The 576716-nt window shown below is 40.4% G+C and overlaps 3 protein-coding genes across 3 annotated transcripts; 1 reads left to right on the top strand and 2 right to left on the bottom strand.

Annotated features, from left to right (window-relative positions):
- Positions 1-130609: 130609 nt before the first annotated feature.
- Positions 130610-465919, bottom strand: rngtt (RNA guanylyltransferase and 5'-phosphatase). Its single transcript, XM_073056388.1, has 16 exons — positions 465469-465919; positions 447414-447523; positions 445548-445651; positions 431501-431589; positions 402887-402962; positions 401082-401331; positions 397120-397229; positions 391172-391273; positions 347996-348131; positions 343880-343951; positions 314836-315000; positions 250532-250600; positions 225666-225766; positions 176231-176297; positions 157325-157448; positions 130610-132401 (listed from the first exon to the last, which is right to left on the bottom strand). Exons 1-16 carry the CDS (start codon positions 465530-465532, stop codon positions 132241-132243), a joined length of 1800 nt encoding a protein of 599 aa, XP_072912489.1. The 5' UTR covers positions 465533-465919; the 3' UTR covers positions 130610-132240.
- A 12437-nt stretch (positions 465920-478356) lies between these two features.
- Positions 478357-482979, top strand: pnrc1 (proline-rich nuclear receptor coactivator 1). The gene is made up of 2 exons (XM_073056387.1): positions 478357-479114; positions 480834-482979. The coding sequence occupies exons 1-2, from the start codon at positions 478704-478706 to the stop codon at positions 481302-481304; spliced, it is 882 nt and encodes a 293-aa protein (XP_072912488.1). The 5' UTR covers positions 478357-478703; the 3' UTR covers positions 481305-482979.
- A 38222-nt stretch (positions 482980-521201) lies between these two features.
- LOC140733269 (gamma-aminobutyric acid receptor subunit rho-1-like) lies at positions 521202-544961 on the bottom strand. The gene is made up of 9 exons (XM_073056391.1): positions 544417-544961; positions 539468-539574; positions 538909-538976; positions 538499-538722; positions 536662-536744; positions 534442-534582; positions 531802-531954; positions 528181-528377; positions 521202-521792 (listed from the first exon to the last, which is right to left on the bottom strand). The coding sequence occupies exons 1-9, from the start codon at positions 544641-544643 to the stop codon at positions 521493-521495; spliced, it is 1500 nt and encodes a 499-aa protein (XP_072912492.1). The 5' UTR covers positions 544644-544961; the 3' UTR covers positions 521202-521492.
- Between the last annotated feature and the right edge of the window lie 31755 nt (positions 544962-576716).

The raw sequence follows: 576716 nt of genomic DNA, 5'->3' as shown, positions 1-576716 counted from the left end.
AATAGGTTGAGTAAACTTGGCCTTTTCTCCTTGGAGCGACGGAGGATGAGAGGTGACCTGATAGAGAAGTACAAGATAATGAGAGGCATTGATCATGTAGATAGTCAGAGGCTTTTCCCCAGGGCTGAAATGGCTAGCACAAGAGGGCATAGTTTTAAGGTGCTTGGAAGTAGGTACAGAGGAGATATCAGGGGTAAGTTTTTTACGCAGAGAGTGTTGAGTGCGTGGAATGCGGCAGTGGTGGAGGCAGAAACGATAGGGTCTTTTAAGAGACTCCTGGATGGCTACATGGAGCTTAGAGAAATAGAGGGCTATGGGCAAAGCCTAGGTCGTTCTAAGGTAGGGACATACTCGGCACAGCTTTTGGCCTGAAGGGCCTGTATTATGCTGTATGTTTTCTATGTTTCTATACTTGTTGCAGAGGGAAATAGCTGCAGAGGAACCCTGCACTGACTGCTTACTTCCTTTACTTTTCCTGGTGGCCACCCATCCACTATCTGAAGCTTGCACTCTTGGTGTGACCACTGCTTACTGACCACCTCTTTTACTCAACAATGAAGTTTCCAGCCTCCTAATGGTCCCCAGTACTTTGAGCTGCAGCTTCAGTTCCTTGACCTTGTCAGTCAGGAGCTGAAGTTGGGTGTGCTTCCAGTAAATGCAGTCATCAGGAAGACCGTCAGATACTCTGAAACCCCACATCTTACAGGAGGAGCATTCCACTGCATGAACTACCATCCTGCCTATGCCTGTCATGCCTCTAACATCTCAAACTGAAGTTACAGCCTCCACCCATTCTCACCAAAGCCTGGTGAACACTCTAACACTGTCCCCTCTCACAAAGGTCGCTCCACCAATGACCGCTCTGCACAAACCCCTCTTCTTTTTATTGGTCCTTGCAAATTAACCCCAGCTACCATCAAACCCAACAATTTCCCGCTATGCAGACAAGTCCTGACAGGCCCCACTCACTTTTTAAAACTGGCGTGTAACGTCCACAAGGAACTATCTCCAACTCACTCTGCAACCTCCCTCTCCGCAACGATACCATTTAAATCATGAACCTATTAAGCTGGTTGAATTCCTGTCACTTTATCCTACTCCCACAAGTAAGCAAAGTATTCCTTATAATTTGTCCTTTTTACCTCACTTAGTATTTTGCCCAGGTCCATTAAGCCACCTTCTGGCTTTGAGATAGGCTTTTGCTTTGTAAGATAGTAAAAAGGTCACTTTTCACTACCCCACGCAGTTAAAATCCTTCCTCCCCACTCAATGGTAAGTCCTATGTTTCCAGCCTTTGCTCATTTCTCAGGCTTCTGACACCAGGAGTCAGCCCCAGAGCCCTGTGGCTCTCTGTGTTATAGTTCATTTTAAGATACTGTTTTATTTAAAATGTGATAAATTTTTAATATGGAGCAAACTGTATTTCTGTCAATTTAAATGAGATTTAAAACAAGAATACCTTGAACCAGACATTCAGAATTACAAAGATGGCAGATGCCTGCTTTTATTGCAAACATACCTTTATGGCAAATTTTTAATAGAATCAACTTTGCAAATATTTTAAACAAAAATTGGTTGTGTAATTGAAGAGCAGTAACCTTCAGGGCTTTGGATCCAGTGCTGAAAATGGAATTAGCCTTGATAGCTCTTCAACTAGTGCAAATACAATAGGCAGAATAGCCTCCTTCTGTGTCATAAATTTCTGTAATTCTATGAGTTTAATAAATAACTTGGTCGATATTTTGCTGAGAGACATTTACAGGTCCTCTTACCTTACGAATGCTCGACTTATGTACAGCTCATACATACAAATGAGAGTTTCAGAGACCAAGAGGATTGAACTTGCTACCTACCTGCTGTGGGCCTGCTGGCAGCTTTGTTTGGGGGTGCCTCTCACCTTGTAGATGCATTTGTGATGGGCAAGCTGCTTGGAACAGAACTATAAAAGATCATTGTACCTTTCTAGCTACTTCTGTATACAAAAACTGATTACAAATCTCATCAAAATATAAGCTATTATACAGTGAAGTCAATTCTGATATAATGAAGTTCAGACAAGTCGCGCTATAATAAGAAATGGAAAATTACAGGATATTGAAAAGAAATTTCAGAAACCATGAAGAGAGGGTCAAAAAGAAGTTAGCTAATTGGGTATAGTCCATCTTTCAACAAGTTTCAATGTAATTCTGTACACATCATGCTTTGCTTTGAAACCATTAAGGGGATAATTAGTTTGCAACTTACTCTTAAATTCACCATTGCCACAACTGCCAGTCTTAATGCACAGTTTTAATTTTGTTTCAAACTCTTTATGTTCCTTCTTATCAAGTACCTCTGGAAAATACACACAGACAATATCAAACCCATTTCCCATCAGTCCTCAACTGACTTGGAATTTCTTCAGTGGGACCAACCAGCCAGAGTCATTACATAAGAACATAAGAAATAGGTTTTCCGGTGATGTCGTTGTTCAGAATGCCAGCCTAAAATAATAGCTCCTCCGGAGAAACGCTTACTTCGCCCCGTTAATCCGCCAAATACTAAATCTCTCGAAAATATCTGAACTGGTAAGAGGGGCAAGAATGGGGAAAAGGAATGGAGATAAAATAGCGTCACTGCTGTGCTTGTGGACGAGGGGGTTGCAGCGAACGGCTCTCCTACACGAGCACATAGCAGCAAGGCTGACACTGGGGCTCGTTCAGATGAAGCGGCAAAATTAGTAAAAATTCTGGAAGCGATACGGGAATTCCAAGAAGACATAAAACAGCAATTAAATGATATCAAGTCAGAGCTCACCAACGTTAATCAAAAAATAGCGGTGGCAGAGACATGAATTGAAAAGGTGGAAGATCACGTTCAAAATGTGGAACGGACGCTAAGTAAGATGATAAAAGTCTTAGGTCAACAAGAAAATAAATTACTCGACCAAGAAGGAAGGTCACGACAAAAGAATATCAGAATATATAATGTTCCCAAAGGAGCGGAGGGGTTGTCTATGGCGGAGTTTATAGAAAACTTGCTATGGGACACACTGGAGCTTCCCCGGACTATGGAACTTGACACTGACAGAGCACACCACGCGCTCATCCTAGGACCTTCTGGAGCCAGGGAAAATAAGCCACGGTCAATATTAATCAGGTTCCTTTGGTACAACACCGAAGCAGAGGTTCTGTGCAAGGCCTGGGGAAAGAAGTAGGTATTTTTTAATGGGAAATTAATATATTTTGATCAAGATTACCCCCCCAGTGGTCTTGCAGAAATGTAAGGAATATTCTGAAGCAAAGCAAGTGTTAAAGCAAGGAAGAATTAGCTTCCAGACTCCGTGCCCTGCTAAGCTGCAAGTGTTTTATGAAGACGGGACACAGCTGTATCAGACAGTGGAAGAGGCGACTGCAGACATGAAGGACAGAGGGTTGCCCATCAGTGTGATCAAACCGAGGGAAAGCTATCCCACTCTGCTTGGGAAATAGTGAGAGAATCGAGAAAGCATGGGACAGGAGGAGGGCGAGAGAACAATATCAGAAAGAGAATGTGAGTTTTTAGAAGACAGCCCTCACCCCCTCCAGAAGAGCCATAAGGTCTGACTAATTTCAAAAGTGTTGATAAGCAAAAATAGACCGTGCTATACTTACCTCAAGAAGTATATATTATAATGTGGATTTTATATTCTCAATTATTTTATTTTTTATTCATTCATTCACTCCTTTTTCCCCACCTAAATGAGAATATATATATGGACATAGATTTGTTCACTTACTTTTATGGGTACTGCAGCGGAGGGCCTCAACTCACAGGTAGGAGAGGCTATCCCCCACGGCTAGACATTTCCTCTAGCTGAACCCAGGGACATCTCCTAGAGACCTCAGCCTTGGAATCACACCTTCGGTACCTTTTTTTCATTCGCATTTCTTGGTTCTTATTTGTTCAGGGAGTCGATCAATTAAGTTCTATTTTGCTAATTTTAATGATATACTGACAGATAAATACATATGGCTAAGGACAAAGTAAAATTCATTTCTTTTAATGTCAATGGGCTGTTAAATCCAATCAAACGCAGTAAAGTTTTATCAAAAATGAAGAAAGAACAAGCCCATGTAGTATATTTACAGGAAACTCATTTAAGTGATAATGAGCATGGAAAACTAAAGAGAATGGGCTTCACTAATTTGTTTTTCTCCTCATATAAATCAGGACAGAGGAGAGGAGTTACTATTCTCATCTCAAGCAAGCTAAATTTTGAAAAAGTATTTGAAATGGGAGAAAAGGAGGGCAGATATATTCTGGTAAGGGGGAATACAGATGGCAATTCAGTTACTCTATTGAATATATACACACCCCCAGGAAGTGATATTAGTTTCTTTCAGAAAATTACTAATATTATGGTAACGGAAATAGAACGTCTCTTTATATGCGGGGGAGGCTTAAATTTACAATTACAACCAAAGTTAGACTCTTCCAATAGAAAAACCTATGAAACAAAGTCCTTACATAAAGAAGTTAACACACTCTTTGAGGATGTAGGTCTAATTGATATACTAAGGGACCTTTTCCTCAACAGAAGGGATTACACTTATTATTCTGCGACCCCCCCCCCTCATTCTGTACATACAAGAATAGACTATTTCATAAAATTTGGAAAAGATAAAGACAAAATAAACACTTGTGGAATTGGGACAATAGATGTAAGTGACCATGCACCTATATTTATCTGTTGATTTCAACCTACAACCAAAGAATACTATTTGGAAACTAAGTTCAAGTCTACTCAATGATCCCTAATTTAAGGAACAAATTAAAAAAGAAATTGGTCTTTACCTATAATTCAATGATAATGGAGAGGTTTCACCTCCCATTCTATGGGATATTCTGAAGGCTGTCTTATGAGGGAAAATTATAGCGATATCTTCATCTAAGAAAATAAAGGAATAAAACATTAGAGGAATTACAAAATAAGTTGAAGGAACTAGAACAGAACACAAATTGAGCTTGGCACAGGATACATTAGAGGAAATTAAAAATATTAGGAATGAAATTAATAGTTTGACTACACAAGAAATCAGGAAAAGTCTAATGTTTCTGAAAAAGAGACACTATGAAAGTGGATCTAAATCTATGAAAATACTGGCGTGGAAACTGAGAAAAAAGATAGCAGAAAATACAATTCATAGAATTAGGGATCCAAGAACAAAAATGATAAAAAATAAGCTAAGTGAAATTCAAGAAGCTTTTGAAATGTTTTACAAAACTCTATATTCCAAAGTTCCAGGGGGAAGCATAACTCAAATTGACACCTTTCTGAATTCTCTAGAGTTACCCACTTTAAGCAAAGAACAAAATAGAATGAAGACTCTTGACATAACTGAAGTTGAATTAAAAGCTGCATTTAGTAAGCTTAAATTAAGCAAGTCACCAGGATCAGATGAATATACGGCAGAGTGATATAAAGAATTTAAAAACGAATTAATTACTGTTTTACTCCCCACACTGAACTGGGCTCTAAAAAAGGCGCAAATGCCACCCAGCTGGAAGGAGGCGACAATCTCAGCTATACCGAAAGGAGGCAAGGATAAAATGGAATGCGGGTCATTTCGATCAATATCTGTTCTTAATGTAGATTGTAGATTATTTACCTCCATCATGGCCAAACAGTTAGAAGAGTTTCTACCCACACTGATACATAATGATCAGACAGGTTTTATACAACAATGCCAAACACAAGACAATATATGAAGGACACTTCACATTATGGACCATATACAAAAAAATAAAATTGAAGCAATAGTGATAAGCGTAGATGCTGAAAAGGCAGTTGATTCAGTTAATTGGAATTTTCTTTACTGTGTTTTACATAGATTTGGTTTCCAAGACACAATTATTAAAACTATACAGACACTATATGACAATCCTACTGCTAAGATTAAAATCAATGGATATTTATCAAATAGTCTTACCCTAGAAAGGGGCACAAAACAGGGTTGTGCATGGTCACCACTACTCTTCGCGTTATATCTGGAACCATTAGCTCAATACATCAGACAAAATGAAGATATCAGGGGAATTACTATTAAAGAGACAGAGCATAAATTGGCCTGTTAAGCGGATGACATTTTGATCTATCTAGGGCAACCAACATACTCTTTACCTAAATTGATGCAATCCTTTAAACAATATGGTCAATAACAGAATGCAAGATCAACATAGATAAAACCCCATTACTTTCATATAACTATAGCCCACCAAGAGAAATTGAAAGTAGATATCCCTGGGCATGGCAAACAGAGACTTTCAAATATTTGGGCATCATTATGCCAAAAGATTTGGCAAAATTATCAGAATGCAATTATCCGCCTATATATAAAAAAAATTAAGGAAGATATAACAAGACGGAACCTAATTCCTTTTTTTAGTCTCAGTTCAAGGATTGAATCCATTAAAATGAATATATTGCCCAGACTATTATATCTCTTTCAGACCCTACCAATAGAGATTAACGAAAATCAATATAATGAATGGAACAAGATATACACGGCATGGTAAAAGGCCTACAGTTCATCTCAAAACTTTGCAATTAGCCATGGAAAAGGGGAGAATGGGGCCTACCTTCTCTTAGAGATTATTATTTTGCAGCACAGTTGAGAGCTGTGATATGCTGGTGCTCAATGGAAAAACATTGAGGAGAGGATACTTCCCATCCCGATACAGGCAATTTGGGCTGGTAACAACCTACAAAGTTACATAAATACTATTGATAACCCATGGGTGAAATGGACTCTTAAAGTATGGAAAACTATTATAAAAGAATATAAACTAGAAGGAGATATTGCAATTCTTAAATGGTGTGCATATGACTCGGATTTGCGCTGAATAAACTGGATGCTGGATTTAAGGACTGGACAACTAAAGGAATAACATTTCTTTGCAATATAGTGAAAGAAGTAACACTGTTCAGTTTTGAAATGCTTAAAGAGGAACACTTATTAGAAAAACAAGACTTTTATTGGTACTTACAGATGCAACAGTATGTTAATAGGAGGGTTAAAAATGTAACCAAGGCAAGTACATGTTTGATAGAGCTATTTAGAAAAGCATATAATTCAGATAATGGTAGTAGAATCATTTCAAGTGTGTATAAGGGTTTGTCAAATCTTAAAACACATTCGACTTGATACATAAAAACAAAATGGGAGAAGGAAGGAGGGATAATTATATAGAACATAGAACAATACAGCACAGTACAGGCCCTTCGGCCCACAATGTTGTGCTGACCCTTAAACCCTGCCTCCCATATAACCCTCCACCTTAAATTCCTCCACATACCTGAGTATATCTGAGGAAAGTATATCTGAGGAAGAATGGACAATAATACGGAGGTATCAATGGAAGTGTACCAGTTCACAGAAACGGAGGGAGTTTGGATGGAAAAGCTTGATAAGATATTTCATTACACCTTCTCAGAAATCGCATTATTATAGTAACCTCCCTGTTTGCTGGAGAGATTGTGGAAATCAAAATGCAAACTATTACCATATTTTCCGGGATTGCCCCGTTATCAAAAACTATTGGAGTGGGATACACAATGCCCTACAAGACATTTTTAAATGTGAAATACCCTTAGAAAGTAAGAACATATATTTTGGGTATATGCCTCAAGAATGGTTGAAAAGAGATAAATATTTAATGAATATACTGCTGGTGGCTGGTAAAAAGACTCTTACCAGGAAATGATTATCACAGGAGAGCCCAACCTTAAATGCATGGATGGAAATTACAAAGGACATTTCCAAAATGGAAAAGATAACAGCATCTGTCAATCATAAGTAGGAACAGTTTGATTCATAGTGGGAAAAATGGTTTAACTACATAACACCTTATAGACCTGATTTTATTCTCACAAATCAATGAATATGTTGTATATAAAAAAGATCACTGCCTACTTGTACATAGTTTTCTCCTTTTGCTTGTTCTTTCTTTCCTCTCTTTTCTATAAGTGTATACCTCAGATAAATATTATGTGGAGATTTGTGGCAAATATGAATATATGATATATATGTACAGTATCTGAAATACATCCTATGGAAATGTTTGTTTGATGATGAGCTTCAATAAAAAATAAATTACAAAAAAAAGAACATAAGAAATAGAAGCAGTAGGCCATCCGGCCCATCAAGCCTGCCCCGCCATTCAATAAGATCATGGCTGATCTGTCCGTAAACTCGGCTCCATCTACTTGCCTTTTCCCCATAACCCTTAATTCCCCTACTATGTAAAAATCTATCCAACTGTATTTTAAATATATTTAGTGAAGAAGCCTCAACTGCTTCCCTGGGCAGAGAATTCCACAGATTCACCACTCTCTAAGAAAAACAGTTTATCCTCATTTCCATCCTAAATCTTCTCCCCTGTATCTTGAGGCAATGTCCCCTAGTTCTAATCTCACCTACCAATGGAAACAACTTTCCTACTTCTATCTTATCTATCCCTTTCAAAATTTTGTATGTTTCTATAAGATCCCCTCTCATTCTTCTGAATTCCAGAGAGTATAGTCCCAGGCGACTCAATCTCTCCTCATAGGTTAACCCTTTCATCTCTGGAATCAACCTGGTGAACCTCCTCTGCACTGCCTCCAAAGCCAGTATATCCTTCCTCAAGTACGAAGACCAGAACTGCACACAGTACTCCAGGTGCTGCTTCACCAGTACCCTGTATAGTTGCAGCATGACCTCCCTGCTTTTGAATTCAATTCCTCTAGCAATGAAGGCCAACATTCTGTTTGCCTTCTTAATAACCTGTTGTACCTGCAAGCTAACTGTTTATGATTCATGAACGAGTACTCCCAAGTCCCTCTGCACAACAGCATGCTGCAATCTTTCACCATTTAAATAATAATCTGCTCTTCTATTATTCCTTCCAAAGCGGATGATCTTGCATTTACCAACATTGTATTCCATCTACCAGAGCTTGGCCCACTCACTTAACCTATCTATATCCCTCTACAGACTCTCCACATCCTCTGTACAATTTGCTTTTCCACTCAGTTTAGTGTCATCAGCAAATTTTGCTACGCTACACTCAGTCTCCTCTTCCAAATCATCAACGTAAATGGTAAACAGCTGCAGGCTCAGCACCGACCCCTGCGGCACCCCACTCACCACCAACTGCCAACCGGAGAAACACCCATTTATACCAACTCTCTGCCTTCTATCGGTTAATCAATCCACTATCCATGCCAATACACTTCCTCAGACTCCATGCATCTGTATCTCATTTATAAGTTTTTTGTGTGGCACCTTATCAAACGCCTTCTGGAAATCCAAGTATACGACATCCACCTGTTCCCCTCTGTCCACTGCACTCATTATGTCCTCAAAGAACTCCAGTAAATCTGTCAAATAGAACCTGCCTTTCTGAATCCATGCTGCATCTGTCTAACGGTACTACTCCTTTCTAAATGTTTCACTACTTCTTCCTTAATGACAGCTTCAAGCATTTTCCCGACTACAGATGCATGTATCCCTCTTGTGCCAAACATTCTTGTTCCAAATCCATGTGGCCAAAGTTGCTGACCAAGAGCATCCTATTGTGGCCAGAGTGTCTTGATGATGTAATGGAGTCAAGTAGCCTTGATTGATGCAACCAAGTGAAGTGGGCAGACCAGAGCAAACCGCCCCCCTCAGTAAAGTAGACTGCATGCCTTTGACAAGTGACAACATTCTATTCCCAGCTTTACCAACTGTTACCAACTTTACCAAATACTCAAGATATCTCAAAATTTGTGACATCTGCAAACATATAAAAATTACCAACAAATGAGTAACTGTTTCAATGATTTATAATTAAGTAATATTATTTTAAATTTAAAATATTACATTATTCATAGATAAATAAGCAAATAACCTTATGTTATTTTCATCTTTCTGTCACATTGCCCAAACCTCCTTTCTAATCTGCAGGCTCATAAACCTACATTGTGTTCCATTTTGGTCACTTGCTATAAGAAAGATGTTATTGAGCTGGAAAGAGTGCAGAGGAAATGTATGAGGAAGATGCCTGAACACGAGGGACTAAGCTATGAAGAGAGGTTGAGAATGGGATTTTTTCATTGGATCATAGGAAAAAGAGTGTTGATCTTATGGAAGTAAATAAAATTAGAAGGGGTCTAGATAGCATCAGTGTTCATAGTCTTTTTCGCTGGGTTGGGGAATCAAGAACTAGAGGGCATTGGTTTAAATTGAGAGGTTTAATAGGGGCAACATTTTCACTCAGGGCATGGTCAGCATATGGAATGAGCTGGCAGAAGAAACAGTTCAGGTATGTACATCAACATTTGAAAAGTACTTGGACAGGTATATGGATCAGCACATGGACCAAATGCAGGCAAATGGGATGAGCTTAGATGAGTATTTTGATTGGCAAAGGCCAGTTGGGTCAAAGAGCTTGTTTGCATACTTCATGCCTATAAATGCTCTGGAGCCTGTAGATTAGATTTATTGGTTATATGTATTTGCAAATATTTATTGGTCTTTTTAGAGGTATTTCATTATTGACAGAAGGTAATGTAATATATCTAATCACAGACAAGAGAAAATCTTCAGACTGGAAATCCAAGCAGCACAGTAGTACATCTAATAGCTAAAACAAATATTGTTGAGAAGTAACATTGCTCCATTCAACACCCAAATAACATCTTTGGATAAGCTGACCTTGTTAGGAATTACCTTGTCAACAAAGCATTTAAAAATTAATGGGCACCATTATAATGATGAATGATTTTGTAATGTGGCCCTGCATAAGAAAGCATAAGAAACTCCGAGATAAGAACAAAGGCCTTCTACAGCTGATGAAACACTTGGCAATTGCCTTTTAAATGGTTATCATACATCAACAATGAAATGTGCCGTAATTTCCGAATACGCTTTAGCCAATTTTGTTTCATGTAGAAAAAATGTTTTACATTCCTTTAATAGTAGAGTTAGTGACATGATATGTGTGTATAAAACTCAGCTGTTATTATCCTTGACACTCTGGTTTGAAAGTGTAGTATGTCATTATTACCTTTATCACTATAATTTTTTCTAATCTGACAGACAAATATGCAAACAATTACAAATAATTATTCAAATTATGCAATAGTGTATTACAGTGAGCAAGTCATTTTAGTGCCCCTGCCGACACCTTTTGTTCCAGCAACCCTGGTCAGGTGCCCTGAGTGCACATTTTAAGGAGTAAAGAAATAATTTGTTTAACATTTCCACCCAAACAGATTCAGCAACCAATTCTCAAAAGAATTATTATTGCAATCTTAAAGGAAAGAAATAACACTGCTTCTCCCCACCTTCATTTAAAATGGCTGCTTCTCCAGTTAATTCAGAATCCCATTTTTTTTCAGGGGCAGGAAAATGGTGGGAATTTCTGAGTTCACACAGACATACTTTTCTCCTTCCTCATATTGTGTTTGACTGTCTTCCACTGGCTTTTATTTAGTGATTATTATTCAACACTTACATCATTTTTCATCATCTTGACAGGAGGCAATATTTCAGCTTGGACATCACTGACAAGGTCAGCATTTATTATCCTGTCTGTGACCAGGTTGCTCCTCTGGACATTTCAAGTAGTAGTTTAAGACAAAGTCAGGATGGCAAATACCCACATTGGAAGAGCACTTCTGAACGAGACAGATTTTTAACGTCAATCCTGGAGCTTAATTATCAATACTAATAACTTTTTAACCCAGATTTATTTAATTATTTTCTCGCTCTTGTTTCAGTGATATTCACATCTGGTTCAGTTGTCCAAGTCTCTGGTTACAAGGTCAATACAAAGCACATTGACATCATTTTGCCTGCAACTCATCTGAGGAGATGAATGTCATTTTCTGTGCTTCTCTCACATAATTACCAGAGAGATAACCCATGTCCTTAACATTTTTCAGCTAGGAGGAATCAAAAGTCAGATTATTATCTAAATGGAGAGACTACAAATGAGTGAGGTACAGAGGGATCCAGGTGTTCCTGTGCATGATACACAAAAGATCAGACTGTAAGTGCAGCAAGTAATTAACAGGGCAAATGGTATATTAACCTTTATTGCCATTGGAGTTTAAAAATAGAGAGAACTATCAGGCTGCATATGGAATACTATGCATAGTTTTTGGTTCCATTATTAAAGAAAAGATATACTAGCATTGAAGGGAGTCCAGGTGAGATTCATTAGGCTAATTCCTGTGATGAAAGAGTTGTCCTATCACGAATAGTTAGATAAGTTAGATCTGTACAGTTTGGAGTTTCGAAGAATGAGGAGCAAACTTACTAAATCATATTAGATACTAACTGAGCATATCAAATTATCTCTTGAGATGTTTCTGCTAGTGAGAATCTTGAAAAAGCAGGCTTGATTTGAAGGTAAGTCATTTAAAACTGAAGATATTTTGTCACAGCAGTTGATGAATCTCGGGAAATCTTTACCCTTGTGAAAACTAGGTGGTGGAAATACACGAAGAAGTAGATATATTTTTGGAAGTAGTATAAAAGAAGGCCTATGTGGAAGAGTCTTGGAAGGAGAGTTGTGTCCTGAATGAGGGTGCAGGGTTGAGGGCCCTGTGCTGATTTCCTTGCATTCTTAAACATTTCAAATCCTTAACTTTGTTTCTTCTTTTCAAAATTCAATTATGGAGCGTATCCCATCCATTTTTCTGGTTAGCTCTTTCACCAAGTTTACAACCTGCTTACGGGTCATTTTATTTTCTGAGATGTTAAGGAATCACAGAATTTTTATAATATGGAAAGAACCCATGTGGTCCATTGGGTCTACACAGGCTACATATTTCCCCATTTATTTCTCGCAAAAAAGGAAGATGTTAAAGCCCAACAAGATGAGAAAGAGCAACTCCATTCTTCCACTAACATTTCTTGTAACCTTTTGCACCTATATTTCCATCAAGTCCACGCACTTTACTATAAGGGCAATGACAGTGGACAACTAATCTTCCAAACCTACAACTTGACATGTGGGAGGAAATTCTTATGACCACAGAGAGAACTGCACACGGACAACACTAGAAGGAAAGATTGAATTGGCTTACCAGAGCTGAGAGGCAGCAATTCTACTTGCTGCCAGGTGGATCTATTTTTCTGTCTTCTCCCATATCCTAAAAAAATTCTTTGGTTTCAGATCTTTATCCAACAACCTTCAGGACTCTGCAATATAATCTATTTCAGCTACCAGCCCATCAGTGTATTCCAAACCCTTACCACCTACTACATGGAAATGCTTCTCTGATGTCATCTTCCTTCCATGACTCTCTTCTTAACTGTTTGACAGATTCAGATTTTATTTCTTACATCTACATCGAAGCATGCAGTGAAACGTGTCTTGCATTAACACCCAACACACCTAAGGAAGTGCTGGGGACAGCCCGCAGGTGTCACCACATGTTCTAGTGGCAACATAGCGTACCCACAATGTTCAGCAGAACAACACAAGCGGTAGCAACAACAACAAAACAAGACAAGATGGACAACAGCAGCAAAGCAAGCACCTTTCCCACCTCCCGCTCGCCCACCCACTCACTTGCACAGCTTTTGTTAATGCCAAGTTCCTCTCTGTCTACTCTAAGCCCTTTATGACTTTTAACACCTCTCTCATTCCCCTCGAAACCTCTTTATTTAAAGAAAAGCTATTTCAGCTAAACCAACCTATCCACATAAATAAAGTTCTTCACCCCCAAATCATTTTAGTTTCGCCCTGCACTTTCTCTAAAACCTTTGTATGATTCTTAATATCTCTCTCCCAGAACTAGTCACAGTAGATGAACCAGGGTTTTATAAAGATTTATCATGACTTCCTTACTTCTGCATTCTTTATCTCTGTTTACAAAGCCTGTTAACCTTTTTTTAACCTCCCTTGATGTCCTTGAAATATTTTGTTACCTTCCTCACAGCCCATCATATCTTCATAGTTTCATCAATATATCCAGATTATTAAGAATTATTAACAAGAATAGTGATCACAGTTCTGACACCTGAGGAATTCTGTTGTACATTTCCCTCAAATCTAATAAGCATCTTTTTACTGCTACTCTTGTTCCAGTTTGGTGTCTGTGCTGCAGCCCCTGTCATCCTATCCATTCTTGCTGATACCGTATCAAGCACACTTTGGAAATTCTTAAATACATCTACTATTTTGGATAACAACCCTCTTGGTTACTTCTTCAAAAAACTTCATCCAAGTCAGTTAAACATAGAACTTAGAATGAAGATCAGCAGAGCACAAGAACAGACTCTTCATCCCACAATTCCTGCAATTCAACATATTGCCAGTGTGAACTAAATCTCTCTTGTTTGCATGTGATCCAATTCCTCTATTGCCTGTATACCTGTGTGTCTATCTAACAGCCACTATTGTATCTGTTTCCACTGCTATCCCTGGAAGTCCATTCCAGGTACCTACCACTCTGTGTAAAAAAACTTGCCCTACACATCTCCTTTAAACTTCTTCCTTCTCACCTTAAATTGATTTCCTCTAGTACTTGCCACTTCTATCCTGGAGTAAAAGACACTGACTATCTGCCCTAGCTATGCCTCACATAATTTTGTAAACTTCTATCAGTCCTTTCCTTAACCTCCAAGAAAACAACTCAAGTTTCCCCAACCATTCATACGTCTAGTATAGGCGCATCCAAGTAAACGTTTTCTACACTCTTTACAAAGCCTTCACATCCCTCTTGTAATGGGGTAACCAGAACTGCACACAATATAAACTATATTTCACAGGCAGCTTCGCCAATGCTTTATCTAGCTGATTTGCCTCTAACTATTCCAAACCTGTTTCTCTAATCAATCCACACCTGTCCATGTGAGACCTCCTTACCACTGAGTTTTAACTGGCAGATCTACAGTCTCAGGGCTTATCCATACAATGGGGAAGAAGGCTAAAACATTCACCAGTCCTCGGGCACTACCCCAAGTTACCTTTTGAATACATAAAGAACAACATAATTTAAAGTTCTTGCTGCACTCCAATGATTTATGTCTCCTCTCTTTACAACTTCAATCTGAAATCAATAATATTTTATTAGTTGAATAAATTAGCCAAAGCTTTTAGCAACATAATGCATGGACACATATTTTGTACAACCTTTAATGTAATCGCCTTTGCTTTCTAATAATAATTCTAAGTTTAAGACATGTTTAGCAAAACCAAGTAAGGGATACACCTCATACACCCCAAGTAAATGCAGAGAAGTCAAGATTAAAATTTGGAAAACGAATGGGACTGACAATGACTAAAACATTAATATAACCTGGTACTCAAGCAAGGCGGTAGCAGGAGAGTTTTATGTTAGAGGCCTACAGTTATAATAGCAGGCTGATAAGTTACTTGTGTCCAGGGTGAGATCAAAAATTCACTGACCTATGGTGTACTGTTATTAGATTTTGCTTCAATTTATGTGAATGAACCTTATAAAGATTATGAAGCTATCATTATTCAAGTGTATATTAGGAAATGTGTGTGTGTGTGTGTGTGTGTGTGTGTGTGTGTGTGTGTGTGTGTGTGTGTGTGTGTGTGTGTGTGTGTGTGTGTGTGTGTGTGTGTGTGTGTGTGTGTGTGTGTGTGTGTGTGTGTGTGTGTGTGTGTGTACTTATACAAGATAAAGATAAAGTGACAGTTTTTTGAGGTGTGGAAGTCTTTGGAACTCCCTTTCTCAAAGAATGGTGGAATCAGAGTCTGAATACTATTAAGGAAAAGATGAATAGCCACCTGAAAAGTAAGGGGGGGGGGGGGATTGGTAAATGTCAGATGAGAATATGGAACTGAGGTTACAATCAGATTAGCCATGATTTTGTGGCATACCAAATTTGAGGGGCTGAGTGGTCTACTCCAGCTCCTGATATGCTCCTTAGCATAAATCCAAAGCAACACATGTTTTTAGAATCCAGCCACCCACAACAATATTTTTTATTTAATTAATTACTTCTGAATTTACACCATCCATAAGAGAGAGGCATCAATAATTATTCAGAGAAACATTGGTCCTTTGAGAGTTTTGTTTTAAAATTATATAGCACATTGCTGAAGGGAAAGAAGCATCATGTTGAAGCAGCAGTGTACTTGAAAATGCTTCCTGCTTTCCCCTTCCTTCTTCCAGCCTTACATCCAAGGTCAAAGTTTACATTGAATTCAGGGAGGGGAATGATGTGAATTGATGCAGTAGTTCAGACCTGGATGTAAGGTATGAAATTTCCATTTGCTGCCACACATAAAATCTTTGCAAAATAACTGCCAGGAAGGCAGGGTTTTGCAAGAGAGACATTCAAAATCAAAATGATTGTACTTTGCAAGACATATTCGTGGAACTTGTCTCGGAGAAGGCTCCCTGGAGGACTGGATGATTTCTTGCCTTAAAAGCAAAAGAACAAAACATTGGTGGTTTGACGTGAATTGCTTGTCATGATTAACTCATAGTATAAACAATGGCACTTGGAGTTTCCTTCACAGAACTGGGAAGGCAAATTGCAGTCTGTGTTATTTGATCCATCTGGCAAAAATCTTTTGAAATCATTACTAATACAATGTGGATTCTGTTTCTGGATTTATTATCATTTGTTTTGTACCTAGAAAGAGAGGGAGACAGCCGTCTAGCTAAAACTCTCCAGGGTGCAATTTTTGACAATAATATATTGTATCAATAAAATTAGGTTGCATATTTTAAATGAATAGTTAATAATAATGGCCTTCAACCACTGGAATTTCACATCCTTCTGCTCTTTAATATCTGTAGTAATCCTTGATGCTCCATCAATGCCGTGCATTAAAAAGTACAAAGCTACACAAAATCACAGCACAGTGAGCCGTCATCATTGTGATATTACATTTTAAATCCACGTCAGAGAAGATGATTTGCTCACATTTAAACAATTTTCCCTTATTGAATGGTAGAGCAGGTTTTGCTAGCTAAGCAACCTATTCCAGCACCTTATTTCATATTTTACTTGTCTTAATTCACATAAATATATCAGAATTGTGTTACGTAAACCCCGTAACCAGGTAACTTACCAGCAAAGATAGATGGATCAGCTGAGTCGGATGCTACTATTTTCAAACGTTTTATTCAACAAGGGCACAAACGTATGGTTAATACAAAACATTCAGATCGTCAACACTCAATCTAAAACACCGGTGTAACCATAATCAATCAGAAATAAGCTCTACAGTTGTCTAGGGGTTAATACTGAGTCCAACAGAAATATAAAGAGTCACTCAGAATTTTGCCGGCTTTTCCTTTTTGGGAACCGCTGGGATTTTCACGTTGTAGAGAGAGAGAGACGACTTAGAAAAGATACACACTTGCCCGTCGTCTTGGCAGACCTGGTTCTTGGAATCAGGGGAGCAGACTTCCCCGTTGTTATTTAAAAGCAGTCTTTCGTTGGTTTTAGCCACAGATTCAAATTCAGAATCTAACGCAAGTGGCTTCCTTCAAAATGGCGTCCCCCTCCCACGGGAATCGATCTCGTGTTTCCTTGGTGTCTACTGGGTGTGTCTGAGGGTCCTCCCCTCAGACCCGCCTTTATACTTCTTCACGGGATCGCAGGTGTCAATCAAGTTGCAGGTATTGCGATCTCTCTCTCAACCAGCCCACTTTGCCCGAGGGCTTTTCACGTGGTCTCCATGAGACAATAGTCAAAGTCACCTTTATTCTGCTTCTTGGGAGAACGTGGTCTTCCGCACGTCTCTCTCTCTTGGGTCAGTTGACCCCCCTTAACTAGAGTTCTTGCGATTTTCACAAAGGAGGGGGCCAACGGCATAACAATTGTCATTTAACCTTTACTGTAAAGTCTACTTTCATACCCTGAAATCGCAAGTTTTGCTTTATCAGGCATTCGACTCTCATAGGGTCCTTGATGCCCTCCATAGTTCCTTACAGTAGCATGGCCAGAGAGTGAAAAGCTCGGCTGACTGAGCCAGTTTTCAACCATCTCATCTAGAGCTCACCTAATCTCCCTGTTGGCAGAGGCGTTGAACCCCTCTGGAGACCGATACACCTTCTGTTGTATGGATTAGTGTCGCCTATTCCATACATCGACCATTGAACCATTTCAATACCATGTCTTGGAGACACAATAGTCAGAGCATCATAGAGTCAAAGAACATGATAGCACAGAAATGTGCCTTTTGACCCCTCTAGTCTGTGCAAAAATGTTATTCTTCCTTTTAGTCCCATTGACCTGCACCTGGACCATTGCCTACCATCTCTCTCTCTCTCTCCCTCCCTCCCTCCCTCTCCCTCTCTCTCCCTTCCTCTCCCTCTCTCTCTCCCCCTCCCTCCCTCTCCCTCTCTCTCCCTCCCCCTCCCTCTCCCTCTCTCTCCCTTCCTCTCCCTCTCTCTCTCCCCCTCCCTCCCTCTCCCTCTCTCTCCCTCCCCCTCCCCCTCTCTCTCCCCGCTCCCTCCCTCCCCCTCTCTCTCTCTCTCCCTCCCTCGCTCCCCCCCCCCTCTCTCCCCCCTCCCTCCCTCTCTCTCTAGGTTTTAGGCACATATACAGTATATAGCTCAGTTGCCTAAGACTTTTGTACGGTATTGGAGTAGGCTTTAGAATTGCACTGTACTGCTGCTGCATATGAGAGTGATGACACATCTGATTCTGATATGGTCTCTATTGTGGACTGAGAGTGGGAAGGAGGCAGGAAGAGGGGAATCAATGTTGGAAAAATGGGGAGGGAGCAAGAATCAGCAAGGAGACGTTCTGCAATGATCAATAAACCAATTGTATGGAATCAGATGCCCTTGCCTGCTGTTTCAGGGCCGGGCATGCCTGCATCCGTGCCACTCCCTGCCCCTGGCACTCCTTCCCTGGCATCTGTCCCACACCCCTCTTGCGGTGCTCCACCTTTATCATTCCCAACATCCTTATCTCCTGTAAGATTTACGAGCTCACAATCCACTCCACATTGACAAATACAGACTATGCAAAAGACTTAGTCACCCTAGCTTTATATATGTGCCTAAGACTTCTGCACAGTACTGTTGTACAGCACAGGAACGGGTCCTTAAATTAAATTAGTAATCAAATGGCCAACTAAACTAGCCCCTTCTACCTACACAATGTCCTTATCTTTCTATTTACCTCACTGTGCTTATCTAAACGTCTCTTAAAAGTCCTTATGTATCGCCCTCTCCCACCAGCCCAGACAGTGTCTCCCTCTGCCAGCAGCCCAGACAGTCCATTCCAGCCATCTACCACACTCTGTATATAAAACTTGCCCCTCATATCTCCTTTGAACCCACCCTCTCTTACCTTAAATGTATGCCCTCTGGTATTAGACATTTCAACTCTGGGAAAAAGATACTGTCCATGTGTTCTATCTATGCCTCTCATAAACCTTTATCAGATCTCCCCTCAGCCTTCACTGCTCAGGAGAAAACAACCCAAGTTTGCCCATTTTATCAGATTCAAGATTCTGCCACCACTTCTGTTTCCTTCCTGCTTCTATTGCTGTCTCACCCTCCCCACTCCCAATCTGGCTCTATTTGAGCAACACACACAAAATGCTGGAGGAACTCAGTAGGCCAGGCAGGCCCTTCATCAGAAGGCTCCATTTTCCCCTTTGTAATGTCTCCCTGTCTGTCTATGCTGGTCACAGACCAGTTTCTATCTTCCAACTTCACCTCCCTCTTTCCACTATCTGTGTCCACATATTCATCATCCACCTCCTCACCTGGTTCCCCATATAGAACATAGAACATAGAAAGCTACAGCACCATACAGGCCCTTCAGCCCACAATGTTGTGCCAACCGTGTAACCTACTCTAGAAACTGCCTAGAATTTCCCTAGTGCATTGCCCTCTATTTTCCTAAGCTCAATGTACCTATCTAAGAGGCTCTTAAAAGACTCCATTGTATCCGCTTCAACCACCATTGCTTGCAGTGCATTCCACACACACACTACTCTCCGTGTGTAGAACTTACCCCTAACATCCCCCCTGTACCTACTTCCAAGCACCTTAAAACTATGCCCCCTCATGTTAGCTATTTCAGCCCTGGGAAAAAGCCTCTGGCTATCCACACAATCAATGCTTCTCAACAGTTATACACCTCTATCTAGTCACCTCCAAGGAGAAAAGGCCAAGTTCACTCAACCTATAATGCACGCTCTCCAATTCAGGCCACATCCTTGTAAATCTCCTCCGCTCTCTTTCTATAGTACCTACATCTTTCCTGTAGTGAGGTGACCAGAACTGAACAAATGGGGTCTGACCAACATCTTGTATAGCTGTAACATTACCTCGCAGCTCTTGAATTCAATCCCACGGTTCACAAATGCCAATACACCATATGCCTTCTTAACAACACTGTCAACCTGCATCCTATCAATGTCCTGCTGTAACATTTGGCAATCCTCCAGACTATCCACAACACCCCCAACTTTTATGTCATCAGCAAACTTACTAACCTACCCTGCTATTTCCTCATTCAGGTCATTTATAAAAATCACAAAGAGGAGAGATCCCAGAACAGATCCCCGAGGCACACCACTGGTCACCGACCTCCATCCAGAATACAAACCATCTACAACCACCCTTTGCCTTCTATGAGCAAGCCAATTCTGGATCCACAAAGCAAGGTCTCCTTGGAATCCCATGCCCCATTACTTTCTGAATGAGTCTTGCATGAGGAACCTTATCAAATGCCCTGCTGAAATCCATCCACTACATCCATTGCTCTACCTTCATTAATCTGTTTTGCTACATCCTCAAATAATTCAATCATGCTCCTCAGGCACAACCTGCCCTTGACAAAGCCATGCTGACTATCCCTAAACAGATAATGTCTCTCCAAATGCTCAAAATCCTACCTCTCAGGATCTTCTCCAACAATTTGCCCACTACTAGAGTAAGACACTTGGCCTATAATTTCCCGGGTTACCTCTACTCCCTTTCTTGAACAAGGGAACAACATCTGCAACCTTCCAATCCTCTGGTACTTCACCCGTCCCTATTGATGATGCAAAGATCATTGCCCGAGGCTCAGCAATCTCCTCCCTCGCCTCCCACAGTAGCCTGGGGTATATCTCATTCGGTCCCAGCGACTTATCTAAATTAATACCTTTCAACAGCTCCACCACATCCTCTTTCTTGATGTCTATGCACTCAAGTATTTCAATCTGCTGTAAGAGATCCCTACAATAGCCACTGTCCTTTTCACTGTTGAATACTGAAGTGGAGGTATTCATTAAGTACCTCCACTCCCTTCTCAGGCTCCATGCACACGTTTCCTCTATCGCACCTGATTGGTCCTATACTCACACAGCTCATCTACTTTCTTTTCACATACTTGTAGAATGCCTTGGGATTTTCCTTAATCCTGCTCACCAAGGCCTTCCCATGGCCTCTTCTAGCTCTCCTAATTTTATTCTTGAGCTCCTTCCTGGCACCCTTGCAATTTTCTAGAGCTCTAACAGCACCTAGTTTCTTGACCCCATCGTAAGTTTTTCTTTTCTTCTTAACTAGAATTTTTACATCCTTTGTACACTATAGTTCTTTTACCCACCCATCCTTTCCCTGCCTCAATGGAACATACCTACGCAGAACGCCATGCAAATGTTCCCTGAACATTTGCCACATTTCTACTGTGCATTTCCCTAAGAATATCTGCTCCCAATTTATGTTCTCAAGTTCCTGGCATCATGTTTCCCCCTACCCCAATTAAATGCTTTCCCAAATTGTCTGCTCCTATCCCTCTCAAGCACTATGGTAAAGGTGACAGAGTTGTGGTCACTAACTCCAAAATGCTCTCCCACCGAGAGATCTGACACCTGACCAGGTTCATTTTCCAATAACAGATCAAGTACAGCCTCTCCTCCAGTTGGCTTACCTACATATTGTGTCAGGAAACCTTCCTGAACATACCTAACAAACTCCACCCCTTGCCAGTCAAAATTAGGAAAGTTAAAATCACCCATCACAACAACCCCATTATTTTTGCACCGTTCCAGAATCTGCCTCCCTATCTGCTCATCAATTTGTCTGTTGTTATTGAAGGGGTCTATAAAAACACCCAGTAGAGTTACTGCCCCTTCCTGTTTCTGACTTCCACCCACACTGACTCAGTAATCCCTCCATGACTTCCTCCTTTCCTACAGTCATGATACAATCCCTGATTAGTAATGCCACTCCCCCACCTCCTTTGCCTCCCTCTCTGTCCTTTTTGAAACATCTAAAGCCCGGCACACTCAGCAGCCATTCCATTCCCTGCGACACAAATCACCTGTCAACCACACCCCCACCCCCCCACCTCACCCTCTCATCTCTTTATTCGGGCTACAACTTCAATCCTGATGCAAGGGCTTGACCGGAAATTTCAATTGTCCCTCTTCCTCCGTAGCTTTTATCCTGTTCTGTCTGAGCATGAAGTAGTAATATGGGTGGAGCACGAAGCTGAAAGTAGGTCAAAAAAGATGAGTTGCCCGCATTACTGAAGGTCTAATTAACCACATATTTATATTCATGAAGAATCAGATGATATCATGAGCATATTAAAACAAGAGCAAAATAAACTTAGATTATATCTTTATAATACACATTGAATCAATTTTAAAATCAAAGCAAATCTTTCAACTTTTCCTTAGTTTTTAATCATCACAAGATCACTTTCAGTGTTTCATATTATACCATAAAACAGAAAGCGGGACAGTGTGGTTAATTATTCCAATAAATTTAATCTCCTTATAAGTGAAGTGCCGTTTTTCCACCTCTTAATAATTCTTGCAATGCCTGAGAGTGATTTCTTTCTGCTTTGTGAATAATATTATTTGGTGGGGTAAAAGCTCATCTGCCAGTGCAGGGAATTACATGCATGAGAGCAACAACTGCAAATTGTATTCTGCTTCTGAAATTCTGTTACATTGAAATTACTTGAACAGAATTTCAGAAGCAGTGGACAATGAGGATCCACTACTATACTGGCCCCAAGGAGGACAACTTCTACCCTGATGGGTAGTTCTGTTGGATTACAGTCTATAATTGTTATTTTCCTCATAGTTTAACTTTCCTGAGCTTGCTTGTATTTTTATATTATCATCTATACACGAAATGGCTCAGTGAAGTTTCCAGTAATTACTTTACAGTTGCTTCTTTTTTTTTTCTAGAAACTTCTTAGCTTTCAGTGGCAGGTGTCATGGCTTTTGAATCTGGCTAAATAGGTCAGTGATTATCAATAAAATATTCATTATTTCTAGTCTGAGTATGAGATGACCAAGGCTGCTTTCTCCTTTGTCTTTTCATTATTCTCTCAGCTCTCACTTTGTTCATTTTCTGTCCTTGTAGCTGTTAATGAAACAGTCATAAGCAAAAAGTTGTATGAATCAATCGTGACTTCCAAAGAACTTCTGGTTCACAAAAGTATCAGGATCCATCAGTTGAGCAGTAAAAACACTGCTAACTATAGAACTGTGATCCTCACGTCAGTGGTAGAGGAGATACTGGAAAAAATTCTGAAAGACAGGATTAATAATCACTTGTAAAGACAGGGATTGATCAGAGACAGCCAACATGGCTTTTTCAAGGGTAGATCTTGTTTAACCCAGTTGATTGATTAAAAAGGTAATCAAGGGGTTCAATGAGGGCAGGGTAGTAGATATGACTTACATTGACATTAGTAAGGTGTTTGGCAGGCTCCCACATGTGAAACTGGTTCAAAACATCAGGGATCATCAGATCCAGGGCAGGTTAATGAACTAGATCTAAAATCAGCTTGTTAATTGGAGACAGAAGGTAATTTTGTTTTTGTGTTAGGTGCCTATAACGAGTGGAACTCGACAGCATTGGAGACTGGACCCTTGGTGTTTGTAATTATGCATGAATGGCTTGGATGCGGATGTGGGAGATAAAATACTGTAAGCAAGTTTTCAGATGATGCAAAGATTAATGGATAGCATGAAAGGTAGAATTAGGCTCCAGATCAATGTTTTGGGAAAATGGATTGAAAATGGCAGATGGAGTTTAATCCAGACAAATATTGGAAGCATTAATGATGCAGGGCATAATTGTGAATAGTATGGTCTTAAGGACTATTGAAAAACAGAGAGACCATGAATATAATCAAATACTATGTCCATAGTATCATAGTTCCTTGGAGGTGGTAATGCAGAGAGACTTGAGTCCTGATGAAGGGTCTCGGCCCAAAATGCCGATTGTTTTCTCTTTTCCATAGATGCTGCCTGGCCTGCTGAGTTCCTCCAACATTTTGTGTGTAATGCACGTAGACAATTTGTTAGGAAGGCATATGGAATACTGACCTGCATTATTTGGAACAACAAATACAGAAGTAGGAGTTCATGCACCAACTTCATAAAACCTTGGTCAGACCTCAGCTGAAGTATCTCATGCAGCTGTAGGTACCAGGGTAGAGGGAGATGGCGCAAAGGAGATTCATCATAGTTTTGCCTTGGATGGAGCAGTTCAGTTATGGTGAGAGATAGAAGGCTTCTCTACCTGGAGTACAGAAGGCTAAAAAACAAATTGGTTTAGATATATAAAATTATGTGGGATGGACTTCCGGTAAGATGGCGATTGTTTAGCTGCTCCGAACTTTTGTTCCGTTACTGTCGCTATCTTTGCACTAAATGTCTTCATTTTTTAAACCTTAGTTAGGAATTATCTCGGTATCTCTTACTTGCCTGTGAATATATCTAACTTACAAAGTCTAGCAAGAGTTCTAAATCCGGGAGAAAAGAAACTATGACCCCGTCGGACGAGACGATGGTTGCGCTTGGAAAGCTCCGAGATGAAATCTTAAAGGAATTTAAAACCGCTTTCAAACAGTTAGAAGACAAACTGGATCGGATCAACGATAAAGTGGACAAACATGCTGAACACTTATCTCGCATCGATTTGACTTCTGAAGGTTTAGAGAGTCGTGTTCGATACTTGGAGACTCTCTGTTCCAGCTTAGAGGAAAAATCTAATAAACTTCTTTCCAAACTGGTGGATCTCGAAAATCGTAGCAGACGCTGCAATATCAGAATTCTGGGATTACCAGAGGCGACTGAAAAGGGATCAACCGTGAAGCTTTTCACCGAGTTTCTCTGTGAGTTATTCGGGAAAGATTTGCTTCCGAAGCCACCCGAGCTCGAACGGGCACACAGGGTTTACGTTCCCCCGGAATTCTGGGCTCCCGCCCGCCCGTTTCCATCAATACCAGGTAAAACACAGTCTGATCGTAGAGGCGTGTCGCAGGGGGTCGCTTCCTTTCAAGGATACAACCATTCACTTTGTGGAAGATTTTGCACCCCAGACCTTAAAGATGCGCGCTGAGTTTAAAGGTGTAATGAAAGTGCTTTTTGATCGTGGTTTCAAACCTTCCCTTCGTAACCTTGCTGATCTACGAATCAAGCTTAATACCGGGAAATTCAAGAAGTTCAAATCAGCGAAGGAAGCTGAAGTGTTTGTGGCAAGTCTTCCGGCTATCCAGTCATCTTCGGAATCTGATCGGACCTCCTAAAATGGTGGATAAGTACTCCTCATAGTAAAATTACTTTCTTTGGGCTCGGAATTCACTTGAATCACTCAGACATTATTCATTGAAACTTTAAGGGCTGTTGACAATCTCTCCCGGGATTTGGTGTGTGTGTAATCTATTTTTATTCTTGTATAACTTTACCTACAGAGTTCTACAACTAACTCTAACTTGTTTTGGAGGTTCGAAGTCTTTAGTGAAGGCCTCCCTGTTTGTCGGTTCACAGTTCAACTGCTGATTCATTTTTCCTTTGTTTTAAATATTTATTTATTTTATCTTTTTCTTTTCTTCACCCTTTTTTTTCTAATCTCTGAATTTTTTTCTCCCTTCTCTGTAAACGTCTTGAATTTATAATTTTCCCCTTCCTCTTCCTTTTTCTTTTTCCTCCTTACCTTTTTTTTCCCTTTCTCTTACTTTATTCTTCTATAATTTTTCGCGGGTAGGTTAGTTTTGGTTTTCTTCCGATTTTCTCTGTACTAAGTTTTATATTTCTGCAGAAGATGTTCTAATCTGTAGTTATGTTTTCTAGTGCATAAACTGGTTATTACTTGCTATAGTATTTATACGGAACTGTTGTTAATGACACAGATCTGGAAGTTGTATTTGGGTTAATTATTTTGGTAGAGCTAGCTACTTGTTTTGGTAGCCGTCTAGTTTTGGGTTGTGCGGGTGGGGTGAGTTTTCCAGGTCCAACATCTCTTTATTGCTTAGGACATGTTTATATTTTGACCTTACGAACCCAGACTGCTATTGTACTGCTTGACTTTTTATATGCCTGCTGCCTTTTATGCATTAGTAATTGATAATGGCTAGTGCACTTAAATTCGTGAGCTGGAATGTAAAGGGACTGAACCACCCTGTTAAAAGGAGGAAGGTATTCGCACATATTAAACAACTCAAAGCTGACATTGCTTTCCTCCAAGAAACTCATACTCGTTGTTCTGATAACTCCCGGCTTCTGTCAAAGTGGGCGGGTCAGCATTTTCATTCATCCTTTGCCGCTAAAGCTAGGGGAGTTTCCATTCTTATTAACTCAAATATTCCTTTTGAACTCCATAATAAAATATCTGATACAAATGGCCATTTTATTATTGTTTCTGGTAAACTATATAACACTAAAGTTACACTAGCAAACCTGTATGCCCCCAACTTTGATGATGTTAACTTTTTTGAATGGTTTTTTTCCTCACTACCAGACTTAAACTCATACTCTCTTATACTGGGTGGTGACTTCAACTGTTGGTTGGATCCTAAACTGGACCGATCGTCCTCTGTTACCAGATCACCTACTAAATCTGCCTTAGCTATTCAATCGTTTCTCTCTAATTTTGGTATCTCTGATATATGGCGTTTCCTCCATCCTACGGAGAGAGATTATTCTTTTTTCTCACATGTTCACCATACCTTCACTAGAATTGACTATTTCTTACTCGATAACCAACTTATCCCATTTGCCCACTCTTGTGACTATCAGAGTATACTGATTTCTGACCATGCCCCAATTACCCTCTCTCTGAACTTTCCTGGTCTCCCTCAGAGGAACAAACACTGGCGGTTCGATTCAACTTTATTATCGGATGATGATTTCGTCAAATTTATTAAGGACCAGATAACCTTTTATTTTAACACTAATACATCACCTGAAGTGCCATCCCAGATTGTCTGGGATGCCATGAAAGCATATCTGAGGGGTCAAATAATCTCTTACACAGCAAAACTCAATAGAAGATCCTATGCAGATCGAGCAGACCTCATTAACCAGATTAAAGATTTGGATCAAGTATATGCCCAAACTAAGAACCCTGAATTATACAAGAAGCGCGTTGAACTCCAAACTAAATTTAACCTTCTGTCCACTCAACCTGTCGAACGCCAACTTCTCGAAAGCAAGAGCCGCTTTTACATTCATGGGGATAAGTCTGGTAAATTCCTAGCCAATCAGCTGAGGCGTTCCAAAGCCAAACAACATATTACAAAGATCCGGAAGGAGAACGGAGACTTTACATCGGATCATTTAGAAATTAATGACGCATTTAAAAATTTTTATTCTCGGCTTTATTCCTCTGAATCCCTGAATGACAATATCTCTGTGGATCAATTTTTACAGAATCTGAATATCCCCTCACTTTCATCTGATTCCAAAGCCAAACTCAATGCGCCTATATCACCAGAAGAAATATCTTTTGCAATTTCTGCACTGTCCTCAGGGAAATCTCCTGGACCTGATGGGTTCCCTGTGGAATTTTATAAATCATTCTCTTCACTTCTTTCTCCTCAGTTACTTTCAGTATTATCTGACTCGTTTAATTACGGCAAATTGCCACCCTCTTTCAATGAGGCATCTATTATTCTTCTTTTAAAAAAGGGCAAAGACCCAACAGAGTGTTCCTCGTACAGGCCGATCTCTCTGCTCAATGTTGATGTAAAGATCTTAGCTAAAGTGTTGGCTCATAGATTAGAAACCATTATTCCCTCCATTATCTCTGATGACCAAACAGGCTTTATTAAAAACCGTCTCCCTTTTTTTAACATTTGGCGTCTATTTAATATTTTATACTCAGTTCCAACTGGGACCCCTGAATGTGTTACCTCCCTTGATGCGGAGAAAGCATTTGATCGTATAGAGTGGAACTACCTTTTTGCAGTCTTAGAAAAATTTGACCTCGGCCAAAGTTTCATCTCTTGGATCCAATTGCTGTACCTGTGTCTTACTGCTTCTGTTCTAACTAATTTTCAGAAATCCCAAGTATTTAATCTCAAATGTGGCACCCGTCAGGGATGCCCCTTAAGTCCCTTTCTCTTTGATTTGGCTACAGAACCTCTGGCGATAGCATTTCAAAATTGTCCTGAATTGACCGGGATTTGGAGAGGAGGTGTTGAGCATAAAGTTTCTCTCTATGCTGATGACTTATTACTCTTTCTCTCAAATCCGTCTACATCCTTACCTCTAATGTTTTTACTTCTTGACCAGTTTAGCCAGATCTCTGGCTATAAACTCAACTTACATAAGAGTGAACTTTTCCCAATTAATAAAGAAGCACAAGAACTAATATTTCGTGATCTCCCTTTTAAAGTAGTCCATAATCAATTTACTTATCTTGGAATTACAGTCACAAGGAAGTTTAAAGATTTCTTTCGTGAAAACTTTGTCAATCTTTCATATACTATAAAACAGAGTCTGGTACAATGGTCACCTCTATCTATGTCCTTGGTAGGTCGTATTAATGTTGTTAAAATGTATGTTCTCCCCAAATTTTTATACTTATTCCAATCTATCCCAATTTTTATTCCTAAATCTTTTTTTGATTCCTTAGACTATTATTTTGTCATATTTGTGGCAGAATAAGCGCTCTAGAATTAATAAAATCCACCTCCAAAAATCTAAAAAAGAGGGTGGCATGGCTTTACCTAACTTTCGCTTATATTACTGGGCAGCTAATATACGTTGTGCTGCTTTCTGGTCTTTCTTCCACGGTCAACCCGAGTGCCCTAACTGGGTGGCAATGGAGTTGAGCTCCACTAAAGAATTATCTATATCTGCACTTCTTGGCTCTGCACTCCCTAGCAGTCTGCCCAGATCAATAGCTAACCCTCTGGTTAGACACACTTTGCGTATATGGGCTCAGTTCAGGAAATGCTATGGTTTCCAGGGGTTTTCTGTTTCTAGCCCTGTCGCACATAATCACCTTTTTTTACCTACTACGTACGATTCAGCATTCCATGCTTGGTACAGGAAGGGCATTAGACATTTTGAAGATCTCTTCATTGATAATCGCTTCGCTTCTTTTCAGCAGCTTTCCGTTAAGTTCAACCTGCCTAACGCTCACTTTTTCAGATATCTCCAAATCCGACACTTTACTGCTCCTTTAATTCCCAACTTTCCTGAAATGCCTGCGAAAAATGCTATGGACCTATTTCTTACCATTAATCCACTAGGTAAAGGTTTAATATCAATTATCCGAGATAAACTAGCAGCCTTACGACGGGCCCCTGTGGATAAAATTAAAATGGCCTGGGAGCAGGATTTAAATATCTCCTTATCCGAGGAGAGCTGGGACTCGGTTCTCAAATCGGTCAACTCAACCTCCCTTTGTGCTCGCCATTGCCTCTTACAGTTTAAGATTGTTCATAGAGCCCATATGTCTAAATCTAAACTATCTCGATTCTACCCTGGCATTAGTCCGCTCTGTGATAAATGCAAGAGGGGCGTGGCCTCTCTCATCCATATGTACTGGTTCTGTCCTAGCTTGGAGAAATTCTGGAAAGATGTCTTCACTACATTATCGGGTATTCTGAATCAGCACCTAGAACCTAACCCCTTAATTGCTCTGTTCGGTTTTTGGGGCGAGACAGATTTATGTCTGGGTCCGACCAAATGCCGAATACTATCCTTTGCCTCTCTCCTGGCGAGACGCTTGATCCTCCTTAGATGGAGAGATGTTGCCCCGCCCACTCATGCGCAATGGCTTAACGACATTATGGCCTGCTTGGACCTCGAAAAAATTCATTATTCAGTTCTTAATTCGGATCTAAAGTTCCATAAGGTCTGGGGACCTTTTATCGAGTACTTTCATAACCTTCCTCCTGACTAGGGTTTTTTTTTCTTCTTCTTTTCGGTCCCTTGCTTTCAGCTCCCTTTTTTTTCTGGTAGTAGGCATTATTATCCTCTGTTGCTAAGTGTATTCACAGTCTGGGAGTTTGACTGTCCTGACCTATACTCTTTATACTGTGTTGTGGTCGGTCTGGAGTTGTTGTTGTTTTTTTTCTTGTGTTGTGGGGTTTGGGGAGGACACTAAGCTTACTTGTCTTTAATTTAGGTGCTTTTTTGTTAAACTCTCTTCCTTTGTAGCATATTGTTATTGTATGCTTAATCTTGCACTGTATTAATGCTCCTCATTGGGATTTGGGGTTTTTAATTTTGTAAAATGTTTTGAAAAACTAATAAAAAAAATTTTTTAAAAATTATGTGGGATGTAGATAGGGTGATTTCAATGATTTAATAATTCTATGCTAATTAGTGAATGAACATATTTCTGCCTTCCAAACAACCAATTGCTTGCAATTTATTGCAAAAGTAAGGACGACATGATTAATTTTGTTCTGGATATCTGTCATATACACCAACCTAGAATCTGATCATGAACATCAATGGAACAATAAGCATAACAATGTAGCCATTCCACCAATTTACTGATGTGCTCCGTGTTCCTGTAGATCTCATTAGAAGATGTTCGAGCATAAAATTGATTCAAATAATCTTAACCAATTGAGACAACAAAAGGGGAGAAAAAAAGAAACTCAAATTATACAGTTCTTACTTAAGTAATGATATTAAACCATTTCCACTTCCAATTTAACCAACTGGTCAAAGCCGGCTGAGGAAACTTCCCAAGAACCGAAACAGTCTGCCCAAATAAACAAACATCACAGTCTCAGTAAGGATAGTATTTTAATAGTATTCCAGGAAACTAGTTTTTAAAAAGCTATAACAAAGCATTTCTTTTCTATTGTATTCCAAAATATGTTAGTAACTTAGAGAACTTCAATTGCCTAGAAATTTGATAGTATGTTGGTTTGTCTTTAAGACCTATTCAATTGAAATTTGATGATTTTGGATGAAAATTGGAAGAACATGGCCAGATTGTGAGAATCATGTTGTATGCATGAAGTGACCCAAGACTTTGAGTCATGGTACCTACTAGCTCATGTTAGAAATTAGATACAAAGGAGTTACATCAAAGGAGGATTGACATCAATTTCCAACTGTAGAATGTAATGACATTACTAAACGATATATCAGTGCTGCTGGCTGAGGTTCTATACTGAACATCTATCTTTTGGTTTAATGCTATTTGCAAATATTATTGTGCCCATGTTGAGCTCAAATTAATGGAATATGCTAGACCACTACAGGGTCAAGCAAATATTACAGAAACTAATTGTTTCCAAAATAGAACTGTGTAGTGTGATATGAATTTTAAATTTTAAGAATAATAGAAATCATTATGATTTTATAATTTCTACCCAGGCACCAAAATAGTTCTGGCATAAATCTATTTAAGCCATAACTGAAACAAGTGCTCAGTTAAATATATAGTAGCAACATAATAAGATTTTTTAAATTACAAATTGATGCTCCGTCAATCTAAGATCTCATCTGGTGGTCGGACTTGTTCAATAGCCCAGTATTATTTCCTGAAGATGTATTAAAAATATAAACCATAAGAGGGAACCAAAGTTCAGAAGGGAATCTACAGATGTGCATGTGCACCTACTGTCCTTGTTCCTCTTGGTGAGTGCAGCAGTGTTGATAGGTGAGTGGCTGCAGTGGACTCTGTGGGCTGCTCCAAATCCATGATGGACTAGTGGTAGAAGTTTGGAGATGTTCAGTAGTTTGCAAGAACAGAAGAGTGGAAGGCTTTTATTTTTTGAGTCAGAGATATAATAAGACAATAAGATATAGGAACAGAATTAGGCCATTTGGCCCATTGAGTCTGCTCTACCATTTCACCATAGCTGATCCATTTTTCCTCTCAGGTCCAATCTTCTGCCTTCCCCCTTCGTATTCCTTCATGCCCAGATCGACCAAGAATCTATCAACCTCTACATACACAAATGCTTGGCCACCACAGCTGCCTGTAGTAATGAATTCCACAGGCACTGTCTTGCTAAAGAAATAATGGTAGTTTTAAAAATTATGCGTACATGTGTGCATTGGGATGGTGATGGATGGATGCAGAGTAGGAAGGCAAGAGGAAGCATTCATACTGGTTAGCTTGCAGCCGGTAGAGATCACTGGTGGTCAAGAATAATGGGTTTCATGAGGATGCTGAGCTCCGAAATGGTAAGTGAGGAGAGAGGAAACAAATCAATTTGGAAGGTTCTATTCAATTTGGATGTGGAGAGGATGTTTCCTTTTGTGGGCGTTTCTGGGACTACAGGCAACAGCCTCAAAATAGAAGGACGTCCCTTTAGAACAGAGAGATGGGCAATTTCTTTAACCACAGGGTGGTGAATCTGTGGAATCCATTGCCACTGACAGCTGTGGAGCCTTAGTTAGTAAGTATATTTAAAGCAGAGGTTGATGGGTTCTTGATTAGTAAGGGCATCGAATGTTATGGAGAGAAGGCAGGAGAATGGCGTTCAGAGGGATAATCAATCAGCTATGATAGAACAGCAGAGCAGACTCAAAGTGCTGAATGGCTTAATTCGGCTTCTATCTCTTACAGTTTTTTTTAGTTAGCTTTGTCCTGTAAATTGCCATTGATTTTAGAGTGGGACCAGAGACCATCAGAAGCAACAAAGTTGTAATCACCATCTGAACCAACATGATGTCATTTTTTATATTGCTTAATGTAAGAAGTACAAAATAGGAAAATAGTAAATAAGTAATTGGTGCCTTAGGTCCAGGATCAAGTGTGTTTAATTAGTATTTATCTCTAGAGCCATTAATATTAAATGCACAGTTACAGTGAATCTATCCAAAATTATTCATTTTCCTCAAAAGTAACCCATGGGACATGCCAAACTTTTCATTTGAATTTCCTTCAAAAATCACTACAGCTACTTCTCTGAGATAAGATACAAGTTCCCCAAAGACAGTATCAGAACCTTATTTGACAAAACTGCCACCATGCTTTCGGAATAGCAAAATATGCAAGAACAAATCTTGATATATCTTACTTAATTAAATCAGACTGCCTGTTGAAGACAAAATAGACTTCAGAATCTCTGTAAATGCTTTAAATAACAAAATTATGAAGTTTCTGATGGGAAAAATATATAGAAGGTAAAGATATTGGAAATATTTAGGAGACCTAAATAAATAATAGGTGGCACACACAAAATGCTGGTGAAACGCAGCAGGCCAGGCAGCATCTATAGGGAGAAGCACTGTCGACGTTTTGGGCCGAGACCCTTCGTCAGGACATAATAGGTGATCTTGTTGAAATATACAATACTCTAGGAGGGTAGATGCAGGGATGATGCCTGGAACTGCCATCATGGTCTTAAGGTAAGGGCAATCACTGCTTCATAAAATCAGAGTTATACAGCTCCAAAACAGGCCTTTTGGTCCAACTGGTCCATACAAAACAAGATGCCCCTTCCAGCTAGTCCTATTTGCTAGCGTTTGAACCATAGTCTTCAAAACCCTTCCAATCCAGGCAATTGTCCAACTGTCTTTTAGAAGTTGTTATTGCACCTTTCTCAACCACCACCTCTGACATCTCATTCCACATAGGTACCTCTGTTTGTGTAAAAAAGTTGTTCTTCTATTTCATATTATTCTTTCCCCACTCACCTTAAACCTATGTCCTCTAGATCTTGATTCCCGAAAAGGGCTGAGCACATTCAGCCTACTCATGTCGCTCATGATTTTGTACAGCTCTATATGCTATTCCCTCAGTCTCCTTCATTCCATGGTATAAAGTCATAGCTTGTCCAGCCTCTCGCTATAACTCAGTCCATCAAGTCCTGAGAGCATCCTCATAAGCCTTTTCTACACTCTTTCCAGTTTAAAGATAATTTTCCTACAGCGCAGTGACCAAAACTGAACACAATACTCCAAGTGCAGTCCCACTGGTGTCCTGTACAAACACACCATAACCTCCCAACTTTTATACTCAGTACTCTGACTTGTCAAGGCCAGCATGTGAAAATCCTTCTTGACCAGCCTGTCCACCTGTGACTTCACTTTCAGGGAACCATGTACTTGTTTGTGAATGTCCCCCTGTTTTACAACATCCCTAGGGCCCAGCCATTCACTGAAAAGTCCTACCTAGATTTCACTTTCCCAACTGAAGCCTGCATTTATCTGAATTAAATTCCATTTGCCGTTCCTTGGCCGTCTCACTCAGCTGAGCAAGGTCTCCCTGTCATTATTGATTGCCTTCTTCATTCTTCACTATACCAACTACTTTAGTATCATCTACAAACTTACGAACCATATCTTGTACACTTTTTTCCAAATAGGTGATCAATCACTGAGGTGGTAAATCTTTGGATATTCTTTGTCCTGCGGGGCCTGCAGAGCCTCAGTCACAGCATCAATTCAAGACAGAGATGAAACTATTTAAAAGACTTAAGGGGTAAGATGACAATGCAGGAAAATAGAACCTAGGGCTGCCCAGTGGTGCACTCTGCAGAGCCTCTGCACCACGGCATCACAGATACTGACATTTGGTGGAGCCCAAGTGGATTTTGCGTGTTATCCCTGTACCACGTGGCTATTCTCTGGGTTCTCCGATGTCCTCCCACATTCCCGAGATGTGTGGATTAGAAGGATCAGGGAGTACAATGGGGTTATGGTGGGAGGGGTGGAATGGGCAAATTCATGGGGAGAATAAAATGAGATTACTGTAGAATTAGTGTAAATAGATGCTTGATAGTCTGAAATTGAAGGGCTGAATGGTCTTTTTCTGGACTGTCAAAGCATGTGAACCTACAAAATACAAAGAATTTATCACAAAATCAGTTTGAGAAAAATATTTTGACACCTGTGACTACATAGAGTAAAAGGTGTTGGAAGGACTTCAGGCCCTTCGGAATTTAGGCACTGCCTGATCGTATTTTGAAAACCTCACCAGTTTGTTGCTAAGGTACGAGTTGCTATAGCAGCTGTAAGTTAATGGTTATACAAAGCATTGTCGAGAGGTTCAAATTCTCAATAAAGGCATAGACTTTAAAAAATGATTTTGCTATTAAAGATAACTTTTTACTAAGAGTGATTCTATTATGTTAGCCACACTCTTACTATTTGTCAAGAAACCAGTTGAACTCCTCACTAAACCTTACAGTTAAATTTTTGTAAACATGTTGCAAGCACTTATGAAGCACAGATGAATTATAGGGAAGCACAAAGGGTAAATTACGATTAATTGCCCTGTAAATCAACAATGTGATGTTATAATGGAGAAAAAAGAGACGTCCTTCATTGTGTTAGTCATGAAATCTTAGATATTACTTAACAACTAATCATTAAAACAAAAGAAATCTTATCATTAAAGTGAAGATGGGTTCATATGAATAACCTTGTCATCCTAAATATAGTAAATTCAGATACTTAGCACTTCTCTTTAGTTAATGTTATCTGCGAACAAATGTTTTGCAGCAATGTCTTGTTGATGGTACAAGTGCATGAAAAGGGAGGAACCCAGAGTCTTCAGAAAATCTTTAAGGACTATGGTGGGGACACCTTCATACTGCAACATAACCTTGGTGAAAGGTCAAGTCCTAGTGGATCCAGACAACTTCTCGATCTGAAGTGCAGACACCCAGCATCTCCAATTTCAAATATATTTAATAGTTATCTATAGGGAGTCCACCACCATCTCCTGACATCCCAGTCTAGAAAACTAGTAACAGTAAGAAACAGATCTACCCAACAATCTCTCTCTTATCACTAGTAGATGATTTTAGTCATCAGCTACACAGTAATTCAAATTACTTTTGTATAAGTGAAAAGTTTAAAAAAAGACTTGGGCACTAGAAACTGGTTAGGACCTTATTCCTTGGAACATAGGAGATATGATAGAGGTATACAAAATTATGAGGGCATAGATTGGGTAATTCAAGCAAGTTTTTTCAGCTGATGTTGGGTGGGACTACAACTAGAGGTCATGGGTAAAGGGTGAAAGGTGAATTATTTAAGGGGAAAATGAGGGGAGATTTCTTCACTCAGAGGGTCATGAGAGTGTGGAATGAGCTGCCAGCACAAGTGGTGCATCTGAGTTCAATTTCAATGTTTAAGAGGATTTTGAATAGGTACACACATTGATAGTGGGGTATGGAGGGCTATAGTCCCAGTGCAGGTCAACGGGAGTAGGCAGTTGAAATGGTTCAGCACTTACTAGATGGGCCAAAGGGTCTGTTTCTGTGCTGTTCTTCTCTATGACTCTAAATCTGAAAGAGAAACACTTTTTTGAACTACACTGCAGTTTAGGCTGTATCTATAGAGAGAGATCCAGTCTCTGCAACTGGATCCTCATCTTCCTAACTGGAAAACCACAATCTATGCAGATTGGTGATAATATCTCCTCCTCACTGACGATCAGCATTGGTGCACCTCAGGGAAGTGTGCTTAGCCCACTGCTCTACTACATCTATACCCATGACTGTGTGACTAGGTGTGGCTCAAATTTCATCCATGAATTTGCTGGTACAACTATTGTTGGTAGAATCTCAGATGGAGATGAGAGGCCATACAGGAGCAAGATATACCAGCTAGTTGAGTGGTGTTGCAGCAACAACCCTGTACTCAATACCGGTAATATGAAAGAGTTGGTAGTGGATTTCAGGAAAAGTAAGATGAGGGAACATGAATCAGAAGTGGACAGAGTGAGACAGGTGATATTTGTGTTGAGTGTCTTCATCAGAATTAGTAAAAATAAAATATATCTGTGACACAAGAGACTGCAGATATTGGAATATGGAGCCACAAACAAACTGCTGGAAGATCGTATACAAAATGCAGGAGGAACTCAACAAATCAGGCGGCACCTATAGTGGCTGATAAACAGCCAACATCATAGGTCTCAATGGGTTGTGTAGCATCTGTGGGAAACTCAGGGTTTTGACCCCAAATGTCAACATTTCTTTTCCTCCTACTAATGCTGCTAGATCTGCTCAGTTCTTCCGGCAGATTGTTTGTTGTTTCAGATATGTTTGAAGTTGAAGGGTTGGTAAAGAGAACAAAAAGGGTGTTGTTATAGGGTGGATGACACAAATGGTGGAGGAGCCAGCTGAGAGAATGGCTTTTTAATTGCAACTGATCTTTTGGGAGGAGGTGTAGCGGGAGATGAATGAGAATAGAGAGAGCAAACATAAAACGCTCAAACTATGAGAAGCAGAACACAGCAGTTGCTGTAAAAGTGAAATAAAAGAGAATGCTGGAAATTCTCAGGAGGAAATACTCACCACTGAGCACACCTACACAGAGCGTTGTTGACGGAAAGCAGTGTTCTTTAATGGGGACCCACGCCAATCAGGTCATGCTCTCATCTCGCTGCTACTATCAGGAAGGAGGTATGGGAGCCTCAGGACTCACACCACCAGGTTCAGGAACAGTTATTACCCCTCAACCAACAGGCTCTTGAACCAAAGGGGATAACATCACTGAACTTCATTCGTCCCATCACTGAAATGTTCCCTCAACCTATGGACTCACTTTCAAGGACTCTTCATCTCACATTCTCAATATTTATTGCTTATATATTTATTGTTGTTGTTGTTATTATTATTATTATTATTATTATTATTATTATTATTATTATTATTGTTTCTTTTTGTGTTTACACTGTTAGTTGACTTTTGCACACTGGTTGTATGTCCAGTTGGTGTGGTCTTTCATTGATTCTATTATGGTTAGTGGATTTATTGTGTATGCCCTCAAGAAAATAAACCTTATGACATATATGTACTTTGACAATAAAGTTATTTTGAACTTTGAACTTTGAGGTCAGGCAGTTTCTGCAGTGAGAGACAGGTAGAATTGACATTGCAGGTTGATGACTCTTCATCAAATGCCTGCTCTGAGGCAAGCTAGAACACTTCATTTTCTGAGATTGCTGAGAGCTATAACGTATCTGTTTGGAAGACGAGATGCAGTAGCTTGAGCTTATGTCCCTCTTTGTTCTTACAATATCATGGTCCATCTCTGGCTCTTTAACTTTGCAAACCACCTCTTTTCAGTTCTCAAGGATGACCCCGAGCTCCTGATTACCTTTCACTTTAATTCTCCACCCAACTTCCACCCTTACCTCAGTCTTTTCCAAAGGAGCCCAGCATAAGTTAAAGAAAACTTATCTTCCAACTGGCAATGGCAGATGCAAAAAAAAACACCAGAACTTGCAGTATCTGCAATCCCTTGTATTTCTGGCATATCCTGATTTAAAATCATTAACCTATAATGTTAACACCATCTGTCTCTCGCCTCAGCTGCTGCTTGGCTCATTGAGTTTTTACTGCATTCACTTTTAATTCAGATTTTCAAAAACTACTGTGTTTTTTTGTAATCTACAGTTTATGCAGTTTTGTCTCTTCCTCTTTTCGTGTCCCTCTTCTTCCTGCTATGCTGCAGGTCCTCCATCTCTGACAGTGTTCAGGGCTTCCTTCATTGTGTCAGTAGCTTGGTTTACACTACTGTCAGTCATGCAAGTTTCGGCTGGAGGCTCAGGTATACCATCACATGCAGATGTAGAAGGATTCTTCATTGCTGCTTTCATAACAATTTTGTTTACCAGTCAGGGTTGTTAGGCCTGAACCTGAAGGACTGATGGACCACTCTTAGTCTGGCCTCTACCCTTTGACCTGTTTGGCATGGGTGACCCTACCAAAAGCCAAAGCATAAAGCCCAGACTCCATCCAACATAGCTCTCCTGGTCATTGAGGCACGCAATCCTCCAAACCCTACAACAAGGTTGTGGTCCTCTTGGAGGCTCTCTTCCTATATACACCTGCTTCTATTTACAAACTCCCCTGACAAACGGTGATGAGGAGTAAGTTTTCACTACCCTCTCTCAGCTGACACTGTCACCCTTTCTGTCATTTACCCTCTCTGGTCTCCACGTTATCCCTTTCCTATTCTCTGCAACTTAAAGTATGACTAAAGAAATAAAATAACAATTAGGAGCAGGAATGGCCTTCAAGCCCGCTCTACCGTTCAATAAGATAATGGAATTATGGATAGTTATTCACCTAGAGTCAGAGAGATGTACAACATGGAAACTGCCTTTCAGTGAATCATCCACCATGCATCTACACTAGGTAAAGCCAATTTTAAACCACATCATGCAGATGAAAGAAGTCATGCACCATCTGTGGAAAGGGAAAGTAGGTTAACATTTCAGCTTGAAGATGCTTTGTTAAAACCTTTGTTAGAAGATATAGAAAGGTAACCAGAGGGAGACCGGATCTCATAATAACAGCCAACCCACCTCCCCCACCCAGTGATTGACATCAAAAAGTCAGCTCTCTCCTCTGGGGTTAAACAGAATGGAAAGTGCGGTGTGTAGGGCTGTCAAAACTCCAGTTTAGCAGTCAAGATAGCATCAGATGATCTCATATTTATACAAAACTGCCATTTTAATTTTCAAACGTTATTTCAGTACCAGTTTTTATCCTGACCCATTGTGAAGTGCAGATACACGTAAGAAAAAAAACAAGTCTAGTATTTACAGCCCATAAACTATATTGTTAATCCAATATTTTGACAGACAAAGAGTACTTCAGTTCAAGTCTGTCAGCTTTTCATTTCCTTTTGATTTTACAGCCTCTAACCTATTCTTATCGCCCCTGAAGTCTTACTCAGTGGTAACTTCCAGACTATTGAGAAATGTCAATGGTGAGGGTATGAGAAATTCCATTCAGTTCAGGACAATCAATCACCTACAGTACAGCAAAAGTTGCTGTTTTTGCAAAAGAACTGATCATTGAGACTCTCAGTTCCTGATATCATGCTCACATTTGCTTGCTCTTGATGGACAAGGACATCTGAAAGGTTTCCCTGCCTGCTCTCTCCACAGATGCTGACTGACTTAGTGTTTGCTGCACTTCCATGCTGTGTACGTTTGACTATTTCTACTGGATGTCTTCTTCATGGCCCCGCCGCCCAGAGTGCTTTGAAGTTCAAAAGATAAAAGCACGACTTGCATTGAAATACACAGCTGCATAAGGAACATCGACAGGTCTCTCTCCCTACACAGAGAAGCACTTGCCAGACACAAGCAGAGACAGCCACAAAGTTTAGATTGCCTGGACTGCAGCTTCTTTGTTAAACAGGGTGATGTTTGATGCATGCACATTTGCTAACACACACCTCACTGAGCATGACTGTTTGCAGCAAGTGGAAGAGATTGCAGTGTGCAGCTGGTGGGGAGGGCATGAGCGATGGGCCATGCAGGCAAATGCTTGTTATCCCAGACAGCAGACGCAACTCTTTCACTCTGGAGTAGTCCTTGGTCCCAGCTCTGCCTGGGCCACCTGAGAAGTTGAAGGCTGACGGCTATGTGACAATGTTTATCCGTGACTGATTCAGTACCCAAGGCTGTGGTCTGGAACACTGTTATGTGAAATCAGACTCGCAGGTTTGGTGAGTGGGGACAGAAGACACCCACTACTGGTAAGTACATTAACTACCGGGTATTTGTTTTCAGGACAAGACAGACACTAAACCCTTCTGGTTATACACAGTTACAAATACTTATTTAAAGTGTGCTCAGGCCCTTTCTCACTGCAGCAAACTTCCACTAGTCCAGCGGCATTGGTCACGATGTAGTTCACTGTTGAGACCGCGAAGCAAAAAAAGAGACCGGATGCTCTCAGTGTGCTAGTTCTATATTCTGCCAGCACTGTGACACCATCAGCTGGCGCCTTGGAGCCAAGCCCCAGGCAGTGGAAGGGATGAAACACTCCTTAAACAGGCCAATCCCTAGCTAGCACAGGAGAACGGTTTTCGATGAACTAGTAAGATTGACTTTTAACTCAACAAAGCCAGACCCAGTAAACATGCAAAGCGAGTCAGCTTTCAGTAAGAAACATTGAGCATTTCACCGTTTTACAAATGTTTCTGTCCTTTAAGCCACTCTCTCAGTATTAAGACTTAATGGTAATCTGCTACCTTTGGCAAACTGGCAAGCCTTCACTACCTTGAGGGAACGGCCAATGATACAAGCTGTCAGGTGAGAAGCAGAGGAAGAGGAAAGAGAAGAGGATAGAGTCCAGAGCGATTGAATGTATTGGCATTGGCATGGATGGTTGGTTTATTCATGTCACGTGTACTGAGATACAGTGAAAAGCTTGTCTTGCATTCTGCTCCTACAGATCAGATCATTACACAGTCCACTGAGGTAGAACAAGGTAAAGCAAGAACAATGCAGATTAAAGAGTAACAGCTGCAGGGATAGTGCAGTGCAGGAAAGGGATAGAGGGTAGCACAATGCCTGGGCGTTGTGTGGACAGACAACAGCAGTGACTTCAATTGCATCAGCCCATTCACCAGATGTCCAGTTCCCCTCATTTATATCACCGTCCATCGCATCAATATCTTTCTAACTACAGAGACATTTTTAAAAAGGCAGAAAACACATACACAGATCCATTTCTATACATTCAATCATGACAATATGCAGTATATAAAATAAATTCATCCTCTCTCACAGTCCCTGCCTGACCTAGTGCTCCACAGAGTTGCTTCCTCTGCAGCTGCAGAATGGACACTACAAGACTGCTGAGCTTTGATTGAGAAGACAGCAGATGGTCTTGAAGGGCAACCATTAGCCACTCCTGGCCTAGTTTCAGAATGCCTTCTTAGCCTGGGGCTGGCAGGGTGACAAGCAACAGCAAGGCATTGGCAATGTGGGAGCAAGAACGCTGTCGTTGTAGGAAAGGACAGCAGGCTTGTGATTCATGAGTCACCGACACTCACCCCCCTGATAGTGTCTCAGCAATCTGACTGACTCTTGGAGAACACATTGGAGGATTTCTGTGGCATCCAGGAAGCCCCTTTGAAGAGAAGCATCCACAACTTCTGTTGCAACAGACTGAGCTGCCCCCACAGTACTCCAACCATTGGCAGAAGCTGCCTGTGCTATGGTGTGAATGATGAAATCGACCTACATGACAGCAGCATGAGAAGTAACAGGAATGGGCCATTCAAGCTGTCCCATCATTCAGTAGGATCATGGCTGATCTTTTACTTCCGTACCATTTTCCTGCACTATCCCAAGCACCCTTCATTCCCTTATGGAGGCTTCATGGAATGACCACTGTTGGTATTGAAAAGAATGGAGTTCATGCTCTGCACAAAGCCCTTTGCCCATGTGGTGCCAGACTCATCTATGCCCCTTAACTTTATGTGCAGGCTATAAAATTCCAGAAGCATTTAATTAAATACTCCTCTCAGCATTTCTCTGTGGCCCAGTTGTTCAGCTCTTTTGCATACTGACTAGTGGCAAACTTTGCATCTATTGTATTGGTATTTGAGAGGATTGTTTAACTGTGGAGATGGAGAAAGTAAGTTACTAACCCTAATCGTAACCCTGACTAATTTACCAATTTAGTAACCCTAATCCTAATCCTTACTAATTTACTAACCTTAATCCTAGTCTTTACTAATTTACTAACCATAATCCTAACCCTTACTAATTTACTAACCCTTGCCAATTTAGTAACCCTAATCCTAACTAATTTATTGACCCTAATCCTAACCTTTACTAATTTACTAACCCTAATCCTAAGTAAATAACTGAGTCAATATAGCAATGGCTCAGTATCAAACAAAGACTTTTCTTAAATTGCTTCTTTAAGTGTCTAGTCACACAAGTAAATCACTACTCACTCTGCCGTGATTAACTCCAGAGGATTAATGGGAGGGCAAAGAAGAACCCAGCAATCAAACTGAGATGAGCAAAAATAACTGCAGACAAGATGATGAAATACTTTGCCAATCACTGTAGTTCCAGGTCATTAGGACCACGGATTTGGTATGCAAGCTGCTGAGGAATGGAATAGCAATCAATGTATGTTTGCACTGAAATTCCAGGGCTCTTCTTCAATTACTGTACCATTGAAGGTCAAGTGAAATGTCATGGACTGTAAGGTTTGTCTGGTCCTGGAAGGAATTCTGTGCCCGAATGAATTATAATGCCTTTGCTGAGAGAATGTTTGGTGGGTTAAGGCAGATTCCCTAGTTCTATACATTTCTCATTCTGACCAGGGGTTAGTAACAAGTTCTGTTTTGGGTGAGTAAACCAGTTGTCCTTCTACTTTACAGGGTTTAGGTTAAATCGGTAGGTATATATAATTTCAACACATTGTTCCTTCTAAAGGGTAGAATTAAATATACAGTACAATAAAGTTCATAAGATGACTTCTTTGAGAATTAAGTGATGCTGGGCTAACAGGTTTTGCTGATTATTGACTTTATTCCGATTATTAAGCCTGTATATTTTAAATTCACCTTTTTCGTAGATGTTAGCAGATTAGTAAATTTTCCCACGAAGCAAATGACTTTAAAGGAAGAGAATGAAAAATAAGACCCAATGCTTTTAACTGAAGCATAGGAATGATGCCCAGGTGTGTTTAAAGAGAGTGTGGGAATGGGCCCTAGTGTGTTTAAAGAGAGTGTGGGAATGGGCCCTAGTGTGTTTAAAGGGAGTGCGGGAATGGGCCCTAGTGTGTTTAAAGGGAGTGCGGGAATGGGCCCTAGTGTGTTTAAAGGGAGTGCGGGAATGGGCCCTAGTGTGTTTAAAGGGAGTGCGGGAATGGGCCCTAGTGTGTTTAAAGGGAGTGTGGGAATGGGCCCTGGTGTGTTTAAAGAGAGTGTGGGAATGGGCCCTAGTGTGTTTAAAGAGAGTGTGGGAATGGGCCCCAGTGTGTTTAAAGGGAGTGCGGGAATGGGCCCTAGTGTGTTTAAAGGGAGTGCGGGAATGGGCCCCAGTGTGTTTAAAGAGAGTGTGGGAATGGGCCCTAGTGTGTTTAAAGAGAGTGTGGGAATGGGCCCTAGTGTGTTTAAAGGGAGTGTGGGAATGGGCCCCAGTGTGTTTAAAGAGAGTGTGGGAATGGGCCCCAGTGTGTTTAAAGAGAGTGCGGGAATGGGCCCTAGTGTGTTTAAAGAGAGTGTGGGAATGGGCCCCAGTGTGTTTAAAGGGAGTGTGGGAATGGGCCCCAGTGTGTTTAAAGAGAGTGTGGGAATGGGCCCCAGTGTGTTTAAAGAGAGTGTGGGAATGGGCCCCAGTGTGTTTAAAGGGAGTGTGGGAATGGGCCCCAGTGTGTTTAAAGGGAGTGCGGGAATGGGCCCTAGTGTGTTTAAAGAGAGTGTGGGAATGGGCCCTAGTGTGTTTAAAGAGAGTGTGGGAATGGGCCCTAGTGTGTTTAAAGGGAGTGTGGGAATGGGCCCCAGTGTGTTTAAAGAGAGTGTGGGAATGGGCCCTAGTGTGTTTAAAGGGAGTGTGGGAATGGGCCCCAGTGTGTTTAAAGAGAGTGTGGGAATGGGCCCTAGTGTGTTTAAAGGGAGTGCGGGAATGGGCCCCAGTGTGTTTAAAGAGAGTGTGGGAATGGGCCCTAGTGTGTTTAAAGGGAGTGTGGGAATGGGCCCTAGTGTGTTTAAAGGGAGTGTGGGAATGGGCCCTAGTGTGTTTAAAGGGAGTGTGGGAATGGGCCCCAGTGTGTTTAAAGAGAGTGTGGGAATGGGCCCCAGTGTGTTTAAAGGGAGTGTGGGAATGGGCCCTAGTGTGTTTAAAGGGAGTGTGGGAATGGGCCCCAGTGTGTTTAAAGAGAGTGTGGGAATGGGCCCTAGTGTGTTTAAAGGGAGTGTGGGAATGGGCCCTAGTGTGTTTAAAGAGAGTGTGGGAATGGGCCCTAGTGTGTTTAAAGGGAGTGCGGGAATGGGCCCCAGTGTGTTTAAAGAGAGTGTGGGAATGGGCCCTAGTGTGTTTAAAGGGAGTGTGGGAATGGGCCCTAGTGTGTTTAAAGGGAGTGTGGGAATGGGCCCTAGTGTGTTTAAAGGGAGTGTGGGAATGGGCCCCAGTGTGTTTAAAGGGAGTGTGGGAATGGGCCCTAGTGTGTTTAAAGAGAGTGTGGGAATGGGCCCCAGAGTGTTTAAAGAGAGTGTGGGAATGGGCCCCAGTGTGTTTAAAGAGAGTGTGGGAATGGGCCCTAGTGTGTTTAAAGAGAGTGTGGGAATGGGCCCTAGTGTGTTTAAAGAGAGTGTGGGAATGGGCCCCAGTGTGTTTAAAGAGAGTGTGGGAATGGGCCCTAGTGTGTTTAAAGGGAGTGTGGGAATGGGCCCCAGTGTGTTTAAAGGGAGTGTGGGAATGGGCCCTAGTGTGTTTAAAGAGAGTGTGGGAATGGGCCCCAGTGTGTTTAAAGGGAGTGTGGGAATGGGCCCTAGTGTGTTTAAAGAGAGTGTGGGAATGGGCCCTAGTGTGTTTAAAGGGAGTGTGGGAATGGGCCCTAGTGTGTTTAAAGGGAGTGTGGGAATGGGCCCCAGTGTGTTTAAAGAGAGTGTGGGAATGGGCCCTAGTGTGTTTAAAGGGAGTGTGGGAATGGGCCCTAGTGTGTTTAAAGGGAGTGTGGGTATGGGCCCCAGTGTGTTTAAAGAGAGTGTGGGAATGGGCCCTAGTGTGTTTAAAGGGAGTGTGGGAATGGGCCCCAGTGTGTTTAAAGGGAGTGTGGGAATGGGCCCTAGTGTGTTTAAAGGGAGTGTGGGAATGGGCCCTAGTGTGTTTAAAGGGAGTGTGGGAATGGGCCCCAGTGTGTTTAAAGAGACTGTGCATCAGGGCACCATGAGTTTAAAAGAATGAGGCTCGAGTGAGCTCAAATATTGAACCATTAGGATTTCTAAACACATTATCAAAGTTTTAGAGTAACAGGACTGAACTTACTGCCCAGAAATCAAAACATTGTCACCAGATTTATCTACACTATGAATATTATATCCAGTTTTGAACGCCAGTGTACAAGGAAGACAATCAGATATTGAAGCAGTGAGGAGAAGTACTGATCCCAATGTTAGGCTTTCAAAAGATGAAGAGAGACTAGAGATACTTGTACATACTGCTTGGAAAAGGATTTTCTGATCTTATGGGAATATGCATGGTAATGAATGGTATATATTATTAGATTGAGAATTTAAAAAGATATCTACAGTTCAATTGTTATGGGTATTGATATCAGAAAATCATTCTTCACACAAGTAGTAGTCAACATTACAGAAGAATTTCAGGATAAAGTAACAAATATGAAAGACTGAATGTCCTAAGGTACAATGTAAATAATTTCTGAAGAGATAAATTAGTATGGGTCGAATTTTTATCTGAATCCATTAATTATTAGTGACCACAACTCCCTTAGCTTCAGCATAGCTATGGAAAGGGATAAAATCAGACGAAATGGTAAAGTGCTTAATTGGGGAAGGGCTAACTTTGAAGGGATGAGGCAGGAACTAGCAAGAGTAAATTGGAAACAGATGTTCAAAGGGGAAAGCACAGAAGTAATGTGGGAGAAGTTTAGGAACCACTTGAGCTGGGTTCAGGATAGGTTTGTCCTACTGGGGCAAGGAAAAAATGGTAGAAAAGGGAACCGTGATTGACGAAACATGTGAGGCAACTCATCAAGAGGAAAAAAGAAGCGTATGTTAGATATAAGAAGCAGGAAGTAGGAGGGGCATGAGAAATATAGGGTAGCCAGGAAGGAGCTAAAGAAAGGACTTAGGAGAGCTCGAAGGGGGCATAAGAAGGCCTTGGCATGTAGGATTAAGGAGAACCCCAAGGCGTTCTATGCGCATGTGAAGAATAGGAGGATGACAAGAACGAAGGTGGGACCACTAAAGGATAAAGAGGGCAACATGTGCCTGGAGGTGGAGAAGGTTGGGGAGGTCCTAAATGAATACTTTGCTTCAGTATTCACAAGTGAAAAGGATCTTGATCAGGATAAGGTCGAAGTAGATTGGGCCTGTGTGCTGAACAATGTGGAGATTAGGGAAGAAGAAGTGCTGGATCTTCTTAAAAGCATTAAGATTGATAAATCCCCAGGGCCGGATATGATACACACCAGGTTGTTGTGGGAATTGAGAGAAGAGATCGCAGGAGCATTAGCCATGATCTTTGAATCCTCTTTGACTGCAGGGGAAGTGCCGGAGGACTGGAGAATGGCAAATGTAGTTCCCTTGTTTAAAAAATGTAATAGGGAGAAACCTGGGAACTATAGACCGGCGAGTCTTATATCAGTGGTATGCAAACTACTGGAAAGGATTCTTAAGGATAGGATCTATGAGCATTTGGAGAAATACAGTCTACTCATGGACAGTCAACATGGCTTTGTGAAGGGAAAATCGTGCCTCACGAGCCTGATTGAGTTTTTTGAAGAGGTAACAAAAGAAATTGATGAGGGTAGGCCAGTGGATAGGGTCTACATGGACTTTAGCAAAGCATTTGACAAGGTCCCTCATGAGAGACTCATCCAGAAAGTCATGAGGCATGGGATAAGTGGAACCTTGGCTGTTTGGATAAAAAATTGGCTTAAAGGAAGAAAGCAGAGGGCAGTTGTGGAAGGAAAATATTCTGCCTGGAGGTCGGTGACTAGTGGAGTGCCACGGGGATCTGTCCTGGGACCTTTGCTATTTGTGATTTTTATAAATGACCTGGATGTAGAGGTGGAAGGATGGGCGAGTAAGTTTGCGGATGACACGAAGATTGGACGAGTTGTGGATGGAGCTATAGGTGGTCGAAGGTTACAAGAGGATATAGACAGGCTCAGAGTTGGGCAGAAAAAAGGCAGATGGAGTTCAATCCGGACAAGTATGAGGTGATGCATTTTGGAAGGACAAACCAGAAGACTGAGTACAGGATTATTGGTCAGTTAATTAAGAGTGTGGATGAACAAAGGGACCTTGGGGTTCAAATCCATTCATCCCTCAAGGTCGCTGCACAGGTTGATAGGGTAGTTAAGAAGGCTTATGCGATGCTAGGCTTCATTAACAGGGGGATTGAGTTCAAGAGTAGAGAGATCATGTTGCAACTCTACAAATCTCTGGTGAAACCACACTTAGAGTATTGTGTTCAATTCAGGTCACCTCATTATAGGAAAGATGTGGAAGCTATGGATAGGGTGCAGAGGAGATTTACCAGGATGTTGCCTGGATTGGAGAACAAGTGATATGAAGCAAGGTTAGCAGAGCTGGGACTTTTCTCTTTGGAGCGTAGAAGAATGAGAGGGGTCTTGATAGAGGTCTACAAGATTATGAGAGGCATAAATAGGGTGGATAGTCAGTACCTGTTTCCCAGGGCATCAATAGCAAATACCAGAGGGCATATGTACAAAATTAAGGGAGGGAAGTTTAGGGGAGACATCGGGGTAAGTTTTTTACACAGAGGTTGTGAGTTCCTGAAATGACTTGCCAGGGATGGTGGTGGAGGCTAAAACATTAGGGGTATTTAAGAGCCTCTTGGACAGGCACATGGATGAAAAAAAAATAGAGGATTATGGGGTAGTGTGGGTTTAGTACTTTTTTTAAGGATTATATGGGTCAGCACAACATGGAGGGCTGAAGGGCCTGTACCGTGCTGTAGTGTTCTATGGTTCTATCATGCAATCTTATGAAATAAGTACAAATTAAACTGACTTCAATATATATTCACACAAAGTTGACCTCACTGATTTATTTTCAAGCTCAGTAGGGTGGACTGGACGTCTGGCAACAGTCCAGTCCAGTGGTGGTACAGGTAGTCCTACTGACGGACCTGAGACAACGTAGAGGTCAAATATCCTGTGAAAGAAAGAGGATAAATGAATTCTAGAAACACATAAACAAAGTCAATCCAACTTGGCAATTGAAAGATGTTTGGTCTAGATGTTTTTAGTTTAAATTTATTTGTTTTGGGATCTGGGCATCATTAACAAAGTCAACGTATACTGGCCATTCCTTATTGCTCCTGAGAAAGTGGTGGTGAACTGCCTTCTTGAATAGCTGCAGTTCTTCTGGTAGGATTACAGTGCTGGAGGGCAGGGAGTTCCCAGATTAAGACATCAATTTGATCAAAGACTTGCATTTCAAAATCAACATCTTTAAGCTTCTTCCCTTGTGGAGTCTGATTCAGTGCTCTACAGGATAATGGTCTATATTACTGTGTCAAAATCTTAGACACTTATATATAAAGCTAGAGTGCACAGTACTGTAGTAATTTTGTGTCTTGCACTGTACTGCTGCTGCACATAAAAAACAAGTTTCTTTACTGGGGACAGGGAAAGTGGAATCGTGATTGGGAAAAGCGGAAGGGAAAGGGGAGGCAGCAGGAAGCACCAAAGAGACATTCTGTAAAGATCAATAAACCAACAGTTAGGAATCAAAAGACCTTGCCTGGTGTGTCAGGACTGGGTGTGTCTGCATCCATGCCACACCTGCCTCTGGCACTCCTTCTCTACCACCTGTCCCACACCCCTCCCGTGGCACTCCACACTCACCATTCCCAATATCTTTTGCTCCCATCAGATTTACAAACTCATTCTCTGATCCACATTGACAAATACAGTTCCATGCAAAAGTCTTCGACCCTCTAACTATATATATATATATATATGTGTGTGTGTGCTTAAGAGTTTTGCACATTACTGTACATAGGACAATGAAAGAAACAAAATGGGCGTGGGAGGGAAGTTTATGAAATTCATAGGAACAATGCTGTCATGCCACTTTTAACCAAGTTAGAGCCAGATATTCACAAAGAAATTAAATCATTCTTGCTGACAATTTTCTAATTCCAACACTGCCAGTCAGCAAAGCAAGGTTGGACTGCCAAACATACCTCTCCATGTTCCACTGAACTGCTGCCTTCTCCCCAGTACTGTCATAATCCTAGATAGAAAGAGAACTTCATTATTTATGTTATGATTAAACTAATTTTACTTATGCATAGCACTTCATTGCCTGTTCAGATATGTCTGAGCTCCCAAATAATCAAATCAGCCTGGTAATTGCATGCAAAGGTCCACTAAGATGCATATGACAATTAATGTCAATCAAAATATAATGAGAATTCATGATAACAGCCTTCAATCTGCCCTTCCCTGAAAAGTAGAACATTCAGAATTAGCCAAGCTGACTATTTGAAAGGCTGTGTAATGTGAAGTGAACTTCCCATGGTTAATCATTCCCTTTGTATATATGTGGCTTGACAAACTGCGCAGCCTCGTGTTTAAAATAACAATTCATTTACATAGCAAAAAATATCCCAAGGCACTTCACGGGAACATCAATAAGCAAACCTTAATAATGAAGCCCATAACAACGTATTAGCCCAGATGAAAAACATAGGTCAAAAAGTAAGGTTTTTAAGAATATATTGAAGTCAGAATCAGATTCAGAATCAGGTATAGTATCAGCTGCATACGTCACAAAATTTGTTAAATGTGCGCAATACATGATAAACATAGAAAAAAGAATTACTATATACATATGAAATAGTTAAATTAAAATAAGTAGTGCAAAAACAGAAATAAAATAAGTACTGATGTAGTGTTCATGGGTTCAATGTCCATTTTGAAATCGGATGGCAAAGGGGAAGAAACACTGCCAGTCAGCAAAGCAAGGCTAGAGTGCCTAACATACCTCTCCATGTTCCACTGAACTGCTGCCTTCTCCCCAGTATTGTCAGAATTCTAGATGGAAAGAAAACTTTATTATTAATGAATCATTGAGTGTGTGCCTTCAGGCTTCTGTACCTCCTCCCTGATGGTAACAATGAAAAGAGGGCATGTCCTGGGTGGTGGGGGTCCTTATTGATGGGCACCGCCTTTCTGAGGCGCCGCTCCTTAAAGATGTCTTGGATACTATAGAGGCTAGTACCCATGACAGAGCTGACAAATTTTACAACTGCAGCTAACTTTGCTCCTGTGTAGTAGTCACAGCCCACCCCATACCAGATGGTGATGCAACGAGTCAGAATGTTCTCCATGGTAGAAGTTTTTGAGAGTTTTAGATGACAAACCAAATCTCCTCAAACTCCTAATGAAATATAGCCACTGCCTTGCCTTCTTTACAGCTTCATTGATACTTTGGGATCAGTTCGGTCCTCAGAGATCTTGACACCCAGGAACCTGAAATTGCTCACTCTCTCCCCTTCTGATCCCTCTGTGAGGATTGGTTCGTGTTCCCTTGTCTTACGCTCTCTGAAGTCCACCATCAGCTCTTTGGTCTTGCTGATGCTGAGTGCAAGGTTATTGCTTGACACCACTCAAATAGCTGGGATATCTCGCTCGTGTACACCCCCCATCACCATCTGAGATTCTGCCAACAATGGTTGTATCATCAGCAAATTTATAGATGGTATTTGAGCTATGCCTAGCTACAGTCTTGGATGTAGAGAGAGTAGAGCAGTGGGCTAAGCACACATCCCTGAGGTGTGCCAGTGTTGATTGTCAACACTGTGGAGAAGAGAGTGGGAACAAGTGGGAAAGAGAGAGAAAAAGTGAGAGAATGACAAAGAGAAATGGAGGGAAATTGTTGGAGGGAGAATAACAGAATAGAGAGGGAGAGGGGAAAGGGAGAAAAGGTGAGAGAAGGACAGTAACAGAGAAAGGGGGAGAGCAAGAAAATTCCTGGAGGGAAAGAAATAGAGTGATTGAGGAGAAATAAAGTGGGAAAATTACAAGGAGATGGAAAGGGAGAGTGACAGGGAGAGAAATGACAGGGGGAAAGGGAGAGGGAGAGTGATAGAGAAATCAAAAGAAGAGCAACTGAGGAGGGGATGAGGGAGAGGGAGAGCTCACTGGTAGAGAGATAAAAAGGCCAGAACAGGAGCAGAGCACAGTGTCAAAGGAGATTGTAGACAAATGGAGGAGTATGATTATGAATGGAATTAAAAGAAAAATGAGAATTTTAAATGAGATGTTCAAAGTCTTATTTCTCTTTGTACCAAAAGACATCATACTGTCAACACAAGCATAGTTTGAAGTTTAGATATTTAATCCATCCACCTCTCAGCTAAATGTTTAAGAATAGTTTAGATCTTGTGGAAAACTGCCACCAGTATTACAATATCCACATACCACAATACAGTACCGGTACTTATCCTTCGCTGTTTATTTGGGACTGATTTCTGATGGAGATTCGGGGTATCTAATTGCAGTGATTTCCCCAGCACTTCAGATGGTAATCACAACCCGATCTAACCAGGCAAGGGTTTCTTTGAACAGTAAGGAACATCTGTGATGGGTTACAAGTTTGAATTATTGCGCCCAGCTAAATACCACTAATTCCTTTTGTGTTCTTAGATGCTTTAAATACGTAATTTAGTTGTGGCTTCATACATCTTTAATCATTTAAAATTTCTTGTTGTTTGCTGATTGCCAGTTTTTAATGTTTCTTCATGGCAGAGATATGCAGAAACTTCAAGTTTTGACAGGTTGAATAGTTGGACAATCCTATGGGCACCTTAAACGTTCTTTCCCAATGCAATGAAGACAATGAAAATTACATTATTGACAAAACCATACTAAGGGATGGCTCCCAGAAGCAGTCCCCTGATTTAGAGATATCAACCGTGAGGCCTGTTCTCCCGTTACCTTCAGTGAATAAGCTGATGATAACTTGGACCTCTGAACATGACACACACAAACACTTGGTTGAAACTGAAGGACCCTTGCTTCTGGAGTAAGGAAGGTAGTTTCCATTTCGCCCTGTAGATCAGCCTCTCTCCAGCAAGAAATATGCTGATGATGTGCTTGATACCAGTCTGTGATTGGGCGCATTGTGCACTTGTCATTTAAGATCACACCTATGCACCATCGTATATGCAAGATAAAGATCTTCTCTGTGGGCAACCATTGATAAGAAGAGTGCTTCATGTTCCTTTTCATTTACAAAGTTAAAAAGTTGATGAAGTCATTAAAAGTCCATGTGTTTTGATTGCTGCTACTTCCTACGTTCCTCTTGGAGTTGATGCATAGTGAAGATCTTCCTAAGAAGGTTGGCGTCATTCAATGTCTGTAGTGAGATGCTGAAGATGTTCTATAGGTCAGTTGTGGAGAGCGCCCTCTTCTTTGTGGTGGCGTGTTGGGGAGGAAGCATTAAGAAGAGGGACGCCTCACGTCTTAATAAGCTGGTAAGGAAGGCGGGCTCTGTCATGGGCAAAGTACTGGAGAGTTTAACATCGGTAGCTGAGCGAAGGGCGCTGAGTAGGCTACGGTCAATTATGGATAACTCTGAACATCCTCTACATAGCACCATCCAGAGACAGAGAAGCAGTTTCAGCGACAGGTTACTATCGATGCAATGCTCCTCAGACAGGATGAAGAGGTCAATACTCCCCAATGCCATTAGGCTTTACAATTCTACCGCCAGGACTTAAGAAATTTTTAAAAGCTATTATTAATGCTTTTTGAGATAGTGATTTAGATGCATATCATATTTTTTTACTGAGTTAAGTATTGTATGTAATTAGTTTTGCTACAACAAGGGTATGGGACATTGGAAAAAAGTTGAATTTCCCAATTCAAAAAAGTATCTATCTATCTATCTATCTATCACGTCCATTGCACCTCCAGTTGGAATGAAAGCATACTGCAATTCAGAGTATGAGTGACAGTGACAGATAGTAGAGCAATTCCTCTGCATTTAATAAGATTTGTCTCTATTCTTGAAGACAAATTATTGTTATGAATTCTATGAGAGCCCTTGACACAGCTTTCTTTTGTATTTGTGATAATAAAGTACACAATGCCATTCCTTCTGAGATACATTGGATTCTTTATAACTATCTTTCTTTGGCATCTTCAAGCTTAGATGTGGTTTGGTAAATACTCTTAGCTGTAACTTGGTAGATCTTCTAAGTGTAACATTTTTCCTAGAGGCTTGAGCCCAAAGATCCAGTAATAAGGGAAGGGGTCATCATCAGAAGTGCTAATTTCCCAGTCGATGTTACACTAAAGCCCCTTTCCTCCCAAAGATGTTAAAGACAACAGTAGATGATTATGAAGAATATGCTCAGTATCCTGGTCAATATTCACTTAAAGCCAATATCTCAAGAGCAGGTTATCTGGTCATTATGATGTTACTGTTTGATCTACAAACATTTGTATATATCAAAATATAAATGTAAGTTTTCCTTTCCTCTTGCCCCTATTACTAATAAATACAAAGCAAACAGTAGGTCTGAGGACATCTGTGGAGAGAAGAGCAAATGAACTTCATGTGGATTTTTTATCGAAATATTGCTGAGAAGCAGCACTTACATAAGAAAGAAACAATGTGTCAGGGGGGTGCATAAAGATCACATGGCCCTGTATAGTCCACAATAACTATTTCGGAAGGCAGAATGTTTCCAGCAGTCTCTGCTTCAGTTTACTATTGACAGTCCAAACATTCTATTGACTGGAGAGCATTAATTCATTTTGCCCCTCCCATTTGACAGGAGAAATTACACAAAATAGCTGTCCCAACCTTTTCAGCCGCTTGTGAATGCTCCCATTCTGCAGTAAAATCTTGGATGATTCACAGCCTCAATACCCTATCTTCATAAACCTTGGTTCTCTTAATGTCCAACGTCGGTCTCTGTACTGAGCACGCCTGTCCAATACATCATGGTCATACTTCTCCCCACCATCAGTGGTACATACAGGAGCCACTTCCTTGAGAAGATAACATCCATCATCAAAGATCTCCGGATCCCCGAAGAGTAACATTCTCACAGCTACCATCGGGAAGGAGATGCAGAAGCCTGAAGTGGCACACCACCAGTTTCAAGAACAGCTACTTGCCTTCAACCATTTGGATCTTGAACCAACCAGTAGAACTCTAATCACTGGGATGTAGCAACACTATGAGACTTTGATAGCTTTGCATTAAAATGGATCTTGTTTTTTTGGGAGGTCTAATGGTGTTCTTCCTAGTAAAAAACTGTGTTCAATTTTATAATAAATTTATGTTTTTCTTGTGAATGCTGCTCATATGATATTATGTGTCTGTGATGCTGTTACAGGTGAATTTTTCATTGCTCCTGTGCATACACGTACTTGTGCATATGGCAGTACATGCAACATTAACGCTGACTTTAATATCTCAATAAAACATCAGAACTTTTAAATCTTTATAAAGACTTTTTACACTTTTGGGAAATTTTCTTTCAAGTGCCAGAATCATTTAAACTAATTTATAATCAGTAGTGCTTGGCTGATCTACTGTAAGAATACCTAACAGGGATTTTAAACTCTATTCACTTCCTCATAAAATTTTCCTACTGATCACAGGTGAGTAATTGGGGGATGTGCAGTAAAATAAGGCTCGACTGTTTGACATTCTCTCCATGTATCATGCAGTGAGAGAGAAATCTGTGACTAATACATTCCAGATCGCACATTACATCCGGGGGAGAAAAATTCCAGCAAGTTGTTGTGATCTGGAATGCAGAGCCTGGGTGGGTGGAGGAAAACAGATTCAATTGTAGCTCTCAAAAGGGAATTGGCAATTACTTGAAAAAAAAAGCAGTTTTCTGGGGAAATGGCGGAGAGTGGAACTAACTGGATATTTCCTCCAAAGAGCTAGTTACAGACTCAGACTGGCCAACTTCCATCTTTCATTCTATGACTACCTTACCTAACCATAAATGAAAATAATGTGACCCCATCGGCAATGCTTACCATAAACACAAATCATTTGAGTTTACTGCATCTCCTATAATGAAACAATTAACATCCATTTTGTTTGAGGTACAGTACAAAAAAATCTTCATTACCCTTGGAATAGAATGAATAGGATATTTTACTTCTGTAGCAGTGTTGAAATTCCATAAATTCTGTTCAGAACTGCACATACTTCAATATTGACTAAGGATTTGATTCACCTAGCAGTGACGATCAGATTATAGGGGTGGCGTGGTAGTGTAGAGGTTAGCACAACACTTTACAGTACCAGTGACCCCAGTTCAATTCTGCTGCTGTCTGTAAGGAGTTTGAACATTCTCCCTGTGACCGCGTAGGTTTCCTCTGAGTGATCCGGTTTCCTCTCATGGTCTAAAGATGCACCAGTTGACTGGTTAATTGGTCATTGTAAATTGTCCCATAATTAGGCTGGGGTTAAATTAGGGGTTGCTGGGCACCATCGTTTGAAGGGCCTGAAGGGCCTTCCCCACGCTGTGTCTCAATAAATCAATTAATCAATCAATCGGTAAATGGTCTTGGTCAAAATTGCCAGATGTCAAGAAAGAAAAGGAGCAAACTGGAAAATCATAACAAATTGAACTGATCTAGAATTTACCCAGTGCTGAGAAAGGGACATTGAACAGTAGGCCAATGGCTGTTTTTGGTCTTGGGCCTCCTGCTAATAAATTCAATACCCCTGAGATCCAAGGGGATTTGTTTTCTACTGAACAAGCCTTTAATTCAAGTGCTGTGGTGATGCAGAGAAAGTGAAAGAAATGAGTTTATCTCAGAGGTCTGGGGCAGATCATGGATCCTTCAGTTTGGAGAGAGACCTGGGGCTGGGGTGATAATTGTGCTCAGGATAAGCGTAAGCATTAGTTGCTGTTGGCTGGGGGGGGGGGGGCGGGGCGGGTGTGAGATAGTCAATCTAGTTTTTCGCACATCCATTTAACTGTGGGGATTTTGGTAGTGGAATAAGAGAATTAAGATTGAATTAGTGAATGGATGACAAGTTTGCTGGGGAAAGACATGAATAAATTTTAGAATAGGAAGGATAACAGGCCTGCATGGGGAGGCAGCTCCCAGTCAGCAACTGGCTAACAGGAGTCACCAGCCACACATTTCCAGCTCATCACCTGCAGCCTATTTAAACCCAGCCCTCAGCCACAAATCTTGTTCATTCACTCAAACCAGTTGCTCCAAGATTTCAGTTACTTTGTTGCCTTGTGTTACGTACTTACTTGTTCTCTCTTGTTTTGTTGCCCCTCGTGGCTTGTTATTTTGCAGTTTATTATTGAAGTTGTTGCTTACTGCTAAGTCATCTCCGCTGCCCTGCAATTGGGTCAAGCCTCCTCTACATTTCCTAACAGGATGTGCTTTTGCTTGCTGAAAGGAAATCGGCCAAGGGCATGAGCACATGGGCTGGAAGCAACAGGAAATCATTGACCAACTGCACACCATTCTCAATCAACTTTCTATCTCAACACAGCAGCCCTGCACTAGTCAACCTCCTCTTTCAGAGGAGGATGCTAAAAGGATGCAGGGTGACTTGGATATGTTAGGTGAGTGGGCAAATTCATGGAGATGCAATTTAATGTGGATAAATGTGAGGTTATCCACTTTGGTGGCAAGAACAGGAAAACAGATTATTATCTGAATGGTGGCCGATTAGGAAAAGGGGAGGTGCAACGAGACCTGGGTGTCATTGTACACCAGTCATTGAAAGTGGGCATGCAGGTACAGCAGGCGGTAAAAAAGGCAAATGGTATGTGGGCATTCATAGCAAGAGGATTCAAGTACAGGAGCAGGGAGGTTCTACTGCAGTTGTACAAGGCCTTGGTGAGACCACACCTGGAGTATTGTGTGCAGTTTTGGTCCCCTAATCTGAGGAAGGACATTCTTGCCATAGAGGGAGTACAAAGAAGGTTCACCAGATTGATTCCTGGGATGGCAGGACTTTCATATGAAGAAAGACTGGATTGACTAGGCTTATACTCGCTGGAATTTAGAAGATTGAGGGGGGATCTTATTGAAACGTATAAAATACTAAAGGGATTGGACAGGCTAGATGCAGGAAGATTGTTCCCGATGTTGGGGAAGTCCAGAACGAGGGGTCACAGTTTAAGGATAAAGAGGAAGCCTTTTAGGACCGAGATGAGGAAAAACTTCTTCACACATAGAGTGGTGAATCTGTGGAATTCTCTGCCACAGGAAACAGCTGAGGCCAGTTCATTGGCTATATATAAGAGGGAGTTAGATATGGCCCTTGTGGCTAAAGGGATCAGGGGGTATGGAGAGAAAGCAGGTACAGGGTTCTGAGTTGGATGATCAGCCATGATCATACTGAATGGCGGTGCAGGCTCGAAGGACGGAATGGCCTACTCCTGCACCTATTTTCTATGTTTCTATATTCCATTGCCCAAACACTTTGAACCAGATGCTGTAACTTCCTGTCCCAGTGCATCTTACACTTCGAGCTCCAGCCATCTCTGTACCAGGCCAAACTTAACTTCATCACTTCTCTCTTGACTGGGCAAGCTCTGACCGAGGCCATCTCCATCTGGGACAATAAAACTGCCATTTGCAATAAGCATGCAGAATTCACTGCTAAGATGCACCAGGTTTCAACCATCGGGGAAGTGGAAGGTGGGGGGCAGAGGATCAGATACTTTGCCTGCGTCAAGGCTCACATGCTGCTGGATAACACCGTGGAGTTCAGGACTCTTTTGGTGCAGTGTGGCTGGAATGCTGAAGTGCTGCTGGCCCATTACCATCACAACCTCTCAACGTGGTTGAAAGATGAACTGTCTACCTGGGAGAGAGAAGTCCACCAACCTTGGAAGTCTCATCACTCTGGCCCTCTGAATTGATAAACATCTAATGGAACAAGCCTCCTGATCATCCACCAAAATCCCATTTCTGTTCCCAGAACCATTTCAGGTTGCAGGACCCTCATCATCAATGCCTGCAGAACCCACTGCAGTTAGGGAGAAATCCCTTCACCACCCCCCCCCCCACCCCACCCCAAGATTGTGAGCGCTGGTGGAGAAACAACCTGTGCACTTCCTGCAGAGCTGCTGGTCTCCCAGGCATCAGATGCCCAGGGCGTATGGCAAAACGGCACCACCAGGTGGAGACAAGGAGCCTTCTCTCTGGTAAGCTCCCCCCGCCCCCCCACCCCTCCACCAGCCCCTTTTTCCAGGATCATAGCCTGACTCACTCTCTCTGTCCTCCTCCACATCCCAACAGCTCTACACCCACAGGAGGCTCTTCTGCATCAGGGCCATTAATGGATGTCCCTAGGGGTCTGGGAAGGTCAGAGCATGCATACATCCTGTGCACATGAGCATCGGAGAGCACTGTGAGTCGAACCAATTCCTTCTTATTGGCTCACCCAAGACTCCTCTCATCTTGTGTTACTCCATTCATGATCCTCATGTTGGTTGGTCAGTCTGTTCACAGTTGAGTTGGGGACCCACCTACCTATAGCCTTGGTTGACATCAGCCCAGTAAAAGTAAAAGGGAAACCAGAACCTTGCCGCCTCACAGAACAAACAACTGCATGATCGACCTACTCCTGGGCACCATCCCTCTGTTCTCCCTCTCCCCTCTTCACATGAATGACTACGCTAAAAAAATACTCTAGTATGGCTTCATATGACCAGCATAGTCCCCAGACAGTGTAGGGTTCTTTGTCAAGAGGGAAGATGGGTGGCTTCGTCCCTGCTTTGACTACTGTGGACCCAACAAAATCACCATTAAGAACTGCTACCTTGTCCCCTTGATGAATAAGACATTCAAAACACACCTCATGGCCCAGATCTTCACCAGACTGGATCTACAGAGTGTGTACAACCTTACCAGCACATGTCAAGGGAGTGAGTGGAAAGTATATACTGACCATTACGGATACTTGATGATTTCTTTTGGACTTTCCAACACTGGCAGCCATTTTCCAAACCTTACATCAACAAGATGCTCCGAGACATGCTATACAGGTTTGTGTTCATCTGCCTCAATGACATCTTCATCTTCTCCCAGGACCCCCAAGACCCAATGACAGCAGTCATGATTTATCAGTCCTTCAGCAGCTCCTCAAACCAACTGTACTTCAAGTTAGAAAAACACCATTTCCGCACCCCAGTCATTTCCTGCTAGGGTTATGTCCTTCACCCCATAGACCCAGAGAAAGTGTGCACTATCATCGAATGGCCCCGGCTGCGCTCCCTCAAACAGTTACAACACTTCTTGGGGTTCTCCAACTTCGACCGCCAGTTCATCAGAAACTACCACCAAATTGCAACTCCTCTCACCTCCCTCACTAAGTCGCCTACCTCATGGATAACTTTGTCTGCTGCTGCGGACCCTGGCTTCAAGGAATTCAAGAGATACTTTACCATCTTCCACCATCCAGAACACTATGGATCTTTAATCATTTATTCATTTATTGGGATACAGCATGGAATAGGCCTTTCAGTTCCTTCGAGCCATGTCACCCAGCAATCCCCTGATTTACTCTTAGCCTAACCATGGAACAATTTGCAAGGACCAATTAACCTACCAACCGATATGTCGTTGGAGTATGGGAGGAAACTGGAGCACCGGAGGACTCCTTACAGGCAGCATCAGGAATTGAACCCATGTCACTGGTACTGTAAAGTGTTGTGCTATCCACAACACTACTGCACTACCCCAGTGGTAGAGGTGGGCACATCTGACGTGGGCACTGGGAACATTCTCTCCCAGCATGGACTGGACAGTAGAAAATACCCTTGTCCCTTCTTGTGGAAGTTCAACTCTACACAGTGCTGTAATGGAAATGGAGACAGAGAGTCACTCACCATCAAATAGGCCTTGGAGGAATGGAGACATTGGCCACAAGAACCTCATATCCATTCAACAGACCTGCCAACTCAACCAATGTCAAACTTGCTGGGCCCTCTTTTTCAAGCAATTCGAATTCACCATCACCTACCAAACTGGCTCCAAGAACACTAAGGTACACGCCCTGTCACAACAGTTTGACCCAGCTGAAACAGAAATCAATCCTCCTTCCAGATCCTCTCCTGATCATTTGGGACCTTGAGATCAGCCAGGCCCTACAGCATGAGCCTGCTCTGGCCGACACATATACATGCTGGTGGCTGCACGCTCTGGGCACTCCTCACCCCCTCAGCAATTCGGGCGCATGACTGACTCTGGATTTTCTGTGATGCTAGTTCTGGTGGCCCATCATTATCACAGATGTATGTCAGTTTGTCTCTTCTTGCCCTTAATGTGCCAAGTCAAATTTCACCAACTAGCAGCCCTCAGGGCTCCTGCAGCCCCTGCTGGTTCCTCGACACCTGTGGCCGCACATCACAATAAATTTCATCACATTTCACCACTCTTCAATGGAGTCACGGTGATCATGAGACTGATGCACTAGTTCTCAAGACAGCCCACTTCGTTGCTCTCCCCAAACTTCCATCAGCTGCTGAGATGTTCTCCAAAATGTAACTCACCTCCAGGACATTGTGTCAGGCTGGGGCCCACAATTTGTCTACCGCTTCTGGTAAGTCTTCTGCTTGCTCCTCCGTACCTCAGTGAGTTTGCCCTCTGGCTATCATCCGCAGACCAACAGTCAGTCAGAAAGAGCCAATCGACACGTAGAGAAGTTCCTGTGATTATTCACCATCTCTAACCCTTCCACATGGAAGAAGTATCTGCTCTGGGCCAAGCTGTCCTACAATCTATTCACCTCTTCTGGGGATAACTCATCCACATTTAGTTTCAATTTACTTTAAGCGAGATGCACAAGTATATGATGCAGTGGCATAATGACATGTGGCTGTGAAACAATCTCTGGTCTGGAGTCTCCTACACAGTGGTTTGAGGAGTTGATTCTGAGACTGTAGGAAATGGTCCTGATAAATCTGGACACCTTTTCTCTCCTTTTCTCTGTCTAAATCTACTTCAATCCCTTTCTTTTTCTTTCTTGGGTTCCTTCTCTCTTTCACACCTTTCTCTTTCTCGTTCATGTTCTTTTTCTCCATCTCTTCTCCTTTTTATTCTTTAGGTTTGTGCATCTTGACCTTGGGAAAGTGCATTTAGTTCACTGGAGTATTCTCTTTTTATTGCTCCCTTTACGATCTGATGTCTCCTCATCCACAACATCATCTGACAAATTCTGCTTTCATATCTCCATTGACTCCCTTCTTATTGGCCTTCCATTCATCCAGCACCTTTTTAAATTCATGTTCATTGCAGGGGTACTAGCACGCAAATTGTAGATGGATCTCCAATCAAGTTATAGTTGTCTCAGCCAATTATGCCTCCATAACGCTGGCCCAACTGTTTTTACTACAAACAAGCTTAATGTGGCTTATTGCCTATTGTATTTCACTGTTACTGATGTCACTTCCACAGGAGTTATCTTTTCTCCAGTATAAATTCTCAGATGGATATCTGCAGGCTTCAGTTTAGTATCTTTGAAATGCCATTCAAACTTATTTTGTGGGATAACTGAAACAAATGAACCAGTGTACAATTCCATTTTAATTAATTTGCCATTAGCTTTTGGCTTCAGCCATATTGTTTGTATGTTATTAGTTTTCACACTGTCAGTCTCGAGGTCACTCTCATCATTATCAGATTTTTCATTAACAGCCTGCAGATTAGTGCTCTTTTTGAAACTGCAACTCCATTACATCTTTCTCTGCCGTTTCCATTGAAACAGTGATTTCCACTGCTCATCTGAATGTAAACTGTGCTTCAATTAGAAGCTATTTTGAATGCTTTCTTTTAAGAATCAATGAACTAAACAATCTCTTAGTCCATCATTAAGCTCATAATCATACTGACAATGCTCAGACAATCCCTTCAATTCAGCCACGTGGGCTGACATTAACTCACTCTTCTTTTTGATTCCACTTATGAAACCTTAAATGTTCTGCAATTAACAATAGCTTAGTTCTAAGTGTTCTTGCATCAATTTTACGATACTTGCAAAGCTAATTTCTGCAGTCTGTTTGGAGCAGTCAAACTTTGAAGCAAACTGTATGACTTTAAACCTGATGAGTTCGGCAAACTTGGCACTCACTTCTCATTAGTTATTTCATTTGCTTCAAAATATTGTCTAATAGCTCAGTATACATAAGCCAACATCCTGTAGTGTAATCAAACTCATCAATCTTTCTTTTTAGAATGATTATTATCACCCAGTACTCACTTTTTATGAACCCTGAATTATTCTGTTTATGGCCTTTTTTAAAAAAAAATTTGATCATGGCTTCCCTTCCAAAGACGTGCTACTCTGTTTTGATGTTGGTCTTGCTGCATTTTATTTTATTTCGAACATCTCACTGCAACAGGTCAGTAGTCGTGTTGGGTTCATTTTAAAAATAATTCATTGCTAATATTATGCTTTGTAACATCATAACATTAATGAAAACAGGAGTCTGAAATATGGGTGTATCTTCGAGTTTGCTTTAAGCGAGGAGCACACATATCACATGGTCATGTGATGACATATGCAATTAATGTATTTTTACATAAAACCTGTAAGTAATTATTTAAATGAACAAGAATGCATATTTAACCTATATATATATACAAGATGACTCAATTATTATTGAAATGTCAAAAACACAACACCCTCCCTTCTTAGTTAGGGCTAAAGATTTCATCGCTTTGGACATCTTCTTACTCTTGTGGGGTCACGTTTTTACTGATAGGGGTTGTGGTCAATCTGCTTGGCTGGTAAGACTTGTGCCTGTGAAATAATCTCAGGTTATAAGGCCTACCTCGTGGTGTTTGGAGTTGTCTCTGGGACACCTTTCTTCTGGGCAAGCTGCTCGATCTGTTGGTCTATCCCAGGCCACCAGACAAAGCTTCAAGCCACTGCTTTCATTTTTACCATGCCTAGTTGATCAGCATGTATTTCCTCCAACTCTTCCATTCTCAGCTTGTATGGTACAACAACTCTCAATCCCCACAAAAGGCAACCTCTGTCAAGGGCAGGTTCATCTCGGTGCTGGTAAAAATTGGGAAGCTGGAGTTTCTGTTGTACATTCCTGCCATTTTGGGTTGGCATGTAAACCTGAGCCAGTGTGGGGTCTTTTCTAGATTCCCTTTGAATAATCTGTGCCATAATAGAGAGAATTTTGATTTGCGTTAGGGAGAATACATCCAGAGAAGTGTCCTCTTTTGAAAATTTTTCAGTTAGTTCCTTTTCCAAGGGCAAACAGGACAATCCATCAGCATTTCCATGATTAGCTGTCCTCTTGAATTTGATCTTGTGATTATGCCCTTGAAGAAACAGAGTCTATTTCTGCATTCATGCTGCTGTTGTTAGTGGAACACCCCTCTGGGGATTGAAAATGGACATCAGTGGTTGATGGTCTGTAATGAGGGTAAACCTTTCCATGCAAGTACTCGTTGAAACATTTTACACCCCAGACCAGGCTCAAGGCCTCTCTCTCAATCTGTGCGTCATTTTTCTCTGCAGTTGTGAGGGAATGTGGGGCGTTCACTTCCGTCATTCGTAACATGTGACCTGACTGCACCTAGACCATAAGATGAGGCATCACAGTCAAGCTTCACTGGACGACGTGGATCACAATGTGTGAGTACAGTGTCTGACGTCACCATTTCTTTTGTCTTTTGGAAAGCCACCTCACACTGATCTGTCTGTCGCTGTTTCGCCCCGATCTGTAGTAATGAGTTCAAGAGGTGGAGCACAGAAGCCAGGTTTGTCAGGAACCAGTTATAGTAATTTACAAATCCTAAAAATGACCCCAACTGTGACGCATCCTTTGGCCTTGGAGCATCCACCACTGCTTGAATCTTCTCACACACTTGTGTAATACTTGTGCATCAATGGTATGACCAAAGTAAGTGATGCTTAGTTTAAAGAATTCACACTTATTTTGTCGTGTTCTGAGCCCATAATCTTCTGATCTTCTTAGCACTGTCTTAAGGTCTTAGAGATGTTCCTTGTCACCTTACCGGTAACAATGATGTCATCCAGGTAACACTGATGGCCTGGACACTGGTCCATAGCTTTCTGCCAGAGTGCAGGTGTAGATGCTATTCCAAAAATAAGCCTATTATAGTGATAAAGCCCCTTGTGGGTGCTTATGGTGAGAAATACTTCGGACTTTTTTTCCATTTCCTTCGGTAGGTAGGTCTCAGCTGAGACCACTTTGCTGAAGTGTTTTCCTCTAGGGAGATTTTCAGAAGTGTCATCTATCCTGAGCAGAGGATATTGATCTATTTCAGTACTAGGTTGATGATGACCTCAAAATCACCAGAGGTCCTGACAGACCCATTCTTTCTTGCTGCTGAGACCACTGGCATTACCCTTGGGCTCTACTCAATCTTGGAAAGAATTCCTTCAGTTCCTTCAGCCTCCATGCAATCTAGCTCACTGGCTACTTTATCACAGATGGTATAAGGAACCAGATGGGCTTTGTAAAACTTGGGTGTGGCATTTTCATTCAACACTACTTTACCCTTGATATGTTTGAGTTCCCCACTGCCATCCTTGAACACTGCTGTGGCATCATCCAGTAACTTTCATAATTCACTTTCAGTTGACTCTATTGTAGGTGATGTGGCATGCAAATTGTGAATGGATCTCCAATCAAGTTGTAGTTGGCTCAGCCAATCATGGCCCCACAATGCTGGCCCTCATGATTTTACCACATACAAGCCCAATGTAGCTTTAAAAATGCAAACATGAGGAAATATGCAGATGCTGAAAATTCAAGCAACACATACAAAATGTTAGTAGAATGCAGCAAGCCAGGCAGCATCTATAGGAAGAAGTGCAGTCGACGTTTCAGGCTGAGACACTTTGTCGACTGTACTTCTTCCTATAGATGCTGCCTGGCCTTCAGCGTTCCACCAGCATTTTGTGTGTGTTGCCCAGTGTAGCTTATTAGTTGTTGTATTTCACTGTTACAAATGCTATTTCCTCAAGAGTTACCTTCTCTCCAGGATCTTCTCCTGTATTCTGCAGACTTCAGTTCAGTATCTTTGAAATGCTCTTCAAACTTGTTTTGTGGAATGACTGAAACAGCAATTCCATTTTAATTAATTTGCCATTCACTTCTTTGTAACTACAAAACATAAAACTAATTGAAAGCAAAATCATGATGATAGACCCATGGAATAGTCATGTATGTTTATATTTGATTTTATTTTAAGTTAGACACATATATATATATGACCTGGTGGCGAAATGAAATATGCGGCCTATTTAAACACAACACTCATCCACAATCCTTGTTCATTCAACCCATATCAGCCAGCCTTCAACAGTGCTCCTAGCCTTCAGTTACTTGTTCCATTGTCATGTTAAGTGTCCGTTCTCTCACAGCTAAATCATCTCTGCTGCTCTTTATTTTGCTCTAGCTCTATAGTATATTTCCTGACAAAGGACGTTCTTGCAAATCTGATGGTCACTAGGTATTTTGAATTCAGGAAACAGTCTTTTGACTATAAGGATGAAATGAATGACTTATGAAAACATAGATAATGGGGCAGAAGATCATGTGAAATTTCGAGGAATCTGGAGTATTTAATAAAATTTATGATTAAGACAAAGATTAGGAATAATTTTTTAAAATTAAAACGTGAGCAAGGTTGGGATTGAAATAGAAGAAGAAAAGATTCTGTGATTGAGAATTAAAAGTATAGTGTCACTTAAGGAGAACAAAGCATAGGGAATTGTAATCAAAACTGTCACCAAACAGACAGCAGAAAGAATGTAGAAGAGCTGTTAAAAATCACAGAAACCAGAAATAAAAAATAATTATTAAAGGTACAAATAAAATCAGAAGCACTGAAGAAATAGCTAAAACAAAAGATACACAAGTATCAAGATGAAAAAAATGTCATCATCACCAGCATCAGGGAGGAGGAGTAAAAAGATAGAGGAGCAGGAGATAAAAGTCTATAATAGTTTGGTGCAGTAAATTGAGATTGCCATCAATCTGACAGAGTGGAAGAAATAGCTAAACTGTATTATTAAGTCAACAACTCCTAAAGAAATAGGCTTTAACCTCCACCTACGCACAGCTGAAACTTTGCCCATCAGAGCGGAATGTTAGACAGTTTTGGGAGAATAATAATATCAGCTGTACAGAACAATACTTGTCTCAATGATAAAATATGTTTGGTTCATATTTCATCGTTACCAAACTGGAGCTCAGTGGCAGTTTATATGCTTAGGTAATGGAGGAAAACTGGAGGAAATACGTTAATGAGGCATGTCATAAAATCAGCAGAGGGGCTTATTGATAGAACAGAGTGTCTGGCAATGGCCAACACAGCAAATTGGAAAATGCTGTGCCTAAAAGTTGCAGTGTTATTCTCTACTGCAAATAAATAAGTCTACAAAATCATAAACTATTCACTATATATTTTGTGAAAAGAACATACTTTACATGTTCATGTTCATCTGGTAATATTTAATATGCTTTCAGGTAAAGGGTAAAAATAAGTAATAATTAAGTTTCAATCTGACATTAATGAAAACTGCAAAAAAGCACACACTATACTTCTATAATTTGAGATTTTTTTAATTGTCATGTTTAAATCCTTATATTTGACATTAGACATTGCAATTACTGTAAACAATAAAGGGCGTAGCTTTTTTGGCAGAAAACATTTTGACTCAGAGGAGCCAGACTCAAGACTGAAAAATGTATGAAGACTGCAGTCGTTTTAAGTATGGTTGCATATGTAGCCAGGGCACAAAGTGAGAAAACTGCAGAAGAAAATAGGACATAGTAAATATGAATATAGCAAAAAGAAATAGGGATAAATTTAAGTTAATTACAAGTAGATCCGGAAATGCTACATTCTTTGGATGCAGCTATATCCATCACTGGAAGAAAATGTCTAGAAATTAGACTCATTTGCTTTTACTTGTTTACATCACATTTTCAATCACTTCCAGGTCAATCTGTGGCCACTGGGAAATTGGTACAGCTGTTTCTTCACTACCAACAGAAAATGGACACCATGGGACTCTGCAATCTCACAGCTTTGATCTCTCATGGCCTTTCTATGCATCACCTTTAACCAGTCAATGCTTCTCACAGTCACAACCTTTAACCTGTCAGGGCCTCTCACTGTGACATTTTTAACCTACCAGGTCTTCTCTCACTGCCACATCTTTAATCTGTCAGGGGCACCCACAGGTACACCTGTATCCATCAAGATTATTATCATTATACAGTATGATGCATGGTACTGTGGCCGCAAAGACAACAAATTTCATGGCATATGCTGGTAATATTAAATCTGATTCTGATTCTGCTCTCACACTGTCACATCCTTAACTCATAAACACTAGAGGTTCTGCAGATGCTGAAAACCTTGAGCAACACACACAAAATGCTGGAGTAACTTAGCAAATCAGGCAGCATCTATGAAGAGGAATAAACAGTTGACATTTCAGGCTGAGACCCTTCATCAGGATTGGAAAGGAAGGGGACAGAAGCCAGAATCAATACTGGTGCTCCTCAGGGGTGTGTGCTTAGCCCACTGTTCTACTCTCTCTATACCCATGATTGTGTGGCTAGGCAGAGCTCAAATACCATCTATAAATTTGCTGATGTTACAACTAGAAGCTCAGATGGAGACGAGAGGGCGTACAGGACCGAGATATGCCAACCAGTGGAGTGGTGTTGCAGCAAAAGCCTTGCACTCAACGTCAGTAAGGCGAAAGAGCTGATTGTGGACTTCAGGAAGGGTAAGACGAAGGAACACATACCAATCCTCATTGAGGGATCAGAAGTGGAGAGAGTGAGCACTTTCAAGTTCCTGGGTGTCAAGATCTCTGAGGATCAAACTGGTCCCAACATATCAACGCAGAAGGCAGCAACCATACTTCATTAGGAGTTTGAAGAGATTTCCTATATCAAAAACAACACTTAAAAACTTCTATAGATGTACCATGGAGAGCATTCTGACAGGCTGCATCACTATCTGGTATGAGGGGGGCAAGGGGGCTACTGCACAAGACAGAAAGAAGCTGTAGAGGGTTGTAAATTTAGTCGGCACCACCTTGGGTACCAGCCTACAAAGTATCCAGGCCATCTTCAAGGAGTGGTGCCTCAAAAAGGCAGAGTCCATTATTAAGGATCCTCAGCACCCAGGGCATGTCCTGTTACCATCAGACAAGATGTACAGAAGCCTAAAGGCACACACTCAGTGATTCAGGAACAGCTTCTTCCCCTCTGTCATCCAATTCCTAAATGAACATTGAACCCATGAACATTATCTCACCTTTTTAATATATTATTTCTGTTTTGCATGAGGTTTAATCTATTCAATATGCATATACTGTAATTGATTTATTTATTTTTCTTCTATATTATGTATTGCATTGAACCGCTGCTGCTAAGTTAACAAATTTCACAACACGTGCCTGTGATAGTAAACCTGATTCTGATTCTGAGTCGGAATAAGAAGGTGGGGGCTCGGTGCCTCTTGCTGTCATACTATTTGTGGTGTGTGCATGTTGAATACATAAAAGTCATGCTGCTTTGGAATACTAAGACATTATCATGTATGTGGAGCATGTGAGCACCGAATGTCTTATCTTTGCTGTTAGAGAAGAATCAAACACATATCCTTGGTTACGATCTCCAGAAACTCTATGGATGTTATCATTGTTGGAGCATGCCAGCATTTCCCAGTAGACTTTAAGGTCCACTCCAAAATACATTACTATTGACAACAAGGATCATCTTCATTTCTCTCAGGGACCGGCACCTGCAGGGAAAGGTGTCAGAGAATATATTCAAAGTGCAAAGTAAATTTTTTATCAAAGTACATATATGTCACCGTATACTATCTTGAGAATCATTTTCATGCAGGCTTCACAGCAGAGCAGAAAAATACAATAGAATCAATGAAAAACTACACAAAAGAACTGACAAACATCTAATGTGAAAAAGAAGACAAACTGTGCAAATAAATAAATAAATAACACTGAGAACATGAGTTGCAGAATTATTGAAAGTGAGTCCATAGTTTGTGGAATCAGTTCAAAGTTGAGGTGCAATTATCCACATCAGTTCAGGAGCCTGATCGTTGAAAGGTAATAACTGTTACTGGACCTGGTGGTAAGGGACCTAAATCAATGTCAAACCTCCAAGAATTGCTCATATGTTGTGTGTAGCTCATGGGGTTCTGTAAAAAAAATCTGTGGCTGCAAGGAAAAAGAAGTAAAGATTGTGGAAAACGATTCTGAATGAAGTTCCTGAGTACAGGCTCAGTGACTGCATTTGCATAATCACTGACACACTGGCATATCATTACAAACAGAAAAACAGGAGACTAGCAAATCACTCTAGAAAAAACAAAAGTACCTCTTAAAGATTCATCAACATTGGAGTATAAATGAAAGCAAGTCAGGTAAATTCAATCAGCAGCACAGTGTGATACACTGGGTATACAATAGGTGAAAACACACAAGGCTTGAGTACTGTGAAATTGGTAACTGGTATACTGGAATATGGATTATGATTGTCACCTGTACTAAGGTGCAGTGAAATATTTCTCTTGCATACTATTCATGCACATCAATTTGTTACCACATACTTTGAGATAATAGGTTGTAGGTAGGTTGAGTGAACTTGGCCTTTTCTCCTTGGAGCAATGGGGGGGGGGGGTGAGAGGTGACCATATAGAGGTGTATAAGGTGATGAGAGGCATTCATCATGTGGATAGCCAGAGGCTTTTTCCCAGGGCTGAAATGGCTAACACGATGGGGCACAGTTTTCAGGTTCTTGGAAGTAGGTACAGAGGGAATAGAAACATAGGCTACATCCACACTAGACCTTGATTTTGAAAACGCCGGTTTCACGTAAAAGCAATAGGCATCCACACTAGGCATTTTTAAAAATATCTCTGTCCACATTGAAATGGAGATTTCCACGAATCTCCTCCTACTGCGCATGCGCAGGACACATCTACCGAAAATAAGCAACATGTTTGGTGTCGAATCTCGCTGTGAAAGTGCGCATTTGTGCAGTTACAGACTAGAAAAACTTAAGTGACGGGCAGCTGTTGGCTCTCACACAGGATGACTTAAAAGTCAAAAAAACAAATACTGAAGCGTATGGAGGCAACCAACAGGGAGTCCACGGACAGTGTGACCCGGCTGACAACAAACATTGAAAAACTGACTAACTCTATTGCATTAATAAAGCCCTTTGTTAAATGTGTAAAACATGTCTGCATCAGTATTATCTTGTATTTCCATACAATGTTACATTAGGCTGTTACACATCTATTGTCAGAGAAGTACTTGCATAAATAGGTAAACCACCTTCATACAAGCAAGGACAGAAAACAGGGCAAAGCGAGTATATTTACTTATTCAGTAAGTTATGGGTATTATAAGTTATTCAGTAAAGTATTTGGTGAGTACATTTCTAACTCTTCTGCCTTCAGTCTCGTTGCCGTCTGTTCTGTAATTGTTAGGTGCATTCAAGAAAACAATGAAATGGCACACTGCCGTCTGACAGCGTTTTCAAAAGTCTCCAGTTACTCCATCCACACTGATCTGCCTAAGCGGCGTTTTCAAAAATACACACCTTGGAAAGCGTTTCTGAAAAGCTCTGGCTTTGGGGCACAAAAATGCCATTTTAGTGTGGACGGAGGGTAAAAATGAAGAGAAAAAGCTTCGGTTATGGATTTATCCGGTGTAGTGTGGGCGTAGCCATAGAAACATAAAAAACCTACAGCACAATACAGGCCCTTCAGCCCACAATGCTGTGCTGAACATGTACTTACTTTAGAAATTAGCTAGGGTTACCTGCTATTTTTCTAAGCTCCATGTACTTATCCAGGAGTCTCTTAAAAGACCCTATCATATCTGCCTCCACCACTGTCGCTGGCAGCCCATTCCACACACTCACCACTCTCTGTGTAAAAAATTTACCCCTGACATCTCCTCTATACCTACTTCCAAGCACCTTAAAACTGTGCCTCTCATGTTAGCCATTTCGGCCCTGAGAAAAAGCCTCTGACTATCCACACGATCAATGCCTCTCATCATCTTATACACCTCTATCAGGTCACCTCTCATCCTCTGCCACTCCAAGGAGAAAAGGCTGAGTTCACTCAAACTTTTCTCATAAGACGTGCTCCCCAATCCAGGCAACATCCTTGTAAATCTCCTCTGCACCCTTTCTATAGTTTCCACATCCTTCCTGTAGTGATGTGACCAGAACTGAACACAGTACTCCAAGTGGGGTCTGACCAGGGCTCTTAAACTCAATCTCATTATTGATGAAGGCCAATGTACCATATGCTTTCCTAACTACAGAGTCAACCTGCACAGCAGCTTTGAGTGTCCTATGGCCTCGGACCCCAACATCCCTCTGATCCTCCACACTGCAAAGAGTCTTACCATTAATACTATATTCTGCCATCATATTTGACCTACCAAAATGAACCACTTCACACTTATCTGGGTTGAACTCCATCTGCCACTTCTCAGCCAGTTATGCACCCTATCAATGTCCCGTTGTAACCTCTGACAGCCCTCCACACTATCCACAACACCTCCAACCTTTGTGTCATCAGCAAATTTACTAACCCAGCCCACCACTTCCTCATCCAGGTCATTTATAAAAATCACAAGGAGTAGGGGTCCCAGAACAGATCCCTGAGGCACCCCATTGGTCACCAACCTCCATGCAGAATATAACCCATCTACAACCACTCTTTGTCTTCTGTGAACAAGCCAATTCTGGATCCACAAAGCAAGGTCCCCTTGGATCCCATGCCTCCTTACTATCTCAATAAACCTTGCATAGGGTACCTTATCAAATGCTTTGCTGAAATCCATATACACTACATCTACTGCTCTACCATCATCAATATGTTAAATCACATCCTCAAAAAATTCAATCAGGCTTGTCAGGCACGACCTGCCTTTGACAAAGCCCTGTTGACTATTCTTAATCATATTATGCCTCTCCAAATGTTCATAAATCCTGCCTCTCTGAATCTTTTCCATCAACCTACGAACCACTGAAGTAAGACTCACTGGTCTATAATTTCCTGGGCTATCTCTACTCCCTTTCTTGAATAAGGCAACATCATCCGCAATCCTCCAACCCTCTGGAATCTCTCCCGTCCCCATTGATGCTGCAAAGATCATTGCCAGAGGCTCAGAAGTCTCCTCCCTCACCTCCCACAGTAGCCTGGGGTACATCTCATCTGGTCTGGAGACTTATTCAACTTGATGCTTTCCAAGAGCCTCAGCACATCCTCTTTCTTAATGTCTATATGCTCAAGCTTTTCAATGCACTGCAAGTCATCCCGACAATCACCATGATCCTTTTCCATAGGTAATACTGAAGCAAAGTACTCATTAAGTACCTCTGCTATCTCCTCCGGTTCCATACACACTTTTCCACTGTCACACTTGATTGGTCCGATTCTCTCATGTCTTACCCTCTTGCTCTTCACATACTTGTAGAACGCCTTGGGGTTTTCCTTAATCCTGCCTGCCAAGGCCTCCTCATGGCCCTTTTGGCTCTCCTAATTTCATCCTTATGATGTCGGGGATAAGCTTTTTACGCAGAGAGTGGTGAGTGCGTGGAATGCACTGCCAGCGACGGTGGTGGAGGCTGACACAGTAGTCTTTCAAGAGACTCTTGGATAGGTATATGGAACAGAAAAATAGAGGGCTATGCAGGGGTAACTCTAGGCAGTTTCCAGAGTAGGTTACGTGGTCGGCACAATATTGTGGGCCGAAGGGTCTGTAATGTACCGTAGATGTCTATGTTCTATGTTCTAGTACAAGGTGAAACAATAACAAACTGCAGAATAAAGTGTTACAGTTACAGAGAAAGTGCAGTACAGGTAGACAATAAGGTGCAGGTTCATAACAAGGTAGATGGTGTGGCCAAGACTCCTTTATCGAACCATCTGATAGTCTTGTAACAATGGGATAGAAGCTGTCCTTGAGCTCGGCGTGTGTGATTTCAGGCATTTGTATCTTCTTCTTGATGGGAGGGGGAGGGAAAGAAGAAGAGAGAATGTCTGAAGTAGATGGGTATGTTGTCTGGCTTTATGGAGGCAACAAGAAGTGTAGACAGAGCCCATGCAGGGGAGACTGGTTTCTGTGATACGCTGCAGTTTCCTGGGGTCATACGCAGAGCAGTTGCCCTGAGAATGGCGGTTTAATCACAATCAGCCTGATGCTGTGGAGAAGGTGAAGTTCTTTATGGGCAATATTACTCTCGAGTGCAACAAAGTGTCCAAAATGTGCAAGCAATTTTGCTGTAGTGAAGGAAGGAACAAGAGAAGCATTTTTACCCACAGAAATTGGCTCTGAAAACAACACACCCTCACTGATTTAGTAGCTCTTCATAAAACTAACAATATCGTATTTGCAAAGGTAGTGCAGAAGTTAGAAGAATATTTCAAACCCACAGCCACTTAAGCTAGAGAAGAACAATAAATCCTGTAAATGTGATGAGAAAGAGTGAGTGATTACAATGTCACACTGAAATCAAGGCACAATAACTGTGGGGAGGTTTTAGATCATGCAGCAAATAACAAGTTTATGTGTTTTCTGAATGATGGAAGTATCCAGTCTAATCTGTCAGGCACAAAGAAACTCACATTTGATTCCATCTTCAGGTTTGCCATTTTCACAGAGGAAGCAGCTATGAATAATCATGAAATTCTTTCTTGACCAACTGCAAATGTAATGGTAGCCTACAGTCAAAGGTCAACTCCCAAAGACTGCGTCCAGAAACTGGCAATGTATTGTTGACTTCAAAGGCATCCCTATGCAACTTTTCTATTACAGTGACCAGATGACTCTCATCCCAGAAGAAAGAACTCATAGCAGCTTGTAAATCTAATCATAATACAACAATGAAAAGAGTCTGGCAACTCCAACATAAAGAAAATTGTTTCTTCATAAAAAGCCACAAGCTGCACACATTGTGATTGTGATTGACACAAGGTTCACATTGCATCTATAATACAAGTAAACATAATGTGAGACAGTGGGACATTAAGGACACTGTCCTGACTGGCAGGACATCAAATATGGTGCAGATCAACGCACTTGTGGATTGATCTGCCATGGTGAAGGACAGCAGTGACAAGCATTTCATTTGCCTGCCCTTATTAGGAGCACAGTCAGGTTTAAGGCTTATTGAAGAGAAGTTTTGAAACTCTTTGAACAAGTTGAAAGCCTGGGATGCTGCAGTGACCATCAAGTTAGTCATGGGTATAGGTGCCCAGAGACAATGAGCACAGAGTGGTTAACAAAAGTGGAATTTGATTAGAAATGATACTGCTCAAATGAATGTCAAGATTGCCATAGGGTCATCTGATATTGGGAGTGAAGGTTGAGTTTCACACTGTGTCCTGTAAATAATACATGTTGGAGGTATTGCGCAGATCACTCGACTAGATGGCATATTGAAGCAACTCAACTATCACACAATGAGAATTTGGACTAGTGTGGATAAGTATCCACATGAAGTTTTGCAGCCACTCTATAATCAAATAAGGTTGTTTAAAATTGAGTAGCCATTCCAGGTATTCTAGGAAAGGGATAGTATGCTAAATGGCAAACACATGGGAACGTCAATTGAAGATCATAGATAGCAACCTTATGTTTTGACCAAACAATGACAGAGTTGTAGGCAGCAACATTTCCTAATTATAACCATGGAAACAGCCAGGTCAACCAGTCTGATGAGTCAAAGTTGATTTTTGCTGAAAAATTAACAATCACTTTCGTATTGACCTACACCTGAAGTGGGCTGAGGTCAGAGATGTAATTACAATCACTGAAGCAAAAACAATGTTGAGGAAAGAAAGAAAGTCACGTTCTGCGTCCCTCAGGTAGATTGTCATTTGCACAAGTACATGTATGCACAGGTGCCATGAAGAACTTGCTTGCAGCAGCATCAGATAATGGTATCAGCAGATACACAACATTTGCAAGGAAACACAAATTAATAATGTAAATTATATAAGAGAGAATACAATTAGAAGAAAAGGGAACAAAATCCACTGTAGTGCAAAGTGGTGAAAGTGGCCATAGTGTTGCTACACTGGGGTAATGACTAGGGTTATGGAGGTTGGTTCAAGAACCAAATAGAGGAAGGGCAATAGCTGTTCTTGATCCCGGTGGTGTGGCACTTCAGACTTCTGTGCCTACTGCTAAATGGTCACTGTGAGAAGATGGCATGGCCCAGATGGTGGGGATCTTTGATGAAAGATACTACCTTCTAGAGATACTAACTTCTGTTTATTTATTTACTCATTTATAGAGAAACAGCATGAAATAGGCCTTCCTGGCACATCCACCTGCGCCACACAGCAATCCTCCAATTTAATCCTAGACTAATTATTGGACAATTTACAATGACTAATTAACCTACACTAGACTGTGGGAGGAATCCGGAGCACCAGGAGGAAACCCATGTGGTCACAGGAAGGACGTACAAACACCTTATAGGCAGCAGTGGGAATTGAACTCGGAGCTCTGGTACTGCAAAGCATTGTGGTAATCACTACAATACCGTGCCCCCATTACTGATGGTGGGGAGGGTGTGCCAGTGATATATTAGGTTGAGTCCATTATCCTTTGCAGCTTTTAATGTTCCTGTCAATTCAAATTGTTGTATCAGACCATGGTGCAACAATTTTAACTGAGTAGGAGAATTAGAGTTTTCAGGCCAGTCAGGCCAGAATGAGACTCGGCAGGAGGATTACCACGAACTAGTCTGGGTCTTTAATTTAAAGGATGCTTGATTTTTAATGGAAATCATGACAGAAATACACACATAAATCAAAATATCACAGCAGAAGACATACTGAAGGATGAATTTATGCCTGACGTCAATGCAGAGTCAACAACTGCTTGAGATTCACAGAATGGTGGTGAGTCAAGTCAAGATGTTTCAAGCTTCTCATTTCCAGGAACAAGTACTGTTGAGGAGGTTGAAGCAAGCAAGCAAGCCGAATCCTTAATGACTGTGTATAACTGCGAAAAATGACACTCATTTTCATCAAAAAGGAAAAGAAGTGTGGTGTGTCTATATATAGTTATGTAAATTGGTCATGTGGTCAGAAGACAAAATGATATCATCGCATGTGATATTAGGCCATAAAACATATAAGCAGAATTATGACATTCAGTCCAATGAGTCTGCTCCACCATTCAATCATAGCTGATTTATTTTCCCTCTCAACCTCATCTTCCTATCTTCTCCCCACAACCTTTGATAACCCTTGCTTGTTAGGTACCCATCGAGCTCCATTTTAAATAGACCCAATGACTTGGGCTCCACAACTGCCTGTGGCAATGAATTCCACAGATTCACTACTTAGTTTCAATGAGCTCCCCCTCATTTTTCTAAGCTCCAGTAAGTAAAAGCCCAGAGCCGACAAACAGTATTCACCCTTTCACTCCTGGGATCATTCGTGTTATCCTCCTGGACCTTCTCCAATGCCAACACATCCTTTCTTAGATATGAGTTCCAAAACCATTCACAATACCCCAAATGTGGTTTGAGCAATGCCTTAGAAAGCCTCAGCTTTATATCAATGCTTTTATATTCTACTCCTCGTGAAATGAATATTACCATTGCATTTACCTTCATTACTACTGACCCAACCTGCAAATTAACCTGCACTAGGACCTAACATCATTTATTTCTTCTCAGGCTGTCCCTTGGGGTTGAGGATGACTTGCTTCCACCAAAGTTCTCTGGGCTCACTGATAACCAATGAGGCCAATGTAAGATCTGCAGGCTCTGCCACACCAGTGCAAGTGAGTGGGTCTTTGAGAAGAGTGCATTCCTTCCATCACAGTGTGTACTTTGAGAAGGGATAAGCTCCATTCACCATAGTGGTACTTAGAGCTCCTTCCCGCATGTAGGTATTTTGAGAAGGGATGCACTCTTTCCAAAATTTGCTTCTGTACACTTCTCTCAAATGTTCTTGAGTTTCTCAATATTATCCCAATTTTGTCTATATTTTGAGCAGTCATGGGCCAGGAATTCCTGAGGGAATCTGGGTATGTTACACTTTTCAAGAGGTTTTGAGAAAGTTCTTTAATTTTTTCCTCTGCCCATCCAATAATCTCTTTCCATGAGTAAGGTTTCTAGCATCAGGCAAGCAAACATGGCCTACTCTTTGGAACAAAGCTTCATTGCTGGTGTTGATAGACTGGGAGAGGACTATCACACTGGCTCTCTTACTCTGCTTGTGGGCTTGGAATAAATTTATGAAGGCAGCATTAGAAACATCTCTCCATTATTTTGAGATGCCTGATGTAGGCAGTCCATGTATCTGAAGCATTCAGGAAGGCAGGGGTCACTAATGCTTCATGAATTATGAGTTTTTAGACAGATTTGAAATCTTGATAATCAAATGTTCTTTTCCTCAGGTACTGAAAGGCTATGTTAGTGCATTTATTATGGAGGTTAATTTCATTACTGGTGCCACCTATTTTGTGAGAAGTTATTGGAGACAAAATGTAACTTTGTGGCAAGAAAGACTAAAGGGGATATTGGAGTGATGACATAGGTTTGCCTGAGATTGGGTCTGTTGGGGACACATTAGTTAGGATCACAGCTAGCGTGCAATCATGAAGTAATTTTAGAGACATATTTTGTGTACAGTCAGACTTGAGAAGGAGGGTTTTAACTGACAGAATGAAAGGTTTTTGAAGTAAGAACAGGCTGGTTCTATTCCTGCACTTCTCGGTCAAATCGTGACTTTGGTGCCTCTTACTGAGCACACTTCAATCCCTCGGTCTCTCACAATAAATATTATATGCCAAAGTGAGTCAGAATGACAATCAGGTTTATTATCACTGACAAGGTAAGGTAAATAATAGATTATAGATAAGATAAATGTAATCAGGCTTTTCCACTGAGTTTGCGTGACATTAGAACTATAGGCCATGGGTTAAGGGTGAAAGGTGAAATGTTTAAGAGGAACATGAGGCAGAACTTCTTCATTCAGAGGGTTGTGAGAGAGTGGAATGAGCAGTCAGCAGAAGTGGTGGATGCGGGTTCAAATTCAAAACTAAGAGAAATTTGGATAGACGCATGGATAGGATGGGAATGAATGGTTACTGTCCGGGTGCAGGTCGATGGGACTCGGCAGATTAACAGTTTAGCATGGACTAGATGGGCCAAAGGGCCTGTTTCTCTGCTATAGTGTCTTATGGCTCTACGACCCTATGTCATGAAATTAGTTATTTTGCAGCAGCAGTATAGTGCAATACATATTAAATTATTACAACTTAACATTTTAAATAATTAATGTTTAAATAAATAGTGAAAAAGGAGAGCAAAATAGTGAGGTGGTGTTCATGGGCTCATAGACTGTTCAGTAATCTGATGGTGGAGGGAAAGAAGCTGTTCTTAAGATGTTGCGTGTGTATCTTCAGGTTCCTGTAACTACCTCCCTGATAATAGTAATGAGAAGAGGGCACGTCCCTGATGGTGAATGTCCTTCCTGATGGTTGCCAACTTCTTGTGGCAGCACCTGTTGAAGATGTCCTTGATGGAGCAGTCCAAGTTTATAATCCTCTGAAATTTATTTTGATCCTGTGCATTGGAGCCTCCATACCAGACAGTGATGCAACCGGTCAGAATGCTCTCCACGGTACATCTGTAAAAATTTGCTGGGGTCTTTGGTAACATACCAAATCTCCTTAAACTCCTAACAAAGTTTTCTTCATGATTGCATTAATATGTTGGGCCCAGGAATTTGAAACTGCTCACTCTTTTCAGTGCTGACACTTCAATGAGGACGTGTGTGTACGTTCTCCTTATTTCCCCTACCAGAAGTCCACAATCAATTCCTTGGTTTTACTGACATTGAGTGCAGGGTTGTACCTGTGTCATCACTCAACCAGCTGATGTATCTCACTATCTCACTCCTGCATACCTCCTCAACACTATCTAAAATTCTGCCAACAACAGTTCTATCATCGGCAAATTCATAAATGGCATTTGAGCTGTGCCTGGCCACACAGTCCTGAGTGTAGAGAGAGTAGAGCAGTGGGCTAAGCACACATCCTTGAGGTGTGCCTGCACTGATTGTCAGCAAGAGGTGCTATTTCCCATCTGCACTGACTGTGGTCTCCCAATGAGGAAGTCAAGGACCCAGACGCAGAGGGAGGTACAAAGGCCCAGGCTTGGAAGTGTATTGATTGTACTGAGAGGATGATGGTGTTGAACACTGAGCTGTAATCAATAAACAGCAGCCTGACAAATGAAAATCCTGTGAGTAATGGATCGGAGCTATTTCCAGAGCTGGATCTAAGGAATTTCCTTCAGCATCCATTCACCTCCTTTCATTGCTGAGCACATAAAGGTTCCTGAGGCACCGCACACTGCGACAGCGTTACCACCGGTGCTGAGGCGCATCCTGGCATTCGCACCATTATGGGGGCCCATACATTTTTAAGCATACAAATGAACCAGCAGGTGTTCTTGGATGTTGACCAGAAACTAAACGCAATTCTTTATTTCCCCTCATGATTTGATGATTCTGGCAATATTATGATGCCCTGATTCTTTGCGAATCCCATCCCAATGCTGATTGAATTTAGTTGCCTCAGCACACATCACCAGCCTGGGACCTTCCAGTCTGGTTTAGTGCCAAATCATGCGCAGCATTTACCTACTTATTCATCGAGGGAATAGTTGCTTTCACTTCCAATTAGTTAGAATTATGCATTTCTGCATGATTACCATTGAGTTTTATACCACTATAAATTTAACTATTATAATCAAAACAAGGCTGGAAGAAAAATCTGTTTAGCAGACTAATAGAATTAATATGATGCATCAATGAAAGGTCTAAAGGACATTAATATATCTGTTAATTTATTGGACTAGAATGGTTCCTGATAATTGCAAACATGCTGGAAAAAGTAAAAAATTATTTAACTTTGCAGTAATGCATTTTATGTTTGAACTATTTTACATCAAATATTACAATGAAAAGAAAAAGGCTGTCAAACAAAAAAAAGTAAATCAGGAAACAATAAAGTTACTTGTTAGAAGAGGTGATTGGGTCTTGGTATACAGAGAGTCTACAATCAGCCTACCAAAATCCTTCCCTCCACAAACCACATTTAAATGCTCATTGTCCTTTTCTCACATGAAGGCTCCCGCCAGCATTATTACAGCAGTACAGTTCATTCAGCCGTTACTGTGAGTTATGAGCTTGTTTTTATTTGTCTTCTTTGCTTGTGAATCAGTTCATTTCCTTTTTATTTTGTAATGTCTAACTCAACACCACTCTGGCTTCATAGCAACCACGAGAGACAGTTATTATAGAAACCATGCATTTTTGGTCAATAGGCAGAAACTATAGATTCACGGATGGTTGGGACCAAGGTCCAAATATACTTTAGCTACACTTCTAATGGCTACATATTATTACATCTGTAACACAAATATGGGAAGTGATGCCTCCTCATTGTAATCATATTTACTGCTTCAGTACCAGTGAAGATTAACATACATTAATCATTCCTAAATCCCATCTGTCATTGCTGTACCAAGTCAAATCTCTGCAGATTATTCTGAAGTATTTCACTTTGCTTGAACATCCTGCTTTTCCAGACGACTTGGTATCGTCTGCCAACTAGATGTCAGAGCTTTCATCAGGAATATTTATAAGTAAAAATCATTGGTCCCAGGGCTGAACCTGAGGGTACTCTGCTGGCCACAGCTGTCCAATTAGAACTACTAACATTGATTAATCCCTTTGTTTCCTATTCTTTTACCAATTTATTCTTCAACACACAACACTTCCTTCATCCAACAGTTTTCAATTTATCCGTGAAAATTTTAAATATGCCCTACCCTCAATATCACTCAGATTCTCCAATTATGTTTTACAGCCTCAAAATAGTCCAATAAATTTGTAAGCCTCAATTTGTCTTTCTTAGATATATGTTGCCAAGGGAATTATTGTCTTAATTACACTTTAATTGATTCCTTTACAATGGGCTCAAATACTTTCCCCACTATTTATGTCAAACCAACACGACAATAATTCACAGCTTTTTGTTCTTAATGTTTTATTTAAATTGGAACATTAGCTATTTTCCACTCTCCTGGAACCACCACCCACGTGCTCAATGAGCTGAGAGAATGTTCAGCTACAGCTCCTTCCACTTCTGCCCTCATTTCCTTAAGTAGCTTAGCATGTACTCCATCTGGCCCCAGTCACTCATGAATATTCAAGCCCTACAGCTTTTTAATGACCAGCTTATTATTTCCATTTTCTCTTAAAAGCTCATATGCATCCCCATTCTTCAAAGCACAAGAGTGACATTCCTGCCCACGCTTTCTGTTGTGATATATATTTCCTCCCCTCACGATGGAGAATGATTTCCTATGTTCATTAATTTAATGATACTGGAATGAATTCCCCTGACCGTAGTCCAAGGAAATCATAAAACCCATTGTTTTAAAATTGTTTAGAATTCTATTAACAATAATGTAAAAATAAACTCCTCCTATTACATATGCAATATCATTAACCTGTGACACAGATAGTAATTTTTGACTTTTCCTCATTTTAAATGAACCTAGTTGTTCATTAATATTTACTAATGCATCTAAGAAATCACTGTTTTGCACCTTTTGATGCCCATTGTAGTTACATTCATCTCGATTTTCATTTAATAATAGCAATGCGAGTATTTGCAAAATGTAAGTAGCTTCTATACCTATGTTGCATCTCATATACAAGCTAAAGTTTAGAAGCTTTTCGACTTTGAACAGCCTTCGGTGTGAATGCAATATGGCAAAATGTTTGAATACATTATCGTGTCCATTATTTCAAAATTATTACACCGTGATTGTAAAAAATAATGTGTTTATGGGACAATCATGCAAGGCAAACCAAGTCTTATTCTTTTGGCTTGACATCTCATTAGTAAAAACAAATTACAGAAGCACTGTAATATTTTTGCAAACACAGTTTATGAGCTTTCTGCTTTCCTAGTTTTGGGGGTCAGCTATTACTGATTCATGAGTTGCTTGAACATTCATGTTAAGTGTAATTACTACAGAGTATGTGAATTTTTTGGCAATTCACGTATGACAAATGGGTGACCCAAGGGTATTTTACTGAATTATGTATTGGTGGTCATGTTATTTCTTCAAAAACATGAAATCTACCTGCAGTGACATATTGAATGCCAAGTAACAGGGAATGAATTATAAGCTGTTATTTGCTCTTGGGAAATCAAGTATTGTCATAAGAAACACAATAACTCATTCAGAGATTAATCACAATCATATAGTCACATGTTAATATTTTTAAAATAACAAAGATTATAATCTCAAATAAAGATTGCAATAAATTGTTAAAACAAATTCAGATTATATGTGGATTTAAGGTAATAAATAACTATTATATATTTTGAAGCAGAACTTAAAAAGCTATATAATTGATATAAAATGGTTATGGATGTTTTTAAAGCTATAATGAAAAGGAAACTAAACATTTGATACATAGGACAGTTTTGGAGGTTCTTGGATCAATTTTCAGTACTGTATGTGGCAGGAATGTGAGTGAAGCACAGGTTACAGAAAAATAAAGGAAATATTTTATTAACTAAAAACATGAAGAAATTATTTTGTTGATTGAGTTACCAGGTTATCAACTAGGCATATCGACAAATACAAAGTGCTAGAATTAAACTTTATAAATGTCTAATTATTTAATTACGCACAAAGCATGAATGTGATCACTGAAAATCGGAAAAACTCTAGATTGTCACTGAAACATACATTCTGTATTCCAAAGTATTAAAGTAATAGCAGTTTTAATGTTGTAGTTGCTAAATTCAGTACTGTTATTGGAGCCAGTCTAGATTATGAAGTCACATTAATCACTGTACTTCACCATTAAGTTGTCACAGATTGGCCTGGGCTCCAATGGAATTTAATGAAACATATCATTAGTGTGAAATTGAAAAGGGTCATTTGGAAAAAAATTTTAAATGGGGAAAAAAATATTATTGAATGATGGTGAACAATGGCAACTTTTTCTACTCCCCAAAAGATAGAATTACAGGCAAGAAGAGTGAAGATAATTCGAGCACCAGCAGACACACATATTTCAACATTTATAAAGTTACATGACTTTGGGCATAAGTGTTGAAATGAGTGTGCCCCATTAGCCTGGACATCTATCCTCCGACAGATCACCAGGGTTACTGATGGAGATCGGCTGTACTTTTGGACATCATAGGCTCACTGCCCACTCTCGGTATGGCTGCATTCATCTTCCTAAATGTATCTTGTCCACCATTGCCAGCCTGGATTACTCCACTTGTCATAGAGACATAGAAAAGTACAGCAAAATAATAGGCCATTCAGCCCATCTGGTCCATGCCAAACCATTTAAACTGCCGACTATCGACCTGCACTGGGACCATAGCCTTCTACACCCCTACATTCCATGTACTTATACAAACATCTCTTAAACTTTGAAATCGAACTCGCATGAATCACTTGCACTGGCAGCTCTTCCACACTCTCATGACCTTTTGAGTGAATTAGTTTCCCTTCATGTTCCCCTTAAACTTTTCGCCTTTCACCCTTAACCCATTACCTCTAGGTTAGTTCTACCCAACCTCGGTGGAAAAAGCCCCTACTTGCAGTTACCCTATCTATACCCCTCATAGTTTTATATACTTCTATCAAGCGTCCTCTCAGTCTTCTACGTTCTAAGGAAAAAGTCCTAACCTATTTAATCTTTCCTCATAACTCAGGTCCTCCAGACCTGGCAACATCCTTGTAAGATTTCTCTGTATGTTTCCAACTTTATTTACACCTTTCCTGTAGGTAGGTGACCAAAACTGCACATAATACTCCAAATAGGCCTCACCAACATCTTATACAACTTCAACATAACATCCCATCTCATGTATTTAATACTTTGACTTATGAAGGCTAATGTGCCAAAAGCCTTCTTTATGCCCCTATATACTTGTGAAGCAACTTTCAATGAATTGAGGCCCTGTATTCCCAGATCCCTTTGTTCTACCACACTCCTCAGTCCCCGACCTTGACTGTGTAAGACCTACCCTAGTTGATCCTACCAATGTGCAATACCTCACACTTGTCCGCCTCAATACCTCAATTCTATCTGCCACTTTTCCAACTTTGATAGTCTTCTTCACTGTCCACTATACCCCCAATCATGATGTCACCCCCAAATTTGCTGATCCAGTTAACCTGGTGTGGTAAGACTTTGCAGTTCAAATGTGGATCTTCTGTGTTATTTGCTTTTCATGAAAGAATGTAATTTTAAAAATTTTGTAGGTATAGAGTGATACATATTCTTAATAAAGGGACACTACATAAGTACACTACATGAGACACTACATGAGACACTACATGAGGATAAGGAACTGAGAGAGGTTTGAATACATTTTTCAGTGGATGTGATTATGTAGAAACCTTGATCATGTGATTAAATCTAATCAAATATATATGCTCAGTGGCCACTTAATTAGGTACCTACTGTTCCCAATAAAATGGTCACACATATATGTTCATGGTGTTCTGCTGCTGTAGCCCTTCCACTTCAAGGTTTGATGTGTTGTGCTTTGAGAGATGCTCTTCTGCACACCACTGTTGTAACGTGTGGTTATTGGAGTTACTGTCACCTTCCTGACAGTTTGAACCACTCTGGCAAAGCTCCTCTGACCTCTCTCATTAACAAGGCAGTTTTGCCCTGAGAACTGTTGCTTATTCGATGTATTTTGCTTTACACACCAAGTTCTGTAAACTGTTGGGCATGAAAATCAGCAGTTTCTGAGGTTCTCGAATCACCTCACCTGGCACCAACAATCATTCTATGGTCAAAGTCACTTAGGTCACATTAATTTCCCATTCTAAAGTGTGGTCTGAACAACAACTGAACCTCTTGACCATGTCTGCATGCTTTTATGCATTGAGTTGCTGCTACATGATAGGCTGATTAGACATTTTAATTAATGAGTAGGTGTAAAGATACACCTAATAAAGTGGCCAATGAGTGCAATTCAAAAGGTATCTTTCACCTCTTTAGCATTTTTCTCACATCTCTTCTTTGGTTAGTGCTTTTGCAGAGACCTCAATTCCAATGCCTTTCTGTTCATATCACTACATATCCTGATTTGGGGCTGTGCGTGTGCAGGTGAATATGTGTGAGTATCTTACCTTGCCTGTTCAATTCATACCCATTTCCTCGGAGACGTGCTGCTGGGATCATTCAGGTTCATATGCAGGCCTTCAGGTTTGTGCAGTAAAGTGGCACTGAGATAACGGCTCAGCTGTGCTCTTATTGAATGGCATGAGCAGGCACCAGGGACCACGTGGCTCAGCCCTGTTTCCACTTCTTATGTTCTAACCTTAGGGATAACTCCAGGGGAATCACCTTAAAATCAATCAGTCTCAGAGCAGCCGGCCAGAAAGGAGCAGCAGATGGGGCCTCTGCTTTTGTGCTCCTCCATCTCCTGTTGCCCAGCCACAGGCAAAGTCTGAACCTGGACGACTGACAGGTTACAGAGAGTGAGACAAGCTTCCACAAGCCCAGGAAGACACCCGGGATAAAATTGGTAGGAATTCCACACCAGATAAACAGTGTAAATCTCGCTTTAAGACAATTATTCCATTCTCAATGCCATCTACTGGTGTCATTTGAGTGGCTCTCATTAAATGAACACTCAAGATGGGAAAATGATCATCTTAGCCATATTTTAACAGGTAAACCTCAGTCCAGTTAGTTAACTCCCTCCCTGCAATAGTGGTTCACGGTGAAGATGAAGGGCCATTGACTGCTTCTCCGTTACGTGGAGTGGACAATCATGAACCTCTAATTATCAATACAGGCCTAAAGACATCAATATTATGGTGCGGTGATGAAACCTGGAGTACTGTATGCAGACTTAATTTCTAAGAGTAAAAAATGTTTCCCACAGAGGGACCGCAACAAAGATTACAAAGACTCCGTCCTCGAGTAGTGAGATTGCCATTCAGTAGACTAACCCCACGTTCACTACAGTTCAAAAGAGTGTGGAATGAGCTGTCAAAGGAAGTGGTGGATGAGAGTTTGATGTCAACACTTAAGAGAATTTTGAATAAATACATGGATGGGAGGAGTAGGTAGGGCTGTGGTCCAGGTGCTCATCAATGGGACTAGACAGAATAATAGTTCAGCATGTTCTAAATGGTCTGAGGGGAATGTCCAGCGCTGCAATGTTTTATGATACTATGACTCTATGAATGAGGGGATCTCACTGGGCATATATCGTGAGAAGCTCAGCCAGGCTTCCACAGGGAAGTTGTTTCCTGTTACTGGGCTATCTAGAACCAGAGGAACAGGCTCAGGCTACAGGACATACTGCAGCTGAGGAAAAATTTCTTCACTCAGAAGACGGAATCCTCTACCACAGGAGGCTATGGAGGCAATTTGCTGAATATATTGAAGGTGATAAATAATTTCCAGATTCTAATGAAAAAGAGGTTATGGGGGCTAGAGCCAGAAAATGGCATTGAGATAGAAGAGCAGTCAGGATTATATTGAATGGGGGAACAGCCTCAAGGGGCCAAATAGCCTTTTCCTATTTCTCTGTGTTTCTATGTCAATCAGTTTGTGACGTCTGTGCACTGTCGGTGCCCCCTTCAATTCTTTGGACCACAGTCCCTCTTTGGTGAGCTGTCTCTTCCTCTTTACATAGAAAGTAAAAAAAATATGCAGCTCTGCAGATCCATTAGGACCTCTCTGATGTGGGTTATCATGCCACACATTGGGCTATATTACACATTTAAGCAGTATTATATTGGGATTCTCCTATATCACCACATATAGCCAGCAGTCAGAAGAGGCTGTCACTCTCATTAAGGTGTGTTAATGGGCCCCAGCAGTGATATCATATTTTATTCACTTCATAGAGCAGAAGACACCCATTTGGCCCATTTGCTAATGGCCATCAAAAGATCTATGATCTGATTAAAGAATATAGGACTGAGCATAGTCAGACAAAAATCAAATAAATTCGTGAGAAAATTTGGGCATGGAAATTGATCCACGCATAGATTTTTTTTATATCTTTGATTTGCAGATAAAAGCCAATGGAAACATGTTAGATAATGTTAGCGATCATTTCAGGTCTATTAGTAACAACTGAGAGATTGCCCCAGGAACTTTCATGCATAATTTACCTTAGTGCATCTGAGGTTTGCCTGGATTAATGATGCCACAGAGTTCCCAATGGCCAGATTTGCATTTATCGACAGAATTTTGCTGTTAAAGGTGAAACCTAAGACCAGTGCCTTTCACTCACGATAAAACAAGGTTACAACAGTACCGCAAGCCAAAAAGTTAGAGTCCTCACGGGGACATCAACATTCTGCCCGCAGACTGAATTTTGATGCTCCGTTTTGTCATAGAGACTATAGTATTGAGTAAAGCCATGTTGATCTTCTATTTGTAAACAGCTATATTGTAACCCTAAGGCATTTGGGATACTTAGCTAAGAAAGTCAAAGATTAAGGAATCGGGTAGTTCCACTGAGATTCCACCGAGATGTAACACTGAGCGTCATAGGAAGTCATTCCTACCTGTGGCCATCAAACTTTACAACTCTTCCCTCGTAGTGTCAGACACCCTGAGCCAATAGGCTGGTCCTGGACATATTTCCACTTGGCATGATTAACTTATTATTATTTAATTATTTATGGTTTTATATTGCTATATTTCTTCACTATTCTTAGTTGGTGTGGCTGTAATGAAACCCAATTTCCCTTGGGATCAATAAAGTATGTCTGTCTGTCTGTCCGTCTAGTTGTGTTAATCAGGAGTTCCTGGTTTGAGTTACTTGAGGAGATGCTGCAGAACGGAGATGACATGTAATTACCCCTTTACTTGAGTAGTTTTTGATGCTGTAGCTGATAGAAAGCATTCAGGTGCCTGTTTGTTACTTAGATAAGAAGTGTACATTGCTTTACCCTAATAAAGCTGTATGGTCATTAAGTTGGAAAATACTGGAGTTACTGCTGCCTTCTTGTCAGTTTAAACCAGTCTGGCCATCTCCCCTCTGACCTCTCTCATTTAAAAGGCATTTTTGTCAACAGAACTGTCGCTCATTGGATGTTTTTTGTGTTTCTTGCACCATTCTTTGTGATCTCAAGGGGACATTGTGCATGGAAATCCCAGATCAACAGTTTCTGAGATACTCCAACCACTCTGCTGTACTTCTCTATGACTACGACACCTCCTCTAACTCCAAAGCCACTTAGATCACATTAATTCTCTATTCTAAAGTTTGGTCTGAACAATAACTGAACCCCTTGGCCATGTCTGTATGTATTTTACGTTGAGTTGCTGTCACATGAGAGGTTGATTAGATATTTTCATTACCGAGCAGGTGTACAGGTGTATCTAATAAAGTGGCCACTGAGTGTATGCCATAGGGATCTTTCATCTCCTTAATATTGACAATGTCCAAATACCCTTTCATTTGAGTTGCTTTTCTATCTAGAAACTGCTATAAAGCATCCAGGTGCCCGGTACTTAGAAAAGTAGTGTACATAGCAGTGCCCTACCAAAACGATATGGTCAGTATGTTGTATGATACTGTGGTGGAGGTGGGAATGAACAAAAGTTCAGGAGATCAGAGGACTGCAGGAAGAATGGGGTTCAAACAAGTGTGGATGTTGCATTAAGATAGCAAAATTTATTGAAGACAGATTGAAACTATACAAGAACCATACAAGAACCTTTTCATGGAATCAAAAAGTTACCTCCTTATTGTTGAAGAAAGTATCAATGCAGGGAAGAAAATGGTAAATATTGGCTCAGCTGCCATGAGATGCTGACCAGGACAGATAAAAGACCAGGTTCATCCTTAAATAGCTTTTGAAGTCTTGGTCAAGGACATTGATTGCTGCCATTGTCCAGGGAATAAGGGTTAAAGCTAACTACATTGGAGTAAAGTTCAGATAGTTTTAATGGATGATTGAAGGGTTCATAAAGTACAGAGACCAAAGGCTGTGAGTTACCTGGAGTTAAATACAAATTTTCTTCTTTACACAGGTAATACTTGTGGCTGCTCATTTTGCCTTACCCAAGAACAGTCCAATTTTACAGCATCACTAAGATTGCAGTATTCCTAGCTTATGCATCTCAGGGGAAGATGCCGTTGTCACTGGGCCTGTAACTTTGCAGTGGTTTGAGGCCACTTATGGCATAGAAGTGGGCTGAGCTATGTAGTCATGGGGTTGTGCCCAGCCATGCTGGAGAGTGCCTTGTTTTCCCCATCCCTTCTACTTTCCCTCATCTCCATCAAAAAAAAACTTTATCCCATCACACTGAAATTCCGTAATAGTAGATTCCCTAATCTGCTAAATTCCCTAATAGCAGATCAATAGCACACTCCCATTGGGACTTCTATGTACTGAATCAGGAAACATTCCTGAACATATTTGACAAACTCTATTCCATCGAGTCCTTTTATAGTAAGGGATTCCCAGTCAATACGTAGACAGTTAAAATTACCTACAGTAATAACCTTATGTTTCTTGCAAAAGTCTACAATCTCTCTGCAAATTTGTTCCCCTAAATCCCTCGGACTGTTGGGTGGTCTGTAATATGGCCCCATTAATGTGGTCATACCTCTTATTTCTCAGTTCCACCCATTTCACCTCAGTAGATGAGTTCTCCAGTCTGTCCTGACTGAGCACTGCCATGACATTTTTCCCTGTCTAGTAATACCATCCCTCCTCCTTTAATCTCTCCCACTCTGTAGCATCTAAAATAACTGGTCCCCGGAATACTGAGCTGCCAGTTCTGCCTTTCCTGCAACCAAGTCTCACCAATGGCTACAGTATCATAATTCCAGGTGTTGATCCATGCACTGAGCTCATCTGCCTTTCCTATGATACTTCTTGCATCAAAATGTTTGCAGCTCAAGACATTAGTTGCATCATGCTCAACCTTTTGGTTTCTGATTTCTCTGAGGTCTTGATAATATCTGTTTCTACAACCTCTCCACTAACCGTTCTGCTTCCCATCTCCCGGTAACTCTATTTCAAACTCCACAGTGCAGCACTAGCACCTGACTCCCTGAGCTCCCTTTGCAGAACCTTATCATTCTTCCTACCTTTAGAATATGGAGCACTTGGAGGAAACCCATACAACTCTCAGCTCAGCTAGCAGCTTAATCTTGGGGAGGACAGCCCTTGGCCCAGCCAAACTTAAGAAATCTTGTTTGGGTGGATGCGCAATGTTGGAGCTTACTGATAAGGCCGTTCGTCCACCATCAACCTCCTCCAAGTGTTGCTGACCTTCGGACCCTCGCTCCAAGTCCACTCCATCCAACAGTCTACCAATTCTCTCCATTCACATTTTCTCTCCTCATCTTTCCCCAGCAAACTATCAATGAAATTCCTGCTCCCAGACCCATAAGAAAGAACAACATCCCTTGCATTGGATAGCTCCACATTCCAAAGCCCCATTATCTTTAGTCATAACCCAAGCATTGCTGCTACAGAGAAACCATTACATTAGCAGTGAAACCTTATAGCACATTACACCCACATGGTCACAGGGAGAATGTACAAAGTCCTTACAGATAATGGCAGGAATTGAACCCTGATCTTACTGTAATAGTGTTACACTAGCTGCTACATTACAACTAAGGATGTGCTGGGGCAGCTCGCTAGGTCGCTAACCATAGCATGCCCATAATGTTGAGCAATGGGTGTGGAGATACAAGAGTCTGCAGATGCCAGAATTTGAAGCAGCAGATCTTCCACTCGAGGAACTCAGCAGATCGAGGATCTGTGGGGAGGAGCAGGGAGGGAATTGTCGACTTTTCAGGTCAAATTCCCTGCATCAGGATTTGTGCAGTGTCTTAACCAGCAACACTGATAATTGCCTTCTCCCCATAGATGCTGCACAACCACTTGAATTCCTCCACAAATTGTTCTCTGCTTGGAAATATTTTGAAAGTAATTTTAAAAAGGACCAATTAATGACCATCCTGTCTGCCTACCCTTAACTTCCTGCAAAGTGTCAACAACAGTATCATCAAGAATTTTGACTAACAATCTGCTCATCTTTGGTGGTTTGGATTCATCCTGACGTACATGATCTCTGAATTTGATGCAGGCTTGGTCAAAACTTAAGTACTTATGGACTGTTTGTCCCCCTCCCATCAGGGGAGAGACAATGCAGCAGCCACTCAAGGATCACTAGACTCAAAAACAGTTACTTCCCCAAGCCATCAGGCTAATCAACACCTCCACCCATTAACCCACTCCACCACCACACATACACATCATGCAGTGTCACCCAATGTTACTTGTACATTGTGTTTTATAGGATTGCTTTCATATTTATTTTTTGTTTGTTATTTGTGTTCTTTATGCTTTTTGTGTTTTTTAATGCCGCATCAGATCCAGACTAACACACATTTCGTTCTCTTTTACGTTCACATACTGAAGATTGACAATAAACAATCTTGAATCATAAACACAAGAGGTTCTGCAGATGCTGGAAATCCAGAGCAACACACACATACAATGCTAGAAGAACTCAGCAGGTCAGGCAGCATCTGTAGAAATGAATGGATATTTCGATCTTAGACCTTTCAGCAGGACTGGAAAGGAATAAGAAGAATAAGAAGGTGGGGGAGTGGAAGGAAGACAAGTTTGAAGGTAATAGGTGAAGCCAGATGGATAGGGAAGGGGGTAATGAATTAAGAAGCTGGGAGGTGGAGAAAGTAATGGGCTGGAGAAGAAGGAAATGATAGAAGAAGAGAGTGGATCATGGTAGAAAGGCAAAGAAAAGGAGCACCAGGGAGAGGTGATAGGCAGGTGAGGAGAAGAGGTAAGGGGGGACTAGAGTGGGGAAATGAAGAAGAGGGGAGGGGGAAGGGCAAACAATTATCAGAAGAGGAGAAATCAATGATCTTGCTATTAGGTTAAAGGCTACCTTGGCAGGATTACAAGGTGTTGCTCCTCTGTCCTGGGAGTGGCCTCTGTCACAACCATGGATTTGGAAGTGAGGTAGATAAGACAAATGCGCTTGTGAATTTGCACGTATCAGCTAATTATTATCAAAATTAAATAATTAACTCCATACTTGTCGTTGTAGAGCTCGTCAAGCCTTGGACAGAGCACAGCAACACTTCGCTGCCTGTTTGCTTTCGGCCTTCCCTGAGAAATAGGACTTTTTGAGTCAACTGACTTTGAATACTAGCGGTATTCGTTTAATGTTTAGATTTTCCTTTCAGCCGCAGCGTAGGCTTCGTTTCCCATTTGAGAGTTTCAGTTGACGGCCCTATTTGGCCTAGCATATATTGTTTATTTCCCCTTTAACACTGTTCGCAATAAAGTTTGTGAACTATCAACCTGCTTCAGTGTCTCTCATTCCACACTTGGGCCATATCCGAACCTGGTAACAGCCTCATCATGGCAGTAGAGGAAGCCATGGACTGACTTGGCAGAATAGGAATGGGAATGGGGACTGAAATTGAAATGCTTGGTCATGGGAAATCTGCTTTTTGCAAATAGAGGAAAAGTGCTGTACAAAGTGGTCCACCAATCTACGCTGAGTCTCACCAATGTAAAGGAGCACATCAGGAGCACTGAAAACGTAAACAATCCAAACAGCTTCTCAGGCAAAATGCTGCCTCACCTGAAAGAACTGTTTGAAGCCCTAAATGGAAGTGAAGGAGGAGGTTAATAGGTAGGTGTAGTACTCCTGCAGGTTGCGGGATATGTGCCAGGAGGAGGGACAAATGGACGAGGGAGTCCTGGAGGAAGCAACCTCTGCAGAATGCAGACTATGGGGCAGGGGGTAAGGATGTGTCTGATGGTAGGGCTCTGTTGAAGATAACAGAAATTGTGGAGAATGAGGTGTTGAATGCAGAGGATCATGGGGTGGTAGGTGAGGAGAGGAACATGCTTCCCTGTTAAAGCGGCGGGAAGATGGGCTGAACATGGATGTCCGGAGAATGGAGGAGATTCAGGAGAGGACAGCATCAATAGCGGAGGATGGAAAATCCTGATCTTGAAGGAGGACATCTCTGATATCCTGGAAAGGAAAACCTCATCCTGGAAACAGATATAGCAAAGATAATTTCAACAGAATTTTGAATGCAGATTCTAGAGGAGAACTAATATGGATTTTCCTAACATGAAAGCATTATTTGACCAAAATCCCAGGAAAAGTACGTTCTAGGGGTCAAAGCAAACTTTTTTGATAAGATTTTCTGGACAAATTTTGTATTGATTGGAGTTATACATATAACCAAATGATTATTTGGCTGTCTAACATCAGCATCTCAGCTACTCTCATCACTGTAGGAAATCCTCAGTGCAGCATCCCAGATCAAACTATCATCACTTGTTTCATCATTTCTGTTCTACCGTTAACAATAGATTGCCCAATAAGAGAAATTCTAACCTCCTCTTTCCAGGCAATAGTGACTAACAGTACCAGTTATATAAAGTTGTGACTGCAGGAACAAAATGTCTTGTGGCAAGTCACTTCCAGAGGTTTCCAACCAACAAGGCTCAAGCCATGACTGTGACAGAATGAACTTGTCCAGGTGAAGTGCAGCTCCAATAGCACACAAACTTGTCACTATTTAGAACAATGAGGTCAGTTTGTTGACTTTAAACATTCAATTTCTATCCCACTGGGACACCATGTCTACACATGTACGTAATGTACCAGATGTTTGGTGCAAGTTTCCAAAGATTGTACATCAAAACTTCCAACTGATCCAAGTTTACAACCACTGTTGTAGAGAAGACCATGGGAACAGAATCCATTGCAAATCCCCTTCTGAGTCACACAATAATCTATTTTGGAAATAAGTCACTATTCATTCAGGTCAAATACTAGGGCTCTCTCTTTATCAGCACTACTCTACATCCCATCATCTTCATCGTCGTTATGTGCCATGTTGTATGAACAATCATAACCATGATTGTTCTTGGCAAATTTTTCTACAAAAGTGGTTTGCCATTACCTCCTTCTGGGCAGTGTCGTTACCAGATGGGTGACTTTAGCCATTATCAATACTCTTCAGAGATTGTCTGTCTGCTGTCAGTAGTTGCACAATGACGTATACGTACCAGCTGCTCATATGGCCATCCACCACCTACATCCATGGCTTCAAGTGACCCTGATCAGGGGCTAAGCAGGTGCTATAACTTTCCCAAAGGTGACCTGCAGGCTAGCAGAGCACCTATACCTCCTTTGGTAGACACACATCTCCACCCTGCACCCACTACATTACAAAGATTGCCAGAATCCAAGAAAGAGGCTCAATCCTATCTTGGCTGAAAAGGATGCGCAATAAATCCTATAGTTGAAAATCAAACTAAATGTTGATAAAAACAGATTTATATTTTCTGAGTTGTCAATGATTGAAAGATTGGATCTATGCTGATGTGCTTGGATACTGCAAAATCTAAATGAAACTTCTATTCAGTACAAACATGGGAGATGATTTACAGGCACTGAGAGCAAATGTATAATCAGATTTGATATACAACCTTCAGATAAATGCCAAAGAACACAGAATGAAATTGAGTAATTCATATTTTACACAGAAAAGTTTGAGATGTTGGGGTGGGTGGGTGAATGTAGTACTCTATCAGTCATTTCTCTTCCAACTTTTATATTCTTGTTCCTACCATCAGCTCCTCTCAAGTCCCTATTCAGTAACATTTGATTGTCGTCATCCGCCTCCTGGCTAGTTCTCAAGTGCACTGAGCATGACGAATAACCTGACAGAATAATGCAAACACACACCAGGCTACAGAAAAATCAGTCAGACCTAAGGGATTATGCAAACAATCATCTTCTAGGAGTTCAATGGTGTCAGATTTATGAAATCACCTGGTGTACAATAATGAAATGGGTCATGAGGCAGGCAGTTCGCTGCTCAACTTGTTCACCTATTGATGAACATTCTGATTGTCAAAGGTAAAGGAAATGTCATTGTGATTAAATACTTGATTTGTTCAGTTGGTGATTGTTCTGAAGTTCAGTGATGAACACTCACGTTTAACCCCAAATAATGTCTCCAGTACCTTCAGTGTCCCTGAACAAGAGAGTAACAGATAATTGATGCTGTGTATGTTCTTCTTCTGACAGTACTGATATCCCCAAGTTCTTCGATTTCATCACATTTAAGACCATAAGACATAGGAGTGGAATTAGGGCATTCAGCCCACTGAGTCTGCTCAACAGTCAGTCATAGCTGATTTAGTTTCCTTCTCAACCCCTTTCTATTGATCTATCCATAACCTTTGACACTTTTACTAATCAAGAACTTATGAACCTCCATTTTAAATATACCTAGCGACTTGGATTCCACTGCTGTCTGTGGCAATGAATTCCACAGATTCACCACTCTCTACCTAAAAAAAAAGACCTCCTCATCTCTGTTCTAAAGGGATGTCCTTCTGATGCTGTTCCCTCTGCTCCTGGGCTCTCATTATTTGAAACATCCTCTCCATGTCCAATATGTCTAGGTCTTTCAATATTTGAGATCCCCCTCCATGCTTCTAAACTCCAGTGGGTACAAGTCTAGAACCATCAAAAGCTCTTCATATATCAATGCTTTCATTCCCAGGAACATTTCTGTGAATCTCCTCTTGACCCTCTCCAATACCAGCACTGCCTTTCCTAGATATGGAGCCCAATACCACTCACAATACTCCAAATGTGGTCTGACCGATATCCCAAAGATGTGCAATTTGGCATGTTAATTAGCTACTGTAAATTGTCCCTTGTGTAGCTGGGTGTTAGGAGAATTAGAGTGAAGTTAATCTGACAGGGAATAAATTGTTGAGTGAATGGGATTGATGGGACTGTTCTGAGAATTGGCATAGATTCTATCAGCTGAACAGACTCCTCTTATGTCTTAGGGAAAGATAAATCATGAGAAGCTAGTTACTAACACTCTACAGTGAAGGTATCAGTTACCTGAGAAGAAGAGGCTGGAATGGCGCAATGTTTGCCTTCTCTACTGGTATATTCTTAAATGTACGTGTGCCACTACGAGTACATTGAAGGACGGGTACACAGCATGCCAGCGTTCCTGTTGTACTTTCACCCACAACGATAGCTACTGCTTTCACACTGCTCACTCCTTGCAGAGCCTGAGGCCCAGTCCGTGCAGTCTGGGGAGAGATGGTCATCAATCTAGGCTCTGTTGTAGACTGAAGAGTAAGGACTGAAAGTTTAAGGAGGCATGCCCAGCATACAGGGCAGAGAGGTTCTAAGACATCAGAGTAGTAATAGAACACTAGAGCACCAAAATGGGCCCTTTGGCCCATCTAGTCCGTGCTGAACTATTATTCTCCCTAGTCTCATCAATTTACTCAGAGAGTGGTAGCTGTGTGGAATGAGCTTCCAGTAGAAGTGGTAGAGGCAGGTTTGGTATTGTCATTTAAAGTAAAATTGGATAGGTATATGGACAGGAAAGGAATGGAGGGTTATGGGCTGAGTGTGGGCCAGTGGGACTAGGTGAGTGTAAGCGTTGGCATGGACTAGAAGGGCCGAGATGGCCTGTTTCCGTGCTGTAATTGTTATATGGTTATATTTGCACTCCATACCTCTCCCATCCATGTTCTTATGCAAACTTCTCTTAAAAGTTGAGTCCAAACCTGCATCTACCACTTCCACTGGCAACTCATTCCACCCTCTAAACACCCGCTGAGTGAAGTTACCAAAAAGGCAAAAGACTATACAACTACTAACTGTGACTTCAAACTGCTAATTGTGCGACCTCTAGCTCCAGCTCCAGCCTGGACACTGACCACCAGCGATTCCAGGCCGTGACTTTACACAATGCCACTGAACCCACCCCCCCCACCCCCCCCCATCTCCTCGTCCCCCACAACCATGCTGCAATCCCGTGTTTCTCAGGCCCCACCGCCAGCTTTTGGGTCCTCGAAACCTCCATCTCCCTTCTCTGAAAACCCCAACCCTCCTCTCTCCTCTGACACCACCAGCTCTCAACCACTCCTCTGATCCCAGCTCTCATCCATGCTGGATCTTCACCATTCCCTCCAACCTTCCCCTCTCTGAGGCAGAACCTCCTGTCCTCAGTAATGGCCTCACCTTTGTCTCCCCTTCACCCACACCTCAGTGAGTTCCACACACACCACAACGTTGAGCTCTTCTTCTGTTGCCTCTGTCTCTGAGCCCATTTCTTTGACAAGGATTCCACACCCTGCTCTGATGACCCCCCCCCCCCCCATCTCTAAACCTTCTCCTATTACTGGACACCCCACTCTGGTTCCCTGCCTGCTCTGGATCTTTTCATCTCCAGTTACCTATGAGTCATCAACCATCTCGATGTCAACACTCCTGTCTCTTCTTCCAACCTGACCCCTTCCGAAAGTACTGCCCTCCACTCTCTCCACAGTAATCCCAACATTACCATCAAAGCTACAGACAAAGGGGGTGCTGTTGTAGTGTGGTGAACTACACTAGCTTGCTGAGGCCAGGCAGAAACTCTCAGATACCTCCTCACACCTACCCCTTGCAGATGATCCCAGTGCACACCACCAGAAAACTGTCTCCAACACCATCACTGACCTCATCCACTTGGAAAACTCCCAACCACTGCCATCAAACTCAATTCTTTTACCCCACACTTCTTGCTTCTACCTCCTACCCAAGAATGACAAACCAGACCATCCAAGTAGGCCTGATGTCTCTACCTGCTCCTGCCCTGCTGAACTCATGTCCTCATATCTCAATTCCATTCTATCTCCCTCGATTCAGCCCCTTCCCACCTATATCCATGATACGTCTCACGCCTTCAATCTCCTCAGTAACTTTCAATTCCCTGGCCCCAAGTGCCTCATCTTCACCATGGATGTTCAGTCTCTAAGTACATCCATTCCCCATCAGGAAGGCCTCAAAGCCCTTGGCTGCTTTCTTGACAAAAGAACCAACCAATCCTGCTCCAGCACCACCCTTCTCCATCTGGCAGATCCATTCTGATCCTCACCCTGAACAACTTTTCCTTCAGCTCCTCCCACTTTCTCCAAAATCAAGGGGTAACCATGGGCACTCGCTGAGCCCAAGCTATGCCTGCTGGCTATGCAAAACAGTCTATGTTTGAAGCCTTCCCCAGTTATACTCCCCAAATCTTCCTCTGCTACAGTGATGTGACTGCATTGGCACTGCTCCATCCATCCATGCTGAGCTCAGCAATTTTATCGACTCTGCCCTGAACTTCCCCCCCTGCCCTTAAACACACTGGTCCATCTCTGAAACCTCCTTCCCCTTTCTTGATCTCTCTGTCTCCACTTCTGGAGACAAACTGGCAACCGACATCTTTTATATACATACTGATTCCCATAGCTATCTCGACTATATCTCTTCCCACTCTTTCTCCTGCAAAAATGCTATTCCCTGGTCTCAGTGTCTTTGCCTCCACCGCATCTGTTCTCAGGATGCGGCTTTCCAGGACATCAGAGATGTCCTCCTTTTTTAAAGACGAGTTTTCCCTCCCTCTACTTTTGATGCACCCCTCACCTGCATCTCCTCCATTTCCAGTACATCTGCATTCACTCCATTTCCTGCCTGAGTTCCTCTTGTCCTTACCTGCCACTCCATCAGCCTCCAGATCCAACACATAACGCTCTGCAACTTCTGCTATATCCAAAGGGATCCTACCACTAAGCATATCTTTATCTTCCCCACACCCTCCACTTTACACAGGGATCACTTCCTCTGCGATTCCATTCATCCTTCCCAACTAATCCCCTCCAGGCACATCCCTGCAAGCGGTCTTAGTGTTACACTCACCCACCCATTCACCTCCATTCAGGGCCCAAAACAGTCCTTCCAGGTGAGGCAACACTTCACCTGCAAATAAGCTGGGTTCCTCTATTTTGTCCTGTGCTCCTGATGTGGCCTCCTCTATATTGGTGAGATACATCATAAATTGAGGGACCGCTTAATCGAGCACCTCCACACCATCTGCTACAAACAGGACTTCCCGGTGGCCAAACATTTTCATTCTGATTCTCATGCTTGTTCCGACATGTCAGTCCATTGCCTCCTCTTGTGCCAAGATGAGGCAACCTTCAAGGTAGAGGAGCAGCTCCTTATATTCCATCTGGGTGCCCTCGAACCTGATGATATGAATATCGATTTCTCCTTTTGGTGAACAAATTATCCCCTCCTCCTCTATTTTTCACTTGGACCTTTCATTTCTCAGCTGCCTATTACTTCCCCCGGGTCCCCTCCTCCTTCCCTTTCTCCTATTGGCCACTCTCCTCTCCTATCAGATATTTTCTTCTCCAGCCCTTGACCTTTCCTTCCCACCGGACTTCACCCATTACCCTCCAGCTAGCTTCTTTCCCCTCCCCCCTCCTTTTTAATCTGGCATCTTTTCCCTTCCTTCTCACTCCTGAAGAAGCATCTTGGCCCAAAACATCAACTGTTCACTCATTTCCATAGATGCTGCCTGACCTGCTGAGTTCCTCCAGCTTTTTGTGTGTTGCATAAGACATAGGAACAGAGTTATGCCATTAGGCCCATCAAGCCTACTATGCAATTCCATCATGGCTGACTTAGGCCATAAGACACCAAAGCAGAATTAGGCCATCAAGTCTGTTCTATCATTTCATCATAGCTGATCCATTTCCCTCTTAACCCCATTCTCCTGCCTTTGCCCCAAAACCCTTCATGTCTAACTCAGGGGTTCCCAACCTTTTTTATGCCATGAACCAATAGCATTAAGCAAGAAGTCTGTGGACCTCAGGTTGGGAAACCCTGCCCTATCTTATCAAGAATCTATCAACCTCCACCCTTAAATACAGTCAATGTCCTGGCCTCCAAAGCCACCTGTAGCGATGAATTCCACAGATTCACCACCCTTTGGGTAAAGAAATTCCTCCTCATTTCCATTCAACATGGACGTCCTTCTATCCTGATGTTGTGTCCTTTTGTCTTAGACTCCCTCACTATAGGAAACATCTTTCTCTACTTCCACTCTATCCAAGTCTTTCAAAACTCAGTAGGTTTCAATTAGATCCCCCTCTCATTCTTCTAAATTCTAATGAGTACAGGTCCAGTGTCATCAAAAGCTCCTCATATGATAAGCCTTTCAATCCCAGAACTATTTTTGTGAACCTCCTGTAAACCCTCTCCAATGTCAGCACATTGTTTCTTAGATAAGGGACCCAAAACTGCTCACAATACTCCGAGTGAGGCCTCACCAGTGTCTTATAAAACCTCAGTATTACATCCTTGTTTTTATATTCTAGTCCTCTCAAAATTAATTGTAACATTGCATTGGCCTTCCTCACCACTGACTTAAGTTGTAAGTTAACCTTTAGGGAATCCTGCACGAGGACTCCCAACGCCCTTTTCAATTGAGATTTTTGTATTTTCTTCCCATTTAGAAAATAGTCTACTATTTTATTCCTTCTACCAAAGTTCATGACCATACACTTCCTAACACAGTATTCCATCTGCCACTTCTTTGCCCATTCTCCTTTCTGTCCAAGTCCTTCTGCAGCATCCCTACTTCCTCAACACATTACCTGATCCTCCACCTATCTTTATATCATCTGCAAACTTGGCCACAAAGCCATCAATTCCATCATCCAAGTCATTGACATACAACGCAAGGAGAAGTGGACCCAATGCAGACCACTGTGGAACACCAGTAGTCATCGGCAGCCAATCAGAGAAGGCTCCCTTCATTCCCACTCTTTGCCTCCTGCCAATCAACCAATGTTCTTTCCATATTAGTATCTTTCCTGTAATACCATGGGCTCTTATCTTGTTAAGCAGCATCATGTGTGGCACCTTGTCAAAAGCCTTTTGAAAATCCAAATTCACAATATACACCGATTCTCCTTTGTCTACCCTGTTTGTTATTTTCTCAAGGTATTCCAACATATTTGTCCGGCAAGATTTTTGCTGACTTTGGCCCATTTTATCATATGCCTTCAATACCCTGAACCCCTCATCCTTAACAATTGACTCCAACATCTTCACAACCACTGAGGTCAGACTAACTGGCCGATAATTTCCTCTCTTCAGCCTCCCTCCCTTCTTGAAGAGTGGAGTGACATTTGCAATTTTCCAGTCCTCCTGAATCATGCCAGATTTATTATCCTCTCAACTGAATTCTCCTGCCTTCTTCTGTAAATAAACTCATCAAAAAGGCTGGATCCATCCTTAGCTACAACCCAGACTCTTTTGAGTTAGTGGTGGAGAGGATGTCACTAAACACACTGCTATCCATTATGGAAAATCAGGCACATCCTCTTCATGACCTACTGAATAAGCAGTGGAGCACCCTTTCAAACAGACTCAAATCAGCTCCGCTGTCACAGGGATCATTACAGAAAATCTTTCCCGCCAAATGCAATAAGCATTTGTTCATCAACAGTTCATCTCTGTGTGACAGAACACACATCATAGCACAATAGTCACTGTTTTATTATTTCATACATTATTATTGCACATTATTGCATAATAGTACATTATTATTGTGTCTGTTATTATTCTGTACTCTATTAGTTAATATTATATTTATTATTATTGCTAAGTGTGTTCTTAAATGTTACTGCTGTAACAAAATAATTTCCCTCTCAGGATCAATAAAGTACTTATAATTATTATTATTAACCTTTGACGCCCTTACTTCTCAAAACCCCATCAACCTGACACAGCGATAACCCTAGTGCAGAGGGAGAAACACAGACCCAGAATAAACAGTTAACTGAGTTTTAATAAGAACTGTTCAGGACGGAAGGAAAATAATAAACCCTAGGCCAACTGAGTTGCTAACTAAAAACTCTCAAACTAATTAAAATCTTATCCCATCACTACAGCTCAAAAGCAATAACCTAGAACTGAATTAATACTGCTCCTTTAACAGCGTCTATTGAAATTACTAATCTTCTTTCCTGGAACATGGACTAAGGTAAGCAGGGAGTATTGTCATCACAGTGCTTCCATCAAGACTTGACAAGTCTGAAGCAAAAGAAAAAACATTAAATATAATTACAATGAATCCCTGATTGACTGAAATGTGTGCATTCTCATGGGTGTGTTTGATGTCTTCTATCAGCTGCCCCCCACCCAACCGTGAGAGTGCCCAGAATCGTCAGCAGTCTTCATGCTGTGACAGGGCCCCACTCCGTAGGTGCAGCTCCTGAAGTGCCAGAGGCCTGGGCCCTCATGGAGACCCGGATAAGAACCTTGTCCAGGATGTGTCGAGCTAGAACCCAAGAACGTTACTCTGGGCCATATCCCTCCCAATCAACGAGATACTGGACACTGTCCCACATCCGGTGAGATACCAGAATGTGCCGCACAGAATAGACCAAGGACCCATCCACCAAGGAGGAAAGACAGTAGGTGCAGCCTGTAGGAGGCTCTGTTGATAATCTTCTCCACCATGAATGGTTGCACATGGAGCTCACATGCCTAACGTGCAGCTCTCAACTCTCAATGAAAGATCTCTCGTCATCAGCCAAACATCTTCCCCTGGCTTGAGAAGTTCCACCTGCTGGATGAGCTAATCAGCTTGCTGGGCATATTGTATCTGGCTGTGCAGCAGAGAAGCCCTGGTCCATCTCCATGTACATTTGTAGTGTTGGTTCAACTCTTCAGCAGCAGGGACTCCCACGTCAATCTCTTGGTCACAGAAGAGTAGCGGCTGGAATACATTTTCCATTCAAAGTGGGGCATATGCCAGTGGAGGACCACTGGAGGTTATTGTGGGCAATCTTTGCCCACACCACTTGGGAGCTCCAGGTTGTGGGGTTGAAAGAGACAAGATAGCACTGGGTTGTCTCCAGCTGATTCACTTTCTCAGTCTGGTGTTAGAAACATAGAAAAATAGAAAACCTACAGCAGAATACAGGCCTTTCGGCTCACAAAGTTGTGCCGAAGATGTTAGATTGGGAGTAGAAACCTGATGAGAGGCTGGCTGTGGCTCCCAAAGGAGAAAAGAAAGGCATCCAAACACGGGATGTGAACTCAATCAGACACTGTCCTGAGGGAAGCCATACAGCTTGAAGACATGCTGAACAATGAGGGTGGCGGCCTCACAAGCCAACAAAAGCTTCAGGAGAGCAATGAAGTGGGCTACTTTAGAGAACCGATCCACAACTACCATCTGATGAAGGCAGACCAGTGATGAAATCCATCAAGAGGTGGGACTAGGGGCCTCTGCGGCACAGGCAGCTGGCTGGACAGTCCAGCAGGGTTGGTCTGGGCACAAGGGGAACATGCAGAGACAAAATCGTGGATACCTTTGGACATAGAAGGCTATCAAAATTGTCTTTTTATAAATTCTGCTATAAATTCATTGAAACTCCAGGTGGCCAACCAGATGGGAAGAGTGACTCCCCCCCACCGACATTCTGGGGTGCACAACGGGGACAAACAGCCAGTAGGGAGGTCCTCCTGCTAGGTATGGATCTGACTGTTGGGCAGCCTTCACCTCTGCTCCTTAAATCACTGGGCAGCTCTGCATGTGCAGGGAAGGATAGACACTAGACTGGCGCTGTCCTCAGAGATGTCAAACTGGCAGGTGAGAGCATCGGCCTTCATATTCTTGTGGCCGGGGTGGTAGGTGAGTGTGAATTTAAACTGGGTGAAGAAGCACGCCAAATGGGCTTGACGAGAGTTGAGTCTCTTGGCATCATGAATGCAGAAGAGGTTGTTGTGTTATGTCCATACAGGAAAGGGGTGCTCTGCTCCCTCTGGGCAGCATTGCCATGCCTCCAGGGCTTTTTGACAGCCAGAAGTACTAAGTTCATGACATCATAGTTACACTCTGCAGGAGTCAAACAACGGGAAAGTACAGGGGTGCAACCAATTATCTATTGAGGTGCTGATATCAGATACGTCAACCTCGACGTGAATGGACAAAATGGGTCTGAATGTTGCAACACTGGTGCAGTGGTGAAATGTCGCTTTAACTCTGAGAAAGCTTGATCTGCTTCACCTGTCCATTGGAATCCTGCAGAGGTCTCCGCGGTGAGAGGATTGTAAGGGGCCGCAAAGGAACTGAAGCTTGTGGTGAAGCAGTGATAAAAGTTTGCAAACCCCATGAAGTGCAGCACCTGCTTGGCCATGGATGATTTGGGCCACTCTCTGCCTGCCCAAACCTTTACGTGAATCCAATGCGTACTGGAAGGGGTGAGGAAGTAGCTCAAGAATGACACAGGCTCTTTGTGGAACTCACACTTCTCTGGCTTGGCACAAAGCATGTTCACCAGAGAAATCCACACTAACTGTTGGCTCAGGAGAGGCTACACTGACAGGAGCTTGTGCTGGACCCAGACCGGTAGGCAGGCATGCCAGTACATAATCTTGGAGTATCCTTAAGGACCAATTGATCTATGGACTGCGTCAAGAGAGGCATGGAAAGCCAAGCAGCAGTTCAGCTGTATCAACGACACAGAAGTAGAGCAGTTCCCTATGGTTCACTCTAGCACAAGTTGGAAGGATACTGTAGAAATGTAGATCGTGCTCATGCTCAGAGGCTGGCTATTCAGAATATAAAAATATCAGAAGGTTAATTTTTTAAAATTATTGTCAAAGTATGCATGTACAATACAACTCTGATATTGTCTATTTCAGATAGCCATTAAATACAGAAAGACCATGGGTTGATGAAAGAAAATAAATCAACTCCACCTCCCCACCCCAGCATGAAAAAGAAACAAAACTCTCAGAGCCAAGAATCCCCCACCGCCTCCACTACAGAAAACAGCCATTGACAATAGCTTCAAATCCCTACCCCTTCCCCGCAGAAAAAACAACAAAATTTCTAGTCCCTGACCCCCTCAATCACAGAAATAAAATAGTGACAATAACAATCCCCAACTCCCTCACCCACAGAAAAAAAACAGTAACAGTACCAGCAAAACCCCCAACCTGACCCCAACACACAAAAACTTAACAGATCACCCACCAGACAATTGGCCACAAGAAAGAAAACACCAAAAAACTGAAGGAAACCTATACACAGTCCAATAATCACATAAATCTCAGAATATCAGAAACATCTTTTCACCTACATATGAGGACAAACTCAGTCCTGCTGTAGAGAGTGACCACTGACCCCAGGTCCGTATGCCACCAACTCAGAGCCAAACACCTCCACTGGTAGCCATCGCTGACCCCCTCCACACTCACCTCGATGTTTCAATCTTCCTCATCAGTTTGAGATGGAGTCATTCATGACCCCACACCTCGTCTCTGATCTTTTCCATGAGTCAGCTTGAGTTCTTGGGCCTTTTCACCCCGAGGCAGGTCTCTGGTCACAGCCGGGTGCTGGATCTTTCCATCGAGTTGCAAACTGTATGTCAGGCTCCAACAGTTTCCATAACACGAACAAGACAAAAATAACATGCTGGAGGCATTGATTTGCTATCTGGGATCATTGTTCACTGCTACCATCTTGACTGGAAATCAATATTCTCTTTCAATTGTTGATTGGGAACTCCCCACTTTTGAGCCCGACATATATACAGGAGGTCCTTGGTTGCCCTAGAGTCAATAAATGCAGGAAGCTCATGGATCAGGAACCCCCTTGACAAGGAGAATCGACCTGTTAGCATTCCACTTCTTACTGACAGGCCTCCTCTTTAACTGGGAATTTGGGAATATCATGCCTAGAAGTGTCTTGGAGAGCAACAGTAAAGGCAGAAAATCTTCCTTCATTCTCTTATGCTCTAGGGAATAAAGTCCTAACCTATTCAACCTTTCCCTATAACTCAGGTCTTCAAGTCCCAGTAACATCCTTGTAAACTTTCACTGCACTCTTTCAATCTATTGATATATTTCTGGTAGGTAGGTGACCAGAACCATATACAATATGAGGGTGAGTCAACTTTGACTGCAAGACCTGTGCCTCAAGAAGTTTGGTTCCCAGAATGGGTCAAGGAACTGCTCCAGGAGTCTTTCTTTAAATAGCCATAATGTTTTCTCCATTAACATCTCAATATATTTCAGCTACAATGAGACAATCTGTGTTGGCCGTTATTTCCTTTGTATGACTGATACATTCATAGATCCTACAGCCTTACTACATCTGTCATATCACTATATGTAAAAATCAGATAGAAGAAAATCTTGAAAATTTGAAAATATCTATTTCAAAAGTAAGTGCCTACTGTAAACTTGCATTGACCTATTTGTTCAAAGTTTTTATTAATTTTCTTACTTAAATTATTCATTTTGCATCTACCCATTTTATTCACAATACTTTGCAGGGTACTGTACTCAAAATGCAAAGTTATCTTACTTCACCTTAACACTGCAGAGCAGGGGAAATACAGACTTCTACTGAAGCAGGGAATGAATGCCCATCCACACTGAAAAGGCAGGCTGGCTTGAGCAATACACACAAAATGCTGCGGGAACTCTGCAGGTCTGGCAGCATCTATGGGGGGGGGGCGGGAAATAAATAGTCAAGTCTTTAGGTTGAGCCACTTGATCAGGAATTGAGAAGGAAGGTGGCAGGAGCCCGAATAAGAAAGTGGGAGGAGGAGGAAGAGGCATTCAAACTGGCAGCTGATGGGTGAGTCCATGTGAAGGGGAAGGTAGGCGGGTGATAATGTGGGAAACTGGGAGGCGATAACTAGACAAGGTAAAAGGTTTAAAAAGGAGTCTGATAGGAGAGGATAGTGGAGTGAAGAAAAGGAGGTTGGGAACTGGAGGAGGTTGATAGGCAGGTCCTGAGGACTGGGGAGGGAAAGGGGTGAGAAAGCACAGGAATGGGGAAAAAACAAAAAGGGTGTGAAAAATAGGGGGCAGTGGTTACCCGAAATTAGAAAAATCAACGATCATGCCATCAGATTGGAGACTACCCAGACAGAGATTTTGCTCATCAACCTGCATTTAGCCTCATTGTGGCATTTATAAATTGTTTTTTTATATATATTGCATTTATATCATGCCCTTAAATATGAGTACTTCTGAAATATCATCAGTATACAATATGGAAAACACAGCAGCTAATAATGTGCCTAGCAAACTTCACATATGGCACTGTGATGAGCTAGTATGTGGCTTGAAAGATAAAAATTGCACAAGTTGCTAAATGTAATTCCCTGGTCTCCAATAGTGCTTTTGGATTTTTTGCATATACTTGAGAGATAGGGGTAACCTCTCATTCATTAGATACATTTCCAGTCCCTCAGCTCTTCACTAAAGCAATTCTCACTGAGAGGGATCGTCCAGGTCATTTCAGCCCTGGGAAGCCAATTTATATTTCACATGTGCAGTGTTGACATGAAATTGAAATTGCTCTTCAACAAAGTAAATCACAAAATGTGATTGCTTATTTATAACTGCTAACTCAAACAGTTAAGTCTCAAACTGAATGTTTTTAAGAACTTCCTCTGTGTGGAATTAAAGCTAGGAAACTCTTCATTTTTAGCAGTATTTAACAATTCTTGTGCAATCAATAACTATTTTCATAAAAGGAGGAAGAACTAAAGTCAAACTAATTTTACATTTTCAATAGATTTCATCTTTAACAGGCATCTTAAGGGGCTTCTTAGTCAAATAGTGGGGGAGACTAGGACTGGGGCACAGCCTCAGAATACCAGGACATGCCTTTAGAACAGAGATATGGTGTGGTGAGTCTGTGCAATTCATTGCCATAGATGGCCGTGAAGACCAAGTCACTGGGTATACTTAAAGTAGAGGTTGATAGGTTCTTGATTAGTAAGGGCGTCAAAGGTTACAGGGAGAAGACAGGTGAATAAATCAGCCATGATGGAATGGCGGCAAGACTTGATGGGCCAAATGGCCTAATTCTGCTCCTTGTTTTATGGTCTAATTTTGTACTTTTTTTCAACCTTAGATTTTTATGGAACAATGAGTGTTGCACACACTATTCTGTAATTTAACTCTGCTCATCTCTATCAATATTGAACAAAGAATTGTTATTAAGCCACTATGTGCTGCAAGCTATGCAGCAATACTTTTTAATCTTCACCCACTGGCTAAGCCCGATGAACTTTACACCACATAATAACATGGCGAAGGCCCATAATGAAAGGTTCCATTAAGGAATTAAAATATAACTCATTTAACACTGAAATGAAATTGAATTAAAATGAAGCAATTATCTTCTGAAAGATCCTCCAAACGTCTTGAGTTTCTTATTTTTTTAACTCTGGCATTCCAGAAGTGATAAAGGAATTAATTAAAAGACATTTATGGCTGCTCTTGCACAAGCTACTGTAGAATTACATATTAGACAATGGAGAAGAGGCAAGGGAGGAGGAAGGTGTGGTGAAGCATACCAAACTCACAAGAATATAGTTTATGCCTTCAGCTGAAGCTAGCTGAATGCTGTAAGAAGTGTCAGATTGAATTGGAACCATAAGTTGGGGAGGGAATGCTGGAATGGTGTTTCAGTCACACAGTAAACATGTGATAAATCCATTCAAATAATGAAGGGTCTGAATTTACATAAAAGCAATGACCAGGGTACAAAAGAAAAAGATAATTCTCACCTGCAGCCCACAGGGTAATATAACTTCCTACCTTAAAGATTAGACTTCAGGTAAGAGAAAGATCCTGTCCCTCAAAAAAGGGCCAGAAGTTATTCCCTTTTAATTAAGTAGAATATTTACAAGACTGACCGACACTCAATTATCATGTGAAGCAGTGTGCATGCTGGCTTAGAAGGCCCTTTGGAATAAGTTCAATTAGAAGCCGAGTTCTCGGATAGAATAAGCTTTCCCTCATTGAACGTATTAACAATTTAGGCTGGAGATAAAGCGAACCTTTTCTGATTGGTGCCTCCAGAGGATGCGAGCCAAGCACTGAGCTTTGCACCATTCATATTAATGATTTTGTTGAAAGAAAAGCAGATTGTGGATTCGGCTTTACAGAAGGAGTAGGACTAAACCCTGGTAACCCTTGCCTCTTGAAGGAGTTTGGCTTCGCAATTTACAAAAGATGGACTACAAATCAAATTTGTTTATTTAAGTTGTGTGCTAAATGACCTGCATACATCATCAATACTCTTACTACTATTAAGCTTTGCTATTCTACTTTCAGATTTCAGACTTCACTGATTGTTGCTGTGCACAGACATTCCTCAGCCAGACTGAACTGAAGGTACTGCTGCTTAGGCATTCCACATCCTGACCTTAACCCTTGACCTCAGAGATTCTGAGACCGGGATTCCCAACTGTGACCCCAGTATCCCTGAGTGCAATCACTGTCCTGACTGCAGTACTGATGCAGTCATACCCCACGCTCTTTATCGCAGTGCGGGCATGTGATCAGCCACACGATCAGGTCCTGACTGTACGCTCCTTACTGGTCGGCCATCTGTGCCGTGTTCATTGTTATTTTCTCATGTAGACTGCTAGCTTCCACGTGAACAGTTTGTCTTGGATGCAAGGCTTATTAATCTGCTGCTCCCTCGTGCATTGTAAACTGTCCTTCATCAGTCAAACATTACTGCATCCTGATATAACACAGAATTAAGCAACATCCAAGGTTCTTGCCAGGTACTTTTTCACAGCTACGTTTCTACTTTGAGTTTGTTTTGCCTTTTAACCATTTGTACTTTGGAGAAGAATATTACAGTACCTCCTCATGTTCTTGTTGTTTCCAACTTAAACCATTTTAAATATCTTATTTGATTCAAAACCTCTGGATCCAATCTTCCCTAATCAATTTCAAGGAGTCTTCAATACAAATCAGATCACATACATAGATTAGTAGCAAAGTCAAATTACTAAGCTAAGTTCTGTAAATTTGAGATTTTCAATGTATCTTAGAGAATTTACATTTTAAACAGTAACATGACAGTAGCATGGCCATTAGCAAGGTGGCTGGCTGTTTATCATGGGCAAGGGTGGCAGGGAGATCCTCCTCTTCAAGATGTACTGCTAACTGCATTCATGAATCTGGCTCTTACATCTCCTTGCTTCCTGACTGCTGTGGCAGAGTCAATTTGACACCAACCTTAAAAGAATGACATCTTACTTGTTGAATTTTTGTACTCACGTCACAGACTGTCATCACCTAACCATAGAGATTACAATAAACAGTCACATCACATCCACCCTTTTCCTCAGGCACCAACTGCAGAGAGAGAAACCAAGTTAATATTTCAGACTGATGACCTTTCTTCAGAAAGGAAGAGGTGAGCAAGGGCAAATGTGACTCCCTACCAGATGTTTAAAGATCACAGTAAACCTTATTATCAAAGTACAGATATGTCACTATATAAACCCTGAGATTCATCTTCTTATGGGCCTACTCAGCAAATCTACAGAATATAACTACAACAGAATCAATGCAAGACCAGCCACTAGGGCTTTCAGCTGTTTCTGAACATGGTGGTGTGAGTCCTAAGGCCCTTGTACCTTTTTTCTGATGGCAGCAGCAAGACGAAAGCATGGCCTGTGCGGTAAGAGTCCCCAATGCTTCTTCCCTACAACTGCGTACCATGCAGTAGTGCCCAATGGCTGGGAGGGCTTTACCTGTGATGGACCGTGCCATATCCACCAACTTTCGTAGAATTTTTTGGTCAACAGCATTGGTGTTTCCAAACCAGGCTGTGATGCAGCCAGTCAATAAACTCCCCACTACACATATATGTAGAAGTTTGTCAAAGTTTTAGATGTCATGCCAAGTCTCTGCAAACTCCTAAGGAAGTAGAAGCCCTGCTGTGCTTTCTGGGCACAGCACAGGTCCTCTGAAATAATAACACTTGGGAATTTTGAAGTTGCTAAACCTCTCCATGTCTGGTGAGGACTGGCTCATGGCCCTCTGGTTTCCTTCTCTTGAAGTCTACAATCAACTCTTGGTCTTGCTGACATGGAGTGAGAGGTTGTTGTTATGATACCAGTCAGTCAAATTTTCAGCCTGCCTCCTATATGCTGATTCACCAGCACCTTTGACTTGGACTACGACAGTGGTGTCATCAGCAAACTTGAATATGGCATTGGAGCTGTGCTTAGCCAGGCAGCCATAAGTGTGAGTGAGTAGAGCAGGAGACTGAGCACACAGCCACGCGGTGTGCCTGTGCTGATGGAGATTGTGGAGGAGACGTTGTTGCTAATCCGAACTGACTGGGATCTGCAAATGAGGAAATCCAGGATCCAATTGCACAAGGAGGTACTGAGGCCCTGGTCTTGGAGTCTACTAATTAGTTTGAGGGGGTGAACTGTAGTCAATAAAGAGCATCCTGATGTATACTGTATATCTTTGCTATGTGAATGTTCCAGGAATGAGTGAAGAGCCAATGAGATGGCACCTGATGTCGATCTGTTGCTCCATTAGGCAAATTGGGGCAGATCTAAATCACTTCTCGGGCAGGAGTTGATATGTTTCATCATTAGCCCCTCAAAACACTTCATCACTGCGGATGTAAGTGTTAATGGGTGATAGAGATTGAGGCAGGTCACCACAGTTCTGGTATGAACATTGACTTCTCTAACTTCCATTAATGCCCCTCCTCCCCTTCTTACCCCATCCCTGACATATTTAGTTTTTTTTTCTCTCTCTCTCTGCCCATCACTCTGCCTGTTCTCCATCTCCCTCTGGTGCTTCTCCCCCCCCACCTTTCTTTCTCCCGAGGCCTCCCGTCCCATGATCCTTTCCCTTCTCCAGCTCTGTATCACTTTCGTCAATCACCGTTCCAGCTCTTGGCTTCATCCCACCCCCTCCAGTCTTCTCCTATCATTTATCATTTCCCCCTCCCCCCACTGCTTTCAAATCTCTTAGTATCATTCCCTTCAGTTAGTCCTGACGAAGGGTCTTGGCCCGAAACGTCGATAGTGCTTCTCCCTATAGATGCTGCCTGGCCTGCTGTGTTCCACCAGCATCTTGTGTGTGTTGCTGATATGATAGAAGCCTGCTTGAAGCAGATTGGCAACACACTCTGCTGAAGCGAGTGATTAAACATCTCAGTGTGTACACTAGCCAGTTGATCAGCACAGGCCGGATGCTTTTTGTAGGCTCACCCTCCTTAAGACTGCTCACACGTCCGCTTCAGAGACTGAGCTCATAGGATCAAAGGGGGCTCTGGGAGCTCGTGATGGCTCCTTCATGTTTTGAAAGACAAAGCAAGCATTTAAGTCATTGAGCTCATCTGGAAGAGAAGCCCTACTGCCTCCCATGTCATTTGATTTAATTTATAAGAGGTGATAGTACTCAAGCCCTGCCACTACTGTCGAGCATCCTTCATTGATTCGGATTGGTGCCTCGTCGCCCGTGAGATGGCTTTCCAGAGATTGCACCTGGACCTGGACACACACAAGTGGCATAAAGAAATGGACTCTACTTCCATAAAATAGAAAAAAAGCCTTCTAGAAAAACTAGAGAACTAGAGGGCTGGCAAGAATGAGAAATCAGTGTGCAAAAAAACAATACAAGAGAATTTAGTGAAATGTGACAGTAAGCTAAAATTACTGGAAGACAATAAATCCCAGGGATATGAAAATGCACATTCCAGAATTTTGACAGATGTGGTTTTAGAAAGAATAGATGATCTGGTTATGGTTTCCAAATACTTATATATTTTAGAATAGTTCCTGCAGGTTAGAGAGTAGCAAACTCTCACTGTTGAAGAAAGGAGGCAGAGAGTAAACATCAAACTAATAGTTTTTTGGGATAATATCAGCAGGATAAGAAAGTGCTGAATGGCAACGTTGCAGTAACGAATTTCCTGGAAAAGGATGATAGTACTAAGGATGGAGGTATGAAACGTACATCCCTGAGTAGGCAGGGCTCAACACGGGATGCAGCTTTGATGCTTCCCTTAGCTGAGGAGTACAGGGCTAGGGGTTACTGTCTTAGAATAAGGAGTAAGTGCAGAGAAACTCCTTCACTCAGTAACTATTGAATCATTGGAATTCTCAATGCCAGAGGATAGTTCCGTTATCCACGTTGTTTTCAAAAGAGAGATTGATGCGTTTCTGGATATTAAGGAATGAGGAAATAAACAGAAAGTATGGTAGGGTGGAGCTGAGGTCGATTTTGTCAATGAATCCGATCGATGACAGAGCACGATCAAAGGGCCAGATACCATCATCCTGCTCCTACATTCTTGGAACCGACCCATCAAATATCTCCAGTATTTTCTGTTTCTATCTGAGATTTCAGCAACTGCAGGCTTTTTGTTTTTTTAGGAGTGTTTCCTTTTCACAGATTCAGTTGATTAATATGGTAACACTTAGTTCTGTCTGTCCCTTTTAATTGCTTAGCTGTAAATTCCAATTGCTCTGAATAATAACTCTCTGAAGGATAACGCATGCAGCCTTCATCATTAAGGCATCTACCCCTTCAAGAAACAAAGTAGTATTATGATATCAAAGGCAACACACACAAAATGCTGAAGGAATTCAGCAGGCCAGGCAGGCAACATCTTCATTCAAGATTCAAATTTATTTATCATGTATACCTCAAAACCTACAGTGAAATGGGTTATTTGTGATAACAACCAACACACTAGAGCATATGCCAGGGGCAGCCTGCAATATCGCCACACGCGCTGGCACGAACATTGCATGCCCACAATGTCTGACAGAACACAGGACAGAATAAGCAACAAAACAGCGACAGCAAAACTGCCCAGTTCCTCACTCCCGTCCACACATACACAGTCTTTCAACCCCAGTACAGATTTCCAGCCTCCAGCAGCCTCAAACTTTCAGACTTGCAGAGGTTGGCAGACTTGGCTCCAGCCAACAGGCCTTGAATTCCAGACTTCCAATTTGACCCTCAGGTCTCAATCGCATATCAGGAAGTGTGATTTTGCTTCTGCATTTACTACTATTAAAATAACTCTTTCCTTCAGATCTCTAATTTAGTTGGTAGCCACTGTATACAAACATCCCTCTAATAATCAGTGTGTGCCAAACTTAACTGCAACCACAATGACCCAGAGCATTATTGGTGTTAATACTCCCACTCTTTATCCACTTCGTGTGCAGGTGTGACCATGTGATCAGCTCCTGATTGTCCTTACTGATTGGCCATCTGTGCCATGTTTCTCCATTGCTCTGTTGCCATGCTATCTGTTTGTGAAAAGTTTTTCTTAGATGCCAAGGCTTATTAATGAGCTGCTCCCTTGTGTATTGTAAACTTTCCTTCCTCACATCTTGATATAACACAGCACAAAACAATCCAAGGTCCTGGAATGTCTTTTCCACAGCTGCATTTCCTTTTTAGGATTGTCTTTTCCAATTTGTATTCAGGAAGATAATTTCAAGAAAGCACAAATGTGATCATTCTGCTGGTACAGTTATATGAGGGTGCAGAGTATAGCAATAGTCCATTCTGCACCTCTCCTGATTGACTTCAGTGGAAATAAAAATTAGGAAATTTATAAAAACAGGCAGCGATTATGTGAATGCACAAAGCCACAAATTAAAATCTGCCTCTTAAGTTAGGAAGCATTATAAATTCTGGATGCACACAGAGGGCCAAAAGCAAACCTAGTGGAAGTAATGAGCCTTGTGATCTCATTAATGTGTTTCTAATACTAAAGTGTGAGGCAAGTCAAATCACTTGCAAAGAAGAAAAAGGGAATAGTTTTTTCATGCAAAGGCCCCAAGCATCTAGATGTTCATTAAACGTGTTGGATTCCTGTTGCTCTTCTGAAGAAACTTAATAATCTTCCCTGGTCTACCTGCACAAAGGCATCTATGTCAGTTCTGGCATAAAGCCCTTGTGGAAATGAAATCTGCTTTTCACCTCACACAACAGGAATTGGAATTGGTTTATTATTGTTCCATGTATCAAGATACAGTGAAAAGCTTTTCTTGCATATTGTTCATACATATCAGATCATTACACAGACCACTGAGGTAGAAGACAAAACAATAATGCAGAATGCAGTGTAACAGTCACACAGAAAGTACAGTGTAGACAAACGAATAAAGTACACGATCATAATGAGGTAGAATGTGAGGTCAAGAGCCCAACTTATTGTACTGGAGAACGTGTTAATAGTCTTATAGCAGCAGGTTAGAAGCTGTCCTTGAGCCTGTTGGTATGTGATTTCAAGTTTTTGTTTGACAAGGGAGGGGAGAAGATAGAATTCCAGGGTGGATGGGCTCTGTGATTATGCTGGCTGCCAGAACTATAGACAGAGTCCATGGATGGAGGCTGGTTTCCATAGTGTGCTGAACTGCAGTTTCTTGCAGTTGCCATACCAAGCATCCATACTGCTGCATAACATAATCAGCATGATCAATGCAAAGACTCGTAACAAACATAGCAACTCAATACTGAGCCTCCATGAGATGGCATGGGTCATCAATAGCAGAAGAATTATTTTGCTACAATCAGAAACCTAACGGCCAGTCTAATAAATGTCATCAAGCCAAAGGAGCAACTTTGGTTTAATGAGTATAGAGAAACAATCCAGGAGCAACAGGAAGTGTAATTCAAAATGAAAGGCCATCTGATGAAGCTTCAACATAGGACAACATGCATTGTAAACACCAAAGCTAAGCGATCACACAAATAATGGATTCAATCTCCACAGTTCCACAGCTGCAGACTCTGTCATTTCTTCTTGGGTTTGATAGTGACCAACTTAAGCAACTGAGGAGATTCCTTAATCATGACTTCCATGTTCAATGATAATAGACCCCGGCATAAGATTATGAGATACAATTTGTAAATAATTTCAGTTAGGAGTGCAAGGAGAATGGTTCACAGCCCAACATCCACATGTACCATAGAAGCCATCTAATTTAGATTTGTTCTGATGAAGGTTCTTGGCCCAAAACTTTGACTGTTTATTCCTTTCCATTGATGTTGCCTGACCTGTTGAGTTCCTCCAGAATTTTGTGTGTGTTGCTCTGAATTTCCAGCATCTGTAGAATCTCTTTTGTTTATTATTTTATTTTACACCTGCTTAATGTAGCAGACTAATAATCTGCAGGCATGTTTCTAAGCAGTAACAATATTCCAGAGACCGGCTTTATTTTACCTCCTGGGAATTTCCCACTTAGCAAATGCTTCTCCCTTAAGGTTTTCTTTTACAATTTTCTTTGCTTTCAGTAAATCCTCTCATTTAGAACCCTTTGTACCATAACATTAAATAAATTTGGTTCTAGGGCAAATAATGCAGCCAATTCTTCATTCATGTTTAAATCTATTTCTGTGAGTGATATTTTACATAGAATACTCGAATAGAACATTTTGCAATGTTGCAGCCACTGATGAAATGTTATATGAGTTTGTTTCCATTAATCCATCTGAACTGCATTCTCAATTGAAAAGCTATGTCTGCTTCATTTGATAGCTATTTTAATTCCATTCTGTGAAAGATTAATATTCCCAAAATCCATTGACAACATTGAGCACTTCATTAGGTTGCTTGAATACAGAGTGGAGTTTCCTCGAACCTGCCACTACAATAATGAAATCAATTCCAATGACAGTACTCTGATTCTTCCCATTTTGCAGAATAGCTACCTTTGTGAAAATGCTTTGACTAAGGATTTGACTGAAACATAAGTTTGTCATTTTCCTTGTATGAGCAGAAAGGCAAAACTATCTCTGTTTAGGTATGTAATCTAAAGTATGAATTTTAATTATCTGCTCTCCCTTTAGAATAGCACTGCAGTGTGGTTTCATTAGATAAAAGTTAGATAAGTAGATTTACTCAGATATTTCCTCAGTTTAGCTTTGGCAAGTTAGAGGGAACTTCACTCTGACCGGAGGTGATCTTGTGCATACCAAGTGATGATGCAATCAGTCAGAATGCTCTCTACAGTAATCTATAGAAATTCAAAAGAATATGCCAATCTCCTCAAATAAATAGAGCCACTGGCATAAATTCTTCATGATTCCATCAGTGCATTGAGTCCAGGATAGATCCTCCATGATTTGACACCTCAGAGAGTTTATAAACTTTACTCAATTATTCTGATAACTGACACTTTCCCAGTCTTCCTTACAAAATGGTTTTAAGTAGAATTTAACATGTTCAGTGAAGAAGGGCCTCATACCACATTGTGAATCTGCCAGTGTTAACTCATCAGTCTAATGATTCCAATCTTTCTGCTGACAGAATGGAGAGCAAAATCTATTTCCATAAAGGGTTTGCCTGTTTGGGAGTAATCATCTGTCTGATGAATTAATGGAGAAAGGGGTCAATGGCCACGGTGCTATTACTTTGAAGGCCAATTCGGAATACTTACACCATTGCTATTAGACATAAGGGTCTCTTATGTGGGTGTGCACAGAGGTAAAATGCAGAAATGCTTTTGTTGCTTAAAATCTGCTCATAGGAACTCTTGACATACATACAAATAATTTTTGTTCAAAGGATTTGTAGAGGAACAATTTTTGTAGTGATGAGAATGATTGTGATAATTTCTAACCACAAACTATTCATGCATTAAAAGTAATGATCAAAAGCATGTGAGATCTGGATGGTTAGACCTTCACTGGTTCTTAGCATATCATCACCATTAAACTCCACAACAAAGTTGAGAGCAATGTAGTCGTCAGTGACTGGCTAAAGGAAAGGTTTCTCAAAGGAGAAATGTTCTTCAAGTGGAAGCTGGGGATCACAATAATAAGAGGACACATTCAACTATGACCATTGGAAGTCAAAATTCTACTGTTTGGAAGCTGAAAGTAAATATATTTGAGCAAATTATGCATAATTTTATACATTCATCTATTTCATCTAGTTGCAACAAATTGTTTCATATTTTAAAATAACTTTACTGTGATGAAAGGAATGCATATTGACACATTACAAAGCTCAAGTTCAACACTTCAATATAAATTTGCACATGCTGCTATATTTTCAGATTAACCACTTACCTACTACATGATTTTTAAAAAAATTCTCTTAAGTACATAGTCAGCTGTTGGGAAATAGGCTCACATTCCATCTGACAATTTAAGATTATAATGTAAAACTCTGGTCGATTGAAATAAGTCACATTAAGTACAGAATTAAATAAGTCACATTAAGTACAGAATTAGACAGATGGCCCTTAATTTCTGTACTATCTCTTTGAAAGTACTATCAAATTAATTCTAGTTTTTTGCTGTCTCATGTCCTGCAAATTTGTTTCATCTTCATGTACTTATTGTATTCATTCTATTCTTTTGGAAATTTGTTATTGAATCAGGCAACAATCAGCAGTAGATCAGCAGAGGCTGAATCTATGTGACTTTATAGAAGTGAGACAACTTTGTCATAGAGAAGATATGAGTTTTAAACTTGACTTTGTCAAATCAGATGAAGCATTTTCTTTTCAGTTTTAGATAACAACTGTTCTAGAATAGGAAAAATGGAAGACAAAGACATTGTGGCTTTTTCTCTCTTTAAGCTAAATGGGTTAAGATGTGGAGAGACTAATAGCCCCTGGGATCGACTGGGGCATGCAAGAACCCTGACAAAACTCATCACTGAGAAACTCCACTTTCTGAATGGCCTTGGCAAAGAAAATCAATCATTTTCAACCCCGAATGTCATTCTAGGCACTTCACAAGGAACACGTGAGGGCTAGGCATGCTCAGTTACTTTCACCGAGGCCTTTCTCTTCCCCATTGTAAGGTGAGAAGTGGCTAGAGACAGCAAAAACAGAGCTGAGTTCAATTCCATTCACAGAAATCTAGTCAGACATGCTACAAGCAGTAAAACCTTGACAAAAGTCATGTATGGCTTCATAAATGAATTCACCTTCACTGGGACATGACATCAGGTAATGGAAACACAAGAGATCCTGCTAGAAATCTTGAGTGCCACACACAAAATGCTGGAGGAACTCAGCAGGTCAGGCAGCATCAGTGGAGGGAAAAGGAACCATCACTGTTTCAGGCAGACAGCCTTCAGCAGGACTGCAAAGAAAGAGGACAGAAGGCAGAGTATGGGGAGGGAGGGGAGCACAAGCTGGAAGGTAATGGGTGATTCCAGGTGAGGGTGGTGGGGAGGGAGGCAGGTGGAGAAGGGTGGGGAAGGAAGTTTGTGGATCAGTCAATGAAAGCAGCCTAAATGTACCTTGTGTAATCATTTGATGAAATGTTATGTGGGAACTTGTTAGAAAAGTTTATAAAATGAATAATAAATTGACTAAAAAGAGATTGAAGGGAAGCAGTAAGGAAAATCTTAGAGTTTTGATTCAGACCTGCAGTTTCTAAGTACTGGTGGATCAGAACACTTCATCACATTTGGAAAGCTATGGTCGATTTTGGATTTTACATCCCTTTGGTTGGAAAAGGCGAGATGAGAAGCATCTAAAAATATGAAGGTTCTGGGGAAATTGAATACTTCCAGGAAACTAATAGAAAACCATAGATGAATGAGTAAATGTTAGAGGTTTAAGGCAAATGGAAAGAGAAGCGTTAAAAATATATGTATACAGTATATAAGGTTGGAATTAGCAATTAGAAGCCACATCAAAACGTTAGGATAAGTAAGATAGGTGGCTAATGTAAAGGAAAATAATGCATACACGGACTGTTCTGAGACTAGAACAATGGAGCACAAATTTCTGCAAGAACTAAGTGGACCAATGGTTTGTTACTATGCTATGTTACTAAGGCATTTGTGATTCACATTTGGTCCAGAGGTTAAATGTCTGTGTGCTTACCCACAATTCACGAACGTACCACTAATAAAACTTTCCAAATAAAGCATTTGAAGTCTTTGTATTCTCCACCTGCTCCTCCACAGCAGTCTCATATGCTCCATTGCATTGAGATCATAATTTAGTCCAGTGCTGGAAGAGAATAGGACCGTGTGACTGCTGTAATAAATTGAAAGCAAACATTACTCTGTCTACTTTCAACTCACAAAGACTCCACAAATAAGACAGGTCGTGAACTTAACATTGTTATGTTTCTGCAACCATGTTGTTCTCACTAATGATTTTAAATGTCATAAGCAAATATTCTATCTGCAAAATAATGAAAACAATAACTGCAAAATATTAAAATGTTAGTTTGTAAATCCAAGTCGCACTCTTTGTTTGTGATCAGAATACTGATGAATCATAATGAAAAACTAATTAGAATCTCACTCGACAGACACAAATCCTATCTTTGCACATTTGGCAAAAGGCACCTGCTCCTTACAGAACATTTAGATTTGTTTTGTATAATAGTCTTTAAAATGGACTATCCAACCATAATGTGAGATCTATTGCAGAGTTAGGTATTCCATCTAAATTTAAAATGTGGCACATTTAATGTAATTGTCATCTATTTTATATAAATTAATTGGTTCTAGTCTGACAACTTCTACAGTTTTTTTATTTTTAATAGTCAACAGCATTCTTCACAAGGAGGAATACTTAATAAACAAAATCAGGTCATCCATAAAACTCCCAATCCATATTTTCTAATCCTAAAAGTTTTGACTTCTGACTATTTCCCCAATTCTCTTCTCGACACATTTAATCATTTCCATGTTTAGAATTCCTGGTGGTACCGTTACTCCTACATATTTGCCCCTCCCCATGGTGGCAGTTACAAAATTGCTTTGGAAGGAATGGAAAAGGCAGTATGAAAAGCATGTATGTGTTCTTGTTTTCATCAAGGTCTTACCTTGAATGGAGAACCATTACTCACTGCTGGGTGATTACTTAACACAGTTCCTTCTGTTACCAGGGAGCAGTCTGTTTCAAGGAGTCTATACAATGTCCTTAAATCAATTGAAGACTATTATGTCCATCAAACTGAAGATGAAAATATATATTGAGTCTACCTTATAATTGGGCTGTCAAACCTAGTTATAAAAAAAACATGAAAAAGCTGAGACCCCAGAAGGAATTGTCTTTCACTCCAACAATAAACTTACTTACTCCTATAGTATAACGTAGTATATGTGACATATACATACTTTGATAACAAATTTACTTTGAACTATCCTTAGCTGAGACATTCAGATAATGAATGGCTAATGAGACAACTGAATCAATTATTTGTTCCTTCAGAGGCACATGCGCCTTAAGCCTATTCTGCCATTCAATGAAATTATGGCTGATCGGTAGCCTAACTATTTACCCCCCATCCTCCTAACCTACTGTTGACAAATATCTCAGAGTTAAACTTTGCAATTGACCAGGCACCAGTTGGTAATAGTGGAAAAGTTAAACATTTCAGAATCAGAATCAGAATCAGGATTATTTTCGCTGACTTAAGATGTAGACTCAGACTGCTCTAACACTGAGTCGTGTTATCTGCAGAAATTCTCTGATGATTCAGCAATTGTTGGTGTATAAAGGAAGGACAGGAGGATGAATACAGGGCCCTGGTGGAGGACTTCGTCAAATGGTGCAAGCTGAATCATCTGCAGTTCAACGTTAGTAAGACAAAGGAGATGGTGATGTATTTTAGGACGACTAAGCCTGCATTGCTCCCTGTTACTAACAATAGTGAGGACATGGATGTGGTGAGGACCTACAAGTACCTGGAGGTGTACCAGGATGACAGATTTGAGTGCAGCACCCACCAATGCAGAGGCTGTGTAGAAGAAGGGCCAGAGGTGCCTCTATTTTCTGAGGAGACTGAGGTCCTGTGGAGTATGCAGGCCTCTTCTTCACGTTCTACCAGTTTGTTGTCACCAGTACAATCTTCTATGCGGTGGTGTGCTGGGGCAATGGCATCAACACGGGTGATGCCAACAGACGCAATAACTGATTAGAAAGGCTGGCTCTGTTATATGAGTCAAACTGGACACACTGGATGCTGTGGTAGAACAAAGGACCCTACGGAAAATCCTGCAATTCTGGACAATTTTTCTTACTCTCTGCATGCCACCTTGGACGAAGAGAGGAGTACTTTTAGTAATAGACTGAGACAACTGCGCTGCTCCAAAGAGCGCTATACGAGGCCACTCTTACCCTTGGCCAATAGGCTCTGTAATACCTCAACCTATAGCCAGGGCACCCCCCCCCCCCCCCGTTAGACTGTTAGAGGTAACTTAGTTATTTTTATTCTTTTTTACTTCTCTTTGTATTTTCTCTTCTATTTGTATATTTGTATAATGCTACTGTGATACTGTAGATTCCTTTGGGATCAATAAAGTATCTGTACATCTATCACAGACTCAGCCCTCCCCACCATGAAGGACATCTACAAAAGGCGGTGCTTCAAGGCAGTGGCACCCATCATTAAGGACCTTCACCATCGGGCAGGGGGATGGGAACCAGAGCGCCAGGGCAAATATCGTCTTCTTGTTACTACCATCAGTAAGGAGGAACAGAAACTTGAAGACCCACACTCAATATTTCTGGAATAGTTCTTCTCCCCCACCATTAGTTTATGAATGGTCCACGAAAGCTACCTCATTATTCCCCTTTTGCAGTGTGTATTTATCTTTGTAACTTATAGGAATTTTTATGTCTTGCCCTATAGTGCTGCTGCAAAATGACAACATTTCATAAATAAATTTGATTCCTGTTATTTATTATGAGTGTACATGAGGCAGAGAGACTTTCAAGTCTGTTTCCATGTTTACTGTTTCAAGTTATTCATTATCTGTACATTTGTTCTTTCAGGATTGAAAGTAGTTGATCACATACTTGCTGATTTTGAAATATATTTGTTACAGTTTTGCTAATGATTAATCCTTTAAATAGATTAAATTACATTCTTTACATTACAGTTCTTTATAATTTATTGCTTCCATCTATGTGAAGAATATTCATCTGTAATGTGTATTAAATTAAACAAATTTAGTATGTGACATGGCTACTTCTGTTATACTGTTTGAATAAGCTTTAACCATTTGCATCAGATATTTCTTCCATCATGTAATGGTCTGATCAGCTAGTTGAAAGATCAACAAGTTATTTTTTCAGCCTTTTATATAAGAAAATCTCTGGTTTGATTAAGTTGACAACCTTTGCCTCATTTTATTAAATTTCAATTAATTTGTTCTCAGACTCTTTTGATCACTAAACGTCTATATATCAGTAGTAAATTTAGGTATGTGGTTTTCTGTCCCACTATCTAAGTGACTTATGAATAATCTGAATAATTACAGATCCAGCATTGACCAAGGTACTCATTGAGGTTTGACACCTATAGTCTAATTCTGTGAATGAGTTTTGTACATGATCCCTCTTTTTTGATTATTCCTATTTTAATATTTTCCAGGTCAATAATTTATCAACTTAAAGTGTCTTACTGGGGGCTTGAATCATATGCTTCCAGAAGTTTCTGTAAATATTATTCATACATATTCCATTGCCACATATTAGTCACCTCTATCAAAAAAAATTCAGCTACGTTCGTCGGGTATGTATCACAGTCTATAATTCCATGTTGATTTTAATTGATCAATTGACAACACACACACAGAAAATGCTGAAGGATCTCAGCCAGTCAGGTAGCATCCATGGAAGGAAACGAATAGTCGACAGGACCTGATGAAGGGTCTCAGCCCAGATCATCGGTTCTGCATTCCCCTCAATAGATGCTGCCTGATCTGCTGAGTTCCTCCAGCACTTTGTATGCTTTGCACAAGATTTCCAGCATCTACAGAATCTTTTGTGTCTCCATTGACATTGTTTTTCAGCCATTCTGTCCTTAATTAAAGATTAAACCAATTCTACTAACTGAATCAAATTTCCTGTTCTTTGAAAAAATAATTGAATCAGAATTTGAATCAGGTATATTATCACTGACTTATGTCATGAAGTTTGTTGTTTTATGGTAACAGTACAGAGCAAGACATAGAAAGGACCATAAGTTACAGAAATAAATAAATAGTGTAAAAGACTGTTCCCTGTATCGGGTAATCCATCAACCTGAAAGGCTTTCCTATAAATTAGATAGCTATTCAGAGATCCTCTGTTTTGCATGAGGATGAATTATGAATAACAAAACAACATAAAGCTGTCAGAATCACTAGTATTCACTATGAGTCATAATCCCTAGAATGAAATTCATATTGTTTTGAAAAGACATTAAATTTATGGTAGGCAAAGGTTGAGGATAAATTGGCTGCAATTTATATTAATAAAGTCTCTTTTTGGTCAATGTCATCATTTTAAGAAAAATCATATAGAAAGCCCCTCCAAAAAATACTATTACCTCAATTTTTTAATCTATTATCTAGATAATCAAGAGCATTTTCCCTCAAAAGTTGTATCTGATGCAGAACCTTCTGCAAGTGATGGAGTGGAATGGCAGAGGGTGTGTCACATATTAAAGACCTTACAGCAACTGCTTGAAAATTTTTATTGTGCATACTGTGTGGAAATCATAAAGACATACGACGACAGAAAATTATCTTATCAATGTGAAATGCTGTATTGGCTGCATGCAAAACCAACTGGATCCTCGACTTCCTTGTCAGGAGGCCACAGTCAATGCAGATTGGAATAACGCCTCTTTGCTGGCATACAGGCACATCTCAAGGATGTGAGCTTAGCCCACTGCTCCATTGTCCCTACACTCAAGACTTTGTTGTTAGGCACAGCTCAAACACCATAAGCTCACTGATGATACAACTGTTGGCAGAATTTCAGATGGTGATGATAGATCAGCTTATTGAGTGGTATCACAATAATCTTATACTTAAAATCAGTAATACCAAGGAATTGATTGTAGACTTCAAGAAGGGGAAATCAGGAGAACACCCATGCCCACGTGCAACAGGATCCACACATGATCAATCTCAGGGAAATAGAAACGCCTAGTGCCCCTGATGACTATTGTGCAGCAAGTGTCCAACTGCAGCTGCTCTCAGAACCCAGGGATTTGTCCTCACTGGGAAACACACAGGAAGCAGAGAGTGTTGTGCTGTAGACTGGAATTTCATGGAGGTGACCACACTAAAGTTTTAGTCAGATTGATGGGTTATCGCCAGAAGGAGCAGACAGGTAGAGCAAGATTTGCCAGTGGTTGTTACCTGCACAAACACTTATCCTATTTTGGACACTGTTCGAGGATATAATCTCTCAGAGGGAAATCACAAGTCAGATCATTGGCACCAGAACTGGCTCTGTTATACATCAAGGACTTGGCAAGCAATAGTGAATGGGTTCTCCAGTCAGATGTCTCTGAGCGAGTTCCTAGGATGGTGTATTCCCTCCCTAGTGCTAGGGTTAAGGATGTCTCTGAAAGGGGAGAGTGAGCAACCAGAGGTCATAGTCCAGACTGGTACATTTTCATAGGCAGGAAGAGAGATGAGAATTTCAGAAGGTTAAAAAGGAGTACCTATAGTACTGTAATCCCAAGATTACTCACTGTGTTACATGCCAGTGTTGCAACAAATAAGAAGACAGCATGGTGCAGACAGGAGGTTTCAGGGACATGGATAACTTGACTCTTCCAGGGCAGGTGTAACCTATACAAGAAAGATGGATTGCATTTAAGCTGCAGGGGCACCAATAACTTTGCCCGGAGGTGTGCATCGCAGGGGGTTGGGAACCAGATTAGTTGGTCAGCAAGTAGAGGTAAAGAGGATAACGAAAAGTTTAGGTAAGTCTGAAATGAGAACCAGGTAAATGAGCATAGTGGGGGGTGGTGAGCTGTTGTATTTACTTCAAATCAGGGAATATTAAGGGTCTTCTTTCTTTTTTTATGTGCCTTGCATGTTACACGCTTGGGCGATCATGGTTCTCCACATCGAACAATCTCTCGCAGCATCAATGATATCTCGCAATGATATTGAGGGTAGGAGAGATTAGAGCCTGGAGTAGTATACGGAACCCCTTGGTTGAGAGAATAGCACTGGTAGCCCAGTGTTCCCAGATTCAGATGTTTCAGATATGACAGAAGCATGTAGAAATGTTTGAGGACTTGCCCTATTATCAAGGAGAATGTCACAGCAGTACTTGGAGGATACCCTGGAGGGGTCATTCAGTGAGGCAATATGGGTACAGCTCAGGAATAAGAACGGTGCAGTCGTTAAGATGGAGATATACAGTATATAAGTGTTCCAGTAGCCCGCAGGAGATAGAGGGACAGAGAAATAGGCAGATTATGGAAGGGTATAAAAGGAACAGGATAGCGGGTAACTTTAATTTTCCCAGTCAAATAAACTTAGCCAGCTGATCAGAGTTTCAGTGGGAAAGCATTTTGAGAGCAGTGGTCATAATTCTGTAATGCTTTCGGATTGTTAGGGATAAGGATGACATTAGACCTTGGGAGGAAGTTACTTAATTGGGAAAGGAAGAATATTACAAAAGACAGGAGATGGGGACAGTAGATTAGAAACAGCTGTTATTGGGCATGTCCACGTCTGACATGCGGGAGTCATTTAAAGGCCAGCTGGTCAGTATTTAGGACCATCATGGTCCTGTGAGGAAAGTGGGGGTGATGAGAGAGGTTACAGATTTAGAAATGGGAAACACATGTAAGGTTTCAGAAGCTGAAATCAGACAGAACCCTCCAGGCAGGAAAACTTTAAACAGGGAATCTGGGGTTAAAGGGGGCATCAAAGAGATTGAAAAGAATCCCAAGGCATTTTATGCATAATTACAAAAAAAAAGTGTAACCAGGGAGAGGGTAGAATGACGTAAGGACAAAGATGTGAATTTATGCCTGGCGGAATTAGACCAGGTACTAAACAAGTACTTTGCATCAGTATTCTCCAAGGAAATGTCAGATACAGAGGTGAGGTAGGGGTGGACTGATATTTTAGAAAATTGGTATCAAGAAGATGGTGGTGACAGGTTTCCTGAAGAGCATTAAGATATGAAAGAATTAAAAGCCTTATTGGATCTATCCCTGACTAGTGAGAAGGGGAAGGGAGGAGATTGCTGCTGTCTTGACAGAAATCTTTGTATTCTCTTTAGCCATAGGGACATCCCAGAGGACTAGGGAACAGCCAATGTTTTTCTGCCGTTTAAGATGGGCAATAGGTACAGTTATAGACTAATGAACCTCCTTCAGTGGTGGGAAAATTAATGTAGAGAATCCTTAGGGATAGAATCTCCTCACATCTGGATAAGCAACAATTTATTGGGGATGGTCAGCATGGACATGGGCAGGGCGGTTATCTCTTACAAATTTGATTTGAGGTCTTTTTCAAGGAGGCAATGAGGATGATAAATGAGGATGGGCAGTGGATGTTGTACACATGGACTTCAGTTAAGTTTTAATAAGGTCCTTTTTTCTAGGCTGATCAAGAAGATTTAAGGCAAAGGAATCCATAGTGACATGGTAGACTGGATACAAAGTTTTTTAAATTTATTATCAAAGATATATATCACATACAAACTTGAGATGGCCGGCTGGTGGCGTAGTGGCATCAGTGCTGGACTTCAGAGCGAAGGCTCCCGAGTTCGAATCCAGCCAGCTCCCTTGCACACTTTCCATCCGTGCTGGGTTGAGCATCCAGCTAGCAACTCGAACTCGTAAAAACAAGAAAGCCTGCTAAAAAAAACACCGTCACGACTGCGTCCAGATGACTCCACTCAGAGTTAAGGGCTTTCTTCTTCTCTTCTACAACCTTGAGACTCATTTTCTTGCAGGCAGTCACAAAACAAAGAAACATAATAAAATCCACAAAAATAAACACACACACACACACACACACACAAAAGACCAACCAATAAAAGTGCAAATGATGACGAATAATAGTTGTCACTAGTTGTATTCCACAAGGATCAGTGCTTTCAGTTGTTTCTGATATACGATTGGAACAAAAATATACCTGGGCTGATAAACATGTTTGTGGAAGGTACAAAAATTAGCAGAGTTGGGAATAATAAGAAAGGTTGTCAAAGGATTGAGCAGTTGTAAAAGGGTAAATGCAGTCTAAGCTAGACAATTATGAGGAGTTGCACTTTTGGAAGCCAAAATCAGAATCAGGTTTATTATCACTGATATATGTTGTGAAATTTGCTGTTTTGCAGCAGCAATACAATGCAAGACATAAAAATTACTATAATTTACAAAAATAAATAGTGCCAAATTTAAGAAGAAAATATACAACAAATGGCAAGGTCCTCAGGAGTATATATGTACAGGGGGAGCAAGGGGTACAAGCCCCTGAGAGTGATAGCCAGGATAGTAAAGCATGCTTAATTTCATCTATCTGAAAGTCACGTTGCAGACATATAAAACTTCGGTTAGACTTTTTTTAGGATTATGTGCAGATCTGGTCACTGGCTTACAGCAAGGATGTAGAGGCTTTGGAGAGTGTGGTGGAGGCTCATCAGAATAATACTTGGCTTAGAGAATATTAGCTCTAAGGTGAAGTTGGATAAACTTGAATAGATTTCTTTGAAACTTCAGAGGCTGCAGGTGATCTGATTGAAGAATATAAAATTATGAGAGGTGTAGACAGGACAGCTAATCAGGGTCTTAACCAAGGGTAGAATTTTTTTTTAATTGAACACATCAGTTTAAGGTGTGAAAGTTAAATGAGATTTACACAGCAATTTCATTTGACATACTGTAACTGGCAGGTGTTGACCATGGTGAACCTAAAATATGGAAGAAAATGTCAACCTTGAATGGGTCAAGAACAATGGAAGCAGACCAGATCAATTGTATTTGTTCCTGCCATGTGCTTGAAGATGGAGGTCACCATTTTGTGGAACTGTTTTTGTGAGATGAAGTTACCTTGCTTTCTGTGTTTTAAAGTAGACACAAAGATGTTTCAGGTAATCTGCTGAACTAGAGATCATTTCCAAAGAAGTTATTTGTGAGGTGTTCTTTGATATAACATGCAGGGTTGTGAATGTTGGGATTGGTGCCTACATGGAGTAATTTCGAGCTGGTTACTGAAGAGAACAAAGAACCATAAATTACTGATTGTCACTTGCTAGGAAGAGGGCAATAAATGGATGCTGGCCTGGAGTAGAGCCAATAAGAAGGTGTTAAAGGTCAGACACATGACCTACAGCCAATGACACTGGAATGCAATATCTCTCTAAAGAGTTGCAAGAAAGAACCCCCATGCCAGGGTCTGGGCAAAGAAAGGATTGATCATCTGGCTAATGGCGATCCCCCATTTCCGTGACATAAATTGGAAAAGTGGCCTGAGGGAGTACTGGTACAGAGGAAACAATAGAATTCATGTTCTAAGTTGTTGACCCAGGGCCAACACAGTTGCTTGTGCAGAGACAATAAAGTGCGAGCTTCAATTAGTTACAAGTTGCATAGTGAATTTCCTAACTTAGTTCCACTGATGAACAGTCAACACAGGTGCCTGGAACAAGCTGACACTGGAAGCCGATACGATAAAAAAGCTTAAGAGGCACTTAGACACACAAGAACAGGCAGAGATTTGAGGGATGAAGGTCATGTGTGGGCAGATGTGCAGTTTAAAGTGGCATTTTTATGTGGACCACGATAGTGCAAAATGGACGTCTTCAACCATATTCAATGAGATCTCATCTACAATTCCAAAACGTTCCTATATTCCATGAAATAACAAAAGACTTACACTATTTGCATAATAATTTGTATATTGAGCTAAATAAACCAAAGATAGGATATCTCTTTTGCTGCTTGTCTACACTGCAACTCAAAACACAAAAGTATTGCAGTATTTTTCAGTTCCCACTTTCCTCCCACAGCAACTACTTCAACTGATAGAAACTGTGATCATATACTACCACTGCTAGGGATCAAAGGAAAGGGAAAAAACACACATTTAATACAAAATACAATTTCACATTTTGCAGCATTTTACTTATCCAATTCACTGTGGAAGTTAAGTCCAGTAAAATGATCTCTTTTTTTTGTCTGAAATGCATCTCTGAAGTTTTGTTTTGGTTATCATGAGTAAAACCATTTCTTTAAAATAAATTACTTTGTTAATTCCCTGAAATAATATTCAGTCTGATGTAACTACACAGAAAATTTCACTATTTTAGTTGCACAGCAAGTTATTAAAACAAATTATATCAGTGTGATTATAAATGTATTCACTACAAGCTTGAGAATACAGTACGTAAAACAAAATAATAAGAGACCTTGCGAAAAACTTGAAACATTTGTATTTTTAATTAACAAGACAAAAAGAGGCGACAAAGTTTTCCTAAAAATTGCATAATCCAACACACTTCATCTTAAAGGAAGGAGGTGTCTTTTTATTGACACTTATTGCAAATGTTTACATCAACTCCTCCATAATTTTAAAAAAGAAAACATGAAAGTTAAGTGAGTCAGAAGAAAGTATATGGAGTGAGGGATGCACTTCAGCTAACGTCTTAAATTAAAGCAAATACACAGTCTTGGTGGATGGAGCAAGGTGGTGGGCTTGGTGGAGAAATCTTTATTCACTTTTCATTAACGCAAATTTGGTTCATATCCATTCTTTGAAATGAAACGGTACTCAAAGAACCCTCAATTTTTTTTTGGTCTGCATTGTCTGTGGGTTAAAACTATATTAAAAATAAAGCTCTTAAAAAACTGTATGATAAGTTAATCTGTTTTATATTTACAACAAACTGCAAAAACGATTGGAGGCAAACAGCTCCATAGGATTGGGGAAGTCGAATTAAATTGCATAATAAAGTGTTTTTTTTTCTCCACAGAATACTTACTGTATACAATTGCAATTTCTTGTAAATACAGTGGATTCCAGTTAATTGGGCCATCAGTTAATCAGGGCAGCCGCTTATTTGGGGCAACTCTGAAAGAACAAAAATGGATCGAGAAAATTGCTGGGATTCACTTTGTTTATTTAGAGTGCTGCTTAATTGGGACAGGAGACTGTTGTTGGTATTTTTAAACTAGTGTCAGTCGGGTGCACTTTTGTGGCCATTAGATACCACAGTGCTGCTTGAGTGAAAAGTTTTTAAATAGCGCCGTTTACATCTGTAAAAACGTGAAAAAGCAGTGACTTTTAACACTGATAGTTGGTGAGAAATAAGCAGTAAGACAATTCAAAACTGCTTTCCTCACTGCAGTTTCAAGCATTCAGGCTTGGAGATCCCAGAAACAGCCGGGAGTGAAAACAAAACGATTTCACTACTTCAACAAGTTAGGAGAATTTGAATGTACTGTATGAAGGCAGTCCATTATCTGCACCAGATGTCTGGGCTGATTTTGTTCCAATAGAGTCAATCAAAAGAACACGGCAACATACTCTGGATGAATCCCTCTATCGACGACAATCAGGCCTACAGTTTTATAGTGCTGTAGTAGTATTGTCAGTGTTCTAATTTGTTCTGTATTTACATTTAAACAGAAAATTTGTTACTAGTTTGTCTTTTTCTATATGTTTTTAACTATGCCCATGAAACTTTGGCTAACTGAGGCAGCTAATTAATTGGACAAAATGTACTTGTGCCAATGTGCCCCAATTAACTGGAATCCACTGTTTAGGAGGAGGACTAAAAGTTGGAGTGCAGTAATGAAAGAACCCAAAGACAATCTGAATTAACCAAAATATTGGAAATGCAAAGAAAATTAATAACTGCACTTAGTTGGTGAACATTTTTATTTAATTATAGTTTGCTGAATTGAGAAAAAAACTATTGATGTTCAAGAGAATCTGCAAACATCTGTCCCAGAGAAAATAGTTTAGATGTCAGCCTATGCAGACCTGCAAAAACAATGATTCTATATTTGAATCATTTTACAAAGATACTGTCTACAAATCTATTGCTTACAAAGCATAGCTTGGTTGCTTCGGAGGTGGTGGTGGCATTAGCTCAGAGTCCATATCCAGTGATCTTTTCCGTGATTCTCTTTCGGCCACTTGATTCCTTTCAATGAATTCGAAGAGGAATTCCTTCGTAACTGGATTAGTGATACTATTGCAGACAGCTGGTAAAAGATGGGAATCAGACATTTAGTACAATGCCAGTACAGCTTCACATACATAAACATGAATGAGATGGAATACCTGTATCTATTTAATTACAATTTAGCCTCAGAAATTAGGCCTGCATTATCCTTGTACCTATGTTAGCCTCATGTTTTGAGTATGTTCTGAAGACTTTAAAAACATATAACTATTTTAGTCTCATTGTTAATCACAGAAAAAAATGAAAATGGATACCTTCATAAACAAAAGAGGTAAAACAGATCCTGAATTGTTGCTGAACACAACAAACACCAGCCACATCTCAAGTTAAACCTATGCCTTTCAACAGCATATACTGTAATCCAATTCCAAGAATTTATAGAAACATAGAAAACCTACAGCACAATACAGGTCTTTCAGCCCACAAAGTTGTGCCGAACATGTCCCTACCTTAGAAATTATTAATAGCCCTCTTTCTCTAAGCTGCATGTACCTATCCAAAGGTCTCTTAAAAGACCCTATCGTATCCGCCTCCACTATCGTTGCCGTCAGCCCATTCCACGCACTCACCACTCTCCATGTAAAAAACTTACCCCCTGACATCTCCTCTGTACCTAATCCCCAGCACCTTAAACCTGTGTCCTCTTGTGGCAACCATTTCAGCCCTGGGAAAAAGCCTCTGACTATCCACGTGATCAATGCCTCTCATCATCTTACACACCTCTATCAGGTTACCTCTCATCCTCCGACACCTTAAGGAGAAAAGGCTGAGTTCACTCAACCTATTCTCATAAGGCATGCTCCCCAATCCAGGCAACATCCTAGTAAATCTACTCTGCTGCCTTTCTATGGTTTCCACATCCTTCCTGTAGTGAGGCAATCAGAATTGAGCACAGAACTCCAAGTGGGGTCTGACCAGGATCCTATAGAGCTGCAACATTACCTCTTGGCTCCTAAATTCAATTCCACGATTGATGAAGGCCAATACACCGTATGCCTTTTAAACCACAGAATCCACCTGCGTAGCTGCTTTGAGCGTCCTATGGACTCGGACCCCAAGATCCCTCTGATCCTCAATACTGCCAAGAATCTTACCATTAATACTATATTCTGCCATCATATTTGACCTACCAAATGAACCACTTCACACTTATCTGGGTTGAACTCCATCTGCCATTTCTCAGCCCAGTTTTGCATCCTATCAATGTCCCGCTGTAACCTCTGACAGCCCTCCACACTATCCACAACACCTTTAACCTTTGTGTCATCAGCAAACTTACTAACCCATCCCTCCACTTCCTCATCCAGGTCATTTATAAAAATCATGAAGAGTAAGGGCCCCAGAACAGATCCCTGAGCACACCACTGGTCACTGACCTCCATGCAGAATATGACCTGCCTATAACCACTCTTTGCCTTCTGTTGGCAAGCCAGTTCTGGATCCACAAAGCAATGTCCCCTTGGATCCCATGCCTCCTTACTTTCTCAATAAGCCTTCGATGGGGTACCTTATCAAATGCTTTGCTGAAATCTATATACACTACATCTACTGCTCTTCCTTCATCAATGTGTTTAGTCACATCCTCAAAAAGGCACGACCTGCCCTTGACAAAGCCATGCTGACTGTTCCTAATCATATTATACCTCTCCAAATGTTCATAAATCCTGCCTCTCAGGAACTTCTCCATCAACTTACCAACCACTGAAGTAAGACTCACTGGTCTATAATTTCCAGGGCTATCTCTACTCTGTTTCTTGAATAAAGTAACAACATCCACAACCCTCCAATCCTCTGGAACCTCTCCCATCCCCATTGATGATTCAAAGATCATCACCAGAGGCTTAGCAGTCTCCTCCCTGGCCTCCCACAGTAGCCTGGGGTATATCTCATCCAGTCTTGGCGACTTCTCCAACTTGATGCTTTCCAAAAGCTCCAGCACATCCTCTTTCTTAATATCTATATGCTTAAGCATTTTAGTCCGCTGCAAATCATCACTACAATCACCAAGATCCTTTTCCATAATGAATACTGAAGTAAAGTATTCATTAAGTACCTCTGCTATTTCCTCCGGTGCCATACACACTTACTTTCCCACTGTCACACTTGATAGGTCCCATTCTCTCACGTCTTATCCTCTTGCTCTTCACCTACTTGTAGAATGCCTTAGGGTTTTCTTTAATCCTACCTGCCAAGGCTTTTTCATAGCCTCTTCTGGCTCTCCCAGTTTCCTTTTTAAGCTCCTTCCTGTTAGCCTTATAATCTTCTAGATCTTTAATATTACCTAGATCTCTGAACTTTTCATAAGTTCTTTTTTTCTTGACTAGATTTACAACAGCCTTTGTACACCATGGTTCCTGTACCCTACCATAACTTCCCTGTCTCATTGGAACGTATCTATGAAGAACTCCACATAAATATCCCCTGAACATTTGCCACATTTTTCCCGTACTTTTCCCTGTAATTGTTCCCAATTTAAGCTTCCATTTTCCTGCCTGATAGCCTCATAATTCCCTTTACTCCAATTAAACGCTTTTCTAGCTTGTCTGTTCCTATCTCTCTCCAATGTTATTGTAAAGGAGATAGAATTATGATCACTATCTCCAAAATGCTCTCCCACTGAGAGATCTGACACCTGACCAGGTTCATTTCCCAATACCAAATCAAGTATAGTCTCTTCTCTTGTAGATTTATCTAAATATTATGTCAAGAAACCTTCCTGAACACACTTAACAAACTCCACCCCATCTAAACCCCTTGCTCTAGGGAGATGCCAATTGATATTTGGGAAATTATAATCTCCCATCATGACAACTCTGTTATTATTACACCTTTCCAGGATCTGTTTCCCTATCTGCTCCTCGACATCCCTGTTACTATTGGGCGGCCTATAAAAAACACCCAGTAAAGTTATTGACCCCTTCCTGTTCCTAACCTCCACCCACAGAGACTCCGTGGACAATCCTTTATGATGTCCACTTTTTCTGCAGCCGTGACATTATCTCTGATCAACAGTGCCATGCCCCTACCTCTTTTGCCTCCCTCCCTGTTCTTTCTGAAACATTTAAAACCCGGCACTTGAAGTAACCATTCCTGTCCCTGAGCCATCCAAGTCTCTGTAATGGCCACTACATCATAGCTCCAAGTACTGATCTACGCTCTAAGCTCATCCGCTTTGTTCAAAATACTCTCTGCATTAATATAGATACATCTCAAACTGTCGGTCTGAGCGCATCCCTTCTCTATCACCTGCCTATCCTCCCTCACACACTGTCTCCAAGCTTTCTCTATTTGTGAGCCAACCGCCTCTTCCCCAGTCTCTTCAGTTTGGTTCCCACCCCCCAACAATTCTAGTTTAAGCTCTCTCCAGTAGCCTTAGCAAACCTCCCCGCCAGGATATTGGTCCCCCTGGGATTCAAGTGCAACCTGTCCTTTTTGTACAGGTCACACCTGCCCCAAGAGAGGTCCCAATGATCCAGAAATCTGAATCCCTGCCCCCTGCTCCAATCCCTCAGCCATGCATTTATCCTCCACCTCATTCTATTCTTATACTCACTGTCACGTGGCACAGGCAGTAATCCCGAGATTACTACTTTTGTGGTCCTGCTTCTCAACTTTTTTCCTATCTCCCTGTAGTCTGTTTTTAGGACCTCTTCCCTTTTCCTACCTATGTCATTGGTACCAATATGTACCACGACCTCTGGCTGTTCTCCCTTCCAATGCAGGATATCTTGGACACAATCTGAAACATCCTGGACCCTGGCACCTGGGAAGCAAACTACCATCCGAGTTCCTATCCTGCGTCCACAGAATCACCTATCTGATCCCCTAACTATAGAGTCCCCTATCACTGCTGCCATCCTCTTCCTTTCCCTACCCTTCTGAGCTACAGAGCCAGACTCTGTGCCAGAAGCACGGCCACTGTTGCTTCCCCCAGGTAGGCTGTCCCCCCCCCAACAGTACTCAAACAGGAGTACTTATTGTCAAGAGATACAGTGACAGGGGTACTCTCTAGTACCTGACTCTTGCCCTTCCCTCTCCTGACTGTTACCCACTTGTCTGTCTCCCGTGGCCCCAGTGTGACAACTTGCCTATAGCTCCTCTCTATCATCTCCTCACTCTCCCTGACCAGACGAAGGTCATCGAGCTGCAGCTCCAGCTCCCTAACACGGTCCCTCAGGAGCTGCAGCTTGACACACCAGGTGCAAATATGGCCGCCCGGGAGGCTGGGAGTCTCCAGGACCTCCCACATCTGACACCGAGCACAGAAAACCGGTCTCACACACATACTTCCTTTCCACTATTAACACAGACAAACCTACCTCGCCTTGTTACCACCTAAGCCCGTTGAGCCAAAGCCCTATCTCTCCGCTACCTCTCACTCCACTGCCCGCTCTGAACGTTGCCTGCTGGATATGGCAGTCTTTTTAAACTTTTCCTGCTCTCCTGGCTGACGTCATGCGCCTGTGCAGTCTTGCCTGTCTTCACCCCGAGTAAAGTCAATCTAGGAGGGCACTGTATTATTACTTAGGTTCACTTAAATATGATAACAGGTGTTTGATCGACAGGGCCTGATGGCTGCAAAAGCCTGGTATGCTCTTTCATCCAGATTTCAGTTAAAAAGTTCCTGGGTTAATAGGCCTTTGTTTTACTAACACACTAAGATGCTACATAAAAAATTCACTTTAAAACAGGTTTAAAATAAAACACAAAACATTTTTTCAAACATTCCTCCCTGCATGCTACAATTTGTGAGACTTCTATGCCTGGCTCAGCTCTATTGCTGACAGATCTTAGTTTATGACCTGCCTTTTAACAGAATAATTTCAAGTTGGTATCTTCCATTGACCAAATAAACAGCATTTTCACAGACACAAGCCTGATTCATCTGCTGTTCAATTCCCTTCATCTTCATTCTAGCTGTTTGTGGGTTTTATCTACATAATAAAATGGAATGTCTGGATCTAGGCTACTCAAGTTCCTATTTTCTTCCCTCTTTACATGGAACTGTGCAATAATTTTATTGCATAGTCAGCAGTTTATCTTCAATTTATCCAACAGTTTGTAAAACAAGCCTGGCTTCACTGCAATACAAACTATGTGCGTTAACTTGAAAAAAAATCACACAAAATAAATTTTGCAAAGTCATGCAAGATCACCACTGGGATGTAACTCACACCACTGCAGCTTTATACCTAATAAAACAAGTATTCTAGCCAACAATAAGTTACTAAGTTATACACAGAAATATTTCAGCATCATTGAAGGGAAAATTATCACTATTACCTGGCAATAAACAGATAATACAGCTTTTTAAAAGGGGGCTCATTTTAAGTGCTTAAAGATTCCAATTTTATCTCTTACTTGCTGAGATTAAAAGCCTGAAGATTTACAGGTAACACTGTATCCCTTTAAACAGTCCTCAGCTATTTGTAATAGTGTTATGGACTTGTAAAGAGGGAAAACAGGCCCTTCAGTCCACTACACTGATGCATCATTAATACATAATTTGCATTAGTCAGCAAGCTCAGTTCAGGTGCCTCTGTATTTTAACATCATCAAAATCTTATGATAAATGTAATCACATCATGAATGTCAGATGAAAGTGAGAGAGAGACTGATGAGCTTTAACAAAGCCGTAACGAGTTAAGTTATTTTAGCAATCCCAACAAGGGTGGAAGGCGTAGGGAAAAAATCAGCAACAAGGATTATATTCAATATAAAGAAAGCTGGCAGTCTTGATTAGAGGACAATAATCAGTCAAAAAATGGTTTATGATCAGGGAAGATTCATGTACCATGGATTTGGGAAGTCATGGATGACTTCCCAAATCCCTGATGACACCATCCATGGAAGTGCACCCAACTGCAGGTAATGACAAGGAAATAGAACTGAGGTGAATGTACTCAGGATGATCTGGAATTCTGAGAACATCACAGATGAGATTTTTATTGAGAAAGTCTCGCCAAAGGTAGCAGCATCAGATAGATGGGTGACCACCTGGAAGAGTAAAGGGAATACACAGACAGTGCAGGGTTCTCCTGTGGCTAAACAGGTTTATCTCTTTGGATAATGTTTTTTTTAGCAGCAACAGACAGATCTCTGGTACTGCGACTGGTTCTGAGGCTTGAGGGAAACAGTGCAGTCAGACAGGGTGATAGTGATAGGAGACTTGATAGTTAGGAGGACAGGCGATAATTTGGCCACTGAAGAGATGTCAGGATGGTGCGTTACTTTCCAGTGCCATGGCCAAGGATGTCTCTGAGCGGCTGCAGAAAATTCTGGAATGGAAGACGAACAGCCAGAGGGTGTTGTACATGTTACAATGAAGAACATACAAGGCATGAGGTATTTGCAGTGCCATTTGCTAGTGAGGTCAGAAATAGAGAGATAGACCAGATGAATTTCTGGCTGAGGGACTGGTGCAGGGGACAGAGATTCAGATTCTTAGACAGTTGGATCTCTTCTGGGGTGGAAGCAACAGGTTGCACCAGAAAAGGACCAATTCCCTTGTAGTGAAATTTGCTAATGCTACACAGCAGGATATCAACTAGGTTCAGAGGGTGAAACTCTGAGCAGGAGCAAGCCTTGGGATAAAGCAACAGCCAGTAAGAAGAAGATTAGCAATTAGGATAGCCATGGGCACAGTAAAGGGAGATAAAGGAATACTCAGTTAAACTACATTTATTTCAATGCATGGGGATTAACAATGCACAAGGGAGATGAACATAAAGCATGAACTGGCTTTGGTGAGTTGGCTGTTATAAACATCACAGAAAGATGGCTGAGAGAAGGGCAGGGAATATCAAAGAAAAGAGTATGAAAGGTTAAGGAAAATCCCAGGAAGTTCTATAGATATACTATAAGGGTGGCTGGGGAGAGAGTAGGTTCCCTTAGGGATCAGCAAGGCCATCTCTGCCCTGAGCCAAAGGAGACGGGCGGGATTTATAACAAATCTTTCTCCTTGTGCTTATTGAGATATGTTGGAGAACAACGAAATTAGAATTGATTTATTATCGTCACATGTACTGAAGTAGAGTAAAAGCTTGTCTTGCTTACTGTTCATACAGATCAAATCTTTACACAGTACACTGAGGTAGCACAAGATAAAACAAAAACAGAATTCAGAATAAAAGATAACATTATTAGTAATTCTTAGAAGTACAGAATTTATATTTAAACAAGTAGAACAATTATAACAAAATTAATGAGTAGATCTGGAGATAGTAGCTTACAATGAGTCATTACACTTTGGTTCCATCTTGGAAGGTACTTGTAGCCTTATTGCACATTATGGTGGATTAATCCCCAGGGCCTGATCAAGACCATCCTTGGACTTTGTGGGAGACAAGAGGAGAAATTGCAAAGGCCCTTGAAGAGATATTTGCTTCAATGTTAGCCACTGGTGAAGTTCCTGAAGACCAGAAGGTGGCTAATATTGTTTCATTGTTTGAAAAAGGTAGCAAGAACAAGCCAGGGAACTACAGTTAAATGAGCCTAACATCTGACAGGCAGGATCTACCTGGATAGACAGAGTCAGATTTGGAGGAATCAGCTTTGGGTGTGGGAAGTTTTGTGTTATGAAACTTCTAAGAATTCGTTGAAGAGGTAACCAAGGGTAGGGTAAGGGTAGTACATTGTCTATTTGGACTTCAGCAAGGCCTTCGACAAGTCTCACATAGCAAAGTGATCGTGAAGGTTAGTTCCCATGAACCCAGGAAGAGCTAATTAGGTCAATTCAAAATTAGCTCAGACATCGGAAGCAGAGGGTGATGGTAAGATGTTGATCAGAATGGAGACTGGTAACCAGTGGTATACCACAGGGGTCAGTTTGGGAACCCTTATTATTTATACCAGCGATCACTTATTTATTGATTGAAATACAGCACGGAATTAGGCACCCAGTAACCACCAATTTAACCCTAGGCAATTTATAATGATCAATTAACCTCTGGTATGTCTTTGGCCCAGAAGGAAACCAGAGCACCTGGAGAAGAACCACACATTCCATGAAGAGGACATACAGACTCCTTACAGAAATGGCATGGGAATTGAACTCTGATGTCCCACGCTGTAATATTGTTATACACTACTGTGGCAGCCTTTATTTGGCATACCTGCACACCTGCTCATTTATGCAACCAATCATGTAGCAGCAACTCAATGCATTAAAGCATGCAGACATGGTCATGGATTCAGCTGTTGCTCACAGACCAAATATCGGTATTAAGAAGAAATGTGATCTAAGTGACCTTGACTGTGGAATGATTGTTGATGCCAGACAAGTTGGTTTGGGTATCCCAGAAACTTTTAATCTCCTGAATTTTCATGTACAACAATCTCTAAAGTTTATAGGGAATGGTGTGAGAAACCAAAAGCATCCAGTGAGCAGCAGTTCTGTGGGCAAAAATGCTTTATTAATGAGAGAGGTCAGAGAAGAATGGCCAGATGTTCAAGCTGTCACTCAAATATCTATGTACTACAACAATGATGTGCAGAGGAGCATCTCTGAGTGCACAGCATGATGCACCTTGAAGTGGAAGACCACAAACATACAGAAATACACTTAGTGGCCAGTTTATTAGATAGCTCCTGTACCTAATAACATGGCCACTAAGTATACATGAATGCTTTGGATTTGAATGCACAAGGCTTGATTAGCAAGTTTGATTAGGAGTGGTGAGTTGTAGCCAGGTGTTGTCAGCATGCATGTGGAAACTGATTTTAATCATATTGCTGAGAAGCAGAATGTGATGAGAAAAAAGGCAGTTGTAGATAGAAATTTAGGGGACACCAGAGGAATGGTATAGGCACAAGGAACCTCTGTACATAGCATAAAAGTTGAGATGTCAATAAGGCGAGTGAAGCAGCAATAAACTAGATGGTGGTGAAGAGATGTGTGGAAGATGAATTACAGAATCAGAGAAGTGCAGCACAGAAACAGGCCTTTCAGCCCATCTAGTCCATGGCGAAACCATTTACACTGCTTATTCTCATCGATCTGCAACAGGGCCATAGTCCTCCATATCTCTATTGATGAAGTACCTATCCACACTTCTCTTAAACATTACCTATAGCACAGTCACATAAAATGTTAATCTTGATAAAAACCCTTATAGGACTCCATCAAGAAACAACAAGCCTTTTGAGTAATTCACATAGAGTTCTGGGAAACAAGAGCAAAATGTCAAAGGCATTTATGCACAAGGACTCTGAAAGGAAAGTTAGAAAAGAGATATAGATGGATGGACAGCCGGCTAAGAATTGTTTTTCTGATTAAAGGGTGATGTTGAAAGATTTGAATCATTATCAATATATGCTAACTTTGAACGCAGGAAAGGAAACTGAGTGATAAGAGTCTTGTGGAAAAGGAGTCAAGAGGAACGGGTGATGGGTCTTGTTGACAAGATGTTTTTGAGACAGCATTGAGGGGAAGGGAGTGGGTTTAGATAGGAGAGAAACCACAGAAGGAGCAGATGGAACTACATCTAAGAGTAAATTTATAAGTTTACTAGCTTGGTGGTATCATAGAAAGGAAGCAACAGAATGTATCACTGAAACATTTTTCATTTTAGCTAACTAGTGAAATTATCAACAATGGCAATTTGTACTAAATGAGTGGCAGTTTGTATCTATGGCTCCAATGAAGAAAGAGGTGGAAAATAAATTAATTAAAAGGAAACCTACTCTTAATAATTGGCTTAATTAGTGCTTTTATTTAACCCATGGTAATCATGTGATTTTACAGCAATGCCACTAAAAGTGCAATTACATTAAATTACCATGTTCTATTAAATGGAAAGAAGGAAATGCTTGCCCAGAAATCACCCTCATGCCCAAACAGAATATCTCCTAATTCACTGACTGTATCTCAATTTCAAACAAACTACATTCAATAACTGAGGAGAAATGAGTCACCATTTGAAATTCAAGGAACTTTATCTTTAAAAGAAGAACAACAGGCACAAGGAAAGATAGCAACAATTGCATATGTATTCAGAACAGGAATCAGGTTTAATATCACTGTCATATATCGTGAAATTTTTTGTTCTGCCACAGTAGTACATTGCAATACATAACTTAAAAACTAAATTACAGTAAGAAATATATATGTGGGTGTGTGTGTTTGGAGTGTAGAAGGTTGAGGGGGGACTTGATAGAGGTATTTAAAATTATGAGGGGGATAGATAGAGTTGACGTGGATAGGCTTTTTCCATTGAGAGTAGGGGAGATTCAAACAAGAGGACATGAGTTGAGAGTTAAGGGGCAAAAGTTTAGGGGTAACACGAGAGGGAACTTCTTTAATCAGAGAGTGGTAGCTGTGTGGAATGAACTTCCAGTAGAAGTGGTAGAGGCAGGTTTGATTTTGTCATTTAAAAGAAAATTGGATAAGGTAAATGGACAGGAAAGGAATGGAGGGTTATGGGCTGAGATGGCCTGTTTCCGTGCTGTAATGGCTATATGGTTATAATAAATTAAGTAAGTAATGCAAAAAGAGAGGAGAAAAAAATAGTGATGTAGTGTTCATGTATCTATTGTCGATTCAGAATTCTGATGGCGACAGGAAGAAATTGTTCCTGAAACTCTGAATCAGAATCAAAACCAGGTTTAGTATTACCGGCACATGTTGTGAAATTTGTTGTCTTTGCGGCAGCAGTACAATGTAATACATAACAACAGAAAAACTGTGAATGATAGTAGGTGTCTTTATTATTTTAAACAGTTAAATAACTAGTACAAAAATAAAAATAGTGAGTTAATGTTCATGGGTTCAATGTCCAGTCAGAAATCTGATGGCAGAGGGAAAGAAGCTGCTCCTGAATCATTGAGTGTGTGCCTTCAGGCTCCTGTCCTCCTTTCTGATGGTAGCATTGAGAACAAGGCACGTCCTGGGTGATGGGGGTCCTTAATGATGGATATTCCATTTTTGAGGCAATGCTCCTTGAATACGTCCTGGATACTACGGAGGCTAGTGGCCATGATGGAGCTAACTAAGTTTACAACTACCTGCAGCTTATTTTGATCATGTGCAATTGCCTCCCCCCTCCCCCCACACCAGACGGTGTTGCAGCCTTTTAGAATGCCAGTTATTGTGTGCCTTCAGGCTCCTGGACCTCCTCTTTGACTGTAGAAGAGGGCATGCCCTGGGTGATGGGGAGGGTCCATAATGATGGATGCCACCTTTTTGAGGCATTGCCTTTTGAAGGCATCCTCGATGTTGGGGACACTAGTGCCCACAATGGAGCTGGCTAAGTTTGCAACTTTTTGCAGCTTTTTCTGACCCTGTGCAGTACCCCCTCCCCCACTATACCAGACAGTGATGCATCCATGTTACCCTTGGTACATTTGTAGAAATTTGCAAGTGGAGTGAATGCCTGGTGGAAACATAGATAAGTTCCAAATTTTCATTTGGAACGCATCCATATATCCAACAGGCATTGCATGTGTCTATCACACCCACAGAACAATAAAATAATGAGAACTCTCGGCCCATGCTGGGTGTTACTTCACTGTGTTAATAACTCCGCCCTAAAGAAATGGCAAATGTACGAAGTGATATTAGAACTACAATTTTATTAATAGAAAAACTAGTCAAACAATACCAAGAGATGGCAGTAATTGAAAAAAGAACATAAAAGTAATATCAAAAAATGATACATTAACCTTTCTGCTCATTTAATCATGCTTCCAATTGAATGACTTTAGTCAAGAAGATTTAGTCTTTTTTGAAACTATACTAACATTATAATACAAAACACAGCACGATGAAATAGTATATTTTAAAATAGAATGTATGGAACACTTTGTGCATGCGTCTTGCAGTAAAATTATTACTATGAAGATTACTGCATAAACTCAATCTCTTTACCCACCATTTCTTTTACGGCAGTTAACTTTTCTTGAACTTGTATGCTAACAATTCAAATATCATATATTAAGTTAGTCATCTGTTGATTAATGCCAGGATGATAATGAAGGTATAAAGCAATCTACAAATATCAATGGTGGATAGTTATAGAGAAATGTGTCAGAGGATGGAAGGTTAAAGAGAAAGGAAGTGAATAAATGAAGATGGAAGTGTAAACAGTATTGAGAAAGTGAAAGGGCCGGTATTAGAGTTTTATTAGCAAATATACAAAGTGTTAAAGATATATTGGGAAGCTTAAGACATTGATTAAAATATTAGTCCACAAGGTTACAGCCTTAATAGTGACCTGGTTCCCTTGCTAGTCTGCATCTCTGCTAGGCTGCTGCTTCATTCTGAGATACTCCTCATCCTGCTGCTTTTGTTCCCTACCACTACGATCACTGAACTAGAGTTTGGATTTGAACCATAATTGGATAACAGCAGGAGAGTGTGGGATATGCCAGGTCACCACTTTACATATTGAGCTGGAATACTGTTCTACTCCTGATGTCAGCTAGATAGCCAGTTCTGAGCTTGTACATGAATTATCCATGTTGAATATCAAATAGAAAAAGGAAAAAAGTACTGAGACTGGTGTGGGTGCATACCAATGCAAGGGCACTTTACTAGCAGTATGATCGCTGGATACGCCAGATCAGCAGCAGGTAATGAGGTGTGGGTGTAGACTTATTTGATCTAATTCCTACCAATCTATCTACTGCAGATGCATCTGTCCATGATAGAAAAGGAAGGAGCACCTATGCATGGACAAAGTCTTGCCTTCACACCGAGGACATCTGTTCATCATGTTGTGTAGCTCAAGTGTTGTGAAAAATTAAGACTCCTGGTCCAAAATTTCCTACACTTCTAGCCAAGTCATTCAAATGCAATGGATCTATGTCCTGTTCAGAAAAGGCCAAGATAAAACCACTCTCACAATCTGTACAGTGATGCAAGATATTACTTACTCTCCACGTATCTGCTCACCATTAACTTATGTTAATGTTTGATAAAGAGTATGTGTGTTGATGAGAAACCACGTACACATGCACACAGGTTTGTTTGCCTTTCTTTACTAATAAACAAATAAGTCTACTGAATTTTACAAGTTACCATGATGAATTTAAAGTCACATTACTTTGCCAAAATTTGTCTGAACTTTTGCTGCAAATTTTTGAGATTCTTGTTATGAATAACGTTGCAGTATATGGCATATGCATTTTGAATATTACTTAAAAATAATGAGTAAGGTACAGGGTGGATACATTCCAAATGGGGAGAAAAAGAAATTCTGTGAAAGAGATTAGATGAACAACAGCGGCAGCAATAAAAACAAGAGATTGAAGAAGCTAAGAAGAATGATGAAAAAAATGTAACAAAGTAAAATGAAACCGGAGCAGGAGTGCAATAAACAAGTAAAATGGTTACAAAAAGGGGATTTTCAATTCAGGATAAAGGAATTTATTTACCTTGAGGAAATTGCTTCAATGCATAAATTGTCTCAGTTTTGTTTTTACAGAAAATGATAAAAGATTCAGATGAATCTCAGCAGTTCATAAGGTAACAAACATAAAACTGTTACTGGTCAATCTCATAAACACCTTGTGCTTTGCTTATTTGGATATGCCACATTGTCTCCCGAAGCCATCAACTTAATATTCTGTAAAAAGCAAAATATCATGGGAGCTTGATATTTGAAATAAAACAAAATGCTGTAAATGTTCAAGAGGTTGTCAGAAGGCATTTGTTGAGGGATAAACAAAGTTGGCACTTGACATCAAGATCTTTGTTTTGGCACTAATAAGTCAGAACAAAGAACATTGTGGGTGCATTATCAAGGAGCTGAAACAAAGTGGGGATAGCAGATAGACAGGAGTTTAAATCAAGCTCTCGGAAGAGCTATAACAGGTGATAAATCAACACAAAAAAGTGGAAGCAATCATTCTCAAGAGAAAATTAAACTCTGATCATGCTGTTTATAATCATATTTATCACTGTGGTAGCAATCAAACCAAAATTGGCTCCCCCACAGTTGATTAATCTAACTGATTTTTTTTCTCTCTTTTGAAGTGATACACAGATTCACCTGCCAAATTTTAAAACATAGAGCCAATGGAGTTGCAAAGAGCCTTAACAAGCAAGGGGCAAATTCATGCATAGGGATGATTACAGTATCTTAGGCAGGTATAGAAAATGCTCATAAATGCTATTGGATGTATTGCTAAGGTTACAAGGAATTAGGAGTTATGCCACAGCTATTCATAATTCTGGCTTTTATCACAGCTGCAATACTGAGAGCAATATTGAGCACAATACACAAGGGCTGGAGTAGGCGACCTGGTCCCTCAGCCCCGCCCAGACCTACACTAGTAACATAACCGATCTGCCATAACCTCGTTTCCTTCTGTATGCCAATTCACTACAGCCCTCAATTCCTACACCCTCTGAAAGCTTATCTCTTCTTTATTCTGTGCCAAGTATTTATCACCCCATACTTTTAAGAGTCCTGAGTTTTAGTGAATTCAATTTATATCATTTATCATTGATAACAAATAAAATCTTATAACAGGAAACTGCTCATTATTTTCATATTCAGTGAAGCAAGTGCATTAACTGAATGAGAAGAGCAGGATAAGACGACAGTGACAAATTACAACTCAGTAAAACAAGTAAATCTTTTCTGAGGACATGATATCATTGCGCAGTGAACTGCATAATAGGATTGTATCTTTTTCTTTTCTTGACCAGCAGTAAAATATTTAATTTAAACAGGATCGGCAAGACCCCATTGATGACAGGGCTACTGGAAACAGTTAAAATGGGAAAGAAGAGCAAATGTCACCATCCTTTCGCAAAGAATAACAAATTATCATCAACACTCTTTTGTTCTTCTTTATTTTTGTCTGTTTCTCACTGTTTGAACAGAGAGCGCTGAATAAAAGGCAGTAAACCCAGTGATTATCTTGATCTGCAGCTCTCTCAGATTGTTAACTTTGACAGTACCTTCCAATGTTATCAGTACTCATTGTTTAAAAACCAAAAGCAGAATTGTGAAAATTTTAATAATAAGTTACCCGTTTGAATTTTAAAATGTTATTTCAGTTCCTAAAACCTGATAAAGGGCTTCTGATTCAGCATTGTTGTTGTTTTTGTACTATTGCTCAAGATTAAATTCTCCTACAGCAGATTCATATAATTAATTCTGCTTCCTTAACTTGAGTGCTTCGTGTTAACAATATATGGTTACTCATTCCAGCTTTCTTCCTCCTGTGCTAGAGACACTTGATGGATAAGGCACCTAGGGCACTGCCAGCCCTCCAGTGCTTCAGCCAAGAAGTCACTCTCCTTAAGAGTCTAGAGGCAAGAACCAGCTGGTTATTTAACCATCAGAACCGAGCTCATTATTATCTTTCAAACATACACATGCCTGTTGAGATTCACAGAATATGCATATGTAGCAGGCTGCATTGTACTGTGCTAGACTGGAAAAGAAGAATATATCGACTTTACGTTTAGAAATCCAAGGCTAAATCGAGCTTAGGCAAGTTAGGGATTTAGCCTGGGATTTCCCCAGAGGAGTACAGAAGGGGTAGACTACAGGAAACTTTTTCCCATATCAAAGGTTGAAAAAACTAAAGGATATAATTTTAGGGTAAGAAGGAAGAGATTTAGAGTGGATATAAGGAGGATCTTCATCACATGGAGAACAGAAAATCCCTAGAATGTATTGGCTGAGAGTGCTGAAGCTTGGTTGCTGACATCATTGAAGAATTGTTTGGATCAGTACTGTAACTGCCAAGTCATAGATTGCTATGATCAAAGTGCTGGGAAATGGGATTAATACAGAAGGATGCCCACTGGTAAGCATAGATGAAATGGGCTGAATGTCCTGTTTCCAGACTGTACGATTCTTTCTGGTGGTGAAGGAAACACAATGACTAGAACAAAAGATGCACTGCAGTCCCTAACTGGTTTTACATCCTTAAGAAGATTTAATGGAAATCTGTAGTGTTCAGACAGAAGTTTACAAGTGCAAACATAACTGGGATGTTAACCTTCACACAATCTTTCGATATAATTATGAATAAACTATAAAATGTAATTTGCATCCCATGTATAACCTAATAATTGAAATGTTAGGGATGTTAATTATATACCTTTTTATTTGCACACTATATAATAAATGTTAAGAGGCTTATAGAACAGATATAGTGATGTAATACATGCCTTTGTAGGAGTCAATGTTAGTGGTTATTAGTATGGCTTTACAATATTTATAATTTGAACTTAATTTTTTAAATTCCATAAATGAATACAAGTACAAAAGATGACACATTGTAAGGATTACAATCAAATCCAATGTGAAATTAGTGAGACATATGCACATGGAAGTAACACAATTTACAGGCCATTTGCCTTAACTGGATTAGGTTCCTCTGCGTCTGCACTAGCGTGCGATGATGAACTGCTGTGTGCTTGTTGGAGAAACATAGCACCAGGGTAACATCCCGGGCTCTGTCAATCTACAGGCTATGCCACTCAGGGACTTGGGCTATATATATTTTTTGTGACTGTTTTTCTACTATCATACTATATGTGTGAGTGCTGTGTGTGACTGTCAGTACAGTCAGCCCCCCTGTTTAAAGCTGAGGATCTGCTCCTCAGGGGGGGAGTGCAATGTAACTCAGCACTAAGTAGGGTCATTATAACATTACATAAAATGAATTTGTGTGCCTGATGTAAATAAAAATCAAACCCAAGATATATTATATACTATTTTATGTATACACAGTAACTTGTAAAGTAACAAACACGCAAATAGGCCTGACCTGTACATCAGTGAAATAGCAACACATCGCAGCAACAGCAGAGGGGAGCAGGTGGTAGTTACATCTTTGAGAGGGACCAGGCTAGGGGTCCTCCTCTAACTTTGGCATGTTCTTCAAGAATGTGTCAACACTTGACTGCCTTTTCTTAAGTTTCCTCTGATGAAGTAATTCTTGGTAGCAGGAGATCATGTTGAGAACACATCTCTTTGCCTTATTGCTTCGCTTCCATTCCGGGTCATTGTCAACGAACTGGCCAGTGATTTGTGTGATCATGGTGATGCTAGGGTTGAGGTTTCTTGCCAATGTTTCCTCCTGTCCGCCAATGAACACAGATTCGCCCAGGATGTGCTGCTCGGCCAATTCTCGAAGCTATTTGTCACTAAGGCTCTCACCATCAGAATGCAATAATGTTTCAACATCGCCATCATTAACATCCTCTAATTCTGCTTCACTGGCTAGTTCAACAAGGATTTGGAAGGCTGGTTCCGCCTGAAATCCTAAGACGATACTCTGACTATAGCTTCCTGCACACTCTGTTTGAAATTACTTCATTCCAGGCTGCTGTGATATTGTCTATAGCTTTCATGACATTGTGGTTTTTCAAAAACTGCCTGATGCAACTATTCTCACTGGAAGTTGCAGGCCATTTTCCAGACATTATGGGTGATAAAAAAAGGAAAAAATTGGCAAGGAAGCAAGAACTTTTACACACACAGGGGAGGCAAAGTGTTAACTAATACGTGATTGACTGTGAGTGACTCAGAGCGTATTTAAAACATTCTCATTGGCTGATTGAATGTTTAGTGTAATGGTAGCCACTTGAGAATTTTTGTTGTTTTAAAAAATTTGAATACAGAATTGAATAACCTTGTTGTAATGAATCAGAGCTATGCAGGGTCTGAGTGTACTGTGTTTTGCCCTTTGGGCCCAAAGAAAGACTGTTTTGTTTGGCTGTATTCATGTGTATGGTTGAATGACAATTAAACTTGAAAATTATAGTGCTAGTTATTCAGGGAAACTATTGGATATCAAGGGTAGCTCACACTTCGTAAATGACCCAAAATGTGTCAGTATATCACCAAGTAGCAACAGAAGATTAACTTGACTAAAAGCAGGGTCAAAGACAAAGAATTTGAGATAGCTAAAAAGTGAAGGAGGGAGAGAGCAAAGCAGATAATTTAAGGGGTAAGCTTTTACTGCAAGGAGCTCTAGTGCCAGAAGTGGGGAGAATGTGAAATTCAGAAGATGCAAGGTTACTAAGGTGGGGAGTATCATAGGGTGTATAGATGAAGGTGAGAATTTGGAAATTAAACCCATGAAACCAATGAAGGTTATCATGAAGTTGTATGTGTTAGTGTGCAAATGGTGAAGTAAATATACAATCGCAAGAAAATGTTTGTGAACCCTTTGCAATTTCCTGGTTTTCTATATTAATTACTCATAAAATGTGGTCAGATATTCATCTAAGTCACAATAATAAACAAACACAATCTACCTAAACGAATAACACACAAACAATTGTATTTTTCATGTCTTTATTGAACATACAGTTTAATGATTCACAGTACAGGCCGGGAAAAGTACATGAACCTTTGTGTTTAATAACTGTTAGATCCTTCATTAACACCAATAACTTCCACCAAACATTTCCTGTAGCAGCTGATCAGATTTGCACAATGGTGGGAAGAAATTTTTGACCATTCCTCCATGCAAAACTGTTTCAGTTCATGCCACAGCATCTCAATTGGGTTAAGATCTGGACTCTGACTTGGCCATTCCAAAACACAAATTTCCTTCTTTTGAAACTATTCTGTTGTTGTTTCAGATCATCCTTGTGTCTCAGATCATTATTTTGTTGCATCACCCAACTTCTATTAAGCTTCAGGAGATGGCTGCTACCCTAACATTCTCCTGTAAAGTGTCTTGATACAATTTTGAATTCATTGTTCTCTCAATGATTGCAAGCTGTCCAGGCCCTGAGGGAGCAAAGCAGCCCCAAACCATGATGCTCCTTCCACCATGCTTCACAGTTGGGATGAGGTTTTTGGTGTTGGTGTGCAGTATCCCTTTTCCTCCAAAAAGAGCAGTGTGCATTTCTGCCAGAAAGTTCAACTTTTGTCTCATCTGTCCACATAACATTGTCCTAGAAGAATTATGGAACACCCAGATGGTCTTTTGCAAACTTGAGATGTGCAGCAATGGTTTTTTTTTGGAGAGCAGTGATTTCCTGTGGTCTCCTTCCAGGAACACAATTCTTGTTCAGTGTTTGTTTTTATAGTGGACACATGAACAGAGACTTCAAGTTCTAGAGATTTCTTCAAGTCTTTTGTTGTTACCCCGGGTTCTTTTTCACATCCTTCAGCACTACACATTGTGCTCCTTCAGTGATCTTTGCAGGACACCCACTGCTAGGGAGAGTAAATTCTCCAAATGGAATTTCCACCACTTGTAGATAATTTCTCTTACTGTGGACTGATGAACACTCAAGTTTTTAAAAATGCTTTTGTAGCCTTTTTCATCTTCATGTATATAGAACACAGAACACAGAAATTTACAGCAAATTTACAGCACATTACAGGCCCTTCAACGCACAATGCTGTGCCAACCATGTAACCTACTCTAGAGACTGCATAGAATTTCCCTAGCACATACCCTTCTATTTTTCTAAACTCCATGTACATAACTAAGAGGCTCTTAAAAGACCCTATTGTATCCGCTTCCACCGCCGCCGCCAGCAGTGCATTCCACACACCCACCACTCTCTGTGTGAAAATCTTAACCCTGACATCCCCTTGGTACCTATTTCCATGCACATTAAAACTATGCACCCTCCCGTGTTAGCAATTTCAGCCCTGGAAAAAAGCCTCTGACTATTCACACGATCAATGCCCCTCATCATGTTATAGACCTCTATCAGGTCACCTCTCAGCCTCTGTCGCTCCAAGGAGAAAAGGCCAAGTACACTCAACCTCTTCTCATAAGATATGCCCTCCAATCTAGGCAACATCCTTGTAAATTTCCTTTGCACTCTCTCTATAGCAGGGGTCGGCAACCTTTTTGCCTCTGAGGGCTGGATCGCACATTAATGAGCAGACGGTGGGCCAGATAAATGCCATAAAAAACTTGAAATATGGGAATTATCCATTTAAATACATCTAGTTATGTTTTTGCCTCAAATTAATGAATAACGCATGCTAGAAAATCATTTCTAGCTTAATCATTTGTGCTTAACCAAGGATGCCAATTAGTAATCAAAGAACTCAGTTTAGTTGCAATTTATTTCAATCAAGGCATCTTTTGAATCTAGTAAAAGGAGACACAGAATCTTTAAACATATAAGAACGAGAAGTCCAGAACGAGGGGTCACAGTTTAAGGATAAAGAGGAAGCCTTTTCGGACCGAGATGAGGAAAAACACATTCACACAGAGAGTGGTGAATCTGTGGAATTCTCTGCCACAGGAAACAGTTGAGGCCGGTTCATTGGCTATATTTAAGAGTAAGTTAGATATGGCCCTTGTGGCTAAAGGGATCGGGGGTATGGAGAGAAAGCAGGTACAGGGTTCTGAGTTGGATGATCAGCCATGATCATACTGAATAGTGGTGCAGGCTCGAAGGGCCGAATGGCCTACTCCTGCACCTATTTTCTATGTTTTCTAATTTCAAAGACTGGGCACATAATGCCTCTTGATAGATAATGCAATGAATTTTAACCAGTTTCTGTGCGATTCCCAGGTTTTCCATTTGTCCTTGCAGTAATGTGATGATGCCTTTTTTCTGTCCCAGCACTGCTGGTGCCCCATCAGTTTTGATGCCAATTAGCTTTGACACATTAAGTTTCATTTCTGACATCATTTTCAACAAAGCTTCAAAAATGTCTGCTCCAGTAACCGTGTCCTTCATAGGAATTAATTGAATAAACTCCTCAAAAATTTGAAAAGTTGAGGTCATTCCTTGCACAAACAATGCAAGTTGAGCAGTGTCTCTCAAGTCTGTGCTCTCATCAAGTGCAATTGAAAAAAATCGCAATTCGTTGCGGGCATCCCTTAAACAACTTTTAACATCTGCTGACAGTTCTTCAACTTGCCATGTGATTGTTCTTGCTGACAGGCTGATAGATGCAAATAAGGATTTCTTTTCAGGACAAACAATATCCACCACTGCCAGTAAACATTCTTTGACAAACTCTCCATCTGTAAAAGGCTTCATCTTTTCTGCAATACATTTTGAGACTTCATAGCTGGCAGGGGCATTTCCTTCATTTTCACTGAAAGTGTCTTGGAAATTTCAGCACTCAGTGTCTACCTTCCTGGTTTTGCATTCATTGCCATTGGAATGTCTTTCTTCAATCTTATTTTGAAACACAAGTTATTCAACAAGTATCGTAGCACATGTAAATATCTAGATATTTAGCGTGGATTTCTTGTTAAAACACAGTGACACTGTTTCTGTTTACAAATTTGAACGATCCCGTCTGAAAACCTGTGCGTGCACGGAGAGTATCTAATCCATATTAATAAGGTAGTCTGCCTTCCCGTCATTGGCTTGGACCAAACCGGAACTTGGGGCCAGTGTAACAAGACGCCTTGCATGTCCATCAGTGTGGTCGCGTGAAACACTCAGAATCAGGAAAAATCGCTCGCGGGCCGGATACGCATAGTATCCCAATATTTGCTCACGGGCCGGTCAAAATACCTTTGCAGGCCGGATCTAGCCAGCAAGCCGTAGGTTGCCTACCACTGCTCTATAGTATCCATATCCTTTCTGTAGTGAGGTGACCAGAATTGAACACAGTACTCCAAGTGGGGTCTGACCAAGGTCTTATATAGCTGTAACATTACCTCTCGGCTCTTGAACTCAATGTCACGGTTGATGAATGCCAACACACCATACACCTTCTTAACAACTCTGTCAACCTGTGCAACAGCTTTGAGTGTCCTATCAGCACAGACCCCAAGATCACTCAGATCCTCCACACTGCCAACAGTGTCACCATTTATATTATATTCTTTCTTCAAATTGGACCTACCAAAATGAACCACTTCACACTTGTCTGGGTTGAAGACCATCTGCCACTTCTCAGCCCAGTTCTGCAATCTATCAATGTCCTGCTGTAACTTCTGACAGCCCTCCACACTATCCACAACACCCCCAACCTTTGTGTTATCATCAAACTTACTAACCCATCCCCCCTGCACTTACTCATCCAGATCATTTATAAAAATCACAAAGAGGAGAGATCCCAGAACAGATCCCTGCAAAACACCACTGGTCACTGACCTCCATGCAGAATACGAACTATCTACAACCACCCTTTGCCTTCTGTGGGCAAGCCAATTCTGGAACCACAAAGCAAGGTCTCCTTGGATTCCATGCCTCCTTATTTTCTGAAGGAGCCTTGCATGGGGAACCTTATCAATGCCTTACTGAAATCCATATACACTACCTCTATTGTTCTATCTTCATCAATGTGTTTTGTTACATCCTCAAAGAATTCAGTCAGGCTCGAAAGGCACGATCTGCCCTTGACAAAGCTATGCTGACTATTCCTAATCAGATTAAGTTTCTCCAAATGCTCATAAATCCTGCCTCTCAGAATCTTCTCAAACAACTTGCTCCAACTCACTGCTCTATAATTTCCTGGGTTATCTCTTACTCCCTTTCTTGAACAAGGGAACATTTGCAGCCCTCCAATCCTCCAGTACTTCTCCCGTCCCTATTGATGATGTAAAGATCATTGCAAGAGGCTCTGCAATCTCCTCTCTCACTTCTCACAGTAGCCTGGGGTATATCTCATCCGGTCCTGGTGACTTATCTAACTTAATACCTTTCAAAAGCTCCAGCACATCCTCTTTCTTAATGTCTATATGCTCAAGCATTTCAGTCCGTTTAAGTCATCCCCACAATTGCCAAGGTCTTTTTTCCTAGTGAATACTGAAGCAAAGTATTCATTAAGTACCTCCGCTACCTCCTCCAACTCTATGCACACATTTCCACTATCGCTCCTGATTGGTCCTATTCTCACATGGTTCATCCTCTTGCTCTTCACATAGTTGTAGAATGCCTTGGGGTTTTCCTTAAGCCTGCTCACCAAGGTCGTCTCATAGCCCCTTCTGGCTCTCCTAATTCCATTCTTAAGGTCCTTCCTAGCAAGCTTGTAATTTTCTAGAGCTCTAACAGTATCTAATTTCTTGAAACTATCATAAGCTTTTCTTTTCTTCTTAACTAGATTTTCTATACTTTGTACATTATAGTTCTTTTACTCTGCCATCCTTTCCCTGCCTCAATATTACATACCTATGCAGAACTCCATGCAAATGTTCCCTGAACATTTGCCACATTTCTGCCATGCATTTTCCTGAGAACATCTGCTCCCAAGGTCCTGGCTAATAGCATGATATTTCTCCCACCCCAATTAAATGTTATCCCAAATTGTCTGCTCCTATCCCTCTCCAGCACTATGATGAAGGAGATAGTGTGTGGTCACAACCTCCCAAATGCTCTCCCACCAAGAGATCTGACAACTGACCAGGGCCATTTCCCAATACCAGATCAAGTACAGCCTCTCCTCTAGTTGGCTTATCTACATGTTGCATCAGGAAACCTGGCTGAACACACTTAACAAACTCTGCCCCATCTAAACCCCTTGCACTCAGAGATGCCAGTCAGTATTAGGACAGCTAAGATCTCCCATCATAACAACCGTATTATTATTGCATCGCTCCAGAATCTACCTCCCTATCTGCTCCTTGATATCCCGAGTTACTATTGGGAGGGGTGTGTAGTGTTATTGCCCCTTTCCTGTTGTATATCTCTAAAAAAATCTCTAAAAGTTGTTTTGATCAAGGTATGGTGCACTTTAACAGATTTTTCATGAGAAGAGCAGGCACTGTCAGTAACCTGACTTTGTGTATCTTTTTTATAGGGCAGGGTAACTCTATAACCCACACCTCCAATCTCATCTCATTCATTGGAACACCTGACTCCAAATAACTTTTGTAGAAGGCATTACCCCAGAGGTGCAGATACTTTTTGAACCTAGATTGTGATTGTTTAAATGGTGTATTTTTCAATATTGGCGAGAAGTAGTACAATTGTTTGTGTGTTATTAGTTTGGGCAGATTGTATTTGTCCAATATTTTATGAGCAATTAATGCAGAAAACCAGATAATTGATAAGGGTTCACAAACTTTTTCTTGCAACTGTATCTAATTCCTTGAATTTAAATTAGTTTTGAGAAGCACTTGAGACATTCAGAATAGTCAGTGCTCCTACCTCAGGTTGATTAACAACTGTTCCAAATGTGGATTGATTAAAGCAAAAGGAAGGAGCACAGATAGTCAGGCACTTCTTAATTGTCTATGTATCAATCATTCAAATAAGCTTCCAAGCTAATGACTTTTTCAATTCTTGTAACGTGGGTTTTAACTAAATCTCTGTATTTCCTCAGCTAGTTCAGAAAGCACCCATGAGTCAACTTCGCTTTTGTGTATCTAGAGTGACAGGCAGACCAGAATGTAAGGACATTGAGTCTCTTTTTCTAAAATAAATCAGTGAGCTGGCTGTGCCTTTGTAGCATTCTGTAGTTTTATGATCAGTATTATGGACGGGATTTCAAATCATGCCAGGCCCCTGAATTACACATGCAGCAACTTAACAACTATTGTTAGTGTATCCTAAATTTTGTGGAAGCTGAGAAAATTTATATTATTCTTGAATATGGAATGAATATCATGCTACTACATACAGGGTTAGCAGTAAACTATGTAGCAGAATATAATACTACTACTACACAGTTTACTGCTACCTTTGTGCACACAGACAGCAAAATAAGCAAATTCTGCTTTGTTGCTGAGAGAATGTAAGTGCAGTAAAGAATTGCTGGTCAGGACAGGTGTATAACTGTGTGCCACGAGTACTTCTTAGAAAACAAGAAGTCACCATTTGGAACTTTAAAGTACTTTAATCATGATGACTAGAGTTGGTGTCCATAGCTTCATTCCAAGTCTGTTATAAGAGCATATTCCAGGTCTCAATTGTGATTCATTGGACTTAAAAGATTCATTAGTTTTTGAAAGAGAAATTGTATCATTAGTTGGAATTCAACATTTGTCAAATCAATGATAGTTATTTCATATCTGATTTAAATATGTTTCTCCAACACATTCTTTAGATATTTAGCCCAAATGGAAATTTTCAAAACTGCTTACCCATAGCTGTGTCATAGGAATTGGGGTAACTCTTGTCCAGCCTTTCTCGCATTACAACCCAACTATTGTTCTCAAACTTGCATTCAATGATCTTGTTGTCATATGCTCTCAGTTCTTTGTTTACCTAAAAGATAAAACAGCGATGAGAAATAAGAAAATGTATATCAAAAATCTGCAGTTGTTGGAATCAGCTTCTGTAAAGTTGCTGTAAAAAAAAGTATACCGTAACTATCTTTTCCTCTTTGCAGAGGCTGCTAACTCACTATTTCTAACACCTGTTATTAGAAAAAGGAAACTGCTTATTACAACAAGGTTAGTGGGAACTGTATGTGACACTGAAGAAGCATTTTACTCCATTTCCTAGGTAAGCTCACAATGTTTAATATGTTAAACCTAACAAATTAATGTTTGGCAAATGTCCAAATGATCTGCAACTGTCACTGCAATGTGTGCTCAAAGAAATATTACAAGCAATTTTCTCTAATATATTTCCCTAGTATTACACCATAATAAAAAAGTCTTTTACAAAATTAGTGTTTTAAAAATAAACGAGAATTTGTGACAATAATGCAGGAAATCCAAACTTCTCTGACAATTTAATTTGCTTTGTTTAAGCAATTGCCACAGGCTTATAATCATTAAAACCTAAGTAGCAGAAAGCAATCTCAATTTTATAGGAACACACACATACCAGGTTACTAAATCGATTAATTTTCTAGCAGAATGGTAAACAAAAGCAAATATGTAAATCATTGTTCTGGGATTGCGGATTGAGAGAAAATTCCTGCTACTATTCCTGAATTTTATATTAATTGAATGGGGCTGAAACTTCAAAGAGATACCGAGGAGATACTGCCCTCTCTAAGGTGAATCCTTTCAAATGAAGCATTAAGCCAAGGTTACTCTTGTTCTTTCACATGAAAAGATGTGCTCTTTGAAAAGCCATGGAAATCTACATTTATTCCTGAACAAACATTTCAGAAAGATGTATTTAATAATTCCTTTTGTTGCTTTGGATACTTAATTCTATCATGACTTGACTTGAAGGAAAATCATGGGTTATAAAATTCTCACAATTAGAAAATCTATTAATTTTACTTAATTATGATTGAGGATTTTGAGCTTTGTTTTCAGGGTGAACATCTTTGAAGGATTCCTTGAAGTCACCTAAGACTATATGCGAGTGCCTAGATGTAGCCATCTTTTGATGCTGCAATTCTCATCTGGAATAAATGGATGAGAATCTGTTTTATCTACGTCTGAGTCTGCGTTGAAAGGGACACTGCTTTTCAGCCCTTCCAACCTCATGAACATCTCTAAAAATTAACATCCTGGATATCTGTACTCAAATTGAGTCTTTTCTTTTTAACTCCCTTCATCTTTTAGTTGTATTCATTCCATCTGTATTGCCCTTTTATGCAAATATTTATGACCATCTTGATTACATTTCACTCTATTTCTCCCTTTATTGCATGCAGTTACAGCAAGTTTCCCTCATACTGATTTGTTTTCCACATTTTAGTGTTTAATTTCTACACAGGTTTGTTTCTTGTTAATTAGGTGGTTCATCTGTGGAAACAGCATAAATTCCTCTCGTAATATCTCTTTTCTTTTCCCTTTCAATGTGGCTGGTGTTCTAGCGAGGTCCCTGATCTACAACAGCACTCAAACTGTTGTTTTTCACGGCACTGAGTCTTCGCTCATGGACCTCACCAACCAACTGTTCTTTGACATTCTCTAGGCATAGCATGGAAGATGCCAGGAAGCAGCCCTGTGGACAACCGATTCCAGGCTGGCGCTACCAACTGAGGTAACTGAGAAGGAACATCAAGTTATTGTGGTGGCGGATGCTGAAGACAAAGATCTATGTAGTCAAGCAGTCGCTCGCTCGCTCGCTCTCTCTCAATGGTGGGGAGAGTTTGCTGCTGATTCTTGAGTCGGAGAATCTTGGAATAAAATGCAGTGCGGCAGACTGTAACATCATCACAGATCTCTCCCTGTCCCTTGTTAGTGAGAGAATGACAGCCTGTAGCATGTCAAATTGTCGGGTAAACAATAATTTTTGTTGAATGCATACCATGGTCTCTCTTTGGGGGCTTTGCTATTGCTTGGTGGGTGGACAGCACTTACACTTTTTACTGAAATGAGAGGGGGTGGGAGAGGTTGATGGCTTTGCTGCTGTTTGAACAGGGGAGGATGGAGAAGGGGCTTGAACATTTTTCTGTTGCTCATTCTTTTGGGGTTCTTCAGTTTTTCGTGGATGTCTGCAAAGAGCAAGAATTTCAGGTTGTATTCTGTATACATTCTCTGATAATAAATGGAACCATTTGGCCATTAGATTTAAGCTTAATTTTGTAATTGCTAATGTAATTAATCTCATGTATACTAATTAGATTCAGTCATACAGCCGGGAAACAGGCTCTTTGATTCAAATGGTCCATGCTGATCAAGATTTGCATTTAAGCTAGTCCTATTTGCCCACTTTTGATCCATATCTCTTTAAATCTTTCCTATTCATGCACTTATCCAAGCAACTCCTAAATGTTCACATACGTGTTTCAAACATTTCTAGCAGCTCAGTCTATATAAACTGATCACTCTCCTGGTGCACAGTAACCCCTCAGGTTCCTGTTAATTCTTTCCTTTCTTATTTTAAAACCTATGTATTCTAATTCTTGATTCCCCAAAACTGGGAAAAAGACAGTGTTCATTTACCCTACCTTGCCTCTCATAATGCTAAGACAGTAAATTCGGTTAACTGGGACACACCAGAACCAGTACATATTAGCCTGATAAGCAACTACCCCAATTAGCCGTAGTTTCATAGATAGTTAAAAGGTATAAAAAACACAAGCTACCATTAACTGATTAACAATTAATGTACTTAAATGAAATACAGAATAAATTACAACACTACCCATACCTCTACAGTACTATAAAACTGAGTATTAGCTCATGATAGTTATCGACCAAGGGATTCATCTACCGTGTTTTTTTGATTGATTGAAAATGAACAAAACCAGCACAGACATCAAGTGCAGATAATGGACTGCCTTCATGCAATGCTTTAGATTATTGAATCCTCCAAATCTTCATTTTCATTGGGTAACATTCAGGATGATTGTCAATACTTTCTTAATTCCTAAGTTGCTGAAGTGAATTTCTTTCATTTTCACTCCTGGGAGTTTCTGGCACCACTATGCCTGAATGCTTGAAACCACAGTGAGTGAAACTGTTCTGAATTTTCTTACTACTTATTTCTCGCCACCTATCAGTGACAAAAATCACTTTTTTGAACACAAACACACGCAACAGATGCTATTCAAAAACCGATTGTTTTAAGCACTGTGTACTGTCTAACAGCTCTGCAAGTGCACGCAACAGATACTAGTTAGAAACTGTTCGGCAACAGTATCCTGCCTCAATTAAGCAGCAGAGTCCCAAATAACTGAAGATAATCCCAGATATTTTGTCAATTTAGCTTTTGTTCACTGAGAGTTGCTCCAAATAAATAACTGCCCTGATTAACTGATGCTCAAAGTAACTAGAATCCATTGTACTCAACCAGACTCAAAACAGATTGTTAGTATATATATCACCAACCCACTAACTCCATCCTTTATTAACTGGTTTTAATTAAGTGCATTACAGTTTCTGCCCAGCTTCCCAACCACTTCTTCAATAAAACAACAGACCAACCCACATCATCTGCTTGAGGGAAAAATGCCATTACAGTCAATATTGACAAGTATGGCCCATTACTCAACAACTTCAGCCACACTGAGAAAGATCACTACTGAAAGATTTCTTGTGACCTATCGCAGGCACACAAAACATCTGATACCTTCAACCTTACTGCACTGAAGTGAAAAAGCAACCCGAGAAATTTCTCTAGCCTCTGACTCACTGTGAATAACAACATAGAAAATACATATGCTCAAATAAAATATTCAGTTCAGTAGAAGCAGGCAAGGAAAACAAAATAAATTATCCACGTGATAGAAAATGTGCTGTAACGTACCTTGATGAAAATAATTAGAATTCTGCATTTAATTAACATCTTTTATATAGATTTATGGGATATATTGTAGGTGCCACCAGCAATACTGGTATTTATTGTCTATCTTAACTGCTTCTAAAAGTCACACATAAACCAGACCAGATAAAGATGGTGGCTTTCACTTCCAGGAGAGCATTAGTGAATCAGATGGGTTTTGAACAATATTGCAGGAGTTACATGGTGTACCACAAGGCTGTGTGGTTAGCCCCATGCTTTACTCACTTTATACTTATGACTGTGAGGCAAAACACAGCTTCAATGCCATAGTCAAGTTTCTTGACAGCATCACTGTTAATGACCAAATCAAAGGTGATGACAAGTCAGCATATAGGAGGTAAACTGAAAATCTGGTTGAATGATGCCACAACAGCAACCTCTTGCTTAATATCAGCAAGACCAAGGAGCTGATTACTGACTTCAGGAACAGGAAACTGGAAGTCCATGAGTCAGTCCTCAATGGAGGATCAGAGGTGGAAAGGGTCGGCAACTTTAAATTCCTTGGTGTTATCATTTCAGAGGATCCATCCTGGGTCCAACACATTAAGTGCAACTACAAACAAAGCATGGCAATGCCTCTACTTCCTCTGAGAGGTTTGTGAAGATTCAGCATGACATCTAAAACTTTCTATAGATGTGTGGTGGAGAGTATCATGGTTGCATCAAGGCCTGGTATGGAAACACCAATAATCTTAAACAGAATATACTACAAAAAGTAGCCGAGTGGCCCAGTCCATCATGGGTAAAGCCCTCCCCACTTTTGAGCAGAACTACACAGAGGGCTGTTGTAGAAAAGCAGCATCCATCATCAAGGAGCCCCAATCCCAAGCCATGCTCTCTTCTTGCTGCTATCATCTGGAAGCTGGTACAGGAGCCTTCAGGACTCACACCACCAGGTTCAGGAACAGTTATTACCCCTCAAACATCAGACTCTTGAACCAGTAGGGATAACTTCACACGAAGATGAACTAAATAAGTATTTGGCATCAGTCTTCACTGTGGAAGACACTAGCCGAATGTCAGAAATGCAAGGGGCAGAAGGGAGGACCATTGCTATTACTAATGAGAAGGTGCTTGGGAAGCTGAAAAGTATAAAGATACTGCATTGTGCTAAAGTCTTAGGCACGTATATATGGCTAGGGTACCTAAGACCTTTGCACAGTACTATAACAATTTTACACATTAAACCGACATGTGATGATTAACCCGATTCTGATATGGGTCTCTATTGTGGACTGAGAGTGGAAAGGAGGCAGGGAGAGGGGAATCACAATTGAGAAAAGGGAAAGGGAGAGGGAAGGGAGCAGAAAGCACCAAAGACATTCTGTAATGATCAATAACCAATTGTTTGGAATCTAATGGCCTTGCCTGGTGTCTCAGTGCTGGGTGTGTCTGCTTATGTGCCACCCCCCAGCAGTCCTTCTCTGCCACCTGGCCTGCACCCCTCCCATGGCACTCCACCTTCACCATTCCGAACGTCCTTTGCTCCCATCATATTTACATATTTGCTCTCTGCTCCATGTTGACAACTACCATGCAAAGGTCTTAGATACCCTAGCTATATATATGGGCTGTAGACAAGTCATCTGGACCACATTGACTGCACCATAGGGTTCTGAAAAGGTAGAATGGTTCCTGAGGACTGGAAAACTGCAAATGTCACTCCACTCTTTAAGGAGGTAGGGAGGCAGAAGAAAGGAATAGGTCAGTTAGTCTGACCAGTAGTTGGGAAGAAGTTGGAGTCTACTACTAAGGATGAGGTTTCAAAGTACTTGGAGGCACATGATAAATTAGGCCAAAGTCAGCATGGTTTTCGAAGGCAGAAATTTTGCTGACAAATCTGTTGGAATTCTTTGAGGAAATAACAGGCAGGATAGGCCAAGGAGAGTCAGTAGATGTTGTGTATTTGGATTTTAAGAAGGCCTTTGACAAGGTGCCACACAAGAGACTGCTTCACAAAATAAGAGCCCATGGTATTACAGGACTGGATAGAAGATTAGCTGACTACAAGGAGGCAAAGAATGGGAATAAAGGGGGGCCTTTTACTGGTTAGCAGCCAGTGACTAGGGGTGTGCCACAGGGGTCGGTATTGGGACTGTTTCTTTTCATGTTATATGTCAATCATTTGCATGAAGGAGTTGATGGCTTTGTGGCTGTTGTGTATTTAATATTTGAGTAATAGTATAAATATTGTAAATCAATTTTTTTAATAGTTTTTATGTAATGGTCAGAAAGGGAGAAAGAAGATTGTCTGGAAGCCAAGTGGTAGTAACCCAGAAAAGTTTGGGAACCACTGCTCTCGAGGTTTGATGTTTGATGTCCACATTTTTTTCTCATTGGTATTTGCAATGAAGCTTATTGTCCCAGCCACTCTCCACTTTAGCAAATTTTACATTCTTGTCATTCTCTGGATAGGGAAATTTTCTCCCGGGTTTATTAGTAAACACTGTGTTCCCACTGCTGTCTATAAGGAGTTTGTACATTCTCCCCATTACCGTGCAGGCTTCCTCTGGGTGCTCCAGTTTCCTCTCACAATCCAAAGACATACCAGTTGGTAGGTTAATTAGTGATTTTAAATTACCTCCTGATTAGGCTAGGCTTAAATTGGGGGATTGTGGGGTGGTATAACTTGAAGAGCCCAAAAGGCCGACATCACACTGTACCTCAATGATAACAATAAAGCAATAATATTCTTTGATTACACAATTCATCATGAGCTATCTATAAAAGTACATTAATTGCATACGGAATTACACCACCATGCTATAGGTGTGTGCCTCGCTAAGGTGAGAACAAAGTAGACAAGTTACCCCCGACTTCAAGTTTTTCTTTCAATTAGTTTTACGTTTTGGAGTTACAAAACATAACAGTGGCTAAGATTACCGATGATATGAAGATAAGTGGAGAAGCAAGTTGTGTTGAAGGAGCAGGGAGTTTGCAGAGGGTCTTGGATAGATTAGGAGAGCTGGGGGAAAAGTGGCAGATGGATATAGTGCCGGGAAGTATATATTCATGCACTTTGGCAGAAGGAATAAAGGTGTAGACTATTTTGTAAATGGGGAGAAAAATCAAAAATCAGAGATGCAAGAGGACTTGGGAGTTATCATGCAGGATTCCCTAAAGATTAACTTGCAGGTTGATTCAGTGGTAAGGAAGGCAAATGCAATGTTAACATTCATTTCGCGAGGACTAGAATACATAAGCAAGGATGTAATGCTGAGGCTTTATAATGCAATGATCAAACCATATTCGGAGTCTTGTGAGAGAAGTCGTGGGCCCGATATCTAAGAAAACATGCTGACACTGGACAGAGTTCAGAGGAAACTCACGAGAATGATCTCATGTTAAAGGCTTAACATGTAAAGTGTATTTGATGGCTCTGCGCATGTACTTACTGGAGTTTAGAAGAATGAGGTGGAGAGTTGGGGGGGGGGGGGGTGGAATCTTATTGAAACCTATTGAATATTGAAAGGCCTAGATAGAGTGGAGGTGGAGAGGATGTTTCCCATAGTGCAGAAGTCTAGGACCTGAGGGCACAGCCTCAGAGATGAGGAAAAATTTAGAACAGTGATGAGGAAAAATTTCTTTCGCCAGAGCATGGTGAATCTGTGGGATTCATTGCCATGGACTACTGGATAGATTTAAGGCGGGGAGTTATAGGTCCTTGATTAATCAGGGTGTCATAGGTTACAGAGAGAAGGATGGAAAATTGGGGTGTAGCGAGATAATAAGTCAGCCACGATGGCATTGCAGAGCAGACCCGATAGTCAGAATGACCCAATTCTGTTCCTATGTCTTGTGGTCTAAATTGAAAAGAAAATGAATAAATTAACAGTATACCACTGAGCTCTGCAAACCAACATGATCTCAGCTATATACACCTCTTGTGCACTGAGTTAGCATCAGCTGTATTAGCAGTAAGCAATCAATGACAGCATTCTCAGGCCCCAGAGGGGCTAAGCCAGTTCCTCACAAATGACTGGCATTACAAGTGCATTTGCACAAAGGTAAGAGCAGGAGCTGGGATCAGCTGTAATAATTGAAAAATTCTCCTGTCCTTTCTTAACGTTGTTCTAAAATGTCTCTAGTTCTTAAGATCTTTTAAAAACATCAATGGTTTTATAGCTAGTTCACAGCAGATTAGAGCTATGAAGAAGAGCATTAGAAACATTTGGTTGCAAAGAGTATTAAAACTTCAATGAGCTATGATGCTGCGTGCCAGCATGTGTCCTTTTCCAACTTGTAGAAAGGTTCCGTATTCATTATAATCAATTCAGTACTGTGACTTCTTATGATACATGATCTAATTCCAATAAATTCACTTGGTGTAGTTCCTTATACACTCAAACACTGATTTTTAAATTCTTCTCACATTCACCTCTGACATTCAAAACCATTTTCTTTTACAAGATTATATTCATAATAAAAATCTTCACCATAGTCCCCAAAATTTCATGGTTTTCCTTTCACGTCCTTCCTTTCATAATCCATTAGTGTTCAGTCAGGAAAACAGCTACCATTGATACCTCTCTGCTGACCTTTATATTATTGATATACATTATCTTCCCTTTTCAGCACTTTGCATTCCTTATGGTCAAGCTTAAATTATCTTCTATCCTATAACAATAGCAATTTTTAATTTATTTATCTTGCACACTCCCCACACTTTCTCTCATGGCTGACTACAGCTGCTTTAAGCTGTTAGCTATAATTTTTTCATGTTTCTTACTAGAGGGTAAACAAGATTTTACAAATCCCTAAATGACATCTTGGATCCTAGGCTCGAGAAGTTGTAGAGTTTGAATGTCTTATACCACTGAACCACATGCAAATGCAATTATGTAAAATGAGTTATAACATTGCAAAAAATGGAAGGTTAAATAAATTTATTCATTCGTCCCCCCCCCCCATCCTTTCCCACCAATCTCCCTCCTGGCACTTATCCTTGTAAGTGGAACAAGTGCTACACCTGCCATTACAGTTCCTCACTCACCACCATTCAGGGCCACAGACAGTCCCTCCAGGTGAGGTGACACTTCACCTGTGAGTCGGCTAGTGTGGTATACTGCGTCCAGTGCTCCCGGTGTGGCCTTTTATATATTGGTGAGACCCGACGCAGACTGAGAGACTGTTTCGCTGAACACCTACGCTCGGTCCGCCAGAGAAAGCTGGATCTCCCAGTGGCCACACATTTTAATTTCACGTCCCATTCCCATTCTGATATGTCTATCCATGGCTTCCTCTACTGTCAAGATGAAGCCACACTCAGATTGGAGGAACAACACCTTATATACCGGCTGGGTAGCCTCCAACCTGATGGCATGAACATTGACTTCTCTAACTTCTGTTAATGCCCCTCCTCCCCTTCTTACCCCATCCCTGATATATTTAGTTTTTCCCCCCTCCTTTTTTTTCTCTCTCTGACCATCACTCTGCCCGTTCTCCATCTCCCTCTGGTGCTCCCTTCCCCCTTTCTTTTTCCTTAGGCCTCTCATCCCATGATCCTTTCCCATCTCCAGCTCTGTATCCCTTTTGTCAATCACCTTTCCGGCTCTCAGCTTCACCGCACCCCCTCCAGTCTTCTATCATCTCGCATTTCACCCTCCCCTCCTATTTTCAAATCTCTTACTATCTTTCCTTTCAGTTAGTCCTGACGAAGGGTCTTGGCCCGAAACATCGACAGTGCTTCTTCCTATAGATGCTGCCTGGCCTGCTGTGTTCCACCAGCATTTTGTGTGTGTAGGGTAAATAAATTAGCTGCTTTCTTGAAGGCACAAGGGACTGAAGATAGCCTGACCCGCTGAGTTCCTCCAGCACTTTGGTTACCTACTTTCTTGAAAGTTTTTATTTTAAATTTGAATGTAGGTTGAACAAACTAGGTAGATTTCTACTAATGTCTGCGATTCAATTAAATATGGGAGTGTGGATAGAACTTTATGTTCTTGCAAATAAAAGGGAAGGACATTGGGATAACTGCAACTAGCAAAAACAAGTCAAATATAGTCTTTAACAACAATATGTCCAGCTATTTATACATCCCATATGTCTTCAGAATTTTTACATCTGAAACTTGCACAACTTAACAACGCTGTAGTATTTCTAATACAGTTGACTACAGTTAAATGAGCCATCAGGGAAGCCCCTTATTTGGGACAATTTGAGAAAATAGCCAGGGTTCTCTTCATTTATTTGGGATAATATGCCACTTATTTGAGACAGGGGACTGTTCCTGAACAGTTTCTAACTAGCGTCAGCCGCATGCACTTGTGTGGCTGTTACACGTTACACTATGCTTGGGATGAACGGTTTTTAAATAGGATCAGTTGTGTGTGTTTGTATTGTTACGAATGTGCCACAACTCTGAGGGGCCGAAGGGTACAAAGTAGCCCCCTCCTTTTCGAGAATCGCAAGATCGCTATTAATTCAGGTCTGGGACCCAGGAAATGAGAGAGAGACACGCAGAATCCACAAGGGTTTGGAATGTGTCCTGGCCCCCAGAAAGGCGGAACCATTGATAACGACTATTGTCTCTTGGAGATGGAATTGTGTATTGAGTACTGTATTATTCATTGAAGCCCTCAGGGAATGACCAGAGTGGGCTGGTTGAGGGATTGCATCATCCCAACCTGACTGACATCTGAGACCCCGTGAGTAAGGATAAAAGAGGGTCTGGGGAACAACCCCTTTAGACGCACCAGGAGAAATGCTAGAAATCCCGTGACAGCGTTTAATAGCGACAGCCGGTGGGGACCCGCGTGAGTCCTTTTCCATTTGCCAAGGAATTGGCGGGCCTTACCACGGAAGAACGGCTTAGCTAAAGAAGAGGCCACCAACGAAATTTCGAAGGATCGACATCATAAAAAGGAAAAGCTGGCAAGTTCTAAAAATCTGTCTCTCTCTCCAACCAAACAGCTGCAGCCTGAATGAACTAAGTGACTTTTATATTTCCATCGGACAATACATTATCCCCTAGACAATGATAGAGCTATTTCTTATTGATTATTATTATACCCGCGCTTTTAGATTTAGTATTGACGACATATATTATCTGTATGTTTGCATTGATATTATTTTTGTGTATTTTTATCAATAAATACTGTTAAGAATAGTACCATCAGACTTCAACGGACCTCTCTATCTTTGCTGGTAAGTGACCCAGTTACGGGGTTCGTAACAACTTGGGGCTCTCATCTCGAGATTTGATACCAAATTGGGGGGCCAGTGAATCGGGCTTGTAAGTCCAAACTTGGATCTGGTTGCGCGGGTAGCCAGACGGGAAACCAGCAAAGATGGACGTGGATGAATTTATAGAAAACCCGACTTTGGAGGCGCTAGAGGCGGCCACAAAGTCAGAATTGATAAATATTGCGAAAGGACTAAACCTCGCAGAGGTGAGGTTGTCAATGAAAAAGCGGGAGGTGCGGAGGGCCATAACTTAGTATTATATTGTGAAGAATGTGTTTTCAGCTGAGGTATTGGAAAATATCCCTGAAAAGGTACCAGCTAGTGGGCCGGCTCAGTTAGAGTCGGAGAAATTAAGGTTGGAACATGAAATTAAGTTAAAGCAGCTGGAAGCAGCTGAAAAGGAAAGAGCCGAGAAAGAGAAAGAAAGGGCCAAGAAGCAACGGGAGCATGAGCTCCAGCTAAAGGAGCTAGAGGTGAAAAGGGAGCATGAGCTCCAGCTAAAGGAGTTAGAGGTGAAAAGGGAGCAGGAAAGAGCTGAGAAACAAAGAGAGCGTGAATTTCAGTTAAAACAGCTGGAAGCAGCTGAAAAAGAGAGGGAGAGAGCCAAGAAGGAGAGGGAGGCAGAGAAACAGAGGCAACATGACTTGGATATGGAGAAGTTAAGGCAAGAGCGAAGAGTTCAAGGGTCAGACCGAGAGGAGCGGTTTAATGTTAGTCGGGAGTTGAGGGTAGTACCTCCGTTCGAGGAGACGGATGTTGATAGTTATTTCTTGCATTTTGAAAAGGTGGCAGTGAATCAGAAGTGGCCCAAAGAGCAGTGGGTGGCGTTGTTACAAAGTGTGTTAAAAGGGAAGGCACAACGGGCATATGCGGCGTTGTCCATGGAGGAGGAAGTGTCTGAGAATTATGAAAAAGTAAAGGAGGCCATTCTCCGGACCTACAAATTGGTACCTGAAGCGTATAGACAAAAGTTCAGAAATTTAAAGAAAGGGTGGAATCAGACGTATACCGAGTTTGCCTATGAGAAGGGTGTGCTCTTGGATCGCTGGTGTGCAGCAGAAATAGTGGAAGAGGATTTTTTGCGTCTCAGGGAGTTAATTCTGATTGAGGAGTTTAAAGGTTGTGTTTCGGAGGATATCCGGATGTATTTGAATGAGAAGCCGAATAAGTCCATCTCCGAATTTGCTAGGTTTGCAGATGAATATGCCCTAACCCACAAGACAAAGTTTTCCTTGAATAAAAGTTACCAGAGAGACCGTGGGAACGGTAGAGAAAGCCCACCGGCTGAGGCAGAGGTCCCGCCCGGAGCTAATGGTAAGATTGAGGAGGAGAGGCAAGACGCAGGAGAATTCCTGGCTTGACCTGTTTTAATTGTGGAAAGGGGGACATATTGCATCTAGGTGCCTTGCTCCGAGGAAGGAGACAGGAAAATGGAAAGCAGCAGTCCCTATAGGATGTGCTGTGGTAATCAGTAAATCGACGAGAGAGCCCCAGGTAGACAGAGTACGAGAAGGGTCTGAGAAATGTATGTCAAAAGGAACCGTGTCTGTGAGAGAGGGAGACACACCAGTTCCAGTGTGGATCTGGAGAGACACGGGAGCTGAACTGTCATTGATTAGCAGTAAGGTACTGGATTTTGGTCGCAAGACGGGAATGATAGCTTTGAAAGGAATAGGAAAAGGGACAGAAACGGTGCCCTTGCATAGGATCATTATAAATTGTGAGCTGGTATCTGGACCAGTTGAAATGGGGGTGCGATCAGAATTCCCGAGAACTGACGTGGACGTCCTTCTGGGTAACGATTTAGCCGGTGGTAAGGTTTGGTCAGCAATGAAGCTGACGAGCCAGCCTGAGTGTCGAGGTCCCGCCCCTAGATTCCAAGATCTATCCCGCATGCGCGATCACTCGCAGCATGTCGAGAAAGGCAGCGGAGAACGAGAGCAGTTTAAATCCGGCCAGTATCAATTTGGCTGAGACGTTTTTACCGACCCTGTACCACGAGGGTTTAGAGGGTGGTAAAACGGAGAGTAGTAAAGTGAAAGAGAGTAAGGGAGAGGAGGTAGTCCTGCCCTTAGCGAGGAGAAAATTTATAGAGGCACGACGTAAAGATGAGAAACAGATAAGGCTGTTAAAAGGTCCAGAGTTGGACATGGATGATCTGTCTGGTTTGGCAGAACTGTTTGAAGAAGTTGAAAATTCTAAAGGTGTTCCCAATAATGAAATGAGGGCAGTCCTAGATGAAAAGGATGCCATTACTTTGAAGAAGTCTGCTGGGTTGGCAGATGAGGTTGTTTCAACCCGCGGGGTTGAGTTTACTCCGGAAGGGAGTTGCCCAGAGAGTAGCTGGGAGGATCAGGGGAATTTAGAATTTGAAAAGGGTACGGGTATTGATAGCCTGGAAGAGGCAAATGTCCCGTTTGAGTGTGTCCAAGATGTGGATGCACGTGGTACTGAACCTAGTAATGGAGCTCAGAAAAAGTCTGAGGTATTTGATTCAGTTGAAAAGGAATGCAGTCCTTGTGGGTCAGATGGACTTGGTTCAGTGCAGAAAGGGTTAACCTTGGTAATAGTGGGAAGTGAGAATTCCCAGTTGTTTGTGTTCGAAGGTGTGTTAAAAGTAAGTGAGGAGATAAAAGGTGGTGATGTGAATCTTATTATTGAAGGAAAAGGGAAAAGTGTAGTTCCTAAGTTGAATGAAGAAATTTTAAAGTCTGGATTGATGTCAGAAGCAGCAACCAGGCTACAGAGACAATGGCTTGGTAACGTGGTGCCTGTGAATCAATTACAGGTTGAGTTGGAATGTAAAGGTGCCCCACACGCTATTGTTATTCAAGAGTGTGGTGTGAAAAAGCAGAATTCGAAATGCTGTTTGAACAAAGGGGGATCGCTTTCAGATCTTAAATTGAGAACTACTAGCATGAAGGGTCCTGAAGAGAAAACTAGCAACTTGCTTAAACTTAAAGAATTGTGTGGAAATTCGGAAAATGGTCTAAGTTTGGAACACATTGTTGATAAAATAACTCCTATGAAAGGAGCGGGCGAAAGCCTATTTCGCCAGGGTGCACAAGCTCACCACGTGGGAGTTAACTGGAAAAGGGGCGAGAGTTAATGGGATGCCATTTTATATAGCAGGATCCGGTTTTAAGGGATTTCGACAAAGCATGTGAATAATAAAGACAACCCCCATGGAAGACTGACTGTTAAGTTTGAAAGTAACATAAAGATTAGTAATTGCATGAACTTTTGTAGTATACACGTAAGCTCAGATCACAACTCTTTAGTTTTTGTTTGCTGAAGAAAAGGAATAAAAATAGGTGGTTATTAAATTGGAGTCTGATGCTACAAGACTTTAGTAAGGTACAAGATGTTAAGATACTAAAGAAAGTGACAATGTAATCGTTAACTGTTTAGATGCTGAATTGAATGTATATCTGTATTACTCTGTAGAAAAAAAAAACTTTTGTATTGTGTTAGATTCTAAAATCCTGTAAGACTCTGTATTACTTCGTTTTTACCGATGGTAAAAACGCTTTGAAGAAAGGGGGTGTTACGAATGTGCCACAACTCTGAGGGGCCGAAGGGTACAAAGTAGCCCCCTCCTTTTCGAGAATCGCAAGATCGCTATTAATTCGGGTCTGGGACCCAGGAAATGAGAGAGAGACGCGCAGAATCCACAAGGGTTTGGAATGTGTCCTGGCCCCCAGAAAGGCAGAACCATTGATAACGACTATTGTCTCTTGGAGACGGAATTGTGTATTGAGTACTGTACTATTCATTGAAGCCCTCAGGGAATGACCAGAGTGGGCTGGTTGAGGGATTGCATCATCCCAACCTGATTGACAAATGAGACCCCGTAAGTAAGGATAAAAGAGGGTCTGGGGAACAACCCCTTTAGACGCACCAGGAGAAACGCTAGAAATCCCGTGACAGCGTTTAATAGCGACAGCCGGTGGGGGCCCGCGTGCGTCCTTTTCCATTTGCCAAGGAATTGGCGGGCCTTACCATGGAAGAACGGCTTAGCTAAAGAAGAGGCCACCAACGAAATTTCGAAGGATCGACATCATAAAAAGGAAAAGCTGGCAAGTTCTAAAAATCTGTCTCTCTCTCCAACCAAAAAGCTGCAGCCTGAATGAACTGAGTGACTTTTATATTTCCATCAGACAATACATTATCCCCTAGACAACGATAGAGCTATTTCTTATTGATTATTATTATACCCACGCTTTTAGATTTAGTATTGACAACGTATATTATCTGAATGTTTGCATTGATATTATTTTTGTGTATTTTTATCAATAAATACTGTTAAAAATAATACAATCAGACTTCAACGGACCTCTCTATCTTTGCTGGTAAGTGACCCAGTTACGGGGTTCGTAACAGTATTCAAAAAGCAGTTATTTTTGTCAGTGATAATTGGTGAGAAATTAAAAAAAAATCCATTCAGAACTGTTTTGCTCACTGCAGTTTCAAGCATTCTGGCTTGGAGATGCCAGAAATGACCAGGAGTAAAAATGAAATGATTTTACTACTTCAACAAGTTGGGAACTATGAAGAAATTATAAGCATTGACAATCACTTTCAATGTTACAATGAAAATGAAGATTTGGAGGATGCAATTGCCAAAAGAATTGTATGAAGGTAGTCCATTATCTGCAATAGAGGTCAGCCCTGTTTTTGTTTATGTACAGTCAAGCAAAAGATCACGGTAGTGTACACTGGATGAATTACTCCATCGATTACTATTAGGAACTAATACACAGTTTTATAGTAGTAACAGTACTGTAGTAGTATTGGTAGTGTTCTAATTAGTTCTGTATTTCATTTAAATACTCAATTAAAGTTGTTACTCAATTAAACAGTGGGTTTTTTAAAAAGCATTTTTAACCATTTCCAAGAAACCAATGAATTGGGGCAGTTGCTTAATTGGGCCACGATGTACTGGCCCCATTGTGTCTCAATTATCTGGAATCCATTGTATTTTGAAGTTCTACATCCATTAAAATCTAATACAATCTAGTAATGGATAACATCTGCATATTAAATGGTTCAGTATGTCAATGATCAATTCCAACACAATCCATTACTTTTTGTGGATCAAGATCATTTAGTCCTTTCTCAGTAAATAATGTAACAAAAATTCATGTGGCCAAGGTTCTACATGGACTTTGGTACTGAAACAGCAACAGAAATTGAATTGTATTCTGTAATTTACAGGGCATACAAGTTATCCTCAGCTTACACAAATACATCATTAACACTGAATCATTGTAAATTTGACTAGTGCTGGACGTATGATTAAATCCATTTCTGCAGGCTTGTATGATTAAATAAGGTCACGTAGCACTATTGATCCAAGTCCATTATTTTTAACCAATGCATTTGTATATTTTACATGCAATGCAATTTTTCGCTAAATAAATGTGATATCAAATTGTTCCATTGTTACTCAGAATGAAAACAGATAATTTCACAAATAGATCTATACAGCAAATGGATAGCACATATTGGTAAAAGAAAAATCTATTTTTGCGCTCTATTATAATCCATCAGGCCGTAACAAACATTCATTAGAAGTATAAAAATATGATGACAATTTCAGTGCTGATTATTGACATAATTCTGTCGCCGAAATATTCAACACTCAGAATAACTACAACATATTCTGTTAGCATGTCTGTACTCTGGGTTGATAAAGATAGACTAAACTCTATCAACTGCCTGACCCTCCTTTAACTACTATCTTCAAATACTTTGAACTGAGTTTAAGAATATTAATCTAGTCCCTATTGGGAAGGGCTCATTTAAAAAATTACTCTCACATTTTGTTTTACTGGTAAATCTCCCCAGAGACAATAGAATATCTCGTGCTAAAGAATTAGAAGTGCTATAATTAACTATACCTGGAAATTAAAACCCTAACTCACCAACTTTATTCACTATATATTGTGTATTTCAAGGAATTTCACTAACTTCACAAAATCTGACAATAGCAACAACTAATGCATACAATAGATCGAGGAAGGTGAAGTGTTCTACAATTTGTAAAGCTTTAGAAAACTGAACATACTTTCATTAAGTTAATCCCATTCTATTTTTCACTATTCCACTACTGCCAGCCATACCTCCAGCCACCTACATTCCTTAAATTATCAACCCCTCTATCCCTTCCTCTCTCTTATAAAACGGCTACAGCTTTTGATAAGTGTTTGCCCTGTTTTTTACTTATCTTACTAGTTTGATAACAATGCATGTGTTGTGATGCCTTGCTGTCTTGAAGGTTGTATAAAATACAGAGCAACACACAAAATTCTGGAGGAACTCAGGATGCCATACAGCACCTAGAGAGGGGAATAAACAGTAGTTTGTGTTGGGTCCCTTCATCAGAACTGGAATGGAAAGAGACAGAAGCCAGAATAAGGTGGTGAGAGGAAAGGAAGGAAAACACCCTGCATCCCACCTTCTTATTCTGGCTTCTGCCTCCCCCTTCTTCCTTCCCAGTGCAGACGAAGGGTCCTGGCCCAAGCATTGAGTGTTATTCCCCTCCATAGATGTTGCCTAACTTTCTGAGTTCCTCCAGCATTTTGTATGTGTTGCTCAAGATTTCCAGCATCTGCAGAATCTCTTCTGTCTATAAAATACACATTACTTTCATTAAATAATACCATATTTTTAAGAGAGAAGTCTTTTCAGAATAAACATATGAGTATGCAATAGGATTGAGGTCCAAAGTGGGTGAATGACCCTGGAAGGTGGTGCTACTGGCTAAGAGAAGATGGTGAAGGCTTGTTAACAACCCAAATGATCTGCTCTCAAATGTAAACAGACTGAGAGAAAATAGAAATCAAGGAAGGAACCATAAACTACTAAGCCCAGCAAATGATGGCAATCTGGGGGGGAAAAGTATACAGGAAATATCCAGCAGTTAAGCAGCGAGGAGAGAAAAAGTGAATATTGCTACAGACACAAATGAGAGTGCTGGCTGCCTGAAATTGAGAGATTTTTACCCTTTACCATTCTGTTGAAGAACATTGATCCGAAATGCTTCCTTCTCCCTATATGCTGCCTGACCTGGTGAAGATTGGTTTTATTCTGTTCAGCAGTGGGGGGGGGGGGGGGGAACTAAACTTGTAGAATGATATTATTCCTTGGAAGCTTTGCTCTCAAATTCAAATAAATGTGATTAGTGTTATATTTATCATACAGCATTCAACCCAATGAGTTTGCAGTGGCTCTTTTCAAAGAGAATTCATTTAGTTCCATTCATCATTCGTCTTCCCATGTTCCTACAATTTATTTCTCTTCAGTATTGATATTTTTTAATCATGGAAAACCACCCTTAGGAACATATCCATATCACTGAGCTGTTGACATATTGAAGAATATCTCAAAAAACTTGGTCAACAAATGGATTTCTCCATTTATCATACAGTGTGGTTTTGCAAGTTGACCAATTCTTAAATTGACGTATGTCTCAGCACACAGAGCAATGTATATTCATAAATATGTTTTTCAGTTATAGCTTGACAAATATCCTTTCACTATTAATAAGAATTGTCACTGCTTTGGTTTTAATTTTCATCACAGAGATCTGGGATTTTATGCAACAGAAGTTCAGAAGGTAAAAACTGCATGGAGTTCAAATCACTACTTTAATCACATACCTTCATCTGTGCAAAGGGTTGTTCATAATTGCCAACATACAGTAGTCCGACAGTCTGAGGGAGTAACCTTTAGAAAAAAATATGAAGAGTACAACCAAGTAAGCACAAAAATCATAGAGAGTTAGTAATTGCCCTAAGTCAGTGCATAGCTAGTACCATTTATGAGTTGAAACAACTATGGCAACTCTTCTTTAGAAAAATAAGTGGGCAGAATTCTACAATCATTGATAACAAAGGAAGCTTAAATACAAATAGTTTAATACACTACTTTCTGCTAACTATCCGCTGTGCAGTCATGAAAATTTAAGAGTGTTTTCACATTTAAAATAAATTAACATATCAATAGTACTGAGAATTGTTTCAGGATTAATACACTTGAGCAAAATAAACCTTTTGTTCAGCAATCATCTGCCACAGAGTTCAGTGGTCCCACCAACTCTTCAACATCTATGTAAGCAACATGCCATGTAGATGACAAAGAGCTGAGGTAATGTTGCCAAGTCCACTCTAAACAGCAGTAGTGTTAACGTAGGAATATTACCAGAACTGGAGCTGAAGTCAAATGCCCAAAAACACAACTAGTGCAGTTTTTTGACTTTGCAATAAAAATGCCAAAAATCTTGACTGCGACTTTTGGCAGCAGCAATGTGGAATGTGATCCCTTCTCAATTTATCTTGGAGTGACAAAAGAATTTTCAATAACTTTCAAATACTGCTAACAAGAAACAAGAAAACTAATATGGAGACACAAAAAACTGCAGAATCTGTAATCTGAAGCAGAAAACAAACTGCTGGAGGAACTCAGTAGAGCATGTGGCATCTACAGAGGAAAATGGACAATTAAGTAGATCATCCAACAATTGTGGCACCACAGTAGTGTAGAGGTTAGCAAGATGCAACTTGCGGCGTCTGGAGTCCAGAGTTCACTTCCAGCGCAATCAGAAGGGACTTTGGGCATATTCCCAGTGAACCACATGGGTGCTCCGGTTCCCTCCCACAGTTCAAAGATACACTGGTTAGTGGGTTAACTGTTCATTGTAAATTGTCTTGTGATTAGACTAGTTTTGAAAAGCAGTGTGACTTGTTGGACCAGAAGACCCTGTTCCATGCTGTATCTCTAAACAAATAAACAAACAAATAAATTAATTAATTAATACGGCCCAGTTACAGACCCTTCAGTCCAATGTGTTCATGATGACCATAATGCAAACCTAGCTAGTGCTAATTTCCTGCATTCAGCCCACATCCTTCTAATCCCATTCCACCCCTCCCCCGCCCATATACCTATCCAAGTGTCCCTCAATTGTACTATTAAGCCTACCTCAACCACTTCTGGCTACTCATTCCGTATAGTCACTACCCTCTGCTGCCTCTCAGGTCCCTTCAGAATCATCCTCCTTCACCTTAAAGCTATACCCCCTCCCCCCCCCCCCCAAATTTTGGACTCTCCTATGCTAGGGAAAATACCTACTGTCCACCTACCTCAGCCTCTCAATTTTAAGCTAATTTGGTTTGTCCTGCTACTTGAGAACATCGATGTTCACGGGCAATTTTCCACACTGTCTGGTAGATGCCAATGTTCCATCTCGGAACAGCCTGGCTAGCTCTAGAGCATAAGTCTTTAGTATTGCAGTCTGGTAGCTGTCTGGTCCAACAGAATCAGTGCTCTCAGTTGCTTCCTGACATCACATGGAGTGAATCAAAATAACTGAAGATTTGCTTCTGTGATACTGGGAAGAAACCAAGATAGATCATTCAGTTGGCACATCTGGTTGAATGTGGTTGCAAATGCTTCAGCCTTATTTTTGGCACCCATTTGCTGATCATGCCATCATTGAGGATGACAGCTTCGCTAGTGGTGTAATAACAACTTCTCACTCAATGTCAATAAGACCAAGGAACTGATAGTAGACTTCAGGAGAAGGAAATCAGAGGACAATGAGCCAGTAATCATTGGCAGATCAGAGGTGGAGATCTCCATCTGTGTTGAACTCCATCTGCCACTTCTCAGCCCAGTTCTGCATCCTATTGATGTCCCGCTCTAACATCTAACAGCCCTCCAGACTATCCCCAACACCCCCAACACCCCCAACTTCTGTGTCATCAGCAAATTTACTAATCCACCCTTCTACTTTAAATTCCTGGATGTCACTAGCTCAAAGGACCTGTCCTGGAAACATCATATAAATATAATTGTGAAGGAAGTACGACAGCGCCTTCATTTCCTCAGCAGTTTGTGGAGATTTGGCATGTCATCAAAAACCTTGGCAATCTTCTACAGATGTATGGTGGAAAGTGTGCTGACTGGCTGCATCACGGCCTGGTATGAGGACACTAATGCCTTCAAGTGGACAATCCTACAAAAGGGAGTAGATTTGGCTCAGTAAATCGCCAGTAAAACCCTCCCAAAAATTGAACACATAAACATGAAGCGTTGCCGTAGAAAAGCAGCATCCATCAAAGATCCTCACCACCCAGGCCATGATCTTTTCTCTCTGCTGCCATTAGGTTGAAGCTACTAGTGCCTCAGGACTCACACTGCCAGGTTAAAGAACAGTTACTACCCCTCAACCATCAGGCTCTTGAACAAATGGGGATAACTACATGTCCTTCATTCTAGAATGCAAAGCCTCATCCTGAGAGCAGATGTGGTAGAGATGGAGGAATTGAGAGAAGGGGATGGTGTTTCTACAAGTAACAGGGTAGGAAGAGGTATGGTCCAGGTATCTGTGGGCATATAATAGACATCAGTGGATAAGCCGTCTCCTGAGATAGAGACAGTGAGATTGAGAAAGGGGAGGGGGGTGTCAGAAACGGACCGGGTAAATTTGAAAGCAGGGTGGAAGTTGGAGGCAAAGTAGATGAAGTCGACAAGTTCAGCACAGGCGCAGGAAGCAGCACCAATGCAGTCGTTGATGAAGCGTAGGGAAGTGCAGGAAGGTCGGAACATTGACTGTTCCACATAGCCAACAAACAGGCAGGTATAGCTGGGACCCAAGTGAGTGCCCATGGTTACACCTCTTGCTTGAAGGAAGTGGGAAGAGCCAAAGGAGAAATTATTTAGGGTGAGGACGTTCCACCAGACGGAGGAGAATGGTGTTGGAGGGGAACTGGTTGGGTTTGGTGTCCAGAAAAGAACAGAGAGCTCTGAGGCCTTCCTAGTGTGGGGTGGAGGTGTATAGGAACTGGTTATACATAGTAAAAATAAGATGATAGGGGGCCAGGAAACCTGAAATCATTGAAAAGATCCAGAGTGTGTGAAGTGTCACAGATGTAGGTAGGAAGGGTCTGAACTGGGGGGATAAAATAGAGTCAAGGTATGCAGGAACAAGCTGAAACAATGGATCTACTTGGATAAGTGGGTATGTGGATCTTGGGTAGGAAGTGTGAAGTGGTTCATTTTGGTAGGTCAAATGTGAACACAGAATATAATATTAACGGTAAGACTCTTGGCAGTGTGGAGGAGCAAAGAGATCTTGAGGTCCATGTTCATAGGACACTCGAAACTGCTGTGCAGGTTGACAGTGTTGTTAAGAAGGCATATGGTGTGTTGGCCTTCATCAACCATGGGATTGAGTTCAAGAGCCATGAGGTAATGTTACAACTATACAAGAACTTAGTCAGATCCCACTTGAAGTACTGTGTTCAGTTCCAGTCATTTCATTACAGAAAGGATGTGGATGCTATAGTGAGTGTGCAGAGGAGATTTACAAGGATGTTGCCTGGATTGGAAAGCATGCTTTATAGGTTGAGTGAAATTGGCCTTTTCTCCTTGGAGCGACATAGGATGAGAGGTGGCCTGATAGATGAGTATCAGATGATGAGAGGTTTTGACCATGTGGGTAGCCAAAGGCTTTTTCCCAGGGCTGAAATGGCTAACACGAGGGGGCATAGTTTTAAGTTGCTTGGAAGTAGGTACAGGGGGGAAATCAGAGGTAAGTTTTTCACACAAGGAGTGGTAGGCACGTGAAATGCACTGCCAGCGACGGTGGTAGAGGTGAATACAATAGGGTCTTTTAAGAGCCTCTTTGATAGGTACATGGAGATTAGAAAAATAGAGGGCTATGTGGTTCACACAAGTTGATAAGGTGGTTAAGAAGGCACACGGTGCGTTACTCTTCATTAGTAGGGGCACTGAGTTCAAGAGCCATGAGGTAATGTTGCAGCTCTATAAAACTCTGGTTAGAGCACTTGGAGTAATGTGTTCAGTTCTGGTCACCTCATTGTTGGAAGGATGTGGAAGCTTCAGAGAGGGTGCAGAGGAGATTTATCAGAAAGCATTCTGGTAAGGTAATGACGACTTGATAGAAGTACGCAAGAGGATAAGAGGCACAGATGGGGTTGACAGCCAGCATCTTTTTACCAGGGTGGCAATGGCTAACACCAGAGATTCTTAGATAGTCACATGGATGTAAGAAAAATGGAGGGCTACATGGGAGGGAAGGGATAGATTGATCTTGGAGTAGGTTAAAAGATCAGCACAACACTGTGGGCTGAATGGCCCTGTACTATTTTATGTTCCAAATCTTTTGATCTAGCATTTGTTAAATTCATTATCTGTTATGTATCTTGCTGTCAAGTGCTGGTTTATGGCACTCCCATAAAGGGTGTTGAAGCACTGTATTTTTCCTTTCCTGAGAAGACAGCATAGCTGGAAGACACATATTTATTGGAAACTTTTAAATTATCCTTGAAAAAGAGGGTGGTGAAAATAATCTTGGTGCACTATAGATTATTGTAGGAGTAAAGTTACTACTACAGTGTAACTGTATATTTGGGATTTAGTCACGTAAATAAAGAAATGGTGCTTTATTTTTAAGTCAGGATGGTATTAGATTTGGAGGGAAACCTGCATGCAGTGGTGTTTCATGTGCCTGAAGCCTTTAGATTTCTTAGCACTGAAGAAATGCTGTCAGAGTAGCCTAGTTATACCTGAAATGTGCACTGCTGGGCATTAAGGATGCAAATATTTAACACATAGATGCAAGCTGCTGCTGTGGAGAAGAGATAGTGTTCCACATTAAAAACCCCTTTTGATTAATGAAGAACAATCTTACTGCTAAAAAAGAACATAAACATCGGCAGCCTGGTAACAGGCTTTGTTTCAACTTTATAAATATTTAGTATATAAAACTGAGAGAACTTTTATATTCTATATAACTTAGATATGAAATACTGACACTCTCAAAAGGGGATGACAGAATGAGCAACATGGCAGTGGGCAGCCTATAAAAATGAAATGAAGATATTTTCATTATTCATTTTCTTTCAGTTCTTCAACTTGGCAGGGCTACATCAAATATATAAAATAATTAGGCAACCTATTACTGTTATACTACTCTGCTGAGAGTTTAACAACACAATGTACATTTCTATAGCACTTTCGATGTAGAAGATTCAAAGTGCTTCAAAGGGCTATCAAACAAAATCTGACACAAAGCCATATATTATAGAGATACTAGAATAGATAACTAAAATAAAGGTCTAGAGGCACTCAATTCAAGAGGCATGAGAATAGATAATTTTACTTTTGTTACATGCAACTTCCATTACTTCATCCTAATACTGCAGCAGTGACTAAGCCTGATCCAAACATTGAGTTGCAGGAAAGATGATTGAAGGGAATGGCACTATCAAGGACTTTGGAATGGAAAGAAATGTAAAGAATAGGTGCATATCTTTACAAAAGGCATGAGTCAGAAAGGAGTGATGTCGGCAGATTTGAAGCAGAGCGCAACAGTATCTGAAAGAAATGCTCTCTGTGAAAACTTGGGCAGGCAAGGAAGGTGGATGGTCAGCAGCTCAGTGAGAAAAGTGTCAAGAATCCTTTATTTCTACTTTCACTCCTGCATGCAAGATGTGCTCAGAGAAGTTCAACAAAATCCAGGTGAAATATTGGAGCAAGAAACATGCAAACACAATACGCATATACGATCAGTGAACCAACATTTTAGGAACTGACATATCTGCCAGGATTCTCATTTAAAGCAAAGTAGAAATGTGTAATACCTGCCCTTCAGTACTTTATCGCAGAATTGTGAAACTGTGAAGCCAAGTCATGTGTTGGCCATTTTTGAAGCAAGTTTTCTAGTAGGTCAATTCCTCTAAATTACTCTCCATGTAATTTCTTTTTAAATCAACTGTGAAAAGTAAGTGTTTCCCAATGTTGCTCCCACTCTTCAAGCAGCAGTCAACAGCAGATACTTATTGTTAAGTCTTGTATTTCAGCACACTGCAATATCAACAGCTTTCTTCCTAACTCTACTTCAATGAAATGTTGTCTTCCAGAAAACAAATTGGATATTGGCTATTCCAATCCAATAAAAAACCCCAGTCACTTAATAACACCATATTAGGAGCAGCCACATAATGATTTTTAAAAAGTGAACCTACCTAATCTGTCACTTTTTCCAAAGATACTAAAGATGATCAGCTGGACAGTGGGAAATTATAGATTGTGATCATTGTAGATGGGAGTATCCATATTCACAAACAACATAAATATTGAAGATAAGGACATTGCAAAATTATCAACATCATGAAACATTTGATTGACAATGAGAAATAATAGAGCTTTGAAGCCTACTGCTTTGATGAACAAAAACTTGGGCTTCAGAATATGATTTTCACACTATTACAAGGAATTGTAGAGAGGCTTCAATTTTAGACAGCTTAATAAGTATTTTCTATAATGTGTTTATACTTCACCAGTAATACATCCTCTCTATTCTTATCATCAGGCCCAGAATCCCATTAAACGTTGGCACATTTATTATGCAACTATGTCATAAGCTGTCTAACACATTTTCCTCTTTTAATCTTCAGTGAAATAAAGACTAAGGGCATGCAGATTTTGAATTGTTCAGGGAGCAGAGTAATGTAGTTGATTTAACATAATTCTATTCATTAATTTCTGATTGAATGTTGAATTACCAGCAACTATATCAAAGCTGTAGACAATTAAATTGTTTGATATTAAGGGACTCAAGGGATATGGGTTAATGTAGGAAAGTGGCTTTGAGGTAGAAGTTGAGCCATAATCTTGAGACCATAAGCCATAGGAACTGAATTAGGCCATTCTGCTCCACCATTCTACCACGACTGACTTATTATCCCTCTCAACCCCGTTCTCCTGCTTTCTCCCCGTAACCTTTGATACACTTACTAATCAAGAACTATTGACAACTGCTTTAAATATACTCAGTGACTTGGCCTCCAAAGGCATCTGTGGCAACGAATTCCGTAGATTCTCTTGTTGAATACAGAGTAGGGATGAAGGGCTGAATAGCCAATTGGTCTCCATTTCTTGTATAGATGTAGCACAAAAAGAATATAATGCTGTTAAATTAGATTATATGCACTTTCACACCAAACTGTTTTGTTTAAAAATTATGTCACAAATAAACTTCACAAGTCACACTACTCGGGCGCTACAGTGCCGTCTGTAAGGAGTCTGTATGTCCTGTCCATGTAACGTATGGGTTTTCCCATGGGTGAGTGAGACACTTTCCTCCCACAGTCCAGACTTACTGGGTAGGTTAACTGGTCATTGTAAATTGCCCCGTGATTAGGTTTGGGATAAATTAGGTTTGACAGGGTTTGCTGAAGCAGCATGGCTTGAAGGGGTGGATGGGCCAACTGATTGCCAGCTGGCTAGATGGATAGACAAGTCTCACCTGTGCTAGGTATCTTTAGTTTCCAAGAGAATAAGTCAGATGCTTGGCTCCATGGCTAGTGGAAGCCAATGTGGGTTCCATAATTTTGTACATACACTGATCAGCTCTAACCAAGAACACTGGATGATTCAAGATGATTTTTTTATGATAACATTCCAGAGATACAGTACATATTACGTTTTCACTACAATAAAGAACGTACTTGGGTGTAAGTTGAAAGTCAACTAACATTAACAGTATCAATTCACAAAAACAGCCAAAAATATTTTAAGAAATGTTTGCTGATAAACAAAATATGGTTTATGCCACCAGCTGTGTAGCTGGGTTAAAGATTGTCACCATACATATTAATGGAGCAACTGACTTAAATCCAAATGTGCCAATATCACGAACATTGACAAGATGGAAGAATGAAATTACAAGTAAGTATTTATAATTCTGGATAACAACATGTATTTCCTGACACATTCAAGCTCAGGAATCATGTACAGAAGGAAAAAAGGGTCAACCTTTCCATTCGACAAACTTTCATCAGAAGCAGCCAATTCTGGTTCTCTTGCTGCAGATGCTACCCAATAGCTGCACAATTACAACAGTCACAATCAAGAGAAAATCTGCAGATGCTGGCAATCCAAGCAACACGCACAAAATGCTGCAGAAACTCAACAGGCCAGGCAGCTTCTATGGAAAGGAGCATAGTCAACGTTTCCGGCCGAGACCTTCATCAAGACAATTAACAACAAACAAGCAAAAATCTGCAGATGCTAGAAATCTGAGCAACACACACAAAATGCTGGAGGAACTCCACTGTTGTGATGAGGCCACACTTAGGCTGGAGGAACAACACCTTATATTCCGTTTGGGTAGCCTCTAACCTGATAGCATGAACATCGATTTCTCAAACTTCCGGTAATGCCCCCCAACACCACTCCCTTCTCCATTACCCATCTACTTTTCCCTTTCTCACCTCATCTCCTTGCCTGCCCATCGTGTTCTTCTGGTGTTCCTCCCCCATCTTCTTTCTGCCATGGTCTTCTATCCCCATCTAAGACACTCCCCCATCTCCAGCCCAGTATCTTTTTCACCAATCTACTTCCCAGTTATTTACTTCATCCCTCCCCCCTCCCGGTTTCACCTATCACCTGTTGGGTCTCTCTCCCCTCCCACCACCTTTTAAATCTACGCCTCAGCTTTTTCTCTCCAGTCCTGCCAAAGGGTTTCGACCTGAAATGTCAACTGTACTTTTTTCCATAGATTTGCCTGGCCTGCTGAGATCCTTCAGCATTTTGTGTGTTTTATCTGGACAATTACAACTGTTTCAGTTTTTATTTCAGATAAAAGCAAAACAGGTCTGCACCTGTTTTGCTTTTCAATGTCAATCAAATACCTAAATAGGAAAATGAGTGGCAAATGAATTTCAACTTAATCATCAGATATATTGTCACTGACTTTTAGATAGCAAAATTTGTTTTGTAGCAGCAGTGTTGCACAAGGACGTAAAATTACTATAGGTTACAAAATAAATAAATAATGCAAAAAGATAATTCATCGGTCAGAAATCTGATGATAGAGGAAGAATGTTTCTAAATCACTGAGTGTGGGTTTTTAGGCCTAGCTAATACATCACATAATTAAGAAATCAGCAATCATTTAAATAGTGAAAAATTAGGATGTGCATGCACAAGTCTATACTATCAAAGAGTAGCAGTTAGTTAAAAATTATTAGTTTTTATGACTTGAAGTAAGAACATAAAGGGGAAGGTTCACAGTATGGTCAAACAAATGGCATAACGTGCAGTCCAACAAGTCTCTACCTTAGAAAGGATATATTGGCTGATCAAGGCATGTAGAGTGTAAGCTACAGGAGAGGTTTATCAGAATCTTAGCCTTTCAGAAGTTAGATGAGGAGGGTAAATTACAGAAATTAGACAAATTCCAAGGAACAGATGTAGAATGACTTGTTTTGAAACTTTTAAATTCTAATTGCTCCTATAATTTTAAGATTAGCTTATACCATGACAGATGGTGTAGGTCTATGTTAAAATTATAGTTCAGCAATTAGACAGGCCCTTTGATCCAACTCATCCATACTGACTGGCTTGCCCAACAAGTTAGTCCCTTCTGCCTGTATTTGGCCCATAGCTATTTAAATTTCTTCCATCTACAACATTTCTGCCAGCTAGATGGCATTTAAATGTTGCTAATGGGCACACCTCAAGTACTATTTCGGGCACCTCATCCCAAATGCATGAAACAGCTGTCTCTTAAATCCCTTTCAAATCTCTCGCCTCCAATCTTAAACCAATGCTCTCCTGTTTTTAGCACCTTTTTATATACTTCCACTCTGTCTACATCTCTCATGATCTTGTATACCTTTATCATGTCATCATACATTCCAGGCAATGAAGTCTTAGCTTTCTCAATCTCTCTTTATAACTCGGGCCTCCAAGTCCAGGCAAAGTCTTTTCTGAAGTCATTCCAGTTTAATATCATCTTTACTGTAACAAAGCAATCAAAACTGCACACAATATCCACGTGCGGCCTCACCAACATCTTACATAAAAGCAACATAACATCCTAATCCCTTTACTTCATGATCTGAACGATGAAGGCCATATTGTCAAACACCTTCTTCATCACCATATTGTGACGCCAATTTTAATGATCCTTCTGTTTCATTGCACTCCCCAGGGCTCTACCATTTACTGTACTAGTACTACTCTGTTTAGATCTTTGAAAATGCAAAACCTCACATTTATTGCCTCATATTCTGAGTGAAATAACTAATAAAAATACACAAAATATGTTATTGATGTAGAATTTTGTCTCAAAAGAAGATAGTTCAATTAAAAATTTTAGATTTGTGATCAAAACATTTGAGAGTGTGGAGAGACTTGGGACTGAGCCAAACAGAATTTGATTGTAATGACTTTATAGGAAATGTGTCCTGGTTCCAAAGGCTGATTTTATTCCCCTTTGTTCCAAAAGGTGTTGTCTAATGAACATAGCTACAAAATTACAAAATGTCTGATATTGTTTAAGAGAGCTTTTTAAGTAAACACTATCACACCAAAATTTACCACAACCAGTCTGAATGGATATTTTATTTTTCAAATGAACAGTGGATCTAATTCCTGTTCACATATACTTTTATGCCATTTTTTCTTAAACAATGTGCCTCACATTCTTAAGTACTGATCTTCCCCCAGAGAACACAGAATTAATGAATCATTTTACAGAATTTTAAAATGATATTTGGACCTGTATGTTTGTGAATGGTGGCATTGTCTTTGTTTTCACCCATTGCTCTCAAAGTCTTTGTTTCAAATAATACATCTGATCACACCTTGAAGGTTACCAATGAACTAGCATTCCAGATCAAACATGCCTCAGATGTTCCCTTGAAGGCACATTTTGGAGACAACCAGAAAGCTGTGACAGACCTTTAAAATGCTAATTCATGGAAATACTGGGTATATACAGTGGCATGCAAAATTTTGAGCACCCCTGGTCAAAATTTCTGTTACTGTGAATAGTTAAGCGAGAAGATGAACTGATCTCCAAAAGTCATAAAGTTAAAGATGAAACATTCTTTTCAACATTTTAAGCAAGATTAGTGTATTATTTTTGTTTTGTAGAATTCTAGAGTGAAAAAAGGGAAAGGAGCACCATACATAAGTTTGGGCACCCCAAGAAATTTGAGCCCTCAGATAACTTTTACCAAGGTCTCAGACCTTAATTAGCTTGTTAGGGCTTCACAGTCATCGTTAGGAAAGGCCAGGTGATGCAAATCTCAACCTGACTCCTCAAACTTTGTCCCAACAATCAGCAGCCATCGGCTCCTCTAAGCAGCTGCCTAGCACTCTGAAAATTAAAACAAATGATGCCCAAAAAGCAGAAGGCTATAAGAAGATAGCAAAGCGTTTTTAGGTAGCCGTTTCCTCAGTTTGTAATGTAATTAAGAAATGGCAGTTAACAGGAACGGTGGGGGTAAGCTGAGGTCTGGAAGACCATGAAAACTTTTCAAGAGAACTGCTCGTAGGACTGCTAGAAAGGCATTTGATGGTACTTGGGAATTTGCCCCCCTTTGAACACACATATGGTTTACCTCACAGGGTGGTTGATGAATTATAGTATGAGTATATTCTGGATCATCTGACATGTTGTGGATGTGTGTGGGCCTTCATCTTGAAGGAATGTGGGGGTATGGCTGTGAAATGTCTGTACTTGTACTTGTAAAGTGTTGTATTCTAAATACATTAGCTGCCATGGTATGTTTGGGGAGCGTGAGTGAGGGGAGTTTTGTTTAGGGGTAAGATATAAAAGCAAATTGGAGGAAAATGTAATGCATTACGTATTCTGTATTGTGTCCTTCCTTCAATAAAAATTAAACTGTAGGATTGCTAGAAAGGCAAATCAAAACCCCCACTTGACTGCAAAAGATCTTTAGGAAGATTTAGCAGACTCTGGAGAGGTGGTGCATTGTTCTACTGTGCAGCGACACATCATGGGGGTGGATCCATCACGCTTTGGGCTTCTGTTGCAGCCAGTGGCACAGGGAACATTTCACTGGTAGAGGAAAGAATGAATTCAATTAAATACCAGCGAATTCTGGAAGCAAACATCACACTGTCTGTAAAAAAGCTGAAGATGAAAAGAGGACGGCTTCTACAACAGGATAATGATCCTAAACACACCTCAAAATCCACAATGGACTACCTCAAGAGGCGCAAGCTGAAGGTTTTGCCATGGCCTTCACAGTCCCCTGACCTAAGCATCATCAAAAATCTGTGGATAGACCTCAAAATAGCAGTGCTTGCAAGACGGCCGAAGAATCTCACAGAACTAGAAGCCTTTTGCAAGGAAGAATGGGCGAAAATTCCCCAAACAAGAATTGAAAGACTCTTAGCTGGCTACAGAAAGCGTTTACAAGCGGTGATACTTGCCAAAGGGGGTGTTACTAAGTACTGACCATACAGGGTGCACAAACTTTTGGTTTGACTCCTTTTCATTTTTTGTTATTTTGAAACTGTAAAAGATAGAAATAAAGTAATCTTGCTTAAAATATTAAAGAAATGTGTCATCTTTAATTTTATGCCTTTTGGAAATCAGGTCATCCTTTACTCGCTTTGCTATTCACAGTAATAGAAATTTTAACCAGGGGTGCCCAAACTTTTGTATGCCACTATTATATAGCCCTGCCAACCTGCTACACTACACAATTAGATTATGTACCTCAATTTATCGGATTTCAAACCATACCTTTACTCAAGAATAACTAGCAATTTCACTTAAACAGCATCCAGAGGTTTCGGAAATAAAATTTTTCTCTTTCAATCTTTTTATTAGTATTAAAAATATTATGAATAAAACACAATTAAAATATTGATAAGGGATTACAAACATATAGACTCCCATTACACATGAAGGAATACATAAGGAATGAATACAGTATAAGTAAGTTTTCCCAAAACATAAACCATATAGTATATATATGAACAAAGTAAGTCTAGATATTCCATAATATATAATATAAAAAAGAGAAAGAAAAAAAAATAGTAAATCTATATATGAAAGTTAACTAATCTACTAATCTAATGTCTAAGAAAAAAAAACAAAGGAAAAAAAACTAAAAAAAAACTAAAAAAAAAAAGAAAAAAAAAGGGCTGTTCATAGTATCTCACAAGCATACATAAACATCAATGACGTCAACTCCGATCCTCTCAACATACATACGATTAAAGCTGAAAAAACCAATAAGCCTGGCACAGGGCCATTACATCATATGAAAATATTGAATAAATGGTCTCCATATCTTTTCAAATTTAATAGAAGTATCAAATACAGCACTTCTAATTTTTTCTAAATTTAGACATAACATAGTTTGAGAAAGCCAATGAAATACCGTGGGAGGATTAATTTCCTTCCAATTCAACAAAATAGATCTTCTAGCCATCAAAGTGAGAAAAGCAATCATTCGACAGGCGGAAGGAGATAAGTGAAGTAAGTCCATCATCGGTAAACCAAAAATTGCGGTAATAGGATGGGGTTGTAAATCAATGTTCAGTACCGCCGAAATAATATCAAAAATATCTTTCCAATATTTTTTCAAAAGTGGACATGACCAAAACATATGAGTTAAAGACGCGATTTCTAATTGACATCTGTCACAAATAGGGTTTATATGAGAATAAAAATGAGCTAATTTATCCTTGGACATATGGGCCCTATGTACAACCTTAAATTGTATTAATGAATGTTTGGCACATATAGATGATGTATTAACTAATTGAAGAATTCTATCCCAATTCTCAATAGGAATAATAAGATTAAGCTCTCTTACCCAATTACCCAATCTGAAATCTCTTACCCAATTTCAGATTTTATTATTGGGCAGTTAATATTAGATATTTGATATGTTGGTTGAAAGAATGGGATGATCCTTTTGGCCCTCATTGGGTGAGTTTGGAAACTAAATCGGTATCTGCTTAAGCTCTGGGTTCTATTTTAGGGACATCTCTCCCTTTTGCTCTTTCTAAATTGCCGAAGCGAATCGACAACCCGATAGTTAAATATACCTTACGTATATGGTTTCAATTTTGGAAATTTTTCGGGTTGACTCAATTCGTGTTAAATAGTCCTATTGTATCTAATTGTTTTTTTCAACCCTCAATTATAGATCAAGCTTTTTTGGCTTGGAAAACTAAGGGATTATTAAGATTTTCTGACTTATTTTTGGACAACTGTTTTATGTCTTTTGAGCAATTAGCTAATAAATATAATTTGCCTAGATTTCATTTTTTTAGATACTTACAGGTTAGGCATTTTTTAAGTACAGTACTTCCTTCGTTCCCAAATTTTCTGTCTTCAGATATTTTGGAGAGTTTGTTTGAATTAAACCCTTTTCAAAAAGGGCTTATATCAAAACTTTATAATATAATTATGAAGATACGTTCAGTGCCCTTTGATAAGACCAAAAATGATTGGGAAATAAAATTTTTAAAGTATTTTAAAATTGTACCTTATTCATTTTTGCTCAGATTTTTAAAAATTACATTTAATTCAATATTTGTATGCAATTGATAAAGGGAAGATGGTTGATTCTGAACTGGATGAATTCAGATACTCTGTAAGGGAAGAAATTACAATCCCAATATGCTGGGAGTAGAAGTACAGCCAAGAGATTGGACTTTTCAAATTGAGGGCATGGAATGGCATGTAAGCATTCCTGATGATGGTATAACAATGGTCAAGTGTGTTGGCTCCTCCGGTTGTACAGGTGATATGTTCATGGTAGTTGTTTGGATACTTCTGCAAGCTGGACTAGTTGAAATCTCCCATGATGATAGGAAAGGCATCAGGGTTTTGTGCCTGCTAATTAAGGAGCTCAGCTGTTCCAGTACTAGCCTGATGCTGGCCTGAGATGAAATGTACACTGATACCAGGACGATGGCAGAAACTGCCTTGGCAGATAAAAAGGATGATCTTGGACCACTAGATGTTCCAATTTGGGTGAGCAGGACTGAGAATTATATGATGAGTTAATTATAAAACATACTCTATCTCCTCTACCATTAAAAGACTGAGCTGTCTTGTCTTTACAGTGAACTGCTGCTGCTAAGTTAACAAATTTCATGTCACATGTGGTGATAATAAACCTGATTCTGAAGCCACTGAGCTGCAGCACTGTGTCCAAGATAGTGAGAGACAGCCATGTTTCAGTAAAACAGAGTACACAGCAGTCCCTGATGTCCATCTGGTACAGCAATCTTACTATGAGGTTTTCAATTTTGATTTCCAGAGACTGTACATTTGCCAGAAGGATAGTTGGGATAGTCCAACAACTCTTTGCCTTAAAGGAGAACTGCACTCGCGACCTGAGTCAGAAGTCCAGAATCTATCAATTGTGAGTATCGATAGATTTTTAAAAATGTCTTAAAACAATGTTGCTTAGTGAAGTACTCATGGCTGTGACTGTGTAATAGTCTAAATGGTTTGGTTTCTTAAGGTTGCCATAGCCAGGGAAGGTAGTGGGGATAAGCTTCCACTACCTATTAAATGCTCTCAACGGCGTGCATCTCAAATAGGCTCTGACAACCAAGTCCAGTTCCTGGCCTTCACGTGTAGCTTAGCTACTAAGCTCAGCAGAAAAGGCAAAAGTGGGTTACTGGTGCCTTAAAACCAGTCGCTTTGGGCAGATGTGGCTCACCAGCCATCTTGGAGAAGAAAAACTTTGATCTCAAACCTCAGCTGCCTTTCAGCTGTACCCACTCATGGGGAAGGCTTTGGGAGCAAACACCATGGAAAAAATCCACAGCTGGAATCCCTAGGCAGTCTAAGGTTGAATTCAACAATTACCGACAACTCCTGTGACACTGCTGGTGACATCAGAACATCTTTCAAGAGAGTGAACCCTCACAAGACCCTGATGGTATACCTGGTAGGGCTCCATAAACCTGTGCCGGCCACTTGGTGGGCATGTTCAAGGATAACTTCAATCTCCCTCTGCTGCAGTTGGAGGTTCCCATCTGCTTCAAAAGAGCAACAATAACACCAAGTGCCCAAGAAGAGCAAGGTAAGCTGCCTCAATGACTATCACCCAGTGGTACTACATCTACTGTGGCGAAGTACTTTGAGATGTTGGACATGGCTAGAATCAACTCCTGTCTCAGCAAGTATCTGGACCTGCTGCAATTTGCTTATCACCACAATAGGTCTACAGCAGATACGATCTCACTGGCTCTCCACTCAGCCTTTGATCACCTGGACAATAATAATACTTATGTCAGACTGCTGTTCATTGACTACAGCTCAGCATTCAACACAATCATATCTTCAGTTCTAATCAAAAAGCTCCAAAGCCTGGGTTTTTATATCTCCCCTTGCAACTGATCCTCGACTTCCGCAATGAGACCACAGTCTGCGGATTTTGGAAATAACATCTTCTCCTCACTGACAATCACCATTGGAACTCCTCGAGGATCAGTACTTAGGCCACTGCTTTACTCTCCCTACACCCAAAATCACGTGACGAGGCATGGCTTAAACAGTATCTATAAATTTGCCGATGACACAACTATTGTTGGCAGGATTTCGGATGGTGATGAGGAGGCGTATAGAAGTGAGATAGATCAGCTGGCGAGTGGTGTCACAGCAACAACCTTGCACTCAACATCAGTAAGACCAAGGAAATGATTGTGGACTTTTGGAAGGATAAGTCAAGGGAACACACATCAGTCTCATCGAGGGAGCAGAAGTGGAAAGAGTGAGCAGTTTCAACTTCATGGGTGTCAACATATTTGAAGATCTATCCTGGCCCTAATATACTGAAGCAAATACAAAAAAAGGCATGACAACTGCTATATTTCATTAAGACTTTGAGGAGAATTGATATATCACCAAAGTCACGTGCAAATATATACACATGTACTATGGAAAGCATTCTAATTGGTTTCATCACTGTCTGGTATGGAGGGGCATGGGACTGGAAAGAGCTGCAGAAAGTTGTAAACTCTGCCAGGTCCATCTTGGGCACTAGCCTCTGTAGTCTTGGGACTAGCATCCAAGACACCTTCAAAGGGCGATGCTTTAAAATGTCTGCATTCATCGTTAAGGACCCACATCACCGAAGACATGCCCTCTTCTCATTGCTACCATCAAGGTGGTGGTACAGGAGCCTGAATACACACACACAACTTCCACGAACAGCTTCTTCCCCTCCGCTGTCACATTTCTGAATGGACAGTGTACCCATGAATACTACCTCACTATTTTCCCCTCTCTTACTGCATTATTTATTAATTTATTTTATATACTTTGTATTGTAAGTAATGTGTGGCACGTGGCCAAGTGGTTAGGGTGTTCGACTAGCGACCTGAAGGTTATGAGTTTCAGCCCAGCTGAGGCAGCATGTGTGTCCCTGAGCAAGGCACTTAATCACACAATGCTCCAGTCTATCCAGCTGAAAAATGGGTACCGGCAAAAAAAATGCTGGAGGTCAACCTCGTGATAAGTCTCGTACTCTCAGTCACTTCACGCCACAGAAACCGGCATAAGCACCGGCCTGATGAGCTACAAAGGCTCGGGACAGGACTGTGACTTTGACTGATTGTAAGTAATAGTTGTTATTACTATGTACTGCAATGTATTGCTGCTACAAAACAATAAATTTCACAACATATGCCCGTGATATTAAACGTGATTCTAATTCCATTTCTGTAAATTTGATAAACCAAAATTCTGCTGCAATATCACAGTTAATGGTATACGTACATCTCTGTTACCTTTCATTTCTGTAACCATTAACATTTAGGAACTTCTTTATCCAGATGGGCATGCATATGAGTCCACAGCCATAGCAATCTGAGTTGATTATTAATTCATACAATCACGTAGGAAACTAAGGGCAGGCAATATATAGTGATCTCAGCAGAGACATACTCATCCTATAAATCCGTAAAAACAAAATCAATTCAATTACGTTTTTATAAAAATATTTTTCTGTTCAAATTTCTCCATGTCCCTCCCTTTCAACAACCACGAAAACAGCCCTACAATCCTGCAAAATCTCTATACTACACAGATCCTGACGAACTCTCTGATATTGCATCACAGATTGTTTGCCTTCAGCTGACTTGGTTCTAAGATCTGGTTTCTAAACGCTAATCTTTTTACTTCCCAAATTCTCTCTTACTTGAGTCTTTTTCTATGACTAATCCTTAAAGTTACCAGCATTACTAAATCTAGACATTGAAGGTTCTAATATAAATGGAAGTTCCTGTAACAAGATTTTAAGCTGCACAACTTGTGTAATATATGATCAAATTAACTTATCATTAATTATTGAAAATGTTCATCAACTTATCCCTTAAAATAGAATTTGATACTGTTTTTCTTAGAAAATACACAGGCATTTAATATGCATTGAATCCATTACAGATAAGAACATTTAGCCACAGGACAATACTTTCCAATAATGTAACACACTGTCTTGAACTGCATTGCATGGGCTGGCCTATATTTTGTATAAGGTTCAGAGGTTGGGCTTGAATACATGACCTTCATACTGAATAGACATTACTGTCATCACTGAGCTAGGGTGATGCTCAAAGCTGAGCACAAGGAAAATAAAACCCACAAACATTCAAGTTTATTAAGACCACCAATAAAAGATGTTCAAGGTGAATTTCAAAAAGGGAGAAAAAATCTGGCAGAACATCAATCAGATGCTTTCATTTGTATCTTAATGGTAATGTATTAGATAGATGCTGTAAGTTACTGATTGTTAGCATTCAATAAAACTTAATTGAGCTGTCATCAGATGTCCAGCGGTCATTAACAAGCTAATGCAAAATGTACCTTCAGCACCATTACTCTCCCACACACAGCCTCAGTTCATCATGAAACAGGAAACTAAAATCTAACTATAACGTAACATAAAAAAACAGTAATTTCAAATTACATTCTTTAAAAAATGCCCTTGAACATGTTACTACAAGAAAATTTGCAGAATTTGTCATGAGTCTTCAAGATGGAGGGCACAAAGAGTAGGAATACAAGGCAATGTTGAGGGTGAGTAATGGAATTAATGGATAGAGAATGGAGCTTCTGGCAGTAGATGAAATGAATGGTTTTAATCTTCACATGTTTGCTGTATTGAAAGAGGATAGAGTAATGACCTATTTACCCATCCCTCAAAAATAAACTGCCTTTTCTTAATAAAATATATAGTCATTTAATATACACTGAAGACACAGTTCAAAATATTATCCATTTTGCAAGATGGTGCTTACCAATAATGCTATTAGCACTACCTGGCCTATATTTTGTACTAAATTTGGAAATTGGGCTTAAATTCATGACCTATAGATTCAATATCCAAGGCAGGAATAGTGTCATCTAATACAAGCAAAACAAAATCTTGGCTCCAATGCACTACAGATTTTGTTCCTAACCCTGGCAGGGCACTCATATTTCATCTGCAGTTTTATTTTTGATGTGCTATTCTTAAACTGTTTTATGAATGAGTCTGTAATTTAGTGGCAATACCACACATTTCTGGTACCTTTGACCTCTCAAAATATTTAAACCTTATCTTTATGTCAGCAGAGGGGTCACTTCCCTTCTGAATTAGTTTCAAATTACTTTACTTTTGTTAACACCAGTGTTGGTTCAAAAAATTTTTCGATGCATAATTTGGTAAAACACAGGAAATGAGTTCTCTCTCATGAGATTTCTTTGTTTTGTGGGTTTCTTTGAATCTTCAATCAAGCACATACCAAAAGCATCTTCTTCCTCAGCAATTCACTCCATCTCAGATTTCTACCAACTGAAATTTAACTTCAACACGAGAAAATCTGCAGATGCTGGAAATTCAAGCAACACACACAAAATGCTGGTGGAACACAGCAGACCAGGCAGCATCTATAGGAAGAAGACCAAGCCTGACAAAGCGTCTCGGCTTGAAACGTCGACAGTGCTTCTTCCTATAGATGTTGCCTGGCCTGCTGCATTCCACCAGCATTTTGTGTGAAATTTCACTTTCTTGAGTTTGGATCCATCCAGAATTACAAATATATCCATGGCAATCCACAATCAGAATCAAGTTAATATTATTGTCATATGTCGTGAAATTTGTTGTTTTGTGGCAGCAGCTCATTACAATACATAATAATAAAAACTATAAATTACAGTAATATATCAAAATTAAATCATTAGTCCAAGGAGAAAGCAAAAAAAAATAAGAAAAAAAACCAAGTTATTGTCCATGACTTCATTGTCCATTCACAAATCAGATGGAGGAAAGGAAGAAGCTGTTCTTGAAACGTTGGGTGTGTGTCTTCAGGCTTCCTTCATGATAGCAATGAGAAGAGGGCATGTCCTGGGTGATGGGGGTCTTAAATGATCGATGCTGCCTTTTTGTGGCAGCACTGGGGAGGTTAGTGCTTATGATGGAGTTGGCTGAGATTACAACTTTCTGCCTTCCTTGAAATTGCATTAATATGTTAGGCCCAGGATAGATCTTCAGAGATGTTGACACCCAGGAACTTTTGATACTGCTCACCCTTTTCATTGCTAATCCCATAATGATGACTCATCACATTGTATTTTAAGGTCTCTATTTAACATCACATGCCATTATATTAAGCATTTTGACTTCCTCAGTTTCACTAATGCAGCAACTCACAACTACACGAGTCCACAAATCTATTTCATTATTTACCTCAGCTCTTATTTTTATAAAAAATATTTTTTCCTTTTAGAAACATATTCAAGTTTGCAGACTTCAATTCAAAGATACAAAGACCTACAGGATATTTTTCCCCTTTCATTTTCCTCTGTTCCCTTCATTTCAATTTCATTCCTTATGTTTCTACCATGCTTTTAAACATTGCCCTCTCTGAACCTGAGTGAACAGTCTTCAACACAGTGCACTCTGCTTAATACTTCTATTTCCTCTCTCAAGGTGTTTCAACGTTGCCACTGTACCAAGGCAATATTGTTAGATTTACACAATCTGCTCCTTAAGTCATGACTACATTCTCAGATTGGATTCATGCACTGGAGAGCAGAATCTGTGTTCATCTTGGACGTATCCTTCTTGTTTCTTTTCAACTCTAGATATTTTTCCAGTTAAAAACTACCATGATTATAACAACCACCTCATTTTTTGCTCCGCTCACTTATGCATTATTCACAAAAAAAAACAGAAATAGTTCAATCTGGTTAATTGCCAATTATCAGTGGAGTGTTGGAGGCTGTTGTCGACTCCACCATCAAGTGGCACTTATCAACATGCAGTTCGGGTTACTCCAAGGCTATTCTGCTCCAGATTTCAAATCAGCTTTGGTCCAAATATGGAGAAAAGAGCTGAATTCCAGAGGCGAATTGCCCTTCACTTCAAGACTGCATTTAACTGGGTGTGGCATCAAGGCTTAGCAAGAGTCAATTGGCATCAAAAGAATAGCCACCCCTGTCACTGGAATCTTGCAAAAACAATGACTACTGTGTGGTTGTTGGATGTGAAAGAACCCACTCCAGGAAATCACTGCCAGAATTTTTCTCAATGGGCATAAAAAAAATAACAGTTTCTGTCACTGGAACCATAACTTGTATTGACCAGACCTATGACATCTACCACTGGGAAAGACAAGGGCAGCAAGTGCATGGGATCACTGCCTCTTCCAGGTTTATGTACTTGTTTGTTTGTTTGTTTGTTATTCATCAAGGACCTCCACCATCAGGGCCATGCTCTCTTCTCACTGCTACCATCAGGAAGGTGGTACAGAAGCCTCAGGGCACTCATGCATCAGGACTACATCTTATTGGCTACAGCTTGGCATTCAGCACTATCACCCCCTCAAATCTAATCAAACAGCTTCGAGACCTTGGCCTCGATATCTCCTTTTGCAATTGGATCCTCGATCCAACCTCTCACTGCTACAGGCGGAAGTCCCACTTGCTTCAAAAGGGCAACAATTATACCAGTGCCCAAGAATAATGTGAGCTGCCTTAATGACTATTAAGGCATTAATAGTCATTAATGGTCATTATGGTAGCACTCACATCTACAGTGATGAAATGCTTTGAGAAGTTGGTCATGTCTAGACTGAACTTCTGTCTCAGCAAGGACCTGGACCCATTGCAATTTGCCTATTGTCACAATAGGTCAACTGCAGACACAATCTCAATGGCTCTCCACAGAGTTTTAGACCAACCGGACAACACAAGCAGCTTCAGGATGCTGTTCATCGACTATAGCTCAGCATTTAATACCATCATTCCCACAACCCTGATTGAGAAGTTGCAGAACCTGGACCTCTATACCTCCCTCTGCAATTGAATCCTTGACTTCCTAACCAGAAGACCACAATCTGTACGGATTGGTGATAACATATCCTCCTCACTGTCAATCAGCACTGGTGCACCTCAGGGGTGTGTGCTTAGCTCACTGCTCTACTCTCTATATACACATGAGTGTGTTGCTAGGCATAGCTCAATACCATCTACAAATTTGCTGATGATACAACCACTGTTGGTAGAATCTTGGGTGGTGATAAGAGGGCGTACAGGAGTCAGATATGTCAACTAGTAGAGTGGTGCTGCAGCAAGAACCTGGCACTCAACGTCAGTAAGATGAAAGAGCTGACTGTGGACTTTGGGAAGGGTAAGACGAAGGAGCACATACCAATCCTCATAAAGGAATCAGAGGTGGAGGGAGAGAGCAGCTTCAAGTTCCTGGGTGTCAAGATCTCTGAGGACTAACTTGGTCCCAACATATTGATGTAGTTTTAAAGAAGGCAAGACAGCAGCTATACTTCATTGGGAGTTTGAAGAGATTGGCATGTCAACAAATAAACTCAAAACTTCTACAGATGTACTGTGGAGAGCATTCTGACAGGCTGCATCACTGTCTGATATGGGGCTTGGGCAGCTGCTGCACAGGACTGAAAGAAGCTGCAGAGGGTTGTAAATAAAGTCAGCTCCATCTTGGGTACTAGCCTACAAAGTACCCAGGCCATCTTCAAATAGCGGCATCTCAGAAAGGCAGCTTCCATTATTAAGGACCTCCAGCACCCAGGGCATGCCCTTTTCTCACTGTTACCATCAGGTAGGAGGTACAGAAGTCTGAAGGCACACACTCAACGATTCAGAAACAGTTTCTTCCCCCCTGCCATCCAATTCCTAAATGGACATTGAACCCTTGGACACTATCTCACTTTTTTAAATATACAGTATTTCTGTGTTTTGCATGATTTTTAATCTATTCAATATACATATAGTGTAATTGTTTTACCTATTTATTTATTACTAATTTTTTTTCGTTCTATATTATGTACAGGTGTCCCCCCATTTACAAAGGTAGAGCGTTTGTATGAAACCATTCTTAAGCCGAAATGGCATAAAGCGAAGAAACATTAATTTATATAGGAAACATTTTTGTAAAAGCAGAAATCCCCTTTGTAATGCAAAAATAGGTTACTAATGTAGGTCTTTTGTAAAAGCGAAGTATTGTAAAGCAAACATTTGTAAACCAGGGGACACCTGTATTGCATTGAACTGATTTAAGTCACATGCTGGTGATAATAAACCTAATTCTGATTTCCTCACTTGCAGACCCCCGGTTAGTTAGGGCTGGCAACAAAATCCCTTTCATGATCTCCATTAGGACAGGTACACTACAAAGGCCGTGTACTTATCCCCTTGCTCTACTCGCTTTATACTAAGACTGCGAAACGAAGCACAGCTCTAATGCCATATTTAAGTTTGCTCTGTCATTGGCCGAATCAAAGGTGGTGACGTATCTGCATATAGGAGGGAGATTGAAAATCTGGCTGAGTGGTGTCGCAGCAACAACGTCCAACAATTTCAGCAAGACCAAAAGAGCCAATTATTGCTTCAGGAGGAGGAAACTAGACCCATTTACCTGCGTTTGCCTTACATCCCTCTCTGGAAAAAGCCTTTGTTGTCTTTTGCATATTGATTGTCTGTCGATCCTGTTGGGTGTAGTCATTCATTGATTATATTGTGTTTCTTGGATTTACTGTGTATGTCTGTCCGCAAGAAAACAATTCTCAAGGCTGTATATGGTGACGTCTATGTACTTTGATAATAAATATACAGTAATTTGAACGTACCAAATCTCCTCTAGTTCCCAATGAAATATAACAGCTGGCACTGCCTTCTTTGTAGTCACATCATTATGTTAGGCCCAGGAAAGATCTTCAAAGATGTTGACACCCAAGAACTTTAAATTGCTCACCCCTCGATGAGGACTGATGTGCATTCCCACGACTTCCCTTTCCTGGTCCACAATCAACTCCTTGGTCTTACTAACTTTGAGTGCAAGGTTGTTACTGTGACACCACTCAACCACCTATCAATTATTTCACTCCTGTATGCCTCCTCAGCACTATCTGAGATTCTGCCAATATCAGTTGTGTCATTTTCAAATTTACAGATGGCCTTTGCTCTAGTCATGAGTGTAGAGAGAATAGAGCAGATAGAGCAGCAGGCTAAGCATAAACACAAGAAATGCTGGAAATACAGAGTAACACATTCGAACTGCTGGAGGAACTCAGCAGGACTCCAGCATCTGTTCAGCTACCTCCTTCAGCATATTCCATCTAGCCCAGGTGACTTATTATCTTCAGACCATCCAGCTTCCCAAGCACCATCTCCTTAGTAACAGCAACTACTTTCACTTCACTTCCCTGAAGTACTCACAGTTCTGGCATATTGCTGTGTTTTTCTTAGTGAAGATTAATGCAAAATACATATTGGTCTGCCATTTCTTTGTCCCCCCCTCCCGATTACTACTTTTCCAAAGTCATTTTCCAGCATTCCACTGCTTTATACTCTTTAAACTGTAGATCTGAAAAAAAAATCTGGTATCTACTTTTATATTATTGGCCAGCTTACTATCTTATTTAATCTTTTCTTTCCTTATGGCTTTTTAGTTGCTTTCTTTTGGTTTTTAAAAGTAAAGTTTTCCGATCCTCTAACTTCCCACAACTTTTTGCTATATTATATGACCTTTCTTTTGCTTTTATGTAGTCTGACTTCCCTTGTCAGCCATGGTTGCCTCATCCTCCCTTCAGAATACCACTTCATCTTTGAGATGTATCTAACCTATGCCTTCCGAATTGCCCTCAGAAACTCCAGTCATTGCTGTTCTGTGGTCATCCCTACTAGTGTCCCCTTCCAATCAACTTCGGCCAGTTCCTCGCTCGTGCCTCTGTAATTCCCTTTACACCACTGTAACACTGATGCATCTTTCAGCTTCTCCCTCCCAAACTGCAGGGTTATTAGTAGCAATTATCAAGTCAAATTCAACAATACCGCTCTAGAAACAAAGTGCAGCAAATAACCACACCTCTGCAGATGATAATCTACGTTGCTGCAGTCAATGGCTGAAGCAGATTTGTGCTGCATGGCTACCAGCACTATAAAGCAAACTAAATATAATGTATATCGATTATGGTTTGGTCTTCAACTCCTTATTTTAACTGAGTTTTCAATTATGGCATTGGCAGTCCATAGACTACTTAATTGAAGAGGGGGGGAGTGTCTGAAAATCAGTTGTCTGTGCTCGTTCATTTAAAGCTCAACACAAAGTACGTGAAATGTGTACCTCATGTGAGCAAAATAAAGCAAGAATGGCAGCTTTCAGTTCATATGAGAGCAAAGTTACAGCAGATAAACATGAAAAAGCTGAAGGAATGGAAGGAATGCTGATTAAGTGTGTGTGTGCCTGCATGCATGGTTGATTTGGTGAAGAAGAAGGGAGAATAAAAGAAAAAGAATATAAAGATGGAGAAGGAAACAAAGAACATGCAACATATGGGCAAGAGCTCAAAATGGAGGTGAATATAAGAGGTAAAGAATAAGGAGATGAGGAGATAATACAGAAAGATCACAACAGCAGCAGGTTCAGGCTAAGAAACTATGATTGAGTAGAAATGTAGGGTGGTGACCCTTCCATTATATTGGACATTAGTGCAACCACATCTGCAGTAGAGTTATTATTTAAGAAAGGATGTAAATGAATTGGAACTATTTCAGTGGTTTACCAGACTGGAATGGGCAAGCACTCTAATTAGCAAAGATTGGACAGGCCAGGCTTACATCTGCCAGCTGACTGAAACAAAAGATCCTCGTGGTTTAGACTGGGTAGATGTGGACAAGATATACCCTCCGTGGGACAGTTTATAATTAGGGATCACTGCTTAAAAAACAAGGGGACAGGGATAAGATGATTTTTTTTGATTTTCTCGAAGTTGAAAGTCCTTGGTGTACACTCTTTGAAGTAGTTTGAAAATGATACTACCATCATGGCCTGTATCTCAAGTAACGGTAAGTCAGAGTACAGGAAGGTGATATATAACTTAGTAACATGTTGCAATGGCAACAACATTTCTCTCAAAGTCATCAAAACAAAATAGCTGATCATTAACTTCAGGAAGAGGATGATGCACATCCTGTCTACAGCAACAGTGTTGAGACTTCAAGTCCCAAAGAGTCAACATTACCAATAGCCTGAACAGGTAGACACCCCACCCATGAAAGATTATTGACACCTCAGCTTCCTCAGGAGGCTGAAGAAATATCACATGTCTCCATAAACCCTTAGCAGCTTTTATTGGTGTACCACATAGAAATTATCCTATCTGGATACATAACGGTTTGGTATGGCTACTGCATTGCACCTGCAGAGGGATGTGGATACAGCTCAGTGCATCATGGACAAACCAGCCTCTCCTCCACGGACACTGTCTGTACTTTTACACTGCCTCAATAAAGCAGCTAGCACAATCAAAGACTTCACCCACTGAGACTCTTTCTTCTCCCTTCTTCAATTAGATAAAAGATGCAAAAACCTCAAGTACATAGCTTCGGGCTCAAGGACAACTTCTACTCTACTATAGCAAGACTTCTGAATACTTTCCTAGTATAAGATGGATCCTTAACCTCACAATCTACCTCATTATGATTTTGCACCATACTGTTTATCTATTCTGCACTTTCACAGAACCTAATACACTTTATTTTACATTCTGTTATTACTTTACCTTATTCTACAACTCATTGCACTGAGTAACGATTTGATCTGTATGAACAGTATGCAAGATAAGCTTTTCACTAGATCTGGGTAAGTGTGACAATAATAGTAAACCAATAATAAACCAATTCCCTTCAGTTAGTATTAGCAATGGCATGCTAGATGGATTCCTGATAAATGAGGGGGTGAATATTATCAAGTGTAATATTTTATTTAAAAATGTATAAAATATAGGGGGGGGGTGCAGGACAAAAACACAATGTTGAGGTTTCAGTGCAATCACCCATGCCCTTTTTGAATGGTAATAGGCCAAGTGGCCTATACCTGGCCCAATTTGCATCTTTGTGCATTTACAAAAGACGTCTTGAGCCTGTGCTACATTCATGTGGATCCTGTCTTGTCCATTTTCCTACACCATCTCTATGTTCACTGATTTCTTTAGGACTGAAAAAAACACAGTTTGAAAAGAGGGGAAAAAATTAATTGAGAAATACAAATGGGGTGGGGTGGGGTAGAAGAGTCAGAGGATGAAAGGAGAAAGAGAAAGTAGAAAAGGAGAAAGATAAGGATGAAGGAAAATAATATTGTATTTACATGTTGCCATTCATAATTTCTCATATCTCTAAACTTTATAGTCAATACCAGATCTAGCCACTTATTTTAATACAGCAAAAGCAATGAACTTGTGCCCATCAGATTCAGATTCAGTTTATTGTCATTTAGAAACCACAAATGCAATGCAGTTAAAAAATGAGACAACATTCCTCCAGAATGATATCACAAAAACACATGACAAAACAGACTACACCAGAAAATCCACATAATGTTTGGCAATCCCCAATCCAGAGTCCGGAGAGGCTGCTGCGTATTATCATCATGCTACCGTCTTAGCGCGTTCCTTGGAAAGGAGCTCCAAATCTACTAGACAAAACAAGACCAAAAACTAAAGCTACAAGACCCACACAAAACCACATAGTTACAACAGTGCAAACAATGGCATAATTGATTTAAAAAACAGACCATGTGCACAGTAAAAATAGTCCAAAGATGTTAAAGGACTATAAGTTCAAAAGAAATCACCACATAGTTTCCACAAGTCCCCAGGGTCCCGACAGACTCGCCATCCCACGCCGGCAGCAGAAGGGAATATCCCCACTATGGACTTCCACGGCGCCGCCCAACTCAGCCTCGCAGACGCAGCACACAATGAAAGCTCCGTCGAACCCAGCCTCGCAGACACAGCACACACCGAAAGCGACCTGACCGCAGCGGACTCCGAGCCCGTCGAACCTCCAAGCCGACGACCATCCCCTCCGGCACAGTTTCTCCGAGCACCAGCCTCTGCCGAGCGTATTAAGACAGCCCTGCCAACAGCCATCGGCAATGCGACCCGGTGGACTGGGGGCCCGTTCTTCCCAGCAGAGGCCCGGACCTCAAAGCAGCAACGAAGAAGGTTCCTCCTGGAAATTTCCCAATGTTTCTCTGTGCTCGTATGTCCATTTTCAATCGATTATGATTGTGCACGGCACCCCACTTCACAAATAACAGATATTCAGCTCCGGAGTGGCCGCCATCTTGGAAATTGAGTGTATCAAAATTAAGAATGGAATAATTGCTCAGAGCTGCTTGTAGTTACTGAGGAATAAGCAGTGAACACATAACCAGGAAAATCCTCCTGTTCTAACAGAATTACTTCTGGACTTTGTTACATCAAGACAGTACCTCCCATTCACATTCAGCAATACATTTGAGTGTCAGGCTTATTACGGTTTTGTGTTGTGGCATGAAATTTGTGCCTACAACTTTCTGACAGAGAAGCTTGATTATTACCAAAAACACAGCTAGAGATAGAATAGAAGAGGGTGTGAAGGAAGAAGCATGACAAAACAGATGAACAGAAGAAAGACAGAATGAGACAGTGCCACTACAAAATTTGCTCTGTTTGCATCATTTACACCTAGTTTACGAAGTAATTAAACAAACAACATCTATGTACCTCTAGGCCTATAGTTTCAATTAAGACCAGCCACTAAAATGAGACAGTATTACATTTGACTGGACATCTGAAAGAAATTAAATATATAAAAACTTATTCTTCAAATTTGTTGATAGGAAACTAAAGTTAAACTAACTGTATGGAAACAATTAATAGCAGAATTACACTTAAAAACCATCGAAGCATTGTGACAAATAAATTTGGCTCTTAGAATCCTTTATACATTGCAATTTATAGTTAGTAAATGGCTAATCTAATTTATCCTGTGGCAGGTTACCACAGTGGTCAAGTGGTAACATTAAACATATTAAAATTGCATATGTTATGCTTCCAGGAAAGAATACTTTCCTTTACCACTGCTGCCTCCATCCTAATATCAAACTTCACCTGAATATCTACCATGCTTGGTCGACCTAAATGAAATTGAGTCTTCTCTGCCAGTATGCATGACAATAAAGCTCATCAGACTTGACTGACAGCCATTTATAATTCTTGCTCTCAGAATAATTAATTCACAAGAGGTTCACAGAAAACAGCCCTGTCACAATAAGGACACAAATGCTAGTACTGTGCTGACCTTTAAGTGGACTAATAAACGAAACACAAAATAATTAAAATATCACATTAATTAGCACATTTTCCGTGATACATTTCAGATTTGCAGTAGTACATTTTATTTGTTTTACTATACTTAAAGAAAACATGTGTTAAATGCTAAATGGATAATGCAGTGAAATCAATATTAAAAGCTAAACTTAAGTTGAAACCTTTGATTTTCAATTTTTTTTCACTACAGCATTTTCAATAAAAGCCTCATGAAACTTGGAGGGAGATGGATATGATTTTGAAAACATGGTAATTAAATCATGTGATATTTTAATTATGTTGTGTTTCATTTATTAGTCCACTTAATGATCAATACAGTACTGAGATTCTACTCCTTATTGCGACAGGACTATTCATGAATAGCTGGATTTACATAATTACTTGAAAGCAAATTGCAAAATATTTTAAAACATTTTTACATCAATAATGCTACATACTGCTGGGCGTATCAGAGAAGGAGGCACCAAAACAAAATCACTTGATACATGCTAAAGAGACTCAGTATTAAAATTTATGATATGGGTAGTAGCTGCAGAAACCACATTTACAGAATCATTTGTATACTTACTATTTGTTAGCATTCTAATCTCACCCATATATATGGCATTATCTTTTCTTTGAATAATTTAATTGATTCAAAAATATCAATTTTGCTGCTTCCTTTTCGTAAGATCCATGTGACTGGTGTCATATTGAATTCAGTTTTAAGCCAACAGATGAGATTCTGTGTTTTGGGAGAGGATGACCAGGGCAAGTCTTAATTCCTTGGAATGTTGGAGAATAAGGGTTAACCTTAGAGAAGTGCTTCAAATTATGAGAGGTACAGATATGGTGGATGTAAACAGACTTTTCCCCAAGATAGCGGAGCCCAAGCTAGGGGGTATAAGTTTATGATGAAGGGGACAAAACACTTAGATAAGTACATAGAGATGAAGGGCTTGGAAGGACTTGGGCTGAATGCAGGAAATTGAGAATAACTGGGTGGACAACATGGTTGGGCCTGTGCTGCATTGCCCTATGATTCTGATTCTAAAGGGAGACCAAACTGACAAAACCAATAGTTAAGAAATAAATAAGTAAGAGGGATTTAAGAGAGCTCTCTCTGTAGATATCATTCAGGTATCTCTTTTACTGCCTTCCTGAATTCCAGATTAACTCTAGAATGCTGAAACACACATATTATACGTATTTGTTGTCATTGTAACAGTCCCAAGTATACTTAAATTATATTTGGCACTCTTAGTTTCTTAAACTGATTTTTTTTAATTATTCAGCTCTTCCTACAATTTACTGATCAACATTGCAACTCATTGCAGGTGGCCAAGCTCCCAACATTACAACCATTTTTCTGACACATAGTTCAAATAATGAAACAATAAAAATATAAACCGGGTGGTAACTCAAACTCCGTATACATGATTTTACAACAATGTTACCTGAAATTTAGCATGTTGTAAAGATAATTTTGACTTTGTAATTAAACTTCAAAAGGAATTCAGCAAAAAAAAGACTCAATTATCTTTTATAATGTGAAAATGTTCTCAATCACATACAAGGCTTACAGATATTTTAAGAAAGTATTTTTTCCCAACCTGTTACTCTCTGTTGATAGCTCCTAAGAATTTGGTTTACTTAAGGGATTTATGGAAGACAAAATGATTATAAAATCTGCATTTGAGTTATCACATATGTGAGTGGATGTTTAAAGTGATTAAGATAGTTACACAAGTTATTCAGTTATCATTATAGAAATCACTAACATTTTTACTCTGTCTAGCTATATAGATAAATATCATTAGGATTAGAAGCTATGAGGATACATCTAATTGAAGCAGTGTAAAACGTCTCAAAATAGCTTCCAAATCAAAATGGATTATTTAATAATCCAAGCTTTCAACAACTGTAATTAGTTCATGAATACCCACTGGAAACTTTTATACTAGGAAGGGATCAATGCCATAGAAGTAAGCATTAAAAATCAAGAATGATTATTTAGAAAAAATTGCACTGAGTTGTTTCAACAAAGAGCAAAAAAAAACAAATATCTATTGCATTATATTAAAAAAGGCAATAAAATGCCTGAGAACTAGAAAACTGAGGCAATCACATCTTTGTTTGGCCCAACCCAAGTCACCATATTAACAAAGGGGGAAAAATAGATAGGATGAGTAGTACAATAACAAAGGTATGAGCAATACAAAATACAATTGAGCACTTTTTATTTTACATAATTAATTATATCACAGTTCAACCATCACTAAACTTTCCCAATCCATTAGCATGAGAGATACAGAAAATAAGACAGATTGAAAAAGAGAGAAACTCGTGAGTACTAGACTAGGCAAGAATCAGAGGCTGCAAATCAAACACTTCCTGATGCATGTCAGCACACTTTCTATTCTGCATACGTGACTAGCATTCTAAAGGTTAACAAATAAAAAAGATACTCAACAAAGGCTTGCAATTAATCCCTTATAATAATCTAGCAAAATAATTCCACATGGTAAGCATGCTTCATCTAAAACAGCCCACAATATAGCATTCAAGGACAGATCTACTTTGCTCAAATGTTTTAAAAAATAGTTCATGGGTAGAAAGCAAGATTTTAAAAAGAGACGACGATTGAGAAAAATAACAAAAGGCTGTCAATCATAGAAGCCCCACATATAATGTGAAAGGCTATCTGTTCCCGTGGAGATAGGCTTCAGTTATCACCTTTGCCATGGGCATTCTGAAGCATAATGAGCACATACTGAAGTATGAGATGTCATTTTAATGGTCTGTATGTAGTAGCTGAGGATGTTTATTTACTAATAAGCTGCACAAGGATGAAAAATAAAACACCTCAAGATCAAGTCCAATTACACAGCAAAGAGAATATGATGGAACACAAACTTACACCAGATCACTGTTTTATAACAATTTCAATAAATTCACACAATTCAGTCTGCAGACCCAATACTTGCACTCTAAATAACATTTCTTAATGTAGTTTGGGTAAGAATGTTTGTTTTATTGTATGTGTCAAGCAGAATTCATGCAATTTCACAGTTTCTTCCGAATGTATTAGTGTGTTCTGTAGATCATGTGCCAGTTTTAACAGATATCAATCTGGGGAAAGGGAGCCTGTGACAGGGTCATATGGTAAATGTGTACTCTAAATGAACATACGTCATGGTTCTGAAAAATAGAAATTACTTTACACTTGATTAAGCTTAATGTTCTAAATGAACATCAAGAACAGAGTGAGCAAAATATAACAAAACAGGCTTAATTTCACTGAAAGGGTCTGGTTAACTTTGGAACAATGGCTATATTAACAAATTAATCTGCACATATCAAACAAGGGAAGCAAAGAAAGTAAGTTTTCAACTCTCAAAAATAAAAATCTTTTAAATTTTAGAGATATGTTTCAATTAAAAGCACCTCTTAGAAAACTTGGAGAATGAAGAATAGGTGAATTTGTAATAATGGACATAAATGAATGATCACTAAGAAAACAATGTAAATCATAAATTTTTGAGATAGACACTGATAAATTATTTGAAAGATAAATATTTTAACATGAAGAGCAAAGTTAAACAGTAAGGAATGATCAGAGAAGCATAATTAAGTATAAAAAAATTAGTTCTACCTTTGATATTATAAGTTTAATTGCATTCTTAATTTGCATGTCTATACAAAAGAAGATTTAGTCCCGTTGGGAGTGACAAAGAATACATATAAGAGGGGCACATAGGAAGAAAAAGAGAGATAGAGAGAGAGATAGAGAGATAGAGAGATAGAGAGATAGAGAGATAGAGAGATAGAGAGATAGAGAGATAGAGAGATAGAGAGATAGAGAGATAGAGAGATAGAGAGATAGAGATAGAGAGAGAGAGAGAGAGAGAGAGATAGAGATAGAGAGAGAGAGAGAGAGAGAGAGAGAGGGGAGAGAGGGGGAGGGGGAGGGGGAGAGAGGAGGGAGGGAGGGAGGAAGGAAGGATTTGGGAGGAAGGACGAAGAAGGGAGAAGGGGAGGGGGAGGGAGGAGGGAGAAACAGAGGGTAGGGGTAACAAGACAGGCACAGAAGCCAAAGTAGGAGCAATGGACAGCATGGCAAATGAACTGAAGCAAATCGAACAGATCCTTGTATTAATAGAGACACAATCTCAATGGCTCTTCACATCAGAATCAGAATTCGTATCACCAGCATGTGAGGTGAAATTTGTTAACTTAGCAGCAGGAGTTCAATGCAATACATAATCTAGCAGAGAGAGAAAAATAATAATAATAAATAAATAAAATAAACCATAATAATAAATAAACAAGTAAATCAATTATGTATATTGGATAGATTATCTTAAAATGTGCAAAAACAGAAATACTGTATATTAAAAAAGTGAGGTAGTGTTCAACACTTCAAAGTCCATTCAGGAATCGGATGGCAGAGGGGAAGAAGCTGTTCCTGAATCGCTGAGTGTGTGCCTTCAGGCTTCTGTACCTCCTACCTGATGGTAACAGTGACAAAAGGGCATGCCCTGGGTGCTGGAGGTCTTTAATAATGGACGCTCTCTGCAACCCTCTACAGCTTTTTTCGGTCCTGTGCAGTAGCCCCTCCATACACTGATACAGCCTGTCAGAATGCTCTCCACGTTACAACTATAGAAGTTTTTGAGCGTATTTGTTGACATGCCAAATCGCTTCAAACTCCTAATAAAGTATAGCCCTGTCTTGCCTTCTTTATGACTACATCAATATGTTGGGACCAGGTTAGATTCTCAGAGATCTTGACACCCAGGAACTTCAAGCTCCTCACCTTCTCCACTTCAGATCCCTCTATGAGGATTGGTATGTGTTCCTTCATCTTACCCTTCCTGAAGTCCACAATCAGCTCTTTCGTCTTACTGACGTCGAGTGCCAAGTTGTTGCTGCGGCACCATTCCACTAGTTGGCATATGTCACTCCTGTACACCCTCTTGTCACCACCTGAGATTCTACCATCAATGGTTGTATCGTCAGCAAATTTATAGATGGTAGTTGAGCTATGCCTAGCCACACACTCATATGTATACAAAGAGTAGAGCAGTGGGCTAAGCACACACTCCTGAGGTGCACCAGTGTTGTTTGTCAGCGAAGAGGATATGTTATCACCAATCTGCAGAGATTGTGGTCTTCCGGTTAAGAAGCTGAGGATCCAATTGCAGAGGGAGGTACAGAGGCCCAGGTTCTGCAACTTCTTAATCAGGATTGTGGGATTGATGGTATTAAATGCTGAGCTATAGTCGATGAACAGCATTCTGACGTAGAAGTTTATGTCGTCTAGGTGGTCTAAAGCTGTGCAAAGAGCCATGGAGATTGCATCTGCCATTGACCTATTCTGACAATAGGCAAATTGCAATGGGTCCAGGTCCTTGCTGAGGCAATGGCCTAGACAATACAAACACCAATGTCAGGATGCTGTTCACTGTCTGTAGTTCAGGGTTTAACACAATCATTCCCATGGTCCTGATAGATAAGCTACAGAGCCTGGGCCTCTGCATCTCCCTCTGCAATTAGACCTCCGACTTCCTAACCAGAAGATCACGATCTGTGTAGATTGGTAATAATATCTCCTTCTTACCGACAATCAACACTGGGATGTGTACTCTCTATTCTCTCTACACCCATGACTGTGTGGCTACGCATAACTCAAATGCCAACTAAATTTCTAATGATGCAAACATTGTTGGCAGAATCTCAGATAGAGATGAGGGGGTGTTCAGGGGCAAGATATACCAGCTAGTGAAGTGGTGTCACAGTAACAACCTTACACTCAATGTCAATAAGACCAAAGAGCAGACTGTGAACTTCACAAAGGGTAGGACGAGGGAACATGAATCAATCCTCAGAATTGGAGAGAGCGAGCAATTTCAAGTTCCTGGGTGTCATATCTCTGTTGATCTAATCATATCGATACAGCTATAAAGAAGGCAAAACAGCAGCCATATTTCATTAAGAGTTTGAAGAGATCTGGTTTATCACCTAAAATACTCAGAAACTTCTACAGATGTACCGTGGAGAACATTCTGACAGGCTGAATGTCTAGTATGGGGAGCGGGGGGAGGGGTGGGCTACTGCACAGAAAAGAAGCTACAGAGAGTTGTAAAACTAGTCAGTTCTATCTTGGGTATTAGTCTCCGTAGTATCTGTGGTGAACTACATATACCTGTCTGGACATGCCCCCCCCCCCCCCCTGACTGCTCCTGTGGCTCCTCCCACAGACCCCGGTATAAAGGCGATTGGGGCCTGAGCCGTGGTCTCAGTCTCCAGGATGTAGTATGGTGGTCAATTGCTGCTTGTTCTTTCTTCCAGCCAATAAAAGCCTATATCTCGCCTCACATCTCGGAGAATTATTGATGGTGCATCAGTATCCGAAGAACTCTTCAAGGAGCGGAGTCTCAGAAAGGTGGCATCCATCATCCAGGACATGCTCTTATCTCATTGTTACTATCAGGGAGGAGGCACAGAGGTCTTAAGGCAAACACTCAGCGATTCAAGAACAGCTTCTTCCCCTCTGCCATCTGATTCCTAAATGGACATTGAGCCCATGTACACAACCTCACTTCTTTATTATTTCTGTTTTGCAATATTTTAATTTAACTATTTAATAGACATATATCTATATAGATGCAATTTATTTATTTATTTATTATTTCCTATATTACCATCTATTGCATTGTACTGCTGCCACTAAGTTAACACATTTCACGACACAAGCCAGTGATATTAAACCTGATTCCGATTCTAATTACTCTAATTACGTTTTAAGACATTTATGACAAAAATTCAGGTGCAAAAGAAAATCTCCTTTGTGCACCGCAAGAACTTTTAAACAGCAAATGAAATAGTTCACCAATTACTTTATATTAGTGGTTAGTTGGCTGGCAATCAGAACTATTTGATCTTCAACTAACAGCAGTTATCTCTATCCATACCGGGTCCCTGCTTTATGGCTGTTACATTACATTCTTTTTAATAGCACACTTAATGCTGTACCAGAAGGACACCAGAATACTACAGCTAATTACACTACACCACACCACCCCCTCACACACGGCCCTCACTCACTCCACTCCCAAAGTTCAAATTTTATTATCAAAGTATAAATACCACATACAAACTTGAGATTCACCTTTTTGCAGGCCTGCGCAAAGAAACACAATAAAATCCACAAAAAAATAAACAAAGACCGACGAACACCTGATGTGCAAAAGACGACAAATCACGCAAATAGTTAAAACAAAAGTGAAGAAATAATACACAGAATACGATCTGCAGAGTCTCCGAAAGTGAGTGCACAGGCTGCAGAAATAATTTCAGCACTGAGGCAAGTAAAGCCAGTTCAGGAGCCTCAGGCAACAACTGCTCTCAAACCTAGTGGCATGGGACCCAAGACTCCTGCACCTCACTCCCAATGGTAGTAACTAGAAGACAGGGAGACAAGTCAATGCAATTAGAGGCAGACGGAATGGGTTCAGGTGGAGTATCTTGGCTGGCATGGAGAATAGAGCATCCGCCCCCAGCTGTGACTGCCCAGGCAAATTCTGTACCTGCATCCTCAAGAGTCAAGTTCGCTTTATTCTTCAAGAGATTACAAAATCACTAGTTCATTTAGGCAGTTCAAAAGTACATTTCTTAAACGGAAATTAACTGCAGTGATCATACTTCAAAAGTATATCTAGTAGAGTATCTCGTAGTTTTGTAAGATGCTCACAAATGTCACCAGCACCATTGTGAATCTCTCATTACATAAGCCATCATTAATAAAATAGTGGAAGATCTCACCTTCAGATCCTCATACTTTTAAAGCAGAGAAAATAAGATTTGGAAATTCAAGCAGAGTTGGAAAATAGGAGGAATTCAGAAATGGAGGAAGAGTCATATTAAATATTTAATGTCTTGCTTATGAAATTTTATTCCAAAGCACACTGTCAAAATAAAAAAAAAGTCGAGTAAAGTGGCTCCTTTCTGTTCCTATGTTGCCAAATTATAAGATTAATCTTGAAAGCAAATGAATGCTATCGTCTGTGCAGGCCAAAAGCTGAACTTTCATTCCAAGAGCTGATTAATGTCATTAGCTTATGTGATATCTCTCAAGTGATCACTAGGATGTTTAAAGCATTAGCACTGTTTCAATTCTAAAATTTCATTATTATGTTAATACATTTGGATGATAACAATGTAACCTCTATATTTCACACAATTACCATCTTTCAAGACCATAATTTGGAATGATGCATTCCAAATATTTGCAACACAAGTGGTTTTATTTAAGTATCATTGTGCAGTGACTTTCAGACAATTTCTTCAGAACAAGAAGTACTAGTATAGGTTTGAAATTTAAGTTACTGCCATTACTTTAGAACAAGAAACAGCAGTGTGATTGCTTAAAAGAGCTACAAATGAAACCTGCTCCATTATTATCAATGTAAACCCACAGGATTCAGTATTTCAAAGCTATCTATTCAAATGAAAAGTCTTGCTAACAACAGTGCTCAATTACTTTAAAAGCTTTGAAGAACTATCCATACAATTACAACTGCCACATTCAATCAATAAGCCCTCAAACCAAAAGAAACTGAAATATTTGGTGGAAATTAAACTGGGGAAACAAGTAGAAGAACACAAAACAATTAATCAGCAATTCATTCTGGTAACTTTATTTAAGAGCACAAATTCAAACTGATCAATGAACTTGGTTGATTTCCACATTTTCACTACCAACATTAAATTATTTTGTCACAATTAGAGTGAAGACTGAAGAACTTGAAATGTAAATACTGTGTTATTTCAAGCCACAACCTTGAACTGTTATCTTTCTTTTTACTGATATTAGGAACAAGAGATTGGGGTCGAGGGTAAGATAGCTCTCCTTTTGTATTTGCTCACTGACATTCTTTAAAATCCATGACATTCAGAGAGCAACAAATCAGAATGATGAAGCAATTACACTTCTTTCAATTTGTGATAGTGCAATTTGCTCTCACAATGTGATCTCATTTCATTTTAGGCAAGCAGATGCAGAGAGACTTGCTTTTCAGAACACCTCGATTCAGCCTGCAAGTTTCATTCTGAGCATCCATTTGCCTGTACTCCAGGTCTCGATCCCACACCTCTCTGGCTTCTGTGTTTTTAGTCCCCTACTTTGTTCTAGCAAAGCCTAATGTAGCTCATGGAACACCACCTCATATCCTAAGCAATCACATTATAGCTTTTTTTGTTTCAGCAATGAATTCAAGAAACACATTTAATGAACTTATTAACATAAAACACTACATAACAGTACAGGCCCTTCAGCTCATGATGTAATGACCTCTTAACAAACTCTAAAATAAATCTCACCATCCCCCTACATAGCCCTCCATTTTCTATCATCCAAGAATTTATTAAATGTCCCTAATATATTAGGTTCACAAGGTTAATTCCCAGAATGGCGGGACTGTCATATGTTGAAAGATTGGAGCGACTGGGCTTGTGTACACTGGAATTTAGAAGGATGAGAGAGGATCTGATTGAAACATACAAGATTATTAAGGGATTGGACATGCTGGAGGCAGGATGCATGTTCCCACTGATGGGTGAGTCCAGAACTAGAGGCCACAGTTTAAGAATAAGGGGTAGGCCATTTAGAACAGAGATGCAGAAAAACTTTTTCACCTAGAGAGTGGTGGATATGTGGAATGCTCTGCCCCAGAAGGCAGTGGAGGCCAAGTCTCTGGAAGCTTTCAAGAGAGAGTTAGATAGAGCTCTTATAGATAGCGGGGTCAAGGGATATAGGGAGAGGGCAGGAACAGGGTACTGATTGTGTATGATCAGCCATGATCACAGTGAATGGTGGTGCTGGCTAGAAGGGCCGAATGGCCTACTCCTGCACCTACTGTCTATTTGCCTCTATCACCACCCCTGACACCCAACACTTTGTGAATAAAAAAAAATTCCTCTGACATCCCCCCCATAACTTTCTCCAATCATCTTAAAATTATTTCCCCTCACATTAGCCATTTCCACCCTGGGAAAAAGTTTGGCTATCCATTCAACCTATGCCTCTTATCATTTTGTATACCTCTATCAAGTCACCTCTCAACCTCCTTCACTCCAAAGAGAAAAGCCCTATCTTGCTCAACCTATCCTCATAAGTCAGTGATATAGTGTTTTATGTTACCTTCATTATTGTCTTATAAAGGAGCAACATCTTGAACATTAGCTGTGATTATTGATTGCATATGGATTCCCAATATAAATATGTGGTATGAAATACAGTACCAAACGATAAACATAATGCACTGAAGCAACGGTTTGTCCATAGAAAAAGAAATGTAATCAAATGAATGCTAGTACCATGCCACTACTGAAGTTATGCAACAGATTACTGGTAGTTCAGAAGGCAAGAAATACTACTATGAACATTATTAATCACACCTTTTCTGAAGTAAATTGTGGTCAACTATCACCACAAAGAGTGAAGAAGCAAGTGGAATTGAACTGATTCGAGGGATGAGCTGTACTAGTGTACTGCAAAGCCAGAACACAACATGTTTAAGACACAATTGCAGACAGAGTTGGTACTGATGTGCCCATGAATGACTCCTTGATGCAGAAGAGTTTCGATGCTTGTCAACCTAACCTGGGTGCCAGGTTGGATTGTTCCAAGTGCCAAGTCGATTTGGTGAGATCAAGGATAGCTTCGGGCTGTGCGGCCCAGGTGTGTCACTGCGCCAGGCCTGGGTCCTAGAGTGAGGTACTAGCCAATGTTTAGGCAATTTAAACACCAGCCCAGGTAAACTAGAAAACCCAAGTGCAGAGGGGAAGAGCAGGCTGATTTTGCTTGCTCTCCCATGATGTTCATTCCTCTCTCCAGTGGCCGTCATCTCTGTGAGTTTCGCAGCGTTTTTGCCCTGTTAATATGATGAATGAAGATCGAGCCTTGGGCCTACTACTCTGGCTGCTGCAGGGAGCAGATCAAATGATTAAATCTGGTTCAGAATGTTGTCATTTACATCTAATGTTCGAATGATGTGTGTGTGTTTTTTTCCCTCTTTCTCTGCACAATAGTTACAGTCTTTTTTTAAATTGGGTTCTTCGGGTTTCTTGCTTTATGGCTGCCTGTAAACAAACATGTCTTAAGGTGTATAATTTATACATTCTTTGATAATAAGTGTACTTTGATTGATTGATCTAATCCATGCAGCACTTTGGTACATCTCTTCTGCATCCTCTCTAAAACTTCCACATTCTTCCTATATTGAGGCAACCAGAATTGAACACAATATTCCAAGTATGGTCTAACCAGAATGTTATAGATACTTTGTGCTACATTACCTCCTGGCTCTTGAACTCAATCCCTTGACTAATGAAGGCCAACACACCATACACCTTCTTAGCAATCCTATTAACTTGCATGACAACTTTGAGAAATCTACAGACACAGAACTCAAGATAGCTTTTTCCTCCACCTGGCCAAGTATTCTGCCATTAACCCTGAATTCTGCCTTCAAATTCGGCCTTCCAAAGCAAATCACTTCACACTTTTTCTGCTACCTGCTAGTTCTCAGCCTAACTCTGCATCCTGTTGTAACCTGTGATATACCTTCTACACTATCCACACCCCTATTAACCTTTGTGTCTACAAACTTACTAACACACCCTTCCACTTCCTCATCCAAGTCATTTATAAAAATCGCCAAGAGCAGGGTCCCAGAACAGATTCCTGTAGAACACCACTGGTCACCAACCTCAAGGTAGAAAAACACTCCATCCACAGCACCATCTACCTTCCATGGGCAGCCAATTCTGAATCCACACAGCTTCCCTGGATCCCAAGCCTCTCACTTTCTGAATGGGCCTACCATGGGAAACCTTTATCAAATGCCTCACTAAAATCTATACACACCATATCCATTACTAGACCTTAATCAATGTGCTTTGTCACATCCTCAAAGAATTCAATAAGGCTCATGAGGCATGACCTGTTCCTCAGAAAACCATGCCGGCTAACCTATGTTTTTCCAAATGCTCATAAATCCTACACAATACTATACAAATCCCGTCTGTAAGAATCCTCTCCAATAATCTGCACACTACTGAAGCAAGACTCACTGTTATACAGTTCCTAGAATTATCCCTATTACCTTTCTTGAACAAAGGAATAACATTTGGCACCCTCCAATTATCTGGAAATACTCTTGTGGCTAGTAAGGATGTAAAGATCATCACCAAAGGTGCAGCAACCGCTTCCTTTTCTTCCCACAGTAACCTAGGGTATATTCCGTCCAGCTTCAGTGACTTGTCTATCTTAATCATCTTCAAAAGTTCCAGCACATGATCTTCCTGAACATTGACATCTTCTGGCACATCAGCCTGCATTACACTGTTCTCATAAACAAAATGATTCTTCTCAGTGATAATTCTGAAGCAAAGTATTAAGAACCATCCTTACCTCCTCTGACTTCAAGCACATTTCCCCTTCTATCCCAGATCACATCTATCCTCAGTCTAGTCATCTGTAGAATACCTTGGGGTTACGCTTAATCCCACTTGCCAAGGCCTTCTCATGCCTCCTTCTAACTCTTCAAAATCTATTCTTAAGCTTTTTCCTGACTACTTTGTAATTCTCTAGACCACTGTTGATCCTTGCTTCCTAAACCTTAAGTAAGCTTCTTCCTTCCTCTTGATGAGATGTGGAATTTTTTTTAATCAACCACGGTTCCTTCAACCGACCATCCTTTCCCTGCCTCAATGGGCTAAATCAATCCACAACCCCATGCAAGTACTCTCTAAACAATCTCCACATTTTTGTTGTGCTTTCCCTGAGTACATCTGTTCCCAGTTTATGGTCTCATGTTCCTACCTAAAAGCATCATAATTCCCCCTCGCCCAATTAAATACTTTCCCCATACCATCTACTCCTATCCCTCTGCAAGCCTATGGTGAAGGTTGTGGTCACTATTCTGAAAATAATTAAATAGAGGAATTGTTAGTATTTTGTACAAACAAGGTAGCAAGTGACATTGACATGGAATAAATGTACAAAGGTGTGTCACAGTCTAGTCACATTATTATCTGATTACAATTAGGCATCAAGTTATTGTTTTCTTTGGGTGAAGGTTAAGTAAGAAAGATTAATTATTTCTCTAATTCATACTAGGTAATAATAGTGTTCATTATCTATGTAGTCAATACAGAATACATGATTGAGTTTCTCATAAGTATTTGAAACAGTAATTTGGTCACATTTTCGTGAAAGATTTATGCATATAATGTAAAGCTTAGTCAGAAAATGTTAAGGCTCCCCGTCTTTGCTTAAACATAACTGACAAAATCCTGATGTATTCTATGAAACTGTTAAAATCTAATCCTTTGTGGTTCTAACTGAATGGTCACTTAAGTGGGAAATAATTCTGAGTAATATTTCAGTTTCTATGACAATATTTAAAATTTTAAATTCAATCTTATATAATGTCAAACATGGTTTAGGGTGTTTATTTCCTTGACAGTGAGGTTTAAGCTCAATTGTTTGCAGTCATACAGGACGTAGAAAAGCCTGAGTCCTGAAGAAGGGTCTCGGCCCAAGAATTTAACTGTATATTCATTTCCATAGATGATGCCTGACCTGCTGAGTTCCTCTAGCATTTTGTGTGTGTTGCTTTGGATTTCCAGCATCTGCAGAATTTCTCATGGCTATGTTAATCTATTTAATCTGTGTAAAGTTACTTACCGTAGATTCCGGATTATAAGCCGCTACTTTTTTCCCACGCTTTGAACACTGCGGCCTTTACTACGGTGCGGCTAATGCATGTTTTTTTTTTCATGCCGCCAAAAACATTTTGCCTCATAACAGTAGACCAATAAAATTGATGAGTAGTTCACAGAGGTCCAATGAAATTGTACGATAAATCAAGCGCACTTTCACAATTAAATTATTGTAAATCAGTCATTTGTACTCACCCTCATCAACATGGAAAACACTCGAAGAAAAGCATTGTGCTGCCTTTATGGCAGTTATTTAGTTTATAATATTTTCGCTTAGTAATTCATTTGTTAGTATTTTCTAGTTAAAGTTAGAAGTGTTTTAAGTATATTTGTTTTCTGTACTACATCCCGGAATGCTATGACGTCACATCCGGTTTTGCCGCGTCTTGTGGGAAAATACCGGTTTGCGATAAACGGAAAGGAGGGGGCGAGCGCATTAGACCCGCGCGAGAACGCTGCACGCATATGATGCAGCTTTTAAGTTAAAGGCGATCAATAACTTTTCCTGGTAGGCTGCAGTATATATTTTTTTACCAGTCGTTAGGAGATATTGGAATGTTGTTCGTGCACTGTTCAGTAAAAAAGTATACGCAACGTAATTTGTGTGTTACCGATACGTATGTATATTTAAAAGTAGCCGTGTTACAGGCACGGTTCGAAAAAAAGCATTTGCAATATGTATTTGTTTATGTTACCATACGGATTTAATTAAAAGTTAAAAAATCCTCACGTGTAATATCTTTCTGTGTAAATATCTCATATTACAACGTGGGACACCTGCGGCTTAAAATCCGGTGCGGCCTGTACAAGTACAAAATTGATTTTCTTTCTAAAATTAGAGCCTGTGGCTTTTAATCAGGTGCGCTCTGTAGTCCGGAATTTACGGTAGTTTATATGCATCCTTTTGTTTTACAATACACTTCTCAAAGACAAAGGACAAAAAAAGGATCTTTCCTAATGGATGAGGCAAAGATTCAACTTTGTATACATTCTTCCTACTTTACAAAATATTAATCATATATGAATAATGCTAAAAAGTCCACAACAATTATTTCTTAGATGAATAAGAAAATAAAGTTTGAAGAAGGGGAAAGTGGTTCAGTGTTCAATTTCCAGGGATGTGGCCACAGGCAGAAAAGTACCTTGATTTAAACACACAAAGAGCAATTTTCTAAAGTGCCAAATCACAAATTAATCAATAACTCTACTTATTTTTAAGAAAGCGAGGTATGCAGCTGATCAATTCTGGGCCTGATACCTATCACTGCTATAGATGTCTGCACTTTGCTCATTTCTTTTGTTCCCATGCATTATGTTTTCACACAGTTGACTGGAGGGCTCCAGGGAACAGTTACTGGGTCTTGATTCAGCTCTTCGACAATATCACATGTAGACAAGTAGACAGATCCCTTCAGCTACTTATGTCAGCGCTGAAGTGGAACAGCACAAGCAATAAACTAGCTATTCTTCTCAAAACACCTGCTTTCAAACTGATTCTAACTAACAATGCTGAAGCACAAAATAAGGAAAGACCGATAGATGTACATAACTTGGTTTCAGACATTCCATTAGATTTGGCATTTTGATCGATGGAGTTCAATTAAATAGTATATATTTTTTTTGTGTTCATCAAGACAAAGGGTGGCTTTAATCAAGCACAGATCAGTTGCAGCACTACAAATTGCATGATAAATTGTTCCTTTTCTCAGCTTCAGTTAACAGTGATAGACCTAACTAAAGAAGCATACCTTTATTTCACAAGCAGAACACTCATCACGAACAACCATCAGTCCTAAACCATTTCAATTACACAGATTCATTACAACACAGACAGCAGCCATTTAGCCCATCAAGTCCCTAATAGTTCTGTTGCAATTCCTCCTCTCAGCACTTAAAATTATCTTCCCTCAAGTGTCAATCTGATTTATCTTTGAAAACCCTGATCAACTGTTTCATCATCCCTCCCAGAGTATGACCATTCTCTTTCAGGATAATTGCAATACATGGCCTGTGCCCTTTGCCCATCATTCTAAATCTGTGCCTCCAGTCTGAGAGGCATTTGTTAACTCTCCAAGGAAGAACAACTCCAGATTCTCCATGAATCTAGTACTATCCATTTTTAAGTTCTGTGACATGTATAAATTTTGAAATTTTATCTTATTAGACCAGTTAACTTGTTAACGGATACCAGTGGTTCTAGCACTGTTCACTATCCTCCAGTCTGATAACAATCATTTACAATAGATTTGTACTGTCAACAGAAACTTCGCTGTAAAACATTTTAATATATCAGAATAATTTTGGAGCATAGCACCAGGGTTACCAAGAATGTTATATTAATATTCACTAGTCTTCTATGAAGTGGCAAAGATTTTTTTTGGAAACAAACTAAATAGTGAATTGCCATTGATATGCACACATTTACCATTAATAGTAATGGTAGATCTAATATTTGAAATGGGGTAAATTTACCTACTAGTCTTTTCACGCAAACTCAGAAGACTGCCATAATTCAATTATCATTCCTAGGCTGATAAAACTCAGCAATTAATTCATTAAAGACAAAATAGAATTATCAGCCCATGAACAGTAATATTATGCAGAATTATGAAATACATGAAGAACCACTGTGGAGAATTTTTAAGAGGGATACTTTGTTAATTGGCAAAACTATATCTGCATAATTGTGTACACTAATCACATAATTTGATGCCACAGAAGTTGCCATTCAATTTATGATAGGTCATCTTCACAGGTAAAATTAAAAAGCTATTCAAAATTGAATAATTATGTCTAATAAATTCCAAGTAACAATTAATTCTGGGAAGGTTACACAACACTACTTTGCAACACACTCCAAACTTTGTTTTAGCCATTACATTCGCTACTTATACAGATCACACTGAATATAGGATATAGTCACATCTTTGTAACCAAATTAATTTCTTTTTTGGGTTAATGAAATATTTTAATTTTTTATAAAGCAAAATCACTTAACACAAAAAGTTCCACAGAAAACATACAATTTCCTACTTACTACTATTCATTCACTACTTTGATAACCACATTCTTCTTTCTCAAACCTTATTACTTCATTATTGCTTAGATAGAGCTAATATCAATCTGTACATAAAACTGATTCTTTGGGGCGGTAACACAGTTCCATTCCCTTTATGAAGTTTTTAAAAACACAACTCCAAATATTGCCTCTATTTCAGAAAAGAATTGTAGAAATTGTATTGATTCTCCGTGATTACTGCTTAGAAAATGCAAAATAACGAATGGAACTTTAAATGTATTGAAAGTCATGGTATTCCTAAATGAAGACAGTGTGAAAAATCCAAAGTAATTGTTAAACAAATGTGTAACTACAAGATCAAAGAAACAGCATGAGCAGGCCATATGGCCCCTTTTACCTGCTCAGCCACGCACTAAAATCATGGCTGATTGTTCCCTTAACTGACCCCATGAACCTGTTGATGCCTTTAATATCAAAGACTCTATCAATCTTTGCCTTCATACAGAGCAGCCTCTTGAGCAGAGAACTCCAAAGATTCGGTACCCTTTGGGCAAAGAAATTTAGTCAGGGATCCCTGACTCCAGCAGTATAAACCAATGTTGAACATTTAGCAAAGAATTTAAATCTAGTGAAAAGCATCTTTAATTAACACCAACTTAACAACGATGATAGCAGAATGGAGAAGCTGTACTTCAATTTTACAAAGTTGATCTCTTCTTTAGAGAAGAGGTCACTAATATTACAGTATGTCTGGTAGGGTGGGTGAAAAGACAGGGTTTCGATTTTTGGATGAGACTCAAATTAAAGTTATAAATACAATTATTAAATAGGTAAGTCAGTTGACATCTGTACCCAGGGCTGGCTCGAATGCAGAAATCAGTACAGCCAGAAGTACTTGAGATGGATACCATTGGCTGGAGAACATACAGATATTCTGATCTTTTATTTAACTTTCATCTAGAATGTGATAAACCCTTTTAAACTTTTACATACATCCATCACATTTGATATTTCCAGAGTGTCAGAGGATAGAATGATACACTGCAGCTACAACACCATTTCATTGCTTCAGCTTCTCATCGGGACTTGGGGAGTTTCCTTTGCAGTTAATTACATTGGAATTTCAAGGACTACATTTTCGCATGAAAAACAAGACCAAAAATCTTGACAACTTGTGTAATTTAGAAATACTGAACATTAGTGCAAGTATATATATCTTGACTTAAACATTTTAAAGGCCTTCAAATTTAAATGATCAGTAAAGTATCATAATTAGTTCCTGGGAAAATATCAAACATTGAATGCCTCAAAGTCTTAATATCAATGATGAATCTTGAGTTAGATATTCACTCCTCAGTTTTTTAACCTTGTTTTCTAACACAGCATCTTGTAAGATGGAACCGTTGTAAGTAAACTTCCAACTAAAAGTTTTTTTAACTTCTGGTTGTAAATGGAAGTCAGTCTTCAGTTCTTAAAATGTGAATGAAAGCTCTCTTTATATAACAGCTTTGTAAATAGTTTCCGAATTTTGAAGACTCTCTGTCTGTAAAGAGTCACTGCACCTGATTTATTATTGCTCCAGAATAGAGTATAAGACAATGGGTTGTTTCAAACAGACAAGCTGGCTCTTAAGCTGCTTAATTCAAAAAAGCCAGTAGAACAGATGGATAATATCATTTAGCATATCAGTAACTGATATGTTTTTAGTTGAAAGGTTTATGTATTCAAAGAAATTAGCTTTACAGCATTAATGGTAGCTAGCTAAAATCTATGTCTCCTAAAGATTTTTAAACCTTTTGTGTTAAAAGGATAACTAAGGAAATATCACAAGCTTGTGAAGTCATTAAAGTGGCTGAAAAAGGTATAGATGTCGAGAGCAGTTCAGACTTAGTAGGAATGGAATAGGCATTATCCAGAAACATAGAAGAACTAAAATCTATTCCTCCAGCCTTGGTTTCTGCAACGGACATCTTGTGTGTCTGCATCTTTGGTCTATCTTTTTAATTTATAGCAATTATACCTGTGCTTTGGATATCCTTTGTCTTTTTTGCTTTACGTTTTATCCTCCTGTTTAAAAAATGCTTAATGCATTTGGTTTTGGAAAAGGGTTGTGTTGTAGAAATGGTTTGCAGTTTGGAAATGTATTATAATGTTTCAAGATTCAAGATAACGATTCAATGATTCAAGTTAAGATAGGAAGCCTCTGGGAGAACTACTGAGAAATGTTTAAGATAAAAATGCTCTGTGAGTTTTAAATGTGTTTTAAGAATGTTGTTTGGAGTTAAGCGTGTATCACTAAAAATAAATGAAGTTGTGTTTGAACTACTTTGTTAGCTGGAATTATCTTCTCCTTGGTAGGGAAAGGGGATCTACCACTTAGATATTGGAAGCTAAACTTGCTGTGGAGAATAAACAGGGAAGTAAACTAGTACTTGAAGATTGGGTTCTTACAGTGTAATCTCCCTTTAGTGAAGGTACTTGTGGCTACTTATGTCCAATAGGGCTCAGTCTTCTTTTGAGTTTAGGAGTTTGAGGTCAGCAAACCCTATACTTGCACCCTTTGCAATTTAGTTCTATTTAATATTAAATCTATAGCTCCAGTCTTTCATGTGATTGAAAAGAATGCTCTTCTTCCCTACTGTGCAAATTTTTTCAAATGTTCTATTTAATTCCATGTGCTTCATCAGTGTCATATATAAAACAGATTAGCGGAAAAAGCAGTCCACCCACAGCTTCAGCAAAGCAACATTTCAGGTCGTGATTTCAGAAAACAAGTTATTAAAATAATGTTTATAGGTATTGCTCACCCTTCTCCTCCTACTTTTGTTATTTTCAGACGAAAGTCAACAGAATTATGACTTGGAGGTTTCCACTTAAGTATATCGTCACATCGACCAGGCTTGTACTTCTACATAAGGTTTAAAAAAAAATGTGTTTAGAAATATTTATTTTACTTCACTGCACAGATCAAGTAAACACCAACTACTGAAATTATCTAACCATGTAATTCTATATTTAGAGTAGTTAAGAAATGTTTTATCCACAAGAAAACAACCATAGGTAATATCAGGATCTTGCATCTTCATTATATGAGGCAGGAGTACAAAAACAAAACTGGTCTTGCTGAAATTGGACTGGGCCTAGGTGTGACCCCATTTTTAATCTCCATTTATAAACAAAGAATGGAATCGCTGCAACATAGTTCACGAGATCGATTCCCAGAATGTAGACATTAGGGAATATTAGTCTGTTCTCACTGGAATTTAAAGAACTAAGTGACTTCATTGACATAAACAAGTTTCTCAGAGGATTCTGAGGTGATTGAGCTGTGCAAGGCTCCTCGCTCCCACTCTTAACAACTTTCTATAGGGGCACCATCAAGAGTATCTTCCCTAGCTTCATCATTGTATGGTACGGAAGCTGCAAGGCATCAGATCTGAACGCCCTACAGAAGACAGTAAAAACCATCAAGAGGATCACCAGAGTCTCCCTCCTCCCTATTTGTGATACTTACCAGAAGCGTTGTATACGAAGGGCAGGAGCATTGTTGGTGATTGCTACCACACATTCCACAATCTTTTTGACCTACAGGTGCATCAGGACTGTGCCAGACTGTACAACTACTTCTTCCCTCAGGCTGTGAGACTAATGAATCTCCTACCACCACGGAGGTCTCATCACAAGGATATCAAACTGTTTATTGTACTGTTTACCATGCACTACATGGACTTAGAAATATATTTTATTAACTTATCTATCTGTGGTCATTTTTTTTGTGTGTTGTGTTTGACACATGTTTTGTGGGTGCTCTGTGGTCCGGAGGAATGTTGTTTCATTTAGTTCTATATTTTATATATATAAAACCTGACTTGGTCAATGATGAAAGGCAATTTGTTCTAGATAGTACCTGGAATTTGGGGTGGCCAGAAAACTACTGAAACAGGGCAAATCTGCGTGAACATACAGCCTATATGTATTTCTGTTTCTTATATTCCAACTGATCAGGAGACTATTAAAAAGATATCAAAAGTTGAAGAATTCCCAAGATAGCAAACTGAAGCATGAACTATTAATGTTGGCATGTAACTGGGATTCATAATGTAGAAATAACAGTTTATTCTACTGAACTCACCAATTCTCAGTATAGAGATGTCAAAACTCAAAGCAGCAAAGCACATGTGAGGACACTCAATAATCCTTGTCAACATGTTATCTTGATTTTAACCAATGTAGATACATTCATATGTTTGTCCTTCTTGTATTAATTTACAGCTTTCTTTAAAAGTATGACAAATGCAGTAAGAGTTAAATATTATGACTCCGCATACTGATAAGCTGAAGGAGCAACAATATTGGCACGTGTAGCTCTTTATAGTGACCTACTACAACAATTGTATTGGTCAACCAACTTAAAACTGGAAGAGTAGCGAAGGTATCAGGAAGTAACATATATTCCGCAACCTAATAAATCCATAAACAATGCATTTTTTAACTCAATTACCCAGTCCCTCATAGCAGTCACCAACAGAAATTCATTATAATAAAAGGTTGACTTTAATAGATAGGGACTATAAAACCACCTTTAACCCCAATGAAGTGATGCCACAAAGGTAATGAAATAATTCTCCAAATCCATCGAAAATTGCCTACAAAAGTTTCTATTTGATGACATTTTGTTTTACTTTTGTACAGTTACTAATATTAATGGTTCTGCAAACAAGCTTTAGAGATACTGAAATAGAACAAAGCTTTGGCTTTCCAAACCAAATTTAAAGTAAAACAAAAATGTATTCATCATCATCATTTGTTATATCGTATGCCGAAAGAAAATCATTCTTGCACATTTTTCTACAGAAGTGGTTTGTCAATGCCTTCCTCTGGACAATGACTTTACTAAAAGGGTAATTATCAGCCATTATCAATACGCTTCAGAGATTGTCTTCATGGCGTCAGTGGTGGCATAACCAGGACTTGTGATATGCACCAGCTGCTCATTTGACCATTTACCACCTGCTCCTGTGGCTTCACGTGACCCTGATCAGGGGGCTAAGAAGCTACTACACCTTGCCCAAGGGTGACCTGCAGGCTAACAGAGGGAAGGAGTGCCTTATACCTCCTTTGGAAGACACATTTTTCTGCCCCACCATCCTAAAAGTGCATTCAGACTCTTTAAACTAAAGAAAAAATTGCTTACAAAGTATGATATGCAGCCTTCATGTGAATGAAAATGTTTAGTTAATTTCTGATGAAATTTCAGATATTAGGAACAAGAGAAAATCTGCAGATGCTGGAAATCCAAGCAACACGCACAAAATGCTTGAAGAACTCAGCAGGCCAAGCAGCATCTATGGAAAAGAGTAAACAGACATTTCGGGCTGAGACCCCTCATCAGAACTGGGAAAGGTCTCGCCCAAAACATCGATTGTACTCTTTACCATTGATGCTGCCTGGCTTACTGTGCTCCTCCAGCATTTGTGTGTGCTGTTTTTTTAGATATTGGGAATCATTTAGCATCATCAAGCAAATGAAATCAAGACAAGACGTGATATTAATTCACAAAAGAGCCTAAGTAAATAAATACTCATAACCTGGGGTTCTTACATCAAATCTGGAATTTTGGCCTTATGTTCTATCTTGCCTTAGTTGCCATTTACTGCTTTGGCAAACCTTTAATGTACATATATTGTCTATATAGAATGAGGAAATTATTATTTTGTAACAGATCTTTAGATTATATCATTATCTAGCTCAAATCATTACCTAGCCCAAATCATTATCAAGCTCAAAGCCTGAAGAATACTTCTCACCCTAGGGCAGCACTTGAAGAAATAGAAATGCAGAAAGAATGCAGTTTGTTTGTTTGTTTGTTTATTTTACAGGTCAGAACAGGCCCTTCCTGCCCTCTGAGTTAAGTCACCTCAGCAACCCCTGACAAATCTGATTAACCCTAACCTAATCATGAGAAAATTTACAAGGACAAATTAGCCTAGACAGTATATCTTTGGAACGCCTCGAGCTGTAATAGTGTCACACTAACCGCTATACTACCATGACACCAATTTTAAGCTCATGTAATTTCACACATTCAAACTTTAGCAGAAATATCTGAATGATTAATAAACAATTCAATTCCATTTCAAAATTTAATTTTGATGAGTTGAATACCAGTACCTCTAAGTACAAATTTTCCTATTCTAAATATTTTGAAAAATACCCACTATTATCCTTCCCCTTCATATATTTATTTGTACTGCATTTATACTACAAAATAATTACTCAGTCATGTATGCATCTATCTGTGTGGGGCTAAAAAGATTGAAACAACAAAACCAACCAAAGGAAATTGAGGATAAAACAGAAGTTTAAACATAAAAGCGAAAGCAACCAGAAAATTGAAATATTTGATAATATCTCCTTATGTGGCTTGGTGTCAATTCTTCTTTGAAGTAGGTTGGTGTGAAGGCCAGTGGGGTACTTTGCAAGGATACTGCAGTATGCACATTGGAGTTGGTGGTTGAGTATAGTGGCAAGTCAGTTGATAGCAGGCTCAATGACAATAGATAAAACATCTAGTCATGATTTTAAAATATAAATCAGAAAATCCATACTATCTATATGATATCACATGATTGAAGTATTGTACATTTGTCAGTATTTTTCACCAGTTTAGTTTAGCCATTTGTAATACAGAATGTCAAATGTACAAGTAACAAAGTGAAGGCATAATCTTCTAAATCATCTATTTTCATTTTCTGTAGCACCAGAAGGAAAATATGTTAGAAGTGACAAAATGACTGAATAGGTCCGCTCAAGGTCTTTAAACTCATCTGTGCTTCTCAGCACCTATGACAGGTACATTTTTCATTTGGATGGACATTACTTTCAGAGAGTCTGTGTAAATTTATTCATTTACATTTCTTACATCTAGCTGAGAACACTTGAATAATGATTTGACCCTGCCTGGTTTCAGCTATAACTCAAAAGCACAATTTCTGGGAAACTGCATTAAATTTATCCTCCTTCCTAACCTCACAGTTCTTCTCAAGTTAGGGTTTAAAATTGCTTGTTTCAGTTTTCTGTGTGGTGGCAACACCCACTCACTAACAAGATGATAATATATGCAAGGTTTTTGCTAAAACATTGTAGTTTATAAACAGAAGACTCTTCAAATGCAATAATTTTGCCTTCCATTTGTTTGAACTACATTCTTGCTACTTTTACTTCTTTAAGATAGTCTGAGAGGGTCCTTATCAAAATTATCTTACAAAACGTTATATCTAGAAGAATAAGTCAATGGCTTAGTGCTGTTACTAGCATCATTTCGTAATCTAGTTAGCTTTAAAAGAAAGCTGGATAAACCTATGCAATTTCTTCATAACGAATGAGCCAAACACACGTCAAATGTAAATATTTGTCATGGCACAGATATGCTGGTGCCCTGCTGTGACAAAGCAGTTTTAATAACAAATGCAAAACAAAATGTGGCTCATTACTACCTATGGTTGTGCTATACACTACTTTCATTTTGTCTTTATTCTTAAAAAAAGCTACCTTATTAGCTTTGCTTAACTTCTGCAAGCGCTATTCCTTGAATGCAAATCACCTGTCTTCCAGATGCCAATGACACCTGAGGCTACACCAGGAAGCTACATATGAAGGGGTGCTGCAGCAATTCCTCATTTCCTAGATCAGTCAAGTGGCTTAGAGTACCAAATTCAGAAACCCACAGGAACTTTCAGATGTGAAGGCCAACTCACTGAGTGGTATATTTTTCTGTAAGTCTCTCAGTCCTGCTGTACATCTCATTTATACCATTGATCTTAAGTTGTTTTTTAAAGACAAGCAACACATCAATTTTATTCCACGGGATCACACCACATCTAACGACAGCTGCACATTCAGAAATGCAAATGCACTGTTACACTGATACTAAGTGTTTGGCAAAGCTCCTATGAAAGGAAGTTGCCTGCTGATATGCATATGATGTCAAGAGTGACCACATTTAACAAAATTATCATACTAACAAGGTTTCTCAAGTATATAATACACAAAAGCAATGTAAGGGTTATAAAACAATATTGATTCAAAACTCCAGAAGCAATTATGCATACAATTATTCAGTAAACAATTTCAGAAGTTAAACTGCAAAAATCAGCCAGTTCTTGCTTCCTAGCTGAACATCCTGTAAACACTCTTCAAAGTGCACTCCGATTTTTAAAAAATGTTGGGGTGAAGTTGTGGAAAGAAAACAAAAAATTCAACAGAAATTAGAAAAATATGGATATACTGACTCATTATTGAATTAATGAAAGGTGGCGCGGTAGCGTAATGATTAGCGCAACGTTTTACAGAACAGGTGACCCGGGTTAAATTCTCACCACTACATTAAGAAGTTTGTACATTTTCTTCATGACCGCGTGAGTTTCCCCCCACCCAGTGCTCCAGTTTTCTTCCATAGTCCAAAGATGTAATAGTTAGTAGGTTAATAGATTATTGTAAATTGTCCCGTAATTAGGCTAGCAATAAATTAGGGGATTGCTGGGCGGCATGTCTCGGAGGGACAGAAGGGCCTACTGTGCACTGTAGCTCAATAAATAGATAATTTTAGCTCAGGTGTTCCTAATCTTTTTTTATGCCATGGACCCCTTTAGCAGTCAGATGAAACATATCGATCCCTTCTCAGAATAATGTGCTTCTTTATTAATGTATTTACACAACTATACATTTAAAACATAGGCAAGTTAAGATGACTTTTATATATAGACATATCAGTGTGAAGGCTGTTGGTGCTCAGCTTGAATAAGAATATTAAATTTTGGGGTGGTCTTTGACAAAGCAACATGCATGTCATAATGGACATCCAATTGCAGGGCTAACCGATAATCTGCCAGCTTTGTTGTACGAGCATCTGCAGACAGGAAGACTGTCATCACATTCTATCTAGTGGAAGATCTAATAACTACTGTGATTTCAAAGTAGTGATATTTATAACAACTGTAATGTTTATGAAAACACTTGTAATTTCTATTGGTGACAAGGTCAGAGGTACTGTTAATACGACTGTGGTTTGTTGCCTACATTTATAATGGAAGAAAATGCTAAATTTCAGTTGGAGGTTAATGAAAATAAATTGTAAATTTTTTTCCCATCCAAGTTCACAGACCACCTGGAATTTATCCACAGATCCCCTTTGGAGTTAGGGTTAAGAAATCCTGATTTAGCTTGGTGGAGGTAAAATACCCACTGTGGAAAGCAATCAAATATATAAAAGTCCTCCTTTCTCTGGTGGACAGAGCGTAGGTGTAGGTATATTGGTGAGACCCGACGCAGACTGGGAGACCGTTTCGCTGAACACCTATGCTCTGTCCACCAGAGAAAGCAGGATCTTCCTGTGGCCACACACTTTAATTCCACGTCCCATTCCCATTCTGATATGTCAATCCTTGGCCTCCTCTACTGTCAAGATAAAGCTACACTCAGGTTGGAGGAACAATAGCTTATATTCCGTCTGGGTAGCCTCCAACCTGATGGCATGAACATTGATTTCTCTAACTTCCGTTAATGCACCTCCTCCCCTTCTTACCCCAACCTTTTTTTCTCTCTCTGTCCCTCTCACAATCACACTTTGCCTGTTTTCCATCTCCCTCTGGTGCTCCCCTCCCCCTCTCTTTCTCCCTAGGCCTCCCATCCCATGATCCTTTCCCTTCTCCAGCTGTGTATCCCTTTTGCCAATCACCTTTCCAGCTCTTAGCTTCACCCCTCCTCCTCCTCCCTTCTCCTATCATTTCGGATTCCCCCTCCCCATCCTACTTTCAAATCTCTTACTATTTTTTCTTTCAGTTAGTCCTGACGAAGGGTCTCGGCCCAAAACATCGACTGTGCTTCTTCCTATAGATGCTGCCTGGCCTGCTGCGTTCCACCAGCATTTTGTGTGCATTGCAGATATGTGTTTATTGGACCGAAGGGCCTATTTCTGTACATATAATTTCACTTTAGTACTCAAAAGTTCAACACAATCCAAGACAAAACAGCCCTATGGATTACCACAATTTTATATATTCACACAATGGGTCTGCAGCACACAATCAAGTTACTTAGCAAGAATAAGATCATAAGACCATAAGGCATAGGAGCAAAATTAGGTCATTCAGCACACCGAGCCTGCTCCACCATTCCATCATGGCTGATTCCGGATCCCACTCAACCCCATACACCTGCCCTCTCGCCATACCCTTTGATGACCTGTGAATGCACTGGCAGTTTTTCGCATACCAAGGACCTTGCCTTATTGGAAGGATAGGGCAGGAAGCAAGTGAGAACACCCCATATTCAATTCCTACAACATCTAGTTAGATTAATAGAGGCAGAGTCACAGAGACATACAGTATGGAAATAGGCCCTTCGGGCTATTGAGACCATGTCAATGTTAAACAACCTAGTTAAACTAATCCTATGTTAATCCCAATTTTGAACTCCCTATTTTTTTTAAATCAACTCCCCTACCACATACTAGGGACAATTTACAGCAGCCAGTTAACTTCCCAACCCACATGCCTTTGGGATGCAGGAAAAACAGGAACACCTGAAAGAAATGCATGCAGAAAATGTGCAAACATCACACAGACGGCACTCAAAGTCAGGATTCAACCTGGGTCTCTAGCACTCTATGACAGCAGCTCTACTCTCCATACCACTGTGCTGCCCTTAATTTGCCTTTTTCTTATCATTGGATCAAAATCTAAGATCTCACTGAGAGCACCATAGAAGTACCTACATCATGGCTTAAAGCAGGCATTTCCACGACTGATTCAAGGATAGATAGGACTGGGCAATCATTTTTGCCATGCCTAATAACATTAAGGGATAAATTAAAATAAATATATTGAACAGAGTTTATATTTTTAAGCAGGAGAAAAGTTGTGTTTTGTATATTTGCCTTAATGGTAAGTAAAAAAGGATCAGCCATGATTGAATGGTGGAGCAGACTTGATGGGCCAAATGTCCTAATTCTGCTCCTATGTCCTATGGTCTTAAGATTTTCAAACAAAATTTTTTTTCTTGAACAGCATTCATACAGAACAATTTATCAAAGCCAAGTGAGATTAAACTTTGCAAAAAAAAGTCATTGAAGAGATAGGCAGCACATAAAGGCATTGTAATTAGACTGTACTGATTTTGATGGCGAGCCCACCAAGAACAACAAAAGTCATTTTTTTTTAAAGGCTTGACAGAGCAGATGCAGGGGATGATGTGTCTACTAGGTTGGATTAATCTCAAAAAGGAAATGGTATTCAGGGCTGAGAAAAAAATTACCGTAAACTTCTCCATTCAGAGTTTAGCAAATCTACGGTGTTTTCTATCCAAGAGGGCTGCAGTATTTTGTTGGGTAATAAAGGGGTCATAGGACATGGGATTAGTACACAGAAGTGATACTAAGGAAAAAGCTCATCTATGATCTTAATGAATTGCAGAGCAGGTGAAAGGACCAGATGGCCAGTTCCTGCTTCTACATCTAGAGTCATCGAATCAGAGCACAGAACAGCCCTTGACCCAACTGATCCACACAAATCAAGATAACTCATCCACGCTCGTGCCATTTGCCTACATTTGGCCCATAACCTAAATCTTTCCATTCCATATACTTGTCTAATTGTTTTATTTTATCTGCCTCAGCCACTGATTACATGTTAATTCCCCTCTTTGTGTAAGAGTTGCCCCTCAAGTTACTATTAAGTCTTTCCCCTCAGCTAGTTCCTGATTCCCCAGTTCTGAGAAAAAGACCGAGTGCCATGTAGTCTATCTATACACTTCTATGTATCTCTATAAGATCACCTATGCTCTAAGGAATAAAGTCCTGGCCTGCCCAAATTCTCCATTTCATTCAGTCCCTCATGCCCTGCAAGCCTGAGGCTAACACAAGAGTCATAGTTTTAAGGTACTTGGAAGTAAGTACAGAGGGGATGTCAGGGGTAAGTTGTTCCACACAGAGAGCGGTGGAATGCACTGCTGATGATGTTGGTGGAGATGGATGCAATAGGGTCTTTTGAGAGATTCTTAAGATAGGTACATGGAGCTTAGAAAAATACAGGGCAATGCAGAATGGTAATTCCAAAGAGCTTCTAGAGAAGGTCACATGGTCAGCACAACATTGTGGGCCAAAGGGCATGTAATGTGCTATAGATTTCTATGTTCTATGTTATAAATCTTCTCTGCACTCTTACAATTTAACACTACTCCTATAGCAGGGTAACTAAAACTGAACACACTCTTCATTTTTTGATGTTCCCAAAAAAAATACAGAAAATGAAACTCTCTGCCATCATCTCTGAAGCACAAGTTTTGATAACTAATGCATTTCATATTGAAATAGGACACAGAGTGGAACAAATTCTAAAATTTCTCTGGGCATTTGGGAACAATTTTGGCTAATAGTGCTTTTGCTACCCATTTCCTGATCTATGGAAATAACTTTTTGTTAGTTGTTGTCTGAAAACAAAACATTTTTGAAAGGTCTTTTTATGTTTTACCAAATCCAGTCCTAGTATCCATATTCCAACTTAAAATCCTCAAAATCTTGGCTGGGAATACTTATGACAAATAATCCACAGAATAATAATAAGAAAGTCATGGATGAAAAATAATTGGTATTCCTGATTTACTTTCAAGCAATCTCTAGGTGAACTCATTAATAGTTATACTGCTAATCCTCTGAATGCCCATCACAGAAGCTGCCTGTTCATCTGCAGCATTCAAGTGACTTTTACATTTTCTTCCCTTGCATCCATTCAGACAGTTTTGAACAATGAGATCCTTCCAATATTTGTTTAGAATTTCATTCTGTTCATCTTATTTATCTCTAACAGTCCTTTGATATCCTTAATCCATTCTGATTCTACTTTCTAACAATTAATTTTTTACCCTGCATATCATTAACACTTGGATTCTTCCTATATTGAATCTAAAGCATCTGCAGGAAACCATCTTTCCAGTAGGCACATGCATGATTCAACAGCCTTATAAAATGGCTGTCAATAATTGCCTGTATCTTGAAAAAATATGAGAGATGGTTTTCTGTATCTCTTTGAGAAATACGTCTCTTTATATATACTGTTAACAATAAGGACATTATTCTGTTCCAAGGTGAACCCTGTGTGTTTCAGATGTTTTTACCCTCAGTAATGCAAGGACCAGATGGCACAAGATAACTTCTCTCAAAGTGTTTGAGCAGTTCATCACAATATAGTTTAATCTTTTACTTAAGAGACCAATAAAATCTGGTTCTGCCTATTTGGCCAAGCTTGCAAATATGAGCTATTTAGATTATTACTAGTATTAGGTTTTGTGCTGTAGTTAATTTGGAACCACCCTACTGTGTGCTTCAGTATAAATGGGCGTTTTAAAATTAATTTGGCTAATGCCTGAAACAATTTAAAACGGAGCAGCTGCAGTCACCAAGAGAAAACAAGGCTTTAATCTTTCCCTATATGCAAACCAACACCAAAGAGTATTATGAAAATGTTACCTCAAAAAGTTCAAAAAAGAGAAAGCAATGATTCAATAACAGGCATGTCTATAGGATGAGTGGTGCTGGGATTAACACATTCCCAAAAGTCAAATGAATGTAAGTGAATTTACACAACATTTGTTGACCTACAAATGCCTCATTTATCATGTCAAGTTGTTTTTGTAGATATTCATATATAATCAAAGATTGATTATAGATCTTAGATTAGCATAATTCATTCACAGATCACTGCTATAAATTCAACATTCACTTCATCCACTTGGCACACACTTTTGAGTTATTGTTCAAAAACATATACAATTAAAAATGACTCTTTCACTGTTGCATAAACTTGACTGTAAGGATGAAGGAGGAGGAAAAGGGAGAGGGAATGAATAAGGTTAAAGAGGAAGTGGTTGCAGGTGAATGGAAAAGGAACAAACAAGCTGGAGGAACTCAGCAGGTCGGGCAGCATCCGTTGAAACAAGCGGTCAACATTTCGGGCCAAGACCCTTCGTCAGGACTGAAGAAGGAGGGGGCAGGGGCCCTATAAAGAAGGTGCCAGGTGAAAAACCAATCAGAGGAAAGATCAAGGGGTGGGGAAGGGGAAGCAGGGAGGGGATAGGCAGGAAAGGTGAAAAGGAATGTAAGGGGAAAGCACTGTGTGGTAGAAGAAGGCGGAATCATGAGAGAGGTGATAGGCAGCTGGAAGAGGAGGCAGAATGAAAGTGAGATGGGGGAAGGGAGAGGGAGGGAATTACTGGAAGTTGGAGAATTCGATGTTCATACCAAGGGGCTGGAGACTACCCAGACGGTATATGAGGTGTTGCTCTTCCAACCTGAATTTGGCCTCATCATGGCAGTAGAGGAGGCCATGTATGGACATATCCAAATGGGAATGTGAAGCAGAGTTGAAGTGGGTGGCAACCACTTGTCCTCACCCGCATCTCCTCCATTTCCCACACTTCGGCCCTCACTCCATCCTCCCGTCACAACAGGGACCGTGTTCCCTTGTCCTCATCTACCACCCCACCAGCCTCCAAATCCAGCATATTATCCTCTGCAACTTCTGCCACCTTGAACAGGACCCCACCACGAAGCACATCTTTCCCTCTCTACCCCTCTCCATTTTTCACAGGGATCGTCCCCTCCACAACTGCCTGGTCCACACGTCCCTCCCCACAGATCTCCCACCTGGCACTTATCCCTGCAAGCGTAAGTGCTACACCTGTCCCTACACCTCCTCTCTTACCACCATTCAAGGCCCCAAACAGTCCTTCCAGGTGAGGCAACACTTCACTTGTGAGTCTGTTGGGGTCAACTATTGCATCCGATGCTCCCGGTATGGCCTCCTCTACACCAGTGAGACCCAACGCAGATTGGGGGACCGCTTCATTGAGCGCCTCCACTCCGTCCGCCATAACAGACAGGATCTCCCGGTTGCCATCCACTTCAATTCTTCTTCACATTCCCATTCGGATATGTCCATACATGGCCTCCTCTACTGCCATGATGAGGCCAAACTCAGGTTGGAGGAGAAAAACCTCATATACCGTCTGGGTAGTCTCCAGCCCCTTCGAATTCTCCAACTTCCAGTAATCTCTCCCTCTCCCTTCCCCCATCACACTTTCACTCTGCCTCCTCTTCCAGCTGCCTATCACCTCTCTCATGATTCTGCCTTCTTCTACTACCCATAGTGCTTTCCCCTTACATTCCTTCTTCACCTTTCCTGCCTATCCCCTCCCTGCTTCTCCTCCCCCACCCCTTGATCGTTCCTCTGATTGGTTTTTCACCTGGCACCTTCTTTATAGGGCCCCTGCCCCCTCCTTCTTCAGTCCTGACAAAGGGTCTCGGCCCGAAACGTTGACTGCATGTTTCAACGGATGCAGCCTGACCTGCTGAGTTCCTCCAGCTTGTTTGTACATTTTGATTTGACCACAGCATCTGCAGTGTACTTTGTGAATGGAAAAGGAGATAGGCTGGCTCAAAGATGGGGTAACAATACAAATATAGAGGTTAGTGACGATATTAATTGCACTTAACATGGGAAGTGAAAGGATGGGTTGGAGTATGAAGGTGTGTGGGGGGGCGGGGGGGAAGATAGGATACAGGTTTGAGTTTACCTAAGAACCAGGAGCATATATCCATGGTGAGATGGAAACTAGGGTTATGATAGTCAGTGGAAAAGAAATTTGTCAGTATCAGTCACCTGATGTCTTTCATGTTATCCAGACAACGTAAAAGAAGTGTGTGCACAGAAATGCAATGAACTCATCTTTAGTCAAGATATTTTTTGTGTGGGGGGGGTGGGAGGTACCCAAAATAGCCCTTATCCCATAAAGGATCCTTTTTAAGAGATTTTGGCATGCAAACACTACAGAGCCCAATGGGGAAAAATAAATTTGGCCAAGTAGCCTCAGAACATTGCATTCAACTGGAGCACTTTATGCCAAAAAACATTTACAAAAATTTGTGCAGAACACCATCACAGACCACATGGTTAGCCTCCTGGAATATCCAAACCCTCAAAGGAAAATGACTTCACCAGAAATACTTTCAAAATGCGTAGAAGATCTTACTTGGTTAATGGTGAGATGGCCAGTACGTACTCAATTCTTCATGTATAGCAGAAGTCTGAACATCACTGGATAATGCTCTTAAGGCATCTGTGATGTGAATGATTCCATCAATCATCTCTTTCCAGAAAGCATACTTACCAAGAAGTCTGGACGAAGTGGTAATTTCAAATATATACGTAAAATAGGATTCTGTACTTCACGTGATGTTCCTAGGGATGCACATTGAAACAACCATCAGCTGCCTCCAAAATATCATCAACTTGATGAAAACATTCTCTGGTCTATGTGAAAGTTGCTGGCCTCCTAGTGCAAGTGCAACTCCTGGAGGCAGAGCGAAGTGATGATGGCTCTAAATGGCGACTCCTTTGCTTGCATCTTCGGAAACAGCTCTATTTCCATCGTTAATATCTCTATTTTTCACTTTCAGGGTTCTTTTGAAGACCTGACCTGGAGTTACATGCTGACTATGGTTCTTTGCAGGAATGTGACCCACTCTTGGGGCTTCACAACCGGCTGTTGTTCGGCACGCCAAAGGCTCGGCCTAAGAGTTCGGCTCAGCTTTGGAGGCTGAGGAACTCAGGGCTCTGGAGATGGGCGGATCGAAGATTGGTGTCCCGGACGGGTGTATCGTGGGACCTGGAACACCTTTGGCTGTGTGCCCAGAGACTTGAGATCTTTAGGCACTGAGCTCAAAAAAAGTGACACAACGGACTTTTAACATCATAAACCAGCAAGTTGTTTGTTGTGCCTCCCATCTCGCAGTGAACAGAGAGAGCCTGTGGTACGTCGAATACTGGGTGAACAACGTAGTCTTTGGAGTAGTGCAAGTCCATGTCTTTGCTGTTGCTTTTGCTGCACGTTTGAGTGCTCGTTGACGACTGCCGATGCTTTTTTTTACCAGTGGGGAGAGGGGGGGGATTGTGTTTGCTGCCACTCACGCGCAGGAGGGAGGGGAACTGGGGGGGGGAGTACTTTGGGGTTCTAACATTTAACTGTCATTCATTCTTTGGATAGTTGTGAAGAAAGAAGCATTTCAGGATGTATATTGTATGCATTTCTTCGACATTAAATGAACCTTTGAAAGTAGCCAAACATGACTAAAACTTTGTAGCTGACATTCTGAAGGTGCAGGAGTAAGTGCTTGCAACTATGAAAAGACTCTATGGGAAAGACCACAATTTAATGTCCACAGGCCAATGTATACTGAGAGACAGGTACTTATATAAAGAGGTATTTGACTGGTCACAGAATTATGCAAGAAAAATTAATGCTAAAATAATTTAATCCTGTAACAAATGGAATAGCCTCTCATACTGTGAATTAGACAAATGTCGCATATCGTATAATACACTCATATGTCAGTGGGAAATCTGGATAGAGCACCAGACTTATTAAATTAATAATAACATTACTGTACAAGGTAAATGGTGCTCTAGGACCTCAAGGTTCAATTCCAATCTAGCTGTATTCTTGGAGGCATGCAATTTATTTATCATGAAAAAAAACTCCAACAGCAATCCAAAGCTAAGTTTTGATTCACTCGAAATCCACCAACCATCATTTATCTTACCAAACAACAATAGTTTGGACAAACCTCATTGTTACCTTACATTCCAACAAACCTACACATAGACCCTCATGATCATAATCCATGTTTACTAAAGCCCCAAAACCTCTCTTGTACTGCACATGCCAGGTTTCAACCTGTGCTTCACTGACTCCAAGTTGTTTGTTCATCACAAATCATTCAGCTAATTCACGATTTCTCAAAATCTAAAAAGCTCCCCCAGCCTTTAAAACTCTATTTGTTCCTAACAATTTGATAGCTCACTCTTGCACACTCTTCCTTTGAAGTGCATGCTACATAAACATTGTTAATAGCAATGGAGGCTGCTGATGCTATGGAATTAGTAAATTCTACAGGTTACGCCCCACTGCTTCTTATGCAAAGTACCAAAGCAGTTCCTATTAGTAGGTCAAATCCATGAACAGAATCATTAATTATGCTGCTGAACCAGCATTGTTTTGTACAGCACTGTTTACATGAATACCCAATAAGCTCTTATGTCTTCTCTGAAAGTAATAATTACCACGTTGATATCTAAATGAAAAGGTTAAAACAGAACAAACATAAAAACACGTAGGCTAAAGAAGTTTCTTCATAACCCAATTTTTAAAGAGCAAGGTTTCTGAATGAGAGATTATCTCCTAACTTTATGAAAACTTAAATGACAAAAATCCTGATCCCCAACTTCAATTTCAGGAAGATGCAAAGAAATTAATGTCACATAATTCAAAGATGGAAATAATGAACTACTCCTTCAAACCGATATGTGGGATGGTATTTTGAAAGATCTCATCGCGGAACTAGACTTTCAGAGCCCTCAGGATGTTTTCACAGATAGGATTATCCTTTAGAATTTCTGTGAATAATGGTTGATAGAGTGCAGAAAGCTATACTAGTTGGCAAAATCAATTTGTAGATAAGAGTTTGTTAGATGTATTGGATCACATATCACTAGCTTCAGAGAAAAAAAACAATCTATGGCTTGGTTCCAAAAGCTTTTTTAATGCCTAATTGTGGATATTGAGTAAAATTTGACATCAACCAAAAGAGGGAGATTTCAAGGTGATGGTAGAAGAAGGGAGTGGTTTAAAGTTCCACAATTATATCCTTTTCAGCTTAAGTCACAGCCACCAATGGTAAAGTAATTAAACTCAGGAAGGTTTGAGGTGAGCAAGAGGAGCACTAATGTCTTGAAGCGATCTACAGCTTTCAAAGGGAAGTGGACTATTGCAAGATTTGAGAACAGGATAAAGAATTTCAAAACCAGGATGTAATGTAAAATGAGATCAATCTCCAAAAATTTCCATTCAACATAGAGGTCACAATATCTAATTTCTGTTAATTAATCATAATTCTAATATTTTTAAATTACCTTATATATTGACTACTCTATGTTCTATAAATTGCATAACCTGAGCCTCCTCCCTCGATTCCTAGGTTTCTGGGCTTCTGGATTTCGTTAAAAAATGCATTGATCAAGGGCAACAAACCTATGACAGTAATTTCTGGGATAATCAGGTGGTAATAATTTTGGGTCTATTACATCTGGAGTGAATATGAAAATACCTTATAGCTCTAGATTACAAGGTCATCTGCTGTTGTCACGGTTTTCTCTCTCAAGTGATAAATCAATTCACATAAACTGATGGTAACAATAAAATACACAAATAAATGACAAGCACTGTTGTACAGACCTACTCTCTATGTTTACTTCACTGTATATATCACAATCTAAAGAAAGATTACAGACCTACTTATTAGACCATAAGACATAGGAGCAGAATTTGGCAATTCAGCCCACTGAATCTGCCGTGCCATTCAATCAGTTTTTCTCAACCTTGTTCTGTCTTCTCCCTGTAACCTTTGATACCCTTACTAATCAAGAACCTATCTACCTTGTGTTAAGTATACCCAATGACTTGGTTTCCACTGCCAATCTGTGGGAATAAATTCCACAAACTCACCAGCCTCTGGCTAAAAAAAATCCTCATCTCAGTTCTAAAAGGACATCCTTTTATTATGAAGTTGTGCCCGCTGGTCCCAGACTCTCCCATAATTGATAACGTCCTCTCAATGTCCACTCAATCCAGGCTTTTCAGTTGTCAGTAGCTTTCCAGAAGACCCCTCTCATTTTCTGAACTTCAGTGAGTACAGGCCCAGAGCCATTGCATGCTCCTCATTAACCTTTTCATTCCTGGGATCATTCTCATAATCCTCCTCTGGATCCTCTCCAAAGCCAGCACATCCTTCCCTGGATACGGGGCCCAAAACTGCACACAATACTCCAAATGTACTCTGAACAACACCTCACAAAGCCTCAACATAACATCCTAGTTTATATATTCTAATCTTCTTGAAATAAAAACTCGCTTAATATTTGTCTTCCTTACTACCGATTCAATCTGCAAGTTGATTGGAGTACTGCACAGATGGAACAGAAGCGATCCCATGCAGGTCCAGCAAAAAGCCTTAAAAACCCAGTCTCTATTAGGCACCACCAAGTGGAGCTGTCGTCATGGGAGCGGTCGCTGTTGGAGTAGCCAGAGAGTAGTGAATCTGTGGAATGCACTGCCACAGACGGCGTTGGAGGCCAAGTTTGTGGGTATATTTAAGACAGAACCTAATTGTTTCCTGATCGGTCAGAAAAGGCCTCCTTTTTCCCCCCACTCAGCCAGTCAGCTAATCTTCTGTGCTAGTAGTATCTTTCCTGCAATACCATGAGGTCCTATCTTGTTTAGGACCTCATGCACTGCACCAAACATTTTGAATATGGGCTTATCTGTACCAGACTCAATCAACTATTAGTTCATTATTTGGTACAGAGGATTTTGAACGTAATGAGCTTCTCTATAAAATAAATCTCCGTACCTTGTTGATATTTCAAGTGAATGTCAAGTATATCTAATTAATACACAACAACTAGACCAGAATATCCAAACAGAAGTCATCTCAGAAATATAATTGCAAAATTATACAAGAGATTTTGCAGATGCTGAAAATCCAGAGTAAAACATAGAAAATGCTGGAGGAACTCAGCAAGTCAGGCAGCATCTATGGAAAGGAAGTAACAGTTGACATTTCAGGCCAAGACAGTATCAGTCCTATTTTTTGCTAATTGACGTTTTCTTTTTCTAGAATCTATACCAGCTTCTGTGGCATAAAAAAGGCTATTAACCAAACAAAATTAATTTTGAAATGTGGAACTCATAAAAGAGTCACTTGCAGAATATCCTGTAATAGGTGAAGATTTTGTTTTTAAAGTCAGTGTTCTTTTTCCACAGCTTGATCTAGCATTTCTTTCAAGGGCCAGAAAACGTCCTTCTGTAGCTTCCCTAAAAGTTCTGAACAATGAACTCAATTTATTTACAAAAGTTTGATGTGTTGAAAATAAAACTGCAGATGCTTGAAACCCGAAAGGTAAGTACAAAATGCTGGAAAAACTCAACAGGTAGCAGATGTGGGAAGAATAACAGTCAAGGGTTTGAGCCCGTAAACCCTTTGTCAGAAACTAGCGTAATACTATACTTCTACCTCTAAATCACTGTATCTGGCCCAACATGCAAACGGCTGATTAGAGAAAAAAAGTTTCCCAAATGAGTCCAACAACTTATCATGAACTTATGTGAAATTGAATAGAAAAACTCTCTTCATAATGAAATTCAAAACTGAACACCTGTAAAGTGGAAAGAATGCAAACCGTGAGATAGTTCTCTTTGAGCAGAGTAGATTAAGTGATCTGACAGAAGTTTTGACAGATAAATAAAATGAAGCATTTCCATTGGGGAAAAGAGTCGACTGCCAGAGAATTCACATTGAAAGTGAATGACAAAGTTAAAGAGACAACAGATTTTGTGTTCACACTGTGAATTACAGTGGAAGCAGTCTCAGTGGTAACTTTCAAGAATACTTCATGGTTAGCTCTACCAAGAAATCAGCACAACATATGGAACATAATTATCTAATATGTGCTATATTCTCATTAAGTATATCGCCATCCTCGATGACTTTATTTTTAAGTATGGGGACATCTCAAAACTCTGAATTTATGCCCCAAATCTCCATATCTCAATCAATAATAATCATTAAGAGTAGTGGTCCTTAGGCAGATCCTTGTGGAACTCCTGCTTACACTTCCATCCAAACTGAAATATACCCTATAACCACTGGTCCTTGCTTCCTGACATCCAGTCAATTTTCTTGACATGCAGCTGTTCTTTCTAAATCCTTATAATTAACTTTGTTATTCAGTCAATTATACAGTGCTTTATCAATTATGCCTGCAAGTCCACATACACAAAATAAAATTGCATTGCTCTCTTCAATTCTCTCCATACTTGTTGAAAGAATTCAGTCAAGTGCTGTTTCAATCACACGGGTCCACAGACATGTAATTGATCCTGGTGCTGTCTATGCAGTGTCTGTACATTCTCCCTGGACCATAACGGTTTCCACCTAATGCTCCGGCTTCCTCCAATATTCTATAGTCATGGAGGTTAACTGGCTACTGTAAACTGTCCCTAGTTACGTAGGCAGAATTGATGGCCAAGTGAAAGAGAATAGTTTACAGGTAACTAAGTGGGGCAATGTGATTGATGGGAAGCTCCATTTCTAAATGTCACATTACTATCTCCTAGATTGTTTCAAGAAACAGGGTCAACACCATTAGACTGACTGGCCTAGTATCACTCCTCATGCAATGCCTATAAAAAGTATTCACCCCCACCCCCCTGGAAGTTTTCATGCCTATTGTTTTACAACATTGAATCACAGTGGATTTAATTTGGCTTTTTTTGGACACTGGTCAACAGAAAAAGACTCTGCCGTGTCAAAGTGAAAACAGATCACTACAAAGTGATCCAAACTAATTACAAATATAAAACACAAAATAACTATTCACCCTCTTTAGTATGATGTGCCAAATCTTCACTGGTGCAGCCAACTGGTTTTAGAAGTCACATCATTAGTTAAATGGAGATCATTATGTGCAATGTTTCAATTGATTGCAGTAAAAATACACCTGTATCTGAAAGGTCCAACCACTGGTGAGTCAGTATCTTGCTACACCACGACGACCAAAGCACACTCCAAGCAACTCTGTGAGAAAGGTTAATGAAAAGCACAACTCAGGAGATGGAAACAAGAGCATTTCCAAGTCACTGAATATCCATTGGAGTACATCTAAGTCAATCATGAAGAAATGGAAAGAATATGGTATGGCTGTAAATCTGCCCAGAGCAGGCGGTCCTCAAAAACTGAGTGTCTGTGCAAGAAGGGAACTAGTGAGGGAGGCCACCAAGAGACCTATGAAAACTCTGGAGGAGTTACAAGCTTCAGTGGCTGACATCGGACAGACAGTGCATACAACTATTACCCGGGTACTTCACCAGTCTCAGCTTCGTGGGAGAGTGGCAAAGAAAAAGCCACTGTTGAAAAAAACTCAAATGAAATTATGGCTAGAGTTTGCCAGAAGGCAAGTGGGAGACTCTGAAGTCTGCTGAAAGAATGTTCTATGGTCTGATGAAACCAAAATTGAGATTTTTGGTCATCAGACTAAACGCTATGTTTGACGTAAGCTGTACATCACACATCATCAAAAACACACTATCCCTACTGTGAAGAATGGTGATGGCTGCCTTTTGCTGTGGGGATGCTTCACTGCAGCAGGCCCTGGAAGGCTTGTGAAGATAGAGCGTAAAATGAATGCAGCAAAATACAAGGAAATCCTGCAGGAAATCTTGATTCACTCTGCAAGAGAACTGTGACTTGGGAGTAGATTTGTTTTTTGGCAAGACAATGACCCCAAGCATAAAACCAAAGCTATACAGAAATGGACTAAAAATAACAAAGTCCCTGTCCAGAGTGGCCAGACCTCAACCCAATTAAGAACTGGATTTACAAAGGACTGTTCACTAACAATCCCCATGCAACCAGACAGAGCTTGGACAGTTCTGTAAAGAATGGGAAAACCCGCAGTGTGCAAAGCTGATACAGACCCATCACACAGATTCAAGGCCGTAATTACTGTCAAAGGTGCATCTACCGAATACTGACTTGAAGGGGGTGAGTAATTATGCAATTAATTATTTTGTGTTTAATAATTGTAATAAATTTAGACCGATTTGTTTTCACTTTGACACAAAAGAGTCTTTTGCTGTTGATTGGTGTGAAAAAAGCCAAATTAAATCTAATGTTTCGGGGGGGGGGGGGGGGGGGCTGAATACTCTTTACCGGCAACATATCTGATAAGTCTGATGACTGTTCACAATACCCTGCCTTTAGCTTTTCTCAATAACCTAGGATATATTCAATTCAGACTCTTCTGTTTCGGCACTACCAGCTTTTAAATACCTCCCTTCTACTTTAAAGCTATTCGCCAAAACTACCTCCATTTTTATTGCTCCTTGAGCAGAATCCTCTACTGAAATCAGATGCAAAAAGAGAACATTGGCACAGTATTGTACACTACAAAGCCAAATTCTTTTTTGTTTTTTTTTTATCAATTACACCTTCCATCAACAAACATTTTATCCATTCTCAAACTTAATTCATTTATAAGACTTGGGCAATACGGACAAGGCCAGCATTTATTCTTGCTTATTCCTTTTTTAGATCACTGTGACATGCAAGTATTACAAGACTTCAACTTCCAGTCAAGAAAATGGGAAGCTACTAAGATTGCAAAAGAAAAACCTTTTGGAGGCAAAATATTCTCTGCAAGTAAGAATTAGCTTGCTTTCACAAATAGGAATTTATCGCTTGATTTGTTTCATCAAGATGCATATCCGATTATCTTATTTAACAGCTATTATTATCATCAGCACAGCTGCTTAATACAGTACTAAAAAGGTTATGTGCTGTATTTATCCCACTGTTATAATGTTTCTGCAAAATACAGCTGTACAATAGAATCATTTAGAAAAGACTATACCAATTATATTGATTGACAAAGCATAAATTAAAAACAGTAAAATTACTGCATGTGGAATGAAAACAGTGAAAGCAGCTTCAGTGATGATTTTCTGTTAGAAGGAAAACATAGATGCCATTAATCAAAGAGCAGTTGATTCCTAATTCCCAATGAATGTGCACAGCACATTTGATAAAAATAAATGTATCCAACAGTTTTCCCCTCATAAAAGGAACTCGAGTACAGACACTTGATTGAGGATAATGTTTTCCTACAAAAAACACAAAGTAACTGTCATATCTCATGATAAGATTTAATTCATCAATATTGTCCTATAGAAATTGCTAATGGGTCACAAATATGGCTACAATGACAATCCACAACTACTGATTTTAGCCAGAGAACCTTGCCTAAATATATATCCTCCTTATTTATTTGAATAAATGATTTAATAAACTAAAAATATTCAAAACATAACAATACAATCTTTGACTTTCATTACAGACTGATATTCTGGGATGAAAATATCCAACACCTTGATATAGCTCCTTGGCTTTTGACTAAAATTCAGAGTGGTACTTTAATTCATCAGAAGACTGCTAAGAAAATACAATGAAGTATCCCTGTTGTCAACCCAGAGGGCATTGGGGTGCTGCTGATTACCTGCCATGATGTTCCATTGGACATGCTTATTGTAGAAACTGAAAATAGGAGTACGGTCTATTCAGCTCCATAGGCATACTCCATGCACCTTGGTAGTGTTTATTCTGGGTGCAAAATTTCACCTGAACTTGGCACATCCCATGTTCCAAAGCTATAAAAGTTGGTTCTGCAGTCCCTAATCAGTGAGAAGAAGCATTTTGTTTGTTCAGTCTTGACTTGTTAGGGTTTTTATGAGATAACATTCTCATTATAGACCTGAGTGATGAATCTGTAGAATTCTTAGTAAAAGGCAGCTGGGGAGGCCAAGTCACTGGGTATATTTAAGGCAGAGGTTGATAAATCCTTGATTAGTCAGGGCATGAAGAGGTACAAGGAGTAGGTCAGAGTTTGTGACTGAGAGGGGAAAGGATCACCTCTGATAAAATGGTGGGGAAGACCTGATGGGCCAAATGGCCTAACTCTGTTCCTACATCTTATGACTTACTAAATCTCTATACATGCATCAGTTCTTCCACCCCAGGAATTAGTCTTTTAAAGCAAACAATCCATTGGAGAAACTCAGTGGGCCAGGCAGCATCTGTGAAGGGAAAGGATTTGGTGTTTCAGATCAAGACCTTACATGGGGAGTGAAAGAGTATGAGAGAGTTGAGGGCAGAGGTATAAAGTGGAGAAGGGTTGCATGAGAAAAGTGAACAGAAGAGAGATGAGGGAATGATATGAAGATGCAGCCAGGGGAGGGGGTGGATGGGGAAGGTGTTGGGTAAGCGAAGCAGGCAAGTGATGAGGGGACGGATGGAGATGGGGCACATGGAGCTAGGTGGGGGAAGGGGAGGTAAAAGTAGAGACAGAGGCTGGAGGGTGATGAGCAAGGACACGAAGGCCAGCAGAAGTGTAATCTGATAAGTAAGCAATGATGGGAACCTGTTAAGTAATGGGCAGACGGAATTAGATGAGTGAGGGGTTCCAATAGGTGGAAATGGATCCAGGAGGGGAAGCAGAATGAAAATGGGTTGGGGGGAGGGGGATGCTGGATTATGGGAAAAGGAACAAACATAGGAAGACCAGTGAAATGGAACACAGGGATAAGGCATACCTATAATTGGAAATTTGGTGTTGATAGTATAAACCTTTGTTGCAATTCCTCCTTGGCAGAACGTCTTTGGTGAGATAAGGAAATTAGAATGACACAAATAATAGCAGATGACGCCAAGACCCTGCATGACTGCAGCAAGATATCCTTAGTCCGGTACTCACTTTAGCAAGGAAGGACACCAATATAATTTGCTTTCCAAACTGCTATCAGTGATTGGTGTAGAAGAATGCCCTGGTCTTGTACTTTCACTACCTTTAATCTCTCACATAATAAACTGTGTTTGAAACCAAAGCTAAACTCACATTGATCCATGCTTCTGTCTTGCATTTTCCGATTCATTTGGCTCTTCAAAAACCATATTGGAGTATCTTTGCATCCTTCTCACAGGTCTGACTTTCCCTGAGCTTTGTATTAATAAAAGTTGACTATACTTTCTTGGCCCTGAGCTGTTATGTAGGAATAGACAAGCTATCTAAAATGACAGCTCTCCATCAAATATCAAACTGCAGCTTCCTCAGTTCTTAAATTAGACATTTTTAATTACAGCAGACAACTCCACGTAACTGTCTAATTGAAAGGTACAATAACAAAAACACTTGTTTCCTTTCATTTTGGCAATAAATAGAAACATACAAGGATGTTCCTTCAGTAGTAGAGTCAGGCTACTCTAATTCATACTCTCAGTAGGTCAACATCTACTCTGATCACATTCTTTGGTGTTTGAAGTTCCATAGTCATCAGTCCAAGGACAGGTAAGCATCAAGACAATAGACAGTCTACAGGGTTCTGACTGAGGGAGGTAAGGGACAATGAGTGAGAATCCTTTAATTTGAGTATTTACTTTCAAAATAAGATATGCTTTTCCTATATGGGAAGTACATTAAATTTAACAATTAAGACTCTTGAAGGAACTACATCAATTTCTCCTATTGACAGAACGTTGATAAATGTGATTCACTATATAAAAGCCATCTTGGATTTATGATCCACATTGCTTCAGCAATCTTAAAGAAAGCTTCCATGAACCATCAAAGAGATGATATTAGCATCCAAATATATTTGTTTTGTCATATTTGGTTCAATGGTAACTGATAAGTAGTTTGTGCACAAAGCAAATGATTAAATCCCAGTCAACTTTTTTTCTTAAAAGAACTGTAAAATGGGGAAGTAATTAGATAATTACTTTCCCAAAAAAAAACACTAGTGTAATTTGAATTAACTTTATCTGTGCCATATAACCCGATCATATAGTCAACGGCAAGTTTACAGAGTTTCCTTAAATACTTCCTACATTCCTACATGACTGCACTCCAGTTAAAATCTTAACTATACTACATGTTTTTAAAAAAATTAAGCTTACCCCAGTTGGTTGAAAAATCAGTCCATCCACTTCATGGCTAACTTCCCGAGCAAAGCTTCCCTCCAACAGCTAAATTATAAACAGAATAAGCAAATTAATAAGTTTAACAACTGAAATGATTACAGAAGCACTGAGGGAAAAAAACTATCTTAGCTACTAATTGCACATTAGATGCAAAAGTTGAGTATAGTTAATCAAAAACTGCTGGAGCATTTTAGCTTCAAATTGCATGGAACAAATATTTCTGATTCTGTAATCAATTTATTATAAGCAGTTGAATGCGATCCAACATTTCTCCTTTATCTAGAAACAGTTAATAGCTTTTATTGCTTTCCACTATGATGAGCATGTAATTGATGAAAACAAAACATATATTTGGTATATCTATTTATCTACAATACCACACAAAAGTCTTAGGCTTGTGTTAATCAAAAATTCTGTAAAATGAAGATGTTTTCAAAGATAATGAAATTAAAAGTTTCTAAATATCAAAAAAACTATACAGAGCAGTAAGCAGTAATGAACTAAATCAAATTATTTAAAACTGCATCAATTCTTAGGTACACTGCTCTGCAGTCCCGATAAGAAAATCGGTTGCAAGGCTGTTCCAAGTATCTGGGAGAACTTTCCACACTTCCTATGCAGACTTTGGATGTCTTGCTGCTTCTGAATCTCTAGGTAATCCCAGATTGTCTCGATGATGTTGAGAGGGCTCCATGGAGGTCATACATCTGTTGCAGAGCTTCTTGTCCTTAGTTTCACTGAAGATAGTTCTTTATGACCTTGGATGTATTTGGAGTCATTATCTTGCTGAAGAATGAATTTGGGACCTACCAGATGCCACCCTGATGATATTGCATACTAGATGAGAATCTGCTTGTACTTCTCAGCATTGAGGATTCCATTAATTCTAACTAGATCACTAACTCAATTTGCAGAAATGCAGCCCCAAACCTGCAGGGAATCTCCACAGTGGTTCACTCATGGCAGCAGAGTGTAGTGTTCTCCAGCTCTTCTATTGAGAAACTGCCTCCTGTCTCAGCCAGAAATTTCAAATTTTGACTTGTCAGTTCAGAGCACTTGCTACCATTGTTTTGCACCCCAGTCCTCTGTTTTCATGCGTATGTGAATCTCTTGTCTTCGTTTCCACTTCAGGGGGATGGCTTTTTAGAAGAAACTCTTCCACGAAGACCATTCAACACAGGAACAGAATTAAATGTGTGGTCCATCGAGTCTTTTGATCATGACCGATCCACATCCCTCTCAGCCCCATTCACCTCTCTGTAACCTTTCATGCCCTCACTAATCAAGAACTTGTATATTTCCACTTCAAATATACCCAATGAATTTTGCAAATTCACCACCCATTGGCTAAAGAAATACATCCTCACCCCTGTTCTAAATGAACATCCTTCTATTCTGAGGTTCTGCCCTTTGGCCTTAGGCTCATCCACTCCTCTCCATATCCACTCCACCTTGACCTTTCAAAGCTCGAAAGTTTCAATGAGATCATTCTTCTAAATTCCAGCAAGTACAGGCCCAGAGCCATAAAATGCTCCTCATACGATAAGCCTTTCATTCATAGAATCATTTTAGTGAACCTCCTCTGATCCCTGTCCAACATCTCCACGGCCTTTCTTAGATAAAGGGCCCCAAACTGCTCACAATGCTCCAAATGAGGCCTCACCAGTGTCTTATAAACTCTCAACATTAAATTTGTGTTTTTATATTCTAATCCTCTCAAAATGAATGCTAACATTGCATTTGCCTTCCTCAAAATGACTCAAACTAATCTTCAGGAAAACCATGTCCCTTTTTTAAACCTAGATTTTTAAATTTTCTCCGTTTAGAAAAGATCTATACTTTTATTCATTCTACCAAAGTGCATGACCATACACTTTCTGACAACATGTTCCATGTGCCACTTCTTTGCCCATTCTCCTTCTGCAGCCTCCCTGCTTCCTCAACACCACGTGCCCTTCCACCTACCTTCGTATTGTCCACAAACTTGACCACAAAGCCATCAATTCTATCACCCGAATCATTGAAATACAACAGAAAAAGAAGTGGTCCCAACACTAACCCCTGCACAACTCCATTAAGTTACTGGCAGCCAAACAAAAAAGGCTCCCTTTATTCACACTCCACCTCACTTCAATCAGCCAATGCTCTATACATGCTAATATCGTTCCTGTAATACTATGGCTCTAATCTTGCCAAGCAGCCTGATGTGTGCATCTTGTCAAAGGCCCTCTGAAATCCCAAGTATACAACATCCATTGATTCTCCTTGGTCTATCCTGCGTGTTATTCCCTCAAAGAAGTTCAACAGATTTTCCCAAAGGAAACCATGATGCTTATCTATGCTAATCCCATTTGACCACATAAGGTTTGCATACCTCTGCATTTTTCCTCTACAAGTACTTACCCAAATGCCTTTAAAAATTGCAACTGTATCCACCTCTGACAGCTTGCCCCAGATAACTTACACACTATTGTATGAAAACGTTGTCCTCAGATCTCCTTTAAATTTCTTCAATCTCACAATAAACCTGCATCTTCTAGTTCTAGATTGCCCTGCCCTGGGGAAAAAAAGATTCAATTCTATGTCCTCAGATGTTTCAGTATTACAGCAGAGTAAAGGGAATTACAGAGGTGTGGGAGAGGAGCTAGCCAAAATTGATTGGAAGGGGACTCCAGAAGGGATAACAGCTGAGCAGCAATGCCTGGAGTTTCTGGGAGGAATTCTGAAGGCACAGGATACATCCCAAAGAAATGAAACACTCTGGTTTCCTTGGCGGCATAATTCTAGGGAAGACAATCTCCCGCCCTGCTAAATGTGTGTGATTCAGGTGTGAGCACATCCCAAAGCCCCCTGTTTGTATGGATGCTGTGTCATTTGTTACCCTGTTACAAATTAATGCCACAAAATAACAGATAGTACACTGCATTCAAGTACAGGGATTATATTCATGAATCTTAACTGAAGGATTAGTAAAAAATAACAAAAAGAAAAGGGCCCATTGTAATTAAACAACCAAATGTGCACAAGTTGGAGCTCATCTTGAACTTCTCTGTCACTCATGCGCTGGGCTCTCAGTCAATGTGAAAGCACACACCACCTTTTGATTGTTGCTCGCAATCCATCTCTAACAAACGGGTCTCCCACCGGATCACAGGCTACAACCGGTTCTCCCCAGCGTCTTCTCTCTTCATCTCCTCTCAAACCAAAGCCCAAGACAAACCTTACTGTTCCTCACCAAGAAAATTGGATACCACATATTCCACCTCATCCCTCATCTTCAACAATAACTGAAACAGGCTGGAAGCAGAACAAACAGCTCTCACACAGCTGCTAAATGAAATACCTACAGTAACAGTAAAGATGTGAACCAGGACATTACTGAAGTATTTGTACTCTAAAGGCAGGGTGACGCAACCATGGCTAACAAGGGAAGTTAAAGCCAACATAAAGAAAACTTTAAGAGAAGGCAACTAAAAAAACCCATGGGATGGGGAGGGGAAATAGATGAAATATGAAGGTAAGCTAGCTAACAATATTGAAGAGGCTACCAAACTATTTTTTCAGGTATAGAAAGAGCAAAAGGAGAGGCAAGAGTAGATCTTGGACCACTGGAAAGTGGTGCTGGAGAAGTAGAAATGGGGGAACAAGGAAATGGTGGACAAACGGCATAAGTATATGCAAGACAGACAAAGGAGAATCAGTGGATATTATGCACTTGGATTTTCAGAAGACCTATGAAAAGATGCTGCACATGAGGCTGCTTCATAAGATAACAGCCCATGGTATTACAGAAAGGATACTAACATGGATAGAGCATTGGCTGATTGGCAGGAGGCAAAGAGTGGGAATAAAGGGAGCCTTTTCTGATTGGCTGTTCGTGACTAGTGGTGTTCCACAGGGGTCAGAATTGGGACCGCTTCTTTTATATTGCATGTCAATGATTTGGATAACGGAATTGATGGCTTTGTGGCCAAGTTAGCAGAAACTATGAACATAGGTGGTGGCACTGGTAGCGTTGAAGAAGCAGGGTGACCACAGAAGGATTTAGACAGATTAGGAGAAGTGGCAAATGGAATACAGTGTCAGGAAGTGTATGGTCATGCACTTTGGTAGAAAGAATAAAGCATAGACTATTTGCTAAATGGGGAGAAAATTCTAAAGTACAAGGTGCAAAGGATCAAGGGAGTCTTGTGGAGGATTCCCTAAAGGTTAATTTGCAGGTTGCGTGAGGAAGGCAAATTCAATGTTAGCTTTCATTTCAAGAGGACTAGAATATAAAAGCAAGGATGTAATACTAGGGCTTTATAAGGCACTGGTGAGGCTTCACTTGGGGGTACTGTGAGCAGTTTTAGGCCCCTTACTTAAGAAAGGATGTGCCGACGTTGGAGAGGGTTCTGAGGAGGTCCACAAGAATAATTTCAGGGATGAAAGGCTTATCATTTGAAGAGCATTTGATGGTGCTGGGCCTTCACGTGCTGAAATTCAGAAGAACAAGGTGGGAATCTCATTGAAACCTATCGAATGTTGAAAGGCCTATACAGAGTTGATGATTCCTGTATTGGGGGAAGTCTAGGACCAGAGGGCACAACCTCAGAATAGAGGGATGTCCAGTTAGAATGGAGATGAGGAGAAATTTCTTTAGCCAAATGGTGGCGAATCTGTGGATTTTCATTTTACAGGCTGCTGTGGAGGCCCGGTCATCGAGTATATTTAAGGCGGATTTTGATTAGTTCTTGATTTGTCACAGCATGAAAGATTACAGGGAGAAAACATGTGATTGGGGTTGATAAGGAAATAGATCAGCCATGATGAAATGGCAGAACAGACTCGATGGGATAAACAGCCTAATTTTGCTCCCATGTCTTATGGTCTAATTTTTTTAGAACTTAACATAGAAACCCTACAGCACAATATAGGCCCTTCAGCCCACAATGTTGTGCCAAACATGTACTTACTCTAGAAATTACCTAGGGTTACCCATAGCCCTCTATTTTTCTAATCTCCATGTACCTATCCAGGAATCTCTTAAAAGATCCTATGGTATCCGCTTCCACCACCATCGCCGGCAGTCCATTCCAGGCACTGACCACTCTCTGTGTAAAAAAACTTACCCTGACCTCTCTTCTGTACCTACTTCCAAACACCTTAAAACTATTTCCTCTCATGTTAGCCATTTCAGCCTTAGGAAAAAGCCTCTGACTATCTGCATGATCAATGCATCTCATCATCTTATATACCTCTATCAAGTCAACTCTTATTCCCGTTCACTCCAAGAAGAAAAGGCCAGGTTCACTCAACCTATTCTCATTAGGCATGCTCCCCAATCCAGGCAACATCCTTGTAATCCTCCTCTGCACCCTTTCTATGGTTTCCACATCCTTCCTGTAGTGAGGTGACCAGAATTGAGCACAGTACTCCAAGTGAGGTCTGACCAGGGTCCTATATAGCTGTAACATTACCTCTCAGCTCTTAAACTCAATCCCATGGTTGACGACGGCCAATACACCACCCCTTCTTAATCACACAGTCAACCTGAGCAGCAGTTTTGAGTGTCCTATGGACATAGACCCCAAGATCCTTCTAATCCACCATACTTCCAAGAGTCTTACCATTAATACTATATTCTGCTATCATAGTTGACGTACCAAAATGAACCACCTCACATTTATCTGGGTTGAACTCCATCTGCCACTTCTTAGCCCAGACTTGCATCCTACTGTTGTCCTACTGTAACCTGACACCCCTTACTTTCTCAATAAGCCTTGCATAGGGTACCTTATCAAATGCCTTACTGGAATTCATATACACTACAGCTACTGCTCTACCTTCATCAATGTGTTTAGTCACATCCTCAAAAAATTCAATCAGGCTCGTAAGGCACAACCCGCCTTTGACAAAGCCATGCTGACTACTCCGAATCATATTATGCCTCTCCAAATGATCATAAATCCTGCCTCTCAGGATCTTCTCCATCAACTTACCAACCACTGAAATAAGACTCACTGGGCTATAATTTTGTGAACTTTAAGTTCATCTCTCAGCCTCCCTCATTCCCTTGAGAATAAACTCCACCTAGCCAAGCTCTCCTTGTATCCACAGCAACTTCCTGCTGAATCTTTTCCACATTCTATTTTGCTATCACATCCTTCCCATTGTATGGTAACCAGATCTGTACTCACTACTTAAGGTCTACCCTTATATTAAGATCGTGGCTGCAAGTTCTAAACTCCTCAGTCAGGTGAAATGTCCTCCCTATACATATCCCTCAAAAGCCTTTAATTTCATATAGTTGAATGTTTTATATTTCATTACTTGCAAATTGCATTTATTTACTTACCCATTTTATAACAGGATAATTTATTTCATTAACTATTTTTCAAAACTTGCCATTTCACATTGCAAGCTTGAGAAATGTGCTCAATATTTAATATCTTCATATTTTCTATTTCCTTTTTGCTATGACACATTAAGTAGCTCATTTAAGTAATTAGCAAGTGTGAAATACTGCTCTGGTGGGCACACAAGTGTAAGCACTAAACAGAAGAAAGAGAAAATCTGATGGATCTTACTATTGTGTTGTTCCTTGTAGATTTAATATTGCATATAATTAAGTGTGCAGCAAGATAATTTGTCCTGCAGTTCCTACATGCAAATAAATTTGTATTGGATTACTGTGTCTTGTCCAGATTAATTAAACCTATTGTGAAGGAGGTTTTAAGTTTAAAAATATATTGGTATTTAGAATTATATCAATTTACCATAAAAAGAACAAATATCATTCATTGATTTACCAGTTAGCCAAAAAATAAAGCAAAGCAAATTTTTTTCAGGTGAAAGAAGAAAAAAATCTGATAATTTTATAAATTTTATTGCTCCTTGAAGACTATTATTTATCACAATCAGAAAATATCTATTTAGGTAAATGCAACAATATATAATTTGCATTTTTAAGAATTAACCGCAATTAATAAAACTACACGTAACACTGTAGTTTTACTCTTTTATGTCCATGTAATTTTCTGCAGTGAGTGCAGACCCCTCCTGCATTTCGATAGGTGAGTTTATCTCAGTGGTGCTGAACCATCATTTTCAAGAGAAAAAAAATGGTTCTATGTAGAATAAATTCATCTCGGAGCATGGCTTCAGTGTGCCTGAGGGTTAGGAAACAGGAGAAGTCAACCGAAGTTCTCACCAAATCCAAATGATCCCAAATGAATTCAACAGCAAAATGCAAATAAAGCAGAAGTTGCTAAAGAATAGCAATTTTTGCAAAATATCATAATATATACTAAACATATGCAGGCATTCTCTAAATACAATGACTGAGAAAAATATACAATTTAACTGAAAGATGAATAATGTAACAAAAAGACAGTTAAACTAGGTAACAAGGTATCGAGGTACAAATTCACTGCAAAGCTGACGTATTAGCACAGCACAAAAAAAAAGGTTCTAAATGACAAACTGAAATATAATGCTCTTCAATCCTACAAAATCTCACAGTTCCCAGCACTAGACTATATGAAGCATCACTAACTTGCAGGGAGCAATTAGGCAAGAAGAGTTCCATGGTTCAGTGAGAGTCACCATTCATTCTCAGTTAAAGCTCCTTTTAAAGAGGATAGAAGCATCAGAGTTGTTGTATTTTTGACCATTTCAATATCTTCATCACAATTAATTGTTAAGTATTGGTATCAAGGGACACAGATCAAAGGTGCATAAATGATCTCAAGGTACATCAGCCATGACCCAACTGAATAATGGAATAAGATGAAGGAGTTTTAATAACCTTCTGATCCTATGCTTTTATGAAATAAATGTCATTAAAGGATAAGAAATAAAAAATATTACGGAATCTCTGCTCTGTAATGCTGTTATATAATGCAATTAAAAAAGATACATTGGTTTCCTTCAAACAGCTCTTAAAATTAATTTCTCTTGAGGTTCACTGGTTAGAGAAATAACAAATCTAAATTTGAAGTGAAGCTCATCAGCTCTTTAAGAAATAAGCATATGAGACAGTAGCATTACTTAACATTAATGAATTACAAATAAAAATAATTCAACCTTTTGCTTAGTCCCTAATAAAAGACAGGTGTTATTTTTTAGCACAGTACTATGTTGTTACTTTTCATGTTCGGGAAACACTGCCTTCTTTAAATCTATAATTTCCAGATATAATTCTATTTAATACCAAAATAAACATTCACATTGATGACCTTCAGTGCAATGTACATTATAACAACTTTAAAACAAAAACATTGATATCTCAGACACTGCACCAGACTTTAAACTACTACTAAATCATACTTCACCAGCAAATTACTAGCTTTGAAAAAGTGTTAATTAGGTCACCACTAGGCATGGAACTAGTCATCAAACAATTTCATTCAATATTCTAGAGTGAGAGAAAATTAAAAGTCAGTTAACATCCCTATTCTGATTGCTTTTAACAATTTCCTGAAGTCTGTATCTGTGTATGCTCAGAGGATACTTGCACATCTATTAAGTCTTGCAGATCATTTTTTTCAAAATGCTCAGTACTGCCTTTGGTCAATCTTTGACTCAGGTGATGAAAGTCCTGATGAAGAGTCTCAGCACAAAACATGGTTACTTTATTCCTCTCGATAGATGCTGCCTGACCTGCTGAGTTCCTACAGCACTTTTTATGTGCTACTCAGGACTGGCAGCATCTGCAGAATTCCTTGCATTTATGGTGTTGGTATGTCTTTACACGGAGCATTACATTCTGTAAAACAACTTTACGAAAGCCTTTCGCCAAATTTCATGACACATGTGAGTGATGATAAATCTGATTCTAATATGGGTCTCTACTGAGGACTGAGAGTGGGAAGGGGGCAGGGAGATGGGAAGGGAGAGGGAATGGGAAGCACCAGAGAGACATTCTATAATGACCAATAAGCCAATTGCTTGGATTTATATGACCTTACTTCGTGTCTCAGGGCTGGCTGTGCCTGCATCTGTGCCACTCCTGCCTCTGGCAACCCTTCTCTACCACCTGTCCCACACCCATCGTACCACGCTTCACCTTCCCATTCCCAACATCCTTTACTCCTACTCGATTTACAAACATGCTCACCACTCCACTTTGACAAATAAGAGTACTGTGTAAAAATCTTAAGCACTACACACACGCACACACACGTCTAAGACTTTTGCAGAGTACTGTAAATTCATCCCAAATTACTTATAACTGTCACCTGGAATTTGATCGACATGGGAATTTATCTTTTTATTTAGCAGTGGTCAAAAATCTCAATATTAGCTTGTAATAGAATGAACTTCTACACAGGAGATTTATTTTAAAAAACCTAAACTGACCTTGTCAAATTTACTTTATAATAGCTGTTACCAAAACTACTTTAAAAGAAAAACTATTCAGAGACAGATTGTCAGGCAATTTGACATTTTCAAATGAAGCCTGTGATCCACAGGACAACAAGCTCATCTGAGTCAAAAAGGTCTGGTTTAAACTCCACTCCAGAAGATAGCTTAGATCATCCAGAATGGCACTTCAGTGCAATACTTAAGCAACAGCTAGTGCCAGAAGAGCCATCTTTCAAATGAGGCAGCAAACCAGACTCTCCTTACAGAATGATACATAGATATTCCATAACACTATCAAAACAATACATGCCCAATATACCTCAAACTACCTTGAGGGGAACATTCTGTGTACAAGCTGTCTAATTTTGGTGCTTTGGATACAATAACGCAGCATTGATGGCAAAGCATTTTGAGATGATAAAAATGGTTTATAAATGAAAGCCTTTCTTTCATTCACATGTAATCATTAAGGAGTACCTGATTTGCCAGAACAAGAATCTTCAACCGGTAAGAGCCGCTTTCTTAACTGACCTCCAAACATGTCCAAAATGATGAATATTTTTGAAAGACAAAATGCTGGAGGAACTCGGTGGGCCAGGCAGCATCTATGGAAAAAAATAATAATCGACATTTCAGGCCGAGACCCTTCATCAGGACAGTGTCTTTTCCATAGATGCTGCCTGACCTGCTGAGTTCCTCCAGCATTTTGTGTGTTTTGCTTGGATTTCCAGCATCTGCAGATTTTCTCTGGTTTTTAATAGTTTTGTCAGAACTTTGTAAAGTTTCATCATTTGATTTAAGTTGGGTAGAGATCTTCACCATATACGAGTTTGGCTGACGGGCCCATCTCTATGCCATGTAACTCTATGACTCTTAAACATTTTTTATTGCAATATTGCAATTCATGATCTGGTAATCTTTTTTCAAAACACATTCAGTTACAGCGTCCAAAAAATGGACACAATGATTCTGATAATCACCTGAGATTTCTTGTTGGTGATGTTTAAAACATGTAAAGTAAGAGCATATTGAAATAAGAACCAACTAGATCAACAAACTGGTATTTGAAATGTTAGACATTCCAATGGCATCATCAAATTAAAAGGCAATGAACCATAGAAAACTATGATCTAAATAACCACAAGAACAACACAATTATAACAGTTGTCTATCCAAAAGAGATTACTTAAAATATAACCCTTTGAATTCAAAAATAGACCAATTAACTTGATTCCTGTGACTGTCTTATCAGGATATAAACAATATGCTCGATCAATATTCAATTTAATGTAGCCTGTTTTAAATTTCAAGAGAACATTATAAGGATTTTCGAACATGACCTATCCCACAAAGCAGAAACACAGAATCAAATAACGCAATAAGCCCATTCGGCCCACCTTTCCTATGCTAACCCCAACACCCATCTAAACTTCTCCCATCTGCCTGAATTAGGCCCATATCCCTCCATGCCTTTCCAATCTAGGTAACTGTCAGAATGCCTTTTAAATATGTTAATTATATCCACCACTACCACCTCCTCTGACAGTTTGTTCCAGATAGTCACAAACTTACTCTTCATGTTTCCTTTAAATTTTTCCCCTCTCACCTCAAACCCAGGCTCTCTAGCTCTAGACTCCTCTGCCTTTAATTGAATCTGAGTCATGAAGCATTATGTGGAATGTCGCAACAGTAAATTCCGCACTTGGTTATTTTGCTTTGTCTGATCTATTCTATAGGTGATGTTTATTTGGAATATCATGATGGTAGTTATAAAACACCATAAACCACAGAGAGTAAACAGAAATCACAAAGGTCATTCTCTATTTTAATTTCAAATTTCCAGTATCACCAGTTGTTGGCTGTACCTCAAATAATGAGTCAGAGTAAAGGAAGGAGGTAAGGAGTCTGGTGACATGATGCCATGACAACAACCTTTCCCTCAATGTCAGCAAACAAAAGAGCTGGTCACTAACTTCAAGAATGGTGGATGGCACACATTCCTGTTGAGGTTGAGAGGGTTACAAACTTAAAGTTCCTAGTTTTGAACATCAACAATAGCCTCTCCTGGTCCAAGAAAGCTCATCAACACCTCTACTTCCTCAGGATACATGCCCCTGTTGACCCTTTCCAATTTTTGTCAATTTATTAGAGAAAACATCCCTTCTGCATAACGGCTCGGTGTGGCAACTACTCCGTGTGTGATTGTGAAAAACAGCAGAGAGTTTTGAACACAGCTCAGCACATCACGGAAACAAGCATCCCCCAACATGAATTCTGTTATACTTAATTGTTTTCTCAGTAAATCAGCCAATATATTTTTTTTAAAACACCCACCCTAGACATCCTCACTTTTCTTCTCTTCCATTGGGCAGAAGATGAAAGGCCTTAAAGCATAAGACATGGGAGAACTAGGCCATTCAGCCCATCATATGAATCATGGCTGATCCTCTCAACCCCACACTGCTGCCTTCTCCCTGTAACCTTCCACTCCCTAAGTAATCAAGAATCTATCAACTTCCACCTTAAATACACTCAATGACCTGGCCTCCACAGCTGACCATTGGCAACAAATTCCACAGATTCATGACGCATTGGCTAAAGAAATTCCTCCTCATCTCTGTTCTAAATACACGTCCCTCTATTCTGAGATTGTGCCCTTTGGTCCAAGACTCTCCCACTACAAGAAGCATCCTCTCCACATTCACTCTATCCAGGAGTTTCAACATTCAATAGGTTTCAATGAGAGTACAGGGTACAGGCCCAGAGCCATCAAACGCTCCTCATATAATAAGCCTTTCATTCCCAGAATCTTTTTCATGAACCTCCTTTGAATCCTGTCCAATGTCAGCACATACTTTCTTAGATAAGGGACCCACAACTGCTCACAATACCCCAAGTGTGGCTTCCCCAGTGCTTTTTAAAGCCTCAGCATAACATCCTTATTTTTATACTCTAGTCCTCTTGAAATGAATGATAACATTGCATTTACCACCGACTCAACCTGCAAATTAATCTTTAGGGAATCCTATACAAGGACTCCCAAGTCCCTTTGCACCTCAGATTTTTGAATTTTCTCTCCTTAAAAAAAATAAAGCAGATATCACCAGGCCAAGGACAGCTTTTACCATACTGTTGCAAGAATATTAAATCATTTCTTAGTACAATAAAATGGATCGCTGACCTTACAATCTACCTCGTTATGATCTTGCACCTTAGTGTTTACGTGCACTGCATTTTCTCTGTAGCTGTTTATTCTGCATTTTATTTGGCTTACCTTCTGTTACCTCAGTGCTCTGTGTAATCTGTATGAACAGTATGCAAGAAAGACTTCTCACTGCATGTCAGTATATATGACAATAATAAGCCAATTCTAATTAACACTTTACCTTAAAAATAATCCAGAGTTTTATTTTTAAGACTGCAATTCATTTTACTGTTCATTGTCCTTTAGCTACACCGCACTAAGCATCTATTTTGAATAACCTGTAGCTCCAATTATGGTCACTTTGAACACAATCCATTAATAAAATAATTCATTCAAGAGAAACTTGAATGTAAAACTTTATTTCATGTGATAAGGTTATTGAGGTGATTTAATGATTTTTTTGGAAAACTGCATAATACTGTACAAGAAGATAGATTGTGCTCGTAGTATTACATGAATTAGAGCAGCAGGGGGCTTGATTAAGCATAAATACCACCACAGATAATTTGGGCCAAATTGTCTTCTACTTCTGAGAATCTCATTAGATATACCAAGGAGGGTGGAGACAACTAGTCCTCCTTGTAAAAAGGTATCTGGGTTTTGCACAATGTATTCCTCAATAGCAACATATTTCATGACAGATTTTGGTGTGGGAAGTGGCAGATGTAAAGGGAGATCATACCAAAAAGGCATCATTTTGGCACCCAAAATATTATTCAGGCACTAGAGTACACTCTCCTTTATTATAGGAAAAAATTTACAAAAAAGTAAAAAATCACATGTTTTTGTGTCATAATTTTCTGTTTCAAATATTACCTTCTGATTGAAACATAGGGAGTGATAGGATTCAAATTAAATTGTATTTTAATATTATAAATTACTGCTAAAAATTGCACTGTGCTTTGCACCATCTTAGCAGAGTTTGGAAAAGTGCAGTCAATGGATTATGTGATCTAGAATTGTTATTAGATTACTTGCTATGTATATTATAAGGATAATATTGTTAAACTGTGCCTGTTTCCCAAAGAACCCTTCTTAAAAAAAAACATCAAAATCAATCAGCTCTACTTAATTAGATTTTATTTCATAAAAAGGAAACTGTTAAAACCAGGAGGCTTTCAATTCAGTTGTTTGTTCCAGCATTTGAAAATCAAAGTACATAAGTCACAATTCAAATCCACTTCAAAAATTGCCAGTTTCCAAAGATTCTCATGTAAATATTGAATAGCAGCTCCATTCTTTTATCTTATTTTTTTGTAATGTACTACATAGGCAATATATGTATGTTGAAAATAATAGCTTTAGTTTATTAACCAAAAATCTCCCCCATAGCTTGTATAGTTTTTTAGCAAAGGAACCGGTATTGCCAGCTCTACATAACATTCTATTTTATTCAAAGAGAATGATATTTATACCATAAATAATAGTAAATCCAGTGAGCTATTTATTGAAAATGGAGTAATACAGTAGAAATATAAAAGATCCATTTACATGCAGGTAAAATATTTCAGACTTTGCATGGCAGAAAATAATAACAGGAAGTAACATTCAAGCACTTAGGCCCTAGAAATGATCAGATCAAAAGGATTTTTGCATCTATCTTTTATGTGGCCTGTCCAAAAATTCAAAAATGCTCTACAAAATGTTTATATATTTTTTCAAGAAGTGTTTCGTATTAAATAATGTTTAATAGTGAAACTTAGCAAAGTTCTAGCAATGATACGTTTATCATCCACTTTTATTATCCAATACTATCCTGCTTTTTATTTCTTCAAAGAATTCCAACACATTTGTCAGGCAAGATTTTCCCTTGAGCAAACCATGCTGATTATGGCCAATTTTATCATGTGCACCCAATTACCCCAAAACCACACCCTAACAATAGACTCCAATATCTTCCCAACCACTAAGGTCAGACTATAGTTTCCTTTCTTTTGCCTCTCTCCCTACTTAAAAGAGTGGAGAGACATTTGCAATTTTTCAGTCTTCCGGAACTATTCCAGAATCTAATGATTCTTGAAAGAGCATTACTAATTCCTCTACAATCTCTTCAGCCATCCCTTTTAGAACCCTGTGGTGTACACCATCTGGTCTGGGGACTTATCTACCTTCAGACCTTCCAGTTTCCCAAGAACCTTCTCCCTAGTAATGGCATCTTCACACATTTCTATCCTGTATCACTCTTGAATTTACAGCATACTGTTAGTGTCTCTCACAGTAAAGATCGATGCAAAATACATATTCAGTTCGTCTGCATTTCCTTGCCCCCCATTACTACCCCTCCAGCATCATTTTCCAGCAATTCAAAATCCATGCTCACCCCTCTTTCACACTTTATGTATCTGAAGCAATTTTTGGTATCCTCAAATGTTATTGGCTGGCTTATTCCATCTTTTCTTCTTAATAATATTTTCAGTTGCCATCTCATTCAGACTTTTACAAGCTTCCCAATCCTTTAACTTCCCACTAATTTTTGCTGTATTATATGCCCTCTCTTTGGCATTTTATGTTGGCTTTGACTAATCTTGTTAGCCATGGTCATGTCATCTCGCCTTTAGTATACTTCTTCCTCTTTAGGATGTATATATATCCTGTGCCTTCTGAATTGCTCACAGAAATTCCAGCCATTGCTGTTCTGCTGTCAACCCTGCCAGTGTTCTTTTCCAATCAATTTTGGCCAACTCCTCTGTCATGCCTCTGTAATTCCCTTTACTTCACTATAATATTGATACATCTGACTTTAGCTTCTCTTCAAATTTCAAGGTGAATTTAATTATGTAATCACTTTCTCCTAAGGGTTCCTTTACCACTTAAGCTCTCTAATCAATTCCAGTTCCAATCCAGAATAGCTGTTCCCCCAATGGGCTCAACCACAAGCTGCCCAAAAAACCATCTCATAGGCATTCTAGAAATCTCCCTCTTGGGATCTCAGGGAAAGCATTTCATATTCCAGGAGAATGCATTAACCAAAGAATCACAAGAACTAACACTGCCAGCTCTACAAATATTTCTTTGGGAAATTCTTATTTCCTTTTTCAAAAGACAATAGTGAACTAAATATGTCCCATGGTTAGGATTATTAATATGATATGAGCTTCCCACTTAAAAGATATTGAAATAATTTGTTTTTAATTTCCCAGTTGCCAAGGGTTACTGATCTAAGGCTCCAGAATCCAAATCCGGCAACTGCCCCTCCACACCCTATCGAGAAGGACGCAGTAAAACACCGCAGCTAGAAATTCTCATTAACTCATAAGTACTGGTTGACCTGACAGCAATTGTCAATATAGGGTGAGCTAGCACACCTGAATAGCTGCTTGGGATGTGAGAAGAGAAGCAAGAAGGAATAATCTAAGTGAAGAATTCCAGCCAGTGAGTGGAAGATGCTTGGGGAAAATTAAAGATATTAAATTATAGAGATTACCAATTAAATTTATCATGATAATGATAAATAGTCACTGCTAGAAAACAAAGCAATTGTACATTAACAAAAAACAATAGCCTAAAACAATGAAATTTGAACATTTACAGAAGCAGTACACTAGGACAAAAGGTTGAAGAGCTATGTCTCAGGTCCAACAATCCAAGTACAATTCTGAACTCTTTTTTGTCAATGTGACATTTTCATGATCTCTCCATGTTCACACACTGTTGTCCCCCCAGCCCCCCCCCCCCCCACGTCCCAATAGTATGCTAGTTATTAGGTTAGGTGGCCATTAGGTTATTTATCCCTAGTTTATATAGCTGGTGGGAGTATCAGGTGGGTGTTAATGGGCACTTGTGAGAAATAAGTTGCAAGGGAAATTAGTGGGGAAATGAGATCGCTCAGAAAGAATCCATTGATATGAGTGAAATAGCCTTCTATGTAGTTATGAAATAAAAAGGCAGATGATGCAAGGTTGAGCAAGAGTTCACTTAAATAGTCAAGGCAGGAGATGATAAATAAGAGAGATATAGGAGATTATTGGCAGCAAATGAACTGCAGCAGACAAGAGTATAGGTAGGAATTCAAAAGTCTTTCTGACGGAGTATATTCCCAGCTTGGAACCAAATCAGATGCTCTGGAAAATGGTACAAGGAAATGATTTTTGTCTTCTGATTTAGAGATGATAATGCCCTCCACCGAGTCACTGGTGAAATATAAATGAGATAACAGAACACAAAGAGACAACAAACTCAAAAGCATGAGCGTGAAAGTGAGAAGAAAATCTTGTAATGATAAGAGGAAATAATCTCAGTGAAAAATTCCACTCAGTGAGTAGAGGATGGTTGCAAACAAAGATCTTGCCAAACAAGATAGAATGAGTTAGTGTCAGCAGAAGGGGACATGATTTGGTGATGAGAGCACTGGATCAGTTTGCAGGAATGGCAGCTGATGAAACTTCTAGTCAAATGGAGGTGCCTAAGTTCGTGAAAAGTAATCGGTATCGATCCGCTTTACTGTCAGTAACAATATGACTAATTATCCACAATTAAAGATGTGGAACATTAATATTAAACAATCAGATATCATATTTTGATCACTTGACTAGTTTGTTCAAAAGTCAGATTTAGGTTGCTTCATGTTGCAATAGTATGCACTGGAGACTGAATTTTTAATTTGTAGCAGCTGTTTTTCCATAAGTCTTCATAAAAATCTACAAACTGTAGATCTGTTATTGTCTGCAGTTTAGAAACGCTGTAATTTTAGTGAACATTTAATGAACTGCCAGAATGCCACAAAATCAATAAAAATGATTCACTATACACAAGATGGAGACTCGCTGCACCCAGGGAGAAGCATTAATTTGCACCTCAGCAAGTTATTAAAAAAAATGCTTTTCCCTCATAAAACTTCCATCCTTCTCCTGGAATATAAGATAGCAACAGGGAGTGAATTACCGAAGACATGAGGAACACAAAGGAAATTAGTGTTAAGTGCACCAGAGGAAAAGAAGTAACAAACAAATCTTCACATTTAGAGTTAGCATACATAGGGTATACCTTCTACTTTTGTTGAGCATAATTCAATTTATCACTCAGCTCTCTGCAATTTCTGAACTACTTTTTTTGAAAAAACAAATTATTAAGCCATTTTTCACAATTTTTTTTCACCTGTAGAGATAATCCTGAAAATACATCTATCATCTTTTCAGGCTAGCTGTGCATTGTTAATAATGGATTTTAGGTAAAGCCATGGCAACGCAAAAACAAGGTAAATGCCTGAATCAATGAGATGGAAGCACTCAAGTGACAAACACCATTGTTCTCATTCCTATTGCCAGAGATTGGTTTCCCAGACAAGTATAAAGGGTGTACATCAATATGAAGATAAAATGTGTAATGCACAGAAGTAACATTGTTACATTATAATTTGATGTGTAAGGTCATTTCAGTATCAGGTCTTCATGCATTGACAAAACTGAAATTGCATGTTAATTGGTTGTTGGCATGTCTAGCTCTTCTGTTTAATTGAATCCACTCTACACATTGATCAATGTGTTTGAAAAACAACTTTTTTCACTCCCTATCTGCCCCAAGTAGCTGAAATTGCTTATAGGGATATAAGGGAAGACATGGTAAAAGGTGAGACAACATAGAGGAACACAGGAATCTTGGGAGTATACTCACAAAATTCCTAAAAGTAGCAACAACAGTTGAGGGGTCATACAGAATATTTATGCTTTAGCTACTAAGAGCAGGAGAGTCAAGCTAGCACTATATAAAACACAAGTCAAGCCCAAAGAGAAATCCATGAACACATGATGACAGAATAGTGGGTGCAGAACAGATTCAAATGGGCATTGATAAGACTAAAAATCAGTTATGAGAGAATGGTTAGACAGGGAGAGATTCATTTAGTGTCTTGGAAAGATTTAAGGCACAAGTCTGAGTAAGTGTAGTTTCAGAAGTGGTCTTGAAGCTGTACTCCATCCAGAACAAAACAGTTCACTTGATTGAACAGCTCACAGAGCTTTCTAATCACTTGCATAGTAACTGCAATCACTGCACAGGCTACTCCAACAGCACCTCCTCAATGTTCAAACAAGAGCAGCCTTTAGGAAAACCATCACCTGCAGGTTTTTCACCAAGTTATTACCCTACGTGGCATGGCTAACTTCATTTACCACTACTCTGAACTGATTCTACGATATACACGCTCACTCTCAAGGACTCTCTACAACTCATATTCTCATTATTATTTTTATCTGCAGTTTGTCTTCCTTTCCACATGGTGTTTCTCAGTTTTTGTCTGTTTATGTACAGTTTTTTGCAAAATTCTATTGTATTTTTTCTTGCAAATGCCTGCAAGAAAATGAATCACAAGATAGTATTGGTAACATACACTATTGTTTTTCTGTGTTTTTCACAGAACCTTTCTCTTTTTTTTGTGCAGGGAGGAGGACTTGGACATCGATGTGCCTATTCCTGTTTTTTTCCCCTTTTATTGGTATGGGATGAGGGATTTGGAGGTTGCTGTGTCTGTTCCCTTTTTGTTTGGCTTTTTTTGTGCAGAGAGGGGGTTATTTGGGGGTTGATGTGCCTGCTCTGTTTTTGTTCATTTTTTTGCATGAAGAGCCAAGCTTTTTGTTTGGCTACATGGAGAAGAATAATTCCAGATTGGTATACATTGATAATAAATGAACACACTTTGATAATAAATTTATTTTGAACTTTGAAGCTGTATACAGTTTGACTCAGAAATGAACCATTGGTTCGTCCCAAATCCCTAGATCTGCTCATAAACTAGGAGACCATTCTATGCCATGATGGTGCCAAGCTGTGGTCTCGCTGAGATCGTGACTCAGACTTGGTTGTTCTTTTCTTTTGCGTTCATAAGGATGGTTTTGGGTTCAGCGACCAGTATACGAGGAGTCAGAGGTCAGATTACCGTTTAGGGACAGGGATATGGAGGAATTAGAGGTCTATGGCCAGCAATATGGATGGGTGACGAAGGACATCCGGAGTCCAAGTCTGTGCTCCACACTCAAAAGTCAGTGACGTGGATGTATGACAAAGGACATCTGCAGATGTTGGTCAGTCCTACATCACTGAATCGCAGGATCGAAAGTCCATGCAAGCAAGAGGCACAAGGGTTAGTGATTCAGTGAGCCTGGAGTTTGGGTGCTTGATGGTCAGCATGACAATAGTGGGTTTCTGTGTTGTATGAAATGATGATTTTTAGAAGGTAATTGATAAGGTGCCACACATGAGGCTACTTAACAAGACAAGAGCCCATGGTATTACAGGAAAGATACTAACAGGGTTAGAGGATTAGCTGATTGGCAGGAGGCAAAGTGTAGGAATAAAGGGAGCCTCTTCTGGTTGGCTGCCAGTGACTAGGACTGTGTTGGAACAAATTCTTTTTACGTTATGTGTCAATGAATTTGACAATAAAATTGACGGCTTCGTGGCCTAGTTTGTAGACAAAATACAATTAACTGCAAGGGCAGGTAGTGTTGAGGATGCAGGGTATCTGCAGAAGGACTTGGTCAGATTGGAGAATGGACAAAAAAGTGGCAGATAGAATAGTGTCAGGAAGTGTATGGTCATGCACTTTGGTAGAAGAAATAAAAGTGTATACTACTTTCTAAACAGGCTGAAATTTCAAAAATCCAAGGTGCAAAAGGACTCGGGGGTCCTCTTGTAATACTCCCTAAAGGTTAATTGCAGGTTGAGTCTGTGGTGAGGAAGGCAAATGCAATGTTAGTATTCATTTCAAGAGGACTAGAATATAAAAGCAAGAATGTAATGTTGAGGCCTTATAAGGCACTGGTGAGGCCTCGGTTGGAGTATTCTGAGCAGTTTTGGCTCCTTATTTAAGAAAGAATGTGTTGACATTGGAGAGGGTTCAGAGGAGGTTCATGAAAATGATTCCAGGAATGAAAGGGTTATCATATCCAACAGAGAAAATGAGATTGAGAGGGAAAATAAATCAACCATGATGAAATGATGGAGTAGACTCGATGGGCTGAACAAACTAATTCTGGTTATATCTAATATGGTCTTGTGAACTCCAAAATTCTATAGGTATTCATCATAATTAATTCAATTCTTAGGTCAAAGGCATTTTCTCCAATTCAGATATATGGATTTCTTACCCTTTCATTCTCTAAATTCACAGACTAAAGTACAATTTAGCTCACGGTCAAATTACATACAAGTATACATACGTGCGACATATGGTTTGTGTCTGCCACAAGGCAATAAAAGAATAGACTGTGATCACAGCAAGGAAGCAGGGACAAATGGGCGCAACAGTGGCATAGTGGTTAGCGCAACATTATTATAGCTCAGGGCATCGCAGTTCGGAGTTCAATTCCAGTGCTGTCTGTAGGGAGTCTCTGTACATCCTCCCCGTGGAATGCATGGGCTTTCCCCTGTGCTTCAGTTTCTTCCCACAATCCAGACTGGTCATTTGTCGACTGTCCCATGCTTAAGTTAAGGTTAATTTGGTTGCCAGATAATTTGGCAGGGCCTACTCTGTGCTGTATCACTAAATTAACAAATAAAGAAATAGATAAATCACTTGCTAATGCAGAAGCTGTTGTCCATAACATAAAGTCTAAAAACTTCTAAATCTTTAAAATTTATAGTTGGAAATGTTATTAAAAAGGCATTAACATTTCTTGAAGTTGCTAAGATATTAAAAATAAATTGCTCTTTCTTCAGCTTGTCCATTTAGTCTAATGACAACAATGGTAAATGTACTCTATTGTTTTGCCAAACCTAGTCATGAATGGTAGTAGATAAAACATAGAGCATTACAGCATAGTACAGGTCCTTCAACCATGAAGTTGAGCTTACCATTCTAAGATCAATCTAACCCTTCCTTCCTACATAGCCCTCCATTTTCTATCATCTACATGCCTACTCAAGAGTTTCTTAAATGCCCTTAATGCCTTTACCACCACCCTGGCAGGGTGTTCCATGCACTTGCCACTCTGTATAATTAAGAAAAAATGTAATTAAACAACAGGACAAGGACAGTGTAGTTGGGGAGATCAGCACAAAAACAGGCTCTTCAGCCCATCAATTCTACATAGCAATCAAATATCCATCTGCACTATTTCCACATTAATCATTTTTGTTTGTAAGTCTCTGTAGGCAGCTGATGAAACAGGGATCAAACCTCGAAAACAATGTTGTACATCCTGCCTGTGGTCATCATTTATAGAACTTCTGCATATTCCAACAAGCAGTATTCAAGAGGGAAAGGGGAGATTATTTTTGCAGAATTAAAAGCACTCAACCTCAAATGTTTTGTTTACTAAAATGTTAATGTATCATACATGTAACAGACTTAAATGTATTCGTTCTGTAACAAGCTGCCTTTTCTTTTGGTTAACTGACATCAAAGATTTATTGAAATTAGCAAACAAATCTATTTATTCTATAGCCATTCATCTTCTGGTCAAATCTCAAACACTCTAAACTCCACTAATTACTAATGAGTGCCTCCACATCTTTAAATTGATTAATCTGCATAAATGAATTATTCATCTTGTGGCTAGTAAAATTAAGTATGCACACAACAGAAGCCTGTAAACAATAATTTCCAGCAAAGCAAAATGCAAATGTGAATTAAAAGAACAAATATTTAACAAATTAATAGGGCTAGGCATTTGGTAGTTTAGCAGTCCAATTTAAGGGCTGGACGTTATCAAAGTGGACACTCAAATGTTAGCAATATTACAAGTGCAATGTGAAGGAGATCCATGGTAAAAAAAAGAATAAAAATACTCAACATAAATTTAAAGAGATAAAACAATGTATTCTGAGACAATAAAAGGCAACATGTACTGAAGCAAAATTGAAATGAATTGGGGGGGAATCAATAAAATGAGCTAAAGATAAACTCTTTAAACTCCACCAATTACTTTCAAAATGTATAAATTATTCCATTTATTTTCATTTCTGCACATCCTTCTTGCTAATACCAATCTTTCCAGCACCACTCTTCCTTCCTCTGTGGCAGCCATGGTATAAGTAACTCACATGGCCAAGGTTATGCCTGTCACCTTAAGTAACTGAAACAGTCTATGGTTGAGCCCTTTCTAAGTCTTCCGCTCAACTTTTTGTTCCTATTACATTGATAATAGCATTAGTACTGCTTCTTACACTTGTGCAGAATTCAAATATTGTATGTCATTTCCTGTGCTGCCAGTTTTCAGCCTGATTTCAATCATTTGTCTATTTCTGACATCGTTATATTCAGGTGATCAGTTAACTATCAATATTCATTATAAATCCAGTAGCCTCCAACCCATCTCAAATAGATCTCTGTAAAGATTTCAAATGTAACACAGAATGTCTAAACCAGGTGCTTTGTTAATCTGGTGCAGCCATCTTTATTTTCTCTCCTGTCTCCCCCTACTAGTAGAAAGTCTTGTAAGCTAGTACTTTGGAAGCTCAATGGTCGATACCATGCAAATTGTACGTCCAAATATTGCACTCTTCCTCCATTCATTGAACTTCCCTTAACAACAGATTGCAGATTAAGACTACTCAGAACAGAACATACCATTACTCACTCCTAAATTGAAATTAACTGTTCAATGTAGAATGAGTTCAAGGTAATATTCTGTTCATTGAAATGAACATATCAAGCAATTTCATTAAGGTCAACCTTCTCTGGTGGCCTTCTGTTGTTGCAGAGGGTGTTTTACTATAATTTCCTATTTTGTCTGTACTTCTTAAACAGAGAAATATGTTAACTATTCTTGAGTTCTCTGGGACTTTGCCTGCGGCTAAAGAGAATAGAAAAATCTCAGTCAAGGTCTGATTAATTTCCTGCTTTTCCTCTCTCAATAACCTGGGACAGATCCCATCAGGCCCTCAAGACTTATCCACCTTCAAGACCTAACACTTCCTTCTCCTCCTTAATATCAATATGCTCTATAATATCAGCACACCTCTCACTGATCTCACTATCCTTTCTGCCCAACTTCTTAGCAGTAATGTGGAACTTTCCATGAATTGCAGCAGTTTAGAATCAAAATCATTTTTATTATCATTGACATATGTGGTGAAATGTTAATACATGTCGTGAATGCATTTTGGTAGAAGGAATAAAAATGTATACTATTAAGTGTTAATACATGTGAAAATGCCGTGTAAAGTGCAATGCATTAAAATTAATACAAGTTAAATAATAAATATTATTTAAAAATTTAGTGCAAAAAGTGAGGTGATCCACTCAGAAATCTGATAGTGAAAGGCAAGGATGTCAATGCTGACATCCAATTTAAAGAAATAGGCAATAAATTCTGTCACGTCAACATTGTTCATATCTGAAGAAATCTAAAGATCAGACAGATGTTTCTGGTAAGTAAATGACAAGAACTGCATACTGAAAAGTGGGAAAGTTAATTAAGTAGACTTGACAGCACCTCAAGGGTTCATATCCTGTGGGAGCACTCAGCAGAATGAGATAATGTAAACAGGAAAGCAGGTTGTGAGATAATTCACACAAAATGCTAGAGGAACTCAGCAAATTAAGACTGTGGCTATGAAGAGAAATAAACAGTTGACATTTCAGGCCAAGACCTTTCATCAGGACTGGAAAGGAAGGCAGCAGAAGCCAGAATAAGAAGGTGGGAAGATGGGGTGAGGGAAAGGAGTACAAGCTGACAAGTGATAGGTGAGATCAGGTGCGGATTAAGGTGGGTGGGAGGAAGATGGATGTAGAAAGAAGCTGGAGGGGATAGGTGGAAGAGGTAAAGGCTGATGAAGGAATCCAATAGGACAGGCCAGTGGACGATTGAAGAAAGGGAAAAAGGAGGGAGCCCAGAGGGAGGTGATGGGCAGGTGAGGAAAAGAAGGGATGAGAGAGAAATCTGAATTAGTAATGGAAAAAGAGAAGAAAGGAGGGAGAGAAATCACCAGAAATCTATGTTCATACATTCAGGTTGGAAGCTACCCAGGCAGAATATGAGGTGTTGCTCCTCCCACCTGAGTTTGGCCTCAGCACAGCAAATAGAGGATAGACCATCAGAATGGGAAATGGATAGCCACCAGGAGATCCTGCCTTCTGTGACAGACAGAGCAGAAGGTGCTCGACAAAGTTCTGAATCTGTGTGTCTATTGGGTAATTCACTTGGAACTGCTAGAAAAGGAAAATTATGTTTGTAAGTAATACAGATAATGGTGTCTTATTAAAAGAGGGAGAAAGCGATGAGATTTTTTTTGAGAAGTGGGTGGGTGTGGAGGGAGCTCGGGACAGGAATGGGAAAACTGACAGTAACCAAGGCTGAGAATGTTCTATGGTAACATTAGAACTGCTGATCGTGGATATAAAGAACTGCTGGACAGCACTGTTGATTTTCAAATAAACATATGCATGCCACACAGCATTTTTTTTAAAAAAAAGAAAAAAAGCTGCAGAAAACAAAAAAGGCTGCTCTCATCAAGTCAGACAGCATGTGGAAAGAGATAAACAGTAGCATTTCAGGTCAATTTGATTTTCAGACCTGAAGCACTAACTTTGTTTCTCCCTCTCCAAACACTGATCTGCAAAGTATCTTCAGTTTTCTGTGTTTTTTTTTAAATTTTTCCTGACTTTATCTAGCCAAACTTAACTCGCTATAGAAACAACTACACAGGGGAGAGTAACAGCAGCATCAAACATTCAAATAAGCCAAAAAGATCCAGCTCTTAAGAGCCACTGAATTTGGGTAATAGATTTATTTTGGAAACCAAAATGGGAAATTTCAGCAAGGAACTTCAATAGTAATTAAACAGTGTGCAAAACCTATTAAAAGAAAATACGGTAAATATGGGATACAGAAAAACACAAATGTACTAATACTGAGAATATTTTAAAGCTTGTATTACTGATTCACATTCCTTTTTTTCTGAAACATGTCATTTAAGATTCTCTTGCACTAATTTTACCTGTTATACATTTCTTATTTCTATGTTTGCCCTCCTAAAACAACAAGCATTTCCGTGTAAAATATCACAGACATGACTTCCAAATAGTTGGGGAAAATGCTATGTAATACTTAAAAGCAAATTCACAAAATTCAGACCTGTATGTTAATTGTTTACGTCAGGCAGTTATTGTTTGCACCCTACCAGTAATCTCCAACAGGCTAAAGATGTAATACATCAGAATAATGGAAGCACACTCAAGAGAGGACATGTGGATTTATCCTTCCTGTTCTGTTCCTGACATGAAAACACAGATGTCTGGCACATAGTGTTTGCTCTCTCCAATTTCCATCTATCAACAGCTGCATCTTGGCTATCAAAGCAGCAACAAACCGTGACTTCAACACAAGGGTATCATCTGAACAACAAGCAATTCCTATTAATACCAAAAATCAAAGAAAGTAACAGGAAAAATGATTTTTCAAACCCAGACATAATTCATTTGTGAAGTTTAATGGAAAATTCTAACTAATAATTGATTAATAACATCAATGGTGCTTAGCCAGTGCTTAAAATGCAGTTTTTTAAAATAAATATATTCTACTGCTGTCACTCAAACTATTTAAATTAGGGTCAGGGTCATACATAGATATAGGCTCTTCGACCAACCGAGCCTACAACGGCCATCAAACGCCCATTTATACTCATCTCCAACACCGAGTTGAAAGTAATAGGTAATTACAATTTTACCTTTTACTGTCAAGGCTGGTATGTGGCAGAACACCAGAACTCACCCCAAGAAATCAGATATCATTGAGCAATACATAAAAGCAAGGAAATAGATTAAGTAACTTTTAATGTACAGCAGAAAAGTTTACAAGTAAAGAAAAAGGCCCCTTGCAGAATATTACAGAAGTCCTTGAAATAAAGTTGATTTTTGAACCAATACATCAGAGGTAGCCTGTGTTTCACTGGACTACTTTTGTCATTTCCTGTTACTGGAATGCATATGCATTAACATCCTGAACTCATCAGGCAGGATACTAAAAGCACATCCTGAGTCAGCTGTGAGAGGTTTCCAATTTGTCTACTTCTTTCATTTAAACTTTAAAGTATGTCATCCTACCAGTTAAATATACTTAAAATTATAGCAGCTGTAGAAAGCAGAATGAGGGTATTTTTGAATAAACAATTAATTAAAGAGCAGGAAATATAGTTACACCTGTTATTTCAGGAGGTTATTTTTTTCTCTTCAATAGATGGAAAATCTAAGAAAAAATGATTTACACATGAAAATAGATGCCAATTTCTTTGAACCACAGGAACGTCGAAACAAAAGACCAAGGTCTTATCTACTTTGCTGTCTACCACCTTGGTGGTGACGTTTGGTAAAAATGATTCCAAAAATCACTTCTTTTCTCCAACGTGCATTTCTTATATTGTCTCAACTTATACTACAAATGACACACTATATGGTGAAAGCCTAATTTATATTTTAATGAATCAGTACTTGTCTGTTTCAGTTTTTCTCAGGGGAGCTTGTAGGCTAAAAACAAAGGGAACAAAAGAACAAATTTAAGCTATCTAGCTGCTCTTCTGTTTGATCATTCAGTAAGTCATAGACATTGGTGCCCTAGCACCATTTTACATGACTTATTGCCACAGCTCTTTATATCTTCTGGTACAAAAATCTATCAGTCTCAGAATTCAAATTCAGACATGACATACAACAATTGGCAATTGAAGAACATAATTTAATTTTTTTTTGCTATCCTGCAATTGTAGGAGTGCTTCCTAATTTCATTCCTGAAAGATCCCATTTCTAATTTCTAAAACTACGCTCCTAGTTTAAGATGCTTTAACAATTTATCACCATCTAAGTCATCAGTCCCCCTTTAACATTTGATAAATTCAAAGAAATTATCATCCCTTAACCTTAATCTCGATGATATAAAGATCAAAACTTCATTGTTTTTTAAAATTATTTTTCTACCAGTGCACAGCCTTCATGGCCATGACCTACATGGATCCTATCTTTTTGGATTTCCACATCATCTAAATTTTCACCTCTGAAGATTTGTTGTTTTGTCTTTTCAGGAAAAAGAATGGACTTGGCCATTTACGGACCCCTTGATTACTGAAATATTTGCAGATTCTTTTCTTCTCCAGTCTTATACCCTCTCCATCTAAATTCAGATGTAGTCATGTCCTCAGGTTAAACTTTCCTGGCTGAAGTGAAAGAGTTTGTTCTAGTTTAGTTAATTATTATTTTACAGTGCTAATTACAGCAATCATATCACTTCTCAACCATCCACAAAAAGCACACTTAATTTACCTGATCAGTGTTCCTAGTCCACCGTTTCTATCCCCAAAATCATAAGTTCTTTCTTATTATTTAAATACAGTTAGATCATTGAATACCAAAATATATAAACATGCTGCAGAAAGAGCAAACTGTTTTAGATCAGAATCTTCCCAAAAGGTACACTAGCTGGAAAGGATATTAAGATCCAGATCAGAAAATTCCTCTTTTACTAAATGCTATGAATTTAAGCAACAATGAAAATATGTACAGAAAATTATACAGCAGAGTCAATATGTTATGTTTTGTTTTCCTCTTGAACTTTGTAATCAAAGGAGCATTTTCATTAATTTGATCGTCAGCCCATAGAAGTGCTACTTCTCTTAACTTTTTTTGGTGTTAATAGTAATAAACCACTTTCCATTGCAGTAAAATCTAACTTAATTTCCTCACCACATCCTCACTACATTCCTCACCACATTAACAGCCACCCTCCCTCCCAACACCCCAACAAACACACAGACACACACAATCATAAAGGCAAATAGCTTGCACAGTGATCATTAGACACAGCAGGCCATGTGTGCGAATGATCTATGGTGGTTAATTTTGAGGTATTCTAAAGTATAGCCTATGGAGGAAGAAATGATTGATGGTGATGATACAAGCACAGCGAACCTTATCTCAATTATTCAAACATTGTTTTCTTCATACTGTGGCAGATTGTTTTCTCATTACTCATTACTCACCATGAAAAAATGTTCAAAAATGGTGAATCTATCGGAGTACAAAGTAAAGCCATTTTTGATTGATCAATTGCAATTTTAAAACAATAAAGGGGAAAAGCATTTAATGAATAGACACCACAGGATAATCACTTTGTAGAAAGAGCACTTAGATAATTGAACAATGCAAAGCCATGCTCGCGTAGCACATCAAATATCATATTCATATCAATTTAACTGGTCTTGGTCTAAACAAGTTACAAAATATTCATTGCAAAACACAATTCCAAATGTTCACATATACCAATGTCAGTGCTTTGCAGCCAAATGACAAATGTCTAGGTTCTCTTACATAGTTGTGAAAAACTATTCAAATATCAGCAGAAATATCTGAAGAAATGTTATTAAAAGGAAAGCAAACTTTGCAAAAAGTATGCATCAGCACTCTGTAACCCTATTACAGTTAATTTTTAAAAAATAAGTTGCTTTACTGACCAAGAATCAAAGGTTCTCATGGCAAAAATGGAAACACACTGATATATAATTGGTCCATGTTTTCAAAATCTGCATCGATTATCCAAAATTATATTTCTTAGTGTGGGCACCTTTAAAACAAGTAAATGGACCATATATTAAGTCATGGAAAAATGCAAGCGTTTTCAGCAAGCTAATGGAGATTGTTCAGAATCAGAACCACTTTATTGCCAATACGTGAAATATACCAGAAATGATTGTGGTTTAGTGCCAAGCATAAAACAGAGGACAATACAATAACAGACAGCACAATAGCAACCAACGATTAGCATAATGGTCACATTTACAAACGGTCACATAATCAAATTTAAATAAATGTGAAAACATGAACAGGCTTAATAATTATCAACAGAACAAGCAGAGCAGGAAAGACGATTTAACAAATGTTATGCAGGGGCAATTAGGGTATTACACCTGAGTGAGTTTTGTTCAGAAGCTGCATAGCTACAGGAAAGCAGCTTCAGAAATGACGTGTCGTCCTAGTGGAGATAGAGAAATGCTAATTTCAATATATGCTGCACTGTATCTCAAAAAATGCTCAAAGATTAGATTGTTAGGTTTATTCTTTAAGAAAATAACTTGCTTTTGTATAATGGGTTCACAACTATTTCCAGCATCTGCATTAATTACTCCAAAGTCAGATTAAGATAATCTAGAGTAAAAATTTTAAAGCCAAACATCTCAAGACCAAGTTCAGCATGTCACTGGACCTTCATGAGAGTAATATGTAATTCTCAGGAATGTAAACTGGCTCATGTTTTGATTTATCAATAAAATCTTCAGCAATTTACAAAAAGGCATTTTTAAAAATTGCTCCTGGAATATGTGCATCATTGACTAGACTAGCATTTATAGCCCATCACTGAGTTTACAAAGACATTTGAAAGTAAATAATGGACAACATTTGTGAGTCCAGAGTAATCAGTCCAGGCAAGGGGTGCTGATTGAGACAAAACCAGAAAATGATTAAAATATCCAGCAGATCAGTCAACACCTGTAGAGAGAAAAACGAAGTTAACTTTTCACCAGAATGGATACAAGGACAGCAAACCAAAACATAAACTTTGCTTCTCTCTTCACAAATGCTGCCTGAACTGCTCAGCCACTGCTACACTTCCTGTCTTTATTCTGGATTTCCAGTTTTTGCATTTAGGAAACATGGCTGAATTCCTTTCTTGAAAAGAAAAGTGAATGGGTTTTATGACAAGCCAACATTTCACAGTAACTGTCACTGATGTGCATTTTTGATTTCCAAACTGTATTGAATTAACTGAATTTAAATGCTCCCTCTGCCTTGGTGAAATTCTAAAACTTGCCTTCAAAAGAATAGCCCAGGCACCTAGTATCCTAGTTATTATGCTTTCATGCCATCATCAGCAGGAGATGCTACACAAAAAAAGACCAATGTTAATCTATAATCTGGTTTAAAATGAAAAATCAAGCTTAAGAAGCAAGCAAAAAAGCCAAACAGATTGTCCATGTTTCATTTTGAACATAACTTAAAACATTCCCCACTAGCTCATAAGCATTTGTTCCTTGCTATGACTGGCAAGAAAATCTCCTTTGCTTTAAGATGGTTCTATGGGTTTTAATGGAAAAGAACACTGAGCGAAAACATGACTGCCAAGAAGCCCCAACCTTCTACAGTATATGATTATACCAAATCATGCTAAATATGCCCTACACTTCTTTAGGACATTCAGTCATTCCCACATAAATCCCAAACTGGCAGAGATTAGCTTTGAATCTGACTATAAGATGACGCTGTGGCGACCCAATTACTAGCACACTCGAACCGGCTGACAATTAGCCAGAGTGCAGGCACAAAGGAAGAAAGCCTGAGGGGGTTTCAGTACGTGCCTCTCGAGGTATCTGGTGGGGGAGACAGGCTTTAAAGCAAGACTGTGAAGTTGAAATAAACTTATTCTTTGACTGCAGTTTACCGACTCCGTGTCGTTATTTTAGCGCTGTGTGTAGCACACCGCTACAATTGGTGACCCCGACGGTCCAAACGTTTTTGGGCCGGAGATGACCGACGCCGCATCTGTTAATGCGGTTTCCTTGAAGCTGCCAAGCTTCTGGATGCTACAACCTCACCTATGGTTTCAGCAAGCAGAAGCCCAATTCCACGTTCGGCAGATAACCTCGGAGGACACCCATTACTACTACGTGGTGAGCTCCCTCGACCAGGACACAGCGGCCCAGGTCGCGGAGTTTGTACAGTCTCCCCCGGCGGACGGCAAGTACACGGAATTCAAAGCCCTGCTCATAGGGACTTTCGGGCTCTCCCGCCGCGAGCGAGCTGCCCGTTTACTGCACCTGGATGGCTTGGGAGACAGGCCTCCATCAGCTTTAATGATTGAGATGTTGTCTCTGGCCGACAGACACACACCCTGCCTCATGTTTGAGCAGGCATTCCTGGAGCAGCTGCCCGAGGACATACGCCTGCTGCTGTCCGACGCGGATTTCAGCGACCCCCGGAAGGTGGCAACCCGGGCGGACTTGCTGTGGAACGCCAAGAAGGGGAGTGGGGCGCCCATCTCACTGATCACCCGGCCACGCTCCCAGCAGCAAACCAGTCCAGGCCCGGCCGAAGAGCCCGCTAAACCCAGAGGCCAGGGTGTGGAGCCCAACGAGCAATGGTGTTTCTACCACCAGCGGTGGGGCGCAGAAGCCCGCCGTTGTCGCCCGCCCTGCCAGTTCCCGGGAAACGCCAGGGCCAGCCGTCGCTGATGGCTACGACGGCTGGCCATCGGGATAGCTTCCTGTATGTGTGGGACAGCAGGTCGGGACGCCGGCTTTTGGTTGACACCGGTGCCGAGATCAGCGTCTTACCTCCGACGAGTTGCGACACCCGCAGCAGGGCGCCGGGTCCCCCCCTGCGGGCCACGAACGGCAGCACTATAAGGACTTATGGCACCCGTCCGGTGCAGCTACGGTTCGACTCCAGCCAGTTTACGTGGGACTTCACACTGGCCGCCGTAGCCCAACCGCTTCTGGGTGCGGATTTCTTGCGGGCTCACAGCCTATTGGTCGACCTGCCCAGGAAGAGACTGGTTCACGCCGAGACCTTTCAGACGTTCTCCCTGGGTGCAGCCCAGTTGCCAGCCCCTCACCTCGGCTCCATCACGCTGTCCGACAACGACTTCACCAGAGTCCTGGCGGATTTCCCATCGGTTCTGGCACCGCAGTTCACAGCAGCCATGCCCCGACACGGCGTACAGCACCACATCCTGACCCAGGGACCACCCCTCCACGCCCGTGCTCGGCGGCTTCCCCCGGACAAGCTCCAACTGGCGAAGGAGGAGTTCAAGAGGATGGAGGAATTGGGGATCATTCGGCAGTCCTACAGCCCATGGGCCTCCCCCCTGCACATGGTGCCCAAAGCAACAGGGGGCTGGAGACCGTGCAGCGACTACCGCAGGCTGAACGAGGCTACAACACCGGACCGCTACCCTGTGCCGCACATTCAGGACTTTGCAGCAAACCTGCACGGCGCACAGATCTTCTCCAAGGTAGACCTCATCCGCGGATACCATCAAATCCCGATGCATCCGGACGACGTCCCCAAAACGGCTCTCATCACCCCGTTCGGTCTTTTTGAGTTCCTCCGCATGCCGTTCAGCCTGAAGAATGCCGCACTGACGTTCCAGCGGTGGGACGCGACCTGGACTTCGCATTCATCTATTTGGACGACATCCGCATAGCCAGCAGCAGTCGTCAAGAGCATCTGTCCCACCTCCGACAACTCTATGCCCGGCTGAGTGACTACGGTCTAACAATCAACCTGGCTAAATGCCAGTTCGGGCTCGACACTATTGACTTCCTGGGCCACAGGATTACCACAGACGGGGCAACCCCTCTGCCAGCTAAGGTAGATGCGGTCCGCCATTTCCCCCGACCCACCACGATCAAAGGCCTTCAGGAGTTCGTAGGTATGGTCAATTTCTACCACCGCTTCCTCCCTTCAGCTGCCCGGATCATGCGCCCCCTGTTCGCCTTGCTGTCCGGTCCGGGCAAGGACATTACCTGGGACGAGGTGTCCGCCGCCGCTTTCATTCAAACGAAGGATGCCTTGGCGAACGCCGCGATGCTAGTGCACCCCAGAATGGACGTCCCTACCGCCCTCACAGTGGACGCATCTAATACGGCAGTCGGTGGGGTACTGGAGCAGCTCATCGCGGGCCGCTGGCAACCCCTGGTGTTTTTCAGCAAACACCTGCAGCCACCCGAGCTCAAATACAGTGCTTTCGACCGGGAGCTGTTGGCGATATACCTGGCAATCCGGCATTTCAGGTACTTCTTAGAAGGTAGGCCCTTCACCGCGTTCACGGACCACAAACCGCTTACCTTTACATTCACAAAGGTGTCCGATCCCTGGTTGTCCCGCCAGCAGCACCATCTGTCCTACATCTCTGAATACACGACGGACGTCCGGCACGTCTCGGGTAAGGACAATGTCGTGGCGGATGCGCTCTCTCGCCCTAACATTCACGCCCTTTCCCAAGGGGTAGACTTTGAGGCGCTGGCGGAGGCGCAGCAGGCAGACGAGGAGATCCCGAGTTACAGGACCGCAGTCTCCGGTTTGCAGCTCCAGGACCTCCCCGTAGGCCCAGGTGAGAGGACCCTACTCTGTGACGTCGCCACCGGCCAGCCCCGTCCCGTCGTCCCGGCACCTTGGCGACGACGTGTTTTCGACTCCATTCATAACTTGGCGCACCCCTCCATCTGCACTACTGTCCGGATGGTCTCCAGCAGGTTTGTTTGGCACGGACTCCGCAAGCAGGTCAGTGAATGGGCCAGAACGTGCATGCACTGCCAGACGGCCAAGGTGCAGCGACACACCAAGGCCCCGCCGCAGCAGTTCGACCCCACCCACCGGCGTTTCGACCACATTCATGTGGATATCGTGGGCCCCCTGCCAGTGTCGCGCAGGGCGCGGCACCTCCTGACTATCGTGGACCGGTTCACAAGATGGCCAGAGGCGGTCCCACTCACCGACACCACCTCTGAATCTTGCGCCTGGGCACTGATCGCCACCTGGGTGTCCCGCTTTGGTGTACCGGCCCACATTACCTCTGACAGAGGGGCCCAGTTCACCTCCAGCCTGTGGTCAGCGATGGCCAGCCTGTTGGGGACTCAGCTGCACCACGCCACTGCCTACCACCCACAGTCGAACGGACTGGTGGAGCGTTTCCACCGTCACCTGAAGTCGGCTCTCATGGCCCGCCTGCGAGGAGCTAACTGGGCGGACGAGCTTCCCTGGGTCCTACTCGGCATCCGCACGGCGCCCAAAGACGATTTGCACACTTCGTCGGCTGAGTTGGTGTACGGCGCACTCCTGGTCATTCCCGGGGAGTTCATACCAGCCCCAAGGGGGCGAGAGGAAGAACCCGCAGCAGTCCTGGGCAGACTACGCGAGAAGCTCAGTGCCCTGGCCCCCATACCCACTTCGCAGCATGGGCAGCACCCGACCTGCGTACCCAAAGACCTGCAGAACTGTAAGTTTGTGTTTGTACGACGGGGCGGGCATCGGCCACCGCTGCAACGGCCCTACGAGGGGCCGTTTACGGTGATCAGAAACGACAGGTCCATGTTCGTGCTGGACGTTGGGGGGAGAGAGGAGGTTTTCATGGTGGACCGACTCAAACCGGCCCATGTGGACTTGGCGCAACCGATCGAGTTTCCGGCACCACGGCACAGGGGCCGACCTCCCAAACAGGGTCCGACCCAGACTGTGGACATTGGGGGGGTGTATCGCCGGTTCTGGGGGGGGGGTTATGTGGCGACCCAATTACTAGCACACTCGAACCGGCTGACAATTAGCCAGAGTGCAGGCACAAAGGAAGAAAGCCTGAGGGGGTTTCAGTACGTGCCTCTCGAGGTATCTGGTGGGGGAGACAGGCTTTAAAGCAAGACTGTGAAGTTGAAATAAACTTATTCTTTGACTGCAGTTTACCGACTCCGTGTCGTTATTTTAGCGCTGCGTGTAGCACACCGCTACAATGCTGTCAAATCTGTTATACCGCTTCGCTGCCAGACTTTGCAAGGGATTCAAATGCACAGCTCAGAGCTGTGGTCATTTTCTAGTGTTACACTGGTGAATCAGCCTCTGATTCTAAACTAGATCACTTCAAGCGGGGCTTCTCAGTCTGGAGAATAAATAAGGTAACTTTTTTTTAAGTTATTGCATTTTGGTTTAATTTTTTGAAAATATTTTCAACATTTTACCATTTTTAAAAACTTTACATAGCTTTTAAAATGTTATTGAACTAAGACATTTTAGAATGATTCAAAAGTCTCACAAGTTTTGGCAGGAGACATTAAAGTCTTAGAAAGTTGCTTCAGCGTTCCAGCACCCAAGGCCCAAACAACATTAAAGCTTACACCACCCGACTCCCAGGTCTCAAAACTAAGACGTTCATTCTCAACAAGTTCAACTGGGTTGGGGCTGTTTGGCTCAATTGCAGTCTGAAGGCCTGGTTACGCACAATCCAATCCATATGTTCAAATTAAGATATTCTCCAAAATTTATCAAAAATTCCATAGCTGTTTTGCACACTACCAGAATTTAGGGCAAGTGTTTTATTTGGGACAACTCTTAAAGAATAAAAACTAAGTTGTTAACAATGGCTGGGATTCCCTTTGTTTATTTGGGACACTATGCCATGGGGAGGAGACCGTTGCTGAACAGTTTCTAACTATTGCAGTCATGTACACTTGCATGGTCATTAGGACACTACAGCATGCTTAGAGTAATCAGTTTTTAAAATAGTGTCAGTCACATGTTCAAAAAGCAGCGATTTTTGTCACTGAAAGTTGGTGAGAAATAAGCAGTAAGACAATTCAGATCCATTTTACTCACTGTGGTTTCAAGCATTCAGGCTTCGAGATGCCAGAAACATCCGTCACACACTACAAAGTGAACAGTTTTGAATAGAATCGGTTGTGCGTGCTTAATCCTAAATGACTATTGTCCGCTGGCATTAACATCAACCATTATGAAATGCTTTGAGCGGCTGGTCATGGAGCACATTAAAGCCTTTCTCCCTGAAGGCTACATTGGACCACTTCCAGGTTGCTTATTGCTCAAATCAATCCACTGATGATACAATACCCTCTGCCCTCCACTCTGTTCTGTCCCACCTGGAAAATGGTGTCTCATATACTAGACTGCTGTTTATAGGCTTCAGTTTGACATTCAGCACCATCATACCCCAGAAACTGGTGGGGAAACTAACCTCGCTGGGCTTCAACACATCCCTCTGAAATTGGATACTGAACTTCTTAACAGTAGGGCCACAGTCAAGAGTGTGAGAACAGCTGAGAGGATCATAGGGGTCTCCCTACCATCCACCAGGGACATTTATCAGGAGCGGTCCTTAGTATTATTAAGGACCCCACTCATCCATCCAACATCCTCTTTGACTTTCTACCATCAGGCAGGGGACTCCAATGCATAAGAACAAGAACAGTTAGAATGAGAAATTATTTCTTCCCCAGGTCATTAGGCTTCCCTCCCGCATTATTTGAAGTGTCACTGCTTAATCTGTTACATATCTTACAATATTTAATATTAATGCACCAGCTTGGTATTTATGTGTGATTCATCTGTAGACTTTATCCTTGTGTTACGTGTGTTATATATAATACTGTGCTTTACACCTTGGTTCAAAGAAACATCATCTCGTTTCTACATACTGTGTGTTATATGGTTATATACATTTTATACATGTACATAGCTAAATGACAATAAACTTGACTTGTGTTACAGTACGTTATCCATCGACGAACGCCAATTCAGAAAGCAGTGAGTTTTGATCACTTTATTTTTTATTTTGACTTCACGTAGGAAGTCCATTACCTGCTCTAGGTGCCTCTGCTGATTTTGTTCATTTACAGTCAATCAAAAGAACACAACATTCCGTTGATAACTATTAGAACTAATACACAGTTTTATAATACTGTGGTAGTATTGGTAGTGTTGTAATTTGCTCTGTATTTCATTTAAATGCACGATCTGTTACTCAGTTAAACAGTAGCTTGCTTTTGTTATGCCTTTTAACTATTTCCATGAAACTTCGGCTAATTGAGGCAGCTGCTAGGCCAAAACGTACTAATCCTGAAGTATCCCAATTAACCAGAATCCACTGTACTTGCATCATACAAGTATGACCATTTGATATTGATAGCCATGTATTTTGTTGGGACATCTGGCAGCCGTGTACAAATGCAAAAATATAACTGTTATCCACAGCGTGATTCAGAAAATCAAATGGTACAAATCTATAATAAAAACAGACAAATGGTGGGTTCCGTGAAAATAATGATTTTGACAAAGTATCTTTAAGATGAAGCAGAATTGGACACTAATTCAAATTAAGCAATTTAATTAAACAGTGTAGCAAGTATTTATGGTATCAAATGAAAATCCATTTGTACAATATTCATACTAGGGAACTTCAAACTTAAGAGTCATTGCATTCAATTATCCTTTGTCTAAAAAATGTGAATGTTAAAATCAAAATTAATGACTGAGATTTAATCCTAGGTGTTGAGACAGCAATTTCTCATCCTGTGCTTGTCCTTCTGAACGGTTAGGAACTCCCACCCACATCTAATTAAACCTCCAGAGTGGAAGTGAAGGGCAAGTTCTAATAGACCATTTTATCAATGTGAACTGGAGGAGGAAAGAGAAAAAAATGAATAATTAATGATGCAGGGTATTGGGGTAGGGTATAATAAGGAAAATTAAGACTAACAGTGTATTTAAGGAGGAGAAGCTGAACTGCAATGTCAGGAGAAAAAGTGGCCCAATAATTATTGAGCATTAAAAGCAATGAGTACCAATACCTGCAGCATAATAACTGAATTAAAGAACTGAGGAAATTTTTGCCATAGATTTCCAAGTACAAGCACAAGAGAATTCCTTGGACACGTAGGATGTTAAGACAAACCTCTCATCAGATTTCAAGGCAACTAAAATTTAAAGCGTAGATTTTCAGTTGCCGATTATATATATAAAAAAATACACAGGAAGAGAGCTAGACCAGCTTGCGCCTTGTGGCTGTTCCAAATTCATTGAGATGATGGCTGATGTACTTTTGTAGCCACATATTTTGTATAAATCAAAGATATTACATCTCAATTATCATCGTCAAACTTAAAAGCTGGAAGTAATAATACAGCTGGCAGTAATGCTGTCTGCAAATAAACCTTTGGAAAGACAACAAATCTTGTTCTGGATCCATCATCAGATGGACATTTAATTTTTAAATCACCCTTGCATTAATTACTCACTCTAGAAGTTCTCAACATTGTTGACCATAATTCCCCCGCTTAACTTAATAGCTGAAAATCACAAATTTCCATTCTAAATAAAAAATACTAATTCAAGACCTTTCAAGATATGAACAGATCTTCTGTCCAAGTGTCAGCTCTTTTGCCTGGCTTATCCCACATTTTCCTGAAGTCAGGTGCTGGCAGAGGTTCGAGGAGTCTAACAGGGTAGTCTGTACTTTTGAAAACTTCCCAGCTCCCAGGCAGGGAAATCTGCCTGTTGGGCTTGTGACAGGATAAAACTAAAGCCACATACAAATCCATTAATGGGAAGAAACAGCTACCAGGGCTTGGATTGTTTTATTTAACTAAATTCAGCTCATTTAATTCTCATTAAATGTGTTTAATGTTTTAATTTGTTTTAACAATAATTTTTTTCTTCATTTTAAAATAATTCCCATAAAATTCTGAATGTTGTGGAAGCCCAATAAATCAAGAAAGGTTAAATTTAACTGACAGCTCTGGCAGGCAGTAAGCACAGGAGTAGGATGCCATTCTGTCAAAGCCTTACTGTGGGCTCATCTGACCATTTGCTCATGGGCAACGGCAGCCTCCCAATAAAAGACGATTTCCAAGTCTCCTCTGGAAGAAACGGTGTAGACCAAGAGCAGGCAATCAGCTGAAGGACCTATTCTATTAGCTAAATGACACAATAGATTGCAGATGCTGGAATTTAAAACAAAAATATAAACTGTTCGAAGAACTAAGCAATGTAAGCAGCATCTCAGGAGGCAAAGCAATGGCTGACCACTTACTTCTTTCAGCAGTTTATTTCTTTTTATTCACTATTAATTATGCCATTGTGCCCAAGTGGTTTATTATCATGGTGATCACTGCATTTTGATAATCACCTCAAAAACAAATAGCCACTTCTAACTGTGACCCAGCCTTCATTTCCTTAATTTTGTGCAGTAAAGCACAAGCAATTACCCAATGTCAAACTAGTGCTGCTGCTTTTCAGATCTTTTATTTTCTAAATATGTTCTTGCCAACTAGACTTATTTAGTATTCTCTTATCCTCTACATCCAATTCTGCCTCTCAGCCTTCTGTCCTGTTAGGTTTCCATTATTCTGCCAGAAGAGTTAAACCCATTCTGAAAGCATGGTAAAAAGCTCCCTTCAAGAACACTGATTCTCATAAGCACAAGAGATTCTGCAGATGCTTCAAATCCAGAACAACACATACAAAATGTGCAGGAACTCTGCAGGTCAAGCAGCATCTATGGCAGGGAACAAACTGTCAATATTTTGGATCGAGACCCTTCATCAGGACTGTAAAAGAGGGGAGGAGAAGCAAGAATAAGACAATGGGGAGGGGGAACAGAACTCGCAACTGGCAGGTGGTAGAAAAACCAGGTGAGGCAGAAGGTGGGTGGTTGAGTGGGGGGATAAAGTGAGAAGCAGGAGTTAATAGGTGGAAACGGTAAAGGGCTGAAGAAGGAATCTGATGAGAGAGTGAACCATAAGAGGAAGGGAAGCAGGAGGATCAGAGGGAGATGATGGGCAAGTGAGAAGAGAGTGGCAAGGGAGGAGTCAAAATGGGGAATGGAAAAAGAGAGAAGTGAGTGTGGAGAGAAATTACTGGAAGTAAGGGAAATTGATGTCCATGCCATCATGTTGGAAACTACCCAAACAGAATATGAAGTACTGCTCCTTCATCCTGAGAGTGGCCTCAGTGCAGCATTAGAGGAGGCCATGGACTGACGTGTCCAAATGAGAATGAGAAGCAGAATTAAAATGGGTAGCCACCGAGAATTCCCATCTGTTGTGGTGGAGGGAGAAAAGGTACTCAATGAAGTGCCCCCTCCCAATCTGCATTGCTCTCACCAACATAGAGCAGGCCACACCAGGAGCACCAGATACACTGATACTCAACCTATTACAATGCAACGTATGCAGATTGTCCATGTCCCACCTCCAAAAAAACTGGTCCCAGTGCCCAAGTAATCAAAAGCCCTCCCTCTACTACAGGGGTTCCCAACTTATTCTGTGCTATGGAGCCTTCCCATTAGCCAAGGAGTCCATGGACCCCAGAATGGAAACCACTGCTCTAGCACCATCTCTTCAATATTCATTTATACTGTCCTCCTACTTCTATATTTATTAGCATGTGGCACCAGTGCCAACTGAGGACTTGCTCCCTTAAAGATTCAGAGCCCGGACTCCACTGCCATCAATGCAGGTTCCAGTAACCCTGGACACTTTCAGAGTGCCTATTGTTCAACCTCCAACTCCAACTCCAGCCTGGACCTTGACAGGCCGGGACTTTACATGCTGCCACTGGGACCTCAGTCTCACCTTCCTCCACCACCATTCTGCAAGCTGTTGGGTCCTTGGAGACTCCTCCTTCTTCTTCCCAGCCCACCTTCCCTGAAAACCCCAATCCTCCCCCTCCTGAAACACAACCAACCCTCTTAACCACCCCCCCACCCTGATTCCAGCTCTCATTCGAACTGGGTCTTCAAAATCCCCCTCTCTGAGGCAAAACATTCTGTCCTTGGTAAGAGCCTCACTTTCCCCACTCCCCCTGCATCCACACCTGCCATGACTCCGAGCTCTACTTCTGCGGCCTCCATTTCTGTGCCTACTTCTTTGGCAAAGACTCTCCAGCCCACACTGATGACCTCTTCTCCCATCTTCAGCCTTCTTCCTCTTCCTGGACACTCCTCTCTGGTCTTCGCCTGCTCTGGATCTTTTCATTGCTAACTGCTGAGACATCAACTGTCTCGACTTTACCACTCCTCTCGCCGATTCTAACCTCACTCCTTCTGAACACACTGTTCCCCACTCTCTCCACATTAATCCTAACCTCACCATCAAAACTGCAGGTAAGGGGAGATGCTGTAGAAGTCTGACAGACTGACCCCTACCTTGCTGAGGCCAGACAACAACTCTCAGAGACCTCCTCTTACTTACTCATCAAACAGGAACCCATTAAGCAGCACCAAGCCATTGTCTTCCAGGCCATCACCAACTTTATTAACTCCAGGGATCTCACATCCACTGCCATGAACCTCACAATTCTCTTATCCCACACCTCCCCTTTCTACCTCCCACCCAAGATCCACAAACCTGCCCGTCCAGGCAGGTAGACCCATTTTTCTGATTGCTCTTGCCTCACCGAACTTAGATCTGCCTACCTCAATTGTTTTATTCCACCCCCCCCCCCGCCCCCCCCAGTTCAGTCTCTTCCTACCTACATTCATGACACTTTACATGCTCTGGATTTTTTCAATGATTTCAAATTCCCTGGCCCCGATCATCTCATTTTCACCATGGATGTCCAGTCCCTATACACCTCCATCTCTCATCAGGAAAACCTTAAAGCTCTCCACTCTTTCTAGATAACAGACCCAACCTGTTCCCCTTCACCGCCAATCTCCTCCATCTGGCAGAACTGGTCCTCACTCTCAATAATTTCTCCTTCAACTCTTCCCACTTCTTCCAAACCAAAGGTGTAGTCATGGGCACCAGCATGTGTCCCAGCTATGCCTGCCTTTTCATCAACTATGTGCAACAGTTTATGTTCCAAGCCTACACTGGTATCACTCCTAACTTTTCCTACACTACATCAACAACTGCATTGGGGCTGCTTTCTGCACCCATGCTGAGCTCATCAACTTCATCAATTTTGCCTCCAACTTCCACCCTGACCTCAAATTTACCTGGTCCATTTCTGACATCTCCCTCCCCTCTCTGTCTGTAGCTCTAGAGACTGTTTATCTACTGATATCTCTTATAAACCCACTGATTCTCACAGCTACCTGTCGTGATGAGGCCACACTCAGGTTGAAGGAGCAACGCCTTATATTCTGTCTGGATAGCCTCCAACCTGATGGCATGAACATCAATTTCTTGAACTTTCAGTAATTGCACACCTCCCCCCCCCACCCCCACCTTCACAACCCCCATTCCAGTTTCACTCTCTCACCTCATCTCCTCTGGTGCTCCTCCTCCACCCCTTTCTTCCATGGTCTTCTACGCTCTTCTATCAGATTTCTCCTTCTCCGGGCCTTTATCTCTTTCACCTCCTAACCTGCCAACACTTTACTTCACCACTCCCCCTCCTCCTTCCCAGTTTGACCCATCACCTACCACCTTGTACTCCTCCCTTCCCCCCCCCCCACCTTCTTGATTTACCTTCTCATCTTTTTTTCCAGTCCTAATGAACAGTCTTGGCCCAAAACAAGAACTGTTTACTCTTTTCCATAGATGCTGCCTGGCCTGCTGAGTTCCTCCTGTATTTTGTGAGTACTGCTTGGATTTCCAGCATCTGCAGATTATCTCATCTTCTTGCTTCTTTAATATCTTTCTTTGCACCTCACACTTTACTGACTAGAATCCACATTTCTTTTTGCCTTTATTAGTGACACCAATACAAAACGTGCAACTGTTCACACAATTCCTTAGAACATTATGCGCCCACCAAATGGAATCCTCAACTCCAGCACAAAAAAGGTAATACATCGATCGTACTGGAATAATGTGTATAACATAAAAACACCTCCCCATTAATCTTTGTATCCACCATCACTGCAGCTCTCTTCTCCGCTCTACCCTCATCAGTATTCAAAGCTGAATACTGATTAGACAGTGCAAGCACTCAGGGAACAACTTCACTACCTAATTTGTTCTCCTTATCTGTTTAGCAGTAAAGCCCTCAGGAATATAAATCTGCAATCCATGGCTAAAAGTGAAACATTCTCTGACTGTACCATCTACCGAGTGTGAAATTCAGTGATTAAACTTTAAAGGGCTAGACAGGATAAATGCTGAGAACATAGTTCATCCCATGGGAAACTTCAGAACTAGAAGACATGGTCTCAGAAACAGGGAGTACATATTTAAGATTGAAATCTGAAAGATTTTTTCAATTAAGAGAAATCCCTGATCAAGAGCTAGGAGAGATAAATACAAGAGGACATGGCTTTAGAGAGAAAGGGGGAACATTAGGGGAACTTCTTCACTCAGAGAGTGGTGGGAGTGTGGAACAAGCTGCCATCTGGCGTGGTAAATGCAGGCACACTCTTAAGTTTTAAGAATAAAACTGGATAGATACATAAATGTGAGAGGTCTGGAGTGTTATGGACTGGGTGCAAGTCAATGGGACTAGCGGAATAAAGTTTCGGCACAGACTAGAAGGGTCAAATGGCCAGTTTTCTGTGCAGTAGTGTTCTATGGTTCTAAGAGCAGTGGAGGCAATGTCCTTCATTATATTTTATAAATAGGCTTCTAATCTGTAATGGAACTTTGGGTTATGGGAAATAGCAGGAAAGTGGATTTAAGCAATAATGGATAAGACATTGTACTACCAAATGGTAGTGTAGTTGAGAGGCAGAATGGCCTCCACCTGTTGTCACCACTTGTGTTTTACAGTAGTCATAATCTGTGGAGTGATCTTCTCTTGAAACAAGACATCCATGTAATATTCATGGTTGAAAAAATAATTGTGGTGATGCCAACTGCTTCTCTCGGTAAAAAATTCCACATCTTAAACTCTTCTATCTAACAACTCTGCTGGACCTGTATAGGGAATTCATAAGAATGAATGGAGAGGATATTTCCTGTAGTGGGGGAGTTTAGGACCAGAGGGCACAGCCTCAGAATAGCCTCAGAATACCCTTAGACAGAGATAAGGAGAAATTTCTTTATTCAGAGGGTGGTGAATCTGTGGATTTTGTTGCCACAGACGTCTGTAGAGGCCAAGTCTTTGGGTATATTTAAAGCAGAGGTTGACAAGTTTGTGCAAGAGTCTGAAAGGTTACAGGGAGAAGGCAGGATAATGGGGTTAAGAGGGATAATAAATCAGCCATGATGGAATGGCGGAGTAGACTCAATGGGCCATACGTCCTAATTCTGCTCCTGTTTTATGCTGACTCTCTGAGATTAAGATACTTGTTGTACATTTCTGATTTTTAAATATAATACTAAATTATTTTATTATATTTATTCAGATAAATATTCACATCCATTAGCCTGACTAATTCAAGCTCATTATCTGTTATTAAATCAAACAGAGCCTGGCTTCCAACTCTATCCCACACCACATCAGCAATCCCTTACTGTATCTGAAATGTGTTAGTGCTGATTGTTCTAAAGTAGATGATTACTTTCACAGTGTGAGCTAGCTTGCTTATTCCTCACCGATCTCTTTGAAAGTTAAAATTACCCCATTTAAGCAACTGTGTCCAAGAGAGCAAGTGTCAGCAAGCTATTCAATTGCAAAACACTACCAAAAACCTCTAAACAACATGGAAGGAATGCCATAAATTGGTTTTAACTAATGTGCCCAAATGGCCCATCAAGTCTGCATTAGCTCTATGAGACAAAAATGCTGCTAATCCCACTCTCCTACCCTTACCCACAGCCTTGTACATAGTTTCTTCTGCATACTTATCTACCTCCCTTTTGAACCCCTGATTGAATGTGTTTCCACGACTTCACCTGGCCCTGCATAGCAGACCCTAAGTGTGCCCCAACACAGTCAAAGTCTGATCCTATCCTTAATCTAAACATATATGATCAGCAGCCAACACTGCCTTGTTATCAAGATGTCATTACCCAGTCTACCTGAATTTCTATAAAGTAATACAACAAAGCATTAACCACCAAGCTACTTCAGTAAATTTACCCATTCCCAACATTCAGCTATTGTGGCACTAAACCTCCATATAGATGCACAATAGATCACTGGTTTAAATGCATCATGAACTAGTAGTTTCTGCAATTAGCTATACAAAGAAATTAAAAACCTAACTGCTTAACAGCAGGTGCCATTCAATGTCCTGCTGCAGCAAAATCTGGCCCAATATATTTGAACAACTTAGGCACTCTATCAAAACAAACTTGTGGCATTCTTTCTAACATATTATACAGATGGTTTATTCTTTCATATTATACAGACCCATATGGTAAATCCTATTGCCTACACCACTTGGCGTACACTTTTTCAATTCCAAGGAACAAACTGCTTGATACGAAAATTCCTCCAACAATCCTCATTTAGAGAAGCAAAATTCCCACAATAAATGCTTTTGATCAAGTGATTTGGAATAAAGCCTTTTTTATGGGGAAGAACATCCAAGCTTCTTTACTACTTTGTATTTCTTTTAAAAATAATAATACAATAATAATACAAAATTTCACTGATTACAGGATAAAGAGCGAAATCAAGTAATTAAAATAGGGGTGAGTGTAACGCTTGGCAAAGTGAATCAGTAGGATCTCCCGGTTGCCACCCACTTCAACTCTGCTTCACATTCCCATTCGGATATATCCATACATGACCTCCTCTACTGCAATGATGAGGCCAAACTCAGGTTGGAGGAGCAATACCTCATATACCGTCTGGGTAGACTCCAGCCCCTTGGTATGAATATCGAATTCTCCAACTTCCCCCCCTCCCTTCCCCCATCCCACTTTCACTCTGCCTCCTCTTCCAACTGCCTATCACCTCTCTCATGATTCTGCCTTCTTCTACTACCCATAGTGCTTTCCCTTAGATTCCTTCTTCACCTCTCCTGCCTATCCCCTCCCTACTTCCCCTCCCCCACCCCTTGATCTTTCCTCTGATTGGTTTTTCACCTGGCACCTTCCCCCCTCCCCCCACCTTCTTTATAGGGCCCCGTCCCCTCCTTCTTCAGTCCTGATGAAGGGTCTCGAACCGAAACGTTGACTGCTCATTTCAACGGATGCTGCCCGACCTGCTGAGTTCATCCAGCTTTTTTGTACAGCAGTAAACACAGAGCCTGTAACCTAGGCTTAACCTTAATTTCAATTTCCAGTTCTATGTATTTGGGTTTGCACGTTCTCCTTGTGACAGCATTTGACTTCCTACTGCAAGACACAAAGACACTGATGCAAGGTAACTGGCAACTGGAAATTATCCTAGGTGTAGGTGGATGACAGGAGAATCGGGGAGCATTTGATGGCATGTAAGTGGTTACAGGTGGCAGAATGGGATTAATAGAATTGTTCTGGATGGCAGCAATGGGCATATGCTCCGTATTATACGAGCATGAGAAGTTTTAACAGTTCTTCCTCTCAATTTAATAATTAAGTTAAACAACTTATAGTTTTCTTGTAGCTGTTCCAAAACAATGAATGACTTTTTAAATATTCCCAAAGTAAGCTGGTTGAGGTCAGATGAGAAGCAAAAGTTTTTTTAAATCTTAAACCCTACTCCATCCCAAAACTCTACCATTCCAAGCGCCTCCAGATTAGCAAAAGTGGATGGGAGCACCAGCTAATCTATTTAATTTACTATAATGAACTGGGAGCTTTGCATTAGTCTTTTAAACACATGTAATCATGGTTCCATGTGCCTTCCAGACCACAGGGAACCTGGCAACAATGGGATATGGACAGATTATTTTAGAACACAAGTGTCTTCTGAGCACTATGGATGGGCTACAAAGGTCTGGCTTCCTTTCCTTCCACATATCCCCAAATCTACATTTTGTCCTTTGATTACCTCAGTATGTCATTCCAGCCCCTCATATTTCTTCTCAACAGTATTAAAACCCTGTCCTATTTCAATATTTTCCATTTGACAAAGCCAAAAGCCTGTCTTTCCAACTGACTATACAATGAGAAAAAAAAACAGCCTCTGGTGTCAGTTTTCTGAAGTATTCAAGCGTGGTGAACTACATATACCTGTCTGGACATGCCCTCCCTGCTGACTGCTCCTGTGGCTCCTCCCACTGACCCCGGTATAAAGGTGATTGGAGACACCAACCCCGGCCTCAGTCTCCAGGATGCAGTGTGGTGGTCAATTGCTGCTTGTTCTTTCTTCCAGCCAGTAAAAGCCTATATCTCACCTCACGTCTCCAAGAGTTATTGATGGTGCATCATCAAGCAAACATTCTCTGACTAAAACTCTGCCCCTGACATATCAAAACCACCCCTAAGACCTACTTGTCAGCATTGGGAGCAACTCCTGATTTGACAAATCTTTAGTGCAAATGATAAATCTATCAAATTTAAGATTATGTTCCTTTGATGGAAGCTCAGCTCAAACACTCTTGTTATACTACAGCATTTATATTTCCTCTATCGTCAAACAATCACAAATGAAAGGACTTTGTTTATGTCCATTGTAAAAAAAGACTATCTGTTGATTTCCCTCCAAGAAAAAGAACCCTAAAGATATTGAAGAACAAACACTGCATGCAATGTGGAAAGCACTGGCTGCATCGTGGTGGAAGTGAATATTCTCATAAGGATCATGTAAACGTGCGGGTAAATGGAATTCATGTGGATGAATGATCGATGGGTGGCATGGACATGACCAGAAGACTAGTTATTCTACCTTATGACTCTGTGACTAAACACCACCCTGACTTGTATCACATCTTTTCATTATCACAGGATCCACATGCTGGAATTCCACGTCCAACAGCACTGTGAAATTATCTTCACCAAAAGGATTGTGGGCAATTCAATTGGCTCATCACTTCTCAACTCCAAAATGAGTTGTAAAGTAAATACTGATGTTAGTATTCCAAAATGTATTACCCAAAAAATTCTTATGGCAATTGAGTTCATAAATTTGAGATTAATAGTTAGTTTCTGTTTTGGGATAATAATTTATACAAACTGGACCAGTTATCTGAATCATCTACAGAGTTTTTAATACCTTCACCAGAAGAAAGTTATCCAGATTAACCTGCTGAAAACCAAAGACTGGCCCCACATGAAATTCTGAAAAAATGGCACAGAAAATTATTTATTTTGCAGCAATACACAACACACTTAACAGATCCTCAACTGAACATTATTTAATAAAAGTTGCTACACACATTGTATAACTGTAGGACACAGCAGCACTGGAGAGTCACAGTAGGGTAAACTATATTGCAAATGAAAGGTCAAACAAACTATGAAACAACAGATGTACAATTAAAACCAATGAAGGGCTTAACATTATGGATAGAAAAAAGTGAAGTAAGTGATCTACAACAAAATGATGGCAAACTGCCTATGTTTTTCAGTATATTGAGATCTTACTTGAAGCAGCTGTTCATTTTGTGCTTCAGTGGCTAGCATATGTTATTAGATTGAAGGTTAGTTGTGAGCATTCAGTACTGTTTGGAGAATTCAAATTCAGATCAGCAACAGCCACATCACAGAACACAGCTGTTATCAAAAAGAATGCATTGCAAATCCAACATAGCTTCAATAGTATGCCTAGATAGAACCTAATAACAATACCTTCAAAAATATTCGTTATGAAATGTATTTACCAAAGCAAAAGAATTGTGTGCAACGGGAATTCCGAACGCAGGGTTATATAATCATTCTCCAGCACAATGCATGCTATGAATGAGAATCCTTATTTATACATATGGCATTATTTCATGAGCACATCATTCAAAGACTTGGAACAGGTGTCTCCTATCCATTCTCATAATAAGTGTCCTTCCAAGACAAAACCCACAACACTATGAAAAGTCCAAAGCTGTTCACCACTCTGTAGTAAATACCGTAAATAAAACTTGCTGATTATTTAAACTCGTACTTCTAACTCCATACATAGTACAAAATCAAGCAGAATCAAAAAGCATAACATTGTGCACTGTTCAACAATAATGATAACTTTTAAAACTATACTACACTTGCAAGTAAAATAATTATCATGAGGTTACCTGTCCTACTCTCAAAGACCTAAACTTATGCATATCAGCAACTTTTAAAAAAAATTAAAGAGAATCTAGAAACACTAATTCTCTCATGGCTCTTCCTTTGCTTGTTAGTACCAATTTCAATGATGGAATATATCAATCACAAGAAAAACGTTCAAATTTGGATTCCAACTCTCCCGTGAATCACAACACTCACCAAAGCAAACCAAAAAAAAGTATATATATGTTACAGAGCATATAATATGTAAAAGTTAATGCTGTGGCTCAGAATTGCACTGTCTTTGTAATCATAAGTTGGACAAGTACAGAATAGGAATTGGTCGAGGTCTTATTCTTAATGCGTCCAGATTGCATATAATTTTACAATATATTGTAATATATAATATTGTAGTATATTGAATATAATTTATATTCTTATAAGGGTATCTGGATCAAAAGGTATTCATGCTACATGGATATCTTTCACCTTAGTTCATCTCAATAACCTAACCTCCAAAGTATCGCTCTCACTTATGCTTACCTAACAAAACAGATGTATCTATGCTCCTTCCTTCATCCACTCTTTTCAGAAATGAATTTTCTTTAGGTAAGGGAAAATTGCTATATAGTTTAGGTTTTTCCTGGTAGTGGAAACAACCGCTCCACTATTTAAAATCCACAGATCTGCAGATACTGGAAATCCAAAGCAACACACACAAAATGCTGGAGGAACTCAGCAGGCCGGGGAGTGTCTATGGAAAATGTCTATGGACCATTTTCGGGACGAGACACTACTTCAGGACTGGAATGGAAAAGGAGAAGTCAGATTAAGAAGGTGGGGAAGGGGCAGGAGTAGTATAAGGTGGCAGGTGATAGGAGAAACCAGCAGAGGAGGAGGGGGTAAAGTAAAGAGCTGCGAAGTTGATTGATGAAAGGGAAGGGGGAATCTGATAGGAGAGGACGGAAGACCATGAAATAAAGGGAAGGGGAAGGAGCATCAGAGGAAGGTGAATGGGCAGGTAGAAGAAAAGGTGAGCAGGAAACTGGAATGGTGAAGAGAAGGAGAGGGTTCAGAAGTTCAAGAAATCAATGCTCATGCAACCTGATTGTGTCCTCGTTGTGGCAGTAGAGGAGACCATGGACTGACATGTTGGAATGGGAATGGGAAGGAGAAATGAAATGGGTGGCCACCGGGAGATCATAGTTTTTGTGGCAGATGGAGCGAAGGTGCTCGGCAAAGCGATCTCCAAATCTATGCTGGAGCTCACTGACATCATTTCACATTGAAATCACTACGGTTTTTGCCTTAAAATCCAACACTGCATTAATTATAAAACTAATTAAATGTAAATGTTAGTTTCAGCAAGTAACACTAATTTCCATAATAATTATACACTCAGTGGCCACTTTATTAGGTACACCTTTACATCTGCTCATTATTGGAAATATCTAATATGCCGGTCATGCGACAGCAACTCAACACATAAAAGAATGCAGAAATTAGTAAGAGGTTCAGTTGTTATTCAGACCAAACTTCAGAACAGAGAAGAAATGTAATCTAAGTGACTTTGACCACGAAATGATTGTTGGTGCCAGAAGGGGTGGTTTGAGTATCTCAGAAACCACCAATCTCCTGAGATTTTCAAGCAAAACAATATCTAGAATTTACAGAACATGGTGCAAAAAACAAAAAAAAAACAGTTAATGGCAGTTCTGTGAGTGAAAACACAGAGATCAGAGCAGAATAGCCAGACAGGAAGGTAACAATAACTCAAATAACCCCACACATTACAACAGTGGTCAGCCAAAGAGCATCTCTGAATGCACAACACATCAAACCTTGAAATAGATGGGATACAGTATTAGACAACCACCAACATTCACTCAGTGGCCACAGGAGGTACATACTATAGTGACCACTGGGTGTATGTAGCCCAAGATACTGGGGTACAGTAATTTTATTTTTGTAATGTATAGATTTGTCTTTGCACTGTACTACTGTTGGAAAATAACAGTCAGAACATTACAATTTAGTGATAATAAATACAATTCGGAATTTGGATTTGTTAATGGTTCTACCACGCTTTCTTTACAAAAAATAGTTGACAGAACAATTGATTAACACGTAACTGATTTCCTACAGCCATCAACTTTAAAAACAAGTTAAATTTCTAGACAAATTTATCATCTAGTCAGTATATGTTACCATATACTACCTTGAGATTCATGTTCTTGATATTATACAATTTTCTTTTATTAGCTTATTATATAGACTACCATGTATTAAACTAAAAAAGGAAGCTACAGTTTCTGAATTTTTAAATTTCATTACATCTATAATATTTCTTCCTTCATCAATACACACCTAATAAAATCACTCTTTTTTTTCAGGATTACAACTTAATCGTCACATCTTGTGTTGAAAATCCAAAATAGCACACTTTTTTGCAAATCAATCCAATATTTGCCTAGCAATAAGCTTTATTTTTTTTTCAGTTAATGAAGCATTTTACTTTTTAAAATACAGGCCTACAAAAAATTTCATTAAGCCATTGTATTTTTTTTAATCATACTTCATGTGGCAGTAGCAAATTTATAGATACTTGATCAGGATTCTTAGCACACAGTATACAAATAGCAAAACTTGTTTTTATGTCCTTAATACAAAATTCTACCACATAAAAACTCCACGAATGGCAAAGACCTTAAACATTGATCCTGGTGTTAACCAAAGGGCTGAAGACTCCTTTACTTCAAGGTATAAGGCATAACCACATGCTGCCAGCGACTCCAAGCCATCCATATTCTTCTACTTAGGTTCTACCTTTGACCTCTTTATTTTAACTAACTGTTCCTCCAATCATCCTGAACGGTTTCAATAGACAATAGACAGTAGGTGCAGGAGTAGGCCATTCGGCCCTTCTAGCCAGCACCACCATTCACTGTGATCATGGCTGATCATACACAATCAGTACCCCATTCCTGCCCTCTCCCCATATCCCTTGACCCCGCTATCCATAAGAGCTCTATCTAACTCTCTCTTGAATGCATCCAGAGACTTGGCCTTCACTGCCTTCTGGGGCAGAGCATTCCACATATCCACCACTCTCTGGGTGAAAAAGTTTTTCCGCATCTCTGTTCTAAATGGCCTATCCCTTATTCTTAAACTGTGGCCGCTAGTTCTGGACTCACCCATCAGCGGGAACATGCTTCCTGCCTCCAGCGTGTCCAATCCCTTAATAATCTTATATGTTTCAATTAGATCCCCTCTCATCCTTCTAAATTCCAATGTATACAAGCCCAGTTGCTCCAATCTTTCAACATATGACAGTCCCGCCATTCCGGGAATTAACCTTGTGAACCTGCGCTGCACTCCCTCAATAGCAAGAATGTCCTTCCTCAAATTTGGAGATCAAAACTGCACACAATACTCCAGGCGGGGTCTCACCAGGGCCCTGTACAGCTGCAGAAGGACCTCTTTACTCCTATACTCAATTCCTCTTGTTATAAAGGCCAGCATGCCATTAGCTTTCTTCACTGCCTGCTGTACCTGCATGCTTGCTTTCATTGACTGATGTACAAGAACACCTAGATCTCGTTGTACTTCCCCTTTTCCTAACTTGACTCCATTTAGATAGTAATCTGCCTTCCTGTTCTTGCCACCAAAGTGGATAACCTCACATTTATCCACATTAAACTGCATCTGCCATACATTTGCCCACTCACCCAACCTGTCCAAGTCACCCTGCATTCTCATAACATCCTCCTGACATTTCACACTACCACCCAGCTTTGTGTCATCGGCAAATTTGCTAATGTTACTTTTAATCCCTTCATCTAAATCATTAATGTATATTGTAAACAGCTGCGGTCCCAGCACTGAACCTTGCGGTACCCCATGGTCACAGCCTGCCATTCCGAAAGGGACCCATTAATCGCTACTCTTTGTTTCCTGTCAGCCAGCCAATTTTCAATCCATGTCAGTACTCTGCCGCCAATACCATGCGCCCTAATTTTGCCCACTAATCTCCAATGTGGGACTTTATCAAAAGCTTTCTGGAAGTCCAGGTACACTACATCCACTGGCTCTCCTCAAGTACACATCTCTGGTCCTAGTCTTCCTGCTAATAAACATGTTTCATTACCTCCACAATAATGCTCTCGCTAATGCTTGCTCACCACCCAATCTCCCATCATTCCATTTCTCACTTATCAACATGTTCATTTTCCACCACCCTGACAGTCTATTCCAATCATCTCCTTCGATTCCTGCCCACCAATGCCCTGAATCAGATATATTAATGTTACATATGAAATTTCCAAAGTTTCAGTTTGTCTCACCTGCCAATATTGTATCAGCATTATTAACTCAATTAATAGGTTAAAGTGGGATTTAAACCGACAGCTAATAACCGACTCAGAGACAAGAGCTCTACCAACTGGCAGACACAGAATGAAATTACTATTCAGTTAAATGTATGGATACTTTTCACAAGTTATTTGTAGAGATTGAACTGGGTGAGTCAGGGATGTATATTTTTAAAGGTGTTATTTATCCATATGGTGGAAGAGAGAAACATTTGTAGAAATTTCCTGAAAGCAAATGGAGCACAATGGCAAATAAAGCACATCAACAAATAAAGTAAAAGAAAGGAGAAGAAACACATCAAGGTGGCTTTTAGTCCCAATGAAACGGAATGAGAGCAACAATTCAATATTTTTAGTTAACAAACTTTTCCACAGGAAAATAGCTAGGCCAACTTTGCCTGACTTTCACTATTGAAATGGTATGCATTTTCAAAATGTACTGTCTTTCAAATTCTTGGAAGCTTCCTAAGCAAACTCCTGCTTGGGTGTAGTATGATTGAGTTATTTGTGTAGTCTATTGATAAAGATTATTAGATAATTCCAACACGTTATTAATTGTATGGAATAGTCTTTAGCAGATCAAACTATTTCTGATTTGGAATCTAAATTTGATTGTTATTTACAGTGAAAAATAGCCAAGTATGATTTTGTATATACTTTTAAATTTATGCTGCAATCAAAAATAGCTTGCATTAATTGTTAGTTTATAAATTATAAAGTATAACATTTGGTAAAAGTGGTTTCACAGGTATTAAGTTAACATTTATACATCTACTTTCCTCCCAAAACCTTCAAGCTTAACCTTGATGTTGGAATTAAATATTACAGTACTTATAGACAAGTTGATACTCTAGGCTTTTCCATTTTGTTTCGTACATTATAAGCTGCATCAAATGGACACATGCTTGAGCTGATATTAATATCATCACAAAACTTTCTTTCTGTTGTAAGCTCATGCTTCAATTAAAAAAGATACTGATAATAAAATAACAAAGTTAGTGCAAATCACTGCTATAGTGGAAGCACAATTAAACATGATCTGCTTACATATGTATAATGCAATGTATACATCTGGAAGATTTAGCAAAGTAGACTCTTTTATACACCTTCACTATATTTCAAGTTTTCTTTTCAACTACTTGACATTTCTCAAAGTTAATCAACTCAATCACACAAACATCTTCACGTACATCTTTAATGACCTGCAAATATGGAAATGTGATGCAGAATCCATTATGAATCATTTGCAAACTATAGTGGATACTATGGCTAGAGTGCAGAGGAGATTTACAAGGATGCTGCCTGGATTGGAGGGTGTACTTTATGAAAATAGGTTGAGTATACTTGGCCTTTTCTCCTTGGAGTGACAGACGATGAGAGGTGGCCTGATAGAGGTGTATCAGAGGCTTTTTCCCAGGGCTGAAATGGCTAACACGAGGGGACATAGTTTTAAGGTGCCTGGAAATAAGTACCAAGGGGATGTCAAGAGTAAGTTTTTCACAGAGAATGGTGGCAGTGGAAGTGGATACAAAAGGGTCTTTTAAGGTACATGGAGCTTAGAAACATAGAGGGCTATGTGCTAGGGAAATTCTGGGCAGTCTCTAGAGTAGGTTACATGGTTGGCACAACATTATGGGCTGAAGTCTGTAATGTGCTATAAATTTCTATGTTCTATTACATACTGTATATTGGCACTGAAGTACCTCAGAGATGAAAAATGCAAGAAAATCTTAATTTCAACAGCTTACAATAATTGCCAAAAACTAACTCAGTGGCCATTGCAACCCAACTACTGCTGCTGAAACATTGTAACTGGTGTTCACAAAGGATAAAGGTTACAGAGCGTTCGAATCCTAGAGTGCTAGACTGTAAAAAACAAGCAGATGGCGGATGTTATTTCCAATGGATTCAATAACTTCACCACTTTTACACTCAACCCTGCATAAAGTTTAATTAAACTCTGCTTCTCATCTGCTTCCAAACTCTGCTTATTCATTACCGCAACTCAATCTATAACACATGAAGGTTCTTGACCTGAAATATTGATTATTCATTTCCCTCCAGAGATGCTGCCCGATCTGCTGAGTTCCTTTGGCATCACATGTGTTACTCTATCTACAACAAGTGGTTATATGAAGCTAGTGGATTCAGGATCCCCTCCAGACTGGTCAATACAGTGGCAAAGGAGAACTGTACTACTTGAACAAGAGAGAATCTACAGATGCTGGAAATCCAAGCAACACACACAAAATGCTAGAGGAACTCAGGAGGCCAGGCAGCATCTATGGAAAAAAGTCCAGTCGAAATTTCGGGCCAAGGCTCTTCAGCACGATTGGAGAAAAAAAGATGAGTAGATTTAAAAGGTGGGGGAGGGGAGAGAGAGACACTAGGTGATTGGTAAAACCAGCAGGGGAAGGATGAAGTAAATAGTTGGGAAGTAAACTGGTGAAAAAGATACAGGGCTGAAGAAGTGGGGCCTGATAGGTGGGGTTAGAAGACCATGGAAGAAAGAAAATTAGGGAGGAGCATCAGAGGGAGGTGATGGGCAGACAAGGAGATTAGAGAAAACAGGGTAAAGGAGATGGGGACTGGTGAAGGAGAGGCCGGAGGGGAGTGAGGCCATTACCAGAAGTTTGAGAAATCGATGTTCATGCCGTCAGGTTGGAGGCTACCCAGACGGAATATAAGGCGCCGTTCCTCTGAAATATTGTAATTTCACATTTTGACCTAAGTGAGTCTAACACCTAAAATGGCTTCAACCAATATCATACCATTTATCCCTCAACTAAAATGAGATCACTGATATGAAGTTAGCTACTATGCTAGCTTCAGCATAATATAGCAGTAGATACAATATAAAATTACTTCAGGCTGACCTCCTATACTTCACTGTCTGTAAATTTGAAGTCACTCAGAACTCTGCTGCCTATATTCTAATTCAAACCAAGTCCCCTTATTGCCCAATAATGTTTCCCTTAAATTTAAGCAAAGCCCAAATTTAAAATTTCTACTAGAATTTTTTTACTTTTGTCTGTCTTATTCTTTCCCATTTCTCTGAAAATTGATTTTGACCTTACAAATCTTGTGAGATATCCCTTCTCCCCTAACTTTGACCTCATGATCATTTCCAAATTAACGGCTCCATCATTTACAGTTTTTTCAAAGAATACATTTCACAATATTCTGAAAACATCATCATTGATGTAAACTAGAGTCATCAGATGTTTTGGGTCTTCCAACATCAGACACCCTCACCCTGGTGACCCAGCCATGGTTGATCAAACCACAACTTGTGTTCAGGTAGCATGTGCTGCAGATCCCCATGGACTTGCTCCATTGCCTTGGCGATGTTGCCGACAGTTCTCTGCCTCCTTGTACCTGCGATACCCAATGCGCCGAGGGCTCGGTAAAGAGACTATCCAGCAAAGCCCCGCTACCCACTCAACAGGTGTGCACTCCCTGCCTCCAACAGTCACTGACCAGCTCCTCATAACTGGCAAGCTTCCTCTCATGGGCCTTTTCCAGACTTTCCTCCCACGGCACTGTCAGCTCCAACAGGATAATTGTCTTCCTGCTCTGAGACCAGGAAAATGTCTTGTCTCAAAGTGGTGTTGACGATGTGCTCTGCGAACTTTAGTCGTTTCTCCAGGTCAGTCACGAGCGGGTGCCGGAATCCCTATTGGTGCCTTTACTCTTGCCTTTGGTTGCTCTCCTGCTGTCACAAGGGTGATGGTTCGATAACATTGCTGAGCTTGTTTGCAGTTACTGATTGTTAAAAAGAATCCTTCCATGAACGTCTTCAATACCCAGTTACATCTCCAGCAGCATTGGTCCTCTCCAAGAGTTTTTGGGCAGCAACTCAGAATGTCCTCCAAGGTTCCTCTCTAGGAACACAACACAAAAGACACGTAGTGGGGCATCAACCTTCTCCCAGCAATGCAGGTTGGCTGGGCTGGGCAAGATGTCACACACACCTGGACAAGGAACTTGACTTGGTGTTGCTCTGCTCCCATCTGGTTCAAATTCCTTGCTGCTCCATGCCAACTGCTTTGGTGGATCTCTCTTCATACACAGCTGCTCTTATTTCCTCCTGGATGAGCCTGCACTTCTCCCTCCCTTTAGCTGTGACATACCTGGGGAGCTTTGCAGGCCAGCTCTTCTTTGGGTCACCGTTCCCACCAAGACATTGGGTCACAGCCAAGATTCAGCCTGCTGCACGACTTGTACCACTCTCCACTTCCTCCCGGTCTTCACAATGACGCCTGCATGGGCCATCTTTGGGTCACTGGACTCCATACAGTGTATCACCTCTCTAGCTCTTGTCACCTTGAACTCTTCCTCCAAGAATTTCAAGGGCAGCTGCAGCTTGGTGCTTTTTCCATAGAGGGCAATGCTGCTAAGTATTGAGCTATTCCTGCCACCTCCAGAGAAAGCAGTCGACCTTTCTCGCTAAGATTTTGATAATGGAAATCGGAACTTCGTATGTAAGCAATGGCCAAAGAATCCTTGGTAGGATTGCGTGCTGGCACATCCATGCCTTGAACTTGCCAGGTAGTCCTAACCACTCAACTACTTTCGAACAGCCCTCCAGCTCCTGACAGGTACCTGGATTGATGTTGTGTCTTTCAGACTACCGTCAAACACCTTGCCAAGGCTCTTCATTGGCTTATGAGAGATGGTTGGAATGAGTGTTCCTGTGATGTCGGTGATTTTGTCTTTTCTCAACACCAGTGATTTCGATTTTTGGGGCTTGAAACTTATCCTTGCCCAGTTAATGAGCTTATCCAGTCCGTGCAGAATCCACCTAGCTCCAGCCACGGACCTGTCAGGTTATCCTTGAAAGTTTAGTTGGCGGTTGCCATACACCAGACTTAAGAGTGGTGTCCACGGCACTCTGGTTTGGCAGACTTTGCAATCATAGTCATTGCAAGGGAAAAGACATTCATAGAGATAGTACAGCCTATGATAATCTCAATGTCTGCCTTCTGCCATTCCAATGTAGCTTGGCCTGATGAGACTCTCATTCTGAAGTGGTTGTAATAATCCAGGATGAGATCTGCTACTTTGCCTGGAACATGATGCTTGCCCATGGTTGTATGCACCAACTTGTGAGAGAATGATCCATAGTCGTTGCCCAGCTCGAGCCAGAGCACCACCAGGTCTCCTCTGTTCTCCCATGCCTCTAGAATGAGCTGGGTCACCATTCCCGTGTGCTCGAAACACCCTGGCAGTCCTGGAATACCTCTCTTCTGCACAGATGCACCAACATAGCCATTGTTGGTAAGGAAAGTAAACAGCTGCCTGTGACAATGCTGGAAAAAATCTTTCCTTTGACACTGAGCAGAGACGATCCTGAACGGGTTGATGTTCCTGGAGTCTTCTTCCTTTGGGATCAGGATTCAATCAGCAAATCTTCACTGCTCTCTTCAAAATGACTCTCAGTATCCTCCACAACCATTTAAGCAGTCAGGGACAGTGCTCATCACCTTGCCTTCGTCACTACATCTTGCACTTCTTACAGGATTGGATCCCTGCTGTTGAATTCAGTGCTAGGTGGAGGTGGACCTATCAAGATGCAGTGACACAAATCTTTTCTTCTGTTGGGGCGACTGTAAGTGATATGGATATGCAGGACCAGTTCCTCCTTGGAGCATACCAACGTCCCACTTAGCTTCTGCCCTAGTACCTGTTTGGTGACCCAAAATGGGTTGGCTGTGAAAGCTGATCACCTCAGTGCCTGAGGTCTAGAACACCCTAAGCTTCCCTCAACTTTTAAAGTCACTCACTAAAAGCACATTTTAGATCAGCATATGAGTCATATCCATAACATCTCAAGCAATTTGCAACAATTTCATTTAATATCATTTCCATAGATCACACTGCTTTTTAAAGGTAGTACAATTTCTCTTACTGAAAATTCATTGAGACATTCCAAGAACACAAACAATGAAATTACTAAATCTCCAGATTTAGATGACTTCTCCAGTCTAGAATGCTTTGCTTTCTCACCTTTGCCTCTATTTATATTGATTCTACTAAATATTTCACCCATCTAGACTTTTCTGAAAATATCTCAGGGTTACTGCAATACTTCGGAATTCATAAAAATGCCAGTCTAACGGAATCTTGGAGAGAAGAAAAAAGCTACCTCATTAACACAATATTAAAAACACAACTTTTGTCAGCATCCAGCCATTCAATTTCTTTGCTTAAAGTTATGCTTTTATATGTGTCATTTCAAAGTGAACTCTGAAAGAAGCAAAGCAGCATTTAAGGCCGTGAAAGCCAAAGTTCAAAGAGAGATCAGGGCTATGAAGAACAACTGGTGGAATAAGGAAGTGGAAGAACTGCATGCAATGTCAGACAGGAATGACTACAATGGGCTTTTCTCAGGACTGAAAGCTATCTATGGTCCAAGAAGCAATACAGTGGCTCCAGTAAAAACTGCAGATGGGAGCAAGCTATGCACTGACAGGAAAGACATCACTGAGCGATGGAGGGAACACTTCTGTAACCTTCTAAACCAACAAGGTGCGGCTGACCACAACGCACGTGAAAGGCTCACAACTAGGCCAGTAAGAGAAGAGCTATGTGGACTCATCACTATGACAGAACTTAATAAGACTTTAAAAGATACCAGAAGTGGTAAAGCACCCAGGCAAGACAGCATTCCATCAAATGTACTGAAGCGAGGTGGTCCTGCTCTGAAGACTGAACTGTTAAACTTAGATAATGCTTGTTGGAAGAATCAATGTCTCCCTCAGGACCTCAAAGATGTGCTGATAATCATTATCTACAAGAAGAAAGGTGACCGTAGTGTTTGTGGAAGCCACCGAGGAATCTCCCTTCTGTCCACAGCTGGCAAGATTATGGCGAAGATACTGCTCATCCGGCTCAAGATCATCTCAGAAGATGTGCTTCCTGAAAGCCGATGTGGCCTTAGGGTTGGAAGAGCAACCACTGTACATTGTCTTTGTTGATTTCTCACAAGCGTTTGATACAGTGGACAGAGAAACACTCTGGGAAGTACTCGAAATTTATGGCTGTCCAGATAAGCTGGTTACAATGATCAAGTTGTTTCATGAGAACATGTCTGACAAAGCAGCTATCGGAGGAGACGTCAGTGAAGCCTTCACCATCAACCACGGGTAAAACAGGGATGCGTTCTTGCTCTAACTTTGTTCACACTATATCTTGCTGCAGTTTTGGAAATAATGGACCATAATTTGGACAAAGGTGTGTACATCAGGATTCGCTCAGATGGAAAATTGTTCAACCTGTCCAAACTCAAAGCCTCAACCAAATCAAGAGAGATATGTGTCAGAGAGCTTCTTTATGCAGATAACTCAGCCCTGGTTGCTACTGATGTTAATGTGATTCAAGAAATTGTAGACCACTTCTCGTTTGCTGCCACTCTTTCTGGCCTAAGAATCAATGTCTCCAAAACCGAACTTCTGTACCAGCCTCCTCCTCTGTGTAATCCCAGTGAGACCCACCCACCAGTCATATCAGTCAATGGGGTAGCGCTGAAATGTTCTGACTCTTTCACATACTTTGGAAGTGCTGTGACCAACACCAGTTCATCAGATCTGGAAGCTGAGTGGAGAATTCAATCAGCTACAGAAGTCTTTGGTGCTTTACAGAAGTGACTTTGGTCTCGTCACGACATTAAAATGGCAACCAAGGTCAAAGTGTATAACACAGCTGTTTTACCAGATTTGCTTTATTCAACTGAAACAATGACATTGTATCAGAAGCACATCAATAAATTGACCAAGATACAACTCAGGCATTTACGCCAAATATTACACATCAAGTGGCAAGAGAGGGTACCAGATGTGGAGGTGCTCAAACATGCTGGGACAGTCAGCGCAGAATCGCTCATCACAGCTTCCCAGCTGCATTGGACTGATCATGTCACAAGAATGAGCGATGATCGTTTACCCAAAGCTGTTTTCTACGATGAGCTGCATGAAGGAAAGAGGAAGCATGGTGGTCAGAAGCTGCGTTGCAAAGATGTGCTCAAGTGCCATATGAAGAACACTGACATGAATGTCAACACCTGGGAGAAAGATGCTTTGGACAGAAGTTGGTGCTGCATTGTCAAGAAGTCAATCCCAGCTATCGAGGAGAAAAGGCAGAAGAAATATGAAGCAGGTCATGAATGCAGACATTCGGTGTTAGACCAGTCAAATCACAAATGCAACTGATGTGAGAGACAGTGCCGATCCAATGCTGGTCTTCTGGCCTGTAAAAGAAGAGCTATGTGGACTACGTGCCTGCAGAGACTAAACTCTCAGCACAGTCAACATCGAAATCAATGGACAGCCAAAAGAAGAAGAAGCAGCTTTTAATTCAAAATGCACTATCATCAATAGCAGAAATCACCATTTTCAGATGCATGCAAAAATGGCCACCTACCATACATGGATAGCAAGTTTAATCAAATGAGTTCTTATACATTTTGACTTCAGTCATCAGCTGCATAGCACTTATTGTGGATCATACTGTACTTGTTAACAAGTACCAAAGTTCAAAGTAAATTTATTATCAAAGTACATCTAAGTCACCATATACAACCTTGGGAGTCATTTTCTTCTGCGCTTACTCAATAAATCCATAATAAAGTCAATGAAAGACTGCACCAAGGGCATTCAACTAGTGTGCAAGAGACAACAAAAACTGTCCAAATACACAAAGAAAGAAAAATAATAAATAAACAATAGATAACAAGATGGGAGATGAGAACTTGAAAGTGAGTTCATAGGTTTTGGGAACACTTCAATGATGGGGCAAGTGAAGTTGAGTGAAGTTATCCCCTTTGGTAAAACAGCCTCACAATTCAGGAGTAATAACTGTTCCTCAACCTGCTGGTGTGAGTCATAAGGCTCCTGTATCTTCTTCATGAAGGCAGCAGCAAGAAGAGAACATGACCTTGGTGATGGGGGTCCCTGATGACAGATGCTGCTTTCCTGCAACATCACTCCGTACAGATACATTTATGATGGGGGAGGCTTTACCCATGATAGACTGGGCCTTATTCACTACTTTTTGTAGGATTTTCTATTCATGGGCATTGATGTTTCCATACCAGGCTGTAATTCAGCCAGTCAATACACTCTCCAATACACATCTATAGAAGTTTGTCAAACTTTTAGATGATATGCCAAATCTTCACAAACTCCCAAGAAATAAAGGTGGTGCTATGCCTTCTTCGTACTTGCACTTAGTTGCTGGGCCCAGGACAGGTCCTCCAAAATAATAACACCATGGAATTTAAAGTTGCTGACCCTTTACACCTCTGTTCCTCCGATGAGGACTGGCTCATAGAACTCTAATTTTCTCCTCCTGAAGTCTATAACCAGTTCCTTGGACTTGATGACATTGAGTAAGATGCTGCTCTTGTGTAAGATGTCACTCCAGAAGTGAAGTACTTCCCTCTGCAACTGGATCCTCGACTTCCTAACCGGAAAGCCACAGTCTGTGCAGATTGGTGATAACAAGTCTGTCTTGCTGACAATCAACACTGGTGTACCTCAGAGGAGTGTGCTTAGCCCACTGCTCTACTCTATATACACATGACTGTGTGGCTAGACTTAGCTCAAATACCATCTATAAATTTGTTGATAATACAACCATTGTTGATATAATCTCAGGTGGTGACGAGAGGGTGTACAGGATTGAGATATGCTAACTAGTGGAGTGGTGACGCAGAAACAACCTGGCACTCAATGTCAGTAAGACAAAAGAGCTGATTGTGGACTTTAGGAAGGGTAAGACAAAGGAACATATACCAATCCTCATAGAGAGATCAGAAGTGGAGAGAGTGAGCAGCTTCAAGTTCCTGGGTGTCAAGATTTCTGAGGATCCAACCAAGTCCCAACATATCGATGTAGCCATAAACAAGACAAGACAGTGGCTATACTTTATTAGGAGTTTGAAGCGATTTGGCATGTCAACAAATACACTCAAAAACTTCTATAGTTGTACCATGGAGAGCATTCTGACAGGCTGCAGCACTCTCTGGAATGGAGGGGCTATTGCACAGGACCGAAAGAATCTGCATAAGGTTGTAAATCTAGTCAGCTCCATCTTGGGTACTCGCCTATAAAGTACCCAGGATATCTTCAGGGAGCGGTGTCTCAGAAAGGCGGCATCCATTATTAAGGACCTCCAGCACCCAGGGCATGCCCTTTTCTCACTGTTACCATCAGGTAGGAGGTACAGAAACCTGAAGGCACACATTCAGCGATTCAGGAACAGCTTCTTCCCCTCTGCCATCGGATTCCTAGATGGACATTGAATCTTTGGACACTACCTCACTTTTTAAAAAATATACAGCATTTCTGTTTTTGCACATTTTTAAAAATCTGTTTAATATACTTATACTATAATTGATTTACTTGTTTATTTATTATTATTATTTTATTATTTTTTCTCTCTGCTGGAGTATGTATTGCATTGAACTGCTGCTGTTAAGTTAACAAATTTCACTTGACATGCCAGTGATAATAAACCTGATTCTGATTCACGTCCAACCACAATGTAGTTGCATACAGAACAAATGCAACCTGACCATGATGTCATCTTCAAGTTATTCAAATAAATTAATTTGCGAAAATACTTACATTGGTAATGCTTCACATGTTGTGCCATCAATGCTTAATGTAAAGAAATGGTACACCATCCAGTCTGCCCCCCCCCCCTCAGGATAACAGGGAGGACACAGATATCAAATGTTTATCTGATACAAGAAACTGATCATGTGATTGAAAAGCTTGAACAGGAGCTTGAAAACTTGATTTTAGACCCCCCCCCCCACCAATAAAAAAACACCCTGAAGTAAAGAGTGCAAAACCAATAATGCTTGTTCAAGTACTCCAACACTGTTTTATGATATGATAGGCATACTATCTCATACCACTGGTCTTTTATTAATTACTGCAAAAACATCAGATATTGTGCTTTGTTTTCGTACTCACCTTTCTTGCAGCATGGATGTCAAAGAATGGCTTGTTTCGGACACTAAATGGCTCCCTAGTTTTGTCAATCTGGCCAGTCTTCATTTTCTCATGTCGTGGCTGTATTATCTCCTTCTCAATACAGCTCAATCGAACATTAAAGTCACAATCACCAACTGGCTTTCCCTAAAAGGAAACAAAGGTAAAATAATTAGTGTAAATTTGGATTTTACTTACAGAGCAAAAACAAACTGCAATAAAATTGCTGGAGGAACTCATTAGGTCAGGCAGCATCTCTGGAAAGGGAGAGTCCACCTTTCAGGTTGTGGCCCTGTTATCTGACTTTTGGTTGCACATTTTCTTCTGGAATTCAAATACTGGAACAGAGTAGTGTTATGCCGTTGGCCCCCTCCTTTGTGAAAATCGCAAGAACTCTAGTTAAGGGGGGTCAACTGACCCAAGAGAGAGAGACGTGCGAAAGACCACGTTCTCCCAAGAAGCAGAATAAAAGTGACTTTGACTATTGTCTCATGGAGACCACCTGAAAAGCCCTCGGGCAAAGTGGGCTGGTTGAGAGAGAGATCGCATTACCTGCAACTTGATTGACACCTGCGATCCCGTGAAGAAGTATAAAGGCGGGTCTGAGGGGAGGACCCTCAGATGCACCAAGGAAACACACGAAGGAGAAACGCTAGAAATCCTGCGACAGCGTTTTAATAGCTACAGCCGGTGGTGGGGTTCGTGTGCGTCCTTCCCTTGCCTGGGATTGGCGACTTCACCACGGAAGACGGCCTAGCTACAGGGGAAGCCACAGATGAGAGTCCATTCCCCCAACGAGACTTCCGACTACCTCCTACAGGTTGGAAAACCTGTCGGGTAAATGCTTCATGTTCTCTGTCTTTCTAACTAAAAGTGCACCAACGCGACACTTCCGCCGGCAACTAAGTGAAACTGCCGTGATCTAAAAGACTTTTAGATATCCAGTGAACGATATAAAATCTACATTACCCCTAGACGACGATCGAGCTTGTGTTTTGAATGATTATTATTACACCGGTGTTTTAGATTGAGTTTTGATGATCTGAATGTTTTGTATTAACCATACGTTTGTGCCCTTGTTGAATAAAACGGTTGAAATTAGTAGCATCCGACTCAGCTGATCCATCTATCTTTGCTGGTAAGTTACCTGGTTACGGGGTTTTCGTAACAGTAGTTAATTTTGTCTACAAGTACGAATCTGTATCTCAAACCCATTTTATCTGTCTTTGATTCCCTCTTCCTGTCGCTAGTTTCCTTCCTTTTGGTTCTACTGCATGAAGCCACAAGCAATGATACTCAAATACAGCAATGCAACTTCAGTAACATTGGGTTCTCTGAAATAATATTTCCAAATAAGTTGTGGTCTGGCTTGCAGGATCACCTCCAGCTAGAGCTCACAGTTCTACTGTTGCAGTTTTATACATTAGTCTCCATGCTTCCTTAAATTTAAGGTTCAAATAGGATAATGGTAACTGAAGCTATTAACAAGGGTTTCAAGATATCATCAGTAAGATTTATGAAATTTTATTCTCTACAGTATTTTCATTCCATAATCAAAAGAAATGGCTATGGATAAAGGGCAGAGGAATGGGACTAACATGATTACTCTACTAGGAACTGGCACAAAATCCAAACTCAATGGGACAAATAATCTTAACCATGTTGCTATAATTGTGATTTCTGAACAAGATTATTCATGTAAGGGATACTGATGCCAAAAAACTGTAATCACTGGAAATTGTCTGGATGTTGTCAGCAATTTGTAATAATTCATAACTTTATTGATACAAATAATAGATACTAAAACATTATGAAAAATCTGAAATAAATAATCAATGCAATATTACCTTCTAAACACAGTGGCCACTTTATTAGGTACACCTGCTCGTTAATACAAATATCTAATCAGCCAATCATGTGGCAGCAACTCAATGCATTAAAAACCTGCAGCATGATCAAAAGGTTCACTTGTTCAGATAAAACATCAGAATAGGCAAGAAATGTGAACTAAGTGGCTTTGACCATATAAAGATTGTTGGTGTCAGACGAGGTGGTTTGAGTGATGCAGAAACTGCTGATCAGGACTTTTCACACACACTAGTTTCTGGAGTTCACAGAGAATGGTGCGAGAAACAAGAAGCAACCAGTGAGTGGCAGCTGTGTGGGTGAAAATGCCTTGCTAATAAGAAAGGTCAGCAAAGAATGGTCAGACTGGTTCAAGCTGATAGGAAGGTTACAGTAACTGAAATAACCACACTTTTCAAGTGGGGTAGAAAGGAGCATCTCTAAATGGACATGTCAAACATTCTACAGCAGTAGAAGACCACACCAGATTCCACTCCTGTACCTAATAAAGTGACCAGAATGTGTGTTGATCATGTATGTGGCTTTTTCAAAAGCTTGCTAAAAAAAAATCAGTATTACTGCCCCAACCATAAGGCTGGCTGATATTTTAAGGTAGATTGTCACAGTTTAAGCAAAACCTGTCCAAAACTCTCCTTGCACAACAGGTATCATCATACATGGACAGGAACATTTCAATTATAAGGAAAGGCACGCTAAGCCAGTCCTAATTAAGGGTCTCGTCCTGAAACACCAACTGTTTATTTCCCTCCAGAGATTCTGCATGACCTGCTATGTTCTTCCAGCATTCTTTTTGCTTTGATCTGGAAATCACTGCCTTAAAAGACCGAAATCTTCATTACATTTAAATGTACATAGATGAGTGTGGATATAGACTTAGAGCTACAAAGTGGATCAGTCTCATTGGTGGAATTTATCCCTTTTGTCTGCCATGGACACAAAAGGCCAAGTGGCCACTTCCTGTGCCGGAGATTTCTGATTCATTGCTTTCTGATGAACTGACATCTGCAGCAGAGTCAGTCTGTACATGCTTGCCTTCACACAATGGAGCTCAAGATCTGTCTCAGCAGACGTTAATCCCCAGGGCCCCTGTCACATTTGCAGCTCTCTCCTAACAGAGCTTGAAGATGATGCCAGCTAAGTGTGAAATAGGGTCCATATCCCAACAAAAATACAAGCTTCTTTCATGAAGTATAATGCAACAACACAATTTGTGTTTTGGGTAAAATAGTTAACTGTTTTAATTCAAATATGAAGCAAACGGGAAAATGTGTAATGCATGTATTAAATTTCTATATTTGTTTGTCAGCAACTGGTTTCTGGCACATGCAAAGCAGACAATATTTAAATTGTTAACCTGAATCACTATGTCACAGTACTGACTCAGAAATGACTTCCAGCTTTAAACACTGGATTTTTTGGATTCAACACCAATAGCATCTGCTACAATCATTCTATCTTTACTGCCCAATATTTAGTCTGTATCGCGTCCTGGGAAGTGCAACAAGGTCACTTGATGCACTGCCAATTAATTGCCTGTTTCAAGCTTCACTTAGTGTTCACTGTCAAGAAGATTAATCCAACAAATAACAAACTATCTTACACAAAGCTGAATGCTCCAGGCAGACCAAAAAGTCTCTTTTGGTTAGTAAATGCTAACATTAGGAGTTTCCCTCAACTGTGCCTGCTCCACTTCAAACATGCACAATTGCTTTTTCTTCCAACTAGGCAGAAAGCAAAGGTGTGAATTCTAAAATTCAGTATTCAAAGTCTCACTCCAGATATTTTAAGTACAAAGTTTTATCTGATATTTCAGAAATCCTTCTACCTTGTGTTCCCAAGTGCATCTAATAGTCTAGTTGTGGTACTTCCAGATATCAGATCCAATACTTATTTTTAATGTCACTAGAAATAAACAGATGTATGCCTATAATTGCTAACACTTGTAAGACCTTACTATGCTTCCTGTATCATTGATTACATTTCAAAACTTACTTAATTGATTGTAAAGCACTTTTGGCACCCAAAGAACATGATGAACAGCATTAAAAAATGTTCTTTTAAAATAGAACTTGGCTGCATTCATTAAAGACACAACTTACAGGTGCATTAAAATTATCTTTAATTTACTTTTGAAAAGTAAATGTCAAAATACTGAATTTGTTTTCATTTCTTTGGATGTTCAATTAGTCTCACATTATGCTTGGTACAACTAAATTTTTAAAAAGAAAAGATGGCAGTATTTTAAAGTCCTACTTAAGCATTTTTAAGTAGGCTAGTTCCTTTTTTCTTTAATTGGTTAATGAAACAAAGTAGCTAACATTTATGCATACTTTTTTTTTAAATTACACAAATCTTGACAGCAAAAATTGTCTAACTGCACTCTAAAACAAGTGGTACTCTCAAATTTCCAACACTAAATTTGACAATAGTCATTTACTTGAAAGACAAGTGTGCAAGAATCTAAAAGGCACTGTAATAATTAAAATGCAACTATTTCACGTAACCGTTACAAATCCATGCCTTAGAGCTGTGTTACACTGAGACTGATTAAGTCAAATTAACCACATCATGTTCAGCAACATATTTTATTCTAATGTTATCATCACCAAAGCATTCAGAAATATAAATTTTATGTAATAAAATTGTAGTTATAATCTGTAATCCTAGAATAGTCATTTGTGCATTTCTAGTTCATAATAATCAAAATCAGCCTTTATGGTGGCAGAGAATGAATTGTGTTCCTTTTCACTTCATTTGCAGTGAATGAAGAATATCATACTGAGATACCCCTACAAATGACATCATGACTGTCCAACTTCTGAAACAATCATAACCAGGTTCAATGTCAAATTCTACATTTGGCCATGAAAACAAAAATACAATAATTGATACTAATAAGAAAAAAAATCAAAAGAACTGTGGTATTTATTACTTTTAACAAGATTCAAAATCACATCAATTTATTCATAGTTAGTTTAAATTATACTAGCTAATTATTATTTGCAGTGAAAGTCCAGCAAAGCAGGCAACTAGTCTCCAGGATTTAAGGATTAGTTCCTTGTTACCACAATAATTTTAATTTATTCCCCTATGGATATCCAACCCAAATATTTAACAATCTCTGCATTTTTCTCAGAAATGTAGGTGGGAAATTAAGTTGTACAGTCAAACATGGCTATTTTGCATTATATTCATTCATTTATTCATAAGAGTTTTTAAAAACCTAAAGAACTTGAGGCTCCAATACTAATCCTGCTACCAATCCATTCATTAAATTTGTTAAACAATTTTTCATCCTATAACTAATTCTCTAGGTGGACACTGATAGTAGGAAATGATGTTCTCTTTCAATATTGGTTATGTTTAAATTCAAGAAGAGGGAATGAAGATAAATCTTATGAGCACTTATTCAGTACAGAAATACCTAGTGTACATAACTGCCTTTGAAAAAATAGGTTCTCCCTTTCTAGCTTGTTAAATTCTAGCTGAATTTGTGAATAACATTAAACAAGAAAGTAGAAAGCATGAAGTGAAGCGGAAGGAAGTGGTTTGCAGGCAAACAGGCAACACCAAGAATGACTGCCACAAATCACAGCAGAACTTGTAATATGGCCAGAAGAAGTTGCTCTGATTTCCAGCATCTGCAGATTTTTCTCATTTGTGAGAAGTTCACTGCTGGCATGAGCAAGATGGTACATCTTTGTTTAAAGAATCAGAAAGTTGCTTATTACTGGGAAGATGCAAGTCTTTTGTGTACAAGAAAAAAGGAAATTATTGTAACAACATACAATTGAAGTCAGAAGTTTACATACACCTTAGCCAAATACATTTAAACTCAGTTTTTCACAATTCCTGACATTTAATCCTAGAAAACATTTCCTGTCTTAGGTCAGTTAGGATCACTACTTTATTTTACGAATGTGAAATGTCAGAATAATATTAGAGAATGATTTATTTCAGCTTTTATTTCTTTCATCACATTCCCAGTGGGCAAGAACTTTTCATACACTTTGTTAGTATTTGGTAGCATTGCCTTTAAATTGTTTAACTTGGGTCAAACGTTTTGGTTAGCCTTCCACAAGCTTCTCACAATAAGTTGCTGGAATTTTGTTCCATTCCTCCAGTCAGAAATGGTGTAACTGAGTCAAGTTTGTAGGGGCCTCCTTGCTCACACATGCTTTTTCAGGTCTGCCTAAAAATTTTCTATCGGATTGAGGTCAGGACTTTGTGATGGCCACTCCAATACTTTGACTTTGTTGTCCTTAAGCAATTTTGCCACAACTTTGGAGGTATGCTTGGGATTACTGTCCATTTGGAAGACCCATTTGCGACCGAGCTTTAACTTCCTGGCTGATGTCTTGAGATGTTGCTTCAATATATCTACATAATTTTCCTTCCTCATGATGCCATCTATTTTGTGAAGTGCACCAGTCCCTCCTGCAGCAAAGCACCCCGACAACATGATGCTGCCACTCCCATGCTTCACAGTTGGGATGGTGTTCTTCGGCATAACAACGGTTATTATGGCCGAACAGTTCAATTTTTGTTTCATCAGACCAGAGGATATTTCTCCAAAAGGTAAGATCTTTGTCCCCAGGTGCACTTGCAAACTGTAGTCTGGCTTTTTTATGGCAGTTTTGGAGCAGTGGCTTCTTCCTTGCAGAGCTGCCTTTCAGGTTATGTTGATATAGGACTCGTTTTACTGTGAATATAGATACTTGTCTACCTGTTTCCTCTAGCATCTTCACAAGGTCCTTTGCTGTTGTTCTGGGATCGATTTGTACTTCTCACTCCAAAGTACGTTCATCTCTAGGAGACAGAATGTGTCTCCTTCCTGAGTGGTATGACGGCTGCGTGGTCCCATGGTGTTTATACTTGCATACTATTGTTTGTACAGATGAACGTGGTACCTTCAGGGGTTTGGAAATTGCTCCCAAGGATGAACCAGACTTGTGGAGGTCCACAATTTTTTTTCCTGAAGTCTTGGCTGATTTCTTTTGATTTTGTTTGTTAACTTCAGACCCACTGGAATTGTGAAATAGTCAATTAGATGTGAAATAATTTGTCTGTAGACAATTTCTGGAAAAATTACTCATGTCATGCACAAAGTAGATGTCCTCAACGTCTTGCCAAAACTATAGTTTGCTAATATGAAATCTGTGCAGTGGTTAAACAATGAGTTTTAATGACTTCAATCTAAGTGTATGCAAACTTCTGACTTCAACTGTAATTATTAAAGTTGTATCACAGGTTTAAGAACAAGGGAAGCAAACCAAGCACCAGAGTTCATTTCTGGAGGGACAGAATTGGAGCGCTATCAGGTTATGCAAAACCTTTATCAAACTTTGGCTCTAATTAGCATGTTATAATGAATAGAGGAACAAGAGAGTGTATAAGAGATGATTTACAAGCATAATGCTGGAAATTTGAGGGTATGCATCATAAAAACGGATGAAATTTATTTTGTTGTGAAGAGACTAAGACAGATATTTATTATTATGAAAAACTTTGATATCTATCGAGATAAAAAATGTTGGAAGGAAATGCATTACTGGAGGCCATTAAGAAATCCAAAAAAAAATTAAGAAACATCCTCACCCAAACAATTTGATTTACTGTGGAACTGTTACATGAAATGATTGAAACAAATAGATGAATTCATGACTGAACAAGCTTACAATAAAGGAGGAAATTTGAAAAATAGAATATTGTGCTACAGTTTTTTTATAATACGTCTTGCCCAACAAAAACATTTCCTTCAAAATAAAATCAAATTACAGTACCAGCACAAGCACTGAGACATCGAAGTGCACTTAAAATTATTGTATATGCTTCTCCCTTCAGAAGGCTATAATGTCTTTATTTAAACATTCTATGATTTTTAAGTGCCCCATTACCACATCATTAATAATGGATTTCCCTAGCAATTAACTGGCCTGTGTTTCCCTTTTTCTTTAATCTCTTTTTTTTTGTTGGATAAAATAAGTAGAATCGTATTTTGATCATTCTTTCCTACAGAATCCTTTCCTAAGAGACTGATAATTACAGACTTCATGTCGAGATTGACAACATACTGTTAACTCACTGGCTCCTCCATGCACATTTGAGTGTATTGACGGGGTGACAACATTTTTTCTTAAAACACTAGCTAAAATAGCAGGGTGGATATATACTTCCCTACCAAAGGAGATGTAAGCAGCTCCTTCCCTCTGCTAGCCTGCAAGTCCCCCTTGGGCAAGGTGTAGCACCTGCTTAGCCCCCTGATCAAGGTTACTTGAAGCCATGGAGGCAGGTGGTGAGTGGCCATATGAGCAGCTGGTGCATATCAGAAGTTGTGGCTATGCAACCACGACACCAGGCAGACAATCTCTGTCGAGTATTAATAATGGCTGAGGTCAAATAAAGACACTGCCCAGAAGAATGCAATGGCAAACCACTTCTGTAGAAACATTTTCTCCGAACAATCATGGTCATAGACCATGACTGCTCACGTCATATGACACAGCACATAATGATGATGATGCTGACAAGCAGTTCACAAGCTACTCCATACAGGTCCTCCCCAGGTTATGATAGGATTACGTTCCTGTGAACTGTTGGTAATCCAGACAGTCTGTAAGTCAGAAACGCAGCTACAAACAATTGGCAGCAACAGAAGATGCCTAACAGCCAGCAAATCCATCCCACCAGTCTCCCAAACTCTTTTTCATACACAAGTGCACAAGTTGGGTGTTCATTACCAAATGGTATCTGGAAAGATTTTTCTTTCAATATTAGCAGCAACATTTAAAAATATTCCCACAGCCAGCCAAAAGAACCCGTGTGGATTTGTAATATTGAAATAATAGGTGTAAGATTAAACAGCAAGAAAATAACTAGTACATTAGTTATTAAATATAGAGATGGTACTTTCATATACATAATACATATTGAAAACAACAGTGCATCTGTCCTAAACTTAAAATAGAGGGTAAGCAAAATTAAGTAAAAGCCAACTAGGGCTTTGACACTGAAATTTTGTATTGAATGTTATATTAAAAAGAACAGAGGTAACAACATTATTGAAGGTGGTTTATTGGCCAGTTTCTTTTTTCTTAAAACAAACAGCAAATGTTGCCCAAGGACCTCCCATTCAGTTCTGAATTACTGACACCGCCCTTGATTTCAGAATGCTCAAACAAATAGATTTGAAAATAAATTGAAGTTAATATTTGCACATGGTACTACAAGAAACACTGAAATAGGTTACTAAATAATCTGTTTCAGATATTGTTTACCAAATTTATGTCCACTAGCAAACATGAAGAACTGGTTTTACAATGAAATAATGCCATAATATATTTCACATTCACTCAAGGAAGTAGGTAAATTCCTTGGTGTATCGTTTCAAAGAACCTGTCCTGGGCCCAGCATGTAAGTGCAATTACAAAGAAAACCTGACAGCACCTCTACTTGATTAAGAGTTTGTGAAGATTCAGCAGGACATTTAAAACTCTGACAAACTTCTATAGATGTGTGGTGGAGAGTATATTGACTGGATACATCACAGCTTGGTATGGAAAGACCAATCACCTTTAATGGAAAGTCTTATAAACAGTAGTGTATACAGCCCAGTGCATCATGGGTAAAGCCTTCCCATCAAGCATATCTACATGGAGCGTTGTCGCAGGAAAGGAACATTCATCATCGTGGACCCCCACCATCCAGGTCACGCTCTCTTCTCGCTGCTACCTTCAGAGAGGTGGTGCAAGAGCTTCAAGACTCACACCACCAAGTTCAGGAACAGTCATTGCCCTTCAGTCATCGGGCTCTTGAACCAAAGGGGATAACTTCACTCGCCAATCATTGAAATGTTCCCACAACCTATGGACTCACTTTCATGAACTCTTCATCTCATGTACTCGATACTTATTACTTATTTATTTATTTATTATTTTTGTTTCTTCTTTCTTTTTGTATTTACATAGTTTGTCTTTTGCAGAACACCCAGTTGGTGCAGTCTTTCATTGATTCAAGAAGCACAGAAAACCTACAGCACAATACAGGCCCTTCAGCCCATGAAGTTTTGCCGAACATGTCCCTATCTTAGAAATTACTACGCTTACCTATAGCCCTCTATTTTTCTAAGCTCCATGTACCTATACAAAACTCTCTTAAGAGACCCTATCGTATCCGCCTCCACCACCACTGCCAGCAGCCCAATCCACACACTCACCACTCTCTGAGTAAAAAAACTTACCCTTGACACCTCCTTTGTACCTACTCCCCAGCACCTTAAACCTGTGTCCTCTTGTGGCAACCATTTCAGCCCTGGGAAAAAGCCTCTGACTATCCACATGATCATTGCCTCTCATCATCTTATACACCTCTATCAGGCCACCTCTCATCCTCTGTCACTCAAAGGAGAAAAGGCTGAGTTCACTCAACCTGTTCTCATAAGGCATGCTCCCCAATCCAGGCAACATCCTTGTAAATCTCCTCTGCACCCTTTCTATGGCTTCCACCTCTTTCCTGTAGTGAGGTGACCAGAAATGAGCACAGTACTCCAAGTGGGGTCTGACCAGGGTCCGATATAGCTGCAACATTACCTCTCGGCTCCTAAATTCAATTCCACGATTGATGAAGGCCAATACATCATACGCCTTCTTAACCACAGAGTCGACCTGCGCAGCTGCTTTGAGCGTCCTATGGACTCGGACCCCAAGATCCCTCTGATCCTCCACACTGCCAAGAGTCTTACCATTAATACTATATCTGCCATCATATTTGACCTACCAAAATGAACCACTTCACACTTATCTGGGTTGAATTGCATCTGCCACTTCTCAGCCCAGTTTTGCACCCTTTTCTATTATAAATTTATTGAGTATGCCCACAAGAAAATGAATCTCAGATTTATAGTGACATATACGTACTTTGATAATAAATTTACTTTGAAATTTAAACTTTGAACTTTAGATGTGTCCTCCACTTAAAAATAGCACAATAATTCTAAGAAGCTAATCCTCACCAGAAGGCCAGTACTACTGATTTTAAAGGTAATACATCTTCAGGAGAGTTATAAATAAGGATAAGTCTGCACTTTACAGGAAAGGACTGAAACTGGAGGTGAGGGCAAATTACAAGAGCGTTACATAGGAACAAATTACAGAAGACATTAACAGGCAAGTCAGTATCTGACGTGAGGGATCAGAGCTTAGAAATGACGGCATATTCAAGTGAGGAAAAATAATGATGGCAAGGTAAGGGAACCTTGGAGAAAGAAACAGATTCCTGGTCCTGACATAAAGTTCCATGCTTTGGGTTCTAAGTATTTACTGATGACAGCAGCAAGGCAACACCAGTCACTGTTGACCAGGAAGAGCAACCAATAACAGGCTGGTGGATCTCTGTGGTATGGAGGACTTTCTCCAACATCAAATGCAGTAAGGTTTCCACTTCAAGAAATCTCTGGTCTTTGGCAACAGTAACATCATGAGGTAGGCTTACCACCGTAATCACTTTGAAATATTTTCTAGAGTAAAAAGGACAATTTCTTAAGCAACAGACCAGATGCTGGAGTATTCAGCAGGCCAAGCAGCATCTATGAAAAAGAGTAAATGGCCAACGTTTCTGGCCAAGACCCTTCCATCAGACTAAAAAGTTCTTAAAACTTTAAAACATTTTACTGACTGCAAAATAATAAATAAAACATGTGTGAAGGTAGAGCTGAAATTTTATACATTAATTTTTTGTACGCAGATATGGAACTTTTACAAAATTCATATCATTTAGTTTTATAAAGATATTGAAGATTTCTAAAAATCCCACACTGTTTTGTATTGCTGAAAATTACACCCTTGCATGGGGTGTTTATTGCAGGTAAATTTCAATTCTGATAATTACATATGTTATTGACTTTACAATAAAAAGCCCCAGAAATACAAAATATCAAATATTTCATGCATACATTCACATATACACCTGTCCCCAAGATGCCCAAGACGAGATTATTCAAGTTCAATTTCTTGTCATTCAACCATATATATGTATACTGCCAAATGAAACCATAATCCAGCAGACGAAGGTGCACAACACACAATGCAACTCACAAATAACTTAATAAATTAATTAATAAATAACAAAATCCATTTACCACGCAAGTTAGAAAGTAAACACTATAACGCTACTGGAGCTTCATATGTGATGAGGCACGAGTGGTGGCAGAGTGTTCAGTGGCCTCATAGCCTGAGGAAAGAAACTTTTTCCCAGCCTAAGAGTCCTTGTCCTAATGTTATACAGTACTTCGTAGAAAGACAGTAAACCTACAGCACAATACAGGCCCTTTGGCCCACAATGCTGTGCCAAACATGTATTTACTTTAGAAATTACCTAGAATTATCTATAACCCTCTATTTTCCTAAGCTCCATGTACCTATCCAGGAGTCTCTTAAAAGACCCTATTGTATCCGCCTCCACCACCATCGCTGGAAGCCCATTCCACGTTGTCACCACTCTCTGCGTAAAAATCTTACCCCTGACATCTCCTCTGTACCTACTTCCAAGTACCTTAAAACTGTGCCCTCTTATGTTAGTCACTGCAGCCCTGGGAAAAAGCCCTGCATGATAGTATGGGGTCTAAGAGATTGTGGGTTGAATGGGAGGGAACCTCAATAATGCTAAGGACCTGTGCATGCAGCGTTCCTGAAAAATATCTCGGATGGGTGGAAGGGGGACCCCGATAATCCTCTCAGCAGTCTTTTGCAATCCTTTGTAAGGTTTTCTGATCGGATGCCTTTGCAATTCCCGTACCAGACAATGACGCAGCTGAACAGGACACTCAATGGAGCTCCTGGAAATATTGTTTAGAATGGGGGGTGGCAGCCTCGCTCGCCTCACAGAGACGCTGCGGTGCTTTCTTGACTAAAGAGGTGATGTTAAGGGATCAGGTGAGATCATATGTTGTATGCCCTCCCAGAAACCTGGTGTTCTTAACTCTTACCATGGAGGAGCTGTTAATGAGCAGTGATGAGTGCATTTCTACATGTACCATTTGGAATGACTGTATGATTTGTTTTCAGCTGCAATTAAGTACAAAGAAATAGCCAAATCAAAATCACAACACTGACAGGATAAGAACTACATTACATTTTCACATAAATATGAAAGCACCGAAGAACAAGGCTGTTCAGAGGAAGTTACTAGAAAATCTTTGTAATGTTGGTTACATAGAACATAGAAATTTACAGCACATTACAGGCCCTTTGGCCCACAATGTTGTGCCAACCATGTAACCTACTCTACAGACTGTATAGAATTTCCCTAGCACATTGCCCTCTATTTTTCTAAGTACCATGTACCTATCTAAGAGGCTCTTAAAAGACCCTACTGTATACACTTCCACCACTGCCGCCAGCAGTGCATTCCATGCATCCACCACTCTCTGTGTAAAAAAATTACCCCTGACATCCCCTTGGTACCTATTTTCAAGCACCTTAAAACTATGCCCCCTCGTGTTAGCCATTCCAGCCCTGGGTAAAAGCCTCTGGCTCTCCACACCATCAATGCTCCTTATCATCTTATACACCTCTATCAGGTCACCTCTCATCCTCCATCACTCCAAAGAAAAAAGGCCAAGTACACTGAACCTATTCTCATAAGGTATGCCCTCCAATCGAGGCAACATCCTTGTAAATTTCCTCTGCACTCTCTCTATAGTATCCATATCCTTTCTGTAGTGAGATAACCAGAACTGAACACAGTACCCCAAGTGGGACCCGACCAAGGTCTTATTTAGATGTAACATTACCTCATGGCTCTTGAACTCAATGCCACAGTTGATGAATGCCAACACACCATACACCTTCTTAACAACACTGTCAACCTGCGCAGCAGCTTTGAGTGTCCTATCGACACAGACCCCAATATCTCTCAGATCCCCCACACTGCCGAGAGCCTTACCATATTATATTCTGTCTTCAAATTGGACCTACCAAAATCAACCACTTCACACTATCCGGATTGACATCCATCTGCCACTTTTCAGCCTAGTTATGCATCCAATCAATGTCCCACTGTAACCTCTGACAACCCTCCAGACTATCCACAACACCCTCGACTTTTGTGTCATCAGCAAACTTCCTAACCCACCCTTCTACTTCCTCATTCAGGTCATTTATAAAAATCACAAAGAGGAGGGGTCCCAGAACAGATCCCTGCGGAACACACTGGTCACCAACCTCCATGCAGAATATGAACCATCGACAACCAACTTCTGTGGGCAAGCCAATTCTGGATCCACAAAGCAATGTCTCCTTGGATCCCATGCCTCCTTATTTTCTGGAGGAGCCTTGCAAGGGTATCCTTATCAATGCCTTACTGAAATCCATATACACTCCACCCACTGCTCTACCTTCATCAATGTGTTTTGTTACATTCTCAAAGAATTCAATCAGGCTCATAAGACTCAACCTGCCCTTGACAAAGCCATACTGACTATCCCTAATCAGATTATGTCTCTCCAAATGCTCATAAATCCTACTTCTCAGAATCTTCTTCAACAACTTGCCCACCACTGGAGTCAAGACTCCGTAGTCTACAATTTCCTAAGTTATCTCTACTCACTTTCTTGAACAAGGGAACAACATTTGCAACCCTCCAATCCTCCAGTACTCCTCCCGGCCCTATTGATGAGGCAAAGATCATCGCAAGAGGCTCAGCAAACTCCTCCCTCGCTTTCCACAGTAGCCTGGGGTATATCTCATCCAGTCCCAATGACTTATCTAACTTAATGATTTTCAAAAGCTCCAGCACATCTCTTTCTTAATGTCTGTATGCTCAAGTGTTTCAGTCCACTGTAAGTCATCCCCACAATTGCCAAGGTCTTTTTTCCTGGTGAATACTGAAACGAAGTATTCATTAAGTGTCTCTGCTACCTCCTCTGACTCCATGCATGCATTTCCATTATTGCACCTGATTGGTCCTATCTCACATGAGAACGCCTTGGGGTTTTCCTTAATCCTACTCACTAAGGCCTTCTTCTGCCCCTTCTGGCTCTCCTAATTCCATTTTTAAGCTTCTTCCTAGCAACCTTGTAGTTTTCTAGAACTCAAACAATACCTAGTTTCTTGAACCTTTCGTAAGCTTTTCTTTTCTTCTTAACTAGAATTTTTACATACTTTGTACACAATGGTTCTTTAACTCTACCTTCCTTTCCCTGCCTCAATGGAACATACCTACGCAGAATGCCATGCAAATGTTCCCTGAACATTTGCCACATTTCTGCTGTGCATTTCCCTGAGAACATCTGCTCCCAATTAATGCTGCCAAGTTCCTGCCTAATAGCATCATATTTCCCCCTACCCCAATTAAATGTTTTCCTAAATTGTCTGCTCCTATCCCTGTCCAGTGCTATGGTGAAGAAGATAGAGCTGCAGTCACTACCTCCAAAATGTTCTCCCACTGAGAGATCTGACACCTGACCAGGTTCATTTCCCAATACCAGATCAAGTACAGCCACTTCACGAGTTGGCTTATCTACATATTGCATCAGGAAGCCTTCCTGAACACACCTAACAAACTCCACCCCATCTAAACCCCTTGCTCTAGGGAGATGCCAATCAATATTAGGGAAGTTAAGATCTCCCATCACAACAACCCTATTATTGTTGCATCGTTCCAGAATCTGTCTCCTTATCTGCTCCTCAATAGCCCTGTTACTACTGGGGGGGGGGGGGGTCTGTAAAAAAACACCCAGTAGAGTTATTGCCCCTTTCCTGTTTCTGACTTCCACCAACACTGACTCAGTAGACCATCCTCCAAGACCTCCTCCTTTTCTGCAGTTGGCTAATTAGCAATGCCATGCCCCCACCTCTTTTGCCTCCCCCTCTGTTCTTTTTAAAACATCTACAGCCTGGCACACTCAGCAGCCATTCCTGCTCCTGAGATATCCAAGTCCCTGTATTGGCCACAATGTCAGAGTTCCATATACTGATCCATGCTCTAAGATGATCCACCTTGTTTATAATACTCCTTGCATTAGAATAGAGACATTTCAAACCATCATGCTGAGGGCATCTGCCTATCCTTCCTCACAAACTCTCCACAAGTTTTCTCTATTTGTGCTCCAACCTCCCCATCCTCTGCCTCTTCATTTCAGTTCCCGCCCCCTGTAAATCTAGTTTAAACTCTCCCCAACAGCATTAGCAAAACTCCCCACCAGGATATTGGACACCTCAGATTCAAGTACAACCCGTCCTTTTTGTATAGGTCACACCTACCCCAGAAGAGGTCCCAATAACCTAAAAATCCAGTTTCCACCCCATGTTCAATCCTTCAGCCCCGCATTTAGTCTCCACCTCTTTCTATTCCTATACTCACTGTCACATGGCACAGGCAGCAATCCTGAGATTACTACCTTTGAGGTCCTGCTTCTCAGCTTCTTTCCTATCTCCCTATATTCTGCTTTCAGGACGTCCACCCTTTTTCTACTTATGTCATTGGTACCAATATGTACTGTGACCTCTGGCTGCTCACCTTCCCAGCTCAGGATATTGTATTGTGGACATGCTCAAAACATCACGAACCCAGCACCTGATAGGCAAACTACCATCCTTGTTTCTTTGTCGCATCCACAGAATCGCCTATCTGTCCCCCTAACTATAGAGTCCCCTATTACCACTGCCCTCTTCTTCCATTCCCTACCCTTCTGAGCCACAGGGCCAGACTCGGTGCCAGAGGCATGGCCACTGTTGCTTCCCCCAGGTAGATTGCTTCACTCTCCCCAATGGACACTCAAAATGCAGTACTTATTGTTAAGGGGGACAGCCACAGGGGTGCTCTCCCTTCCCTCTCCTGACAGTCACCCACATATCTGTTTTCTGTGGCCCTGTGGTGACTACCTACTTGCAGTTCCTGTGCACCACCTCCTCACTCTCCCTAACAAGCCGAAGGTCATTGAGCTCTAGTTCCCTAACTTGGTCTCTGAGGAGCTGCAGCTCGATGCAGCTGGCGCAGACATGACAACAGGGAGGCTGGAAGTCTCCCATACATCCCACATCTGACACCCAGAACAGACAACTGGCCTCACAGTCGTACACACTATTCTAATGCACCGAACCCCACAAAACACTCCTTTTTTAAACTTTTCTCTTTGACCTGTGCGAAGCTCTCCCTCTCTTTGAATTGATTTGTTCGCCACTGATGCGCTGAGCCTCACGAATTGCTCCTTTTTAAAATTTTCTTCCCGACCTGTGCAAAGCTCTCTGTCTCTCTCTCTCTTCATATCAAATGGTCCACCACTAATGTGCCGAACCCTTTGAAATGCTCCTTTTTAAAGCTTTTCTCCACGACCTGTATGAATGGTTAGGGGTTTAAAAACTTCATCAAATAATGCCGTGGAACTTTTATCCCTACACTGTGTGAAATTTTGGGCACTGGGCATTATATGATGGTAATGGCTTCTCATCAAGGGATCAGCAGAGGAAAGGATTTGCAGCTTCAAGTTCCTGGGTGTCAACATCTCTGAAGATGCCCAACATACCGATGCAATTTTAAAGAAGGCACAACAGCAGCTCAACTCCATTCAGAGTTTGAAGAAACTTGGCATGTCACCAAATTTCCTCACAAATTTCTACAGATGTACCATGGAGAGCATTCTAGCTAGCTGTTATCATCATCCAGTATGGAGGGGCCACTGCACAGGCTGGAAAAAAAGCATCAGAGAGTTGCAAACTCAGTCATTCTATCATGGGGGGAATAGCCTCCAAGTATGGAGAACACCTTCAAAATGGGATGTGCCAGAAAGGCAGCATCCATCATTAAAAACGCCCATCATCCAGGGCACGCACTCTTTTCAACTGTTTCCATCAATGTGGTGGTACAGGAGCCTGGTACAAGACACACATTCAACGCTTCAGGAACAGCTTCTACTACTCTGCCATCCAATTTCTGAAATGGCAATGAACCCATGTACATTGCTTCACTATTTTTTTTGGTCACCTTTTGCATTACTTATTTTATTTATAATATATATAGTACTTTATAGCTTTTTTAAAAATATATTATGCATTGCAATGTACTGCTGCCACAAAACAACAAATTTCACAATATTTGCCAGTGATATTAAACCTAATTCTGATTGCTCTTCCCAAGGTTGGTAAGTGAATTTTAGAACTGCCGAAGGTATTCCTGGATGAAGGAATGATGCATTTCCAAGTCATTCCATGAGGTGGATGACCCCTTATTACCACAATCTTCATTCATCTATCAAACCGAAATTTGGAAGCTATCAAAGTATTCTCCTGCTATCAGTTCTATATTTTTCTTCACATTTAATCTCATTCCAATGGCTGTCAATCATTAGACCACAAGACATAAGAGCAAATTAGGTCATTCACTCGATCAAATCAACTCCACCATTATATCTTGATTGATTTAATAGTCCCCTTCAGCCCAATCTCTTGCCTTCTCTCCTTAACCTTTGACACCCTTATTCATCAAAAGCCTACCAGCCTTCACTTTAATATATCCAATGATATGGCCACTATAGCCTCCTGTGGCAATGAATTCCAGATTCACCACCCTCTGGCTGAAAAAAATCCTCATCTCATCTCTTTATTCTGATGTTGTACCCTCTAGTCCTAGACTCTCCCACTACAAAAAACACCTTCTCCGCATCCACTTCATTCAGGCCTTTCAATATTTGTTAGGTTTTGATGAGATTTCCGCGCACCAAACCACCTCCCTCCTCCCCATTTCTTCTAGCAAGTACTCCAGATCTGTACTCCAGCAAGTACAGACCCAGAGCTATCAAACACTCCTCATACATTACCTCTTTCAACCCTGGGATCATTCTTGTAAAGCTTCTCTGGAACTCACTATGCGAGCCTAAAACTGCTCAGAATACTGCAAACGTAGTCTGACCACACGTTGTAAAGCCTCACCATTTCACGCTTGCTTTTATATTCTAGCCCTCTCAAAATAAACGCGAACATTGCATTTGCCTTCCTTACGAATGGCTCAATCCTCGCAACTATTGGTAGAATTTATAGGAAGTGCTGCCTCACAAAGTTAACATCAAAAATCCACACCATCTGGACTATGCCCATCTTTCCACAGCCATCATAAGGTAGGAGGTACTGTATCCAGAGATACCGGCCACGTGACAGATGCACTGCCACCTGGCTGGTCGGAGGACACACCACATGCCAATCAACATTTGGTCCCTCCCAACTAATCAATGCACATCTAAATTATTGGTCACCTTAATTGGATTATCTCACCCAGCCCCATGCTTTAAAAGGTGAGACTTGCCCTTGGCTAGCTGTCTCTTACAGACCACCACATTGGAGGTAAGTGCATTGATTTATGCTTGGGAAGGTCTATCATTTGTCCTGGTAAGGGAGCCGCAGCTATCCAAGGTCAAGGGGGATAGCTGTTGTAGTGCTTTTCCCTTGTTCTTTGTTTGTGTAACTGTACCCTGTCCCCACAGCGCTTCCTGTGTATTGTAGTTGCTTGTGTTGACCCGACTTCCCCTTTAATAATAAATTCCTTATTATTAAAACTCTGTGTCCAGGCCTCTACTGTTGTGACTCAAAGAACCAGTTATTTTCCATCACAACAGGTACCACATCACCAGGTTCAAGACAATTACCTCCCTTCAACCATTCTGCTGTGAAACTAACTGGCAAAATCATATTCACCACAGTTTAGTAACACTATGGACACATTGACTACTTTTCATTAAAATGGACTGTGTTTTCTTGTAAAAAAAAAGTATGTAATTAATGTTTAGGTTTTTATTGTGAATGCTGATTACGTTGCTGCAAGGTTTTCAATGCACCTATTCAAACACATTTGGCAGTAAACTCAATTTTGATTTTAGTGTGCTCTACTGAACTGCAGTTATCATTTCTTTTTCTTTTGGAATCCCCTCTAAAATAACAGAATGACTAATATTTTAGAATATCATGGTCTAATTTGTTTGATCATCAGCTAGTATAACTGCTGACTCCCTCTCATCTTGACAGTTTTTCAAGTTTAAAAAAAAAGCTTTAAGTGTTGTTAAAATCAACCCAAATTCATCACACAGTATGTACACAGACGAACAGAAGTGTTGTTCCATACAGACATCACAACACTGGTATACAAGCACTATTTTATTTTCCACTGACAAATACACAAATTGAAAATTATGATTGGATTTAAAACAAAAACTGATACAAGTAATAAACAGTGCACATTCAAAATGAATGAGGCTTTCCTTTCTAGAATATTCTAATATGTCCTCCTTCAAAGAATAGTGTTTCCCTTCTACCACCATCGACACTGCCTTCACATGAATTTCTTCCGTTTCCCACACATCTGCCATCACCCCATCCTCCTGCTGCCATAACAGGGACAAGGTTCTCTTGTCCTTACCTATATCCTGTGAGCCTCTGTACCCTACATATAATTCTCCATAACTTCCACCACCTACAACAGGATCTTACCACTAAGTGCATCTTTCCCCTCCCACCCACCTCCCTCCCGCCAACTCTCCGCTTCCACAGGGATCGCGCTCTACATGATTCGTTTGTTTATTCACTCCTCCCCACTGATCTCCCTGCCGGCACTTACGCCTGTAAGCAGAACAAGTGCAACACTTGCGCCAAGCCCCTCCCTGGCACTCTTTCGCTGTCATCTGTACCACAACCCCTTCTGCGGCACTCCACTCTCGTAATTCCCAGCATCCTTTGGTCCCACCAGATTTACAAACTCGCTCCCCGTTCTATGGTGACAAACACTGTATAGTGAAAAAGTCATAGGCACCCTAGCTATATTTAGATATAGATATAGATAGTTAGCTATATGCAAATATATAGTTGCAAGAAAAGTTTGTGCACCCTTTACAACTACCTGGCTTTTTTATATTAACTACTAATAAAATGTGGTCTGATCTTCATCTAAGTCACAATAATAGGCAAGCACAATTTGCCTAAACTAGTAACACATGAGCAATTGTACTTTTCGTGCCTTTATGAACACATTGTTTAATCATTCACAGTCCAGACTGGAAAAAGTATGTGAGGAATTGGTAGAAACTCCTTTAGCAGCAATAACTTCCACTAAATATTTCCTGTAGCTGCTAATTAGATCTGCACAAAGGTGAGGAGGAATTTTATACCCTTCCTCCATATGAAACTGTTTCAGTTCATCAATATTTCAGCAATACTTTGCATGAACAGCCCTCTTCAGGTCATGCCGCAGCATCTCAAATGGGCTAACGTCTGGACTCTGACTTGGCCATCCCAAAACATAAACGTTCTTCTTTTTAAATCCTTATACTGTATTGTTGATTTACTCATGTTTCAGATCAATGTATTGTTGCATCATCCAACTTCTATTAAGCTTCAGGTGACAGACCACTACCCTTTCAGTCTCCTGTAAAAATACCTTCATACAATTTTGGATTAACTGTTTCCTCAACGATTGCAAGCTGTCCAGGCCCCAAGACAGCAAAGCATTCCCAAACCGTGATGCTCTTTTCACTATGCTTCACAGTTGGGATGAGGTTTTGGTGTTGGTGTGCAATATCTTTTTTCCTCCAAACATAGCGGTGTGCATTTCTGCCAAAGAATTAAACTTTTGTCTCATCTCTCCACAAAACACTGTCCCAGAAGCACTGTGGAAGTACTGTCTTATGCAAACTTGAGACATGCAGCCATGTTTTTGTTTTGGTGAGCAATGGTTGTCCAGGTTGCATGCCATCTTGGACAATGACTCCCATCCACTCCATAATGTACTGGTTAGGCACAGGAGTACAATCAGCCAGAGACTCATTCCACCGAGATATAACACTGAGTGTCATAGGAAGTCATTCCTGCCTGTGGGCATCAGACTTTACAACTCCTCCATCGGAGTGCCAGAGACCCTGAGCCAATAGGCTGGTCCTGGACTTATTTCCACTTGACATGATTATCTTATTATTATTTAACTATTTATGGTTTTATATTGCTATATTTCTACACTATTCTTGGTTGGCGTGGCTGTAACAAAACCAAATTTCCCTCGGGATCAATTAAGTACGTCTGTCTGTCTGTTTCCTTCGAGGTGTCCTTCCATGAATACCATTCTTGCTTAGTCTTTTTTTCTTATAATGGACACATGAACAGAGACTTTAGCAAGTTCTAGAGATTACTGCAGGTTTTTTGCTGTTACCCATGAATTCTTTTTCACATCCATCAGCATTGCACGTTGCGCTCTTGGTGTGATCTTTGCACGATGCCCAGGGCAAGGGAAAGTAAATTCTCCAAATGGAATTTCTTCCACTTGCAGATAATTTCTCTTACTGTGGAATGAAGACGACTCACATTTTTAAAAATGATTTTGTAGCCTTTTCTAGCTTCATGCCTATCTCTACAATTCTTCTAAGACCCTCTGTTAATGTGCAACCGTGCCTTGATCAAAACAACTTTCAGATCTTTCATGAGAAGAGCAGGCACTGACAGTAACCTGACTTTGTGTATCTTGTTTTACAGCAGGGCAACTCTACAACTCAGACCTCCAATCTCATCTCATTGATTGGAACACCTGACTCCAAATAAATTCTGCAGAAGGCATTACCCCAGAGGTTCACATACTTTTTTGAACCTAGACTATGATTGCTTAAATGGTGTATTCAGCATTGATGAGAGGAACTACAACTGTTTGTGTGCTGAGTTCAGGCAGATTGTGGTTATCAATTAGTGTAACTTACATGAAGATCAGACGACATTTAATGAGTAATTAATGCAGAAAATCAGGTAATTACTTAATAATAGGAGGGAGAAATATTTTTCCTACAAAATGTTCAGTTCATTCTGAAATCTCTGCATTGGAAGTGCAGAGACTACAAATCGAAACTCTGAACAACCAAAATCTTTTGGGATAGATGCTCAAAAGTTCTCAAGAACAAAATCAGAAATTTACAGAATCAGCAGAGGTTCCATTGTAACACACATAAAGCATTGGAGGAACTCAGCAGGTCAGGTAGCAACTATGAAAATGAATAAACAGTCAATGTTTCAGCCTGAGATCCTTCTTCAGGACTAGAAAGGAAGGGGGAAGATGCCAGAATAAAAAGCTAGGGGGAGGGAAAGGAGGATAGCAAGAAAGCGACAAGTGCTTCCATTATTTAGTACATCAGAGTAATTCTAAAATAACCTGAAATGTTTTATTAATGAAATTTTGATATTCATTCACCTTATTGGGCAGTCAGAGGGGATACTTTCAATAGTTACATCTTTCTGTCAATTTTAACAGCGCATCACTAAACAGCATCCCCTTTGACCATAACACCAATTTAAATTGCACATCTGTCTGCATATGGTCTATATTCCTCCATTCCGTGCCAGTCTACATCCCTCGTAAACACTGAGATATCTGCTTTCACCACTCTTCAAACAGCATGTTACCAGCACATAGCACTGTGTAAAGAAAAAATTGTTTCGTAAATCTCCTTTACACTTTCCTCCTCTCACTTTAAAGCTGTGCCGCCTTGTATTTGATGCTTTCACTGTGGATACCTAGAAGACTTTAAATATCTACCCTATTTCCTTTTACCTAGTTCCTTTGTCTCTGCTGCATGTGTTCCCAGGATAAGGCTTTCCTTTCCAGGATATCAGATACACCCTCCTCCAAAGAACAGGGTTCCCTTCCTCTACCAATGATGCTGCTTCACTTGCATCCCCTCCATTTCCTCAAACTAACGTACCACCCCATAAGCTTCTGCATCCAACACATCATTCTCTGCAACTCCTGCCATCTCCAAAGGGATCTTACCACCAAACACATCTTTCACTTCACCCCTCATCTCCGTGATTCCCTTGTCCAGTCGTCAATCCTCGCAAATCTGCTTCCTGGCACAAAGCGGCCAAAGTGCTACAACTGCTCATTTGCTTCCTCCCTCACCTCCATTCAGAGCACCAAACAGTCTTTCCAGGTGAGGCAACACTGCACCTGCAAATCTATTGGAGTCGTCAATTGCATCCAGTGTACCTGATGCTGCCTCCTCTACATTGGCAAGACCATCATAAATTACTGGACCTCTTTGTCAAGTATCTCCACTCCATTCATTAGCATAATTTCACAGTGTCCAACCATTTTAAATCCCATTTCCATTCCCGGTCCATGGCCTCCTCTTGTACTATGATAAGGCACCCTCAGGGCGGGTGGAGAGGCAAAACCTCATACTCCATCTGGGTAGCCTCCAACTAGATGGCATGAATATCGATTTTGACTTCTGGTAAATAATTTTTCCCTCCCCATCCCTCTTCTATTGCCAATGGCCTCTTGCCTCTTCTCACCTGCCTATCACCTCCCACTAGTGTTCCTCCTCCTTCCCTTTCTCCAATGGTCCCTTCTTCTCTCCTATAAGATTCCTTCCTCTTCAGACCTTTACCTTCCACACCCATCTGGCTTCACCTATCACCTTCTAGCTATCCCCCCCTTCCCTCCCCCCATCTTTGAATTCCCCCTTTTCCAGTCCTGAAAAAGGCCCTAGCCCAAAGCATCGACAGTTTATTCATTCCCATGGATGCTGCCTGATATGCTGAGTTCCTCCAGCACTTTGTGTGTGTTGCTTTGGATTTCCAGCATCTGCCGAATTGCTTGTGTTCAGTATTTACCTTGTTAGTTTGTTTTAGAATGTCGTTTGCTTCAAATGACAGTGTCTGGAAGTCCAATAAGTAAAAACTGACCCTACTCATTTTATTGTAAGATCACACCACACATCACCAAATCTTATCACAAAAAATTGATCAAATAGTCTACCTTGCACAACTCCAAAAGTATAATCTTAATTTACAAACACCGATGTAAACAGCATTTGGTACTGTCGGAGTGAACTCACAAAAGCACTGTAAACTTCAGCAAACCTCTTTCATCCTGGTATTCCAACACTTGGCAATGAAGGTCAACATACCATTTATCTTCCAAACATTTTGCTCAAGCTTTGGGCGCACTGCTATTTGACTTGTGGCCTTTTTCCCCCCAGCCCTTCTTCTGTGCCATAGCATGCTCTTGTACATTAATGATGCAAGTTTTTGTTGCCTTGCATAAGGATGAGTAATGCAAAGATTTACTTTTATTTAATGGCATAAGATTGCATTTCATCTTATGTGGTAGATAAAAACAGTGGCAAAAACAGAACAGATATAAATCAGTAAATTTTAGAAATTATTTCTGAAACTATTAAAAATGTTTATACAATTTGTAGAGTTTTTTAAAAAATCTCACTATGCTGCACACAGATGGTGAGCTGCAGTATTTTTGCATTAGAACCTGAACAGCAGGGTCATTTTCACCTACTGTCTAGTTGCTCTTCAGCAATTTGCTTCAGCTGGGTGTGTGTATATAATCTTTTAGTTTCACACAACTCAGTCTTAAATTAATTTACTGCAAAAGCCAGAAGATCAAATGTCCATTTCTTAGTAAAAGGAAGTCATAAAAGGATAATTACGGTGAAGTGACATTTTGCTAGGCATAGCAGATCTGCAAAAGTGCAACATCTTCAAATGCATTCAACCATTTTAATCTTTAACAAAACTTTAGAAATTATTTTTGCACATACACTATGAGTAATTTCTAGCTAAGCTGAATGAGCATTTTCTATTATTAATATTATAGAAGCATTCAGTGTGTGAGGCAGTGTAAAAGAAATAAAGAAAGGACGCCAATTCAAAATATCGATCCTATTTTCCTCTCTTCACGGATGCTGCCAGTATTTTCAGAATTTTCTGTTTTTATTTCAGATATCCAGTATATATCATTCATAGCATTTTGAACATGTCTGAATTTTAGAGCATAATTTAAAATTAAATATTGCAATTTAACCATTCTACTTAGCTGAAAAGTTCTCCAATACCAAGGAACAATAAATAGCTACTTTAACTTTGGTACTTTCATCCACAGGTTGCTCATGTGAAATCAGTAGACGTGCAAAGTAACATATACAAGTGCTATACTTAGAACTAAGTTGAAATATTGTCTATTTGTCTCTGGCAAATCAATCTAAATGCTTAAGCACAATTGTTAAAATGTATTTTGGAGTTTGCTGAATCTTTAGATAAAACACAGAACTTTACTTTCTTGCCTCCTATTTTCTGAATTTCTTTTCGGCTTCATTTGTCAGTATACTTGTGTTTTAATTGGAAGAACAGATGGTAGGTTGGCAGTCAGGGTCAACAATTTTTCTCACTTCAACACTGTTTCCTGACACAATTGCCATTCTGCTGTTCTTGAAGAAATAGTCATCCACACTATCTCTGATATACTATCAAGTCAATGTAATCAAAAATCACTGCCTTTGTCGTCAAATTCAGTTGACTATTAAAGGGGTTGCAGCATTCACACTCTTGCAACTTGAAAAACACTTCACATTTCGAGTAGTATTGAAACATTGTCACTGTTGTAACATAGGCAACATGTACGCAGTGAAATAATTATGCAGATAAATTCATGACGTCTGACTCAAATAAGAATGTTACTCGTCAGCCAAAGCTGATGCCAAAGTGTTAAAAATGAGCCAATGCTGACATTTGAATGTTTTTTTTAAATCTGAGAAAATAACATTAGACTTAGTCTTAGCACATTTTGCTTGCAGCTTTTTTTTAAAGTACTGTTTCTTCAAAATCACATTTATTCCATTTTATTGTGATATAAAACAAAACACTCACATCCTTAAAGGGTAATGATCAAAACAGCAATATCATTTTGGACCATGGAGATAGGATAGAAAGTATGTAGCATGATCCAGTTTCACAGTAATACAATTTCAGTACAGTTTTTTGAGGCCATTATTATTGAACTGGCTCTCGTAGTTTACATAATTATGTTCAGTTCACATCCAAAATTCACCTTTGTAGCAATGCAATTCCCTAATGCCAGCTTCCCAGAAGTCAAAGAAATATTGCCAAACTAAATACTGTTTGACTACAATTTACAACAAATGTTATAAGAACCATTTGGGGAAAAGAGTAAAGAAATATAAAAAAATGTTTAGACCTTATAATATCTGACAGAGCAACAATGACATGCATATCTTCTCTTTCAGCACTAGATTTGGCATTTGAAAAGGATAACTTTGTCACTTTTTAAAGGAGATCCCTGAAATCAACATTACATCAGGGAAAAAATGGAGAAGTATGTAAAGTTTAGGAAGCTAGAATTAAGCAGAGCAGCTGAGGATTATGAGAAGCCAGAAAAGCACTCAAAAAGGGAATTAGGACAGCCAGAAGGAACCATGAAAAATCCTTGGCAAGTGATCCCAAGGCATTCTATACATACATCAAGTGCAAGAGCAAGAAGATAAGTAGGCAGAGTGTAGGACAACTCAGGGATAAAGGGGGAACATTTACTTGGATGCAGAGGCTGTGGGTGAGGTCCTTAATGAGTATTTTACATCATTATTCACCAAGGAGAAGATCAAGGAGGATAGGGAGATCAGTGTTGAATGAGTTTATATGTTGCGGTATTTCAAGATAAAGGAGGCAGCAGCGTTGAGCATTAAGGTGGATGGTCCCCAGGGCCTGATGGGATATACCCCAGATTATTGATAGAAGTAAGAGAAGGGATTGTTGGGTCTTGACCAATATCTTTGTGTCCCTTCGAGCCACAGGTGAGGTCCCAGAATACTGGCAGGTAGCTAATGTTGTTCCAGTATTCAAGAAGAAAGCAAGGAATAAGCCTGGAAGCCAAAGGCTGGTGAGTATCACCTCAGTGGTAGGAAAGTTAGTAGAGAGAATTCTTAGGGATAGGACTGATGAGCATTTGGAAAACCATGGCCTAAATAGAGAGAGCCAACATGGCCTTGTGTGGGGCAAGTCGTGTCTTACTAACCTGATTGAATTTTTTAAATGGGTGATGAGGGTGATTGATTAAGGTAGAGCTGCAAATGGATTTTAGTAAAGCATTTGATAAGGTCCCTCATCCAGAAGATTAAGATGCATGGGATCCATGGTGAATTGTCCATTTGTATTCAGAACTGGCTTGTCCACAGATAGACAGAGGGAGGTGGCCAAAGGAACTCATTTTAGCTGGAGGTCTCTCATTAGTGGTGTTCCACAGGGATCTGTACTGTTGCCAGGATTAAAGGGCATGTGTTATAACGAGGGTGGACAAACCTGGGTTGTTTTCACTGGATGCTGGAAGCTAAGGGGAGATCTGATAGAGGTTTATAAGATTATAGGAGGCATAGATAAGAGTAGACAGACAATATCTTTTTCTAAGAGTTGAAAGGTCTAACACCAGAGAGCATGCTTTTAAGGTGGGGAGGGGTAATTGCAAAAGAGATGTGGAGGGCAGATTTTTTACTTCTACAGGAACATAAACTGTTTTTCTCTTCTACTTTTCTTAAGTCTAGAAAGAACTCGTCTTAAAGATACCCACCCCACAAGTTATTATTTTTGCACATCATCCAATCATATCAGTGTTGAGCATTATAATAGTTAAACAAGAGCAATAATCACTGGAATACCAGAAAGTTCAAGTATTTAATACTGCACAGTACTTGTACATCACCCACCAATGCCAATTTTAGAATTAGCTTTTATGATTGAATATTTCTGGATTATTTGTAGTTTGCATTTTTGAAAATGCATACTTTTTAAAACTATCTTACAAAGCTTATTCATAAATTAACAAAAGGAACCAAGATTTGATCCAAGGACCAATGATGTACATCTATAACGTAAATGTGAACACATACTTTGAAAGTAACTGTGTAATTTCTAAATGACATCAAATTAAATTATCTTACAACACAGACCATCACATCCGATCCAGACTTCAATTACCTGGAGGTTACCAAAATACCCTTCCCTTGAGTTAATGTCCTCTACATTCTTTATCATTGACATGTGCCCAGACTAAATTGAAAATTTTTGTAAAGAAATTGCTGGGCAATCAATGCAGTTCAAAGTGCAGTGTAAATGCATTTTCTTATTCGCTGTTTGAAAGAATTCACTGTGAAATACCAACTTTAATGTCTCAACTAACTCTTTCACTTTCATGCGAAAACTAAAACAAATCCTCGAGAAGAAAACTGAAGGAAAATAAATCGTTCAAATGCCGCTCCATATAAAATTCATTTTATGTTCAACTCACTGCTCAAAAATAGTAAGAATTATTAAAGGAATAATCCAATAACAAAGCCAATACTTACATTAAATTTTACTATGTCATATATCAAGTATCGAGGAACAGGATGTCCATTTACTTTGTCAATTATCATTTCCTAACAACAAAAGAAAAAAGAATTAGCACTTTGACACTTACAAATCTGATGTGTGATTCAAGTAATATAATGAAGTTCAGGGATTCAAATGTTAATTGATCAATTGTAACTTCACTTAATCTGCTTGCTATATTAAAAAATAATTGTACCTATTAGCATAAGATATTGTCCAATAACACATGCTCTACAAGAACTAACCAAACCAGAAAATGGTTTCTTAAATAAATAAATAATGTGACGATTTTCAGTTATGAATATGTTAATCAATTTAACATTCCACATTTCATTAGGTTTGAAGGAATGTTTTCCCACTGAGTGAGTGTTTATTGTGAGCCTAATAATAAAATTTATCATAGAAAAAGCCTGGTACTGAGATGCACTGGTGCAATACATGTTACATTACAGACAAAACATGGGTGTACATTAATTTCTGTACTATTCATCACAGAGTAAGTTAGGAAAATCACACCTATTATTGAGGAACAGGTAAAATGAAAAAAGAAATTTAAAAATTCAGAGGAACAAAAAAAATCACTCTTCACTCAGGATAAATGCTAGCATTGCACCCTGTCCTATCTCTCCAGCTGCACCAGCCATATTATCCAAAATATATTTTAAATAATTTCTTTACTGATGCTTACGTTACACTAGATACTGAGATCAATCAGAACTGGCAGGTAGCAATATCAATCTAGTAGCAATAAATAGTTCTTTCTTCTCATCATTGAGCTAAATCTGCCCAGTTTTATAAATCAATAAAGCAATTTCCTTATCAGATTATCTTATCCACCAAACCATGAAGCTTTACTGCCCAGAACATAAAACAGATTTCTAAGTTGTCTGTTGCTCTGTTGCAGCTTAAGTCCAAATTGGAATCTTAAAGTACTATAAATTGTTGCCAATTTGAAATAGTTCAGCAGCACAAATCATATCTCAAATATTTCATATGGGAAATTTCAAAACAGCAGTATTTTTTATTGCACCTGTATATTGTGCACAACAGCTGTCAATAATAATCAACCAGACAATGTAGTGCATTCCTCAAGTACCCCAAAAACTTCCATGGTATTTAAATCCATATGCAGTCACTATGATCACATTTCTGAGCCAGAAAACTACTTTTATACCCCTCCTTTCCCTTTCCTCCTAAGAAATAGCAATCAACATTCCTTCTGAAATGTTTATAGGCAAAGTACAGTACTGCAACTCCAACCTATCAGTGCATAACACTACATATGAGTGCTTAAATGATTAGACTCGTGCTTTTACACTGCATCCTAAACAGAAAAACTATTAGGAACGAAACCAAAAACACATGAGCTCAGGAAGAACTTCAAATAATTATTACAGCCTAGCAAAAGGTTCCTTTCCCTCTTGAAATGTTTAAAAATTCAGCTTAAATAGCATTCAGCATTAATATTTTTACATGCATTCGAATTAAACTTAAGAAGAGAAAAAGCGACGTATATGTTACTAGTAATATCTTTCCTTTTCCGTATTTTAAACAGTGCAATAATTTTTGGAAAGGGTCAGATCCAACAGCTATCCCATCTGTGCCACCTGCTGCTGTTCACATATTACCATCATTTCCAACAATATTCAAGCCAGTAACTGCAGCACACTTACACCCCACACAAATTGACAGTCACATTGATCATGGTGACATTTCAATTTTGTCAGCTTTCCAATTGAGCCTCAAGTTCAATTACACCACCCATAATTGCCAAGCACTGAACTGTTTTGTACTCTTCACTGCAGTCAGAATATTATCGATTCAAGCTCTGCAACCCAGAGAAAAAATTATTTTGCAGCCAATTGTTTCTCTGTCTCTTCATATGGGCTGGAGTTCCATTGACACCAGCAGCTTCCTAGTACTTCAGAGATGGCACCATCCCTCGTGTGGGTCAAAGGAACAAGTGTCAGCTACTCATTTGACCACAGGAAAAATCAGCAAGCCCTCAAAGGGTTTTCAACTTTATTTATTTGTCTATCATTGGCAAGACCAACATTTATTGTCCATCCCTTAATGCCTTTCTTAAGCTGCTGCAAACCTTTTGCTTCATGTACTTTCATAGCTCTGCTACAAAGCAAGTTCCAAGATTTAGACCGATGTAATTGAAGTACATTTCCAAGTCAGGATGGTGTACAAATTGTTGTGAACATTGTGGTAATGATCTTTGAACATAAAGTCCTTGATCTACTTAGGAGTCTGGGACCATGGGTCTGGGAGGTGATATTGGAGTAGTCCAGAGAGTAACTGCATTGCATCTGTAAATAGCACACACTGCAGGCACTATCCACTAGTACAGAGGGAATGAAAATTTAGGGAGATGGAACAGACTACTTTGCCCTGGATGATGTTACTATTTTAGTTATTAGAAACATAGAAAACCTACAGCACAATACAGGCCCTTCAGCCCACAATGCTGTGCCAAACATATACTTACTTTAGAAATCACCTAGTGGTACCAATAGCCTTCTATCCAGGAGTCTCTTAAACTATTGCATCTGCCTCCACCACCGTCGCCGGCAGCCCATTCGACACATTCACCACTCTCTGCGTAAAAAAAACTTAACCCTGACATCTCCTCTGTACCTACTTCCAAGCACCTTAAAACTGTGCCCTTTCGTGTTAGCCATATTGAGGTTGAGCTACACCTATTCAAGTAAGTGGAATGTATTTCATCACAATCTTGGTAAATACATTTTAGATGGTGAAAAGCCTTTAGAATATCAGGAGCAAATTCACTTACCACAGAAGATCGAATCTCTGAGCTGTTCTTGTAGTAATATTATTTAGTTGACCACTCCAATGGTGAGCCAACAGAATGTTAAAGATGGAGCACTCCAATTATTATGCCACTGAATGTAAAGGATAGATTGCTAGAGTCTCCCTTGATGGGATTAGTAATTGTCTGGCACTCTTGTGGCATGAAATACTTCACTTGCACAGGAATTACAAATGGTATTGAACATTTCATTAATGTAATCAGTAATGAACTTCCACACTTCCAGCCTTATGACGGAAACTAATGAAGCAGCTGAAGGTGGTTGAGCTGAAGACATTGTCCTGAGGAGATAATGCAATGATACCATAAGGCTTGGATGATTGATCTTCAACGACAATAACCATCACTCCATAGCCTTCTCTCTTTGGACAATGAATGACTTCCACTGACATGAGATACTTGCTGCCATGCTCTGTTATTGTCGTGAGCATTTCCTTAAACCTCAGGTTGAATTCAGCACAGAGAAACACATTTGTCACTGAATCTCAGCTGACATTTCCCATTCTAGCACAAAAACTCAAATCATTTGTAAAACACCAACTTAGATCATCAAATTCACTTCAGACAAGGAATTTGATCCCTGAAACTCTGATCTGCGTGTTTTCAAACTATTCTCAGTCCCATGTTTATTCACTGAATTAGTCAAATAGATTCACTGCGATCTAGGATTACAATCTAAACCCATAGTGTAAGGAAGTGCATTTTTGTCAGAGGTGTCAACCATCAAATGATTTAATAAGCCATCTGACAGATCAGACGAATGAGGGAATTCTCATGGTAATATCATGAGCAACAAATTTTCTGTATTTGTACCTTAATTCTCAACTATTGCAACCAAAAGCTAATTAACCAGGTGTTCATCTCACTGCTGGCCAAGAAACTGAACCAACAGCAACAACAGCACTACAAAATTAATTATGCAGCTTTGCAATACACTGAACAAAAGTCCTTTTACTTTCCAATGGCATTTTGAAGTTCATTTGCTCCAATTGAAAAGTTAAATATATCAACACAAGTTAGCTTCAAAGTTTATAAGAAATTTTTTTTTATTAAAGTTATTGCAATAACCAAATAGAAATCAATATAGCATGGCAAAAAACTTTCAACTATCTACTAATATGAACAATACATTAAAGGGCACAAAAGGAATATTGCCATACAAAACAAATCTGAATCAACTGAAAATAGTTCAGTGTAATGGCAACAAATGTCGGTTGCTTTGTCCTAAAAGAGTCACTTTAGAAAGCTTTCTTACCCCATCCAGTAAGGAATTACTCAGATGAAGACGAAGATCCTTCCGAAGAGGAAACTCCAGGTTCGCCACATGAAAGACTGCAAAGTCTCGGTCAATCATGTACACATCATTCTTGCCATCAATGAGCATCATATACCTGCAACAACAACAAAAATACCAAAATCTTTCACTAATATGCTTCAAAAAAAAACTGACAGGACTTTGCAAAACTGGGAAATAAGGTACTAGAAATCATAACACTTTAATACCATCTCAACTTTCCAAATCAGTAATTCTGGCATTCTAACCAAATACTCACACACATCTAACCAGATTTCCTTTGCACTGGCATGTCTAATTATGTGATTTGGTGTAAAGGATTCCTGCATTAATTGCTGCCTGCTTACCCGTAATCAAGTAATCACTTAGAGTTTTGCAGACTAAATCCTTACACAAGCTAAAGAGAACAATGATATTATCAATTTCCTTATTGGTTAATGAAGTAGACTACATAAAATTATTCAAAAGTATTCTTTATCCAAACACAAAAATGAACTTTAAAAAAATATATATATACTGGTTATAGTTTTTACACACCTGCCTTCTTGTGCATTCAGTACTACCATACAAAACTGAATGGTAAGCAGCTAAAATCATTAAATACTGTCCCTTGTACTTATTCTTATGTTGGCTTAAAAGGCTGGGTGGTTCTCAGCAAACAGAATTTTTCCTGTCAAACCAAGACTGGTTCATATCACTAACTCTATGGCTTCATCTATAAACATGTCCATGTAATTTTAGATAATTAGTGCAGCAAGGGGAATACTAATATAGGTGAAACGGACAGCTCAAGGATTTTAATCTGATTAAATCTATTACACATAGAAAAGCCTATGGTAAACATACAAGTCACAGTGAGTGATTATTTCTTTAGCCCTTGGATAGAGAAGAAACAAGCAAAATAAGCTAAAATCCTGAAACCTATAAAATGATTGAAGAAAGCAAAGACACAGACATTGACTTATGTGTGCAAAACACCATTTGGAGGACGGAGAGGCTGCATGTATAAACCCTATGGAGAAAAAAAAATTCCGTTCACCAGTTCTATTCCTATATTGAAAATTGTTTGGCCTAAATTTTATTGATGGGAGTTGCTGAAATGTCAGGCTGTAATGGACATTGACTATTCATTATATTAGTGATTCAGTACTTGCAGTAATTCCTTTGGCCTCTGATACCCCTTTCTTTGACCAAAAGTGCCTCTGCCTTGGGCTATAACATTTCTGCAAGATCTCTTCTATTTCTTCAAGTATTCTTCAAATTCAACACCTTAACAAGAATCAACCAAGTGATTCGTTCTTGCATCTTGGTGCTTGGAAGTAGGTACAGAGGAGATGTCAGGGGTAAGTTTTTTTTACACAGAGAGTGGTGAGTGCGTGGAATGGGCTGCCGCTGGCGGTGGTGGAAGTGGAAACGATAGGGTATTTTAAGAGACTCCTGGATGGCTACATGGAGCTTAGAAAACTAGAAGGCTATGGGTAAAGCCTAGATGGTTCAGCACAGCTTTGTGGGCCGAAAGGCCTGTATTGTGCTGTAGGTTTTCTATGTTTCTATCCTTGTATAACTTTATACTTCAGAATACCACTTTTTCTACTATCCTCCAATCTGAAATATCAGAGCTGATGGGCTTAAGTGTATAAGGAGACACTGGCTAGACTGGAGCTTCTTTACCCTGGAGTGTACAAGACTGGGGGCTGTTCTTATATAGGCATACAAGGGAAAGAAAAGGTGAATGATCATAATTTTCCATCCAGGGTAGGGAAGTCTAAAACCAGTGGACACAAATTTAAGGTGAGAGAGAAAAGATTCAAAGAGGTCCTGAGTAGCAATTTTTTCCAGAGAAGGTAGTGGGTATATGGAACAAGCTGCCAGGGTAAGTGGTAGAGGCAGATACAATCACAATACTTAAAATTTGGGCACATATAGGGATAGGAAAGGTTCAGGGAAATATAATCCAAATATGATAGACATCTTGCTCAGCATGGACAAGCTGTGCCTAGAGTCTGTTTCTATGCTGTACTATGACTCTATAGGCAAAATTTATCCACACTAATCCTTTTATTCCATGGGTCTTTTGGTCACACCAACTAATATGTCCCATTTTACCTTGATGTGCATCCACTTATTGATTATACCTGAGTGTATTACAATTAGAGACCATATGTTAATACAATGTGCAACTTTTGGAATGATGATAGCTATTCATGCTTTAATGCCAAGCAGCAGAGTTACTAAGATATTCTAAGATTTCAGATTTGTGCTTTAAGAAACTTAAGAAAGCACCAATTTGAAAAACAAATATGCTTATAATACATGGAATAATTCTAAGTTCTTGAGTGCAGGATTGATATTTACATTCTGCCATCTATTAGCTTTGTAGCTGTAATACACAGATTATTCAAATACAAAAAGAATGAATCCATTATTTAGATTACATCCTTTCAAGGAGCATGAATTTCACTGGCTCCATTTTCAAGTAAATGATGAGTCATAAAAGCATCAATGATGCTGAAAAACTGTAAAATGAAAATAAAGTCAAACTTCCACTGAACTACATTACATTTAACATCCAATAAAATACACTATTCATTATTTTATGTGTAACATCAAAATTACAAGATACAAATTCTGAGCAAATATCTCACATCAAAATACCTTCAATACAACATTAAAGCAAATTGAAACAAAGGAACTTCATAAGTAGTATTTGGAGTCATAACACATGACTTTTAATAGTAGTACCATCACCAAGTTTCCCCACTGTCAATACCTTGGAAGTCACCACTGAGCAAAAACTCAACTGCACCAGCTCTAGATCTCATTGATTCAAAAGTTGGACACCCTGCAGTGAATGACTTAGCTCTTAACATTCAAAGATGTCCCCATGTCTACAAGCTATTAAGACAGATGTGTGATGGAATAAATCCACACTTGGTCAGGATGACTGCAGCTCCAACAAAAGCTCGGTGTCAGCTACGTAAGACAAGGCAGCACCCTTGATCAGCATCCCAATGAATACCCTAAACATTGACAACAATGTGCAATATGCAAAATTCAATTTTCCCAGGCCACTCCAACAGCACTTCCCAAAGCAAATACTAAGTTCAAGGGCAGTTGGTGCACATTAAAATCACCTTCTACAGGTTCCCTTCCAAGTCTTACATTATACTAATTTGGGAAAGCACTTATCACTGCTAAACTTAACACCATGGATGTACCTTGCTCCTTTGCATATTTCTGTGTTATGACCCCAGCCCCCTCCTTTGTGAGAATCGCAAGAGCCTAGTCGAAGGGGGGGTCAATGACCCAAGAGAGAGAGTGACGTGCTGAATTGGACTCAGGAGAGTGAGGGAGAGGCCTCAAGGTTTTGGAATGTGGTCTGGCCTCTCAGCCAGACAAAAGCCACGGAAGGGCCATTGTCTCTTGGAGACACCTTTGGGGAATGGGGACTGGGTTACGTGCAAGCCCTCAGGGCAACGTGGGCTGGGAAATGAGGAGAGATTGCCTCACCCCACCCTGATTGACAGCTACAACCCTGCAAGTCCCGATAAAAGGTGGGCTGCCGAGCCGGCCCCTCAGACGCACCAAGGAGACATACTAAGAAGACACGATAGCGCTTCCCATCGGAGCGGGAAGCCATTTTGAAGATTCCGGATCGGGAGTCTGTGGCTGAAACCAAAGGAAAAACCGTTTTTAACTAACAACAGGGATTTGCTTCGCAAAGACAACGGGCAAGTGTTCCTTTCTCTCACCAATCCCTCTCTCCAACTCGTGAAATGCCAGCGGTTCCCAAACGGAAAAGCCTGCAGATTTATGAGTGACTTTTATATTTCCATTGGACTCAGTATTATCCCCTAGACAACGATAGAGCTTATTTCTGATTGATTATTACTATACCTGTGCTTTAGATTGAGTATTGATGACGTATATGATCTGAATGTTTTGTATTAACCATACGTTTGTGCCCCTTTATAAATAAAAAACGTTTGAAAATAGTACCATCAGACTTCAGCGGACCTCTCTATCTTTGCTGGTAAGTCACCCAGTTACGGGGAACGTAACATCTGTCACCATCATAATTCCACCACCATTTGCTTCTACTCCTCCCCTTTGACTATTTGATTGAGCTAAGCAAACCAACGCTACTGCCCAGTGTGTGGTCCAAGATCCCGCAGGAGCTTAGGAGGTAACGCCAAGGCTGCAAGGCTGAAACAAAAGTTAAGGCTAAGAGGAGGAAATATAAGCTTCTAACCCCGTGATCATTATGGGAAACGTAAGGTTCTTGGGAAATAAGATGGAGTTTGGTGCACTGATTAAGACCCAGAGGGAATACCGGGACTGCAATGTTTTGTGCTTAACTGAGACCTGGCTACATACCATTGTGCTTCCAAACCCGGCTTCAAGACCATCTGATCAAAGAGAGGCGTTATACTGAGCAAAAAAAAGGGAGGAGGGATTGCAGTGTTTGTAAATGAAAGATGGTGTGATCGCAGACACGTTACTGTAAAGGAGCATTTAGGTAGCCTGGACATTGAGCTCTTAGCCATTGGGATATGATCATATTATCTGCCTCAGGAATTCTCAACTGCAGTTTTAGTTGGTGCTTACATTCAAACTTTGGCTGACGTATGGGATGCTATTCTTTCGACCATCGCCAGAATACAAACTCAGTATACCAATGCTTTTGTGGCTGTTACTGGGATTTTAATCATGTTTCTCTCCAGGCAACAATATCAACTTTTTATGAATATGTCAGCTATTCTACATGGGATAACAGAACACTGGACCTTCTGTATGCGAATGTAAAGGACGCATACAGTGCCACTGCCCTTCCCCCATTTGGCAGATCTGATCACAACCTGGTCCTGCCTACACCCAGGTATGTGCTCTTATCCAGCAGCAGCCTTTTGAGCAGGCTCAACTGACCGCCTATCCATTTTGTGGGCGGAAGGAGTCAGAGTACCATGCTTACATGAAATGTGAGAGGTTGCAGCCCCAGTGAGTTCTCAGGGTGCTACTGCTGAGGTTCTAGCTGCAATTTAGTCCCACACTCCTCATATGTGGGCACCCGGTTCGGAAGGGGTCAGGGCATGAGGAGGATCTTCTGGTGGGCTTGCTCCTGGGCCTGGCCAAGATGGCCATTCATGTGTCTAAGCGGCGGAAAGTGGAGGGCACTCTCCAGGCCAACTGTCTGCCCCCTTTCCAAGGATACATTCCTGCCCGTCTGTCCTTGGAGAGGGAACACACAGTCGCAATGGGAACAGTAGGGCACTTCTGGGAATGTTTCCCCACCCCCGGGATATTGACTGTTTTATAGACGGTACTAACCATATTTTAATCTGAGTATAATGACTGTCTTCTAAATATTGAAGTCGGTACCTTGTGTAAGTAAATTTTTCTTGTTTTGTAAGAAAAAGGGTCACACTGTGCTCAGCACCATCTTGGCCCCACAGCAGATTAAATGGTTTGTTGATAATAGTAATTGCATTTTAATTTGTAATTGTAAATAGATCTGTGAACTCCTAAAAGAAAAAACAAAGATTGTATGGAGGTAGACTCAGGATGTTAATGAGGTACTGCAGGAATGCTTTGAGAGGACAGACTGGAATGTGTTATGTGAGCCACAGAGAAGACATTACAAAATGACTGATTGTATCACAGACTACATCAAATTCTGTGAGAACACCATCTTGCTGCTTCCACAACAAGAAGCCCTGGATCACCAGTGTCCTGAAAGAGCTTTTGAAAAAGAAAAGAGCCTTCAGGTCTGGATTTAGACAAATACTGAGCTGAGTACAGAAAGAACTGAGGGCAAGTCTGAGAGAGTGCACAGACAACTACGAGAGTACAAGCTCCAGCAGAACAGCAGAAGGGATGTGTGGTTGGACATGAAGCAGATCATTGGTTTCAAGATTAAGGTAAAGGAAGATCGAGGATCTTGGATAGGGCCAATGAATTGAACTTGTTTTCCAACAAGTTCAGCATGGGACCTCCTGCTGTCCCATTCGTCACTTGCCCAAACCACACACCCTCCTTGCCCCCAAAGCCTTCTCCGTCCACCCCTCTGATGAGTGCTTGTGTTTCAAACCCTCCACACCTCCCAAATTTGCAGTATCCTGCCTCCATGGGTTGACTACCTTCCCCTGCCTGACTGTGGCTGTAGATCAGCTTGAGAGACTACATCAAGGCAAGGCTGCTGGTCCAGACAGTATCAGCCCCAGGGTACCGAAGGCATGTACCAGTCAGTTGTCTGGTACTTTGCAGCACCTTTACAATATGTGTCTGAGTCAAGAAAGATATTAGTGCTATGGAAGACTTCCTGCTTGGTTCTTCTACCCAAGAAGGCAACTCCATCTAAATTTAATGACAACAAACCAATTGCCCTCTCATGTCATGTGATGACAGGTGAGATCTTCATTGGACCCTCTACAGTTTGTCTACCAACCTCATGTGGGAGTGGATGATGCCATCATCTACCTGTTGCAGAGAGCTCACTCCCTGGAAAACCAACACTAAGGCTGTTTACAAGAAGGAGGAGACAAGTAGATTCTATACTCTAAGGAAGCTGAGATCCTTCAATGTGTGCAGCAGGTCGTTCGAGATCTTTTACCAGTCTATTGTAGCGAGTGCAGTCTTCTTTGAGGCTTTATGTTGGGGGAGCAGCAACGGTGCTGGTGATGCAAAAAGACTAAATAAACTCATCAAAAAGTCTGGATCCATCCTTTGCTACAACCTGGACTCTTGAGTTAATGGTGGCGAAGAGGTCACTAAACAAACTATTATCCATTATGGAAAATCAGGCACATCCTCTCCATGACCTACTGAATAAGCAGTGGAGCACCCTTTCGAACAGACTCAAATCAGCTCCGCTGTCACAAGGACCATGACAGGAAAACTTTCCTAACAAATGCAATAAGCATACACAGCAATTCATCTGTGTGCGACAGGAGAACACACATAGTACAATAGTCTGTTTTACTATTTCATACACTATTACTGCACAGTGGTAAATTATTATTGTGTATATTATTATTCTGTACTTAAAGTCTGTACACTGCTAAATGTGTTTTTAAATATTGCTGCTGTAACAAAAGAATTTCCCACTCGGGATCAATAAAGTACTTATTATTATTTCCTTCATGAACCTTCTATTTCCACCAACCGTTCCCCTACTTATGGCATTTTTCAATGCAACAACCTTTCACCTGTTCACTTGCACTTTTCCAGGTGTTTACAAGTGGCCTTCTCTACATTAAAAAAGTCAAGCACAGACTGGGATGCATTCAGTCTACAAGGGCAATTTTGAGGTTTCTGCTGCTCGCCACTAACCATCCATCCCTCTCTGATCTCTCTCTGTATCCTAGAGTACAGTTATACTGAAGCCCAAGCATCTGCTTGAGGACAACACCTCATTTTTTCTCTGGACCCAATACAACCTTCTAGACTAATGACTGAATTCTACCTCAAGTTGTAGTGCAATCAATTCGAGTATGTTTTCCAAAGGGAAACCCCTCATACAATCTCTTCTCCCTCCTGCTGTCTGGGAAAAGGCTCCGAAGCATTTGGGCTCTCACGGCCAGACTATGTAACAGTTTCTTCCCCCAAGCTATCAGACTCCTCAATACCCGAAGCCTGGACTGACACCTTGCCTATTTGTCCTGTTTATTATTTATTGTAATGTCTGCACTGTTTTTGTACACTTTATGTAGTCCTGTGTAGGTCTGTAGTCTAGTGTAGCTTTTTCTGTGTTGTTTTTTTCATGTAGTTCAGTCTAGTTTTTGTACTTTGTCATGTAACACCATGGTCCTGAAAAACGTTTCTCATTTTTACTATGCACTGTACCAGCAGTTATGGTCGAAATGACAATAAAAGTGACGACTTGACTTGAAGGGGTTGTCCATTGGTGGGTTTTCAGGTGGCTGTGGAAGCCCATCCTGGATCCATACACTGTGAAGAGCTTCCAGATCTTACAGTTCTGCCCCTTTCACCACTGACTCTGGGATGTTAGAGTGGATTACCTTATGAAGAACCACCTGTGCTTGACATTGTTTAATGTGGGAAGGCTGATGTGCATGCAGCCACCACACAGTCCTTGATGGATCAGGGTCAGGATCTAGTGCAACTGTGGACCACTCACTGCTGTAAACTTCCTCCGCCTTCCTCTGCTTTTGTGATATGTCAGCATCTTCCACCAGCTATGCTACTAAGGTCTTGGTTGAAACACTCTTGGTCTGGAACCTCCTCCTTGACTTGACCATCATGGTGACCCTACCAGGAGCTAAGCACCAGGTGGCTAAACTCTTGACTGCATCTCACAAACTCACAACCCTCTCCACGACAAGGTGATAATCTCTGGAGAAGACTTCAATAAATTAGTTTCTTCAACTGTATCAGAATGGTAAAGCCCTGTATCTGTGATACAGACTCAGTTCATCTCTCCACTAGTACAGTTTGTGGAACATTTTAACTACGGGGCTCAAAGTAAACATGAGTGAAGTTAACCCTTTGGTTTAAGAGCTTGACGGTTGAGAGGTGGTAACTTTTTTTTATTTCAGAATCAGAATCAGGATTATTATCACTGGCATGTGATGTGAAATATGTTAACTTAGCAGCAGTTCAATACAATACATAATCTAGTACAGAGAGAAAAATAAAATAAAAATAATAATAATAATATGTAAACAAACAAGTAAAGCAATTAAGTGTATTGAACAGATTTTTTTAAATGTGCAAAAAACAGAAATACTGTACATTAAAAATAAGTGACGTAGTGTCCAAAGCTTCAAACTCCATTTAGGAATCAGATGGCAGAGGGGAAGAGGCTGTTCCTGAATTGCTGAGTGTGTGCCTTCAGGCTTCTGTACCTCCTACCTGATGGTAACAGTGAGAAAAGTGCATGCCCTGGGTGCTGGAGGTCCTTAATAATGGACACTGCCTTTCTGAGACACCGCTCCCTGAAGATGTCCTGGGTACTTTGTAGGCTAGTACCCAAGATGGAACTGACAACCCTCTGCAGCTTCTTTCGGTCCTATGCGGTAGCCCCTCCATACCAGACAGTGATGCAGCCTATCAGAATGTTCTCCACGGTACAACTATAGAGGTTTTTGAGTGTATTTGTTGACATGCCAAATCTCTTCAAACTCCTAATAAAGCATAGCCCCATGTTGGGATCAGGTTAGATCCTCAGAGATCTTGACACCCAGGAACATGAAGTTACTCATTCTCTCCACTTCTGATCTCTCTATGAGCATTGGAATGTGTTCTTTCATCTTACCCTTCCTGAGTCCACAATCAGCTCTTTTGCCATACTGATGTTGAGTACCAGGTTGTTGCTGCGGCACCGCTCCACTAGTTAGCATATCTCACTCAGTGCTAATCGTCAGCGAGGAGGATATCTTATCACCAATCTGCACAGATTGTGGTCTTCCTGTTCTTCAACCTGATGGTGAGTCCTAAAACTCCTGTGCCTTTGGCACAAACGAGAAAAGAGCATCTCCAGGGTGGTGAGCTTCCCTGATGATGGATGCTGCTTTCCTGTAACAATGTATCATGCAGTTGTGCCCAATGGTTCGGAGGGTTTTACCCATGATGAACTGGGCCGTGTGCGCTACCCTTTGCAGGATTTTTCGTTCAAGGGCATTGGTGTTTCCATACAGGCCGTGATGCAGCCAGACAATATACTCTACCAAACATCTACAGAAGTTTGTCAAAGTTTTAGCTGTCATGTTTAATTTTCAGAAACTTCTCAGGAAGCAGAGACACTGCCGTGCGTTCTTCATAATTGCATTTACATGCTGGGCCCAGGGCAGGTCCGTAGAAATAATAACAGAGGAATTGAAAACTGCTGACCCCCTCCACTTCTGATCCTCTGAGGAGAATTGCCTCATGGACCTTGGGTTTCCTCCTCCTGAAGTCAATAATCAGCTCTTTGGTCTTGCTGACACTGAGGAAGAGGTTGTTATGGCACCACTCAACCAGCTTTTCAATCACCCTTCTATATTTGCAATTTGCAAGGGGGATGGGACCCGGAGCGATAGAGCAGTGAAAGAAGTGCATGGAGTAAAGCCAGATCTAACATATAGAGAGGCTTTGAGGAAAGAGAAGCAGAATAAAGGGTGTAAAGGTAGTAAGGTAGAGGGGCTAAAGTGTGTGTACTTCAATGCAAGAAGCATCAGGAACAAAGATGATGAACTGAGAGCTTGGATACATACATGGAATTATGATGTAGTGGCCATTACGGAGACTTGGCTGGCACCAGGGCAGGAATGGATTCTCAATATTCCTGGATTTCAGTGCTTTAAGAGGGATGGGGGGGGGGGGAAGGGCAGGAGAGGTGGTATTACTGGTCAGGGATACTATTACAGCGACAGAAAGGGTGGGTAATGTAGCAGGATCCTCTTTTGAGTCAGTATGGGTGGAAGTCAGGAACAGGAAGGGAGCAGTTACTCTATTGGGGGTATTCTATAGGCCCCCTGGTAGCAGCAGAGATATCGAGGAGCAGATTGGGAGGCAGATTTTGGAAAGGTGCAAAAATAACAGGGTTGTTATCATGGGTGACTTTAACTTCCCTAATATTGATTGGCACTTGATTAGTTCCAAGGGTTTAGATGGGGCAGAGTTTGTTAAGTGTGTCCGGGATGGATTCCTGTCACAGTATGTTGACAGGCCGACTCGGGGGAATCCCATACTAGATCTAGTATTAGGTAACGAACTGGGTCAGGTCACAGATCTGTCAGTGGGTGAGCATCTGGGGGACAGTGTTCACCGCTCCCTGGCCTTTAGCATTATCATGGAAGAGGATAGAATCAGAGAGGACAGGAAAATTTTTAATTGGGGAAGGGCAAATTATGAGGCTATAAGGCTAAAACTTGCAGGTGTGAATTGGGATGATGTTTTTGCAGGGAAATGTACTATGGACATGTGGTCGATGTTTAAGGATCTCTGCAGAATGTTAGGGATAAATTTGTCCCAGTGAGGAAGATAAAGAATGGTAGGGTGAAGGAACCATGGGTGACAAGTGAGGTGGAAAGTCTAGTCAGGTGGAAGAAGGCAGCATACATGAGGTTTAGGAAGCAAGGATCAGATGGGTCTATTGAGGAATATAGGGTAGCAAGAAATGAGCTTAAGAAGGGGCTGAGAAGAGCAAGAAGGGGCCTTGGTGAGTAGGGTAAAGGAAAACCCCAAGGCATTCTTCAATTATGTGAAGAACAAAAGGATGGCAGGAGTGAAGGTCGGACCGATTAGAGATAAAAGTGGGAAGATGTGCCTGGAGGCTGTGGAAGTGAGCGAGGTCCTCAATGAATACTTCTCTTTGGTATTCACCAATGAGAGGAACTTGGTGACAGTGAGGACAATATGAGTGAGGTTGATGTTCTGGAGCATGTTGCTATTAAGGGAGAGGAGGTGTTGGAGTTGTTAAAATACATTAGGACGAATAAGTCCCCGGGGCCTGACAGAATATTCCCTAGGCTGCTCCACGAGGCGAGGGAAGAGATTACTGAGCCTCTGGCTAGGATCTTTATGTCCTCGTTGTCCACAGGAATGGTACCAGAGGATTGGAGGGAGGCGAATGTTGCCCCCTTGTTCAAAAAATGTAGTAGGAATAGTCTGGGTAATTATAGACCAGTGAGCCTTACATCTGTGGTGGGAAAGCTGTTGGAAAAGATTCTTAGAGATAGGATCTATGGGCATTTAGAGAATCATGGTCTGATCAGGGACAGTCAGCATGGCTTTGTGAAGGGCAGATCGTGTCTAACAAGCCTGATAGAGTTCTTTGAGAACGTAACCAGGCATATAGATGAAGGTAGTGCAGTGGATGTGATCTACATGGATTTTAGTAAGGCATTTGACAAGGTTCCACACGGTAGGCTTATTCAGAAAGTCAGAAGGCATGGGATCCAGGGAAGTTTGGCCAGGTGGATTCAGAATTGGCTTGCCTGCAGAAGGCAGAGGGTCGTGGTGGAAGGAGTACATTCAGATTGGAGGGTTGTGATTAGTGGTGTCCCACAAGGATCTGCTCTGGGACCTCTACTTTTCGTGATTTTTATTGACGACCTGTATGTGGGGGTAGAAGGGTGGGTTGGCAAGCTTGAAGACGACACAAAGGTTGGTGGTGCTGTAGATAGTGTAGAGGATTGTCGAAGATTGCAGAGACATTGATGGGATGCAGAAGTGCGCTGAGAAGTGGCAGATGGAGTTCAACCCGGAGAAGTGTGAGGTGGTACACTTTGGAAGGACAAACTCCAAGGAAGAGTACAAAGAAAATGGCAGGATACTTGGCAGTGTGGAGAAGCAGAGGGATCTGGGGGTACATGTCCACAGATCCCTGAAAGTTGCCTCACAGGTAGGTAGGGTAGTTAAGAAAGCTTATGGGGTGTTAGCTTTCATAAGTCGAGGGATAGAGTTTAAGAGACTCGATGTAATGATGCAGCTCTATAAAACTCTAGTTAGGCCACACTTGGAGTACTGTGTCCAGTTCTGGTCACCTCACTTTAGGAAGGATGTGGAATCATTGGAAAGGGTACAGAGGAGATTTACCAGGATGCTGCCTGGTTTAGAGAGTATGGATTATCAGAGATTAGGGGAGCTAGGGCTTTACTCTTTGGAGAGGAGGAGGATGAGAGGAGACGTGATAGAGGTGTACAAGATATTAAGAGGAATAGACAGAGTGGACAGCCAGTGTCTGTTCCCCAGGGCACCACTGCTCAGTACAAGAAGACATGGCTTTAAGGTAAGGGGAGGGAAGTTCAAGGGGGATATTAGAGGAAGGTTTTTCACTCAGAGAGTGGTTGGTGCGTGGAATGCACTGCCTGAGTCAGTGGTGGAGGCCGATACGCTAGTGAAGTTTAAGGGTCTACTAGACAGGTAAATGGAGGAATTTAATGTGGGGGGTTATATGGGAGGCAGGGTTTGAGGGTCAGCACAACATTGTGGGCCGAAGGGCCTGTAATGTGCTGTACTGTTCTATGTTCTATATGCTGATTCGTCACCACCTTTGATTCAGCCTATGACAGTTCTGTCATCAGCAAACTTGAATATGACATTGGAGCTGTGCTAGCCACACAGTCATAAGTGTAAAGCGAGTAGAGCAGGAGGCTATGCATTCCGCCTTGTGGTGAACCTATGCTGATGGAGATCGTGTAGGAGATATTGTTGGCAATGCGAACTGACTGGGGTCTGCAAGTTTGGTTTTTGAGGATCCACTGTAGGTATTCAGGCCAAGCTCTTGAAGCTTATTGATTAACTCTGAGGAATAATGGCATTGAATGCTGAGCTGTAGTCAATAAAGAGCATCCTCATATATGCATCTTTGCTGTCCAGATGTTGCAGGGTTGAGTAAAAAGCCTTTGCTGTGGACCTGTAGCAGTGGTAGACAAGTCACTTCTCAGATAGGAGATGATATGGTATTTGATGCAGGTAGTCCATTTAAGAAATTTGTGCCATCCAGGTTTCACCAGAATGAGCCAATTAATTAAGCCAATTAAAACTGTGTGTGTGTGTGTGTGTGTGTGTGTGTGTGTGTGTGTGTGTGTGTGTGTGTGTGTGTGTGTGTGTGTGTGTGTGTGTGTGTGTGTGTGTGTGTGTGTGTGTCTGTGTGTGTGCGTGCGCGCATGTATATATAGATAGATAGATAGATAGATAGATAGATAGATAGATAGATACTTTATTCATCCCCATGGGGAAATTCAACTTTTTTTCCAATGTCCCTACACACACACATCAAATAACATTCATGCAAATAAATTTCATTTTTCTGGTTGCAGATAATTAATGGCTGATAAAGAAGGGCGGTGGTCAGACCAAATAGTATTTGATTCCTGATCAACTAATGAGATAAACTTGACACATCTGAGAATTAGTAGTGATTGACAATTTAGGTGTCATAGTCATGCTGTGCCTTAGTGTACCAACACCCTGCAGTTTCACACACAGCAAGTTTTTTAGCTCCACAGTGTCATTGGCAGAAAGAGTGAATGGAGGAGGAAAAGGGCATACATATGAGTCAGGCCTTGATTACAGACCAGGAACATATACACCCCCCCCCCCCCCCCCGCCCCGCCGGGAAACAGTTCAAGCTGCTGAGGGAGAGCAAACACAGCTCAACAAAACAGACAGTAAAAGGGGAGAGAGAGAGATTAAAAATTAATAATTGTTTTAATCATTAAAGTGCATTAGCAGTAAAATTTCTGCAACGCTAGACCTACAGAATATCAGTATCTAATATTACAGTGATCAGAGTTCAAGCATGCCATCCATTATATTATTCTACAGCAGAGGTTCCCACTCTTTTTTTTAAGCCATGGACCAAGACCATTAAGCAAAGGGTCAGTGGACCCCAGGTTGGGAAACCCTGTTCTACAGGGACTAAATTTTCCAGTACTATAGCATCTCACCATTCAGTTTCCCTGCTCTTCTCTGCCAAATAGCCCACTCCAGCATTTTGTCGCCATGCTATCAGCCCTGGTCCTGTAGCTGTATTGTAATTTGAAATCATGTTTGATATTAATCTTTTCTGCTGAATTTAGCAACTCACATACCTCAATAAGATTCCATTAAATTGCAAGGTTTGCCTCAGAACTGGTCTATAGATTTTTATTATTTGTATTGTAACTTGATCAGAATAGACTGCAGTATTCTGGATGTCATGTAACTGGACCAGTACCTCTCTTCAAATACTACCACTCTGGCAAAGTACCTCCGTGTTGCAAGCCCTACTATTGTAATACCAGTCAGAGAATATGTGCTCTTGCTGTTTGAGGTTCACTGTTGAGGGGGGGCAACATCCAACAATCTTTAGCTCCATCAACTAACTTCCACCACTAAATCGTTGTAAATTGCAATGTTTGCAATTCCTCAGATAATGAGACAGACGAGGTTTGCATCCAGCATAATCTAAGCAACACCCTGGTTTAGGAGGTAACTGATGAGGAACATTAGCAGCACACAAGAGAGTGGTGTTCATATAGCTGACACCACTGGCGAGAAACTATGGAACTTTGTATTCTGCAACAAATGGCTCAATTCCCAAAAAATCTGTCTAATTTGACCAAGACAAAAGTCAGCACATTGGTTGAATTTAATATCAGAGAATGTATACAGTATACAACCTGTAATTCTTACTCTTCAGGTTGTATACTGTATACATTATCCGATTATTAAACTGAACCATTGACAAGTCTGTAGCCCATTGAAATCAGCTTGACTTGATGAGTGCTCCTGACATTCTTCTAGGAAGAATTACTTCCTTCATTTTTTCATTTGTTAATCAAACATTCAATCGGTATGGTCTGCAGTAACTCTCAGAAGCTGCACCATCTCTCAAATTCAGTGTCTATAAGGGCCTCCGTTGGTCTGGTCAAACATATACGTTGCATCCTAGCTGTCTACGTTGTACACACAAGCCAGGGCAGTACAATATGGAGAGCAAGCTGTTGCCCATGCAGCAGGATACCCCTCTCCACGCAGCTGATGAATTCAAAGGAACAGTAGAGACCAATTGGCACCAGCAGTGTCCCAGGAGTTGCCAGTCTGTGTTGAACTCAATGTCGGACAGCCTTTGGGACTCCAGCTCCAGAATTTTTCCTCGGGGTTTACTCCCAATGTCTTGTGCATGAATGGTATAGCTGCAAGGCAACAGAAGTTTGAGATTTCTTTCTCCCATATGCCCAAGGTGAATGTTTTTCAGGCATTAGCAACCCGCCTTTACTCTTCCTCCTGTCAGTAGAAACAGTTCTGCAAGGCTTAGTAGCTCAGCCATACGTGAAAGCCAGGAGCCGGACTTGGTTGTCAGAGAGCATTTGAGATGCAAGTCATTGGGAGCATTTAATTATTACTAATCCTCCTGCTTTTACCTACTTACCTTTACAGTAAACTATTAAAGTGTTACTATGAACAGATCTAGATGATCTGCACAGACTGTTAAATCACTGGGGCCACATTATTAAACTATCCAAAAGATGCATTAAGACCTTCTAAAATTATTGAAGAGAATTAAGATTATCCACAATAATGCTGGGGTCACAAACTGACTCTGTAATTTTCCATTTTATTTCTTCACCTAAAAGCAATCACAACACCTGATCAAGTGTACTGCATTCTGTAACAGTGCTAATGTACAGAGGGACTTTGCAGTCCAAGTCTATAATTCCCTCTAACTGGGCACACTGGTTGATGTGATGATAAAAGTAGAGTAGCATATGCTTGCCTTTAATAGTAAAGACACTAAGTTCAAGTCAACAAGTTATTTAGCAAATTTATAAAATTCCTGTTAGGCCACATCTGGAATACTGCATTCAGTTCTGGTTGCCTCACTGTAGGAAAGATGTGGTGGTATTGGAGATTGTGCAGAAGGTTTATTAGGATGCTTCCTGGAATAGCAAGCAAGTACTATAAGGAGAGGTTGAAAAAACCAGGCTGTTTTCTCTACAGCACCCAAGGCTGAGCGGAGAATTAACAGATCATGAGATGCACCAATACATTAAACATCTGGTATCATTTTCCCAGGGTCGAAGTGTCTAATAGTAGAGGGCATGCAAGAGAGGGATAAGTTCAAAGGAGATGTGCAGGATAAGTTTTTATTCCCCAAAAAAGCACATAGTAGGGAATGCCTGGAATGTGCTGGTGTAGGTAGTGTTGGTGGCAGATATGATAGCAGACATCCCACCCTGCAAAAACTCATTTTAGGGAGGTAGCACCCCCGCCCCCCACAACCCCATATTCCTCCATATTCTGGGTATATGCAGAAAATGTGACATTAAAATATGTACTTGTATTATCATGGGAGTTTTTCTTTTATTCTATTACAACTTTAAGCCAGTCAACAGGGAGTTTGGCCTCATCACATTGGACATCAACAGAGTAGCTCCTTAGCAGCTAGCCAGCTAGTTTAAATAACGTTAGTTATGCTAATGAACAAATGACACCTGTTAAACTCACCTCAACATGTCTTTTACATTTTAACTCACCATGGGCAATAGAAAAGTCACTGTTGCAAACAGTGCAGTGAGCAACACTGTCATTATTTTTGAGGTCGACTGTGAAGCCCACCCACAGAGAAAACTGATAGGTCTATTTAGCACGAAGAGAGACCAATCAGGATGCTCCCTCTCAATCTTCCTCTCAAAACAAAAATCGATCTCCAGTTCATCAATAAACACAAGGTACACTGCAGATGCTGTGGTCAAAGCAACACGTACAACATGCTGGAGGAACTCAGCAGGTCGGGCAGCATCCGTTGAAAGAAGCAGTCAACTTTTCGGGTCCAGACCCTTCGTCAGGACTGAAGAGGGAAGGGACAGGGGCCCTATAAAGAAGGTGGGGGGAGGGTGGGAAGGAGAAGGCTGGTAGGTGCCAGGAGAAAAACCAATCAGAGGAAAGATCCAGGGGTGGGGGAAGGGAAGGAAAGGTGAAGAAGGAATGTAAGGTGAAGAAGGAATGTAAGGGGAAAGCACTGTGTAGTAGAAGAAGGCGGAATCATGAGAGAGGTGATAGGCAGCTGGAGGAGGAGGCAGAGTGAAAATGGGATGGGGGAAGGGAGGGGAGGGAATTACCGGAAGTTGGAGAATTCAGATTCAGATTATTGTCATTTATAACCACAAATACAATGCAGTTAAAAAATGAGACAACGTTCTCTGGAATGATATCACGAAAAAGCACAAAACAGACCACACAAGAAAAACCACATAACGTGTGGTAATCCCCAATCCAGAGTCCGGAGAGGCTGCTGCGTATCGATATCGCGCTACCGTCTTAGCACGTTCCCCGGAACGGAACTACATACCCATCAGACAAACTTAAAGCTACAAGACCTACACAAAACCACATAGTTACATATAGTTATAGTTAACATATAGTTTCAACAGTGCAAACAAAACCATGATTGATAAAAGACTAACTGACAAAGACCACATAATTATAACACATAGTTTCAACAGTGCAAAGCAATACCATAATCTGATAAAGAGCAGTCCATGGCACGGTTTAAAACAAAGTCTCAAAGTCCCGACAGCCCATCATCTCACGCAGACGGTAGAAGGAAGAAAAACTCTTCCTGCCATGAACCTCCAGCGCCGCAGCTTGGCGATACAGAACTTTGGGAGCTCCGACCACAGGCAACTCCGAGTCCGTCCGAAAACTTTGAGCCTCCGACCAGCCCTCCGACACCGAGCATCATCTCTGCTGAGCGCTTTGACCCCGGCACCGGCCACCAAGCAACAGGCAAAACCAAGGATTCGGGGCCTTCCTCCTGGAGATTTTTCCGATCGCACAGTAGCAGCGGCAGTGAAACAGGCATTTCAAAAGTTTCACCAGGTGTTCCTCCGTGCTTCACATGTCCGTCTCCATCAAATCAGGATTGTACACGACCCCCACTTACAGATAACAGATATTCATTCCTGGAGTGGCCACTGCGCGCTGCATCACGCCGCCATCTTGATCTATTCGATGTTCATACCAAGGGCTGGAGACTACCCAGACGGTATATGAAGTGTCGCTCCTCCAACCTGAGTTTGGCCTCATCATGGCAGTAGAGGAGGCCGTGTATGGACATATCCAAATGGAAATGTGAAGCAGAGTTGAAGTGGGTGGCAACCGGGAGATCCTGTCTGTTGTGGCGGACGGAGCAGAGGTGCTCAACGAAACGGTCCCCCAATCTGCGTCAGGTCTCGCTGATGTACAGGAGGCTGCACTGGGAGCACCGGATGCAATAGATGACCCCAACGGAGAGGAGGTGTGGGGACAGGTGTACCACTTGCGCTTGCAGGGATAAGTGCCAGGTGGGAGATCTGTGGGGAGGGACGTGTGGACCAGGCAATCACAGACGGAATGATCCATGTGGAAAGCAAAGAGGGGTAGAGAGGGAAAGATGTGCTTAGTACATCTTAGTACCCCTGTCCCTACACCTCCTCTCTTACCACCATTCAGGACCCCAAACAGTCCTTCCAGGTGAGGCAACACTTCACTTGTGAGTCTGTTGGCGTCATCTGAACTCTCCAACACTGAATTCTCCAACTTCTGGTAATTCCCTCCCTCTCCCTTCCCCATCCCATTTTCACTCTGCCTCCTCCTCCAGCTGCCTATCACCTCATGATTCTGCCTTCTTCTACTACACATAGTGCTTTCCCCTTACATTCCTTCTTCACCTTTCCTGCCTATCTGCTCTCTGCTTCCCCTCCTCACCCCTTGATCTTTCCCCTTACTGGTTTTTCACCTGGCACCTACCAGCCTTCGCCTTCCCACCCACCCCCCACCTTCTTTATAGGGCCCCTGCCCCCTCCCTCTTCAGCCCTGACGAAGGGTCTCAGCTTTGATAGGCACATAGGTATTGCAGAGAATGGAGGGATGTGTACCATATGCACATAGAATGGATTTGTGCAATTATGCATTATTAACTTAATTAGTTTGGCACAACATTGTAGAGTGAAGGGCACATTCCTGTGCTCTGCTGTTTTATGTTCTCCTTGTGGTCTCCTCTGCAAAAGAGGATCAAATACTGATTGGGAGACTATCCAGGGGATAACCTGCATTCATTCTGCAGAGGTGACTCAGAACACTTCACCTCAACCTCATTCTGGCCTTGGTCTCCTGCACTGTAATCACAATGCGCAATGCAAGGCTGAAAAGCAGTGCTTCACCTTGTGCCTTTGCATATTTTAGCCTTCTATTCTAAACAGCAAACTCCAAACATTAGATTAATTTACTTTGTCAGCCTGTCTATTCCTACTGCCAATCAACCATTACTTTTCCCTCTTCCATTATTAGCAGAGCCTGACCTACTGTGCTGCAATTCATACCTTTGAACAACCCTTTATTACGTGCTCTCTAACTGCTGTAATCTCAGTTTTTGCTTTGTTTCCTCTCTCTAACATACTATCTGGATGATCACTACAATTTATCCCCAACACCAGACATATTGTATCAAAGATATACTTTGTCTGTTCTGTCTCTCCCTATCTGCAACATAAAACTCAACTTCCACCCCCCCCCCTTACTATTTTCCTGGTGCTAACCAGAAACAGCAACTCTTTTTCCATTTTCTGTAGATACACTCAGCATGTCAGGCAGTACTTTTTTTTATTTTTGTACCAGTTTTCCAGATTGTACAGTTATTTTGGTTTTTCTGCACCTGATTATTACACATGTCCTTGATAATAAACAACCTTTTCAATAGTAAAGTTGCTTTGCAGACATCTTCATGTTTTATCAAGGATATGGGATATACAGCCAGCCCTCCTTAACTGCGGATTCTGTATGCGCAGATTCAACCAACCACGGATCGGGAAAACCCGGAAGTTCTCTCTCCAGCACTCGTTGTTTGAGCATGTACAGACTATTTTTTCTTGCCATTATTCCCTAAACAATACAGTATAACAACTATTTACATAGCATTTACATTGTATTAGGTATTATAAGTAACCTAGAAATGACTTAAAAGTACAGGCAGTCCCCGGGTTATGAAGGAGTTCTATTCCTGAGTCCGTCTTTAAGTCGGATTTGAAGTCGGAACAGGTACATCCGGTATTATTTAGCATCAGTTAGTCAAATGTTTTTCATAGTTATATATATATATATATATATATATATAGTACATATTTTACCTTTCTATGCATATAAATCACTTAAGAAACATACATATTTCAATAATTTAACCACTGCGTTGCTTAGTAATAATTGTAACTTTCATCGGGGCAGGGCCTTTCACATTCTCCATTAAAATTGTTCCAATCGTTGACTGACTGTAGCCTAACACTTTTCCAATGACCAATGGCATTTCACCTCTTTCCGATCGCTTTATTACTTCCACCTTATTTTCAATCGCAATCGTGATTATTTTCGTGAACAGAAACACTGCGAATTCAGAGCTGCACCGCCAGGTCCTAATGTCCACTACACGGAGACACGTTAAGCACTGATACATGTTAAATGAAGAACTTGAGCATCCGCGTATTTTGGTATCTGTGGGGGGTCCCAGAACGAATCCCCCGCAGATAAGGAGGGCTGACTGTAGTCACATACTATGTCTCCTGCTCTTCAAGCCAAAGACACACAGCTCCTCTAAAATATCAGTGCCTGCTTCCACCCAGTCTCCAAGCTAAAGCAGCCAAATGAAAACATGAAATGCCCCTCACCAAAGATTTTTCAATAATTTCCAAACTTCAGAATTACTTTAGGCACGAGATCAAAACAGTAGTTTGCAAGTTGAACTAAATGCCAGATTTGTTACTAAATGCAAAACAAAAATTCTGATTGGCATCCCTGGAAGAGGCACTTCCACCAAATCATGGAATTATAATAATATTAAGATATTTAATCCTTCAGATTATTACAAACAGCAAGAACAAAGATATGGAAACTATTATATAAAGTAAGATTTACACTGATGTAGAAACCATACTTTTACAGGTACTTTCCTATAATGGGCAGGCAATACACCATTTTCACTGGAACAACTGTGACCCAAGTATGTTTGAGCCTCCTTACTTAAGCTGGCTTCTTGAACTGGCACAATTACCTATAGTGAAAAAGTTATTGTCAGTACGTTAGGACTGCAAATCTGATGGTACGCCCATAAATATGCAAGCTTGGGCAAAGCACAATAGTCCACATCTAACTATTCATCTGAAATACTTTATAAATATCTGCTTCCTTGGATCGACTATTCGCGAAAATACAGCCTCAGGCACAATCAGAGGCAGCACAGAAATTTCTTCTGATAGCTTTTTTCTGAGAAATTTAAGGAAAATGATTTCCAAAGCACCCATTTTTCTCATTGACTTACAAACCATAAATTCAAAGAATGCATGAAGACAATGAAGCAAAACGAGTTATCCTCCTTCCAGCGGTTACTACCATTAAGTGTTTACCAGCTGTGTCTTGGTGCCTTAACAATACAAGATGATAGAACAGTTATGAGTGAAATGACCCAAAATGTAAAGTTTCAACTCAATTTTTTTTAAATGCACTTTTATTCCTTATATTATTCAAGATGAATAAAGTGATTGAATAGATTAGGACTGTATTCTTTAGAATGCAGAAAATTGCGAGGAGATTTGATTGAGGTATGTGAAGTTATGTAGGGTTATAGATCTAGTAAATGCAAGCAGGCTTGTTCCACTGAGGTTGGGTGGGACTACAAACAGAGGTCATGCATTAAGGGTGAAAGGTGAGAAGTTGAAGGGGAACATGAGGGGAAACTTCTTCAGAGAGTCATAACAGTGTGGAATGGGCTGCCAGCAAGGTGGAGCACACAAGCTTGATCTCAATGTTTGAGGGAAGTTTGGATAGCTACATGGATAGTAAGGGCATGGATGGCTATGGTCCCAGTGCAGTTCGATGAGAGCGGGCAGTTTAACGTATGGATTGCATGGGCCAAAGGGTATGGTTCCGTGCTATGCCTCTCTATGACTCTAAAGTACTAGAAAAGTTAGAGGCTTCATTTATTTTACTCTATTTGGTGGGTCAATAGTATTTTCTACATTTTTCCACAAACACTCCCTCCAAATTATATACACAAAAAACATGAAACTATTATGTAAAGCATCCACAAATTCTTCAAGACCTTCTACATTAGGTTTTACACCTTCAACCAATTTGGTTCACCCTAATTGAAACTCTACACTATTTCATATGACAACCCAGCAATTACAGGCCTACTAATTTGTTATATTACTTTCACACCTTAAACCAAGTGATTTTGTGCCATAATCTTCAATCTGTTATCATCACTGATTTTGTAAGGCAAAGATCTGATATCACAGAGCTGCAAAGATTAACACAGGTTTCACATAATCTGACCCCAATTCATTCTATTTTGGTTCATAGCTAATTACAAGTCTGAATAACACAATTCTCACTGTGGTGTAATTATGAGATCATATTGCCTTTCAAAGTATCATCAACATTGCAAACAAGAGAAAAGCTGCAGACAGATTTTCAATTCCAGTAAATTAATATTGTTCTGAATTCATAAACCATAAATTTCTTTTCTCATGGAAACATTTAAATTTTACTTGATTACAGGGTGTTACACAGATCTTTCCAACACACAACATATTTTAGAAGTGTAGCTTATGCTGTAATGCAAAACTGTGTCAGCAGTTTGAGAATAGAAATGAACATCATGGATTAAGGGTGAGGTAAAAATTGTAAAGGGAACCTGAGGAGGAACCTCTTCATTCAGAGGGTAGTGTGAATATGAAAGGAGCTACCAACGGAAATGATGCATGTGGGTTCAATTGCAGTTTTGAAGGTTTGTGTAGGTACAAGGATAGACATATGAAGGTATTTAGTCCAAGTGTAATTGCAGAATAACAGTTCAACTTAGACTAGATGAGCTGTAGTGCTCTATGACTCTACAAAGTTGGCAAATCTAAAGAGGGAATGTGGGGGTGAGATTGCAAAGGGAGCTGGAAAAGGCATGTAATAAGGGTAATGACAGAATTGTAATGGGGGACTTCAATATGCAAGGGGATTGGGAAAATCAGTGTCCAGTTGGTGTCCAGCCACAAGAGAGGGAAATTGTTGAATGCCTATGAGATGGCTTTTGAAAGCAGCTTGTGCTTCAGCCTGCAGGGGGAAAGGTCATCTTGGATTGGGTGTTCTGTAATAACCCAGATCTTATTAGGGAGCTTAACGTTAAGGAACACTTAGGAGGCAGTGATCAAAATATGATTGAATTCATTCTGCAATTTGAGAGGGAGAAGCATAACTCACATGTATCAGTATCACAATGGAATAAAGGGAATTACAGAGGCATGAAGAGCAGCTTGCCCAGGAGGATTGGAGGAGGATCCTGGCAGAGATGACGGCAGAGCAAAGATGACTGAAATTTCTGGGAAAAGTTCACAAGGCACAGAATAGATATATTCCACAGAGGAAAATGTTCTCAAATAGCTAGGGTAATCAACTGTGGCTGACAAAGGAAATTAAGGGCTGCATAAAAGCCAAGGAAAGAGCATATAAGGTAGCAAAAGTGAGTTGGAAGAAGGATGATTGGGAAGCTTCTAAAATCCAACTAAAGGCAACTAAAAAAGCTATATGAAGGGAAAAGATGAAATATGTGGACAGACTAGTCAATGATATAAAGAAGGATACCAGAAGTTTTTTCAGTTATATAAAGAGTAAAAGAGAGGTGGGAGTTGACATTGGACCATTGGAAAATTATGCTGGAGGGGTAGTAATGGGGGACAAAGAAATGGCAGATGAACTTAATGAGTACTCGTTGCACCTGTCTTCACTGTGGAAGACACCAGCAGTATGCCAGAGGTCCGTAAGTGTCAGAGAGCAGGAGTGAGAGCCATTGCAATTACAAAGGAAAAACTACTAGGGAAACTCAACGGTCTTACGGTAGATAAGTCACCTAGGCCAGATGGACTACATTCCAGAGTCCTGAGAGAGGTTGCCACAGAGATAATGGATGCATTGATCATGATCTTTCAAGAATCCCTTGATTCTGGCAAGATCCCAGATGACTGGAAGATTGCAAATATCACTCCACTCTTTGAGAAGGGAGGAAGGCAAAAGAAAGATAATTATAGGCCAGTTAGCCAAACTTCAGTGGCTGGGAAAGTGTTGGCGTTTATTTTTAAGGATTAAGTTTTGAGGGACTTGGAGACAAATGATAAAATAAGTCAAAGTCAGCATGGTTACCATAAAGGGAAATCTTATAGAGTTCTTCGAGGAAGTATCAAGCAGGGTGGACAAAGGAGAGGCAGTGGAAGTCATTTACTTGGATTTTCAGAAGGCGTTTGATAAGGTGCCACACATGAGGCTGCTTAATAAGATAAAATCCTAGGGGTTACAAGACAGATAACAGCATGGTTAGTGGAATGTCTGACAGGCAAGAGACAGCAAGTGGGAATAAAAGGGGCCTTTTCTGTTTGGTTGCCAGTGTTACGAAAACCCCGTAACCAGGTAACTTACCAGCAAAGATAGATGGATCAGCTGAGTCGGATGCTACTATTTTCAACCGTTTTATTCAACAAGGGCACAAACGTATGGTTAATACAAAACATTCAGATCATCAAAACTCAATCTAAAACACCGGTGTAATAATAATCATTCAAAACACAAGCTCGATCGTCGTCTAGGGGTAATGTAGATTTTATATCGTTCACTGGATATCTAAAAGTCTTTTAGACCACGGCAGTTGCACTTAGTTGCCGGCGGAAGTGTCGCGTTGGTGCACTTTTAGTTAGAAAGACAGAGAACATGAAGCATTTACCCGACAGGTTTTCCAACCTGTAGGAGGTAGTCGGAAGTCTCGTTGGGGGAATGGACTCTCATCTGTGGCTTCCCCTGTAGCTAGGCCGTCTTCCGTGGTGAAGTCGCCAATCCCAGGCAAGGGAAGGACGCACACGAACCCCACCACCGGCTGTAGCTATTAAAACGCTGTCGCAGGATTTCTAGCGTTTCTCCTTCGTGTGTTTCCTTGGTGCATCTGAGGGTCCTCCCCTCAGACCCGCCTTTATACTTCTTCACGGGATCGCAGGTGTCAATCAAGTTGCAGGTAATGCGATCTCTCTCTCAACCAGCCCACTTTGCCCGAGGGCTTTTCAGGTGGTCTCCATGAGACAATAGTCAAAGTCACTTTTCATTCTGCTTCTTGGGAGAACGTGGTCTTTCGCACGTCTCTCTCTCTTGGGTCAGTTGACCCCCCTTAACTAGAGTTCTTGCGATTTTCACAAAGGAGGGGGCCAACGGCATAACACCTCCCCCCATAATGGGTTTTTAACCAGCGGTTAAAAACAGGTTGACACAGGAATTTTTTTTTTTTTTTTATTAATCTACATACTACACAAGCTTTTCTCTTCACAGAGTACTACTGTTATACATTCAAGTCAGTATCTAAACAGGTAACAAGTACAGTGCCCCTTTTCTTTAATACCTTAACCTCATGTGCCATACTAACGCCTGGTAGCATCAAACTTCAGCTCAATAACCACCTTATTTATTTGCTTTCTTCAGCAACATAACTAAGGAGGTGTGATCTTAGCTTACATACATCTACAAAGGTTCATGCAAAAGACAAATTTTTATGCTACTTTCAAACTTAACAGTCAAGCTTCCATGGGTGTTGTCTTTATTATTCACATACTTTGTCAAAATCCCTTAAAACCGGCTTCTGCTATTTTAAAAATCGCGTCCCCATTAACCCTCGCCTTTTTTCCGGTTAATTCCCTCGTGGCGATCTTGGGCACCCTGGCGAAATAGGCTTTCGCCCGCTCCTTTCATAGGAGTTATTTTATCAGCGTGTTCCAAACTTAGACCACCCAATTCCTTAATTTTAGGCAATTTGTCGTTTTTCTCTTCAGGACCCGTCATGCTATTAGTTTCCAATTTAAGATCCGCAAGCGATCTCGCTTTGTTCAGACAGCATTTCAAATTCTGCCTTTTCACACCACACTCTGGAATAACAATAGCGTGTGGGGCCCCTTTACCTTCCAACTCAACCTGTAATTGATTCACAGGCTTTGTGGTACCAAGCCATTGTCTCTGTAGCCTGGTTGCTGCTTTTGATATCAGTCCAGCCTTTAAATTTTCTTCATTCAATTTGGGAACTACACATCCCCCTTTCCCTTGAGTTCCGTGACTAGGTTCAGCACCATGTGTATCCCCATCTTGGACACACTCAAACGGGACATTGGCCTCTTCCAGGTTTTCAACACCCGTACCTTTTTCAAATTCTAACGTCCCCCCCCTCCTTCCAGTAACTCTCCAGGCAGCCCCTTGTTGGGGAAGGCGCAACCCTGCGAGCTGAAACAACCTCCTCGGCCATGTCAGCTGACTTCTCCACAGCAAGGATACCCTTCTCCTCTAAGACTGCCCTCATTTCACTCTCGGGACCATCGAGAACATCTTTAGAACTCTCAACTTCTCCAAACAATTCTGCCAAACCAGACAGATCAACCACGTCCAACTCTGGACGTTTTAACAGCTTTATCCGTATCTCATCTTTATTTCCTACCTCTAGGACCTTTCTCTTCACTAAGGGGGGAGCTATCTCCTCGCCCTTACCCCCTTTTACTTTACTACCTTCCGTTTTACCACCCTCTGAACCCTCGTGGTGTAGGGTCGGTAAAAACGTCTGGGCCAATTTCAAACTGCGCGCTGTCCCAGTCGCCGCTCTCGACAGGCTGCGAGTGACCGCGCATGTGCGATAGCTCGGGGACTCCATGGGCGGGGCCTCAACTATCAGGGCGGTTCCCATCTTCCCACCCGCGAGGTCATTACCCAACAGGAGGTCCACGCCCTCCCCCGGTAACTCCGGCAGGACTCCTAGCTCCACAGGTCCCGACACCAACTCGCAATCGAGAAAGACCCTATGCAAAGGCACGACCGCGGTCTGGTTCCCGATTCCTCTCAGGGCAACCTCCCCCGTCCGAGGGCCGAAATTTAACACATTACGGCTAATTAACGATAGTTCCGCCCCCGTGTCTCTCCAAATTCGTACGGGGATGGGGGGGTCCCCTTCCCTCAAAGACACGGTTCCTTCGGAACTAAATGTCTCCCGCCCCTCCGGTACTCCATCTACCTGGGGCCCTCTTGTCAACTTCCTGATTACCACTGCACGCCCGATAGGGGTCGCTGCTCTCTCCCTCTCTGGCTCCTTTCTCAGAGCAAAGCATTTTGATGCAATATGTCCCACCTTTCCACAATTAAAACAGTTTAAACCAGGAGATCTCCAGGTTTCCTGTCTGTTATCCTCACTTTTTGTGCTAGCTCCCGGCGGAGTTTCTCCCTTAGCCGGCGGACTTTCCCTACCATTCCGACGGTCTCTCGGGTAACTTTTTGGCGAGGAAAACTTTGTCTTGTGGGTTAGGGCATATTCATCTGCGAGCCTAGCCATCTCTGAGATGGACTGATTCGTCCTCTCATTTAAATACATTCGGATCTCTTCCGGAACGCAACCTTTAAATTCCTCAATCAAAACTAACTCCCTGAGACGCCCATAGTTCTCGGCCACCTTTTCAGCTGTGCACCAACGGTCCAAGAGCACACCCTTCTCATGGGCTAGCTCTGTATACGTTTGATTCCACCCTCTTTTTAAATTTCGGAACCTTTGTCTATACGCCTCAGGTACTAACTCGTAACCTCGGAGAATGGCCTCCTTTACTTGATCATAATTCCCGTCCCTTTCTGTGGGCAGCGCGGCATATACCCGCTGTGCTTTTCCTCGTAACACACTTTGTAACAACGCCACCCATTGCTCTCTGGGCCACTGCTGATTCCCTGCCACCTTTTCAAAGAGCAAGAAATAACTATCAACATCCGTCTCCTCGAACGGGGGGACCAACCTCAACGCCCGACTAATATCAAACCCCTCCTCTCTCTCTTCCCCTTGAGTTCTTCGCTCTTGCTTTCGCCTGTCCAGCTCCAATTCATGGTTCCTTTGTTTCTCTTTCTCTTCTGCTTCTAGCTGCTTTAGTTTGAACACATGCTCTCTTTCCACAGCCCTTTCCTTTGCGGCTCTCTCTTTTTCCCTCTCAGCTCTCTCGGCTTCTTTTTCCCTCTCAGCTCTCTCGGCTTCTTTTTCCCTCTCAGCTCTCTCGGCTTCTTTTTCCCTCTCAGCTCTCTCGGCTTCTTTTTCCCTCTCAGCTCTCTCGGCTTCTTTTTCCCTCTCAGCTCTCTCGGCTTCTCTCTCTGCAGCCTTCTGAGCTGCTTCTACTTCTAGCTGCTTTATTTTAAACTCATGTTCCAGCCTTGCTTTCTCCAACTCTGCCTGATTTGTCCCACTCACTAATCTCCTTTCGGGAATATTTTCCAACTCCTCAGCTGCAAACACCTTCTTCCCAACGTAATGCTGTTGTATGACCCTTCGCACTTCCTGCTTTTTCATTGCTGGCTTCACCGCTGTGAGGTCTAATGCCTGCGCCAAACTTACCAAGTCTGATTTTGTAGCTTTCCATAGCGCCTCTACCGTCGGGTTTCTCCTAAATTCCTGCACATCCATCTTTGCTGGTTTCTCGTCTGGCTACCTGCATAACCAGATTTAAGTTTGGACTTACAGCCCGATTCACTGACCCTCCCGTTTGGTTTCAAATCCGGGACGAGAACCCCACTTGTTACGAAAACCCCGTAACCAGGTAACTTACCAGCAAAGATAGATGGATCAGCTGAGTCGGATGCTACTATTTTCAACCGTTTTATTCAACAAGGGCACAAACGTATGGTTAATACAAAACATTCAGATCATCAAAACTCAATCTAAAACACCGGTGTAATAATAATCATTCAAAACACAAGCTCGATCGTCGTCTAGGGGTAATGTAGATTTTATATCGTTCACTGGATATCTAAAAGTCTTTTAGATCATGGCAGTTTCACTTAGTTGCCAGCGGAAGTGTCGCGTTGGTGCACTTTTAGTTAGAAAGACAGAGAACATGAAGCATTTACCCGACAGGTTTTCCAACCTGTAGGAGGTAGTCGGAAGTCTCGTTGGGGGAATGGACTCTCATCTGTGGCTTCCCCTGTAGCTAGGCCGTCTTCCGTGGTGAAGTCGCCAATCCCAGGCAAGGGAAGGACGCACACGAACCCCACCACCGGCTGTAGCTATTAAAACGCTGTCGCAGGATTTCTAGCGTTTCTCCTTCGTGTGTTTCCTTGGTGCATCTGAGGGTCCTCCCCTCAGACCCGCCTTTATACTTCTTCACGGGATCGCAGGTGTCAATCAAGTTGCAGGTAATGCGATCTCTCTCTCAACCAGCCCACTTTGCCCGAGGGCTTTTCAGGTGGTCTCCATGAGACAATAGTCAAAGTCACTTTTTATTCTGCTTCTTGGGAGAACGTGGTCTTTCGCACGTCTCTCTCTCTTGGGTCAGTTGACCCCCCTTAACTAGAGTTCTTGCGATTTTCACAAAGGAGGGGGCCAACGGCATAACACCAGTGACTAGTGGTGTTCCTCAGGGGTCAGTATTAGGACCAATACTTTTCACAATGTTTGTCAATGATTTGAATGATGGAATTGATAGCTTTGTGGCAAAGTTTGCAGATGATACGAGGATAGGTGGAGGAGTAGGTAGTGCTGAGGAAGCAATGTGATTGCAGCAGGACTTTGGAAGAAGAACAAATTGGAAGAATGGGCAAAAAAGTGACAGATGGAATACAGTGTTGGGAAATGTATGATAATGCATTTTGGTAAAAGGATCAATAGTGGAGACTATTATTTAAATGAGGAGATAATGGGTTCAAATATCAGAGGTGCAGAGGGACTTGGAGTCCTCATGCAAGACTCCCAGAAGGTTAAGTCTGTGGTAAAGAAGACAAATGCAATGTAGGTATTTATTTCAAGAGGAATAGAATATAAAAGCAAGGAGATAATGCTGAGCCTTTATAAGACACTAGTCAGGCCACACGGAGTACTGTCAAAAGTTTTGAGACCCATATCTCAGAAATGATATGCTCTCATTGGAGAGAGTCCAGAGGAGGTTCATGAGGATGATTCCAGGAATGAAGGGGTTAACATATGAGGAGCATTTGGCAATTTAGGGCCTGCGCTCACTGGAATTTAGAGGAATGTGGGAGGGGGGAATCTCAGTGAAACTTACCGACTGTTGTAAAGACTAGATGGGGTGAATGTGCAGAAGATGTTTACTATGGTGGGGGTATCCAGAACTGGGTATCAAAGAATATGGCAAAAAGGCAGGTGTACAGGGTTGAGTGGGATCGGTGATCAGCCATGATGGAATGGAAGATCAGACTTGATGGGCTGAATGGCCTAATTCTGCTCCTATATCTTATGGTCTTATAGCCCAAGGACAGCCTTCATCCCACTGCTATAAAACTATCAAGTAGTTTCCCAGGTATGATAGGACGAACTCTTGACCTCACAGTGATTTTCCACTCCACTATGTACCGGCAATGCACTATCTCTGCAGCTGTTACATCTCACTCTGCAATCTGTTATTGTTTTACCTTGTTCCACCCTACTGCAGTATGCATTAAACCAATCTACACAAATAGTACACAAGCATTTCACTGTATCTCAGTACGTGGGACAAGAATAAACAATTACAATAGCAGACCCGATAGTGTAGAAAATCTGCTAGTCTGCTTCATTAACCTCTCCTGCTAAGAATGTCGAACACTTATTGATTTCATTCATCTCCAGCACTGTAACCTGGCACCTCACAGTATTTTGTGACACTGTGTAGATGCCCCTCTCACCTCTCATTTTTTGAATGTTTAGATATCCTAAAGAGCTCACAGGTGAATAGATCCCCAGCGTTGGATAGGATGCATAGTGTGCTGCTGTGGGTAACAGGGGTGTAGATAGCTGGAGCACTGAAAGGGTTATAAACTCCAGCTGGCCAGAGTTGAGGTGACAGATGTTCAGACACCAGGAAACATGGTTCCTTTACACAGGCAAGGCAGTAGCCAGAAAATTACAGGCAACTCCAGGTAAATGAGTAAAATGTCAGTGTAGAAATCATTGGAAAAACTGAGGACAAAAGTAATCTCTTGGAAAGATGGTCATCATATATGCTCAAACAGTTATCACAATACATAACTAGTAGGATTCAAGATACAATGGCATTGGATTTTTTTTTAATAGACTGATAACCAGAGGCCTGGACCATTGATTCATAAGTATGTTGGAATCCAGCATAGCAGTTATGGAATTTCAAGTAATTAAATACATCTGGAATTTAAAATAACAGCTAAAGAATTCATGTTAACGCCCCATCTGGTTCTAACATTTAACATATTCTTCCAATATGATCCTTCTGTGATTCCAGACCCACCATTGTGGTCAACTGACTACCTTAGTTCAGAGCCACATAGACAGTACAGAATGGAGACAGAGCATTTGAGACCTCAGCTGAATGCCACAAATAGCTGACACATACAGTACAGCAGACTTTAGATCAATGGGGCTTCCAACCAGAATCCAAAAGGTGACTGCTATATTTTCTTTAGTTCAATTGATGATTATAATTAATGTCCCGCATGTAAACAATATTTTAAATTAACAGTCAACTCTTGGCCTGAAAAGTCAACTGCTTACTCTTTCCATTGATGCTGCCTGGCCTACCGAGTTCCTCCAGCATTTTGTGTCTGTTGCTTTGGATTTCCCGCATCTGCAGATTTTCTCGTGTTTGTCGCAAACCCTTTCCCCAACTCATCAACAGTGAATATGTTGCTCAGAAAGTTCGCCCCACAGTTAGCCTACAGCCATCTAAACCCTACTATCATGTGTGTATCTAAACAGCTTTTAAATACTTCTACTATGCCTGCTTCAACCAGTATTTCTGGCAGCTCATGTCAAATATACGCCACATTTTACATGAAGAAGCTGCCCTGATATCCATTCTGAATGTTCACCTCTGATCTTAACCCTATGCCCTCTTGTTTTTAGCACACCCTTCCTAGAAAAAAGCCTTTTTTCATCCTATATATGTCCCTCATGATCTTGTATACCTCTATCAGGTCACCCTCAATCTCCTACATTCCAGGAAATAAAGTACTAGTCTACACAAATCCTTGTAAATCAGCCTAGGCAATCTCTGGTAAATCTTCTCTGCACTGTAATTTAATAACACCATTCCTATAGCAGGACCAAAACTGGATACAATACTCCAAGTGTGATCAACTCCAAGTTAAATCAACACATGTAATCAACACCCCATTTTTGCCTCATCGATAGCATATACAACTTCCTAACTCCTATACTCAATGCCCTGACTAATGAATCCTAGCTGTGCCAATATCTCTTCACCACCCTACCTACCTGTGATGATACTCTGAGCAAAATACGCACTTACAATCCAACTCCCCACCAGACCCAGAATATACCTCAGTATACAAGCTCTACCTTGGTTTGATCACCCAAAGTGCAATACCTCACATTTATTTGGATTGAAAGCCATTTGCCAATCCTCTGCCCATATACCAGCTGATCAATATCCTCCTTTGATTTTTCATTATGTTCTACACTATCTACAACACCACCCATTTTAGTATCATCTGAAAACTTGTATTCATATTCAAATCACTTACAAATGTCTACAACATCCCCTGTGGCACAAAACTAGACATAGGCCATCAGTCTGAGAAACAACCCTCAACCATCACCCTCTGCCTCCTACCACTGAATCAATTATGAACTTGATCAGCCATCTCCCCCTGCAGTCCATATGATCTAACCTTTCAGAACAGCCTGTCATGAGGAATCTTGCCAAAGGTCTAGCAAAAGTTCATCTAGACACATCCACTGCCCTACCCTCATCTACTCAGTTACCTCCTTGAAGAACAGCTATGCTGACTATCCTTTATCAGACCACATCTCTCCAAATGTTGGTAGATCCTGTCCCTCAGCATCCCCTCCAGCAATTTACCCACTATCAATGTTGGAATCACTGACTTGTTGTTTCCTGGCTTTTGCTACCCTTTTTTTAAACAATGGTCACATTAGAAACTCTCAAGCCTTCTCCAATTACACCTACAACTGGAGAAAATCTCTACAAGAGCTTCCACAATTTCTATGCTAGTTCCCACTTGTCCAGTAATGAATCAGAACTAGCTCTGGGAATTTACCCACATTAATGCACTTTCAGACTTCTTACAGGGTCTCCCTGCTAATTCGCATCTGGTCTAAAACAACACTACTTATACTCCTAATTTCCTTAACTACCGTCATTTTCTCCACAGTAAAATCTGAAAAGAAAAACTCATTAAAAACAGCACTCATTTCCTTTGGTTCCAACCACAGACACGCTAATTTTTACAGGGACTTGTTCTCTACTTGGGCACCATTTTACTTTAATATACTCATAGTATCTCTTGGGATTTTGCCTCACCTTGTCTATCAAATCCTTTTTCAATTCTCATTTTGCCATCCTAACTTCTTTCTTAAAGCACCAAAAGAACGTTTGGACCGATATCAAAGATTTTTATTTAATACAGTCAAGTCACTTTTTATTGTCATTTCAACCATAACTGCTGGTACAGTACATAGTAAAAATGTTCTTCCACTGATAATCTCAGAAGCAACTTGGAATGATTACAAAATAATTAACACTACCAACAGCAGGCAGAGAAGTGTATTAATGCATTCTTAGCTTTCTAGCAGTTCTAATGAAGGGTCATTAACCTGAAATATTAACAAATGCTGTCTGACCTGCTGAGTATCTGCAACGTTTTGTTTAAACATGTTTGCTCCATGGATTTTCAACAATTAGGAAACTATTATATATTAATATTTATCCCCCAAACACACAAAAAATATCACAGCTTATAAAACAAACTAAAGGAAGTTCTGAACTTTTATCAGGAGGAAATTTATGTCTAGACTCAGATGAAGTTGGCACATTACTTTGTTTAAATGAATATTCGGCAGCAGTATTTACCAGGGAGAAGGACATTAAAGATAGAGAGATCAGAGGTATGCTGAAATTCCAGGATGTTTTGATATAAAAGAAAGTAGATGCTGTTTGGTCTTCTGAAGAACATTAAGGTGGATAAGTCACAGGATAGGATCTATCCTAAGTTATTGAGGCAGACAACAGAAGATTTTGCTGGAACCTTGATATAGATTTTTTTTGTCCCTTCTAGCCAGACCAAGGTTTCCAAGTACCAGAGATAAAGAGGACTGCTACTTTGCAAATGGGACAAGCAAGCAAAATTATTGGGTAGAGAACCTTACATCAGTGGTCAGGAGAAGATTCCTGGGGATACAATTTACTCAAATTTGTAAAAACATATACTTATTAGTCAGAATGAGTTTGTGTGGGGGAGGTTGTCTTAAACCTTGATTAAGAGTTTTATGGAAGTGACAAGAAAGATCACAAGAATGAAAGTGTTAACATGTGAGGAGTATTTGATGTTTCTAGGCCTATACTCAATGAAGTTTAGAAGAATTGGGGGGGGGGGGCATTGAATCCTATTGAATATTAAAAGGCCTGGAGTGGACATCGAGAGGATGTTCCCTAAAGTGGGGAAGCGAGGATCAGAGGGCACAGCCTCAGAGTACAGAGATTTCCCTGAAGAATAAATGAGGAAGGATTTCTTTAGCCAGAGGGTGGTGAATCAGTGGAATTCATTGCCACAGGTGGCTGTGGAGGCCATGTGATTGGATATATTTGGTGAATTTATATTGATAAGGGTGTAATTATTAAGGGTGTAAAAAGTTACAGGGAGAAGGCAGGAGAATGGGGTTTGAGAAGGATAATAAATCATCCATCATGGTGCAGCAGATTTGATGGGCTGAATGGCCTAATTATGCTCCTATGTCTTACGATAACAATTGACAAGGGATGTTGTGTATGTGGGCTTTAATACAGCTTTCAATCAGGTCCCTCTTGATAGGCCTATCTAGCTGATTAAGGTATATGGGATATAAAGAGACTTCCTAGATTGGATTAGAATTGATTTGGCCATTGAAGACAGAGACCAATGGCTGGAGCCATGTAATTGCAACTGGAGGTCAATGACCTGTGATGTCTGGAAGGATCAGCGTTGGGACCGCATGTTCATATTTTATTTGCATATGTGATTTGAGTGAAAATGTAAGTGGAATGATTAATACTTATCAAGAGTGGGAGGTCAAATGCAAGAGGAAATTATACAGTAAATGAACCTTTAGAATATTGAAGTGATTGAAGTGCGGGGGGATCTTAGGCTAGAAGTCCATAACTCCCTGGTTGTGATAACACAATTGGTAAAAACTTTCTCGCCATCATCATCAGGACAGAGTATAAAAGTTGGAAAGTCATTTTCCAGTTGTATAAAAATTTCAGTCACATCTGCACCAGCATGTGCAGTTCTGATCACTGCATTAGAGGAAGGATGTGAAGGTTTTGGAGAGAATGTCAGAGGTTCACCAGGACATTGTCTGAATTTGAGACTATTAGCTATAAGGAGAGGTTGGAAACCTGGATTCTTTTTTCTCCTGGACCACTGGAGGCAAAGGAGAAACTCAACAAAAGTAAATAATTTACTGGGGATAAATAGGGTAGAGAATAAGAGCCCGTTTCCCAGGGAGAAAAATGTTAAATACCAGAGGGCAAAGCTTTAAGTTGAGAGGGGGAACTTGAATGGAGATCTTTTTTTAATACAAAGTGATAGGTACATGGAAATGCTGAAAGCAGATACCATAGCAACAGTCAAGATGCATTAGACCGGCATACAAACAGACAGGTAATTGGAGGGATACAGAAAACATGCAAGCAGATAGGATGAGGTAATTTGGCACAGTGATCAGCATGGAAATTGTGGGCCAAAGGGTCTGTTCCTGTTCTGTACTGTTTTATGTTTCATGTTCATTGTGATCCTCTTATAAAAAATATATCCTTCCTTAAGTAGCAACCAGACCTGGGCCTAATATTTCAGATTTAGCCTCACTGAGGCATTACATCACTGGAACAAGACAACCATTTTCTCTTCAGATCCTCTTATTGCACTAAATGCCAACAGAATGTTTCTCTTCCTAATTGCTTTCTGGAGCTTCCAGTGATTTGCACGAAAGGACATGTGGATCTTGCAGTATTCCAAATTAAAACCGCTTCTCACTGTTTTAAAGATATTCCACTTTTGTTGTTCTTTCTCCCCAAGTAGCTGATGCTTTTCCACATTATATTCCATCTGTCAAGTCCTTGCCATTCACTTTCTGGTTTTAACCTGTCTATATTTGCTAAAGCTCATTTACACCCTCATTAAAATTCTTACTGCCACCTTGTTTTGTATCTTCAACAAAAGTGGAGAGTTTTCACTTTACCCTTCATCCAAATCATTGATTACAGATGGTGAACACCTGGGGTCTCAACACCAGTCCCTTGCAGCCTGCCATTATTCAATACTTTCTTAACTCAAATATGACCCATACATTCTCACTCTGTTTTCTAACCACTGACCAATCATCAGTCCACACCAGTATGTTACCCCAAAAAACACGAACATCAGATTCCACTTGCTATGGCACCTTATCAGTGGCATTCAGACTCAGTTTATTGTCATTTAAAAACCACAAATGCAATGCAGTTAAAAAATGAGACAACGTTCCTCCAGAACGATATCACAAAAGCACATGGCAAAACAGACTACACCAGAAAATCCACATAACGTTTGGCAATCCCCAATCCAGAGTCCGGAGAGGCTGCTGCGTATTAATATCACACTACCATCTTAGCACGTTCCCCAGAAACAATAAATTAGATTTTACCCAGTGATTCATTTTTATCTGATCTGGTAGTTATAACCACCAAAATGTCTCAACAAATATATCAATCATAATTTCCCTTTCATAAATCCAAATTTATTCTCACCTATCCTATTATTTTCCATGTGCCCCATTATCACTGCCTTACTAATAGATTCCAGCATTGTGCCTATTACTGAAGTCAGGTAAATTAGTCCATCCTTTTCTTTTCATTCTTCACCCTTCTTCAGTTATGTAGTTACACTTGATACCTTCCAATATGTGGAAACATTTCTTCAAAAAAAGAATCAATCTTTCTTTCTTTCTTTCTTTCTTTCTTTCTTTCTTTCTTTCTTTCTTTCTTTCTTTCTTTCTTTCTTTCTTTCTTTCTTTCTTTCTTTCTTTCTTTCTTTCTTTCTTTCTTTCTTTCTTTCTTTCTTTCTTTCTTTCTTTCTTTCTTTCTTTCTTTCTTTCTTTCTTTCTTTCTTTCTTTCTTTCTTTCTTTCTTTCTTTCTTTCTTTCTTTCTTTCTTTCTTTCTTTCTTTCTTTCTATATATATATATATATATATATATATATATATATATTTCATTTTACACACTCAATGCATTCACCATTTCCATAATGATTTCCTTCAAAATCGTAGGATGCTGGTCAGCAGAGACAATGGGATTGTAACTGTCTTTCAGTCATACTAGTTTGCCAACTCATGTTCAAAAGATAATTCTAATTTCTTTGAACTTTTTGAGTCAAAAGGGCTTGATATCCAGTGATAAATTCCTGAACAGTATCAAGACCTCAAGGGATACAAGAAAATACCCTAGCTATAATCCTCCTCATTTTTGCTAACCAGTAAAATCCTACCTCTAGTATTACTAGCTGTAAAGTTTCTTTCTAGTTTATGAATATATATGACATCCTGTAACAATTAAACATTCAACAATGAAGATTAAAAATACTTTAAATATAAGAAGTGTAAAATTAAAAGACCATAAATCATTTGGGTAAATAAAATGTTCCTTATAGATAAATTAAAACTTCCCTATAGCCCTACAATACAGTGCAGCTAATTGAGCCACTAGTTCACAGCATTTAGGGTCCTGACCTTGGGTGCTGCGGGAAGTTAGCACGTTTTCCCCATTAATACATTGGTTTTCTCTGGGTGATCTGGTTTCCTCCCACACTCCAAGCCATATGAGTTGGTATTTAACCAGCCACTGTAAATTAACCCCTACTTGGAAGGCTGTGGAATCTGTGGTGAGTTGATGAAAACTTAGGAGGAATGAAAGAGAATGAAATTAATATAAAGATTAGTGTAAATTTCTGACTCACAGTCATCATGGCCTCAATAAGCTGAAGGGCCCGTTTTTGAGTTGTATCTCTCTATAACTCTCTAAACTCACTATGGTTATACCGAGAGAGGTCTAACTCCATGGAGAATCCAGCAACAAGCACTGAAGATTATGGCATTAAACTAATGGTGAGGAAGTTCCATTCTTTCTTATTTAGCCATGCATGTGTGGAAATTCAACACTCACTACTATCAAAACTGGCCAGTAGTAACAGTTCCATTCAATATTGCATGAATTTACCAACAAACTACAGACCAAAGTTGATTGAGCTATTGCTCCTCACCCACTTGCTTCAATTGCCACCTTCTGGATGGGATCTCATCACTGGTTTCACATTCTTAGTAAGCATGAGGTTGAATCCTCTGAGCAATTTAATACCTGTGACAAATGGGGTGATAAAATCTCATCTGAAGAATAATCCCCAATAATGAATCATGTATCACTTCAACCATGCACTGGATTATCAATTTACATTGGCCCAAATCAACCTCCCCAATAGTTAGTGGATCCATAGAAACTGCCAGTTATCTGCAATCTGCAGTTCAGATCATTTTAGATAACTACAGATGTGATCAAATACAAATCCAAAACAAAGCAATGGTTATATGACCATTTTACTTATTTCACTTGATTTTGGCTCAATTATTAAAGATTTTTAATGATTTTTTATTTTTTTAACAATTTTACTAATTCATTTTCATCTTCAGAGATACATCACAGTAACAAACCATTCCAATGCAATGAGCCCATGATTTTTAAAATTTATTTTTAACTAAAATATTTGGCAATAGTGATTTGTCAAAGATTACCAGGGCATTACTTGAATAGGGGACTAAAGACCTGATGCCGGAAGCCTACTCAAATACAAAGCTCAGCCCACCTTGCAAATCATTTCTCAAGCATAAATTTTATCTCAGTTGACCTTCTGTATCTGGAATAGGTCAATGCATTAGCTGGGAAATTCAAGCACCAAATATGATTCAAGATAATTTTTGCCTAATGTATGGTCATATCCACACCTTCTGATTTAAACTTAAGAATCAGAGTCACAGACAAGCACAGCACAGAAACAGACCCTTTGACCCATCTAGTCCATGCCAAAGCATTTAAACTGCCTACTCCTGTCAACTTACACCAGGATAATAGCCCTCCATACCCCACCATCCATGTATCTTCTCTTAAAAGTTGAAATTTAGCTCATGTGCACCACTTGTGCTGGCAGCTCATTCTACATTCTCACAAGCCTCTGAGTGGACTTAAACTTTTCACCTTTCACCCTTAACGCATGACCTCTGGTAGTAGTCCCACCCAACCTCAGTGGAATAGCCATGAGAATTGAAAAATCCATTATTAACCAAACAGCACAAATTTCACCCACCATCTTAAACAACACATCTCCTTCAATGTATCAAAACAAATTAACTGGCCATTGATTTCACTTCTATTTGTAGCAGCATAATATATGCATTAAAATTGTTAAGTTTGCCTATGCAACAATAATTACTACTAAGATAATCTGGTGTTTGCAATGCTTTGATCAAATTATGAAATGTGATGTTGATCAATAAAAACTTTGCAACACACACAAAATGCCAGAGAAACTCAGTAGGTCAGGCAGCATCTATGGAAAAGAGTGAACAGTCGATGTTTCTTCAGGAAATCTGAATCTTCTAGTTATACTGTAATGAAAGTACAATGTGAAACCACTTTGTACCTGAGTTTTTCAGCTGTGCATTTAAAGGATAAAGAACATACACCAAAGTGGTGAGGATCACTTCAGTTTTATAACAAAGTTATATTGCCTGCCACCGATATTCCACAAAACTAAAGAGCCACATGCTAAAATGGAGGCAGGATTTTCACAGGTTAAAAGGAATTTTGCCCAAACTTTACAGCTGAGCAAGTAATTCATTTTAATTAAACGGGATTAGTTTCCTTTGACTGGATTAACTGAATCAATTTAACTGGATTAACAAAACAGGCAACACTGCCATCTAGTATCTGCCTACAGTCACTGCAAAGACATTGAAAAGAGGTGAACTTCAAGACTATTACTGAATTTTGGACTCTACTTGCTTCAGTAGTTTCTATTAAGCTTTTCCAATTTATTCCCTTTGCTCATTATGGCAAATTAACTCAGCATGGAAACAACTGGTAATATGTAAATATATTTTATATTAATAAACAGCCTCGAGGGGAAAAGAGCATGTTAATCCCCAACATACACCAATGTACACTTCCAGAAATGCTTTCAAACAGCCAGTCCTGCTCCTGAACCATCTGCCAAGAGATGTGCAATAACATCTTTGGCTGATTCAGCTGATATTCTTTGCTTTTCAATATTTTGCACTTCTTTACACCCATCCTGCCTCTCGTCCCACCTCCATACCTCCAACATAAGATGTAAATTAGTTGCTCAGATTAAACAGTAATTTTGCCACATAGGACATCATGAGGAAGAAATGTCCTATCATTTCTTGGCAAAACATACGAATTAAACAAAACATTAAGTTACCTTGTCAACAAGATGCTTTTTTTCCCCATAAAAACACAGTATTTAAGCAAATGAACAAACAAGTCATCTGAACATAACTCAGGGAAACATATTCGGACAAATGCTTGGTATTTAATCCAGCAGATTAATGCTCAAAAATGTAGAGGAAACATACAGCAATATACAAAGTATCCCTTTAAGCAACCCTATAAATTGTGACTTATTGATGAGAAAGTAATAAAATACTGAGTATCCTGCAACCTAATTTTACCATTCAATGACTACTGATTCTTTCCATATGCAGCCCAGCAAATGTGCTTTCCAGGTCAAAGTTTGTTGGTACCTAGAAAGCATGCACAGGCATAAAATGATAGAAAGTGACCATCTCGCTAATATTTAGGGTACTTTATTTTTACTATCTGTCTCTAGCTTTCTATACTTGGCCTTATTTTTAGAATTCTTTGCTAATGCTAATTCTCAGCTAACTGGCAGGTACACAAAGGGAAATCAGCAAAAGTTCCTTTACAACCATTTCTTCCTTTATGAAAAAGCAACCCCTTACTTAATGTACTGTAAAGTGGAGAAATCAACCATCTAGACACTGCAATTTAATAGTTTCATTCAATAATCCTACTCTATTTAGCACATGCAATTAAAACAATTTCTAGAAATAATTTTCAACAAGTTACAAAAGGCAAGTGACACAAATATTTACCTGCCATGTCTTAATCACAGGCAATAGAGCAAATACATCAAATTCCTTGAATTTCATTTAGCAATTACAACGTCTTCATTCTACATTTTACATTCTATTCTGAGGATACATATTGAACCGGTAACTGTTAAATTTATACCCATTACTCATCTTTTCTTATAAACACATTAGTCATCAGCATAATATCTGAGCTACTGCATCATAAGCAACACTGGCTCCTCTTCAAAGTTCTGCAGACCTCAACTATGGATTTCACCTATCAAGTTACATTACACATTGAATCAGCATAACATATATGAAATAGAGCCATCTAATGTTGCAGTGACCCTCTAGAATCCTTTATCAATCAGTTCTGAAGTACACTCATTGATTTTACAGCTAACCCATGCATAAAGTTCCACAGACAACAAAATGAATAACTCACCAGAAGATTTGTTTTCCTACTTTTGAAAGGATAATCTGGCCAACAGAATGATTTCTATTATTTTTAAACAATAATGACATACAAAGAGGAAGACTACAGCTGAATTGTAGGTATTTGTCCTCAAATCTTTACAACACATTGAACACACAACTTAATGACACAATGGCAAGTGCTACCAATTGAGCCAATATTATAATCTCAGTTACACAAGTGTCAGTGCAATTCCTCCTGTTAGGTCAGAATTTGGAGGCAACGTTTCTTTTATACTCCTTAGAGAATGACTGTCAGAAACACTTTGTATTTTACAAGATTCGAAGTATTAAGTTGTGAATAAAATTGAAGTACAAGGATACCGGTATATTCTGAAAATACAAATTCCATTATAATCAATAGATAAGTTTCTCGATGTACTTTCTTCTGGAGAAAAGACACTATGGATACAAATCAAATTAACCAATTATCTACTATCACCCATCATTCACCACTCCTTCAATGTATCTTTTATCTCATTTCCCACTCATTCCACCAGCAGTTGCTTCTGCAATCTGGTCCTCCTGCATTCAGAACTCTTGTCCTCAGCATCTTTCAAAACCCAAATAATTCATGACTGTTGTATTGTCAGGACTTGAAAAATAACTTTTTTTAGTTTAGTGTTTTTTTCACCTAAAGCTGTCAGTTTTACTGTTAGTTGGCTGAGAAAGAATCTGGCCAGAGAAAAGAAGAATAAAAAAATGAGTGGCTGCAGGCTGGCTTAATTTGGTACAGTTGCTGATACTGGATTCCTTCTATCCCAATTTTGCTTTCAACAAGGTAAGTTATATTAAGTGTTAAAACCAAGTTAATTTTCCACTCCACAGCGTACCACTCTTTATACGTGAGATCTCTATTTAGTTGGACAATAATTAAACGTTCAGTTCTTATTACAATCGCTCCAACAGGTATTTTCCCAAGACAGCTTAAGATGATTGACAGCACATTGTCATTTTGTATCAGAGGCATTTTGGTAACAAAACAAATACTCACCGTACCCCATCCGCTTTCCAGCTGACCTTATATGGCTTTTGCTCAACAAATTTTATGTTTTGTTTGTCCATTGAAACAGGCTGTGCACCAGGAAATCCCGACCTAAATTAACACAAATATTAGTACTGGGTTGTCACAGAAAATATGCATTATAACATTCACCTGGAAAAGCAGGAGCTGAGGTAGTGACACTTTCTCTGTCAACCCAATTTGAAAGTCACCATTTCACAAACTTTTTTAGCTTTACTGAGACATAACAGCCCACAAAAACAGTACAGATTGAAAACAATTGTTTTTTTATGATTGCATGGCAGATGTCATAAAATCTACATATCCAAGAGGTTTGTTTATTTTTGAAATTTGAATGTCACAAACAAAACAAGTATTTATTGCTCCTAAGCAACACACACAAAATGCTGGAGGAGCTCAACAAGCCAGGCAGCATCTATAGAAAAGAGTAAAAGTCGATATTTCGGGCCAAGACCCTGCGTCAGGACATCAGATTTTCTCATGTTTGTCATTTACTGCTCCTCCCTAATTACTATTTAATAGATGATGGACACTGATTGAATAGAGCAAAATATTTTAAAATCATCAACAATAACATTATGGTGGAGGAAATATTACAGAAATACCCTAGGTCAGGGATGACTGACTTTCAAACATGATAAGCATCTTCCTTCATCCTTGGTATGATGCTATTCAATGGTTGAGCTTTCCCATTTATTGCAACTCCTTGATATCACCCTAATTTAAATGCTAGTCTGATGTCAAAAGCAATCACTTCTATCGAAGCCAAAATTAAGCTTACACCTGACATCCAGAATTGAAGTCCTAATGAAACCAAAATACCATCAGTGAGGATGCCAATGATCAAGTTATTAGATAATAATACCAATTGATCAGGTAGGGCATGTTATAAATAAAGCAACTATAATTAGGAATTGTGGAGTAGTGGTAATTAAAGATGCAACCCCAAGCAGTTCTGAAATTACATAGGATTATTACACCAGTTTATGAAGAGACCTGGTACCAACCCATACCAAATCACGCAAGAAATTTGGTTCGCAATCTGACATGACCATGATACATTTTTGTTGACCTTGTCCAAAGGTACATACACAGCTCAGGTACTGTAGGTGTAGGACCTCCAGAAACAAGGGCGAGTGAATTAATAAAAGCAAAGAAATGGCAAACCTGTTAATTTTACTTTGCTCAAATCATCACCATGGAGGACAGAGGTAGATGGGTTAATTTCAAATAACAGGGAGGGCCTTGTAAAAACCCAAATCAAAACAGATAACAGTATTAATGAAATTCACAAGGCTAATGACAAACAAAACACTGGGACCTAATGGCCACACCAAAGGCTTTTAAAGGAAGTGGCTGTAGAGATAGTAGACATAATGGTTGAAAAAACTTTCAAAATTTGCTAAATTCCAGGAGTACTGGAAAATAGCCAGTAATGACTCCCTTTTTCAAAAAACAGAGGGAGACAGAGACAGGAAATCAAAGGACAGTTAGTTTAAAAGTTATTACAGGCAAGATGCCCAAGTCAATAATTAAAGAGCAAATCAATTAAAAGCAGACTTCCTGCCACATTTATCCTGAAGCTACAGAACTTCATGGGAGCTCAGCAGGGCAGATTAAAGACATTCTTTCATAATTATAAATCATTGTTCCATTCACTAGTGAGCTTGACCTAGGCAAGAAAATTTATCCAGAAATGATAATGGAAGATTAAAAGACTTTGGTTTGAAATGCTCATGAATAGATCCATGTTGCTCAAGTACAACCCTTCCAGTTTTGGCAAAAACACCCATATGTATATGAAGAGAACTTTTTAAGGTTATTTAGACTGATGTGCCCTGTCTTAATTGATTTTCTCAGTTGATGAGAAACGGTCCAGTTTCATTCTCACTAAAATTGATTGCAGCAGTTTTAAAAGGACTAAGTTACTAAGCAGGTCAGGCAGTACCAGTGGAAACAGAAACAATTGGCAACATCTCTGGACATCTATCCTGGGCCCAACAAATTGATGCAAATACAAAGAAGGCACAGCAGTGGCTATACTTCATTTGGAGTTTGAAGAACCTTGGTATACACCAAAGACACTTGCAAATTTCTACAAATGTACAGTAGAGGGCATTCTAACTGGTGGCGTCACCATCTGGTATGAAGGGACCAATGCACAGGCTTGGAAAAAGCTACAGAAATTTGTAGACTCAGCCAGCTTCATTGTGGGCACTAACCTCCGCAGCATGGAGGATACTTTCAAAAGGAGATGCCTCAAAAAGGCAGCATCTATCAATAAGGAACCCCATCACTCAGGATATGCCCTCTTCTCATTGCTATCATCAAGCAGGTGGTAATGGAGTCTGAAGACTCCCATTTCAGGAACAGCTTCTTTACCTCCACCATCAGATTTTTTGAATATACATTGAACCCACAAGCACTTCCTCTGTATTTCTTCCTCTCTTTTTGCACTACATCATGGCAAGAGTGAGCATAGCAACAAGAACAAGGTGGCCATCCTACATTAGCAATGTCTCTCCTAAGCAGAAACTTCGCAGCAGACAGGAGTTTCAAGATGTGCTGTCTAAGCTCTTCTGAAGAAGCACAAAGAATGGGCAAGGTTCAGGACCAGAAACATAGTGGTCGGCTACGGAAACTGAGTGCAACAGATAAGAGATCAAACTTACGTCCCTTCTAAATTGGAAGTCCAGCACTGCTATCAGCTCTGAACTCACAGAAACCACTAGAACCCAAGTACAACTCTCTACAGTCGGAGAAGTTTTGTCAGAAGTGGTCTTCATGGAAGGGCTGCCAAAAAGCCATTCCTCCAAAGGTGGAAAAAAAGCCTACAGACTCACCTACACAAAAAAAACACAAGAACTGGGGTGCTGAACAACGGCAGCAAGCGCTCTGAACTGACGAGTCAAAATTCGAATTTTTTGGCTCAAAGAGGAGGCAGTTTGTCTGTAAAAGAGCTGGAGAGCGTTACATAGGCAAGTGTTTGCAGCCAACAGTGAAGCATAGTTGAGGCTCCCTACAAGTTTGGGGCTGTATTTCTGCAGTAGGACCATGACTCCAAGCACAAAGTTAAGGTCATAAAGAACTATCTTCAGCAAGAAGAAGAACAAGGAGTTTTGCAACAGATGATATGGCTTCCACAGGGCCCTGATCTCAACTTTAGAGGCTATCTGACACTACCAGTAAAGAGAGTAGCAAGTGAGATAGGCAAAGTCTGCAGAAGAACTGTGGTAAGTTCTCCAAGATGCATGGAACAAGCTACCAGCCGATTATCTTAGAAAGCTACACAACAGCATACCTAAGAGAACTGATACAATTTCAAAGGCAAATGGTAGTCACACCAAATATTGACTTGATTTACTTTTCTGTTTAGAATAGAATCCACAATCCTGAGAATTATAAGTAATTTTTTTGACATTTAGAAACTTTTCATTTCATTATTTTTGAAAGCATGTTCATTTTACAGAATATTTTAACCTGTGCCCAAGACTTTTGCACAGTACTGTACTTATTGTAATTTATGTTCTGTATTGTAACGTACTGCTGTCCCAAAACAACAAATTTCACGACATAGACCGGTGATATTAAAATTGATTCTGAGTTATTTTGCTGATTCCCTATCAAAATAGGGAAAGAAAGAAAACAGTTGGTTTGAAGTTGTAGAGTGAGCTGGAGAGAGATGCACAAGACAAAAGGAATATGCATAACGGAGGTCTGCTGTTGGGATAAACTGTTAACCTGCTGATATTTTTCAAAAGGCAGTAAGGTCACCTAGAATGCATGAATCAAACAGAGCACATGACCTAGAGCAGGGCATGATAGTAGCTCTAAAGCAGACAATCTCAATAGGCGGACCGCAGGCCAGGTCCGGGCCGCGATAATCAAATGTCTGGACCGCGCTGACCCACTGGCACTTACGTGAATGCACCTGTCAACATGTAAATAAAGCGCACACTGCTCTAATTTATTTTAACCTCATCCCACACTGTACACTTGACCTATGCCCCTGTAGAGAACACGGCCTTTGCTGGCTGAGCAAAGGCTGTGTGTTGGAGAGGGTGTGCGACCTGCACGATGAGCTTGTGTAATTTTTATCCAGCCTGCGAACCAAAAAGCCTAAGAATTTAAGTTTTTAAGTGATAACAAGGTGATGGCACATGTTCTTTTTTAGTGTGACATCATGTCTCATCTAAATCAACTTAATCTGCAATTACAAGGCAACAACCACACTGTTGTGGACATGTACGAGGCGGTTCAAGCTTTCCAGTCAAAGCTGAACCTGTTGGAGAGAGACATTCACGGGAGAAAGTTGCACTTCCCACGTCTACGGGAGTATTGCAAGAAGAACAAAATGTGGGAGGATCTAGTGATGAAGGATTTTGTGACGAGCCTAGCAGAAAACGTCAGGGAACGATTTGAAAGCTCCCCTAAACTCTCAGGTGACATCCTCTTCTTCCTGAGATGGCCGTTCTCCATTTCGGCTGACGGCCAGTGGACTGCAGAGGCCAAAAGGCTGGTACCTTCCATAGATGAGGCAACTCTTCAGATGGAGGTCTTGGAAATGGGTCGTTGGGGTGAGTGACTTTTGGATAAACGTGGTTCCCCAAGCTCAATTCAAAAACACGAGAGCTATTGCAATGCTCCTACTCACACTGTTCCCCTCCACATACACGAGTCATCGTTTTCTTCAATGAACTCTATCAAGAACCAGGACAGAAACAGACTCTCCAATGCACATCTTGGCCAGTGCCTCAGGATTGCCACAACAGAATACAGGCCCGACATCAGAAGGATTGCCTCATCCTGTCGCTGTCACTCCTCTCACTGATTGGTGACTGAATCAATTTATTTTTGTCCATTTGTCAATCTTATTGTGGTATAATAATATTACAACAGCAGTAATACTGATAATTTCATTTACAGCTACACTACATACTTCAAATGCTACATAGCTTAATTAAAAAGAACAAATAGATTAAATGAGAGAACAGAAACAGTTGAAAAGGCAGTACTACTAAAGCTCTTTGTGTGTGTGTGTGTGTGTGTGTGTGTGTGTGTGTGTGTGTGTGTGTGTGTGTGTGTGTGTGTGTGTGTGTGTGTGTGTATTTTAAGTCCCAGATGAGTTCTCAATGTGACAGCTGATAGTTGTGATAGCTACAGTCATAATTAAATGGCTGGTTTTGGACTTATTTTGTTTCAAGAGTGCATTTTTTTTCTTGTGTGACCCACAACACAGGCTTTGAGAATCCCAGGCCTATAATATTACTAATATTATTACTACTAATAATAATAATAACAACAGCAAGGGTAATAGCAGCAACAACAACATCTGCCCATAAAACAACCTACTGGTGCAATGAAAAAAAACCTTGGACATTTTGGCCCTTGGCTTGGCATGCTTGACATAATTTGGCCCTTGTGGAAAACTAATTGGGGAACCCTGCTCTAAAGGATATTAATGAAGCATGTGGATTAAGCTGGTCAGTTCGGTCACCACTACTGACACCATTTTTGAAGCGCAGTGCACCCGCCTTAGAAGCAATTCATCTTTAGCAGCAAAATCAGAGATATTAATCAGTTAGAAATTAATCTGCAAACAAAAGGGTCTTCACTTTGAAACTGTAGGAATAAATCATTTATAATGTATTTCAACTTTGTTCCAGCAAACGTGAAAGTATGGAATCTTACAAGTAGTGATCTTATTCACGAATGAACTTCAGCCAGATTCATTTCGCTATAACAGAAAAGGCATGAAATAATTCCCTGCCAGTAAATGTTATGGTTTTCTTTGAAATACTAGACTAATACTAGACTATATAGAATGCGCATTTCGGAGTCAATTTTTAATAATCAGCTTCAATTCCATTAGTAAAGGCTTTAACAATAATTGAATAATGCCATCAAAAATCACTCACCTTTCCCATCCACAGTACTGCTGACATTTCCTTTGGATCTCTCCCAACTTCGGTTGTATTGTCACTTGTGTCACACCTTTAACTTGCATTCCCTCCAGAAAAACTGCTCCCTTTTGAGAAAATTACACAACTGTAGTATGATCTGGGCCAAAAGTTAGGTCAAAGGACAGCAAAATCAGGTGGTATTAGAAATTGCAATTCAAGCTAATCCAACCAGTTTCCTTTCAGATGAGTCAAGATAAAATTACATTAGCATGTAAAAAAGCTTTGCTGTACCTATCCATCAAAAATTGATTATAGCTTAAATAGGAAATGTTGAAAACCTCAGCAAGTCAAGAAGCATCCACAGGGAATTTCTCATGACCTGCTGAAAGTTTCCAGTGCTGTTTTTCTTTTAGATTTCCACCATTTGAACTTATTTGATTTTCATTTAACTTTAAAATGTATCAAAATGTTCATTATATGAGGCAATGATGATGTATTTAGATTATCTGATATTCCAAAATACATTACAGGTTGTAATTTCTGGTACAATAATTCTTGAATATTACATGGGTTTAAGTGCCTTTCTGCCAGACATTGATCTAGGTTGCAATATTAATTATTCAAGGTTTGCCCAATGTATCTCAAAGGACCCCTACAAAACTATCACTCAGCAAGTCAAATGTTCTTTTCTAATTCATAATAACACTCCATGTACAATGCCTCGAAAAAGCAATCAACCCCCAAAACTACTTTCACATCTTACAATCTCATTTTCTAAATTTAAAATATATAGAAGTAGGATATTTTGAGCCAATCTGCAAAACATTGTGCATTATATCAAATCAAAGAAAAATTCTAAAACCTTCCAACAATTTACTAAATATTAAAAACCAAAATTATGAGGCTGAAAAAGTATTCATGCCCTTTGTAATTTGTTACGAATGTGCCACAACTCTGAGGGGCCGAAGGGTACAAAGTAGCCCCTTCCTTTTTGAGAATCACAAGATCGCTATTAATTCGGGTCTGGGACCCAGGAAATGAGAGAGAATCCACAAGGTTTGGAATGTGTCCTGGCCTCAGCGAAACAAAACCATTGATAACGGCTATTGTCTCTTGGAGACGGAATTGTGTATTGAGTACTGAACTATTCATTGAAGCCCCTCAGGGGACGACCAGAGTGGGCTGGTTGAGGGATTGCATTATCCCAACCTGTATGACATCTGAGACCCCGTGAGTAAGGATAAAAGAGGGTCTGGGGAACAACCCCTTTAGACGCACCAGGAGAAATGCTAGAAATCCCGTGACAGCGTTTAATAGCGACAGCCTGTGGGTGGCTCGTGTGCGTCCTTCCCTTGCCTGGGATTGGCGGGCTCGCCACGGAAGAACGGCTTAGCTAAAGGAGAGGCCACAAATGAACGGCCACACCAACGAGACTCCGACGGATCGAAATCATAAAAGGAATCGGCAAGTTTTCTCCAAATCTCTCTCTCTCTCTCCAACCAAAGGCTGCAGCCTACATGAACTGAGTGACTTTATATTTTCATCAGACAATGCATTATCCCCTAGACAACGATAGAGCTATTTCTTATTGATTATTATTATACCCACACTTTTAGATTTAGTATTGATGACGTATATTATCTGTATGTTTGCATTGATATTATTTTTGTGTATTTTTACTAATAAATACTGTTAAAAATAGTACCATCAGACTTCAACGGACCTCTCTATCTTTGCTGGTAAGTGACCCAGTTACAGGGTTCGTAACAAATTACTATGCTAACTTTCCTTAGGTGCTATGTACTGTATGTATTTCCTTACCAACTGACCAATTTGTAGTGTAGAAAATTCGAGGATCACCTATTTTCAATGAATTTATAAGAATAAATACCTAATCTGTAAGGTCCAACAGCATAGTAGATTTTCTACCCAAAATGAAAACAAAAGAGCATTTAAGACAAGTCAGAGAAATGATAATTGAGAAGTACAAATCTGGGCAAGGGTACCAGATCATCTCAAAGTCACTGAACATACATCGGAACTTAACGCAGTCCATTGTGAAAAAGTGGAAAAAATATGTAACTACAGCCACACTGCCTAGGTCAGGCCACCCTTCTAAACTTAGTTGCTGGAGAAGAATAGCACTTGTAAGAGAGACTACTCTGATGCCAATAATCACTCTTGACTGAGCTGCAGCTGTTGATGAAGTTCATGACTCCACAATCTCTCAACGCCTTGCACAAAAAGGATATTTATAGAAAACTGGCTAAAAAAAAAGAGACCCTGTGAAGACTCTGCAAAGTTTCACACTGAAGATACTATTAAGATGTAGAAAAAGGTCTTGTGGTTGGATAGGACTAAAATGGAACTTTTTGGCCTCAACACTAAGTAGTACGTGTGGCTTAAATCTAATATTGTGCATCAGCCAGGTAACATCATCGCTCCTGTAAAGTATGGTGAAGGTAGCATCAAGATATGAGGCTGCTTTTCAGCAGCAGGGACTGAAAATCTGGTCTGGATTGACAGGAAGACGAAGGCTTCTAAATACAGGGAGATCCTGGATTAAAAGAAACTGCTATCCTCTGCCAGAAAGATTAAATTGGGGAGGAAGTTTATCTTTCTGCAGGAAAACGACACAAAGCACACTGCCAGAGCAACCAAGGAGTGGCTTCAAATGAAGAAAATTGATGTGCTTGAGTCAGAGTCCTGACCTTAACCCAATTGAACATCTCTGGCAAGACCTCAAGACTGCTGTCCACCACCACTTCCCAACTAACCTGACACAGCTTCAGCAATTTTGCAAGAAGGAATAGACAAATATTGCTCCATCACATTGTGCAAAGCCAACAGAGATTTATCAAAAAAGACTACTGGCTATAATAGCTGCAAGAGGTTGTTCTGAGCAAAAGGGGGTGAACACTTTTGATCTACTGATATTTCAGTTTTTGAATTTTTAGTTTTTCATTCTTTTCAATTTTCCCTTTTTTGGGCTCTACTGTGAAAAAAGGTTGAGATTCACAAATCAAAAATTCTCAGTTAATTGATCAAAACCCCTGGTTGAAATACTCATTTAAATGAACAAAGGGTTCTGGGCTGAATACTTTTTCAAGGCACTGTAGATGATAATGAAAGAACAGGGGAATTGATCAGCCGATGTTCTTTATCTTTATTCCCTGTCTATCTATTCTGTTCTACCATTCCAAATCAACTTTAACTAAACTTGGAAGGTCCAGTTATGGGGAAAAAAACATGTAATATTTCTGAACTAAGCAAAACTTTGTTGTCTGTTGCTGGTGGTTTCAAAAAAGACTATTTGCATCACTAATCAAAACTGAAATCTAGGTCTGCTGCATATGCTCTATCAAAAAGATAGATTGGGAAGGCCAAACTATGATAGTTCATTTCACAATAGTACAGATGTAGAGACCAGTCTCATTGACATTCCCTGACTTGAGGAATTGCAACATACCTCCTTTGTGAAGATTTGATCTGGTGAAAAATCTGAACCCCATTAATTTCAAAGGAGAATACAGTGTAGAGATGTAGGAGAGGAAGGCACATTCTTATTTTTAAATTATTTTGATTTTATTTTCTGATGTTCCCTATTTAACACTTACTCACAGTTTATTTCAGTCTTAATAGCTTTAAATGACTTCCAACATCAAAACTTTAACACTTGCTAAAAAGATATTTCAGAGCCACTATGCTGTCCAAGGTCCAAATACTGATACCATAGCACTGGACTCCATGATATTGAGGACCAGCAAGAAAGGTCCTTGATAGAAAGACAAGGAGAAGCATCAAGCTGAAAATTCCAAGTGCAGAGACCCTGTCAATAAGATCTGATCCATTGTTTTTTGGATTGTATAGTGTACATTTGAAGGTATGGGGCTGTTGCAAAATTCAAGAATAAACAAATTATACTCCATTCTTACAAAGCAACTTGAAATTTCTTCCAGTGCCTTTATAATTCTTACCAACTTAAGTCGTTCTTTTCTCCTCTTGCTGGGATTGGAGCCTGAAGATCCAGGTTCCGAGTCATTCCCAATTTTGCATCCATCATCATCAACATTTTCATCACCATCCTCATAACACCAGTCTGGTCTTTCCGGTGGTGGAGGAGCATCTTCTAATTCACCGTAACGAGAAAAAAGTTCCTTCAGGTATTCCCCTTTATAAATACCAGGAGTCCTCGCCTGTGCAAAAGTAGCCACTGCTGCTTCAATGCTAAATAAAAAACAGAACAGACACTCGTATCATGTAAGAATGTTGACAAAGCTGATCAAACTGCAATCAAATTTCAAAGTCTCGAAGTCAAAGTAGTACAAAGCAGAAGTTTTAATATCAGCAGCTCCTCTTGGCAACACTCAAAGTTACAGCAAAGGCTGGTAAGGCAACATCACTGATGAATTAAGATCTCTGAAAATAACTGCATTCAATCCACTTGTGCTTACTCACCGTCTTTTATGACCAAACTCTAACTTACTTCCTGTATCAGGACATATGGATACCATGTGCAGTCATGCAATATAACCATATGAATATATCTGGCTTTTGAAATATTGATCCATGTACATCCCATTTTGATATATTAGGTGTTTTCCACACAGGAATATACAGGAGATTGTAAAATCCGAACCATAAATAAATTATTCCCAAGATTTGCTTTAACATTACTCACTGAAGAAAACTGAATCAGCAATGTAACCTTAAAAAGACCACAATAGCACAATCACAGCATGTTCTCAGAGTATTAATCAGATTCCTTCCCATCCAGAAAAATGAATATATGAAACCAAAAGTATTTACTGAATTGCTACATAATCCTAATTGCTTATAGAATGAAGATATTTGCAACTTACATACATATCTCAATAATATTCTATGGATTAGAAAGCCAGCAGCAGTCAGGAAATAATCATTTTGTGTTTCACCTCTCCCAGATATATCAGTGTGCTATTCCAGTGACAACAGAAGAACAATGGACTACTTACTCAGAACATAATCAGTGAAGCCTAACTCACAAATACAGCCTTCACATGTTCTCCAACCAGCAAAATCTAAATAACGAAATACTGTAACAAGGAGCTATTAAAATACATTATGTACCAAATTGTTTGAAGAGGCGTAAAAAGGACAATCACCTAATCATGCCAGGTATATAATTCCTCAAAACCATCTTGTTGATAGCTTATTTATCAATAAACCACTGGAGTCCTGTTGCATATTTCATATATACCATATGCTGTCAAATTTCATAAATTAGATTTTTTTGTAAAGAAAAATTTAGTGTGGAGACAATAATTGACTTTTATTCTTCGGGACTTACCAATGGACGAAGACTTCTGCATGCCGCACGTGAGGGTGGACAGTTCAAAAGGCTGCTTTCATTGAGTATTATCATGAAATTTTGGGAGTTAAAAAATTGCCAGTTTCAGAAACAATCCACAAGTAAACCATCGATTTTCAGCTCACACATGTGGTTTAATTCCCTGTGTGACATTTAGGATTATGCAACAAATCAGTAGAATACACTACCACTTTAGGTGGTTGAATATAAATTCTTAAAATTTGCCCTCGCATGTCTTAATGATCACAATATTATACGTGAATTTTCAACTTTTTATTTATACTTAGGTATGATAGAGCCAAAGAACCTAATAAATACCAACACACTTTCTAGGAGCCACCACATGTTAACATTACTAAGTATGCCAATTCCCTTTCGTGCATCTCTATTGATATGCTTATGTACCCAAAGTATAGCATGAAAATTAATTACCTCCAATCCATCTTCTCCACCAAGTAAGCACAGATAAGAAATCCAGTTCGATTGAAGCCATGTGTGCAGTGTACTCCTGAAAAAGACAGATTTAAAATGAGTGCTTAAAGAAAAATAGGCTTTTTGCTGCAGTCTCTATTCATTATAAATGGAAGAGGGAGATCATTAAGGCAAAATATGGCTCCAAGGAAATTCAACAAGTTGATCAAGAACTCACAAAAGTTTCAATCTCGAATGGGCTAAGTTTGGCGTAACAGCGGTCTCTTTTCCTTGCAGCGCAAGGTGACACAGGATTAGTCAGGATTCTTCATCAGCAAGCTGTGCTAGCAATTTAATTAGCTGGAATTTTTCCAAAAAAAAAAGAATCTTTCTAAAGTTGATCATATTGATGACAACCAAGAAAGCATTCATTTCCTTTAGAGAAAATGCACAGCTAGCCACTGAGATATGTCATAATAAGAATGCTGAATCAGAAAACAGTAAAACTGAAGTAAATTACCCAGATCAACCAAAGTAACAAATTTGTATTTGTATATCGCAAAATGCTCCTGTGCAGTAACCTTTGCAAAATTCCTCTTGCTCTGGGAAGTCATGTCTAAATGAGTAGATCTGCCCCACAAACTGGTCAGGTAACAAGTTTGACATGAAGGAATCACAGCAGATCTACCATCACATGCTTTGGCTACATCCTGTCCCACCAGTGGGGAAAACTTGTCAGAGATGACAGCAAAGTAATAAACAAGGGTGAGCAGTAGCCCTAAGAGCATTCAGTATTATTCCAGAGCCCATGCTGGCATAATGAACAAGGTAACCACTCCTGATTACCACCTAATTTTTCTTTGTCAGTTGATCAGTGTGCTTAGATGTCCAACGATACCTGGAAATGCAAAAAAAATTCAAAAGCAGAGACAACCTTGACCAACAAGACTGCAATCACTGGAGCGATTTTTCCCAATCCAAGTTTCTTGGGGTTTGGAAAATAGTCTACTTTTTGTCTACGTTAGCTACATTTTTTCCTCCTATAGTGTTAAAGAGCATCCATCAACAGCACAGGCAACAGTTAGAATGATCATGCCTGAAAAATTACATTGAAAAAAATTCACAGGAAAGCCACATATATAAATTATACCATTCCATAAGGTAAAAGCAGAATAAAAATTGGGACAAAGAAATGAGGCCAAGAGATAAATGTAAATATTGAAATGAAAGCTTAAAAAGTTAATAAAAAGCAATAACTTTTAAATTATTTACTCATATAACATGATTCTAATTAATCATTCAGGGCCTAAAGGTTTGTTTAGTAATTATGATTTGCTCTACCAAAAAAAATCAAAGGCCTACACAAGGCTTAACATTTTCCTTGATGTTTTTAACAAATTAGTGTGTAAAGAAGTGAAGTTCATGATAAACTAGTGTTGAATCTACTGGAATTTGCACATTTATCTGAGAAGTTTTATACAATGGTAATAATAGCTGTGATTTTTTTAAAAACTCAAATTTTGGAAAACTGAAATTAAAACAGTAAATGCTGTAAACACGAATGAATCTGCAGATGCTGGAAATAAATAAAAACACAAAATGCTGGCAGAACTCAGCAGGTCAGACAGCATCTATGGGAGGAGGTAGAGACGACGTTTCGGGCCGAACCCCTTATTCAGCTGAACAGGCTGTATCTGTGAAAGGAGAAACAGTTAATGTGGATCCAGGATTAACCCTCCATCAAAACAGTTAATGTTGATCAGGATTAACCCTCCATCAAAACTCAAAGCTTGAATATCAATTTCTCCTTCCAGTGTTTTTCCTTTCCCCTCCCCTCATCTTCTATTCTCCACGCTGGCTTCTTACATCTGCCCATCACCTCCCCCTGGTGCCCCTCCTCCTAAGGTACACTCTTCTCTCCCAAATGCTTCTTTTTTTCCAGCCCTTGACCTTTCCTACCCACCTGGCTTCGCCTATTACCTTCTAGCTAGACCTCCTTCCCCACCTTTTTTTCTGGTATCTTCCCCATTCCTTTCCAGTCCTGAAGAAGAGTCTCAAACCAAAACGTCAACTGTTCATTCATTTCTATAGATGCTTCCTAAACTACTGAGTTCCTCCAGAGCTTTGTGTGTGTTACTAAGAGACAATAGGTGGAGAAGAAATGGACCAAATGATAGAATGAATCTTTGTAGGCTAATTGGGAAAGTTACAAACACCCTTTGTTTCTTTGTCTATGTAACATGCTATTAAAGGCAAGCCTGTGAGACATGTCCAAGGAAATAGAATAAGGAAAAAATAACCAAAATGATGACAGGTGGAGAAAGCCAGTTCTGGTACAACAGAAAAAAAGTGACTTACCTGAAAAGAAAAGATGAAGTATAGTTTCCCAAGCTTGCATTAGACCTCATTATAACAGGAATTCACAGATATTAGTCATCTTATTCAACATGGATGGGATGAAGTTCAGAATCACTCCTACTGACTAAACATCAGCACCCTGCACAGTAATTACCCAATCTCCATTTGGTTTCTCAAATCTAAAGCTGTATCTTTGATCTGGCAACTTGCAGAGACCTAAAATAAGCTCATCTTTATGTGGAATACGTAAAACATTCTAGTTTTAGTCACCTGGGCCAACTCTCTCCAGTCTTTTACTGGTGCATTGATGACTGCATTGGACTTTTCCCACATTCATATAGAACACAAAAATGTTATCACTTCTACAGCCAATTTCCCCTCACACAATCCATCTCCAACTCTTCCCTTTCTATATTTCCACATCTCCACCTCAGGAAGCTGGCTATCCACAAACAGATTACAATCCCACAAAACTGCCATAGCAAGCTTGACTATACTTCCTCCTATTCTGAGTTCTGTAACGATTCAGTTCCATTCTTCCAGTTCCTCTGGGTTGGATTTGGGCCTAAATTGCTATTTAAAACGCAGTTTAATGTTGTCAACGCTTACTTATTTGTTCATTATATCACCCGTTTCTCTAACTTTTCAGTAGATTTTCAGTTATTTGTAGTACAGGCAATCCCCGGGTTACGTATGAGTTCTGTTCCTGAGTCCATCTTTAAGTCGGATTTGTACGTAAGTCGGAACAAGTACATCCAGTATTATTTAGCATTAGTTAGTCAAACGTTTGTCTTAGTATATAGTATATATTTTACCTTTCTGTGCATTTAGAGCACTTAAGAAACGTATGTATTCCAATAATCAAACCACTGCGTTGATTAGTAATAATTGTAGCTTTCATCGGGGCAGGGCCTTTCACATGCTCCATTATTCTCACTTTATCCATTATCCTTTAAAATTGTTCCAATCGTTGACCGACTGTAGCCTAATGATTTTCCAATGGGGTTTCACCTCTTTCCAAACGCTTTATTATTTCCACTTTATTTTCAATCACGATCGCTTCCCGTCAATGGATCAGAAACACTGCAGGCGGCAGGTCCCAAGCTCCGCCAGCTCCTGAGTCCACTGAGTCCTAAGGACCACCGCACTGAATTCCCCAGGTCCGCACTGAGGCAGGTTAAATGGGACAAGTGGGGGCTGTGCTGGGTTTGGATATTTGATCCTCCACAATATTCCGCGTGGGAATTTAAACTGGAGGTGGCAGTGTTTTTTTACGAGGTTAAGTTGCGAGCTCAACATTAACATGGCACGGGAGCGGTCTGTCACTAGATCAAACTCGGGAACCTCCGTTCTCCAGCCCGACACTGACCTCACTGCGCCACCAGCCGACCGGAACGGGGGAGGGGGGCGTGGTCAGGGTGAATCTTACTAAGAAAAATTTAAGCCAAATACAAAATTTAACACTCAACAGTGTCAACGGCAATGACTGAAAATGGCGGACGGCATCGCGATCCGACTTAAAATGGCGGGTGGCGTTCTCCTTCCACGGTTCGTAAGTACGAGTTGTCCATAAGTCAGACTTTCGTAACTCAGGGACTACCTGTATAGGTAATTCTGTACTTCTCTAGTTTCATTGTCTGTAAGCCTAAGATATCATGGCAGTGTAAATCAAGACTATCCTTGTTCAAAGAGCTGTTCTTATCACAACAGTTATGAGATCTCCCTTATTTAAGCAGCATAAACAAGTTTGCAGTGTAAAGAGGGAAGAAAAGCTCTCCAGTTACTTGTCGCTTCTTACTTGCATTGCTGCTATTTGACATGTACTATATTGACCATCTCATAAAATGATTGTAATCATAAGATCTGCACCTCTTTTTTAACTTCCAAAAAAACTTTCTGGACAATATCTTCTCTAGATACAACATACGTAATCTATCAAATTTGCTCCAAATATAAGGCATTCTGCACAGGTTCTCTTTCTTCCCCACTAGCATGGTGGACAGAACTTTTGACCCTCAATTAACCACATCTCTGATCACACACCACCTCCTCCTGAAGGAGCAAGTAAAAAAAAAGTTCCCTGGGTCTTCGCTTTTGACTTCGCTCAACAGATGACAACACTTAAGCAACAAACAATCTGCTGAAGGAACTCAGCAACTATTAAAGGAAAGAAAATGTCAATGTTTCAGGTTGAAACCCTGCAAAAGGTCTGAGAGTGGAGAGGTGAAATGGCAGCTGGAGATTTGCACTTCTTCCAAAACAGCGTACTGAATTTTCTACGGGAGCACCATTCAGTGTGTCCTGTTTGGCTGCATCACTGTGGGGCACGGAAACTATATGGCATCATGCTGCGAGACCCTAAAGCGGACAGCAAAAACCACCAAGAGGATCATCAGGGTCTCCCTCACCCTACTTACCCAGAGTGTTGCAGACAAAAGGCCCAAAACATTGTTGAGAGACCCTGCCATCCATCCTACAATCTCTTTGACCCACTGCTGGGTAACAGCTTCTTCTCTCAGGCTGTGAGACTATTGAATACCTTGTCACCACTGAGGTCTTGTCATTAGGACAGCAAGCTGTTTTCTATACTGGTTACCTATGTTGCACTTCACTACATGGATTTTTAATTACATTTTATTAAACTTATTTGTGGAATAATATTTTGGTTTATTTGCTGTGTGTGCTACATGTCATGTGCGTGCACAGTGGGCCTGAGGAACATTGTTTCATTTGGTTGTATACATTTTGTTATGCCGTTGGCCCCCTCCTTTGTGAAAATCGCAAGAACTCTAGTTAAGGGGGGGTCAGCTGACCCAAAAGAGAGACGTGCGGAAGACCACGTTCTCTCAAGAAGCAGACTAACGGTGACTTCGATTATCGTCTCATGGAAACCACGTGAAAAGCCCTCGGGCAAAGTGGGCTGGTTAAGAGAAAGATCGCATTACCTGCAACTTGATTGATACCTGCGATCCCGTGAAGAAGTATAAAGGCGGGTCTGAGGGGAGGACCCTCAGATGCACCCAGCAGACACGAGATCGATTCCCGTGGGAGCGGGACGCCATTTTGAAGGAAGCTACGTGCGCTAGATTCCGACTTTGAATCTGTGGCTAAAACCAACGAAAGACTGCTTTTAAAATAACAACGGGGAAGTCTGCTCCCCTGATTCCAAGGATTTGCTCTGCCAAGACGACGGGCAAGTGTGCATCTTTTCTAAATTGTAAAGGAAAAAGCCTGCAAACTTCTGAGTGACTCTTAAGACTTCCGTTGGACTCAGTATTACCCCCCTAGACAACTGTAGAGCTTATTTCTGATTGATTATGGTTACACCGGTGTTTTAGATTGAGTTTTGACGATTTGAATGTTTTGTATTAACCATACGTTTGTGCCCTTGTTGAATAAAACGTTTGAAAATAGTAGCATCCGACTCAGCTGATCCATCTATCTTTGCTGGTAAGTTACCTGGTTACGGGGTTTACGTAACAAGTTGGTTTATTTGCTGTGTGTGCTACATGTCATGTGCGTGCACAGTGGGCCTGAGGAACATTGTTTCATTTGGTTGTATACATTTACAGTCAGGTGACAATAAACTTGAACTTGATTTGATGCTCATGATGTTAACAAACCAAACACAATTTGGATGATTGCTTTGCAGAACAGGAGTGACCAAATTTCTAGATGCCTGTCATGCACCATCCCACTAACACTTTGATCTTTCTCTCATTGCCTCCTACATTTTTCTCTGAGTCTCCTCAATGAGACTCAGTGCAAGACTACGGTGCTCACCTTCTGCCTGGACATGCTAAAATCTTCTAGATTCCATATCAAATTCTCAAACTTCAGGCAACATACTTTTTTTTATTTGCTTCAGAACTGTTTTTGCCTGTCATTATTTTTCTGGTTCCATTTAAAAATGCACAATGTCCTTATAATAACCCCATTAGCCACCTGTTCTACCCATCCAACCCCAACTCTTCTACTGAAAACTAACTTGCACCTCTTTTTCCCAGTCGAAGAGCAAAGGATCTCAGACCCAAGAAACTGAAAGAAATGGTAGAGGTTATAGTCAAGGCTTTGGTGATAATTTACCAAAATTCTCTGAACTCTGAGCAGGTCCTGGTGGATTAGAAGGTGAATGTCATGCCACTGTTCAAAAAAGGATGTCAGCAAAAGGCAGGTAACTATAGGCCAGTTAGTTTAGCATCTGTAGTTGGGAAAATGCTTGATACTATTATTAAAGAAAAAATAGCGAGGCATCTGGAAAGAAATCGATCCATCATGTAGACAGCATGGATTCAACAAAGGCAGGTCCTGTTTGACAAACTTAATGGAGTTCTTTGAGGATATAACAAGTGCAGCTTAGAAGGGAACAGAATGGATGTTATTTACTTAGATTTCCAGAAGGTGCCACATAAAAGACTTACCATAAGATAAAGATGAATAGAGATGGGGATGATGTATTAGCATGGATTGGTTAAACAACTGAAAGCAGAGAGTTGGGATACATGGGTACTTCTCTGGTTGGCAATCAGTGGTGAGCGGTGTGCCGCAGGGGTCGGTGCTGGGCCTGCAACTGTCCATGATATACATTAATAATCTGGAAGAGGGGACCGAGTGCAGTGCATCTAAGTTTGCTGATGACACTAAGTTGAGTGGAAAAGCAAAATGTGCAGATGATATGGAGAGTCTACAGACTCAAAAGTTAAATGAGTGGGCAAGAGGGTGGAAGATGGAGTACAATGCTGGTAAATGCGAGGTCATCCACTTTGGAAGGAAAAATTGAAGATCAAATTGTGATTTAAATGGTAAAAGATTGCAGCACGCTGCCGTGCAGAAGGACATGTGAGTGCGTGTGCATGAATCACAAAAGGTTGGTTTACAGGTACGAAGAAGGCAAATGGAATGTTGGACTTCATTGCTAAAGGGATTGAATTTAAGAGCAGGGAGGTTATGCTGCAACTGTACAGGGTAATGGTGAGGTTGCAACTGGAGTACTGCGTGCCATTCTGGTCTCCTTCACAAGGTTAATTCCAGAGGTGAGGGGGTTAAGACTATGATGACAGATTGAGTCACCTCGGACTGTACTCCCTGGAATTTAGAAGAATGAGAGGAGATCTTATAGAAACATATAAAATTATGGAAGGAATAGATAGAGGCAGGAAAGCTGTTTTCACTGGTAGGTGAGACTAGAAGTAGGGGGCATAGCCTCAAGATTTGGGGGAGTAAATTTAGGATGGAGATGAGCAGGAACTGCTTTTCCCAGAGGGTGGTGAATCTGTGGAATTCTCTACCCAATGAAGTAGTGAAGGCCACCTCAGTAAATAGATTTAAGACAAGGTTGGATACATTTTTACATAGTTGGTGAATTAAGAGTTATGGGGAAAAGGCAGGTAAGGTGGAGATGAGTCCATGGTCAGATCAGCCATGAAGTTATTGAATGGTGGAGCAGGCTCAAGGGGCCAAATGGCCCACTCCTGCTCCTATTTTTTTACTGTTATGTTCTTATGAAACATTAGGTATTTCCCTTTTCACAGAAGAAGCTTGGACTTCTGATTGTAGAAGCTAGAGTAAAGTAAGTCTTGAAACAGTCATAAAGCTGTATTGTATAGAAATACATCCTTCCGTCCACCATATCTATGCCTACTAGTCTAAGGATAGTCCAATTGCCCACAATAATTCCATAATCTTCTATGCTCTGTTCATTGTCAAAATGTCTCTTAAAGGTTGTCAGTGTTTGCACATTCATCAGTCTGGCAGGTTCCAGCTACCAACAATGCTGTGTAAAGAAATGTTTTCTCAGATTCCCTTTAAACATTCTTCTTCTCACCTTAAAACTGTGTTCTCTAGTTTCAGAGGGTGCTAGAGGAGGGAAATAAGATAAAGGTGTTTAAGAGGCTCATAGATAGGCACTTAAATGGAAGAGGATGGAGGGATATGGGCATTGTGCAAGCAGAAGGGATTAGTTTAGTTAGGTGTTTATTTAGATTAGTACAGCATGATGGGCCAAAGGGTATTTTCCTGTATTGTATGTTCTATAACCACATACATAATAGTTGTCAAACACTGGTTCACCAGAGCCTATTTAGATATATTCCAACAATAAAGGAAGAATATTAGTACAGGAATAAAAACCACCATGCCACCAGTGAACAGACAAAGCAACACACACAAAATGCTGGAGGAACTCGGCAGATCAAGCAGCATCTATGGAAATGAATGAACAGTCGGTGTTTTGGACAAAAATCCTTCATCTGGACTAGAAAGGTAGGGGGATGATGACAGAAGGAGGATAACTGGAAGGTGATAGGTGAAGCCAGATAGATCGGACAAGTAAAGAGCTGGAGAAGAAGGAATCTGATAGGAGAAGAGAGTAGACACCAGAAGAAACAAAAAGAGGAGGGGACCCAGAGGGAAGGTGATAGGCAGATGAGAAGAGCTAAGAGGCCAGAGTGGGGAACAGAAGAAGTGGGGAGGCAGAGGGAAAAATGCTGTTACCAGAAGGAGAAATCAATTTTCATGCCATCATGTTGTAGGCTATCCAGACAGAATATAAGGTGTTGTTCTTCCATCCTGAAGGTGGCCTCATCATGGCACAAGTACAGGGCAAGCAGCAACAAGTCAGACCAGAACGGGAACTGCAATTAAAATGTTTGACCACTGGGAAGTTCCACTTTTGACGGATAGAGCAGAGTTACTCAAAGAAGCTGTCCCCCAATTACGACAGGTCTCACCACTGTAGAGGAGACCACATCGGGAGCATCGGACACAATAGACAACCCCAGCAGATTTGCAGGTGCAGTGTTGCCTCACTTGGAAGGACTATTTGGGTCCCTGAATGGAGGTGAGGGAGAAGGGGAATGGAAAGGTGTAGCACTTAGGCTGCATGTAGGGATAAGTGCCAGGTGGGAGATTAGTGGGGAGGGACAAATGAACAAGGGAAACATGGAAGGAGTGATCCCTGTGGAAAGCCGAAAGAGGTGGGGGAAGCTAAAGATATGTTAGGTGAAGATGGCAGAAGATGTGGAGAATGACGGATTGGATGTGGAGGCTTGTGGGGAGCTAGGCAAGGACAGAGGAACTATATTACTGTTAAGGCAGCAGGAAAATGGAGTGAGTGTAGATGTTGGGGAAACAGAGAAGATGTGGGTGAGGGTGGAGGAAGGAAAAGCCTGTTCCTTGAAAGAGGAGGACATCTTTGATGTTCTGGAAAGGAAACTTGCATTCTGGGAACAGATGTGGCAGAGACAAAGAAACTGCGAAAACAGAATAGCATTTTTACAGGAGACAGAGTGGGTAGAGGTATAGTTAATATTACCGTGGGAATCAGTAGGACTATAAAAGATGTCAGTCGACAGTTTGTCTCCAGAGATGGAGACAGAGAGATTGAGAAAGGGGAGGGAGGTGTCAGAAATGGACCAAGTGAATTTAACAGCAGGGTGGAAGTTGGAGGCAAATTTAATTAAATTGACAAGCTCAACATGGGTACATGAAGTAACTCCAATGCAGTCATCAATGAAGCACAGAAAGAGTTGGGGAGCATTACCAGGGAATGCTTGGAGCATGAACTGCTCTACGTAGCCAACAAAAAGGCAGGCATAGCTAGGACCCATGGGAATGCCCATGGCCGTGTCTCAAGTCTGGAAAAAGCAGAAGGAGCTGAAGGAAACATTGTTGAGGGTTAGGACCAGTTCTGCCAGACGGAGGACTATGGTGGTGGTGGAGGCGAACTGGTTGGAACAAACTCATTTTCAGTGTAGGCATTCCATGAAAAAGAATTAATGCATCGCTGTGATATTGTGCACATAGTCAGTGATAGCAAATCTAAAGAAAAAGTCGCAAGTGCAATTGCTTTCTACAGAAAGATCTTTTCGAAATAGTCACTTAAGTTGCATTCATTAAAATTTATCTCCTTAACCAATCTTGTTACATTTAACTCAAAATAAACAAGTGGTACATGAATTAAATTCATGGGAAAAGATAAACAAGCAAGTTTCCACCAATATAGTTGGCTCATGGACATAATATAGTTTTGACATTGATATTAAATATATTTTCTCATACTATTGGTAAGCCATATAAAATAATAATAAATTTTATAGTTTGTTCTTCAAGAGCAGTTACTCTACAAATACAAGCACAGTACTGATATGAAAAACATGGTTTTGATAGTCATTTACATTCTCCACCAAAAAAAACAAGATACTTAAACAAGAGAGCAAAGTAGTTTCCACAGCAACGAGACATGAGTATCTCTCTTCTACTTTCATTGCTGCGCAGAAAGCATCCTCATATTGAGAGAGTCAAATGAATTTAAGCTTCAATTTATGTTTTTCTCTCCTTACAAAACAGTTTAAAATTTGAACTTCAGTTCACAACTTTTAAGATTTTGGGACATTCAAAACAAATATATAGCAAGAAATAAAGCAGGAGCACACACACAGTCCACCACTAAGCTTTCTAATTGCCAATCCTGCTTTAACCATTCATCAAGATAACAAATACTACTGATAACATCGAGAGAGAGATATTCAACTTGTGGACACAAATAAGAGGAGAATATTACAGCTAATAAAAAAAACTTGCAAAGTGTAATTATTGTTGTAGGAAAAATTGGCTGAGGGTTAAATATTCACCAAGACACCACAGTCAACTTCAGAATACTGCCGTGCTGCTTTCTGACATTTGTCTGCGTGATGATATAACATTTTACCTCTGCCAATAAAATAGTCCTCTCAGTAATGCACCAGAATGTCAACCTTTGGCTTAAAAACATCAGTGCTTTTCACAAAGATTTTTTTTTAATTTTTCCCAGCTTTAATACAATAAATCTCATTTCCCCTCCAAATAGACTATCATGATAAACATGTAGCTTGGAACACACAGATAACTAAACTTATTTTTCTTTAGTACTTACAAGTTTCATACAGTTGGCATTGTACAAGTTAAAAGGGGAAAGGTGTAGAGAGGGAAAGAAGGACAAGTATGGAGAGGGAAGAGGACCACTAGGGTAACTAATGGACAGTGCAAGGAAGAAAGGGAGCAGATGGACCAACTGCAAAAGCAGAAGGGGGATGGGAGATAGACAGAAAAGCAGAAAAAAAGGAGTTTATCTGGATGGGGGATGGAAGACTATTGCTATTCCTTCCCTTTTACATTCAGAATTGAACAGTGCAAACAGTCCTGGCTTTGAGCATGCAACACATGTAATCAATACATACACCAGTTTCAGATATTGTTAGTGAGCAGACATGACGTGTTGATATAATTCCATAAAATGTAAAATATCCAATACAAAAAGGCACTCAGGATTGGTGAATGCCAATTCTATTGTTTCTATGACAACAACCAAGATGATTTTCTAACAGATTTCAATTGATGTTATCAATCACACAGCTGGAAAGTGTCAGACAGTCGTGGTAAAAATTGTCCTCTGTCGGTTAATAGGCATCTCTATTTCCTTGCAAAATCCGCCCTCTTCCTAGTCTGATAATACACTGGCAGCATCCACCAGTCCCTCTCAAGTTAACAGGATTTCTGACATTTGATAGTTTTTATTTCTCTTCAGAGGTATACTCCACACACTATGAACCAACCATATAGAAATTACTTTCACTCTGTCCCTGAGGCAAACACAATGAGAGCATAGTGGATAGCAAATACAGTGGATTCCGGTTGATTAGGACACACTGGGACCAGTGTGCTTCGGCCCATTTAAGCAGCTCCCACAATTATCTAAAGTTTCATGGAAATAGTTAAATAAGTATAAAAAAAGATAAACTACTATTTAAATGAGTATCAAATTAGGTATTGAAATGAAATACAAAACAAATTAGAATATTACCTATAAAACTGTATTAGTTTGTAACAGTTACCGACAGAGGCATCGTATTCAAGTGGTAAACTATCCATTCTTAGCCCCTTAAAGCATCGAGGTTTAATGCTTTTCCCAATAACCAACAATTTCTTTTTATCTGTTCCTGCCATATTTGAACAACCCAACACAAATGTGATCTGTTGCTTTCTGTGTTGCATTTGTAGAAAACTGAACTATCCAACATGGCACAATAAAAATAGCCTGTTCCATCGACATTGTAGATATGAAGTTAGGGAGTTTTGTAGGTTTTCACGTTTCTGCACTTACTGCTACATAAGCACCATCTATCTAGTCATGTGCTCTCTTGAATTTAATGGTGCCAACATTTCAATCGAGACAACCAACCATCTGTCGCTTTAAAATACCTGTATTTGTGACTCAACTTCTTAATTAACTCCTCTGCCTTGTTTTTTTAAACACTGGTCCACTGACACCTACATCTCGTCCAGTTACAATGGAAAAACACTGAGGGTCTCTTCAAAATCGATATCCTTACCTTCACACTTCCATTTTGAGATGCTCCCTATTGTCCCTGAAGTAGTGCCCATTCTTCTTACATTGCATCTTGCTGATGTACCAAGTATGCAATTGTAGATTTTGGTGCATCAGTTATCTCTGCCATATGAGTGGTGTTAGGCAGATGGCTTTTAATTTGGTCCAGGGTAACTGTGGTAATATTTTTGGCTAGTATCAAATCTTTTAGTGGCAAGGGTCTCAAGAATCATTTTTTAAAGAAAAGGTTTATCAAAAATTACTGCTTTTTGAATCGGGGTCTGTCTGTCTGTCCAAATGGATGACACAACACAAGCATATGCAACTGTTCGCTCTAAGCACAATGTAGTGTCTCACGGCCATACAAGCACCATTACTGACCACCTACTGTCCCAATTAAGCAGCATTATGTTCCAAATAAATGAAGAATTATATCAGCATTGGTACAAGACTGGCTAATTGACAAAATAAAAAAAATACAAGGTAAATGTTTCACTTTGAATTTGATCATCTTTGGTCAGTGTGGTGCTTCAGAGATCAGTGATAGCTGTAAATAATTGAAGCCCTATGTTATGGTAACAACATGAAGGGGCACAGTGTGTTGCAGCCACTTTTGCGATGATAATAAAAGGTTGTGAACATGACGTAAAGAAACCAAATGTATAAAGCTTCAGCAAAATTTGGCAGATGGAGCAAATTGCAGCGAAGTGGGAGGTTTTCTCTATGGTTGTTGTTTAAATAGAAGCAGACTATGTAATATTGCAACGGAAAGGGATTTGCATGTGTGTGTACATGAAGCACAGGATATCAGCATGCAGGTACAGCAAGCAATAAGCAAGACTAATGTAACGTAGGAGACACAAAAGATTGCAGATACTGAAATCTGGAGAAGCACAAAAATGGAGGGAAATGGAAGGTCAACATTTCAGGGGGAGACCCTTTGTCGGCCTTTATTACAAGAAAGAAGGAGTATTAAAGTAGGGAAGTCCTATAGGATATTAGACCTATACCTATAGGATATTATTAGACCTATAGGATATTAGTGAAAACAACACATCTGCAGAACTGTGCTGTTTTGGTCTGCCTATTTAGGAAGGGATATACTTTTACCGGAGATAGTTCAAAAAATCCATTAGGTTAATTCTTGTAGGTAGGGTTTTTCTTAAGAAGAGTTGAGAAAAACAGGCCCATGGCACAGTAGCTTAGAAGTTAACATAACACTTTACAGTGCCAACTATAAGACTGGGGTTCAATTCCCACCACTTTCTCTCTGTGCATTCTCTCTGTGACCACATGGGTTTCCTCCGGATGTTCCAATTACTTTGTACATTCCAAAGATGTACCAGGAAGTATTAGTAACTTGTAAGCATGCTATGTTGCTGCTATAAGCATGATAACATTTGTGGGCTGCCCCAGCACATCTTAAGACTACATTGGTCATTGACACAAAGCAATGCATTTCACTGCATGCTTCAATGTTTCTAAGTACATGTGACAAATAAAGCAAATCTTTATATCTCTTTATATCTTTATACAACTCGTTGAAGTTTGGAAGAATAAGAAGTGATCTAATTGAAAAACATATACAAGAATGAAGGGGGCCATGCATGGATGGATGTCTGGGAGGATGGCTCCCCTCTTGGGAATTCTAGAACTAGGAGGCACAATCTCAGAATTTAAAAATCACACTTTGAAATTGAGAGTTTGTGGAATGTCATCTCCCAGATTGTCATTAATCATTGGAATTCACTACACTAAAAGACTGTGGTGATTGAGATCCACTGGATACCTTAGAGGATGTGACAAATAGCTTTTAGTCTATAGGAGAGTTGAGGATTAATGGTAAAGAAAAAGAGAAGTTGAAAGAGGCCCAGATCAGATGAGTCATGACCTTACTGACTGATGGTGCAGGCTCAAATACCCATATAACTTATTCCTGTTCCTAAATAGTTGTTGTTTGTTATGCCTCCCCGCTCACTGGTGATAAACAGAGACACCTCCTTCTCCCTTATTAGGGAGAGAGAGAACCTGCGGTATGTTGAATGCTGGATGAAATGTGAAGTCTTTGGAGTAACTGCAAGTCTGTGTCTTTGCTGTTGCTTTGCTCACACTGAGTGCTCAGTGGTGGTACCAATGCTTGCTTTTTTTGCCAGTGGGGCAAGGGGGATTATTGCTCGCTGCCACTTATGCACTGGAGGGAGGGGAGCTGGGGGGTGGACTTTGGGGTTCTTTAAGTTTAGCTGTCGTTCATTCTTTGGAGCACTTCTGTTTTCGTTGGTGTTTGCAAAGAAAAGCATTTCAGGATGTATATCGTATACATTTCTCTGACATTAAATTGGACCTTTGAACCTTTGAAATAATATTCTACCCATTTCAAAAGTTTTGTTCTAAGGTAAAAAAAACACATCACCAAATCTTCCACTTTTAAGCTGCCTCTCTTCAAAGGCAGACATTGATGTTGAAATCACCATCATTTTCAGTACATTAGCATAGCCTCTGGCTATCTGAGGAAAGGAGAATTTGAAAGTCAATACTTCAAACCTGACACAAACCTCATGATCTATTAGGCAGCAGTGATCCCTGCCCTCCTGTACTTTTGAGAGATGAACTGTGTACAACAGACACCTCAAAATGCTGGAGAGAAACACTGAGCAAAATATCCCAGTCCACAGATAAACTATCAGCATCCTCTCACAGAACAATACCCTGGGATTCAAAACCCTAATTATATTCAATCAGCTGTAAATAAACAAGCCACATCATTGCATGTCTGACTCCAGACTCCCAAAACAGAGCTCCAGTCATGTCATGACTAGACACGACCAATGGACAGAGAAAAAAACAAGATACTGTCAAAGCTTCCTTGAAGAGGGTGAAACTTAGTGATTATGGCGCTAAACACCAGCTCCTTTGCTTGCATCTTCAGAAACAGTTTTATTCCTATCTTTGACATCTCTTTTTTTCCCGCTTTCAAGGTTCTTTTGAAGACCCTGGCCTGGAGCAGAATGGGACCTGCGCTCAGGGGCTCACGACTGGCCACTTTTCAATATCCCAATGACGTGGCCTGGAATTCAGTGTGCCAGATTTTCCGTGGTTCTGGAGGCAGGCTGATTCAAGCCTGGTGTGTCGCAGGAGAACAAGGAAGATCAGAAGCAGCGAGCTTACTGTTGGCTGTGTGCCCAGAGGTACACAGCTCGGAAAAAGTGATGCAACAGACTTTTAACACTATAAATCAATGTGTTGTTTTGTTACGTCTCCCTTCTTGCTGTGAAACTGGGACACCTCTTTTTCCCTTATTAGGGAGAGAGAGCCTGTGGTATGCCGAATTTCCAGGTGAACGAGTAGTCTCTGGGGTACTGCAAGTCTATGTATTTATTGATGCTTTGCTGCACACTTGACTGCTTAGTGAGTGGGGAGCACCGATGCTTTTTTGCTGGTGGGGGGTGTTGTTGCCTTGCTGCTGCTTGTGTGTGGGGGGGCGGAGAATCGGGGAGGGGTTCGGGGTTCTAACACTTAACTGTCATTCATTCTTTGGGGCACTTCTCTGTTTTCGTGGATGTATGGGAGAAAAAGAACTTCAGGATGTATATTGTATACATTTCTCTGACATTAAATATACAAAACTATTGAAAAATAGTTACATCTGCACTTAGTCCCTAGCCCATGACCTCCAGAACTTTCCCAAAATAGTCAGGAGCATGCTGTGTCAAACGACTCTTACTTCACCTGTGACAGATACCACATCGACCATCTCAGATCCCACTTAACGAGAGCAGAAGCTAGTCATTCTCAATCCCAAAGGGCTAACTACAAGCATATCTGCACATCTATGTACAGGTTACATAATAGTAAGTTCTCGATCTACTGTTAATGAGACTTTTAAAGTACAGCAATTGTTCACAAGAGATGCTCTTTATCTTTCCCATTCCAAAAAGAACATCACCTCCTTATATTACCCAAACTATAAGGCTACATTCACACTAGACCAGATAATTTTGAAAACATCGGTTTCCTGTAAAAACAATAGGCGTCCACACTATGCGTTTTTGAAAATATCTCTATCCACACTGAAACGGAGATTTTGGCGAATCTCCTCCTCCTGCATGCGCAGGACACATCTACCGAAAACAAGTGACATGTTTGGTGTCGAATCTCGCTGTAAAAGTGTGCGTTTGTGTAGTTACAGACTAGAAAAACTTAAAACGATGGACAGCTGTTGGCTTTCGGGCAAGAGAACTTAAAACTAAAAAAAAAACTGGAGCGTACGGTGGCAACCAACAGGGAGTTCACGGACAGATTGACCCGGCTGATGACGAACATTGAAAACCTGACTAACTCTGTTGCATTAATAAAGCACCTATTGTTAAATGTATAAAATATGTCTGCATCAGTGTTATCTTGTATTTCCATACAATGTTACATTAGGCTGTTACACATCTATTGTCACAGAAGTACTTGCATAAATAGGTAAACCACCTTCATACGAGCAAGGACAGAAAACGAGGCAAAGTAAGTATACTTATTTATTCAGTAAGTTATAGGTCAAAGTATTTGGTGAGTACATTTCTAACTCTTCTGGCTCTTCTGGCTCTTTGAAATCTCCGTTTCAGGTCTGTTCTGAAATTGTTAGGTTGCGTTCAAGAAAACAATGAAATAGCGCACTGCCGTCTGATAGCGTTTTCAGAAGTCTCCTGTTATCCCGTCCACACTGATCTGCCCGAGCAGCGTTTTCAAAAATACCCATCCTGGAAAGCGTCTCTGAAAAGCTCCGGTTTTGGGGGACAAAAACGCCTTTTTAGTGTGGACAGAGGGTAAAAACGAAGAGAAAAAGCTTCGGTTACGGATTTATCCGGCGTAGTGTGGATGTAGCCTAAGTATCAAGTAAAAGTCATTTTTTTTCAGTGGTTTTACATGCACACTTGAGGGGAGAATATCACAAAATAAAACACCTATCTAGAATATATAACCCAGAAATCAGATTAAAAGAAAACTGAAAACATATTATAAATTCAGGCATGGCATAGTTGTTCAAAGGTGTTAACTACTTCCAAAAACAAACTTCATTTCTATCATGCAGTAGGCTTATACTATTCATTATCTGTTTCCATAATAGCTACTCTACCCAGAAATAAAATAATGCACCTCTCTCATCACAAGTACCAGAAAGCATCCCCACCCCCTCCACGTACATTCACAATTTCTTCATTATTCAGGGGTATACTATTAACATTATTAGTGAGAGATTAAATCCAAAGAAAATATTAAACTACATCGGTTCTCTGACAAGTGAACATAGACTGTAAAAAAATAATCAGTAGTAATATTCAGTTGTATAAGATTTCATACAATTTGATAAAGAAAACACAATCTTTCCCACATCGGTACATTACCTTAATTGATTTATCTTAATATTAATACCAATGATGCCTGATGGCCACCCCAATAACATACTGCTCAAATAACTATCGGAATATTTTACTATTTAATTTATTCCTACTTTCACAACCAATTAATTTGAAGAACCTAAGTCAAATAGACATCTGCCAAATGTCCAGACCAATAAATAAGGGAGTATTGATTAGTGAAACTGATTAATGGACTGTTTGCAGCCTTTCAAAAAAAAAACATCAGTTCTTTTGCTGAATATGCATTCCAAATGGTATAAATATACATCTTCAAAAACAAAATTTGAAGATAATTCTTCTCAGATCTTTTCCCGATCAACAAATTCTGAATTGTGAAATACAAACAGAAAGCTTAATCTCTGCTTACTGTGCATCTATCTACTCAAAGAATGCTTGCTACCAATATACGTCCAAAATCTAAAACTTGGGTATAATGTACATAGCATGATAACCTTTGTATAGAAATAAATGTTTTAAAAAAACATTTAAAATGTTAAAAATAAATCTGCATTTTAAAATTAACAATTAAAACCCTTAAGCATTTGGAACCAATAAAGTATATTTAAATTTTAAGAATAATATTAAAAAAGAAATATACTTTGTAATTAATTAGTCTTCTGTCAATAGCCATTTCTTCCAATTAAAATCAATACACCCACCAATTCGAGTAGCTATTCTTGGAAATTTGTAGAAGTACAGTGGATTCTGGTTAATTGGGACACAGCCGGACCAGGACATTTTGGTTCACTTAAGCAGCTGCCCCAATTAGCCAAAGTTTCATGAAAATGGTTAAAAAGGCATTTTAAAAAAAGGCAAACTATCATTTAACTGAGTAACAAATTGTGTATCCAAATAACATACAGAACAAATTAGAACATTACCAACATTACAATAGTACTATAAATCTGTGTATTAGTTCCCAATTGTGATCGACGGAAGAATTCATCCAGTGTACCTGTACTCTGCTGGGTTCTTTTGCTGTGAATCAACAAAATCAGCACCGACACCTAGTGATTACAATGATTTCGATGACTGTATCCTCCAAATCTCCATGCTCATTGTAACATTCACAATGGTTGTCAATCTTTCAAATTCTTTATAGTCCCTAACTTGTTGAAGTAGTGAAATTGTTTCAGTTTTACTCCCAGCTGTTTTGGCACCTCCAAACCTGAATGCTTGAAACCACTGTGAGCAAAACAGTTCCAAATTGTCTTACTGCTTATTTCTCTACAACTATCAGTGACAAGAATCACTGCCTTCTGAAGACAATCACACACAGCTAACACTATTTAAAAACTGTTCACTCTAAGCGTAGTGTGATGTCTCATGGGCACGCTAGAGGGGCTGCTGGGTCCTGATGCTCTCAGAGATGTTACAGAAATACTGAGATTTATCGATTGGACTGTAATTCATATTGGCCTCTTTCAGTTCCCTGTTTTTTTTCCCCCTCTCTCGAGTTCTCACCCATCATTTCTTGTTGTGGATTGACAGGCTAGGGGTTTGGAGGATCTGTTAGTTTTTGTGTAAGGAAGGGGTTGGTGGTGCTTGGGATTTGCAAGTTTTAGTTTCTTTTTCTTTCGTGAGGGGGATTGATGTCTTTCTTTCAACTACTTATATGGTTTTCTGTATTCTATGGCTATCTGGAGAAGAGACAAATTTCAGAGTTGTATTCTGCATACATACTTTGATAATAAGATGAACCTTTGAACAAGTGCATGTGACTGACACTAGTTAGAAATTGTTCGGCACAGTGTTCTGTCCAAATTTGTGTCCCAAATAAACGAAGAGATTCTCAGCTATTTTCTCAATTAGGTTTTGTTCTTAAAGAGCTGTCCCAAATACATGGACACCCCAAGTAACCAATGACCCAAATAACCAGAATCCACTGTGTATTCTCTGCCCTGGACACAGTCCAAGAGTGAAATGCAATTGACTGAGAGTGGACATCAGCTAGGAAGTTCAGGACTTCCACAGTGAATCGTAATTCCAAAGGTTCTGCCCAGTTATGTAATCAAATGCCAGAGTTCAAAGCAGAAATGCTGGCTTGTAAGGAGAAAATCTAAGCTATTAGTCCCCAAACAGAGGAAATGATATCTCATCATATTGTGATGCAACTACAAAATAATTCCTTATAACTTGATTACAAAAGGTATGAGAATAATAGTGATAAATGCATTGACATTCGTATAATAGTAATACATAGGCCAATAAAATTTATTTCAAACCTGTGCAGCAATTATTTGGTCATTTACATTAGACAGGAATAAAAGCATCTAAAAGAACAATAATATAGTGAAACTGTTGCACAGAACAGCATGCAAAAAATGCATTTTGAATCTGCATTTTTAAAATGCTGCATGTGGCAGTTTTAAGAAAACACCAAATAATGAGGTATCTAACAACATGGAAGAAAATAGAACCAAGATACAAACTATATTAAGCTCTTGCATACAATTCCAGTGATCTTTGATTTGAGCAATTTTGACAAAATGTTAATTAGTCTGAAGATGACAGAAGCAGAGGAGGATGTTCCTTCATTTTCTCAAACTAATTGTAGTATTTAATTTGATCATAAAATAATTGTACATCAATTCAAATTACCTACCTACCTAAATTCAAGCTCCAAAATCTGTGGGCACATAAATTTAAATTTCCACTAACTGTTACATCAAATAGATTTCCATGAAGCAGGCAGTCATGGTTGAACTGACAGTGCCTTAGGAAAAACAGACTGAGGAGGCCTTTGAGTATAAGAAAGCCAAATAGCAGGAGCTGGTAGAGCAGTGCCAGAGACAGGGGTGGAGAGCACAATGCAAGCCTATCAAGGTGAGGTATAGAAATTTCACTGGCTCCGGAGCCTACTCTCCTTGACGTTAGCAAAGAAAAGAGCCATCAAGACCAATCCAAAGGATGCTGAGTGAGCCTCCAGATGGCTTTAGATCAAAAGGGGGACCCATGGACCAATGCTGCTGGGACACAAACCAGGGCCTCATCAACCCTGGCTGGGTCGCCTGGGCAAGAGAGAGCTTGATGTTGAAAGATCCGAAACATCCGATGACCCCAAGTTACATCGCCAATGGTGTGTCTAAGTGCACCCTAGGTGGTATCTCAGCATCATGATTTCACGAAAACAATCTAGTTCCAGTTGTGGCCTGAAACAAAATCAGAAAGTACTGGAAACAACCAGCTATTCAGGTAAGATACATGGAAAGAAAAACAATGCTAACATTTCAGGTCAAAGTTCCTTTGTCTGACCCACAGGTACAGCCCGACCTGCTGAGTACTTCTAGCACTTTCTGCTTTCATTTCAGATTTCTAGCATCTACAATTTTTGATTTTCATCTACTAGTAGGATAAACATTCTGGATTTTGGCATTGGAAGAATGAGCTACTTTCTGACCTATTAATCAGTTTAACTACATCATCCCACAAACTTATCAATTTGAAAAGATGTCACCAATCCCTTCAGGTTCGCCCTCAAGCCTGGTTATCAATCCAGTAAATAGACACCATACCACTCTTCATCACATCTTTTCTCAGGTTTTGTGCCGAGATGGCCTATCATCAACATTCTGTACAACTGAAGCATTGCTTCCAACTTTAAAACATTAGAATGGAGTAAAATTGTGATATAGGCTGAGTAGAGGTAAAGAAATCACACCATTTTTTTCCTTCTTTTACAAGGCATGAATATTTCTGAGAAGACTAACACTGATGGTCAATCCCCGACTGCCCAGGAAGGAAGCCACCATCTAGAACCACTGCTTTCATTCTGGTACAGTGCTGATAGATGCCAAATTCCCTAATTTAGACTATGCAACCATAAAAGAATATCAACACATTTCTAGAACACTAACTGAAATTTGAATAAATGGTGTTTCATAAATTTATTTATTTTCAGCTCCTTTTATCATACTAGAACTAGAACAGGGGACTTCCGGTAAGATGGCGATTGCCTAGTCGCTCTGAACTTTTGCTCCGTTATTCTTCTTACCTTTGCACTATGTGTCTCCCTTCTTAAACCTTAGTTAGGTATTTTATTAGTTCTCTTCTACCTGCCTGCGAACACATCTATCTTATAATGGCTACCAAAAGTACTAAAACCAGGAAAAAGGAAACTTCTACGGCTTTGTCGGCTGACATTCTCGCTGTTCTGGAACAACATCGACAAGATACTTTAATGGATTTTAGAACTGAATTTAGAACTTCTTTCAACCAGCTGAATGCCAAACTGGATCAGATTAATGCTAGAGTGGATGATCATGATGAACATTTATCTCGCATTGACGTATCTTCTGAAGATTTAAAACGCCGTGTTCAATATCTTGAAACTCTCTGCTCCAACCTAGAGGAGAAGAATAGTAAACTTTTTTCCAAAATGGTGGATCTTGAAAATCGGAGCAGACGTTGCAATCTACGAATTCTTGGTTTGCCAGAGGCCACCGAAAAGGGCTCTCCCGTTGAATTTTTTTCCAAGTTTCTCTGTGAGATTTTCGGGAAAGAATTTTTTCCGACTCCACCTGAGCTTGAAAGGGCACACAGGATCTATGTTCCTCGAGCAATTCTGGGTTCCCGTCCACGGCCGATTGCTTTCATCAATACCAGGTGAAAAACCGTTTGATGATGGAGGCACGCAGCAGAGGTACTTTTGCCTTTCAAAATACGGTCATTCGTTTTGTGGAGGATTTTGCCCCCCAGGTTCTGAAGATGCGTGCTGAGTTTAAAGGTGTAATGAAAGTGCTTTTTGATCGCAGATGCAGACCCTTTCTTCGAAACCCAGCCGATCTCCGAATTACTCTTACTACTGGAGATTATAAGTGGTTTAAATCAGTGAAGGAGGCTGAGGCGTTTGTTGGAAGTCTCCCAGCCACCTCGTCTTCTTCGGAACCGGCCTGACCTTCTAAAATGGTTGATAAGTACTTCTCGAAGTAAAACTATCTTTTCCGAACTCAGACTTTACTTGAATAATTCAGTCATTATCTATTGAAACTCTAAGGGCTGTAGTCAATCTCTCCCTGGACTTGGTGCATTTTTTCTAAATAGATAATTTAAGTTTAATGTTTCCCTGCGAACTTTTAGATTTTACCTGTGTAATCTATTTTATTTTTGTATAACCTTATCTATAGAGAACTACAATTGTCTTTAACTTGTTTTGGAGGTTTGGAGTTTTTATTGAAGGCCTCCCTGTTGGTTGATTCATAGTTTTAAGTTTTGCTTTTTTTTTCTGTAAATGGTTGATAAGGACTCTCTTTGAATTTTATAATTTCCCCCTTTTCTCCCTCCTTTTTTTTTCTTTTAATCTTTTATAATTTTTCGCAGGTAGGTTAGTTTTAGTTTTCTTCTGATTTTCTTTGTATTAAGTTTTATACTTCTGTTGAAGTTGTTCCTATTTATAATTCTGTTTTCTAGTGCATAAATTAATTACTATTTGCTATATTATTTATACGGAACTTTTGTTAACGACACAGAACTGGAAGTCATATTTGGGTTAATTTTTTTGGTAGAGCTAGCTGCTTTTTTAGGTAGCCGTCTAATTTTGGGTTGCGGGGGGGGGGGGGTTCTCCAGTTCCAACACTACTCACTGTTTCTTTTGTTTTCCTTTGTTATTCAGGACATGTCTCTGTTTTGATTCTACGGATCTATGTTTACATTTTTGCTCCCACGGATCTATGTTTACATTTTTGCTCCCAGACTGTTATTGTCCTGCTTGATTTTTTATATGCCTGCTACCTTCTATGCACTAACAATTGATAATGGTTAATTCACTTAAATTTGTGAGCTGGAATGTAAAGGGACTGAATTATCCTGTTAAAAGAAGGAAAGTCTTCTCCCATATTAAACAACTCAAAGCTGACATTGCTTTCCTTCAAGAAACTCATATTCGTAGTTTTGATAACTCTCGGCTTCTGTCAAAGTGGGCGGGTCAGCATTTTCATTCATCCTTTGCTGCCAAAGCTGGGGGGGGGGGGGGGTCTCCATCCTTACTAATTCAAATATTCCTTTTGAACTCCATAATAAGATATCTGATACAAATGGCTGTTTTATTATTGTTTCTGGTAAATTATACAATACTAAAGTTGTACTAGCAAACCTGTATGCTCCCAATTTTGATGATGTTAATTTTTTTGAACGTTTTTTCTCCTCACTACCAGATTTAAACTCATACTCTCTTATACTGGGTGGCGATTTCAATTGTTGGTTAGATCCTAATTTGGATCGATCGTCCTCTGTTACTAGACTACTTACTAAATCTGCCTTAGCTATTCACTCTTTTCTCTCTAATTATGGTATCTCTGATATATGGTGTTTCCTTCATCCCACTGAGAGAGACTACTCTTTTTTTTCACATATTCACCATTACTTTACTAGAATTGACTACGTTTTACTCGATAATCAACTTATTCCATCTGTCTATTCTTGTGACTATCAGAGTATACTGATTTCTGACCATGCCCCAATTACTTTGCCCTTAAATTTTCCTGGTCTCCCTCATAGGAATAAACACTGGCGGTTTGACTCGACTTTATTATCGGATGATGATTTTCTAAAATTTATTAAGGATCAGATAACCTTTTATTTTAACACCAATACATCATCTGAAATGTCATCCCAGATTGTCTGGGATGCCATGAAAGCATATTTGAGGGGTCAAATAATCTCCTATACAGCAAATCTTAATAGAAAGTCCTGTGCAGATCGATTAGACCTCATTAATCAGATTAAAGAATTGGACCAACTGTATGCTCAAACTAAGAATCCTGAATTATACAAAAAGCGTGTAGAACTTCAAACTAAATTTAATCTTCTGTCTACTCAACCTGTCGAATGCCAACTTCTTGAAAGTAAGAGTCGCTTCTATATTCATGGTGACAAATCTGGTAAATTCCTAGCCAATCAGCTGAGACATTCCAAAGCCAAACAACATATTACAAAGATCCGGAAGGAGAATGGAGACTTTACATCGGATCACTTAGAAATCAATGACGCATTTAAAAATTTCTATTCTAGACTTTATTCCTCTGAATCTTTGAATGACAATATCTCTGTTAATCACTTTTTAAATAATCTGAATATTCCTTCGCTTTCGTCTGATTTTAAAGCCAAACAATGCGCCTATTTCATCTGAAGAAATATCTTTTGCAATTTCTGCATTGTCTTCAGGGAAATCTCCTGGACCTGATGGGTTCCCCGTAGAATTTTATAAATCATTCTCTTCACTTCTTTCCCCTCAGTTATTCTCAGTATTATCTGATTCGTTTAATTACGGTAAATTGCCACCTTCTTTTAATGAGGCATCTATTATTCTTTTATTAAAAAAGGGTAAAGACCCAACAGAGTGTTCCTCGTATAGGCCGATTTCTTTGCTCAATGTTGATGTTAAAATCTTGGCCAAAGTTTTGGCTTATAGATTGGAAACTGTTATCCCCTCTATTATTTCTGATGATCAAACTGGTTTTATTAAAAATCGTCTTCCTTTTTTCAACATTCGGCGTTTATTTAACATTTTATATTCACCTTCAGCTGGGATTCCTGAATGTGTTATTTCCCTCGATGCGGAGAAAGCATTTGATCGTATAGAGTGGAACTACCTTTTTGCAGTTTTAGAAAAATTTGACTTCGGTCAAAGTTTTATCTCTTGGATCAAATTGCTGTATTTGTGTCCTACTGCCTCTGTTTTGACTAATTTTCAGAAATCCCAGTTATTTAACCTCAAACATGGCACCCGCCAGGGATGCCCTTTAAGTCCCTTTCTCTTTGATTTGGCTATAGAACCTTTGGCGATAGCATTTCGAAATTGTCCTGAATTGACCAGGATTTGGAGAGGGGGTGTTGAGCATAGAGTTTCTCTTTATGCTGATGACTTATTACTTTTTCTTTCAAATCCATCTACATCCTTACCTCCAATGTTTTCACTTCTTGATCAGTTTAGCCAGTTCTCCGGCTATAAACTTAATTTACATAAGAGCGAACTTTTCCCAATTAATAAAGAAGCCCAAGAATTAACATTTCGTGATCTCCCTTTTAAAGTAGTTCATAATCAATTTACTTATCTTGGGATTACAGTCACAAGGAAGTTTAAAGATCTCTTTCATGAAAATTTTGCCAATCTTTCATATACTATAAAACAAAGTCTGTTACAATGGTCACCTCTATCTATGTCTTTGGTAGGTCGTATCAATGTTGTTAAAATGTACGTTCTCCCTAAACTTTTATATTTATTTCAATCAATTCCAATTTTTATTCCTAAATCTTTTTTTGATTCCTTAGACTCTATTATTTTGTCATATCTGTGGAAGAATAAGCGCTCTAGAATTAATAAAGTTTATCTCCAAAAATTTAAAAAAGAGGGTGGCATGGCTTTACCTAACTTTCATTTATATTATTGGGCAGCCAATATACGTTGTGCTACCTTTTGGTCTTTTTTCCATGGCCAACCCGAGTGCCCTAATTGGGTGGCAATGGAGTTGAGTTCCACTAAAGATTTATCTATCTCTGCACTTCTTGGCTCTGTACTCCCTAGTAGTTTGTCCAGATTAATTGTTAATCCTCTTGTTAGACACACTTTGCGTATATGGGCTCAGTTTAGGAAGTTTTATGGTTTCCATGGTTTTTCCTTTTCTAGCCCTATCTTACATAATCACCCTTTTTTACCTACTTCGTATGATTCAGCATTCCATGATTGGTATAGGAAGGGCATTAGACATTTTGAAGATCTTTTTATTGATAATCGCTTTGCATCTTTTCAACAGCTCTCTGCTAAGTTCAATCTGCCCAATGCTCATTTTTTTTGATATCTCCAAATTAGACACTTTATTAATCCTTTAATTCCTAACTTCCTTGAAATGCCTGAGAAAAATGTTATGGATTTATTTCTTTCTATTAATCCACTAGGTAAAGGTTTAATATCATTTATTCGTGATAAATTAGCATCCTTACGGCGTGCCCCTGTGGATAAAATTAGAATGGCTTGGGAGCATGATTTAAATATCTCCTTATCTGATGAGACTTGGGATTCAATTCTCAAATCAGTTAATTCAACCTCTCTTTGCGCTCGCCATTGCCTTTTACAGTTTAAGATTGTTCATAGAGCCCATATGTCTAAATCTAAACTATCCCGATTTTACCCTAACATTAGTCCTCTCTGTGATAAATGCAAAAGGGGCGAGGCCTCTCTCATTCATATGTACTGGTTTTGTCCTAGCTTGGAGAAATTTTGGAAAGACGTCTTCATAACGTTATCTTGTATTCTGAATCACCACCTAGAACCTAACCCTTTAATTGCTTTGTTCGGTTTTTTGGGTGAGACAGATTTACGTCTGAGTTCGACTAAGTGTTGAATATTATCTTTTGCTTCTCTCCTGGCTAGACGTTTAATCCTCCTTAGATGGAGGGATGTTGCCCCGCCCACGCATGCTCAATGGCTTAATGATATTATGTCCTGCTTAGACCTTGAAAAAATTCATTATTCAGTTCTTAATTCAGATACAAAGTTCCATAAGGTCTGGGGACCTTTTATTGAGTATTTTCATAACCTTCCTCTTAACTAAGGTTTTTTTTTCGGTCCCTTGCTTTCAGATCCTTTTTTGTTGGTAGTAGGCATTAATATCTTCTGTTGCTAAGTGTATTTACAGTTTTGGGGGTTTGAATGTCCTGATGTATACTCTCTAGATTGTGTTCTGGTTGGTCTGGAGTTCTTTTTTGTTGCGGGGTTTGGGGAGGATACTAATTTTACATATCTTCAATTTGGGTGCTTTCTCAATTATCTTCTTTTGTATTATATTATTATTGTATGTTTATTTTTGCACTGTATTAATGTTCTTCATTTCGATCTGGGTTTTTTTTTATCTGTAGCGATGTAGAAAATGTATAAAAAAACTAATTTTAAAAAAATTCAACAAAAAAAAATACTAGTACTTAGTCTACTCCCGTTGCGGGGTTTGGGGAGGATACTAATTTTACATATCTTCAATTTGGGTGCTTTCTCAATTATCTTCTTTTGTATTATATTATTATTGTATGTTTATTTTTGCACTGTATTAATGTTCTTCATTTCGATCTGGGTTTTTTTTATCTGTAGCGATGTAGAAAATGTATAAAAAAACTAATTTTAAAAAAATACAACAAAAAAAATACTAGTACTTAGTCTACTCCCTTAATGTTAATATTGGTAATCAAGAACACATTCAACAATCTAAGAATCAGCCTGGCTGCTCTCTCTCCTTTCCGAACTTCTACATCCTTGGATTGGAATAGTAAGCTCCAATCACAATTGGGTTGTGGCCAGGTATACTACATAATTTAAATATACTACATAAAAGTATACTACATAATTTGTTTAATTTCTTATAGGTTGTACACACAATTACCTGGTCAATTACTTGCATTCTGTTCATGAGCTTCTCACACTGAGTGTGCATTTACCTCTCCAAATACAGAGAATAAAAAGGCAAAAGGCAAGAAGATTTCAAAGGGATTCAATACATCCAAATTTGTTCCCTCAGTACGTACCGATTAATTCCATTGGGTGCTGAAATATGAAATGCTCACATAATCGAATGAACATTTTTGTTACTTCTTCAGTGGGGCACTCAGCATGTCTAAATGAAACAAAATTAAAATCTAGTCACAAATACACATAATCCTATACTTAACATATTAACAAGCACAAATTTGTTTTTAAAAACAAGTTGAAGAATTTCCAGAATTAATCTATTAAGTTTTAATAAAGATATTTGTTATACACATCTCACATAAACATTCAGAAGTTTCTCAATCTACCAGTATTTAAATATTTGAGAGTTCCTTGAAACAATCCATTTCCTCAAGTGCACAAATATAATAAATGTATAAAGACTGAAAATGCTGGAGATATTCCAGCAGGAAAGGTGGTATCTGCAAAGATAGAGAGAAATGTAACACTTCAAATTGATGACATTTTCAGAACTGATGGGAGTCATCAGCCTGAAATATAAACAGTTTGGGAAAGACAGAGGTTTACTAAGGGTGGTCATTTCAGCTGGAAGCATGGGAGATCACATCTCATGATTTTGTTTGAGTTTTTGAAGAAGTAATCAAGAGAGTCGATGAGGGTATGATGGTACATGTACTCTACAGTGCCTTGAAAAAGGATTCAGTCTCCACAACTAACTTTACATTTTACAGTTTCATTTTCTAAATTTAAAACATATTGAAATAACATTGAGCTAATTTACAAAACATTGTGCATCATGTCAAATCAAATGAAAAATTCCAGAATCTACCAATTTACTAAAGATTAGAAACAAATATTCTGAGACTGAAAAATAATTCATCCCCTTTTTTAATTACTATACTAACTTTCCTCAGGTGCAATACCTTACCAACTCACCCAATTTGTTGATGAGAAAACAATATTTGAGAAAATTGGAGGATCACCTGAATAAATACCCCCCCCCCCCCCGTCTGTAAGGTCCAACAGTATGGTAGATTTTCAACAGACCAAACCAAAATGAAAACAAAAGAGCATCAAAGGCATGTCAAGGAAATGATAATAGAGAAGCACAAATCTGGGGAAGAGTACCAGACCATCTCAAAGGCATAAGCTCAGTGTAGTCCATCCTGAAAAACTGGAAAACTTATGAAACCACAGTCACATTGCCTAGGTCAGGCCATCCCTCAGGCCATCCCTCTAAACCTAGTCACCAGAAAAGAATGGCAATTGCAAGAGAGGCTACTGTGATGCCAACAGTCACTCTGAGCTGCAGAATTCAGTGGCAGCAAATGTTGAAGAAGTTCATGGCTTGCACAGAAAGTGTATTTGTGGAAGAGTGGCAAGGAAAAAGCCCTGACTAAAAAACATATCCTTACCCATAAAGATATTGTAAGGCATCACTTAGAAAATGCTGTAAAGATGTGGAAGAAGGTCTTGTGGTTGGATGAGACTGAAGTGCAATTTTTTGGCCTCAACTGTAAGTGGTACATGAGGTGTAAATCTAATACTGCGCATCCCTGTGACCATCCCTACCGTAAAGTATGGTAGAGGTAGCATCATGTAATGTGGATGTTTTCAGCACAAAGGCCTGGAAATCTGGTCAGGATTGACGGGAAGATGAAGGTTGCTAAATAAAAAGAGATCCTGGATAAAACCTGCTAGCCTCTGTCAGAAAGCTTAAACTTGGGAGGAAGTTCAGCAGGACAATGACCCAAAGCACACTGCCAGAGCAACCATGGAGTGGCTACAAATGAAGAAAATGATGCTCTTGAGTGGCCCAGTCAGAGTCAGGACCTTTACCCAAATAAACATCTCTGGCAACAACACCTCAAGGTTGGTGTCCACTGACGCTCCACAACTAACCTGACATAGCTTGAATAATTTTGCAAGGAGGAATGGGCAAATCTTGCTCCATTACATTGTGCAAAGCTAATAGAGATTTATCCAAAAAGACTACTGACTTTAATATCTGTAAGAGGTGATTCAACTAAGAACTGAGCAAAGGGGGATGTATACTTTTGAACTGCTGATATTTCAGTTTTTGAATTTTTAATTTATCATTCTTTACAATTTTCCATTTTTGGACTCTACTATGAGAAAAAAGCTTGTGATTGACAAGTAAAAATTTTCAGTTAAATGGATCAAAATCCCTAGTTATAATTCTCCTTTAAGTGAACAAAGGGTTGGGGGCTGAACGCTTTTACAAAGATTTTGCATTGTTAACTGCTCTGGAAAATTAGATTACATGGGTTTGAGGAAGAGCCAACTAGCTAGATACAATATTGGCTCCATGGTTGGAAGCAAAAGAGCATGGCAGAAGATTGTGCTTCAGACTGGAGGTCTGTGAGTAGAGGTGTGCCTCATTTGTTAACATTGATCCAGCGCTGTTTGTCATCTCCATCAATGATGTGCATGAGAATATACAAGGCATGGTAATAACTTTAAAGATGACAAGTGGGCAGAAGAAGGTTATTCAGAATTACAGCAGGATTTTAATCAGCTGGGTAAGTGGGCAAATGGAATTTTTATTTAAATACATGGTGTGGCATTTTGGGAAGACAAGTCAGGGTACGATGTTCACTGTACGATGGCCCCAAGGAGCCAGTGCATAGTACACTGAAAAGTAGAGTCACAGGTAGACAGTGCGGTATACAAAGTGACCTTCATCAGACAGAAAATTCAGTACAGAATCTAGGAAATTATATTGCAGTTGTATAAGATGCTGGAGAGGCAGCCCTTGGAATATTATGTTCAGTTTTAGTCAGCCTGCTATAGGAAAGCTGTTATTAAGCTGGAAAGAAGACAGTACAGATTTATGATCATGTTGTCAAGTCTCAGAGAGAGAGGATGTGCAAACTAGGACTCTGTTCCTTGGTGTCTTAGGGGTGATCTTGCAGAAGTGCATAAAAACATAAGAGTGAAGGTACACTGTCTTTTTCCCAGGGTTTCTCAGCACTTGCTCTAAGATTACATACAAGCTCTGTTTCAGCAAAGTACAACCATGACAATATTGACAAACTTTTTGGATTCAACAATTTTGGTCTTGGTCACTTATAATGGGGACAGTGCTACCTGGTGGCAATTAAAGGTTACTACAGCATTATTTGACTGATGACTGGAAAACAACCTGCATTCTCAATGTAAGAAAATGTCACAAGGGACTTCACAGAATCATGATTTTTTAAAAAGTTAAATCTGAGTCACTTCTGGGATATCAAGGTAGATACTAAAAAAAAGGTTTAAGGAATGTCAAGCCAGATAAAAAGGCAGAGTTGTCATGAGGGAATTTCACAACCTTGCACAAGACACAGCAGTTATAAGCAAGCACGCATTAGAGGCCAGAATTAGTAAAGGGGAAGAGATGAGAAATGTGGAGGGATAGAACATTTGAAAAATGAAAGTGAGTATTTTAAAAGAGGTTTAAGTCAATGTAATGGGTTTATGTTGTCAACTGCTGGCAATGGGTTAGTGGATCATAACAATATAAACTCTTAAATGGTATTAAATATTTTGATCTACAATACAAAATTTACCAACACTAATGTTTATTTGAAGCATCAGAGTTCAGCAGCCTATTCAGAAGGCACTGTAATTGCTACTGCCAAGATATTGTTGTTGTTATAGCCAAGGAGATACCTGTCCCCTCTGTCTTACAAGCTTTCTGTATGAACTCTGCCAGCTAATACACACTGATTTATCAGGGAATATGCCATCTAAAAAAGTTCACATATGCAAGTACTTATAGAAAGAAAAACTTTTTTTTAATCTAATGGCTGGTCCTCAGACTGGCATTATTTCTAAGGCTCATCACTGAAATCAGACATATCACTCTTGTAACAACTGATCCCCAATTCATCATTTCTCAAGTGGCTTCAAGATCAATTAAGCTGTCAGCAAAGTAGTCTGAAATGATACAGAATTTGAAAGCAATTGAAATTTATGTAATCTTTCCAACAATTAGGAACAATCAGCTACTTCACATAAGTTCTTCCTAACTCCGGAAATTTAACAAAGTAAGATAACATCTTCAGAAAGCACTTTTAAATACAAATTTATCAAAGGGCAGGGCACAAATTCTTAACCTTCCTTGCTTATCTACCTGCCTGTTCATTGCTGGCTTCTCCTTCATATGCTTCTACTTGGAAGTATATTTTAATCACATCCCAAACCTGACCCATTTCTCCAAAAATTCATCTCCTTCACTGATCTTCTGCTCTGCGCTGAAGACTGCCACAAGCAGAATTATAAATGACATCCTCTGTAGTTTTCGTGTGTATTTCTCCTTATCAACCTTGCATTGCCAGCTCAAGACAAGCTGAATCAGGCCAGAGACAACCTGATCATTCTACTTGACCCAGAATTTCAAATCTTAAATGAACGACAACTTTTCCAGAATGCAATCAGGGATGCTATCTACAGTCACTCCATTTCCAGTATATTGAAATTACATCCATCACAATCTAGCACCATATATCCACAAATTCACTCAATTGTACATCTTTCCCTTTTCTACGTCTAGAAGTACTTGCAGTATCTTCCCTCAGCACCCTATCCCATAATCCTCACTCACCCAATATTCACATGTGACACTTTCCTCCCATTCTAGATCTTGAGTACTGTATTTCTCTGTTAAGTGTTGCTACATAAATACAAAACATCTCTTAATGCAGACCTTCCATTAATATACAAGAATAATGCCCAAGGTTGTGAAAGTATTATTCTTGTTTACTGATGCAAGAATGCCATGCATAAACCACAGCTCAAACTGAATTCTAAATCATTGAACCAGGAAATTGGAAAGAGTTGTTTTCATGTAACTGACCAAAAGCCTTCAACTAGTTCCTTTTTCATATTAACTTCTGTTTTTCTCAATATATACAATATTTATAATTTTCAATTCATCAGACTTGCTACTGAACCTCTTTACTCAAAATTCCATTAAAGCTCAGCGCTCTGTCAACAATATTACAGTTTTCATAAAGAACTGCAAAGGTATTTAGCTCCATCCAGCAGCAGGATTAGGTACTGCAACAATATATTAGATAACCAAGCTTCAGTGGTAAAGATTTTTTTGGGGAGGGTTTGGAAGAAATGCAGCTGAAGTACCAATGTGAATCAATTCAGAATGTTACTCATATGAAAATATTGCTTTAACCATATACAACCAGGCATTAAGATGCCACAGTGACTTGGCCACTTGGATTCAGAATTGACTTGCCCACAAAAAACAAAATATAAATAAGTAGAATGAAATTTGGATGGGTGGGTTGATATATTCTCAGACAATATGCAGATTAGTGGTATTGTGCAGTATAGAAGATTGTCAAAGGATATAGCAGGTTTTAAATCAATTGCAGATATAGATGGAGAACCAGCAGATAAAGCCAAGTCCAGGCAAGGGTGTAGTGCTGCACTTTGGAAGGTTGAATACAAAGGACAGTATACTGTTAATGGCAAGACCCTTACCAAGTGATCTTGGGTGCATGTCCATAGCTTGCTGTAAGTGGCTACACAAATGATGATATAAAATACTTGATTTTATTAATCAAGGCACTGAATTCAAGTCAGAAAGTTGTAATGCAGCTTTATAAAACTGGTCAGGCCTCACCTGGAACACTACATTCAATCCTGGTCAGCCCTTTAGAGGAAGGATTAGATAGAGGGCAAAAGAGGTTTGCTACGTTGCTGTCTAGATTAAAGGGCATATGTATAAGGAGAGGTTGAACAAACTTGTGTTGTTTTCTCTGGCATAGTGCAGGCTGAGGGGAGATCTGTTAGAGGTTTATTTGGTTATGAGAAGAAAAGACAGAATAGAGAACAGGGTCTTCTTCCCAGAATTGAAATATCCAATACCAGCGGGGATAAATTTAAGGTGAGGGGGCGTTCAAAGGAGATGGGTGACAAATTTTTAAATAAAACACAGAAAATGGTAGGTCCCTGGAATGCACTACCAGAGGGGGTAGAGGAGGCAAATAGAACAGGCACTTCAGATTCTCTAAGATAGGCACATGAATGTGCAGAGAATAGAGGAGTATGGATATTTCATAGGCAGAAGTGATTTAATAACTAGTTTAATTAGTTCAGCACAACATCATGGGCTGAAAGGTCTGCTCATCTACTGTACTGTTCCACATTCTGCTGTTTGACACAGAAAAGAATGTTAATGCTAGAATTTAAGAGCCTACCTTCCATTCAGACCATTGCAAAATAAAGATTCCTGATTGGTCAAAGCATCAAGGGATATGGTGAGAGGGGTTGAATGGGATCTGGGATCAGCCATAATGGAATGATGGAGTGAATTTAATGGGCTGAATGGCCTAATTATGTCTTATGGTCTATTATCATAACAAGACATTTAGTATATCCATAAAGAGGAAAACCTATTTAAAATGCTGGGAATTACAACTTGAAGTTTTGTGTCTTTGACAGCCTCATTTGATTAAAATTATTTTTAGCATTTATAGAGCTGAAGCTTAAAAAAAACACAGTACAGCCCTTCAGCCCACAATGTGGTGCTAAACTAATCAAGGTATTGACAGCTAATCCATTTTGCCCAAACATGATCTATATCCCTCCATTCCCTATACAATATGTCTAACAGCATGTTAAAACAGCTCAATTATATCTGCCTCCACCACCCACCCCAGCAGCGTATTCCAGACATCCACTGTGAAAATCAAAACCTGTCCACACATCATCTTTGAAGTTTCCTCCTCTCACCTTAAGTGCATATGTGTATATATATAGATATATATAGACCACTCCGTACATTGATGCTGTTAAAAGGTCCTGCCATTAATTGTGTATTTTTCCTTCTCATTTGATCTCCCAAAGTGCAACACCTCAATTGCCCAGATTAAACTTCATCTGTCATTTCTCCACCATATCAGCAAATGAGCAAAATCCCACAGTATCCTTTAGAAACCTTCTACACTATTTACCACACTAGTCTGTCGTTTGCATACTTATTAACCTATCCATCTACAATTTCATACAAGTCATTCATGCGAGTTCCTGCAGAACACTTTCAATGGAAGTCTGGGTTTCCATTCAAATAGCATGTCATCACCAATTTTAAATAACTTTCTGCTTCACAATCTAAATTAAAGCTTAGTTATTAGAACAAGCTTTGCATCTCCATAATGCTCACCTATTTTACACGACACTAACAGCCCATTCAATTCTCTAGACACAAGACAACCACCTTTGAGAGTTTCTAAATTAAACTTATGACATCTGAATTTCCAGAAGCTTTGTTTACACTACACTTCAACCCACTACTGCCACCTCATCTCATTCCTGTCAAGATTCTAAACCAGTTTAGTAGGGTTTTTTTCCCAGTTTTTTTTTCCAAACCTAGTTGAGTTTACAAAAATATTGATAGAAAAGTTAGGATTACCAGATATACCCAGTGTTACCACTGAACTAACTAAAAATCAAACATCTTATTCCAGAAGAATATTCGTAAAACTTGCAAGTTTAGAAGAACAATTTAGACTTTTTTTTAAACTGATGGGGTTCCTTTCCAAAGAAACAAATGGGGAATTCCCTACCTCCTTCACCTAGATGCAATATTTCTGCAGACAATGCAGCAACCACATAGGAGAACCCTGCACCCTAGCTCACCCCATCAATGTCATTGGCTCCAATGCAGCGCAAGAGACAATGCCCTCTCAATATTCCCAGACAACCTAAATAATTGCTTTGGAAAATGAGAAGGAAAATTAGAGGAAAACAATTATTGCTTTACATCTCCTCACATTTGCAATTTTACATCAGCCTTTTTATATGCCAAGGTTTCAACCAACATCTGCACATCTCTGATATACAGGCCACTTCCACACTCAAAAATTGCTCTGACTAGCCTACAATGTTTCACACAAACATAAGTAATAGAAGCAAGAATGGACTAATTCAATGTGCTCAACCATTTAATAAGATTATGACTGATCTGATTGTAACCTCAATTCTCCATTCTAATCCAACCCACAGTAGTCTTTCACAACTAACTTATCAAGAAGCTTTGAAAACTTCATAGACACTGCTTCCCTTTCTGACTACTGAGTAGTTCCTATTAGCCAGCTTCTATTCATCTTATCTCCACCAGCATGAGATTCTCCACAATAACTTTTGATCTGGCACCTTATCAAACGCAACCTTGGAATTCTTACATTGTATATTGACTCCTTTACTCACAGCATATGCTACTCCCTTAGAGCTCCAAATTATTGAGCAAACATGATTTCCCCTTCAAAAAGACATGTTCTTTTTCCTCGATCTCATATTTTAAGTATTTTAACACTTAAAACATTTTAGCAATGACCTCTAGTATTTTCCCCAAAACAATATATTAAGTGATACACACAAAATGCTGGAGGAACTCAGCAGGCCAGGCATCATCTATGGAAAAGAGTAAATAGTCAGTGTTTTGGGCTGAGACCTTTTATCTGCCTGGCCTGCGGAGTTCCTCCAGCATTTTGTGTGTATTACTTTCATTTCCAGCATCTTCCCTCTCTATGAGTAATATTTACACCTGTAATTTTCTAATTTAATAAAGCCTTTCCTGTATCTAGGGAATTTTAATAAATTAAAGCCAGCACATCAACTATCTCACTAGCCACACTTTTTAGAATCTAGGATGAAGTATATATCAGGACATGAGATTTGACATTCCATAGATTCAAAATACCAACACCCCTGTAATTGGAATTTTCCTGGAGTTCCTCTCCCCCCTTCAATTCCCAATTTATGCAATCCCTGGAATATTAAAAGTAGACTCTCCAATTATGACTAAAGCAAAGTACCCATTTAATTCATCTACCTTCTCCTTGTTTTCCATTACTAATTTCCAAGGCTTTTTTTTCCTACCAAAAGTGATCAGCTCAAGAAAAGCCTAACTGATTTTTCCTAAGGAAAGGTCTATTGAGTAAGCTCTTGCATACAAAAGGGAGAAAGGCAGGATTTAACAGGGTGGCCATACTAGAGCAGCCATTTTGAGAAGGGCTGCTTTAGGTCTAGGTGCAGAGGCTTTGGCAAAGAGGCTAAGCAGTGACAAGGTATGACAAGTCAAAGAAAGGCCTTTCCTTTGTCTTGAAAGGGCTTTCTTTTTTCTGTACCTTTCTCTTACTCAATATTAACTTCAGAGGTCGAAATAACAGTCAGCAGAGGAGTATGCTCCTCCTACGAGCTGTGGAAGATCAGGGAAAAGTCAGGTGTTGTTGATGACTACATTTTCAGGAAGTGTGTTCAACTACAGCTCCTCTCAGACCACATGGATCAACTGGAGCAGAAGCTGGATTCACTGACGAGCTTGCAAGAGGCAGAGCATGTTATTGACAGAAACTTTGGGAATATGGTCAGACCTCAGGTTCACCCAGAAAGATAGGTGACCACCAGGAATGCTGGAATCCCTTGAGGTTATTTCCTTCTCTAACAAGTATACTGTTTTGGATACTTTTTTGCTGGGGGAGGGCAGTTGGCTTCCAAGCAAGCAACAGCAGAACATCAGCAGCCAGAGCAGTGACTGTTGTACAGCAGAATAGGTCAAAGTCTAGGCAAGCAGTAATGATGGACGACATGTTAGTCAAGAGCTTACAAAGATGATTCTGTGACCACGAGCAAGGCTCCAATTTGAAGTGTTGCCTCCTTAGTGCCAGAGTCAAGGATATCTTTGACACAGGACTTACTCAAAGGGAAGGGTGTGCAGCCTGAGGTCATGGTCTACACTGGTACCAATGATTCAGGCAACCTGAAAGATAAAATGCTCCAAAGCAAATGCAGAGGGTTTGCAGAAGATTAAAGAGCAGGACTTCCAGGGTTGTTATCACAGAATTACTTCCTGTGTCATGTGCTAATGAGATTAGGAGTACGTGTAGCGGCCAATTCTAACAAACCAATTGCCACTGCTGGCAACCTGTCATAGGCTGTTATCCTTGTATGACACACCCTCCAATCAATCCAATACTAATGTTTCAAAAATTCAAAGAACTGCATTCAATCCTTTCTTAGCAACTAAGTGTAATTAGGTGGTGTAATTATGCATACTTCAGAATAGTTAAGTAAAATTTAGCGGTCAACAAAAGATATGATATCTGGCAGTCTCCAGAACCAAATTCCCTAAAGTTACAACAGGATAATGATCAAATGGGAAAGTGGAGGAAAGAATGGCTAATGGAATTTAAATCATACAAGAAATCATGCATTTTGAGAAGATAAGCCAAGAAGGACATACAATGAATGTCAAGGCCCTGGGGAATATTGTTGAATAGAGAAATCTAGAGATTCAAGTTCCCTGAAAGTGGCAACACGGGTAGACAAGGTAGTAAGAGTACTCCATCAGCTGAGGCACCGAGTACAAGAGTTCAGACATCATTTTGCTTCTGTACATGATATTGGTTAGACCTCACTCTGAGAACTGTCTGCCATTCTAGTCTCCATACTACAAGAAGGATATAATAAAGCTACAGAGGATGCAGAAAATATTGACAAAGCTGTTGCTTGGCTTGGATAAGGAGAGATTGGAGAGGCTGGGTCTGTGTTCTCTGGTGCAAAGATGGCCAAGAGGTGACATGCTAGAGGTATACAATACTGTGCAAAAGTCTTAGGCATTCTAGAGTTTTTTTTATATAAATTTTGTTTTAGTTTATTTTTTGCCTTCTGCATTGCTGTGTCAGTACAAAAGAGTAAATTTTAGATTTCTAAACATTCAATTTCCAAAAAATCGTATGCTAACAGAATTTTTTATATTTTGTTAAAGAAAGTAACATATTAAGCAACTGATGTTTCAAAAATTACTTTGTGATTTTTGTTTAATCATGCACTAGGCTAAATACCTACAAAAAGGTGTTAATGATCAAAGATGTCATGAGTTGAATGAACAAAACTGATCAACTGAAACATAAACGAGTATAAAAGGAATCAAATTGAGTGAAAGACACACAAAATAAAAGGTGTGTGGTAGATGTGACAGTTTACTCTTCAAATCATTCATTCTTACACCATGACAAGAGTGAGCATTGCAGCAAGACACAAGATGGTCACCCTGCATCGGCAAGGTCTCTCCCAAGCTGAAATTTCACAGCAGACCAAAATTTCAAGATGTGCTGTCCAAGCTCTGTTAAAGTAGCACAAAGAAACAATCGAGGATGAGGGCCAGAAATACAGTGCTCGTCCACAGAAACAGGAGAGAGAAACATTAAACTGACATCCCTCCTAAATCAGAAGTCATCCAGCACTGCTATTAGCTCTGAACTCACAGAAACCACTGGAACCCAAGTACATCCCTTCACAGTCCAGAGAAGCCTTGTCAGAAGTGACCTTCATGGAAGAGTTCCTGGCAAAAAGCCATTCCTCTGAAGTGGAAACAAGGCCACCTACCCACAAAAACTGGGGTGCAGAACAATGGCAGGAAGTGCTTGGGACTGACTGGTCAACATTTGAAATTTTTGGCTCAAACAGGAGGCAGTTTGTTCATAGAAGAGCTGGACAGTGTTAGATAGATGAGTGTTTGCAGCCAATTGTGAAGTACGGCGGAGGTTTCCTGCAGGTTTGGGGCTGCATTTCTGCAAATAGAGTTGGTGATCTGGTCAGAATTAATGGATTCCTCAATGCTGAGAAGAACATGCAGATTCTCATCCTCCACACAATACCATCAGAGGTGTCCGATCAGTCTCAACTTCATTCTGCAGCAGGACAATAACTCCAAACAGACAGCCAAGGTCATAAAGAATTCTCTTCAGAAAAATGAAGAACAAGAAGTTCTGCAACAGGTGTATGGCCGCTTCAGAGCCCTGATCTCAACATCAACGAGACTGCCTGGGATTACCTGAAGAGACAAAAGCAAGCAGGACATCCAGGTCTACAAAAAAAATTGTGCATGTTTTCCAAGATGCTTGGAACAAACTACCAGCCAATTTTCTTAAAACTGCATGACAGTGTACCTAAGAGAATTGATGCAGTGTTAAAGGTACAGGGTGGTCACACCAAAAATTGATTTGATTTTGTTTTTTTTACTGTACACTGCTCTTTATGGTAAACACTTTGATATTTAGCAACTATTCATTTCATTATTTTTGAAAGCATCTTTACTTTACAGATTTTTTTTACATGTGCCTAGGGCTTTTGCACAGTACTGTGTAACATTACAAGAAGCAGAGATAAGGTGGATACCAAAAGTCTTTTTACAATGGTAAGTGTGTCTAAAACTAGAGGGTTTAAGTTTAAGGCAAGCAAGAGAGAAGAGGTTTAAAAGAGGATTCAAGGGGATATTTTTTCCCAAGCAAAGAGGAGTTGCTATCTGAAATGAGCTGTCATAGATGATGGTAGTGGCAAAAACATTAACAACATTTAAGAGGCATCCAGAAAAATTATTAAGCCAGGCAAGGAGCATTGGAATTAATGGAAGCAAGTGGGATTAGTAAAACTTTGTGGCCTATTTCTCTGCTGTACAACACTATAACTCTCCATAGGACCAACATTCATCTTATTAAGTTAACTGTCTTTTCAGAAACTCAGTATAATTTCTGGATATCCTTGTGCTCTAATTTTTCATAATTATATTTGTCTTCTTTTTTGCAGAACTTAAACATAAAACAGAGGAGCAGAATTAGACCATTCAGCTCATCAAGTTTGCTCCATTATTCAATCATGGCTGATTTATTTTCCCTCTCAACCTCATTATCCTGCCTTCTCCCAGTAACCTTTGATGTCTTTGTTGAACAAGAACCTATCCATATCTGGTTTAAATATACCCAATGACATGGCCTCCACAGCCATCTGTGGCAATGAATTCTAGGCCTTTCAATATTTGGTAGGTTTTAATGAGATTCCTTTATTCCTCAAACTCCAACGAGTATAGACAAGGAGCCATCAAACACTCCTTGTACCCTTTCATTCCAGGGATCATTCTCATAAATCTCCTCCAGGCACTTTCCAATGACAGCACATCCGTTCTTAGATATGAAGCTCTGAATACTCCAAATGCTGTCTGACCAACGTCTTAAAGCCTCAGCATTACGTCCTTGTTTTTAATATTCTACTCTTCCAAACATGAACGCTAACATTGCAATTGCCTTCCTTACTATTAACTTTGTGCACTAGGACTCCTAAGACCCTTTACAACACCGATGTCTGAATCTGCTCCTTGTTTAGAAAATAATCTATGCCTTTATTCCTTTCATCAAAGTGCATAACCATACTTTCTTACTGTATTTATCTGCCACTTGTTTGCCCATTCTACTAATCTGCTCAAGTCCTTTTGCAGACTCCCTGCTTCCTCAGCACTACCTGCCCCTCCAACTATCTTTGTATCATCCACAAACTTGGCAACACAAAGCCATTAATCCCATCATTCAGATAACTGACATAATACATGAAAAATAGTGGACCCAACAACAGCCCCTGCAGAACACTACTAGTTACCAGTAGCCAACAAGAACCCATTTATTCCCACTCTTTGCCTTCTGCCACTTAGCCAATCTTCTTGGCCATGCTAGTATTTTTCCTGTAAAGACATGGAAAGTTTGATTATGCTCTGTCCAATCTTTTGACCTGCCCCGTATTTGGACAAATCTTATGCACTTGATACTATTTTGAATGTTTTTCAGTGAAATACAAACGGCCTGTCCTCTCTTAGAATCTTCTGTCTTTGTAAAGTTTTTTTTTCGCAACCCATTCCTTAGCCAGTCTTAAGCAATATGGGCATCGAGGGAGAGAGGAAGAGGAGAGCCACCCGCAGTACCACTGATGAGGCACAGAGGGCCTCAAGATGGCTGTGGCTCAAGAGAGGGGAGCCATAGAGTCATATGTAGCCAGCCATCTGGGCACAAGCTGGGGTCTGATCAACCCTGGCTGGGTCACCTGGAGGAGGATGTATGATGTTGAAAGACCCAAAACACCCGATGATTCCAGGAACATCACTGAAGGTGTACCCAGAGACATCAGTAGATGTATGTACACTGAATTATTCTGACCCTGAATACATACACATGTACTTGTATACACCCACACAAAAAAACATCTTTTCTACCATTTGTGCAATTTCAAAGTCCAAGATAATGTAACTTCTCCAGATAGGTTCCTACTCACCCTTTGCACTGTAGTTTAACATATTTAATTCCTTCTTTCTCTATTTCAGCCTTTTCATAAAACCTGCTTGTGTTTGTTAAATCAACCAGGAGTCCCATTTTCACCTAAAAAGAACATCAGAAACATAAAAAGTGTAATTAGGTTAATCAGGCATTCCACAATTACTTGTAAATTGTAAATGTTCCATAGAAATAACTGAACTTCTACCCAATGTTAATAAAAATAATGATTAAGTGTACATCACTGTACTCTGGGAGAAAATTGTTTAAATGCAAGGCACGAAAAAGCTTCAGACAAACAAATGGACCCTCCTACAAATCCCTCCCTTCACCTTCTCATATTCCCTGTCAGCTGGCCTCCAGCCATACTGAATATCTGCCCACACTCCCAGATGCTTTCCAACCACAGCACACATTAATCCATTTCCCTAAGGCACACCATCCACATATTTGGTCACACTCCCACCACATTGCTTCCTCAGACATGGCTCCTGAGCCTTGCAATTAAGAACACAATCAGAATCAGGTATAACATCACTGGCATATGTGGTGAAATTTGTTAACTTTGCAGCAGTGCAATGCAATACGTAATAATAGATACAAAAACTAAAACACAGTAAGTACATAATATATATTAAATAGCTAAATTAAATAAATAGTGCAAAAAAATGAAATCAAAAAGTAGTGAGGTAGCGTTCATGGATTCAATGTCCATTTGCAGGATGGAGCTACAACGGCGCTTACGACTCCTTCAGCTCAGCTGCAGAAACAGCTTAATTTCTACCTTTGATGTCTCTCTTTGTCCTCTTCAGAGTGGATGGGGTTGTGTTGGAGACCTTGACCTGGAGTTACACTCAGATTTCAGTTCTTTGCGGTGGTGGGACCCGCTCCCAAGAGCTCATGACCAGCTCTTCTTTGAAATCTCAAGGACATGGCCCAGAAAACGAGCGCACCTTTGGTGTTCCGAGGCTTCACAACCCTGTGGACGAGCCGACTCAAAGCCAGTGCTACCGACTGAAGCATCACAAGAGGAAACAGAACATCAGGAGCAGCGGATCAGCTGTTTAAGGCTCAGCACTCAGCGAATCACTCTCTCTCTCTCTCTCCCCCTCTCGTTGGTGGAGTAGAGTTTGTTGCCGATTCAGACTTTATCATCACAAATCAGTAAGTTGTTTCATTATGTCTCCTCTCTCACTGTGAAAGGGGGACACTTCTCTTTCCCTTTATTCTGTGGTTTGTCGAATTGTGAGATGAACAATTAGTTTTTGTTGTACTGCAGATCATGGTCTCTCCTAGGGGCTTTGCTATTGCTGACTTTGTGGGTGCAGGGTGCTGAAGCTTTTTTTGTGGATGTGGGTGGGGGTAAGGGTGACGGAGAGTCGTTGCTTTGCTACTGCTTGTGCGTGGGAGGGGCGAGTAGGGGGCTTTGGCATTCTAACATTTTGGGATACTTCTGTTTTCATGGATGTCTGTGAAGATCAAGAATTTCAGGATGTATGTCGCATACATTTCTCTGATATTAAATGGAACTACTGAGGGGAAGAAGCTCTTCCTGAATCGCTGAGTGTGTGCCTTCAGGCTTCCGTCCCTCCTTCCTGATGGTAACAATGAGAAGAGGGTATGTCCTGGGTGGTGGGGGTCTTTGATGACGGAAGCTGCTTTCCTGAGTCATAGCTCCTTGAAGATACCTTGGATATTACGGAGGCTGACACCCACGATGAAGCTAAGTAATTTTACAACTCTCTGCAGCTTGCTACAATCCTATGCAATAGCCTCCCTATTCCAGATAGTGAAGTAGTGCTCTCAACCTGTATCTTACCATATACACAATAAACTTGATGACATACTGTATACTTAAGTTACTTGCCTTCAAACTCTTTAAATAATTTGACAGCATACTTGGATGGAATCGATTCTCTTCAGGAACGTAATCATCATATCTGGATCCCAACATAGTTTTCAAAGGTAAAAATTTTCCTGAAAAACAATTATAGAAAACCAAACAAAGTCATTTGGTCTATCAAGTTGACACATTGAATCACATATTTGATCAGAGAGAGGACAGATTATTTTATGGCCATTTCTTTTCTCCTGAAATTTTGTTTATGATTGGAAACCTCAGAATACCAACATTTTAGCTATATCCAACCTACTATTATTTTCTTTTACCAATTGTCAATGACCTTTACTAGTCTCTGATCACACAACCTCTACCAACCAATGCTCTCAATTATTATTCCAACAAAACACACACCATCTTCTAGTCCTGCATCTATTCCTGCTTTTCTCAGATGTTTTAGTAAAAAAGATCAGTTGTATTTGTCACATGTACATTAAAACATCAGTGAAACAACAGGCAAAAATCAAAGGTGGTGACAAATCAGCATATGGAAGGGAGATTGAAAATCTGGCTGAGTGGTGCCATAACAACAACCTTTCACTCAATGTCAGCAAGACCAAAGAGCTGATTGTTGACTCCAGAAGGAAACAGAGGTCCATAAGTCATTCCTCATTGGAGGATCAGAGGTGGAGAAGGTCAGCAACTTTAAATTCCTCAGGTTTATTACTTCAGTAAATGAAATGTTGTCACAAGAAAGCAGCATCCATGATCAGGTAACCCCACCACCCAGGAAACGCTCCCTTCTCACCGCTGCCATCAAGAAGAAAGTACAAGAGCCTCAGCACTCACACCACTAGGATCAGGAACAGTTATTAACCTTTAACCATCAGGCTCTTGAACCAAACAGGGCAACTTCACTCAACTTCACTTGCCCCAGCATTAAAATGTTCCCACAACCTATGGACTCACTTTCAAGGACTTTTCATCTCATGTTCTCAATGCTTATTGCTTATTCATTTATTAATATTTCTTTCTTTTTGTATTTGCACAGTTTGTTGTCTTTTGCGCACTGGTTGAACACCCAAATTGGTGCCGTCTTTAAATGATTCTATTATGGTTATTATTCTAGTATGGATTTATTGAATATGCCCGGATCATCTACTCCACAGGTCTAGTGAACATGTTATAAATGTCATCCGTTCACACAGCACAGAAGCAGGCGCTTTGACCCAATGTGCCATCAATTACCTTTCAATATTTTCATTTTACAGAATTGAGCCAGCTTTTTATGCTTAGTGTTTCAAATAGTTAGCTAAAAAGTTATTTCCACCATCACTCAGCAGAGCATTCCAGATTTCATACACCCCCAATTGGAGAAAGTTCATCCTCAAATCCTTTCTAACTCTCCTATCCCTTACCTTAAAGCCAAAGCTTTCTGGTCAAAGACACTTAAGGGGTAAAGTTAGTCTCAGTATCTAGCCTTATAATTCCCCAGTATCCTTAATCACCATAATCCCCAATCAGATTCACCTTAAACTTCTCTACGTGAACAAAAACAAACCCATTCTATACAATCTGTCCTCATTTCTGGAACACACCAGCCCAAGTAGCATTCTAGTCAATCTCCTCTGCACCCTCTAAAGTGCAGTCAAATCCTTCCAATAGATTGATGACCATAACGAGGCTTTATGGGCACAACTGAGGAATAAGAAAGGTATAACCATGTTAATGGTATTATAGACCATCCAACAGTCCACGGGATTTAGAGGAGCAAATTTACAGAGAGATTGCAGGCTGTTGCAAGAAACACCAGTAGTGATAATTGATCATTTTAACTTTCCACATATTGACTGAGATTCCCATACTGTAAAAGGGCTAGATGGGAAAGAATTTGTCAAATGTGTTCTGGAAAGTTTCCTTAATCAGTATATATAAAGTCCCAACTAGAGAGAATACAATATTAGATTTCCTATCAGGAATGAGACAAGGCAGGTGACAGAAGTTTGCGTAGGGTGACACATTGTATTGAGTGATCCTAATGCCATTAACTTCAAGATAATTATGGAAAAAGATAGGTCTGGTCCACAGGTTAACATTCTGAATTGGAGAAAGGCCAATTTGGATGATATCAGAAAGGACCTGGCAACTGTGGATTGGGATAGGTTGTTCTCTGGCAAAGGTGTACTTGGTAAATTGGAGGCCTTCAAAAGTGAAATTTTGAGAGTACAGAGTTTGTATGTTCCTGCCAGAATAAAAGGCAAGGATTACAGATTATGCAGGGATTCCCAACATTTTTTGTGCCATAGACCACTACCATTAACCAAGGGGTTCGTGGATCCCAGGTTGGGAACCCCCGGATTAATGGAATTTGGTTTTCAAAGTCCTGGTTAAGAAAAAGGAGATGCATAGTAGGAACAGACAGGCAGGAACAAATGAGATACTTGAAGAGTATAAGAAATGCAAGAGAACACTTAAGAAGGAAATCAGGAGGGCTAAATAAAGACACAAGGTTATTCTAGCAGACAATTACAGAGTAGGTGGTGTTTTCTGTCTTGAAGCAAATTAGGGTGGATAAATCACCAGGGTCTGACAAAGTGTTCCCTTGGACCTTGTGAGAGGCTGATGCAGGAATTGCGGGGGGCACTAGCAGAGATATTTAAAACATCGTTAGCCACAGGTGAAGAGCCGGAGGATTAAACAATAGCTAATGTTCGATTGTTTAAGAAACGCTCTAAAAATAAGCCAGGGAATTATTGACAGTGAGCCTTACATCAGTAGTGAGAAAGTTATTGAAAGGTTTTCGAAGGAACCAGGTATATACTTATTTGGATGAAAAGGGACAGATCAGAGATAGTCAATATGACTTTGTGTGTGGCAAGTCATGTCTAATCAATCTTATAGTTGTTCATGAAAGTTACCAGGAAAGTTGAAGAAGGAAAGCAATGAATGTTGTGATAATCCCATGTGGAAGGCTGGTCAAGAAGGTTCAGTTGTTTGGCATTCAAGATGTAGCAGTATATTGGTTTAGGCACTGACTTTGTAGAAGAAGCCAGAGAGTGGTTGTAGATGGTTGCCTCTCTGACTGGAGGCCTGTGACTAGTAGTGCACTGTAGGGATCAGTGCTGGATCCATTGTTTACTATTTGCATGATAATGTGATAATCTGGATCAGTAAATTTGGGGATGACACCAATATTGGGGTGTACTGAATAGTGAGTAAGACCAAAGCTTGTAGCAGGATCTGGAAAATTGAGCTGATAAGTGGCAAATGGAATTTAATGCAGACAAATGTGAGGTGTTGCACTTTGGGTAGAACAATCAGGATAGGTCTCACACAGTGAGCAGTAGGGCACTAAAGAGTACACAATAGGACAGAGGGGTCCGGGAATACAGATCCATAATTCATTGAAAACGGCATCACAGGTAGATAAAGGAAGTTTTTGGCACATTGGCCTTCATAAGTCAATGTATTGAGGACCAGAGTTGGGATGTTACCGGGTATGTTGAAATTGTATAAGAGATTGTTGAGGCTTGATTTGCAGAATTGTGTGCAATTTTGGTTATCTACCAACAGGAAAGATGTAAACAAGGTTGAAAGAGTGCAGAGAACATTTACAAGAACGTTGCCAGGACTTGAGAATCTAAGTTACAGGGTAAGGTTGACTAAGTTATGACTTTATTCCTTAAAATGTAGATGATTAAGGGGAGATATGATCGCGGGGTATAGATAGCGTAAATGCAAGTAGGCTTTTTCCATTGAGGTTGGGTGAAACTACAACTAGAGGTCATGGGCTAAGGGTGAAATGCTTAAGGGGAACATAAGGGGGAACTACTTCACTCAGAGGGTGGCAAGAGTGTGGAACGAGTTGATAACACAAGTGGAGGATGACAGAGCAGATTTCAACATTTAAGAGAAATTCGGATAGGTACATGTTCAAGAAGAAGTTTGGAGGGCTGTGGTCCAGGTGCAGGCTGATGGGACTAGGCACATGAATGGTTCAGCACTGAATTGATGGCTCAAGGCCATCTGTAGTGTTCTACAACTCTATGACAGCAACTACTATTCCAGCTAGAGTCTAACAAAAATTACCTTGCTTACTACAGCCACCTTGCTTTCATATTCTATGTCTTGGCTAATGAAGTATCCTTCATAACCACCTTGTCTGCCTGTCCTTCTGCCGCCACAGATCCTTGGACAAAGGTCTCTCTGTTCCTCAGTACTTCTGGTGGTTTTCCCAAAATACCTGTTATTTCTCTGCTCATCCTATGAGTTCATCAATATTGTTCTATAAAAAAATGACAATCCTTACTCTCAACAGTACCACCAATCCATGTGTATTTTGGGAACTTTCTATGTTCACATCAAGATCATTATTACTGTACATAAAACAGCAAAGGCTTCAACTGTCTAATTGTCCACTAACATTCACAAATCTTCAATCTGATCCATTTTCTTTTCGTCTTGGGTAGTTCCTCTAAATTGAGGATTATTTGATTCTCTACAAATTCTGAACTGGCTGTTGAGGTGAATCCAGGATTGAGACTGTGCTGCAGATGGGGAAGGAAATACTTGAATGGGTAAGGTACATTGGAGGTATTGTACAGCTTCTACCATTAATGTTAGTACTCTGCATGTCCCCACAGATGAGTTGCTTCATGTTCTTTCTCCATTTTGCATTAGGGTCTGTATAGAAATATGCTTTTTCGCATCAGGTCCACACCAATATCAAACACCCATTTATATTAACTCTACACTAAAAACATTTTTACTTCTCATGTTCCCAAAACCTCTCCCTAAAATGCAACAATTTATAGTGTTCAACTAACCTATAATTTACATATTTTGGTTGGTGGGGCTCATCACCAACAACGATGAGATGACCTACAGAGAGGAGGTGGAAGAGCTGAAGACCTGGTGCCAGACAAATAACCTCTTTCTCAATGTCAGCAAGACAAAGGAGATGGTTATCAACTTCAGAACTCGCACTCACACCCCTCATTACATCGGTGGCACAGTAATGGAAACTGCAAACAGTTTCAAACTCCCAGAGTGCACATTTCGTATAACCTCTCATGCTCGTAGAATAGATTCCCACACAATTAAGAAAACTCACCAACACATCTATTTTCTGAGGAGGTTGAAGAAAGCTGGACTACGTACATCAGTATTAACAATCTTCTGTAGATGCACAGTAGAGAGCGTCCTAACATGTTGCATCACTGCATGGTACAGAAACTACACTACTGTGGGCAGGAAGGCTCTACAATAGGTAGTCAAAACTGCCCAAAGCAAAACCAGCATCAGCCTACCTACCATCAAGGTCACAGATACAGAAAGCAGCCAGAAAAGAGCCCAGCAATATCATGAAGTATTTCACCCAACCTGCTCAAGGACTGAGGAGGCAACGTAGCATCCACACCAGGGCCACTTGACTCAAAAACAGTTAATTTCCCAAGCACTAACACTAATCAGCACCTCCACCAACTAACCCACCCACCACCACTACTTTATCATTCCCCTTTCAGAGTCACCTATGTACAGATACTCATGTACTTAGCATCAAATTATGTACATACAATAAGTGTACAAGCTATCTTATATATTTATGTTTATTTTTTATCACTGTATTCTTTATCTTACTGTTTATTTGTGTTGCATTGGATCCGGAATAACAATTATTCCATTCCCCTTTACACTTGTGCACTGGAAATGACATGGGACAGTTCAAATTTTGAAATGGAAGTACCTAAAGGGATGAAACCCACCTGGTCACAAGGGGAACAGGCACAGGACTACAATTAAATTACCGAAACTTGCGAGGCACCAACTCTACTACCAGTGCAAATGTGCCACGCAGTAATCAAAGGGGTAAAATACCCGTTATAGAACAGAAGAATAAAAACACTTAAAACAACATTTGGGGGTTACCAGCTACAAAAGTACGGTTAATAATTCAGAAGGTTTTCTAAGAATGCTAAGAAAATATCAGCAAGACTTACAATGACTTCAAAAGGTGTGAATCTTCAGTATTAGTTAATCACAGAATAAACTAAACCACAAGAGATAAACAACAATAAAGACACTGGCTATCTGGTTCAACACACACATAGTGCTGGGGGAACTCAGCCAGCATCCCTGGAGGAGAATAAACAGTCAACATTTTGGGCCAAGACCAAGGATTGAAAAAGGTGGTGGTAGAAACCAGAATAAGATGGGGAGGAGGGAAAGCAGTATAAACTGGCAGGTGACAGGTAAAATCAAGTGAGGGGGAGGGTGGGTGGAGGAGACGGGGGGTAGGTGAAGTAAGAAACTAGGAGGTTGTAAGAAGCTATCTGGTTGTAGTGAGATCAGGAATAATGGACCCAATTTAAAATGTTTCTGAGGGAATCCAAGGTTACAACAGCCAGCTGTTAATTATAATAAAAGATAAACAGAAAGCCTAGATTAAGACAGACATGAGACTGTGTCCTGAGTCCCCTCCTCTAATTCCATGCTGCCACACAGCTCCAATCTGCTGATCAAATTCACAGATGACACAACATTGATCAGCCTTATTTCTAGTGGTGATGAGACAGCTTACAGAGGAGAGGTTGACACCCTAACACAGTGATGCCAAGATAACAACCTCTCCCTCAATGTCCAAAAAACAGAAGAGCTGATTGTGGATTGCAGGAGGAATGAAGACAGGCTCGGCCCAATCAACATCAATGGGTCTGCAGTCGAGAGAGTGAGTAGTTTCAAATTCCTCGGTATACACATCACCGAAGATCTCACCTGGACTGTACACACTGGCAAAAAAAGCACAACATCTTCTCTTCCACCTCAGGCAACTGAGCTCCCAAATCCTCAAGACCTTCTACAGGGGCACCATTGAGAGCATCCTCACTGGTTGTATCATCAGTAAACACGAAGTATACTGCAGATGTTGTGGTCAAATCAACACATACAAACAAGCTGGATGAACTCAGCAGGTCGGGCAGCATCCGTTGAATGGAGCAGTCAACATTTCGGGCCGAGACCCTTCATCAGGACTGAAGGAGGAGGGGGCAGGGACCCCATAAAGAAGGTGGGGGGAGGGTGGAAAACCAATCAGAGGAAAGATCAAGGGGTGGGGGAGGGGAAGCAGGGAGGGGATAGGCAGGAGAGGTGAAGAAGGAATCTAGGGGGAAAGCACTATGGGTAGTAGAAGAAGGCAGAATCATGAGAGAGGTGATAGGCAGCTAGAAGAGGAGACAGAGTGAAAGTGGGATGGGGGAAGGGAGAGGGAGGGAATTACTGGAAGTTGGAGAATTCAATGTTCATACCAAGGGGCTGGAGACTACCCAGACAGTATATGAGGTGTTGCTCCTCCAACCTGTGTTTGGCCTCATCATGGCAATAGAGGAGGCCATGTATGTACATATCCGAATGGGAATGTGAAGCAGAGTTGAAGTGAGTGGCAACCGGGAGATCCTGTCTGTTATTGCGGACAGAGCGGAGGTGCTCGACGAAGCGGTTCCCCAATCTGCATCAGGTCTCGCCGATGTAGAGGTGGACGCACTGGGAGCACCAGATGCAATAGAAGTGAAGTGTTGCCTCACCTGAGAGGACTGTTTGGGGCCCTGAATGATGGTAAGAGAGGAGGTGTAGGTTGCCACCCACTTCAACTCTGCTTCACATTCCCATTCAGATATGCCCATACATGGCCTCCTCTACTGCCATGATGAGGTCAAACTCAGGTTGGAGGAGCAACACCTCATATACCGTCTGGGTAGACTCCAGCCCCTTGGTATGAACATCGAATTCTTCAACTTCCGATAATTCCCTCCCTCTCCCTTCCCCCATCCCACTTTCACTCTGTCTCCTCTTCTAGCTGCCTATCACCTCTCTCATGATTCTGCCTTCTTCTACTACCCATAGTGCTTTCCCTTAGATTCCTTCTTCACCTCTCCTGCCTATCCCCTCCCTGCTTCCCCTTCCCCACCCCTTGATCTTTCCTCTGATTGGTTTTCCACCCTCCCCCCACCTTCTTTATGGGGACCCTGCCCCCCCCCCCCTTCTTCAGTCCTGACGAAGGGTCTCGGCCCGAAACGTTGACTGCTCCTTTCAACGGATGCTGCCCGACCTGCTGAGTTCGTCCAGCTTGTTTGATTGTGTTGGTTGTATCATTGCCTGGTACGGGAAATGCACCAACCTTGATCACTGGGCACTGTAGTGAGTGGTTCACAACAGCCCAGCGCATCTGTGGACATGAACTTCCCTCCATGGAGGACACTTACAACAGCAGGTGTGGAAAGAAGGCCTGGAAGATCATCAGACTCACCAGTCACCCCAACCATAAACTTTTTCAGCTGCTTCCATTTGGCAAACTGTACCACAGCATCAAAGTCAGGACCAACAGGCTACGGGACAGCTCCTTTCTACAAGCCATTAGACTTATAAATTCACATGTCTGTACATTGCAACAGAGTCGTAATGCAAAGTTGTTTACTCCCTCACATTATGGAATGGATGTAAGATTTAAATAAGTACAAATTCAAATTAAAACCCCAGGGGAGATGTGAGGTTCTTGTTTGAATCATCAGGAGAATTCCCTGTAATATCATGAGAACCTGGAAGCACTGTGAAAAACTGCTGTCAACTCAAAGTAGGAAGCCAGAGTCTAGGACGTGAAACAAAAGGGATATCACAAATTTGAGACCGATAACCTTATGTCTTGACAGGTAGTATATGGCACAGGTTATGAAAGTTTGTTCTTGGTCTCTGAAAATAATCATTTGAATAACACTAAGTATCGCTTTCAACAAATGAAATGTTCCTAATATTTAATAGGTACAACACCCATTCCAGTCAGCAGAGATGTAATGACCCTAACCCATCCTCCCCACAACAAGATTTTAGTAATATCTTCTAATCATTTCCTTTATCCACCTCAACCTCTTCTCATGATGGCCATTGCAGACAATATAGCCTACCCATCTGAGCCCCAATGCTGGAAAAATTACCTGAGAGATGACATTGACACTTATCCTGCCAGCAGATTTGGAGGATTCTGTGGCAAAAATATTGGCTGTACTGATCGTTCAGGAGGTGAGGCAGGTATAAATGGCACCTTAGTAAATCGTGACCTGTTTGCAATCTTGATCTTCATACATGCATTGCTCCACCCTCAGATGGCCGAAAGCTATGCTATAGCACTGAATGCATGACAAATTTCATGTGATGTCTATCTTCATTGAGAAATGGCTGCAGAGAAAAAAACATCCAAATCCTTTCAAGGTCAGAAGCAGTGCAGTACAGGGGCGTTGTAGATATTTTGTGCAAGATCTATTCTCTCATTAAACAAGCTGACAATAAACTGGAGTTCAGCCACCAAACATGCACAAACCCAAACACTGCTTGTGTGTGTATTGTACCTTGACAACTAATATTAGAGAGCAAGTTAAACAGTTTCCTATTTTCCCCATAAATTAGTTTCACTCCAGCAAAAATCTTTTAAGGAGCGGTGCATGAGTATGTCTCCCCAAGATTGAGAAGTGTTGGGACAATGATAATAGTTTTGCTTGATATCAAACTACAATGAGAATGGATCTATTGGGAAACTGTTAATTTCTGAAGGTTGGCAAATGTAAGCAGGATGTTCTTAACTGACAGAATCAAAAGCCCTTTGTCAGGCCAAAAATAAATACCATGTACAACAGTTTGAGCAACTCCTTGCATTTCTTTTGGGAGGTGACACATGATAGTACATCCAGCGTGTCTCTGTAAGGACAGAAGCCACACTACAATTCAGGAAAGCAGAGAGAAGCAGTTGGAACACTTTCCCCAGAGCAAACATCCAAAAACCACAAAGGTTACCACAACTGGATTTATCTCCTTTCTTGCAGATTATCACAATTAAGGGTACCTGAGGTCTACAGTTTTCACCTCTTCTTGGTTACGGAAGATAAGACTGGGTACAAGACAGAAACTAGTCACCGCCATATTTAGAACTGCAGCAGGAGTAAGGTCTACTCCCATGACTTCTGACTTTCAGTTGACATATGGCCTCATTGACTTCTTGTCAGTTTGAAGTGCTGCTGAAGTTAGTTTGCTATAAGGAAACATCAAGAGACATTGCTGTGAAGTTTGAAAAATATTTAACTATCCTTTCTGAACTCTTCTGGTCTTGGCTAGTATGGAACTTCGGAGGGATAGAATGGATATTCTTGACAGCACTGAAGAAATCAAACATCAGAATCATCAGCAACTTGTACAATTTCCTATGTTTTTCCCACCCATTCTTTCTTCTTCAAGTCACAATTTTTCACTGTCTTCAAGAGATGTTTGTTTTCCCAAAGGCAGGGATTGTATTTCCTGGTTATTCTCAAAGTAATCTTGGCATTTTCTAGTAGTTAAGCAGCAATTTTCCCCTCACAGGTGCTGATCATTGTGGACCTCAAGGCAGTTAAGAAATTCCTATTATCTAAAGGTTAACAGTAACAACATGAGGTATGGTCTGTGAAGAACTATCTATCATGGAACCTTGCAGAAAAATCTGTAATTCGTGGAGCAGCTCTTAAGCGACTGGAAAACCTTCACCGTAGATACAGCAAATAGCTGCACAAAGAATAATTCTGAGAATATGACATCAGGCTTACTCATGTTGTTTAGCTTGCATAGTGTCGAGTGCTGTAGCTTTATCATTTGGCAACTCTCTTTTAGGAATGGAAGGCACTGTTCCAGTGTGCTCGTCTGCATTCCTCATCGAACTGTCATTGGCTTGATGGCAATGAATTAGAGCAGAGGCATCAAACTCAATTGCACATGGGGCCAAAACTCAAAGCACACTTTAGGTCACGGGCCGAACAGGATAAACATTTATTGAACACCCTAAAACTAAACATTTTTTGAACATAAATATGAATAAAAACAGACAGGAATATTATTCCAGAAAAAATAAACTAAAACTTTAAATAACTTAAATATTTTGCTCTCCATAAAAATATCTCCTGTCAGTATTATACAAGTTAGAAATATGAGCATGCTGCAAAAAAACCCTGAAAATATAAATAAAATTTGTGCTTTTCAGCAAAAGTTAAAACAACAACAAATCAAAACACTCAATTTTCTTTGCTCTTATGCCGTTTTGTCAGAGCTGGATGCTTGGCATCTTTTCTTGGCAATAAGTTCGTTTAGGTTTGGTGTAAGGTTCTGTGTTGTGGAGATTCTCAGGATGGATTGCAGGTGTTCATCAGTGAGACGACTCCTGTGTGATGTTTTGTTAATCTTCATCACTGAGAAAAGCTTCTCACACAGATATGTGCTACCAAACATGCACAAGGTTCAAGCCGCATGTAGACGGAGCTGAGGCATTGCTTCAGGAATGGAGCGAATAAACTGTACGGGCCCTGCAGTGTCGTACCTTGCCTTTAGTGTCCCATTACACTGCAGCTTTGACTTCAGAGTAGCGTTGTATACAGCAACAGACGCTTGACGCGGGAATGTTCCCGGATAGCCTATCGGCAGCTGTTGCGCTGCATTATGGGATCTGTAGTTAGTGTGTTATCAGCGCTTCATATCGCCGGGCCATTAATAATTAAAATAATAGATCTATCTAAAATGATCTCGCGGGCCGGATATAATTGTACGCCGGGCCGGATATGGCCCGCGGGCCTTGTGTTTGACACCTATGAATTAGAGTAACAGAAGCTGCCAAACATTGTTATTGATTGTGACTGAATGCAATTCTTCCTCTGCTAATGGCCCACGGTGCCTCATTGATGCCCAGATCTGTTCTGTGACAATTTCTTTAACACTAATGTACTACACATGAAAAAGGTATCCTTCATATTAAAAAGGAGCATCTCTCATAAACTGTGGTCACACTTAATGTCAACATAAACAAATGCATAATCAACAAGTAACAGCTAAGGGTGTTTTCAGACCAAGTCTGACAGTTATGTCCTTCAGGACTCAGTCATTGCCAGTACTGATGAACCACTCTTGGTGAAGGGATTAAAGTCCCATCAAAAACTTACTGTGGTTTGCTACTCCCAGTATTTCTTCCAAATGCTGTTCAATAGATTCATCACCCAAGGGAGGACACTAGGTGGCAATCAGGAAATTTCCTTGTTTATGTATTACCCGCTGCCAGACAACTTGGAATGGGTGTGTGTGAGACCAAGGGCCACAACTACCCACCTAAGTACCATTTAACAACCACACCTTGTCTACCTTTCTTCACGCAATGGGAAATATCCTGGAATTATGATAATGAGGTCTGGCACATCAGCTATACAAGGTATAATTCTGTTCATTTAATCACAGAACATTATAGCACAGCACAGGTCCTTAAGTGTGCCAACCTCTTAACCTGCTCCAAGATCAATCAAACCTTGAAGATTGAAGAAGAATATTTGCAATCTTTGCATTACTGACCTTGGCTTTTCGACTATACCACCTCACCTCTAGAGATACGATAGATACTTTACTGATCCCAAATAAATTACAGTGTCACAGTAGCATTACAAGTGCACAGATGTACTAAGGAATAAGGAAGAAATAATCCCATTTCAACCCTCATTGAAGACTGCATAGATTCCAGGAGGAGTTGGAAATGGCAAGGTGGATTACTAGAAGGATCAGGTCAACCCATGTCTACATTTGGACCAATTACTGCTAAACTTATCCTGGCTTCTTTCATCTTCATTCATATATTAAAATGAGATCATAAGATTGTGAACCTATGGAATTTTCCACTGCAGAAAGCAGTAGATACTGAATCATTAAGTACATCCAAGATTGAGATTTTTCAACTACAGGCAGCCAATGATTGTGAACATACAAAATAATAAACAGGAATAAGAATGAGAGTTAGGGCCACTCAAGCATGATCTTTTAATAACCTGACCCCTCCACCACCTTCTACCTGATTTCTATTAATGACTTTCAGTTTCCCTATAGTCTAACCTCTCTTGCAAAATTCAGTATCCATAACCCTCTGGGGACAGAATCTCAAAGATTGACATTTATCAGAAGGAATATCTCCTCATCTCCTCATCTCAGGCAGTGGCCAACCCCTTCTTCCTCATTATCACGAGCATCATCCTTAGACATTCTGTTGCATCAATAATTTTTAACATTTCAATGAAACTACCTCTCATTTTTCTTAAACTCCAGAGACCATTCTGCTCAACCTTGCCTTACAGGTCAAATCAGTCAAGCAAGAGATCAATATTTTGAACTTACTCTTAAAATGCCAATTCAAGTAAATAAAGAGACTGAAATTGTATGAAATACTTCCTTATCCTTGCAGTTCATTTCCTTGGCAACTAAACAGAAGTCCCACTCTGGAAGGGACAAATATTAACTTTTATATTCAACCCATTGCCAATGCTCTGCTGCTAAAAGCATGTCTGTTCATGTCCAATCTTTTAAATAAATTCCAATTTTCTACATTTACTCCATACTACGTAATTCTCTACAATATAGTAAAATCTCCAATAATCCATCATCCAATTATTCGGAAATCCTGATGATTTGGCGTCTGGCTAATTCTAGGCTTGGATGTGAGCTGGGTCTCTAGATTTTAAGCAGGGTGAAACAGCAGAGGTAGGGATGCAGAATGAACCAATAGCCAGACTTAGGGTGCAGAACAATTGAAATCAAAGAATGGGTAGCTTTGCAACCAGAATCTAAAATTTAAGTCCTGCTCCTTTAAACTCAACAAAGTCACTGGAAATTTTATTGTGCTATCATGTAACATGTTAAAATATGAACGAAAAATATATTTAAGATATTATCTGGAGTAACAACCAGTAGAACAACATGCAAATCTCATAAAGTACCAGATTATCAGATCATTACAATATCTACCAATCTCCATTTTAGATAAACACACTGAGTGAGCCTCTGAAATTCAGGTGGATAGAGTTAAAGAGTGACTACCCAGGTAAGAAGAAATTTCTTCTCACCTGAGTCTTGTAAGAGTGACACTTCTTTTTCTGAGATTATAACTGCTAGTTCTAACATGCTAGCCAGAGAAAACATCATACCTGAAGCCATCCTGTCAACTTCCATCATAATTTTACATGTATCAATGAGATCAACATTCACTTATTTAGAAGAAAACACTGGTTTGTTCTGATTAATCACTCCCAATTACAATTCAAGTCAAGTCAAGTCAAGTCAAGTCACTTTTTATTCGAAACAACTTTTTTCAGGACCATGGTGCTACATAAAATAATACAAAAACTACACTGAACTATGTAAAAACAACACAGAAAGAACTACACTAGACTACAGCCCTATCCAGGACTGCATAAAGTGCACAAAACAGTGCAGGCAATACAATAAATAATAAACAAGACAATAGGGCAGTAAGCTGGTGTCAGTCCAGGCTCTGGGTATTGAGGAGTCTGATGGCTTGCAGGAAGAAACTGTTACATAGTCTGGTCGTGAGAGCCCGAATGCTTTGGTGCCTTTTCCCAGATGGCAGGAGGGAGAAGAGTTTGTATGAGGGGTGCATGGGGTCCTTCATAATGCTGTTTGCTTTGCAGATGCAGCGTGTAGTGTAAATGTCTGTAATGGCGGGAAGAGAGAGTCTGATGATCTTCTCAGCTGACCTCACTATCCGCTGCAGGGTCTCGCGATCCGAGATGGTGCAATTTCCGAACCAGGCAGTGATGCAGCTGCTCAGAATGCTCTCAATACAATCGCTGTGGACGTGATGAGGATGGGGGGGGGGGGGGGGTGGTGGAAGATGTACTTTCCTCAGCCTTTGCAGAAAGTAGAGACACTGCTGAGCTTTCTTTGCTATGGAGCTGGTGTTGAGGGACCAAGCCCCATCTCAGGAATTAATCTGACAAACACTCACTGCACTCCATTCACATTTAGCCAGGGAGACAAGGCCAGTGCATTTTCTCAAACATTCTCATTGAGGGCTGTACTGTTGATGCAGTGAGATTTTTTATTGCAAGAGAACTTGAGTACAAGTATAATGACCAGCATATACTTTGCCTTCCTCATGACCTAGTGTATCTGCACATTAACTTTCAGTGACCAGCCAACCAGGGACCAATGAATTAATTTCCAGCTCTCACCATGTTAAAAAATCCCATTTTTAAATTTTATGATCAAATTCTCAAACCCTGACCCTAACCATAATCTCATGTTCCAACTGCTATGCTCTCACCCACTTACTTACAGGGAACTACCATTTGACCTACGGCCCATGCCAGCCCCTAGCAAAACAATCCATCAGTCCCATTCCCATTAGTTCCCCACAATTAATTCTCTATCCCTATCAATTAGTTTTTAATTCCTTCATTATTTACACCAACAGGCAATTTACAATAGCTAGTTAATCTACAAACATATCTTTTGAAGGGAATCAAATCAATCTAGCACAGACTCTGAAATCACAAGAATGTGCAAACTCTGACACGAGCTTCCAAAGTCAAGATCAAACTTGGATGTGTGGATGTTTATTAGCAGCACTGTAGTGCCCTTAATCAATCTATATTATCAGAAACCTTTCCATATTCCCTGTACAGCTCAAATTGAAACAAGAAAATGCTATAAGGACTACAAGATAATTAACTACTTCCTTTTTCATTGCACAATTCTAATAAAGTCCATTCTGTGGTTGATTACTCATCAAAAATGCTGTGAAATTACCCTCCATACTATTGCTGCTAATTTGGTTTACCCAGTCTGTGTCAAGTACATACATCTCACATTTTCCTGAATGATGCTTTGTTCAACATTACTACTTTTTGTCTGCGAGTAAACAGTGAATTCACACCAGTACTATCCATCCCTTGCTATTTCTTAGCTTTGCCCAAATTGATTCTACTTAGTTTTCCAAGTTGAGATTCTTTCTCCCATCTTTTATTATAAGGGTTATTTGCTCTCCTTTACATAAGTATTTAATTCCCAAACTTGGTTACTTGAAACAATGGCTCTATAACAGCTTTTGGATGGAACCAACTTTAACAGGTAAATTGGTTTATTATTGTCAATGTCCCAAGGTACAGTGAAAACACGTCTTGTATGCCATTCATACAGATCATTTCATCACAAAGGTGCATTTAGGTAGTAGATGGTAAAGTAATAACAGTGCAGAATAAAGTGTTACAGTTAGAGAAGTGCAACGCAGTTTAACAAGGTCACAATGAGTAAACTATGTCAAAAGTCCATCTCAAGACCATTTAATGGTCTTACAACAGTTGTCCTTCTATGTACTTTCGCCCTTTTATATCTTCAGCCCGATGGGTGGGGGGTGGGGGGGAGTAGACAGAGTTTTTGATAATGTTGAGGCAGTGAGAAGTGTAGATGGAGTACATGGAGGGGAGAGACTGGTTTCTGTGATATATCCAAAACTCTGTACAGTTTCTTGCGGTCACAAGCAGAGCATGAAACACATGGATAGGATGCTTTGTACTGTGCATCAATAAAAGTTGGTGAGGGTTAAAAGGGACAAATCTCTTTAGTCTAAGGAAGTAGGAGATGCTGGGCTTTCTTGATCATGTTGTCAAGCTGGTTAGACCAGTATAGGCTGTTGTGATGTCCAATCCTAGGAACCTGAAGCTCCCAACTTTCTCAACCTCAGCACTGTTGATGTAGACAGGAGCACGTGCACTGCCCCTTTCCTGAAGTCTATGACCAGATCTTTCGTTTTGCTGACACGATCAGAGTTTGTTGTCATGACACCATGACAGCAGGCTCTCTTTCTCCTTTCTATACTCTGACTCATTTGAAACATCACCTGCAAATTTCTCAAATCTGCCCATGTTGCTGTGAGTGTACAGCATGTAGAGTAGAGGCTGAAGATGCAGCTTCATGGGGCACCAGTGTTGATAACCATTGTGAAGGTGTTGCTGTCTATCCTTACTAATTGCAGGAAGTCAGGAGTCTGCACGGCAGGAAGTCAAGGATCTAATTGCAAAGGGAGGTGTTGAGTCCCTGGTCTAGCACTTTAGAGATGAGTTTACTTGGAATTACAGTAGTGAAGCCAGAGCTGTAGTCAATAAGCAATAGTCCAATATAGGTGTCTTTACTGTCCAGATGGTTCACAGATGAGTGTAAGGGTAAGGAAGAGGCACCTTCACTTCCTGTTTTGACAGGTGAATTGCAGTGGGTCAAGGCTGTCTTGGCAGTTGGAGTTAATGCGTTCCATATCCAGACTTTTATTTGGGCCATTAATTTGCCTTTCTTGTCTCTAATGCTTCATACACTCAACTGAGATGCCTTCAACTTTACCCTTTTTCCCATTTTCTTCCCAATCCATTCTATTTTAAGATATCTTATTTTTATATTTCTTCTCAACACTCTCATTATCCATTTTGCTGTGCCCTGCAATATTGCCTTGTCCTTTCTCTAATTTCTATTTAAAGTCCAAGTGTCTAGGTCACCAGCTAACAGAACCACAGTCATAAATCAGCACTTCAACAGTCTGGTGAATGGTATCATGGTAATGTGATTGTTGTTTTCTGTATTACTTAATGTGACAACACTTCCCTCTCCAATTCAACTGGTTTGGTAAATTTCTTCAAGTCTTTATGGACCCCAGGACTGACAGGAATATATGAATCACACAATATAGTAAAAAAACTGATCATCTTCATTTTACCTGGCATCCACTCATGCTTACAGTTCTCTGCTGAAGCAACACAACTATCTGACCCCAAAAATTTCAAGCACTAGAAGGCGTCACAAATTGTTTGATACTCATGTGTTGATAAACTACGGTTAAATAAATGCATAAATATTCTGTTATCGATCTCCCTTAAAATAAATCGATTAAAATGACGTTTAATTACTGTGCAAGACAATAATGTATGGGCATCTTACTAACAGCGAAGAGGAGAGAAATGATACACCAGTTCCACTCAGAATTAGGATCACTTCCGCAATATTTAAAAACTTTCCGCCTTTGATAGCTTCCCAATAAAGTTTCCTATTGATGCTAAACTACCAGGGTAATTTCGATTTCGCTTTATTAGGGACCGAGGAGACAGCCACAAGTTTTGCATCTCAAGAAATCCACAAGTGTACGCATCGCAACTGCGTGGATTACTCGGAAGTGCAAGCATGGAAACTTTTCGTTCCTGAAACTCACCTGCAACGGGTTGCCCTCTCCTCGGGCAGTGCAGCCACCGGGGTGGCACTGCACTGTTGTACATGTTGATGTTGCACACCTATACTAATAATACACCGACTCCAAAAGATCTTCAGTCTTCAGGAACTGGCCCGCACCGCAAGAACAAAATGTTTACTTGTGACCGGCGGCCCTCAGCCACCAGTGATGCAAGGAACTGGTTTGCCTCTCTCCTGACATCAGACCCGAGGCCCAGGCTTTGCGGCCTCCACCCGGCCACTTCCCGGCTCTCGCAGTTACACTTTTTATTTTCTTAAATATCAACCAGCTGAAGAAAGGTATAAGAATTCGAGTTGGCAACTCGGGCGGATCCGTGCGAGCGCGGAAAAGCCGCTTTTCAGCAGATCAGAGTCACCGCGGGGACCTGGCAACCTCTCCGGCGGCCTGCAGCCAGGGATCGCGCACGCCCCGACATTGCGCATGCATCACGTGTGCTCGCCGCCAATGCGCGCTCCCGCCAGCCGCTGGCCTGAGGCAGCGTTCCCGTGACAGAGAGTCCTGATCCTGAAGTCTCAACTGTCTGTGAGAAACTGTTCCTTCTCAAACAGAAGAAAGAAATAAACGCACAATGCAACTATAGTTCAAAAATACAGGTAAAGTAGGCCAAAGAACGTTGGCGCTTGCGGTTTGCATTTTTACATCAATGCTATTTTCATTCACAAATTTCTGGATATGAAGGGATACAATGTGGTTAGGCAATCTCTATAGAAAACGGTGTATATCCAGTGATATTTTCTTCATATTTCAATTATATTGAACACCCAACCTGATCCAAACCCACAGACGTGTGATATGATTTTAAAGTTGTAATATACAACCATGTATTGACTGTAACATATGAAATGTTGGCTGCACACAAAAACTGTGTTAAAGTTTCTGTGAAATATACTATTTAACGCTGTAAAAAGATGCTGATGCTGGCAATAAGATTGGAGAAGCCCAAACGGTTCTGTTGCATTTGAGGACTATTTCAAACCAGATCGCTGGCTTCCCAGAAGTACTGTCCCAAAGATACTTATTTCCTTTGAATGCCCTATGTGCTCCCATCCAATGAAAGAAACCTCTTCAGAAAGTATGTTGAAGGCTTGTACTAGCCAGGTGTCATAAGGGTGGTGCTGGGTCCAATGTTGTTGGTCCTCTACAGTAACAATTTCATTGAGAATATAGTTAGTAAGTTTGCAGACAATGACAAAATTGGTAGTGTAGTAAACAGTGAAGATGTTATTTAAGATTATAACAGGATCTAGATCAACTGGGAAATTGGGCCAAGGAATGGTAGACTGAATTTAACTTGGACAATTGTGAAGTTTTTCATCTTTAGTTAAATCAGGGCATGACTTACAGAGTAAACAGCAGGCCCTGGGAAAGTATTGCAGAGACCTAAGGGTACAAGTACGTAGTTCTGTGAAAGTTGTGACACAAGTAGATCCATGCTCAAGAGGGCACTTGGCATGCTTGTCATCATTAGTTAGGGCATTGAATGTAAGAGTTGAGATCAATGTTCCCTCTAATTTCTAATGATCAATATGCGCCAAAATATTGTGCTGTGCAATTTTTTCCCAACGACAATGTGTGCACATTGAATTTTATATATAGAGGTATTCATTTTAACAGCTCACAAAACATTGTCATTAACAACTTTTGATCTCAACTGGATTTGATCGTTTTGATTCACATTCATCTACACTAGCAGCCCTATAGCAGGTAATGAAGGATTTTCTTGCTGAAGCTTTTGCACATCCATTTATGATTTGCTTGCTAAATGATGCTTTAAAAAATCAAGTTTCCAAATATCACTCCACTTCTTCCCACTTCCCAGTTGCAAATTCTCCAGCAACTTTTGCATCGTGACAATACATGCAGGTAACACCAATTTCTGTATTATACAACAGTTCCTATATTTCTTGTAGCTGCACGATCCTGACCTCATGAGTTTTCAGTGTAGCAGTTTCTACTGTTTCATTAAGCCATTCCACTTTAAATGAACTAGCAGTTATTTTGTGCTACATGCCTTTTACTTCTTAGGAATTCGACATAGTGAATAATTTCTTCAATAAAAACAGTATAAATAAGCCAGTTCTAAAATCTGCAGACAAATCATTGCAAGCTTCACATTATCAACACCCTCCACATCAGAAGCCAAAAAAGGAAATGTGAATATACCTAACATGCCAATGAGGTAGAGGGTTACAACCTTTTGTGCACAGTTTAAATTCCTTTGTGTGCTAGTAGCAAAAGACGAGTGCACATGCACACCATTCAGATGTCATGTTACAACTGCACAAGATGTTCATGAGACCACACCTGGAGTATTGTGTGCAGTTCTGGCTGCCTAATGGTAGGAATAATGGGGAACATTTGATGGCTCTGGGTCTGTGCTCGCTGGAATTCAAAAGGACGAGTGGGGATCTCTTTGAAACCTTTCGAATGTTGAAAGGCATAGACAGAGTAAATGTGGAAAGGATGACTCACATGGTGGGAGAGTCTAGGACATGAGGGCATAGCCTCAGGATAGAGGGGTGTCCATTTAAAATAGAGATGCGGAGAAATTTTTTTAGCCAAAGGGTTGTGAATTTGTGGAATTTGTTGCCACATGCAGCTGTGGAGGTCAGGTCATTGGGTGCACAGGCAGAGATTGATAGATTCTTGATTGCACAAGGCATCAAAGGTCACAGGGAGAAGGCCATGAACTGGGGGTGAGGATGAGATAGAAAAAAAGGATCAGCCATGATTGAATGGTGGAGCAAACTCGATAGGCCAGATGGCCTCATTCTCTTCCTGTGTCTTATGGTCTTATAATGCCATTAAGCTAGTTACCAGACTGGAGGGATTGTGATATCAGCGGAGACTGGTTAGGCTGGGTCTTTGTTTCTTCCTGTTTCTTTGAATAGTCACCGTCTTTTCCCCAGCTTAAGGAAGTCTAAATTTAGAGAGCGTAGATTTAAGGTGAGAGGAGTGAGATTTGAAAGGCACCTGGGACAACCTTTCCACACAGAGGGTGTTGTGTTGAAATGAGTTACCAGAGCAAGTGGTAGGTGCATATACAATTGCATTTAAAAGACGTTTACATAGACCAAACACTGTCAATCTGAGTTGGTATGGACTCGTTGGACTGAAGGGTCATTTTCATTGCTGTATAACAATGAATCTAGGGAAATGGGACTGACTCGTAGGCAACTTGGTCAACATGGAAAGGCTAGGCTGTAGGGTCTGTTTTCATGCTATATAACTCTCTAACTCTATATTGCTCATGGATTCCCAGAGTTTGTCAGTTGGGTTAAAGTAAAGCCGGATCTGAATTGGGTGACTGACACCGAAGATTCCAAACAGAATAATAACATCTGGTTTCTCAGTAACATAAGGAAAACCAAAGGTTTATGAACACATAAAAAAGCATTCTGTATCTGCATTATCTCTCTCTAGAATATAAGACATTTGCAAAGCAAATATAAAAATATTAGTTTCATTCACAAAATTCAATTAGTAACCTAAACAAAAATTGCCAAAGCTGGAAATCAGTAACACAACAGATTGAATGGAATAGGCATTGCCTGTAACTACATCATGGACAGTCCCAAAAGGAGGAGGGTTGAGCATGGGGCTTAGTGACCCCATCCTGTAAAAATCCAGTTCCACTAAAATGCCAACAACAGCTCCAAACCCTCATCCCTCATCACCAAGAAGATGGGCTATACCCGGGAGATGATATGAAAGACTGGCCCAGGACAGACGACTCTGGCAAGATACTGTTGGTGGCCTATGCCCCGGTAGAAGGGTTTAAATAAGTAAGGCAATGCCTGTGGAGAGAAAAATAAATTATCTCAAATATAAATTTACCACTAAACTGATGGATAAGGTAGTGAAAAGGTATTTATTATGTTTGCCTTCATAAGCTGAGGCTTTGGGAATAAGAGTTGGGAGGTCATGTTGCAGTTATACAGACGATTGGCTAGACTGCACTTGAGTATTTTTTGTGTATGGTTCTGATCAACACTCTGCAGAAGGATGGGGTACAAAAGAGTGAATAAGAGATTCACCAGAATATTGCCTGGAATGGAGGGCTGTAGGTAAAAGGATACATTGGATAGTCTGGGTTTATTTTGTTTGACTTTAAAATGTTTATAAAATAATGAGAGGTTAGATGGGATCATTTTCTATGGGCAGGGAACTCTAGAATTTAGAGGGCACTGGATTAGGGTGAGAGCGGAGACATTTAAAGCAGATCTGAGAGTTAGGTGTTTCTCAAGAGAGTGCAGAATACCTAGAGTGAATTATCAGAGGAGGTTGTAGAGGGAGGTGCAATTATAATTGGGGTGGGGCTTGGTAACGTAGTCATTAGCACGATGCAACCTGGGTTCATTTCCAAAGTCTTGCCGAAGGGTTTCAGCCCAAAACGTCGACTGTGGGACTTCCGGTAAGATGGCGATTGCTTAGCTGCTCCGAACCTTTGTTCCGTTACGGTCGCTATCTTTGCACTAAATGTCTCCATTTTTTAAACCTTAATTAGGAACTTTTTCGGTATCTCTTACTTGCCTGTGAACACATCTAACTTACAATGTCTAGCAAGAGTTCTAAATCCGGGAGAAAGGAAGCTACGGCTCTCTCAGACGAGACCCTGGCTGCGCTCGGACAGCTCTGAGACGAAATTTTAAAGGAATTCAAAACCGCTTTCAAACAGTTGGAAGACAAACTGGATCGGATCAACGATAAAGTGGACAAACATGCTGAACACTTATCTCGCATCGATTCGACTTCTGAAGATTTAGAAAGTCGTGTTCGATACTTGGAGACTCTCTGTTCCAGCTTAGAGGAAAAATGTAACAAACTCCTTTCCAAAATGGTGGATCTCGAAAATCGCAGCAGACGCTGCAATCTTAGAATTCTTGGATTACCAGAGGCCACCGAACAGGGATCAACAGTGAAGTTTTTCGTCGAGTTTCTCTGTGAGATATTCAGGAAAGATTTGCTTCCGAACCCACCCGAGCTTGAACGGGCACACAGAGTTTACGTCCCCCCGGAATTCTGGGCTCCTGCCCGTGACCAGTAATCTTGTGCTTCCATCAATACCAGGTAAAACACAGTCTGATTGTGGAGGCACGTCGCAGAGGTTCTTTTACTTTCCAGGATATAACCATTCGCTTTGTGGAAGATTTTGCACCCCAGACCTTAAAGATGCGCGCCGAGTTTAAAGGCGCAATGAAAGTGCTTTTTGATCATGGTTTTAAACCCTCTCTTCGTACTCCTGCTAATCTACGAATCAAGCTTAATACTGGAAAATACAAGTGGTTTATTCAGAGAAGGAAGCTGAAGCATTTGTGGCAAGTCTTCCGGATATCCAGTCATCTTCGGAACCCGATCGGACCTCCTAAAACGGTGGATAAGTACTTCTCGTAGTGAAATTACTTTTTCTGGACTCAGACTTTACGTGAATCACTCAGACATTATTCATTGAAACTCTAAGGGCTGTTGACAATCTCTCCCTGGATTTGGTATGTGTGTAATCTATTTTATTCTTGAATAACTTTATCCACAGAGTTCTACAACTGACTCTAACTTGTTTTGGAGGTTTGAAGTCTTTAGTGAAGGCCTCCCTGTTTGTTGGTTCACAGTTTAATTGCTGATTTATTTTTCCTTTTTTTTGTATTTATTTTTTTTTTCTTTTCTTCACTTTTTTTTCTAATCTCTGAATTTTTTTCTCTCCTCTCTGTAAATGGTTGATAAATACTCGTCTTGAATTTATAATTTTCCCTTTCTTCTTTTTTTTACCTTATTTTTTCCCTTTCTCTTACTTTATTCTTCTATAATTTTTCGCAGGTAGGTTAGTTTTGGTTTTCTCCCGATTTTCTCTGTATTAAGTTTTATATTTATGCAGAAGGTGTTCTAATCTGTAGTTATGTTTTCTAGTGCATAAACTAGTTACTATTTGCTACAGTATTTATACGGAACTGCTGTTAATGACACAGATCTGGAAGTTGTATTTGGGTTAATTTTTTTGGTAGAGCTAGCTACTTGTTTTGGTAGCCGTCTAGTTTTGGGTTGTGTGGATGGGGTGAGTTTTCCAGTTCCAATATCACTTACTGTATTTATTGTTTCTCTTTATTGCTCAGGACATGCATATGTTTTGATTTTACGAATCCATGTTTACATCTTTGCTCCCAGACTGCTACTGTACTGCTTGACTTTTTATATGCCTGCTGCCTTTTATGCATTAGTAATTGATAATGGCTAGTGCACTTTGTTACGAAAACCCCGTAACCAGGTAACTTACCAGCAAAGATAGATGGATCAGCTGAGTCTGATGCTACTATTTTCAAACGTTTTATTCAAAAAGGGGCACAAACGTAAGGTTAATACAAACATTCAGATCATATACGTCGTCAATACTCAATCTAAAACACCGGTGTAATAATAATTAATCAGAAATAAGCTCTATAGTTGTCTAGGGGTAATACTGAGTCCAATTGAATATTAAAGTCACTTAGAAATCTGCAGTCTTTTCCGTTTGGGAACTGCTGGCATTTCACGTGTTGGAGAGAGAGAGGACTGGTGAGAGAAAGAACACTTGCCCGTTGTCTTTGCGAAACAATTCCCTGGAATCAGTTGTTAGCTAAAAGCGATTTTCCTTTGGCTTCAGCCACAGATTCCCGATCCGGAATCTGACGCACGTGGCTTCCTAAAAAAAATGGCTTCCTGCTCCCACGGGAATCGGTATCATGCTTCCTTGGTGTCTCCTTGGTGCGTCTGAGGGTCCTCCCCTCAGACCCGCCTTTATACTTCTTCACGGGATCGCAGGTGTCAATCAAGTTGCAGGTAATGCGATCTCTCTCTCAACCAGCCCACTTTGCCCGAGGGCTTTTCAGGTGGTCTCCATGAGACAATAGTCAAAGTCACTTTTATTCTGCTTCTTGGGAGAACGTGGTCTTTCGCACGTCTCTCTCTCTTGGGTCAGTTGACCCCCCTTAACTAGAGTTCTTGCGATTTTCACAAAGGAGGGGGCCAACGGCATAACAACTTAAATTCGTGAGCTGGAATGTAAAGGGATTGAATCACCCTGTTAAAAGGAGGAAGGTATTCTCACATATCAAACAACTCAAAGCTGACATTGCTTTCCTTCAAGAAACTCATATTCATTGTGTTGATAACTCACGGCTTCTGTCAAAGTGGGCGGGTCAGCATTTTCATTCATCCTTTGCCGCTAAAGCTAGGGGAGTCTCCATTCTTATTATCTCAAATATTCCTTTTGAACTCCATAATAAAATTCCTGATACAAATGGCCATTTTATTATTGTTTCTGGTAAACTATATAACACTAAAGTTCCACTAGCAAACCTGTATGCCCCCAACTTTGATGATGTTAACTTTTTTGAACGGTTTTTTTCCTCACTACCAGACTTAAACTCATACTCTCTTATACTGGGTGGTGACTTCAACTGTTGGTTGGATCCTAATCTGGATCGATCGTCCTCTGTTACCAGATCACCTACTAAATCTGCCTTAGCTATCCAATCGTTTCTCTCTAATTTTGGTATCTCTGATATATGGCGTTTCCTTCATCCTATGGAGAGAGATTATTCTTTTTTCTCACGTGTTCACCATACCTTCACTAGAATTGACTATTTCTTACTCGATAACCAACTTATTCCATTTGCCCACTCTTGTGACTATCAGAGTATACTGATTTCTGACCATGCCCCAATTACTCTCTCTCTGAACTTTCCTGGTCTCCCTCAGAGGAATAAACACTGGCGGTTTGATTCAACTTTATTATCGGATGATGATTTTTTAAAATTAATTAAGGATCAGATAACCTTTTATTTTAACACTAATACATCACCTGAAGTGCCATCCCAGATTGTCTGGGATGCCATGAAAGCATATCTGAGGGGTCAAATAATCTCTTACACAGCAAATCTCAACAGAAGATCCCGTGCAGATCGATTAGACCTCATTAACCAGATTAAAGAATTGGATCAAATATATGCCCAAACTAAGAACCCTGAATTATACAAGAAGCGCGTTGAACTCCAAACTCAATTTAACCTTCTGTCCACTCAACCTATCGAACGCCAACTTCTCAAAAGCAAGAGTCGCTTTTACATTCATGGGGATAGTCTGGTAAACTCCTAGCCAATCAGCTGAGGCGTTCCAAAGCCAAACAACATATTACAAAGATCCGGAAGGAGAACGGAGACTTTACATCGGATCATTTAGAAATTAATGACGCATTTAAAATTTTTTATTCTCGGCTTTATTCCTCTGAATCTCTGAATGACAATATCTCTGTTGATCAATTTTTACAGAATCTGAATATCCCCTCACTTTCACCTGATTTCAAAGCCAAACTCAATGTGCCTATATCACCAGAAGAAATATCTTTTGCAATTTCTGCACTGTCCTCAGGGAAATCTCCTGGACCTGATGGGTTCCCTGTGGAATTTTATAAATCATTCTCCTCACTTCTTTCTCCTCAGCTACTTTCAGTATTATCTGACTCGTTTAATTACGGCAAATTGCCACCATCTTTCAATGAGGGATCTATTATTCTTCTTTTAAAAAAGGGCAAAGACCCAACAGAGTGTTCCTCGTATAGGCCGATCTCTCTGCTCAATGTTGATGTAAAGATCTTAGCTAAAGTTTTGGCTCATAGACTAGAAACCGTTATTCCCTCCATTATCTCTGATGACCAAATAGGCTTTATTAAAAACCGTCTCCCTTTTTTTAACATTCGGTGTTTATTTAATATCTTATACTTAGCTCCAACTGAGACTCCTGAATGTGTTATTTCCCTCGATGCGGAGAAAGCATTTGATCGTATAGAGTGGAACTACCTTTTTGCAGTCTTAGAAAAATTTGACCTCGGCCAAAGTTTCATCTCCTGGATCCAATTGCTGTACCTGTGTCCTATTGCTTCGGTTTTAACTAATTTTTAGAAATCCCAAGTATTTAATCTCAAACGTGGCACCCGTCAGGGATGCCCCTTAAGTCCCTTTCTCTTTGATTTGGCTATAGAACCTCTGGCAATAACATTTCGAAACTGTCCTGAATTGACCGGGATTTGGAGAGGGGGTGTTGAGCATAAAGTTTCTCTCTATGCTGATGACTTATTACTCTTTCTCTCAAATCCGTCTACGTCCTTACCTCTAATGTTTTCACTTTTTGACCAGTTTAGCCAGATCTCTGGCTATAAACTTAATTTACATAAGAGTGAACTTTTCCCAATTAATAAAGAAGCACAAGAACTAACATTTCGTGATCTCCCTTTTAAAGTAGTCCATAATCAATTTACTTATCTTGGAATTACAGTCACAAGGAAGTTTAAAGATCTCTTTCGTGAAAACTTTGCCAATCTTTCATATGCTATAAAACAGAATCTGGTACAATGGTCACCTCTATCTATGTCTTTGGTAGGTCGTATTAATGTTGTTAAAATGTATGTTCTCCCCAAATTTTTATACTTATTTCAATCTATCCCAATTTTTATTTCTAAATCTTTTTTTGATTCCTTAGACTCTATTATTTTGTCATATTTGTGGCAGAATAAGCGCGCTAGAATTAATAAAATACATCTCCAAAAATCTAAAAAAGAGGGTGGCATGACTTTACCTAACTTTCGCTTATATTATTGGGCAGCTAATATACGTTGTGCTACCTTTTGGTCTTTCTTCCACGGCCAACCCGAGTGCCCTAACTGGGTGGCAATGGAGTTGAGCTCCACTAAAGAATTATCTATCTCTGCAATTCTTGGCTCTACACTCCCTAGTAGTCTGCCCAGATCAATAGCTAATCCTCTTGTTAGACACACTTTGCATATTTGGGCTCAGTTTAGGAAATGCTATGGCTTCCAGGGGTTTTCCATTTCCAGCCCTGTTGCACATAATCACCTTTTTTTACCTACTACGTATGATTCAGCATTCCATGTTTAGTATAGGAAGGGCATTAGACATTTTGAAGATCTTTTCATTGATAATCGCTTCGCCTCTTTTCATCAGCTCTCTGTTAAGTTCAATCTGCCTAACGCTCATTTTTTCAGATATCTCCAAATCTGACACTTTATTGCTCCTTTAATTCCTAACTTTCCTGAAATGCCTGCGAAAAATGCTAAGGACCTATTTCTTTCCATCAATCCACTAGGTAAAGGTTTAATATCAATTATCCGAGATAAACTAGCAGCCTTACGACGGGCCCTTGTGGATAAAATTAAAATGGCCTGGGAGCAGGATTTAAATATCTCCTTATCCAAGGAGAGCTGGGACTCAGTTCTCAAATCGGTTAACTCAACCTCTTTTTGTGCTCGCCATTGCCTTTTACAGTTTAAGATTGTTCATAGAGCCCATATGTCTAAATCTAAACTATCTCAATTCTACCCTAGCATTAGTCTGCTCTGTGATAAATGCAAGAGGGGCGTGGCCTCTCTCATCCATATGTACTGGTTCTGTCCTAGCTTGGAGAAATTCTGGAAAGATGTCTTCACTACGTTATCGTGTATTCTGAATCATCACCTAGAACCAAACCCCTTAATTGCTCTGTTCGGTTTTTGGGGAGAGACAGATTTATGTCTGGGTCTGACCAAATGCCGAATACTATCCTTTGCCTCTCTCCTGGCGAGACGCTTGATCCTCCTTAGATGGAGAGATGTTGCCCCGCCCACTCATGCGCAATGGCTTAACGACATTATGGCCTGCTTGGACCTCGGAAAAATTCATTATTCAGTTCTGAATTCGGATCTAAAGTTCCATAAGGTCTGGGGACCTTTTATCGAGTACTTTCATAACCTTCCTCCTGACTAGGGTTTTTTTTCTCTTTTTTTCTTCTTTTCGGTCCCTTGCTTTCAGCTCCCTTTTTTTTCTGGTAATAGGCATTATTATCCTCTGTTGCTAAGTGTATTCACAGTCTGGGAGTTTGACTGTTCTGACTTATACTCTCTATATTGTGTTGTGGTTGGTCTGGAGTTGTTGTTGTTTTTTCTTGTGTTGTGGGGCTTGGGGAGGATACTAAGCTTACTTGTCTTTAATTTAGGTGCTTTTTTGTTAATTCTCTTCCTTTGTAGCATATTGTTATTGTATGCTTAATTTTGCACTGTATTAATGTTCCTCATTGGGATTTGGGGTTTTTAATTTGTAAAATGTTTTGAAAAACTAATAAAAAAAAAAGTCGACTGTACTTTTTTCCATAGATGCTGCCTGGCCTCCAGTATTTTGTGTGTGTTGCTCGGATTTCCAGCATCTGCAGATGTTCTCTAGTTTGTGGGTTCATTTCCCACCGCTGCCTCCAAGGAGTTTGTACGTTCTCCCAATGACCACGTGCAGTTCCTCCAGGTGTTTTGGATCCCTCCCACATTCCAAAGATGTAGTGGTTGCTAGGTTAATTGATCATTGTAAATTGTCCCATTATTAGGCTAGTATTAAATTGGGGGATTGCTGGGCGGCAAGGCTCTAAGGACCAGAGGGACTTATTAAATTGAATTGAATTGATTTGACTTCAGTATTTACATCCTTCATATACACGAGGAGTAAAAATCTTTGTTTTGTGTCTATCTAAATGTGCAATGTCCATATAGTAATTTATAATAAATAGTATGTACAACAGGACAGTCAATATAACATAGAAATACAATTGTGTCAGCATGAATTAATCAGTCTGGTGGCCCGGTGGAAGAAGCTGTCCCGGAGCCTGCTGGTCCTGGCTTTTATGCTGTGGTATCGTTTCCCAGATGGTAGCAGCTGGAACAGTTTGAGGATGGGCGACTCGGGTCCCCAATGATCCTTTGGCCCATTTTTACTCACCTGTCTTTGTAAATGTCCTGAATAGTGGGAAGTTCACATCTACAGATGCGCTGGGGTGTCCACACCACTCTCTGCAGAGTCCTGCGATTGAGGTAATTACAATTCCCATACCAGGCATTGATGCAGCCAGTCAGGATGCTCGCAATTGTGCCCCTGTATGAAGTTCTTAGGATATGGGGGGGTTTATGCCAATAAATAAAAAGAAACAATGTTTAAAAGGTGGTTGAATGGGTACTTGGAGTAACATAGATGGGTCTCACATCGTCATGGACAAGTTTCCTTATATGCAGTGTGTTTCTGTAAAATAATACAGTATGTATAGAATAATAGTAAGAATAAAATCAGCGCTAAGGGTTCCGCAATTTATTCCGTTAAATCGAAAAAAAAATGGATTTGCTGAATCTCGAACAGGCCTATATTGAAGTAACTATTTCTTCTCTAAAATGATAACTAAATTTCCAATATTTCTAATTTCGAAAAAATTAGAATTGCCTGGGATTTCAGTCTTGGTTTTGGTGGCTAAAAGCAAAACTGAAAGGTTATTTTCGAATTTCAGTGACTAGAGTGTTTCGAAATCAGTACAGGAAATGATCACGAATATTCTGGGATATTCCTTATTTAAAAATAAACGGGCAGGGAATGAATTTGGCCGGGTTTTGAGATGACTGAATTCAAACTTTCAGGAAGTTCGCCCTATTGACATCACCACGGCTGTTGTTCGGAAAGTCCCGTCGCCGCAATTTGGGCATTTCAATCGTCAGCTTTAAAGGCGTCGACAAATGAATATTAAGAGATACTACTCAGTAACTCAAGGACCATTGCTGTAGTTAGATAAACTCACGCCACGTAGCATGAAAAGAATGAGCAAACTTAAGCCAGTGATACTGTTGTCCTGGGTAGTCTCAGTCTCTTGCCCCATCCCCCCCATTCCATCAGGACTCAGCCCTGTGCCTGCGGGCTAATGATGTCATAGGGCTGCCTAAAATCACGTGGGCTGGACGAAGGGCGGCTATTGGTCGAAGCGGTGAGCGAGGAGCGTGAGTTATAAACGTACTGCGGACGCCCTTCAGCTGTTGTCGGAGACGAAGGGAAGCGGAGTTGTTTTTGTTGATGCTGCGTGCCTCTGTGTGTACATAAGCTCGTCGCCGCTCGGCGGTATTTGTAAATACCACCAGGGCTTTTCGCTCGCTCGGGCGGGTTGGTTTTGGGTAGACGGTGGGTTCAGAAGCGATCCGGAGTGTCGAGAGTCAGCGGTGAGCGAACAATCGCAGGAAGTAGGTCGCTTCAGCGCGGCCGCCATTTGTTGCCCGGGTAAGCCGCGTATAAGGAGCTTTTTCTTCCGCCGCCGGAGAAAGGCGTCGACGCCAGCTCGCCATCTTCCCACAGCGCCTTCGTGAAGTTCAGCATCGTTGCATGGTGACTGCGGATGTCCGTCACCCCTCACGTCCTTTCCTCGGGGTTTTAGCCCGACGTCGCAAGCGGTGGAGGTGGTGTGGGGCCGCGATGCACCCGCTGCTTTTGCCCTGTCCGCCATCAGTCCCCTTCCCCGTCAGTACCTACAACAGCGCCAAGACCGCCGCCGGTAACTGCCACCGTCCGCAGCAGCAGAGCAAGTCGGCGGCCAGCCGGACTCGGAAGTTACGGTCGGCTACGTCCACCATTACGCTGCTCCAGAAACACACGCATCAGCAGCACCTGAGGACGCCACAGCCAGGCTGCCGGAGCGCAACCGGCGCCACGTCGACGGGCCCGAGGACCCCCCTGGTCGCCGCCGCCGCCGCCGCTTCGTCCGCATCGGTGGACGAGCGCACGAAGGAAGAAAAGGTGAGAGACCTGTTTACCGCTGTGAACCCCCGGGGTCCGGAGCTGGCCCGCAATGCGTGCCGGCGGGGGGTGGACGGTTGGGGAGTTTGAATTTGGAACCCCTCGCCGATCGGCTTCGCGCCCTTTATGACTCCGGGGCGTTCGGGGTCCGGTCCTGGCACCCGACCCGCTCTTGGCCTCGAAGGCTACCCGAGTAAGGACGAACCGTTGGTCGGCAGCTTGACCGAAACTTCGGTAGTTCGGTGTAAACTAGACCTTTGCGTTTGATATTTAACTTGTGTATTCTCGCGCATATGACTAAAGGGGGGGGGGTAGGAAAAATAGTTATAAATTGAACAACCTTGCGATCTTTTGGGGATGGAGAGTTTGACATTTGACTACCCCTGAATGAATCAGAAATCTAGGAACCAAGCAGTGACAAGTTAGAACTAAAATTTCTTCTGTAGCAAAAGCTAAAATTGAAAGGCTGTTTTCAGTGGATTTCCAAAGGACTTAGTGATAGTTTTCTTGGTCTGTTGTCTATTAATTTATTTGAAGAAGCTTTGATTTTAAGGTTTCCAGCTGGCGGTGTAGTTGATACGAATTAGATGCCGCAGGAAAATCCCAAAGGAGAAGTACTTCAGTCTAGCAGAGTAAGGAATGGGGGTGGGGGGCAGATTAAAATTTGATGCGGAAGTTCAGGGGGCAGATTTTTGGGATTACACCTGCATTGATCCTTTCGTGTAGCAGAACAACTGGCAATGGTCGGTTAATGGCATAGAATTAGCAGGAAAGTTGTTTTCCTGTAAAGGAAAAAACATCATGGGACTGGGAGAGACATGATAGGTCAAAATGCATCTGTAGAGAAACTTGGGAGTTAGCATTTTGGGTGTTTCATCAGAGCTAGGCTTATTTTCCTGAAATCATTAGCTGTTTGTCTTTCAACACACAATCTGTCGCTAGTACTGTTGTGTTTTTACTATCTAAAGTTCAGTTGGTCCACAGCTGAAGTGCAGCATATGGTCAATACACTACTTACGATGTGACGATGCTAAGGGTTATTTTGGATTTTCTTGGAGGTGGAGTTATGAGGAGACATTAGTTCACTTTAGAACAGATGGTCATGGAGGAATGCAGCATGAGAAAAGGCATTTCAGCCCAACTTTTCCAAGTTGACTGAAATATCCACCGCAGTGCTTGTACATTGAGCAAATGTTTCCTGCACCAATGTTTAAAATTTGAGAATTTTATGTTGATATTTCCAGATATCTCTACATGTCCTCGGGTTTTGTTGATTCTATTAATAGAATTGTGGAAGTTACTCAGACTAAAAGTGACAGTGGCTGGATCTTGTCCCTTGAAGACTAGAAGCAGATTTTTGTTTTTCACTTGTCCTTTTTTATGTATTCTGTTTTGTGACACTTTTAAGAGAATTTTGTACAAGTCCTCTTTTTCATGCTGGCATTGTGCTAATAAATTGGATAGCCTTGCATGCTAAATTTTCCCAATTCAAAATGGGTTTGGATTTGACTTGTTGTTAATCTTGTATTCAGCAATATCTAGCATATTCTTGGAGGAAATAATACCTGACAGTGAGAACGAAAGGACTTCCTCCAATATAAGAAACATGACACAATAATTGCAAGTATTTCAGTTTGAACTATGTAAGTTCAAATGAACATTTGTAGCCCTGTTGAGGTACAGTATACATTGTAGCCTAATCATTTGTTTTTCTTTCAGGTGATTAATTCAAACATGGAAAGATACAAAGAAACAATATCTCCTCATTCACAGTTTGTATATTCTGTAAATAAAACAGAAGAATGCTTTCAAGCCTTAAATGCAACTAAGAAAAGAAATAAGCGTAACCTACTGCCGAAAAAAGCATCAGTAAAAAGAAATGAAAACAGCCATAGCCAGAATGTGTTTCCTCCTGAAGGCTGCAACATTCTCAAAAAAGAAGGGGGAAAGCCTATTACTCCTGGAAACAACTACAGAAGTCTAAAAATACAGAAAGTTGGTCTGAGGTCGATGACAACTCTTCAGGGAGATCAGAACTATGCTGGGCCAAAGTTTAGTGAGCCGCCATCTCCCAGTGTTCTACCTAAACCACCAAGCCATTGGGTAGGGGTACATACTGATTATTCTGAAGATGGGAATAAGGAAATAATGACTGTCCATTTAAAAACTTTACTGAAAGTTAATGCATAATTCAAGAACATTTAAAGTTTGTGTAATTGAGTTAAAGGCTGTCATTCGAGATTCAACGTCGTGGCAGCAGTAGGTGCAGCATTTTAAACTATTGTAAATTTGATTGTTTTTGGTATAAGCATATACATACAAGTGGTGCTAGTGATAAAGTGGGATTGTGTATATTAATGTAAACCATGTAATTATTTGTATATTTTCATATACTCAATTTCAAAGGAATTATAGTTTCATATGAGAATTTGTCTTGGTGAGCTGAGTAAAATTTTATATTTTATACATGAGAGGAAAACTCGAGTTGAAAGCTAGAGCGAAGTTTTATCCTCTGCAAATGCAAGAAGTGGTGTTGTAAAATATTTGACAATCTGAAATGTTTTTGAGAAAACCTATGGTTTAAGAAGTAATTGATTCAAGCACTGCTTTTATCTGCACTACTGAATATTACCATGAACAAGATGCACTTTCATCTTAACGGGTGTTAAGTATATGATGTGAATTTTAATCTTGTCACCAAATTAAAGCTCTTGCTCAAGGAAAAGGGTTCATTTCCCACAGTTGGTCTGTTGGTAAACAGAACTCTGCACACATTTTGTTGGGCATGTAGATTATGTAATCTTGAATGGTGTTGATAAATTTTCTTTGAAAATTCCCTTCACCAGTTTGCCCCAAGTCTGTGCCTACAAAGTAACTAGTAACAAGAACAATGATATATCTGCTCTGTTTACTGCATTTCCAGTTTCTGAGAACAGTGTCACATTCTTTTTGATAGTATTGTGGCCCTTAATGGAAATGCCTATTCTTTCAAGATTGTCCGACACTTCAGTCCTGACTTACCATGTCATGAGCCAAGATATACATTGTACCAGTAACCTTTTTAAAAAAAAAAAGAGAGAAATATTTGCTTACCTTTTTAAAAAGAATCAGACAAGTAACATTCTGGTCTTTATTGAGAATTTAAGTCTTGAATTTTTGGTTCACTTTTAAAGTGAACTTCAATTAACAACAATATCTGCATATTTTAAGAGCTGTTTCAAACTTTCTTTAAAAGTTTAACCTACATAACATCAGTAAGTCTGCTTCATGATTAAATGCTCTATTGGCAGACATGAGTTCATCTGAAGGAGAATAAGTTGTTTCAACAATAATTTTGCTGAGCACAAATTTGGTAACTATCTGAAGTAGTTCCTTCTATAGTTTCCAACAGTTTCCCTGCAGCCACATTGTTTATTAAAATTCTGGTTTGGGTTTAAAACAAACTATTCATGCTGGAAATGTTTGTTTATTCATTTTGGATCACATCGTGTGGACTGCACCAAAACTGAATCAGAATCTCGTTATCTTATGCTATATTGGGATGGGGGGGGGGGGGGAATAAGACACTGGAAAGTGTTCTGTGTAATTTGACGCCAATTTGAGTCCAATTTTATGGTAAGACTTGAATTAGTACATAGATGTATAAATCCAAAAGCTGGAATAGTTGATTAATGTTTTATTCCTATTCAAGTCATTTACTTACCATTTTAAAGGATAATGCATTAAGGATTAAGATGTATGTTGCCATTTAAAATTGGTATTTTCCAAAGAAAGCTGGCATGCTTATTGCTACAAGTTTTTAATTGTACTATTCCTACAAATTGGCAGATTTCAAAAACAAATAAAATTCAATTTGTCTCCCTAATGATTGTCATCTTTATTTTCACCATATTCATTTATTAGTTATGTAATAACATTGTGTACAGTCATTGTGCCTCCCTGCCTGTTGTCACATTTGGGTATCAAGTTTATAAAGTTCCAAAATACTTAATTGTGCGATGTCATTCAGTGGCAGAAAAACACATGAAACTAAATTGTTTTCATTTCAAAGTCAGCATAAGATGGATGAAGTTAGCTATTCCTGATGAATTTGGCATTTAAGAGGTATAGAAGCATATTTAATGCCCATCACTGTTGGCCCTTTATAATGTATATAGTGATAATAAGTAGTCTATTGAATAACAGGTGAAAAGATTTGTATTTGTGGTTTTTGACCCTAGCAATGACATAATTGCAATGACTTTCTAATTCAAAGGTAATATCTGACATGATCTGGATTTAAGACTTGTTATCAAGAAACAATTGACCTTGTAGTTGTGAGGGCTAAACTGTTTTGTCTATCATGGCAATACTTCTGTGGTGACATTTTAGAGCAGGGAAAGGAATGTAGTAGCAAAGACCATGTACAGAGGGGCAGCAGCCCAATTCAACTGTAGTTTGCAAAGCCTCAAGCAGAAGTAAACCCTGCATTAGACCTTGCATTTTGCTTGTAACTAGCAATTTCTAGTTCAATGTATATCTCTTGTGATCACAGCTGCAAATACCTTCATTGGCCTTCTGATGAACCAAATTCAAGCACAAATCAAAAAAAAACTTTATACTCGTACTGGATAGAATTTTTCTTCAAATAATCAGGTAGCTCAAAGGCCTTCTTTGGTTCTTGCTACAAATTCAATTACGGTACCTCCCTACTAATCTGCTTCCCTCTAAGAAGAAACCAAGCCATTCACTTTTTTTGAATTGACCTTTGAGTACATTACTATATTAAAATCTATCCCTTGCAGTATGATGACTTGTTCTGTTGCCTAATGCTTGAATTATACCTGATGTCAGATACTTGTTTAGATCTGTAATGGCACATTAATGGGGTGAGTGTGGGCTGGCAAGAATTACCACAGAGTGCTCTGTTTTTTTGGTATTTGAAGTTCTAAAGGTTTACATGGCATAATAGTGTAGTTGGTAGTGTCTCCCTCACAACCCTAGCAATCTGGATTAAATTTTCACCATTTTTGTTTCTGTGGATTGTGCAGTCACTCTATGACCACTTGAATTCTGTCTGGAGCTTCAGTTTTCTGACCCATTAATTACTTCCATTGCAGGTGCTGTCTGAGTAGCCAAGTATCTGCATTTTTTAATTACCACAATATTTAATTACTGTTTACACTAGATATTGGACTGCTTCCATTACAACGGTGGAACATTAATAATGGCATATTTAACTGTTGCTTCCTTGCAACCTGGGTTGAATTCTGATTTCCAGTGCTGTTTGTGTGCAGTCTGTATGTTTCTGCATTGACTTCCTCCAGGTGGTCTGTTTTCCTCCCATATTTTGAAGACAAATGGATTGGTAGACTGGCCACTATAAATCATTCCTAGTATGTTGGTTAGTGATCGGAATCATGGGTGTAGTTATTGAGATTGTGGAGAGAATTAAATGCATTATTAGTATAAACAGGTCCTTGAACAGACTCCGTGGGCCAAAAGTCTTATGTTGTCCAAAGCAAAGCAAATGCTACCAGTGTCCTGAATGAGCAAAAATGAATTGCTGGCTCCTCAGCAGAAACAAAGGCCCTAACACTATTGCAGTAGATCTCCAGAGTTCCATGAGAATCCACACAATCTAACTGCCAACCTTCTAATTATTACAGCTATAGTTGACCACTCACTGATTGCACTTTTAATTGGCACTATCCAATACCCAAGCAGGCCTTTAACTAATAAGGACAAGCTGTGTTTACAGAATCTCTGATGCTAATGATCTTCCAATGAAAGTTTCCTATGCATGCTGTCCAATGTAGCCTGACCCCCAAACCATTGAATGCCCTTTCTAGGTCTACGTTTTGAAGGTTATTTTGGTGCCAATGCCTTTAATTCTATTTGGATTGAATTGAATTTGTTGCTGGTTTATTTTGCTGAAATGATAATGTTAAGGTTTCAACTCCCAAGTAAAATAAGGTAGACTAAATTTCAGGTAATAATTCATGCAGGACAGGACTTGCATTTTATTATGCAGGATATGGCTCAAGGAGTTGGGGCAATAATAACAAGTATATTGACATGAGTCTACTTGTAAAAGCTTTTATGTAAACAGATATTTGGTATGTTGGGAGATTCATGCATTGGATCACAAATAATTTTCCAACAGGAAACAACTGGAATAGGTTCAATTGTCCCTAGCTTCAATGGATTTTAAATAGATGATTTTGTGGAGTAGCTGTGCTTTGATAATGGGAATATCTCATTTTGTGGTTAATTGCCATTGATATAATGTAACTTACTCTGCTTCAGTTATAATTGAAGAGGTCTGTCATTATGTACCTGAAATTATTTTATTTAATTATTATTATAATTAATTGGGTGTAAGGATGGCAATTCATCAAAATATTTGATTTTTAGCTAAAATAACAATGATTTAATATGGTAAGCATAATATCAAAGAATATTTTAGAAGAAAATGACAAAAATTGGCTGATCAAAGTTAAATCAGGCAAAGAAGTACCCACTTAATGTGACTAAGATAGAACTGTATAATCATATCCTGACAAAGTCGCATGGGTGTTTAGCACTATTATGTGGACATGAGACAATGGATAAGACAGGGCAAATACAGTGGCGCTACAAAGTTTGTGAACCCTGTAGAATTTTCTCTATTTTTCCAGAAACATGACGTAAAATGTGATCAGATCATCATGCAGGTCCTAAAACTACATAGAGAACCCAATTAAATAACACAAAAAACATTATGCTTGTTCATTTATTGAGGAAAAATTATCCAATATTACGTGTATTTGTTGGAAAAAGTATGTGAACCTTTGCCTTCAGTAACTGGTGTGGAAACCCCGCCCCCTTGTACAGCAATAACTTCAACCAAACTTTTCTAGTAACTTGATCAGTCCTACACATCGTCTGAGGAAATCTAAGCCACTACTCCTTACAAAACTACTTCAACTCTGTTGTTGGGCTTCCTTTCATGAACTGCCTGTTTCAGGTTGTTCCACAACATTTCTATAGGATTAAGCTCAGGACTTTGACTCAGCTATTCTAAAACTAAAATTTTCTTTTTAAACCATTGTGTTGTTGATTTACTCTTGTCTTTTGGATCATTGTTGCATTATCCAACTTCTACTGAGCTTCAGGTGATGGACTGCTACCCTGACATTCTCCTGTAAATTGTCTTCATACAATTTTGAATTTGTTTCCTCACCAATTGCAAGTGGCCCAGGCCCTGGGGCAGCAAAACAGCCTAAACCATGATGCTCCTTCCACCATGCTTCATGGTTAGGATGATTTGATGTTGCTATGCCCTCCCTTTTCCTTCTAAATGTAGCAATGTGCATTTCTGCTAAAAAGTTCAATTTTTGTCTCATTTATAAACAGAACATTGTCTCAGAAGCATTGTAGAACATCCAGGGTGTCTTTTGCAAACTTGAGATGTGCATTAATTTTTTTTGGAGAGCAATTTCCTTCAATGAACACCATTCTTGTTCAGTGTTTTTCTTATAGTAGACACATGCACAGAGATTTTAGCAAGTTCTAGAGATTACCATTGCATTCTTTTTCACCTTCTTTAGCATTGTATATTGTTGTCTTGGTGTCATCTTTGCAGGACATCCACTCCTAGGGAGAGTAGCAACAATACTGAATTTCTTCGTTGGTAGACATTTTCTCTTACTGTGGACTGATGAACACTCAGGTCTTTAGAGATGCTTTTCTGACCTTTTCCAGCTTGATGCATCTCTACAATTCTTCTAAGGTCCCCCGAAAGTTGTTTTGATGATGGCGTGGTGCACATAAACAGATCTTTCTTGAGGAGGGCAGGCTCTGCCAGTCCTAACAATGTGTCTATTTTAAAAGGCAGGACACCTCTACAACCCACACCTCCAATCTCATCTCATTGATTGGAACACCTGACTCCAAATAGCTTTTGGAGAAGCGATCACCCCAGAGGTTCACATGCATTTGTTGGAAAAAGTATGTAATATTAGATCATTTTTCTCAATAATTAAATGAACAAGTATAATGTTTTTGTGTAACTTATTTAATTGGGTTCTCTTTATTTAGTTTTAGGACTTGCATGATGATCTGATCACATTTTAGGTCCTATTTATGCAGAAATAGAAAATTCTAAAGGCTTCACAAATTTCTAGCACCACTCACTATCTTGCACGGGTATTCAACAGAATGGGTCTAATTATTTCCTATGTAATGCCAATGAGAATTAGCTGGGTTTTTATTGTACAGGCTACCACATTTGATTTAAATGTAATGCTTTGGTTTTTATTTATGACCCATGTTTATAGGCTTATTGGACCACTGAGAGGCACAGTAAAATGACCATTAGTTACACTGGTTCTTTTTTACTTTCTTTGCTTGTCACGAACAAGTTAATATTTCAATAACAAAAGCAAATCTATTAAGCTACAGTAGTATTAGACATCTGCTTGTCATTAATTAATTATATCTATACCTGTGAAAGTTAGGCATTTTATAGATATTCCCCTGAATTTGATTACAATGAATATACCATTCTTTTTCCCATTTGAGTTACATCTGATCATATAGATTGACTACTTCATGTTTATGGAAGTAACTTGGGTTTTTTATGTTGTAGCTCAAAAAAATAAAGTTCTGTACATTGGTAATCTAGTTTGAAGTGTGAGTGGTTGCAGGCAAACTATTGTAAAATGGCTAACAAGCATTTTCTTCTATCTTGTTAAGGCATGTAGGAAAGGTCTCCTGAAATTACAGCACTATGCAAATTGATTTCAGCATCATGGAGAGTTAAATGGAAGGAAAATAAAAGTGTTTGACACTAACAAGGAAAGGAACATCTTGGTTACAGCTTGAAGAATGGTGGAAGTTTCATTAGAAATTTGAAGGTCATAATAAAGCCATGAATATCAACAGATGTAGTAAGATGAAGATCAAGCTTATCAAAGGTAAGAGATTTTATATTTTAAACTATATGCATTTTTTTTCTTTGCCCAATGTTGGGAAATGAAAATAGAGTTTTACCCAAAGGCATGAATAATTGTAATAAGTTTGATACAACTTGCAACTCAGGGTTTACGTAGATAGCATACAGTCTGAATCTGATATAAATTGAACAAATTACTCAACAAAAAGTTGAATGATGAGTGGAAAGGGTGATTGAAACAGTGCAGTGGTTCTGGCTAATGGGGGCACATCGAGCCCAGTACATTATGGCCCAATTAAGCAGTTGCCTCAATTAGCTAGTTTCTTGGAACTAGTTTAAAAAAGGCAAACTATGTATTTAAAGGAAATTCGGAACACATTAGAACTCTACACTACTGTAAAACTGTTTTAGTTCCTAATAGTTATATGATGGAGGAATTCATACAGTATATGCTGCCATGTTCTTTTGATTGTAAATGAACAAATCAGCGCAGATGCCTAGTGCAAATAATGGATTGCTTTCATTGCTTTTCTGGATAAAGTAGTCTCAAAGATCACTGCTTTTTAAATCAGCATTGGTTGGTCCAAATGAATATCATAACATAAGCATATGCAACTGATACCATTTAAAAACCATTCAGCAACAGTCTCCTGTCCCAATTAAGTGGCATTGTGTCCCATATAAACGAAAAGAATCTCACTATTTGTTTTTGTAATCTAAGTCTGTCTAGGTACCATATCCAATGCGGACAGTGGTGACCACAGTTTTCCATACAGATCTATTCCTTGTTTTTTGGATGACTTCCATTTCCTTGATGTGTAGCCACCTGTCTAGGTTTTTGATGTACAGAAGCCGAGGTCTTCCTCTAGGTTTGCTCCCCTCGATCTTTCCAGAGAGTATGAGTTTTTCTAGTTCAACTTTCCACATGATGTTTCCTAGGAATCTGAGTTGTCTTTCTTTTATTGTTCTGTGATTTAACTGCTTGGGCTCTTCTGAGAACTTCATTTGATGTGTGTGTTGTCCATGTCTGTTAGTATGGTCTTCATTTTCTGGAAAGCTTCTTTTGCCATTGCTATTCTGTATTTGATATCTGTGTCACACCTGCCATCACTTGTTATTTGGCTGCCAAAAGATATCTGAATTTGTTGACTTGTTTGATGTTTGTATTTCCAATCTTGATCACAGATTGTGGGATGTTTGTCTTTCTGGAGATGACCATGCTTTTTGTCTTCTTGATGTTGACTGAGAGTCCTCTGCGATTACTTTCTGCAGCCACTATAGTGAGTAGTTCTTGAAGTTTTGTTTGTGAGTCGGCTATTAGTACAATATCATCAGCATATCTGATGTTATTTATATTATGGCCAATTGTGAGTTCTTTAATGTCTTTGATACTTGTCAAGATATTTTCACTATACAGGTTGAATAAGTCAGGTGAAAAGACACAACCTTGCCTGACTCCTCTCATGATATTCACATACTCATTACTTTACTTCTCTTTCTATTCTGATGGATGCTGTCTGGTCCCAGTATAAGTTTCTTAAGAAATGTATATCTTTCCCACCTATGTCAAGATCTTAAAGCATTTCCAGGAGATCTTGGTGTCTGATAGTGTCAAAAGCTTTTATATAGTTGATGAAACACAGATGTCTTTTAGTACCTGGATGGCTCGTTCAAAGATCATCCGTAGCATGAAAATTGCATTTCTGGTTCTAGTGTTTTCCACAAAGCTGCATTGTTCTTTACTGATGTCTGGTTTTATACAGCGTCTTGTTCTCATCATGATTACTGTGGGAATAATTCTTGCCATGTGGCTCATCAGGCTTATTGTACGATGAAATTCACATTCTGTTGCTCCCTTTTTCTTTGGAAGTGTGATGAACACTGATGTACTTAAATCATCAGCAGACATCCCACCCTGAAAAAACTCATTTCAGGGAGATAACACCCCCACAACCCCATACCACCCCCCCCCCCCAGTCAACCTCCAAGGGCATATGTAATACTTCATTTAGTGATTTTGTCTAATCTGTAAACCAAGTTGGGTATATGCAGAAAATGTGACATTAAAATATGTACTTATAATATATTATCATGGAGTGTTTTTTATTCCATTACAACTTAAGCAAGTCTACAGGGAGTTTGGCCTCATCACATTGGACACCAACAGAGTAGCTCCTTAGCAGCTAGCCAGCTAGTTTAAATAATGTTAGTTATGCTAATGAACAAATGACACCTGTTAAACTCATCTCAACATGTCTTTTACATTTTAACTCACCATGGGCAATAGAAAAGTCACTGTTGCAAACAGTGCAGCAACCAACACTGTTGTTATTTTTTAGGTCGACTGTAAAGCCCGCCCACAGAAAAAACTGATAGGTCTACTTAACATGAAGAGAGACCAATCAGGATGCTCCCTCTTGCTCTTCCTCTTCCTTTCCCCCTCCCCCTACCTCTCAAAAAAGATTGATTTCCGGGATATTGTATATAATTTGCGGGCATCAGGGAGCCACTATCAATATGCAGGAGACTCCCGGAACTTCCGGGAGAGGTGGGATGTCTGCATCAGGTATCTCCCTGTGATCATAGATTTCATTTGCTATTTCTGTTATTTACTCTATTCCAAAATCTTCTAAGGCCAGTATCATTTCAACAGCAATGTTGTCTGGACCAGTTGCTCTATTTTTTGTTTATGGCTGTTCGAATTTCTGATTTGTGATAAACATGAAAAGAGTGTTGCAATCATCTTAGACAAAGAAACATCCAAGAACCTGTTAGGATATTGGCATATTTCAGACAGAATGATGCTAATCAAACTAAAAGGACAACAAAACAACATCTCTATCATTCAAGTATATGCACCCACAACGGCAAGCTCAGAGGAAGAAATCGATGCCTTCTACTACTCCCTAGACAAAGCACTAGAACAATGCAAATCACAAGAAGTCATCATAGTCATGGGCAACTTCAAATGCAAAAGTTGGTGAGGGAAGAGAAGACCATATTGTTGGAGACCAGGGATTGGGAGAACGAAACGAAAGCTTATATCATAGTGTAAAACAAACAATCAGATAATCACCAACACTTAGTTCAAACAACATCCAAGAAGGAAATGAACATGGAGAAGCCCGGATGGGAACAACAAAAATCAAATTGATTACATAACAATCAATAACAGATTCAAAAATTCAATAACTCAATCCAAAAGCTACCCTGGAGCAGACTGTGGGAGCAACCACGTACCAGTCATTTGCAAAATGAAAATAATGATGAGAAAATTAAAGAAACCAAAAAGATCAGAGCTACTGGATTATCAACAACTACAAAACAATCCTCATCTGAAAACAGAATACACAATCAAGGTGAAAAACAATTTTCAATTGCTGCAGGATGAAGGAGGCATATCTTCCTGGGACACACTGAAAGAATCCATGGGTGAAGCTGCAAAATAAACCATCCCACAAAAAGAGTGGAAAAGTAAGAAGAAATGGATAACTGAAGATATAATACAATTGATGCAACTAAAACAGAACATCAAACCAAGGGACAGTGAAGAATGCAAACAACTTGATAAGACAATAAGAAGAAAGTGCAGAGAAGCTAAAGACAGATGGCTAAATGAGAAATGCTCAGAGATAGAAATGCTACAAACCCATAACTCTGGAACAAAGATGATGCACAGTAAGATTAAAGAACTAATGGGGAAATTACCTTGCTCAGCAAGTGGATGCATCAAGGCAAAAGACGACAACTTAATTATGAGCAAAGAGGAAATCCTAACCAGATGGACAGAATATATAAAAAAAACTTTTAGACCGAAGAGGAGAAAAACCAAACATAAAGAAGAATCTTGAAGGATCAAACATTCTAAAATCAGAAATTTGAATGGCCATAAATGAAACAAAACATAAGAGCAACTGGTCCAGACAACATCGCTGTAATCTAAGAGTTGTCCCAAATAAGCAGCAGTCTTGCCACAGTCTTGATTAACTGATGGTCCAATTAGCTGGAATCCACTGTTCATAGAAACAATGTTCACAAGAAGTAAAGTACTGGGAAAAAAAAATTCTTTTGAGTTTATCTTTAATTATGCATGTCCGCTAGATACTGATAGACAGTCAGTGGTGTAGTGGCATCTTCACCAGATTTCAAGGCGAGTGGTCCCAGTTCGAATCCAGCTGGCTCCTTGCATGCTTTCCATCTGTGTTGGGTTGAGCATCAAGCTAGCAACTCAGTCTCTTTAAAAACAGGCAAATGCTAAAGAAATGGCAATGTTGCTGCCCGATGTGCCACAAGGTGCAAAGAGAAACAACAACTAAATACAGACACATATCTAAAAAAAATTGTTCTTGAAGTGGTACACCATTCAGATTTCTGGGCTAAAAAATGAGAAATATAACAATTCTGTGTACAGATTAACCATTTGGAACTTAGCCTGTTTTAGAAGTGAAAAAAAAGATGATGAAGTATTGAATTCCACACAGGAAGTATCGTTACCACACTTGATAGAGGAGGCCTCATTATGTATGTAATACCTTGTTTAAGACAAAAATGACTATCAAAATGATAACAATTGTTTGTCAACTTAAATATCAAAGAAATTGATACAACTTGATTTTTCAGTTCACAACTCAGATGGGATGCTCATTAACTTGAAGCTGATGTTACTGATTCATGTTATTAACACAAGTGTAATTTGTAGTAGAAAGTCATTTATAAAATGGTCAGGCATTTTGTCAGAAGATCACCCATCTTGATTTAATTCTTGCAAGGAAACCACTATCAAAACTTTAGCTTAATTATATATGTCCTATAATATGACCAAAGACTAATGGATGTATAAGACCCCAAGACAGGGAAGCAGAAATAGGCCATTCAGCCCATTAAGACTGCTCCACCATTCCATCATGGCTGATTTATTATTCCGCTAAACCCCATTCTCCTGCCTTCTCCCTGTAACATTTGACATCTTAATCAAAAACCACTCAACTTCCACTTTAATTATACCAAATGACTTGGCCTCCACAGTAACCTGCAGCAATGAATTTCACATATTCATTAACCTCTGGCTAAAGAAATTCCTCTACATCTCTTTTTTAAATGGATGTCCCTCCAGTTTTTAGGCTGTGCCCTCTGGTTCTCAACTTACTCCTTATAGGGAACATCCTCTCTACATCCACTCTGTCTAGGCCTTTAAATAATTGATATGTTTCAATGATATCCCCCCCCCCCCCCCCCATTCTTCCAGACTCCAGCGAGTACTGGCCCAGAGCTAGCAAATGTTAACCCTTTCATGCCTGGAATAATTCTCATGAACCCCCTTTGAACCCTCTCCAAAATCAGCACATCTTTTCTGACATAAGGGGCCAAAAGCTGCTCTCAATACCCCAGGTGCGGTCTGACCAACACCTTATAAAGCCTCAGCATTAGATCTTTGCTTTTTTTAAAAACATTTTTAAATTAGTTTTTCAAAACATTTTACAAATTAAAAACCCCAAATCCCAATGAGGAGCATTAATACAGTGCAAAATTAAGCGTACAATAACAATATGCTACAAAGGAAGAGAATTTAACAAAAAAGCACCTAAATTAAAGACAAGTAACCTTAGCCACAAAACACAAGATAAAAAACAACAACTCCAGACCGACCACAACACAGTATAAAGAGTATAGGTCAGGACAGTCAAACTCCCAGACTGTGAATACACTTAGCAGCAGAGGATAATAATGCCTACTACCAGAAAAGAAAAGGGAGCTGAAAGCAAGGGACCGAAAAGAAGAAAAAAAGAGAAAAAAAACCCTAGTCAGGAGGAAGGTTATGAAAGTACTCGATAAAAGGTCCCCAGACCTTATGGAACTTTAGATCCGAATTAAGAACTGAATAATGAATTTTTTCGAGGTCCAAGCTGGCCATAATGTCGTTAAGCCATTGCGCATGAGTGGGCGGGGCAACATCTCTCCATCTAAGGAGGATCAAGCGTCTCGCCAGGAGAGAGGCAAAGGATAGTATTCGGCATTTGGTCGGACCCAGACAAAAATCTGTCTCGCCCCAAAAACCGAACAGAGCAATTAAGGGGTTTGGTTCTAGGTGCTGATTCAGAATACCCGATAATGTAGTGAAGACATCTTTCCAGAATTTCTCCAAGCTAGGACAGAGCCAGTACATATGGATGAGAGAGGCAATGCCCCTCTTGCATTTATCACAGAGTGGGCTAATGCCAGGATAGAATCGAGATAGTTTAGATTTAGACATATGGGCTCTGTGAACAATCTTAAACTGTAAAAGGCAATGGCGAGCACAAAGAGAGGTTGAGTTAACCGATTTGAGAACTGAGTCCCAGCTCTCCTCGGATAAGGAGATATTTAAATCCTGCTCCCAGGCCATTTTAATTTTATCCACAGGGGCCCGTCGTAAGGCTGCTAGTTTATCTCGGATAATTGATATTAAACCTTTACCTAGTGGATTAATGGAAAGAAATAGGTCCATAGTATTTTTCGCAGGCATTTCAGGAAAGTTAGGAATTAAAGGAGCAATAAAGTGTCGGATTTGGAGATATCTGAAAAAGTGAGCGTTAGGCAGGTTGAACTTAACAGAGAGCTGCTGAAAAGAAGCGAAGCAATTATCAATGAAAAGATCTTCAAAATGTCTAATGCCCTTTCTATACCAAACATGGAATGCTGAATCGTACGTAGAAGGTAAAAAAAGGTGATTGTGTGCGACAGGGCTAGAAACGGAAAACCCCTGGAAACCATAGCATTTCCTAAACTGAGCCCATATACGCAAAGTGTGTCTAACAAGAGGATTAGCTATTGATCTGGGCAGACTGCTAGGAAGTGCAGAGCCAAGAAGTGCAGATATAGATAATTCTTTAGTGGAGCTCAACTCCATTGCCACCCAGTTAGGGCACTCGGGTTGGCCGTGGAAGAAAGACCAGAAGGTAGCACTACGTATATTAGCTGCCCAATAATATAAGCAAAAGTTAGGTAAAGCCATGCCACCCTCTTTTTTATATTTTTGGAGGTGGATTTTATTAATTCTAGAGCGCTTATTCTGCCACAGATATGACAAAATAATAGAGTCTAAGGAATCAAAAAAAGATTTAGGAATAAAAATTGGGATAGATTGAAATAGGTATAAAAATTTGGGGAGAACATACATTTTAACAACATTAATACGACCTACCAAAGACATAGATAGAGGTGACCATTGTACCAGACTCTGTTTTATAGCATATGAAAGGTTGACAAAGTTTTCACGAAAGAGATCTTTAAACTTCCTTGTGACTGTAATTCCAAGATAAGTAAGTTGATTATGGACTACCTTAAAAGGGAGATCACGAAATATTAGTTCTTGTGCTTCTTTATTTATTGGGAAAAGTTCACTCTTATGTAAATTAAGTTTATAGCCAGAGATCTGGCTAAACTGGTCAAGAAGTGAAAACATTAGAGGTAAGGATGTAGACGGATTTGAGAGAAAGAGTAATAAGTCATCAGCATAGAGAGAAACTTTATGCTCAACACCCCCTCTCCAAATCCCGGTCAATTCAGGACAGTTTTGAAATGCTATCGCCAGAGGTTCTATAGCCAAATCAAAGAGAAAGGGACTTAAGGGGCATCCCTGACGGGTGCCACGTTTGAGATTAAATACTTGGGATTTCTGAAAATTAGTTAAAACAGAAGCAGTAGGACACAGGTACAGCAATTGGATCCAAGAGATGAAACTTTGGCCGAGGTCAAATTTTTCTAAGACTGCAAAAAGGTAGTTCCACTCTATACGATCAAATGCTTTCTCCGCATCGAGGGAAATAACACATTCAGGAGTCCCAGTTGGAGCTAAGTATAAAATATTAAATAGATGCCGAATGTTAAAAAAAGGGAGACGGTTTTTAATAAAGCCTGTTTGGTCATCAGAGATAATGGAGGGAATAACAGTTTCTAATCTATGAGCCAACACTTTAGCTAAGATCTTTACCTCAACATTGAGCAGAGAGATCGGCCTGTACGAGGAACACTCTGTTGGGTCTTTGCCCTTTTTTAAAAGAAGAATAATAGATGCCTCATTGAAAGAGGGTGGCAATTTGCCATAGTTAAACGAGTCAGATAATACTGAAAGTAACTGAGGAGAAAGAAGTGAGGAAAATGATTTATAAAATTCTACAGGGAACCCATCAGGTCCAGGAAATTTCCCTGAGGACAGTGCAGAAATTGCAAAAGATATTTCTTCTGATGATATAGGCACATTGAGTTTGGCTTTGAAATCAGATGAGAGTGAGGGGATATTCAGATTATGTAAAAATTGATCAACAGAGATATTGTCATTCAGAGATTCAGAGGAAAAAAGCCGAGAATAAAAATTTTTAAATGCGTCATTAATTTCTAAATGATCCGATGTAAAGTCTCCGTTCTCCTTCCGGATCTTTGTAATATGTTGTTTGGCTTTGGAGCGCCTCAGCTGATTGGCTAAGAATTTACCAGACTTATCCCCATGAATGTAAAAGCGACTCTTGCTTTCGAGAAGTTGGCGTTCGACAGGTTGAGTGGACAGAAGGTTAAATTTAGTTTGGAGTTCAACGCGCTTCTTGTATAATTCAGGGTTCTTAGTTTGGGCATATATTTGATCCAAATCTTTAATCTGGTTAATGAGGTCTGATCAATCTGCACAGGATCTTTTGTTGAGATTTGCTGTGTAAGAGATTATTTGACCCCTCAGATATGCTTTCATGGCATCCCAGACAATCTGGGATGGCACTTCAGGTGATGTATTAGTGTTAAAATAAAAGGTTATCTGATCCTTAATAAATTTTACAAAATCATCATCCGATAATAAAGTTGAATCAAACCGCCAGTGTTTATTCTTCTGAGGGAGACCAGGAAAGTTCAGAGAGAGGGTAATTGGGGCATGGTCAGAAATCAGTATACTCTGATAGTCACAAGAGTGGGCAAATGGGATAAGTTGGTTATCGAGTAAGAAATAGTCAATTCTAGTGAAGGTATGGTGAACATGTGAGAAAAAAAGAATAATCTCTCTCCATAGGATGGAGGAAATGCCATATATCAGAGATACCAAAATTAGAGAGAAACGATTGGATAGCTAAGGCAGATTTAGTAGGTGATCTGGTAACAGAGGACAATCGATCCAGATTAGGATCCAACCAACAGTTGAAGTCACCACCCAGTATAAGAGAGTATGAGTTTAAGTCTGGTAGTGAGGAAAAAACCCGTTCAAAAAAGTTAACATCGTCAAAGTTGGGAGCATACAGGTTTGCTAGTGCAACTTTAGTGTTATATAGTTTACCAGAAACAATAATAAAACGGCCATTTGTATCAGATATTTTATTATGGAGTTCGAAAGGAATATTTGAGTTAATAAGAATGGAGACTCCCCTAGCTTTAGCGGCAAAGGATGAATGAAAATGCTGACCCGCCCACTTTGACAGAAGCTGGGAGTTATCAAAACAACGAATATGAGTTTCTTGAAGGAAAGCAATGTCAGCTTTGAGTTGTTTGATATGTGAGAATACCTTCCTCCTTTTAACAGGGTGATTCAATCCCTTTACATCCCAGCTCACGAATTTAAGTGCACTAGCCATTATCAATTACTAATGCATAAAAGGCAGCAGGCATATAAAAAGTCAAGCAGTACACTAGCAGTCTGGGAGCAGAAATGTAAACATAGATTCGTAAAATCAAAACATATGCATGTCCTGAGCAATAAAGAGAAACAATAAATACAGTGAGTGATGTTGGAACTGGAAAACCCACCCCACTCACACAACCCAAAACTAGATGGCTACCAAAACGAGTAGCTAGCTCTACCAAAAAAATTAACCCAAATACAACTTCCAGATCTGTGTCATTGACAACAGTTCCGTATAAATACTATAGCAAATAGTAACCAGTTTATGCACTGGAAAACATAACTACAGATTAGAACACCTTCTACAGAAATATAAAACTTAATACAGAGAAAATCAGAAGAAAACCAAAACTAACCTACCCGCGAAAAATTATAGAAGAATAAAGTAAGAGAAAGGGAAAAAAAAGAAGGAAGGGAAAATTATAAATTCAAGACGAGTATTTATCAACCATTTACAGAGAGGAGAGAAAAAAATTCAGAGATTAGAAAAAAAGGGGTGAAGAAAGGGAAAAAAAAGATAAAATAAGTAAATATTTAAAAAAGGGGAAAAATAAATCAGCAATTAAACTGTGAACCAACAAACAGGGAGGTCTTCACTAAAGACTTCGAACCTCCAAAACAAGTTAGAGTCAGTTGTAAAACTCTGTAGATAAGGTTATACAAGAGTAAAAATAGATTACACACACACCAAATCCCGGGAGAGATTGTCAACAGCCCTTAGAGTTTCAATGAATAGTGTCTGAGTGATTCAAGTGAAGTCTGAGTCCAGAAAAAGTAATTTTACTACGAGGAGTACTTATCCACCATTTTAGGAGGTCCGATCAGATTCCGAAGATGACTGGATAGCCGGAAGACTTGCCACAAATGCTTCAGCTTCCTTCACCGACCTGAGCCATTTGTATTTTCCAGTATTAAGCTTGATTCGTAGATCAGCAAGGTTGCGAAGGGAAGGTTTAAAACCACGATCAAACAGTACTTTCATTATGCCTTTAAACTCAGCGCGCATCTTTAAGGTCTGGGGTACAAAATCTTCCACAAAGCGAATGGTTGTATCCTGGAAAGGAAGAGACCCCCTGCGACGCGCCTCTACAATCAGACTGTGTTTTACCTGGTATTGATGGAAACACAAGATTACTGGTCGTGGACGGGAGCCCAGAATTCCGGGGGAACGTAAACTCTGTGTGCCCGTTCGAGCTTGGGCGGGTTCGGAAGTAAATCTTTCCCGAATATCTCACAGAGAAACTCGGCGAAAAACTTCACGGTTGATCCCTGTTCAGTCGCCTCTGGCAATCCAAGAATTCTAAGATTGCAGCGTCTGCTGCGATTTTCGAGATCCACCATTTTGAAAAGGAGTTTGTTAGATTTTTCCTCTAAGCTGGAACAAAGAGTCTCCAAGTATCGAACACGACTTTCTAAATCTTCAGAAGTCGAATCGATGCGAGATAAGTGTTCAGCATGCTTGTCCACTTTATCGTTGATCCGATCCAGTTTGTCTTCCAACTGTTTGAAAGCGGTTTTAAATTCCTTTAAAATTTCGTCTCGGAGCTTTCCGAGCGCAGCCAAAGTCTCGTCCGAGGGAGCGAAAGCCTCCTTTCTCCCGGATTTAGAACTCTTGCTAGACATTGTAAGTTAGATATGTTCACAGGCAAGTAAGAGATACCGAAAAAATTCCTAACTAAGGTTTAAAAAATGGAGACATTTAGTGCAAAGATAGCGACATTAACGGAACAAAAGTTCGGAGCAGCTAAACAATCGCCATCTTACCGGAAGTTAGATCTTTGCTTTTATATTGTAGTCCTCTTGAAATGAATGCTGACATTGCAATTGCCTTCATTACTACTGGCTCAAGCTGAAAGTTAACTTTTAGGGATTCTGCATGAGGACTTCTAAGTCCTTTGCACCTCTAATTTTTGAATTTTCTCTTCTTGTACAAAATAGTCTATGCTTTTATTCCTTCTACCACAATCAAGAAGTAGAATGGATGAGTATACGTTCAAAGTCCCTTGAAATTGAGGATGACTTGCTCTGTATGATAGTAATTAACAGACAATAGAAGAAGAAATAACTTAGAATGACCATTAGAATGAACTTAGAATGAAATAAAAATGAACATGAAAGTCTACTAATGTAATTAAATTCTAGTGGGATCCTGTGTAGAATATGACAGAGGATAAGAAGTTAAGATTGAAAGTTGAAATCAGCAAGTCATCATGAGGTTAGACTAGCCTAATGCAACTTCAATGACTAGAATATCTCTGCCACAGAGCTGCGGAGGCTAGCTCATTGGTACTATTTAAGGTGGAGTTAACTTTTTGAAAGACTGGGGGATATTTGTGGGGATCAAAGGGAGGGTCTGTGGTAGATCATATTGAAAGGCAGGGCAGGCTTGAGAGGATAAGAGGTCTACATCTGCTCCTATTTTCTTTTCTTCACGGCCATAATCTCTATCATTTAAAGACCTAGGTTCTGATCACCTGTGAGCATTATTTGTAGGATGAACATGTGCTACTATTGTAACGGCAAAGTGTTGCAGCTTGTAATATGAAATAGCTCAGTGCAGATTCCATCTTAAAATCCAGCAAGCTTGCACTATTAGAGCCACTGAAATAAGGGGTCATTCACATGCATATGAGACATGGGAGCAGAATTAGGCCATACAGCTCATTAAGTCTGCTCCTCCAGTCCATCATGGCTGATTTATTATCCCCATTATGTAGATTATTGAATCTGTGTACTCTGGTATATAATGGATTTTTAAGATGATTTCTAGCTACGAGCTTTCTGTTTGTTTATGCTTATTACCTTTGACGTTAAAATCGCTGGTTCCCATATGTAATGAATATCAAAAAGAATTGGGTCAGCAGCCACAAACAACCTATTAGAAGAGGCTGAGGTAGTCACAGCAAAATGTACTGACCTAGAATTACTTTCTTGGCCCCCTTCCATCCTGGCTGCTGTAATCAGCATTTAGTTTGCTGGAGGAGATAAAGCGCAGTGGTGTTTACCACACTGTTTCAGTCAACTGCAGAACATAAATATCAACTGAACAAAGGTTGCTTACATAAGTTATCAACTTCCTGTTAGGCATAGAATAACAACACAGAAAAGCCCAACTGGTACGTGCCTTATATTCTGTCTGGGTAGCTTCCAACCTGACAGCATGAACGTCAATTTCTTGAACTTCTGGTAATGTCCCAAACCCTTCATTCCCCAATCCCTCTTCCCTCTCACCTTATTTCCTTACCTCCTCTCCTATCAGATTCCCTCTTCTCCAGCCCCTGTGTCTCTTTCGCCAATCAACATCCCAACTCTACTTCACCCCTCCCCCTCTGTTTCACTTACCTCCTTGTGTTTCTTTCTCCCCTCCCCCCACCTTCTAACTCTGGCTCCTCATCTTTTTTTTCTCCATCCTAATGAGGGATCTCTGCCCGAAACGTCGGCTATACCCTGGCCTGATGCTGCCTTGCCTGCTGAGTTCCTCCAGCATTTTGTGTGTGTTCCTTGGAGTTCCAGCATCTGCATATTTTCTCTTGCTTGTGATTGGTTCATGCCAATGAAGATTCCCATCTAACCTAGTCCCATTTTCCCCTGTTTGTCCCATATTCCTATTAACCTAAAATTATAAGGGGAATATACAGGTTTAATGCCCACAGTCTCTCCTGGGTTTGAGGAATCAAGAACCAGGGATATACAAATACTTTATTGTCACCAAACAATTGATACTAGAGCGTACAATCATCACAGTGATATTTGTTTCTGCGCTTCGCACTCCCTGAAGTACAAATCAAAGTAAATATAATAAAAATTTAAATTATAAATCATAATTAGAAAATAGAAAAGGGGAAGTATGGTAGTGCAAGTCGGGTCCAGATATTTGGAAGGTACGGCCCAGATCCAGGTCAGGATCTGTTCAGCAGTCTTATCACAGTTGGAAAGAAGCGGTTCCCAAATCTGGCCGTACGTATCTTCATGCTCCTGAACCTTCTCCCGAAGGGAAGTGGGACAAAAAGTGTGTTGGCTGGGTGGGACTTATTCTTGATTATCCTGGCAGCACTGCTCTGACAGTATGTGGTGTAAAGTGAGTCCAAGGATGGAAGATTGGTTTGTGTGATGTGCTGGGCTAGGTTCACAATCTTCTGCAGCTTCTTCCGGTCTTGGACAGGACAACTTCCATACCAGGTTGTGATGCACCCTAGAAGAATGCTTTCTACGTGCACCTATAAAAAATTAGTGAGGGTTTTAGGGGACAGGCCAAATTTCTTCAGCTTTCTCAGGAAGTAAAGGCGCTGGTGGGCCTTCTTGGCAGTGGACTCTGCTTGGTTAGACCAAGTTAGGTCATTTGTGATATTCACCCCAAGGAACTTGAAGCTTTTGACCTGTTCCACCTGTGCACCACCAATGTAGCTGGGGTCATGCAGTCCACTACTCCTTCTGAAGTCAACAACCAATTCCTTTGTCTTGCTGATGTTGAGGGATAAGTTATTGTCTTCGCACCATGCCACCAGGTTCTTAATTTCCTCTCTGTACTCAGACTTATCATTACCCAAGATGCGGCCTACAATTGTGGTGTCATCAGCAAACTTATATATTGAGTTCGATGGAAACTTGGCTACACAATCATGGGTGTACAGTGAGTACAGCAGGGGGCTGAGTACCCAGCCTTGTGGGGCACCGGTGCTCAGAGTGATTGTAGAGGAGAGCTTGTCCCCTATCTTTACAGCCTGGGTCCTGTCTGTGAGGAAGTTGAAGATCCAGCTGCAGATCTGAGTGCTAAGCCCCAGGTTCCAGAGCTTAGAAATCAGTTTATTTGGAATGATGGTATTACAGGAAGAGCTGTAGTCGATGAAAAGGAGCCTTACATATGCGTCTTTATTCTCCAGGTGTTCTAAGGAGGAATGTAGTGCCAGAGAGATGGCATCTGCCATTGACCTGTTGCTCCGGTAGGCAAATTGCAAAGCGTCGAGGTTGACCGGTAGGTTATGGTTGATGTGTGCCATAACCAATCGCTCGAAGCACTTCATAGCAATTGATGTCAGAGCCACAGGTCGGTAGTCATTCAGGCATGCCACCTTGCTTTTCTTCGGCACCGGGATTATCATTGCCTTCTTAAAACACGAGGGGATCTTAAACTGAAGCAGGCAGCAGTTGAAGATGTCAGCAAATACTCCAGCTAGCTCGCTTGCACAGGCCCAGAGAACCCGTCCTGGGACGCCATCTGGGCCCGTCGCCTTCCTTGGATTTATCTTCAGGAAGGCTCTTCTAACGTCTTCCTCAATGACGATGAATCTTGATGCCACCAGGTCCGGTTCATCTCTTCTGTTCAAATCTTGCGTAGAATACGTTAAGTTCATCAGGAAGAGAGGCGCTACAGTTATTGATATTCCCAGCCTTTTCTTTGCGTCCAGTGATCTCATTTAGACCCTGCCAGAGTCTACTGGCATCCCTCTGGTTAGCCTGGGCTTCCAACTTGGCTCGATATTGCCTCTTGGTGCACTTAATGGCTTTCCAGAGTTCACGCCTGGATTCCATGTAGCGACTGGTATCTCCAGACCTAAAAGCCGCAGCTCTAGCCTTCAAAAGGGACTGGACCTCATAATTCATCCAAGGCTTCCGGTTAGGGAATACCCGGATTGTCTTGCGAGACACGCAGTCCTCTGTGCATTTCCGGGTAAAGTCCATGACAGCTGAGGCATACTGATCAAGGTTAGCTGCTGAGTCCTTGAATACTAACCAGTCCACCGATTCAAAGCAGTCACGGAGGACCTCATCTGTTTTCTCTGTCCAACGCGACACCACTTTTGACACCGTGACCTTCCGCTTCAGTTTCTGTTTGTAAGCCGGGAGGAGGAGTACGGCCTGATGGTCCGATTTCCCAAAGTGAGGTCGTTGGACAGAACGGTAGGCATCTTTGACTGCTGTGTAGCAGTAATCAAGTATATTCGGGCCTCTAGTGGAGCAGGAGACATGTTGGTATAACTTTGGCAGCGCATTTCTGTGGTTGGCCTGGTTAAAGTCCCCGGCTGTAATGAGCAAAGCCTCCAGATACCTGGTCTCAAGTTCACTGATGTTGGCATACAGTGTATTCACAGCACACTCTACATCCGCCTGGGGGGGAATGTAGACCGCTGTCAGTATTACCTAGGTGAATTCCCATGGCAGATAATAAGGACGACACTTCACGGACAGATGTTCCAGGTCCGGACTGCAGGAGCTTGTCAGTGCCACTGTGTCCGAGCACCACACAGTGTTGATCAGTAGGCAGACTCCACCTCCCTTCGTCTTGCCTGAAGACGCTGTGCGGTCCATCCGATGGATCAAAAATCCCTCTGGTCGGATGGCACAGTCGGGGGTGGCAGGGGAGAGCCAGGTCTCTGTGAAACAGAATACACAGCAGTTCTGCATCTTCCTGCAGTATGTGAGTTTCCCTTTAAGATCATCCACCTTGTTCTCTATAGCTTGCACATTAGCTAGTAGGATGGTGGGCAGAGGGATCCTAAAGCCCCTCCACTTCAATCTGACCAGCAGCCCAGCTCTTTTCCCACACTTCCTCAGTAATTTGTGCATCTTTCCAGATTTCCATCGGTGATACGGTGAGGGAGGAGAGATTTTATAGGAACCTGATGGGCAATGTTTTCACCTAGAGGGTGGTCAGTCTATGGAATGATTTTCTACTTAAGCCTTGTAAATTTTAAAGATGCAGAACAGAAGGTAGCTGGAGCAGAAGCATTCCTCATGATAAAGACAGTAGATGTTCTGACAGAAAATACTGTAAGTGTATGGCACTTCACTCTCAAAAGATTTTAAGTTCCTAGCACACCATTCTTCATTTTAGCATTCTGCCAAAGGCAATAGAAACACAGAAAACCTACAGCACAAATCATATCCTCCTCCACCACTGTCACCGGCAGCCCATTCCACTCTCTCCCCACTCTCTGCTTAAAAAAACTTGCCCCTGACATCTCTGTACCTACTTCCAAGCACCTTAAAACTGTGCCCTCTTGTGCTAGGCATTTCAGCCTGGGAAAAAGCCTCTGACTATCCACACAATCAATACCTCTCATCATCTTATACACCTCTATCAGGTCACCTCTCATCGCCCGTCACTCCAAGGAAAAAAGGCCAAGTTCACTCAACCTACTCTCATAAGGCATGCTCCCCAATCCAGGCAACATCCTTGTAAATCTCCTCTGCACCCTTTCTATGGTTTCCACATCCTTCCTGTAGTGAGGTGACCAGAATTGAGCACAGTACTCCGTGGGGTCTGACCAGGGTTCTATATAGCATTAACATTACCTCTCAGCTGCTAAACTGAATCCCACGATTGATGAAGGCTAATGCACCGTATGCTTTCTTAACCTTAAAGTCAACCTGTGCAGCAGCATTGGACTCGGACCCCGAGATCCCTTTGATCCTCCATACTGCCAAGAGTCTTACCATTAATACTATATTCTGCCATCATATTTGACCTACTGAAATGAACCACTGCACACTTATCTGGGTTGAACTCCATCTGCCAATTCTCAGCCTAGTTTTGCATTCTATAAATGTCCTGCTGTAATCTCTGACAGCCCTCCACACTATCCACAACACACCCAACCCTTGTGTCATCAGCAAATTTACTAACCCATCCCTCCACTTCCTCATCCAGGTCATTTATAAAAATCATGAAGGGTAAGGGTCCCAGAACTGATCCCTGAGTCACAGACCTCCATGCAGAATATGACCCATCTACAACCACTCTTTGCCTTCTTGTGGACAAGCCAGTTCTGGATCCACAAAGCAAGGTCCCCTTGGATCCCATGCATCCTGGACCAGTCTCTGCCTCGGCAGGTCGACCAGTAGGCTGTGAGACCGCAAAAAATCCGCACCCAGAAGCGGTTGGGCTACGGCGGCCAGAGTGAAGTCCCACGTGAACCGGCTGGAGCCGAACTGTAGCTGCACCATACGGGTGCCGTAGGTCCTTACTGTGCTGCCGTTCACGGCCCTCAGGGTGGGACCCGGTGCCCTGTTGCGGGTGTCGTAACTCGTCGGAGGTAAGACGCTGATCTCGGCACTGGTGTCGACCAAAAAACGGCATCCCGACTGCTTGTCCCACACATACAGGAGGCTATCCCGATGGCCAGCCGCCGTAGCCATCAGCGGCGGCTGGCCCTGGCGTTTCCCGGGAGCTTCTGTGCCCCACCGCTGGTGGTAGAAGCACCATTGTTCGTTGGGCTCCTCACCCCTGCCTCTGGGGTTAGCGGGCTCTGTGGCCGGGCCTGGTCTGGTTCGCTGCTGGGAGCGTGGCCTGGTGATCTGTGCGACGGTCGCCCCACTCACCTTCTTGGCATTCCACAGCAAGTCCGCCCGGGCTGCCACCTTCCGGGGGTCGCTGAAATCCGCGTCGGACAGCAGCAGGCGTATGTCCTCGGGCAGCTGCTCCAGGAATGCCTGCTCAAACATGAGGCAGGGCTTGTGTCCTCCGGCCAGAGACAACATCTCATTCATTAAAGCCGATGGAGGTCTGTCTCCCAAACCATCCAGGTGCAGTAAACGGGCAGCCCGCTCGCGCCGTGAGAGTCCGAAAGTCCTTATGAGCAAGGCTTTGAATTCCATGTATTTGCCGTCCACTGGGGGAGACTGTATGAACTCCTCAACCTGGGCCGCTGTGTCCTGGTCAAGGGAGCTCACCACGTAGTAGTAACGTGTGTCCTCCAAGGTTATCTGCCGAACGTGGAATTGGGCTTCTGCTTGCTGGAACCATAGGTGAGGTCGCAGCGTCCAGAAGCTTGGCAGTTTCAACGAAACTGCATGAACAGATGCGGCGTCGGTCATCTTCGGCCCAAATATCGTTTGGGCCGTCGGGGTCACCAATTGTAGCAGTGTGCTACATGCAGCGCTGAAATAACGACACGGAGTCGGTAAACTGCAGTTAAAAAAAGATTTTATTCGAACTTCGCGGCCTCGCTTTAAAGCCTCACTGATCCCGCCCTCCCCGGGCGCGGATGCTGTAGGGGGCACGTGTTCACAGTCCCGCGCGGGCTTTTCCCTTTGTTGGTGAAGCAGACCTGGCGCCCTTTTGGGACTGGCCTTTGTGCCGGCGCGCTGGCTATTTGTGAGCCGGTTCGAGTGCGCTAGGAAGTGGGTCGCCACAATACAGTATTTAAAAAATGTTTTGCTATTTATACTTTGTCATTATGCTAGAACACAGGAAAATCAATTCAATTCCTAAAAATTTTCAGTATTCTGTTTTCCGATCTTTCTATTGGTAATGTGCATCAGGATGCTTAATTAGAAAGATAAAAGCATACACTTTAGCAGCAGTGATAACAGCTCCATGCTTTGCTCAACTTTATAATATCAGAAACTATTAATCTATGTAAATATTTGCTGTACTATAGATGTGCAGTGGAAAGTTTATTGACTGGCTACATTAACTGCTTGGTATGAGACAACCAATGCCTTTGAACAGAAAATCCTACAAAACGTTGCGGATTTAGCCCCATAAAGCCCTCCTAACCATTGAGCACATCTACATGAAACACTGTCGTAGGAAAGCATGATCCATCATCAAAGATCCCCACCACCCAGGTCATGCTCTTTTCTCGCTGCTGCCATCCAGAGCTGATTATCTGTTATTTGTGAAGCGGGGTGCCGTGCACAATCGTAGTCGGTTGAAAACGGACGTGGGAGCACGGAGGAACATCTGGAAATCTCCACGAAGACCTTCTTCGTTGCTGCTGCTGCTATGAGGTCCGGGTCTCTGCTGGGAAGAACAGGCCCCCAGTCCTCGGGGTCGCGTTGCTGATGGTCGTTGGCGGGGGCATCTTAATACGCTCGGCAGAGGATGGTGCTTGGAGAAGCTGTGCCGGAGGGGATGGTCGGAGGTTCGACGAACTCGGAATCCGCTGCGGTCAGGTCGCTTTTACTGTGTGCTGCATCTGCGAGACTGATTCGGGCAGCGCCGTGGAAGTCCATAGCGGGGGTATTCCCTTCTGCCACCTGTGTGGGATCGAGTCAATCGGGACCCTGAGGACTTGTGGAAACTGTGTGGTGGTTTCTTTCAAACTTATAGTCTTTTAATATCTTTGGACTATTTTTATTGTGCCCATGGTCTGTTTTTTTTAATCAATTATGCTATTGTTTGCACTATTATAACTATATGTTGTAACTATGTGGTTTTGTGCAGGTCTTGTAGCTTTAGTTTTTGGTCTTGTTTTGTCTGGTGGCTTTGGAGCTCCTTTCCGGGGAACGTGCTAAGATGGTAGCGCGATATTAATACGCAGCAGCCTCTCCGGACTGTGGATTGGGGATTGCCAAACGTTATGTGGATTTTCTGGTGTAGTCTGTTTTGTCATATGCTTTTGTGAGATCATTCTGGAGGAACGTTGTCTCATTTTTTAAACTGCATTGCATTTGTGGTTTCTAAATGACAATAATCTGAATCTGAAGCTAGAAGGCTACCTTCTAGCCTGAGGACCAGCAGCACATGGTTCGAAAACAGTTACTACCCCTCAACCATAAGGCTTTTGAACATAAGAGGATAATTACACTCTTCTATTTAGATGTTCCCACAACCAATGATTTTGCTTTAAGGGCTCCTCATCTTGTTATTCCATGCTATTGCTATTTATTTATATTCACACTTGCACAGTTTGTCTTCTATGCTCTTGCTCTTTCGTTGATCATGTTACAGTTAGAATTTCATAGATTTGCTAAGTACACTCACAGGAAAAAGAATCAGTTCTATGTGGTGACATATGTACTCTGATAATAAATGTTACTTTGAACTGAAGGGCTTTGAGAATTAGCTAGATTAGTAAACCTATTATATGAAATAAAGGAACAGCTGTGAATATGATCTAAGGATCTAGTGTATTAGAATGTGTAAATGGGACACATTTACTGCACACTAAGGCCTTCTCACATACACGATTAAACATCAAGGTTACATCTCTTCAGTAAATATACCAGCTTCTTTCTGTGGTGAAACCTGTTTGCAATAATAACCCAGCAATTAAGATGAATAAATCATGTTTGCTGCGAGGTTGCAGAGTGAGAGCTAGGATGTAGGAATAATTTAAATAGTTTTGGCTAGGACGAGTAAATGATGATTACTCATGGTGTAAATGTTTCTGTTTCTTATTTGTATAATGAGGACTTTCAGCCTTTATGAATTGCAAGTTAGAGGTGTAATTTGTAACATGGCTTTGTCAACATTTCGTCTCAGTGGAGGATGGCTTTTCAACACATTTTGTTTTAATTAGATTATAGCTTGAAATGCAAATGGTGATTATGTCTATATAATTCAAATTAAAATTATGGTCTTGTTTGGAAACAGTTTAGAAGTTTGCTGAAGTATATTGTTTTCATGATAAATTTTGAAAGTTTTAGATCAGCTATCGTGACTGGCATGTCCTGGTTTTGACATAAGAAGTAATCACAACTTGTAAATTCAGTGGAAAGAAAAAGCATTAGGTTAATCCATGGTGGATTAAGAGATGGAAAACCAGATTTTTTTTCAGTCCCTGGTTGCTAAACTGAGACATCAGAAATCAGAATTTTTTTGATTACATCCTATGTTGCTTTACAAGATAGAAAGATCTTGTAAAGGTAGAAAGATCTGGTCTTTACTTTTTTCTATATGAGTGATAAAATTCTGTTCTGATTGAAAGCAATTTTTCTTATGCTTTTTTTCTGGTATTTTGAAGTCATTTTGAAAGGTGTCAGAAAATAAAATGACAATTTATTATCAGAATCAGGTTTATTATCACAACATACGTTGTGAAATTGGCTATTTTTGTGGTAGCAAGACATAAAATTTACTATAAGTTACAACAAAAAATAAAATAAATACTTAGAGCAAAAAAGGAATAGTGAGATAGAGTTCGTGGGTTCATGGACTGTTCAAAAAGCTGATGGCAGAGGAGAAGAAACTGTTCCTAAAATGTTGAGTGTGCATGTATCTTCAGGCTCCTGGTGTCAAGAAAAAACGTCTCCCTCAAGGTCACAAAATCAAAGGAGCTGGTTGAGGATTATAGGAGGAAAGGAGATGGGCTAACCCCTATTGACATTAATGGATCCGGGGTTGAGGGGCTAAATAGCTTTAAGTTCCTCAGCATCCATATCACCGAGGGCCTCATGTGGTCTGTTCATATTGGCTGTGTGGTGAAAAAGGCACAACAGCAGCTCTTTCACCTCAGACAGTTGAGGAAGTTTGGTATGGGCCCCCAGATCCTAAGAACTTTCTACAGGGGCCCAACTGAGAGCATCCTGACTGGCTGCATCACTGCCTGGTATGGGAACTGTACCTCCCTTAATTGCAGGACTCTGCAGAGAGTGGTGCAGACAGCCCAGCACATCTGTAGATGTGAACTTCCCATGATTCAGGACATTTACAAAGATAGGTGTGAAAAAAGGGCCAAAAAGATCATTGGGGACCCGAGTCACCCCATCCACAATCAATTCCAGCTGCTACCATCCAGAAAATGGGACCGCAGCATAAAAGCCAGGACCAACACACTCCGGGACAGCCTCTTCCACCAGGCCATCACACTGATTAACTCATGCTGATTTGAGTGTATTTCTATGTTACATTGACTGTTCTATTTATTATAAATTATTATAGATTACTATGACTGCACATCGCACATTTAGACAGAGACATAACGTAAAGATTTGTATTCCTCGTGTATGTGATGGATGTAAGAAATAAAGTGAATTCAATTCAGCCACTTCTTTGATGGAAGTAATGAGAAGAGGGTACGTTCTGATGGTGATGGTCCTTGATGATGGTTGCTAATTTCCTGAGGATGTTCCTGTGTTGGAGCTGACTGAGACAACATTTATTTTGATAATGTTTTTTCTAGGTTTCATAAATATTGATGATATAGCAAATGATTCAGTACTGTAAATAGTTTATTGAAAAATATAGTAGAGACAGGCTTCAGTTAAGACTAAATTTAGAAAGAAAGTTAAGAAGGAACAAAGTGTTCATTTGGAGTTTGTGTATGATTAATGATAAGTAGACTGGAACTCGAATATAAAAACAAGGATAAAAACTATGCCATCACATTTTCCTAGAACGAATCCTTGTGGACCTAACTATAGGCTATTATAGATCTGATTGACCCGACATTGATTGGGAGACCGTTTTGTCGAGTACCTTCACTCAGTCCACCACAATATGCAGGATCTCCCAATCACTACCCATTTCAATTTGACTTCCATTCTCATTCTGATATTCCCGTCCATGGCTGTCTCTACTTGCCAGGATGAGGCCAAACTGAGATTGGAGGAGTAACACCTCATATTCTGTCTGGGTAGCAACCAACCTGATAGTATGAACTTCAATTTCTCAAACTTTCTGTAATTTCTCCTCCCTCTTCCTTCTCTCTTTTTCCATTCCTCATTCTGGTTACTCTCTTGCCCCTTCTCAAGATGCGTGAGTTTCTCAAGATTTTCAGCATAATCTCTTGTGTTTATTATAGATCTGTTATGTGCAATAGGATAGGATAAGTTAGTGAAGAATATTTATGAAAATATTGATTAACATAAACCTCAGGTGTGATGGACAGTTACTGTGGTGTACAGCTCTATGATTCTGTAATTAAACTTGAAAGAATTTCAAATACAATTTGTCAGTGACATTTAAGTCCAAAACAGCTGCCTTAAACTTAAATAATCCATCAACAATGAGAAAAGATGTATGCTGTTATGAGCTGGCTAAAGAATTTTCTTTTAATTTTTCTTTTTGGCTTCTTATAGGCTCCACAGATTTTGGTAATAATTCTTTTATTATTCTTGGATTTTGTACTTGCATTTTCATTAGATCTTTGGCCTTGAGTCATACAAAGGAATATACCAAGGCAACCAGTGAGTGTTTTGAAATAAGACAGACATGTCCAGACATTTCTTGTAATTCATTGCTGAACACAAGTTCAATAGCAAAAGAACAATGTTAATAGTTTTCCTGTTCAAGACTATTATAGAGGTTTTAATCAACTGACCCAAGCCAATAACTCTCATGGCTCCTCGCTCTCCATCAAGGCATGCAGTTTTATTGTTTCCAAGTCTTGTCAAAATTGATATTTGATTTAGTAATAAGACCATTAGCAAGGCTACCTAGATATGATGTGCACTAGATATGAACAGTCTAGATAAGAGTTTGCTAAAAAGGGATTATTGGGAATTATCATTTCTTGGAAAATGAAAAGACACAATTTATTTGCTTGCTAGGCTACCTCCAAGAACAGTTAATACATTACTGTAATGTAAAAATTTCATCCAGATTGATGCATGAAAATAATTCTGGTTCCTTTCTATGGCTCCTTGCACTCCTTCTGTTAACTTTGGACTTGTGTTGAGTATTTTTCTTCCAATTTTTGTTACACTTGCCAGTTGTTCAATTTCTTATCTCTTTTAGCATAATTAAAAGAGATTCAATAATATAAACTCTTTGTATTCCTCTTGAAATCAGCTGAAAAGTTGATGAACTTGCAATAGGTCTTAATGTAAATTGGCGAAATGAGTCCATGTGGTGAACGAGATGAATGAGCTCATCCTTCAAGTTGGGCATGACACCTCTGAAATTCAACTTCTCCAACACTAGTCTGATGTGATCATCCTAAAAAGAACTGTGGTTAATTCAGGAAGGCCTGTCACTATTATATCCCTGACTGATCAATAAATGTTAAAATTTCATAGATCCAGCAAACACACAGATAAAAGCAGATTCTCTGATGGATTCTGTGCTTTGGATTAATATGATATTCTGTTTTTGACTTCTGTTGACTTTCTTTATATGTCTATAGCAGGAGAAACAATCAATTTATTTATTAAATTCATTAGAGCCTAATGTTTAATGCCCAGAATATATATGTAAGTATTTTATTTGTGATATGTTATTCTTGCAGGATCTAAAGAAGCATGGTATTATCTATTTTACAAAGCACAATAATAAAAAAACAACAAATATAAATACATAAGATAGTTTATTTATATAGATTGATTATATGCCCATAAAGTGACATCAGGTTCAGGAGTGCATGTACATAAGGTGGCTGACAGGAAATGGTAGAGTAGAAGGGGTAGGCAGTGTAAAGGGGTGAGTTAGTGGGTGGAGGTGTTGGTCAGCCTTACTGCTTTGGGAAAGTAACTGTCTTTGAGTCTGGTGGTCCTGGTGTGGATGCTATGTTGCCTCCTTCCTGATGGGAGTGTGACAGTGCAGTCCATGGGCAAGGTGTGTGGGATCCTTCATGATATTACTGGCCTTATTCTGGCACCTACAGTATATCCTTGATGGAAGATAGGCAGTTTTGACTACCTGTTGTAGAGAATTTCCTGCCTGCTGTAGTGCAGTTTATGCATCATGCAGTGATGGAGCACTTTAGGATGCTCTACACTGCACATCTGCAGAACGATGGAAGTACAGCTGTGCATACTCCAGCTCTCTTCAGCCTCATAAAGTAGAGGCATTGGTGAGTTTTCCAGAATTTGCAAGTTGGAAGATAATTCATAAGTACTGTAACATTAAGAGAATGCTAATTGCCGAAGGGGGTAAATTGGTTCAACAATGTGCACAGTTCATGTTCAAGCCCACGAACACCTGACCTGTTTTGGTGGACTGACCTTGCAGCAGCTTTCATGTCACTGTTGCCCAAGGAAGAACGTGACCAGTCTCTGCATATGATGATGATATGTTTCTTTCACCAGAGCCAGGAATTATGTTTCACTTTGCTGCTGTCTGACCTGCTGAGTGTTTCTTGCACATTCTGTTGTTATTTCGTATTTTCAAAATCTGCAGGTGTTTGATGTTCAGTGTATTGCCGCCTTCATTCTAGAAGTAAGTGACATGCAAGTAGGGTTGACATTGCTTTTGGCTGTCTCCTTTTTCAATGTGGGAGGTGGCCTCAAATCCAAACTTCATCTCCAGAAATGACACAACTGAGAAACATCACTGAGGGAGCAGAAATGTAAAAAAATTAAAAATTGGGAAAATTAGAAAGAAGGGCCAAATTCTACATTCATTTAATTACTTCCCCCAAATACCTTTGACTTGTTAGGTATTTTATGTGTAATGTCCTGGTTAAGATTTCCACTGCTATGTTGTAAAGTACTTTTCTGTAAAAGCAGTGTGCCATGCCGGGAAGTGTGTTTTGGCTTTGGCTAAGATAAGAACCCCTGTTGTCCAACTTAGGAATGTGTGTCAGTCAATCAGGATTGTGGGATGTGAGAGAAGGTTCTAGAGAGCTGTGGGGAAGAGTTTTCTGATGAACAGGAATTGCGGAGCAAGACACGAGAAGATACTGCAGAAAGCCTTTGGAAAGAGATTCGACGTTAGAACGGCAAACACGAGGAAATCTGCAGATGCTGGAAATTCAAACAACAACACAAAGGGTCTCGGCCCGAAATGTCGACAGCACTTCTCCCTATAGATGCTGCCTGGCCTGCTGTGTTCTACCAGCATTTTGTGTGTGTTGTTGTTCGACGTTAGAAGGAATGCTTTGTGCAGATGAATGGCTTCAAGGAGGAATGGCTAATACAAGGAGGAATGGAGAGAGAGAGGGCCAGTGTGTTTGAGATGGCTTTCGAGGGGAGTTTGAAAATGTGGCAGGTGCTTTCAACCTAATCGTGGGTCCAGTGTGTGAGTAAGAGATATATCCCCTGAATACTCCAGTATGAGCTCCAACAGTCACCTGCACATTTAGACTGGTCTAACTGTAATGGGCCCTTTTATTTTCTCCTCTTCACTTCTGTTAATAACTGTTAGATAAAGCTGAAATTAGTAAATATACCTCCTTTATAATTTTATGCAGTGTAGAATTTGTTATTTCTTGCCGACTGACAATTGAGTATGAGTAGTATTTACGCAGCATTCACTCAAATTGAGCTTTCCATAATCAGAATTCACGATGTTCCTGTTTGGTTGAACCCCAAACCATACCAACCCCAGATGTATATTGTTTATGAAAGATGGCCTTCTCGCCTCTGGGTCACATGGCTGTTAGCAGAGCTGGGTAACGAGCCACGTTTGTACAAAGACAAAGGAAAATCTGCAGATGCTGGAAATCCAAGAAACACACACAATACTGGAGGAACTCAGCAGGTCAGGCAGCACCTATGGAAAAAAGTACAGTCAACATTTCGGGCCGAAACCTTTCGGCAGGACTCAAGTTTATATACAAGTCCGGTGACAGGATTTACATGTATTGTATGAACTAGTACATGGGTGATGTCCACTAAATCTACTCCCCTGTATGCAACCTACCGTATGAAAAGTTCTTCTTATCTCAGTTCTGAATGAGGTCTTTATTTAGAACTGAGACCTCAGTCATTGGAAACAAGAGCTTTGTGTCTATCCTATCAAGTCCCTGAAAAATTGAGGTCACCTCTCATTCTTTAACAGTCAAGAGATTACAGTCCAAGTCTATTTGATTGCTGCTTTGACAAATTAGAGTCAGTCTGTCGAAACTTTGCTGAGCAGTATTGGAGGTGAATCGTAAAAGAGCTAGTAATGATCTGAGCAAATGGTTAGGATCCAGAGCACACTGTTTTTGGAGTAGTGCAAATGGTTCATTAGCGGGCTTCTGAAGAGACATAGAACTATTTGAAAGAGAAAAAAATTGCGGAAATGATGAAAAGAGAGCACTTTTTGATCATTTATCGTGCTCTGTGGTTCAGCTCCATTCAAGGAAGAGACTAAATATCATTTACTGGAACCCATGATATTGATGAAGCTGATACTGATATTGCTGCATGAACTCAAACTTCTGTCACTCAGTGCTATATAGTCATGGTACAAATTTTGCAAATGTGGTTGTTTGGAAAGATCTATTTGCATAGCCATTTAATAGATATCTGAAGTGACAGGGGTGGCAAACCAATGGTATTTGTACCAAAGATGACACATGAAAACATTTTGTTGGCACATCCCTTTGATTCTTTAAACCCCACCCATGATACAAGATACATAATGATTATCTTTACTGCTAAGTGAAGCAGCAAATAGTTTTTTACAACCAAAGAACAGTGAGATGTTTTCACAGAAAATGTCTCATGGGAAGTTGGTGCCAGCTGGGTGGTTGTGAGAACACCTGATATTGGATGATATGTTTTGACATCTTCACGGACCTGGTATACACATCAATATTTGGATACTAAATGTGCCAATTAGCTTTGGCTTCACTATCTTATATTTTTTTCTTCTGTCATTTGTGAGTGAACACTGGATATTCAGTAAATTGTGATTTAATGATAATAACAGTAAATTGTGTATGTGATTTAGCAACTTCATGAATATTTCAATTATTTTAAGACTAATATTAATTTTTTAACAGTTTTTCTAAAATGCTTCATTTATTTCAATCTGTCTGTTATGCTTTTATTGATAGTAAAATAATATATACAAGTAAATAATCAACTGGAGTCATCATTTTTCCTTAAAAACATTAGTAATCTAAGACATAATTCATTAATCAATGATAATCTTTGTTCAAAGTTACCATTCATGTGAGAAAAGTCTTAGGAGGTTATCACTAACTTGGACATGCTTTCAAAAGGGTCTGTCACCCTGGTATATTGTGAATCTTTTCATGAAATACAAATTGCTTGCAATTAATCCTTAGATAAATGGTACTGTTATATCTCAGAATCTGTGGAAATAGTAACAAAAGCGATGATATTCCTAATATGCATGAACTGGGCAATTAAGTGAGATTCCTGGAACGTAGACATTTTGTCCAAGTTTCTCAAATTGAGTCCACATTTATTTGCTTCTTATGAATGTGGCTTCTTCAACTGAGTGTATAAAAATTCAGAAAGAATTTTAATCCTGGTCACTTTGTTAAGAAGTTAAGATGCGGGAGCAAATAGCAAATGGCAAAGGAAAAGAATTGCATATTCACACAATTGAAAAGTCAAATGCAAGAAGTTACCAATGTTGCAACATCAAAATATGTAATCTCCTACAATCAAACTTCAGCAACCTAAAACAATCGTCTGTGAAGGCCGAGAACATATAGGCCTTTTCAGATATAGGGAACCTAGTAGTGAGATCACACTCGACCAGCAATATTTTTAACTCGGAGCAAGACTTGTACTTGCTGGCAACAAAGTGACTGGAAAGGACCAAGTTACTTTGTTATAAAATGCAGCACACTGTATTTTCAGTGCCCCTTGCATTCAGTGCCTTCAAAAATTCACAGTTGCAGCTTTATTAGGTTAGGTAAAATCAGAATGTATGATGGTCTGAAGCTTCTATAAAACATATTGTACCACACTTTGCTTATAAGCTTAGGTAACATGATTAATCTGTAATCTTTTTCAATATTAAACAAATATGTTTCTTGGGATGCTGTGGTATAAATAACATTGGACAACAATTTTTTTCGGAAGTGTTGCTTCCTCTGAATTTTTTTTTTGTTTATAATAGACTGCTTGAAGCTGAATGCAAGTATAATTTCAGACTACTTGTATCACCTAAGAATTTGGAGACACAAAAAATTAACTTTTATTGAATATAAAAAGGAGAGGTAAGGGGGTTAAGAAGTCAGCGCAGTGTTCCCCTCAGCAGTAAGTTTACCTGTTTGGATACTGCTGGGGGTGGGCGGGAGGATGACCCATCAGATCACGGCTACAGCAGTCAGGCTGGTGGCACTGTGGCCAGCTCTGAGGCTCGACTGGGAGGGGTAACGTCAGGCTATGCAAAAGTGATAGGGGACTCAATAATCAGGGGGACAGAAAGGAGATTCTGTGGCTACAAAAGAGACATCAAGACGGTGTGTTGCTTCCCGGGTCCATGATGCATTGGAGTGGCTGCAAGGGGAGGGGGACCAGCCAGAGGTCATGGTGCATATTGACACCAATGACATAGGCAGAAAAGGGGAAGAGGTCCTATGCAGTGAGTATATAGAGTTAGGAAGGAAGCAGAAGAGATGGACTTCCAAGGTCGTAATTACACCCTGTGCCATGGTAGGAATGGAGTGATAGCACGGATGAATGACTGGCTGCAGAGATGGTGCTGGGGACAGGGTTTCAAGTTCTTGGATGATTGGAATCTTTTCCGGGGAAGGGGTGACCTGTACAAGATGGGTTGGATAGTTTGGGGTGTGTATATTTTAATGCTTGGAGTGTTATGGGTAAAGATGATGAACTTAGAGCACAGATCAGTGCATAGAACTACATGTTGTAGCCATTACTGAAATTTGGTTGAGAGAGGGGCAGGAATGGGTGATAATTGTACCAGGTTTTCAAAATGTTAGAAAAGATAGAGGAGGTAAAAGAGGGGATGGAGTTGCACTACTAATCAGGGACATATTATAGCTGTACTCAGAGGAGACATAAGGGAGGTGTCAGAAACTGAGTCCATTTGAGTGGAACTTAGGAATAGGAAGGGTGCAATCACACTGATAGGATTGGACTACAGACCCCAAATAACCACTGGGACATCGAGGAACAGATATGTAATCAAATTAAGGAAATGTGTAAAAATAATGGGGTCAGTGTCATGAAGCAGCACAACTTCCCAAAAACTGGGACTTTCTTAGTGTAAGGGATTAGAGGGGGCAGAATTTGTTAAGTGTATACTGGAAGGTTTCTTAAATCAATATGCTGGCAATCCAACAAGAGGAGAGCCGTACTGGGTAATGATCCTGGGCAGGTGACTGACCTGTCAGTGGATGAACAGTTCGGGACCAGTGTCCACAACTCCTTAACATTCAGGATAGCTGTAGTTAAGGATAGGTATTGCCCTTCAGGGAAAGTTTTAAATTGTAGTCGGGCAAATTACGAAGGCATTCAGCAGGAGTTAAGGAAAGTTAATTGGGAACACCTTTTCTCTGGCAAGTCTGCATCAGACATGTGGATGGTGTTTAAAGATCAGTTACAGAGTACTGGAAAGGTAAAAGAACCTTGGATATCCAGAGAGGTAATGAATATAATCAAGAAGAAAAAAGTAAAGTATGAAAAACTTTGGAAGTTGGGATCAAACGAAGCAACTGAAGAGCATAAAAAAGCCAGAAAGGAATTAGGAAAGCCAGGAGGGGCCATGAAAGTCCTTGGCAAGTAGGATTAAGGTGAATCCCAAGGCTCTATACATACATCAAGAGCAAGAGGATAACTAGGAAGAGGGTGAGACCACTCAAGGATAAAGGGGAGAATATTTGCTTGGATGCTGAAAATGTAAGTGAGGTACTTAATGAGTACCTGCTTCAGTATTTACCAAGGAAAAGGATATGGAGGACAGGAGATCAGTGAGTGTATAAATATGTTAGGGAATTTAAAGGTCAAGGAGAAGGAAGTGTTAAGTTGGATAAGTCTCCAGGGTCTGATGTGTTCGACCCCAGATTATTGATGGCAAGAGATGAGATTGCTGGGCCTTGACCAGTATCTTTGTGTCCTCTCTATGTCCTCTTCTTAGGGATAGGATATATGAACATTCGGAAACCCATGGTCAGCATGGCTTTGTGCAGGGCAGGTCGTTCCTTACCAACTTGACTGACAAGGTGGTGAGAGAGACTGATGAGGATAGGGCAGTGGGATGGTGTCTACATGGACTTTAGTAAGGCATTTGACAAAGTCCTTCGTGGGAGCTAATACAGAAGATTAAGATGCCTGGGGTATGTGGCAAATCATCTGTTTGGATTCAGAACTGGCATGCACATAGAGTAGTGGTTGAAGGGACTGACTTGAGCTGGAGGTCTGTAATTAGTGGAGTTCCATGGGGATCTCTGCTGTTTGTGATGTATATAAGTGACCTGGATGAAAATGTAGATGAGTGGATTAGTAAATTTGCAGGTGATACGAAAATTAGTGGAGTTGTGGATAATGCAGACGACTGATGGAGAATACAATGCAATATAAATCAGTTGCAGATATGGGCTGAGAAATGACAGATGGCATTCAACCCAGGTAAATGTGAGGTGTGCACCTCAATAAGGCAAATGCAAGGAGTGAGTACACGGTTAAAGGCAAGATCCTTAACAGTGTGGCTGAGCAGAGAGATTTTGGGATCCAAGTTCATAGCTCCTTGAAAGTGGCTACACAGGTCAATAAGGTGGTTAAGAAGGCTTATGGAATGCTTGCTTTTATTAATCGATGCCTTGGGTTCAAAAGTCAGGAGGTTATGTTTGCAACTTTATAAAACTCTGGTTAGGTCACATCTGGAGTATTGTGTACAGTGCTGGTTGCCCCCACTATAGGGAGGATGTTGAGGCTTTGGAGAGGGTGCAGAAGAGGTTTACCGGGATGCTGCCTGGTTTAGAGGGCATGAGAGGCTGCATAAACTTGGGTTGTTTTTTCTGGAGTGCCAGGGGAGATCTGATGGAGATTTACAAGACTATGAGAGGCATAGATGGAGTGGACAAGAGAGTATCTGCTTCCCAGGATTGAAATATCTAATACCAGAGTACATGCATTGAAGGTGAGAGGGGGAAGGTTAAAGGAGGATGTGAGGATTAAGTTTTTACTCAGAGTCATGGATGCCAGGAACATACTGCCTGGTATGGTGGTTGAAGCAAATACATTGGAGGCTTTTAAGAGAAGTTTGGATAGGCACATGGATGTAAGGAAGATGAAGGGATATGGATTTGGTGCAGGTAGGAGGGATTAATATTTGGCTGTTTTAATTTGTTTTTAGCTAGTTCAGCACAACATTGTGGTTGAATGGCCTGTTTCAGTGCTGTACTGTTTTATGTTCTATGGAATTGTGTAACTGTGCTGATACCTTGTAATAGTTCAACTAAGCTAAGATTGATGATTTTAATTTGAACTGATTGTCTGAGGCTTCTCACGTAAGTGTCCAACAATAATCAGCCATCATCAATGGGTTCCAGTCACCCAGATACTGTTTCTCCATGACCGCAATGTTCTGGCAAAACCTTTCACCATGCTCATCACTTCAACGGCGCCAGGTTTTGCAGGGAAGGAGTCTAAATTGTAATGTAGAAATTAATCTTAAGTGACATGTTGCACTTCATGGTTTTGTATGCTTGAAGCATGTTGTCAACCAGCTGCACGTAGTTTGTTGCTCCGTTGCAAACAATTTTCAACAACATCCATGATTTTCCCTGGTCCACTAGAAGTCCCATCATTGATGATCTGTTTGATTTGTGGACCAACAAAAATGCCTTCCTTACTCTTAGCATCAGTTATTCTGATGGATTGTAAATTGAAATAACAAATATGGGTGGTTTCAAAAACTGGTGCATGATAGGGAAATTTCATGGTGATTTTCACGATCAGCAGCCCAAAATCCATAAGATATACCCAAAAGTATTCAGGAAGCAAAACTTTGTTGTCCATTGTAATTACCCAGTTCTGTGGATGCATGACGTATAATTAGCTGCATTTAATTTATTAAAGCCTTCTCCATGGTTTACACTAAGAGCTCCCATTGAATATCCTTTAGCCAGTACTTAACCCACTTCCAGAGTATGTTAATTTTAAAGAAACAAGTTCTTAATACAACTATGGATTTTGAGAATTAGAAGATCAATATGACAAGAACAAAGCCTTATCTATAACAGAAAATTTTTGTGAACTATAATTTTACTAAGAATGCATTGAAAATTTCTACGTACCAATGGAAAAAGCAGAATAATTTACTCAAAGTGCATCTAAAACAGTTACCATCAAACAATGTACCAATTTCTCATAATCAAACAGTTCACTCTGAATAGTAGATTATAAGCCATCTACTGTCACTGCCCATCAGCCAACGCAGCTTACTGTATTTCAAACTAGAGTTTCACTATTCATTGAGATTGGCTCAGTTCCATAATTGAAATCATTGCTTTTCCTGTCTGATGAGAGAAGATAAGGCCTTTGCACCTTCTACATGTACAAATTTCTATGAGTAAATAGACCAATATATCATGTTAAAAAGAGTGTAAGCAACTGGAAATATCAGTCTGGAATATTTATCAATAATGTGCGTATCAATCCAGATGTATCCCCGCAAGTTTTTGTCCTTGGTTGTAGTTGTCTCATTTCCATTTGGTGGATGTACCAGGCCTCGATTCTGCTTTTCTCCATTTGGTGGCACATAACCTGGTCCAGCGAATTCTGCCAAGTTGCTGACTTCCTCATCACTGTATGTTCGTTCTACAATTAAAGGTCTTGGCTCAGGTATTCCACATGTGCAAGGTAACTGCAAGAGAAGAGGCCTACTTCAAGATCAAAGTAGAAGAACACTTGAAGGGGAGAACTTTATAGTACTGGGGAAAGAGGGATCTTTATAGGACTGGGGAAGGAGGGATCTTTATAGGACTGGGGAAGGAGGGAACTTTATAGGACTGGGGAAGGAGGGATCTTTATAGCACTGGGGAAGGAGGGATCTTTATAGGATTGGGGAAGGAGGGAACTTTATAGGATTGGGGAAGGAGGGATCTTTATAGGACTGGGGAAGGAGGGAATTTTATAGGACTGGGGAAGGAGGGATCTTTATAGCACTGGGAAAGGAGGGAACTTTATAGGATTGGGGAAGGAGTGGCTGTAAGCCACTTGAGAATTTTCCACACATTTCTTAATATCCTTATTTGTAAGTTTTATATTGATTCATTTAATAGGGAATTGGGTTGAGCAGTTGTAAAACATCTGCAATCTATTTAATTTTGACCCTGCAAGAGTACAATAACATAAGCATTTATCCACTGTGCAGGAAGAAAGCTGGAAGTGAGGAAAGTGTTTTTTTTTATGGTATTGATTTAATGGATGTAGCTGATAGGGCACAAATTATTATTCATTGATAACTAACCCTGTTAAGGCAATGATAAGATAAGCAGCCTTTCTGTTAATCATAGAGTCAAAGAGTTACTACAGTTCAGAAGGTGAACATTCAGCCTATTTGTGCTGGATCTGCTACTGCAACTTAATGGTTCTGCTTCCATGCCCACTTCTCCATAGCTTTGCAGATCTTTTTTCACTAGACAGTTATACAAAGAGTTGTACAATTTCCTCTTGAAGACCACAGTGGAACCTGCCTCCACAATGCCTCCTCAGAAGGCATCCAAAATTTCAGCCATACACTGCATGAAAAGGTTTTCTCGTATATCACTAATCTCTTCCTTCTCATTTTATATTTGTGATCTTTCGGTGATGGGAACAGCCTCACACTATCCCCTTTGCTGACACACACCTCATCATTTTCTATACTTCTATCATATCTCCCTACAAAGGAAACAGCCCTTGTCCATTTGTCCCTCCATAATAATTTGTCTCCCAGCATTTCTCCCTGCCTAAGTGCTACACCTGCCCATACACCTCCTCCCTCACCTCCATTCAGGGCCCCAAATAATCCTTCCAGGTGAGGCAACATTTTACCTTCGAATCTGCTGGGTTCGTCCTATTGTATCCAGTGCTGCCAATGCAGTTTCGTCATAGACCTATGGGAAGTTGAGGAACACTTTGTTGAATGCTTCTGCTCCATCTGCCAAAAGCAGAACTTCCCTTTGGCCAACTGGTTTAATTCCAATTCCCATTCCCATTCTGACATGTTGGTCCACAGCCTCCTCTTGTGCCATGATGAACCCACTTTCAGGGTGGAGAACCAACATTTTATATTCTGTCCAGTTAGTCTCCAAGCTGATTGCATGAATGTCGATTTCTCCTTCCAGTAAAAATAATTCTCTCCCCTTCCTCTTCTTCTATTTCCTACACTGGCCTCCTATCTCTTCTCAATTGCCTATCACCTTTTCCTGAATACCCTCCTTCCTTTTCTCCTATGGTCCACTCTCCTCTCCAATCAGATATCTTCCTCTGTAGCCCTTGACCTTCCCACCCACCTGGCTTCAACTATTACCTTTTAGCTATCCTCCTTTCCCTCAACCCACCTTTTTATTCTGGTGACTTCCCCCTTCCTTTCCAGTCCTGAAGAAAGTCTTGGTCTGAAATGTCAACTGTTTATTCATTTCCATAGATACTGCCTGACTTGCATTTTGTGTGTGTTGTTTTGGCTTTCCAGCATCTGTAGAATTTTCTGCATCAAGAATTTCAGTCCCAGCTTTCTTTATAACTTTTGCCCTTATCTCACTCCCCTAAACACACACACACACACACACACACACACACACACACACTCACTCTTTCTCGTGCCTCTAACTCCACATTTTGTGGAGATGAGAAGTGAAGGGCAGACCAGTGTTGCATTAAGGTTCTGAATGAATTCCCATCTTTATACTCCATACCTCTAGATAATGCTCAAATTTGTACATTCCCTATTATTTGGTTTTTAATCCAGACTTAAGAACAGTAACTTTCCTCTAGTAACACTAATCTACACCTCCAACCGTTAACCCAGCCCCCCTCACCCTCCAACAACCACTCCTGTCAGTCACCTTATGTATAGACACTGCTGTCTCACTTTATGGGCATACAATCAATCTATGTACCTAAGCGATATTATGTATTTATATTTATTGTGTTTTTAAATTATTATTGTGTTCTTTTTCTTATTGATTTTCTGTATTGCATTGGATTCAGAGTAACAATTATGTATTTCCCTTTTACACTTCTGTACTGGAAATGACATTAAAGAATCTTGAATCTTGAACCTATTCTGTCACTTAGCAATGATTAGTGCACACATACCTCCAATCCCCCTGTTCCTGTACAACATTTATTCTATTATTGCCTCTCTTCGAACTTTCAAACAAAAATTTTCACTTTAAGCTTAATCTGCCACCTGTCTGCCCAGTCTATCAATCTATCAACTAGTTTATATCCTTCAGCAATTTATCACAGTTAATTATATTGCCACATTTTGTGCCATCTGCAAATTTAGAAATGGTGACTAGCACCCCAAGTCTTGGTCATCAGTAGAGATAAAAAGAAAATAATAGCCCTTAACTCCAGTCCATGTGGAATACATCTTTTGCCATTTCCCTCTGTTGTCTGTGACTTAGTTAACCTTGTATCAATGCCATCAACCTCCCTTTTATTATATATATATATATATATATATATATTTCCATTCTGCTGAGAAGCCTGTTATGTAGCATTCAAAAACTTTCTGGAAGTCCACATATACTCATTCAAAGTATTATCATCGTGCTGCTGTGTAGCAAAATTCCACAACTTAGACCCAGGAATGATTCAAAGTATATTTATTATCAAATTTTGTATATAGAATACAACTCTGCGATTCGTCCTCCTGTAGACAGCCACGAAATAAAGGAACACCATGGAACCCCAAAGGGATCATCAAACACCCAATGTGCAAAAAAAAGAACAAACTGCACAAATGGGGAAAAAAAACGAGCGAACAGCATGTAGAACATCAAACGCGAGTCCAGTAGTATTCAGTTTAGTTTAGATCAGTTCCACGCCATGCTGTACTGTAGGCTGCAAGGCCATTCTTCAAAATCAAATCACACGAAAACAGCAAAAGAAAAGAGTAAGTAGTATCCAGGAACACGTGCAACATGAACCTCAAAGTCCCCCAGAACAAGCCCACAGACTTCCTAGCAACGTTGATCCCAAGGTTCCTGCACTTTTCTCCAACGGCAGCTAGTGAGAGGGAGAGCAAGACTGGCCAAATGCAGGCAAACGGCGCTGAAGACCTGCCTGTCAACTACTGTCATCCTCGTCGATTTCAGTCTTGCTTGACGCCTCATTCGGAGCGAAGCAATGGAGTTGATCGCGGGCTCGTGCCCCGTCTCCAGGCTGCATACTTTATTCCAAACCTCACCAAACTCCCTCGGAGGCAGCAGAGCACCAAATCACTCAATCAGCCCAAAAAAAACCATCAAAATGTAAATCACAGGTTCCATTTGCACATAGATTAGTAGTAGAATGACATTTGTAAGAAGTAGTAAAAAAAGTAGTTTCGTAAACTGTCTTGCAGGACGTCCCCGTTGGTCATGTTGCTCACTAGCGCCATCTTGAGGCTATACAGTATATGACAAAAGAATGCCGCGTTAGAATCGTGCATGGAAGGAAATCTGCAAGTAATTGTGTACCATGCACCTACAGTCCTTATTCATCTTGGGGCAGAGATTGAAGAAATGCTGTAGAGTAGCCAAGCTGAATGCATTTTGTAGGTGGTACAGAGTTACCCGTAATAGTGGTTCAAAGCCCTTGGAGGGTATTATCTTCTGCAGGATACACAGCCTCTGACCTGTTCTGTATCCACAATATTTATATGGCCAGGTTCAGTTAAGATTCTGTTCAATAGGGAACCACACACACCCAACCCACAAGGGTCTTGAGGGCACTACCTCTGAATATCATTAAACTCTACCGCGCCCCCCCCCCCCATTAGAGCTATTTCCTGACATTTCTATGACATGAATATTATCTTCCCCCTTTCAGCCCATAACAGACTTGAGCTAATCATTCTGCATGTGAGCGTGGGTCTCATCATTTTCTGGCAAGCGCTATTAAATATTGTGCTGTTACAGCAAGCATCCTCATTCCTGACCACATGATGCAAGGAACCTCATTGATAAAGTAGCCGAAAATGTTTGGCTTGAGACACTCCTCTGAGGGAACTTCTGCAGTGATATCCTAGGCCTGAGATGGTTGGTCTTCAACGTGTTACTGGCCTGGGATATCTCTGCAGATGTTCTTCAGATGGTTCTACAGCTACAACCATCTTTCTTTGTTCAAAGTATGTCTCCAGATATTTCCCTTGATTCTATGGCCTCTACTATGACCATAGTTTTTTTACAAGCCATAGTTGAGGTAGACAGTAGACAATAGGTGTGGGAGTAGGCCATTCGGCCCTTCAGGCCAGCACCACCATTCAATGTGATCATGGCTGATCATCCACAATCAGTATCCCAGTCTGGCAATCACTTTCACCATTTTTTTTTCTCAGCTCTTCTAACCTTATGTTGGCTAAGTTTTAAATTAAAGCTGGTACCAAATGTTCGTAGCAAAGTCCAATCTGAGGACTGGTGAACAGGTAAATGAGGAGCAAATGCCAGTCGATAATACTTGCCTTCATTAGCCAAGACATAGAAAATAAGGGCAGGGAGGTAGCACAAATTGATAAAACTTTGCTTTATTCTCAGCTGGAGTAGTGTATGCAGTTCTGGTCTCCACTCTAAGAAGTATATAGTTGCACCAGAAAAAGTGCAGCAGCACATAGTTCAGGATGGAGCATTTCGGTTATAAGGAGTGACAAATAGGTTATATTGGTTTTCCTTGGAGTGGAGGAGGCTGAGTGGAAATATGATTGGTGTATACAAAATAAGGTGCATAGATAGGATAGCTGGGAACTTTTCTCCAGAGGCATCTAATACTCACAGACAAGCTTAAGGTAAGGGGTAAGAAGTTTAGAGGGGATATGACACAGGGTTAGCATTTGGAATCTGGAACACACTGCTTAAATATGTGTTGGGGACAGATACTCACAAAATTTAATAAGAGTCGCAATGGTCATTTGAATTGGCGAAATATGTGGACCAGTTCTGTTAAATGGGATGTATAGAGATGGGTAATTTATGATTGGTGTGGATAATGTAGGCAGACTGAAGGGTGTTTTTCTCTCCTGCAGCATTCATTAAATGTTGGTGGAACTCAGCAAGTCAGGATGAATAAACAGTCGATGTTTAGGGCCAAACCCTTCATCATGACTGGAAAATAAGGGAGCAGAAGTCAGAATAGAAGAGTGAGTGGAGGTGGAGGAGCACATGCTGACAGGTAATAGGTGAGTCCAGGTGAGGGGAAACGTGGGTGGGCAGGGGAGGGGAAATGATCATATGATTGTGACTCTCAGAAAAAAATAACTTCTGCATAAAATATGAAGAGGAGATCAATTGGAGTGCCAATGACTGAAATCTTAATTTTGTTTCACTCTCAACTGTTGTTGCCTGACCGGCTATTGATTTTAGTTACGTTGAGAGTCCAGAGTGCCAACAAAAATAAAGAATTGCAAGCAGAAGTAGTATTCTCTGCTGACAAAAAAATAGGATGATTCATTCTGATCAACCACACCATCAGTCTATCCTTAATCAACAATGTTATGGAAGAAAATGTTAAGGAGCATTTGCACCCCAGGTAGCTGCTGAACTTCATTTTATTAAAACCACTTGTCTTCGGCCTTCATTTAAATCTTGTTCAAAAATTGTCAGAAGAGTTAAAATTTTAGGTTACATGAGAAATCATTAACTCTGATTATCTCTTTGCTGTTGCTGCCTGGCCTTCTGAGCTTTTCTATCATTTTCTATATTTAGTTTACATTTTCTGAGATCTTGTTTTGCTGATCATTGTCAGTGATACCATTATTCAAATCTTTGGCATGAAGCAGAAGAAGTGCATGTTATTCTCGTGCACTGGACAATATCGAGTCAATTCCACTATGATTATTTATCTCATTACCATTTTTGGGATCACACTGTATTCAAAAGTTTTCTGCATATGTTTACATTATAAAAGTATACATTATAAATATTAAAAATTATTATATGTTGGAAATTTTTGTGAAGAATTTTAAGGCCTTCCCAAGAGAATATGCACAACTTGTTTTTTATTATCTTCTTCAAAGTAAGCCCTTAAAGATGAGGTAGCACTTATAATAGTATTAATGTTCTCACCTTTTCCCGAAGTTTTCTTTCTTTCCTCTCCTGTATTGTGGTCAAATAATTCACAGCAGCGTACTCCAGCACTGAGAGAAAGACGAACACAAAACTAACCCACAAGTAGATGTCCACAGCTTTAATATACGACACTCTCGGCATGGAAGCATTTACACCCGTGATAATGGTTGACATGGTCAGAACTGTCGTTATACCTGGAATTGCAGAGTGAGGATATGTTTTATATATGTCACCCAACTTCATAATAAATTTAACATGAAAAACTTACAGTGAGAAGTGCACTTAATAAAGTATTAAACCAGCCACATCACTTCCAGTAAAATGGCAGAGTGCTCAGACACAGCAGCATCTACGGGGCCAACCAAAGATGTCATTGGATTGTAAGACCCTGATGGACATTAAGAACTTAAAATACTGCAAGTCTACCCCATCAGTGAATTGCTTGTCAGTGGAGAAGCTGAAGGAGCTGGACTTGGTACTGCCTGCATAGTATTCAGACTAACAGAGAGTGATCACCTTAGTCACTTTTCCTGTGATCCCAAGGCCCTGCTGGGCATTGTTAATGTGGAGTATTGCAAGTCTGATTCACTGGTTTATTAGCAGATGGGGGGAGGAGGGGAACCTCGTTCATATTGAAGACTAGATCTTAAGCCTCGAGTCACCTGTTTGCAGCCGCCCAGGAGTCTATGGCACCATCAGTGCTGCCCCCAGTGTTTGCTTGGCAAAAGACAAGCTGTATTGTGTTCATTTGCAGACTGCTGCAACATTCACGTACTCGGGGATGGAATATAGTTTTTTGTGTGTCTATATTTTACTGCTATCTGATACGTGCTTGCTCTTTCATATGTGTTATGTGTGCTTTGCTCTGTGTATGACTTGGTAATGTTTCTTTGCACCTTGGCCACAGAGTAATGCTGTTTAATTTGGCTGTGTTCATGTTGAATGATAATTAAATTCGAACTTAAAGCTAAGTGAATGGGTTCAAATGAAACCTGTTTTTATTTAGTTCCCAGGCCTACTTTTAAAGAAGCTGATGGAGAAATTTAAGAATAATATCTGGATTTAAAACATTAGAAAGTGAAAGAATTATCTTAGAAAAACTTTTCTAAAAGAAGGATGTCCATGTTACCTTTATTCAGGAACAAGGCTCTACAGTAGTTTCTGAACATAATCTTATGGTGCAGACCCATAGAAATATACTGAACACTTTGAGCAAAAATGTTCATTGTTCCCCATCTTCCCTTTGCTTTTTTGTTTGTGTTTGGTGCTAGAGAGGGGTGAATTCTTCAAAGTGGAAGGATTCCCCTCTCAGATCTTTCAGGTAACTTCACTGCTTGAGTTTCTCAACTTTCATTGTCAATCTCAAATTTCTACTGAAGTATTCTGATGATGTCCTTACAAAGATGTTTCGAAGTCTGCCAGTTCCTCATCCTCTGTTGAGCTAGCGACAGAACATTTTGGGAGCAAGTTTATCTGTCTTCGGCACGCAGTAGCCAGCACTGTACAACTAATATTTAATAGTCATGTTCTCAGTGCTCCAGAGTACATCACTTCAACCATTCTTCCAATTCCCACACCAACCTTCTCCACAGACAGTGAGGCCAACTGCCCATCTGCCCATCATCTCCACCTCATCTAGTCCACCGCCTACCATTTTCCAGCCCATGCTTCATCCCCTCCCTGTCACCTTGTCCTACTGGCCATCTCACCTCAACTCTAAGTCCTGATTCAAGGTTTTGACCCAAAACATTGACCAGCCTTTGCCCTGACAGATGCTACTTGCCCCTCTGAGCTCCTCCAGCTGTTCTTTTTCTCCCTGGATTTCATCATCTGCAGTCTCACTTCAGTCACCATGATCTCAGTGATGATGGACTTCATTTTGGACAAGACACTTGTGCATTAATCTCCCTATATGATTCAGAGAATTTATTGAAGAAAATGGTAACTTCTTATTTATTTTTGTTTTTTAATTGCTGCCTACAACCCCCAATTTAATCCAGGCCTAATCATAGGACAATATACCATGACCAATTAACCTACTAACCTGTACGTCTTTGGACTGTGGGAGAAAACCAGAGCACCTGGAGAAAGCCCACATATTCCATGGGAAGGACGTACAAACTCTTCACAGAGGATGCCGGGATTGAACTCCGAACTCTGACAGCCCAAGCTGTAATAGCATCACGCTAACCACTACACAATTATGATGCTGGGAATCTACCATTCTAATGTCCTTCACTGTTCTGGGTAGGTTTTCCAGATTTAATAACTGTAAAGAGGTTGGGTTATGGTCTAGAAGTCTGAATTATGTGCATGTTCTACCTTCCAGCAGATAGAACTGGAGAATTTGATCCTGTGTGCAATAGCATTATCAGTGTTTGCTTCTTGGGAAAGAAAACTACCCAGGTAAGCAAAATCATCTCTTTTTTGTTTTGCTTATCATTGATAAATCTTGATCTATAACGGTAGTGAAGGGCTTTCCAAAACCTTGTTCATGCAACACATTTTCTTAATAATAATGATGAGTGTTGAACCTTTGTTTGCAGCCAAGATGGTCAAATCTAAAATCTACATTAATATTGCTGCTGCGAGAATGCAATACTGTCAAAAATAATGCAGTCTGGATGGAACTTAAAGAAATATTCAGTCAAGTGCACACAAAGTGCATTATGTTGAGAAGAGCAGTGAGTCATGTCTGATGTGTCAGCCAACATTTTTTTCATCAGTCAGCATCTGAAACGGATTGTTGTTGTTCATGGGACTTGGTTACATACAGTGTGATTACTCTACTTTCTGTCTCGCAACTGTGATTCCATTGGAAATGAATCTTACTGCATGCAAGGTCTATAAGACATCCTGAGGTTGCCAAAATTGCCAGTTAAGTGCAGTTCCCTTTCTGCCCGTTGTGTTTACCAGTACACTTGCAGAGCTTTCAGACCAACTTTTTCATCTCTGGCTCTAATGGATCACAAATGATGGAACACGTGGACCAAATTAACAACATGTAGTCTTGAAAAAGAAAACGTTACACAGGCCGACAATGCACGTATCCCTTCTGAACACTGCCATTAAAAATGCAGGATTTGCCTACAGTCATGTTGGAAAAGGCTACTCTTTCTGAAACTCATGATGAGCAGTTGTATGTAAGTTTCAAGTTTAATGCTACTTTGTCACTTAACCTTAAACCTTGCATGATGTCTGCATCTTTACCTCCTTTTCACATGATTTTGCCTGGTATTTCTTTGCTATTCACTCCTACATCATTCATAAATGCCTACCATCCCTTGCCTAATTAAGCATAAATGCATAGATGAGATGAGAGGTAGGAAAAGATTTCTTTATTCCTTTACGAGAATGATGCATATCCTATAAATTCCATCCATGACTTTGCAGTCCCCTCATTGTACCCAAGACAAAATCTGCATCTGTGGGTGAAAAGGGAAATGATTTGATCCATAAGCATGTTGGAACTTACAAACTTGGTATAATGTGAAATAAGCAACAGTAAAGTTTGAGCTGTCTCCCATAGTCGCAGTTAACTTTGACAAGACCTTAGCCGGTCCGGGCTGGATGTTGCTCATCACAAGCGGCCAGCTGCTATGGTTTTACATTTCTCACCTAATGGGACTCGGGCTGGCACAGCCCGCCGGTCGATCCAGAACGACACCCAGGACAACATGACCATCAGAGTCGCTGGGAAGTAGGTTTGCAGCAGAAAGAAGAATATGTGACGATGCAGAGTAAAGTTGATATACAGGCGATTGTACCAACCTGAGGATTGATGTTCAAGATAACTGGTTATTATTATATCCAAAGAGTGCAGAAAGATAATGAAGAGAAAATGCACAAACAGATTATTTTAAGTTTAAATGAGGGAAAAAGGCATTGATAGACATCACTTTTTTTAAAGGACACTTATCTTCTGAAGTATAATTTTGGTGCCCTCTGTCTTTCAAGCATCAAGGCAGCACTTCATTGGACCTCTGAAGGGCGGAAGAAACACAGGAGACCAAAGACAACTTGGGCCATACTGTAGAGGCAGAAATGAGGACCCTGAACCACACAATAGAGAAGATGGCTAAGGACAGACTGCGATGGAGGACCGTCATTGCTGCCCTAAGCACTAGCAGTGTAACAGGCTTTTGATGATGATGATATCTTTTGAAGGGCATAATAGTTCCAGAGAAAGTGGGGAACAGGGAAAAATCCACGTCCACTGAATCATAAATATTAGCATGAGGTTAGTGCAGGACATGTCACTGTCAGGTTGCATTGTGAGCAGAGACAGGCAATGTGATGACTATTTACATATGGACAGTCAGAGGCTGTTTGACGGTTCATGTAAAGATACTAGTGGTTTGATTCTTTACATACATCCACCTTAAAATCAGAATGACAGTAGGGAAAAGAGAAATGATGGACAACAGCCCTTTTTGCAGCCGGAGTGGAATTTCCCCTCTTTCTGCTGGACACTGCTTTTCATCCACTTCGTGCATGTTCCTCATCCTACTGTATGCTTCTGAGATCTGGACAACTTACAGCATGCACCTTAAGGCACTGGAAAAGTATCATCATCAACATTGGTATACACTCCCAGACTAACATCCTCAGTATCGAGGCCTTAATTGCACCTAATTAGCTCTATTTTCTTTCATGAGTCTCCTGAAACAGATGTACATTCTATTCTGGGCTTTGCCATGAGACAACATGACTGGGAGAACGGGGGAAAAGATTTAAGGATATATTTGAAGATTATTAGAAGAAATGCAATATTCCCACTGACTTTTGAGAATCGCTGGTGTGGAGAAGAAGCATTCAGGATCTTACTAATATCCATGTCATGCATTAAGAGCACTGACAGACCTTGTATTACAGAGGAGGAAGATCACCACTTCACAATCTGCCCACCAGCCCTCCTTGACAATGAATCTGCCCCATCTATTGAAGAACCTTGATTCCTACATTGGCATTACTAACCACATCATAACCTACTAAACTAAGTTAGCAGTGTCATCCTCAGTCCAGAGGGAATGCCTAAGAAGATGACATGCATGGGTGGTCAGAAGTGAGGCTTGTGTTTCTAGCTGATTTTTGACTGCTTCCTAGACACCCTGAGTGAGGTAAAGACCTCACTAATGCAAGGTGAGAAATGGTCCAGTAGAAGTCAGCATTATTCCATTCAGATCCCCTAGTTACTATTTTGTTTTCTATTCAGGACATTAGGAAGGGAAGTGTGCAGTTGATATGCATTAAACTGACACCTAATATAAGAGTTTATAGTTGGGGCTTTATAAATTGTTGCTTCCAACACTAAGTTTGGCTATGTAACTAGTAGGCACATTGGTGAGAAATGCTGGATCTTGGTAGAGGAGGCTACATAAATTTTATGTAAAATCTGCCATTGACAATTGTGACAATCCCTCACTTTCAGATACACGTTGCACAGAGTACTACAGCACAGAAACAAGCTCTTTAACACATCCAGGCTGTACCAAACTGTTATTCTGCCTAGTCACATTAACCGGCACATTAACCGTAGCACTCCATATGCCTCTAGCCCATGTAGCTAACCAAACTTCTCTTAAGTGTTACAATTGAACTTGGATCTACTACTTCCCTAGGCAACTCGTTCCACATTCACACTACCCTTTCAGTGAAGAAGTTCTCTCCTCGGATTCCCCTTAAATTTTTCACCTTTTACCTTAAAACTATGACTCCGAAAACTAGTCTAACCAATCTGAGGGAGAAAAGCCTGCGTGCTTCCACTCTATCCATACCCCTCTAAGTTTTGCACACCTCTTTAACAGGGGTTCCCAACCTTTTTTACGCCATGGACCAATAGCATTAAGCAAGGGATCCGTGGAATCTGTAAGATCTCCCCTCATTTTCCTCTGGTCCAAGGAAAAAATTCCTAACCTAGTCAACCTTTCCCTGTGACTCAGGTCCTCAGATCTCAGCAACATCCTTGTAATTTTTTCTTCTGCACTTTTCCAAGCTCACTGATATCTTTCCTGTAGGCAGACGACCAGAACTTCATTCAGGACAGTCAGTCAGTGCAGCTTAGATTTCCTTTACACTGCCACACACCAGCCCTCACTCCCGTCCCTACCATCGGTAGTCAGAATAGTCAGAAAGCACCAAAATGATAACCCAGAAAGAGTACAAAGTAATTATTACATTGATGTAATTAAGACTAACAAAATCAAATCTGAAAAGGAAAATATTCTTGTTTTAAACAGAAAGGTAAATGTATCTGACCTGTGCTACTGTAAAACGCCAGCTTTGTGGATGTGTGGAATTCTTTTATCATGAACTGAGAGAGAGAAATCTTTTCATCTATCGTTAGTGAGTCATTGCCGCTCTTCCAGTACAGCATGAGGTCATCATCAGTGTAAGCATCTGGACACAGCATGGATCAAATACAATGTCTTTAGTAATGGAGCAATTAATGTGGAGCACAATTCAGTCATCTTTGCAACTTCTGATATAATTCCATATTTTAAGAAATGTATTACCAAAACTTGATAATACAGTATTATCATATACTACCCCAAGGTTCATTTTCTCTCAGGCATTCACAGCAGATACAAAGAAACACAATAGAATCAATTAAAAACTACATACAAAGATAGACAAATAATCAATATGCAAAAGACAAACTGCAAGTACAAAAATAAATTAAATAAATAATATTGAGAATATGACGTGTCGAGTCCTTCAAAATGAAACCATAGTCCATTACGTAAGGTACTTGGTGTTGTACTTCACAGTTTAGTTAACTGGTAGAATGGCAGAATTTTGGTGCAACAGGAATGAAATCTGTATTTGTACAGTGCATTTTAAATTAATGGTTAATGTTTCCCCTAAACTTTCTCTTTTGTTGCAATAAATGAATCTATGGCAATATACTGCAAAATAGCAACATTTTAATCTAAAACATATGAAAGCATAATCTTTAAATTGCTCAATATAGATTGGAATGTGACATCGGTCTTTCAAAGGGAAATGCAGAAACTTGAGTCTTGACATCCAAGAAAACTGATTGGTTCTAATGTAGCCAATTGAATTTGGTGGGAACGCCTAGGCTGATGAAGGCCAAGCAGTACGGAGCCCGTTTGTTTGTACCACAACTATAGTGAGTCTGTGGAAAGTTGTCCAGTGCAGTGGCAGCCTGGAAATTGTTCCTGCAGTTTGGATGAACACATATCTGCTTCTCCCAGTTCTTTCTCTTGCCATCTGTGGCCCAGTTGGTTACATCCACTGTAGGTACTTTCTCAAAGTTTGTTTCAAGAGCCATTAGGATCATATGTACATTATGGAGCATTGATTTGTACTGCTTAACTTGTCTGCTCTTTGAGAATACAACAGGACCCTCACATTATCTCTCCAGGATGTGTTTGTATAATATAGAAACATAGAAAACCTACGTCACAATACAGGCCCTTCGGCCCACAAAGCTGTGCCGGACATGTCCCTACCTTAGAACTACCTATGCTTTACCCATAGCTCTCTCTTTTTCTAAGCTCCATGTAGCCATCCCGGAGTCTCTTAAAAGACCCTATCGTTTCCGCCTCCATCACCGTCACCAGATTTACATCCTTGTAAATCTCCTCTGCACCCTTTCTATGGTTTCCACATCTTTCCTGTAGTGAGGTGACCAGAACTGAGCACAGTACTCCAAGTGGGGTCTGACCAGGGTCCTATATTACCTCTCGGCTCTTAAACTCAATCCTACGATTGATGAAGGCCAATGCACCGTATGCCTTCTTAACCACAGAATCAACCTGCATAGCAGCTTTGAGTGTCCTATGGACTCGGACCCCAAGATCCCTCTCATCCTCCACACCGTCAAGAGTCTTGCCATCATATTTGACCTACCAAAATGAACCACCTCACATTTATCTGAGTTGAACTCCATCTGCCACTTCTCAGCCCAGTTTTGCATCCTATCAATATCCCATTGTAACCTCTGACAGCCCTCCACACTATCCACAACACACCCAACATTTGTGTCATTAGCAAATTTACTAACCCATCCCTCCACTTCCTCATCCAGGTCATTTATAAAAATCACAGAGTAGGGGTCCCAGAACAGATCCCTGAGGCACATCACTGGTCACCGGCCTCCATACAGAATATGACCCGTCTACAACCACTCTTTGCCTTCTGTGGGCAAGCCAGTTCTGGATCCACAAAGCAATGTCCCCTTGGATCCCATGCCTCCTTACTTTCTCAATAAGCCACAGTGTTACAGTGTGATCAGCAGAAACCATATGGAAATTCAACAACTAATGATTATGAACTGTCTAATTCTAATCCTCCTATTAATATTACACAGAGCTCAAAACATAGAGAACTATTTTATAATTAGAAGAGAATAGCAAACTAAACTGGGGAACATCATGTTGATGTGTTGAGAGAGTGGAACACATTTGCATCAAGTGACTAGACCTCGATGTGACACAATGCCTGACTTACAGCTCTCAATTTCTAACGAACAGCTCTGAGTATCAAGAGGGAAGCGGCTGAAGTCCATGTAGCACATTGACGTTACTGTAACCCTGCAGACAACATAATCAGAAGCTGTGACTATTGCTTTAGATTAAACACAAATATAGGAACAGTAAGCAATCAGATAGTTTATACATTTAGCAGTTATAGACATGTCTGAGATTATGTCATGAATATCCTTAAAAGCTGTCAGCATGTAAAACACTGTAGGGAAGTAATCCACATACTTAAATATAAGTTTGCAAAAAAAGTTTCAGGAGAGTAGCAGATGATGTAGAAAAGGAACTCTTACAACATGTTCATAGGAAATTAAACAGATACAGGCATGTTAAAAAAAATGCAGATACTGAAAATCTAAACTATAAACTATATGTTTAAGTCAACTAATCCTTTGTGTATCCTATTAGGGAGATTAGGGAAAAGTGTCTCCATTAATTCCATAAATAACTATAAATCTTAACTATATATGTGTTGTTTGCATATAAGCACAAAATGCTAGCAACACTCTACAGATCAGGTAGCATCTCTGAATGGAGAGGGAGCTAACAGTTGGGGTGATAACCTTTCAGTAAGCATAATTTTAAAGTGAAAGATAATGAAGGGAGAAACTTCAAATCACAGGGAAATGCTGATCAAGCAGATGTTTAACCCTGACACTACCTTTCAATATTTTAAGGTTGAAAAGGTACAAAATGAAGGAAAATGAAGTGGAGAGATCGTCTGGTGCATCCTCACCTGGCAGTGGCTGAAAAGTTTTAAATTTTCAAACTGCAGATGGAGGAAGGGTTTGAATTGAGGCAGGGGAAGACTTTAATGTATTTCAATCAACCACAAGGGAGCAAGGAAGCAATTCAAATAGAATATCTCCTCTCTGCACTCCATATGCACCTATATGTAATGCTTATACTCTTGCTTTGGGCTGAGGATAAAGCTTGCAGGTAAGCCTTCTTAAAAATTACCAGTCACTTCCCCATATCTCTCCACCAGCTGTCTCCTGGAGTCTTCTTCTGACTTTGGCAGGTGTTCTCTAACTATCTGACTTTGTCCGTTCATACCATCTACATGATCAATCACTGTACACTCCACACATATATTCAAGAGGCAGTCGTGGCATCAGTCATGGAGGCACTTTCAATCTCCTTCCCTGGTGAGGAGCCACGGAAGTCAACCATTAACTGATGTGCCTTGTTTGGGGAAATTAGCAGAAAGTGGCTCCACTAATTCCATGCATAAACAGGTTATCTGTTGAACTTCAGTTAGTGCTTCGATGCAGCATGAAGTGGCATATTTTCCTGTTATAAAGCATTCAAAGAATTGTTCTCATTTCTAGTCATGCTATTAATTGTTCAATGTTGCAATTATGTGCAGCACATGCAGAGTTAAAGTATTGTCTAATGTGCTTATAAAGTATATTTTCCTGATTTTTACAGAGTCTCTTCTTTGCTGCTTGCAAGGGACCGGTGTGCATCAGGGAGAACATGACTTGGTAACTTAATTGTTTTTTTTAAATATTTTACAAACAAGCTGATATTACTGTAGCATTCCATCTACTTAATTAAATAAAGTTAAAATTTAATTAAATTATCTTCTCCTCAGAAGACAAGTGCAACAAATCAGGACCCTGTGCTATTTTATAGGCTCTACTATTAACCGTAGACATTCTCCTTTCATTTAATCCCACAAAATACCACAGCTCACAGTTACCCATATCAATAAACACAGACATGAATAACATGGATAATTATTTCCCTTACTATGTATGTTGCTACTGCATTCATCATGCATCATCTTCTTGTTCATTTACCTCAGACTGTACAGAACCTTCCCATCTGGATAGACACGCAGCATGATATTATCAGTGGTTGTATCATGGATGAAGGACCTTTTTGAATGAACAAAGAACATATCAGGGACCCAGATCTTTTTGACCAGTCTCCCATCAAAGGTCATGCTCAAGTTGTTAGTACTTGGGAATGAAAGGCGCTCATCTTTCCAGTAATGCCTTAGATATAAGGTCATTGTAAAGTCCTGTGAGAAAGCATCACACAAAAACAAATCCTGATCAGACTAAGCTTCTGGCAACCTCATTTTATTATTTTCCATTCTCTGAAGCAGTACCAAGAGAATTAGGTCAACATATTGATTCAAAAGCCCATTTATATTTAAACATATAGTCAATGGATAGTGAAATGTTTTGTAAATTTAAGAAATTACCATATCCACTTCAGATATGCTATCCAGGCTTTCTACCTGCACATCAACACCAACAGGTATTGATGGACCTGTGGGTGATAAAAAGTGAAAAAAATTACTTTTTTATTCTCTAGCTGAGTTTTATAATTCTGAGTTTGTTCTAAAATCAAATTAAATTTCTATCTTTCAGATCGAATTGAAGATTTTTATATTCCAAACCATAAGGCTGTTAACATACATTATCAGGAATTACACTAATCAATTGTTTAATAAAAAGGGTTTTTATTTATTTGAAATATAACTTTCTCAGGAACACTTTTCTCCTTACTCAAGGATTCCTAACATAAAGGAACAGAAAAGCATTAGTGCAACATGCAAAAATGGTGCTAAAAAACACAAATCACTTTTACATAATGCGACTGGTGAAAAAGGCTTAAATTAATCGTGTGAAAACATTTGCTGTGACAATCCAGCCTAAAATTCTGAGCTACTATTATCTGACATGAACTTTCCAGTGCTTGTGCAGGGCTTCCAATAGGATGAGCTACAATCTTAGACAAAGATGATGATTGATACCAACCTCCAAATCCAGGTCTCATTGTGAAGTCATGATCATCCACTCTGAGAAGTTGCTCAGATTTTGTTAAATAAGATTTTGTTACATCAGCACTCCTCTTTAGAATAGGGCTGTAAGACAAGATATAATTTGATGAAGAAATTCAGCAATGAAGAAAATTCTGTCAGCCTATCCATGTCTCTTCCTCTCCAGCACATTTAGGCAACTTGGTGAGCATTGATGGGTTAGGCCAAAGCGTTAGCATTTGTGCTGTACAGGTCTATGATTGTACAACTATCTCCATTGAGCCAGCTACTCACCAAATATCAGATCACATTTCTATTTGCAGGGATTGCTATGGACACTAGATTTGGAAATAGGAGGTATCAGAAACTTGACTCAGAAACAGGCAGGACTGACTATTAAGCATTCCTGGATATAGAGTATGCAGTGTGTACAAGGAAGGAAAAAGGGCGGAATGACAGCAGTGCTGATGAAGAGAATATTACAATGTTGAGAGAAAGGGTGGCACAGAAGGAAGTCGAAGGCGTCATCTGGTTAGAACTAAAGGCAATGGCAAATCGACTGATGTTGTGTACTTGGATTTTCAGAAGGCTTTTGACAAGGTGTCACACACAAGGCTGCTTACCAAGATATGAGCCCATGGTATTACAGGAAAGGTTCTAGCATGGATAAAGCAATGGCTGATTGGCAGGAAGCAAAGAGTGGGAATAAAGCGAGCCTTTTCTTGTTGGCTGCTGGTGACTAGTGGTGTTCCACAGGGGTCTGTGTCGAGACTGATTCTATTTATGTTATATGTCAACGATTTGGATGATGGAATTGACAGTTCTGTTGCAAAGCTTGCAGACAATATGAAGACAGGTGGAGGGGCAGGTAGTTTTGAGGAAGTAGGGAGACCACAGAAGGACTAAAAACAAATTAGCAGAGTGGGCAAATAAATGGCAGATGGAATACAGTGTTAGGAAGTGTATGATCATGCAATTTGTTAGAAGAAATGAAAGGGTTGACTACTTTCTAAATGGAGAAAAAAGACAAAAAGCTGAGGTGCAGGGACTTGGGAGTCCTTGTGCAGGATTCCCTAAAGGTTAACTTTCAGGCTGACTCTGTGGTGAGGAAGGCAAATGTGATGTTAGCATTCATTTCAAGAGGACTAAAATATAAAAGCAAGGATGTACTGTTGAAACTTTATAAAGCACTGGTGAGGCCTCACTTGGAGTATTGTGAGCAGGTTTGAGCCCCTTTTCTTAGAAAGGTTGTGCTGAAACTGGAAAGGGTTCAAAGGAGATTCTCAAAAATAATTCCAAGATTGAATGCCTATTCATATGGGCCTCTTCACTAGACTTCAGCAGAATGAGGGGTGACCTCTTTGAAACCTATCAAATGGTGAAAGGCCTAGATTGAGTGGATGTGGAGAGGATGTTTCCTATATTGGGAGAGTCTAAGACTACAGGACACAGCTATAGAAGAGAGGGTCATCCTTTTAGAACAGAGATGAAGAGGAATTTCTTTAGTGAATCTGTGGAATTCTTTGCCCCAGGCACCTGTGGAGGCCATCTTTATAATATTTAAGGCAGAGATTGATAAATTCTTGATTGGTCGGGGCATGATGGGATATGGGTAGAAGGCAGGAGATTGGGGCTGAGAGAAAAATTGGATCAGCCATGATGAAATGGAGCAGACTTGATGGGCCAAATGTCCTAATTCTGCTCCTTTATCTTATGGTCTTATTAGGTACAGAAGGTAACTAATAGCAGGAATTTGTAGGGCATAGTAGATGTATGAAGGAATAGAAATAATCAGATATCTCTTTCAAAGGGCTGGCACGTGTATGCTGGGATGAACAAGCTCTCCTATGCTGAATAAGTCTGCACTGGATAAAATAATTTAATTTCTTTCTCATTTCTCTGGATCACTCCATCATATTATTCTAAGGCTGCTTCAGTTCTCTCTCCACATCTCTAAGAGTCAGAGCAAATTACAGTGTAAAAAAACCCTCCTCTGTTCTGCATGAATATATCTGGATCTAGTTAAGGATACTCACCTGCTCATTCCAAGTATTCCAGCCTTGTACTCATCCTTTTTATGGGAACTGGATTTTGATGGATCATCTTTTCACTTCATTCACCCTAACACTGAGCTGATTCCACATCCTATGTACCCACTTTGAAGGAGTCTACAACTTGTGTTTTCAGTATTTATTGCTTGCTTGTTTGTTGGTTTCATTTATTTATTTATTTGCACAGTTTGTTTTCTTTAGTACATTACTTGTTTCCCTTTGTTGTGAGTGTTTTTCATTGATTCTACCGTGTTTCATAGTATGTACTCTGAATGCTCGCAAGAAAATGAATCTTAGGGTAGTATATGCTGACATATATGTACAGGGTGATTGATAAGTTTGTGGCCTAAGGTAGAAGGAGTCAATGTTAGAAAACCTGGCGCATTTATTTTTCAACATAGTCCCTCCTACATGTACACACTTAGTCTAGTGGTGGTGGAGCATACGGATGCAGGGATGATTGATAAGTTCATGGCCTAAGGTAGAAGGAGATGATTTATTAACTTGAAACTTTCTGCATTATACTCAAAGAGTTGAACTGCACGTGCATGTAAAGAGAGCATCTTGGACCTCCAGGTGGTCCACAGAATGGATGATTGATAAGCTCATGGCCTAAGGTAGAAGGAGATGAGTTATACAGCTCTCGTTACATGCACGTGCAGTTCAACTCTTTGAGTGATAATGCAGAAAGATTGAAGTAGACAGACAGACATACTTTATTGATCCCGAGGGAAATTGGGTCCCTCTAAGGCCACAAACTTATCAATCACCCAATGCTGTGGATCACTTCTGGAGGTCCAAGACACTGACTTCTACAAGGAAGGGATCCTTATGTTCCACGACCGCTGGACTAAGTGTGTAAATGTAGGAAAAATAAATGTGCTAGGTTTTCTAAAATTGACTCCTTCTACTTTAGGCCACAAACTTATCAATCACCCCTCGTACTTATATAATAAATTTGCTTTGAACTTTGAACAATCACGAATCATTGCAGTTTATACAGTAAAGCCACTTACAAAATATTTGGTAGGTAGTTCCAGGATTTAGAGCCCATGAAAAAGTAAAAAGGAAGACTTGAATTTTCCAAAGGGTGATGGTGGAAGCTGGCAGCATCCAGTCATTTAAATGGGAATTAGACATATTTTGTTCAGAAGATGCTATTTTGAAGTACAATATATCCATAAAATGTCAGCTAAAACATGGAAAGTGGAGCCTACTTGGAAGAAAATCATAAAACTGAAACAATTGTTTCCAAATTATTCCATCACTATGATTTTTCCCCTTTTTTTTGCTAGATTTGATGTAAATAATTGTTAGAGATTGAATGCAAGGTCATTCATACAGGGCTTGATCTTCATCATTAAGCAATACACATTCATTTAGTTGCTCTTCACCTTGGTTGGTGGTTCAATTCCAGGTCCTTGCAAAACAGTTCTATCAAGCGAAAGATTTTTCACCTGTGCTCAAGATTAACACCATTCAAGATAGGCAATTTGATTTGATTAAAAACACAAAATGCTGGCAGAACTCAGCAGGCTAGACAGCATCTATGGGAGGAGGTAGTGACGACGTTTCGGGCCGAAACCCTTCATCAGGAGTGAAGTAACATGAGATGGTCGAGGCGGAATAAGAAGTGGGGGGAGGGATAAAGTAGAGAGCTGGGAAGTGATAGGCTGGAGGGAAATGGCCTAGGGGGAAGGTGGAGCACCGGATACAGTATATCACCCCAGTTGACTCGTAGGTGAAATAGTGCCTCACCTTCTCCTCCCCTCCCCCACTCTCGGCTTTCCGCAGGGATCGCTCCCTACCCGACTCCCTTGTCCAATCATCCCCCCCATCCCTCCCCACCCACCTCCCTCCGGGCACTCATCCCTGCAAACGGAAGAAGTGCTACACCTGCCCCCACACTTCTTCCCTCACCACCATCCTAGGCCCCAGACAGTCCTTTCAGGTGAGGCACCATTTCACCTGCGAGTCATCTGGGGATTGATATACTGTATCCGGTGCTCCCGATGTGGCCATTTATACATTGGGGAGACCCGCTGCAGACTGGGAGACCGTTTCGCCGAACACCGGCGCTCAGTCCTCCAGCAGTGGCGGGATATCCCCGTGACCACACACTTTAATTCGACAGACCACTCCCACTCCGACATGTCTGTCCATGGCCTCCTCTACCGTCAAGATGAGGCCACATGCAGGTCAATGGAGCAATACCTTATCTCCCGCCTAGGTAGCCTCCTACCTGCCGGCATGAACATCCAACTCACAGACCTCCGTTGATACCCCTGCCCCCCCCCTTACCCCCATCCCTATCTATTATTTTAGTCTGGTTCTCTTTCTCTTTTTTCCCCCTCACTATAATCTCCCCCCAGCCCTACCTTTCTTTCTCTTTTATTTCCCATAATTCTCCACCTTCCCCCTAGTCCATTTCCCTCCAGCCAATTACTTCCTAGCTCTCTACTTTATCCCTCCCCCTACTTCTTATCCCCCCTCGACCATCCCATGTTACTTCACTCCTGATGAAGGGTTTTGGCCCGAAACGTCGTCACTACTTCCTCCCATAGATGCTGTCTGGCCTGCTGAGTTCTGCCAGCATTTTGTGTTTTTATTTATTTCCAGCATCTGCAGATTCACTCGTGTTGAATTTGATTTGATTGTTTTCTTTGCCTTTGGATTCAGTATTAAAAAACACAGTTGCACTATATCCAGCTGAGAGCAATCTACCCAGTAGGAACACAATGAAATTTGTCTATTTGCTTGTTTTATACATTTTCTGATTTTGTTTTTCAATACAGTCAACAAAAAGCAAAATTGGTGCATTAAACTGTGGTCATCAAGATGAATTATCAGATTAGCAATTCAATTCTCTAGGGCATCCAAGATATGTATCTCTTACCTGCCTTGTTTCTTTGGTTCCTCAGTATCCCTTCCAAGCCTCTGGAATCTGCTGACCATAAACCAGAGAGAATTAGTTAAAAATAACATTAAAATTATAGAGTCATAGAGACATAGAACACTACAGCACAGAAACAGGCCATTTAGCCCATCTAAACTGTGACAAACCATTAATCTGCCTCGCTCCATCAACCTCCAACAGACCATAACCCTCCATATCCATCCCATCTATGCACCTATCCAAATTTCCTAAATGTTGAAATCAAACCCGCATCTACCACTTGCACTGGCAGCTCATTCCACATTCTCCACCCTCTGAGTGTAGAAGATCTCCCTCATATACCACTTAAGCCTTTCACCCTTAACCTATGACCTCTAGTTCTAGTGTCAACCAACCTCAATGAAAAAAGCCTGCTTGCAATTACCCTATCTATACCTCTCATAATTTTGTCTCTATTAAATCGCCCCTCAATTTACATCCTAGGGAATAAAGTCCTAACCTATTCAACTTTTCCATATAACTCAGGCCCTCAAGTCCCAGCAACATTCTTGTAACTTTTCTCTGCACTCTTTCTTGAATCTTTACTGTGGGTAGGTGACCAAAATTGCTCCCAATACTCCAAATTAGGCCTCACCAATATCTTATACAATTTCAATATAACATCCCAACTCCTGTACTCAATACTTTGATTTATAAAGACAAGTGTGCCAAAAGCTTTCTTTATGACCCTATTTACCTGTGACACCACCTTCAAGGAATTTTGGATCTGTATTCCCAGATCCCTCCACTCCTACCACACTCCTCAGTACCCTACTGCTCACTCTGTATGACCTACCCTGGTTGGTCTTCCCAAAGTACAACACCTCACACTTGCCTGCATTAAATTCAATCTGCCATTTTGCAGCCCATTTTTCCAGCTGGTCCAGATCCCACTGCAAGCTTTGATAGTTTTCCTCACTGTCCACTATACCCCCAATCTTGGCGTCATCTGCAAATTTGCTGATCCAGTTCACCACATTATCATCCAGATTGTTGATACAGATAACAAACAAATAATAGTCTGCCCGTTTATTTCTTTCACCAAAGTGCATGACCATACACTTTCCAACATTGCATTTCATTTGCCCATTCCCCTGAACTATCTAAGTCTCTCTGCAGGCTCTCTGTTTCCTCAACACTATCCACTCCTCCACCTATCTTTATGTCATCAGCAAATTTAGCCACAAATACATTAATACCATAATCCAAATCATTGACATACATTGTAAAAAGCAGTGGTCCCACACTGACCCCGGAACTCCACTGGTAACCGGCGGCCAGCCAGAATAGGATGTCTATATGAAATAGAACCAGAAAGTCAGCCACCAGATGGCTCAGGCCCATTTGTCATGGCTGTTCGGTGTGGAACCTGACCTGCACATGCCAGACTCCTGAGGTAATCTTCATCCCCTTATTTATCACCTGTCTTCCCACCTCTGCCTTGAAACCGTTCAGAGACTTTGCTTATACTAGAGTCTTTAGGAACAGAATTCCAGAAGCTCACAAAACCCTGAGAGAAATAGACATGTAAGACAATAAGTCAGAGGAACAGAATTAGGCCATTTGGTCCATTGTGTCTGTCCTACCATTTCATTACGGCTGCTCCATTTCCCCCTCAGCTGCATTTTCCTGCCTTCTCCCCAAAACGTTTCACATCCTGACTAATCAAGAACCTATCAACCTCTGCCTTAAATGCACCCAGTGATCTGGCTTCCACAGCTGCCTGTGGCAATGAATTCCACACTCAGGCTAAAGAAATTCCTCCTCATCTCTGCTCTAAATAGACATTGCTCTATTTTGAGGCTATGCCCTCTGGTACTAGACTCCCCCACCAAAGGAAACTACCTCTTTGTTGCATATTTAATGTTTCAGTAATATTTGAGTAATCTTGTATACTATATTTATATAAGTTGATTAAGCATTTTTGGTCATTTAACTCATTCATTACAGGTTATTTGCATAAATACATGGATTGCATACATCATCGTGCTACCATATGATATGCTCATGCCTTGCTTAAAGTAAGCACAAAGTAGCCTCACATTTCGAACTCCCATGCCTTCCTTTGAATTAGTTTAATGATTTGAGGTTACAAATCATAACAATGGCGATGAGGTATTTTTAAAATGAACCCAGGTCAGTTATCGACCTAATGAAGCACAGCGAGGCATTCAAACTAAAAAAAAGTGTAGCAAATAAAATCTCAGCACAACACACGCAGAGACAGGTTTAAAAAAAGCAGGGCAGCATACGTTCTTCTGAAGGAAAGACATGATCGAGTTTTTACAAAGTTCAGAAAATGGAAGAATTCATGGGTTCATAAACAGCAAGTATGGGGTGATAATAATCATAAAAAAAGAGAGCAGAAATGGCTGGCTACGTCAAACAGATTGGTGCATTTGATTACACAAAAGATAACAGGCACATATATACTGAGCAAATTGAACAATATTTTGAAGCAAATTAAATAGCCAATGAGAAACATGTTTCAATTTTGCTCAGTGTATTAGGTTTAAAGGCATGTTGACTGCTCCAACCAAATCAACAGAGGTGACCTTTGCTAATATTGACAAAGTAATGCAAAAACATAGAGATCCGAAACCATTTTTGGTTGCAAAATGCAAACATGAGGAAATCTGCAGATGTTGGAAATTGAAGCAACACACACAAAATGCTGGTGGAACGCAGCAGGCCAGGCAGCATCTATAGGAAGAAGCACTGTCAACGTTTCGGGCTGAAACCCTTCGTCAGGGCTCAGGACTTCGACTGGAGTCCTGACAAAGGGTCTCGGTCCGAAACATTGACAGTGCTTCTTCCTATAGATGCTGCCTGGCCTGCTGCATTCCACCAGCATTTTATGTGTGTTGGTTGAAAAATGCTTTAGATTTCATAAGTGGAATTTGAAACGAGAGATCATTTCAGATTAAATGACTGAATTGAAGAAGTTGTCTTTCTGGTAATTTCTGATCATTGTCAGTCTGGTAATGGTCTTAATGATACACTAAGAGATTGTTTAGTTTGTGAAATTTTACAAGAAATCATTCAAAAGCAGTTCTTAAAGGAAGCACGACTTACAATTAAATAAGCATTTGAATTAGCTGTATCAATGGAATCAGCAGAAGAGACACAAGAGTTGGAGTCAAGAGTGAAAGAGTGTGTGAACTAAATGCAAATGTCTAAACAGAAAACGGCCTAGACAAACAAATTGTGTTATCTTTGTAGCAGGGGCTCACATTCACCAAAAAGTATATAGTTTTAAAGGTGAACCTTTGAGAAAATGCTACAAAGTAGAACACATACAAAGAGCACGTCCGGCAGACAAAATTAAATGGACTACTCAGGGAAGAGAATAAGCTAAAAATCAAGTTGCAGTTTCAAAAAGAGCACAAATCTGCATGCTGTTGATGAAAAATTTGGTGATCATAATAGTGACACAGGACTGTATAGCCTCAAGATTCATAGGCTAAAAATTAACAATAGACAAACTTATACCGGAAGTGAACAGCAAATTAATTAAAATGGAATTAGACACTGGTTCAGCTGTTTCAGTCATTCTACAAAGTGAGTTTGAATGGCATTTCAAAGATACTGAACCAAAGCCTGCAGATATACAACTAAGAACTTGCGCTGTAGAAAAGATAACTCCTGAGAAAATCACATTTGTAACTGTGAAATATAACAAACAAGAAGTCATACTGGGTATGGATATAGAAAAAAGAAAAGGATCGGCATTGTGGGTGTGATTGGCTGAGACAATAACAATTTGATTGAAGATTCAGCCACCAATTGCATGCCACATCCCCTGCAATGAAGCCAACTGAAAGCAAATTAAGAAAGGTACTGGATGGTGCCACAGCAGTATTCAAGGATAACATTGGAAAACTCAGACATAACAAGGGTAAAATAGTGTTAAATGAAAATGCTGCATCCAAGTTTTGCAAAACCCATCCAGATCCCTATATCAACAGTGATAAAGTAGCCAGTGAGTTAGATTGCATGGAAGCAGAGGAAGTTCTTTCCAAGGCTGAGTGGAGCCCATGGGCAATGCTAATGGTCCCAGTAGCCAAGAAGAATGGGTCTGTCAGGATCTCTGGTGATCAACCCAGTACTAAAAGTAGATCAATACCCTCTTCCCGAATAGAGAATATCTTTGTAAATTTTTCTGGAGGAAAACACTTCTGCAAAGTGGACTTAGCTGAGGCCTACTTGCAGATGGATATGGAAGAAAAGTAGGAAGAGTTTCTCACCATAAACACTCACAAAGGGGTCTGTCGCTACAGTAGACTTATTTTAGGCTTATTTTTGGAGTAGCATCTGCACCTGCACTCTGGCAGAAAGCTATGGACTAGGTGCTATCCAGGCCATCAGTGTTACCTGGATGACATCATTGTTACCGGTGAGGAGGACAAGGAACATCTCCAAAACCTCAAGGCAGTGTTGAAAAGATTAGAAGATTATGGGCTCAGAGCACAACATGATAAGTGTGAATTATTTAAACTAAGCATCACTTACTGTGGTCACACTATTAATGCAGAAGGATTACACAAGTATGCTGAGAAAATTCAAGCAGTGTTGGATGCCCCAAGGCCCAAGTATGTGTCACATTTGCAGTTCTTTTTAGGATTTGTCAACAGCTATAATCCTCTTTGCTGACAATCAACACTGGTGCACCTCAGGGGTGTGTGCTTAGCCCACTGCTCTACTCTTTGTATACACATGACTGTGTGGCTAGGCATAGCTCAAATACCACCTACAAATTTGCTGACGATACAACCATTGTTGGTAGAATCTCAGGTGGTGACGAGAGGGCATACAGGAGTGAGATATGCCAACTAGTAGAGTGGTGCCGCAGTAACAACCTGGCACTCAACGTCAGTAAGACGAAAGAGCTGATTGTGGACTTCAGGAAGGGTAAGACAAAGGAGCACATACCAATCCTCATTGAGGGATCAGAAGTGGAGAGAGTGAGCAGCTTCAAGTTCCTGGGTGTCAAAATCTCTGAGGATCCAACCTAGTCCCAACATATCAATGTATTCATAAAGAAGGCAAGACAGCTGCTACACTTTATTAGGAGTTTGAAGAGATTTGGCATGTCAAAAAATACACTCAAAAACTTCTATAGTTGTACCATGAAGAGCATTCTGACAGGTTGCATCACTGTCTGGTGTGGAGGGCCTACTGCACAGGACCGAAAGAAGCTGCAGAAGGTTGTAAATCTAGTCAGCTCCATCTTGGACACTAGCCTACTAAGTACCCAGGACATCTTTAGGGAGTGGTGTCTTAGAAAGGCAACGTCCATTATTAAGGACCTCCAGTACCCAGGGCATGCCCTTTTCTCACTGTTACCATCAGGTAGGAGATACAGAAGCCTGAACGCACACACTCAGTGATTCAGGAACAGCTTCTTCCCCTCTGCTATCCGATTCCTAAAAGGACATTGAACCCTTGGACACTACCTCACTTTTAAAAATATATACAGTATTTGGGTTTTTGCACATTTTAAAAAATCTATTCAATATACGTAATTGATTTACTTGTTTGTTTATTATTATGTTTTATTTATTATTATTATTATTTTTCTCTCTCTGCTGGATTATGTATTGCATTGAACTGCTGCTGCTAAGTTAACAAATTTCACGTCACATGCCGGTGATAATAAACATGATTCTGATTCTGAAACACAACTAAATACTTCATTAATAACTCTTCCCCTGTGGTAAATGTGGTAAACTATCACAGCAAACAATGAAGAGGTGAGCGAAGGAGAGGCTGACTCGACGTTTGAGGGTGTGGCTGCAATGCAAAGTCAGAGCGAGGTCAGGGCATGTTTGAAACAGAGTCAGAATCAGACACAGAGTTGGAATAGGCAGAACAGAGGAAGGTCAGAGCAGAGGAGTATCGGAGGTCAGCCACCTAAACCGAGAGTGAGGTTGGATCAATCTAAGTACCAGGCTGATTTGGAAAGGTCAGGTACAGGCCCAATGTGTATCAATGCAGCGGGTCCCAGCTCCAAATGTGGGGGATGACTCGGTGGCTGGAGAATTTAAATGCTGGGCCAGCTGGACCAAAAAGGCAGGGTGTGGGGACCAGAGGCAAGGGTCAGGCTGGTTCTGCTCACTGCTTTGTGACATTTCTTCCGCTCTCTGCGGCACTGACTCTGATGATTTGTCCCACTGTGTGATGAAGTGAGGCTGAGTCTACAGGCCTTCTCTGGCTGCCCTGGGCATTGTGTTTATGGACTCATTTTCATTCTGAATGTTGTTGCTTGTTTTTATTGTTTGCATGATGTGTGCTTTCTTCTTCTCTCTGCACGTTGGGTATTGGTCTTTTTTTAATTGAGTTATTTCAGGATTCTTATTTTGTGGCTGCCTGTAAGCAGACAAATCTCAAGGTTGTACAGTTTATACATACTTTGAACATAAGAACATAAGAGATAGGAGCAGGAGTAGGCCAATCGGCCCCTCAAGCCTCCTCCGCCATTCAACAAGATCATGGCTGATCCAATCTTAACTCTAGTTTTCACCGAATCCCACAAGGCAACAGTGCCAACCAACAGGGCACCATGCCGCCCATTTTATTTTATTATTCATCCCGCCCAAACCCATGTGATCACCCGGGGGAAAAAAACCGAGTTGCCAATTGAGGAGAAAAAATCTGGAAAATTCCTCTCCAACCCATCCAGGCTATCGAAAACTGTTCCAGGAGATCACATGGCTGATCTAAACCTAGCCTCATGTCCACTTACCTGCTCGCTCACCGTATCCCCTAATGCCATTTTTATCCAGGAAAATGTCTATCTCCGTTTTGAATTTATTGAGTGTAGTAGCTTCCACAGCTCTCTGGGGCAGTAAATTCCACAGCCCCACTACCCTCTGAGTGAAGAAATTTCTCTGCATCTCAGTCCTGGAACGGCATCCCCTTATTTTAAGATTATGCCCCCTAGTCCTAGTTTCACCCATCATTGGGAACATTCTCCCCGCATCCACCCAATCAAGCCCCTTCACAATCTTATATGTTTCAATAAGATCGCCTGATAATAAATGTACTTTGAACTTTGAACAGGTCCTTCTGCTGCAGAGAAGAATTATGTACAGATTTAGAGAGGCCTTGAGTCTGGATAGGCATGTAGAACATTTTAACAAGTACTTTTGTGGGAGAGGGTTAACCCTCGTCATTGATCATCAACTACTAGTGTCCATTTTCAATCCATAGAAGAGTATTCCACTAACAGCAGCAACATGAAAGCAGGCTTTGTTTCTGAAAGGACACAACTACAAGATCAAATTCTAGAGGGTGAGTATTCATGGAAATGCTGATGGATTGTCCCACTCACTCTTGGAAAAGAAAACACTGGAAAAATTTACAAAAAAGACACTCCCTTATATATTCTCCCTAATGCAAATCGAAAGTATGCCTATTACAGCAGAGATGATCCAAAGGGAACCCAGAAAAGACCCCAAACTGTCTCAGGTCTACACGGCCACCTAAAATGACTAGAATGTGCAGCAGAAAACTCCAGTTCCCCCATTTTTACCAGTGCCAAGATGAACTTGCCCTTGACAGAGGTTGCCTTTGTGGGGATTGAGAGTTGTTGTACCATCCAAGCTGAGAGCTAAAGTGTTGCAGGAGATACATTGTCAACGTTTCAGACCGAGACCCTTCATCGAGTCCTGACGAAGGGTCTCGGCCCGAAATGTCGACAGTGCTTCTCCCTATAGATGCTGCCTGGCCTACTGCGTTCCACCAGCATTTTGTGTGTGTTGCTTGAATTTCCAGCATCTGCAGATTTCCTCATGTTTGCAGAAGATACGTGCTAGTCAGTTAGATGTCGTTAAAGTGGAAGCATTGGCTCAAAGCTTTGTCTGGTGGCCTGGGATAGATTAGCAGATCAAGCAGCTTGCCATGCACTGGCCGGATGCCAACATGTCCAGAAGAGGCCAAGACCAACGCCTCTCTTCCCCTGGGAATGGCCTGCAATGCCCTAGCAGAGGATTCATGTGAGTTTTATAGAAACGTTCATGGGCACACATTTCTTTGTAGCAGTTGACACAGCTACAAAGTGGCCAGAAATGTTCCTCATAGCCACCACTACAGCCTTACACACTGTTGATGTATTGAAAGGTTCTTCGCAAGGACCAGTGCTCCAAACGTTTAGTCAGTGACGATAGACCAGTTTATTGCAGAACAATTTCAGTCATTTCTGAAAATGAATCGAGTAAGGTATATTACATCTGCACTGTACCACCTAGCTATAAACAGCTTGGCAGAAACATCTGTCCATGGTATAAAGTATGCACTGCAATCAATGTCAGCAGCCGTAAGTTTCACCTGCCAAGCAAACTGTGGCCTCTTGTATATCGATGAGACCTGATGTAAATTGGGAGACCACATCGAGCATCTACCAGAACAAGCAGGATGGCTCAGTGGCCACCCAGTTTAATTCCACTTCCCATTCCCATTCCAATATGTCCATCCATGGTCTCCTCCACTGTTGGGATAAGGCCACATTTAGGTTGGAGGAACAACACCTTATATTCCATTTGGATAGCCTCAACCCTGATGGCATGAACATCAACTTCTCAAACTTCCAGTAATACAGTATTAATGGCAAGTCTCTTGGCAGTGTGGAGGATCAGAGGCTAACACAAGAGGACACAGTTTTAAGGTGCTTGGAAGTAGGCACAGAGGGGATGTCGGGTAAGTTTTTTTTACGCAGAGAGTGGTGAATGCATGGAATGGGCTGCCGGCGACGGTGGTGGAGGCAGATACGATAAGGTCTTTTAAGAAACTCCTGGATAGGTACTTGGAGCTCAGAAAAGTAGAGGGCTGTGGGTAACCCTAGGTAATTTCTAAGATAAGGACATGTACGGCACAGTTTTGTGGGCTGAAGGGCCTGTACTGTGCTGTAGGTTGTCTACGTTCTTGAAAAGGAATTATTGATGCTTCAGTTTGAAATTCTGCATCAGAACCTGTGTGTGGTTTCTTTTTTGGAGAAAGTCTGCAGACCGCTGGTTATCACACAGACTTGAAGTTGAAGGACTAGGTCCAATAGTAAGGAGATCTTAGTTGACTGAGGCCATCATACACATGCACATGTGAGCGTGCTCACACACTCACACACAAACACACACGTGAGCGCACGCATATATACACACACACACATGTGAGTGCATGCATACAAACTCCCACACACGCAAACTCAACTCGTGAGCGCATGCACACGCACTCACATTCACACTCAAACTCACACACATGAAGTGCGCACATGCACACACATACACAATCAGTAAGTGCACACAATTTTGCTCACATTCTTTGGTTCACCATATTATTGCCCCACCCTGAACCTCTCTGTCAGTCTTCCTCCCTCTGTCTATACTCTGCTAACTGCATCACACATTCTTCCACTCCCTTCAGCATCTCCCTCTTCATTCACTCCTCTTTCAGACAGAGTGTGATTACTTTTGATTTAACCCTGTTCCTGGAATAAGGCTTAGATCTCAGGGTGGACTGGAATTACCATTGCCTTGTTGCAATTCACAATATTGTATCTGAAGAATTATGTGAATGAAAGGACTACAGAAAATGGACATTGTTTGCTCTCAGCTGATGGAATCTTCTTCAGAATCAAATGCAAATATTCCTGAAATCATCATGTATAACATATCATATACAATTTTGATTACTGTTACTATGTTATATTGAAAATTGTAATCTTATTAGTCAGCAGAGGTATCTGGTATACCTGCTCCTCAAATACTGTAGTACTTCTGTACACATTTAATCTGCACTGAGAGCTTCTATATCCAGCACATAAGAAATTGTAATTGGAATCTCTGAGAGTTGTGTTGGAGGATGAAGGGTGGGTGGTGTAGAAGGCATCGTACTGATGTGGGGTGGGCAAGAACAGGTGGATCCAGAAGGATTGAGTTCCTAGTGTGCCCATTTATGTCAAAGTAATTCCTGGGAGTAGTACTAATTAGTTTCATTATTGCTCTATTCATTTCTAAGATCTCTCCTTATTTGAGTCATCTCAAGGCTGAACAGTGCACATTTCCCAGAGTTTGTTTAACAGATCATTAAGGGTTTTCATCTGTCTTGAGAACACTCTCTAGCTATTTGCAAATAGGTATGGAAGAATTTATGGCACCCTCTGTTGGCACTAAATGATTTTCAGTGCATTAGAAGACATAAAAAGGTGCAATGGTTCTTCAATAGATCAAGGATGTTTATGCTGTCTGTCATTAAGGGATTTCATAAAGAATGTACCCCAGACAGAAATCAACTAAACATGAATCTATCCTTTTCAGAGTATATACATTCAGTGGCCGCTTAATTAGGAACTTCCTGTATGTTTGCAGTCTTCTGCTGCTGTAGCCCATCCACTTTAAAGGTCGACATGTGCATTCATAAATGCTCTTCTGCACACCACTGTTGTAATGCGTGGCTATTTGAGTTACTGTCTCCTTCCTATCAGCTGGAACCAATCTGGTCATTCAGTTTTGACCTCTCTCGTTTTCAACCACAGAACTGCCACTCACTGGTTGTTTCTTTTTGCTTTTCGCAACATTCTCTGTAAACTATAGGGATCGTTGTGCATGAAAATCCCAGAGATCAGCCGTTTCTGAGATACTCAGACCACTGGGTTGTATTTGATGCTGCTGAAGGTCTTCTGGGTATGATCACCAAGATCAGAGCAGAAATGGCTGAAGATCTTCTTCTTCAGCGTATCTCCAGATATGGCCAGTCAAGATTGAGAAAAGTGTCGTACCCTTCTATCAACGTCATACATCGCTCTCAACTACAAACTCCTGCCTAATGTTTGGAGACAAAACAGTGATTCCATGTACACTTCAACCAAAAGTATTTAAACAATTTCACCATGGTTACCCAAGTATCATTTGAACGAAAGCCCTGGCAAGAAGCTTTGTGTACTGGTCAGACATAGACAAAGGTATCACTTTTATATGCAAGCAGTGTACTCAGTGCTTGAAGCGTGCGAAGAATTCAAGTAGATAAGAACCATAACCATGGCTTCAGACTACTAGACCTTAGAGTTGAGTTCTTATTAACTTTGGGTTTACCTATCTTGTCCTGATTGACTCCCATTCCAAATGGCCAGAAGTATTACCAATGAAGTCAATGACAGAGGTTACCATCCAACAGCCACTGCAGATCTTCAGACACTTTGGGATGCCAGAAATGCTCATTGCTAATAAGTTCACAGCAGTTTGCTGTATTCTGTCAGAACAGTGGAATCATCCACATACACTTACACCCACATTGTCCACAGTCCAACAGCCAAGCAGAGAGGTTTGTGGATCATCTTCAACCTTCACCTTCAAGCAGTCTCTTCTAAAATCAAGACTGGAAGGAGCATCGGCTGAGGCTCTCAATACATTTCAGCTGACACATCAAATCACCCCACATCCAGGCCCTGAGGAAAAAGCATGTTTGGAAAGAAAGCTGCACACATTGTTGGATACAATGCTGCCACAGCATCCAACATCCAAGACAGCAGATTGTCATTGCACAAGGCAACCACACAGACCTTGGTCGACGGCTGAAGTCACTCAAGCCCAGAGCTACAGTGTAGATCATTCAGTATCAAAATAGGCAAGGCCCCCTGAGTACCAGATCAGACTGGAAAATGAATGGGGAAAGTGCTCTACGAAGACAGACATCACTGACATCACCACATCAACCAGTGGTGGCTATATGCTCTCAAAAGCACAAGTTCATTAGGCAGATAGTCAATTACAGAGATGGACCTTCATCTCCTCCTGGAAGAGTTTGATTTACCCCAACTGAACCAACCACCAGCACAGCTACAAGCAGCAAACTGACAGCCTGAAACCACTAAGAAAGACCAATCACTAATATAGGCTGGTTGTTCCAACTCAAATCAACTCTCAGATCAAATCCTACATTTAATCATCTTCAAGACAGAGGTATCACTGTGAGCCAACACAACCAATGCCTATTGGCTTGTCGACAACCAAGCCCAGGATGACTGTCACTAATTGATCATTGTTCCAATCAATGTCTTGAATCTTCTTAGGGTAAACCATTTAAATAGTCATGCTTTGGGATGTACAGTTGAGTTTTGAGGCTTGTAGTTGCATGGCTTTACTGAATAAAGGAATATTTTGTGTTCTGGCTTTGTCTAACCCTTGTCTATAGGTCTCATCAGTTGTCCTCTGCGAGCAAACACACTTTCAAAAATGTGAATTTGGTTTCAAAAGTTCAGTAGTTTTGCTTTCTAAATAAGCTCTTATCCATTTTTTTTAACCATTGAGGAAAATAGGTACAATTAAGTTCACTTTCACAAAGGGTGATCGACCCTTGCAAAGGACCATAGGAAACAGGATCAGGAATCAGCTCTTGAGGCTGCCCTATCACTTATCAACATTATGGCTCTCTCATTACCATTCCCTGTATAATACCTTGACTTTCTCAACACCCTCACTTCCTCAGGATACTAACGAAACTTGGCATGTGTCCATCCCATTGTCCCTTACCAATTTCTATCAACATACCACAGAAAGCATCCTATCAGGAGCTATAAAAGCTCTGACAACCATATGGCAACTGCAATAAACTAGAGAGCTGTAGACACAACCCAGCACATCACAGGACTAGTCTCCCCTCTATGGATTCTGTCTATGCTTCTCACTGCCTCAGTAAAGCAACCAGCTTAATTAAAGACCTCACACACCTCACACATTCTCTCTTCTCTTCTCCTCCATTGGGTACCACCAGGCTAAAGGACAGCTTCAACTCTGTTGTTTTAAGACTACTGAATGATAAGATGGACTCTTGACCTCATAATCTACCTTGTTATGATCTTGCACTTTATTGTTTACCTACACCGTATCATCTTTGTAGCTGTTAGACTTTTCTTCATTGTTATTTTTTTAACTTGGTTCTTCTCAGTGCACTGCACTGTATAATGATTTGATTTGCAAGAACAACACTAAACAAGCTTTTCACCGTTTCTCAGTTCATTCATTCATTTTGTGCCATGTTGTATGGCATGGGCAATCATGATATTTCCATGACCATGATCGTTCCTGGCAAATTTTTCTGCAAAAGTGGTTTGCCATTGCTTTCTTCTGGGCAGTGACTTTCTCAATATATGTGACAATAATAAACCAAACCAATACCAATATCTAGATATCAGATAATCCCTGTTAGGAATGAATTCAATAACAGAATTCCCAACTCCCTCCGCATTGAGAGATCCAAACATTCACCACCTTTTCATGTGAAGAAGTTTCTCCTCAGTACTTTTCAAAATGGCATTCTGAGATTTTGACTCCAGGTTCTCTTTCCAGAGATGCTGTCTGACCTGCTGACATTTCCCAGCATTTGCTGTATTTGTTTTAGATTTCCGGTACCTGCAGTTTTATTTTCAATTTTAAGAGGAAGTATCCTCCCTGCATCCAATCAATAACAATTTTGTAAATTTCAGGATCAATTTCTTTCTGCTAAATTGAGAATCCAGACATAGCCTACTCACTCTGTCCTTATATGACAAATACACCATGCCTGGAATCAGTCTAGTAAATACTGGCTGCCCCCTCTCAGTGACACGTATATCCTTTATGGGTAATGATCTTCCAGGGACCAGAGCTAGAGCTACCCTTTGAAAAAACTATTGGTTAGTGCAGTGGGAAAATTAAACAATAACAACAGCAAAACTACCAAAAGTAAGCATTCTAAGCTGCTTCACAGATACTTTATCAATAACTATTGTCATCTCATTAGAACAGGTGTCACAACACTAGTAAAAGCATTATTTTAATAATTTTAAAAAATAAAGAGAATTCAGAGTTTAGACTCAGCGACATGAATCCATGGCTGTCAGTGAGAGAGCAGTTAACTTCAAGGACAATTAAGAGACCAGAATTGAAAAGTCAGAAATTTAGGCCTGGAGGAGATTACAGCAATCAAGAGGGAAGAGGGCATAGAAGGATTTGAAAAAGGATGAGAACTCTTAAATTGTACTTCTACTTAACTGGGGCTAAAGTGAACTCTACAAGTTGGAGTATGCTCCAACAGAGCTACGAAAGATTAGCATGAAAGATGATTGAAGGATTGAGGGAGGGCAGGTCAAAAAATAAAATAGAATTAGAAGCAATAGAACAGACAGCACATGTGGAAAGAGGAACAGTCAGCTGAAGCTGAACTAAAAAAAAGTTTAAATAAGTTATTCTAAGCAGCAGGAAAGGTAGGATGGAGCAATCGGTGGAACAGAGAGAATTTCTATGATGGAGGAAATAATGTAGCCATTAAGGGACAAGCCCAAAAGGCCCAGAATATACAAATGAAAGGAAGAAGGAATGGTAGGTATAAATGACAAAGTATAAAAGCAAGTTAGCTAAAGTTTGAGAATTCAACAATCTCTACTGCAGGCTCTCATGTGCCTGGATAATAACCAAAGCAAAGTTCATTAGCTTGACTTGGGCTTCTTTGGAACAACTGAGGAGGCAACAGGATAGTGTGGGAGTGGGATGGGCAATGAAAATCCAAATGAATTCAACCAACAGAAAGCTCAGGCACAGGATGAGAGTAAATTTGCAGAAATAAAGAGGACAAGTATATAAAAAGGAAGATAGAACCATAGAACATTACAGCACAGAAACAGGCCTTTAGGCCCTTATTGGCTGTGCCAAACCATTTTTCTGCCTAATCCCGCTGACCTGCACCTGGACCATATCCCTCCATACACCTCTCATCCATGTACATTTTATAGGTGTAATAATGGTCCCTTTGAGGTTGAAGCAAGGGAATTAATGATGGAAAATAAGGAGTGGCAAGGATATTAGTCAAATACTTTATATTTCCCTTGATGATAGAAAGCACTAAAAGTGTCCCAAAATAGTAGAAGATTGGTGGATGAAAGGGATTAAGAGGTTGTCTTATGATTGAGAATTTAGGGCCTACACTTTATCGGTGTTAAGAAGAACCAGAGACAGTCTTATTGGTTTCTGAGAAAGCTTGGTCAGGGAATTGCTGAAAACATTCCTCCTTAAGGGAGAATCTAGAACTAGGGGGCAGGGTTTCAGAAAAAAACAAGATTTCCCATTTAAGGCAGGGATGAGGAGGGATTTATTCTCTCTGGCAGTCATGAATCTTTGGAATTCTCAGCCTTAGAGTGGTGTTGAGAAATTTATGGTCAGTGTCCTCTTTGACTGTGTTCTATGATGCCTCAGTCATTGAACATTTTCAAGGAGGACTCTGACTACAGATAACTGAGCCACAGCAAAATCAAAGCCTATGGGGAATAGGCAGGAAAGTGGAATTAATACTACAATCTTATTGAACGATGGAGCAGAATGAGGGGCCACGTAGCAACCACTGGTGTTCTTTTTGATATAATGGTACAGATGACGCATTTCCTCTCAGCTAAACGCAGAGGAAGAGACATTTGAACTGTACGGTGAGGTCAAATGTATTAGTGGATGAGACAGTTTTAAAAAAGATGGGAAAGGATTCATGACTGTCACAATTAGACCTGGGCACCATTGGTGACTTTGAAAAGTACTGGATGAATATTGTGGAAGGGTCTGATTGTTTTAGCGTACATATTAAATTTCTCTGAATATTTTTCAAGTATGGTGTAAATTAATTAAAATACAAATGAAATTTTAATTGAATAAGAAAATTTGCTTGTTAATATATTATCAAACAGTTTCACTCCATACACCCTTTGAAAATTAATATTATTTATTCCTTTGCTTTTTTCTGTACATCATTTCCCTTTACAGAGATAATAATTCTTTCCAGAAACCAGATAGCATTAACCTAGATTTCTGCAAGCTTCTAGTTTCATTCTTTTATTCATAATCTAAATAATATTTACCAAGAAATTAAGCACATGACCATGACAGTAAGAGACATAATGAAACACTATGTAAACGTAATTATTCACTTACATTTCTTGTTAAAATTGATTCAATTGCTGCTACTTTCTGTAAATATTTGTGGTTCTACTTACCTTAGTAACTTCAATATATGCTTGAACGTAATAAAAATATTATGAACCTGGAAAACTGATAGCTTATTTCATGGCTCATGGTTTACGAGGCAGCCCATTTCTCGAACTTTACATACAGCAAATCATGCTTATGGAATTTGCGGAAATGCAATTGTTTACCTGGCTGCTCATTCACCCGACTGTGGAGAGCAGCTTGATGGAAGGGATATTAAATGGGTGTCACCACTTCTCTTGAGTATGGGTACCTTAATATCAAAGGCCCAGAAGGAATGTATGATGGAGGAGAGTGGGGGTGCAAATCTCATCTCAACAAGTAATCCACTAGATGCCAATTTATTATTCAGAACCCATAATTCAGAGGTGGGAAAACTATCACTGATCGAGTACTCATTGGATCAATTACACTCACTGGCCACTTTTAGCTACATCCGCTCATTAATGCAAGCATCTAATCAGCCAATCATGTGGCTGCAACTCAACACATAAAAGCATGCAGAAGAGGTTTAGTTGTTGTTCAGACCAAATGTTAGAATGGGGGAAGAAATGTGATCTAAGTGACTTTGACGTTGAATAACTATTGGTACCAGGCAAGGTGATTTGAGTATCTCAGAAACAACAGATCATTTGGGATTTTCACACAAAACAATCTCAGGAGTTTACAGAGAATTTTGTGAAAACAACAAAAAAAACAAGTGAAGGGCAGTTTTGTGGGTGAAAATATCCTGTTAATGACAGAGGTCAGAGGTGAATGGCCAGACTGGTATAAGCTGACAGGAAGGCGACAGTAACTCAAATAAACACTTGTTACAACATTATTGTGCAGGAGAGCATCTCCAAATGCACAACAGGTCGAACTCTGATTTGGATGGGCTACAGCAGCAAAAGACCACAAAGATACAGTCAGGGGCCACTTTATTAAGTACAGGAGGTAAAGTGGCCACTGAGGATATGTTTCTGTGCTAAATTCATTTTAGTACTGTACCACATAACAAACATTTATAGATGTAGTTACTATAAAACCATAAAATATATATCTCAGGTATTTTATGAACAGATGATATCTGGTAATTTTAAGAGGCTGAAATATCTGTGCACATAAAATAAAAATAATTAATAGAGCATATCACCTGTATGATCAGAATCTATTAAGGTAGTAAAAACAAAATAAAATTATTAGAAAACACTTATTATTCCTCACCCAGGTTCTCTTAACACCTCTGTTTGTCTTCGGTTCACTTACCTGCTGTGGTGGTGTTCCTTCCACTGTTCTTTTCCCCTCTGCATTTCCGATCTGCTCTCCACAGCCCAAAAAACACAGCAAAAGGACAAGAAATAAATACATTTCATTGTGAAATTGGATGCCCTGATGTTCAATGCAAGGAAGATGAAAAAAATTCCACACCAGCCGAATTTCTTTGCAGGACCTGAAATTATCTTTCAATTCGCACTGACTGATGGCTCAAATGTCGCAAAAACATCACAAAACATTTAATCTAGTCCGTGGTCATAGCAATTTGAATTAAACCACTAAATCCCACTGAGTCGTATGAGAGGATTTTCAGTCAGCTAAAATCTAATTCTGCACATGTGAGATTAACAGATAACTCTTTTAGCTGATGTATCATTGCCAAACATACATGTTACCAATCCAGACCACTGTCACAGAACAAAAAATCTGACAAGAAATCCAATAAGCAGAGCTATTTTTAGCAGCATACTGGTATTTTGAGGATTCTTCAATATGGAGAGGGCAGTAGTTGGATTGTGAGTATATTTATTGATCACTTAAAGCCAAATGAAAATTAAACAGAGAGGATCTTTATGGCAATGTTGGTCTATGAAAATCACAAACAACTATCACCAAACCAGGATAATTAGTTTCTGAGTATTACGTGTGAATAACAATAACATCAGATACTGTAACACACACAAAATGCAGGAGGAACTCAGCAGGCCAGGCAGCATCTAAGGAAAAGAGTAAACAGTCGAAGTTTCGAGCCGAGACCCTTCATCGATATTGTAAAATGTTTCGTTATTATTTCTGCAAGTCTTGTGTTAGAACAAAACAAGTTCAGTTTTGTATCAATCAGAACTGGAAGTGCCATCAGAAATCAGAGTTTGATCTGAGAGGTGAGACTCTTAAATTAATGTCCCACTGTCATGTCTTTGGGTTACCGTATTTACTGACATGGTAACTGAAGGAGTGGGGTGGTGGGTTGGGAAGGATGGCTGAGAAAACCTCCAGGAAACTGTAAGCAAAGTTATTAACCGAAGTTGAAACCTTATTGCTAAATGTACTAGTAAGTGTTTTAGAGTCCTTGGACAACATACACTTAACATGACTTTGGGTATTTAGACAGCAAAAATTACCAAAATTTTCTTTCCTTGGTTGATAAGCAGTGAAATTTCTGTATACCGCATGTATTCAACTATAATACCTTCAGTCCTGTATTCGTCACCCTTTTTGATTTTGTCCCCATGTTACACTGCAACTCATCTCATTGACTGCAATTTTACTCTATCATCTGCCTGTCCACTCTCACAGTCTCACTACACAATGCATCTACTTGTATACCAACTGCTCTATCCTCAGCCCTATCAGTCTGCTTCTCACCCCCCTGCCTAATTAGTTTAAACCCTCCACAATAGTTCTAGCAAACCTTCCACAAGGATATTGGTTCCCCTCAGGTTTCGACGTAACCTGTTCCTTTTGTACTAGTCATACCTAACCCAAAAGAGATCCCAGTGATCCAGAAATCTGAAACCCTGCCCCCTCCACCAGTTTCTCAGCCACTCATTCATCTGCCAAATCATCCTATTCTTACTCTCACTGATGCATCCAGAGATTGCTACCTGGAGGTCTGCTTTTCAGCTTTCTATCGAGCTCCCGAAATTCTCACTTCAGGACTTACTTGCTTTTCCTACCTATGTTAGTGCCAATATGTACCAAGACTTCTGGCTGTTTACCCTCCCACTTTACAATGTCATGGACCCGAAGCAAGACATCCCAGACCTTGGTACCCGGGAGGCAACATACCATTTGGGTGTCTCTAATGCGTCCACAGAATCTTATGTCTACTCCTCTATCTATGGAATCCTGCTATCCCTACTGCAATCCTCTTCATTTCTGAGCCGCAGTGCCAGAAATCCAGTTGTTGCAGTTCCCCGCAACCGAATACGTTAGCCCCTAAACTAGTGGTTGCCAACCCGTCGATCGCGATCGACTAGTCGATCTTTGAGAATTTCCCAATAGATCCCAAAAAAAAAGAAAAATAAATACACAAGTACTGTTGAGAGATTGTTTCCAGGTTGTGGGGTTTTAGTTCCGTTCTTTCTGCCCAGTGCGCATGCGTGTAGCTCCCCCACCATGCACTACAGTGTACTTCAGTGGTCCCCAACCACCGGGCCACGAGGAAACGATATGAGTCAGCTGCACCTTTCCTCATTTCCTGTCAGCCCACTGTTGAACTTGAACCCACGCGAGGTCATCAGTCGCCCAAACGCAGTGATACCCTCTCACCAGGGATCACTGGTTCGCCTCGGGCGGTCGGCCAGAAGTGCCGTCGCTACTGCCCTGGAGCGCTGATCTAAACCTGTTTAGCACATCGAATGTTTGTGGGGAACCCGGTGCTAAAATATTCGCAGATGACCTTATTCGGGCTCAGCGTTTCATAAGTAGCAGAGCAGCTACCGCGCTGCGATCTACTGAAACAAACTTTTGTCGGCCAATAGATCTCGGTCGCTCGATTGCTCTCTTTGGACTGCGACCGCCGCCCCCCTCCCCCCCCCCCCCCCCCCCCCCCCGGTACGGGGACTTCTGGCCCTGACCTTGTCCTTTCACCTGACCCACAATCAACCGCACCTGGCCAAGGCATCTGGCGGCGGGCGGGCGAGAGGCTGGAGTTCAGGCCAGGAGGCTGTCCGAGGCAATGAACCCCTCAAAACTGCTTCAATACCTTGAGTCCAAGCACCCCACACTTAAAGACAAACCCATTGAGTTTTGTGAGCAGCGCGGGACAGAAGCTAAGTGCTGAGAGCCGTGAAAGCTGCGGTATAGACTGGACATAGGGAACCTGCTTCGAGTATCGCTGTATTTCCGTCGTGTTTAACACCCGCACCCCCCCGTCGGCCGGTCGGCAAGAATATTGTCAATATTAAACCAGTCCACAGTGCATAAAAGTATGGGTACCCCTAATGTTCATACATTATTTCTACTTCCGGGTTGTGGGGTTTTACTTCCGGTCTTTTCTGCCCTGGTGCATATGCGTGTAACTAATTGCTCTGGGGTTGATCTCGCCTTGAACTAAGGCCAAGGTAGGGGATCTTGGGCTTAAAAAGGCTGGTGACCACTACCTTAAACGGTATCCAAAATGGTATACAGTACTTATTATTGAGGGGAACAGCACAGTACTGGCTGGCCTTTTCCGTCCCCTTTCCTGACAATCACCTACTTTCCTGCCTCCTGCAGCTTAGGGGTGACTACCTCGCTGTATAGCTGCAGCATCATCTCCTCAGTCTCCTGTATGAGCCGAAGATCATCCAGCTGCAGCTCCAGTTCCTTAACACGTTCTCTCAGCAGCTGCAGCTCGGTGCACCTGGTGCAGATGTAGTTATCTGAGAGGCTGGAGGTCTCGCATATTTCCCACATCTCACACAATGAACACAACACAGCTCCTGGAGCCACCCTCTCTGCACCAACTATGAACTAACAGAGGAAGAAAGAAGAAAAAAAACCTTACCAGATACGTACCTTGCCCAAGCTTGTTCTTACCGAAGACTGATGAGCTAAAGCCTTCCCACTCTAACACTGGTCCACTCTCACAATGGCCATTCCACTTGTCCCAGCCTTATTTTTATTTGCTCTTGCTAATGTGTGAGGCCTCCTGCATCAATTTTTGGGGCTGATTATTAATGACATATTAACAAAATGTATAAATGGTAAGCAAATGTAACCATCTGCTTGCTATAGCAAATCTCTACAATGAAATGTCCTGTATTCAAAATTTTTAAGTAAAGTATATTTTGGAAATATAACTTAGAGATTAAAGACTACATTATTTAAGATGTGCAGTATGAAATGTAGTGTGATGCGTGGTGAGCTTGCCAAGGTGAAGGCTGATCTGATATTTCTGCTAGAGTGTACCATGTAGCACCAAACAATTATTGGTAGTGGTTATGTTAATGATTGCAAAGGGCTAATAATCGACTACTTTTCACTGCCTCAGTAATGCAGCCAGCATAATCAAGAACCACACCTAAACCAGACATCCTCTTTTTGCCCTCCCAAACCCTGCTCTCCACTATCAGTTTACTCCCAGTTAAGTTCAAAGCCTTTTATGCATGCTTTGAAAGGGAGAGCAAAACTACACCCGTGCAAATCCTGTCTCAGAGGCCAACATCAGAATTCCTTTCAAGAGGGTGCCCCCTTGCAAGACTTTAGGCCTCAATGGTGCATCTGTTAGGGCACTGAAAACTTGCGCCAACCACTTAGCAGCAGTGTTCAAGGACATCTTCAATCTCTCAGAGCTGCACTCAATGGTTCCCATCTGCTTCAAAAAGGCTTCAATCATCCCAGGAAGAGCAGAGTGAGATGCCTTAATGATTATCAAGCAGATGCACTCATATCTACAGTGATGAGAGGTTGGTCATAACTAGAACTGACTCTTGCTAAGCAAGGACCTGGTCCCACTGTATTTTCCTACCACGACAATAGGTCTACAGCGGATGCAGTCTCACTGGCTCTCCATTTGGCCTGGAGCACCTGAACAGCATGTCGAGCTTGTACTGTATGTTCAACTGTGGGACTGTGAGCGATCACGTGGTAAATTGAATGGGTCTCCTATGTGCAGGAGGCACTCTCCTTTCAGCATGGACTTTTGAGTGCACACATTTTCTCATCTCGGCGGGCTCAGTTCCTAGCTCTTGCGCAGTAAGTTGCTCAAGTGTACCACTACTAACATGCCTCAGTAAAAACATGTAATCATACTGCATTGATGGTCTTGCTCCATACATATGTAACATCTGGTGACGAGGATCAAAACAAGAATGATCTCTCTGCTGCAGGCAACCAATCCACTTCAGGTCACAGCTATGGCAAAGCTGAGCCCTGGAAACAGCCTGGAATTGAAGAAAACCTTCCTGGACTGCACTGAATTCTTACCAACGTTAACACCAGCTGCAAAGCTGGATCAAGCATTGAAACTCAAACTGCTCCACATGTACTTGGGAGAACTCGGGCAAAAGTACTTTGATGCTCTGCATCTACAGATCAAATCTGAGCTAACAGATGTATCTGAGGCTTTGGGGGATGCAGGGCCATATCTTTATGGCACACACACCTCACAGCTATGACAGGCTCCCAAGAATGTAGATGATTTCAATACAAGACTGACCCTGGTGGTGCAGGAATGCAAGTACAAAAATATTCTCCAGAGCAAATTTGAAGAAGCAATGCTTATTCAAGTATTGATTGGAGTCCAAGGTGGGAGGACACATAAGAGCCTCCTGTTCGAAAAACATGGGAAAAAGCATGCTCCACAGCTTGTCACAGGGAGACAGTCCAGAGAGGCCTTAACGCAGAGTCAGCCCCATCCGAAAAATGTCGATGTTTGCCAGCAGATACTGACCTATAGCCTACAGTCTCCGTAGAGACCATGAAAGCCTCTGCAGAGATGCCATCGCTATGACGAAAGTCATGCCCAATGGTCCGACTGCAAGCCAGTTCTGTCAAAAAGCAGGGCACCTCAAGAAGGTGGCTTCACTAAGCAATGTGTCATGAGAAAAATGGGGGAATTCAAGCATCAACTTCATGAGGGAGACAGCCAGAGTGAAGAAGTGAGAGAAAACCCATGACATGGGCCACCGAAACCAGCTTCCTTACCTGATTGCACTCAGTGGACAGACAACCAGCCTGTGAAACTTGAGCTGGATACAGGGTCAGCCACCACGCTGGTAAGCAAATTATCCTTAAGTCAGATTCCAAAATTGCAGCTGCTGGACTCAAGTGTTCTGCAGCTACACTGGAGACAGTGTGGTCGCGAGTGGTGCCTTTACAGCAGAAATGGTTCACTGAGGACCTGTTTCTCTTACCCGTGCATGTGATCAGAGGCAGCCAACTTGCTGGGCAGAAAGTGGATTAAAAAGATGTCATCAGCGCTGTCCTATATCAACCATGTTGCGAGGAGCCCCGCATTGAATTCTCTCTTACAAAAGCATCAGCAGATTTAACAAGCTGACCCTTCAGGTCAATACTGTAGTCCAGCAATGAAGTTCAAGTTTAAGGACAACTGCCAGCCAAGGTTTTACCAGGCCCTCCCAGTGCCATATACAGTCATCCCAAAGGTTTTCCAGGCACACCTAGTACCATATTCAGTCGTCCCAAAGGTTTTACCAGACCCTCCCAGTGCCATATGCAGTCGTCCCAAAGGTAGAAGACAAACTTGCTCATCTACAGAGAGCAGATCTCCTACAGCTAGCTATCTAGGAGCAAATTTGTGGTAAGCAAGATTCCATGAAACAAAAATATGACATGCACACCCAGCTGTGAATGTTCAGTCCCAGAGACAAAGTCTGCATGCACAGGAAGAAAACTGGGCACCAGCTGTCGTCAGGCATTGCCACAGTCAAGTAGCAGAACTTGAGCTGACAGATGGTCGAATTGTTAGGTGACATTTGGATCCTGTATGCCAGCAAACTGACAGGAGACCCAATGAAGTTACAGTAGCCTTCTCTGACGTCCCGGCAGATGAACCAATGGATAGCTCATCAAGAGAGGAGGTGATTCACAGCTCATTACCCTCAACGTCAGCAGACCAAGAAGCCACAGAGAGGGAGGCTTCCCCACCCCCCCTGCAGTGGTCCACGAGAGTGTACCAGCCAGTTAACTGGTACCAAGCAGGATAGCCAAGACAAGTCAGTGGTGAACAGAAACTTTAATAAGAGACCGCAAAATAACAAACCAAGAGGGGCCACAAATCAGGAGAGAACAGAAACTAAACCCAACAGCTAACGAGGTAAACTGTAGGCAGGGAGAGTGAACGCTGGTAGGAGCTGGTTCGATGAATCAACAAAGACTTTGGATGAGGACTGGGTTTAAATAGGCTGCTGGTAATGAGGTTTGGACGAGTGGCAGGTGAATCCTACTAACTGGGTGGAGACTGGGAGTAGTTAGCAAGACGTGCCAGTCTCCAACAGCCCAGGACAATCTGGATGGGTCTGGTGGAAGTCATCAATGGGTGATGTAACTGGACAGCACCCAAGACCTCTCCTCTGGGCCGTACCCTTCCCAGTTGACCAGGTACTGCACACCCCTTCCACAGCAACATTAATCCAGCAGCTGACAAGCCATGTACCCTGGATCACCAGCCTTGGTTCTGGGGATTGGGTGGTCCATAGACAATAGGCTTGAGGCAGGACACATGGAAGGTAAGTGTGATCCTGAGGGATGGTGCAGCTGGAGATGGTATGTGACTGGATTGACGAGATGACTGATCTTGAAGGGACCAATGACTCAGGGTAAAAGCTTGCAGGAGTTGGTGGGCAGCTGGACAGATAATGTGGATTGGTAGCCATGAGCACTTCCAAGGGTGACATACCCGTGGCTGAAGGGGTGTTTAGATTGTAGGATGGCTCGGTCTAGAGCAGATGCTTCTTCCATTCGGAAGGGTTAGAGGTGGCAAAGTATCGCAGAAACTTCTCCAGTTGCTGATTGGCTCTTTCTGAAGACCTTGGAGAACCAGTGCATCACTGTCATGATCGCCATGGCGCGATCAGAAAGTGGCAATCCAGTGATGAAATCCATGGCAATATGGGACCTCAGGCATTGAGAAACCAGTGGGGGCCACAGAACCTACGAGGCCCGCTGATTGGAGGTATTGCACTGGGCACACTGAAGGCAGGCAGCAAAGAACTGCGATCATGGCGGGCCACCAGAACTGACATCGCAGAAAATCCGGAATCCAGGTCCCAGATGATTGGGGTCCAAGAGGGTGGAATGATAGGCTGAGGGTCATTCTTCGTTTCAGCTGGGTCGAACTGTCGTGACAGGGAATCCGCTTTTGTGTTATTGGAACCAGGCTGGTAGGAGATGAAGTTGAATTGTTTGAAGATGAGGGCCCAGTGAGCCTAATGTGGGTTGAGTTGGCAGTTCTGTTGTATGAATGTGAGGTTCTGGTGGTTAGTTGAGATCTGGAAAGATTTAGTGTTTCTCGTCAGTTAATGCCTCCATTCCTCCAAGGCCATGGAGTGCTCTATAATGACACTGTGTAGGGTTGAACTTGCATGAGAAGATGTGTCTTCCCATCCATTCCTTGCTGGGAGAAGATGGTCCTGGCCCCCACAACAGAAGTGTTCACCTCTACCACAGAAGTGGTTTGAATTATGGAGAATGGGACAGGTAGTGAAGCATCTCTTGAGCTCCTTGAAAGCATGCTCTGCAGCAGCAAACCAGGTTATCTGGTGAGGGAAGTGAGGGAAGTGAGAGGAACACTATTTAGCTGTAGTTACTGATGCAACAGTGATAGAAGTTGGAGATGCCCAAGAAACACTGTAGATGTTTGAGGACACATGGTCAGGGACATTCAATGACACTAAGCACTTTCTCTGGGTCCATGGTTATGCCTTAGGGTAAAAAGACATAACCCACGAAGGAAATGACTGGGGTGTGGAACTGGCATTTCCCTAACTTGCAATACAGTTGGTTTTCGAGGAGATGATGAAGGACTGAATGGACATGACAAATGTTGTTTTAGAGTTCTTGGAGAAGATGAGGATATTGTCGAGGTAAATGTAAATGTACCTGTGTAATATGCCTCAGAGGTTCTCATTAATTAAGGCTTGGAAAATGGCTGGACTATTGGAAAGTCCAAAAGGCATCACCATGTATTCATAGTGGTTTTAGAGTTATAGAGTCATAGAGAAGTACAGCACAGACACAGGCCATTCAACCCATCTCGTCAAAGCCAAAACCATTAAGCTGCCTCCTCCCATTGACCTGCACTAAGACCATAACCCTCCATACCCCTCCCATCCATGTACCTATCCAAACTTTTCTTAAATGTTGAAATCAAGCTTGCATGTACCACTTGTGCTGGCAAATCATTCCACACTCTCATGAACTTCTGAGTGAAGAAGTTTCCTCTCATGTTCCCCTTAAACTTCTCACCTTTCACCCTTAACCCATGACCTCTGGTTCTAGTCCCACCCAGCCTCAATGGAAAAAGCCTGCTTGCATAATTTGTTCAATCTTTCCTTATAACTCAGGTCCTCCAGACCTGGCGACATCCTTGTAAATTTTCTCCGTACTGTTTCAATCTTATTTACATCTTTCCTATAGGTAGGTAACCAAAACAGGGCACAATACTCCAAATTAGGCCTCACCAATGTTTTATACAACTTCAGCATAACATCCTATCTCCTGTACTCAATACCTTGATTTATGAAGACCAATCTACCAAAGGCTTTTACAACCCTATCTACCTGTGACACCACGTTCGATGACTATATTCCCAGATCCCCTGTTCTACCACATTCCTCAAAACCTAACTGTTCACTGTGTAAGACCTACCCTGGCTGGTTCTACTGAAGTGGAAAAGCTCACACTTCTTGGCATTAAATTCCATCTGCCATTTTTCAGCCCATTTTTCCAGCTGATGCAGATCTCTCTGCAAGCCACGATAGCCTTAGTTGCTGTCCACTACACCCCCAGTCTTTGTGTCATCCACAAATTTGATCATTGATATAGATGATAAACAACAAAAGACCCAGCACCAATCCCTGTGGCACACCACTAGGCACAGGATTCCAGTCAGAGAGGCAGCCCTTACTACCACTCTCTGGCTTCTCCCACAAAGCCAATGTCTAATCCAATTTACTGCTTCATCCTGAATGTCGAGCGACTGAATCTTCTTGACCAACCTCTATACAGGACCTCATCAAATGCCTTACCAAACTCCATGTAGACTACAGCCACTGCCTTGTTTTCACCCACTTTCCTGGTAACTTCCCCAAAAAACTCTGTAAGATTAGTTAGACATGACCTACCATGCACAAACCATGCTGACTATTCTTAATTAGTCCATGTCTAGCCAAATACTTATATATCCAGTTCCTAAGAATACCTTCAAACGCTTTCCCACAACTGATGTCAGACTCACTGCCCTATAGTTTTCTGATTTATATTAGCCATTTTTAAACAGCAGAGCAACATTGGCTATTCTCCAATCATCAAGGACCTCTTCTAAGGATGTTTCAAATATCTCTGTTAGGGCCCCAGCAATTTCTGCACTTGCTTCCCATGGGGTTGGAGGGAAAACTTTGCAGGTCTTGGGGATTTATCAACCCTGACTTGCCTCAGGGTAGCAAACACCTCCTCCTCTGTAATCTGGACAGGGTCCATGAAGTTGATGCTGCTTTGCCTCACTTCTATAGACTCTGTAGCTGTCTCCTGAGCAAATACAGAAACAAAGGATGCATTTAAGATCTCTCCCATCTGTTTTGGATCCACCCATGGAATATCATTCTAATCTTCCAGAGGACCAGTTTTATTCCTAGCGATCCCTTGGGTTGGCCAGTGGTGTTATGAATGCCATCTTCCACACATCACCCTGGCAGATGCAGATCAAATTGTATGCACTCCTTGGGGCCAGTTTGGTGAAGATCTGCAACTTGCAGAGTGTCCTCAATGTGCAGTCTGTCAAGGGGAGAGGGCAGCAGTTATTGAGTCTGCAGTGTTCAATGCAGGTTCAAAGAGCCCCATCTTTCTTTATGACAAAGATGGATCCTGCACCAGCTGGAGGCTGGGATGGCCGACTGAAGCCATGCTGTAGTGCTTCGGCAATGTAGTCACTCATGGCTTGGGTCTCAGTAGGAGAGAGGGAGAATGGACAACCTCGGGAAGGGTCCCGGTGAAGTGTGGGTCACGATTGAAAAGACAGCGGTAACCCAGGATGAGATCAGCAGGAATTGAATGGACTCATGGAGCTGTCCAACACTCGTGTGCACAGGCTACATGCATGTTCTGGCCTTCACAGGCCCCGAGGGACATCCATCAATGGCTGTGATGTTGAAGGGGTGAGAGATAGACTTGGTAGGGAGTCCAAGCTGCACAGAGTCCGATCTGGTAAATTGTCTGCTGCGCCAGAACCCATCGGAGTCTCCTGTGCATGTAGAGCCAAGAGAGCGTGGAGGAGGACGGAAAGAGTGATGCAGGCTATGGTGCTGGAACAAGGGGCCAGATAGAAAGCCCCTCATGTCTACCTTGAGGCGCTGTTTCCCAGGTGCAGTAGGGAGAAGACAGCAGGGAAGATGTCTGAGAATACTGAAGCACAGGGTGCTTTGTGCAGATGAATGGCTTCAAGGAGGAAGGACCAGTACTTCAGTGAGGGAGCCTGTTTGTTTGAGATGGATTTCAAGCGATATTTGGAACGTGGTGTGTGCTTTCACACAGACTGAGGGTCCAGCGTGTGAGTTACAGACAGCTTCAAGATGAGCTCCAACTTATCTGCACATTTGGACTGGGTTATTTTCTTTTCTTTTTCCTATTAAATATTTGATAAAGTTGACATTTGTAATTATACTTTCTTTATAATTGTACGCTATGTACAGCCTGTTATTTCTTTCCAACATGTAATTGCGTGGGGGCACTAGTTACACAGTACTCACGCAGATCGGGATTTGGGTGGATGAGATATCCCAATTTCCCAGGTTTAATGGGACCCAAGTCATGTCGACCTTAGACATACGGAGTCCGAGAAAAGGTGGTTTTCTCACTGCTGAGTCCAGTGGCTGTTAGCGAGGGGCTAATAAGCTGCATCTCTGGAGACACTCTGTAAAAAAAATGGGTTTCACTTGATAATATATTGAGCCAGAGTGATGAAGCTTTCAACGTCGGTGGGCATCTCCCGGGTAGACAGCTTGTTTCTCAAGTGCTCCAAGAGGCTGTGATGGTAATGGGCCAGCAGAGCTTCCACATTCCAGCTGCACTCCACCATGAGGGTCCTGAATTCCATAGCACAGCCTTGACACAAGCAAAGAAACAGATCCGCTGTCGGACTTCCATTTCACGGATGGTCAAAAACCCGGTGCATCTCAGCTATGAAATCCTCATATGTGTTGCAAGTTGTGGCTCTGTTGTTTCAGTTAGCAGTGGGCCAGGTCAGAGCTCATCCAGTCAAGAGAGAGATGAGGAAGACGATCTTGGCCCAGTCCGTAGTATAGAGAGATGACTGAGCTCAAAGTGTAAGATGCTCTGGGACAAGAAGTTGCAGCAATGAGTTGGAGATCTGCTGAAGCATTCGGGCATGGGAATCCGTGCTCAAAAGTGTGTTTATTATCAAAGTATTTACAGCCTTGAGGTTCATCTTCTACAGCAACCCATGAAACAAAGAAACCCCAAAGAACCCATATGTGCACAGAGAAAAAAAACACAAACAACTAGCGTTCTGAACTGAAGTCTGCAAGAGAGTCCCACAGGTCAGCATAGTTCCGTGCAGAGCCAAGTAAACCTTGAGGAGCGCAGTGATCTGAGCGGGCCCATCCCTCGACACCCTGACCTTTTCAATCTGGGCTGAAGCCTAAATTGATGTCTGAACGTTGGGTTCAATTGCGTTGATATGGTCTGGGGCCTGGACCTCTCCGCCTCGATTCAGCCTGTAACTGACCTTTCCAACTCGGCACAATATTTAATTCTCCATCCAAACACTGAGTTCAGTTGAGTCCATACACTCTGGTGCCTGAACCTCGCTGCCTCAGTTTGGTCTTCAGCACTGTGCTTTAGTCGATCAAACCTCGGGTCCTCCTCACCTTGCCTCGGTTCTACCGCATCGAATTACCTTCAAGTCCAAAGGGAAGTTACAGGTTTTTACTTGCGATGTTCGTTTGCTAGAAGAAGATGGACCTCAGGAAGGGGAAACTGAGGGAACACACACTAGTCCTCATCGAGGGATCAGCAGTGAAAAATGTAAGCAGCTTCAAGTTTCTGGGTGTCAAGATCGATCCTGGGCGCAACATACTGTGGCAGTTATGAAGAAGGCACATCAGCAGCAACTATACTTCATTATGAGTTTGAGGAGAGAGACTCCAGCAAGTTTCTACAGATATGCTGTGGGGAGCATTCTAACGGGTTGCAACAACATCTGGTACGGAGGGGCCACTGCACAGGATCAGGAAAAGCTGTGGAGGGTTGCAAACTCAGCCAGCTCCATTGTGGGCACTAGCCTCCCCTGCACGTCAAAAGGCAATGCCTCAGAAGGGCGGCAAGCATCACCCAGGACATGCTCGCTTACTACTAGCATCAAAGAGGTCAGGAGCCTGAAGACGCACACTTGGTGCTTTAGGAACAACTCTCCCTCTGCCATCAGATTTCTGAATGCACAATGAACCAAACTATGCAAACTACCTACCTCACTAGTTTTATCTTTTGCACTACTTAATTCAATTTTTTAACATTGTAATTTATGGTGTTTTTTATGTATTACACTATACTGCTGCCTCAAAACAACAAATTTCATAACATTATGTATATTGGTGATATTAAACTTGATTCTGTTTCTCCTAAGCTCATAATCACCATTATGGCTGTTCACCATACAACACACAAAATTCAGGCAATTTCTACGGAGGGAAATGAACAACTGACACTGCAGGCGGAGGCTCTTCGTCAGGACTGGAAACAGAGAAGGCAGCAGACAGAAGAAAAAATTGGGATGAGGAAAAGGAGCACAAGCTGGCAGGTGATAGATGAGTCCAGGCTTGGGGCAAAGTAGGTGGGCTGGTTGAAGAATGAAAGGGAGTGATGTGAAAAGCAAGAAAGTGATGGGTGGAAGAGGTAAAGGGCTGAAGAATATGAAAATTTGATTGGAGAGAACGTAAGAACATGGAATAAAACAGGGGAGGTTAAATCACAAACAATAGAAAAGCTGCAGATGCTGGAAATCCGAACAAAACATACTGTTACGTACCGCGTAACTGGGTCACTTACAAGCAAAGATAGAGAGGTCCGTTGAAGTCTGATGGTACTATTTTTAAAAGTTTTTATTTATAAAGGGGCACAAAAATAAGGTTAATACAAACATTCAGATAATATATGTCGTCAATACTCAATCTAAAGCACGGGTATAGTAATAATCATCAATAAGAAGTAGCTCTATCGTTTGCCTAGGGGGTAATATATTGTCCATTGAAAATATAAGAGTCACTCAGTTCAGGCTCAGTTCACGCAGGCTTCAGCCTTTGGGGACCGCTGGGTTTTCACTGGTTGGAGAGAGAGATTTGTGATAAAAGAAACTTGCCCGAGTCTTTTGATGAGATCAATCCGTTGAGTCGGGGGAGTTGGTTCCCCGTTGTTAGTTCAAGAAAATCGTTTCTGCGGTACTCGCCACCGGCTCCCATGCACGGGAACCGAACACACGTGGCTTCCTTCAAATGGCTGCCCGCTATTACGGGATCGCTAGCGTCTCTTCTGGTGCGTCTGAGGGGCCGTCTCTACAGCCCCTCTTTTATCTGGACTCACAGGGTCTCAGATGTCAATCAGGTTGGGATGATGCAATCTCTCCCCGTCACCCAGCCCACGTTGCCCTGAGAGCTGGCACGGAGTATAGGATCGCAATCCACAAAGGTGTCTCCAAGAAACACTGGCCAAATCCGTGGCTTTGTCTTGCTGAGGGGCCAGGACACATTCCAAAACCTTGAGGATTCTCTCTCATTTCCTGGGTCCAAGACCCGAATTAATAGCGATCTTGCGATTCTCAAGAAGGAGGGGGCTGCGATCATAACAATACAAAGTGCTGGACATCGACTGTATTTTTTCCCATTGATGCTGCTTGACCTGGAGTTCCTCCAGCATTTTGTGTGTGTTGAACACAGGGAGGTGATGGGAAGGTCATGAGCACAGGGGAAAGGAAGGTGTGATGGGGGGGGGGCACCAAAATGAAGAAAAAGGGAAGTTTGAAGGGGGTTGGGTTGGAAGAGAGAAAGAGGTGAGATTACCAGAAAATAAAGAAATCATTCATGCCTTCTGGTTGGAAACTACCAGACCTATGGGCCATGATTGGTGACACTCTACTTCAGTGGGACTTTGTCCTGATTAAAGTGGCTAGACCTCTGTTCAGTGCAGATCTCCTGTTTGCCCAGGGTTGGTCAGTCAATCTTAAGAACTGCCAGCTTGTGCATGTCAAAGACTTTAGGTCGTTAACCTGATCCCCCTGTAAGTTCCCCACAGCAACTTTGTCAAGCGCATGCACCACCGCATGTGAGTTTACTC

This window comes from Hemitrygon akajei, chromosome 9 (genome assembly GCF_048418815.1).
Source record: "Hemitrygon akajei chromosome 9, sHemAka1.3, whole genome shotgun sequence".
NCBI classification, from domain to species: Eukaryota; Metazoa; Chordata; class Chondrichthyes; order Myliobatiformes; family Dasyatidae; genus Hemitrygon; species Hemitrygon akajei.
Note: the sequence above shows the minus strand (reverse complement) of the source record. Positions and strands in the feature narration are given on the sequence as shown.

Excerpts from the sequence above, each read along its gene's own strand:
- rngtt (XM_073056388.1), bottom strand. The coding sequence starts at position 465,532 with ATGTACAACAGTGCAGTGCCACCCCGGTGGCTGCACTGCCCGAGGAGA. Across the intron at positions 445,652-447,413 it reads ATTATTTAAAGAGTTTGAAG|GTGAAAATGGGACTCCTGGT; the intron begins GCAAGTAACTTA and ends TGTTCTTTTTAG. Across the intron at positions 225,767-250,531 it reads TGATTTTTCAACCAACTGGG|AAGTACAAGCCTGGTCGATG; the intron begins GTAAGCTTAATT and ends AACCTTATGTAG.
- LOC140733269 (XM_073056391.1), bottom strand. The coding sequence starts at position 544,643 with ATGGGATGGATATGGAGGGTTATGGTCTGTTGGAGGTTGATGGAGCGA. Across the intron at positions 539,575-544,416 it reads GAACCAAAGAAACAAGGCAG|CCCTATTCTAAAGAGGAGTG; the intron begins GTAAGAGATACA and ends CTTGTCTTACAG. Across the intron at positions 528,378-531,801 it reads GCCAGCCCGAGTCCCATTAG|GTATAACGACAGTTCTGACC; the intron begins GTGAGAAATGTA and ends CTGCAATTCCAG.
- pnrc1 (XM_073056387.1), top strand. The coding sequence starts at position 478,704 with ATGGTGACTGCGGATGTCCGTCACCCCTCACGTCCTTTCCTCGGGGTT. Across the intron at positions 479,115-480,833 it reads AGCGCACGAAGGAAGAAAAG|GTGATTAATTCAAACATGGA; the intron begins GTGAGAGACCTG and ends TTTTTCTTTCAG.